This window comes from Cyanistes caeruleus, chromosome 1, assembly GCF_971803275.1.
Source record: "Cyanistes caeruleus chromosome 1, bCyaCae1.hap1.1, whole genome shotgun sequence".
Taxonomy (NCBI): domain Eukaryota; kingdom Metazoa; phylum Chordata; class Aves; order Passeriformes; family Paridae; genus Cyanistes; species Cyanistes caeruleus.
The window spans coordinates 103,418,874-103,876,962 of NC_141701.1; the positions used below are offsets into that span (position 1 = coordinate 103,418,874).

A 458,089-nucleotide genomic window follows, 5' to 3' on the forward strand; every position below is an offset into this window, starting at 1 on the left:
ACTGGTGATATTTTGTAAGACAGAAAACAGTAAGGGAAAAAACTACCTGTAAAATGAGATGTGAATCAAAACTGCCTCAGGGACACTCAAGTCCCACACACCACAGCATCACAGCTCTGAGAGAAGGCAGACAGTGCTTCTATAGCACCTAAGTCTGCAATCTCAACATGGCCCATAAATTTATGGACATATCTAAACTGGGCCATACAAGATAAAAACCTACTTTTAAATGCATATATTCCCAAGGGGAACGCAGAGAGGGTGTGATTATTCTTTGTGCCCGCAATACCTGCTAGAGGAATAAAGGCTATTAGAAGGTCTCAGTCTGCTTACCCAAAGAAGAATCACTATCAAACTTTCTTCTCTGCAAAAGGAAATGAGACAGTAACACACAGATCTGACACCAGAATCCCAGCATTACCACCCACTAGATGCTCTTTTTCTGCCATACTCCAGTTACTCCAAAACATATTTAGGAAGACTAAGATGTAAATGGGTCAGTAACGACTGGTAAAGAGAGGTACTTTAGAAAAACTTGCTATTTTAGTATCACCCCCTCTACAGAGAGGCACAAAGCTAAAACAGGTCTACAGCATATTTAGTTAGCAAGTCCCTGTGTCTTATCTCAGTAGGACCAAATAATTCATCCACACTTCAGAAAACCTCCATTCTTATCCTCAGCTATGAATACACTGATAGAATCACATGAATAGGTACACAGAAACATAACACAAAAGATTAGCTGAAAAGACTGCTCCCCCCAGTAACCATAACAACAAATAAGAGAAATCCATTTGTCTGAGGGATCTGCTTCTCTCTTTTTGGTAGTATCTTTTAACTTAAAAACAGCTGCATTGGAGTCAAAGAATAAAGCTCAAGATAGTCACAAAAAAATAAAGGATGTATTTTTCTCCAAAGATCAAAACTGTAACTAACATAAGACATTCATATTAGAGTATTAAGTTCAGTGTCCAGAAAAAAACTCATCTGCCATATAAAAAAAAAAAAAAAAAAAAAGATACTGCAATTGCTTTACTGCTCAAGAATCTCTGCTCAAAACTGCTTAATTCTTCTCTCACAAAGTTTTGTCAGTAACTTGATTTTAACTACATTGTACAAACAATTTTTGTTCTCCACCCTCATCTTATCTAAAGCTCTTCTTTTGTTCTGGAGAGTTTTGTTGCATGCTCCTCTATAAATTTGCTCAAATGCTCTAAATCTCTGTCCCCGCCTTCAAATTTAATCGGGTTGTTCTTCTTGTCCTTCGGAGCAAAGTAGATGGTGGGGAATCCCTCCACTTTGTAGTGGTCATTCGTCACGTCGTTGGCAGTAGCATCCATCTTGGCTATAATCAGATTTTTCTCATTCTTGTATTTTTTACCTAGCTCATTATACACTGGTTCTAGTTTCTTGCAGTGTCCACACCATGGGGCATAGAACTCTATAAGAACATCATTCTTTGGATCCATCACTATGGTATCAAAAGTTTTACCCACTACCACTTTCACAGGCCCTTTGTTATTTTTTGGCACTGGTTGGGACTTCACAATTGGCTTCAGTTTTCCTAGAAGGAAGCAAAACACACAACACTGTTAGAATGTGGTAAGAGCAGCATTTACAATCTCCCCTAAGAAAGGGCAGAAGTACATCCTCCTGCCAGGGAAGTATCACTGCACCAGTAAATGAACTTGCCTCAGCATGAAACACAGGCTAGTTAACTGGTGACCTTTTGGCCCAATAACCTCATAAAATATGGGCAACAGTTTGTTTTGCAATTCCCTAGAACCCTTCTTCTCCTTTTATGGCTGTCCATCCACAAAGTACTAAACCATGATTTAATATAGTAGTCCCCAAATATGAATGACCAGCTCACTCTTTAAAGCCACAGGAACATTTTAGGCTTGTAAAACAGACTCTGCCTACTGGAGCCATTGCCCCAAGAAAGAACTCTTGGAAGGGTAAACAATATGGCTTAGCAAACCCCTATTTTAGAAACTGTACCTTTTTTGAATGCCAGCACAAACTGTCTGAGTACATCAGAGTCAAACTCTTCTGGTTCCATGGCATATTTCTTGCCACCTTCATCCAGAATGGCAGCATTGACATCCTCTCCACTCTCAAGCAGGCCCAAGTCTTTTATTTCGGAAGAATAATCTTCCTCATCAGAAACAGCAAACACGTATTCAGGGAAGTCTTTAGCCACTTCCAGGACTTTGCTTCTCCAGTACTGGGTAGCTGAAAAACCAGAACAGGACAGAATTGGTAATTTCTAGTTATTTAGTGCCTGCTTCCTCTCAAAGTGGAGGAAGGGTAATTGTAGCAAACCTACCAACACGGTAGTCGAAACTGAAGTCCACAGAATAGTAGACAACCACTAGAGGACGCTTGGAGTATCTCTTGGCATCGTTAGAAGGCTTGCGATGACCAACTAGAGGCAAAGCATGTTTTAGCACGTGCTCTTTAATCTCAGATCCATCTGTAGAGTCCTGTAAAGAAATCATGAAAAAAATTCAAGAAAATGGATTTAAGAGGCATTTCTGCTACACACTACTAAAAAACCAATATTGGTACACACATGAATACAAAAGAGGGAAGGGCACATCATAAAAACAAGGCTGTCACCACATTCTTCCAGTTTTTGAGCACTGAATATTGTAATGAATATTGCAATGATTCAAATTATTATTTGAAAACATAACAACTGGTCTAATTTCATATTGTACAAAGCAATATAGTTTCAGAGGACAAACAGGTTGACTCAAATATTTAGTGGCAGTACTTCCAACAGGAAGATGCCATCTGATCATAATTAGAGAAACTTCAATCCCACACAGAAACCTTTTACCTCTGGACCATCTACTTACTTTAAGATTCAGAACATGCATCTTGGGCTCATGCTTTGACTGAAATTTTTCTGGCTGCATGACAACCAGTTTTCCTGGAGATGCTTTCAATAGTTTTGCAATCTCGTTGCTGAAGGTGTGATGGAATTTATAATCTTCTCTCAAACCATTAGCTGAAAAATTAAGGTATGGGCAAAGGAAAAGTCATTAGAAATGAATTGACAGCCTGTAACAGATCTTGATATTACAACTGCAAGGAAACTCTCTTCCTGTTCTCAAGGTGATGCAGAACAATCCAGTCTTAGACAACAGTTCCCATCCAGGGGTGAATAGCATGTGAATATACATACAATTCCAGTAGCACTGTTTAAATGCTGTTGAACAACCCATCCACTTGAAGAGTTGTTCCACACACTCAAACTCCCAAAACATATACAGCAAAACAGTTATTCTTTTATCAATCTCCTACCTCTTGGCTTCCCCCCAAACAAGGTCAGCTAGCCAAACTATTTGCTTTGGGGCAGCCTGAGAAACAGTTCTGTATCTTGCCATGCTGAGGCAAACAAATCACCTAATAATCCTAATCCAACTATGACAGCAGCCCCAGAATTAGACACAGACAGGTTGCCAGGAACAGTCTAACTAAACTGACACAGAAGTGAATGATGATTGTTTCTCTGGGCCTCTCATCCCAAATGAGTTTGGTGAAGACTGACTATGGACTGCCAGTTATGAAACTAGAGTAAGAGACAGCAAAAGTATCTAGACTTTAAGCCAAGAAATTGTGGTTTGTTCCTCAGGATGGAATTTTCCCTCCTCTCTAGTGCATGTGTTTTTAGGGACACAATTACCAAGCAGAGGTATATCGTGTGACTGGCTGACACTTTAGTTACAGCCTCAAAATCTGGTGTGAACTTATTTTTTGAGTACAAGATCACCCTTCCTCCTACTTCTTCTCTCCAAACTTCCCTACTCAACTAGGAAAAGAAATAAATGATCTCTCCATGCCCAAAGTCCCAGGCAGAATCCAAACAAAACATGTATTTCATTAATATTTGAAACCATTCTTTACCTGCTTCCTGATAGAGCTGATAGGCTTTGTCATTCTCTCCACTAAAAATACCAATGATGATGACATCATCCCCATCCCTCAGAAATTCTTGTACCTGCTTGGTAGCCTGAATCTGTTTGGATGGAGGACCAGCCTGTTCAATCATGTAGTCGACAATACCTGTGAGACAAACCCGCCCCCAAAAAGTTGCTTAGAACATTTATTAAACTGCAAGATTTGGGAATTCCATCTACAACATTGTATAATATCACATTTCCCATGGACACCTTTCCTCCTGTGCAGCCCTCCCACAACAACCTAAAGACCAAATCAGCAAGACCTCAGTCCAAGTTTTTAAAGCTGCAGTTCTGAACATTCCCTCTTAGGCTGGTTTCAGAAGAGGTGACCAAGCACACAATCCATAGATATCAGTTGATCTTGTGAGCAATGCTCCTTTCTGAATTTCCAGACCCTTCACTGTCTCCTGAACCTGTTGTGAGCCAAAGTGCTACCTGAATAGTCTTAAGTCCTCCCTCTTATTAAAACTTAATAGTGAGTATTTTGCCAGCCCTCAAGGTTGCATTCCAGTACAATTAAAAACTGCCCATTTACTCACACTGCCACATCTTCACCATGTGTATTTAACTTACTTGATATTGAAAGGAGCTGATGCTACCACCAAAAGATGCCCTCAGAAAACAAGAAAAAGCTTAAGTTGCAGTACCGTATTTTTCCCGTGGACCACTGTAGTCATAAGGCTTGCCCTTGCGGAAGATTTTGAGAGTTGGGTAGCCAGTAACATCAAACTTCTTGGCAAGCTCGGTTTCAGCCGTGGCATCGACTTTAGCCAGGGGAATGGGAGGCGTGCGCTTGCTGAGCTCCTTGGCAGCCTTCTCGTACTCTGGAGCAAGCCTCTTGCAGTGTCCACACCTAGGGAGGGAGAGCAGAGGGCACTTTTAACAAGCTATTAAGCCTGCCAGGTACCTTCTACCTCTGAAGTGGAAGAGTTAAGTCTTCCAGAATGCAGAAATGGGATCATTGAATCCACAGAGGACACTTCAGCCTAGGAAGACGTGTCTCTGCGACCTGAAGCTGGCCCCTGTGCCTGGCCTCACACTACTATAGGCAGGCTTCATTTTTAGAGGCCATTTTTAAACTAAGGACCAATTCTCTTTGGTTTTCAGTATCTCACTGTGTTCCCAAATTAGTAAATATTGTGAATCTCCAGTGAAGGTTTGGACACCACCCCTTGCTGAGACATAGATCCAGTCTAGTCTGCAAGTGATTTGCAGCATGTTCCTAGGTGCAGATTAGAACTGAGGTACACCACAGCTACACACACCTGCATGAGGTAAAGGTGTGTAAAGAGGCATAACAACACAGGTGACTGCCTTCTTGCTTACCATGGAGCATAGAACTCCACCAGGATTATGTCAGCATCATTCACAACTTCGTCAAAATTATCCTGGGTCAATACCAGAGTAGCTTCGGGTGGAGGGGTCCAGTTGGGGTCAGAAACCTCCTTGACTTTGGCCACAATAGCTGAAATACAGTTCAATAACCCAATTAGCAAGCATGCATTTCATCACACCAGTAGCATGTCAAATGCAAGAATTTGAAATCAGAGTGGCAAGCACAGTGTAGGACCAATGCTTACACATCAAGCTTACATGAGAACACTTTCTTAATCAAGCTTCTTTATGCCTTATTTCCTTGTTGGCATTGCCAAGAAGGTCTTCTCTTCACCCCATAGAGCAGGGCACAGATCCGTATTTTACAGCACTGAATTCCATCTCAAAACAGCCAGGAAAGGTAGTTTTTCCCCCCCTCTAGCTGGAGATGAGCATATTAATTAAGCAAAAGTGGGTTTCTACACAGTCAATATATAGATCAAATGTTTATTGTCTGATCCTTCAGAATTTTTGATCCTTTCAAAAATGAGACTGCCTCCTCTTCTAGACAAGTCATATTTCTAGAAGCCTTCTGTCAGTAACAGCACTACCCACTACCTGCAAAATTGTCCTCTAGCAAGCAGCCCGTTGAGAGAACAGGGGATATTTCAGCATTCATAATATATATTATATATTCATAATATTACTTGGCTTAATAATAAGTTGAGATCAGAGTCCTTCAAAACGGCCACAAATTAAGAAACAAGGCCATATGCTACTCTGCTTTCTTACAGAGAACTGCAAAGGACTGGTGCTTACCATCTTCCGTCCGAGACCCATCATAGTCAACAGCTTGGCCTTTTTTCAGGATTTTGATGGTTGGGTAGCCACTGACATCGAAACGACTTGACAGTGAAGTGGCTGCAGTAGCATCTATTTTGGCTACAGGAATAGGAGGGTCATTTTCCTTCAGAGTTTTGGCTATCTTTTCATATTCAGGAGCAAACTGCTTGCAGTGCCCACACCTGTCAGAGAAGACACAAGTAGGTACAGAGGTGCTCATGTTTGTCCTGCTACATGTTTGCCTCACAGAGAGGTAGAGAGCAACCGTAGCTAATGTACTCTTCATATCAAAAACATTTTTTTCCCTTAATTTTCATTCATTGTGGAATGTATTGCCATATAAAAGTACTGTAAAAAAAAATCAACAACTGCTTTTACAACAAAGTTGTAAACTTTGTATTACAAGGTTTATTGCTCCTTACTCCTACTTCCTTCCTTCCCCCACAAATACGGTCTCAATTCAACTTCAGCTTCTCCTTTAGGTTCATCTTCTTTCCCTAGCACCCTAAATAGAACTAAAGAGAAAATAAACCAGCAGTTAAGCTGGCCTAATGAAATCTCACACCCACCATGGTAACACAACATCTGCTCCCTCTATGGCCACACTAGAACTCTCCAGGAAGAACAGAGGCTCCTGATGCAAAAGCAGGCATGACAAAGGATACTAGCATAAGAAATGCTAAATATAGCCTGACAAACTAAAGATGAAACCAGGAAAATGTAGGAAAACAGAAAGAAGTGTGTGGCAGCCTGTGCTCCTCAGCCTCTCAGCTGGCAGGAGGGGGAGTAGAAAAACAGGAGAGGTGTTTAGTCTATGATGACACACATCCTTCTGCTTAGATAAATTAAACTTCATGTTTAGTTTCCATGTAGGCAAACTACAGCTGAAGAATTAGTACCTACAGCCAAGCAGAGATGGGATTCTCTGTGACAAGAATGGCACAAGTTAAAATCAACTCCACCTCAAGCAAGATCATATTCCCCGTCTATTCAAAGGCTGGAGAAGGACCAATGAGTAAGCCATTTTTGTATCACTGAACCACAAAGGAAAAGAGGTTCTGGCTGCAACACTAACTCAGCAACTCTACTGAAAATATCTTCTACTCTTGTTTTCCCCCACTACTACCCCTAATCTGGAAGAATCCAAGAGAAGACACATCCTGGCCTAAATCCTTTGTCTTGGTTATATGCAGGTAAGTCCATTGTAGCTCCCTGGAGAAGACCAGTGGTGCTGTATACCCTGGGATGCCAGCAGAACTGCCATCATTAGGTAGATGTATGAGGCACTGCTTAAATTGATAATACAAACAAGCTATGTCCCTAATCACACCAAACCCTTCTGGCAAGGACAGAAATGTGAATTTGGAAAGGAAAACCTTCTGGCAAATCCCCTGCTAGGGAAGCCTTCATTACTCCGTCTAGATGAGCAAGTACACACGTTCTCAGTGGTCCAGCACTGGCACAGGATGATAGCAGGCTGCAAGACCACACTGCATGACTTTCCTGGGCCTCACTGGGACCATTTGTGTTCCCTGACAGTCATAAAACAAGGATAGAATCAGGCTTGTGCTCCCCTAGGCACAGGATCCCTCAGTATGACCCATGTCTGGGTCATCATTGCATGGTACAAGGGAGGGAAAAAAGGTTCTTCACCACCACCAGAACCATCTTTTTCTGAACTACAGCAGAGTCTAGAGCATCTCCTGCAGGCAAGTTACTCCTTTGTCATCTTTAAGGTGGCAACCCAAGCTTTTTAGGAGCTTGTCCTGGCAGAGAAGCCCTCTGAGGCTGCACCCAAGGAGGTACTGCTGTGAACTCACCATGGTGCGTAGAACTCCAGCAGCACAGTGTCCTTGTCTGCAGTGAAGGTGTCAAAGTTTGCATCATTCAAGACTAATACACCATTTTCTTCTTTAACTACAGAATCGTCGTCATCTTCATCATCTTCTTCTTCATCGTCGTCATCATCACCATCATCATCAGCTTCTTTTATAACAGATTCTGGAAAGGTAAGAATATGACACAGATGAGATTGTGTCAAGTTTAACATTATATATTGGTTATATATATTTCAGTGTATATATATAAAATATATGAATGTATTATATATTATATATGAATATATATATATATTCAGTATATATATATATTTCAGTAAAGTATCAACAGATATTTCACATTTCAGGATGAACTAACAAAATGGACACAAGAAGAATTAAAGCACACAAACCTATGCAACAGTTGCCACCAAGGTTTGGTGGACATCTCCTTGAAATGTGGGCAGTGAGACAAGTTTTGCTGGGCAAGAAGGACACACAGATGATACCTGAACTTCAAACAGAACCCCTTCATCATGCAACAGAACAGCTGTCCTTTAAGTGTAGCCAATTTGAAGTTCGAAAAATTAGTCTTACACCAAAAAAGTAAGTGTTATCTGTCCCCAGTGCTTCCCTCATACCCCTACTCACAAGACCTGTAACACTACAATAGCTATGTGCTGCCTGTCTGAAGGTCTAATAAACAGACAACACTTGCTATAAACCCAAATGTTACAATTTCTCTACTGTCAAGGTGGTTTGGAGGCAGCACTTCAAGACTGTGCTTCTTTCCTGACTGCTCCATCCACCTCTGTCACTCTTGCTTTCAGTCACAGCAATGTTTCAGGTCTGGTATTCATTGAGGAGTCTCCACTCACAGGAGCATCTATCACTCTTCTCTGGCACCACACAGCATTGAGTGTAAAATCAAGTAAGTGATTGCAGGAGTCCCATGAAAACCCACACTTATGTACCTGACAAATGCCAGGTATCCTTCTAAAAATAAAATAAAATAAAAAAATTAATAATAATAATAAAAGATATAGCAGTGAAAGCGTCTTCTTTCAAAGAACTTTTAGGGAGGCCTTGGATTTAAGATAAATAACACTGGTCTAGAACAGGCCTTTAAAAGAGAAAGAAGATTTGTTAAATTACCAAGGCAAAATTAGCACGTGAAAGCTGAAGCTAGGACATTTCTACTGGTTCATTTGTTGTTAGCTTGGAATTTGAGATGTTTTTTTCAATATCTGACCTTTCATATGTTCCTTTAAACTTTTTTTTTTATATATAAAAAAAATATATTATCTTTCAAGGAAACCAGACCTTCCTGAAGGACTTTAAAAGAATTTCAGTTACAGAACAAGTAATGAAAATATCTCATCCCAAATTAAAACTGTAAAACAATGAAGCTTAAGTCACTTTCAACCAGTGGGAGTCCCAGGAGAAGGATGGGAAAAAAATTTAAAGAACAGAAAAAAGGATTAAGGTTTCTTGTTCAAAATTATTTTCTATTTAACTTTAACTGGCTTTTGACTAAGCTGAGAGGAGTTATTGCAGCAGTATTCTGAAAGTACTCCGATTTCATCAGGAACTTGAAAGCTAAAAATGATAAATATGTGCTGTCCAGGTATGAAAAAGCAAACAAAACAAAACCCACTTTTCTCAGACCAACAGCAGACAACAGGGACAACTTCACCATGGATAAAATTATGCCATTTAATTGCAATAGCTGTTTTTATTTTAATAGAAAGTATACAAAAACAAGCCTACATGCTCTCAGGAAACAGTATGGGGTCTTCATGTAGCACAAAAATACTAAAGCTTCTGATGAGGGGAGAGATCACAGGAGATCATTTATCACACAAGAGTAGTCAGCTGGATTAGGTTTCCTTAACAAGTACTAGTGTTTCACCTGATCTTTGAAGCAGCTAAAAGCACTATTTGCAAGCAGACAATGCCTCCTGTGTTGCAGCACTTGCTCACTCTTGAGTGAATCTAGCCGTAACATACCTGCAGGACCGCCCAGGTGAAGCGGCTGGATTTCAGGGGGCTTCAGCAGGCAAAACTTGTGCCTTACATGGGTACCCAGCAGCTCTGAGGGCTGTGTTTCACTGCAGGTTGCTCCTGGTTGGCCTGTGCCTGAATTCCTGGCTATTGCATTCTTGGCAAATTGCTTAAGATATGATTTTTCCTGACACAAAGAAATGCGAGCAAAATCAGCCAGCCGGTTCTGCTCCTGCACCTCAAATTATCCACCAGGTTGTGACCCTTGTTCCTGCTCACTACCCACACTCAAGAGAGACAAAGACCACAGCAGCTACAGTGGCACCCGCTTTTTAGACAACCAAGAACAAGAACTTGCAAAAGCATCCAGCACCAGTGGAAAATGTAACCATTAGATCCACCATCCCTAGCTGAAATAATTTTGTATCTTCCCCTGCAAGTGGCTGTACAGCCTTCGAAGGTAAAACTTCCCGGACAGTGACACATTGTCATGGGCATTACACACACCCACTTCTCCTCCCTGGAGAAAGAGGCAGGACAATAGCACTGGAACAGCAGAACTCCACCTTTTCCCTAGTGGCTTAAGGAGGGTGTGCATTAAAGAAAAAGTTAACCACACTTAGATATTGGTCCTTAAGAGTGCAGACTTACTTTCTGTAGCTTCCAGCTTCACCAACACCTAGGGCTATCATAGCTACTACCTCTACCATCCCTTTATTGTTGGGACTGAAAGACCTCATTCAGGGACCCAGCCATGGGAGAAGTAAGCAGGACTTTTTTTCCCCCATTAAAACCAATAAACTTTCCTCTGCATTGAAGATTTACAATTTAAAGAGAATTAGTGTAACTGTGACACATGAAGTGGCAGAAGTAGCTAATAAATACTTGCATAAATCAGCTCATGAAAATAAAACAGCTGCCCCCAAACTGAAGTGTCTTTATTTCTTAAAGAGACTTGCAAAGCCAGTGGACAAACCAACAGTTGTGACAGCTGTGGCTAAAATCTGCCATCTGGTAAAATAGGGAAAAAACCCTTTCACTCAGGGAAGAAAAAAAAAAAAAAAATCCAGAAATTTCAACACTTTACTACACAAGTCAAAAAATGTGATCAGGAAGGTACTTTTTTTAAGACTTGAAGTACATGACTCTGGCTGGCAAGCCTTCGTTAAGATGACAACTACCGTGAAATGAATTCTTACAGTAACTTCACTGAACACTCAGTGTTTATCAGAAATGTGGCCTAGTAATGTTTTCTTAAACAAAGCAGATCCTGGACAAAAAAAAAAACTGCATCCAGATACCAATGACTTTGGGATTCTGCCTGAAAGTTTCATTTAGAGGAGCACACTGTTCCCTAACTGGATGAGCTCAATTACCAGAAACCCAGAACTCAGGACTCATAATGTGTTGCTAGGGCATTCAAAAGATTTTCAATAATATCAGCCCCCCTCAATCTTTTCTGAGGTGGATCCTCTACAGGATCCCTCCTTTCCCATCATCAGGATACTAAGGGAGTAGTGGTCAGGATCCAGGCTAACCTCACTTCCAGCATATCTGCCTCCCTGCCCTGCTCAAACCTCACTTCCCAAATCATGCAGTGCAACAAGCTGGGTTTGCTCGGAACTTTTCATCTCCCCAACAATCAATGTGCATAAGATTACTTCCCTGTTGCAAAGTAAATTTATTCCACCTCATCCAAATCTGTATTCCAAGGGCAAAAATGGAAATCCCGAACTATGTGCACTTTTGAGGCAAAGGCTTTGTAAAGCCTAGTTTATGATCTATATACAAATTCAAGACACGCAATAGAACCTGGAAAACGATTCATGTTGGGGAGTGGATTAGTGTTCAGCTCCACAGAGCAGGAGATACTTCCATCAATGTGTACCTTTGATCCCGAGAACTCCTATAATGAGAAGTACAGCAAGCATGGGAAATACTGACGAGAGCCTGGCCCACAAGAAGCTGAGCCACTGCTGCCAGCCACAGGTAACACTGTAACATCACAGGTGTTACTTCACCCTTTGAAGGTGGCAGGGGACATCAGTACTAGGCTTTGTCACATGTTACAAAGAAACCATAACCATGCTCTAGCTAAAAGCCGAGAAAGAGACACAATAATTGTATTACAGTTTACAGCAGAAGAAAAGTGCTCCACAGGAAGATTCTGTATTTCCATCTCCTTATTGCAGCTGCTATATCATTAAGAACATATCTTCACCCTTATCTTACAGACTATACAGTTAGTCACACAAATAGGGTAAACGATTTAAATGTACTTCTGCAAGTTTTAGTGCCTGTTAGGCAAGCAAAAAGTTGCAGGACATGAGCTCCGAAGATCATCCATAATCCAGTCACTATAAAAGCCCTCTAACACTTAAAATACAGCAGCGTTCATGTAGGAAATATGAAAGATGCATAATTTACCAAAATCCACATGAAAGAAACTTAAAACCAAAAAAAGAAACACCTTCAAATGTCTGCCTCCTACATACAGGCACTATACTCAATAAGCCTGAGCAGCTTTGTTTCAGCTAATTTTGGAAAGGAGACACACGTCAGTAAAATTCAAAGGCAGTAGGAAGAAACACCAAGAAGACGGTAACAATAGGCCTTCCTTCTGTGCGGGGAAAAAAAAAATAAAAATCAGTTTGAAACACGAAGAACGCACAGGGTCCCTGAACAAAGGAGTAAGGAAAAGAGTGCTCAGTCACAGAATCATAGAATGCTAAGGGTTGGACAGGACTTTAAAGATTTCAGTCCCAAGTCCCCTAGTCCCCAGCCATGGGAAGGGACACCTCCCACTAGGCCACTCCTTGGTGGTCAAACCCTACCGGGACTGAGGTATCCACAACCTCTCCGGGCAACCTGTTCCAGTGTCTCACCACCCTCAGAGAAAGGCATTTCTCCCTCATATCGAACCTAAATTTCTCCTTTTTCAATCTGCACCCACTATACCTCATTTTATCACCACAGTTCCTGATGAAGAGTCCCTCTGCAGATAATGAAACCGCAATATCACCTGTTTTAGTCAGAATAAAGAAATCGCAAATTCCCTGGAGATTTAAAAGCCAGGGATTGCCAACACGGCCAATTGTTAGCGAGCTGTTAACTCCGTGCCTGGGAGAGGCGAGGCAGAGCCGCCCCACGGCGCAGGACAGACGAGCAGCGCCGGGACAAGCTGCTCGCACAGACCTCAGCGCCTTCACGGGGCGGGCTCAGCGCCCTGCACAGAGGCCTGCGAGGAGCACCCCAGCCCCAGCGGCGCCCCGCCAGCCCGGGCTCCTCGCAGCGCCCGGCGCCGGGGCCGCGCCGCCGCCTCCCGCGGCGGGACCCAGCATGCGCTACCGGCCCGGCCCCTGCCCACGCTCACCTCCGTCGCCATCCTCCTCCTGTGCCGCCGCGCCCCGCGCCAGGAGGGCGATCTGAGCCAGCCCCAGCAGCAGCACCAGCACCCACAGCCCGCGCATCCTCATGCCGCCGCCGCCGCTCCCGGCCTGGTCCGGCCCGTCCGCTCCCGACTCTGGGCTCCCGCCGCCCGCCCCGCCCCACAGGTCACGCCGCGCCCGCTGATTGGCTGCCGCCCCGACACGTGCTTGGCGCGGCCACCAATCGACAATCGTCACGAGGACCGCTGGCGCGGGGTGCTCGGGTTTCGAGGGACCCGCGGCGCCCCCGGGGACCCCCGGCGGCAGCGGCCGCGGTGCTGCAGCGAGACACGGGCGCCATCGGCCGGAGCGGCGGCTGAAAAGCGGCGGCGACACCGCGCGTAGAAGCGCCCGGCCGCTCTGAGGTGCCGCCCCGCCATTGGCCGCCGCAGAGCCGCCAACCGCGGGCCGCCACGCGTGAAGAGCGCGGCAGTTCCAGGGGCGGGAGGCGGGAAGGACGGGGCGGGCCCGCCCCGAGCGGGTGCAGCCACATCGCCCTTCGGGATTGGCGGGCTGGCGCTGGGGGGCGGGGCCAGCGGCTCGCGACAGCCTGTGAGGGCGCGCCGCGTGCGAGGGGCGGGGAGAGCTGAGGGCGGCCTGAGGGCGGCACTGGCGCTTTTTAAATTCTTGCACTGTGAGAGGGGGATTTGGGGAAATTGCTGAGGATGGGAAGGGTGGGATGGAGGCGTCGCCCCTGAGGGTTCCCACAGGGGCCAGGAAGGAGAGCCCACCGGTAGCGCCGTGATTGCACGGGATGGTGTCACGGCACAATTTCTGTCCGTGTTATCCCGATGCTTTATCCCGATGCTGGTGAACATCTAAGGTGCGAGAAGACGGCGCTAAAACCTGGGCTTTTGGCACTAGAATTGCCAGTCGGTTTCCATGCTTGGGCAAATTACAGCTGCTCATAGGCTCGCATAAAGAACCCTTATTTTAGTTTCTACAAAACTTCTGACTCTTGAACTGGTAGGTTGTAAGCATGAAGCACTGCTAAGTTCGGTGTGCAGTGGTTACACTGTAAAAGAGCAGCAGTAGCTGGTGATAAACAAATGCCTTCAAGGTTTTGAAGTGCAAGCTTAAAATATAAACTCCCCAATTTTAGAGGATTAAGACGTTGTGTTGCTCTGAAAGGCTGCTGTTGCATCAGTAGGCATTTCGCAATTGTAAGTGGTCTATAGGTTGAAAAAAAAAAAATCCACATTAAAAGGCTTGCTGTGTTCTACATTCTTAAAATTATAGTTTGGAAGTCAGTGCCTTTTCTCAACTCAGCTACCACACAAATTATCTTGAAGATACAGGGGCAGTTTATTTACTGACTTGGCATATCATTAGAATGGAGTGGAATCTGATCTGAACCAAGTTAAAGCTGTCTGGATCCTGTCAAGATTGTGATCCCGATCCTGCCTGGTTTTGGTATTGATATAAATGTTAGTTTGATTAACATTGATACTCAGTAATTTGATGATAGCACATGATCAAATTGGATGCTCCATGTTCTCAGTGGGAAAAATTAAGAGTATGGAAAGCTTTTATTTAAAGTCTTGTTCACTGTTTAGCACAACCCTTCATTTGGCTATAATCTTTGTGTGTGAAATATTTGCTGTCTTTGTCCTCTGAGTTTATAAAAGAAATAGTGGCTATTGTAATCCATTTTTTTTTTAAATTTATGTTGGAGATTTTCCGACTGACAGTGATCTGTCAAGGTAGAGGAATGCGCAGTACTAATGGGCACTGCAAAACTGGTTAAAGTAGCTTGCAGAAAAAGTGAGCATGTAAAATGGGGAAGTAGTGTCAGTATTGCTTTTGTCTGCTGGAGTGTGAAATACTGAATTAAATGTTTTTTCTTTCCTAATGAAACCCATAATGAGTTTTATGGTTGTTATGGTTTCTGTCTATCCAGGTTAACCAACTGAAAAAGGAGATCAATAAATTTGCTCAGCAGTCGAAGGTGCCGAGTACCAACATCCTGCCAGACAGTGAAAAGGAAGTGCTAACAGTATAAATATAGGGAAGGTGGGTTTGTTATTGCTTATTTGAGCTGCAGGAGGAAAGGCTGGAAGGCAGAACCCCTGTGATCCCTGGTCAGCCAAGGATGGCCTGACTGAGAAATTTGCTGAATTGTCAGTTCATTGTGTGGGTAGTTACAACACTGGTAGCCCGGATGGATCTTAGGCACGTCCCACTAGACAAACAGGGCCTTGGCAAAAGACCATAGTCTGATCTGTCTTCAAACCAGCAGGGCTGTGCCTGTCTCCCTAGATTAAGGTTGCACAGGATGGCTCAGCGAATATAGATCTGCAAATGGCACACCAAGCAAATGTGTGATTCATCACAGACCAGCTGGGGTGCCAGCTCTATACAATTGTGAAATATACGGGGCACTTGGAAGAGTGTGCCAGCTGTGTAGCTCTTCCAAAGAATTCCTTCCTGCTCTCTGAAGAGCTGGTTACCTGTAGGACTGACCATATGAAACTGAAAATCCTCTGGGCTAAGTACTGCTGGTAAGAGCACTACTGCCTTTTGCTGCGTGCTTTTTCTTTATGCAAGTTAATAACAGGAATACTCTCCCCTTTGCCAGGAGGGTCTCTAGGCAGAAGGCAGGTGGAACACACTAGTATAGGGTCATCTATGGGTTAGATGCATAGAAAAGTGAATGGCACAGGTCTCTTGCAGCTTGTCTGATTGTGAGAAATTTGCCATACAAAACCCTCATCCTGAGACACACTGGAGGGCTTGGAAAGCATGAGGCCTCACAGAGCATCTATGCTGTAGTTTCTGGGTAAAAGGCATTTCTACCTGATAACATGGGCTGTACTGCAGAAAAATGCAGGTATTAGTGCACTGGTTATTTGAAAGTGGCATTTTGTGCATACTGTGCTTTCATATACTGATAAGGTGTTAGCATCACTGTGGGCAGACTTGCATCCCCAGAAACAAGCAGATGATTGTGGTTCTTAAATATGCTTCTCCTCAGGAACATTCAATTAAGTGTCTTTCCTGTTTAAGTTGCCAGTGGCTACCTTAAAGTCTTCACAGGTTGTACCTATGTTCTCTAACATCATTAAGCGGTGGACCATAGAAATCTCTCCTTGCATCACACTGTGCTTTTCTCCTTCAGAAGGTAGCCTGGACATGAGTAATCCTGTACCTCATTCTGCACATTCTGTGGGGCACAGCTGCTGCTCTTAGAAGAGGCATATTCAGCAGCAAATATTGAAGAAAACAGTGTTCTTCCACAAAAATCATGAAAATGGTAAGGCATGTCAGACTAAGCTATATAGGTCTAACTTCTGCTATTAAAAAGTATTACAATCTCAAAAGTAAGTGTGGACCTACTTGGCGTTTCACAGGCTGTGAGTTGACACAGGCAGGCAGCTAGGACAACCACAAACTCACAGCAAGGACTCAAAGAGTAAATGTGAAGTAAAAATTTAAGACTTAAAATGGCACAGTATCACACAAGTGTTTTGAATGATTTTTCTGGTAGTTTTCTTGTCAACTTTGGTTATCTTGTTTGCATAATAGCTAAACTTTCACCTGATGCTGTGTTGCCTTGCACATAATCTTCATGTAAATCACTTCAGTAAACCTCAAAACAATGCTTAAAATATCCATCCCAATTTGCGTTTCAACTAAATCTAAAAACAATTTAGAGCAAGAGAGTCTTGTAGAACTCGTCATTTTTTGCTCAGTGGATGATTCATGTATTATGATGCTAATTTTAAAATACCTTTTAGTAATTTTCAGTCATCTTTGTAGAAGGATGATAGAAAGTTTTATGTGAAAATGTTCCGCTTCAATACTACAAAATTCTTGTAAGTTAATGAAATATTGTAAGTCACAGTAATATAAATACTATTGATTCCTGTATTGCTCTCTTGTTTTGCTGCAATGATTTTGAGTGTCTATCTGGATGACTTTTTTTTTTCCTTTTCTTTTGCTTTTTTGTTTTGTTTTGGTTTTTTTTGTTTCAGGGACCTGCTTCTTAGTTCTTGGTTCTCTGTTACACCTTGTTCTGTCACTACCAGCCTTGGTAAAAATTCTCTCTCCATCTTTCTTAAAACATGGAGACGTAAAATGGCTCTTAAAAGAGCCCTTCATGTGTTAAAAGGCTGCAATGAGTGACCCTGGAGACTTCTCCAGGCTGAGAAATTTCCACACTCTCAGCCTTTCTTCGAAGGAGAGATGTTTTAGTCCTGTCATCATTCCTGTTCCCCTCCTCTGGAGGTGCTGTGACAGGTACATGTCTTTCTTGTGCTCAGAGAAAGGAGGGGGATTCCAGAGCTGGACACAGTGTTTCAGGTGAAACCACCACAGCAAAGTAAGGGGATGCCTCTGGATAGCATCCCGTCCTTCTGGCATATGAAGTATATTTGGACACTCCCTGCTGGAAGGATTTGGGCAGCATTTGTGGTAGTTAGTTAACCAGGGCCTAGGCAGAGGAATGTGATTACTTTGTAAACTCAGATGCTGGCTGGCACAATGCCGGCCTGGGCCAAGCAGAGCATTTCCAAGGACTTCTGAACATTCTTCATGGAAGCTGTTTGTGTGCAGCCAGCCTGCTTGGAGAGAGAATTAATTAGTATAGGCACAAGTACCTCCACATTGGTTGGCCTCAGTGCCTAGGAATATCCCAGACATGCCTAATTTACTGGTAGAGGTGTGGCAGTTCAGTGATGTGTAAGTTGGTGCCAAGAATAGCAGAGAACATGTAGGAAAGTATGTACTCACTGAGGTAAGTAGTCTGAATGCTGACCCTTACTGTATTTTCCCTAAAGTTCTACATTGTAAGAACCAATAGATAATGAGATTACTTCAGATGTCTGTGAAGTTACATCCCAAATTTGGATGACCACTTATCCAATACAGCTCTGTAAGTGTAGTTCATATCTAAACCGTAGTTTATATCTATTTTTTTATTTTCTTCAGATTAAATATATACCTATAGAACACTTTCACGGAGTTTATTGGTAAATGAACGTGGAATAAGCTTCAGAACTTTCAGCAGTCACATTCTAGTGTTTTCTGTGGGCAAACCCAGTCTTACCAGTGTCAACCCTACAGGGTGGTGATAGCTTTCATGTAGCAGGGTGGATGTAACAGAACCTTGATAGTGACTGCTGGAGTACCTTACTTTTTCAAAAATAGTTTTTCACTTTTTGTAGAGGTGACAGAATGTCCTGCCTCCTGCAGAGGACAATTAAACATGGTGAAGTTAAGTGCATTGCTGGCTCTAGTTGCTGGCTCTGAGGGGCAAGTATTGAAGGATATATCTTAAGCAAGCATTAGAGAAGAAAAGGAACTGTGTTTTTCTCAGCAAAGGTGCTGGTGAGGGATGTGTAGAGGAGCACTTGTGCTAATGGTGCTGTGCACCAATCACTGGAAACACTGGTTTCATTCTGGGGTTGTTTTGGGGAGTTAGTGGAAACAGATGGAGATACAGATTTCCCAGCATTGTCTGTTTACACTTCAATGCCTCAGTGGATTTGTCTCTGGTCTTAATTTACCTTTATTCTGATCCTTTGGCCTGTGAAGAGACCCACTGATCCAACAGGAAAAAAGAAGGGGATATAACACGGAATGAGCTTCTCCTGGAAATGAGGGTCCCGTCTCCATCAGAGTAAGTGAGTTGTCATATGTACAGTTGGTCACAAGATGTCAGTGTCAAAGAGCAAGTTGGAGTGGAGGGCCTGGGAAATTGAGATTTCAATTGAGGTTCTGGGAATGCTGCAGGAAACATTTGCTGTGTTGGCCCCTGGCATTGGAAACTGTTGCAGTTCTTGGGGCTTGAGGCCATAGTGCAGGTCAGAAATCTTTACAGCTCTTTGCAGGGTGGTTTTGGTTTGGTTTGTGCATAAGACCCAGCAGATAGCTGAGAACTTTCTTGAGGCAAGGTGAGAGCAGGAAGCAGATAGGATTAGGAGCAGGAACAGATTCTGGCCAGAGCGGGAGACTGTTGCCCTTTGGACATCTATCCTGTATGTTACAGTACTCCACTAGACAAAGGTAGGTATCTTGCATACAGCTTTCAGCTGACATGTGAAAGCACAAGCATTCCAGATTTTCACCTGTAAAGAGCTAATTTTTTTTATCCAGGATCATGATACAAGGAGTTAAGACTGATCTGACATGCTATAGTCTGTTCCAGATAACATCAGTGGAAAAACTTCCTAACAAAAATGGCTGTGTGTAGCTGGCACAACATGGCACAGCTTTTCCATCTCACACTGCTGCATGGGAATCAAGGGCAATGGAGCTTGTGAGGCCATGGGAAGCCCATTCTTGTAATGCTTTCATTAAAATCATGATTTTGGCCCATCTTCCTTGGGATTTCCAGGAGTTTCAGGAAGCAGCTGTTTACCAGAAAGAAAAACATGTCAGGATAACTCATGATTTCTACTGAAATGTCATTTTCCAGAACTATAGTTAGGACATGGTCTCCTTGAGATTCGGTTAGATGCTCAGTACTTCCTTCACGAAAAACCTTTCAAAAGGGTTACAAAGGAAGAGTACAAGTCCTAATTCTCTCTCTTCCACCACTGACAAAAGTAACAAAACATGCACTACTATAGGTCAAAAATTCCTTCTATTTATATCATATCAGAATTAGGCTCCTTGAACTGTGAGATATATTTGTTTTCTAATCAGCATTACTTTTTTCCCAAGATGCCCTTGCTTTCTTATGCTCTAAAGGCTCACCTTAATGTATTTTTCTCCTGTTTCTGTTCCCAAGCACAGGCAGTTTGTTGTGCATTATATGTTTAAAAGCCATGTCATTCCTCTGTTGCTTCTAGCTTTTAGGAGTAAAAGGACCAAGGGATGCTACTTCTTGGTCTTCTGCTTTCAAACAAAATCAAGGCATAAGCTGAAATCCTGAAATCTTAAATTCTTAAATAATTACATTAGCTAGCTTACATCCATTTTCCTCATATACATACAGTTTGCCAAAGTAGGAATCACACATTATTGCCTTGAGAATTCCCTCCCTGCTATCCAGAGCTGCTGTCCCAGCCCATATGGGCATAACCAAGCTCATCACTTTGGGTACCACCATTGACAAAGCTGTTGAGAAACTGCAAGCATGAAAAGCCTTGGCAAGGCTTCTACAATTTGTCCTGATCCAGATTCAACACCATGCAGCATAAAGCTGCTGGAAGTACAAGCAAGTGAATTTTCCCCTGCAAGTCTGCAGGACTGTACACTACATTTATGTGACTGTTGTTCCAGTGATTTCCACTTCTCCCTTTTCAGAGCCTCTTACCAGAGTAGTACAGTAAGAGCAACCCTCTGTAATTCAACAGACTTCAGCCACACTTTGGCTGTATGTGAATACAGGTGGAAAAGCCATTTTTACACTCATTTCCATAAGTAGGCGTATTGCTCTCTCACCTTGTTCTGTGAGTGGCAGCTGCTACCAAATTGTGGTCAATATTCTCAGGTGGATTGTGGGTGAGCATATCTAAAATAAGTCACATGTAGGCTTGGAAGTGTTAGGAATTTACACTTTAAAATGAAAGTGTCCTGCAGTTCATCTCCTTTCTTTTGGTCTTCCAACTCTGACTGTTTATTGAAAATAGTTCTTTCTAGAAAATCCTGCCTGCCTCCTGTTAGGAAGTCCCAGCCTCACCTCACCTGGCATCTGTGGGAGGAGCCCCCTATTTTGGTGGATGAGCCAGGAATGGAGGCAGTCAAACATCTGTGATAGTATTGGCATTACATTACCTGCTGCTACATTGGCCTCATGATTGTAAGGCAGCTTTTAACTGGTGATTCATCAAAACTGAGTATTAGTCATGTGACTGCTTAAAGTCTGAGATGGTCCATCTTGGGAACAAGTTTTATGTTATTCTTTGGCTGTTTGAGCAGGGCCTGTGTAGGAAGGGTCTGTAGGTGCCTGAAGGGACTGTGTGGAAATCCCATATTTTGAGCCTGCTGGTGATACCATGAGGAAATGAAACCACACATAGGATCACAGAGATGAAGATGCAAATACAGTACCTGTGTCTAATTTGGCTTCATGTTGGGCCATCAAATTGCCTTGCATTTCTTAAAATTTTGTGCCTGTATTTCAGTCCTACAATGCTGTACATCACTAATACTTTTACTCCATTAATTTTAAGTATCCTCTTTTTGCAAATGAATATTTAAGTAGAACTTTCTACACATGGAAACTGATGAAAATGAGGAGACAAGATTGTTCTGTAAGAAAGGCTACTACTTTTTCTTTCCAGTCCCTTCTTCTCATGCTCATGGAAGGTCCTTCCTGATCAAGCAGCATCACTGCAGAATCTGGCATTTTTAACCCAACTCGCTACTTTGTGCTGAAACTAACTTCCCTGCACGAAAATCAAGAAGAAAAGTCAGGTCGAGACACGAAGACAACAATAAAAAATTGAACAATTACAGAGGTAAATTCCCGTTCACAGGTTTTTAAGTCAGCTTTGCAATACTTTTGGATCTCATTGTAAGGAACAGAACTGCTTGGGAAATGAGGGGATTCTTTCCAGACACAAAGGAGAAGTGGGATATCAGGCTGCAGTTTGCTAACCAGCTCTACCAGCTCGGTCCTGGGGCGGGCGGCACCAGTACCCGGCCGGGACCCCCGTGCCGGCCGCCGCTGTCCGCGGTCCTGAAGCCTCGAGGGGAGGAGGTGGACCGGGAGCATCCGGCAAACTGGGAGTTTTTAGTCATTTACAGGCGAATGATGAGGAATTCCGTACGCTGGCTTATGCTGAGGTGGTGAGGCTTTGGTAGTCCGACAGCCTCGTTTACAGGGCTTGTAGCTGGGATATCGCTTCAATGCAGAGAAGCCTGGACAAGGAACTAGGGCATAAATCCGGCTTTGACCATGTAAAGTGTTTGGACTGAAGTGTATCCAAGGCTGCAACCTGTCCTGGAAGCGAGTCCAAGTAATGGCACTGTTGGGGGTCTCACATATTTCAACTTTTCATTGCCTGCAGCAATGAAATGGTCACATTCCCTGCCCCCTCACACTCCCACACACACCCCCACCTACCCCCCTCGTTCCCCCCCCCCCAAAAAAAAAAAGAAAGAAAAAGAAGTATCGTTTTCTTGTTTGAGAACAGTGCTTTTTTGCAATAAAAGTCAAGCTATTTGTGCCCTGTTTCAAATCTGCTGAATGGTGCTAACTGGAGTCATTGCAGCAGAAACATTACTTGGAATCAGCAAGGAACTTAATGAGGCTGTTAGTTGGGTTTTGTAAGATAAACAGGAATGAGCTCTCTGTATGTTTTGCAAGATAGAAAAGGTGTGAAAGCAGAATGCTTTGTGTTTAAAAACCTCAGCTCTTCAGGCACTTTTAATGTGTATCCTTAACCACGTGTAGTCACTGGAAAGCAGGAGTGTACACAGTTTATGGCCGTGTTTAAGACAATGATCCTTCCTGTTGACTACGGCACAGAGTGGATGGCTGGGAGTAACTTGCTTCTGGGGCTGAGAATGTGCTCAGCAGCCCAGTGCAGGTATGAGTTACTGCCCACCATCTCTCTCTCTCAGAGTGGGTCAATCCTTGATCTTACCAGATGTCTGTCTTCTGACCCTCTGCATTTCTCTGAGGAATTTGGTTCTTTTTTGGTTGTCGTTACTCAGGAATATTACATGACTGTTTCTGACTCCACAGCTTCTTCCTTTGGGTCTTGTTGGGGCTTTCATTTGCTTATCTTGCTTGTTTTAGTTTGCTTCATTGGCAGGAAATTTTTCTGAGTAAACTTGACCCAAGGACCCAGCCAAGCCTCAGGTTACATTCAGCTAAACCTTAAAAGAAATGGCTATGAGCTCCAGTTCCACTCTATGAGGGTTTGATCTCTTTTGATCCTTGATGCCATTGCTTTGTTGATAATTAGGTCTAGCATCAAGCTGAGTCTCCACTTGCATCTCTGTTTAGTGGGCTGCAGCAGGGTTTGGAATCTTAATGGCAGCTCTCAAACCAAAATCTGCTATCACAGTGTAAACAAACACTAGCCTGTTTAATACCCTGACTAACCAGACCTCTAATATCACCATAGCCTACCTTCTCCTTGATCATTTTTAGCTTCTAGCATTTTATTAGCATCTGGTTTTGGGCAGTGATGGAGATATAATACAGAGCTTGATATAGAACACAGAGTTCAGTGAACCTTTGATCTGACACAGTAGGGCTGTATTTTTGTTTTTAATATTCCAAGTCAGTTTGTCAGCTGATTTAGAGCACCTGAGAGAGTTCTGAAAAGATAAGAATTCAAGATTCTAGTTTTGTTCATTGACAGGTTATACAAAAGCATACAGGTGCCTGAAGTCTAAATTCATTGCTGCTCCTGTAAAATTTAATTGTGTTAGGAACTGAAACAACAAGAGCACATCTGTTTCTTATAGGTGCTTTTTTTTTTTCACAACTTCCTATAACATCTATGTTGGAGATTGGCAGACTGGGTGGGTATTTGGTGTAATTTGATGCAGTCTTTGATAAAAACAGTCTTCCTGACAAAAAAGTAAAGGGACAATATTAAAATAACTGCTGCTCTAGGTGCTGACAGAGTGAATGTTATAATGAATATGTGTCCAGTCTGTTTAGAGCAATAATAATAAAAATAAATATTTTCAATTCACACCCTGCTTTTCAACTCAAAGGATCCCCAGGTGGTTTACAAATGGCATGCAGGGTTTGCTCTACGTGGCACTGAACTGCAGTCATGGGTACTGTCCAATAATCTGTATTGGTGCTGTCTGGCAGTCCTGAGTAAATCTGTAGGGATTGTTTGGGAAAGCAGAATGTAAACAACAGAACTGAAAGGTAGTCAAGACCCAAGTGTTGGAAATGTTGTAGTTAATAGTTGTTACTATTTCACATGACAGTCTTGAAAGGCTAAGCAACCTGGAAGACCCAGTCCTCCTTCCTGTGAAAAAACAAATGAAAAAGAGAACAAAACTCTCCCCTCACCAAAACAAAGCAAATCAAAACAAAACAATGAAGTTTAAAAAGAAAACATTTAAAGCCAAAATGTATGAAGTTTAACAAAGACAAGTTCTAGATTCTGCATCTGGTATGGGACGACCCTGGATATATGGACAAATCGGGAACGATAGGCTGGAGAGAAGCATTGTGGAAAGGGACCTGGCGGGTCCTGGTTGACGGCAATTTGAATGTGAGGGCACAGCATCACCAGTTGGGCAAGGGTGGGGATTGTCCCACTCTGCTATGCTCTGCACTGGGGCAGCCTCACCTGGAGTCCTGGGGGCAGTTTTGGGCACCACAATATTAAAAAGATATTAAGTGATTAGAGAGCATTTATCATTACATAAAATAAGGGATGAGAGATATCAGTAAGTTTAGGCTGTCTGAGGTCCTCAAACTCCTTTGCAAATGATTCTTAAAGCAGTTTGGAAGTGGTTCTTCACTATATAAGATAATGATTATAGTCAGAGCTACTATGATGACTTTCTTCGCACACAGTGAAATTCAGGGAGAGCCCAGAGCAGGAATCCTTAGTGCAGTAATTCCTGATCCTTATTTTTATAAAACTGAGCTCACTTTCTGTTCAACAGACATTTTCCATTCACATTTCACAGCTGCAGAGTAAGACACATGACTTGAAATCACAATCACCTTCAAAATAGTACAGTTATTCCAAAGAGCACAGTCATTCCAAAGAGAGAGCACAATGATTCACAATGGTACAATTAATCAAGAACATCCACTGGGAATATCCACTCAAAGGGCTTCAACAGCACTGGGATTCTGGACCCTGCTCTTTTACTGCACTGAATTTTCAGGATAAAGAACAAGTGATTCCACAGCTTTTATTTCTGTATACCATAGGCAGGTTTGAAAGAATCCTTATTCTTTGAGCTCCAATGCCCCTTAAGTAGGAATCACCAAAGGGAGGATTCCATTTCCCTTTACCTGCTGTTCCTGCTTCTTGCAGGGCCATTGCTTGCCATGGGAACACCCATGTCTCTCCAGCCAGTCTGGGCATGAAGCAGATGACTAAAATGTCTACAAGTCATCTTAGAAGGTAGCATGGGATCTTGGTAATGATCTGCAAGGCTGCAGCTTTTAACTATTCTAAACTTGCCTTCTATGGGCTTGACATTTGCAGGGTGTTCCAGGGGCAGTGGGCCTGACTGCTACAGAGCTCCAATAGAACAAAACTGGAGCAGAATCTGGCAGTTCTGGATGTTCTCAATTGTTAAGATTCCAAAGAAGGAGTTAGCAATCAGAAATTTGGGGGCTTTATGTCAGGGGGTACATCTTGCTGCAAAAAAGAGAGGCCTGGCTCCATAGTCAGTCAGAGCAAAGTTCAATGTCTAAGTGGACAAGAAGGAACCTGAAACTATTCCACCTTATGGAATACTCCTGAAATTAATTCTATTTCTCCTTCTGGCCCCTAAATGTCACTGAAATGGTGACTTTTCTTTGTGGCTTGTTTTCAGAACTAATGAAGATAAGAGAAGCATTCCTATTCTTAATTGGAAGGGTTAGTGACCTAATGTTATTTTTAGTTTGTTCCTTCATGTCCTTGTTTCTTCTCTGTTCAGATTGGAGTACAAGGCATACTTTGGTGTGCTGTACTCCTGGATCCTTTCAGAATATTTTTTTTTCATTACCTTTCCAGAAGATTCAGTTGCCATGCATAAATTTTCAAACCAATCAAGAACAGCTGCTGCTGTGATGTCAGCAGAAAGTTGCCATGCCATGCTGCTGCCAACAGAGTGTTGCTGTTGAATGTTGCAGGCATGGAAAGCCTGACTTTGCAGAGCACCTCTTTGAAATGCTCATTGCAAGAGGATTCTCCTGATCCAAGGGTTCTCAGCTGACAGCTTGCCCCTTGGAACTGCAGGTCCCATATTTTTCCTTTTCAGTGCACAGTCTGTGAAACTGCTGCTCAGCATCACTAAAATATTCAAGCAAATTTTTGCTGCAGTTCGTAATTTTTTTCCACTTGCCTATTCTTTCTATTCTTGCCCAGACAAAGTCTGGCTGATGATTCAGCTAGCAAGTAAGTAGAGGTTTTTTCCTAGGTGCATCTGATCTGGCTTTTGTATCAATGTGTTGTTCATGCTATCCCTTAGTAACTGAGTTGATTTTGAAGTGAAAATGCCATTGAAAAACTAGTACTTCAGTAAAGCTCATGTCAACAGCTTCAGCCAAAAAGGGGATGTCTGTAGCTCTCTCATGGGGTGTGGGCAGATTTTGTAATTGAACCTGCAGGTTCTTTTCCCTGCACAGGTTGGCCTGTGGTAGTGGGTCTGTAATTTCCTCAGCTGCTGGTTAAACAAAGACAAGTTCCAAAGTGCAGGCTGGCAGAGCTTCTGAGAAGTCTGTCTAAAGACTGCAGTTATCTTCAGAAATGAGGGAAAGCAACTTATTTTCTAAATTCTGTGATTAAAGGATTTAATGGTCTGACTTTACAATGGTTGGAGAAAAAGAATAGCCTAGTATATTGTGCTGTTTTCTTGCTTACTATGTAAAAGAATTGTTGCTTCTGGAGGGACATCCTGGAAGAAAAATGCTCTTTATTTGGGTTGACTTATTATGTGGGATTCCCCACAAGAGGCAGTTTTCTAACAACATCTGTTTTATTTTCCCTTGCCCGTTACAGGTGAAGTCACATGCAGATACAGAAAAGCCCATAAGTGAGAGGCACAGTAACCTCTGACATTTCAAGCATTTCACAATCATGGAGCAAGCCATGAACTTCGCTTGCTGCCATAGAAGCCAGCCTTGTAGCCTGAAAGAAAGTCCATTTCAGTGTCTTTGCATCAGCAAAAAATCCCTGGCTGTATTTTAATTTTCTCCTGAAGAGATTTTAAGTAGATGAAAGTCTGGTTTTGCAGACAGAAAGTTGATTGCTGTTTGTTTGTAGCTATGGTGGAATATATGGTTCACAACAACATGCAGTGCTGTCTAATTAGCCCACTCTAATTTAGTTTTAGCAACTCAGAATCCCATTTCTATTGAAGTTTATGATTTCTCCTTAGTATAGCTGGATAGATTGATGCATATTAATAAGATTGCAAATAATTTGTAATGCTGTCTGTCCACAGAGCACAACTCCAGAATCAGAAGCTGCTTAGGCTCCCTCTGTTTCTAAAGAAGATTATGAGGAGGAGGAAGACAACCAAGCTCCACCTGTTTTTGGACCAGAACCTGAGCATCCAGAATCAGTAAGGGCCAGCTTTGGTCAACATTGTGTTTGATGTAATTCAGAGCTGTCTGTTTCTGATCAGGCAGCACTGATCATTCATGGCTGAAAATTCGGAGGGCTGGAGTCCTACTGTGACAAAGTACTCCCCCCACTCTCAGCCACTGACACCTAGAAAATCAGCTCTGAACTTTCAAGTTTAGTCATAATTTTCCTGGCATTCTGATAGGGACCATGACTTTATCATAGCACTGGATAAGAGGTAGTGCTGTGTCTTTAAATGCTACTGGTGTAAAAATTAACTACTTTGTATCTGAGCAGGCTCCCTGTCATCAGCAGCGCCAGCAGTCCAAAGGCAGACAGCACAGAAACTGTCCTGTGGAGGTTCCTGCCCCTCTCCGTGGACTAAGTTGCTAAATTAATAGCTTAGACTGCACCTGTAACTTTTACATGACCAAAATTTGATGGGGAGAGTCCTGTGCAGTCCTGCCATGTCAAGAAAAGGTTGGCCTCTGAAGGGCTGGAACATGGTTCCTAATGGACACTTCTTAAAGCCTGAAATACTAACCAGAAGTATCTCTGCCAGCCACCTTTCTGACACAAACTGATTTCTTGTCACCCATCTATGCATCCTCTGGAATAGTAGCTGACACTTTACCAATGTCCTCTGAAACAGGCATTCCCACACCTGAGAACTCCAGCACCAACAGTATGTGTTGCAACACCTGCCAGCAGCACAACAGGATAGAGGAGGAGAGTCTAGGGAAACTAAGTAGGTCTTCTGCAGTTCTGGTCTGATAGAGCTGTGTTAATGTTCATAGACAATGAACAGTTGCCTTGGTACCTGTTCTTTCCCTCTGTCTCCTTTGGATGTTCCTTCCTTTTCCTGGTTTCCTGTCAAAGTAACTCTTCAAAGGACTGTGGAAAACCAACCATTGTTCAGGCCATCTCTGCTATGGAGTTACCTGTCTTCTTGTTGTTGCTGTTGTTGTTACCCAAATGACTACAGCTCACATCCCCAGAGAGTGAGGCTGCATTTCTGATCTGCTGGATGGTGGTATCTCCATTTTCGTGTGATATTTCATTTTGTCCCTTTCAGGAAGGATTGTGAGTGTGGGGGATCCTGTGACAAAATACATTGGACTGGAAAAAATTGCCAAAGGTTAAGTCCAACCACAGTTCCTTCTCCAGAACCACAGGCCAGGTATTTTGCTGGTGTAAGATCAAGTGTGAAGCAAGCTCCAAATGTGTCCAGATAGGACAGGGGTTTAGATCCTTCTGTCTCTGAGTACTGATCAGAATTTATAACAGTGATCAGAAAGTGTCATCTAAGAACTTCATACAGTAAGTGTTTTGCCTTGAGCAAGGAGCAAGACCTGGAAGATCTCCTGTCCCTCTAGTTCTTGGCACCTCTTTACTATTTTCTTATGAAAAATCTTTTTATTTTTTTTTTCTTTTTTTCCTTGAAATAATAGGGCCCTAGATAGATTCAAATAAGAGATCTGAGAACAGAGCAATAAGAGTTCTTGAGGACTCAGCAAGGCAACATGGAAAAAGAATGAAAGATACTACTTTCCAGATTTTGTAGACATGCTCTATGCCCCACCCCAGGCCCCTCATAGGTTTGGAACTAAAATAAATCCAGTGTGGGCATCTGAGATTTGTACTAGACCTTCATGTTGAACCGAAATATTCTTTTGGACACACAGCATGGCAGAGGGCTGGTGGGGTGCTCTTGGCTGAAGAGTAGGTGATGTCAGGTGTTTTTTAAACACTCCAGGCAGCAGAGACCTCCTGTCTGGGCTGGTATTCACTTGTAGGAACTCAATGGCTTCTCCTTTCTTTGCTGCTGTTTTGTTTCCAGGGGTTTCAGAATGGTCTATACAGCGACCAATACTGCCGGAGGAGTACTACAGGAGGAGAGGTAAGTGTTAATAATCCCAGATTTTACAGCTGTTGAGTGTCTTTCCCTCTGGTGTAAGCTGTGGCTGGAGCTTTGAGTTTCCAGGAGATCTTTCCTGTAAAGCCTGTTCCTACAAATCATAGGCTAGCATCACCCTGCTCAATCCATTTTGGACAGCTCTTTGGGGCTACAGCTTAAGATTTCTGAAAGCTCCTATCTCTCTGACAGCAAATACATCTGATTCTTCCTGGTAGCTTCCAATCCCCTTAGAGTACCATGCTTTGTAACTGTGATTAGATAGAAGTCTACCAGGGACTCAGGGCATATCCATAAAATGCCATGGAGTGGATTATTTCTTTTTAAAGCCAGGAAACAGCTGCAAATCTAAACTGTTCAAGACTGTTCTCTAGAGTTGCAAAATCAAAATTCAACAAGTTAGGAAGCGGTAGGATTCTGGTTTTTGACGGATAACCTTAATGATCCTTTTAAGATGGCATTTTATCCATTATGTCTGTCTCTATTTGCTTTGTTTTGCCATCAAGAAGAGCAACAGTTGCATTTGAAAAAATGATCAAACTCCATAGAATTCCTAAAGGATTCCCAGATATTTTGTGATATTTTCACAGGAACAGAACTACTTCGTGCTTGCAAACCATGTGTGAATGGTAATAGTAGTGATAAACTAAGGCCATTGGAAAAGAATTTAGGTGCAGGATGTTGTTAGAGCTCTAGGCTTGATAGCCTAAGAGACCAGTTTTACCAAGCTGACAAGGCAAAATGTGTCTTGGCCATGTGTCCTACCTAGCTAGCACCTGAGCTGACAGAGACATGGGCTGTAATGTCAGTGACTAAGTTCTGATGTGTAATCACAATGCAGTTTGGCATAGCTGGTGGGCTCTGTTACTCCAGAAGTGCTCACTCCATGTTCATTCTGATCTCATCTCAGAAACACTCACTCCATGCTCATTCTGATCTCATCTCAGAAACACTCACTCCATGCTCATTCTGATCTCATGCAGCAGACTTCTCAGGTTAATGGTCTTCAATGTCAGTTTAGGTGGCCGTAAAGCAAGTGAGTCTCCTCCAAAAGGAATTAATTGCCAATGAACTCCTAGTTGTAAGGTACAATAAGCACCCCAATATTGTTATCTATTTAGACAGGTAAGTAGTTCTGGTATTATTGAATGAATGTTCATTTATTTTTGCAAGACAAAGGTTAAAAATAACCTCTTCAGATACTGCTGAAGAACTGAGCTTTTTACTTTTATTTATCTATTTGTATACAATATATGGGAGGAGAATGAACTTTGTTTGCATTAATCTTTTCTGGCATGCATCATTGGATCAGCCCTATCTGACTAAAACAACAATCCCTAAGTTTGTGGTTTTGTTGGTTTGGGGTTTGTTCAGGTTTTTCTTCTTTTTAAGGTGAACATATTTTCAGTATTTTATGCTAAGTGCTGGTAACTCATCACAGAAATTATTTCCCTGTATTTTTCACTTTCTTGCCATCTAAATCATTTGTTTTCATGAATGGGCCTTTCCCATTAGACTGCACAAGTAGTGTGGAAATGGGAATAAACTGTAGTGGTTTTTTGTAAGGTAATTTAGTTATGCACATTCAACTCCATTGTTTCCTTCTTTCGGTTATGGAATACATGGATGGAGAACCTTTAAGCAGTGTCATTAAAGAAGTCCATATGGCTGAAGGAGAGATGGCAGCCATCTGTCAACAGGTAAGCAATGACACTGGTACTTCTGATTGTTAGGGCAGTTTGTCTAGACAGGTGGAAAGAACAGGAGTGATTTCATGTTCAGAGCTTTGTTTCTGTGTTGCTTTGACAATAAGGAGAAGTAAGAGTGTCTTGGGTGGAGGGCCCACCAGTACAACTGTTGTGGCACTCTCTTTTTAAAAAAAAATTATTTACTTTTCTGAGCACTGCCTCTTTGAACATTTGCCTGGAGCCTGTCTGTATTGTATTCTCTGCCTGTAAAAGCAAACACGCTGGTAGCAGAATTTCAAGCTAACAGCAAATGATTGTTTGTCACCTGGGTGGAGAGAGCCCATGCCCTGCAGCAGCAGTCATTCTGTCTGTGTTGGCAGGGGACAGTCTGTAATAAATATTGCCATTTCTCTTTCAAGAGGTAACAGGTCTTCACTTAGAAAGATACTGCTCTACTACTGATGAAACAGCAGACTCTTCCTCTTGACAACACCATGTTCTACCACTACTCATCTTTCAGCTAGAACTGAGGTCCTTTAGAGACATTTTCTTTCTTGCTGATGAAATCAGGTCATTAATTTTTACCCTCCTGTTTGTTTTTTATCTGTCAGTGCTGCAAGCACAAAATTCCCTTCACTTCAACCTCGTGATTCATAGAGATGTAAAAATGAATGCAATGAATGAAATGAAATTAAATGAATGCAATGCAATGAATGAATAAAAGCATTCTTCTTGGAATGGATGGATCTATCAAACTGAGTAGGTATTCTTGGTCAAGCACAGAATTCCTGGAATGTGGGGCTGCTTAAGACTGACCACCAGTTCCCCAAGAGCAGTGCCTGTGGGAGTGCACAGACCACTGCTGCAAGCTAAGAGTGCAGCTGCTGTCTGCAGAGAGGTCTTAAGAGAAATAAGGTGTTTAGAGTGGCTTTGGTTTATGTGTGACTCTTCCAGAGGGTGGGAGTTCCAGTCTTACACTTCAAGTGAATAAAAGCCACTGAGTGGAATGTGGAGGTTTCTGTAAGTGACCAATTCCAATTTTCCTCAGTTATGGCCCTGAGGAATCAGAGCAGGGCCGCTTTTTCAGATAGATTCAACACCACATTCTCAGACTCAGAGTGGGAAATTCTTTAACTTGGTTTCTTAATTCAAGCTGGCTTTAGCAACACTAAGGGTTTCCTCCTCAGCCAGTTTTGGCCTCTATGCTCAGATGACTTCTTAGCAAAGCAAGTGGAGTTCGATGGTTGGGACAACTCACTGGATGGCACCGGAATATGTGAATAAGGATGTGTATGGGACCAAAGTAGATATTTGGTCCCTTGGCATTATGGGTGTTAGAAATGCTGCAAGAAGAGCCACCTTACTCCAAGGAAATGCCTCTCAAGGTAAGGTTCAATACTAGCAGATGCCATGGTCACTCTAATCTGTCCCATGCTCTGTCTTCCAAGAGACAAGATCCCATTCACATCAGCTTGGACTTGTTCAACCAAGGCCCATCTACCAAAAGCTGTCCTTGGAGCATATCAGCATCTAGTGTAGATTTGGCTGCATCAATGGGAGAACCTCAGAAGAGGAGTGACATGTTCCAGTTAAAAAATGCTCCATTTTGGCCTTCAGTGATGCTTCAAATTTCTCATTCACTTTTTGAACTCTTTTTGAGCTGTGTTTCAGAATGAAAAGAAATGCTCAGCAGCAAATTTCTTGAACTGGGGAATTTTTATGAAAAACATTTCAACCTTGTCTTCAGGCTCTTTTCAGTCTTGCACCTCTGCCAGTTACTTACCTATCAGGAAGTGCCTCTGGTTCTAGGAATGCCTTAATTATTCATTACCAAATAATTTCCTAAAAGTATGTTTTAGCACAGGGCTTAGATTCATTAATGTATTCACTTGAGTATCAAAATTAGCAGAGTTACCACAGGGATATTACTTAGAGTTATGTAGTGGATTAGATTTGCTAATTTGAGTTTCCCGGCCAATGTACTAAACTAACATTTATTTTTCTGATTAGACCATTAAAAGTTTTTCTTTGACCATGGAAGTGAAGCTGATTGAGATTTTGGAGTCTAATTAAAGACAGAGTTGCAGGTGCATTTTCATCATAAAATATCTGTGGATGTAACTAAGTCTGTCTGTGTTGAATTGAGGTTCCGAAAGTTTCTGTTCCTTTAAGCAAGGAATAAATTGATGGATTTCCTTTTTGGCATCTAGGTAACATTTTTTTTATGGAAGCTGTGCTTTAGAGACTAGTGAGTACTGCAGAGATTAATTGTATGTAACAATGCTTGGAAATAATATGGTTAGACCAAATTCACTCTTTTAAAGAGTCTGCAAAGCCTGTAGAGTCAATCCTCAGAGCAGCCAAATGTGCTTTTGGCTGATGTAATTCCCACTAACTTGGTCCGCTCATGAAATCAGGTGTCAAGGCAAGATCATGTGCATGTTGGATTAGCTGTGGCAGCTATTTTGTGGGGTCTTTTTGTTGGTGCAGAAAGATCATGCAAGATTGCTGGGGAAGAAACTGGAGGCTGGAGATTTAAAAATGGGGTCTATGTGAGCAGTAAGGAATATGAAAGAAACAGGTAGAGTCTTGTGCTTCCTCTTTCTCTAGGTCCTGGATCTCATAGCTAAGAGGAATACCAAAGCTGGAGAATGCTGAGTAACTGCAGGACTTTCTGAACTGCTGCTTGCAGACAGATGAGGACACTCAATGGTCTGCTGAGCAACTTATGCAGGTACAATGTGAGGCAGCTGCAAGTGAAATAGCTGTCCAATGGATCAATTTTCTCATCAGCTAAACTTAAAGGCATCAGATGAACTTCCCCTCATATTAATGCCCAGTCTGGGTGGTTTTCAAGAGAAAACTGAGTAGAAGCATAGAATATTTTGGGTTGGAAGAGACCTTTAAAGGTCACATAGTCTAAATTCCCTACAATGAGCAGGGATATCTGGAACCTAGATTAGGTTGCTCAGAGCCCTGTCTGAACTGACCTTGAATGTTTTGACGGATGGGGCGCCTAGGACCTCTCTGGATAACCTGTTCCAGTGTTTCTCCACTCTTCTCATAAACAGTTTCTTCCTCAGACCTAATCTGAATGGACCCTGCTTTGATTTGAAAGCATTTCCCCTTTTTCATAGGTCCTGATAAAAAATGCATCCCCATCTTTCTTAGAACATCCCTGAAGCCAGTAAGGCCTCCCCAGGGCCTTCTCTAGGCTGTACAACCTCAAGTGTTTCAGCCTTTCCTCACAGGAGAAGGGTTGCATCCTTTGATCAGTTTTGTGGCCCTGTTCTGTGTTTTGGTTCAGATTTGGTGGCAAGAGCATGCAGGTATGGAGGCATGAAATAGTGCTGGTGGTGAAGAATCCCAATGAAGCCATCCCAGCCAAGCAGTCCAAGACTTGGCTGTGGGAAAGAAGGGATTGTTGGGGATCTCCCTTTGAGCATCGGGAGGGCCTCAGCTTGTCCCTCCTACCCCACTCAGACATTTCTGATACCAAAACAGGGACAGCTGAGCAGGACTTGTCACAGCCCTTTTTTGCTGCCTAGCACAGTTGAGTAGATGAGAACTGCTGCAGGATTGCTGCCAGGTTTTGTGACAGATTGGGAGCTGCAAAGTGTGTGCCACTTGGCTGTCTCTGCTGTGAAGGTGCCAGCCAGCACAGGAGGTGCAGGGGATCCAAAGGTAGACACTGCTCTCCCTGCAAGCCAGAGCTCAGTCCATCAGTGCTCCACCACTTGTCTTCCTGCTCTTGGTGCTGAAAACCTCAGTGGTCTTCAGATGAAAACATGGGCCCAGATCCTCCTGGGATAAACATTTCTTAGCTGTCTTCGAGTTTCTTGAAGAATAGCTTATGCTACTCATCTTTTTTGACAACTAATATAGCCCATGCCTACAAGAAAGAGAGCCCTAAGTCAATATTTTGTGTTTCCTGAAAGTGAAAATTCCTGGACTGCAAGCAGCATTCCCAGAGTCTTGGCAGGGCAAATATTGCATCAAGCTAGAGACACCTTGATAAATGGATTAATAGAATTATGAGCCAACTATTCCAGGTACTGGACGTGTGGTAGGGACGTACATGAAGACAGAAGTGCAGATAGTTCCTTCAGACCTATTTCTGCATCTTTGTGGTATCTCAAAGAATAGTTCTTGAGCCCATTAGAAAATGAGCTTGGAAAGTCATGGTTCATTTGTTTTCCTTTGGTCAGTATCCATTTTTACTCTCAGGCAAGCCTCTCTCCAGCCTCACCCCTCTGATCATTGCAGCAAGACAGGAGAGGGAGGGCAGGAGATGCGACAGTGACAGAACTGCTTTATCCAGGGTCAGTGATGGGTGGCCCTCAGAATAAAAATCAAACTAAACTCAATTCAGTTAGAAGATACCCTTCCTTCTCACCCTGTGAAAAAGCTGTACATTCCCTTTTCAATTGTGACTTGTTTCTTAAAGATGCAAAGCCCCATTTATGAAGGGGTTTTGGTATGGCTTGGGATTGGAGAATGGTCTCTTTCATTCCTAAACTCCAGACTGCACTGCTTTTGGTATACAGCCCACTGGATGGTTTTTGCCCAGTCATGGTACTCCTAGATGAGGAAGAAAGCACATTTGCATTTCCAACCAGACACAAATGTAGAGTGGGACAGACAAAATATCATGTGGAGATACAGCCTTTCAGCTGTAGCTCTGTAGAGTTTCAGCTATCAACCATTGCGTTTGTACAACTAATATAAATCTCTTTTTCTTTCTGTAAGATGAGAGTCTTAGTCAAATGAAAAAGCAGCAGGATCAGTCACTGCTCTCAGAAAGGGCCCATCTGATGCAAAGCTGTCAATAGAAACATGAGGTGAGAGTGGGCCCAGCTGTGGCCAGTGCTCAGCCCCAGCAAAACCCTGGCAGAGCACAGAGCAGCCTCAGCATTCGCAGCCTGGAAGAAGGAGTTCATAGCAGCAAGCAGCAGCAGACCAGCCCTGGATGCTTGCCTCTTCCTAGGACCAGACCATTCATCCATATCAGAGCCAAACTGGCAGTGGGCTGCTCCCAAGGGGAATCGTAGCCATGCCATGAACTGCACAGTCTGGTGGGTTTGGCCACCTGGAGTCTGTGCAGGCTTAGAGAAGCGCCAAAGAGAGGGGAGTGATGGTGTCACTGCTGAGAAGGTTGCTGTCCTTGGAGACTTGCAGCTAAAAATTAATTAACTGTCCTGGATTTCCTTGAAAGCACAACAGGCCTGATTTTTCAGATGGCTGCTGGAGTGAGCAGCTCTGGTTTCCTGAACAGGGGATCCCCAGGGGAAACAGAGCTGCCAGGAGCCTGCAGTTGGCACGACAGTGGCTGATGGGACTTGGGTGTTTCAGGAGCAATGATGGCAAAGTGCCCATCCCTGTGGCCTCAAAAGAAGTTCCTGGGGAGCACCAGCATCCAGGGCAGGAAAACAGTCTGTGGCACATCAGATCACACAGAAGTGCCTGCAGGAAGGGCACTGAAGGTCTGCCAGCTTGGCCAGGGAGCAGCAGTACCTGATGGGGAGAAAGCCACAGAAGCCACGGCCTCTCTAAGCTCTGCATCTCCCATCACAACTAACACAGTTGTCCAGAGCGAGCTCCAGTGGGATCCTGCTGCCACCCAGGTGTCAGCTGCAGGCTGTGCCTTGCTCTCAGGGCAGTCCCAGATAGAAGCAGTGAGCACAGCTGTGGGGGCTGAGCCCAGGAACTCAGTGCCAGAGCTGCAGGAGGTGAGTAGGTATACACTATATACAACTGTATATCTAGACATTTATCTATTTATCTGACCATTTAGTGCAGTATAAATTAGAGTGTTTTTCTTCCAAGCTCGGTGTTCACAGCCCATCCTTGTGACCAAATCCAAGTTCTTTCTCAACTGTTTGGAAAGCTGGCATGGGCTGATCCATGTTTGTGCTGGATGTTGTAATTGCCTGGGCTGTTGAGAGTTTTCAAGCTTATTTTCTTCTTTTAGTTCTCCCCCTTTCTGAACAGAAGGGAAAATAATTAAAGACTTTGATTTCCAGGTTGTGGTAGCCTAAAGAGGAGCTGTGATGCAGGAAGGAAAACAGAGAGGCAGAGAGGTCAAAAAATGCCCCTCATTTCGCTGCATGATGTTTGAGACATATGAAAGTTGTTGCTCTTTCTGCTAGAAACTTGCTGCTTTTGACTTGAAATAGAGTTAAACTTCCAAAGCCACCTCAGTGATGCTGAGGGCAGTTGGAGTATCACCTCTCACAGCCCCAAACATCTTACTGAAAACTTAACTTTCAGAAGAAAACCTTGGCAAACCCACAGCGGGCAACATTTCACATAGGTCAAAATAAGGCTTCTGGGTTTAACAGCATTTATGGCACTAAGGGAATTAAGAAGGAAGGTTTGTTTTTTCCAGCTTCCAGGGTGTTTGACACAACAAGAGGAAGGAACATATGCATGAGAAGCCATCACCTGTGGGAGGAGGAAGGGTCTCTTCCCAAGATTAAAGCTTAATTCTGGGGGTTTACTGGGGGTAGAAAGAGTTTGATAGGGAAACTCATGAGATTGCTTTTCTACTTAGTTTATTAGCAAGTAAGTGTAAGAGTTTAGTAAATGTAAGAGTTCAGGTGTTGCTATGTTAGGTCTTTTTGCCTTTATAAAATCATGAAATTTAAAAAGGTCACACCCAAACCAGATAGAAACTCAGAAAAGTAGAACTGACCAATTGAATTAGAAAAAAAAATAATTAAAATGCCTGGGTTGTTTCCTCACTTCCAGGATGACTGCCACAATGAGAGGAAGGAACATTTCTGTGAGAAGCCATCACCTGCAGGACAAGGAAGAGTCTTTTGCCAAGACATAAAGAAGAATTTTGGGGCTAATAGGACTTGAAGATGGAATAGGGAAATTAATGAGCTTTACTATCTGCTTTTCTCATAAACTTACAGTAATGTGCCACATTCCAGATGTCACCTGCCCTATTTTTTTAACATTTGTTTGGTTTTTTTTCTATTTAATTTATGTAATTGTGTTTTGAATAATGAATGTAAGAGGGTTTGTGTTGGTTATGTTTTTAGAATATGTTTTTATAATGTTTTATTATATGGTTTACTATGGTTTTAATTTGTTTTATTAAGTTACACAATGTGTTTTTTGTTGGTTAAACCCAAATTTGTTTGCTTCCTTCATTTTCCAAATGCAGCATTGATTTGGAAAAAATCCAGGCACTCATTTTCTTCCCTTTGGAAACAACACAGCCCCTGGATTAGTGGGTGGGGAGTGTGAAGGTTGATCCTTCTTCCTCCAGCCTGTGGGATTTTATAATTTATTCCTAAGAATTCCAAAACATAAGCTTGAAACTGCAAACACTTGGACCCTGGGGACTGATGCAGGTTTAACTTGCTGTTGCATGGAAGCTCCTTTGCTTTCCAGTTCAGATGTAAATACTTCCTTCATTTTGCTATTTCAAATCCTTTTGCATGGGGCCCCCTGGGGTTGGATGCCAGTATGTTGCCTAGTTTATTTTAACACCCTGCTCTGCTCCCTATTTTCCCTGTGATGCTGCTTCCGTGGCTCCCCTCACTCCTGGGAATCTGACTCGCACAGTCACATGGCACTCAGGTTTCAGCCCTCCAAAGAAAAGCAGCAGGTTCTAATCTAGCGAGACAGAATGAGTCAGCCCCAGATCCCACTGCACCATCCGTGGTCTCCTGCCTGTACTTGGAAATGAGATAACTTTGCTAATTAATGGTTTTAATAAACTTTTTGATTAATTTTTTTTAATAACCCTAAGTCGTGTATTAGTCTTTAGCGGTGTAATTTTCCATTATTTTAATTTGTAATTTTAACCAGCATGTAGCTAAGTTTTTTTACAGACTGTTATTGTTAGTGTGTGATTACTAGATCCCCAAAAACTTCAAGTTATGATGAACTAACGCTATTAAGCTTCAGTGAACAAAGCCCTGGGGAGTTAAAGGCTGGACACCTGGAATCCAGAATTTATAGGCCTCCAAGGACGTATTGAAGTAACCAGAAGATAAAGAAGAGACTAACAAAGATAATTCAATATGTTCTGGAGTCTTTTTGTCTGGGAAAAAGAAAATAAAAAACTTAAAATATGTGGACTAATTAACATGAGAAGTGAGAAATCAATAACCAATAGAAGATAGAATAGAAATTGATGCAAAAAGTTATGTAATTTAGAACCAATGAACATCAACTTCTTTGCTAAAAATGTATAAATAAGTGAAAAGTTTTGAAAGTCGTGTGCATTTAGGTGGAGCACCCTGGCCTGGAATAAACTAATGCCTGCTCCCTAATACTACAAGAACAGTGTTAGAGAGTTTCATTCATCCTGACATTTTTGGCAACATACTGGCAAGTCTCTGGGAATCAGCTGGCAGCAAAACTCCAGAAACTGTCAGTGAGTAAGAGCAGGAGTGACTGTGGGAATAGGGCAACAGGCATTCAGCAGGAACGATGGCAAAGTGAGCAACATCCCCATGTACACACAAACCAGACTGTCAGACTTCCTCCTCCTGGGGGTTCCTCCCATGGTGGGTAAGCTCCCAGCCACATCTTTTTAACCCAAGAAGGCTTAAAAATGGGATTCAGAGTGCTTACAGCTGTCTGCCAGGAAAGACAGTAATATCATCCCTATTCCACGCAAAGACAAAATGCAGGGTCCAGGCTGGCAGAGCTGACACAAAAGGCTGGCAACAAGCCAAGGTTCAAAGCCTGGCTGGGGACATGTTGGTGCTCAGCCCTAATGCCAGTGACCTTTGATGTTTCATTTTGGTTTGGTTTTGGCTTTTGGTGTCTATCTTCCCACAGGAAAGAGAATCTGGGGTTCCAGGTTTCTTGGCTGTTCAAGCCTGAAGTGTGAAATAGTAACAACCACTTAGATACAACATTTCCAACACTTGCACCTGCAGGTGATTCTGGGCTCAGAAGGGCAGGCTCAGCTCAGTGATTTATGAGAGCCCCTGCTATAAAGGCAGCCACTGCAATGAAGAATCCCTGAGTAGTTCACCAGCCTCCATCCTGTGTCTGCCTCTGCTGAGAAATGTAGACAAACTGTCCAAGTATTAAGTCTTTCTAAGGAATAATTTTCTTCATGATTGGTCATTTAGGTGACACACCTACATAAGCACTGCTACTCAGCCTAAGAAAGCAAAGGGATAGAGAACTACTCTTTCTAGATCCAGAAAGCACAGGATTAAATGTCATTTAAAGGAAAGGTAAATACTGGAACTGTCATGGACTTGGGGTTGGGGTTTTTTTATTCTTTTATGGGGTGTGTGTTTTTGTTTTGTTTTTAAATACCTGTGACTTCTCAGTGTAAAATTTAAAAGAACAGACAAAAATCTGGGCCTTCACTATTTGTCTAGTTTTGAAGCCATGCTATCATTTGTGAATGGCTCTACACAAGTTTTTTCCAAGCTGGAGTGTTCTTCAGCCCCAAGATCACCACTGATCAGCACATGAGTCCACCAAGAGCAGTGGAGAGAGAGCAGCTGGTCCAACTCTGTGAAATCTGAGAGGTTGCATATTGTTATATTGCAAATGATCTCTATGTGTCAGACTGAAAGAACAATTCTAACAAATGGCTTGATTAGATTAGGAACTTTCAGATTCTTTGGATCTGCAGCCACAGCTTTTCTCGCTTACTAATGATTACTAATTATCAATGTAGCTGGACATCAGCAAATGCCCCAAAGCACTGCACAGAACCAGTGGAGGACACACTTGGCATTCTATTGCTCTATAACTTGCATTTGAAGTATACTTATCTGGCAAGTATCCAAAAAAGTGCAGAACCACTTTCCTTATAGATCTTCCACGTTATTTTTCCTCAGGAAACCAAACATCAAACAGCAACAAGAGGCAGAAAGAGTACTTACAATTCTGCAACGCCTTCTAACATCCTATCTAAAACTCCAGTTTCAAGGGAAATAATGCCCAGAACTCTAGGAGTATTCCAACAATGCTCTTCATCACAACAGGAATGCGTGAACCCATGTCACAAGTTTTGTAGATAAACACACACCAAAAAAATTTGAAGGGTACAAGAAATTGCTTTAGAGCACTCATTTTCCTAACAAAACCTAGATTGTGGACGGCAGAAAAAGCAAAACACATTAATGAAGTTTCTTTGCGGAGGTGACTGCCTCTGGCAGCAGCTCCGGCTCCGGCCGGGCAGCAGCACCGAGGGCGGCCGGAGGAGCCGGCGCTCCGCCCCGCCGCGGCCGGGCTCCCTCCCCGGGGCCGCCTCTCCCTCCGCCCCGGTCCCGGGACCGCCTCTGCCCTGCCTTCTCCCCGGCCCACCCGCTTTTCCCTCCCCTCCTCCCGGCCCGGGGCCGCCTCTCCGGCCCTGCGCCCCGCCGGCGGCAGCGACGTGGTGCGGTGCTGTGCGGTGCTGTGCGGTGTGTGCGGTGCTGTGCGGTGCTGTGCGGTGCTGTGCGGTGCTGTGCGGTGCTGTGCGGTGTGCGCGGTGCCGGAGGCTCAGCCATGTGGGTGGCGGCGCTGCTGGCGCTGCTGGCGGCGGCGGGGGCGCAGTACGAGCGCTACAGCTTCCGCAGCTTCCCTCGGGACGAGCTGATGCCGCTGGAGTCGGCCTATCGCTACGGGCTGGACCAATACAGCACCGAGAACTGGCCCGAGAGCGTCAGCTACCTGGAGGTCAGCATGCGGCTGTACCGCCTGCTGCGGGACAGCGAGGCCTTCTGCCACCGCAACTGCAGCACGGCCGGGCAGCCGCCCCCCGCGGCCCGCGCTGCCCCCGGCGCGGCGCTGGAGGAGCTGCGCCTCCTGTCCGGGGTGCTGCGGCGGGCGCAGTGCCTGCGGCGCTGCAAGCAGGGGCTGCCCGCCTTCCGACAGGCGCAGCCCGGCCGCGACCTGCTCCAGGAGTTCCAGCGCCGCGAGCCCTACAAGTACTTGCAGTTCGCCTACTTCAAGGTGAGAGCCCCCCTCATCCCGCCCCGCTCCTTGATCCCTCCTCCTTTCTCCTCCCGCCTCTCTGCCCTGCCTCCGCTCCCCCCACCTCTGTCGCGGGCTCTCCTCTTCAAAGTCTCGCCTGGTGCGGTGGTGGAGGGGAACAGCATGGTGTGTCCCAGGACAGTCTGGACAGACCCCAAGTGCCTGGTGCACCCAGTGCTAGAAAAGCCTCCCGTCATGCCGACCCCTCGCCTGGCCCTTGGAGCAGGTTACTCTGGGCCACGACCTCATTCCTCATCACTTTCTCCACACCACTTGTCACCTGCCTCATCTCTATTTCTTCCCTGCCCCTGGTCAGTCCTTGTTCCCCTAGGCTGCCAACCCTATACTTTGTAATCCTCTCCTTGACAAGCTTTTCTGTTGTTTCATCCCACTCCTGTAACCCACAGTGGGATTAGTGTGTGCGTTGTCTTTCCCCTGCTTACCCACATACCATCCAGCTCGCTCTTCACCCGTTTTTTACAGCTCATCCAGCATGTCCCTGAGAATCAGCCCTTCCAGCTCTTCCTTGACATCCAGCCACCGGACACTGCCTTTGTGTTCGGTAGCTGTGTCATTCCTGCCCCTCTCATCTTTCCATCTGCCTTACTTGCTAACCTTCTCTGGAACCTTTTTCAGACTCTTCGTGTCACAGCTCTGCTATTGCAAACGATCTTCACTGCTTCTCCTTCAGCGTGTCCACCTTCTTCACTTGCTCGTTTCTGGTCCAGTTCTCTCAAGTGCAGCAGCCCCCAGCCTGTGACTTGCAGATAGCCTTGTGCCTGGAAAACTCCAGTTTCATTACAGCTGTGAAAAGGAATGAAGCAAAAATTGGCTGCTGAAGTGGGACACTATAATGCTAGCCCTGCAATGGTATTTACCTTTTGCTCTTTGGTCAGCCAAGACGGGGAACACTCTTAACAGGTTTCATCCTGTTTTTCTAGCTTCTTGTCATTCTTCTTTCCAGGATCTATTTGATTATTTTCTCCCTTCTCATGTTCACCTTCTGATCTCTATATCAAGGTCCGTCTCTCCTGCCATCCCCTCAGATACTGCAATTATTTGCATTTGAAGTAATCAGGGCCTCTCTGTGGGGAGGAAACAAGCTGAGCTCTTTCATTAGATTTTCTCTTTTAGGGATTCACTGCTAACCTACTCCCGTATTCATTACATAGGGTTGTATGCTTGTGCACTGTTTTGAGATTGCCTCTTGAAAGCACACGTCTTCTAAAACTGTTGCTGTGTCCTGTTTTCAGGAGTGCTGTTTTCTCAGCAGTTTTTCCAAACAGATGCAGGGAAGTGTGCTCTCATAAAACCAGAACAGTATCCACAAGCACAGTATCACATTGGCGTCCAATGCCTTCCCTGACACCATGCAAAAGAACTTGATACATTAAAGCCTCTGCCTTTTCTTTTCACTGAGAGGGCAGGAATTCCTTGAATTCTCAAAGCCATATATGGATACCAAAATGACATCACCACAAATGTTGCCTCTTCTTATCTTAACTATTAATTCCCCCCTTGTGGCACATACAAAGTTTGCAATGTATGGATAATACCAAGTATCTTTTCTTCTTACCATTTCAAATACAGTCAAGTAACTGCCAGGTAGGAGTGTGAGAGGGAAATTGGAGGAATCCCTCCCCCTCCCTTTAAACTCTTTTTTCAATCACATTTGCATTAAGTTTGAGCAGCCTAGTTTGGTGGGTTTGCCTTTAGTGTCTGTTGTTTATATTGTGTTTCATACTGGATTTGTAGCGCAGCTCCAAGCCCTTATCTCTCGGGGAGTTCTGAATGGGCCTTCTAGAGCTACAAACTGCTGCATCCGTAGGACTTTTTCCTGGCTGGGGTTTCTGCAGAAGGAAACTTCCCCCCTTCCCCCACCCCTCCACCCCCTCAATGGCATTTATAGTAGAGGAAGAAGTGGGAGGAAAATGCTTGATGTAATTTTTCGGAGTGACCGCATGTGTATTCAGGTGGGCTCCACAGAGAAATTTGCCACGTTGTAAGATTCTGGGAGTAGCTTTTCCTGCGCTGCTGCTTGCTCCTCTGGAGGGAGCTTTCTCCGAGCCACTGAGCTCACTTAGGAGTGTGTTTCTACAAAACCTTTCATTTTTTTCAAAGAGATGAAAATAGAAACCAAGGGTGAATCATGAGCCTAAGCAAAAATGAGACTTGTCAGCCTACCAAGGAAGCGGGGTTACAGCTACAGCACGAAAGAAACCAGGCATTTGACGAAAGTGCAGCTGAGATTTCCCTTTGCATTTAGCAGGGTCTAGGCTGAGTGGAAACACATAGTTTTGGGACAGCCAGGAAGGGCAGCTGGCAGAGTTCCAGTGCTGGGCCACTGCTAGCGGCGCAGCAGCAGTGCGTGGGTTGAAGTCTTGCTCGTGTGCAGCCGTCTCTCAGGTTCCTTTCTGAAATGAAAGGGCAGCTTCTGTGGATGCAAGCAGAAGGCTGTGTGTGCACATGGGCCTGGGATTCTTGCTTGTTTCCAGCATGTGCTGCCAGCAGCTATTTCACATGTGAGCTATTTCACTCTGTATCGCCTGTACATCAATACACTGAGTGGGCTGATGTGGATCTTGGCCTAGAAAAGAGATTTTAACATTTCACAAATACCCCAGACCTTTGCTTACTCTCTCACTCTCCTAAATATGTGCATATATACTATGTAAATTATGAAAATATGCATGTGTATATATAAAATTTAAAAAAACATAAGTGGCATGCACACAGAAGTGCATAGGTGTTTGGTACATGCAGTTGTAAATGAGAAATGAACACTTCACAAAGTATATCTAACAGGGATTAAAGTTTCTTGAAAAATGGGTGCAGAAAATTGCTTTAGGACACAATTTTTGACCAAGTCTCTGCAGTATGCTCTAACTTTGTAATGCCACCAGGAAAATATATTATAGTAATAATGTCCTCTGTGCCGCTAGGCAAAGAAGTGACATAAACACATACAAACAATGATGACTCCTGACCAGTATCCATAGGTTAGCATCTGTACTTGCTCTGAGCTTAATCCCTCCCAGGAGCCCTGATATAGACTTTTGCTTTGTCAGCTCTATGTACAGGGGAGGGCAAGGGGAAAAACCTAATATTTTTGATTTACAGCAGTCATCTATACTGTCTGCAAGAATATTAGACTTCTAAAGTTAAAAAAAAATTTGCTCATAGTGATGCAGCTGGGAGTAAAACTGGGAAGAATTACATCAGTTTTACTGTACCATTGTATCTGCTGAGACTGTGCTCTCAGTAGATTTGTGAATATAGAGAATGCAGGAAAATTCATTGACAAAACTAGGAACTTTTGAACTGTTTGGGTTTTCTTTTCTCCTGCTAATATTTTTTTAACATGTTCTTTTCCTTATCCCTGTTTAGGCTAATAATCTTCCAAAAGCTATTGCAGCAGCTCACACATTTCTTCTGAAGCATCCAGATGATGAAATGATGCAAAGAAATATGGCCTACTATAAGAGCATACCTGATGCTGAGGAGCATATTAAAGACTTGGAGACAAAGCCTTATGAGGTATGCTTTTTATTCAGGAGAGTTGGCTCTTTTGGTACTGTTCTATTACTCCTCATCTGGTGAGATGCAGGGATCTCATTTGCTTATGTGTTCTCAGTTCTTAATCTCCCTCTTTTTGTCATCTCAGTCATCTTTGTTCTGCCTTCTTGCTGTATTCAGTAATTCTCACCTCTCCTGCACTTCATTGTTCCACAAATGAGTCACAGCAAATCAGACAGATGTGTACCCGAAAGCTGCTACATGTAGATCACTGCTGGAGCTAAGCAGGTGCCTAGTTAGCCAAATTCATGAGTGCTGTAGTGGCACAGCTGAAAATAGCTCAGACATTTGACTTCAAGATTCCATTGAATATCTCTGTCACAGCCTGTGCTCTAGACTCACACCGTTACTTCTCTCCAGCAGGCTTTTCTTCTGATTGGAAATTGAATTACATACTCTACTCTATAGGAGATACCTGTTAAAATCCTTTAGTCTCCTGTATTTATATCCATCTGGAGAGCAGCTCATACAGTCATCCAGAAATGTGGAGACATCATTTACTGTATTTGAGTTTACACAACACTTCTCACAGCTACTGCTGATTCATTCCTGCCAATTTTTCAGAATCTCTTTGTCAGGGCTGTGAGAGCGTACAATGGCGACAATTGGCGGACATCCATCTCGGACATGGAACTGGCTCTTCCAGATTTCTTCAGAGCTTATGATGACTGCATAGCAGCCTGTGAAGGCTCCCGAGAGATCACAGATTTTAAAGACTTCTATCTTTCCATTGCAGGTGAGTGGTTAGGACACAGGAAGGAAAGATGTCTCCAAAGTGCATCACAGTTTTTTCATAGGATTGGTTACCCAAGTCCTGTTCCTCAGTTTAGGCCAGTAGGAGCTTATTAGATTCACTGAAAACTGCTTGAATTCTGGTTTACTTTTTTCCTCTCTTCAGTAACATAAATGAGATCTATCAGGAAGTCAGAGCAGAGATATTACATTAGCATGGAAGTTCTGTGTCAGAGCAACATAGATGTGTAAATAATAGCTGCTCCATGTGGGTAGCAGTGGTCATCCACCCAGGTCTCTTGATCATCATCTCAGTATCAGTTTGGCCACCTTTGGGGCTCAATGGTTAGCCTGCCTTTGGAATCAGCTTTGTGGTTTGTGTAGGTCTGGTGAGCTGTGTCTCCTTTCTCATAAGTATGGCAAAGTTCTGTTGGCTATTTTTAATCTTTCCTACATTAGAGTTTTACTAGTAGGTAACATATGTATTTTGTGTGTATAGCCAAAAAAGAAAAAAAAATCCATTGCTTTGCAAAGGAAAAGGGACATCAACTTTTTAAATTGTTGTCAAAATGTCACGTACACATTTCTTTCTCATGCTCTTTGGCAGTGAAAGGAACAAGTAATTTCTCTGTCAGTGCTCTGACAGCTCAGTGCTGTTGACAATATTTTTGTGGGGAACACCTGCATGTTCTCTCAATAAGCTTAGAAATTCTCTTCCATTTTTTATGTTTTATGTTGCCCTAAGGAAAAACATACTGACTTTTTGTCCTGAAGCCATAATATGTCTTGGTGAGGGGAAACTTTTGGGGAAGCATGTTTACACAAGAGCAGCTTCAGTTTCTCGTGCTCATGGTGTGCAGCTGGTATCCACCAGCACAGCTGACATGGAATAGCTATTGCAGGCTATTCCTCAAGCCTTGACTTGCTCTTGGGCAAAACAGGCAATTTGCTATCCTGTCTAGGATAGCAAATATGGAGTGGAGCACAAATCACAAGTGGTAAAACAAGGAACATAGACTTTCTTTTCCAGTGGGTCAGAGCTCTGACATCAGGACAATTCCCAAGGCACTGTAAGGAGTAGTTGTCTGTGCTCAGCTGTGATTGACACTTACTGTCACCCTTCCTCTTCCTCTTTGGAAGGAAAGGACAACTCCCAGCAGTAGTGATGGCAAGGAAAGGTAGGAATTACTTCATGATGTCACCATGGCCATGTTCATACATTTCAAGTATTTTGGTCTTGAGATAAGAATGTTCACATTTATTTGCACTGCCTGGGCTGAATCGTGCTTGTGTTCCAGGGAGAGATATTCTGCCTCCAAGGGTCTGCATGAAGCAGATGTAGCAGTAAGTGTTAACCAGAAGTATTTGGGTCTTGCACTAGGTATGTATTTATTCCTGAGCAGTGAGTTATGTTAGGAAGCCAGCTGTCCTCATTGTGTGGGATCATTTCACTGAGGGACTCCCATCTCTGGCTTTAACTGCTGGCTGGAATTGAACACCACTGTGTCTGGAAATTCCACTGCTCTTATAAAAGATGGGTCTGGTAATTTCATTAGGCCAGTTATTTTTAGTTAGTTTCAGCAGTTATTTTTAGTTAACCTTAGTGTTCTTCATGTTAGCAGTTTTCAGGGATGAAAAGTGTTCTTTTGTCTTGGTCAGAAATATGCTGCACAGGCTTAGCTAACTTGCTTTCACCTGCCAAATGTGGCTAACAGGGAAACTAAGACTTTAAAATATTTCTTTTCAGTGCTGTTGATGAATATGATATATCCAGAAAATGCTTGAAACTTTTTGCTGGAAGGTTTTCTTCTTTATTCTTTTATTCTTTATTCTTGAAGATAAAATCACTTACAGTCCTATATTGCATTATATATAGAAATTTTTAGACTGGGTAAGCTTGTGAACTTACCTGTTTCTGTCTGAAAGTTTTTCTGTGGTAAGCAGCATATTCTCCTCTTTCTTCTCTCTTGAAACATCCAAACTCTGGGCCCATAACACATCCATCTCTGGAGGTTTATTTTGCAATCACCTTCTGTGTCCGTTTGTGACACAGTTTTACTCAGCAGCATGGGGACCTTATTTGTGCAATAATGTAGTGAAATTACAGAGGCTTGCAAAATTTAGGAAAGGAAAGAAAGCACTGTTACGTTTACAGCTAGGAAATAATGCAGTACTGTGTAGTAGTCTGTAAAACCCACCACCACATGCTGCCTGCAGGTGTCAGTGAAACCTAAGTGCTCGGTTCTCTGGAATTCCAGCTTTGATGCCTTGAAAGTCAGCCGTACAGATTTTTACAGAAGGGCCTAGTACCAGCACTTGATTCATACTTCAGATGGAGTTGTAGATTCTCAGTACTTCCAAACAGCAGGATCCAGATGCACAGGACCCAGGAGAGCATTATAAGGCCGAAGTTTAGTGGGTGACTAATGGGAGAGATTATTACAATTCACTCTGTGCCATCCATATCCTCTGTTGCTGTTTTCTTCCTTCCAGATCATTATATTGAAGTCCTTGCATGCAAAGTGCAGTGTGAGAGCAATCTGACACCCATTATAGGAGGCTTTGTCGTTGAAAAATTTGTGGCCACCATGTACCATTACTTGCAGTTTGCATATTATAAATGTAAGTAGTGATTTATTTTGCTTAAATATTGCTCATGTTGGATGATGTGGGACAGATTCCATTCATCATCTTTTCCCTCTAATTTTATGCTTTAGAATGTAGGTAGTAGCCTCCATAATCTACATTTTAAACTGTTCTGGGACAGAAAATCTAAGTTTCCTGATGTCTTTTGCTCCCTGTTGTCACTGTAGTTAACATACATGGGACAGAATTTCTTCCACAGACAAACCTACGGAGTATTTAATAGTATTTGCTTTTTCCTTGTGGATTCTTATCATCCTCTTAGAATGGGGCTAAATGGGCTTTGAAGAAAGAGGGGACCACTTAACAGAAATTGTAGTGTTTGGTGCTCAGTGATGACATATTTGATACGTAAATTAACCAGTGAAAGTTGTGGTTTCTTGAGGAGCTGCTTGCACTGTAAAGAACACATTACAGCTGTAAAGAACCCTTACAGCTGTTCCTGCAGGCTCCAGTATCAAAGGGAAGACACATCAGCCACTAATAACTCTTTCTTGTGTTGTTTGACTACACACTTTACCTTGACCCTTCCCTCTTTATCAATCCTAATAGAGAAGTAAGGAGGGGTTTAATATATTTTTGTTTGTTTTTTAAATAAATATCCCAGTGTGTATCACCAAGCTGTGTGGTGATACTGGGATACCTGGGGGTAGCATTTGGTTAGGATTTTCATAGAAAACCATCAAAGGTTGATGATGAATTGATTTTTGAATCATGGCCGTATGTGTTTCAGAACACAAAAATAGCATATCATTTCTGGGGAGCAATTTTTTTTTCTCTATGCAGCTGATGAGGAGGTAGAGTATGGGCTGTGTTTGAGTTTTCCAGAGCTTATATAATAGTAGGAGTTTGTTCATTTACCTTACCTTGGTTTTTTTGGTGTGTGTTTATTAATTAGTGAATGACATGAAGAATGCAGCTTCTTGTGCTGCTAGCTACCTTCTGTTCGACGCAAAAGATGAAGTAATGAAACAGAACATGGTCTATTACCAGTACCACAAAGACAAATGGGGACTTAAAGAGGAGGATTTTCAGCCCAGATCGGTAGGTCAATTACCTAAAATGCCTTCTAGACAGGTTTCAAATATTTCTCTAATAATATAGTGGGAAAATGCGGGAGATCTGCTGATTCTGGAGTTCAACACATCCTGTTTTATTAAAATCATATAGAAAGTTGTACACAGAGGTGTAGTGTGTAATGTAAACAGTGAATGTCATTATAACTCTTCCCTTGCTGTTGAAATGTACTACAATAGCATATAAGATATGATGAGAAGTAAACTCCTGGTACCTCTCTGACACTTAGGCATATTTATATCTTTATGTACCTCTATAAATGAAGCAGCTGGCCCCTGAAATCTCTGGTGATGAAATCTCTGAGTGACATTCAGGCTTTTGTGAATCATTATTTGCCAACACATAGTTGCCCACTCGCTTGTTATTTTGGGTTCTGTGGGCATTGGAATGTGTCTGAAATTGGTAACTCCAGCTAAACTGGCTTTCCACTTACTCCATTTAGAATACAGTTGGGTGGATGAGGATGGAAGAAGGCTCAGGACTGTATTGCATCTAATTATCTAGATCAAAATGCTTGCTGCAAAGAAGACACCAGTCCATCCAGCAACAATTGTCATCTGGCTTTGGAAAACTATTTTAAAAATAGGTTTCCATCCTGTTCTTAAATTTTTATGTGCAAGGAAATTTTACAGCCTGGATTGTGGTATCAAATTGTATTTTCCAATGTTTCTTGTTACCAGGATTTAAGTCATGCAGCTAAATTGTGACACTCAGTGACTGCTTAGGCATCAGTCATATGGGCTGTACAACTAGTTAGTCATTAGCAGTATATGTCCCACAAATTAAATTTAGTGCCTTCTAGTCATGCCTCTTAGAGCACACATTTAATTGGCACAGTGGGAACCCAGGCCTGCCCTGGCTCTGCAGGGCCAACTGAGACAAAAAGCAGCAAAAATGCATTTGGTTCTTTTAGGCAGCAGCAGCAAGTCTGAGCTCACAGGGGAAGGGGACTGCTGCTTTGTCACTGCTTTTGGGAACAGAACAGTGCTTTATAACCATGTTGGAGACAATGTTTGGTGGTGGAGGGAGTGAGGGGTAGCAAGAGCATGAAACAGCAAACCGCAGACAAATTTGGCATACATGTGCAGAGAGTGCAGAACAAGGGCCCTACACATGCACTCTGAATGTTTCATTGATAACTCCTGGAGCTGGCCACTACAGATAATTTTGTTTTAAAACACAAAATATTAAATGCACACAGCTGTATTGTACTTTGATCTATGTAGCTATAAACAGAAGTTGCTTGCTGTCCTAATCACTTGCCTGGAAAACCATAATGCCTCTGGTCTATTTCCAAAAAGTGGTAATGGGGTGAGAGCAACATTTGGCTCTGGTACAAACCTTTAGATGTTCTTGTGAAGGAGGGAGTCTCCTGTTTTCTTCCCCAAAAGAAGTTAAAGGGAGTAATCAAAGTGGATGACAACTGGTGCTCACAAATATGAGAGTGTGTGAGTGAGCTACCCTGTGCTGTCCAGGCTGGGAAGTGAGGAGGGACAGGTGAGTGACCTGGCAGAGTTTCCCTAGCCCAGGCTCAGCCTGGGGTGGTGAGTCATTATCATGCAAATCGACTCAGGGTGTCTGTTTCCCAGAACTGCCTGCTGCCATAGGCCAGCACAGGGAGACAGAGGCTTTCTCCTGTCCAAAGCCCACTGGAATGCAGGCACAGGCTGCTGCTCAGCCCTGGCAGTCTCATTCCTTACTCTCAGACTCGCCAGTGCTTTGAAACATGAGAAAGAGGAGAGTGCTTTGTTGTTGCAGTGAGGGAGCCTGTGCTTGGGAAGATCCACAGGAGAGTTTGGAATATGCTGTTTGCTGTTTCGTTTCTCAAACACTGTGAACCCTGCCTGGGGTCTACCTTTACAAGGTCTGGGTCTGACTCCACTGGGATAGTTTCAGGACACATGTGATGACTCTCCCCTGTCTTGCTACCCTAAAATAACAGAAATTTGGGGTTTTTTTGCTAGGAGGCAGTTCGATACCACAACATTACCACACTCCAGCTGGAAATGTATGAATTTGCAAAGGAACATCTGATGGATGATGATGAGGTGAGTTGTCTAGAAATGAAACCATGGTCAAAAAAGCAGCAATCACATTTAAAGTGAAGATGATACATAGCTGTAATTCCAGGATTTCACTAATATGGAAAAATCTTCTTGTAGCCACGACCAATTTATAATAAATTTTTCTTTGGTAAGTGGACTAAAAGAACAAACCCAAAGAACATCATGTACCATTTAAAAGAAACATGACAGAATTACCACAGAGGTGAATATATAATGCACTGAGCCCACAGGAAAAAAAGGAAACCTAGTTTTTGAGTTGTAGCACCAGGGGGCAGAGAAATTGTGTATATATATTTAAACCAAATGTTTTTCTGGATTTGGTGTTTTGGGGGGGCTGGAGGGGGTGTAGATTTATTTTTTTTTTTCTGAAATGTTGTCTAAATTAGATTTAAAGGTCCTTATGATTTTGTCCAGAAGTAACCACCTAAATTGCAATTTTTGTCCAAAGGAAGTCTTGTTATCTGTTATTTTTTTTCTCCTCAGTGGCATTTTGGTCACCCAGTCATACTTTTTAAATGGTTGGAATTCATGGCCAAATAACATATAATGACTACTATTTACACTGGAAAATAAGTAAAAGGGATTTTTTTATTTTGGTGCAAGAAAAGTAGTTTAATTGCTGAAAGGGCATTTCCTTCCACAACTGAAATTAAAGTATAATTCATGGGAGGTTTTGGATTGCCTTTTGCTTTGTTTTTGGGTCCTTTCATTCAGAGGTTTAAAAAAAATTCTTCAGATGATGAAATGTTGCTGGCATTGACAAAGTAAGAGCTGTGCTTAGTTAAGACACGAGGCAAGGGTATCTGTAATGAGCACTGCCAAGGTCTTTTCTACTTAGAAAAGACAAAAATGGTTTATGTTAAAAAATGAAAACACCTTTGCAATTTTTATTATCCAGCACAACATAGGGAGAGAGAATATTTTACAGAGAAGTAATGTCTGTGCTGTCTTTGGTATTCTTGTGATCTGAACACAACTCTATGTAAAATTCCATTGCAATGTTACCAGAATTCAGGAAGACTTTCCTGCAGATTTTGGTAAAACCCCCTGAAAGACAGTTTAATAAGCTTGCTTTAAGGTTAAACTTAGATGAGGACTAGTCTGTATGTATTTTCATCAAGGTGTGAAACACATGAGCGCTTTTTATATTCCCATGTTGGTTTGTGCTTTGTTCATGATGTTTTCTTTTGTTAGGCATTGACTTCATTTGTACTTTTTTTCCTTCTTTTCTATCTGCTGCTTCAAAGCCCAGGGATAAGTAATTAAGGAGGGGGTGAAGAAGTCCATTTTGAGGGTTTTCCCCATATGTTGTTAGAAGAAGGGGCTCAAGAACAATCTTCAGCCTCCAGCAGCGTGTGTAGAACAAACAAGCATTTATTTCCTGGCATTCATTCCTGTAGCCCCTTTCACCAGGGCAATTACAAATGACCTAGCAATCTGCAGGAGGGTGGTGCAGTGCAAACCTCAGTTTGACTTTTGGGCTGACAAGGAAGTCACATTACACTGGATTATATGTTTGAATCAAACAACCAAAATTACTGGGCCTGCTTATGCCACAGATATCCCTACCTCCCATTCTCTTTGTATTAGGAAAGTTACCATTCTTCTTCTCAGGGGAAAAGCTGAAGGGCCTCTGTGCCCTCCCTTGCTAGGGCCCAAAAACCTGTGAGGGATGGAGGCTGTCCATGCCTCTGGCTTGGCTCTGGCTTTTGTAGTGAACTCATAAATCCCTGGCTACCAGGACTTGTCTTTGGCTGCAGGAGACTGCCAGGGAGTGCAGACAGAGCAGGAATAGCACAAAGGTAAAACCACTACCTTGCAGTTTCTGCTCTATGGGCAGGACCTGGTAGTATAAGTGGAATTTTTTATTTTGTTTAATATTTCTCCTGGCACAGATAGAAAAGTTTGTTCCATAGGAATGTTGAAAACTGATGAAAACCCCAGATAAGGCATTGCAGTAAAAACTTTATTAAAAATTGTTAAGGATGGAGGCAAGCTCTCTTCTAAGTGCATTCTGTTTATTTAAACCATGTGCTTGTTGGGCCTTAGGCCATACCTTCTGTGAGTTTCTGTGGTCCATATTTGCTGTTTGTGAAGTGGCCAGTAAGACAGCCCACAAGATAATCTGCAGAAACAAAATAATTCTTTTTCCCTTGACGGAAGCGAAAAGATTGATGTGGCAAGAGGATTCCTTCCTATGTGAGTGTCATTATTTTCATGTGGAGAATCTCATTTTATTCAGACATCTCAGCGCTCCTGTATCCCAGATCATCCATGTGTCTTTCTAAATCCCACTAGCAAAGTGAGTGAAAACATTTGGCTTCCTCAGGAATACATAGCAGTAATTGCAGAGGCTGGAACAGGCAGTAATGGTTTTTGCATATGTTACTACAAGAAATACTGTCCTGCTTGTGTTACTCTATTAATGTTTTTCCACAAGGAAATGAAAAACTCTTAATTCAAACATTTAACACAGTAGAGGTGACAGCATATTAGTGCCAGCTAATTTTAAGAAAAAGTAATTATTCTTAAATATCCTCGCAGTTTTCCACAGGGAAGTTAAAAGAACATTACAGTGTTGTCATCTTAGTTGGCCATGGATAGACAAGCTTCTTGATTTCTGTTCAGATGTGTAATGCATCAAGGCTATCATGGATACAGCTCCTGGTACTGCACAGATTTAAGTGGCACACTGAAATGCAGTTAAGAGCCAGACAGTTGGTGTAGATGTAACTCCAGCACCACACTGATTGTATGAGACGTGTTTTTGGCCCATAAAGTCAGCGTTCTTATGGAATTTTTTTTTTTGAGGGGGAGGATAGCTACTTAGCTGTTCTAAATTACATAAGAACCACAAGTATTTGGCAGGGATGAGCCTACAATGTGATTTTTCTTTCAGTACTTAATCAGTAGGTGAAAAGCTGTTGGCAGCTTTGACCCACTTTTTTTGACATCTTTCTTTTTATTTGTATATAGTGTGTGTCCCATTTGTGTAGTGGTTGAAATTAAGATGCTCTGTGTTTCATCACATCCATGTAACGCAAAGAGGAATAAGTACTGAACTAATGTGACTGGTGGAAAGAGGACATAAGGAATAGCATCAAAACACAAGGGCCCCAGTGGAGTGCTGATAGCAAATAGTAATCTGAATTCAGCCTATTTTTCTGTTTGGGAATGGCTAACAACATACTTTGAGCTTTATTAACTCCTTGCATGTGTTCAAATGATTTACACAAGTGTGCTTGTATCAGCAAGTTGTAAGTGCAGACCTGTAAACCCTGCCCTGCTTGTGACCTCAGACCAGCACAGCTCCAACAGCACTGCTGCCCTGAGAAGAGCTGGTGGCAGCTGCCTCAGAGAGATTTGCCAGCTAATGGGCAGTGTTATGGTCCCTGTTCAACATACACTTTTTTAAAGAAAAAGGAAGATGAGGTGATTTTGGTTGTTTTCCATCATCATTTTCTAGTGGAGATTTTTCCCATATGGCTGGGTCTTTCTGCTTTCTCCTCTTGTTTCTGCACCACTGGATATGTGTCTGGGTCTAAGGTGTTCCTGCTCCCATTTATGCTGCTTTGCATGGGAAACTGCCAGCATGGTTGGGCTTAAATGGCAGGATGGCCCCAAGCTGCAGGTAGTGGCATTAGGAGGAACTCCTACTGCCCAGATTCTCTTAGACTTCTGCATGCAGCAGAAAGCAGGCCAGAGAGCATAATTAGAGCTTGGAAACAAGGCCACTGGAAGTCTTCTGCTCTCTGTGCAATTGGTTCAATGCTGAAGTCCCTCTGCAATTGGGTTGACTCATGTTTTATAGGCATTATAAATATGTTAAGAGGAGAGCACATTTCTGTTTTACTGTAAAATACTACTGTAATAAGTGTAGTGTACTGTAATCTCCCATAATATACGGGAAAAGAACAGTTAAAGGTTCAGAATATATTATTAAAATGCAACGGGAAAATATTTGAGAAAGTAGTTAATGTTCATGTAAAAAAAACAACTAAGCTCTCTTAATACTGAAAAAAAAAAAAAGCCCTAAAAGTATGTGGCAGTTGGTCACACTGTGGACTATGTATCTGAAAAAGAAATAAGTTACAGGCCAAATAATTTTTCTGCACAAAGAATTGAGTGATTTTCTTATTTTTTCCCCAGCTAGAATGTGAGGAATGTCCAGCCTGGACTGTCCAGCTCATGGAAGTTCTGGCAGGGCTTTGAGGTGGTCACAGTGAACTCTCAGGTTTTAACTGAAGGTTAGATCAAAAAACTCTTGGTTTCTCTTGGTTGAAGGCTGAATAAACCTTTCAGGCTGAGCCACTCATTGACACTTGCCTTACTGTTACTCCGAAATAATGTTTTCCCCCTCCAAAACATTGCTGGCCAGTGGGCTGTGTGGTGTGTATGTGCAGGCTCTGCCAGGTCCATGAAGCAAATGTCCTCCACAGTCATCTGTATCAGGTATCTGTCTTCGCTCTTGCAAGGTGATTATTTGTTCTTGAACAAAATCTGCTGGTTTTCATAGCCTAACCCTTGTGATTACTCCCATTACTTACTAGGACAATAATTAATTATAAGGCAGCTAGCTCCTCACCTAGAGGCCACCCTTTTCACCACATCCTGGTCACCTACACTCAGTACATGCGGGAATCAAATCTGTTACTCTCACTGTTGAACATGTCTCCAAACATTGAGGTCTTTGAACTTCAGCAAAATTTGAATTTTTGCTCTGAAGGACAACTGGGGGACGTTTTGTGGGTTAAATAGTTTTCTTCTAGGTCACAGATTCTAAGGAAACAAAGATCCAGCCAATTCTTCATGCTCTGTGGGTTGTCTCTTAAGGCTGTTGGATGAATTAGAATACAAGCTGTTTCCTATCCATTCCCTGGTAATCATACATAAAAGCATGCTCATAATAATAATAATAATTTTCTGTGGATCTGAATTCATTCTAGACCACTATCTTTTATTATCTTCTCTGTTGCTGCCCTGAAGAATGGGATATCCCACTGCAGTACACACAGAATCCCTATAGGAGAGGCCATCAGCAGATCTGCATCGGAAAGTATGGGTTATTACAAGAAAGCTAATTGTTTCCCATAACTTTTACAGTCCATACTGAGAAAGGACAGAACAGATTACAGGTGGAAGCAAGGACCCATGAATGATTAATGCTTGCATTTGCAGAAGGCAATCATTGCAAGCCATGGCAAAGTGTCTGGGTCTGTCAGGGCAGTGCAACTGCTGCTTGCTACTGTTTTTAAATGATGCTGTTGAAAGAAAAGTTAGTGCTGGACCATCAGCCTCAAGTGTGCCGTAACTGAGCCAGGTGCTCATAGCTCTTCCTCTCTGTTGTTTTATTTTAATAGTTGGCCAGGAGTCTCCAAAGTACAAATGTTTCTCAAAAAAAGCTGTGTTTTATGACTGTGAATGTGACATTTAACTGTGCATGAGGAAGAGCCTGGCCCAATGTATATCATGGTCTTGGACACTCAGTACATTGAGCTACTAAGTGAGGAGTTTTACATTCTTCTCCTTTTTAGTTCTTTGTTTTGTTTTGTTTTGTTTTTTTGTTTGTTTTTTTTCCCCAGGCTCTAGCTTCTCTTATGATGGTGCCCCAATCTCACTAGCCTGGGTTACAATCTCACTAGCCTGGGTTAGCTTACTCAGAGTTGACCAAGAATTCTGTTTTAAAATTAAAATATAATAAATTTTTTATTATAATTCACCTACTCACATACTCTCTTAAAACCTTCTTGAATTAACTACTGTGGCACAAAACTTGTTCTGTCTGTACCTGTGTTCAGTTGTTAATCTACACCAAGAGCGCTCACTTCGCGTATCTAACGCGAATAATTAGATAATTAGAGGTTCCAGTTGGACAGATCAGCTTCTCTGATTCCTCCTACCACTCAGACCAGTCTGGGAACATTCCCCTTTTTCTGCTCAATGTCACACCTTGCAGGCTATACCTCTCCCATCTTTTCCCATACATCCTTGATCAGTCTGATTGTCCCTGTCCACAGATTGGGAGAGGGAAGTGGTTGGTAGCACAGGGAGGGAGGCTGTGGGTGCCACAGAGCTGCTCATCCTGTGCCTGGCAAGCCTGGAGGACACGACTGTGACCAGAGGAAATGCTTCCCTGCAGCTGACCAAGCAGCCCACGTGTGTATTTGCCACTTGTTGGCTGCCTAAGTATCACTCATGTGATAATATCACTGGTCTGGCAACAAACTCTTCTCTTCCTGAGCTCAGCCACACTTCACATCCTGATTTCCTACCTAGCAGCCAGGTATCTGCATCACCTTTTGGGCCATGGGTTGCTCACCGTGACTTACATCAGCACCGGTGTGTTTCTGGTACCTGCCTTGGAGCTGGTGGTCCTACTGCCCTCGAGTAGCTGGCAGCAGAAGGAATTATGGGTTTGCAGCCGACTTTGCATGGAAAATTGGATGTTCTTTCTGTAATAATAGGGAGGAGCCGAAGAGCACAGCAGGTGACAGGGGGGACTCTGTCTCACTGAGGGAGTAAATCGTATCAAAGACTCATTTCAGACTCCAGGTCTGCAGGCATAGATCAGCACCAAGTTCCTAGATAGGATTTTTCCCCTGGAATGAGCACCTGTGGAATGTGTACTGAGTTCAGCCACGCTGAATGTCTGGTGCAGTGTGAAGTGAGTGCTAATGGGACAAGGACAGTGATCACCCTGGTGACAGCTGCCAGTGTGACAATGTGATGGCCTCCTCTGAGGCAACGTTATCACCTTTTCATTGGGCTGCCAACCACTCTACTGACAACTTGGAAATATTTTAAGTTTTGATTGTGAAGGCTCAGGCAAAAATATATTAACTGGGGTTTTGTTTAATCTGGAGTTTTTTGCCTTTTCTAAAATAACCAACAGGCAATTATTCAGTTGTATTACAGAATATTTTTTATATATTGTTTCAGTAACTATTTTTATATTTTTGCCACATTTCAACCTCTCTTATTCCTCAGTACATCTAATTAGACCACAACAGCTTCTGCAATGCTTTCCATTAGAGCTCAGTTTCAGACACTAGATATTTCAGATTTCAGGTTTGTTTAGGGATTTTTTCCTAATATTGTTGCATTTAAATATCCTTTTTAATTTCTTACATGTTTCTGGATTTGAAAACATGCCAGAAATAAAATCTTGAATTTTATCTGTATGTTGTGTGTCTTCTGAAAAATTCTATCTTAGTGATGAGTCTGCCAGTAATATGAATTTGGTTACTTAAATCTTATGAACAAATTCAAGGCACAAAAAAATTGCCATCCTTCAGGACTTGCTAAAATCACGTAATAGCTGCAAAATCTCAGTGGTCTTTTGAGATGGAGCTGTGAAGCAGGGAGCAAGAACAGCAGTTATTTCAGCCAGCTTTCCTCCTGCTTTTATTTTTGTTTGCTCAGTTTCATTATTTTTCTCCCAGCTAGTCATGCCTCCTAAAAGTGCAATGTTGATACTTTTTAATCACAATATCCATAATACCATTATTGTATTAAAAATAGACAAAATTTCTCTGTTTCCTCTTACTGTTTTCATTGTCAGAGTTTTGATGCCCTTTTCTGACCAGACTAGAAAACAGTAAAATTTTGAGTCTCAGAATGTGTCTAGAAGATGCTGTCTTTCTAAGGAATGCCTATTTAGACAAAAATGTGCTAAAAATGTAATTGGGATTGTAAACATCAGTTGAAGAGACTCCGAAGCCTAACTCCTACAGTTCACAGAGACTTGGAATGGGTGGTGAAGGAAAGAGGGAAAATGAGCATCCAAACAAGGATGACTTGCTTTCAAGGAAACTGGTGTAAGTTCTCATTAATTTAAATATGAGAGTGAGTATGAGGTGATCAGGTTTTCCAACAGAAAATTACCATTTGTTCTGGAAAAAACCTAAACGACCTCTTAAGACCTTTTTAGACCACAGGTTTATGTCAATAAAGAAAGGACAGAAAGGTTTAAAGAAAACAGAGTTAAATTAGGAGTTTATCAGAGCATTGTAGTTACTAGAGTAAAAGGATGGAAATGTAGCATCTGAGTGTCTCTACTTTTAAGTTGTTTCAAAAAGTGAGGATAGGCACAGGTATTCCCACAGGGTCTCCCCTCGCAGGCAGTGTTTCTGAGCTGTGCATGGAAGGCAAACCAGAAAATGCTGGTGTTTCTGAGAATGTCAGCAGACAGGCTGCTGCAGTCAGTTTTGAGTGGTTTGAGATGCTGCTGCACATTTACTGCTTTTCACCACTGAAGGTGTTTCCTTGGCCTGATCACAGAAGGTTTTAGCTCAGTTACCATAGTTTAGTTGACAACACAGTAAGTTCCAGCAATGGCTGTATCATCCCAGAGCGCTCAGGCTTGACTGCAGGAAGACATTTTACTAAGCTATAATAGGACATAGAACTATCTTAGGAGTAGTTTAAATAAGGTTGGATTGTTAGATTGTGTTAGTGCCCTGTGTTAGCAGAGTGAAGCTTGTAAGTTTTCTGGTCTGAATCTAAATCCAGTATATTTGTTTCCAGTATGGAAAACATTCTGGTATCTCTGGTTCTTCACATTTTTGCTGCATTGAAGCATGGCTTTGTGAAGATCCGTGGTTGAAAATGGAGAAAGCGTGTGTTGAAGGGTGTGACAGGGCATGTAAACGGTTAGAGCAGACATACAAAGTTACCATTCTAGAAAATGCTTTGGCTTCAAATTTTGCAGCTTTCTAAAATTTTTTAATGTTTTATGGTATTCTAACAACTTCCTAATTTAACAGGTGCTTTAAACATTTATTCCTCTCTAAGTCTGAGGATTTCACTGTCTATTTAAGTACCTATAAAGGTACAAAAGGATGTACTGTGAAATATATAACATTTTCTCTTTTTAAAGTCTGTGTCACTGCAAGTCTTGTGCTACACCTGTATGGACCACTTACCTGCATTTTATAGGTTTGTTAGACTAGTGTCTGCATGGAGGGTGTTAAAAATATTCGGTCACCTATCATTGCAATTAATTTTTTATTAAAATAGCAGAAATTTCCCACCAATTTTGGGGGTTAATTTATTTCTGTTAAATTTAATCATTTCTAGGGTGAAGTTGTGGAATTCCTTGATGAGCTGTTAGAAGTGGAGGAAAAAAAGGAATCCTGATGCCACCACAAAGTATTTTACAGAAGTGAAGACTCACCATCACTCCTTACTATTGTTTTTGATCACCTGTAGTTCCAGTTAGATATACCTCAAAGGTGCTTCTTTAAGCTGCACTTTCTGTCCCAAGAAAATCCACTCCTGAAAGGTCACTTCCATGCTGCACTGACTCTTCTGTGAGCATGGCTTTTCACTGTGCAGAACTGGTGCACGTGAGTTTCCCCCTTGAGCTTTCTTTCCCTTACACAAACACAACAAAACAGACTGTTTCTGTTTTCTGTGATAACACTAAGGTTCCTCATTTTGGTGCTGTTCTACTAAGTTGTAGCAGTACAGCTAAATTCTCAAGAACTTTTGTCAGATTATGAACTATGGAAGACATAACAGTTCCTCTTTCTGAGCTATGAATTGTATTATTTATATATGTCTTTTTATATGATGTTGAATAAAGTGGTGATGAATCCCGGTGCACCTGAAAGATAGTAAGGTACATTGAAATAGCTGAAATAAGGTGATTAACAAAGCACAACTAATGATCTTGTAAACATTGCTTAAAGAATTCTGAAAGCAGTGTTGGTCTTTCTTGAAATCTAAATTAAATTCCACTATGTGAAACTGAGAATAAAAATAATTTTTGCTTCCTACTAGTTGTTACTCTTTCTGTTAAATAGCCTGTGGTCCCTTTTGAGGTGGGGCCAATCTTGTATTAAATACTGATAATTGATGTATTCTCCTCTGTAAAAAAATAGTTTGTGTGTTTTTTCCAGCCTGGTGGGACTATTGACATAGTTTTCATCCAAAGGTAAGTACTGGTGGAAACTGAGGTGACTTTCAGTGGAATAATGAAAAACATTTGCATGTGATTTTTTTTTTTTTTTTTTAAATTAACTGTACAGCAGTCCAATACAGAAGTATTGGTTCAGACCAAAAAAGGTATGATAGAGAAATGAATTAGTGCTTAAGTCTACTGAAGAGAAAAAATCCCCTTGAACTCAGAGAAGAATACAGGATGAAATCCTGTGCTTTCCTCTTTTGTTTTCAAGGATCAAGTCCTGCAAGTGGTTTCATCAAGGGGAGATGAGCATTCTGTGCATGTGAGCATCCACAAGAGCATTCACCTCCTATGATGGAATTGTAATTCTGCTGAGAGGAAGTGTACTACAAACCCTCTGCTTTGAGTTTTTAAAAAGGCAAAACACGGTCTACATCAGCTTGCCAAGTTGTTGCTGCTATAGTTTATATAAGCTGTAGTAGTCTACAGTATTGAGTGTCTATAGGGAATATGAAGAAGAATCCAAAGGATGAGGTTTCAGTGTCCTTCAGTATATGACAGCAATGAAGCATTTGAATTTGAGTGTAAATGATGTTTGGAAGATCAGATTGGCTTTTTTAACTGCTTTAATATTAATCACAACTCATGCACTGGAGTTGATGGGCCGACTGTTTTAATCTCAAAATGAAAATCTATCAAGAGCCTTTTAACTTTAGCAGATTTGCCCAACTCAGCTTGTGGTAAGGAGACCAGAATCTGGCTTGATGTGTGCCTTGAACTGACATAGGGTTGTACATATCACATTTCCTCGTGGTTTTGTTCTACACAATATTAGCACTCTGCTCATTGTAATTTTATGTAAGAATTGAAATTTGCTTTTTGTAACTTTTTAAAGTTGTTTACAAGCAGTTAGTTTTTTGTAAACCATCACTTCACCCCATGAAATACACTAATATTCTACTGGTGTAGCTTCTCCAATTTATCCTTAGTTTTCTCTTGTTGGAGGTATGTGTATGCTCAAAGGAGAAGTTACTGCTCTGGAGTCCCCTTTTGACCTTCTGCCTTCCAGCTTGCATAGACAGCTCCAGATTTTGTCCTCAGGAGCTCAACCAGTGATGGGGGAGTCTTCACTGCAGTTACAACTTCCTTGTGAAGGGGAAGAGAAGAGGCAGGCACTGATCTCTGCTCTGTGGTGAACAGCTACAGGAGCTGAGGGAATGGCCTGAAGCTGTGTCAGGGAAGATTTAGGTTAGATATTAAAAAAAGATTCTTCACCCAGAGGGTGGTTGGGCACTGGAACAGGCTCCCCAGGGAAGTGGTCACAGCACCAGCCTGACAGAGCTCAAGAAGTGTTTGGACAATGCTCTCAGGCATATGGTGTGATTCTTGGGGTGTCCTGTGCAGGGCCAGGAGCTGGACTCCATGATCCTTGTTGGGTCCCTTTCAGCTCATAATATTGTGTGGTTCTGTGATAGCCAGTAGCTTCAGCTTTGATACTCTTAGCATTCAAACCCAGGGATCCCACCATTAGAGTGTTGGAGATGGATGTATCCATCTACATTGTCTTTGCTTTACAGCATTTTTAGTTCACTTTTTTCTATCACCATTTACCAAACTGACTTCAGAGCTCTGCCAAGCTGTGGCTGTTCCCTTGGCTGTTTGTTTCTGTGGTGCCCTGTGGTGCTCTGGCTCCTGTGTGCTGTCTGTAGGTACTGCAGTGCAAAGCCTCAAAGGCTCCAGGAGTGATGGTTGTAATTCAGGTTCCTGAGCCCAAGGTGTTCCATGACTGTACATCCCATGTGGAAATAGCACGTGCATAAAGCTCCTAATCAGGTGTTGCCTGTTGGTGGAGCAAGTAGCATAGACTGCATGAGAGAAAGGAAGTTCCAGGACCTCTTTGTTTTGCACCCAGAATTATTTCTGTCCAGTTAAAGAACTCCATTCCCCTTTCCAGCATTGTCTGAGAGTCCTATTATGTTTTTTAAAGAGCAAAGGACATGGTAAAATACTGCCATATTTTCAGTCCACTAGTAAAAACTAAGCACGAGAGTTACCTGTTTTGTGATTCATTTGACTTCAACAGATTACAGTGGGAATACGTTTGGTGCCTCTGAACTCTGATTTTTCCTCTTCATTGAACAGTTTTTCAGTGGTTATTGCAAGTCTCTCGGGTATTATCAATTTTCTGGCAAGCTTGTGATTTGGTCTTCAAGGCTTCCTTATCTAATCCCTTCTCATGTTCACTGATTTCCTCTTGATCTTGCAGCTAAACTCCCCTCCCATTGTGCCTTTTCAGGTGGGGATTTCATGGTTTACTAAGATGTCCATCAGCCAGTGATCCATTTTTCTTAAGTCTACTTAAAGTAAGTCTGATGTCCTCTACCATTTGATTTAATTTGAGGAGGAAACTGATACTCTTGCAGCCTCGTGAGATGGCACCGTGATCCCTTTTTCATTTTGTTCAAGTGTCTGTGGATTTTCTTTCTGGCTTTCTTCATTTCCACAACGTACAGTCCCAAGCCACTTCCATCTTAATAAGTACAAGCAGTTCTCAAACCCTTGTTCTTTTCTAATGAGAAATAGCTCCTCTTCCAGTTCTTCAGTATTTATTGTGGCTTTTTTCAGCATTCTCAGGTTCTTTCAAGTGATTTTTCTTTTCCTGCTGCTATTGTTAAATGCCAACATTTACATGTGACTGTAATAACTTAGTGTCTCTTCTTCCGATCCTGCCAACTCCTCTTGGGAGGCAGTGGGAATATTCCTGCCTCCCTTCTGCCACCCCAAATTCCTGCAGTTGTGAGTTGTCAGCAGCTTCTGCCTAGCATGATGGGATATTTAGATTTGTCTCCACTTTTGGCAAGGTTTACAGTATGATGCTGATGCTCATGGAAACATCATCGTGTTGAACACACCGTGTTCACATGACAGGTTTGAGTGCAGCATTGGTACTGTATCTCTGTCCACTTTGGCGGTAGTATTGCCTGTTGTAGAGCTGTACAGCTACACTTTTTAATTACTCACATTTCTAATGACAAAGCTGGCTATTCTGGTAGCTGCTGTTGGTCTCTGATGCTCTGTCAGTACTTGCAAGCAAGTCTGCAATAATTCCCTCTGCGTGTCGTTCTGTCACCACTTGGAGGAGGATGGAGGGTGAAGTCCGTCTTTTGCAGATTTGTAGCACAGGGGGCTGCATGCATGTGAGTCCTGAGCTTGTTTTCTTGTTGAATGGGGTCCTGCATGATGGGGAGCTGCTTGGAAGCTGAAGATTAAACTGAGTCAGAACCTGTCACACTGAGGTGCATATTTGTTTAGGTGAAAAACACAACCGCTGGCTGTCAGGACAGTCTTTGTTATGCAAGAACTAAAGCTTGGGTAAAGGAGGAACATGCACAGGTTGAAAATCAGTGCATTTCACAGAATCTGCTAAGACTATAGTCCCTTTCAAATTAATGCCTACACTTACCAACAGCAATTCTTTCTAGTATTGGCTCCTTGCGAATTCATCCTCACAAATGGCAACATTTATTAAAAAAAGGAAGAAGGATGGTAGTGATTTTTCTCCTCAAAGCTTAATTTTGCTCCCATAAAAGAGCATTTCAGGCTCCATACCTCTGTGCCTCGGCAATTCCTATTGCCAGTAAAATCAACAAATACTTCGAGAATGATCAGTTCTGGCAAATTCAATGGGGATACAAATGTCCTGCTGGGCCCTTTCATTTGGCATTGCAATCCTGCAAGCAGACCTTCATTACTTCTGTTGACAAGGCATGAGCCAAAAGCAAATTCAAATTGCTCCATTTTCCAGAGCTTTACTGCTTTGGAATGCTAGAATATAAACCCAAAAGTTAGTCAGTTGCTGTTCTTAATTCACCCAAAGAGCCCATCCAATCAATGAGGTGTCATTTCTCCATACTTTCCAGAAAACCTACCCCCCCTGAAAATCTGATAGCATGTCCTGCTTTACAGAGTTCTTTCTCAGTAGACTGTTGCCATCAATACCCTCCATTTATCTTCACATCCTTTACAGCGAATTATTGGTCTGTATTGATAATGGAGGCACGCTTAGAAAATGTTTCCATTTCAAGAGAGTCTTCGTGAAAAATGGTTAAAATAGCATGCAAATTTTACAGCTCTGAAAACGGAGTTGTGATTAGACAAAGATTTGTTGGATTATAAAAGTACAAGTGTTTATTATGGCTGGTACTGAGAATAAACAGTTGCCTGCATATGCCAGCTACTATGGAAATATGTTTTTAAGTTCTAATGTGAGCTGTAAACCAAAGCTACTTCAGTTAAAAAAATTCAATACTTAAACTGTGGGGAGGAGTAGTCTGCGCCAGAGAAAACATTCTCATTTAATAATGTTTGAACATAGAGCTGTGATGCAGTTTGTAGCAAGGCAGTGAGAAAAACCCACAACTAATCCTTCATTGCAGCTGTCTGAACTTTTGGTCGCCTGCCATGCTTTAAACAGCGACTTCTTTTTCCTGGTGACTCAAGACCTGAATGACCTAGTGTGGAGAGTTTAAGCTCTATACAAAAAAGGAGTTAAGTTAGAAATGGCCAAAGTAAGTTGGGTTGCACACCCCAGCAAATCAGGGGTTTGTATCTTAAGTCCTCTTCAGTACCTAGGAGAAAATACTAAAAAAAACAGATACATTTTTATTTATTTATTTTTGGCAAGGAAATATTCAGTGGTTTAGGCATCCATCTCTCCTCCTTCCCCTCCTCTCTCTCCTTAAAGTACTGATGTTATATGGAAATGAAATTCTGTAGAGAGTTCGAATTTTGAAGTTTATAAATGCTAACCTTTCCTGTAGAAAAACTTTCTAAGTTTTCTTTGATTATTTTTAACTTTTTCTTCCCATTGATGTATCTCATGGGTCAGTCTTTTCACCATCATGAAGTAACAAATGTGCTTTTTCTTCCTGATAAATTCTTTTGCAAAGTAATGGAACTTGCTTTCTTTCAAATGGGAATATGGGAGTCAGAGAAGTAATTTTATAGGTCCATTAACTTAAAAGAAAATAAAAAAGGGGATTTCTGCCTTTGTCCCGTTCTCACTATCACTTATCTGAAAAAGGATTATACACTGAAGTATTATCCTGAGCTGGTAGAAACCCTGTAGTTTGACAAGCCTTATGATGGTATAAAAATTTCTTATTAAGGGTAATTTTTAAGTGGTCATTCATAGCTACCTATTCTGATCTTTCACAGATATGTATTATGTTTTATCATTGCATTGCAAATTATTTGGCATAAAAAAAAAAAGTTAAATCATTGAAGAAAAAAGTCAATCTATGCTGGGTCCAATGCCCATAGCAACAAATCTCCAGCATAATAGATTTTGAGGTACAGTAAGCAATAAGGCAGTACAGTACAATAAGTATATATTGTTAGGACAAGCACAGAAATTGAGGGGATTTCAGCCTGAGAACTTAGCAAACACCTAAAATGCATGAACCCAGTGTTTCTGTACAAGGGGGAGCAACCTCCTTTTGGTTGCATGGGTTTGAACCCCCAAACACTGCCAGCAGCTGTGATGTTACACCCTACAGTGTCACTTTTCAGCCTGCTGAAGTCAATTTGTAGTCTCTGTCCAGACACAGCAGCACAAGGTCTGTATGAGATGGGGGCCAAGTTAATAGGTTAACAAAGGAAAGGAGAGGGAAGGGAGATCATATCTCAGTCTTGACTCCAGTGGGCAAATTCTGACCAGCCTGTTGTAATATGTGATTTCCCTAGAACAGAATGGTACATGACTTTTATCACAGATCAATGGCTGGATGTCACCACCACAAAAGCACTTCTGATACTCCCCCCTTTTTTTTCCTCTCCTAATTTCAACATGCAGCTGGCAGTTTCAGCTTTGATTCCTAGTTAATTTATCTCCTACCCTATTTTGACTTTATCATGTTAAGATTTTGTATTTTTTGTATAATATATATATATATATATTGTTTGCCACTCCCATTATCTGTGATTAGCCAAGTTTCCCACACAGAAGGAAGTCTAAGTCAAATGTGTCATTGAAGAGCTGTTTATCTCCATCTGTTTATTAGTTTTCCAAACTCCCTGAATCATTCTGGTAAAGTGGATACTGTGAAAACAAACAAATGATGCTGCAAAGGAGGGTAGGTGTTCTAAAGCAGAACTGGGCTGGCAGTCTAAGCTAAACATGTTTTAGCTAATATTCTTAATATCAAAGTGCCTTCCACAAGAATTATGAAAGTAACAGGCCTATCTTTTCTCCATAAACTTGTGGGTAAACTGGATGATTTGCACAAGAACACAAGCACACACTTCCTTTCCTGGTGTTTTTGTAACTTGAGTTTTATTTAAATACCTCCAAAGTATTATGTTAATGTACACTTTCTTCTGGTTCATGAATAACAAGTGTCTCTAGGTCTCAGATAAGATCCTTGTACAATTTGTGTTTGTATTTTGAGTCTCATTTTTACACATTCTGTTCCTAGGACAAATAGAATTGACTTTTCATTTTGAATGATGCTACACAGAGCTGCAACACCTACTTGTACCTTTCAGTTAAACAATATTTTTAATGGACATTCCTGTGTTTATTTTTCAGCATATTTCCATGGGATCACAGATGATATGTTTTAGTTCAGTTAACAGTCTCCATAAAGCTGCTTGGTGTGAAATCCATTGTTGGGGTTTCTTTTTTAACTGCTTCAAAAAAAAATAGTTTACAACAGAAATTCTAAGTTATTTCATAGTGTAGAATGCATTAAAAGCATAAAGTCATGCATATGTCAGAGACATATTTACAAATCTGTACAGTTACTACAGCTCTTGCCAGGCAACAAGATTCATCTCTTACCCCTCTGAGGTCAGACTCTCCAAGATAACCATAGCCATTGTCTAAAAATGCTTTTTTTGCTTACCAGCCCTGAGATTGATGGCTGTATGTATGATGGGCCCAGTTCTGCACTCCATTTCATAAAGCCTACCTTCCATGGAGTTAGAGGTGATTACCACTGCGACTCAAGCCAGAATATGGAATTAATTCCACCTAGGCACCTTTTCTTACTCTTTGACTAAGGCTGAATGGCAGATGAATTTATTTCTGACCGGCAGATTATTCACAGTTGCCAGACTTCCTCTTGTTCATTCAGAAATGTAAGTAAGAAAGACCTCATACTAAACTCACACGAACTATGCTAAGGGATTCTAGAAAACATATTCCCCTTTCTTCATTTCCAGAGCTGTTGGAGATGGAACGTGCTGTTGGAAAAGCATCCGTGCTTTTACACCAACAGCCAGTCTAGAAACTGAGTGCATTTTATCAACTAGGTGCAATTTATTTCCTTCCCAGATCTGCTTTATCTTTAAAACCACAATAAGCAGCATGCAAAGGGGCTGCCCATCTCCCAGAGCCAATGTCCACCCCTCCAGCCTATGCAGGAGCAGAATGGTGAAAAATCAGTCCTTCCACAGAGTTCACATGGCAGAAGTATTACACATGGCAAAGTATTACACATGGCTTCAGTTGCCAGAGGTACTGCTGGCTGTGAATATAAGTTCAGTATCTTGGTCAGTCAACATTGTGTTCAGAAAGCAGCCAACTTTATACAGGGTTCCCCTGGAAAGTGCTTTACCAGCGTTTGGCTCTGTAATGAGAGGCTATTCATCATAACACCTGGATCCAAAGGTGCTCTGACTCCTCTCCTGCTCCTACTCAAGGAAGAATGGCACTTACCATATTCTCTGAATTCTGGGGAAACATCATCATTTCTACAGGAAGATTAGTTATAAGAATGGCATTTCTTCACTAAGGCTAAAAGAACACCTTCCAGAACAGTAGCATAATGATCCAACATTTGTGGCTTGTTAAATTCACAACATTGAAGAAAATTACCTTAGTAATCATTGCGATACTATCCATTAAAGTGTGGTAGCAAATAGTTTTTCTTTTTGAGACACATCAGGTAACAACTTGTTATGGTGGTTTATTCTGACCAGCTTGGGCAGGTGCTAAAAAAGGAGCAAACACCAAGCGTGTGGTTGCTCCAAAATCATCTTTCTTCCATTCTTCCCTCTTTCTTTTCCTCTTTTACTGAGAACAGACCAAAGAGGCCTGACCAGCCCTACCATTACATTATAAGCAGGTAACACAGAAATTAATCAATTAATTTATTATTAATAGGAGCAGAATGTAAAAGCGGAACAAATTGAAGATGTACTACTGAGCACACTGTGTCCTGCTGATGTCTCTGAAAGACCCTTGTGATAAAAATGTACAGATTCTTTAGCTCTGAAAAGTCGAATATGCTAGACTGCAATTTCAAAAGGATGAAATCTCTTCTGTCTTCTATGTTCTTCTAGCATTCTTTTTTTCTTCTGCTTTCTGCACTGCTGGATTTTAGCATCCATGAGTCATGTGTCTTCTAGCATCAATGTTTTGTCTTCCGATCTCTGCCAAAAGGCCCCTGGTTAGACTTTCTGCATTTCAATGTGCTGGTGGTGGTAGTGGTGGTAACAGTGATGTCTGGGCTGACACCTTCCATTTAGTTTATAGACAGAATTTTTCTGCTGCCGTTTTTTGAAAAACCACACTGCCAGAACAGCTGCAACCAGTAACAAGCAGAGAAGAATCACTATTATTGCTATGATAGCACCTTTACTGGACTTGGGACAATCCTCTCCTTCACATGGCTCAGAAGTGGGGATGGGCTTTTCTCCAAGGCCCTGAGTGAGACTTTCTTGCTCTGCTAAATCCTGGGACACTGTGTCAGTAATGATGTCTGGTGCAGTGGTTGCTACTTGTTCTGTGTAGGTGGTTGTGTCTCTTGGTTCTATGTATGGAGTGTAGGGGCTGACGGTCACAGAGGTTTCTGACATGGATGTTTTTGAGCTGGTTATGTCAAACAGCATCGTTGTAGTGGGCTCCTGAGTCACAGTTTCCAGAGATGTAGCTGGATGTTCCCACACGGCATCATCATAACCCCTGCTCACACTAAAGTTCTCCAGACCACTCACTGATGTAAGTGGTGCTGGTGTCTCTTTAGCCCCTTCATCGTCCACCCCTGTTGTTGCTGCCACAATCTGTGTTAGGCTCTCTTCCAGAGCTGGGCTGCCATTTCCTGATTTTCTTACTTCCACGTGATTTGGTTGATCAGTTGTGAGGATGATGTCATCTTCTGTTCCCATTGAACCATCAACTTTATCACCCTCTTCATCATCCTCTACCACTTCTTGTGTTACTGGATATCCGTCTAACCACGACTCGTCAGTGATGGCAACTGCATCCATCGCCGTCTTTGTATCATTAGTTGTGAGAATGGGTCCAATGGGGAAATCCTCACTGTCATAAAATATTTTGGCACCAGGTACACCATAGGCTGTCTTCCCTCCAATGTGGTTATCACCTTCAGAAAACTGTGCTTTAGTGGAATCATCTGTCTCTTTCTCTGATTCAGGCTCACTGAAACTTTCTGATGGAAACCAAAACAAGTTTTTTTGGCTTAGGAGTGACACAGGGGATTCAGTTGGTGCCCTGCTTCCTTTTTCAGAAATGTCTGTGTGCTGAGTAACCCCTTTGGTACTTACAGTTCTTCCTTCCTCTGAACTTTTACTGAAGGAAAGCTGTATTTGCTCCTGCTCAATTTCCTCTTTGCCATTGCCATGGTCATTCTCAGCAATAGGTATTGATCTGTCATCGGGAAAGTTATCTTCATAGTCAATGTGTGCCTCAGTTTCATCTAGAAGCATTAAAAAAGACAAAAACTCATAAGCCAACATTTAATTCTCTGGAAAAGCACTGAGCTTGTTTATTACAAAAAGCCAAGAAAAAAGATGCAATGAGAAGTGACTTCTAGGCAGTATTTTTCATTCTGTGTAATTGTTTATTTGAGAAGTGCATGGTCCTTGGGCTGATATTCAATTTCAAGGGTTTTTTTTTTAAAGAATCACAGTAGGTGTCAATGCCAGCAGCTAATATCTTATCTTTCCAGATTTAAAAATGCATATAAATAACTCACTGTCTACAGTTAGAGGACTTCCTTTGCTTATTGTTTTCTCAAACCTTTTCTCCCTTAGTAGGACTCTTTGCCAGATTTGAGGAAAAACTTCCATCTTATTCAAGCAAGAAATGTGTGTGGAGAGAACGATATAACAAAAACTAATCAATTACTAATTGGTAATAAAAAAAAAACAAAACAGAACAGACAAAACTAAAAGTTTTACAGCAATTTCATCCCATTTCAGATAGATGATTTAAAAAAAAAATTGTTCAGTACTTTATGCTTGCAAGATATCAAGGCATGTTTTTATCAGTATACTGCTTTTTTCAATCACCTTGGTGTTAGAATGATACAACACCTGGGGCCAGAACAGTATTTCTTATTCCATAAGAGCTCTTCAAAGCTGACAGGCAGACTCCACCACCAAGGCTGACACTGAGTTCTGCTGGTTTTCATCTGAAAAAAGCAAGATGCCCCCTGCAAGGCTGGAAAACCCTGTTTCAAACACTTAAAGCCACACACCTAGTTACCATGATAATTGTAATCAACTCTCAGGCTTTCAATTTTAAGGAATTAAATGTTGCCACGGGGAGAAGAGAAAAAAAAGTGACACAAAACACAGTTGGTAAAAAGACTGAGTGTAACAGAGGGGCTGATTCATTGCAAAGCTTGAGTTTGATTTAGAAATACTCAACAGACCTAGCACTCACAGAAAAATAGACTTGACTCAAAGCACAAAGCTAAATGTTTGAATTTGAATGGAATAATACATTGTAATTTATATTTCTCCAAATATTCTAAAGCCTTAGCTCAATGACAAATTTTCCAAACTGGACAGGGTGGTTGATTTTCAGTTCATGAAAGTGTTACTCCATAGAAAGTTGATGTAATTTCTGAGATTTATGCTGGCATTAAAAGTCATAAAAAATAGTGCCTTGGGATATGGAAAATAAACTGAATCATGGTGAGAATTTTTCTTTTTAAGAGGGCATTTAGTCTTTTATGAAGACAGTGAAGCAATAGACCTGGCATGACATAGGAAACAAGAAATTAACAGGAGAACCTGTATTACAGTTCACTGCATTTGTAAAGCCTTATCTTTTTTTGCCTTTTTACAGTCAGACAATTTTGAATTACATTTTCATCTGGGGCCCACCTCAATTTCCGCCTGAGTCACTTTCTCCTTGGAGACTGCTTCCCAGACTTCTGGCAGAGCCATATTTGGTCTACTCTTAAGAAAGATTAGAAATATTGTCAAACCAGCCTGACCAAAACCACTTAGCAGTGATACAGCTCACACCACCTCACTTTTTGCCAGAGCAGCTAAAGCCAGGTGCCAAAACAGAATGAGCATTTGCAAAAGGTATTTATCTTGGAATAGCATCTGGGTCTACCAGAAACCAAAGCAGTTATGCTAAGGAAGCTCAGATGTGTGACCCAAATAGCCTGCAGAGAGTTAATACCTCTGTGAAAGCTATCATGCCGGAGAGCTGGATGTTCTTAGCAGGTCCTCTCATCCCACAGGAAGTGCCAACAACAGACCTCTCTCCCTGCTGGTCCCAGTGTCCTCATCTGCTTGAGTAATCCTCTAGATCCTCCCCATCTTCTCCAAAGCAGGAAAAACTTCTGTCCCATTCAAGGATGTTTTAACAGTCAGGGGAATACAACTCTTAGAGTGGAAAGTGGCCTGGTAGGACTCTCACTTCTCTAATTAATCCTAAAATCTTTTCCAATAGTATTTCAGACTTTCACAAATGAATGGAGGATAAGTCTTAATACCAAGGCACTTTAGCAACTTATTCATGAATCTCTGCATGGCACTATCCATCACAATTCAGCACTTCTACTAACTGTCAAACTTTAGTCTCACTTTGTCCCTTCGTTTGCTTCCACTTTAGAATTTTTCTAGCTGGCTGGCACTCTCTTTGCACAGAAATGGTGCCTCAAACTATTTTATCCCCTAATCATCCAGGCTCCTGCTAGAAGTTGATATCTGGCAAGCCTGTTTCACTAAAGTTCAGTGTGTCAGAGCCTATAAGTGTCTGTGGCATGTATATGAACTGGAACATCATAATGTGAGAAGCCACCGTTTGCTAACTGTTATGGTCATTGTTTTCTTTTTTTAATTGAGTCATCACAATGGCCTCTCTTCACCTCTATGTCTCTTGTAACCTCTGTTTTTGCCACTCCTTTGCTTTCTACACTATGGTAATCCAGCTGAGGCTCAAACAGTAAACAAAAATTACATCCACGTGCTTGTGTTGTTTTCTCCAGAGCTATTTTTTACTTAGCAGTATGAATGGGCAGCTATCACTCATCACATTGACCAGTACCTTAAGTGTGAGTAGATCATTGGTGAATGCTTAGCTTTTTAGAGATTTTGAAGCTCTTTTCCTTCAGTGTTTCTCCTGCCATGTAGTTTCAGCCCTCTAGGAGAAGATCCTATGGAGGCACATCAGGAAAAACCATGTGCTTCTAAGAAAGTGCAAGTCCCCGTTCTATCAGAACATATTAAAGGTTTGTTGAACCATCAGTCGGGTCTCCATCAAACATGCTGCCTTTGGGCATGATCCTGCCTGTAGAGAAGTGAGTTGGTGTTTTCTTAATGCAGAGCTGGGGGAAGAAAAAGCCCATTGTAGTCTAAAGAGATCCTGAGATTGGAGCTCATTATGCACTGCTTGTCACCACATAAGGGAGTCTTGTTCCCTCTCACAATCAGATTGTGGCCCAAGTTGTAAAGCTGCTCTAACATATTTTCATATTCAATCTCCCGTATTTGTAGAGTTTATAGCAAAGACTATCAACATAACTAATGTTAGCTTATGGGATGCCAGAGTGAAAGCAACTATTGAGCTCTCTAACCATCAAAGGAAATACAGACCCCCTTACTCTGGAGCTTTGATTTATATGATCCTGGATTGACTTACACAGTAATAATACTCTGTTCTTTCTTCTGGGCCTCAGACCTTCAAATGGGACTTGGACTCAGTATTTAGTGGCTCTGTGTTACCATGACAATCTTCTAAGTCCACCATGAGCTTGATTTTCCAGGAATAGGCACAACTTCTGCACTTCTTTTTGCTTGCCTCCTCAGCACTTTCCAGTTCCCTGAATTTTAGTGTTGGTACTGAAGAGCAATGATCAAACTAGATTCAGCTCCACCTCTTATCCTAAAAGTTGTAGCCATTATTTTTACACATTTTTAAAACTGCTAGCAATTGGTTTAAAAGTGATTACGTCTTTCTAACTAGGCAGGTCTGGTTTTAAGAAGAGCCAGCCCTGAAATTAATCTATCCAAGATCAAAATCTTTCTATTTTTGGTCATTGTTACATCTTGACCATACCCTCTTCTGGCAGACTCAAGGATCAGTGAGTTTTTATTCACTGTCTGAGGGATTACTGAGTCTGAAATGAACACTTTACAACAAGAGGTGCTGAAATGACATACTACCAAAGATGTGAAGCTCAGTTAAAAGGTAAAATCCTTTTAATTCTTAATTAATCCTTTTTGGGAAACATCCAGTCCTCTAGAGCTTTCATCTCCTTCAGTTTTTGATCTTAGTGTGAAAACAGTGACCAAACATAGAGACAGGCAAAAACAAAGAGCCTGTGCTTCCACACTCTAGGATCAGTTTAATTTCTCTTCTTGATAGCATATTGGCATCCAAGCTCTATTTTGAGTGTTGCTATTTTGGACAACCATAAAGTGCAGAGCATATTTTATGGGTGTATTTTTGGAGTACAGGAAATTGAAACCTGATTCTATATAGACCATCATTATAAATATTTATACTGTATAAAAAGATCTTTAGTCTAAGAATCTCAAAGTAGCTACAGCAAACATTAACAAGACAGAATCTGTCTTTTAGGATGGGGAGGAAAAGAGCATGTAGACTGATTTGCCTAAGATAAGTCACATTTGTGAGCTACAATATCTCAAAGAATTATCCATGTAGTTTGGATCAGGCACACAAACCTCTTTCTAGTCAGCCAGAGTATATTAGACAGAAATTGTGCCTTTTATCTTTTGCAATAGCTACAAGAAAGAGGATAATTTTTATTCCAGCAGAAAGCCTGCTAATATAAATAAATAACCCATCAACATTTTTTTAACTTATTCCATTTGGCAGAATCCATCCATGCCAGATCAATACTTTACATTAATCTAATACAACCCCTCAGTGACAGGTCTGAAAATGGAACCAAAGATTGTCATAACAATTGTTTTGACAGGCCACGGACATATTTGTTGCTGATTATATTTGTCTGTCACAAATCTTCCTTTGCACTCACAGAATGAACAAAAAGAGAGCATTTTCCAATAAGATCAAAAGCCAGAGATATTTTGTTTGATTCCCCACATTAAAAACAAGAAACCAAAAAGAAATGGTGCTAGCTCGTCACGCTTACAAGACCACACAAATGTGAACCAATATGATTCTTGGAAACTCAGAAGGCTATGTTTGAAGTAATGAGATTTGTTGAGGCAGGCAAAAGGACTGGTAGCTGCAGATTAAGTGATCAAAGTCAGCCAAGTCCTCCTTACACTGGCGTCAGAAGGATGGTCCTCAGCATGGAAAAGCTGGAGTACCTCGGAGCACACTAGCTGTGTGTCCAAGTGTTGTCTTTGGAGAGATTCCTTAGATGTGTAGAAGGTATGGACTCTCCTGCCACAAGCATATAGCTGGAAAAACCCAAAACAACCCAGGGAAAGGATAGATATATGACATTCCTCTGAGCCAGTTTTAGGGCAGAGATGGAACATGATTTCCCATCTCATCTGCCCTCTCTTTGAGGATGTAAACCCTAGAGAATGCAGCCTAATGCAGTCCAGCCCTGACCTCCACCACTGAAGTGTTGGTATTAATGCTTCTGATATTGAACTCATGGTTTATTTTGGGAAAAAAACAAATGTCATTTAGCAATTGTCAGTTTAATCTCTGTGCTTGCAGGACAGTCCCAGCATGGCACATATTCATCGCTTTCAGACCTTACTACAGTGTTCTTCAGGATATATTTTGTGAAACAAATGCATTCTACAGAAATAAAATAATAATAATAAATGGCAAAATCCATGTATTTCCCTGTTCTCTCCTTAAGGTTACTTTGTTGGACTAAATATCCCTGTGTTTTCAGCTAGAACACAGTGGCTTTTCATGACAAGGAATTACAGGAAACAGAGTCACTGTTTTTCTTAAAAAGCATCTTAACTAAAAATTACTGTCTATTACCTGGTGTGCACAATGTACATTACAGCCATTTGTAATGTACTGCTTTCCTAATTTCCATCATACTTTACTGATCCTGAATCCACTTAAATTTCCATCATACTTTACTGTATCTGAAATCCACTTAATAGAAGTCCAAGATTACTTTTTTTCAGTTATGCCCATAGCCAGGTTTTGCCATGTATTTTGCATTATGTGTCTATTTGATTATATACATGTATTTTTTAAATTTTAATTTGCAAATCTGCTGACTGTATGGCCGTACACTTATAGGCCAGGTGCCAGAATGGACTGTATCTCTTCTTTCTGGATCAAAACAGAGAGGAAAGATGATCACAAAGAGACTTCAAAGAACACTTAACTGCTATATTTAGACACTGCAATGATGATAGTTCTGTGACTCGGTATTTGCTCTGTGTGAGCAACTGGGAATGTAAAGCCAGTCTGATGCTTTTCCACAATCAAGAAAAGCATGCAGTTGCTGCTGTTTAGTCTGCCTGGACAGCTGGGTATTATAATGGGGCAGTTACCAAGTAGAACAATGCTACTCGAGGTGTAACATCCACAAATCCCAGCAAGCTTTATGAGATTGGACAAATGTCACCACTTTTCCACAGATGAGGTGGAGTAAGCAGCAGAGAGCAGTACAGTGACTTGTCCCTAGTCTCAGAGATCCTGCAGGATATAGGAACAGGCCTTATAACTCTTGATGCTCTGGCCAGGGTTTTGTCCATGTGGTCCCTTTTTGTTGGAGTAAGGGCATTGGGACTACTTTACATTTCTCAATTGCTCACCCAGCACAGATTCAGAGCAAGGGCACTGTATCATCTTACCAGGCTCTAAACATAGCACTTAAATGTTCACTGCAGTGGCTTCACGAACATCTTTCCACTGATGTCAGCCTGTTAGGACAGAAGTGGTCCAGTCTGCCAACAGGAATTTAAATTCTCCATTAAGTCCCATCATTAACCTTCATGATAGGGAAGGTGCTCTCTTGCCTCAGAGCACTTAAAAATCAGTCTGTGTGCTGACTTCTGGAGTACTTAATAATTGTTCTTCCTCCTCTCTCCAATGACCCCAAAATATCAGTCAACTCTAAATCAAATTCCTTTTAATTAAATTCCCTTTTTTTTGTTGCCCTTTTTCACTGGGCTCTCACTTTTTTGAAAATAATGAAACCTAGTATCACACATTTTAATCATCTTGTAAAGTCTTCTTTCTTAAACAATTATGATCAAAAGGATTAAATACATAATTATTACTAGAACAATTATTGTATTTTCTGTCCCATGTCCTTAAAGCATTTGAAAAACATTAATCAGAGGAAGCCCCCCAGCATGAAATCTACATCTAAATAATTTTAAAAATCATAATCCACCATATCATATCTGCTCCCAAGTTTCAGTGTTGATGTTTGTGATTTTACAGCCACACATTCCTATTTTTTTTTTTTTATATTTTTCTCTCCCCTACGGCTGTGTGAAAGGCTCAGGCAAAACAGGGGAAAGAGACTATTTATCCAAAGAAAACAGTGAAACACACACAGCTGACATAGTCTGATTCTTTCCCTTCCTTACTTTGGTGTAATACAGCTTTATGTCTATGTGTGATGAAGATAGCATTTCCACAAACCTCAGGAAAAAAAAAAAAAAAAGGAAAAAAAAGGAGAATCAATTTGGTGCAGACTATAGGACATTTGGACCCACTGGGTTAGTTGAAGATGTCCCTGCTTATTGTAGGGAGGTTGGACTAGATGACCTTAAAGGTTCTTTCCAACCCAAACTGTTCTGTGATTCTTTATTCTATGATCAGATGCATATACTTGGTTTTTTTCCTCTTCCCTTCACATTCTTCCTTCATGCCCTGCATTGTTTTGCATAATCATCTGAACTGCTCTTTGTAAAAACAGTTTTAGAAGCTGAAACAGTTCAGAAAAATGCTGATGCTTTCATTGAGGCTTTTTGTGTATTTATACCAGTTGGATGGGTTTGAGAATCTGGTTCCCTGGTGCACAGGCATGACCTACTTCTACTAAGAACAAATTTGACCTTTTCTCATGATTATCCACTGCCTGATGGTATATTCATGAGTAAAAATAACTCCTTGCAAGCCTCCAGACATTAAGGAATATATAGGTTCTGAAATGGATATACTAACTCCAGCCCATATAGATAGCTCAGCTACTCAACAGCTGCCCACTCCTTTGCTTAAAAATTATCTGTTTTGCCAGAAACATTACTTTAAAGGTGTGATGGCCTTCTCAAAAAAATACAAAAATTTTCTGATGACCATCCTTAAATACCGGAAAAAATGGTGGGTTTATGCATTGAGCAAGGTAACACGAGAAAGCAGAATTCAGATTATATCCACACCTGAACTCATGGTACTGTTTAGCCTATGTTTAAAAAAGGGGAAAGTTAAAAGACTGCTGTAGAATTTAACTAACACATAAAGGTGAATTTTATTGAGGGTTTAAATTTAGGAAATGCCATTTTACAATTTGCTTGAGGGTTTTGTGGTTTGGGGATTTATTTTTTTTGAAAAATCTTTTCTTGAGTCCAGTCACTTGGTAAGAAAATCTACTTTCAGTCTTTTTAATGGAGTAAATATCTGGGCAACTACTCTTGTGTTTGCAGACAAAAGTCCTGGAGGCATGGTACAGGATAAAAACTGCTTGCCTTTTTATTGGGGCAAATTAAAAAAAATCATTAACATTTTTGGTCACAGTTTATTTGTGTGGCACAGGCATCTCTCTTAGCTTACTTGGGTCTCTAATGTTCCCAACCTAACCAAAGGAAGCAGCCTTTATTATCTGTGTAAGGGCAGAAGTTCAAGGGTGTTAAAGCTAAAGGAAAGGCCTAGCAAAAACTCTGATCAGCCAAACTGGCTTCTTACGAAAAGCTGGGGGACAAAGTGAAGAGCTTAAAAGATTTTTTTTTATACTGGATGGATCCTTCTACCCAGAGAGAAACTTTATGTTCATATAAGTATGAGAAAGCTATCTTTTCCTGTGGTTTCTTGGAGCCATCTACCAATGGGATTGTAAAAGTCCTGTTGGGCCAGCTGAGACATTGACTGAGACCTTCACTGGGACTGCAGGTGCCCAGGGCACAGGGTCCAACGCTGGATCCAGGCTGCTGGGAGGTTGTTGGCTGAGCTCACCTTTGACACAGGCCTGGACGTGCCCGTACCACTCGCCGCAGCTGTCGCAGAGCAGCGTGAACGCCGTCTCCTTGTTGCCCATGACGTACCCCTGGGCACAGACGTACAGCAGCTCGTCCCCCATCTCAAAGCCAGTGTGGCCGTGCAGGATGGTGTGGGGGAAGGATGGCGGGTCCCCACAGGGCTTGTCTGAAAGGAAAACAGAGATGGCATTGTGAAGAATTCACAGTAGTCTTTTAACGCAGTGCTAACAGCACTGCTAAGAGTTTTGCTGAGGATAAACTTTTACACACCTACAGGAATTTGATCTCATCTGTTTCATGCCCTTATGTCCCTTCACAAATATTTCCAGCTGTGATTGGGAAGGTATATATTGGGCTAAAACTGTCGTGTGATTACCATAATGTTACTGATGTCTGACAGCCATGCATCTCTATGGCTTTTTTCAAACAAGTCGGGATGCCAAGTCACAGCCATCTTCCCTGCCCGATTCTACAAAATCTAACAAAGGCTTGGGCAGGTTGGGACTGGAAAGCAACAGCTTGGACACAGTCATTTTTCTTAACCACGGAAATTCTTGTGGAATTGTTTAATACCGGCACTTTGATCTCTTCTACACTGTAGGAAGCCAGCAGAGGCTGAGCAATGGCCCAGTCCACACTCACAGAAAGAAAAGGTACAGGTGAACAACAGTCAGTTTTCAGACTACCTCTAATCTCCTAGTCTTTCTCAAATCATGTGTCTTCCCTGTTATTCAAATCTCCCTTTTTAGGCAGGAGACACCCAAAAATAAATAGTGACTTGGGCTCATCAGCTTAAGAATACCCAGGGGTAACATAGCTTTGCTGTCTGTGAGAATCTGAAGAGCTAAATTTACCAGGGTATAAAACTCAACAAGATGTTTGGTAGTATTTTTGCTGAAAGCATTAGAAGCCAGGAAGAAAAATTGTTATGAATGAGATCAAAACTGGTTTTTGTTGCATTAAAGAAGTGTGGAAGGGAGGCAGGTTTGCAGCTGCCACCACCAGTATAAACTAAATTTTAAGTCTCTTTTTCTGGTTTGAATGATCTTGGCCGTTGTTAACAAGGTAGATCAAGAATTTCTAGAGAACTTCTGAGCATTGTGGATTCTCTTTCCTCAAAGGCCTTCCTCTCTGAAAAGAGCTCTTCACACAGGTTTGCTATGCCCCCTTTTCCTCCATGTTTTTTACAGTCCTTTTTGGAATAGGTACCTCTTAGTTACAGAAAAACAAAACAAACAAAAAAGTACAATGGAAGAACTTGGATTTTACCAAGAAACCCAATGGGCAAAGACTGCAGTGTTGGTACAAATTATCACTTCTATAGTCTTTCTCAAATATGGGAATTTTTCCCCCATGGTTCTAGAACCCTTATTGACTGTGTTAGAATAAAAACAACTGTTCCTCTTGCCAAAGTAACTGAAAATCCAAAACCTGCTTTTGTCCAGATACAGAACAACCAAAATTAAAAGACTCATGAGTTCTGGTAATTATATTGGATAGGGAAACATGGGACTTGGTCTATGTTCTAGTATTGATCTTTCCTGTTGAAATAGCTTGCTTTGGTACAAAAACCTGACTGCTTAGCTGATAAAGATGATGTTCCTCGAAAAGACTTTTGTTTGGAAGCTGAAAAGACTCCAAGAATATGCTCCTGGACATGCAGAAGGAGAAACATCTACAAAGAGCACCCTTGCTGTTTTGCTGCAGTCTACTTTTAGGGCATCATCACCACAAGATCTTGCAAGCCACAGTTCCATTGACACCAGTTTGTGTCCAGGGTTTTCAATGGGAAACAGGCTTGACAGAAAAGATTTCTCAGTCTCCCCTCTGCAAAAAACTCCAGCTTTCCTGCTTTTGCCCAGGGACATTCTGTAAAACACTTCTGAGTCTCAGGCTGCAGCTCTTCCCATCATCTACCCACTTCTGACCCAGGCATAGGTAAATGCATGCTTATTTAGAAATATGATTTATTTATTTTTCCAGTAGTTTACCTTGTAGTGAAATGAAAATCCTATGATAAACATCCACAATCTGTGAAAGTTCCTTTGGATCAGGCTTTTGAAAATTGTCTGATAGACCTGACTAACCAATTCTTAATTGGGTATGCTGAAAAATATCTGCCACTAATATAAGGGACATGGTACTGAAGTCAAACTTTGAAGCCTGTTCTCTGTACTGTACACACACACACACACACACACATATATATATATCTACTGTCTAACACCTTCAGAAGTTAGTGGGAGTTATGCACACACACACACTGACAGAAAAAACAAGCTTTTGAGGCTACACAAAGCTCAGTTTATATAGAATCTTATGGAGGTTTGACATCCGAGGAAGTGAGGAGCAGTTAGCAGCTAATGCCTTTCCTGTGAACTGGTCAGATGAGTAGAGATTGATGTGGATGAAAGGTATAAAAAATATTTTATTGCCTCATAGGAAGGCTACAGAGCCTTGCATTTCATGTACTTTATGTAGCTACTTCCATGCATACAAATGGGAGCTGTGTATCTGTTCTGAGGGAAGTATTGATCCCAAGGCTGTATGGGACAATTATACATCAGAGAGTATTCTTATCTACAAAGTCTTGCTTCTTAATCCTGTTGCCAGAGGAAGCAGAGAAGCCACACATAAGTTAACTACGGCAAACACATCCAAAAAGCACATTATAACCTCCCAGGAAGGAAGAAAGCTAAAGGGATCTTTACAGTAAAATTTTACAACAGACATGGTAACAGAATTATGAGAGCCTGAAAGAGATCTGGCTGATGCATGAATAGAAAGAAAAGCAGTGATTTTAAAGATGTTCATGGACTGACACTGTGTGGGGAACTTTTGACTCTCTAACATGAGACTTTGTAAGGTCACATCTTTGCTGCAGAGCATACTGACTGACAGCATGGGCAAGCACAAGTGAAAGCTGCAAAGACAAACTCAAGCTCCTACATCCATTTTGTTGCTGTCCCCTTGTGCATAAAAGGTACAGGAATTTTCCAGGTTTCAGCATCTTATGTCTCCTCATCCTGCTGCAGTCTCAGTTGCTATGACAATTCCTGCTCAGCCTTTTGCCAAACCTGTTCCTTCTGGCACACGTACAGAAGTGACACTGGCACAGCAACTCATCAAACTGAGACACTTCTGGGGACAGGCTTCGTGCTTTTGTCTGCAGCCTTCGTACCAGGAGCTGGAAGAGCATGGGCTTATTTGGAACAACAGTCTGTGCTCAGTGCTGGCATTCAGGCCATTTTCTTGCTGGAAGAGAGGAGGCAGATCTGGGCCACCGAAGCGTGACAGAGGGTGTGTTGGCAGCAGCTTGTCATGTAGAGGAACAGTAGTGCTCTTTGTTAAGGTGACCACAGGGGTGCTGTTGGGTAGATGAGGGCTGGGCTCCTCCATCCATCTGGAGCACTAATTTTTTCCTCATCTATCCTCCCATAAACCAGCATATTTTCTTGCTACTGGCTAAAAAATTCACCCAATTCATGCTTCCCAGTAAAAAAAGCTGGATCTTCTTGATACTCGAGGGCCATCCAGCAGAACATCAAGCAAGTCCCATGCTCTGCCTGCTTATGTCCAAGATCTTATTTTAAGCCTGAACACTTGGAATTAGTTTCTGGGCATCATGACCCTTCCAGAATTTTCTATGTGTTGACACTGAGGTCAAACACGTAGCAGGCCTCCATATGTTGGTAACTGACCTCCAGTAAGAGAGGGTAGATTTGGCTTCAGAGCAAGACAGCACAGCACAGATATAAGGAAATTAATTAAAGTTCACAGGAAATCCTCATGTCAGCAGTAATTTGGCACAGACTGTGTCCTGGAGTGAAAGTCACCACTGCAGACAAGAAAGACCTCAATATACACGTGCAGAAGTCAGAATAGAGTCAACATCTGGTAAATTAATGGGAATAAGTGGCACAGCAAAGATATGGGTGTTGAGCACAGATAAGTTAGGGCTAGTGACAGCTCTGGTTACAGACCTCTTGGAGACTCAGTAACTATTTTTTACATGGGACTAAAGAGATCTCCTCTTGAGTTAGCACATTCAGTCATGATTGGCTTTTAGGAAAAATATCTCCTCAGAATAGTAACTTTAACCCCAGAACACACGTGGAAAGAAGTTTGTGACAGGTGATTTCTGGCAAATAGTTGGCACAAGTTGTTTTAAGAACACAGCAATTCTTCTCCCCAGTCCAGATTGCACCAGAAGCATCTTCTTTATTTGAACTATGAGTATCCCATTAGTCTGTAAAGACTTTTTTTTGAGATGTCTTGATAAAATACTGTCTACAGAAAGGACAGCCTAAGATCAATGCCAAAAAAATCAACATGAAGAAGATGCAGACTTCAGCTTCCACATCACCTGGCAGAACCAGGAATTTACTGAAATCTGATTATCTACAATTGCTGCTTTAATCTGAAAGCTGACATGAGACATCCACTTTGACATAAAACTTCTCCTCTTACAACCATCCAATTCAGTGGAGTTTTTCCAGAGGTCGCTGGAATTTTTAGGATGTCATTAAGAAATTTGAAAATGCTAGGAATGACTCTTAACAGTCAGATCTGTGAATGAGATGAGTGAGGATGTTTATTTTTCTTCTTGATTGCAGAGACCCTAAAGTATATGGAATTTTTCTGTTTGGATAAAAGTACTGAGTATGAAGAATCAAAACTCAATTATAGCCAATGCAAGTGTTGCTTGTAAGCTACCAGTGCTAGGATGCCAACACCTCTTACATCAGGCAGGGCATGTAGGACTTTATTGGTTCAAGTGACATCACCAGAGAAGTGGGAATTAACTGTCAGCTATATGCAAAGCCATGAAAAATAAAGCTGTAGCACTAAAACTATAACAAAAAAATATAAATAGTTCAAATATTACACAAAGCAAACAGCAATTTGATTGTTCTTGTAAAGTAAACTTAATATATTTGCTGTAAAGCATACACTAATTTCTTTTTTTCTTACTGCTGAAAAAGGCTGACTGAAATATGTACATAAGCCATCATGCTTTGATGGATATCTGGAGCCAGCAGTCATGTTTAAAAAGTTTGATTTGCATTTATGCTGTACTCTACTACAAGTTGCTGCCTGTTTACTTTTCCTGTGGTGGCAGCAAATCAAAGCCTTATGGAACAGATCTTATTTGTTGCCTGTAAATATCAGTGGGTCACTGAAAGAAAGAACCAGTAAAACTTGAGGGTTATTAACAAAGAGATCTTTCCTTGCTGCAATAAAAAAAAAAAACAAAAATGAAAGAAAACCAAGAGGATTTTATATATATATATATATATATACACACACATATATATATGAAATTGAATGGTATGTGTTATTACAAAAAAAAAAAGGCAGAAAAAATTCCAGCTTTCTGTTTTTCTTGCTTTACCTACTTCATACTTTGAGGTATTTTCTGATGAACTCTATCAGAGATATGCACTCTGTGTGCCAGATCTAACTTTTGTGTGATACTGCATTTTCAGAATTGGCAGAATCTAATATATTTTTAGATATTTTTTGGCACTCAGGGCCTACAAGGGAAACTTTCTGATCTCAGCAGATCTTGAGCTGGTACAGAGTTGTCTTGCTGTCTCTAATGGCTGCATAAAACATGTGTTTATGAGAAGCTGAGAAGACACATTTCTCTGTACTGTGAAAACTGCAGCTATACTCAGAGCATTCATAATACATTACAGCTACATCTTTCCTTGTCAAACAAAACCCTTAGAATGAATTCCCTGTAAAAGATAACTCTTAGTCTCAACAATCTCTGTGATTCTTCTGTGTGGACCAAAATCCATTTCAGAAACAAAACAAAAAACTGTCTCTTTCTTCAGGACTTGTATTTGTAAAAGCCTGATGCCATAAGCACACCCAGAGCTCTTGCTAGCACCTGACCTACTGCCCTGGTGTAGGGGCATGCTGAGATGTGTGCTTAAGGAATCTGACTCCACTCATTTGCATGGTAAATGTTAATTGAGTAAAGATTAGTTATAAATCAAGGGATAAGAAGTGAATTTGTCATGGTTTTCACTAGAACTTTCATGGTGTTTCGAGATGCATTCTTCACAGGCCTAAGAACTGAAGGTAGAGTTGCAAGGAGTTATTAACATCAGCTTAGTTTCTGAAGTAGAAGTTCATGTGGCTGTTCCCTCTGTCTGTTTTCAACCTACCAGTCTGTCTGAGCCTTTGGCTCTTCTCAGGCAATTCTGACAAAGAAGGAAAGCTGCTATCTGCTCTTTATTAGCTGGATGGATATAAAAGAAATGAAAGGGCTTGAAGAAATTAATATAGGTCTCAGTGTAAGAAACCTGGGATTTATCACTTTCAGCAGAGCAAAGCAACTTGCCTTTTGTACTTGACTCTAATGTATATTATAATTGCACTCTATTATAATTGCAAATGTTTAGATTAAAAGTGATGTCTACTTTTCTAAGATTAAAAAAAATATTCATGAGGTTTCAAGTAAGAAGCAACTCATTAATCCAAACTTATATGTGTAGTTATTAGCCACATGTACATAAGATCAGAACATATATGCTGTGTGTGAGGTTGTGGTGCAGGGTTTACTCTTGCTGCTTCTTACTGGATATTTGCTAAAACTGGAAGTGGCATCCCTGAGGATGTTTTTTCATCAGTCAGCAGCTCTGTGTTGGCTTGCATGTTACTGTTGTAATGTTAAGGCTGTTTCCTTTCTGGACTTAGCTCTTTTCATACCAGCTACAAACCAGGTTCTGCCACACAAATTCACTTAAGTCTTTCTGTTCAAACATCAGCTCTGCATCCCAAGTTTTCAGTATATTTAGAGAAGAGGGAACCTTAGAATCCTCCAGAAATGTTTCTGTGTGTTAGGACTACTTGATGAGTGCGTTGGGATGATCATCCCATTCCGTCATCAGAAAATTCCCTGCCTTCTACAAAACAAATTCTTCATAACTTGTACATTCTTTGCAAGCTATCTGAATTTGCCCAGAGTTTAAAGTATGCAGTTTCTGAGTCCCTCATTGCCAGCATAGCCTTGTGTGGTTACATTCTTGTCTGCCCCTTTACCATGAGCAGTAACCAAACACAAAAAGTAAACACAGCTCCTTTTCCAAGATCCAGCATCCACGCGTAAGCTCGGATGGAGCAGGTGGGGACAGACAGGGGAGCACAAGGGCACAATGGAACAATAGTGGCCAGAGCAATGATTTCAGCATCTCACAGCTGTCCCAACCCACTCCAAGGTTTTTCTCGGGGTGGGGGGGGATGATGACAAAAGAGGTTTGAAGGAAGACAATGAGAGAGTTTTGTAGATGTTTACAGGGAGCTGGTCCTATGTGTGAGGAGAAGCATGGAGAAAGCACAAAGGTGCTTGTGTGACCACATTAGCAGTTGGGTGACAGGGCTGGCATTGCTCACAGCAGCACGGAGCCTGGAGTTGATATCACAAGGGTTACTTGAGAGGATGGTCAAACTCTGCTAAAATCATTCTTTCTAAAAAGAATGATTTGGTATAGATCAAATACACATCATCTCTGCCATGTTTTGCTTCAGCCATATTTTCATCCACACTCCTGCCACTGACAGTTCATCAGAATGCCCCCCATGTGCTGTGAACCTACTGTTTCCCAGTGAATACCATCAGCTTACCCTTGCTTTTCTTGGAAATCAGATGCAAAAACTCACTGCAGACACCAACAATCTGTTTCAGGGGTTCCCAAGTTTCTTTACATAATCCTGCCTATCAGTAACAATTTACTTTTTGTCTTCAGAATTCATCTTTGTTTGTGGGTTCTGAAACTTAAATATTGAAAAATTAAAGCATGAACTTACATTGGAAATAATTTGGTTTTCAGAATCATCTGGGCTATATCAGCATCTCTAGCAGCCTGGTCTACACTTTAGAAAAAAACACTCAAACTAAAGCAAAATTAAACTAAAATTTGCATACAAATGTTGTATACTGATAGATATACAACAGGATGGTGTGTTACAGCTGGAAACCAGCTTACTGAGTTATTCAGCTACAGTGCTGAGTAAGGGACACGCTTCAGCCATCTCCATCAGATTGGTGCCATACATATTCCTTTCCATAAAATACATCCTGTGAGCACCAAAATTGATTCTGCCAGATCGTTGGTGCTGTTTGAACTCACTAAACTGCAGCAAAGACAAAAAATAATACAATTTATTTGCTGCAACCAGTGTCTTTGCAGCAATTGGCTCTTGTAGTGGGCAATTACTACAAAGATTTATCCCTTAACCTTCCCTCTTTCTCTCTCAGCAGTAGAAAAATTGAAGGCAAAACTTTTAATGTTGCAAGACAGCGACAACTCTGCATTATTTCAAAAGTATATCAGTGCTGACCTTCATCCTTTACACAAAAAGCATCATATTGGTCATTCACAAAGGGATCGGTTTCAATTTTAACATCAATGGCTTTCACGCTCTGCTGTTTGCTGCCCGTCTTTCTGCATATAATTGTCCTAAAATAAAGAAGAAGAAGAAAAAAAATAATCAGAAATCTTCTGGAGTTGTGCATGCAGGTGAAATTTGGAGACTTTTTATCAGAGTAGTCAGGCTTTAGTCTCAACAGTTTCAGCATTGGCTCATAAAGTAGTAGTGTGGGAAGATCTATGAAAAAAAGCCAAGGGAGAAACAGAAGTAATTAGAAAAATGTTTGCTGTAGATCAGTTCAAGGCATAGGGAGCAATAAAGGATGTTTATCTTATTATATTCTGTAATACTTCTAAATATCAAACCTATACCCAGAGTATTTAAGGCTATATTTTGTTCTCACATACATATTCCCACCAATGGTACCTGGATAGAAATTAATAGGAAACTCAATATTTGATCTGAAATTTTATAAATCATTAGCATTTACATTAAAGAACCATTAAGGCTGCATATTTAACTGCTCTCAAGCTAACACAGGCAAACTCAGAAAATTCAGCTTGGGTTCTTGGAAGAAAACAGCCTTTTTGGTTTTTTTTAAATAGCAATTTCACACTTTGGAGTAAACTCCATTTCTTCTGTTTTGGTACTCAGCAGTACCTAATCCATCCTGTTGCCCCTGATAGGCTTGAAGAAAGGTATTAATTAGATCTGTATTGGGTTTTACAACCCTGTAGATGCTGATGATGAAGTAAGAGTTTGCTAATTATCTTTCCTCTCAGCTGTACTGGCTGCTTAAAACTAGTAAATGGAAGAGAGTTTGTTGTAGAAAACACTGGTTTTACTGTTACATTGAAGGTTACAAAGGCTGGGAAAGTCATTTCAGCCCAAATTTCTGCAGCTGGATATTAATGGTGTGGGTTTATATTTCTGTGGACAGCAAGCTTGTAGAAGTGTTGCACAGTCAGCTATTCTAGTGAAAGTAAGATAAAAATGCTTTCCACAGAACTAATCCTTCCAGTGGAGGAAATTTATCATTTTGTATTGTGCAATGGTTGAACTAATGTGCCACCAGTCCTCCACTAAATTTGAGGAACAAAAGAAGATAAAATAAAATACAATAATATAAAAAATAAAGTAAATAAAATTCCCATTCGTTGATGGTGGAAAAGATCCAGTGTAAACCCAGTATTTGATCATGCACTTAAATACTATATAAGTATTGATTTATAGAAATGGACTGAATTATGGTTGTACAGACTATTTTCATTCAGGCATGTGCTAGCTTTGGAGTAGTTAAATATGCAACTTTAATGTTCTTTTAATAGAAACAAACAAAAGCAACATGAAATGAGCTGTATGGTGGTGGTCACACACATGCACCAGAATGGTTCCTGCCACACTTCTACTCTGGAAAACAACATGACAATGTCATTCCCTGCTGAAAGCCCCTTTACAATTTCAAACCAAATATGTTTCCTTTGTAAAGAAAGCTCCACTTGAGTTTTTGAGGGGAAAAAAAAAATCCCTTCCAAAAAGTCCCTTTTTAAGGACAATATGGTCCCCACAAGTATTAAATCCTGTTCTCTGAGAATTAAATGGATTTAAAATCCGAGACCTCTAAGTTAGTAATTAAGCACTTAGACTGCCAAAATGAGTTCAGATGACTGGGAGGATCAGGACATCGGTTAGAAATTTTCTGTATGTATATAATATTCACATATTGTTATGCTGGGTCTTGCTGGGTCTTACAGGATCTAAGAGAATGAAGCACCTATGTCTCCCTTCAAAAATTAACTCATCAACCTTAATCTTTCCAATAATTATTGAGTTGCTTAGATATCTGGATCAGTTGTGTCCTGCAACATTGAGTAGAAAGATAATGATATGACTGCAAAAAAATGTGCTTTTTGTCTGTAATTTTGTACTTTAGGCTTCAGGCTCTCCCTTCAAAAAAAAAACCAAAAAAGGAAAAAAAGAAAAGAAACCAGCAAAATAAAACAAATTAAACAAATTGTTTTGAAGACTGTTACCATCATAAAATTGTGGTCTCTGAAAATCAGGTAACATTCACTTCTATGTTCTATCAAAGACTAAAATTCCTGAGACTTGGAAGCCACTTTTGACATTCTTATCTTGAATTTTCTGATTTCTAATTCCAATTTCTGTATTTATATATTTTGCTTCTGCCCAAAACAGTGCAATTTCTTTATCAGTTTTTCATCAGGCTACAAGGTTATCTGTGGATGACACATCCTTGGTACAATGAGGTCATCGCCAAAACAAGATATCTGGCTCATGAGTAATATCATGTATTTAAAGTGCTAGTTTTTCTCACTTTTTTCCCTAAATATTGTACAATAAATTACAAGTTTGTGGTTGATAGATTTTATCAATTAGCTAATGCATTTTAAGAACCTTTCTCAGCTGCTATTCAGTGTGACCAAACTTACAAAGGTGTACCTTACATATAGTTTCAACATAATATGTAAAGAAAATCTTTAAATTAAAATCTTTTAAGTGTATCTACATGCATCTGCTACTTAGGACTTTAATTTAGAATTTTGTTGTATTAAAATTTATCCAATTAAAACTGCAAGCATCCTAATGCAATCCTTCTGAAATGAAAGAAGTCTTGTCTTGCACACAGAGCACAGTACTGGGTCTTGATTATCTCAGATGTCTTTTCATACCTTGATGATTCTATGATTCTAAAAACTGAAAGAAAAAAAAATCTATTTAATCTTTTTCATTCCTTCTTCTCTGAGAGTGGTTTCCCACCTCCAGCTCAGTCCTGCAAGCTTTAAGCACCTTCAGTAAGCTGTTATTGCTGCTGATGACTGAGCTTCAAGAGTGCTCAGCATTTCTCAGTAGCGGGTCAATCAGACAACAGCATAGAAATAGTCTCTTTGCAATCAGTAGGAATTCAGGTATGACTAAAAATACACATTAACAGTCTGTTTTCTGAGTTCTTGAGGGTTTCCCTAAATCCTAAAATGCTAGCTGTTAATCTGCAGTTAGAACTGAAATACACAGGTATACTTTTGTCACAGTTTTGAAAGTTAGAGTGTGATGCTTTAAAATTTGTTACAATTTTCATGACTGAAAAATGGCTACCAATTCAGAATTCATCATATCTTGAAATTCCTTCAACAGCAGCACAGCCATGCTGAAATTAGAGACAAAAATTGTACAGTTGTCCTACTCTTTCCAGCACCCTGCTGAGAGGTGTTGCTGCCTGGTTTGTTTCTCAACTGTTTTAAATTATTGCCCTAGGGCATGCATCATGGCTGAGAGAATGTCACAAACTTTGTACTTTTTAGGGATACATCCACCTACACAGCCATTCAGCAGAATGCAATCATGTACATTTAATCCTATTTATGGATACTTCCATACATTAATTGAATTTAAGCTCATTACTCAGCATACAATGTCATCTGATGCTCAGAGCAGTGTAGTGCTTGATTTTCTGCCTTTTAGTTAAGAAACAGATTTGATTTCATTTTTTCCTTCTGTGGGAATTTCTGATGAAGGCAGATGTTCTCAGAAGAAACATACTGAATTCAGACAGCATATCACCCATAACAATGGAATATGATCCACATCTGCCTGAAACATCCATGCATCCCTGAAAATTACTCTTACATGGCCATGAACTCACAACCTCAGCATAAAAATCAATCAGAAACACTATCACCATAGACTATGAATGTACTGCCTATTATCCAGTAAGATCAAAATGTGATTGGTGGTGTTGACAACAGCCCTTGATCTCTGATGAAAAATTGGAAGGTGCCTAAAGGTGTCTCCTTTGTTTCCTTGACAAACTACTGAGAATTTTCCCAGTCTACTCCTACCCAGCTTGCAAGGAAAAACTTCTTCATGATGCCTCTTCTCCTCCCAAGAGAGAAAACAGGAGACCAGGAATTCTGCACTGTGTTGAACCTCAGCTTAACTCCTGCTGTACAATACAATTCAGCCAACTAAGAGCAATTAAAAGTCCTTCTTCTGTACCCACCTTGGAAAAAAGATCAGAGCTTGGCTAACCTGATCACTGTTTTCCTGTGCCATGACTCAGATATTGCAGATATCATGTGCACACACAAAGAGAAAGTCTAATATGTAGTGTAATAAGGTATGAACCAGACTTCCCAGGAGCCTTCAGCTTGCTCTTGTGCTGCTTAAATTTTTCTCTAATGTATTATGTAACGAATGAGTAATTGGTTTATTTTGCTCTTCTTTTAATTCCTCTGTTTAAAGATGGAAATAGCAGAAAAGCTGGCATGATTAGTATTCATTTTACAGTATGCCATAATATGCCATAATATAATATGTATTAATAAATAAATTATAATTATAGGCTTGAACTGTTGTGGTTATAGTTAATGTCATAAATTGTATGTATGTATATATAATAAAGGTATATATACCAATAAAGACTTTGTGTTTTTATATAAATTATAACTTTTGTTTCTAGTAGTATCCACTGACAATTTTGCTTTCTAAGAAAATTACAAGGAAATTTAGTAATACTTGCAAATTTTTCAGTAAGCCCAAGTTAAAGCATATGGATTTGACAGCTGAGTTTATATGAGAAAGCGTGATCCATCAGCTCAGAAAACAGTAGGTGGGACATTTTTTGTAGTTGCTGCTTTATCTGCCAGTTGATTTTAGCTTTCGTAGTCTTAGTCAATAAATTCACTGAACTGAGTCAGAATGGTCTTATGACATTGATTCATAGTAGTATGAGCTTGCAATATATTCAGCTCAGAAGAACATCAGGAACAATGTGTTTGTTGAGGCACTGTGAAAGTCTGGTTCATAACATACAATAAGAAACCCTCCCCTAATTAGAAAGTTAAAAACTTCATCGCTTTTCTTAGTCAAGATAAATCTTTAATATGTTGTGCTAATTCTTTTTCATGGGTCAGCTTTTCTCTTTGTGTTTCAGTAACTAGGTAAGAGAAAAAAAACAAACAACAGTAGTCTGGGAGTCAGACTAGAGGATTTTTATTCTTAGCCTTTCCCCTCTGTATTTTGGGAAACTGCAAATTACAAAGCTGGCTCTGATGAGGAATAAACTATAAATGACATGTTCATGATTACCAAAGGGAAGAAAATTTCCCTGAAAAGTCATGAAGGAGAACACAGGTGGGCTTTGGAAAGTCCATTGACTGGGAACTATAGAGGCAAATTTTGGCTGGATGTGGCCCAAAGAAAGCAGCTGCTAAGTGTGACATGAAGACATTCCAACAGCAATACTGCCACTGGAAATGTCAAAAGGAGGTCTTACCAAGGCAGAACCAATATCCTTTAGATTCTTAAAAATATACACCAAAATGCAGCCTTTTGTGCTTAAAATTGTGCATAAGACTACTGAAATAGTAAGGCCTCTGTTCATTAAATAAATATGGCCCATTCATGCAGGCTTTTATACTGTAGCCTAGTATGAAAGATTTTATATAGCCATTTTACTCTAATATCACTAGGTACATATAATTTGAGCATTTTTAGTGCATGCAAAGGAGAGTCGTGTTGCTTTCTGGCCTGGACTAGTTGGATGCTCAATGACATGTCAAGCATCACTAGGAAGGTGGTTTTACCCAATTTCACTTTATTTACTTACATGGGTTAAACTCCAGTTTAACCCATGACTTTCGCAGCAGAAGTTACTGATTTGTTGCTAAAGGGTTTAAGAAACTACAATAATATTTCCTGAATGCTATTATTTTACAAAGCAGCTGCATTCTCAGAGGAAAGGCTTTCAGATACAACAAAGCATTACAGTGATTCTAAAAGAAAAAAGGCAAAATATGTGAACTTCTTTTGAAAAGCAGAAAATCAGCCTCATTAGAACTATCTGGCAAATTAAAATCCTGGTATTAGCCCCTCTTGTGCATTTGAAAGAGTAAGTTTGACACATTTCTGTCTTCATTTGTTCAGATAAACAATGATCACCATTAATTGCCTATTGAAAAGAAAGGTGCTTTTTTGGACTACTCCTAGTCTGAGCCCAGACCTTCTGAGCTTGGATGTGAAGAATTACATTACACTGTTGCAGGTGGTGTCTCACTGTTGCCTCACTCAAGCCCTTCAGCACTGCCCTCTCTCCTCTGGAATTGCTGCTGGATGTCTTTTAGGATGGTTGCATTTATTTTTTCTCAGAAATTTTACACGAGTTATTTCACTTTACAACAGGCCCACTGCCATCCTGTGTTCTGTGACTACACCCAGCTCTTTCTCCTGCTCTGCCTTTCTAGCTGGTTTAAGGCAGAAATTCCCATTAGACTTCGTAAAATACTGTTGCATTGCACCCCATTCCTGTTACTCCATCTCTGAAGTCAGGCTTACCTTCCTGTTCAATATTGTGGTTTTCCTTGGTCTTAGGAACGATTTCTAACCTTCTGGCATTAATTAATTTCACTAGCAAACCCATGTCTTTTGTGCCAAAGCTTGCTAAAGTTTAGCTAAATCCCTCAGAGTTCGTTAAAAAAAAAACTTCCAGTAAAAATACAATTTAAAAGTGGTAGTCATGTCTCACTTAGTAAATTGCAACTCTGAGGACTGTGATGCTACAGTTCAGCAGATGGTGGTTTGGGTGCTTGTACTAGGAAATACATGAAAAATATGTACTTTCTTTTGTGCTGTGTTTTTCCTCAATGAGGAAAAAGTACATTTTCTAAAATGTTATATTCAATTATTAGGCTGTCTCTTTTACAAGAAACATAGCTGTCATACTTTGTCCATGTTGTTGCCCAAGTTTTGCTAAGAAAATACTTGCTTCTCTCCTCCCAAAGCTGATGGAAAGCGGCTCCTGTCTACATTGCTCAGTGATACCATCCCTTGGAGTAAACTGGCCATGCCCATTTCCTAAATTCAAGTTTCTTGACTGAGCTTTATCCTTATTCCTGAAACACAATTACTTTGTTTTTACTTTGCAGGAGACTTTCTGAGATGATTGACAAGAAGCCTCAAGAAGACAAAGCCATCTTCTAGGAGAGCATGACACGAGCTGTGAGCTGTGGGACTAGAGTTTGTGACACGAAGGCATTTTGTAATCCAAGACCTCCTCAGACAATTTCATAAGCAACTTTAGCATTTTGAATTGAACCATGTCCTGTCAGTTATGTCTAGATTTTTCTTTTTAAGGGAATTATTTGACCTGCCTCAAATACATGTCTGGGAGCAAATTCATATGCATTATTATCAGTCAGCAGAGCACAGCCTTGAAATAAAACCAAGGGCTTGCCAAAGTGATGTATAACCAGAACTGCTTCTCTGTAAAGACCAAGGGGGACTATTTAAGCATGCACACCTGGATGAATTTCAATGAACCCACAAGCCCAAAGCTTTACAAATACAGATGAGAGGACTTGCAAGGGTTAGCAACTGACCCTTTATATCATTCCTTGGATATTGCTTTTCTCTTTCCCAGGAAATGTGATTTTAGTACCATACTGTCAGGTGCTGGGCAACTCCCAGGCAGAAAAAGAAGTAGGTAGTCTTGTGAAATGCCATATTTGAGTCTTATTATTACATTTCCCACTGGTGTCATCTGCAGTGAGGGCCCTGTTGTGTTTGACACTGTAGAAGCATTCAAAAGCAGCCAGTGCAAAACCCAAAGAGCTAACAAAGGAAAAATAGACACAGAGTAATTTTCCTAGCAGCAAACATCTGGTCTGTGGTGAGCTGAGAAAAGAGCTCCTGTCTTCTGACTCTCACTGCAGAGCTTATTCTAGCTGACTCTGCTTGCTCACTCCAGACTTATTCCCTCTGGGATAAATCCTCCAGGGACTGGGTAGGAGCCAGCCCAGGGCAATTTCACTCAAAGGAGCAGGTTGACAGCCCTGCAGGAGGTCTGTCATTGAAGAAAAATTCTATGCAGCACTTCAAAGCTGTTATAGAAAAGATACACAGCTCCATTCCTTTGTAGAGAAATAAGGAACAGGATAGGGAATAGAACAGCTTCAGCTTTTTCATCTTACAAAAGTACTGGAAATTAGTAAATTTGCTAAGGGGATATTAATACAAGGTGTTGAGGATGTTTAACAATTTCTAAAATAAACAGCTGTTTTCTAATGTGCTGTGCACAAGGTTGATACTAAGACCAATTGTGTCATGTTTACTTCCCAAATTTCAAATACCCCAGTAAAGAAGGCAAGACCCTACATGATGTGCTGCCCAGTGCTGGAAGACTCGACACAAAGTTTTCCAGCATGACATCTGAATTCAAAAGATAGCAGTGAGAGCTTTTCAGAGAACTCTGCCACCTTTTTTTCATTTACATTCTGGCAGATCACTTGATGGTTTTACTGACTCACTTGTCTGACATGCAAGTAAGTCATAAGAGTGTCATTTTTAGTATAAATAGCTATTAGGGCTCATCTGACAAATGAGACTTGCCTAACGACATTTCATTTCCTGAAATGCAACAATGTGTAATGCTTTATAAGTTACACATGTCAGGACTGACTTGTAAATGGCTTACTTCTGGCTTGCTGGGAGAAGTTATCCCTACCTACTTGTCAGTGGCTCCTCTCAAAAAGTTCCCAAGCCCCTGGACTGCCAGGGACTTGTCTGTGTGAGGAGCCTTGAACCCTGAATTGGGTTGGACTGAACAACTGCAAAGGCAAGACAAGAACATCCCCTTATTCCTGTGAAAGAAGTTCTGTCTCAGGCTGCTCAAACCACAAAACCACCCAGTTTATTGTGTCTTTGGATTTGCTGGCAGGGATCTATTTGTTTAAGCAATTTCCATTCTGCATCAGTTGAAATGAATCATATTTGTCAAGACCTGCTGCTTGGGCTAGCCCAGTTTTCAAGGACTGAAGTAGATATATTTAAATATGGGTGATCTGCATTTACATGAGAGTCATCAGAAATTTGACAGTCACTCAGACCGGGCTGGCTCTTTAGTCCAAATGCTCCTCTTTGCCCAAAGAAGAGGTATAGCCCAGAGAGCAGGCAGTACAAACATGCTCGCACTGACTCAGTGATGTGCCTCTGCCATAACAGGAGAAACTCCCACAGGTTTCCAGGCTATGATTTGGCTGTAAAAATAATAATAAAGACAAAATAATTAACAGTGATGGATATATTTACCAGGAATGGGATTGTAATTACTCACTAAAACCATAAATAGGTATCAGAAGTGAACAAATAACAGATTTGTGCAAAACCTGGAGAATGAAGTTAGCAGTGAAAAACTCCTTACATGTCTGCTATAGCTCCTGTTCAGTTTTAAGTCTAAGCGATGAAAGGAGAGCTGAAACATGTCAGAAAATCTGCAACACTGTAAAGACTTCAATCACATCATTTGTTTGTGTTTACTTCTACTGCCAATGTCTAATCCATTTTTCCTCAGGGGAAAGATTGGGATACCTTCCAGGCACCGAATAAATAAACCAAACTTCATTCTTCCTGAAATGAGGAACTTCTTTTATCATGCTCTCTTCTATTCATCTCCTTTCTGATGCACACAGTCCAAGAGGATATGGGAGAGTATTCGACTAAAGCTCTGTGATCCGCATTGGACGCCAGTCAGCTGCTGGGAGGATTTCAAGGTTTTAGATCCAACTTATAAAGGCCTGAATAATTTTGGACCAGGCAGCTGTGGGGACGTCATTCAAAGATGTGGAAGTTCATCAAGATAAATACACAAGGTGTGCCCAGCAAAGAGTACTTTATTTTGGAAATAATTTTCCATACTTCTCTAACTTGTGGGCATGCTGTGAAGCCTGCTTTCCCTTCTCTGGGTTATATCAGCTGATGTGGAGATTTCTGTGTGTGGATTTTTTTGTATATCAGCTGTCCTTTACCCCTCCTTTCATGTTTCCAGTTATCAAGTAAATGCCCAAAGTATTGAATTGGCAATTTTTAAAATAAAGTTTTATTTTAAAATTTATTTATTTAAATTTATTTATTTAAATTTATTTTTTAAATTTATTATGTAAAATTTTAAAAATAAAAAAATAATTTAGTAAAATAATTGGAGTCCCTTGTTAATAGATTTTCCACTACTTTAATAATTTCTGAGCCCTTTTTTGAGACACTTTTAGTACCTTTCCCAAGATCCAGTAACAGTACATATAATGTTCCAAAGGAGCCTATTACACTGACCTACGTGTATATATTTTTTTTCATATTCTTCATCCCATTCCATAAACACTTTAGCAACTTCTTTGTTTGCTTGAATGTTTGTTTGTTTGTCTGTTTTTACTACAGCTGCAGTCTGACAGAGGTTTTCTTTGTGCTGTCCACAGCCATGTCTTCATATCTTTCCTGGCCTGACAGAGGTAAACCAGAACTCTGTAAAGATATTTTCAAGCAGATTGCATGTTCCTCCTGCATGAATTATCATTGAACTCCTTTTGGCATCATTTTACCCTTTCCTCTAAATTTCTCTGCAAATTTCTATATTGAAGCTGAACTTATTCAACTTAAACAACTTTGTCCCATTTGCACACTTTGCACTTGACTGCTCAGTTCTTTCTCCAGAGGTGCATTAACTTACAGTTAAAACAGATTAGCCTTTTTAGGCAGTACACAATCCCTATTTTTCCCCAGAGCCAAAAATATCCAGTTCAACGAACCAAGTAACATACTTTCTGGTGCTTGCCCAGCCATGGGTAAAATAGCCCCAGAGTATAAAATTCCAGCTCTGAAGAACTTTTCTCTCTGGTGAAGCTTTCCAGTGAAGGTCAGATCTGGTGACTACACAGCAATGGTGTGCTGATGTGCCCCCCACAATGTTATTTCTGATAAATAGTTCAGAGACTTCCATACTAAGGACAGGTTTACTGGAGGAATGGAGTACAGCAAGTTGGAAGGGCTGAAAAGTCTACATTTCCCTCCCATTCTTACGATGTGTTTTTATCACCATACACAATTTGATATTGAAGATATTCAGTCCACAGCTGATCTATTAATAGTCAAGATCCAGTGCCCGCAGCAATTAATTGAGGATCTCAACTAGTGGTACTCCTTAGATAAAAAAAGCAATGATTTCTTTTCCTACACATCATCATTCCTTACTTCCAGAATACTGAGGTTGTATAAAAGAACTTGTACAACAACTTTGCCATGGACTTCCTACAGATACATAGTTTTCCTGGTTTGTCAGCCTACAAGACATCTCAGAAATTGTCTTGGGGGAAAGATTTTTAGGGTTTAGGTCACTGTCTTTTATCCTGAGACTTTTCTGGATTTTTTTAGATTTTTTTTTTTAATGACCAAAAGTAAATACAAAAAATTTTGAAACATTTTTTTTTTACCTGGGAAGAAATATAATCAGAGAAAATGGTTGCTTTTCCTTGAAATTTCTTTGAAATATGAAATTTCATTAAGAGCAGTAATTTTCTGTCCTTTGGAAATTTTATTACTAAAAATACAGAAACACCAATGCTTACTTAAAAAACTGGTAGCTGTCACAAAATCTAATAATATGCTGAAGTTTGGAAACATTTTTTTCATAAAACAAAACTTTATCACTGTTGAACATTGGAAATAGTTTTGATACACTTCTTCTGGGCAATTTATGTATGGTCCCAGCTTCAGTGATATCAGACATTCTCTCAATGCCTCCATTTACATTCCTGATTTAAATGAGTCTCTACAGAGGCAACAATGTTTCACACAAGGAAAAACAGCCTAGTGCTAAATCTGAGCACCTCAAATGTATTGAAGGACAATATCAGTTCCCTGGTGAGCTTTCTCAACAAACTCTCTACCAGATGTGGGTTATCATATCTAAGTGCATCTGTGCCCTTTTGAACATGCCTATCATCTGTTCAGCCATGCATGGATACCTTAGACAGACATGTGGTTCCCATGAGAAGTTTAGTTTGCTGAGCTTCTGAAAGAATAACAGAGAAAAACAGAGTCAGTGGGAGCACTGACACCAACTCCAGCACCGTATCCTCAGCCTGTGGGGCTCTTTAGGGCTCAGCACCCCACGAGAGGCCAGGGGAACAGGAGCCACAATGATGTAATTCAGCAGGAAAGGAGAGGAAATTGTGTCAAATCTGTGAAATTGAAATGTGAGACTGATGAATAATTGTATATCTGCAATATTAGCTGTAATAAACTAATTCTTGGGGGAAAGTGGCAAATTTAGCTTTATGTCATGGTGCTTGAATTGTGTTTTTCAGCAAATCTTAGTCAAGGTGGAAAACTTTCTTGACAACCATCACTCATACTTCCCAGAAAGTGTTATGCTGTTGTCCTTACCCAGCAGAGCCGCTGGCGAGCCATCCTGTGGTGCAGCCAACAAAAGAACAGTCCAGAACAGCCCTTTTCAGTTCTTCTGCAGTTGCTAAGCGAGCACTCAGGTCAACACAAGCTTTCTCAGCTTCGGCTAAATCCAGACCCTGAGAGTTGTTCTTGGACTCAAGTGCAAACACTTTCCCTGCAACACCAAGAAAGGACATTCATCCATCATGGAATTGTGCTCAACACATATTCAACAGAAATATTGCAAATTATCACCAAATAAAGCCTTCATGCTTTTACTAAGTTTATTTTAATGGCCCACCTTTTTTTTTTTTGAAAGCCTAATTTAATCAAGACTGTAAATATCCTTGTGTTAGCTTTCTTTTAGTTTTAATCTTTTAATTTAGTTTTGTCCACTACCAGAAAAACAAGAATGGCTAAGCCATTAGTCATTCCTAACTTAGAAGAGAAGCTTTGTCTTGCCTCTGTAGGTCTGTGCTTGAGATCTGAGGAGAGAAAGTGTGATACTCTCTCATGTGCACATATAAAGTCAAAGTCACAAATAACACCTCCTGTAGGCTAATAACACCAGAAAAATCCACTGCTAAACATTTTACAGTTACTCTATAACAACTACATCTATAAAGTAAGCACATGCCTTAAAAGCCAGTATTGCAGCCCTGTATTCCATGTCAGAAATAGATTAATACTTATTCCCTAAAATCAAAATTATGTCATTCTATGACAGCTTGTGTCTAAATATAGACTGCTTCATTATCATGTCTTTTTGGAAAGACAGACAGATTTTTTTATTAATGGAAGGCTTTTTATTTTTTTTTTTTTTTTTGAATGAGCATGAGAACATATTTAGCATAACATTTTGTTGTGATATTTTTATTTTCAGTTCAGTTTATTTTGCTTTAATTTATCTAATACTGGGAAAGCTGAAAGGGTGAAAGTTAGAGGTTTTGGCAACTGGGAACAGGTCAATTAGGGTTTTGGCAATGAAGCTTGAGAAGTTACTGGGTTGTGGAATAAACATATTAGCTGGGTGCTCCAGAAAAATAAATAAACAATGAGACAGTTTGCAGCTGACATTAAAGTTACCATAACTATCTTTTTTTCTGATGATCACATTCCTCAGAATACATTCTAGCTTACAAAGGTACAGTCTGAGATTGCTTGTAGTTGCAGGAAGAAAATTTTTAAGCACTTCTCGTTCAGTAAATGCCTGGAAACACTTATTTATGTCTTATTTCCGGAGTAGATTAGTGATAATGGTTGTATGAATGCATGACTTCCATCTTATAGCAGGTGTTCACCACGTAGCCAGCTTCACACTCATAGGACATGTTGAGCAGCATTGGGAATCTTTCAGATTGATTCAGCCTGGTTCTGTACCAAGTGCCACTCTCACCACATACTGTTTCAACAATTTGGTAAATCTGATTCTAATCCTAAAAAAACAGGGAATTTATACAGGGTAGGTCTGCCCCCGACACCTTTCTGTTCTCACCTGTGCACAACTAAACTCACTGGATGAATCACAGTTCTTGCGTCAAAAAATGTGAAGTTCTCTCAAGTTAACATGTCACTTGTGTTTACATTGGCTAGAAAGGACAGATTAATCCCAATAAAGACTCCTACTTTGCTGGGAATTCTACATGTGCACAGCAAGAAGTCATCCTGACTTGGGAAAATGGCAATTTAAATAATCAGGACAAGCAGCTAAGAGAAGGAACAGAAATTCAGAGTATCCAGAGTGATTTTCCTAAGGCATTTAACAGTAGCTGACCAAGGGATACAACCAGAAACACTGGTCAGTGTGATAGCCATTAGATTGCATCATTTTTGGATTTTCCACTGTAATCAATACCATTAACTGTAATTAGAACTGGAGGCTCTACACAAAGTAGTGAAAGCAGCAAGCCTCTACATCCCTGAGTACACAAACATCAGGATTCTTTACAACATGTCTCAAATAAGGCACATGGCACTAATGTAGCTCCTGTATCCAAAGCCTCGACAGACAATGAAGCGTGTGTGGCCTAGGGAGAGAGACAGTGTAAACAGAGAGATGATGGTTTTGAACAACCCTTCTTAAGCTGCAAAACAACTTTAGCTCCTAAAGGAAAACAGATTAATTGTAATACTTTAAAAGGCTTTGTCCCAACTGAAGTCTTGTCCACATTCTATATTTCACCATTTGACTGTCGGGATTGAGGTGCATCATCAAAGATTTATAGGGTAAATTTGCATAACATCTAACTTAAATCGTGAATGTTATTCTGACATGGCATAACCCTCATCTTCTGGTTATTAGTATTTCAGTTAGAAGCCTTAAAGAAAGGAAAATCATCAAGCTTTGAGTTCCATCTAGGTGTAATTAGTTAATGATTTAGTTGTTCTACCAGTAAGCAAGAGTTACATTTTTAAAGGAATTTAGCCTATCCAAGACAGAGGCTGAGACTGCTTCCCTTGACTACTGTTATGTTGTGTGCTAGTACTTAAGATACACCAATTTTTTACTAGGACCTATGAAGATGCTGTCAAAACAGAGTCCTGTCCTTTGAAAAGGTATCTGGGATGATCAAATTATATAAACAAGTGAATTATAAGGTGAGCTAGGAAAGACTTACTGATTGGGAAGTTACAGCGAACTGCTTTATAGGAAATTCTGGTTAGCCAGAATTTGGTTAGAAGTGGGTAATGAAGGCCAACCTGTGTACCAGACCAAACTATGGACTTTCTTCGAAGTTTTAGAAGCTCTTTGGATATCTGCCCAGTTTTCAAAATGTGCCCTCTGGTTTTGTCAAATTTTTACTTAGAAAATATAATTGCAAGAAAAGTTCACTTATCAGATGCAATGGAATAGCTAGATCCTCAGTATCCTGAGATGTGTCACATTACTGAGAGGCATTGACAGGAAAAAAATGCAGGAGACATGCTAGCATGGTAACAGGAACAAAACAAAAGCATGTGAAAACAGAAAATCCCCTTAAACAAAGAAGACTGCAACACTGAATTCTGCATCTTACAGCATCATGGCTATCATACGCAAGATATTGATGTATTGAATTTTTATCGCTTTTAATCTCAAAAGTGGTATCATTTTCAGTCTAAGGGAATCCAAGGGTCCTGGGTAATTATTTGTAATATTTTTATCAGTCCTACTTGTAATGAAATGTTTCTTAAAAATGGATTGTCTTGCATACTTGATGACATAGTAGTCATTTTTTTGTACTGGGGTGGTTGAAGTCAGCCTAATCTCTGAGACAGTATCAAGAGATGTGTTGTCATTGTGTTTTAAATACGAGACTCTTCTGTATTTCCATAAGACATAGGATGAAGGATGATGTCTCCATGAGGGACGTAGTATGCCTTTGGTTGTGGTACCTTTGAGCAGCCGTGGTGCCTCCGTCTCAACTCAACTCTGTCACTTCATTTCTGCCCTGTAACATTTGTTTCCCATAACTCTTCCACCTCCACAGGAGGGGCAGAAATTTGTTACCAAAACTCCAGACACTTTTCTGAAGCTTCTCTAAGCAAAGCAAGTCCCTTTTATTTCAAGATCAAACTAAAAATCCACGCAAAGTAGTGTTTCTCAGGATGTTTACTGAACACGTTGAGTCTAGCAGGTTCAGAATGAAAAAGATCCTTGTCACAGTAAGGTTCTTTTAGATTCCCATTTGAAACAAGTGGTGCAGCTTTTAACTTCAATGATGAGGCATAAATAATAAGACATCATTCTTCCAACCGCTACTTGTCAGCGAGATTCAGAGTTCACATGAAAAATTCATGCTTGAAAAAAAAAGATTCCCTATAAAATAACTAACCTCTATTAGATTGCTAGCTTCTGCCATTATCTGTTCACTATTATTGCAGAACATTGATTATATTTTGATATATTGATAATGTTTTAGTTATTTTTTGCAATAGATTAATATAGATTTTACTTAAGAGTACCCCACTGTATTCTGATTGAAAACACACCCACAGACACATAGATCTCAGGGCTTCTAGGAATCATTATTAACACCTTGTTCAATTCCTGCCTAACTAGACTGTAGATTTCCCCTTGTAATCCCACCATCAAGTCCAAAAATTCATGGTTGAACTAGAGCATGTCTTTTCAACATGCATTCAATGCCTCCAAGTAATGGAGAATTTACAGCACACTTCAGAGTAAACTGTTCCAATGGTTCATTACTCTTACTCCACCTTATTTCAAACTCCAAATTTTGCTAAACTCAGCTTCTAACAACTGATCCTCATAAAGCTTTAAAGACTTAACAGACATCTACAACCAGATATATGGAAGTGCATAAAAGGAGTTCTTCAAAAATAAAACCAGTCCAAAAGCTGTTTCTTCCTATTTTAAGGAAGATCGGTGGGTTTAACAGAATTCTATTGGTTATCAAGAAAAGAGTTTGGCTGATTTATTCTTTTGCAGTAACAGATACAATGAGAAGTTCTTCTGAGGTGCATAGCTCAAAGCCCACTGAAATGAGTTCAAATTTCTCCATGTCTTCATCAGGATTTGCATTATGCTTGAAGAAGGAACAAAAAATTGCATAGTCAAATATGCTTTAAAGCAAGAACGTGCCTTAAAAAAATATATAATGAAAGCACTTTAAAAGGCATACCCAGTGTGCTGATCTCATGACATCACACTTCCTATTTCAAATAATAAAAATAAATCAGTTTCAACAAAACAAGTTTGGTGAAAGATGTGTAATTGTGGAGTCAAATACATTTTTACTTGAATGTTAATAATTTCAAATTGAGGTAAAAGAGAGCAGAGGAAAAGAAGGAAATTTCAAGAGAAATTTAATTTTCATTTCTATGGATGTGTGTAACAATGTAACTTGATTGTAAGTGTAAAGGTAGAAGATCCACTAACTCTACAGAGATTTGGCTAATTACCAGTTATACCTAGTGTTCACAAATGTGGAGTTTATTTCTGTGAGAAACAACACTGAATGATGTTTATTCAATTCAAAAAATATTACATCATCAGAAAAATAGCAAAATCGAGGTGTCACCTTTGGGTTCCCCATCAGCTAAACCCAGCTTGAGCCTAAATTTTGATTTTACTGGACACTTTAGGATCAAATAGCTGGAATTGTTTACGCAAGAATGTGTGTTCCTTTGCGAGCAGGAGAATGAAATGTGTAGACATCTGCTACTGAAATGTGAGAGTCTAGAGAGAGAAGAGAAAAAAACATACATTTTTTTTCCTTTACTTAAAAAAAGGATGCAAAACAAGCCAAATTTAATACTCTAGTAGGGGGGGTTTTCCTACTTTGGATGCCATCGGTTTCTAGTTAGAGACACGTGTCTCAGATCCTCACCTATTTGTGCCCAGCTTCCTGGACTCTGGATCCTTTCACTTGCAACCTGTGCAGTCACTGTACATGGTCATTGCTGATGACTGGCTTGACCAATAGGGTCTAATGTAATCCAAATTTAGCCAACAGGCCAGCTCCAGTTTGGCACAATTAGTAAAGCTTTGAAATTAGCACATTTTTAATTTCAGGAGCATCTCAATAAATGAATCGCCATCACCCTCTCCTGACATGCTCTGTCTCAGAGCAAGTACTCTGCAGCAAACTATGGTTTACCTGTGGATATTTTAGGAGCCTTGAAAAGGCAAAAGAGGGAGGCAAAAAAAGTGGAGGCAACTCCTGTGGAGGATTCAGGAAGTCGCATCCTTGTTCTCCAATTCCAGTGCAAATGGAAAACAATTTAAACCCCCTGAATTTGCACTGATACAATAGAGAACTGCCACAATAACACATATTATTCCCCAGTAACTGCACTGGCAGTGGACACTGTGGTACCTCAGAGCATGAACAAGCCCTTGGGGAGCCTTCTGTCCTTCTGACCTGGACCTGAACAGCTTTGAGCAAGCACATTTCAGTTGGGAAAAAAGGCTGCAAAGCAAAACAAAGCTATATTTTATTTCTGCATTTGCCTGGTTATTTCTGCAGACTACTTGTGCTACAGTAATGTGCCATGGTAAATAATGGTCAAAAGAGATCAATTAAGCTCTGAAGCTTTACACCTTCACCAGACCTCGACAGCCATTAGTTTTATTGCCTACTCTCTATCATTATTTTTGTGTGAGATAATAAAGTGAAAGTCTTCCTTAGGGAAATATATTGCAACCAGTTTCAGAGGTTTGACTGCAACAGGGGCCAGTCTGAATTTCACAGGTTTTTTACAAGACATATTCAAAATCCCTTTAGCAGTTTGCAGAACAGTCAGATACCTTCAGTTAAAAATAACAAATACACAAACACGTATGTGTCATTCAGAATGGTCCATTGACACTTAAGTGACATTTACATGTATTAGAGACTAGCGCAATTTTTTTTCACACACACCTTAAAAAAATGAAAAGGTGTTTTCTGACTGGACCAGGCCAGAATCTGATATAAAAGAAAGTATTAATCCTGTTTTATACTCTCAGATATCCTTAAATCCATAGCGGTAAATTTTAAAGCTGACATACTGTGTTTTCTTCTGCTTTAACCTAGATGGCTTCTAGGGCAGTGTTATAGTAGTTTCCTTGAATATTAATATTAGGAGAACTCACTGAAGATCAAGTAAGTAACAGACATACATCTTTCACAATGTTACTTAGAATTTAAATAAAACTGTAAACCACAGTATTATAATAATGCTTGACAACTGTAAAGTACTTCAGATATTCTGCCCTTTCATTCTATAAATATTTTACCTCATGTGAAGTAAATTTGACAAACTGTTGAATGACAAAGTCTTTCATGACCTCTGCTTTAAAATGATCTCCAACATTTTTTTTTCCTTTCTCTTAGAAGATGCCTGTTTAGGAATCAAGAATTTAGTATAGTTAATTTCATGGTAATAATAAAAATTGGAATGCGCTCCTGAAAAACCAAGGGGATCTTCAGGTGAAGAATTCTCAGCAAGGGAAATTATTATTCCTGCACTGCGTCCTTAGGTTCTGTGAAGAAACCTTTTTCATGGATATGCTTTTCCCACCACTTTTCATTTCAAAGGCATTTTGCTAGGGAAGGAGTACATCCTAAAAACAGAGCCACAGTTTTGCCTACTGCAACATAATGCAGTTTTCAGACGCATTTCTTTTTCTTTATGCTTAATGAAATGTAACTCTCTTAAACTTTACATGACAGGGTTCTGTTGTATAAATGGTATATATTTATGCATTCTATTTGGAGCAGAAGAGACATACAGGCAAGATTAATTTTCTCCCATTTCTTTGCCATTCTTTGTCATCAACTGAAACAAAATTTAAGTTAAACAAGAAAAATACTCAGAACAAACAAGAAGAGATTTTTATTGCCCTATAATATTAAAGGTCTATTCTCTGAAATAATGCAGCAAACATCAATGGTAAAGGATTAGGATATTGAAATAAAAAAGTCCTGAGATTGAGCATAAATCTTTCGCAGCTGTGAAAGTGGAAAAATGTGACCATTCAGCATTGCTGTCCCAGGAAAAGACACAGTTGTTTCAAAAGTCAGTTGTGTTTGGGTTTAGACAAATTGGTCATCATTATCACAAGCTGAATCATTAAAAGGGCATCAGGCTAATGGAAACTTTCAAGGGATGCAGCTATTCAGGATCACCATCAGAGAGTAAAAAGTCCCATTTCAGAGTAACTGGTAGCTGGTGCTTCAGCCAAATCCGTGTCCTGATCGCATCCCTCAGCAGTGAAGCGCAGACGAAGCTCATGTGCAGAAAGGTGAGCAGTCATTTTCAGTGTGTGTGGCACTGAACAGAAGAGGTTATCAAAGTTCTTCACTTCTTGGATTCCCTTCCTCAAGTACTTGCCTGTGTAAAGTGACACATCTGAAGTGGGGAGATGGGAAAGTTCTTTGGAGAAAAGGTACTTTGAATTATAGGAGGTCTCCTAAAATATAGCTGAGTCTTCTTAGTTGTGTTCTGGCTTTGTTTCATTTTTCTTATTTCCTCTGGAAAAGTTCACTATCCTGTCATTTTGTTGTAATAAAATAATCTTAGCCTTCTGGGATCTTACTTCCTTTCTCTGCTTAACCCCAGGATATTTGCAAAGTCTCAAAAAGCTCTGAATCAGAAGTTTCCTAATGCAAACTGGGGCGTGTATTTAAGCTTCTTATTAAAAAAAAAAAAAAAAAAAAAAAAGAAAAAGAGGAAAAAAAGTTTGGGATTTTTCTTTTCTATTTTTTTTTGGTTTTTTGCAGTAACATATTTCAACATACAGCTCTCACTCCAGCCATAGTAACCCAGCCCAAACTGAATGGGAGACTCACCATCAGCCTTAACAGAGATGATCTGAAGTATGAAGAAGACAGATCCCACGCCCTGGAGAAAGGTGAGAGAGAATCTCTGAGAGCCTGGAGCCATTGCCCTGCTTGCACAGCCCTCAGCTGCAGGATGTTGGCTGCCGAGGCTTTTTCTCTCTCCTCCTCTGCACTTTCGCAGCGGGGTCTGCGGTGATGATTTCAAGGAGCGCTTTCCTTCGGCAGGATCCTGCGTCTTGGGTTTGCACTGAAGGCGGGAGGGGTGGAAAAAGAAGGAGGGAGGGAGAGAGGAATCCTTGGCTTGGCTAGTGTGAAGGGGAGGGGAAGGTGGGGGGAGATGTCCAGCCAGCTGGGGCTGGGGAGAGGCTTTATCCAGCCCGGTCTGCAGGGCAGAGCACACAGAGAACCGGTGTGAAAAGTCACATTATCCTGCCGGTAAATACCTAATGGATCACGGTGGAAGAAATGCAAAAGCCAGGAGGGAGAGAGAAGGGGGGAAAGGATAAGCGACGAGCAGCAGTAATCCCTGTGTGAGAGGAGAAGGGCAGCTACATAGCTGGTGCTGGTACACGGTGAGTTTGTGGGCTCAGCTGTGCATCTCCAGAGGGATGTGGGTGCAGGCGTGAGGAGCGTTTTCCTCTCCACAGCACAGAATCAGGCAGCCGTGCCTTCTGAGGTCAGTGGCTGCCGCAGCAAGAGTGATGGTGCTCAGGTGAGGGCTGAGAAGCGCCAAAAAGGCACGGGACCCCGGCGACCAAGCCTTCCCGAAGAGCAGCACTGGGATGGATTAATCCTGCTGTTTCAGATTCCAGCTTCAGCATGGGCATGAGGAACTGAAGGCTGAAGTGGGGATCCATCAGCGGGTCTCTGTCAGCACTCCTGGTCCAGATGAATGGTCTTGGTCAGGTTAAACACTGAAAGCAGCTGATGAAGGGAGTTTCCAGTTCCCACTAGCACTTACAGAACTGACATCTGTCCCTCATTCTCATTTGTCTTATATTTGTCCCAACACGAGTCAAAAGAAACCCCCACAATGAAAGGAAACGTACTAATGGTGATGCCAGGATTTATTTAGCTAAATATATAAACGGAATAGTTTTGTGTTGCTGTTGGAACTCTGCAGGGCTCAGAAATGTTGTTTTCATATTCCCATCCTATTTTGCTTTTATTTCAGCTTCTTAAAATTTTTTCCCTTAGAAATTTGAAGCTGGGCTGAAATGTTCAGTCTGGCAAGAAACTATGATCCAGGAGCAGGAAGAAGGAGATGACCCTTCTCTCTGCCAGAAGCCCTGGTGTCCTACAAGACAATGTGCTGGTAGGCAGCTACAGGCATGGTCTGAATGACAAACTGAGAATGACAGACTTGTGCAGTGTTGGTTTCAGTCTCACAAAAATCTCACAAGCTCAGGAACCCCTGCATAAGAAATTCAAGGAAGCAAGCAACACCACAGCAGTAGAAGTTTTTAAAATACCTACATTTGGGAAGATGATGCTCCCATCCTGCTGACTTTAAAAGAATTGTTGCCTTCTTCCTCTTCTGTATAGCCATAGCAGGCATATGAATGCACATGCTGAAAACTTGCCAATAGCTTTTAGGTAGCTTCGAATTTTCTGTTTATTCGGAGAATGGGAAGGGCAGCAGGTTTGGTTTTTTTTTTTTTGTATTGTCTTGCCAGCCTTACTCGTAAGGATTGCCTCCAAAATTAGTAGGATGTGAAGTTTCTTTCTCACTTCATCCTCAACATAGGATAGTTGGCATAACAAAACTACAAAAGTGCATTTAATTTCAACAGAAACTCCATGCTCTGTATAACAGGAATGAACATACAAAAATGACAGAAAGGGAAACAGAAAATTGTAATATGCCTTGAGTTTATGTTTCTTTTACTAGCAATGTAGCTAATTAGCAATTAGCTAATGGCATAAACGCAGTTTTAATCCTCTGATACACCAATAGTTCTACCCCTATTTTAAAAAGCGGTGGACACTTCTAGTGAGACAGCAAAGAGATTCCATGAAACTGAGTAAGTAATTACAGCAAGACTGACAGACTTTAACAGGGACCTAACATGACCACAGCAATTGCTCCAGGTTTCCCTGACACTTGTCATAGGGATGATGACTTTATTGGCCATCATATCATGCTGTCCTCATGAGTTTGGTCAAAGCAGGAGGAGGAAAGGGCAGTATCTTCCGGATTTCCATCTAAAATTCCGAAGGTCTGTTGGGTTAGTTTTGCTATAATTGGCTCATTTCCTTGTGTTGATATATGTAAAGGCGTGTTGCCACTCTGGCTCCTGTCTTGGAAAATCTCAGCTTGTATTCTTGAGTAGAACATCTTACTGATTTTAAAGAATTACCACAAGACCACAAGATCCATTCCTTTTTGAAGGCATGAGCAGTTCATAGAATGACCTGGCTTCTTCCTGCCATCCAATCTCAACTGTAAAGTAAGTCTGTAAAGTGTGGAAAGGTAAGGATATTTACCAGTTATTAATTCCTGGAAGGTAAGTATTTCACTGCCAAACATTTGTCCTTCCAGTCTTATATTTCTATCAGCAAAAAATTCCTGGTCTTAGTGTATTTTGGAAGATTTTTATAAAGCTCAGCAGAGTAGGTTTTATACTTAAAAGATATGCACAGTTTTGCATTGAAATCAACAATAATCAAAAAAAAATCCTGCTTTTAGAATCAAATCCTTCTTGGAACCAAAGTCTCAAAATGAGATCTGGAAGTTAAGATACTTAGAAACAGATATAATATTTTGCTCAGAACCTCTGGCATTCATGGCATTAAAGTAACGCATCAGTCAGACTATTCAGTGTATAAAATACAATGTATTATGACAGATTACAAAAGATTAATTGTGCCTGCAGCTTTACACCACTGATAGATCGTGCCTGCCTTGGGAGCAGTGAAGGTGCCAATGGGGATATTTTTTAAAACAGTGCTTCATTGTGTGAAAACTTTTATGCAGTGAGTAAGACACAGGAAGGCACTGGGTTATATAGCATGTACATACACATATGAATGCACACACACAAGACACTTGTGTGAGGTGAAGCACACAACAAAGATTTGAACACCTACAACTTGAGTAGGATCTGTGCACATTTATGTCTGGAATATGTCATTCAAGTTGGAGTGGATTTTTAAGATTAAATAAAATACCTAAAAGAAATAAAAGTGACACATTTGCAAACAGCAACATATGTATTTACATATTAGATATTATTGCATTTGGTCTCTTCATATCTACTACTAGGAATATTTACTTTCTGCCACAGAAAATTTACATTGCTCCAGTTCTGCAAATTCTAACACATGATCTTGAGCCTTTGCAAAATAAAGATTAGGGTCCTGAGGTCTCGAGCAAGTAGACACTCCGAAACATTTGCTGTTTCAAGACAAGCTGAGCAGATGTTGGGAGATTTGTTAAAGTTCTCTAGCTGGCTAAGAAACTGGTCTTTGAAGAATGCTGGAAAGTCATAAGAATGGTCACTTTTCATATCAGAATAAAGCACAATAGAAATAAAGTTTCTGTTCAGAAAAAGGTACCTCTTCCTTCACTAAAGCATGAGCTTCTGTTAAACCTGATTGTCTGCATAAGGCAATAGCTTCAGATGCTGGCAGTCAGCATAATTTAACTTGAAGAACTGAATTTAAATGGGATATAGGCTTTAGCTTTACTTATCATCCTAAATTTTCACTACTTTATTTTTAAGAAAACATTGCAGATTAATATATGAGCAAGGTGGTGACTAAAGTGCTCTAACCAGCATGATTATTAGAATTTATAATACAGTTTGGAAGTTCTGAAGTCGTGTCTTGAGCTGAAATAGAAAGGACCTAAATGCAGGAAAAACTGAGGCATACAGCTTGCTCAGTGACCTAGACTGGGCTGCAGCATCTACACAGAATTACAGCACTAGAGGAAAACAGTAACTATTCGCGGTGATCCATGCCCAGGTATGAGTTACCATTTCCAAACTCTCAGATACCAGTTGATCTATATATAAATGCAACCAAATAACTGGTTTCCTATGAGCCAGACATGTTGACAATGTCTCTCTGTAGATACTGGGGGACTGTGGAAACCAAGAGGATTTGGGTTCTGTAGCTTAGAAGCACATCAACTTGTAAGCTTGCACAGCCTCTCCAGACTCTCCCACTTCACATCAAAACAGAGATAACCAACATTACACACCATTCTGATATGCTCTTAATAAATCAACATAAGTTCTCTATAGATATTTTCATAGTATCATATCATTATAATGGGGAAAGTCTATGCCTTGTGCCCCTGCTAGAAAAAGGACATAAAGAATTATGGCTTGACTTCCCAAGGACCATGTAAAAGGACCTGAAGTACCTAATTTACATATAAGCACATCAATGACATCTCCTAAAGGATATGGAGTCTGTGTGACTGAGAGGCAGGCAGGGAACCTTGGTAGTACTGTACACCTATTGTTTGTCATGGATAGTACACCTACTGTATACTGGGATCCAAACTTATTCTGCAGCTGTATCCAAGCTTCTAACCCCTAAAAGCTAACTGGAAACGTGAGAGAAAAAAGCAGGAGAGAAAGATTTCTTTGTTTATAAAATGTGAATTATTAGGCAATGGCAACACAGACAAACATTTTTCAGTGTCTGGCAGTCTGCAACAGTCTACTAGCTGCAGGGAACTTTTTATTTTATTTATACAGAGTGTTTGCACCTAATTAAATGAAAAAGTAGAAATGTGCAGAACTACCTGAAAGTAATTCAGGGAGCTGGCAAAAAAAAAGAAAAATTTTAAAAAAGAAAAACAACATATTTCCCCCACTTTGTGGGTGGTGGGTTGAACACAGGGGTCTGTGTCATGGAGCTGCTGACCCTAAGAAAGAGTGTGATTCTTACACTCATATCATGCTATGTGGGGTCAGGCGTTGTCATGTGACAGGCCATGACCCTCATGTGAATTATTGCCATGTAAACTGTAAAAATCACACTTCATCTCTTGGAGACTGAGCAGTCTCAAGAAAAGAACGAAGATACCTGGTCATAAATCACCAGCTGTAATATTAGTGAGATACAAAATTACTTCAATTTTTTTTTTTTTCTGACAAACAGAGGTAAACCAAATTTTGGCTGCTTTTCGTTGGTGTTATTTGGCTGGGGGAGTGTAGTAACTTCTACTTTCTTCTTTTTTTAAAGCCTTGCAGCATTTTAATGGGTGAAAGTTATGTAGCAGTGTAGAAAATGATGCAATTTTACTCAGATGGTTTATCTTTGTTCTCTGTGGGCATCTGTAGAACTCTAGGTGGGTAAGAATCTTGCCTAGAATTCTGTGTTGAGCCTGCAGAGAAAACACTCTCGTTTCACTATTTCATCCAGTTTCTCACACTCTCCAACCTTCACCAGCCATGATCTGCAGTTAGATGAGAGAGAGCAATTAAATTCGAGGCTGCCTGCATCTACCCAGTCTATAGGTGCTGAATGCCTCACACTGTGGGTATGTGGCATGGCATGAGCAAGTATGGAATGTGGCTCATCTCACAGTCCCAGGCCAACAACCAGATAAAAGACAGAAAGACAGGTGTCACTGATGCTTCCTGAGGTCTCACTGATGCTGTGAGTCTCCTCCAAAGCAGGCTACCAACAGCTGTACCTGCACACACAGGGCTAACAGGGACCACCACACAAGAGCTGACCTTCAGTATTTCTCATAGAACCTCATGCTGTCTCCATCCACCCCCACTTCAAGTGCCTCCAACCACCTGTGAGCCACACTGCACAGAGATCCAGGAATACTACAGGGCCAGTGGCAGGAGGACTTTGGCCCAGAAAAGTTGCCCCCTCCCTGGCACACACGCACATAGCACGGAGTTTCTTTCCCCTTGTAGAATTGTGCTCCAGCATCTCTGCTTTGGTTTTCAAAGGGACATGTCCAGTCCTTCCATTGGCAAACAGATCCTTGCAAAGAAGGAGGAGTCCTTCAGAGCTGCAAATGCTCCCAAACAGCTGTGGGGAATATATAAACCCATGGTTGTAGTGTTTGTCATGCTTCCAGCATAGCAATTAATTTGTCATTTATTTTACCAGTCACCTAATATTTGACTTTTGTGTCTCAGCTTCCTTCTCCAGCTATTTCCTAGGAGTTAATTTGACTGCACTCTAAGGTATGTTCCCTAGACCTTAAGGCACCCTAATTTCTCCTCAGGTGTTAGTTCTGCCCTCTAGTGCTGTGTATGACACAGGGTGTTGTGTCAGAGCCATGGCTGGTGTTCAAAATTTGACTGGTCAAACGCTAAACTGCCAAAAACTTACAAGTTGACTAAACTGACTTGACATTTTTTATGCCTCCTGGGAGTGGGTCACCAGTCTATTTCTAATAATTTAAACAGCAAACCTTTTAAACACAGCCTGCCTAAAACCCAGCATTTTATAGCACCAACCGGTTCAACTAAAATCTATTTATTGCACATTTAAGTGGCTCAACCTGTGGCTCTGATCCACCCCACAGGTTCTGGCTGCTGGGGGTGTGACCAAGGGCTGTGTTGAGAAAAGGCAGCTGAGAAAGTTCTTCACCTCAGTGCTTGCAATTAAAGGCCCCTGTGAAAGGAGCAGCTGAGCCAAAGGGAGTACAGGGCTCTGCTGAAGCAGAAGGTTTTTATGGCAGACTGTCACAGTAACCAGCCATGGTGTAGTCATGAAATGTAAGTGAGTTTTGGTCTGGACACTTTGCAAACCTTGTGCAAGAACTTGTGATAATGCTTTGCGCTACGCCAGTAGTATTAAAAGTATCTACTTTTTAAGTAGAGTTTTATGCAGATTCTAAAGTGCTGTGTTTTCCTAATTCCACTTGGGGAAAATGACATTGCTGAAACATGCTGTAGCAGTTAGGATAAAGACATCATGTTTACTAACTCAGCAGAACTGAGTACAGAGAACTGAAAGCAAGGCTTTTGATATCAAAATATGAAATGCCTTTCCTCCTTGCACAAGCCAAGCATGCCATTACTAAGGTCACAACAATTTTTGATTTGATTTTGATTCAAAAAAGAATAGGAAAATGAGAAATGCTGAAGAGGCTTTGAGTGTTTCTTGTCATAGCTGCTCATTTGTACTTGGGAAGAAAATAACTTTCCACAGTCCCCATCTTCCCTTTTTCCACACAGCATGCTTTCAGGTCAGACCTCTTTCACACCTCTCCATGATCTTTGCAATATATACAGGAATATATATGCTTGAGAAGCATGGAACTGAGCACTTGGGAGTATAAGGCTTCTGAGTAATATGTAAAGATCATTGGAAGAATTAGTATAACAGAAAGTAGATTAGAAAAGCTCATGCAGATGTAGATGTTGTCAATCTACTGTGGGAGTCTGGAGAATTGAAGCATAGAGAAGAGGATAGGAGGAAAATCATCAAGCTTTTTTGCTCTTAGGCTATGGAAGTCCAGTTTCTGTTTTCTCAATTCCCCCACCTCCATATTTTCAAAAAATATGTGTATCAAGTTTCTCTCAATCTCTTCTCCTGCCTCTTTTTTCGTCTTTCCTCCAACATTTCAGCTTTTGAGTCTCATGGTGACACTCAGCTCTTCTGATGGAATGCGTAGGTGTGGGAGTGTGTGTCAAACACCCGAGCAACTTGTATCAGCAGACCTACCTGCCATCAGTTTTACAGTAGTTAGGGCTCACTTTGGGAGCATCACCTTTCATCTTCTCCCTTTCAAAGCACCCTTCAGTTTGTGTAAGGAAAATGGATGCACAGCATTCAAACCACATTCACACTACCTGCCAAATACCATCCAAAACACCTAAGGTTCACTACACTTCCATCCTTGCAGTAAGTCCAGTCATCAGGAGCTGACTAACAATTGAACGACTGTTAAGGCAAACCCCACAACCCCCTAATGGTGATGGGGGCTGGGCAGTAACATGGTTTGTGTACCAAAATATGGTCTTAAGAATGTATGAGTTATAGTCAGCCCCTTGAGCTGGTCAGTTCTTGCAAATGGGTTTGAGTTTAATAATGTAAGAAACTGTAATAGGTGTGCCCACAAATGACAGGCTAATAATATTGCAGCCATTGATTTTTATTACCCACTACAAAAATAGTAGTGGATTATTATTAGCTAAAAAAACCCTGAAAATATAAATATGTTGTTACATTACATTTAAATGGACACCAAAACATGCTCTTTAACAGTGGAAGTAGCCAGGATATTTTTGATTAAAAAAAATATTTATTTAGAAAAAGAAAAGGATGTATTATCCCTCATTTAGTTTAAAAAAAAAAAAAAAGAAGAAAAATCAACACTGTGTGTCTTCAAAGAATTGATAATTTTAATTCCATAAGTAGAAGGAAATTTGTAATAACTCTATATTCCTAGGCCAGTTCAAGGGTTGAATATCCCTATTGAGAAGATGAGTAATTTTTTTTAACATATTAATCATATATTTCATTTGCAAACAAAACTGAACCCTGCCCTGAAGTTTGGAACATCTGCAATTTGTAATTGTCCAAAGAAGCTGGGAGAAGGGAGTTGAAACAGAAGCTTTTTGTGTGTACGTGCATGCATGCACGCACACCCACAAGTCTGGGTGGGTGCGTTCGTGTGGGTGTAGGAGAAGGAGGGAGGGAGGGAGAGAAAAAAGGAGGAATATTTTCCTTGGTTCTTTATTGTTGCAGCTTAGGACCTCACAATAGGTGACATCCAGGCATGGATCTGATGTTGCAGACTTCATCATATGCTGATACCACCAAAATTACATATGTGACTAAGGCTTGGAGAACTTTTGTATTTTTTCTGTGTGCCTCATGAGCATGTGATATGTTTCATTAAATGTATGAAAATGATGCTCTAAAAAATCAAATTAAGTTAAAGTTCAAAATTCGCAAAAAAAAAAACCCAGTCTATGGGATAGGAAGGTTAAATAACAAGCTATTTAATAAATAAATAAATTGAATATTTTGATAAATAAACCAGTATTTAATAAATATATAATAAATATTTATATTTAATAAATATAATAAATATTAACTACTTTCTGTAACTGAAGTATTGCTGACCAAGTTACTTTACTTACAGTCAGTTTTAAATCAGCAACAAATTCTTGACCAACACACAATGCCTGAAATAAGTCCTGTCTCAATCATGTTTTGTCTTTAGTCACAGCATATTTATCAATCCACCTTTTCTTTTTATATGCCTGATCTTTTTCTGTCTCTTTCAGTCTATTTGTTGTCTTTGCAGAGCACAACCAGTACTTACTACTAAGCCAAGCAGACTTAAGGGAGGAGAGATGAGAGAGAGCTTTCCATGTGAGTGCCAAGTACAAATATTCTGTGCCTTCGTGTAATAGATCTCTCTTTGTGTAATACTTCTCTCTTTGTAATAGAGAGAAGTTAATGACAATTCAAGTTTTTTCTGTTTCAGCCTTTTACTGGTTGAAGTTGTATCACAGTATCCATCTTAGCTTCTCATCTAAGTCACAGAGTCAATGTTTCTCTGGTTATATATTGATCATTCAGTGAGAACACTTCCTTCCAGGTAGATTGTATACAAGGAGCCTTATTCTAATTTTGGCTTTGCATTTGAAATCTGGGGAGGGGAAAAAATTCTGACATTTACCAAGATTAAATTTGTCTCACCAACTTCAACAAAGCTAAATCCAACCTCCCTAACTAGATAACACGTTAATTACTCTTCAGTCTGTAGGGACATAGGATATGTGGAGTGGCTAAGCAGGTACTAAACGTGACACATCTATTTCACAAGTTGTAAGAGTAGATGGTTGCAAAGAGAATATGTTATGGCTCATTTTACAGAAATCTTGCAAACTCACTGACGTATTTAAAAGAAGATGGGAGGCAGTTCAATGTATATTAAGTAGGACGTCTCTGATTTTTGGGGCAGAGAGATAAACATAAAAGAGTTAGAGCAATGGAAAGACAATTCAACATCACATGAAAGGGATAAGAATGCTACAGGAGACACAATAGCAAAGATATTCAGAGGAGTAAAAGAAGAAATTCGAAAATAGAGAAGAAATACTTTGAAGAAATAGGCAGACTTCTGTGTTTTGCTGAATTGTTCCTTCAAATTATTTGCAAGACATGTATCACGTATACTGAGGCTATCAAAAATCAGACTGTGATAGCCCTCACCAGAGTTACATACCTGCTAACAAAACCAAATTTTGCAGATTTAATTTCAGACCTAAGAATTTTAAGAGTGTCCCTCCAACCCAACTCTCTAATGATCTCTGAATTTCAGATTAATTTGGCCCTGTGGAAGACATATAAATACAGAACTACATGAGTGTGCAGCATTTAGAAGTTTGAAAATAACTGGTCTCCGAAGGTTCATCTGCTGCTGCCCATTTGCTTTGGCAGAGCTAATTCTTGGTTAAATATTGGCACAACTTCAAATAATTAGTTACAGACACATAGCTATTTATAGCCCTGATAGATTCCAGAGCTCCAAAGCCGCTGACATACTAAAGGACAGGTATAGGCAGAATTATCTTTGCTCTTTGTTAGCTTTTCTTTCTCCTTCTAAATCTTTCCCATGGCGAATATTTCCATCCTCCCGCTTCATCATGGTTTCCACCCTTGCCCTCCTCTCTCTTTTATGTTTCCTTAAGCGGCTGCCTCTCCTTCCCTAACTCTCTGTTCTCATGTTTTTATTCAGACTAATTGTCTATTTTTTTTCCTTCTGTTCTACGCAAGACTACAGCAAACAAAACAAAACATGAGGTGAACAAGATGAATGATTTCACCTGAAGTAAGCTTATTGCACATCTTATGTTATTTGGTACATGAAACTTTAGCATAGGGCTAGGCTGGACTTGAGAAATGAAAAAAAGAAAGCAGCTTTCTAGCACACATGGTTTCTGAGAAAACATTATCTGAGCTTACCCTGAAGGCTAAGAAACCAAAGGCAAATAAAAGGAACCTCAAATTGATTATTTTTAAGCCAGAAGGCAAATAAAAAGGAACTCCAAATTGATTATTTTTAAGCCACCCTCATCACGTATGATTTTGGAACACTTAGAGCTGGCAACAGTGCAGCACAGATCAAGCAGAGGATTTGCCAAAAATCAGTCGCAGCTTTCCCCATATATTTGCTTCCTCTTCTATTCTTACCTTAAATCTAAGTGCAGGACTTCAAAACAGCAGTGTACCCTGAAAATCAGTGAAAAGAAGAAGTGGTGATTGAAATAAGGAATAGAGGAATTTTGTGACTAATGTGCTTCCTCCTTTCTCAATTCCCAAGTGTGGATGGGCTCTGAAAACAATGTACTCCTCTGCCTCATTTCTGTGGCTGGTTCCCCAGGCCACCTGTTCTCTTGTGATCACAAAGACCAAATAATGGTGAAAAAAAGTGGCAACATGACAACACTGGCAGGTGGTCAGCATTATTTGCACGCAGGTTCCCAGGAACAATAAAGGGAACATGCTAAGCCACAGCGTCATCTATCTTCTCCTTGGGTGTGAGGGGTGTTGCTCACTTTGCTTTTAACAGCCTCAGTGATGTCTCAGTAATGTAAGTTTAGTCTCAGTTTATGTAAGCTTAGCTTATGTAAAAAACTTCTCCAAACATGACCATATCAGACCAGTGATAGGTGTTTAACTCTCATGAACCTTTGTATTTTCTGTTTTGTTTTGTTATGTGAGGGAGCAGAAAAATTACAAACCTGTGGTGAAGTTCCCAGTTCTCAGTTGTTTCCTTCTGTTTGTGTAGAAAAGAGTCTGGCACCCTGGTCATACTGGAAATACCCCACGACATGTGTCTCCCTGTGCAGCTGCTATCTTATTTTTCAATCACTTCCAGGCATGAATTTACCTCTTCCACTCTGAGTTGATCTAAAGCTCAGAAATCAGAAATTGTGGAATCCATAAGGGAAATAGCATGCAAAGAAGAAAAACAGCTATTTACAATTATAGCGACTGGGGTTTTTCCAAGAAATTCTTATTTTGTGTATCCCTCTGCCCACGGTGTTTCAGTTTCTGTGGTGGATTGTTTGATGGATCTGAATTGGAATGACGTGCGACACCGTCAGGGCAGAAACAAATGCAGAAACCTTGGCAGCTCTGCTGCTGGCTGCCTGCTGGGGTTGAGCATATGGAGGCTAATCGGCGGTGTAGCTCAGGACACGGCGAGCTGGGGCTCGATTGCTGACAGCGAGCCATGGAAGGAGATCAGCAATTCCTGTCCAAGCAGAACCGAGCACGAGGCTTTTACGGGTGCACTGCAGAGGTGTGTGCCTGCCCTGACTGCATGCATGGCATGAGGAAGGCAAATGCCTCTAAAGCCTCAGCAGTGCTAGGAGACCACAGATTCAGGTTCACCTTTCTAGAAGTGCACCAGGCTCTTCATGCATGTTAATGCTACCTTGCTCCTTCTCTATGTGCAGGCACACCTGTCTCCTTCCTGAAGCTTTTCTAAGTTTTCATGTTACTGAGTAAATGGGAATAAAGCAGGCTCTAAACTTACCCTACTTCTTTCCTGAGCTGCACAGGAAGATAAGGTGCTTAAAATCTGCAGTAATATCCAAGGCTGAATGGTGCATTTAAAAGCTGGCAGAAAGTGGCCTTTGAAGCAGCACCTTTTTGAGAGTCAAAGGGTCTCTCAGAGATAGAGCCAAGCTATTAGAAAAATTCCTGACTGAAACGCTCATTTGTCCAGTTCATAAATCTGCCTCCCTATTCTTCAAAGTGCCAAAAGTTATCTAGCCAGACATCCAGTTTTTATAAGACAGTCTAACAGGCTGTCTGGCTCAATTAGTTGAACTCTGATGGTTCTCCAGATTTTCAGTCAGCAGACCACTTTGTTAGGAAAATATCTACTTGCAGACCCAGTTCCCTCACAGTGCTGGTAGCTTAACCTACAATGTTACAGTTCTTCAATGTTTTTTTTCAATGAACCACAAAGAGAAAAGCTCGGCAGTCCATCCACACACCACAGTTTCAGCTCCACAATTTCTCAGCCCCTTTTGTTTTTGGCCTTCTTCACTGTAAATGGTAGAAGCAATATTTTCTATGGTATGATTGTGCAGAACACATTGTGAATAAAAAAAAAGCTACATGCTGGGTTATGACTGAGAAAATCTGAGTACAAAAGTACTATTTGGGGTTTCTTCAGCCTGAGCTCACTCTGTTCTTGGATAATCCTGTAGCAGACTGTTACATATGACTGTGGATGTAAATGCCCCACAGAAGCTGGACTGTATTACCAGGTTAGGGTGCATAGCCAAGTTATATCTAATTTCTGCTTCCACTGTAACTGCTAGTACACAGCTGATATGGCTCAGTTAAACAGAAGCAGTCCTTATAAAATCACAGTTAGGACTTTTGATCAATAAAAAGTAAAATAACTACTAGAATTACAGACTTGACGTGATACCACTTTCTAAAAAATTACACACTTAAGAAAGTAACTTTTTTACTAGCTCCCAATTAACCTAATCTTTCAAGTTTTACCTTTGTCAGTCAGCATACATACTGAGAGACTGACTTTCTCTCCAAGCAGACAAGGGATAGAGATGTTTTCACCACCCTGTGTTTCTACTGTTCACCGCTGGTGACTTCAGAAACTTCCCACCAGCGGTCCCAAGAACCCATTTGCTCTGGTGATCCCCCACTAGTGATGTAGACATAAGTAAGGCAACAACAGAGGCAAAACTCTGGGGTACAAAATCTAACCAGAAACCTGAAAAGCTGGAGTTTCATAATGAATTGTTCTCAATGATGTCATGCACGATTTCCTTTTTTTTTTTTTTTTTAAATGTAGGCCATGCAAAGCTTATTCAAATATGTTCTATCCTCTGACTGAAAGCTGACAGTGATAAAATTCTCAGTCATGCAAAACACAAAGAAAAAAGGTAAATACACACTAGGAATGCAGTGTTATCAGAGTACTTATGTGTTCAATATTTACTAGATTTTAGCAAGCAAATTCAGCAAAACCAACTAGATTAATTTTTTTGTCTGTGTTTAGTTTTTGGATTTTGAACAACCTTTAGCAATACAAAATTAATCCAAATAAGATGCTACTTCTGTATAGTATGTCGTTAACTTAATTCTGTACAAATTTTTCAAATAAAGGTTTAAAACATAGGACAAAAACTTACATTCTGTATGAAGAAAATATCAGAGAAGAAAAGCTGTTTTAAAACTAGTTGCATTGACTTCAACACATTATCGAGCAGACCTTATTTTCATAAAGTTCACAAGTTAATATGCAATTTATATGAGAGATAATCAGCAGGATTATGCAGAAAGATGTTGGCACTGTAACACACATACTAAAACTATTCTCAAAATACTAGTCGTTATTTTCAATTGTGTTTTCAATTTGATTGTTAGAAGCCAATCTTGTTGATCCAGCAATATACACTTGGCTTTGCAGCCACTGCTGCTGCTTAGTAATGTCTTGGGAAATCCTATGCCTTTGAAACTCCATGCAAATTATCTGAAAGGAGCCAACATTAACACTCAAGCTGAATTAGAAAATAGAAAAATACACGAAGAAAGTTGTTTAAGGACAAAGTTGTCTCCAGCTAAAATTAAGCACTGATTCACAGTGACATTATGAAAACACTGAACTGTACATTAAAATTCCTAAACATCGCTGCTATTCACAACAGGCCAATGCAAACATTTGTTACTTCTCTGTCTGAGAGGGAATTTATAAGTTAGGAAAATGATGTCAGTACAAAAGAATTCAAAACTAATTTTATCTGATTGGCAAGTGAGTTAAAGTACTGAGATACTAAATAAATATTTGACAGCACCAGTCCATAGTATAATTTATTTCACATATGTACTAAATTAAAAGGAAAGCTTTTTTAAACTGCAAGCAATTTCCAGGCAAACCACTAAGCAGGATGATGGTGATTGCTGCCATTGTATCATGGCACAGCACCTTCTTAACCTTGCAAAAGGCACCAGAGTTTTGAGCAAATAATCAAAACCACAAGGCAGAGAATGGTACAGTAGGTTCAGTTTTGTCACACTTGTGACAGGGAATTTAATTTTATACCACTAAGCATTTCTGCTTAAGAGGATGAGGAGACAATGGTGAACCCTGGCCTTGTATTTTTGTCAATATCTCTATTGATAAGGAGTTCAGAGTTTTGCCTAGCAATGGGCATTGCTGGGAAAATTCATTCCAACATGATAGGGCTGTTCTTAAGATCCTGTTTTAAATTTTTGATGTGTCTCACTAAGAGAGCATGTGGAAAAGTGTTATTCATGCACTCATGGGCACACAATGGTATGGGGGAGACACAAGAGGGGTGCAAGAACTATTAGATGGAATGTAAAAACAGCCCCAGAAATCAGAAATACTTTCAGGGAGTATATCAAGATACAGTGTGTGCCATTTCTTGTTGTGTGGTGAAATAGAAGTTGCAGAGGTGCTACACGTTTAGGCCCCCCAGTTTTGGCAAGGTAGGTCTGTTCAGTGGTTCCTTTCAATTTTCTATGAAAAGTTTGGTGATCTGAGATACAAGCAAAGAAGAAAGAGTCTCACATCATTACAAGGGTATAGAGCTGCACTGGTAATGCTGCAATTATGGAGAAAGGTATTCAGCCTGGTTGAGACGTTGCTGGAATGCTAGGGTCAAAGGTAAAACTGAAATTCCCTGAATTTGAACTGAATTTGAACTGAAATTGAGTGGCTTTTACACAGGATTTTTATTAAACTCCCTGTAGAGACAACAAATAGCTGAAAAGTTCAGCTGGTTCATGTGCCAGAGGACTCATCAAGGGCAAGGTTTATAACTAATTATGGGAAAATATAGGTAACACTTGAAAAATGCAAGCCTTAGCTATATGTAGTATCATATGTTTTGTAGCATCATATGCTTTTAAAATTCTTGTACACTTTACAACGTTTTGGATACTAAAAGCAAAACAAATATTCAGTACTGATTTCACTTATAAAACAATCATTGATAAACCAGTGCTTTCTTGCCCTTTACAGGAAAAGGAGAGTGTGGATATCTATTGTCAAAAAACCAAAAGATGTGAAATGTAAATGAGAACTCGATTTATATGGTGAGATTAAATTCAGAATGACAATTGTTTCTTTTTTTTTTTTTTTTTTAATAGTACATTGTATGGTTTTAACTTCATGTTCTCCCTTAACTTACAGAAGCCAGGAATATCTACTGATTATCCTACGAATCATGAAACATTAACTAACATGCCTTTAACATGCTTGAACTATTAAAAGGAAAGTGAATGCAGACAGCTTTGGAGGTTGTACATTAATCTTTACTCTTGATTTAACAATTTATATCATGTGTGAATATACATGCTGTCCTCTTCTTGATATACTTTCTGTCATGTACACAAGATCTTTTTTCTAGAAAGTGCTAATACAGAAACATGTATTTGTTGTGAAGCTTCCCTAATACAATCCCGGGTCTGTATGGCACTTTGACATTGTTCTGGGTGAAAAGCATTACATGCATGAAAGCTGTGTCATTTAAAAAAACAATTTGGGAGATTAGAAAGCGTGAAAGCGAGAAAGAAATTTGTGGCTCTGAGAGAAAAGAGTGGTGCTAGGAAGTCAATATTTTATCTTCCTAGGCTTGCAATGCAACATAATCACCAGTCTGAAGCAGCTGTTCACTTTGTTTATTCAGTTTAATAAACTCTCTTTGTGTGCATGTAAGTTCTGTTGCACTTTGGAACTGAGTACAAATCATGTCTATGGAAACACCAGCAACAAGCCATTTTCAAACAATAAGCAGGAGGAGTCAGAAGGTTGACTCATAAGTCAGCACTTACTCAGTTACCTACTACCAGACTGATTTCCAAACTTCAGAGGTCTCAGTGTCTTCCTTTGTAATTTTTCCTGTTTTAAAACTTTCAGCCTATATGTCCATGCACAGCTGTTGTACATGCAATCTTATGGGCAAGTACACCTGCTCCCAAGCTGGACGCAGACTGGATACAACTGTTTGGTTTGTATAAGCTGAAAGAGTTATTAGAATGACAAGTTTAGGTAATTCGATGTATAATTTGTAGCAGATGTTTGAACTGACTGTATTACTACAGGGAAAAAAACCAACTGTTGAATTTAATAGCATCTCTGAGAATATGCATGCATGGTATAAAGTTGTGCCATACTGAATGACAGTTGTTTTAGCAAAATTTTAATTAAACAGCTACTGTGAATGCCAAGTCATGTGTGCCTAAATTGGTGAAATTCAATGAAAATATATTACAGCTACATCTACCTGTGACCACACCTGGTGTGAACTGGAGTATAATATATTCTGGTATCTGACTAGGCTAAGTGCTACACAAGAGCTGACTTATTCTTTGGTTACTATGAAATTTTCAGAAAACACCTTGGTTTTGACAGGAAATAACTTTAATAAAGGATATTGTCACCACAATACCTTATTGTTTTCAATGTAATATTACTGAGAAGTACATTTTTGGTAGGTGAAAAATTTTGCCATGGGATCTAGAGGCAATTGTACTGCTCTTCTTTTTCTGATCTTTAAGCACATTGACTTCCAGCTTTTCCTTCATTACTCCTGCCATGACCCCAGTCAGTGCTGGGTAGTCCATCAAACTGTACTAGTTTCTCTTCTGTCCTTTTTCTGAGCACAGGCTTTACTTCCCACTGATCTACATGGTGCCAGGAGAGTTGGTTTGTTTTGAAATGAGGTTGGTTTACCATCCTGTGTTGTAACTGGTGCTCTAAACAGCGCAAACACATATGTTGTTTTGGCTTACCCCTGTTGTTCAAATCCTCCATGTTATGCTCCAGTAAATTTTACCACAGAACCTTTGCAATAGGCACATTCCATCCACCCAAAGCCTGATTCTCTACAAATATGCTCACGCAAATGCCTTGTTTCTCAGTATCATTTCCTAATTCATTTCTGTTGCTTGGCCATTCTTGCAGCCAAGAGTCTTTTTCATCTGGAAAGGGTAAAAAGACAAGCGAAGAAAAACAAATATGTCTACAAAATTAAAAAATTGGTAAGGTAACTGGAACTGGTATTTGCTTGTTAGTGATCTCAGATTTGCAACAAGGATAAAAACAATTTGCAGCAAGGTATAAAATTAAGATTCTCATATTTTTGATCAGCTGAGGAAAATCAAATGGTGGGAGCAAAGGGGTTGCTAAGAAAAATTTAGACAGTCAGTGCTTCACTCCTGCCTCACTGAACAAGGAATCTGTCTCCATTCATTACAAAGGGAACACAGATACCACATTTGTAGAACCAGTACATGCAACACTTCTATGGCATCCACTACACAAAGGCTGCAGCTCATCTAGCAATATCTGCAGTTGCAGCCCTAGACTATCCTTGCTTTTTCTGAGAAAAAACACCTTTTGCTGCATCCATCTGCAGGACAGCTGGAACCTTCAGGCTCCAGGACCATGCCAACAAAAGAGGTAGGTGGAAGAGGTAAAGACAGAACAAAGTAGCATCCCCTCATATGGGTCACAGCTCTCTTGTCCTGGGGGTCAGCAAGGCAAAGAACCAGCCAGGAGCAAAGAAGGCCAACTGCATCATGGGCTATATTAACAGGAACACATCCAGTAATTTCAGAGAAGTTATTGTCTGACTCTGCTCAGCACTTTTTACACCAGATCTGGAGTACTGCATAAAGTTTTTGATCCCCTGTACAAGATAAATTGGAGTAAGCTCAGCGGAAAGCCACTGAAATGGTTAGAGAGAGTTGGAGTGCTTGTCCTGTGGGAAAAGGCTGAGGGACCACAGGTGGTTTAGCCTGGAGGAGAGAAGAATTTGGACCTAATAGAAGACTGCCAATACCTGTTAAGAGACTGTTGAGAAGATAGAAACAGGCTCTTCACACTGTGGTGTAGGATAGAAGTTAAAAACAGTTAAAAGATAAAAAGCAGGCTTTTACAAGATGTAAGAAAACCCTTTCCCTCTACTAGGATAATCAGGGAGTGAAACATGTTACCTAGGAAGACTGTCATCTCTGTCATTGGAGGTTTTAAAGACCAAACTGGCTAAAGTCCCAAGCCACCTGCTCTCTTCTTAGAGCCAATCCTACTCTAAGCATCAAGTCAGACAGGATAACTGCCCGAGGTCCCCTCCAAGCTGAATTACTCTGTGATTCTGTAACACTAAACCATTATGTGTGCTGTTCAGAAAAAAACAGCTGCTGGAAAAGACAACTTCAGTTACCTCCAATGTGTTGATTTTACCCTGTCTGACATTCTGCACTCAGAAGAATGCTGGGTTGCACTCTGAAAAATTTTAAGACTAGTCCAAAACCATGCCTTTCTTCCCAATTAATAACCTTTATAGAGCTGACTCTTGGGAAATGTAGAGACTTCAGGTGTTTCCATTAGATTTTTTTTTCTTCCAGCACCCTATCTCTCAAATCCACACCTCAACCCTGTTCTGCTGCTGTAGTCTATAAATGCCAAGAATACAGCAGAAGGATGACCATGGATAATTCCAGTGCAACCACATAAAATCAGACAGAAAACATCAGGAAGAAATAATAATGATGCAGAACGTTATAAAACAAGTTTTTTCAAGCCAAGTAATTTAATTTGTATGTAAAAAGCTTTTTTCCTACCTTCCTTGCATAAGATGACATTGTTTGCAGCCACTTTAGGATTGATACTTTTTCTCAGAACAGAAGATTGCACTATACAAATTCACACTATACATTATCGGTATTAATAGCTTAGCATCAAACTCACACTTTTAACAATGATAACTCTTTCTGCCTGAAATCTGCTATTGCTTCACCCTGTTGACACCACTCCTCTGTAAAACATCTGTTTTTCATCCATACTCACTCTCCTCCAAATTCTGACTCTTCTCCCCACAGTTTCAGAGATCTCAAGCCTGCTCATTTTCTGGCTGCTTCCTGCCTTCCTTGTTAGCCAGACTGTGACTGGCAGGAAGTGAAAGCATGTAAGGTCAATCAAGCTGCTGTAGAAAATACACACAACAGATGCAACAAATGCACAAGCTTTGTAATAATCCTATAGACGAACAACACAGGAGATAACACACGCTCCAGCAAGTGACCTTAAATAACACATTAATTGGCATAAGAAAGGAGACATTGCAGTTCCTTGTGAGACCACAGCACACAACATCTGTGCTGTCCATAGATGTCACTTATATTTTCCCTAGAGGCAGGTGATGTTCAGGCTCTACAAGGAACAACTTGGGGAGCATGTGTTTGCCTCCTCCCAGCCATGGGACATCACACCTAGGTCAGATGGGACCAACAGCAATTATTCAAGGGATCAGAGCCACTCCACACACAAGGGAAATGTTTTTCTACCACTTAGCACCGGATGTAAAATGTTTGTGGACTTCCAAGGAAATCCTAAACCATGCCAAACCTTGACCCACTAACGTCATTATCATTTTTTCAATGGATTTATTGAAATTGGGACCTTTCCACTACAACAATTCATTATTCCATTCTGTATCTTTGAAATGCTTTCTCTATATGAGGTACACTGTGGGTGTTATTTGACGTAATTCTGGAAAATCTCTTTTCCTGCAAAGTGCTCATCCTCCAGAAAACTTAAACAGCATCATACCTTTCTTTTATTTTCCACATAAAGTAAAATCAAAAGGAAAAAAAAAAAAAGCGAATTGCAGGGTATGAATTCCTGAAGTAGTTTCATGAATGCCAATAGAATTAGAATGAAGGTTAATTTAATTCTGTGGCTGTTGAGGAAAGAAACTGACAAATTTTGTATTTTTTTGGTGTGCCTTTATTTTTCTGGTAATGAAGGGACACAGAAATATATTCTGTATGGAACCCTATATTGTCTAAATAACATATTCAGTATGAAGAAAGTGTGATTCACCCTTCAGAATTTATTATTCTCTTCATGAATGTGCCTATTACAACAGATAGCTGCAGCATTGCTCTTAGGATTTTGTCACCATTTCATGCAAACCAAACTGAAAGCTATTTTTATCTCTTATGTATCCAATATTTAAGAGATATTTCCTACATAAAAATGTAGAAATTATGGAAATTCCTTAGAAATATGGTCTTGGCCTTGATTTTGCATGTTCTTCTACATAATTGCACACTTTTTTGGATATGTTACAAAATTTTCAATCAACTGTTAGTAATTGGTTTAGCAGTTTTTTCAACCTCCCTCAAAATCCTTGTTCTCATTTTTATTCCACAGAGGGCAATTTATGAATCCATCTGCAAACACTGCTATCCAAAGCAGTGCTCACTACCATTGATAGCCCTTGTGAAATCAGTGCCACAAGTACTTTACCTAGTAATGGGAGTCTGGAGGACTGGAGATGATGTTACAAATGTTCATTTAATTTTGGTAGGACCTTCAGGCAGGCCATGTTTTGCTCTAGAAGTGTACATACCATGTTCAGTAATGCCTTCCTTCTAGTTCTAGCACTGTCTCTGCACAGCTGTACGACATACATACTGGGGTCATACTGGGCTGTGCTTCAGTTTATCTTGATTTAGAATAGCAACAAAAACTGTTCCTGGGCATTTGGGAACAAAATGCTCCATCAGATAATTTGAGAACTAACAGTGCCAATGACAGAAGTACACTGAAGTTTTCAGTGGAAATGTATCCTTCTGAAAATCCATGAAAAGAAAAAAAATCAAAAAAATCTTACCCTATCCATCATTTCTATATGGACTTCTAAATGGCCATCCCATTTGTGACTCCCGCTGTTTCTGTATACAGTGGTCCTACCGAGGGGTCGATTACATTTAACACTAAATATCCTGACAGCTAAATAAATTATCATAAATAAATTTATGATAAATTAATATTTATGCCTCATTTTATACATATAATTATGTTTGCATCTTGAGGCATCTAATTCCAGGCTCCTACAGGGAGCACATGGATTCTTTACTTTTCACAGGTCATTATAAAGACAATATAAGTTCTTCTAGCCTAAGCAGATAATTTAGATGCTTAAAACTCAGCTGTGTCCAAAACTGCATTGAAGCAACTGAATGCCAACAAAAGAAAATCCTCTGGCATGAAGTTCCAAGTGGTAATTTGGGAATGCATCATTACCAAAAGGAGCAATGACTATACAAACTAGGTATCTTTGCTGCCTCTTCATCTGTGCTCTTTACTGTGCTCCAGCCTTTTGTTGGTGAGCCAGATGAAAAGGATATCTTGTGTTTATGTCTAATCCAATGAGTCCAGGGTTTCACAATGTTTGCTTTTTCAAAAAACCAAGTACATTCTTCAAATTTAAGAAATCACAAATAAGAAATATATGATAATGGAAATAGCAGAGGCATTAAATATCTCTTCTGTTAAAGTAACAGAATGTTTTCAAAGTTTAGAGAAAATAGACATCTTGCCTAGGCATTTGACCACAATAATTTTCATTCCTGATTTAAAATTCTAGTATTTTTCTTCTTCTTTGTTATGCAATAAAACTCAATTCAGGTTTCTACCTCCTGAGACAAAACAGATGCAAGGATTTTTAGTTTAGGTGACCAACAACTAAGTACATTAAAAGGCTTTTATTTCACAGTTGCAAACTAGCTTTATTGGAAAATTCCAACATACAATTTACAGCATAGTATGGGTTTATCAAATATAATTTTCAAACAGAATTTGTTGGAAACTATAACACACATAACCTAAATTCAAATGCTAGGTCTGCTAAATGTTATGAAGAATTTGAGTATAACAAACTGAGATTTTTTTTTCTGGTACTTTTATGCAAATAAATATACATGCCTTCCCCCAAAATATAAAGCTCAAGAAAGAAAGCTTTTGCAAAGCATCTTTAAGAGTTCATGTTTGTATCCTTTAGTGAGTGGTTTATAAATGTCTTTAAATTAAAAAGAAAAAAATCCAAAAAGCACTGCAGCACAGTGTATAAACAAAAGGTTTTATTGTACTTTGCAGAGGGCATCCTATTCCATCACTACTTCAGCCGCCCTAATAAATGCATATTCACATGACTGCAACAAATGGGAACTAATTCAAAGGAGTATTAAACAGTAAATTTTATTAGCATTTATTATGACACAGACAGAACATTAGGACATGCAATAAAATACCACTCTGCTTGTGAACCTAAGTTTTATTTTTATTTGCAACCACACAAATCTTACTACAGTGACTTTTTATACCTCTAATTTTGCTTCATTTTCTTTAACTTAGCTCCGAGCCAACTATGCTAGGCTACTGGGGAAACCATACATGGTCAAACTGCTACCAAACGTCTGTACCCTGTGTACTGTTGATAGACATATGCAACAGCAGCTAAACATATGTACTATGTCCTTCTCTGGAATCCAAGTGAACTTTCCAAACTTTTATCAAACTAGCTCTCTGAAACAAACATTTCTAAGGGCAAGTGTGATAGAAATTTCAACACCTCTAACTTAAACTGGAAATTAAATTAAAAACACCTGAGCAGAGATCCTTCTGCATGGCAAATGAAAGTGTGCTCTGAAATACAATTTAAAATACACCATGTTAGAATAAGTACATAGTGACAAAATTCTGGATAGAAATTTCTGCCTCTACAGCAGCCCTCTGGTTTTGTGCTACCAAACTACATCAGTAGGTGAGGGTAATGCATTACACAGACACTTACAGGACTGATGCCATGGCTTATCAAAGTCTCTCACACAGATAATAATTGTCAAACTTTGCCAGCTCTTTATTATTATTATTATTATTTGAGTGACTGTGATAAAGTTCAAAGACTTTGGTTGAATCTTTGTTCTTTTTTTGCATAAAGTAGTTTTCTGCTGCAAAGATTCACTACCATGAAACCGAGTCTAACACCCACTTTGAATTTTCGTAGAATAATGAGAACACAAAGGAAGGACCAACCTTGGCCTATCAAATCTAGGAAAAATGGGTGCTATGGGAATGTCTTAAACACAAAGCTGTCACACATCATCTACCTGTGCCTGAAAATACTGTCTAGTTGACATTCAGAAGACTTCCTGTAAGTCCTGTAAGTAAGTGCAGGTTACTCCTGACCTTGTCCAGCCATGTGATGAAGATCTCCAATACCAGAGACACTACTGTCTCTCTGATCCCTCTTCTAGTGTACAGCCACTCTAAATGCTGCAAACTTTCTTACATCCAGTTGGAATTTCCCTTTTTGCAGCTTGCAACTGTTATCTCTTAGTCTTTCACAAGACATCTTCATGAAGAGTCTAGCCTCATCTTCTCTACAGCCCCCATTTTAGGTAGTAGAAGCTTGCAATTAGATCTCACCTGGTCTTGTCTAGGTTAAATAAACACCTGACCTCCCCTTGCTCAGCACAGTCTGCAGTCTTCAAATGCTATAGTGCTTTTACACTGGATTCTCTCTGTTTTTTCAACACCTCTCTGATGATGAGGACCCAGACCTGCTCACAGCACTTCAGATGCAGTCTCATGGGTGTTGAACAGATGGATATAATCACTTCTCTCAGCCTCCAAGCTACTCCCTTGCTAATGCAATTTTTTTATTTCTGCTGGAGCTCACTTCTGAGCAGCTCATTGTCCACCAGGACCCTCAGGTCTTATCCTAAAGAGATGCCCCAGCCTGTGTTCTTGCAGGGGGATACCTCATCATAGATGCAGGACTTGTTATTTGCCTTTCCTGAGTGTCTTGAGATTCCCATCAGCCCATTTTTGCAGCTTGCAAAGGTCCCTCTGAATGGCTGCCCTGCCTGCCAGTGAGTTACACACTTCTCACAATCTATGAGAGGGGTGGTTGAGGATGCACTGTGCCACTTTGACAGTGTTGGGAGGAATGGCTTAATGCAGAAAACTGGCAAGGAGGACTCTAAATTGCTAAATTGACGTTGCAGCTGGGAATAACACTTGATGAGCCTGAGTGAACAGCAACCCAGTGATTCCCTAGCATCGATCAAGTTTTACAGTGTCTATGTCTCTGCTTGGGTACCTCTGCCCAGGTGTCCCATTGGGGAACCCCTAATTAGTGAGCTAATGGAAATAAATTTACTCCTAAACTGAAACTCTTAAATAAATTACTTTCTAGCTGTGAGATTGTGGTTGTCCCAGCTGCTGAACTGTTTCAGCTCATAGGTGTTTTTTGATTAAAATTTTCTTGAATTTTCAGGTGATACCACAATATAGACAAAAAGGAGCCTAAAAAGTCAATAATGTAGTTAACACCACAAGTTGGTCCAGTTGCACCCAAAAGCTTGGATTTCTGTCTCTCACATCCTAAATAAATACATAGATGGCAAATGTATGGCTGTCTTTTCCTTCTTGTGGGATGAAACAAGGAACTTTTTTTCATGTAGCCTTTTTATACATAAAATATTGATTCAAACCTATTTTGCAGCAATTCACTCCTTCTGGCAGTTTTCAATCAAAGAAGAACTGATATTAGGCAATGGAGAGTCTACTCACACATTTGTCTCCTGTCTTGCATCTCTTGCAAAAACATATCCAAATTTAGCTAATTATCCTGAATTCCTCACCATCGAAGATGGTTGATGTTTTTCAATACTCCTTCTTTTTGCAAAATAAGATTTTTTTTTTTCTTTGGGTTGTTGCAACTTAAACTGATTCTAATTCCTTAGATTTCTTTCCTTTTACTGTAGTGATAGGGAAATTTGTCACTATCCTTATAATACAGCCCAGGGATTTGCCATGTGAAACAAAAAAAATATATAAATGTATCATGGGATAGTAATCTTGTTTGTTTTTTTGAAGTGAACCAATAGAATTTAGAAACTGCCAGTCTGGGCCTTCTGCAATTCAGCTGAACATGTCTAAATTGTTTATACATATTTAACATTTCTGAGGCTTTCTTCCCTTCTACACAAACCAGATCAACTGCATCAACCAGGTCATTCTCCAAAATCTGGAGAGTAGAAGACAGCAGATTCAGAGATGTGCCAACAAATGGTATGTGCATGTACCAACTATTTCCGTGCGGGTTCTGAGAAAGGACACTTTCGTAAGAAACTATTTTTTGCTGTTAATCAAACCAGAATGTTTCATTCCTTAAAGGAATGAACATCCGTTCCAAATAGCAAACTCCTGTTACTCTGCAACAGACACTTATGATTCTTAGAAACCTGAAGGACTGAATCAACAGAAAACAATACCTGCTGGGGCAATTTTTTTTCCTCACAATTTTTCCCATCTCCTCGTTTTTTGCGTGGGGTATTGTGACTGCTGAGCAGATGTGACCCGTGAGTGCGCTACTAACAATGTTGTATTTGGCTCTGACAGTGGTTATATGCAGAGAGTGTTTGCAGAAGCAAGCCGTGCTCTTACTGACAGCACGCATTGCCTGAAAACTCTTGGCTGGCTGACAGACCGGCTTTTGTGGATTTTTCCGTAGCGATTTAGGATGCTATCGTCCCCCGGTAATCTAGAGTCGCAAGTTGCAGCCTCCGCGGTGGCCAAGGCGGCATCTCCGGCTGAACTTGTCATCGCTCCCCACAACTCCCTGAGGAGCGGCTGTACCCAGGTGGGAGCTGGCCTCTTCCACCTCCTTGCAGTGAGACGACCAGATGTCATGGCCTGAAGCTGAGACCAGGCAGATTTAGATTAGATATCAGAAAATTAAAAAAATTCACTGTTAGGGTGGTTAGGCATTGCAATAGGCTGCCCAGGGAGGTGGAGGAGTCCCCGCCCCTGGAGGTGTCTGTGTCTGGATCTGGTGCTGGGTGATGTAGTTTAGTGGTTCAGGGGTTCCACTGTCAGTGCTAGGCTAATGCTTGGCTCTGATGATCTCTAAGATCCCTTCCAGCCTTGACGACTCCACGATTCTGTCTCACGGAGGTCATTGTGCCCGATACAAATCCCACGCCAGGCTGCAGACGGGAGGCGCAGGCTGCAGCCACACCTGGGCTGGCAGAGCCCCGCAGAGCCCCGTGAGGGCAGCCAGCCGCCCGGCCCGTGTCCCGCCCGCAGGGCCGCTCCCGCCGGACGCCGGCGCCTTCCCCCGGGAGGCGGCGCGGGGCGGGCCGGTCCCACGGCGCAGGGGCGGTGCCGGTCACGCGGGCGCGCGGCGGCCCCGCCCCGGCTCCGGCGGCAGCGGCGGCGGCGGGGGCGCGCGGGCGGGTGCACCTGGCGCCCTCCTCGGGGCTCCTCGTCGCCGGGACAACCGGGATCGCCGCCGCCGCGCCTCTGCCATGGTGAGGAGCCCGCGGCACGGCCCCGCCGCCCGGCCGCAGCGGGCTGGCCCGGCCGCCCGGGGCGGGGAGCGAGTGCCGGCTGGGCCGTGCGGAGCGGCCCCGGGGCCGGGCGGCTCAGTCCGAGGCGAGGGTGACGGGCGGGCGAGAGGGCGAGCGCGGGGCGCGGGCAGTGCGGATGCGGGGCTGGGAGTGCGGCCCGGCGCGGGGCTGCGCCCACCCACGCTGGAGACGAAGGGAAAAGAGAGTGTCTGTCTGTCCCTCTGTCTGTCTGCCCCTCTGTCTGTCTGCGTGCCTGCCCAGAGCAGGTGGGGCCGCGCTGTCCCTCGCTGTAGCACATGCCTGCGTGTCTGTGGCGAGGTGTGACGGGCGCCTTGCCTCCTCCCGTGTAGCGCCGGAGCAGCCATGGCAGGGCTCTGCCTGGCGTGTGACGCGGGTCAGGTGTGTTGTCCGCCCGGATAACACAGCAGGGATGGTGTGTTTATATGGGTGTGTAAAGCGGCTGGGGAACGATGGAGGTGTGTCGTCCCCCTTATAAAGTCGAGAGGAAAAGCCAGGCTATGTATCGGTGCACAGGGCAGGGATGGGGTGTCACCGTGTGGATGCACGGGATGCTGTGTTTGGGCGCTGTGCTGTATCCTTATGCATGTGCCGTGAGGCAGGGTGTGGCCTGGGATGTGTGTAGATAGCAGATATACAGTAGGACATGAGCGTAATGCTATGTCTCTGTGTGTGTATCTGCTGTGATCTGGGCTTCGGGTATGATGTGTTGTAGCAGAGATGTGACATTGTGTGCAGGGCCGTGACATGGCATCGTCTGTATCTAGTTGTGTCTGCCTGCTGTTGTTTGGTATGGGCTTGTGCCTGTGTGTATATATAGTGAATATTGGGTGTGGCATAATCTGTGGATATTTTTAAAGGCACGTATGCTATGGGTGTGGCAAGGATTATCTGTAGTCCTATATGTACATAGCAGATACAGGCTATGGTATTTTGTGTGTATAGTGCAGCAGTGGCTTGTGTGTGTGTGAGCCTGCATCGCTGTGATGTGTGTGCACGGGTGCATTTATATAAGATTTGTGGGGTGACTGTGGTGGGTACAAGGTTTATTCCACCTGTGTGTGGGGATGCCAGGACATGGAGCACATGTGTGTGGAGGCTTGCAGCGGAGGAGGAAGAGCGGCTGTGGTTTGCCCTGTGGGGAGAGCATGTGGGGATGTGACACAGTACGTGTATGCTACGAGTGGCAGGGCAGAGATGCATCAGATGTTTGTGAAAGGAAGATGACAAGGCATGTAAGGGGGAGTGTGTAGGGCACAGCATGTTTGGAAAGATGATTGGTTTGAGCCCTGTTTTCAATGACTTAATTTTCTGATGTCTTACTGCTTCACAGTGATAGTTACAGTAATAGGTTCAGCAAGAAGGCACAGTTGCTGGCCTTTCTCACATGGGGAAGTACAGACTGTTTTAAGGCAGACAATCACTTTATGTGTATATTTACGTGTGTGTAATGATAGTAGGTTTTCTCTATCAGATTATGGGGAGGTGGAGGGAGTGCTCAGGCTCACAAAGGGAAGATATTTCTCTGGTGTTGCAACTTTTCCTCCTTTGCATAAAGCCTTGTTCATACGCTCTCTCTTTCTTCCCCTTCACATTGCCTTCTGTTCCTTCCCAATTCTAGCCTGCTTGTTCTGAACCCAAACAAAGCAAACTTGAAAACTAAAATGTGAGGTGGAATAAAAATACGGACAGACTGTGCATGATTGCAGTATGCTTCTGTGTAGAATCAGTTTGGATTTGCTTTGCAAAGGTTTTAGGATGTCTCTGTTGCTACAAGAAGGAGTAAACCTCAGTGAATAAGACAATGGATGGTGTAGCATTGGTGGAGTGATTGTGTCTTAATGACACGTTCTGCTTTACATTAATATTCCATCAGAGAAGATGCAATATCTTAAGTCAGTTGAATAAAATGGATTTATCTCATGCTCTAAATATAAGATAGATTACAGACCAAAAAACTACTAACCAAATGTTTATAAACTGCACCAGGGGAGGTTTGGGTTGGACATCAGGTAAAATTTCTTCACTGAAAGGATTGCTAAGCATTGGAATGGGCTTCCAGGGAGATGGTAGAGTCACCATTCCTGGTGGTGATCAGGAAACTACTGGATGTGGCACTTAGAGCTGTGGTTTAATTGACTATATGATGGTGTTTGGACAGAGGCTGGACTCAGTCTTGGGGATGTTTTTCATTCTTAATGATTCTATTATTCTATATTTTCCATTTACTGAACTCCAGGCATAGTGGTTTTCTTTGTGGTCCATTCTGACCACATTATCTCTGTATCTCTCATTCCCAATGAGATACCTTTAGCAGTTTGAACTCAGCAGACCTAGAATCTGCAAAGCAGCATTGGTGCTGTAATTGCACAGGGGAAATCTCAGAAATTACACCATCTGCTGTGCAGATTCTTATACTGGGCAGCTTCTTAGTTGCACTTGTCAGCTGTTAAGTTGTTACCACCATTTTTGTTATTATTTTAACATTTTTCAAGTATTTTATTCAAAGCATGCTTATACTCGAATTGCTCTGTCTTATAGGATTAGTCCTATTCAAGTTGTTATTTCCTTCTTAATTCTTTACAGCTTCATAGAATTAATTTTGAGCAATTAACACCAGACCTTTTAGTACAAGGAATATCAATGTTCCTAAAAATCAGAACAACTATTAGCTTACTGCTTGCTTATTTTGACAGCAGACTGGAATATTTAGTTATCCTAGTTAAAATGAGGGATAACATGGGGCTAGCAGATGTGGAAAGTTGAAAATAAAAGTCAGGTTTTCAGTGAAGCATGGCAACTATTTTTAGGTAGGTGTAGAAAAATAGTACTAGTCTTGGCACTGTGACAATATTGATCTGAATCTCAGCAGAAGGCTACACATTGACAGTACTTCAGCTGTTTTGTCATTTGGAAGTCAGAATAACTATTAATTTCATGTGAATTGTTATCAGCTGGTAATTCTGGTAGTCTTTCTACTGAATTAGAAATGCGCATAAGTGGGATATGCTAAGTTGGACAAAACCAGATGAAATTGTGACCAGATGAAACCAGATGACAGTTGTGAATTGGGAGAACACCAAGGAGTTCTTCCTCAAGCTAGTTTAGACAGTAGCCACAACATTCACTTGCATTATTTCTAATAATCTTTTCAGGAAGGCGATCCATATTCTCCATAGATTTCTGCTTTTCCTTTTTCTTTTTTTTTTTGTTTGTTTGTTTGTTTTGTGTTTTGTTTGTTGTTGTTGTTGTTTTAACCCCTCCATGTGTTTTAGGACAATGCAAGAACTGTTAAAATTTCCCATCATACTTGACCTGTGTATTTTGGGTGACTTGATATGAATGTGATAGGGCTTAAATCCAGCTGTTCCCCTGAGCTTTTACAAAACAACTTTCCCACTTGAACTTTTATGGCAGAGTGGGACTTTCTTATTCTTTGTAAAGCTTCTGAGAAGGAAGATTGTAAAAACAGTAACTTCTATATGGTGAAAATCAGATTTGCATTCTTAAAAATGCAGAAAAACATATACATGAGGCATTAAAAGTGTGTAATGGTGAACTTATAATTCACTACATACTGGTATCTCTTCTGTCAATTCAATTTTTTTCAGGATCAAATTATTTGCATGCCTCTCAAAGCTTAGACTAATTGTTCTTGAGACTGAAGAACAAATGGTTTGTAAAGATCAAACATTTTTCTCAGCCTAATTTTTCAAAAAATATACTGTACTATGAATGTCTGAAAATCTGTGTATATAATGCAAGTCTACAAGACTGTGTGAAACCAAATGTATTATTTTTGTGGCAAAATTAATTATAATGCGACTGCAGTCCCTGTGAATCATTTAGTGGTGGAAGCTGCCTTAGGTTATATTTCACTATGTCCCCATAGAGTCTCAAAGTTACGTGAGTGGTCAAAGGAAAGTATTTCTCAGGTGTTTTGGACTTAGACTTTTGCAACTTACATTTGAGTGTTTGATACTTAAGGAAGGATTTGTTATTTGTCAAGGAAAAGTAACCACAGGATCTATAAATGCTTAATTTTTGCTGTCTCAAATGACCCCCTTCTTATGCATCCACCCCCCGCCCCCTGAATCAAAACAGAACAAAACCATCCAAACAAAACTACAGCATGAATTTTAATGTTTAGATGGATTAAAATAATTTCTGTTTGGTACTGGAAAGCAAGGAAAATGCAGCAATAGTTGATACAAGGGCACCTCAGCTGACAAAATCAACTACAGCAAATTTCTTGAGGGGTTCTCCCTGGGTTTTTATCTTTGTTTTGGAGGAACCACTACTAGAGGAGGACTGGAAATTTGCCCTTTTCTGGACTTGTACATTTATGACTGTTTGGAACTATGAACTCCTGCTGTATAGCCCACAAGAAAGTACTCAATATTTGGTACCAAGCTTCAGCTCAAAATATTTGTCTTAATTCTTGTTATACTCTTCTTTTTCTATTCCATTGTTTTCCTGTGTTCTCCTTGGTAGGCAGGAGAAAACAGTAAATTTGGTTTTCATTGGATTTGATTGCTGTTCAGCTGGTTACCCAGTATGTTCTGTAAATTTAAATCAGGGAGACAAAGACATTATCAAATCTGCATAAATGTGAAACTCTACCAGTATGTCAAGTTTGTCTTCAGAGGTTGAAATCGAGGTCAGAGCTTCACAGAGAAAAGACATTTCCATAACATTGCTTGGTGTTACGTAGTAGTTATATAAATATTAAGGGGCAAAATGTCTAAGTGTGCTTGTAGATTAAAGAACTATTTTCAGAACTACTGGAAAAAAAGTATCAAGATAATTTTATTTCTGAAGAAATTCAAGAAACATTCAAGTAAATTTTGGCAAATACTGAATGTTCTGTTTCTCTTCTAAATCTCAACCTATTACCTTTCTTGAAACAGTTTGAAAAAGAGGTTTTGGAAATGCTACTGTGATGCTATTTTCTTTGAAGTCAAGTGTAATTACTGCTTGCAACCATGAAGAGGTACCTAATTTTGTCTCTTATAACTGAAAGTTTTTATTAATAATGCATTACATGTATGGCAGCTTTTATTAATTATGCACTACATATATGGCATATGTAGCCATAAAGCAGATTTTTTTTCTTGTTTTTTTCTTGCTTATTTTCTAGGGAGGTTTGCTTTGAAGAGAAGATTTGCCCTTCATAGTAAAGATTTCATACTCAGTACTGGAAAAACCTCAGTTCTGGCACAATGTTTATGAGGCAGATCAAGTACTGCTTTAAAATGGCTTTGTAGAAACTATAGAGCCATTCCTGTAATAAGCCATACCTTTTATGTCTCAAATGTGTTTTTGAAGAGCAGTTACGGTGGGGGGAGGATTAGTACTCAAAATTTCTGTTTCACAGGTGCTTAGAACAAGGGTTCTGACTGCTTCAACCATGCAGACAGTACGTGAGCTGTGATTTCATTTACAGTTTGAGCTAAGTGCAATAAGAAGAATTGCCTTTCTGGATATGGGATTGCGTGACTGGAGGGAGGACTCTGTCAGTTCAGATTAGAACGGTGCAAACTCCTGGGAAAATGGACTTGCAGAAGACTCTTCGTGTGAACACTCCAGGAGGATTTCAGGTCTCTGTTGTCGTGCCATCAGCCTGTTGGTTTGTGTGCTGATATTGAAGACTGGGAATAAAACTTAGCTGTATGTATGTCAGTAAAAACAGCTATATGCAGAAGTGGGGATTCAGAGGAGTTTTGATAGGTGTTCTCCTAAGGGCTTTGAATCTGTGATGTGGATTAAATTTGGATGGCTGAAACTACATGGCTGTCCCTGAGCAAATATTGCTACATTGAAATGGACACTAACTTGGACTGATTTTGTTCAGAAGCATATCATGTTCTGAATGCCTTTGAGAACGTGTATTTATAGAATAATTCTACAAAATTGCGTGACACCAGCTGGATTATTTTTGTGATTACACAATTTGTAATTTGAGCACACAGTCCTTGTGGATGTTGTGATGGAAATTACCTTAGAATCTTCTCCAGTATTTCTGCTTAGAGTCTCAAAGTTGCTTGAGTTGTCAGAGAGAAGAGCCTTTCTCAGGTGTTTTAAACTTCGGCTTTTGCAAATTCTGTTTGAGACTCTGCTTGATGCTTAAGGAGGGATTTGTCATTTACCTGGTCAGGAAATACAGACTACAGTATAATGTATTATCAAGGTTGTGAGGGGCTACTTTGTACCCTTGTGATGGGTTACAGTCAACAACTGCTTCATCCATCTGATTTTAATTTTCTGCCATTTTCCCATTAATTAATGGGTCTGTTGCTTTCTGAGCTACAAAGATGATGATATGGGTTTCCCCATATTCCACTTCCAAGTACTTTATAGATTGGACTGCTAATTAAATACTTTATTTTAATTTAGTTTTCTTAGCGATGATGTCTAAATGCATCATCATGTACTGTTTGGAAGGGTATAATCTTAAAAGACAAGTAATGGATAATTATCTGAAAAAGGAAATGTTCAGTCATTATTTTTTTTAAGAGAAAGCAAATTGAAGAAAAGATTTGCCAATCAGTATATGACTAACACATGATGAGGATAAAACTTTGTCAAACCTGTTTTTTCAGCTGTCTCTCTGTGTATGTTTGAATAATATATGGGGATACAATTAACAGCATTTTCCAAATTTCTCAGTGTTTATGCGGTAGTTGTTGGATTTTTATTTTATTTCCTTTTCTTTCCTGGTCTGAACTAGTCTTTAGTCATGGAAGATTAGGTAAGGAATAGTTTATTTTTCTGTGTGGTTTGGATTAATTCTGCCATCCCTGGTAGTGATTAGAACATGATGCCTTGAAAGGCAAGTGTGAGCTGGGTTAGTCTATCTCAGAGTAGCGTAGGGAAAGTAGAGCTTGCAAAGCTTTTTGCCAGTAATAGTGTAATGCCTCTTTCTTTTAGTGAGATAGTATTTTCTGCCATGCTGACTACCAAACATCAGTTACATAATAGCAAGTATTGATAAAATGTTATCTTTCAACTGAATTTTAGGCCTGCAAGTAATGAGGTCAATCACTAATTCTGCAAACCATTGGATTTCCCTTTTTTAACAAGCAAAAATAGGAACTACCACACTGGAGTCAGAGCATTGCTGTCTCTGGTGACTTAGTAGGAGACAAGACTAGGGTATGGGCATCTTAGCTAACAGGTCAGGTTAACCTGTTAACCTTAATACCCTGGCTGCTTGCAGGAATGTACTCTTTAAAAGGTTTGAGTGGCGATTTCCAAATATGTTGTTGGCAATAGCTGACCGCCCTTTAGAAAAACACACAGAAAAGGGTGATGAGAGCTGTCTGAGCAACTGAAGATGGGCTGGTGTGCTCAGGACGGCAGGAAAGGCAACCTCCAAGCACCTCCTGCTCTGCACAGGGAGGCAGTTGAGTTGGAGTAGCCAGAGGCCTCAAGGTAGAGTTGTGCAGCTGTGCACATCAGTTTGGAAGAGCACAAATGACCTTGTTCTGTCACCCAGTAAGACCAAGGCCTTGCAGAGCCAGGCTGATGCCCTCCAGTAAAATGTGAATGATGCGGCATGAATACCAGTGCTGGCAAAACAAGAATGATGGCTCTTCTGGAAAAGAATCAAGCAGCAAAGTGGGCAGTGTGGCCAGCTGCTTCTGCCTGGAAGATTTTATTATGTTAAACAGCACTTTGGAGAAATTTTAAAAGCATTATGGCCCTTATAAACAGCCTTAGGTCATTGGAAGGCATTAAGGAAAAGCAGAGAGATATACTCAGGTGCATTTGATATTCTCTGAAGGTGAGCCTTAACTCTTTAAGATGACCAGCACAGTAAGAACAGAAGTGTTTGATATGAGGTGTTGCTTTTGTTCAGTCAACTTGTCATCACAGTGTTAGAAAATACCCCAAGGAAAGACCTGTGCAAAAGATCCAAGGGGTGTCTGGCAGCAAGGAGGAAGCTGTAAGGCTACTGAAGACCATGCCCTGGGCTCTAGTAGCTTTTTCTTCCAAAGGGAAGAAAATGTTAGCAACCACAGCAGGCCAGGAAGGCTGAATTTTAAAATGCACAAAGGCAAAGCCTGAGCCAGGGCAGGGTGAACAGCTAGAGCATCAGAACAAGAGAAGGGCAAACAGTGTCTGTGTGTTGAAATAAAAGGTTTTGCTGGTCTGTCTGTGGTGTAGACAAGCTTGGTTCAAGATGGGATTGCATTTCAAGGTTCACTTTGGTGTGTTACAATTTGTATTGATTATACAGAAAGCTTTACCCTGGATTCTAGTTTAACAGGAGTCCTGTGTCATCAGCTGTTGTGTCTTTGATATCACTTATTTCAGTTCTGTTGGCAATGTATATTCTGTCTAACGCTCCTTTTGTTGCCTGGATACAGCTACGTTTTGCCACTTGCCTGGTGTTAAATGATTCTGCCTGTCTGATGCACTGATTGTAGATTGCTGGAGGAAACCCTACTTAGTAGCAATTCCCTGACCATTAGAGGATTTTATACAGCTATACCAGAGTGTAACATGGGATAATCTGAAATTTAATGTTAAAGGAAGTTTAGGAATTTTAAATTTAAATGTTAAAGGAAGGTTGTTTTGCCTCTTCTTCCTCCTCCATTTCTGTGGTGTATTTAAATAGAGAGCTTTTTAGGATGCCATTCATTAGTTTGCTTGTGAGCTGCTGTGGGTAGCAAAGCCAATTTCGTGGATTTCCTACCACTGTAGCACCAGGTGCTTTCACAATACCATGGTAAAAGGAAAATTGCACAGGCAACAATTAGATGTCTCATCTGAGGAGGAAAGATAGGCAGCAAGCTGCTGGGTTTTGTGTTTGGCAACAAAAATCTGCACATTAAGGTACTGAATAAAACTTTAATTTTATTTTCTCAGGATTTTCCTTTAAAATTTGGTTTTGCTATGTCTATTAATGCATGAATAAAAATTTCATAAAAATTGTTCTTGCCAGTGAAAACCTGAAAGACTTGATGCTTTATACTTAGGGCTGTATTTACAGTTTAAGTAGGATGTGTGTTCTGTCAACCATAGAAGGGAAGGAAATATATGGATTTCATTCCAGCCTACTGTCTCCTTTGGTGAAAATGACCCAATGTTTTTTTTTTTCCTGAATTGATAAATACTTCAGCCTTGTTTTCAGTATATATATTTTTTTGCTGATGCTCTTTCACACTTCATCTTCCCCAAACCTACTTTTGCCCATAATTCCTTTAGCATGCTACTAAGCAAGGCTATTTCTGAGAGTCTGGGTTTTTAATAACTTTTGATTTGAGAAACTGACAGGTTGAAAGTCCTTATCTACTCTGATTTCAGTGGAAATTAGATACATAAATATCTCAGTGGAACTGAGCAGTAATGGATGAGCTGCTACCAAAACTGTTTCATCTGTTGAGAAAATAGTCCTCTTCAATAGAGGATTGAATGACAACTGAAATTGCATGCTTAAAAAAAAAAGACTATTGCCAAAATTAATAGTATAACCTTATTTTGATCTTGAAATAACTCTATCAGAAAAGATTTCTTCATCTCATTAATTCTGGGGAAAACAGGAGACCTTTATCACTAGCTGTTAGACCAGAAGAGATTAATGTGCTGCTTTCAATGGTGGCAAGCTAAGTGTGGTGTACCAAGAAGTTATTTTCTAGGACTAGTGGCAATTAGTATGTTTAATAATATGGAAAACGGGGAGAGTATCCTTTTTGGGTTTCACAGATTTACACAAAGGATGCTTTGTTTATATAATAAAGAGATTTTTTAAAATGTAGTTGCTAAAGAAATTTAATGTAAGAAAGAATCAGGTAATTTTAAAAGATAATACTCTGGTTTTAGCTCATAACCAATCTTCCAAAAGTACAGAGAAGATACTACCAAGAGACGTAAATTAAGGAATGCTTGAGATTAAAGTAAGGAATTACAGTTTTCTCTTGTAGATTTTGTTTTGTGTTATTAGTTCTTGCAATTCTTTTAAGAATGTAGAGATCTTCCATATCTCTTGTTGTGTTTACAGGAAATTTAAAACTTGTTTTAGAGTAACACTTATTAACTATATTCAATGGCATAATTTTTCCTCATGCACAGATTTGTCAATTGTATTTGGGGATTTTATATAGTTAAAACCATACTTTTGTAAAGTTTGAGATAGCCTATAATTAACACAGTCAAACTTGCAACCAAATATAAAAAAAAAGAGAGGAGAAATAATCATTCTAGATTCAGGATATTCTTAGTTGTTGGATTACTGTGTACAGGTATTCTGAGGGCATGTCACTGCAGCACAACTTGTATGTAAAGAAAAAAAATCAAACTTGACAAGAACAGTATTTTTTGCAGTGATCAGAAACTTCCTTGACTGAATGTTTTTGGTGTTTTTTTTTTATATAAATAGAAACAGAAAACTAGAGGTTATGTAATAAAAATGAAGTAAAAAATAAAAAGAACAATACAAGAATGAATGTACTAGGGTTCTTGCTTCATTAATGGAAGTTTTAAATTATCAAAAACTATTCAGACAATGAATATATTGTCCTGTTTGTACCTTCTGTCATCTTTCTTTGCTTGCATGCATTTGAAATCATGTTGCAAATGTTTATCTAGAAAATGATAACTCCAGTTGTCCTATATCTGTTCTCTGTTAGGGGGAAGACCTGTTGAGGAGTCTTCAAAGCAGCCCCTCTCTTCTTCTGAGATACAAATGCAATATGGCTTTAGAAGCTAGTAACTTCCACAGTTTAAAAGAGTACTGTGAAGAGACACTTTCATTTTTCTAGATGTGCTTACTCCATAATAATAATATGTTATTATTTGGGAACTGCTGCTAATGCATACAAGAACACAAAAGTTACTGTTTGAGGGAAAGCAGCTCTGAATGTGTTTGTGGCCTCATCTGTGACTGGGGTATCAGGTGTGGTACTTTGTGTGGCTGGGCAGGTAATACACTTCTCATAGTATGTAGAAACAGCTGCGTTTTTTCCAGTTTTAACTGGGATTCCTTAATTAACCATAGTGGTCAGATAAGCTGTCATGTATTCAAAACAATGTCCATTTAGCTTTAACTTTAGAATTATCTTCCATAAACATGAAGATTATAAGCCTTTTTCCCAAGAGTTGGTGGTTTAGTTGGTAGGTTTAGCTTTTCAGCTTGGCCTCAATAGGAGAATACTTATTACTGTCCTATGATTTGTAGTGAGTTCACTTTCATTGCTGAGCAGTTGGAAATACTATTTAACACAGAGTTATAAGGCATGCTCAAGTCTTTAGAGTAAATTGCCTCATACCTTACTAACTCAAATCCTGTGGTATCCTCACACAATGAGCATATATTTATCTATTTGTATCTCTATGTATATGTTTGTATTACTTGAGAATCTGGTGTAAAAAACAAAAGGATAATGCGATTTTTTTTATATAGGCAAAGTGATGGCACACATGTAAACTAGCAGTCTGCAAAGTAGCATTATTTAAAAATATATGCTTAAGCATATATGTGTCTGCTATGATGATGTAACTTTTGAGACATTATCTGCAGCTACAGAATAGTGTAAGTTGAAAGAGGATTTTTAAGTCTGTGATACTGAATGCTCAGACTCTCAATCAGAATTAATGAGATCTAAGTTAACTTGTCTGTTTTACCACTGTTTTTGCGTGCTTTCATGGAGGTGACATCCTTTTTTGTGATTTATGTTCCTAACCTGCAATGCACAAGAATATTTCCTTACTTGACTCTTTAGTGAACCTAACTTCTAGGAGGATGTCATTTATGCCCCTTTTTCTGAATGAGTTCTGCTGTAAACACAATTAGGCATACAGACTGTTCTTTAAAAAAAAAAACAAATCCCAATATATGCTATTGTTTTCAGGCCACAAGATGCAGACTTTGAGTGGCATATAATATGAAAATGGCACACATGTGCATAATTCATAAACCTATGAGTTGTCAAAGTCAGAAGCAGTCAACCAGTTCTAAAAATGTCGTTGATGTACATAGTGTATTTCAGCCTAAAGGCTGAAAATACCAGCAGCAATGAGTATTGGATATAAAACAACCAGAGCAAAGCTGAGCGTATGGTCAGCCATGTGGAACTGCTTGAAGCCAACATCTCTTCTGAAGGAGCTAGAATTGTCCTATTGAAATATATATTCATGGTTCTTTTATGCTTTGAATATCTGTAGTCCTCAGTCTGTGAATAAATGTGCTGCTCCAGTTGCTGGAAAAGGAAGCTTGATTAAAGCTGTCAGTCCTGTTGAAAGTTGACAGCTTTATTGTCTTTAGATGTGTGGATAGCTGTGCACAGAGGTAGTGGGTGAAAAAAATCTGTGTCAGAATTGAAGCAGTAGTATGCAGTTAAACTTGAAATTAGTCTAGGATGTACTGGGAGAGAAAAAGTGTTCTTGGCAGCAGCCAGAAGGAGGTTCAAGTTTTGAAATCTTACAATATTTTTTAGGGAGATATTTTCAAAATTCCCAGACGTGTAATTTTTGCTGTCTCCCTTCCTTTATGAAGATGGAGCCAAGCCTATATTCAATGTGTTTTTTTCTTCCTTTGCTTTTATAGATATTTTTTTATTTTTTTTTTTTAAAAAAAAAAAAGTAAAGCAAATACTTTCTAAGTATTCATTGTGTGTGGATAGTAGGATGAACTACTAATGCTGCTAACAACAGCATATGCTTAATAAAGGGAGAAGATTTCTTCCAGTTTTAATGTTTTGTGTGGTTTTCATATTTACCTTTTAGCATTCAGAAAACTCATCTGTTTTGGATTCTTCTTTCTAGTTTTTGTTTCTGATATTATGGACAGCAAATGAACTAAAGCTCTTCTCTTTACACGGGAAATGATTGCTTGTGACTTTGACATCTTCCAGTATTTGCCACGGTTCCTTAAATTCAATTTCACCTTCTGTTTTGTTTATTGCTGTGCTCCTCTGGTAAAATTTCTCAAACCTAAATATTTAGACTAAGTTGGAAATCTGGTCAACATCTTTGTTTTAGTCTTTCTATTTAGCTGTTGACTGTATAACCTTAGTATTGGATGCTTTTTTCCTTGGGTGTTTTCTTTTAGTCGTTCTTATATTCTTCCCCCTTCCCCCCCCACCCCCCCCCCGCCTTAGGATATGTACTAAAAATATGAAATTTGGGTGAGAGGTATTTTCAGGTTTTCTTGTAGTGTTTCTTGATGTGCTTATTTTGCTTATATAGCAGTTGCTGCCCTATCTGTGGCACTATATTGTTGAAACATGTAGATAGTTATATTTTATCCATATTCACGTATCTGGGCCAAAGAATTTGCACTGTAGACAGTGAAAGGAGGCACCTGAATAACTGAAAAGTGTCTGGTTTGTTTTTTGTAATGGGACAGTTTTAGGACTGTGCAGCCAGTGTGTGTTTGTACATGTCTTGTTTCACTGAATTGATTGAAGTTTCACTACTGCTTAAAACATTTTGTGCGGTGTAAGTATGCTTGTTTCATGATTAAGTTGCTCCACAATTTTTGTGTGGTTAAATCTCAGCACTAGGGAAGAACAGGTGTATGTGGGGGTGTGGCTTTGTTTTGTACATTAAAATAATTTTGTAGTATTGACAACTAACATGTTAAAAACTTGATATTAACAGTAATTTAAGAGAATTAAGCATCTAATTAGAAGGTGAATAGCCTCTTTAAAATATGTTTTTCTTGTTGGTTTTTAAAATAGTGTTTTTTCTTTCTGTTTGTAGGTTTTCTCAAATAATGATGAAGCCCTTATTAACAAAAAACTGCCCAAAGAACTTCTGTTAAGGTAATTCTACATAACATTTTAAGAAGACAGATGATTATATGTTGCTTATGTGTCTTACAGGCTATCAAGTGTCCTTGATATCCTTTTATATATCCTCTTAAAGTAAATAATGCCACACCTGATTTAGTTCTTGGAATTCTTGAGCTTGTTGCCTTGATTTGTTTAATGTGTTCAAGTTATACCATACCATGGAAGATTAGTTGTGATTTTTGACTTGCATATCAGAAAAGAAAGTGAAATAAAATGTCAAAAAAACTTTGGTGTATCAAGTAGTCAGCTCTTCCACACTCTCAATGTTTTATATCTGTCTGAAGAGCCTTATTCTCTAATGTAGTTCACACTCTTTGTGCCATGAACTTTATTAGAACAAAATAAAAATTCAGTGTCAGAGCTTCCAAAAAAGTCACTGCAGTGAAAAGCTCTATCTATTACCATTACTGCCAGTCTGTGTTGTATAAAGGTAGAACCAACAGAGGTATCTTTCTTATTATAGTCATTGGGTAACTCATACATTTTATCAGCTTGCTGGTTTGTGAGTAGATCATCGTTGCAAAAGTTACCAGAACACCAAGATCAGTAAGTTCAGCCCATGACTGGTGGATGTCTTCATTTTGCATCTTGTGCCTGAAGACAATACTGCTAAAAACATTGTGACTATCAGACTCCTCTCTGAATGATAGTAAAAAAGCAGACTGTTGTTAAAGGAATAGAATTGTAAAATTTTTGTTGAGATGCATTCCATATGGTGGCAGACTGTAATTAGACTCTTAAAACTGTTAGAAAATGTGATTAAAAGAGACAGTCACCAAATGATTCCCTGAACAGGAATTCTCATACCTTTTGCTTTGTTGAACTCAATGCTACACATGAACCACAAGATAAAAGTCAATGTAGGATGCTGCCTCCTTAGCTAAAAATCATTATCTGCAAACACTTCTTTTCAAGCATTAAGACTCCCCAGTATTTGTGGAAATGATGGTCCTTTTCACTGTTATGGATGCTAAGCATCTCATTTATGTAATTGAATAGAATTTGTTTATATGGTTTAGGTAGTGAAAGGTGTCATGCACTGACATAGTAAGGATGTCTTTTGGAGCATCTTTTCTAAGAGAGGGGCTGGGGGAGTTGGGCCTGTTCAGCATCAAGAAGAGAGGACTGAGAGGAGCCCTCAACAATGTTTATCTGCACCTGAAAGGAGGATGCCAAGAGGATAGAGCCAAGTCCTTCTCAGTGGTGCCCAGCAATAGGACAAGAGGCAACAGGCATAAACTGGAACACGGGAATTTCCACTTGAATATGAGGAGGAACTTCTTTACTATGTGGGTGGCCAAGCACTGGAACAGACTACCCAGGGAGGTGGTGGAGTCTCCCTCACTGGAGATATTCAAGAGCCATCTGGATGCAATCCTGTGCCATGTGCTCCAGGATGATTGGATGCTGCTGCTTGATTAGGGAGGTTGGACCACATGACCCTCAGTGTTCCCTTTCAACCTGACCCATTCTGTGATTCTCCGATTTTAAAGCATTCAGCAGGAAGAAAACCCAAACAAAGAAGTCCAAGTATTTAGACTCTACCAGTGTCTTAGCTTTTTGTTCTTGAATATTCAAGATAGCTTCTTACAAAGCAACTTGAAGGTCATGCAGGCTTATCTTGGCTTTGACCAACTAAGGAAGTGGTGCAGCTAATCCCTGCTACTGCACTGTTACGGCAGTGTCTAAAGAAGCCTTTTGCATGGTTGAAAGGCTTCGTGTGGCTGGAACAACAACATAAAATATCCCAGGCCAAGCATGCACGGAACTGATTCAGCCAACCATACGTCTATTTTTTGTGCACGGATGTCCTTTTTGCAGTTGCACAGTGATTTGCCAAAGTAGTGTTGCAGATGTAGCTAGAAGAGTTGATGATCTGAGAAACTGAACTGGGACTGTCAGCTTTCTCCATAAAGAACATGATGATCTCATGCTGTATGCTGGGACTGGGTCTACTCTGCCAGAGAGAAATAAAGTGCATATTTCATTATACCCACAAGACTGTGCTGATCACCAGGGTTTTGAAATGGAGTGGAAGGTGGGTGGAAGAGATGCTCTGTAAATCTCCTTTTGAAATTGTACTACTGCAGGGACAAACTCACAAGGCCAATGGCAGAGCATGTTAGAGAGGACATGCATCTGGGTTCTCATCACTGCAGAGTGTAGATATCTGAGGAATAGATATCTAAGGAAGTCTCAGGGCACAGACCTGCCTGTCTAAGGTTTATCAGTGGGGAATTTGTTGAGCCTGCATGCAAAGGCATTTTTAAGACTGAGTCTGAATACCATTCAACTCATGAAACAGTATCTGCTCATGCTGCAACATGTTTTAAAATTGTCTTGCCCTGTGGTTATGACAGGAGAGTTTAAATATTGCTGCACTGGGTGTAATTAATATTCTAATTATTTTTCCTTTATTAGCCATGCAGTCTACCTTTTAATTAAAATGAGAGTAAACCAGTTGCAGTGGAAACATTTTGCTCAGAGCTGGAGCTGAATAGTAAATACCACTGAAAGTGTCATCAAATGCACTTAGTTTTCTGCTCGCTTGTATCAGATATGTATGAAAACTGATAGCACTGCAGCCCTCTTTTAAAAAAACCCTATTGGACTTGTGGAAAAAAAGTGATTAATAGCTTGTTTCAAATATCTGGAAATTAAATGTAAACACAGTTTCTTCTATTGCCAGAATTGGTCTTGTTCTCATTTGCATGAAGTATTTAAATTTATGTAATCTTGCTATAACAAGCAGTCAGTCCAATTTTTTCCTCTAAAATTGAAAAACTTTTTCTTGATGGTAGACTTATGAAATAAAACCACTTTTAAATTTATTCATAGAATAGTGTTGCTATACTTGCATACTCTAAAGTTGAACAAAGTAATCCCTTGGTTTTCTACTGCAGTTCATCATCATTATTAATATTATTATTGCAATTATTACTATTACTAATATAACAACCAGAATTATATTGGAAGGTTTTCAAGCCAGTGTCATGTCTGCTGCACATTTTCTGTGTAGTATCTACTATGCTTGTAAGAAAATGGTTGAGACCCCCAACTTTTCAGGCACAAAACTCATTTTAAAGTATAAGAAAAAAGAGATTGTTCTTTCTCAAGTAGACTCAGATAACTGGGCAGAAGAGGAAGAGGATATCTGATTAATACGGACAGTGATACTTTTGAAGAAGACCCTTGTTTGGAGGGGCCAGATATACTTTGAGGTTAGTAGTATAGCTTGAGTGTAGAGAGAGAAGTATTTAATCTGTAACCTTTTCTAGTTTATAGACATTCATTTTTATTGGTAGTATTGGAATATATTTTTACCTGTGAAAGAAACAGTCTATTTCTAAAAATTATTTTTTTAGTATTCAGGCTAAAGGAAAAATTATCACCCCTCTTAGCTGTTGAAATGCTACTAGTTTGCCAGTTGGCAAGGAATGCTCTTTCCCCTCTACTATTCCATATTTCAAGAAGTAAAAGGTTGAATAAATGCTCAATTGTATGATGTTTAAGTAAGAATTGTGTGGTGGTATTATAAATCGTGCCATTTAAACAGTTTTTGGATGACTGTAGTTTTATTTTTTTTCTTAGCCTATCTGTTTATGAGAAAGCATCAATTGAATATACAGGACATTCACTGTAGAATTGAATTGGTGTCTGAAATTCATAAACCCATATCTATCATCAGAAGAATAAGAAATCAAGTCAGGCTAATACAATTTTAATGGTAACTTTTCTAGTAAGTGTCACTGCCTTAAAGTGGCTCTTTTTTTTTTTTTTTCTTTAATTACTGGGGGAAAACCCTAAAACAATGGATTATTACAGTGTGAACTTGAAAATAAATTGAAACCCAAAAAATGTAGTGTATGTAATTAATGTTAGAATGTTCTGATATTTCCACAGATTTTTTTTTTTTTTTGGCTTGATAAAAAGTAATAATGCATTTTAAAAAGGGAGATACAGCCAGTACTTTTGGCATGTAGAAAGATGGGTAATATTTGTTCATTTGTATTTTAACTGCTAATGTTCTGCACAGTGAAAACTGTAAATTTTTTCACAAAAATGGTAAGGTGAAAGAACAGAGATGTTTGTCCCTTTCAGCCACTTAAACCAATTTCAGTTCCTTTCTGCCTACAAAGTGCCAACTTCATAAATTGTACCACAAATACAGAAACTACTATGGGTTCTGTTTAAAAAGCTTACTTTTTGAATGCATATACTTAAGAGTAGATCTTAGCTATTAGTCTCAAAATTTGAGTGGTCAATCAGATTTAGAAGAGGGTAAGTAAAGTTTTGGGACTGAAATTAGAAGAGGAACCCAGGAGTGTTGTTCCAGCAGCAGTTCTTCTTCTGGGCAAGAATATGCTGCTTGAGAGTTGAAAAATGAAGTTTTTGTGCTTCTATTCTGTTTTTATTACTGCATGCTGTTTTTTGCTGGGCTTTTAGTGTGTGTTCATTGTTGTAGAGAAAAAGTTACCATAAGCTTAAAACTGGTGAAGTCAAACATAGTATTTGATATATTTGAAGTGGTACTTTTCCATCTTATCTGTGTGCTTAACTGTGGGGAAAATAGAGAGGAGATACAGAAAAGGCTCTGTAATAAGCAATTGCCATAATGCCATTGGTATTTCTTAGCTAGGTTCTGGAGATACCTGGACGGCCCACAACTGCTGTAAAATTTGGCTGCTGTATCTTAACATACAGAGTACTGACTAGTGAGTCAAAGAACTGAAAAATATAAAACTTTTGTCTGGAGCAGTTCTTGATTGGTAATAATTTTGTAAGCAGAAAAACAATATATGTGTTTTGAAGGGGAAAGGAAAAAACAATCTGTCATCTCAGTACAGGATTCATTTTCCCCACTAAAAGGATCTGTATAATTAAATAGGAAAATATTTCACCCTGAATAGCTGAGGCTGCTATTCAGTGTTTGACAGTCTCAGGGAAACATTCCAGTTTTATAAGGCACATGCAATCTTTTATTTTGATTTTAGAGTCTTTTGCAAGTCTTCAAAATCCTTTATAGTAGTCTGCCAAACAATTACAGTTTAGCTGTTTAGAATTAGAAGGAGCCAAATTGATACAAGTATATAAACTATTCATACAGATTATGAATTGAAGTGATTATATTTCTCATGAAAGTAAGACTTCTTTTCTGTATATTTTTTGCAAATCTATGGTTTTTGTAAAGCAAATTCTAATATTGCCTCATACAAGTAATTTTCATTAAGTCTTTTAATTTAACATGGCTGAAATATATCTGTCCAAAGAGTTAGTGCCAAGCAGATGTAATTGACACTATTCAGTACGGTGTGAGTATCCTTTAAATGTTTGGTAACTAGAAAAGACTAATACTGATAACAAGCAAGCAGAAACAATGCAACTGATGACAGCAAAATAGCAAATCCTGACTCACTTCTCTGGAGTCATATATTCATTTCCAGTGGTCCTTACCTCCCAAAAAGTGATCAGAAATCAAACTGAGTAAGTGATCCGAATGAGCCACAGGCACAGGTCGTGGACAAGATAAAGCCTTTGGGAATTAGTTAGATATTTTGATCTTTAGCTAGAAAAACAACAGATTTATTATAATTTTAGGACTGTATAAGATATACAGTGTTCTTTCAGAATCCTTACATGATTTGGGAGCAATTAAAAAAATAATATCACATTATCCATGCTATTTTTGTTATAACATGACTTCTGTAATGTTACAATGTATAGTTGTTTAGTTTCTCTGTATCTTCAGACTTCAAATATACACAGACAATGCAGTAAGCTGCAATTTTCTCATTGATCAGCTTTTTAAAGAAAAATTTCCTTTTATGCTGAAGAGGGATAAGGTTTTAAAACTTACCAGTGACTTATATTCAGGACAGAACTTGGGCTCTGTCTAAAGGAAACTAAAGGCTGAATCAATGCTTGGTGGTCAGTATACCCCGTTCAGAATGTGGAGAAGGTCTCATGTTGACCTTTTTATACACTGCTACATGCATTGTTTGTCTGCTTGTGAAATGCTTACCAAGATCAGTTCCAGATGCAAGTTTATGTTTTTCACTTCTTATCCTCACCAGTCAGCACTTGGTACGTGTTTTCTGCCGGTCTTTGTATGAGATGCTAAACATTTGCAAGTGATTATATGAACAATTCAGTTTGGCCTTTTGAAATTGGAGTAGGTAGCTGCCATCCTCTATTTAGTATGTTTAAATGATTTGGTTTTGTTCTCAAACAAGTGCCAGTGTAAGCTCAAAACAGAATGTTTTGGGCTGAGATATTTCAGATGGAATTCCTTTAAAAATGTGAGTGAGAAACTTGATGAACAGATGCAGAAAATTGCACTCTAGTGTTCTTGTATACTGTGTTAATGAGGAAGAGAAGATATGGACATGGAAGTGGGGTTTTATTGTGTCAAAGTGCTAAGTAAAATTTGTCAGTTTTGAAAAGTAATTATTTTATTTAGTGTTTTTGCTTGGGGCTTCCTTATAAATGGAATGCTTTAGCTTTACTTGGTTCAAGTTACAGGTATTATCTCTCAGTAAGAACATGCTTGTGACAAAGGATTAGTCACACTGGAACAAACAAAACTAAGTAAGCATTTGAAGCAGGAGTAACAGCTAAAATGATTATAGCAATGACTTAACCCTTGGAATTGTACTTTACCATTTTGTTTTTCTTTTATTTGCTACTAAACCTCTCTTTGAAATCTCATATTGAATGAAGACTTAATCAGATTTGGGCTTTATTTACCTTGAAACTGGAGTTTATTTAAACTCAATCTATTAATTCGTTCATTATCAGAACTAAATGCTCAGAAGTATTAGTGATATAATGTAGTCTAGTTTTTATATGAAGCTATGGGAGGCAGAAGGGGAAATGTTCTTCCTCATTTCCATGTGAAAAATGCCATCAAAGAACAAAAAGGCAGTCAAAAGGAAAAAAAATATTTCTTAAATATTGGTGCTAGACAGTTTAAATAGAAAACCATACATCAAAAGACTTTTTTGGTCTGTAATTCATGAAGTATTTGCAGGAGAGGTAAACATTGTTATCTGTGTGTTCATAATGCAAACACAGATATCAGGAAGAGAAATCTTTTGTTCGAGATCATCCTCCAGGCCAGTAGCCAGTAGAGCTACAGGTTGGATCAAGTCTACTGAATCGTACTCCAGCACCTAACCAAGGCACATAACATCTATGGCGGTAATGATCGTGGTTTATGGAGCATCCTTAGGCTGCATGGTACCAGTGCATCATGTTATTTGTCCACATCTCTACCTAGCCACTAATATGCAGGGTGGCTCTAGTGGATTTTTGGCTGTTCCGGGAATTATAATCCCTTCACTCATGGGGAAAAAATAGACTGTAGGATAGTTGGAATGGCCAGCAGGTTGGATTAGGACTGTGAGTGCAAGTTAAACCACTGTGAACTAATCATTAGGCTAACTGCTTTTATTTAATAAGATGTCTTATAGTTGCCAAAGTTGTACTTCATAAAATCACTTCATAAAAATAAAATCTGTATTAAAAAGTTATAGACCAGCTAAGGCTGGAAAATGAAACAGAACTGGCCCCTTTTGAATTTATCATTGGGCATTTTGTTTCAGATACTGAGAGTCTCTTAAAAGGTTGCTGATGTGTTGTTATACATGGTCATACTTCACAAATAAATAAAACTTATTTTCAAAGAATGAGTAATAGGATCCACTTGTCTTGCAAGTAACATATAGACATAAAAGGTAAGATGCTGTCCTCTCTAAAATGAATCCATCTAAGCTGATTTTCTGTTTCAATGGAAAATAGATGTCAGACATCCTGTAGTCAGCCTAGCATTTTGCAATTGCCAATACTTTCGCCAATGTTCTGTAGTAATAAAGTACCTTGGTGAAAGAAAAGGAGGTTTGGCTTCTAAAGAAGTGTTTTTTGGTGCTGTATTTGTTACTGAAAGACTTTCTATGGCGATCAGCTGGGAAAGACCTGAGTTGCTTACAAGTGGAAACTGCAGGGTTAGATTACTGGAAAGTTTTGGGGTATGTCAAAAAGTTTCTAGTTTAAGTGCTTTACTTTACAAAATAGCTCATCTGCAGTGAAAAGGGGTTTGTTTTAATAATTGATCTGGAAGATCAAGTATTGGACAAGTCAATGGATGTGTGCTTTGTGTAGCAATTGGCATTCCTCAGCCTTTTGCTACTGAAACAGGTTTGACAGAAAAGATACTTGTTTTTTTGATAGAAAATAGTCAAATTCCTTAAGATTTAAATATGCCCCACTATTTATCTTTCCACGACAAGTGTTATTTTGTGGTTTTATTGAATAAGATATTACAAAATTTGGCTGCAAAATTGGTGAAGTTCAGAAATACACCAGCATTAACATTGTTAATTTAATCATATAGATACAAATTTATTTATTGAATTTAATATTCATTAAAGATTCTGCTTTTCTAGATTATGGCTGTGAGTTATTTATCTTACCTGTATGTTTCCTAGCCTGCATATTTTTATTCTAGTGTTTGTATGCACTGCTGGACTACACTTAACCATAAGATTCCTCATACCTAAGTAGGGTGTTTATTAAAACAGAGGACAAAGGGTGAAGAGAAACCTTCCATGTATGAAGAATTGTAAATATGATATATATTTAATGAGTATGACATTTTAGGAGAAATACAAGGCAGCTTCTATGGTGGCTATCAGAATTTGCCACTGTGCATGTTCACAAGTAGTGAACTGAGAGTGTCTGATGCCCATTTCCACTGTTGCTTGGGCATATGTGGAGAAAATTCTGAGAAAAAATTACTAAAAAATGAAAATTAAAGCTGTGGAAGCTGTACTTTGTCTCTCTGATACTTTTACATGCATGTAGGCATTACTCTTCCATATTGCATGTGGTGGACTTTAATGTGAACAGATTTGCTATGCAAAATTAATTGTAAAATTGTAAATTTTAAATTTGTAAATCAATTGTAAATTGTACAAAGAATTGTACAAATCAGTAAGAAATCCATAGTCTTAAATGGGGAAGACATAACAGATTTGTTGTGTGCATATTTTATAACAACTGGACAGTGTGGTAGTTGAAAGGATCTTCTAAGCAGGTTATCTAGCTGGTGTGCTGTCTTCAGTGAGGCATTTCTCATCCTTGTTACTTTGGTTTTCATTTTGGTAAAGTTTGTTATCAGCCTTGCGTGCAAAGTTACTATAAATTTAAACAGCATGAAAAACAAAAGTTCTGATGTGGAATTGCATTCACAAGTCAGTTATAAACAAACCCATATCTTAGGCTTTTGGTGAAGCTTTTTAGAAATTACCAGGTGTTGTTTCTGTCATACCAAATTCTGGGGCTAGGGCCAGAATTTCTAGGAAGTAAAGTGTCTGTGTGTGGTACTCACTGCATCTTGTTATCCACTTTTTATCAATCTTTATAGCATTGTATCAAAATACCTATAATAAGTAATTGCCAGCTATTACTTCAAAGACTTATTCTTCATGTGATCAAATGTGGAAGGGCTTTACAAAAGCAAGAGAGAAGCAGTTTGACTCTTGTACTCTTTGATTTCTGTCTCGGTAGGAAGTACACTGTGCAGTGTTGGGGTTTTGAGAAATAGCTCTTTATTTCTGTGGCTCCTTAGGGAAGGAAACAATGTTAAGAATCAGCTGTCTCTGTGTTTAGAAAGAAATTGCACAGTCTATTTATAGCACAAGGGAATAATGAAGCACATGTGGAAATATATGGGAAGATGATGGAGACGGTAGATAAACACTTCTTTTTGGCAGAACCATATAAATTGCAGTGAAAGTGTCTCAAAAAGGTGACCTAGGTCTGTGGCACTCTTATGCTGAGTTTTGGTGAGTCTTGGATATCAAGCAAATTCCAGGCTAAAAGAATATGAATCCTAATCTACAGCACTTTTAAGCAGGCAAGAGAGAGGTGGGCAGAAATCTCAGCCTCCTTTTCAGTATGCAGTGGAAAAATTCACCATAGATTTGTTTGATTGAAAATTGAGAGAGGAATATGACAATTTTGGTTTTCTGGAAAACAAGCCATTGGACAATATCATTCTTTGAAATTGAATTTTTTTTTGGCTTTGCCATCCAAAATTACATGTTTCTACTTACGCATTTGACTTCTAGTATTTGGTGTTTTAATTGTAAAAGTGAACAATATGTGTGCAGTTTATCAGTGGATGTTAAGGGGATTAAGTTATAGATGACACAAAACAACGGTTAATTAATTAATTAATGGTTAAGCCTTAGCATCACATGGCACTCCTAAGGAATTTCATTAATAACATGATAAATCCTGTATGTTCAAACAAGATTAATTTTGCAGGTTAATTTTGCATGGATGGATATGCAGGGGTAAGAAAGAGCTGTGGCTTGGGCTGTGTACTCCCAGAGCAGGGTGTGATAGTGAAATGGGTGAGATACTGTAAAATTCTTATCTGATGCTGTGTCAAAAAGGCTGTTACAATGGCCTGAAATGGTTTTGAAAAATGAGGGTAGTGAAATCATATTTCATGTCTGTGTACAGCTTTGTTGATACTAATAAATTTTTTAATGCTGCACATGCTTCTAATGTCTATGTTTGAAGAAACATGCTGAAAAAATAATGGGCAGAGAAAAAGAGATTTAAAGAACTGAAGTAAAACAACTGTTAAAATAAGAATTAAAGTTGACATGATAAGTGGCTTTAAAACTCAATGAAGAGAAAGTATGAACTGCTAAAGCACTCTTTAATTTGGTGAAGAAAAGTAGAAAATAGCATAGAGCTGGAAGTCAGACGTTCACCTTGGAAATAAGGGAAACATCTTGACAGAGTGATTAACCAGTGGAACAAACTACCAGAGAAGGTGATGATTTTCCATGTCTTGAAGGCTTTCAAATGAAGAATAGATCCTTTTCTGTAAGTTAGGCTTTAGCCAAGTGCTAGTTTGCCATGAGGGAGTTGAGGAACTCTAAGGTTGTACAACTCTTTGTGCCTTTGGCATGAAGCTCATATGTGGTGTAGGGACTGTTAACATTGAAAGGTCTCCAAGGCCAAACTCATGAGGCATATGTCCAGAGTGGTGTGTGCCTAGGGATGAAAAGGCTTGAAGGGCTCCAAGTGTTGGTAAGTGTATTTCCCTTTTGAGCTCAATACAGGCTAACTGTGGAGAATTGAATAACCTGGGACACTAGAACTCAGACTAGATGATCCTAAACGTTACTGTGAATTTATTAATTTCCATTTCCTTGTGTTACTACATGCCAAAGACTGAAGTGGAAATGATTGCTGCTGCTGGCTGCTTCCATTTACGTAGCTGCGGTCATAGAGGACAGAAGTGCTATACAACCAGCAGCTGCCCTGCTTGGTAGTTTTTTCCACTTTTTAAAATTGCAAGTGCCTGCTGATGGTCCTTCACCCAAATGCCAGATAATGTCACTGTCTGACACTGACAGATTACTGACAGTATCAGTGTTTCCATCTCATTCTGTTGGTTGCATTTAAAGTCTTTAAAGACTCTGAAGTCTTTTAAAGACTTGAAATTACTTTAAACCTCAGAGTCTTGTGCCCTGTTGACTAGTTTTCCTGACTGGTAAGGATTTGCTAGTAATTCTGTGGGACTGCCAAGGAGACAATCAAGTATGTATTAATGGTACAAGTGAAAGACTGTATTATAGAGGGCAAATAAATAGGAAAGCATGGAAAAAAGGGTTTTCAGGCATGTGTGCAAGATGCCTCTTTGGAATTATAAAAGTATTTACTGGAATCTCTTACCCATTACGCTGTTTAAGCGAAGGGTAATTGTGCTTTTGATTGCTGATAATATGTCTTAATATTGTTACCTGTGTTGGTGGGGACAGCTTGGGCTGCCTTGCAGGAAAATTTCTACCCTAGAACACAAAAAAAAACTCAACAAAACCCCTAAAAGCATCACAAATGTTTACACTTGCTAGAATATTTCTTCTCTTAATATAGAATAACCACTTTCAGTTTTTAACTTTTTGAAAAGTCACTTCATACAGAATGAAGCAAAAATAAATACATCTGTTCTCCATTTGGTTTTAGTTTAACTTTTATTTTGTAGCAGAAATCCTTCATCAGCGTTAATCTCTTAACAGCAATAAACAATGAAACATGAAGACAGACTGCCAGACAACTCAAGAGTGGTGGGGGTGTATAAAATACCCTTTCCTCAACATCTTACAGTTTCTTCTGTTGTTTCTTACTTCAGTAGAACTGGATACCTCACTTCTAAAACATGTCATGTTCTTATTTAGAACAGCAAGGCTGTTGTGTTATAAGTTCTTTCTTTGTTACAAATAACATGGAAATCTGTCTTTTGTGCTTCTGTAAATCTGAAATAACCCTCAGGTTCCACTCTCACAGTGGTTCTGAGGAAGCTTCTGCAAACCAAGAAGCTTTTGCATCTCTCTCATGTAATCTCCACACACCCTCATCTGCTGACATTTCCCTCATGGTGGGGAGAAAGGTGATTGCAGAAGAGGGTTACTGGTGAGTCGCTGATATTTATGATGCTCTTAAGAGACAGAACACTTTTCAGTGTTTATCTGAACAGTCCAGCGATTTTCTAAGCACACTGTGTACTTTGTGCATTAAATGCCACTAAGCTTCCTAAAGAGAACAGGCCTCAGAGAGGATGTTCAAATGTCAAAATAGATGGTATCAAAATAAATGTTATTGACAGGATTTGATAAACTGTTTCATAGCTTCTGAAAACATCTGTCTTTCTGTTTGCTTGGCTATTATTTTTTTGAGAAAGAGTATTACTCTATGGTAAAAAAGAGCAAAAATAATTCCAGATGTCAAATGAAATATTGGAAGATTATTATCTGAAGTGATCATAATGAATGCCCAGAAGATTGTTATGTTTAAGAAGTACTTTGATTACAATTTTAGCCCTTACCACAGCTAAAATAGTGCTTAAGATGTAGGTATCCATTTTGAGCTCTGCCTTCAGATTTTCATTTGAAAAGCAGTAACTATAATGTTATATGATTAAATTCAACTAGTTGTTGATTAAATTACTAGTTGTTTGCTCCTCAATGTTAGCATCTAACTATAACATGAAATTGTTCTTATTATGGTTCATGTATTTGAGGACTGAAAAATTCCTTGGGAAGCAGATAGCAGTTTATCAGTGAATTATAGGAACATCTTTCATGTATTTCATAGCTTTCATTCTCATCTAATACAAAATTATTTTTTAATAGGATCTATATTTTATGCTCAAGTTAATGATTTCTTCTTCACCGAGAACATTCTCTGAACCAATTTTGTTGGTGTTTGGAAATGGTATTTAGCAAAATTCATTTTGACTGTGAAAAATTTCTTTCTGTAGACTATTAAAAGTTGACAACCCTGAGAAATGGTTCCATGATCAGAATAGTAAATCTGAATTTTTAGCTGTAGTTGTTTCTTGTAATGTTTTAAAAAAGATACTGTGTTAGGCTTGGTAGTCACTGTGAAATCCTTTCAGAAATCTGGTTCATTGTTCCTTGTATTAAATCTTAGATTTTTGAACTTATATTTATCTATGTGTTACCTATTTCTTACTCTTCACCAGCCTCTGAAATCTTCATCTGTATTCATAAAGTTACTTTAATTGTAGCACAACTAAAGGAATATAAGCTAGTTTCTATGCATTAAGAAGAAAAGACTATTTTTTATAGTAGGGAGAGGGACTAGAAAATAGATTTTCAGAAGCAGCACCTGCTGGGTTTTCATACATTCTCATATGTTGGTGTTGACTGTCTTTAGATGATAGCTATGATACTATTCTGTAAGTCTCAATAGCCAAAAATAATTTGGTAAAACACTCATATAGCATTTAGTCTGCTGCTTGTGTCTTTCCACAGAACTGCAGAACCGTGAATTCATACAATAGTCCAGCTTTATAACTAAACATTTTAATTGTAGTTGTTTTCCTTTCTTTCTAGAATATTTTCTTTCTTGGACATAGTTACTTTGTGTCGCTGTGCACAAGTTTCCAAGGTATGTATTTCTTTTGGGGTTTTTTGGTTGTTGCTTATGTTATTCTCTTAATTACATGCAAATAATAGAATTCATTGCAATTTGCTTACTGTTTACAAAAAAATTAATTCTCAGTCTCTTAGTTTATTAAAGCAAATGAAAAATTTTCAGCAAAAGGTCCCAGTTTTGCATGTAGATGTGGACTTAGTTGCTGTGTACAGGAGTTCTGTCTAAAGGCTGTAGAAAAGATACCCAGTCGTGTATGCTCTGTATCTGGAGAAGGGATTATGCCCAGTCTGGCATGATGCCATTTGCTTTTTATAAAGCATGTGGCTGTATAACACTATTTTTCAATTGTAATTGCTGCTTAAAATTCCATGTAGTTTGGTTAATGTGCGCCATGTGTCTAAGAAGTACATCCATCATTTTCTTGCCAAGTACAAAAGGTGTTAAGTAGATGAGCTACTAGTGGAGGAAAAAGGCACACACAAGGTATTAGTGAAGGCATGCTAAGTAAGTTTTTATGTTTAACTTGTCTTCATTTTTTTTCTTGAAATAAAATGAGTAATACTCCATTTCTACATCAACTGTGTACAATGAACTATATTATTATATAACATGGATGAACTTTATTTCATATTTTTCTTCTTTCTCTTACAGTTGGGCTTGGTTTGGAGTTTAACTGGTTGTTTGTTTTAATGTATAATTGTGTAATTATTTCATTCTTTACCCATTTCACCCTGTCCTGCAACTTCAGTAAGCCTTGTGAGTCAAGTAACATCAGGTTTCATCTGAAACCTACAAAACTGCATAAGAAAACGAAAATAAATTGTATCTTTCTCTGAAAACTTCCTATCAGTTGGATGCAGTATTCTCTTTTTTTCTCATTTTCTGCATATATCTATGTTTCTCTGGCTTTTTAATTTTGCTTTACTTTGATCAACTATTGCTTCGACAGTGAAGAACAAGCTCTCAAACATGTACATGTAACTTAGCACGTGTAAAGGAAAGGCCTGGTCCTAATAGTGGAAAGTCAGCAGTTTTCTGAAAGGTTTCTGTTTTCTCAGAATAGTAACTAGTGAGGTTGAGGAACTGTGGTTTTATTGAAAGGAATCTCATCTGCAGCTACTTTTTTTCCATTTAGATCTAGCAGAAGTAACTCATTAGAAAACTTTACAAAAGCTTTTAAGAATGGAGGGTTAATTCTTTCCATGTACGTGCTTCACATTTAATATCTTGCTTTCCTGTATGTTTTGTAGCCACAAGTTAACATTTGAAGTGTAATCCGTTTAGGAGATTTGAGATTAATTTCTGTAAATTCTATGTTTTTAGCTACTTTGTACTGTATGAGTACTAATATCTACAATTTTTTTTATTTTAAATGCTGCCTGAAATTGTCAAGTTTGTAATATTTGCGTTACTGAGAGGAAAATGAAGGGAGCGGGTGGTGGAGGTAATAAATAAACTATTTATGTATTTCTTTTCTGTAGGCATGGAATGTTTTAGCTCTGGATGGAAGCAATTGGCAAAGAATAGACCTCTTTAACTTCCAAACGGATATAGAGGTTAGTGTCTTTTTCATTTTTAGGGTATTTTTCATTCCTATTGAGATGTTTAAGAGCATAGCCCATTTTTAGTGCCCCACATACTGTCCTTGGTTTCACATCTTTTAAAGACGAAGTTCAAGATAATAGTACTGTGAAGGAGCAAATGAAAAAGAACTCTGTTTGCCTTTTTTTTTTTTTTTTTTTTTTTTTTTTTTTTTTTTTCTGTTTGCATGTTTCAGTTTTGGTTGCCAGCTGTGTATCAGATGATTCTCATATATCGTACACATATTGGGCTCTAGGAATCCAAGCCTGCTCATTTCCAGAAAGGAAAGGTGTAAATGGTGCCTCTGGATGGAGTGAGATTCTTGGAATCACTTTTATGATCTAGAGGATAGTTTTGCTGTTCCCAAATCCCTCTATGAGGGGGCCACCTAGTGCTGGAAGCTCACTGAACACCTGGCTATAGGAATTGGAGATTGAAGCACTAAAATGCTAGACAACTTTTCTTACTGCAGACTTCCCTAGATTTGATTTGGCATTGATACATTGGTGTACTCAATTACCATTCTATGACCATTTGTTTTATAAGGTTTCAACCTTGTGTGAAATGCAGATACATGTGAAGTAAAGTTGTTTCCAGTGTATAATGAAAGGTTTTAGGGCAGACTTCTGTAAGAAAGACATGTCTGCATTAATGCTGTCATAGTTATGCATAACAAAATAAAAGATAACATCTGAAAATGAAGAAAAAAAATAGTGGGTAAAAAAAATTCCTTGATTCAGTCTGAACTGGTTTATTATTTCTTGTTAGATACAAATTAAATATAGACAACAATAATAGATTTGCTTCTGTGTTTTATGTTTTAGCTTCTTAGCTGCATAAATAAAATCCAGATGTGTTTCATTTGCTATATTTTTCTAACCATGGTACAAACTGTTCCTAAAGCTTTACAGTAACATAGAGGGTAAATTTTTTCACCGCTCTTTTAGAACATTATTGCAAACTCTAGTGCTCTACTCATCTTAAACAAGAGGATCTTGCAGAGATAGGAGAAAGATTTTTGGCATCTGCCTCGATCTAAATGTGTCAAAGAAGACTTGGAGCTTTGAAGTCAGGTTTTCTTTCAGTTGCCTTTAAAAATCTTGTGTTCCTCATTTGTCAAGAGATAAAGTAAAACACAACAGGTCTGTAGTTCTTCCTGTTGATAGGCCTTTTCTGTGCTTGCAATCATTTTGGTATTTAGAAACACAGTATTGTATCTTCAAGTTTTCAATATTTTTGTCATTTTACCTAACAGTGTTGCCCTCTGAGATGCTGAGATATCTGTGGCATGGGATTCAGGAGGAGTGAAACGAAGTTATGATCTTCTTTTTCTAGAAAAAGCTATTGTGGTTTGGAGCAATTCAGTTAGCTCAGTATATTATCTTTAAGTACATTTGTAGTATATACCCTTTAAATTTACTCCTAAAAGTGTGTTCGGCAAGAAGTTATTACACTAATCAGTTCTTCAACAAAATAATTTCACATTAGGTGTCTAAGAACTCTGTTTAGCTTCTTAGTAATGTATTTTTTTGTCTGTGAATTTAATATAGGTAAAAACTCCCAACTGTATTTGACAACTTTGTGCTCAGTTGGACGAGCTGTTTCATGATTTTTCAGTTAGTACTTGACCTGAGAATATCAAATTAAGAAAAATTAGTTTTTGGGAAATTTTCTGTATTTAAGACTTCACATGGTAGAGAATCAAGTGTGTGTGGGGGAATCCTATAAAAAGTGCTTCTTTTATATCAAAAAGGTGTGATCTTGAATTTAAATTTAACTTCGGATTTCTTGGTATGTGGAACCAATTGTGAGCTGGGGTAGGTTGAAAAACTAGTTTTTTTGAGTGACAAATTATTCAAACGGCTAAATGCATTTGAATGCACTAAAGTTGTCTTCTTTAGTATGCTGGTGTTTGGAAGGTTTTAAGTGATTAAAGAAATAAATGGGTTGGGGAAAATTTACCTCATTGTTTGTTTGTATTTTCTTTGAATAATTTTTTAGGATTTGGCTTTTTTCTGCAATGTAAATTGAACTTGTGTTATATGTTATTCATTCAAGAATTTATCCTTACAGTAAAGGTATTTGGCATTTGCTGAGAAATAATATTAATTAATTGAAAATATTTTTAAAATATATGATTTTCAGTTTTTTTTGTTTCAGTGTAAATTCTTTGTAGTAAAAGACAAGCAATGTTACTTAGAGACCAAGAAACAAGCACTGATAAGAAAATATTTTCCCATAGTGAAGGCCAGAATGTTAATATTAGAGAAGGACAATAAAATATAACAACATAACAACAAAAAAATCCCCTAACCTGTAATTCTATACATATTTCTTCTTTCAAAAAATAAAGGGGGAGGAAAAAAAATGCATAGTGCTGTTAGGTATTAGTCCTATTGTTGGCTGCTCCCATCAAGGTGCTTGGCACCTTTCAATTGCAAGTGTCCCTGTGTCAGGAGCTGTAAAACAAGGACTTACTGAAGGCTGTCATGATGTACTGGCCTAAGCAGGTCTCTGTGGGCAATTTCAACTTAAGTGCTGTAGGAGTGACTGAGAATAAAGAATAAAGAGGCCAAGCCTTCCATTCCACCTCTGGGCAGTTCCTGGCACATCTTAGAAAACTTGAAGCTCATTTTAGCAGTCTTAGTGGGTAAAGTCTTCTGTGACAAAAAGTTGAGCTGTGTGTGATTGAAGGAAGAAGAGAGAATTAAAGATTGAATTGAATAGCACCTGAGTGTGAGTGGAGATTCTCAACAGGTAACTGTTCTTTCTTAAAGCAGCAAAAGAAATTCAAAGAGTTGTAGTTCCAGTGGCGTATAGCTGAGGCTAGTCTTAACTCCTGGGATTTTTAATTTGGTTAGGATATTATGTCAGAATAAAACTCAGCTAAATCTTCCTTTTATTTGGTTTAAGGGTCGTGTTGTGGAAAATATATCAAAAAGGTGTGGTGGGTTCCTGAGACAGCTTAGTCTGAGAGGATGTCTTGGTGTTGGAGACTCCTCTTTAAAGTAAGTAAAATTCTCTGTTAAGACATCACTTGTTTCCTAATGTGCCTAAATGAAATTAGATTACTGTTATGTCTGTTTGTATTTCTGAGTCCTGACTGATGACCAAAATGGGATAGGATACTTAGATAAGTACTAAATGCCTTAATGTTGATTAAATGAGTGATCAATTTGAGATCAAAATATAGCTTCTGTTATTTTCCAGAAATTAACTAAGAAATTAAAGCTGTGCTTTTCTGAAACATCTTTTTCTTCCATTGATTGATATTTTCAAGTGGTTAAAATGTTTTCAGACAATACTCTGTCATCCTACAACAGTCAGATTATCAAGATTAGTGGTCATTTTATTGTTTATCATCTAGTCTGGACAAGAGATGACCCTAGCAATTGGAGAAAGGATAAAGACTAATAGAACTAAGTGCCTACAAAATCAGAAAACATCTGGGATTCTCTTCCTGGTCTAAATAAGAACAGGCAGGCAACAAGACACATCTTGGGAGGCTCTAGAGAGGACAGTGACCCTTCTTTCATGCAGTGCATGAGCTGAACCGTGCAGTTTGTTCTCAGAAGAATGTTTGAATCCATAGAAGCTTTTTCCAATGCAAATTGTTTAGCCAGGTTCCTCTGGATATTTCTGTGAGTATTTAAATCCAGAGATCCTACCTCCAGCTGATGGTCCCTAAACCACAAGTGCTTTAGGGCTCAAAGAACATTTGGAGGAAGGCTTTGGGGTCTGGCCTTTTGCACTTACAGTTTCCTCCTCTCTCCCTGGAGTCTGGGCTGGATGGTGTTCAGTCTGATGTAGTGTGACCATTCTTAAGTGGAAAATATAAGCACAATGATTTTGTTAAGCAGAGGACATTAAACTAGTGTCCTCTGACCTTTAGCTATTTCTAAAATTTACAAGTAAGTCAATTCATTGACTTTTGTCTCTAGAGTAAATTCTAGAGTAAATGCAGCATTAATTTTCAGGTACTTGTTCTGAAAGTGATTTTTGCTCTAAGGCTATTTGTGTTTAGTTGTTTCCAGATAGACTAGTTTTGTGGGTGATACTAATTTTTCTATTTATCCTTCTTCTACATCAACTTTTGAGTAAAATAACCAATTACTGATGTAGGTGTTGGTCGTGTAAGCACTGAGTGCTTGTGGCAGGTCTGTCAGGACATGCCCCATGCTTGAATCTCAGAGGCAGTTTGCTGTTCCTCCAAAGTGTAACATCTTTCCAAGTGATTTGGAGGGTGTCTTGACTGTAAATCTTCCTCCAGTATATGAATTTTGGAATAGCTGTTTTGAGAATTCAAGTGGAAACTCTCACCAGTATAACTGCTTGCTGGGATTTTTTTCCATTGTTTTCAATTCACACTGGAGAGCCAGAAGTTGTTACCAGCTGAACATGTAGTCGGATCTGTTAACCAGGGCAAGACTCCAGACTAATTGTTTTTGTGTGTTTCCTTCCCTGCTGCCAATAAAGTCCATTTGAAGGAAACATGGGTATAAAAACAGTGTTCTGAAATGCAGTGCAGCTGTAAATATTACTTTGCACAGATGAAAAGAAAGTTTATGTATTTCTTCAGGGTAATTAGTACAATGATACATACAGGCTCTCAGCAGTATAGGAGCTCCAATCTTCCTTAAAGTTCATACCCAGTAGAGCACACTGATACTTTTTAATTTTTAAAATAAGGAAGAAGCAATTTGCAGTCTACAGAGCTATTCCACTGATGGTTCAGTAGGCTTAGGTTACACTTTGGTATTGCACCAGGTGTGTCCCTTTCCATTTGCTGTGGGAACAAGCGCCTTATTAAGGCTTGCAAAGGCTTCAGTAATGAGATGTGAAAAAACTCTCCCCAGAAGCCTAATGTTTAACTGATGTAACACCTGAAGCTTTCTGTTTATGCCCTTTGAGTTTTTTGTTACAGTATTTGAAGCAAGATATATGCTTATATATGACAGAAATAACCACCTTGCCCAAGTGGTGTTTGAGAGAGAAAGAACACTTTCCTAAGATCAGAAACTGGTCTTAGCTAGGAAAAGGAAGAAGCAACCACTGAGACAGATGTATTTGAGCCATACTTTGCAGTTGCTCTGGGGCTTGAAAATCAGGCTTTTTGACCAAGGTGGGAGGAGGTACGGGACAGAGCGCTCTCTAGTGACTGCATTGCACTAGGACATTATATTAATTCAGCTTTTTGTTGCTGTTTTAGGACCTTTGCACAGAACTGCAGAAACATCGAACACTTAAATCTGAATGGGTGCACAAAAATCACTGACAGGTAAGTCAAAGAGGTTTTTTGATTGATGGGAAAATTTGGAAAAAGAAGTAGCTGAAGGTATTTTTAGTGTGTCTGCTGTTTTGCAGCACGTGTTACAGTCTTAGCAGATTCTGTTCCAAGCTGAAACATCTGGATCTGACATCCTGCGTAGCCATTACAAACAGTTCTTTAAAAGGCTTAAGGTAAGAATATTCAGTGTTCTGTGTTGAAGAAAAGTGTTTAAAGAGCTGCTCAGCATTTAATAAAGTTAAAAAATTGGTGCTGAACCTTTATACTGTGAATCAGCACTGGCTGTATTCTATATCTAGGACTTCTGGGGTGTAGACTGTGGTGCTTGTGTGTGGTCTTTTCTCATGACTTTTCTGTGGAGGCCTGGCACAGTCCACTGGCTATCATTAATTTCTAACAGTGTGTTTAATTTGGGTTTCCCACTGTTATGACTATTTGAAGGCTGGATTTAACTTTATGTATTTTTTTAATTCTCCCAGTGAGGGTTGCAGAAATCTGGAACATTTGAATCTTTCCTGGTGTGATCAGATTACGAAGGATGGTATTGAAGCACTGGTGAAAGGGTGTAGTGGACTAAAAGCTCTATTTCTTAGAGGTTGCACACAGGTACATAATTGCTTGGGCGATCCTTTAGGAATAAAATTTTATTTTGGGTTTTTGAAATCTCCATGAATTAAAAAATGTCATTTTTGTTATAGTATTTTGTTCCATATTGCAAGATGTGTACATTTTTTGGGCTGCTTTGCTGTGCTTTTAATTTCTTGTTTCTTTTCCTATGTTCAATTTAATTACTAAATCCAGTTAGAAGATGAAGCGTTGAAACACATTCAAAATCACTGTCATGAGCTTGTAATCCTGAATTTGCAATCGTGTACAGTAAGTATTTGAAACTTCCAAAGGTACATTCTTTAAAAATTAGAAATAATTTTTGAATGCTAATGAATTGATCTGCTTTACACTTCAGTAAGATGGTACATTTCTGCAGTTTACAGGATTTTGTGTGGAATAGTAGCTTTAAATGAGCTGGTTGTTTCTACAGCTGAGTTTTGACATGAAGTGTTGGGTTTTTTTCCCCCTCATTACATCTTCTAACTGTGGTAAGCTCCAGAGTAAGAATTAACTGCATTCATTCAAATTTCATTAACTGTATAGCATTTTGGTCTATTCATAATTCTTAGGTTTCTAATTGAGCAGAAGTCATGTTCTGGGCTCCAAAATAGAGAGTAAAATGTAATGGCATCATAGCTGAAGATGATTCAGAGCTGTCTTAAGTGGCAGAAGGGCATGTCTTTTCAATATTAATGGAGAACACATTCATTAGTAATGAAATGCCTGGGAATCATTCATGAACTTTTAATTCTACATAGAGAACACAAATTTTCCTTGCTCTGGTTCTTTTTCATTGTTACTGATGTGACTTTTCAGGAATGGGAAAGGCCTTCTTTTAGATTTTAAATATATCTAAGTTGTTATTCTTTCCCTGCAATTAGGCATTAAAAGATATTGAAATAAATTAGAATTTCATTGTTTCAGGCATGCAGAGTTGAATAATGAAATTATATTTTTGTTTGCTTGTTTTTGAAAAGTTTTCTAGTTTTGTTGCTAAAAGGTATCATAAAAACCTGCAAAACTTTCAAATCTGTTTTACAGATTATTCCAGAATGAATGTGGCATGGGAACATTTTTTCTTAAGTTCAAACCTAATAGATTTCTTTAAAGTGTTGAATATTTTTGAGTGTTAGGTATTATTAAAAGTTACATTAAAATTGCAGAAAATAAGAACTATACAAATACAAAGCTTGAGGTTCCATGAGCTAGGTGTTTAGTGAAAGAGAATTTTTCAGTCTGAATGTAGGTGCCCACTGAAGCTGGGCACTTAAAGATAAGAGCAGTGAAGGCAAGTTCCTTCTTTTTGTCAGAACCACACTTAAATAAGGTCTGTATGCAATTTCTTCCCCTCTTACTCTTCCTTTTGCTGTCCTTCTCACATGTTCTTTTTCTGTTGTGTTTTTCCTGGGACTAATGAGATAGATCAAGGCTAGCCTTTTCTGACTGCTTTTGTGGAAGGATCTCAAGATGTCTGATAATAATTAGTTCTTATCTCCCCCACTTAACAGTGGCACTGGCACAGAAGTGCACCAGAACTTTCCCTTGGTCAGGATGTTTGTTGTTATGTAGTGCAAACAAAAAAACCTCCCAAGGGAAAGTATTTTTTCCTTTGAGTTTTTTGAGTTGCCAGTCTGTGTGTCCTACCTAATATTGTGCTCTAAAGCTGTATTTCACTGGAGGTGTGTCCTGCTTACTATGGCTTGGAAGCACACTTCCAGAGGCATCCAGGCTCCATATGATCAAAGGGATTTTTACACAGCAGGTCTCCTTTTGCTTTATATGACCCCCCACTGTAATTCTAGTGACTCTGTTTTGTGGGCCCTGTAAAAATGCCAGGCCAGCTCCAGCAGCTATGGAATGAAGTATTAGATTTGGAAACTGCACATCTGAAAGGTTCCATCTTAAGAGAAAGATTTTTAGAAACTTGCTGGCATTTTTCAAACACTTTTCTTTCTTGACAATGATATGGGCATTTAAATTACAAGCAATTTCAGACTGGAAAATTTTTAATATATGACTTGAGGGCTTTTTATAGCAGCATAAAATTTAAATAGCCCTTGCCTTCAAAGCAGTCCCTTTTCCCAGTAACAGTGTCATGAGTATTTCTCAAAGGAAACAGAACAGTTCCAGAAAATAACATGATTTTGGAAAGTTAAATCTAGAAGTACCTGTCTGATTTGGACAGAACTCCAAAACTTATCTTCTGCCTGTAGATTATACAAATCCTTCTGTATCCCTGAAAAAAAAAACAAGACTTCTGTTTTCTGATGAAAGTAATTTGACTGATCTAGTTGCAGATCTAAACTTCTGATTAAACTTCTAAAAGTGCTGGGCTGGGGAGGGGGGTCATAAGGCAATCTGCCTTTGTGCTGAGCTACTGCTATTTCTCACCCTGTTTTCATCTTGGAAAGGATATTTTTGTGATAATGGTATTTGCTACAGTTGTATGAGCTTACTCAAATGAGGGGCTCATACAAGGCTTGTGTATTTTCTATTAAAAATACAGTGGGGGTCTTTGCTACTATTGCAAGAGTATTATTAAGCCAGGAAATAAAACAACTGGTTCCCCACAGCAGAAAAATTAATTTCATAATGTTAGGAGGAGGAGGAGAGAGTTTTTTCCAGAACAGGAGACTTGTAAACAAAATCGTTTTTGCACACACACAGTAATCCAGTTCCTGTTGCTATTTTGTGTGCAGTGGGGATATTTCTTACAGTTCCTGTTTTAGAGAGAAAACTTACTCATTCATATTCTAAATTTGGAGTTACTCCTTACAGAATATCTACTACAAAATGTTTTTGAGAAATGAGAAGTCCTCTTTTGAGTTAAGTCTTTCATCTAAAGGCAGCTGTATAGGGTAGGGCAAATCTGGCTTTTACCCTTACCTTCCATAAAGAATCGATTATATGTAGTTGTTTCCCTGTAACTATTGCTTCAAAAATTATCAGTAGGTGAAGGATTTTGCATTTGGGTCCTACTGCTCCAGTGCAAATTAGGTACTCTTTTTTTTGTCTCCTGCTATGATGCTTTAAGATCTCTTTTGCACTGTTCCCAAATTTACACAGTCACTTAACAAAAGACATGGACCCCAGCAATATATAAGAAGTGAGCACAATTTAAAAAAAAAAAAAAAAAAAAAAAAAAAAAAGTAAAAAATTATAAAACAAAAGCAAAGTGAAAGAGGAAGACAACAACAAACAACTCTCACTTTGAGCTTCAGAATGCCTTAGAGTAGGACTTATGGTCTATGGAAAAATACATAATTAAGTAGGAATTGTAAATGTTGATTTATCTTCAGTGTTACCATTTTATGTGGTTTCACAACTGTATTTTTTGGTTGAAAATCCAGGTTGCCTTGGTTATATGGTGTGATAGTAGCAGTTCAGTAGCAGTGTCTTGAGTTTTTTTCTTGGCTGATTGCTTGATAAAGAAGTAACTTCAGTCTTCTTCTGTGTTGCAGCAAATTTCAGATGAAGGCATTGTGAAAATCTGTAGAGGATGCCATAGACTGCAGTCACTCTGTGTTTCAGGCTGTAGCAACCTGACAGATGCTTCTCTTACAGCACTTGGTCTGAACTGTCCAAGGCTGAAGTAAGTATGTCATGAGTGTGTTGTATGTCATGTTCTCACTTGCCTGATCTAAGAAATTCACTTCGGAAGATGAGCTGCATTTGCAACCAAAACATTAAATTACGAGTACATGAACTTGAGGGCTGGTCCTCTGTAGCTTCATATGAATGTAGTTCACTGTATATCAGAAAAACAAGAGTTAACATATAATAAATAAGATGTGCTGAACCCAGCAGTTCAATTCTGTGCTTCTAGCTAAATATTTTAAGTACTAATTACAAGTGAGAAAAAAAAAAGATAAAAAGCCCATTAATTTTTTAAAAGCTAAAAATACCTGTGGTTGTGTTGTGTCTTGTGGTGTTTGTACTCTGATGTGGTTTTATTTTTATTACAAAAAATAGCTAAATTATATCTGATTATTATATTTAAAGTTTTTATTATAAAAGTGCTTTTAATATGCTCTGCAGTACAGCCTGGTGTTCTAAAACTCTGAAATAAAGTGTGCTCACATTTTTGCAAGCATTGAGGACTGATATTTATGAGAGATATTTGAACAATAGGGGCTTATCAGTTAAAGATAATATAAACTTCCACACTGTGTGCAAACATATGTGTTATGGTGGGCTTTAAAACCAAAAAACCATCAGCAGCTCCCTGATTATGCAGATATATTGTAGAGACAGATAATACTTCTAATTTTAATGTAAATTAAATAAAAAAGACAAGATTTTTGGATGACGAATTGCCATTTATGACAGCAACATGCAGGAGTCAGAACTTGTTATCCTTAAGTCACAGATAGTGGAGGAATGAGTAGTTTGTAAAATTTAGGGGATGCTGCATTCAAATGCCAGTGTACCATATATTGACACACAGTGTTCCTTTAGCTGAATGGGTGAAAAAGAGCTTTTGTTAGTGTAGAAGACCTGTCCTTAAGACAATTCCAGGCTGGCAGTCCCCTTTGTCTTTGAACAGGGACCTGTTCATATTTATTAGGGGCTTAGGAGTCTTTTGGCACCGCTTACTGGCATTCCCTAGAAAGCTGTGCTGTTATTGCTGGTCTTTTTCCAGCATTTCTCTCATTTTCTCTATTAGCATCTCAGATGGGAAATAAAAGGAGGTCTGAACTGCTGTTAGTTGTGCAATTCTTTCCAAGGGCACCAGGAATTGTTTCGACTTGGGTAGGAAAACTGTCAGCCACAAGGGGGAAGGCGTCCGCTGCTCTCCTCCTATAATGAGGAACAGCACAGAGAAAGAAAACAACGCTTTGCAGTGATTACCGCTGAGGATTACTGCACGTTGGAAGAACAAAGGATACAGCTGGTTACAGCTAGACTTTGGGGATCATGGATGGAAAGTAGTTGATAAAAATTATGTTGGAAATCAAAGGGAAATGTAATTCCACACTTGTTCTGTACCTTATGAATATTTCAGTGTTGAGTGTGAAAGAAAACTCTGCTGCCTCTGTTGGACTTGCTGGCCCTGTTAGGAAATTTTTGAGTATTTTCTGTGCTGTGTTACTCTCATTTCACTTCAGGATCTTGAATGTTCTATATGTATCTATGCTGCTTTCCATAATACTGCTGCATTTCCCTGATTCAGTTGTTACCAGTCACAAATATCTCCTTGGACAAAAATTTAGGCCAAGCTTTCAGCAGACTCTTCAGCTATATTTCTTATCTCACATCAACATACAGGTGTCATGTCATCCCTCTTTACATTTGCTCTTTCAGGTGCTTGGTACCTTCTCTCTTTTTCTCCTTTATTAGCACTTTTTAATGCTAAACTACTTGTAGGTATTTTGGTAAGGCTTGTCAAGAAAAGCACCTGTGAACCATGAATATCTTTGGGTGGGGCTGTGAAAGTCAGGATCATATTCCTTTTAGCCCCACCAGCTGCTATTCCACAGGAGGAGGGAGGTGCTGAGTGCAGAGGCATTCCAGGTGTGCCCAAAAAGCAGCTGTAGGCAATGAATGCAACTCTGTCTTGGAGAACATTTCTTCATAAGAGTGGAGAATCTGCTTTGAATATCATTTTGCCTCATCAGCTCCTATGTTAGCTACTTTTTCACAAATCACTGGGTGGGAAATTCATGTCAGCTGTTACAGGAAAAAAGAGCTCTCTGTATTTAAGCACAATCACTAAAACAAAAGCAAAAATTAGAACTTTGCTCATTATTTCCATGCTGCCCAGTGCCTTCCCACCTGTTTTTTCATTCTGGGCCTGATTGATGCAGCATGTGTGTATACAGCTCACTCCCATTCTCCTGCCCTGGCTGTCTGCACACCCAATTTCAGGAATGCTAGAGCTGCTTATCTTCTGGTTTCTTATTCCTCTGTTTCTATAGTTGTCTTTTCAACTGGGTGTGCAGGAAGTAGCATCCTCACTATTTTGGATATCATTGCAGATGTCATTCCCTCTCCAGCCCCTCTTTAAAGTCAACTATGTAATGAGATGGGGTTTGTAGAAGGTAAGAGATGAAAGGAGTTAGAAGGGTGACAAATGTGACCTGAATCATGAGGGTTTTTTTGTGGTGGTGGTGTTTCTCCCCTTCCTATTTGGTATTATAGTCAATTTTTAGAGTAGCTGAGAGTATTTTATGATAGGCTGCTAACTGCCCTTGATGGAAGGGCACAGAATTCCTGAATGTGAGTCTGTAAAGTAAGTCCCAGAGGTATTAAAACCATCTATTTGGGAAGAGGTGCCTGTCTTGTACTTGGCTTGAGTTTCCCTCATATTTGTGAACCTTGTTGAAGACTGTAACTCTTAAAGTGGCTTTTCAAGCCTGTGGGGCTGCTCAGCTCTAAATTGGCTGTCCTTTTGATTTTGGCTTGAAAGAGGCTGATCCAGCAAAGTTGTAGTCAGAGCCCCACATCCTGTACTTCAGTGGGGTTGCAATTAGTTCATGCACCCAGTGTGGCTTTTCCCTTTGCACTTTCTCTCAAGAGAGAGAGTGTTCTAATGACCTCCTAAGCCAGTGGAAGGATCTGGAGGTCTCTCAGTAGTGCCACAAAAAATTCTTTTGTCCCTCTTTCCCTGCCTTCTCTCCACCAGCTCTGGTATAGCAGCTGTGGTTGCACTTAGTTTGTGCTGCTCATCCCACGGCACTGTGGTTTCCCTTTATTCATCTTGTCATCTTGATACTCACTCCACCTGCAAAGGAAAGTGTTCATTAAAAAAGGGCAAAGAAAACAACAACAAATCATTAGTGGGATGGAGTCCTGGTGTGCATACTAGTGGTGTTGTTTGGGGCAGTTGACCTTTTTGGGTTTTTTGTCAGTACTGCTTCCCAGTGCCTCTTGGAAGAATGTTAGGATTATCTTTCCAAAACACTGTCATTTTCTTTAAAGTTCTGTTGATATAGTTTGTTGTTCTTACTGTGGGCTTGGAGATTTTTAGCTCCTTGCCTTCTGGTAACTTGCTTCACTGCACTTCATGCAGAGGCTCTGAAGGGATTTCAAGTAAGCACTTTCTCAGTTTTGTGCTTCCCAGCAGCCTGTGTTTAGATAACAGGTTTTAGATGCAACTTTCTTTAACTCAGGATTTATTTTCCCATATCTTTCCTTAGATAACACATGAGAAAACTTGGTCACTATGCTTTTAGTGAAACAAGAGTTTAAAATTGCTCTAATTGTGAATAATTTTTTTCCACTGAATATTCTGTGACTGTCAGAATCTTCTGATAAACTGGATTAAAAGTCTGTTGTTTTAATTTCAAATCACAGTGAAAAATGTCAGGGAGGGTGTATATGTGTATATGTACACATACTTTAGCTATTGAGAACTTCAAAGTTGCAGAAGACAGATTTGTATCTCAAATGCTTTTGCTTTTCTCTATGTTAATGTTTTCTTTAACATTTAAAACTTTTCCAGGATTTTAGAAGCTGCAAGATGTTCACATCTCACAGATGCTGGGTTTACCCTTCTCGCACGGGTAAGGGTCATTTCAGAAGGTTACAGCTTGCCCTGTTTCATTGCTGCTGAGCAGCTGTGAATTGATGTAGTCCTGCTGGGAAGCAATTTGAGAAGAGGAAAATTAAAGTAGAAATAAGCCAGTGGAGGAGGGGACTAAAAAGCTATTTTATTTATGGATTATACTTAGATCTGCAACTTGATCTGATTTACTGTCTATCACTGCATTTTTCACTTTTTTCCCTCTCTTTTTCCATTTGTTTCAGCTGTATTTATTACACTTAACACAAGTCTAAACTCATGTCATGTATTCTAGCCAAATTTCCCTTATATTGATGGCCCTTGTGATAGCTACATAAAAAAAATCAGTGTATAATAGATTGTTCTGAAGATAACTTTAAATTAAAGAACACTTACATTATACATTATAAACTAAAAGCACTTGTGCCCTGATTCATGCTGTAAATATGTACAGTAAGCATATTGGTGGTATCAAATGCTTCATATTAGACTTGTGTGCTTGCTGGTTAGGAAATCTGAATGCAAAAGTTATACTCTGTAAATGGGATTTATGCTGCTGATACTTAATCTCAATGAAAATGGTTCTTTTTGGTAGACAGAGTGGTTAAAGTGGTTTTCTGATTGTCCAGCACTACATCCTCAGGCTCTTGGTAGTCACCTCAAGCCTGCTCTTAAACCCTTTTTTTTTTTCTGTTCCTGGAAAAAACAGATTGGGAATTGAGCCGAGGTTTGGCACTGTGTGGTCTGCTGCAAGGTCACAAGGTTACATCCTTTTCTTGAAAATAGTGATGATCATATATTGAAAACATTTCTGAAAGCTTGCTGGGGGTCTCTCAGAAAGTTGCTGAGAAAATTGCTTGTGTAGGTGTGACATGCAGCTTCCCTCCACCATTAAAGTAGACCCTATTTTAATATTTTCACCATTCATTGGCATAGCAATTTGGTTTTAAGGCTTCTTGCTAGTGTATGACAACGAAGAGAAATGTGCCATGGGCTTAAGGGTATTCCAGATGAGTTAGGTGCAGCTGATAAAGGCAGAAGTTGGATTCATGTGTGTGCTTTAGTGCATGGGCTGTAAATACCATGGGTTTGGAGTGAGGGGGGCAGGGAAGCAGGGCTGCTGAGCACTGGTATATCCTGTTCAAACCTTACAGGACAAGGAGGAGACATTCCACTTCATAGGAGAAAGGCTGAAATTTAGACATTTCAGAGGGAGGTGGGGTATTGCTTATTAATTTATCTGTTTATTTAACAGGTTTTTTTTGTCTTTTGCTGGTGATCAAATATTTGAAGGGATTTAGATCACAATTTCCTCTTGCAAGCTGTGCTGTCCCATATTATAAGTCCTGTGCATGATTTTATGTCTATATGTTGTTTTATTTGATTTCTTGTTTATCTGTTCATTTTTTGTTTATTGTAGAATTGCCATGAGCTGGAGAAGATGGACTTGGAAGAGTGTGTTTTGGTGAGATTTAATATGAAAAGGAATATTGAATGTCCAGTGTAATGCAGTACATTAACACCTTCATCTAGATCTTCTTTGGTTTTTATAAATAGTGTTGTGTTTATGGTAAGAAATAAAAATAATTATTGGGAAACTCTATACAGGGAAATACTTGGAGGGTAACAGGTGATGGGTTGTTTCCAGAAATAACAGAACCCTCATCTGGTAGAGGAGGAGATACCTTATTTGAGGGTTGCCCCTTCTGCAGTCTGTTGCTTATGGCTGACGTTTGGTTTCTTTTATTCCCAGATAACTGACAGCACATTGATACAACTTTCCATACACTGTCCTAAGCTGCAAGCATTGGTAAGTGTAACTCCTGGTCTGTGGCCTCTGATGCTCTCCCCAAATGGCACACACAGACAGCTCCTGCAGTACAGACACAGGCTGTTCACTATTATATATAGAAAATAATATTATATATAGAAATAATTCCTGATGTACAGTGACACTGTGCAAAATATGTGCAAGCTTCATAAGTATTCTAAAAGCAGCACATTACTTCTAAAATATTTACATGCATTGTGTGATGAAAAAATGTTACCAAATCTGTGAGTAAAAACCAGAAAGCTTTTATTTTACAATTAACATCCTTCATATTTGATTCCTTACATATTTGATTTAATTTAAAGCACTTAGATCCTTTATGGATATTGTCATGTGTTCAGTAATGGTTTTCTTTGGGAGTATGACACTTCACATCAAATACTGAATAAACAAAAGCACCCAGAGATGACAAATGCAATCACTGTAAGCAGTTTTGCATGCAAGCACTTTTTGGCAGGGACTACATTTACATAATAAATTATGGAATGTTTCCTTGGACTTGACTTTTGAACATAATTGGAGAGGATTGAGAGTGGGGTACCCTGCTTGCTGGATTTCAAAGCACTGTTTTCTAGGGAGTGGTGGCTTAGATCTTTCAGATCATCAAAACCAATTTGAGGTAACATAAATTTGTCTGTTCTTCAATCAAGATATTTTAAAATTGCCAGATTGTTCTTACAGTAGGAGCTCCTGTACTTTAGGCCAGTTGTCCTTTAGTGTAGATTTGTTATAACTACTTAGAGCTACATGAGAGAACAAGTATCTTTATAATCTGTTCTTAGATGGGATTAAAGGAAGGTGTTCTTCTTCCTTAATTAAATTGTGTTATGATTAGTGTTACTAAGGGAGCAACATGAAGAAAGATGGCTTTTAAAATGAGCTTGTTCACTATTTTATATTGGTTTTTTTTTTATTTTTCCTTATCAACTGGCCAGCTTCATTTCTGAACCATTATTCTTGATGTTAAACCAAATGAGTTGTCAGGAGATGTGGAGCCATTTACATGAGACACGTCTTTGTATTGTAATCTCAGTTGCAGCCAGTTCTTGCAAGAGATCTTTTGTATCAGTGCTGTCAGTGCTTTGACAGAGATACCATAAAACCTCATAAATCTGAAGCACTTTTTTCTGAGCCTGCTTCTCTCTGCTGGCCTTTGTGTGTTTGCCCATGGACAGGGAAGTGTGGCATTGGTAAAACATCGTAGCTTTTCCAAGGGAACTGGATAACTTGATTTCTTTGGTGTGTGTGTATGTGTGTGTGTGTGTGTATATATATATATATATATATATATATATAACCTGTGGGTAGGAAGGATGCATACTTAGAGATTGTGTGTGAACAGCAGTGGCTGAGAATTACAGGAAAAGACAAGACAGGCAGGTGCCAAATACAGTGCATGAATTAATCTTGGTGCTTCCAATTTTGCTTCCAATCCAAGTTTGCTTCCTGCAAACTTCTTTGAAGATGTGCTTTAGTTTGTTTGCACTTGGAACAAACATTTTGGAGTTGCAGAGATGAACTTTGGTTTTGCTTTTGTCATGTTGGGAGACTCAGTAGATGGTGGAAATAGGCAAATCTTCAGTATCAGAGGGCTTTATTGCTTAATGTACTTAAGAAGTAGTTTCTGGTTAAAATATTTAATAGTATATTTAAATTAGTAGAGAAACTGTCAAGTACTCATAATAGTTCTGAAGATGAGAAGACAATTGAATTCTTCAGAGTGTGTGAAGTTCTCATAGTATGTCATAAAATATTGATTTATGCACAGCATTTAGTATGTATTAACAAAACAAAAAAATAATTTGACCATATGTCTTTGTTCTTACAATTTCAAGCAATTCCCTTTGTAAAATTCCACATTATAAATGCTTTTTAGCTGGCTTAGGAAGTCACAAAAATCCTGTGGTTTAATATGGAGTGTGTATAATTTGGCATATTTGTTCTACAAAGTTCTGCTAACTCAGCTGTACATCCTGTATTGTCCTCACAGTACCAAATACCACGTCCCAGGAAAGCTGATTTTATAAGCTGCTTACTTTCTGGGATGGAATACTCCTAATTAGCCAACAGCTTCACAGAACCTCGTGTCCTTCCTTGGAAGAGCAGGTGTGTTATGAATGTTGGTTAACCCTGCAGCTGCTGATTGTTCCCAGGCTCTGAGCCAAACCAAGTGTTCAGAGCACGTACACAGAGAAAGGATCTACAGGAGAGAGCTGATGTGTTTGAAGACTTGAGAGACTGCCTGAATGGGTGTCAGGAGTTAAAACATTGTTGATAGGAGTAAGCACTTCATTTCTGCTGTCTTTTGGAGACAGTTTGTCCTGTTGGTGTTGCTTGGAGTCCCTGCTGGCTGCTCACACTTGGTGTGTAAAATTGGACCAGCTGGAGCTGAAGGGAAGCTGCCGAGGCGGCTCCCATCAGACTCCAGGGGAGATGCAGACCTGTCTCCCAGCCTTTCTTGGGTTCCCTGCTCATTCCATAGAGCAAAGGCGAAAAAAGGTGAGGGCAAATTGTTTCAAAGAGCAGGACAGACCCTACGTGTCAGGTAACAGGAAGGAAATGCTCATGACTGTAGCTGAGGTGAAGTAAGGCTGAAAGTCCCCAGGTGGAATGAAAAGATGTGTTGCACCCAGAGAGAGGAAAGGTTACATGTTAGCATTGGGGGATTGACAGGAGGTCCTTTGGAGCACTGCTATTTCCTGGCTCTGAGTTATTAAGTGCTTTTGGACTGCTACAAGTGTTTCTTCATCAGCTGCTGTCTGAAAAAGACAGCTTGGGGGAAATCCTACTTCAGGCACTGTTAGACTTAGGTACAAGTACAGGCAAAACACAGGGCTGAGCATAAAGCGAGGTGCTAGCTCGGAGCCCAGGGCAAGAGGAGTAGAGTTCACAGATCCTGCACATTTCACTGGGGAAGACTTGAGAGCATTCATTTCAGTGGTGACAAAGAGTGGTTTTTTAAGCTGCCTCTGAGGAATGTCCGTTTCCTGTTGTTGTCATCATCCGTGCTTCTCCAAAAGTCATGAATTCCCTAAAGAAATGAGGAGAGTGCTTTATGTGGTGCCACTGCCTAAGATGCAACATCATTTTCCATGTTCTTGAAATTCAAGGGAGTGAAAAAAATGTGCTGAAGAGGAGCAGATTTTTTTGGTTTATTATGCTGACTGTTGCAGAAAAGACTGCTCCTGCAGCTGTACAAGATGTTTATTGCTCTTTGTCTGTACAGCCTGAGGTGCCAAATGTTCATGGCTTGGGTTTTTTTTAAATCATTATTTGGCAAATCAGTCCATTCTCTATCTATGTGGACTTGCACAGGCTTGGTCCCGGTGTATGCATGAGAACATGGCAGCTGTGAAACAGTAACCCCTGAGCACACTCATCTATTCCCGTATGTTCTCCATCATCCTTTAAAGTTGTTTCTGGCACAATGCTGTTTGCACTGTGTGGGACAATTGGAAAAGAATTCCCACATTCATAGAGAGCAAAGGGGCCCAAGGAGTTTTGCCAGTGATGTGTTTTGGGACTCAGCTTGTTTTGAAGCAAAGTTAAAATCAAGTACAGCCGTTTTATTAAGTAAAGCAGTTTCTTTTTTTACTCTTCTGGATTTCAGCCATGTATTATTTGTAGCTATTTAACCACTGGAGTGAAGGAGGTTGAAGAGGACTTCTGATGTCCAGAGGCTCGAGCAGCTTAGGACTGCAGGATGTTGTTAATTGTTTGCCTCTCTGTTTTAGAGCTTATCTCACTGTGAACTGATCACTGATGATGGGATTCTTCACCTGAGCAACAGCACGTGTGGGCACGAGAGGCTGCAGGTGCTGGAGCTCGATAACTGTCTCCTCATCACGGATGTGACTCTGGAACACCTGGAGAACTGCCACAACCTGGAGAGAATTGAGCTGTACGACTGTCAGCAAGTCACACGAGCTGGAATCAAACGGATCAGAGTATGTGTTTCCTGGCTTGTTCCATGGAAAAAGCCTGAGCTGTTGGTATTGCTTGAGATTGTAGGAGTCCTACAGGTGTCCCAGGCAAGGAAGGCTGGATCAAGAGTCTGACTGTCCTTCTGTTAGGTCCCCATGGTGTAACATCCCTGGATGAACAACAATAATTGTCAGTTCTGATTTGTGGCATTTTGCTCTTGGAATGATGAGCTCTTATCTTCTTCTTTCTGTATTTTTTCAAATACAGGCCTCCATTTTTAGGATGGTGTAGTGGCATGCTTAACCCTAAAAATATGTTATATACATATATATATATCCTAAAGTATATGTTAATACACATTGCCAATAGTAAAACAGCCGCATGGACATTTCAGTTGGTGGGCTGTAGGACCCTTAGGCCTGGGAATCCAGCCCCAAACCTTTTCCATGTGTATCTCACCCGTTAGGTCAGGGACCACCTGCCTTGTGGGGACAGTGTTTTAACCTTGCAGTTAAACCTGCCTGCAGCTTCGTATCCAAAATTGTGTCCAAACACTTTTGCAACTGGAAAGCTCATGCCTGATAGTGACTCAAATTGAGGGCAGAAGCAGAGTTATATTTCATGCTGCTTTGCAGGATGAGAACAGCAGTGTTTGGGAGACAAGGTTCAGACAAGTTGTCCCTCTCACCCTGCAGCAGAACATGTGCCTCTCCTGATGCAGAGCTTTATTGGGGAACCAGGGGGAGCCCTGTGCAAGCTGAGTGCCCAGATGCTGGTGTGCCTTAGCTGGATAGGGCAAGAAGAATTACATGGAAGGAGACAGCTTGGCAGGCATCCACTGTGGAGATGCTTTATTGCTAACTAACCTTAATGAGATACTATTTGCTGGCACAACAGTTGAGGTATGCTGCTTCTCTTTTCAATTCTGTTCTTTCTCTCCCATTATAATGCAGCCTTTTCACCCACAGGCTCATCTACCTCACGTGAAAGTTCATGCTTACTTTGCTCCAGTAACACCCCCTCCATCGGTCGGAGGGAGCGGACAGCGCCTCTGCAGATGCTGTATTATCCTCTGACAGTGAGTGCAGCCACACAGAAAACGTGGTTGAAGAATGGGACAGCAAGTCAGCGGAAGGAGTCGGTTTCCTGACAAGTCCTAATGGTGGTGTTTGGTCATCCAGTTTTGTGACAAGAAAAGCGTTTTTTTTCCCCAGGTAAAAATCTTAACGTAATGTGCAGCTGTGGATTAAGTTGGTGATGCTTTGGTTTGTATTAGTAACTCCTTCCTTCTGTTGGCATGAGAACTGCGGTACCGTGTCAAACGTGGGCATTGCAGCGTAGCAGCTGCGCAGTGGAAGTTCACGAAACTTGGAAGTTAATTTGCATTTGTCAGCACTACTCGGTGTGAAGTTCTGCTGTAACATGGGCCATGCCAAGGAACTGAGCCTGCTGTTCTGTAATATACACCACAGATCACGTATCAGGTTTAAGGACAAATCAGCTTTAGCAGATGTTGACCAAAAAATGCAAAGTAATCATAAGCTCTTACAGTGAAACAGCAGCTTGTTCTTTTTCATGATTCAGCTTCATATTTAATTATGTAACAGGAGCTAATAGGTAATGTCAAAAGGTAAGATAGTACCTCAAGATACCCATAGAACTAGAAATACTTCCCAAGTTTTGGACTTGGTTCAGTTGAACTCTGCTCTTACAAAGCTTGCCCGTCGCCGACGCACGTTCTGCCCGATGCCATCGGCCTTGAACGGGGTTAAGAAATCCACTGTGGTAGAGCCCGTGCACTCTACTGTACCTGCTGCCACAGCCATCCATGGTGCTTTCGCCAACGCCATCCCCGCGTCCTCCGGGACCGCCGTGGAGTGCAAGGAAAGGATGCTTCCAGGAGGAGGGGTGTAGCACACATGCTTTTCTACAGATGAATGGAAAACAGGATGGAGCAAGGAATTCAGTTTGGCCCACCCATTTGAGGGAAAAGCATCTGGGCTCATCAGTCTGTAGGCAGGAGTTGAACCACACCAGACCTGTGGTTTTCAAATGTAGAAAGCCAAACTCTTCACATTTGGTTAAGAAGCTGTCAACGTCTGAATGATAATAATGATGATAAAAATCTACGTATTAACTCTTAAGGCCATGCTTTCATCTTTAGTTTTTCAGTGCTAGACGATTAGATAAACTTTTTTTATATTAAGCAATTTAATTATCTGAGAGAAACTACTTGACAGTTCAGAAAGCTTTTCTTGTGTAAGTTTGACTTTCTGTGTGTGTGTGTGTGTTTTAAGAGTTCAGGGCCTGTGTTTACTGAAAACGAAAAAGCAGTTGGAAAAGCTACTACTGGACAGAACTGCCATTTCCCCCCTGCAAATTTTAAACCACTTCTAAAAAGGATTAAGTGTGAACATGAACTTCTGTGGCCAGCAATGACTGGGTTGTGTTCATGACTCACAGAGAATGGGGACAGTGAATTAAGACCTGAGCTTTGGGATTAAATTACACTTTAGACTACAGTACATGGATTTCTTTATTACTACAAAATAAGCCAATCTGGGCTTCTTTTGCACAGTAGTGGAGTGCTGTTACAATCATACTTCAGAGTTCCATTAAGACACTGCTGGTCTAATGAGAGTTTGAACCAGATTTTATTCTCAACTGTACCAGGGCAGTCATTGGTACCAATATGTCAAGATGTGTTGCCTTTTGTTGGCTCGTTTTTTTTTTTCTAAGACCATAATGAACCTTGTAAGTCTATTGCATTGAAGATGTACAAAAACAAATGGAACCTACTCTGATATAGGACACTTAAATAAACAATCAGCTGATGTCAAACTTGAATTTGTTGGAATTATTTCAAATCTAAGCAAGATTTCTGCTAGAAGATCCATGTGAATGCACTGTGTGCAGGATATTCTGCAGAGCTGGTTTACTTCCCTTCCTAACCTTGACCTACGATTTGTGTTAGGGCAGGTCTTGCAATTAACCTGAACCTTAACAATGGACTGTCTCTAATGGGGGCGTTGGAAAAAAAGTAAACAAAAAGAAAAGCACATTTACAAAATTATTGAAAAACATTTATTATACTTAAATTGAAATGTGTACATCTTATTAAAAAACAAAAGCCATTTGCTGGTGCCATAATTTAATTCCAATTTCAAGTGAGCGCTGGACAAACTACTGTACAACTTTCAATATTCTTTAAAATTAGATATTTGGATACTTTCCAATCAAGGATTTTTCCACTTTTATAAAACATTTGGATTTGAATATGGTGTGAGCTAAAAAGACACAAGTGTCAGTTCAGGAAAATACTAGGACCAAACAATACCCAAAGATGAACAACTTATAGGTAGAAATGTTTAAGAACATAAAATTTTACTTTCAGTGCAGAAAAAAAAAACCAAACCAAAAAACCAAAAATAGGAAAAAACCCTCTAGGTTTGATGAATTTAAATTTTCAAAATGCTACAGCTTTCAGAAGCTTTTCTGCTAAGCATTTGAGCCACTTATGAAAGGGGAAATGAAAAAGTCAAAAGTTGCTTTTCTACATGCTGTAGTATTGGTTTACACGGAACACCGCAGCATAAAAAGCAAACTATTCCCAAGCTTTTAAGCCAGAGATCAAGTTGGAACTTTCCAAAGGCACAGAATAACAGCTCTGAAACTGTCACCTACCTCTGTGTACCTCTGGAAATACTCCCCTTTAAGTACCTAACAACCAATTGCCACTTAATGTTAGCCTAGGAAATGCTGTGCCATGACTTTACAAGACATATCCAAAATACCAAGAAAGCACATTGCCTGTTTCAGAGAAAAGTGAATATTTGGTCATATGGAAGAGGCACTGTAACAGGTGTACAGTATGGATGGATGGAGGGTGCAGGAAGGACAACTAAAAAGGTAAGAAGAGATTTGTCCAGAATAGGAGCGCCAGCAGGGCGTTCACCTGCTGAGAAGGAGACTTACAGGGTGTGTATTTAGTGTTTCTCAAGCAATTTATTCGATGCTGCTGAAAGCTATGACAGCCCTGTGGTGCCAGTGGGTCATCTTCCCTCATCAGCATAATTCCACTGAAAACCCCACTTCTCACTGCCATTATTTTTAAACCCACAATTTTACAAGCAAAGAGTTAAACTGCAGCAGTGCTCCGCAGAGAACCTAGGAAACTAAACATAAAGGATGCATAGGCAATTCTTTTCCATTAAATTCATTAAAGCAAAACACAATTACTTGGTACCCCATAGGATTTATATTAATCCCTCCAATAAGGTACTATTGATAATGCAGTTTGCTGCATGCATATATTGCATCTGTCTAGGGCTTCTTAAAAGCCCTGTTCTGGCATTTACACTTCTTACATACACTCTTATACACAATTTACACGGGAAGCTGTTTTGACAGCTTTACTCTCAAAGACCTGACAACCTGATCACTATCACCTTAACTACTCATCTTCACACAGATTAGCATGTGCTCTGCTAACATCAAAAAATAAAATCAGCGTAAGGTACAAGCACGTAATAGACAAACTGGCACAGAAAGGTAAATGCCCCAAAATAAGTCTACATTCATCTCCAACTGGATACAGATAATAGAAAAGCAGCACTGCTTCACTTCTATAAACTGTATCTACTGGCCATAGTTTGCCTTATTTCAGTGAAGGGCAAGCACCTTTGCTTACATTGTCTTCCATGCCTGTACAGAAGCTGTCATGGCATTATACCTCTCATGAGGACACTTAGCTATGGCAGTGATAAGAAAGTTCACCTATCAAACAGCTCATTAGAAAGGTCATTTTGTGTTTTCAATATGAAACATCTTATACAGTGAAGTTAGATCCTAAGGTTTTGGATGATCTTCATAATCTTTAGGCAGGACTTCATTCTGTGTTGGAGTATCAGTCTAGCAAGTATGTGATGTCACTTCAAAATTATATGGAAGCCTTCTCCATTTTCAGCTGAAAAAAACAAAGGAAATGTCAGTCTTTCTTGAACAGAATCACAGAACTACAAGCCACTTCACCAAAACACCCAAGTATGGACTTTGAAAATAAACTCATCTACAACAAAAACTTTAAAAAGGTTATGATTAATGATTTATAACTGGATCTTCAAAGAGGAACAGTTTCTGTAGGTAAAGTTTGCACAGAGTCAAACTTGTCCTTAGATTTGTCCAACTTGATTAGTGCCATTTGCTGACACTTTGTATCAGAAATAAATTGGAGTTGTAAGAAAGAGTGGGATTCAACAACAGCCTATTGAAGATGACTACTGACTAGCAGAGAAAGAACAAAATGTTATGCTCAGTTGTGCTGACTCTCAGGACTCAGTTAAGATTAAATTTCTGAACTTCAGAGTAACTACTGCCAGGATTTTTAACATTTTTTTTTTTTAGCCTATTTTGAAACTTCACCATTCTCAACAATTATTAGCAGCATCACTGTCCAGTGATGTCTGACTAAATTTTACATAAGGTTTGTTACTGAATCCTGCACTGGTTGTGAACTGAAAGCTTGAAGAAGAGCCTGAGATGCTACACAGAGATTAGCTAGGAGAGGAAGAACTCTGAGTATCTTCTGCCACTGTGTATGCAAAACTTCTATAATTTTAAAGAAGGCTTGTTGCTGGAATAAACAAGTTTTAGACTGTCAAAAGCGACAACATACCTTTTATTGTGGTGAATAAGAAACAACTCTCATCTTGAAAGTTTTGAACCATCTACAAAAAAAAAAAGTTTCAAAACCTTCTGAGTGTGACCAATGCAAAACACAAAACAAAAACACCCCTCAACAACCCTGATATTAAACACAGCCTTTTGTACGCAATTGTGTATTTCTGGTTGTGTTCAGCAAGTGACAGGCATATACCAAATTAAAATCCATTACTAGTAAAATACTACTTTTTTACTCTAGTGACAACCAGCTGGGAGCCTATTACTGCTGGCTGTGTTTTTGGCACTCTGTGGAGGAGACACTTGAACAAGCAGAGTTCAACAGTGTTTAAATGCTCCCTGCCTTTGGGCGTGCTCAAAATAAATATGTACTAAATAATTGCTGCAGCTTCTCAGAACTATATAAACCAGCTGCCTCTGTCTTCTCAGTTCAGTCAGGCAGAGTCACATTTAAGGAATCCTTCTGTTCATTTTATTGTTAAGGAAAAAATAGTCTAAATGTCAGAAAATACTAGGGTTCCATTATCAAACAGAAAAAACAGTAATAAATAAGCAAGCATAAGAAAACCCTCCACTTCCAGTCATAAATAAAATGCCAAGAAAATAGAATTTCAATTACCTGATCACTAACAAGAATGTGGATGCCTGTTGGACCCTGTCTGTAAACTTGGTTGATCTGATGCAAAGGAATATTAAATGCCAAAGCAAGCTTGCGTGTGACTTCTGAGGCTGCCATCTCCTCTAAGTAGATTGCATGATAAACTACAAGAAAAGAAATTATTTACATAAGCATGGTACTAATCAGTAACTCTAACTATATTAAAAATATCTGAATCTGTTGATATTCAAGGCTTTCAAAAATTTTAAAACCGAAAACTTTTAGTTTACTCTCTCCCTGCTCTCACTAAAAGCATGAACTGCCCTAACTTTTCTTTCAGGGAAAAGTCATAAACACAACTCTGATGAGGGGAGGCTTCTATTTGCTCTGAGACTAAAGGCAACTTCCACATTTTTTCCTGTATCCTGCACAAAAAGGCACAGTCATGTCAAACAGACTTAAAAGTGGATCTTTAGAGAGTCACCTAAAGATGGTTTTGAAAGCAATTTTGGTCAGTCTCAAAAGAATCAGGTAATACTTACATCCCACTTATGTGCCTATGCTATTGCTTTAAATACAGAAGTAGATTTTGGGGTTTTGGTAAATAAAGCCTTCTACAACTGAATAAACTTTCTACAGAGCATCTCAGAGCTGAATGCAGCACAGCAAACAGAACAGTAAGACAAAGCAGCTGTTCAGTTTGAAGCTGTATTTACAGTTCTGTATCTTTATTTAACAGTGCAGGAAACTCTTGGCAGCTCCAAGGTTGCACGTTCTTCTGGCTGAAGATATCCTGAGTGGAAACATGTATTTGACAGCAGCCGTATTTTATTTACAGATCCTCCTCCACCTCAATTCTTGCATGGAAAACCCACAAGTGCTATTGAAGTAGCCTGTGCAGATTTCAGCTGGGGAGAGAGGTCTCTCAAAGCCAAGAGCAAGAGAAGAATCATTTCAAATAGTTCCATTCTCTTAATTGTAAGAGTGACATGAATTTACGAATAAACAGTTACGTTTCCATCTGTGTTGAATCAACAGCTGTCAGGGAAATAATACGAAAATCAAGAGCCCATTCACTACTTGGTTGTTCTTCCTTGTCCAGGCTCTACAGTTTCAGATCAGTTGCACAGAAAATGACAGCAGAATCTAACAGAAAATGGGAAAGAACTGTTTTATTTGCATGTGGCTTTTACATGCACCTACATTTATTTATATGGTTGATATCTTGTCTGTAACAACATGCACAGCTGATTCCAGAGCTCCTTCATTCATGACCCTGTAATTACAGTTAGTTTTGTCAACAGACTGAAAATGCTCAATGGTTTACCCTTGAGAGGTTTCAGGTTCTGTTTGCTCTGTGCTGTTAAAGCAGCAATACTGTTGGGATATAACTTGCCAGGGTTGCTTTGTACAGCAGGATCAGCAATTCAGCCTCTTCACTGCTGTTTTCCCTTTCCCACCTATCCTGTTTTACTGCTAAGGCCCAGCCGTGTCCTGCCGCGTGCCGTACCGTATATTGCACCGTTGCTGTCTCCGCTGCCCGCGTCCTGGCATTCCAGTTGTATGTTCCGTAAGGGCTCCTGGCACACATAGATTGTTAAGCGGGGCCTCACGGACCTGCAAGCCAAGGAAATCACACGTCACACAAAAGGCTACGTGCCCTGCAAATACAGAGGCTGATATGCCACAACTGGAGGTTTGTTATCAGTGCACTTGATATGTTTTTTATCGCTGAGCCCAAAAAATTACATTAATCGCTAAATAAGTGGTCTCTCACATGCAGCTGAATTTAAGTTATATTTCAATCCATTCAGAGCTCCTACAGACACCACTTGTTGGACTCCTGTAACAAGACTACTGAATAACAACAGCAATTCCTCCAGGAGGGCCAACGGTACCAAACACACATTTCAGAGAGAATCAGACATCCCCTGGGATGCTCCCTGTGTTAGCAGACAATACCTGTAACCTCCAAAGGCCTCAATTTGTTCTTAGCTCCCCAAATGACCAGTTTTGTGTCTTGCCAATAAATCCATCCATATCCAAGAAGCTGGCAGGGCCCAACTGCATTGGTGCAGCCTTACAGCCCAGCTGCACCTCACCTGGGCCTGCCCTGGAGATGTGCAAAGGAGGAGAGTTTTAAACATACTGCTGCCAAGTCCTGAGGCAGATGACACAGGCACCAAGGCCCATCCTGACACTAACTGCCCAAATGTCCCAGTTCTAGAATCCCCCACCTAAACCCACTCGGCCTCACAGTCAGCACATCACCTGGATTTCAGTGCATTATACAGCCGAATTCCATCGGCTGGACCACAGATTTGTACCAGATCTTCTCTTGTCAGCTTTAATAAATCAGCACCTGGACAAACACATCAGGATTTAATGAAGATTACTGTAGCACATCAGTTTTTTCTAAAATAAATTGTAGGTTCCTTTAAACTAAGAGTAACAAACTTCACCATGTCCAAAATGGAATTTTACAGGAATAAGTAAAATTCAGACCAGGCTCTAGTGAGTGCTATATAAATCAACCTGTTTTCCAAAAGTGGTGAGTTACAGTTTATGGGGTTTACATCTTTGAAACAGTACGAGTCTGCAAGGCACACAACTTCTGTGGAGAGAGATGACTGTTCTAGAGACAAACACTGATTTTTGCTGGCACCCATGATAGTGTATTCTGAACACATGCAAAATACAGAGCAAAAATATTCCACGGTTTGTCACACAGTGAATTACCCCAGACATTCAACTACCCATCCATCTCTTCCTCTGTGCACTTAAGTTGTAACAATGCACTTGTGTATAGAAGGTGCTGCTGAAGCAAAAAATGGGAAGATAGATTCTTCTGAGAAGCAGCATGAGTGTAAGCAAAGAAAACAACACTCCAAAATATCAGTCACTGTAACAGATGAGTGGGAAAACAGGAAAAAAAAATAGTCTTTATGCATGAAAATACCCCACAGACTATTCAGGAATGCACAAATAAAAGCCAGCAAAGATTGATCATAGCCCTTAAATACTATAGCAAAAAAAAAAAAACCCAGACCTGAGATAGTATAATAGAAGTCACATATACCACACCTCTTGCTTCAAAAAAAATGCCAGCCAGCTAGTACTTGACTTTTATAAAGATAATAATGAAAAAGAAAAAGTTTTCCAAGAGTCTTTGTCAGAAATTTGGCACTAAAGTTTATTGAGAAAGCTCAGCAACCCTCATACAAGAAGCACAGGTCAAAAACTAACCAGCAGCAGAAGAATAACCTTCCCAGAAAAAAAGCCTGGTACAAAGGGAATCCTGACAAAAGCATGAGCTAAGCCGAGAGGCAGAGAGCTGGCATCATTCACAACACTGTCCCCAGCAAGTCTCACCAAAGAAAAAGGAATTTACTTTTGGTGAATACTGTGTCATGCCACCCTTTGCACAATTCTATGGAAGACTGAAGAAGTAAACAGCAAAACAGCCCCACACAGTCCATCTATTGCCATGTCTTGTGACCATATAGTGGGAACTGCACGGCTCTTTAACCAGCAAATTAGTAAATAAATATGCATAAATATGTATACTATAATGCTCTTAGAGAACTCTTTTCCCACACAGAACCTGTTCAGTAACACAAAGAAAGAAAAAAGTAAACTATAGATACCTGAGAAATTTGAAAAAAGCCTTGTATAGGCAGAGAACCTATTCTTGAGCAACCATTGCTGAGTTTCCTGGATTGTGGCTGAAGGATGAAGCTGCTGTAAGAAATGAGATTGGATATGGTAATTTGGACACTAAAAAACCCAAACAAAACCCAAGCAATTAAAAAAAATCTCCCTCAGTTCAATAATTTCTTAGGACCTATTAGCATCAAGTGTAAATCAAATATTCTGACACAGCTATACAAATACACTTATGATCAATACCAGAAAGCAAATACTCACATCTCCTGATCCTTGAGAGGTTCCATCTCCTTGATGATTTGGGGAGGAAGAATTGCTACAGGTTAAAAAACAAACCCAAGTATTACTAGAATTCTATAAACCAACATATTTAAGCATTGTTGAAAATTAACTTGAAATTTTCAAAACAATAGGTACTGCAGTTGAAGCAATTAGAAGATTGCAACTTGTTAAACTTAAGGGAAAGAGCATTCCACAGTCTATGGATCAGACCACACCACTGTCAATTATTTTTGGATGAAGTGCAGGTTTGGTTACAGTAGATTAATTAACACCTCAATACAAAATGTTTTCACCAATGCAATTTCTGTTTAAAGCTTTTGAAAATATTTGTTGGGGCTTTTTCTTGCAAATTATACTAACTGTGTATGATGGAAATGAAGACTGTTGTTACTGAAAAAAAGCTAAAAATAATTTCCATAGTCAAGGACAAAATCACAAGAGTGAAAAGGTAAAGAATTTGCTATATGACAAAGGACAAGAAGTTGTTTTAAAGAATGCATAGTAAGAAAGAAAGGTGGTGAGGCAGAAGTAATTACATTATAACTGAACCATGTGATACAAATGCCATACTCTAGAATGGATATATAGGTCAAAACAATCTCCCAGTTCCCCCGTAGAAACAGAACACAGTTGAATTTACTCAGAAAACATTTTGAATAAACCTGATTAAAAATGTTGCCTTCAATGGGGATACAGAATAGAAACCTACCTGTCTGGGACACTGTAGGTGTTATGCTGAGCAGAAGTGAAAGCTGGAGCAGGAGTAGGACTGTTGTTTACAAATGTTGTAGGAGTATCAGGCCATGGTGAGCACTGAGGATAAAGAATTAAAACTTAAGTTTCTCTTGATAATATCTTCTTTTCTCTGATGCACACTTCTGTCATTTAAAGCCAGGGGTTTATCCACAGAGTATTCTGATTTGCACTCCCAAATGAAGACTCCCTCTTATCCCACATATTACATGCAGATATTCCAGGTAAAAATCAGTTCTGTTTTATCTTGCTCTTTTATGAAGCCTTCTATTTATACTATCTTCTCTTTTAAAAAATGAAGGTATTATTGGTGAAAGTGACAAAAGACCTGTACAGATTATTCAGTTTAAATGAAAAACGACCAACCCCCAGCCACCTGCTGGGAAAAGTCTTTTATCCTGCAAGGGATGAAAGGGCTGTTTAAACTGCAGGGATAATGACACGACAAAAAGTGTTCTGTAATAGTAAGTAAAGCTGTGAAGCTAGATTGCACCTTATGGATAAATTTTATGTCTCTGCCCTGAGAGCAATCAAATACAAACAGAATTTTCAGAGGAAATTTTGTGAATTCAGACTTTTTAATAACTTACTGCAGGACTAAAATTATGCTTACTTACATGAACTGATTTTTCTGAACTGCTTGGCAAACTGGAATTTTTTAAACAAGCTTAAGTCATCACAAATATATGATAAGCCAGCTGTCCAATACTGTCAGTCTTTTTTTGGGTATTATTAAAAATTGTCGTGATAAAGCTTTTAGAAACAAGGCTACCTTTTAGTGCTTCCAACAGCTAAACTAAAAACCCAGTATTTTAAAGAAAAACAAAAGCCAAACAAGTTTTGATATGTTTAAAGACATAATTTAAACAAGCAAGCAGCTCAAGATCAGGTAAGCTAACACCATGCCTGTTAAGACAACAAAGATTTTTGATATACTTATCACGTACCAGCTAAATACCTTGTAAAAAATTTCCAGATTTATATCACAGCCTTGTAGAACAGGCTGGGGGGCAACAACTATGACTTAATACCACTGGAAACTTGTTTCAACAATTTTGTGTTGAATAATCCTTCCTCTTTCTGAGGGAAAGAGTAAATAAGGGAAGCCGCCACCTTCTGTAAGAAAGTTAGCAACATTTCTGTGCTGGATCCCAGTCCTCACTTGTCAGCAGAAGATGGCAAGTTCCTCAGCATGGCACATAGAATTAAAATTCATTTATCTTGCATGCAAATAGCTTAAAAATGAGGAACTTTCTTTATCTCTCTGAGATTTGACTCAAACCAGCATTTTTGTTAGCCACAGCATGCACAGTCTTTGATTACATAATCAAAGCCATCCTTTTGGGCTACAGTGTCCCCACACATTCCTCCTCCAAATCTATATATTCCCACCTGTTGTCTCTCTTCTCAAACTCATTTAATGTTAACCTCGAAGACATTACATCAGTTACAACTAGCCTTCATTCCCTAAATATGTGATCCAAATCTTTCATTTTAGAAGGAAAGCTCGACATAGAAACATTAACTTGGTTCTTCTGAAATACTTGAAAGTGCACATAAAACTCTTTAATTTTGTGACATTCTCTTCCTAAATTTTAATGCAAGATGTTTATGTGGACACACAGATGCAAGTTTCACATCCTTGGCTATCATTCCCATACAAGATTCTAGCCACCATATATTTAAATTTGGGGGCAGAGAAGAATGCACTGGTGCCAGAGAACACCTTTTGAACCATTCCCATCCCAAGGTAGGTACTGCAGTTGGTGTTTCTGTCCTTCAAACCCAGCTGAAGTTCCTCACAACGAAGCTCTGGGTTCCAGGAAGAAGCACATTTGAAGTATTCAGAAAAATAAAATCTCAACCCAAAGCAAGTAGCCTTTCTTCTACCATAAACATGTTTTCCTGCCTTATCTCCTATTCCAGCTAGAACACCACTAACTATCCAGTGAGACTCAATAGTCTGGTTAAAAAGAAAAAAATAAATAGGAAGTGTACCACTGCAACACATCTATTATCTGTTTTCCTTGTTTCTGCCTTACAGGTTGGGGAGGGAAAAATGGGTATTTGAGCACGGAGGTACTTAATTCTGAAAGGTTCAAGGAACAAAAAAGTCTTCCAGCAATTAACCCAAGCTGATTATGCTTTTGGAATCACTCTCATGCACAAATGTCCTGCACTTCACAAACTGCATCAAGCAAATGCCTGGCCACCAAATCCATTAACACTACAAAGACTAAACAAGGATGTGTTTTCTAACATCCTGCATGATGATTCTGGGTTGAGGGGGGTGAGGGGTACAAGGGGAAAGGATCAAAGAAAGTGGCACTGTTGCCCTGAAAACACACCTGCCATTATCATTTGCAGGGACAGAACACTGGACTTCATCCTTGTGGACTGATCAATCAGGATATTTCATACATTCCTAAGCCAAAACTGAGGACAAACCAAAGAACATTCAGGAAGCTAATTATACTAATACGTAAGTCCCTGACCAGTAGACACAAACCTAGGAGAAAATGTCACTCTGTCACAAGGAAGCATTCAATTCTGTAAAAAGCCATCACAGAACAGAAAGAAGATTGGCATGATATCTTTACTGGTAATAAATAATTAATATATGCTGATGCATTTACCAAGATCCTGTTTTTGAGACGTCAAGATTAAATGTCCTCTATTACTAGCACACTGATACAATGCTACTGATACTACTATACTCCAGAAACTATGTCTTATTTCCAAATGTGGATTAATTCAGAAGGAGAAAACTGTTTTGGTTTCAGATGTTTACCAGCCTTCTGTAAAAGGCCTTGAATTAAGTTTTACTGAGTTAAAAAGAAATGTAAAAGATCTAAGTATGATTTATCAGATTTAGGATATATAGCATTTAAACTCAAAACATTCCTAACTGCAGAGGAATTGCAAAATCTCAAGTAATTCTAAGTCATGGTTTAATGTAATGTCCCTTTCTACCTCAAATATACTGGAATCTGCCCAAATTCATGCCTTAAGAGAATAAAGCTGAACCTTGGCAAAGAACTCCATACCATATTCAAAGACCAAATAAACATGAAAGCAAAATACAAAACCAAATTACAGTAAGTCTAATTTGTTCTCCAATTTAGACTTGATATATCCTTGGGCACACAGCACCTTCTTAGAGGATAAACTATCAATGGTATGATAGTTCTTATGGTATGGAGCTTTTTCCATCTTTCATGTCTACAACTTACTGTTCCAATTTATTTTAAGGTCTATACCTGCAAATCTTTTAACTTGCATGTGCTCTATAATCAGCTCTATCTGCAAAAAATGACCATTTGACCAACTTTAATCTGTTTGTAGTTTATATATTCTAGCTTGTGACACATGAAACACACTACTATAAAAATCAACCAAAATACCGCAGACAGAAAAAAGTGCAAAGGCCCAACTACTACAGCCCAAATTTTCCTGCTTTTACAAATTCAAAGCGAGGGAAAGAAACTGGTGGTGTTTTTTTCTCTTTTCCATTAGATAAGAATTAACCTTTATATACAAAGAGAGAGAGAAAAACAAAATTCCTCCTTCATAAAGTGCCCCCTGATTGAAGGTCACATGTATGTAAACATCCACTCTGAGGTCCAGAAGGCAAGGTTAAATTTGCAGCCTTTTATATCTACAGAAGAAGTTGATGCTTCACAGCATGAAGAGCCTAACAAACTGCTTAACTGTGTCCTGTCAGTTTGGACAATACTGAGATAAACACTGCAGAAACTACAGTGAATGCACTGAATTTTGATACATCAGGTGAATTCAGAGAAGTAATGGAAAAGCTTATCTAGATGGCATTCTTATGAAAATAAGTGATATGGGAAAGATGGGTGATGGCAGGAAAAGAAAAACCCCTGGTTCTTTGAAAGGACAGAAGAGCGGAGCAGAGCTATTCAGAAAAGAAGCTTCGCCAAATTCCTTATATTACGTTAGAAAGACATTATGAATTAAATTGGAAAGAAAACATACTAGATTCAATGTTTTCTGAAGAAAGCATAGTAAAAAAACATTCTGTCCAAATCCAATTGTGACTGAGCTGAAAATAATCACATAGGAGAAAAAAAAATAAAATAATAATATCTAACAAACTGAACAGCAGAATCTTGGAGGGGTAAAATAAAAAAACCCAACATACAAAATGAGATCCAAGAAGCAAGTAATGAAAGGTTAGGTTAGGTGTAGCAGGAAGATAAGAATTCACAGCTTTAAAAACAAAGAATTATAGATTGGATCAACATTAATTTCTGGAATTCAAGAAAAGGTAACAGACTATTATTTCTGGGCAACTAGTAAGTGGCACTGACTAAGGAACAGTCAGCAGTCTTGACTGCATCTAGTGAAAATACATTCCAAACAATTCTGGTTTGGATTTTTTAAAAGAGCTACAGTTCCTCTGAACATGTGAAGTAAAAAGATCCATCCTATAGAAACACATAACATGTGAAAGACTGTCCATCTCAAATGTAGGGTAACAGGTCTTCACTTTTTGTGTCTTAGCACCTTTGTGAAAACAGTACCACACATATAGAACACTTGATCTGCATGTCTGAGGGAAGTCTGGAAACAGCCAAAGCTTCTGATGGCCACGTTTGGGAAAACAGATTTGCAAGGACAGAATTGCTTTAAGTAGAAATATTTATCATCCCTGTCTATATTTACAGGGCCAACAAAAATAACCCTGTCTGGTGACAAGTGAAAGAGGTCCATGAATTTGCCTTCAAAATGTTTATCACTGTTTTTCTGCATCAAGCAAACAAGTTTTACATTCAACTTCTATAGCTAAAAATGATACTGAGTGCACATCTACAACCAAGGCTTTACTATGAATACAGAAAAAAATAGTGTTTCTTGGTATTTTTATGGGCTTTGTGATTTCTAATTATTTTGCTAGTGATGAAAATCACTGTAATGATGGAAATACCATATGCTGAAATCTGCAAACAATACCAAGTTAGCAAGGCTGAAAAGATTTTATCTGGTGTGGATAAAATTCAAAATGGCCTCAACGAACGATTTTGAACAGTGAAACTATCTCAAGACAGCATTGTATTAGAGGCAAATGAGAAACAGGAATAGTGAGCTGCACGATAAAGAGAACTGGAAAGCTGTACATAGCTGCTATTCAAAATAGGCTGTGGGTCGTTATCCTTTGTGTGCTTTGGGAAAGACATCAGAAGTCCAGAACTGTCCTATCTAAGGTCTTCTTCACTACAATTAAGGTAATTCATAGAAGCTTACTATTCCAAGGGATTGTTAAGGAAAGGTTATATAACTTCAACGTATGGTTTAGTTACAGTTCATCTTACTGTGGACAATGGATTTGTCTTGTCTGCTTAAAAATACCTTTCTCTATTATTCCTATAAGCAACAATCATTCAATGAGATACTTCTAACAGCAGGAGAAGAGAAAAACACAGAAATCCCTCCAAGGACAAGCTTCAAAAGATGCTTTATAAGCAAAAGTGATAGTCTGTTTTCTCCTGCCTCTCCCCCAGGGCCAGCTGGAACAACTAAAATAATGCACTGCCAAAGAATCATAAAGGTGCACCTTAAAAGAAAGAACAAAAACCAAAAAACCAACAGCCAAAACCAGAAGATTAATTCAGACAGCTCAGTGCATACAGTAGTTTTAAGTGCACAAAACAAAACATCCAAACATCCTCCAAAGAACCCATCTGACTAATACTGCTTGTTCCTTCCCACCATGGGTTATAAACAACAAGAGGTATACACTGAAGTATTTTATAACCTAAATATAAAACCTTATACATCACTTTCACAGATCATAAATACAAACCAAATTATGCTTGAGGGACAGGAGTCAGACAGTCATTGCTTAAGCACTGCTAGGAAAGCACTTCAGCACAGTATGCCTGTTCAAAGAAGAGTCAAATAATGGCCTTCCACAGTCACATTATTAACTGACATTTAAACTTGCCAAATAAAAGTTGTGGAATTGTTTCTCTTTAAGGAACAGCATTTAAGAAATCCAAAATGCGAACCCTTGGCAAGATGACTGCACAGGACATATGTCAGGGAGGGCACAGGATATATGTCAGGTTCCCTCTGAGGTGCACAGATAGGGTTAACATAATACAGATCATGAAGATGAGCTGACTTCTGAACTGCATTAAACCTGCTTGGAGCACAATAGGTAGATGGCTAAAGGAAAAATCACTAACAACCACCTGCAACATGACATAGCTTTGAAAAAATACTGATGTACATGAAAACTTCTACTGAATATAAGTACAAATAGGAACAAACCACTAAATTTCACTATTCTTACTTCCACTGATGACACATGTATAGCAAAGCAAAATGCTACTTCATTTAAAGTCATATAAACTGAAAGTTCTTGACTCAAGTTACACAGTCCCTCTGCAACAGTTTAAGTGTTAGATTTAGGAAGGATTCCTTTGCTGAAAACAAACATGGAGCAATTGGGATACGTGGAAGTGAATAAAATTAAGACACAGCAATAAAAGTATTTTTACTTTATATAGTGGAAGTTTCTCCTATATCTAACACTGCACAAGGTATCTTGCATAATCAAAAGGTAAGCAGAAGTCCCTTACACTGCCTCGCTTTGCCAGAGAATCACCGTAGTCTGCTGGCAAAGTCCGCTTGCTGGACTTTTTCTGCTCATGTTCAACTGCATCTTCAATTATAGGCTCAAGCCTCATCTGGACAAACACCAAAGATGTGGATCAATTTCTTTTCATTAAACAGTGAGGAAAGATCTAAAAGCCTTTTAAAAACTTCTGAAATATTTAGAAAACTGCACAGAACTCACTGATGTTTAAATAAAAAACCTAATGAGGCTCTGGCCTTAAATTCAGTAATATCTGATAGACCTTGAAGCTCAAATTTGGTAAAATACACTTTAGGAGTACCCCCCTCATTTTTTCACTTTTTTTTTTTTGCTTTTCAGATGTAAGATTTTTAAATCTTTATTTAAAGTCTTGCTAAAGGGTTCACTACAGTCAGTCAAACAGTGTTCAATCTAAAGTGTGTTTTAATACAGCATCTACTGAATATCTAAATCCAAGTTTACTGAACAAAATCTTAAAACTGAATGTTGCTGCTTGCTGGACAAGTTTTTCAAATAAATAGTTTATCTCTATGCAGAACTAATTCTTCTCCAACCCTTCCAGGATTGCAGCTAAGTAATGTGCTGTATCTATGTATATTCTCCTCAGTCAGCAGATGCAATTTTATTTTGTTACCTCTGTAAGAACTGTGGTGTCATATGAAGGCTGATACTTCTCTTTTTCATGTGCAGTTCGCTTTTCCATCTTTTCTCTGTCTGTTTTCTGTTTTCTGTCTGCTCCTTTGGGCTAAAAATGAACAGTTATGTGAACATGAACACAAGTGGAAAATGGTTCTATAACTGAAATCTGATCTCAGACATGAACCGTTACAAGCAGCAATATAACGATTTCCCATATCTTTATAAAAACTTAGAGACTGCAGTAACTGTTTTCTAATGTTACCTTAAAAACTTTGATTTGACAACTGGCTGAATGCAGATGATCTGTATATTCTCCATTTTCAGTCTGTTTAAAGGTGTCAACCTGAATCCTAAAAGGAACTCCTTTTTCTCCTCCATGTTTACGAGGGGTAAATTCAGTGCTGATACAATGTACCTGAAAATAAACAATGACTAAACAAAAAGGACCCTCAGAAGCATTTCAGGCTTGAACTTAATTATGTTACCTACATACATCACATGAACAGTTTACTGTAAAAAAATATAGCAAAGCTATAAAAGATCACTGACTGGAAGAGTTTTCATCTCATGCACCCACATTTCAGAGTATTTTCAAATATGCTCAACTCCTTTAAAAATCCATAGATCTTTTAAATCAGTGTGAAATCACTTCAGCTGCTACATCAGAATTAACATTGTGTTTATAAGCTATAAAGACCCCTTAAGGGTATCTAAGAAGAAAATCAGTGCAATAGGAGAAATTATGAACAATCTCACTGGACAGTGTTCCCAGTTTTCTTTTGCTTCCGTATGGAATTTTAAGCAAGCCTTTAGAACAACTGAACTGTACTGGCATAATATCAGTTCCATTTTCAGTCTGTTATCATTTCTTCTAAGGAAATGCATAAACAAAACTGTTCCATAATTTATCTCACAGTTCTTCTAGAAGACTACATTTTAGCAATTATGTAACTCTTACTAAAAAAAAGTATCTTTTACTGTACTAGATCGAAGTTAATTTACTGATAATACAGAATTTAACCTATTTTGACAGCCAGAGTAAGAAACATTGCAACCTGAAACTTTACAGCTATACTTGTTTATAACGAAATCAGATCTGAGACAAAAGTAAGCAATGTGAATATGAACATTCCATCTAAATAATTTCCAAAGAAGGCATGCTGAGTTGCCCTGAATATCAAATACACAAATAATAGAATTCCTACAAGAAAACCTACTGGCATTGTAAGAAACAACTTTTGAGTGTCTGATTTAAAACCCTTTTCTTGTAGGAAAATACTTTTAATTTTGAATCCTTAAGCCAAGCTTCTGCTGAAAGCAGTAGTAAGAGCTATTGAGAGGAATGTAATTTAATTCTTAAATTTCATACAACTAAATATTTTAACCCTGACAGTTTTCTTCAAAGAGCTTTTTGAAAAATTTTATTTAAATTTTTCTATAAACCCAAATTAAATAGAAAAACCTTACGAGGAGCTCTATTAGACCTATGAACTGGTGTTTTTTCATCAAGATGGTATTTAATGGCCATCCCACAAATAATAAACCAAGAAGCTTTGTAGTTCAAGTATACTGCTGTTTGTGACCTGAAAGGCACCAAACACAGACATCCAGTCAAATAAAGTTTCAAACCTGAATAAAAGCAGATGTACATTTTGTTGGATCCCATAAAAATTCAACTGCGTTGAGCTGGCTTGGATTTGTCTTGATATCAATGACTCCAACAGACATTGGAATATCTATTGAAATAAGTAGCATATATTTCAGAACAATCATACAGCAAGTAAACACTATAAATAAATTGGAATATAAGGTTACCATCAGCATACACAAGGTGAGGTGGAAAATGCTGGCTTTGGCGACTTGACCAGCTTCTTAGGACTGATACAAAGAATCTTAGTAGATTCAACATACAAAGTGCTCAAGGTTTTGGGTGTTGTTTTCATCCTCCTTCCCTGCTGCCACCCCTGAGGTCATGCACCAAAAATGACCAAGTTATGCAAAGTACAGAAACCATGTTGGCAGCATTTTCACAATCTAATAGAGAAAGTTACTTCTGTCTGTGTTCTCCTAATCACTGCAACACTTCACAATCAAAATTAGAAAGACTATTAAGTTAAATGCAGAGTTGCTACTTTACTTTTATAGCACTTAAAAGTTTGCAAAGAATGTGGAAGTGATAAGAACATTTATATTCAAAACACAGAGCAAGACAAAGCAGCATCCAGAAATCTGGTCTGTCCTTTTTCATGAACCTCAACCTAAGTGTGAACATGATCAATTTAAATTTGGCAACTGAATTCCATACAGTGGCAACAACCAGAAACAACTATACCTAAGTCGAGCAGTCTGTCCCCAGGGCGGTTCCACTTCCAGCCCTCTAGCTGCTGGTGCTCTGTGTACTGCAACCTTCTGTCATGGAACACAACTCTTATAATGCTCTAACAAAGAAGAAAACAAGCCTGTGATGAGCCACAGATTCACTACACATTTAGAAACAGCCTAAAGATAAAGTAATAAAACACCCCAAAATAGTCACAGTGCTAATAAATACATATTTACAGCAAAAATTTGGCAAGCATCAGTATCCCAAAATATTCCAGAACACAGAAATAGAACTGAGCAGCAGGAGATATCTGAAAATGTGGTAAAAATACAAAGGAGAGTTACATCTGATTGGATACTCTAAAGGTCACTGTCAATTACATAGAGTGAACTGAGCAACAGTGGCAGCACAGTATCAACACTATGCAGGCAACACCAAATTATTTTAGAAAGCAAACGCCAAAGATTTCATTTCTTATGAAAAGTGGTGACTTTGAATGGTCAAGTGGTTACTTGACCATTCCTCCACTGGGAATTCTGTGAACTTTTGTAGGACATTTTAAGAAATAAAATAGGAAATTCCTTTCCTAGTTCTTATAAGATATTTACAAAAAAATCTATGATTTTACTTAACAGAATTAAAAAGTTCCAAACTTTCTCAACCACATGAAATATTCATCCAGAATAATTATAACATGATTAACTTTATTCAGCTAGAAGCCATTATCTAACAACACTTATTTTTGTGGGCAGTTTTGGCACTACTAAATGAATGCATATAAAAAGCAATTTGTTACAACAAAAACACTTTGTTTTCCAGAGACTGGAAAAAAAACTGTACACATTGATTGTTACCCAACAAATACAATGTAGACAGATTTGCATACTTTTTTTTACCTTATTCTACAGTCCTCCTTGAATTAACAACAACTAAAAGTGTCCACAAAATCCAAGAACTTTTAAATGGAGTGCCTCTTCAAGATGGATTTCACTTCCTTGGGTTTATTTCAAAGGTAATAGAAAGCAAATGTGTGTGCATGAGTGCATGTACATGAACAAACACAAACACACAAATGCACCATTCCTTCTGCACTGTAAAATGGCATGTTTGGGACTTGGCAATATCTGCAGCCACCTTCACCTCCATTAAATGGTTTCTTTGGTAAAATACTGGGATTCCAATATTTAATTGTCCCAAATGGAAAATTCATTGATGCAGCATTACATGGTAATTCCTTGCTATGGTAAAATTGACTTTTTCAAACTTTTACCCTGCTTTTCCGTGTTGTAACTTCCAAATGACTCATCACCCACATACAAACCTAGAAAATTATGGAAGAGAGACACCTCAAGCCTACAAGAAAATAGCACCTAAGGGGGCAAAAAGTCCACATGCTTATTACAGCAGATCACCATGCCAGATTGTAAAAAGTTTAATTACAGAACTCTCAAATCCCACTTTTATGCTCGTGCTTAACTCCTCCTGAAATGATCTCTGAACAAGCATTCCACAGACAAATAAGAACAAAGCCTAGGACTATACAAGCAAGCCAAAGTTCATGAATTACACACCCCAAAGCTGGCAGGTAAAGATTCAGCCTCCCACAGGCACACTGCTCTGGTGCATTTATCAGCACCACTTTCAAAGTGACTTTAATTGACATTTTTCCCTTCTTTCCTAATACCTGAATAAGATTTTTTTTGAGAATTCAATAGAATCAATAATCATCAAGTGCTTAGAAGAAAGATCCAAACCCCTCCATCAGTTCTTCTAATCATCTGTACTCCAAATTGGGTAATTTTTCAGTTTGCCTCATTTTCATGCTTCATATAATACCTCAGATCAACAATACTTTGTACTAACATTGAAGTACAATAAACTTCTCAACAAGCAACAAATTAGAGATCCATTTTCCTATGGATGTATCTCTAATATCCCACTGCTGCAAAACCCACAGGCTGGCTTCATGTGTTTTCTATAACACTTGAGAAACACGCTTGCAATACCTCCACTTCTATCTAAATGATCCTCTACCTTCCTCTCACCTCTCCTAATCACTTGAAATGGGCAGTGTGCTGGATCAGAAGATACTGGATACAAAATCTACAGACATTGGATACAAATATCTACAGACACTGGATACAAAATCTACAGACAACTATCTTAAGCTTTGCATAAATACTTAGGTCTTCAGTGCACACAAATGTGTATTGGGTACTTATATCCATACACTTTTATTTGTAAACCATCACTGGTCTACATATTCTGACCAATACCTAGTGACAGCAGAAGGAAAAAAAAAAATCAATAAAATATACAGTTTCTGGCTCATTAGTAACACTATCTAGTGAACTTAAATTCACCTTCACCAGTTTTCCATTGATCTCTGGTATGTCTCCAGCTTTCCGATTATCTAGCATCCGGATCTCATAGGACTGACCTTTAAAGAGAAAAAAACCGCATGGGTAAAAGAGTAAGAGCACAAGGCTATTTTGTGTTTAATGCATTTAGATTAGCTTTTGGTTCACAGTACACTAGAATACCAGTACCTGAAACCTGAGTTTGAGAGATCCAGATAGCAACGTGCACTTCACAGCATGCAAATTAACAAAACAAAGTGACACTTTTTGGTCCCCTTCAAACTAGAGATATTTTCAAAGTTTAATTATTTCATTCTGTGCCAAGTGTAAGCACTTGCCTATTTTTTTTGCTAAAAAAAAAAAAAAAAAAAATTTCAAGGCCGAATTCCTTTCTTTTTTTAAAACTGCTGAATGGCAACATACTAAGAACCACTGTCTTCCCAAACAAACTCTTGCAGAGTTTTCATACTTTTTTCAAAACATAAATACTGTTCTCCCATATTTAATTTTGCCCTTATACCTGCTGCCTTTGTATGATTTTTATGCTTTCTATGATTTCAGAAATAGACCTTTAAAAGAGACAGTTACTGCTTACATTAACAGTATGAGAAAACCTCTTTTCCAGTGAATATAAGCTTTTGTGCTGCAAAAAGCAAAGCTTACAGCAATTTATTTAATTAGAAGGATTTTCTTTCCTTCCAGAGTGAGCAGCACATATTCCTTTGCAAAATCGCATTTCCCTAGCTAAAACATAGGACAAAATAAATTTCAACATCTTCACTAAGATGAAATGCAGTAAAATCATCACCTACAATGCCCTTCAGGCTACCTTTATGGTGCAGTGTATAACACATTTAAGACATTCTGACTTGCCCTACAAGGCAGTAACCCTGTGGATGAGCAAATGATTTCTTCATCTCATTTCACTTTTCAGACTGATGTTACTTCCAACTATGGGCTGTTTCAGGGGGGGTTTTGCCTCAAACACAATGAGCATATTTATGTACATACTCTACACATGTAAAGGCTTTCTTTACCCAAGCAACACGTGAACATTGATACACTCATTGATGACACAAATCCATATGAAATAAACGTTCACTTAGTGCAGCTGAGTAAACAATATATAATTTTTCTTCCTATATTTAACAGGAGGAAACTTTTCCTGTTAGTGTGATTCATTCAATTACCAGTTATTCTATTCATATAGATATACTGTGTAAGTTCAACTATATTTAAAGTCTGCATTTTTTAGCTCTAGTAATATTAATACACTTTCTCAAGTATTTCTCTGTTCTCTTGAAACATTCTTTTTGAGGGTAACGAGGTGAGTAAAGAAAAAATTCTGATTGTTCCTTCAAGAAGTGTGGCTAACCTTTCATAGGTACAAAATAGTATTAAGACAAAAGATTTGATAAAGGTAAAAATGAAAGAATACGAGACTTGAAAACGTAAAATCATCTCCTGAAATTTTCAAGACAGAGGTACAGATAAATTCAATTTTGGAGTTTTGGACATTAGCTGCTCTGAAAGTGTGAAAAGCACCACAGTGCTGTTTTTTGTCATCTCTACATGAGAACTATATACACTATATACACTACTTTCTCTATTCTTTCCAGGAGAACAGCCAGAGGAGCAAGGTGACACAGGCTATGGACAGTAACTGCCCCCTGCTTCGCAATGAATCTATGGTAGCTTCGTTCACAAAAATCCCAGAATATTCAGGTTTAGAAGGGACTTTTGGAGGTCATCCTGGACAATTCCCTTGCTCAAGGCAAGGGCACCTACAGCCCATTGCCCAGCACTAAGCCTGGCTGGTTCTGAGTATCTCAAAGGATGCTCATCCAGACCATACTTCATAAGCTTCTCTGTAAAGACCTCACAGGAGAAACCAGCAAAAGCCTTACTGAAGGAAATAACTTGTAAACAATATCTACTACCCTCTCCTTGTCTACCAAGCCATGCAGTTCAGCATAGACATTTATCAAGCTGGTCAAGCATGATACCCCTTTGGGAAATCTGTGCTGACCATTCCTGATGACGATCTTGTCGTTTATGTACCAATGTACGTAATGGTTACCAGGACACACTGCTCCATCAGGAAGCCTGTGGTTCCCTGGGTCTTCCTTTTTGAAGATCAGAGCAACATTGGCTTGCATGTAGTCTCTAGCACCTCTCCTAGTCACCAAGATCATTCAAAGACTATCAAGGCGGCCTCTCACAGTGACACAGGCCACTGTCCTCAGCACTTGTGGGTGCATCCCATTAGGACCCATTGATTTATGCCTGTTCAGTTTGCTTAAGTATTCCCTGACCTGTTCTTCTTCCACCAAAGGTAGATATTCCTTGCTTCAGACCTTCCCCTCATCTCTAAGGCCTGGGATTCCTAAAGACCAGTGATACCAGAAAAGAGTGAGCCCAAGAAAGCATTCAATACTCCAGCCTTTTCTGTGTCCCGTGTCAGCACGGTCAATGTCCTGTTCAGCAGGGGGCCCACTTTCAACTGTCTTCCTCTAGCCATTTATGTACTTACACAAGACAATTTTGCTTTTGACATTCCTCACCAGATTCAGTTCCAGCTGGACTTTGGCTTTTCTGATTGCATCCCTGCAAGCTTGGACAGTATCTCTGTACTCCTCTCAGGCTACCTATCTCATCTTCCACATTCTGTATGCCTATCTTTTGTATTTGAGTTCCCTTGCTTACCCATGCAAGCCTCCTGACATTTTCGCCTGACTTCCTGTTCATTGGGATTCACTGCACTTATGTCTGGAGGAGCTGATCCTTGAATGTTCACCAGCTATCTTGGGCCCCTCTTCCTTCCAGAGCTTTATCCCATGGGACCTACTCTACTGAAGTTCAAAGATGCGATCTTGGTCTTCTGCCTTGCACCTTCCTCTCAGGATCATGAAAGCTCACCATCTTGAAAACAAACAAGCCTGGCAGACTTGCTACCCCAATGAGCCCTTCCCTGTTTAGTGAAGTACAGAAGAGCTATCCTCTAGATCACTTGCGTTAGGAAGTCGGCAACCAGCACAACCGGTAACTTCCTGTGTTGCTCATGCCCTGCTGCGCTGTCCTTGCAGGAGACATCAGGGTGCCTGAGGTCCTCCTACAAGGATCACAGCCTGTGAATGTGAGGCTACTTCCAGCTCTTCAAAAAAACATCTCATCTACTTGTTCTTTCTGGTCAGGTGGCCTACAGCAGACACCCACCAAAATGTCATCTATATAACATAATCCATTCATAATCCTTACCCATAAGTTCTCAATTGGAACATCACCCATCCCCAGGCAGAGCCCCAGACATTCCAGCTGTTTTCTCACATTATGCTTAACCTCCCCTTCCTTATCCTCTTGTTCTGCCTTTCCTTAAGAGCCAATATCCCCACTGTAACAAGCCATCCCACTTTGCAAGCCATCCCATCGTGTCTCCCTGATCCCAAGATCTGAACTTCCAGAATCAGCTTCAGCTGAACATCTAATCATACAATATCTCAAGCTGGAAGGAAAACACAGGAATTTAGTACAACACCCTGCTCCTTACAGGGCTACCAAAATCTCAATCACATGACTAAGAACATCAGCCAGATGCTCCCTGAAGTTTGAGTGATACTCTTAACTATACTAATTAAAATACTTACTGACAGAGGGCAAAGCCAGGTCTTGTGTAAGTATTGCCTTAGGGAATGTCACCACAACATAACAAACAGGGCAAATGTTCCCACTGCTTCTGATATTCCCAAACCAGGAAACTAGAACAACTGCTGACAAAATTCAAGAGGGTACTTCCTCTTTAAAATTATTTAAGGCAAGACACTGCCTGAAAATGGGGCCAAACCTGAAACCAGATATCTGAATAGCCAGGATGCAAATTACTCTTTTGCTAGAGGACTCAATCTAAATCATTACACAAATGTACCTATCAGCACAACTCAGTGTTGCAGACTGATCTAATTTTAAGCTGCCTTCAGTATGAAAGAAATAATGTCTCACAATGTTTGGTTTTTTTTATGTATCACAGAATCTTCTGAGTTGGAAGGGACTCAAAAGGATTATAAAGTCCAACTCCAGGCCCTGCAGACAACACCCCAAGAGTCACACCATGTGCCTGAGACCCTTGTCGAAATGCTTTTTGAACTCTGTCAGGCTGGTGCTATGACCACTTCCCTGGGGAGCCTGTTCCAGTGCCCAACCACCACCCTCTGGGTATACACATATGCACACACTAAGAGCTAGTAGAGGAATTTTAATGAAAAAGCCTTGACCTAGGCAGTAAGTGCGCTGTCTTTATGTCTGAAGAACTAGCACAGAAAGGAGACAGACAAACCTTTTCCTTCCCATATTTATTTAAGGAAAGGGTGTACCAATGTCCTCATTCTTCAACATTAGGAAAACTTACCTAGGACACTGAGAATCATCATAACTTCTTTGCCAATTAAATTTTTATATTAAAATTATTATAATAATTATTTATATATCTTAAAATTATTAAGATATTTTCAAGGTCAGATGAAACATTTACAGTCATTTTAGACAGTGTCACTTTAAATCGTAAGTTCTTCTCAGAAGCAAGACTGCAAGCACTTTCTTCCTTCAGCCTGCTGCCTTGTGCTGTCTTCAAATTACAGCACAGTCTATTGAGATTTCAAGTCAAAATCCACAAGGAAAAGAAAGATGAACTAGATACAGGATTGGAGATCCTAGGGCATTAGAGCCAGAGGAGGGGGATGAAATTGTGGGGGGGTATGAAGCCATTTATATGGTCCAAAACAAATGATAAATGAGTTTGAGTTCAGAATATTAGCTGACTGAACTTAGGACACCAATGTAATTCTCAGAGGTGAGGAAAGTTTTATCACACGGCAATGACTACATTCAAATTATTTTAATCCAGCAGTCAGTGCTCTCTCTAAAAAAAAAATAAAAATCAATTTTCATGCAAATTAAAACCCAAGAAAAAGGAAAAAAAACCCCAGCCTAATTCACATGAAGTAATTATCTAGGTAATTTCTGATCAATGTATACAAACGCCAAAGGTAACTGCACTTGTGATCATGTTCAAACATAATACAGTTCTGGACAGACACGTCTGGTTAATTTGAGAGCAAGTACAGTGGTCTCTCTTGTGCAACACCTCAGGGACTGACATTTTAACATTTATTATGACTTCTGAGGGCTGTTTGTGTATACCTCATACATATATCCAATCAACTTGCTCTCCTCAATCAAATTTAAACAGAAATGCCAAATAAGTCCCAAATTTTCCACTATTACTAACTGAGAAGGGCCAAACACAACAGGAAAAAAAATAAACCAAAACCAAACCAACAAAGGAAGAGACTCCAACCCCACCAGAATCCAAAGAGAAAAGTAACACCATACTACAGCTGTGAGCCTACAAGCTGGACAAAAAAAAGACTACTATTAATGCATCCTTCCAACCTCAAAGTAAACAACCTCATTTCTGACATGCATTTATTTTGTATATACACACATGTATCAAAATCTGAAACACCATTCCAGTTTCAGACTTGCACAAGCTGCATTCACATATGTATACCAACCTTGATTCAAGTATGTGAGAGTTTCATCATATAATTTTACTGCTGGAGATGTTGCAGCACACATAACATACTGGAAAGGTGGATGTTTGGTCTCATTTTCTTGTGGAAGGCTGGAATCTTCCTGTTTGAAAATAGGCAGTGCCAAAACATCACTGAAAAGAAAAAAATAGGTAACTTTGAGACTGTTGGCCCTGTTTTGATTGATGCTATAGAAAAAGTTATTTATGACTTAAAAACAACCCACAGTGAAATACACAGAGAATTTCATTACTTGTTTTATTAGTAAAATCTGTATGAGCAGTATTCAAAATATTTTCCACCAGAACTTTAGGCCAGGATACATGAACAACACCATGGGACTTAAGCAGACAAACAGTTGCACTGATCCTCTAAAAATTTAATCTTTGTTTCCTGTCTTCACTTAAAAATTCAGTTCGCTCTTAACTTTTCACCTGTCAACACAGCCAAACTTGCCTAATAAACATGCAAATGAAAGCCTTCATTTTCTTCTTTGAAATAATGTATTTTCCAAAGTAAATTACCTACACTGTGAAAGTATCTCTCTCCTCATTTAGTCGCATTATACCTGACCTATTAATTCTGTTGACATTGTCAACCTCTTCTTAGGCTTTAGCACAATGATTAGCTCAAAAATGATTAAGCAGCAGATTCACAAAACAAGCTATAAAAAGTTTATGCCAAAATTCACTTCACTTATCTAAGATTCACAATCAACAGAAAAACCCTAGAAATGCCACATTTCTAGAGAAAAAAGAGTAATCCATGTTGTCCACAAGCTGCAGTAAGAAAGACAACTTCACCACAACCAGCAAACACATCTGCTTTCTACAGAAATTAGTAACCTGTATTAGTAATAGATTAATCTTCCTTGTATACAGAAATCCTTCATAAAGTAAACTTCTGAGAGTTTTTCTTGCACTGAATTTTTGTTCATGATGAAATCATCTGCATATACATGCAACTTTCTTTAAAAATGTTTCTAAAGTGAATTAAGATCTCACATCACCTCACATGTTTTGGTTTTTATACAACATGCATCTTGTTTGTATCTCTTGCACTTATCACAAACATACATTTAATATATTTTGTAAAAAAAATATAAATGCCTGTATTGCACTACTATTTGTACACGGTATCCTAGAATTTTTGAAGTAAAATGGTTTTATTTACTGTTCCTTATTTCTGCAAGTCTGCTTTATCTAAAGAGAACTCTATTAATTCCTCTTGAATTCCAGCTTATATCTGAAGAATCAAAAAAGTATCATAAATTCAAAAAATGAGATGATAGCCAGTATTTTTGTGTCACATAGGTTAGAAAATCTGGTCTACTTAAGTCTTAGATGTGCAGGTGGGGAACCTCAACTTTTTTTCAGAGCAAGTGCCACGTTCTGTTAGGGATGTCACTCCCTGGGATACCTGCAAGACTTTATACTGAACAAGAAAGTATTTATGATGGGTGAGAAAGTCTAAGAAATTTGTCTAGATGTTTTAGAACCTGTACAATGTCTCCCCCAAGAAAACAGCTAGAATTAAAAAAAAAAAAAGACCAAAAAAGACACCCATACAGGCTCCCTTTCACTAGGAAAAAAACCACTGGAGATGCTACAAAGACTGATGTAAGCAGGACAAGGCAGTACACTGTCAAAAAAAGCATTACAAGCCTACTGAACCATGTCCTAACTACTTCTGATGCCAGCTCCCCAAACTGGAGCCCAGAGAGGACTTAAGTTACAAAGGAAGATGTGAAATAACCATTTAGGAGAAGCGTACATCCTTGAAAGAGTTTATACAGAGACAAGGATCTGTGAGTAGGACAGCAAAATCCATAGATGGGTGAGTGCTCCTTGAGGATGGCTCAGAAGAAGCAAGGAGTGCTTCAAGCCCTCAAGTTATTTTGAGCAGCCCAACACAAGAGGGAGCGCCATGACAAGCAGAGGGAAGCGTGGTCCCAAGACAGGACTGCCACATCAGGAATCCATGCTCACCACACACTTCAGCACTCAAAACACAAATGCTTTTATGAGGAGGAACTTTTAAATGGCTATAACATGGAAGCAATGGCAATGTTTAAAAATACACACATTGAGTCAAAGGGCAACAACCAAGGCATGAAAAGTATCTCACCAAATAAATTGCCTGTAATTCTCGAGTAAGTTCGACAGTACTTTCCTTCACATAACACGCAAGACTAAAGAGAAATCTTTTCTGTATTCATGAAAAATAAGCCTTCATTTTCTAATCACAATTTGAAATTAAAAATGTAGCTGGTCTGGTTTAGGAAAGCGTGATGTGGTTAATGAATTAGTTAAGAGATGTGGCATTGGAAGCCTACAAATACACCAATTTAGGCAGCTTTAAACCAGTTTTTGCTAATACTTACAAAGCATAATGACTAACTGCCACTGCAGAAGAAGGAAAAATAAAGACATCCAACTCTACAAACCTACAATTTAGCTGTAAAGAGAGCATAATGTTCATGCTTATATGCTACCATTCCAAAAAATATTCCAGAAGACAGCACAAGGCAAATTTTTCTTATAAAACTCTTCTGAGTACTAATACATTCCAAAGGAAAAGACAAGACAATGTAATGTAAACTCCTTCCTAGAGTATCTTTAAATAAATACCATTTAAGTGACATTTTGATTCATTCACTTGCAAAGAATGATGTTTTTTGCATTTCAACATACACTCTTTCCCCATCTAAAAACAGATTAAAGCTGCAATTAAAACAGTCAATAAGGTATGAGTAAAATATTTTGAATGAAGACCCGAAGTATTAGTTTAAATAGGGACTAGCTAAATTTCACAGCAACAAGCATGTCCTACAAAATGAAATTCACTGCAGCACAGCTGAAAAGATGCAAAGACTGTTCACAGTGGGAAACAGAAACTTAATATTTTTAATAGTGCTCTTTACTTAAGCTAATGATAAACTGCTTATATGCTGTTGCATCAATCACATTCCCAGAAACTATGGAGATGCTAAATCAGTCTTTTTACCACCTGTAATCTTATACTGAATCTATTTTAACACCCAACAAAACAAACAACAAAAAAACCCCAAATAAATCCCAGAAACAAACAAACACAATACAAAGAACAGATCAGCCTTGTCAGTTCCATCCTTTTCCCCCCCCCAGACCCCTGTTACAATTTCTACATTTATAATGAACCAGTGTCCCAGCAAGACAAATCATCTGCCCACAGTCAATCCCTGACAGAATCTATGCTTATGTACATTTATGAAAGCATCCTTTAGTCGTTTTCCTACTCACCTGGTGAAATTTTATTTTTGCTAGGCCAGAACAGATTACAGACAGGGACTTGTAGTGCCAGCTTTGCTGAAGTTACTTCACACAGTGAAGAACCTTTTACCTAAACTGGAGTGCCCAATGGCAGAGCAGCCCAGATGGAGGAAAAGCAAAGTGTTCCAAAATAGCTACTGTTGAAATTATTTCAGACTACAGGAGAGCAGAGAGCCTGAAAAGACTGATTCTGATGCTTTTTTGCCGTTGTTTTGATCTTGTGAAGTAAAGACTCGCTTACTTCACTTGTCTCATTTAAGTGAACTTTAGAACTACAAGCAAGCTGATGTATGGGCAAATAGTAACATTTGGAAGCACAAGTAGAATCTTCTGTTATATTTTTTTTATATCATTTGAGAAAGTCCATCTACCAGGATTTACTCTCCCAATGGAAAGAACTCTGAGACCAAGATTTTTAAACTATTAGCTCCAGTAAAAAAAGTTTTATCTCAGTTCCTCAGCATGTGTTATCTAAGCATTCAAACGAAAGGCATTCTTCACTTCCTACAGGGAGGGAATAAAATTTACCCAGAAAAAAACCCAACAGAAACAGTCTTCATTATACTCCAAATGCAGGCAGCAATTCTATCCTCCAACACAAGTCTTAGATAGTAGTGCTACAGATGTGCATACAAGAAACATCACCATACAACAGCAAGAAGCAGGAAGAGGAAGCAAGGTGAATGTTACCACTTAACTAAAGCATCCAGTGGGATGCATCACATGTGAGAAGGGTCATGTCATGTAGCCTACATGAGCACAGTACAGAAAGACCAAGACAATTGTAATTTATTCCCCCATGCTTGTGAAATGTGTTTGCAAGCCTTCAAAATCACCTTCCTTAAAAATTTAAAATCTTTCCACGCTTTGTCCAAAGCATTTTTTTTTTAAAAAAAAACCTCACACATACACAAAACCCCTCCCTAAAAATAAAAATAGAGTGAAAAAATAAATTAAGAACTTCCTGTCCTTACAAGAAAAGGAACTACTATATTAACAAAACTCAAACTGATGTTCCATCAATCATCTGCCTTATCTGTCTTCTGGATTGTATACTTTTGGGTGTGAGTACTAAAGCATCCCAAGAACACACTTTTGAAAAGTTTGAAACTTTACAGCATGGTTTTTACAAGGACAAATACCTTTAAGAAAAATTCTTCTCAAGCAATATTTGAATTAAGAGTTAGGATCTCAAGGCCAAGCTCTGAACTCTTCAGAGGTGTAAGCAAGCCATATGAAAATGTAAGGAAATGGGAGACCTGGTACTTCCTAACACTTTCCCTATGTCCACAAAAGCAAATTTGATGGGGGGGGCAAGACCCCTGGAATTAATTTTTGGGAAACAACCTTCTCTGCAGCAGCTGTCCAAGAAGTCCAACACAAATGAGAAACAATGCAAATGCACTGAAATATTGCAAATGAGAAACAGTGCAAATGTAATGCTGTTCCTGGGAATCCCATAGACCATCACACAGAAACTTGGATAGAGAAAGGCTTCAGTTTAAGGGGAGTCTGGCACAAAGTACAAGAAACTACCAATCAAAGAAAGAAGAAAATGCCAACACCAAAACCTGTGTTCTTCCTACCAAGGAAAAGGAGTAAGAATGCTCACCATGGCAAATCCACAGTTCCACATCCACTCCTCCAACACAGCTGCTTTAACTTGCAGCAGCTCCAGTACAGATGGCTCCAACACAGGAGAATGCCTGAAGAGCAAATGAAGGCAGACCTGCTGCCCTGCTCTCAATCTGATATGTCCATCCAACATGAGAGGTGTCAGAGGAACAGAGAAGAAGACAGTTCTGAACTTCAAAGTCTTTTCCCTAAAAATTAAACTGGCCCCTGACTTTTTGTAATGTATTCACACACTCAGCTTGGAAGAAAACAACAAAAAACCCAAGCCAATGTCAACAATCTAGAACATGAAGTTTATCTTTCAACATGTTTTATCTGTGGTAACAAAGCAAGAAGGTTTAAGTTTATGGATTCACTTTTTCCTCAAATGCCTATTTCCTGACAGGTATTTACATATTTGTGTGCTTGCACAAAGAATCAAGCTCCAATTCTAATCAGTACCTGACCTTTTATTTTAGAGTCCATATGTGAGTGAAAATTATTTTTTCTACAGTGCAATGCACAAAAAAATAGAACAGACCACTACAATAGAAGCTTTATAATGAATTCGACAGAAAACACTTCATACATCTAAAAAAGAAGAAAATAAAAATCAGGATACCATCAGTAACCATTCCTCTTTAAAAAATCATATCTAATCAGCAGCAGAGTCTCAAAAGAGTGGGAGACATTAGGGGAAGCATAAACAGCAATTTTGTCTGTCATAATATAACAACAGCCAAAACCAGGGCCTGAACGATATAACTCCTTCCTGCTTTAGCAAAGTAAGAATGAAGTTAAGGCAGTAACTGTCACGACCCAATCATGTTTATAAAATGTCAAAAAAGGCTCTTGGGGGACCCAAAAATTGATAGAAAGGAACACTCTCCCTCCCTCTTGAGGGCTCTTAAGTTCTAAGATCAGGTTCCCCCAACTCCTGACTTACCATCTCAGGGTTACCTCAGCCTGAACTGTGCTTGAGAGGTGTTACACAAAGTCCCCTCACCAGCCAAGGCTCTCCACAGCACAGAAAGGAAACAAGACTGAAGACTGCATTAGACTTTCCTTCTTTTCAACCAAGGCAGCAGACAGCTGCATTCTCCAAAAACATTTAAGTGTTTGGGAGATGCAGCAGAGTCAAACTGACTCAATTCTCCAAAAATGGAGGATTGTCTGGATGTCTTTTCATACAGTCTTTATAAAAGACTTTTCCATTTCAGAACCAAAGGTCTTTTTTTTATCTAGTTTGATGAACTTCAGGGTTTAACCTACAAATTTATATCAAAACAGCTACTTCTGAAATAATTATCAAGTTTCCCATAACAGGCTTGAATTTTAGCACTACAAACACCATTGGAACTGCAAGCATTTGAATAAATCCATATACTAAGCTTTCAAATTACACATAAAAATTCAGTTATTAAGGTCCTTGTCTGTCTATTAATGCTCAATTAACACATTTTATATTGACTCATTAATCAAATAATTCATTGATTAAAAATGGAATTCTGCTAGAGAGATGGCAGACAGTTCTTTGAAATTTGTGTTTTCAATTCAATAGCCTCCATTTTTTTGAGTTCATAGCAAGCATCAGTGGTCCTCAAAAGTACACAACTACTGTTATGTTACAACCAATATTATGAGGGATTCATAAGAAAACATGATGGGTGCCATTATCAACTGAAATTAACATTAACTCCCTTAACTCAAAATTCACTATTACTGAAGGGCACAAGGTTTTCACATGGGTTTTAGTGCAGGTGTTATTTGACACATCTGACAACTGTTATTATCAACTGAATTTAATTTTGTGATTATAAGCAGTTTCTTAATGCATAAGGTTCTAGAACAGCAGCTGGAAAAAAACGGGTTTCAAGACTTTATAAGGAAATTTTGAAAGTTATTTAAAACCATGAATCTGCAGGGAATTTTAGGAGGCACTCAGCTGCCCTCTAAAAAAATTCCTACTATGGATTGATGATCAATGAATATGTGCAGCTTTCTCCGGAAGAATAAACACAAAAGTAATGCCATGCATTCTACCTAAGGGCACTGACTTACCATCAAGTCCAGGAAGGATCAACTCCTTTATACAGAACCCCAACAGTTAAAAGATCTACATGCAGATATTCCTAACAAAACCAAGCTGGCATATACCTTGAGGAGCTCCCCCAGCATTCTCATCTAGGCAATATTTAATTTTCTTCCTTTTTTGTAAGAAAGTGACAAGTAATTAACTTCTGCTGGCACACTGAACAGTGACAGTGCAGTATCTCTCCTGTTCATACTTTGCCACTTCTCTTGGCTTCCCCCCTCACATCACATCTCTAAAGTAGAAATCTAACCAATATGCAGAATAATTTACGTGCTGAGAATCACTCTGAGTCCAGCGAACACTAATGGCAATTAGGTGATCCCTTTAACTATGGGGTCCATGATTAAAGTTACAAATACTACTACTACTGTGTATGTTTTCCAAAAATACTCTGCAGACCAAGTGTGTAACAAGATTCAAGACTACTATATAGCTTAGCTTATACAATATTACTTTTTAAAGGGCTGTTTTTAATGGCTACAACTCTTTCAGTGGTAATTCAAAATGTCCTAATAGGCAGGTATATGTAACAAAAAGCCACTTAGGATTCCTGCCCACCATAACAGAATGATATGACCAGAAAAAACAATCTATCCAACAACAGTAAGGATGATAATTCTTACAGTTCTTAGAAACTGAAGCATGTACATTACTGGGATGAGAAATAAAGTTATGAAAACACAGGAAAACATAGAAAAACCTAAATGTCGAAATGCAGAATTTTTAATCATAAGAGATCCTAGAAAGAACTGAATCAAGATGGAGAAGTTCCTGAACATAAGTGCATGCATTTTCCATTGGTATCTGCACTTAGAACCCATCCAGGCAACAACCACATAGCTGCCCACAAAAACTGGCACACCATTTCATGGGATGAATGTCAGAAGGTTTGCTAAGACAGAAACAGGACAGAAGTGGGATAAAATCCAGACAAGCTGAATATAATATCAGGAGTATTCCCATCAAGAGAAATGAATCACCTTGTTCTCTGAACTGGCAAGTTCTCAACGTTATTTTTAATTAAAACCAAAACCCAACCAACCAAAACACAAACCCAAACCCCACAAAGAACAAAGCCCCCATCAAATACATGGCATAAACCCACTGAACTCAAAGTAATAAATACTATCAGAACAGTCCTCTTTATTATCCAGCAGAAGCCCTTTTTTGTAACTTCCAACAAAGATACTGCACTTCCAAACATCCTACCTGGGAAGTACTGCCTTGAAGTATACATAATAGATGAAGCTTGTAGTCACCTGCAAGTTTCAGTTTCCCCTGAGAGAGAATGTACCTTTAATAAAGGTTAGGCCATCAAAACTATCAAACGCAACTGTTTTACTTCTCCAGACTCAAAACACTGACAAACCCCGTCGAAAACCTTGGACTTAAAATGTCTGTCGTCTCCAAAACAGTTTCTCTTTTTCACACTAAGTCGTCACTCAGGAATCCACACATTCTGCCCATGAGCGAACTAAAATTTACTCAAACAAGTACAATTTTAACTTAGCTTCGAAAAGGCACATCCAAACGCTATTCAAACGCTAACTTTGTAAAACCTGGTAAACAATCAAAAGGTAAGGAAACCGCCAAGCTGACTACGGACAGAGAGCTACACGGCAAGAAAACCCTCATCACTAAACATATACCACATAGAAAACACCATCACTATGCAGAAATACAGAATAAACAGACTGAATGAGGTACAACCATACTACCACCCTACTAACTACAACGTTTACCTGGTCGAGAAAGAACATTTTTAAACCTGGCAGGAAACACCTATTGTTTACCACGAACAAGAATTACATTTGTTGAGTGTAAGATGACCATAATTTGGAACGCAAGGTCCGGCTACACCCCGGAGGGACAGCGAAATGTCAGTTTTAGGGCAGGGTTTTCGCATATAAAGGGAAGAACACTCCAGCGCAGGGAGCTGCCCGCCCTTCCCGAGCGGCCACCTGCCAGCAGCACGGGAAGGCAGGGCGGGAGCCGCTCCAGCACGTGCCCATTCCTCGGGAAAAGCTCTCGGAATAAAATAAAAAAAATAAAAAAAAAAAAAAGAAAAGAAAAAAAAAAGGGGGGGGGGGGGAAGGAGAAACCCCGGCTCCTTCCCGCGCAGCCTCAGCCTGCCCAGCGGCACGGGCAGGGCTGCGCGGCCCGAGGAGGCCGGCGCGGACGCGGCGCCCAGCGCCGGGGATGAGCTGCGGGGCGAGTTACCTCATGCTGTAGGCACCGGCTCCCAGCTCCTGCCCGATGCCCGAGAGGCTGGCGTCGAAGTCGTGCACCAGCCCGGACTCGATCACTTCATCCATCTTCAGCACCCACGCCATGTTCCGCCGGCTCCGCCGCGCTCCCGCCGCGGGAGGAGCCGGACGGGGCGGAGCCGCTCGGCACCGGCGCCGCCGGGGAGGCGGTGCCGGGGCAGGCGAGGGGGCTGGAGGAGACGAGGGGAGAGGGGGGAAAATGCACGTGCGGGGCGGGGGACGGGGGCGACTCCGCGCTCAGCCCCGGGGGGGGCCTTTCCTCGCGGCGCGACCGGGGCGCGGGGTCGCTCTCAGCATCCTGCGCCCGCCCGGCCGCCGCGGGGCGCTGGGGACCGGGCGGCCGCCGCCGCCTCCTCCTCCTCCGCCGTCGCCGCCGCCGCCCGAGCTCCGACCCAGCCCAGCGGCGCCTCCCGCCGCATCATTCGCAGGGGGGAGGCTGCGGCGGCAGCAGCAGCAGCAGCACCGCGGGCGCCCGCCGGGGAGGAGCCGCCGCCGCCGCCGGAGGTCACGGCCGCCCCGGGGGCTCGCGCCCGCCGCTCCGGCGCGTCCCGCAGCGCCGCCGCCGCCACCGCTCACGACAACATGGCGGCGGCTTCCACCCCCGAGCGCTGCCGGGGCGGTGCCTGCCCGCGCTCGGCGCAGCCGATTGGCTGGGCCCCGCCGGGAGGGCCAATCAGGGGCCGGCGCGGAGGGGTGAGGGGGAAGCCCCGCCAATGAGGGGGCACTTCCTCACGCCAGCTGACGTCAGCGTGACGGGTGCGGGCGATCCCGCCCCTCCTCCCGCGGCATGGCGGGAGCGCGCCCCGGAAGCGGCGGCGGCGGCCGGAGGCGGAGGGGCGGGAGCGGGAAGTGGCGGCGGGGCCCGCAGCCCGCCGGGAATGGCCGCCGCCTCAGCCCCGCAGGGCCGGGCCCCGTTCGCTCCCAATGACTTAGAGGGCGGTGACTGCCCTGAACAGCCGGGTTCGGTGGAAAGTGTTCCTGCCCATTGCTGGGGGCCCTGGAACGAGATCAGCTTTTAAGGTCCCGTCCCAACCCAAACCGTTGCACGGTTACTTTTTCCAGAGAACATCTAGGAGCCTTCCCGGAAAAACACCCAAACCCCATAGATTGACTGAACATTCTGAGTTGGAAGGGATCCTCAAGGAACACAAGGGTCAGGTTGGAAGAGACCACACTGGGTCACATCTGATCCAACCTCCCTGCTCAGGCACAGCCACCCTGGAGCACATGGCACAGGACTGCATCCAGAGGGTGCTTGAATATCTCCAGTGAGGGAGACTCCACAAACTCTTCAGGAAATCTGTTCTGGTGCTCAGTCACCACACACACAGTAAAGAAGCTTTTCCTCATATTCGGGTGGAATTTCCTGAGCATCAGTTTTGCCATTCTCATCCTATTGCTTGGCCCCACTAAGAAGAACCTGGCTCTGTCCTCTTGACACCTGCCCTTCAGATAGTGATGGATACTGATGAGGGCCCCTTCCTATTCTCAAAAAAATCCCCCTCACATTTAAGAATTCAGAGAATACTTATAAAATTTTTTGAGACACTTCATTAAAATGTTATGTCCAGAGAACAAACTACAGAACAGGACTAAGACTGTAAAATGTATTTTGATTCCATAGTAACATGCATTGAGTACAATTGCACCAGTTTTACAAAAGATAAAGGCAGGAAGGCCCTAAGTTCATTAATGGTTAACAAAATACTAGCTGTTGTTCTAAATGTGCATATGGCAACCTCAAATATAAAGAGGTACACAGACTGTGATTTATAATCTTTAAAGTCAGTTTGTAAGTTAAAACATGACTGTCATCTTCTCACAAAAAAAAAAAAAAAAAAAGGTTACTGGTGTTTTTCCTGCTCTAATTTCTGTAAGAGTTCTCTGCTCTGGCTGTCTGGGTACAGATGAAGAGTTCACCTGCATATAAGGGAAAGGCTAGGAAAAGTGAAATTTATGAAGAAGACTCATGGACAGGCCACTGACATACGCACTAGCTAGCATGTTACAGCTTTTAGTGAGAAGAACTGAAATTAACACAGGCAAAATTCATCTTTTAAGCCTCACAAGATGACAACAATACCCAGGCAGCAGAAATAACGCAAAACCCCCCTTTTTTAAGTTTTACAAAAGAAGGTTTGTGGGGAAACTGCAAGTAGTGCACATTCTACTTCTGGCAGGTAAGACAGGTCTAAGAGCAGAGAAGCCACATACAGTTTGATTTATGCATAGCAGAACTGGTTTCTCTGCTTACTAGACCTATGCTAACATAGCTGCCATAGCAGTTACAAGATCGTAAATTGGTGATTTTTATACTGGGAATTGTTTTCTCGTGACATAAATTCCAACCATTCCTGAGAGTATCCTGAGTGGATACAGTGAAACCCATCCTCTTGCATTTCAGTCATTTAAAAGTTGGGTGTAGCTTGTCTGTAATGAATTAAATGACTACTAGTATTTCTGAAGATACTTTCTTTAGCTATTTTAGGACATAAAATGCCCTTTTTCTGTTAAAGCATGAATATTAAAGGGAAGGTATTTTTTTTTTTAGCATTATATGTATCCCTGGCTCATTCAAACAAGTTTTCTGTAGAGGTGTGTGTTGTTTGGTTTTTGCTGTTTTTAAAGTACAAGCCTGTGATGTGTTTCTTTGGGGCAGGTTCCTTGATCAGTCCCAGTCTCAGATCCTCAGCTGAGTATCAGCAATGCACACAAATTGCTTCTGAGCAGGCCAGATCCACATGTCTAACCTGTCACAGACAACACTGCCTGTGGCCCTGCCATTCCACTTCTGCAGACCCAGCAACTGGAACTGGAGACATGATATGATGGAGAGAAAGTGCAAACAGTGGGAGTCTGATTTTGCCAATAGATCTGCAAAAAAATGCATTCTCAGTACAGTTCTGCTGGGATGTGGGGATCCTGTGACATTTCTTTCTCCATCTGCTTATCACTAATGCTGGCTGGCATCCTCCCCTGAGGCTGATTGCTCCTCTATGAGCCTTACTGATGTCCTGAGGTGTGGTGTTTCACTAAAGGTGGACAGAGCCAAGCAACTCAGTGGTTAAGGCCAGACTGAAGCCTCGTGCCTGAACTGGTTTGTGTTCTTTCTTCTCAAGGTAGTTGGCCTCGAGGGGCAATTTCATTAGAGATCAGCTCCATGTACATGGCCCAAAATTGATGGAAGGGTCCCCTCTATGCTGTATTTCAATACCAAAACACAGATGCAGGCTGCCATCCAAACCTAAAGGCTGCTCAAAAGTGTGTGGGAAGAGCAACTTCAGAGTGACTCAAATGGCAGATTTTTAGATAAGGGTGGGAAAGCAAAAGGAAATACAGGGTGTCAAGGACAGAGTGAAAACAGGCCCTGAAAAAAGCTGTGAGGGGACCAACCTCCTCGTGACTGAACAGAGGCTGAAGAAGGGAAGACTGGAGGAGTGTGTGGACACCCTCACTTTCCCTTGTGGTTTGGTTCCTTTTGTGCTGGAGCGGAGCGTGTCGCTTGTAAACAAGATTGCGTCAGGGAACTCGATCACCTGTCCTTCATTTCTGCTTTATTGCTTGAGTCAATAGAAACAGTGGTGTGTTTGCTATCTATTTGTGCTAGCCAATCTAAATTTCAAATCACTCTCACCTTTGTCCTGAGAATGATTGATTTAATAAAACTCCACTGCAGTTTCATTTGTTTTGTACTTTGGAACCCAAGTATAGCCTCAATTCCTTTGGGTTTCTTTTTGGTTGGTTTGTTTGTTTTACAATCTAAAACTTAACACATTTCTAATAACAACATGCTACTCAACAATTCTGCAGGAGAACTAGTAATGCTGTGATGCAGCAATACTTGTAAGTATTTCTACCAATACAGAAAGAGCCACGTCAAGATAGATGATTAAACACTGTCATGTTTATATACATTGTATTTAGCCAAAAAGTAATAAGCTTAACACAAAGAGTGACATTATAAATTGAAACTTAATTAACATCAAGATTATCTGGAATCTATAAGCCTAGCTCTTGTCAAAGCACAATCATTTTTAATTATAAGAAAATATGAATACTGTACACAAATAATATTTCAATCATGCAGAGGTTAAGTAGGTTCATAGCTTACAGGAATATGCTGATGCAATAAGTTGTATATTGCATCAGAATTTCAATGCAAAGCATTTAGCCTGGACTGATATGACAAACAGCACAAAATCATGGTTTTGCAGATCAACTGAGCTCCAGCAAATAATCAAAGTAGGTATGAGACATCCAGGTATTTCTAAGTCTGTATTATTTCATATAAATGGAGTTTTATCGACAGACTGCAAATGTAATTTTTTAAAAAAAATTCAACCAAACAAAATATATCTGTGAATATCATATTAAGCAGTAAAACATTCCTAACACTATTAGCAGCATGCACATATAATGACATGGCTTGTGAAAATTGTAGGGCTATAGCAAAGTAAACCTCCACCATGTTGACTCTACTGCTCCAATCATTTTCCAATCACTCGCTCTGTTTGAAGGCTTCAACTTGTATATTAGCAGAGATTGCATATACAGTCTTCATTTTTGTGTATTATAGCATTATTATTATTATTATTATTATTATAGCATTATTATTATTATTGTTATTAACAGTCATCCCCATTCTTCACTTACCGCAGGTAGCTGTTGTTGCTGGTGGGATACTGCTGGTGGTGATAATGTTCAGGCTGGCTGTGCCAAAAAAGCATTTTGGGATGAGGTGAAGCATTGTGCTCAGCTACGAGATGGTCACTGCAGCGATGGGAGATAGGAAAGAGAAAACAAATACGCAAATTCAGATTACAGTTGGGCTGCTCTCGGGCCTTTATATTCAGCTACTGTCAGCATGTCTCTCTCTCTCCAGAAGAGGCAGGTAGCCAATGTCTTTGGCTGTTCCCCACATGCTCTCCTGCTCCCCAGACTCGCTGTGCTGCTGCTGCTGCCCAGCTGCAGGTTTTTTTTACTACCACTATGACATAAGTACAAGCTCAGACCTCACCAGCATCCCTGTTTTTCTCCTCCTCTCCCCCCACACTGTCCTGGAGTGTCACTGAGCACACACTGTGTTATGGAGCCAGAGAAAGGGCTGTTTCACTGCCTTAGAGAGGCATCTAGCTCCCTCTTCACACACTCCCGAGACCTTGAACACTGTAACCTGCAGAGGCACGACTGCAGGGAAAAAAGAGGAAGGTGGAATTCACAAAGAAAGACCTCTTTAAGGGAGCAAGATGCCTTCTCAGCAGTGCTTAGACTGCATCCTTTTTGCCTGTTCCCTTCATTCTGGTGGTAGACAGCCTTATAGTTACTTTCTTGCCATGAACCAAGATTAAAACAAACCCAACCCAACAATGAAAACACTGTCGAATTGCAGGAAAAATATTTACTCCAGCACCAACCCAACACCACTCCTCACACCCACACCTTAGGGAAAAATCATATTCAGATGCAAACCGGCTGCTTGGTACACTCAGTGCCATTTGTTTGCTGGAATTTGCAGACAGGATTGCAGTATCAATTTTAAAACACACAAAATAGTACAGATTGATCCTGCAAAGACCTTGACACAGAAATAATAGGGGGCACGCATCCAAAATCCTCATCTGAAAATAGTAACCTGCAGAGGGCACCCATTCTGCTTGAAATGGGAAAGACTACTGACAAATAGTAGTAGTTCATTGGTGGCTTTGTTATTTTTGTTTTTTAAATACTAGCTCATTCTATAAAAAGATACTTTTAAAAGGTATTACAATATTGTGGCAACCACAAGCTATTAAAACCGGAACATCAGAGAGCAAGATTCTGGGAAACAAAAAATAATTATTTCATATTAGTATTCATAATAATATGTAGCAGCCCAAAAGGCTTCAAAGAAACATAATTGGTTGGGAATTTTTTATTAGCATTTCAGACAATTCTCCCTTAATTTACTCTATTTACTTAACATCAAACAACGTAAACAAAAAGCAAAGACCAGAATCATAGAATGCCTTGGATTAGAAGGGACCTCAGAGATCATGTAGTTCCAAGCCCCCTGCCATGGGCAAGGACCCCTTTCACTAGAATAGGTTGTTCAAAGTCCAGTACAACCTCATCTTGAACACCTCCAGGAATGGGGCAGCCACAATTTCTCTGAGCAGCCTGTTCCAGCATCTCACTACTGTCACAGCAAAGATTTTCTTTCTAATATCTAAACTAAACTTACTCTCAGTTTGAATCCATTCCCCCTTGTCCAGTCACTACATAATCAAATGTCTCTCTCTTTCTTGTGGGCTCCCTTCAGGTACTGGAAGGATGTAATAAGGTAATCCTTAATCTCTTGTCCAAACTGAACAAACCCAATTCTCTCAGCCTTTCCTCACTGGAGAGGTGCTGCATCCCTCTAATCATCTTGGTGGCCTCCTCTGGACTCAGTCTACCAAGGCCCATGTCCTTCCTGTGCTGGGGACCCCAGAGCTGGATGAAGCTCTCCAGGTGGGGTCTCACCAGAGTGGAGTAAAGAGGCAGAATCATCTCCCCAACATATAATAATACAGAATAATAGTAGAGGAACTGTAAATATGGGATGAGAAAAAAACACCCACAGGTAACGCTGCCCAGGAAAGCAGACAAGAATTGGGACTGCTGCCTTAGTGATTCTGAGAGATTATTCTCCTCCAAGAGGCACATAAGCACCTTGAGAGGGGTTGTTATGACACAGATCTTGTGTCACAAGCTTGTGTACACAAATTGATCTTTGGTTCAGCAAGGATGAGAGCTGGATGAGTCTTTTCAAGGTTAGTTGTTCCTCTTATGTGTCTCTGTAACCACAGACTTGTAACAAGCATCCTCAGAGATGTAAAGGGTCCCAGTGATTGCTGTTGTATTTTTTTTAATAGTCATTTTCATTTCAGTGACTGTAGGAAAAGAATATATATCCTGGTAGCCAGTTTGCTCCATATATTGGTAAATTGTAAAATAAAACTACTCTGTCTTTAGTCCTAGATTTTGGCAAAGGAATTAAATGCATACAGTGCATTTATTTGGAAGCTCCAGTCCATTTGCACTGATTATTCTCAAGAAGAGAACTACACATCCCACAAAACTACACATCCCAAAAAACACAACTTTCACAACCTTCCCTTGGTGTTTACAAGAGCTTCCCATATGAAGGGCAGGCATGCTTTGTTCTGTGACTTGTATTTCTGTCAAATGGAAAGGGTAATACCACGGATTCCCTTCCACTCGAAGAGCTCTACCCACAGAATGGCTCCCACCTCTCTATTCATATCCCACAGAGCACACGTGGCTTTAAATTGTCCAACACTTATTTCCCCTCCCCAAACCAGCCCGTTGCTTTTGACAGATGCTCATTTGTAAGAATGCAAATGAGAAGGAGCACTGCAGTTTTGATCTTTTTTTTGTGAAGAGAGAGAATTCTCTCCAAGAGAGAACTTGGGAGCAAAAGCATTTGGGACACCTGGTTATCTTTAGCATAGACTTGATTCCCAGTTATTAATTATTTTAGAATTAATTTTGATATTTTAAAATAACACAAATAACATATATCGGGGTTGCAGATTTGTTCTTAATATCAAGAGAGATAATTTGCTGTCACTGAAAATAACCACCCCAGGGGGGAGCCCAGGCAAGCAGTTGCAGATTCAGCTACTGGTCTGGGTTCAGCCCACGTGTTCTGAATGCAGATAGTGAGCAAGAGCTTTAGTTCTCTGATTTCAGTTCTCTGTCATTAACTTGCCCAGCTATTACCAGAGCTTTGATTCTCCTGACCACAATAGTAAGGCTGTAATAAAACACAGGAGCATCACAGCAGGTGTGCCCATTCAGTTCCTTACCTTCATTTGATCCTTCAAATACTACCCTTATGCAGGCAAGTGAGTCATTGATAATATCCAAAAAACTACTGCCTGGCGGAGATGGGGTGTTGGTAGGGAGGGTGAAATAATGGCAGCTTTTCTGATCTAAGAACCTGCTCCTTACAAAAGCTAGAAGTCCCAAGGCTGGTGTCCCTCATGGTATGCAAACTACTTCATACTTGAGAGTGTGACCACAGAAGCTGCTGCTACAAACCATCCTCCTATCCCACTGTGACCATTGTCCCTGATGGCATAACAGAAGCAAAGCACAGCCAGGTCTTGTGGACTTCTATGCACAAGCACTGTGAAAGAGGAACTTTTACCTTTTTTTTTTCCCTCCAAGGGTTGACTATATGGAATATAGTAGACAGAACACATGGAGAAGAAGTTAATATTCAAACTAATTTGGTGTTTCTTCTCTTTGTCCTATTCAGAGTCTTGTGTTTTGACTGATCTCTGTTGTGAACAGAGGGTACACATTCAAGTACACTGTACCTCCGTTTTTTAGATCTGGCTAAACTTCCCAAGTTACGTCTAAATCTGGTATTTTGCATTGTGAAACCACTGTATATTCCCCACACACACACCTGCTGCCCTTGACTAACCTCTAGACATAAAGGTATGTGGTTATACAGTCCTTCAAGTTTGGGGACAAATAAGGTGAGTTTTTTTACCTTGTACTGTTTATTGTTAAGGGGCTATTTTATTTTTTTTTTTTTCTTGTTTTATGATCTGCCCAGTAAGTACACAGAACTCAGCACAGGAGCATTGTATACACAAACAACAAGAGATTATTTATTTAAAACATCTCTTGCTCTAAGGCTTGTGTATGGCATGCAAAGTCCAACCTGAAATTTAAGGTGGGGAGGCTCATGTTTTGCTAATGGGTGGATATGCACTGAAGTTAAGTACTTTAGCATACGGTACTTGATAACTTTATGGGATTTTTTTTCCCCATGAGCTGCAATCAAAATGAGGAAGTCTCCTAAGGCATCACTCAACTTGCTAATCTTTTTTATAGTGATCAGACTCCTCATATAATTTTTCTGATTGCTCTTCTGAGAACTAAAACAAATGACCTTAAATACTGGCATTATAACTGGTTATATATGACCAAATTTCATCTTTGCTCTTTGCTTTCAACAAGTAAAAATTGTTCTACAGACAACACATGAAAAACTTAATCAGGTACAATATAAGACACTGTGAATTTAGTATCTATTCTGAAAATTTTGTTTAATGGAAGTTTTTGCTGTCCAGTGATGATTTTTGTTGTACTTAAAAGTATTGTTACTTTGTAGCATCCGATTTGGTCTTTGGACTCTTGGTGGTACAGCAGTTGCTGCCTAATGCAGGGTGACTTTGGATAACAGTGAATTAGTTATCCATGTCCAGATGATACTACTCCTGGCTTGGATGGGCTATTAATCCACCATTCATCTCTATGGCAGGTGCTGACACACATTTCTAGCCCCTCTAATTTTGCGTACACAACCTCACTCCTAAACACCTTGTTAGTGGGACTGTATTCAATCCTACCGCGGTGAACTTATTAATTCCAAGTAACAGCCATGAGGAGGAATAACTTCTGCATGTGATCCTTTGCTGCAGTGACCTGCAGTTCTCCACACACCTCCTGACGCATTAAGGGCTGACCCAGCCCAGTTCTTTTGCTGTGTCTGGTCATCTGAAGGTGGCAGATGTACAGGGTCACTGCTGACACCCCAAGGACAGCAATGCACTGTCTGTGGAGTGCAGCAGAGCATGAGCAGCAATGCCCCCACATGTTCTCCATGTCCACCTGCCACCTTTAATCTGGATTCTTGGATGATTTTAGGTGTCATTTGGGCCTGTTGAATGCTGAAGCACTGTAAGGACTGCTGCATTTATCAGCCCTTCTTCTGTGATACAGAACTCTTGAGAAGCAGGCCTGCCAACAAAAATAAAGGGGAAATTGGAAAACCCACAACGAACATTTCTAGTAGACCTCCCAAATTCCAGTAGAAGTCTTAGGACACTGCCAGCATAGAGACAAGGCAACACATCCCAGGGTATCTGACCAGAACTCTGCTTGATGCATAACACTGCTGAGCATGCAAAATGCTTCAACATTTAATGCATTCAACATCAGAATGCCTTCTGATCATTTTGATCAAACACATCAGATATGCAGTAGACCCTGTGCTTGGACTTGCTTCAAGTGTCTCCTTGATATGAGTGAGGCACCCAGAGAAGTAACTTCACATGTGAAGGGGAAATACGGATTGCTTCCAATGTTCAAGTGTCAGGGTACAAAAAACATACATTTGGCTGCTTCTGAAGAATGCAGCAGGATATACTCCTTTCCTCATAGGGTCTTGTCCCCTTTTAATAAAGTCTCCATTGCAAGGTATTCCTGGTCTTTAGTTTATTCCTCCATAGTCATCTTCCTCACACTACCCACTTCTCAATCAGTAAGGTGACGAGATATGAACTAAGGAATAGAAGTCTTACTGACTTCACATCTTACAAGATGGAGCATGGCAAGTATTACCTTTGCTTTCTTCTGTTTCATCTGCTGCCTTTTAGGAAAACCATGGCCTACAAAGAAACCTATGAGATGATTTGTAGGCACTGAGATCTAGACAGCATCACTGACCAGAGAGTATTTTGATTTAACCCATTACATCATACCTGAATCTAAATTTAGCAAGTTTTCATGATGGTGGCAAAGGGTGGGGTCCATCTCATTTTGAGATGACTCCGAAGTCTGTAAAGGTGGACAAGTTCAAGTAGTTGTTATTCTGCTATTCTGTGCTTGGTAGCCTAAAAATCAGTATTTGGACTCCCAGACTCCTGAGGCAATGCAGGCTGCCTGACTCAGAAAAGAGAGCTTGGTTTTTTCTCAGTCCTAATGGACTGACTCCCTTCTACCTGAGGCTCTGAGGCAGCTTTGGTACTCACTCTGCCATATCTAACATTGTCTAGCATTGGGCTGGCTTGGCTTTGTAAATAAAGTCCTCCAACATCAGTATTTTCCTCTCAATTCCCAAAGCAGAAAGACATCGTGTATTCCAAGAAAGTTCCCTTCCTAAAAACACAGGGGCTTTAAGGTTTTTAAGAACATTACCTGCAACATACATATTATGTAACATAACATAACATACATACATAACATACAATTAAGTACATACACCTTATCTTTCTCCTCTTATTTTCTAGCAATATGCATTTTCCACCTCCTAACAGCGCAAAAATCTTACATGGCTCAAGCAGTGGCTAATTAACAGAATTCTGAGAAAAGGCAGCCTCTGACAGTACCAGCTCTCCAAGTAAGGTTTTAAGAAGTATAAGCTGGCACTTTCTGAACAATCATATAATACCCAATTTAGATTTCTTCTCTAGGTGAGGTACAGGCTATATAAATGGTGATGCATGAAAATTCCTTAGGCAAAGCAGGTAATTTTGTCTTGGAAAAGAATTTCAATTGATTAGTTGGCCAGCATGGCCATAGCTGTCATCTCAAAGATCAAAAATCACATCAAACAGCTCAGAAATTCTTTAGGTAAAACACAACCATCTGTTAACATATTCACTATAGTTTAAAAATGTTTTATCTGTATCAGTTTAAGTTGTACTGAAAGGACACAAAGTAACAGGCCCGAAATAACTATTTTTCCAGATTAGAGGCTTTTTGTAGTTGTACACCGTTAGTTACATTTCACATGTATTATTTCAACTAGCATATAAATTAATTAAGCATTTTAAAACACGCTGATCTGCAATTTTAAATGGAACACACATCCATTCACCTACAGGCTTGCACTTGAGCTGTTTATCCAAGCTGAAATCAACGGTTTCCTCATCTTCCCTGGTATTTTGACATGAGCTATACCTGCTCAGGCTAAACACACTGTGCTAAGAAACAGGTGGGTTTTCTTGTATTTCCTCCCCCACCAATGCCCCCCATACAGGTAGACCCTCTCAGCCCAGGACAGTCATTTGTTCATTCTCTGGCACAGGTTTGTGAGCCCCTGATGTTGCTGGAGGACCAGACTGAGATTATTCCAGAAAAATCATAGAGAAGCTCCCACAAAGGTACTCTCTTGGCTCTGCCACAGGCAGATATGAATAGTTGGTGAGAGAACACCTAAACCAGTCCAGCTGTCTTTTGAGACTATCTGTCTACTGCATAACTTAAATCTACATATTTGTTTTTACCTGCTACAGGTATTCCTTAGACAGACATATTTTCCTTGTTTCACTACCCATAATTTTTTCCAATCTTACTCCCTCAAATTATTTCCACTAGAATCACTTGTATCTATCTAAAATACATCAAAAGTTACAGAATTTTATATTCAACAGAAATCATACAGTATTCAAAACTGCTTGCAAAGTTCTTAGTAAAGACACTTATTATTCTAAAATCCCATCAGCAAATGAAGAAACTTCTTTAACTGGGATAATCCAAGCTGCACAGCTTGGAAACTCTGAGTTCTTAAAGTACACTAAAACATAGAAACATCAACAAGATATAGAAGAAGAGTAAGTAAGAATCCAAGTTGCAAAAGTTTGATTTTTTTGCCAGTACAGCACAATTAGTTCTTCAAACTTTCCATATTTCTGAAAACCTTCTGTGTTTTAACAAAAAAGAAAAAAACAAATATGAATTATGAAGCAAAGCTTTAAAGTACGTACTTTTAATGAGTTGGAAAACTCACGTGGGGGAGAATTTGATGACATTTTCTTAAGTTAGCTCAATATGAATATTGATGTTCATCTTACCTGGAAGCAGACTGCAGTTGCAAAACTCATCAGTTTACTATTTTAATTGGGAGAAAACAACACTTTGTTCTCCAGGTAATCCTCCAGTTCCGAACTGTTTATGCATCCCCATTGTATTTGTGTTTATTGTGTTCTCTGTTTGTGAAGTCCCAACCCAACACAGTGCAAGTTACCACAGCCAGTGGAACCATTCTCACTTGCCTCCCACAGGGAGTAACTGTACCGTAATACAACAGATTTCTCAATTTTTTTTTTTCTTTTTCAGTTGTTTTCAAAGGGACAATGTCACATTCAGCATTTGAATTCCTTTGCTGAAAATTCAAACTGTGAGCAGTTTAGGCCTGCATTCTCAGTAGACTTTTTTATGGCTATGTTTGTGACTTAAATGTTTAAACACGCATAGAAACCATTAAGAATATGTAAATGTTTCAGGATCCAGATGTTTGTTCTTTTTGCTCTGTGACTCAGACCGCAAATAATAAACACAACTCAATCTGTTCCAACCTTTATCTTCAAAAACAAACAAGCAAGCCAACTCAGGAAAATTTACATGATCAGCTCTCCTTTCAATTTACATTTATTATCCCAACTTCCTTGCTAAGACTTCATCTGAACATAATGTGTTACTCAAAATTATTTAAAGCAAATGACATCCAAGTCTGAGACATCCACGATACCCATTTCCCATCCTGATTCTGCATGTAGCTTTACTTCTCCTTCCTCTTTTTTAGAGCCCAAACCTTTAAGAATTACATTTCAGTATTCCAATGACTGCAATGACCTATCTTCACAGGATATTAGAAGGAACATGTAGAAACCCTGTCTGAAAGAACAGCAACTTATAACTGTCCTATGTTTTCCCAGATCTTTATGGTAATCCATTAGAGAAACCACCTCCAGCAGGAACATAAGGCATGACTAATCACTGCTTGAATTTAACTGAGCTAATATCTACTTGTAATATAGGAAATGAAGGCAAAAAGCAATGCAATGAATCTGATAAACTGGCTGCTGTGGAAATAATTTTCTTCCCAAATTCTTACATTCTGATGGCTTCATGTAATATAAATAAATTCTATCCGTTTACAAAGATAGCAACCCCATCTCTGCTGGAAACAGAACTAGTCATATCATAAGTAAAATATTCATTTAAATACATTGCACTGAGATTCTTAATACATGGGATATCTTCGCTTAAAACATTTAAAGATGGCTTAGAAGCAAAACTGATGAACAAACTTGGGGTAAATATTTTCCTCCCCCCTACCTGGAGCAAAATTTTTCAGTCCTATCGGGGATAAAAAACATATCTTCTGTTTACATGTAAAAAAACTAGGTTTCATCCATAATATATACTGTATGTTTCAATAACTTATATTTTCAGTATGAAATAGCATCTTCAAAAAGATGACAAGTAACAGTCACCTTGCAATGATTCTCTGAAAATAAATATTACCTATACAAAATGCAGGAATAACATACAGGTCTATTAAGCTTATAATTTGTGCAATTTTTTTTAAGTGACCATCTGTATAATTAAAATGTAAAAACTACAAGACTGTAGACTGAAAAATATTTTTATATATTAAAAAAGTAAAATGTAAATGAGGTGTAATGTACAAATAAAAGAAATAATAAACAAAAAATCTGTCTAGATGAAGGAAACCATGTTCATAAGATTCTATGCAATTTTTTAAAAATTTGTCTAATATACCTATATTCAAAGCATGTTCTCAAATGCCAAGTCAGATTTAGTAACAAGACTATATAAAGAAACATCATTTGGACACAAAAAACATGAATATTAAGATAATTTTTTTTAAATCAATGCTGTATGAATCACATTTATAATTTTTCTTATAGCATGTGATCAAATAAAACAGAAAAACCAGAATGTATACATTGCTAATCTTTTAAGTAATGTTATGTACATTTTATTGCCAGTATATGCACAATGGTAAGCATAGAACTATAAATACACAATGTAATTAAACAGTAGAAAACAACAAGGATGTTACACGTAACAAAGAAAAGAAGGTTGAGATACTATTTTCTTGATGTAGCTGCTAAAAAGGGCTAGCGACGAGTTATGACAGTCTTGGGTTTAAGTCTTTACATAAATTTCTACAACTTTTCCTCCAAATGAATCTCTGCAATGGCATTGCTTCTTTAATAACCACATCTTAGCTCTTTCTATCGCATTCACTTCAAACTAAAGTAAAAACAACCTTTCATGTTAACTACAAGCATCTGACTTAATTTTTTATTCAGTTTTGTTTTTCAAGGTTCCTAGCAGGTAAAGTGTGTCAATAGTTTCTTATGATATTTGGCTGCAATGTTGAAGAATAGAGTTTTGAATACACATTAAGTGATAATTTGGAAAAAAAAAATAAAGATTTTCTGTAGATAGTTCTTCTACTGGGTGCTATATGCAGCAGCTCAGTCAAAAATTAGTCACCCTGAAGAGGTAGAGAGAATTTTAGCCTAGCATAGATCATCATCCTTGGCACCACTATTTTCTCTCTTATCAGGATACACTTCCTACAACTAGACAACATCACAGTCAAAGAGAAAAAAAAAGTAAAAAATAAGTTCCACTCTTCCTGGGAAGGGTACTGTTTCGTCCCATTTCTCACTTAATTAGCTTGCTGCTTATATTAAAAAAAAAAAAAAAAAAAAAGGAAAAAAAAAAAGGAAAAAAAGTAAAAGACAACATTTAGGGACACATTTACTTATCTTTGTTCTCTTTCCATTATCAACTTCATAAATACAAAGAACCATTATTCACAATATACTAACTCTTTTTCAAAAATGGAAAAACAAACCCTTGAAACATTTCCACACCTTAATCCAGATGGGTCTTGAGGATGCTATTCAAGAAAACCATGCAAATAATTTGGTGCAGCTTTTCCTACTCATCCAAAATATATATTTTTCTTTAAATTAAAAGGTGGCGAGATCCATAGCATTTGTGACTATTCCCCCCTCCCCCCATTTAAATTCAGTGCAGAAAATCTTGGTGCTTTTAGGAAGGTAAGGGATAAATAGTTTTCTGCACTGTTGTCGTAAGATCCCATGTGAGTTACAATACAAGACTACTTGTTCCAGCAATTAGGTTGAGAGGAAACATTCTAGTGATAAAGATAAATACATACTGAGCATGCTTGGGCAGAGCACTCCATTCTGAAGCATCCTGCTTGAAGAACGAAAGGTGACAAGGATGGTTCACGTCCATCAAGTGACCATGAACTCTGCTGCTCACCAGCAGGCTGCCACACTATCACCAGGTCGGCAGTGCTGCCCTGGCAGGGCTGTCTCCCACATTAAGAGGTACTGGTTGTACCAGTCCTCTGCTGCGCACACTAAATTCTTATTTATGCAACAAACATACAACCAATGAACAATATCACTGTGACAGAGCTGGATCAATCCAGCTTTCTTTTTATAGGCATATTTCTCAATCTCCAGAATATCCCAAACAAGCTGTAAATAAGATGATGAACCACCAACACAGTGAACGAGTCTCACTGCAGTTCAGACTAGTTCAGCCTTGTTTCACATCACTTCTTGTTTCTAGCGAAGGACATGATACTCAAACTAAACAGCAATAAAAAAGTAATGTTATCTGCAGCTGAAGAAAAGCAACAGAATTTATATTTTAACTTCTGAAGCTTAAAGCATACCTTTTTAATTAGCGTTAAAAAAATCTTTTTTTAATACAGTAACACTGGCAGAAGTTAATGGGAAGACACAGAGGATTATGAACGGGGTAACTGATGGGTAAGATTATTTTGAAATTTTATTCTGCTTTGATCAACTGATGTTAATACTGCTTTTCCTTAGATTTGGAATAATTCTATTGCATCAGTCTCATGCAGGCTGAGGACAGCCATTGGTTAAAGAAAAAAAAAACCAACAAAACCCCAAACAATAAAAACAAAACAAAAGAAAGGGGAAAAAAAAAACCCAAAACAAGAATAAAGTTCCAGAAGTTGCATGTAAGGATTTTCCTTTCACTGAAGAGGGCCTTGCCCTTGCTTTAGGAGACCTGGTTAACTCTTGTCAGCTTCATTAGCTTTGTCCAGACATATCTGCTGCTGTATCCCCTGCTCCAGAGCCTGTTTGTGCACGTTTGATGTAAAGGTTCAATAATTTCATCTGCAAATTTAAGGCAGAAAGTAACTCTGTTTAGTATTTGCAAACAGTACAGACTGACTACAGGAATGGTACAAGAAAACAGACATTAATCCCTTTTCCCTAAAAACAAAATTTTACTTTACACAGTTATTCAAAAGGAACATACATGCCAATGTAAACATCAAACACAAGTAGAATTTGTCACTAGGAAACTGCTCAAGCTTCTTTAGGGATGTGAAGAAGAAAATGATGTAAACTAGGTAGATTAAGAAAGATGGAATATTTTCCTCCAGTTAAAATGTGTTTCTAAATATCATAGTGGTTTGGGTTTCTTTTTCTTCTAAGTTAATCTGAGGTTCAAGCTTCTAGTCAGAGTTGCTGATGCTGGTATTTACTAAAGCTTCCAATATTGTCTGGAGTCATTTTAAATACGATCACAGAGACCGTCTGAAAGATAGAACTGTCTTATTCACAGACACACAAAATTATTTGTCCTACTTGACTGCCAAGGACAAAGAGATTCATAATTAACGTATAGCTGTTCATACTAAAAAACTGCATGAAAAAGAGGCCAATAAAATCATAAATATCTTGAGACAAAAGGGACCACAGACTAGTTCTTATTATTTCAAATTAGAGGTACTGAAAAGACCTGTGAAAGCAAAGTAACAAGGAGGAAGAATAAATGAAACTGCTGTATGTAACATGGACCTACTATGTTCCTTGTTTTTCAGTCAGAACTTGCATGAAAACAAAGACAAGAAACACTGATAGGAAAAGCCTGCTGAATACAGCCATTATCACTACAACCAGCATACAAAGAACTGAATGCATTAAAAAGCAGTAAGAAACACAGTTTAGTAATTATCTTAATGCTGAAGTTTGTACACTTGCATAAAAATCTGTGGAATTTCAGTTTTGAGTATTTTACAGTGAAGTCGTATTAATACAACTGATTCAAGTATATACTTCATTGAAACTTTCTGGCAGAGGCAAACCAAAATGCAAATGCATAGATGCAATTATGAGCCAAGATTTGTTTAAGTGGTATCTTGTACTTACTTTACTGCCAGTGAGTTGACTGAGATGTGGTTTTAGTTCATCACCAATTACTGCATGAATGGCTACAAGGCAGAAAACACATGCCTTACGAACGCTGCTCTCTGAATTATCATAACCCTAGAAAGCAATAAAATTAACATTAATACCTTATCAGTTAATGATTAAAAGACCCAGAAAACTATTTATTTATTTACTGTAATAAATACATATGGTAAATTAATGCCAATGCAGCCCAATGAAGCATTCCAACAAAAAAAAAAAGCCACACAAATACAGAACATGCAGTTAAAAAGCAGGCTGCATATTAATCACCATTTTTCAGGCTGAATTTAAAAGCCACACAGTCCTGTTCATAAGCTACACTGAAAACAGAGCTGCTGCCATGCAATAGGTGAGCACGTAAGAGAACTTTTCTAGGTTATACAGGTATTTACTTAAAGCAAAAGACCGCTCACAACTTAGAGCTTCCTGACTGTGAATAAAAGAATCCTCTCAACAGCTAAAGACTCTTTTGTTAACCCCCAAATCATTTTTCAATGATTTTTCTTCTACCATTTTTTTATCACCCCATGTCTGGCTGTCTCACTCATACCCTCCTCAGAGGGCCCTTCTCTGCCTCTGTTTTTCTGCAGATGTATGACTGAATCACACCCAATAAAGACAGAAATCTGCAGAATGCAGCTGCCAACTCCAAGGAGTCATGATCCATGAAGGAAATTAATGTATTTTGGCTCTTGGTATGTATGATAAGGTGGTAAAAAAAAATCAGTTTTAAAGACAAAGGAAGAGAAAACTTGGATATCCTGATATCCTTCTAATTTTACTGAACTTTATAAAACTGCTTCTTTCCTCTTGCCTCCCAAAAGCCCCAGCTGACAAAGCTCTACAATTATATGCAAATAAAATATGGACTGCTTCACACCCAATTATGTAACTTGGAAAAAGTACAAACAACAAAGAAATTACCTTAGAACTAAAAGTTACTGCCAATCCTACCCATAACCTGGACTTTATATTCTAGTGAGATTTCCTGAGTTACAATTTAGCTCCCTGCTAATCAAAGAGATTGTTCCCACTATCCAAGGTATTTTGGGTCAAGGCAGCCACCAACTATCAGACAAGTGAAATACTTCATGAGAACAAAGTGGTACTATTTTTAAAAAGTCTTTGCAATTTGTATGTATAGTTTCTTTTTGTTAGTCTGTTTGGTCTTCCCCCCCCCCCCCCCCCCCAGTCTTCTTCTCTCTTCTCTCCTTACCTGTATTAGACCTGGCACAATCTCTGGTAAAAGCTGAGTAAGGGTTTCTTTAGATACTCTTTCTATAACTTTTGTCTGCATTTTGATTGCAGCCAGATTAATGGGGTAATCTGCAGTTTGGATAATTGGACAGAGAACTTTGATGCACTGATCTGGGCTGATGGAAGTGGCCAGCATGGAAGCAGCTTCTTCAGCAGATCTCACCACCTATTGAAAGAAAAAGACACAGAAAAGTGATTTATATGAGACTCTTACTGTGTGGTCCATTTTCTGGTAGTAATGGTCTTGAGCATGCAAGTTTCCTATCAAGATCTCTACAATATTATAGAAATATGTAAAGAGTCCAGCTGTTGGACAATATTTCCTAAAATCGAAATTCTTCCCAATATTCTGTGACTACAATGCCCTTGGCAATACACATATCAAATATGCTTGTTTAATATGATCTGAAATTTCTGTATTCTGCATACCCTCCATCTACATATTGAAATATCACCACCTCTGTAAACCTGTAATTTCTTGTGCTGTCATTATTATTGCTTGTTAGGTCAGTGTTCACTGACAAAAAATATTTTCACATTCATTTTAAAAGCGTGTTTAATAGCATGCCTAGATTGCTAACTGTAGCCAATCTAGCTGTTTTTCTTCCCCTGTAATTATGAAAGAAGCTATGAGAAAAGAGTACTTTAAGCCTGAAGAATATGCAGAATGTAGAGAACAAGAGTAATTAGGTAGGACATCAATGGGTAGAGAAGCTCAAAACACAACAAGGGCATTACAGAGAAAATCAACATCTAATCTTCACATTAGTGCTGTGGTGGCATCTGACATCTAAAAAGAGAAATCACTTTACAGAATGAGTGGCTGTACACTAGTGATGTACAAAATCCTCCAGAACTTTCTCTCCATCCTTGTCTCCTTTACTCTCTCATTCCTAACACACAAAACCATAAGAAAGAAAAAACCAGAGGAACAGAGAAGGGACGATGGGGAAATGACACTGCAATTGACACAGTGTATGAAACAACTCCAGAGAGCACAGGGGAAAAGAGAAACAAGCACCAAATGAGTGATAAAGTCACATGATAGGAGGAATCAAAGTCAACTTAAAAACCTGAAACTCCACAGTAAATTCCACAAAGTGCCCTTGCATGGGGAAGATGCACTCATTTAGAAATAAACATGGATTCTTTCCACAGAATCAGTGACACTGATGTCAGAAGTTGAATAATGGGTTTGTTGCTGCATCTGTTTCCTATATTTACATGCATTGTCCTTTATTGTGCATGCAGGCATCACAAATAACTCTGAGCAAGCTTACATTTACATACCTTCTCCTGAATCCCCTCACTATTCCTGGCACAAGCACCGCCCCACTGACATATTCCCATGCATTTTCCCTTAACACGGTTCAAAGCCATGCCCTCAAAATGGAGCATAATGGAAAGGGCTGACAATTCCTGGTCTTGTTTAGTCCCATCTCTCAAACATAAAACTCAGTGAAACCCCAAACTTGTTTTAGATCTCTAGGACACTTCTATTTGGCTTAAGATGTCAAACAAGGGAAAAGCACCTTTCAGTTATTCCTTGAAGAGCCATGGTGACACACTGCTAGTTACACACTGTCCTGTGGGATGGTACCCAAGGCAATTGTTATTAGGGATGATATTACTCATTCCAGAACTTTTAGAACTGCAGAGGTTTTTTTTCTTGCATATGCATGTTAACTAATAACATCATTGTTATTTAACATGTGCTTATTAAAAAAATTACTTCCTCAGTAAGAACTGGTTATTTCACATTTTCTGGACATCTCTTTCATTTTGTAATAATTTGTCATAACCTTAAACAAATAAAATAACTGATTACTGACCTCCTTATGAGGATCTTTATGCGCTTCTAATGTCTTCATGATTGTGAGCTCTGCATAATTCTTAAACCTTGCTGGCTGGTTTCTTAGAATTTCTCTCAGAACTTTCAGTGCCAAAGCTCTAATTGCATGCTAAAGATTCAATATTAAAATAAATGAGTTATGCATCTTTAAACAGACATATGCTTTTAACATTTGTTCAGCTGACAGAAAATTTTTTAATAATGGAAAAATATCAGATTATGCTTTGCACACATACACAGTCTGAATTTAGTGTTAACAAATAAAAGTAGGGAAAAAAAAATCTCTTCAATCACTCTTTTTGCAGAAAATGCAGGTGACATATCATAAACACACTGCTTATACAGTTATGTGTATACATAATTTGACTTATCTATGTTATCCAGAAGTTAAGTTGCAAACACAAGGACTGATAAAACCATTATGCAAATACATTATTTTACTACTTCTTTTTAAAATTATTTTAAAAATCTAATGCAAGTTTGATTTTTGATCCTCAGTAACTTCAGAAACATGGCCTTTCAAAGAACTATTACATAGAACTCAGTTTCTCCACAATGATTAATTACTGTATTTTAGAAATAAATTTTTAAATGCTTTGTCACACATGATGTATTGATATTCTAGATTCATTTAGGGCCTAGAAACAGATAAACTTTGAATCTCAGTGCAAAAATGTTTCATTCAATCTGTTGTGTCAGAATCCACAAACAGGAAGCCTGGAGAAGCTAAGTATCACTGATGCCCTTTTCACTATCACAGCAAATGGACTTCATGGCATTTTATTTCCTTCTTTTTTTTTTGTTTTTCCATCAGTAACTGGAATTTGTGCTCTTTCTACAACTTGTACAAATGTCAAAGGTACTAAAAGTAAGCCATGTACTTTGTCAGCATTCTTAACTGTATGTTTCTGAATTTACCTCTTTATCTCCAAGTGTTTCAAGCAGCAGAAGTAGTATTGTTTTGAAGTGCTCATCCCAAACACCAAAAGACTCTTCCTGAGTTAACTTCATGAGCTCATACAGGGCAGCCTTTCTTTCTTCAACTCTTTCATTATGGTTTGATAACTCTTTTAGTAGCTCTGCAACCAGATCAGAATGGTCCATGGGGGGCTCTGTCAAAAATGGAACGCACAAACACAATTACTGCAAATAAATACTAGTGCCTGTTGTACAAGTAAAGAATATTTTCTACTATGACTTGCTTGCCTTTGAGCATGATTTTGTTTTCTTCACCACATTTGCCTGCAAGAATTGCAGTTTGGCTATTACATTTTCAGTGCAGCCAACACTGCTGAACAAGCTTACAATCTCCCCCAAACCGCTACAATGATACAGCAAAAACCCCCTTGCAGGCTTGTTTACTGCAGGAGTTTTTAGGCTTGCAGTACCCATAAGTTTTCTACATCCTTTTAAATCTGATCTGTACATGAAGGGCCTTCTTTCCCATATGACCCTTCCATTCAAGATGAAAAATTTTCTTTTCTGTTAGTATTACATAATTGTTTAGATTTTTGTAAGCCATGATTCCACAACAATAGCTAGGTTGCTAAAACAAGCAGAGAAAAAAAAAATGTAACTGGTTCTTGGTACAAAAGAGATGAACTAAAGGCAAACCAGGGCTATTAGTCCCACAGATCCTGAAAACAATTCATTAAAAGATGGCACTTGACTTTAGTTTTGATTAGAAAGGATTCCATGGTAATGGAAAAACATGTTAGCAACACAACCTATATTTGTAAATAGGACTTCAAACAGAGTGATCTGAAAACAGTCAAGGAACTTAAAAATGGTCTTAATGAAAACTTGAGTATCAACTTAGTACCTTTATTCCATCATCAAGACCCATTTAGCCTTTAAGAAAGGAAAGCATATAGCTTCCATCTTTGCACTGAAACTTTTGGATAAATTAACAGAAACATGCCTTTTCCTAAGGCAAAAAATTGGAAGTTCTGTCATACAATGCAGATGCATTGCAGCTTTCCTGAAATGGCTGCATGTATTAACTAAAACATAAAATATAGCTTCCATGACAAATTAATTGTATCTTACACTGAGAAACCACAGCCCTGAACATTTTGTATTACTACATTCAGTACTATAACTTAAAAATGCTGTACAAAACACTTGTACAAAGAAAACAGTAAAAGCTGAATACCACAGAAATAAATATCTTAGCATCACTCATCAGCTACTGTAAAAATCATTCTGGTTTTGAAGCCCACATTCCTATTTGCATTCTGTTTTGCATGAATAAACAGGAGCATCAGCACCTGAAAGCAAACTAAACACTTCTGCTGCCTCTGTATTAATGAATGATTAAGATTTGACTAAAGGTCAGACTGAAATTGCATTAGGTGAGTTATTATTTAAAGCAGATGAGCAGAATGGACAATCATTTTTATGGAAGCAAGATCATTACTTTTATTGGCAGCACTATTACACTTTTCTACCAAACTGTAAGGATTATAGCTATAACAAATCCTATTTCAGGGAATACACATTGACACTTCATTAGGAAAGCTACTCATATCTGCTTAAATAAAGTATTTTCATTGTGGTGTCTTAAATGTATGGATGGAAGGGTTAAAGAGAGGGGAAGGTAATAGCCATGCCCATGCAGAAAAAAGGGGGAGAAAAAAGCTCCAGTAGTGGACTACATAACTGAAAAACTTGAAGATAACCAAGAGGGATGTGCCTTTTCAATTTGTCTTTTCCATTCCTTTCTAAGAATTAGCACCCAGTGTTTCATTTCCAAACATTCTCCAGATAAGAATGAAGAAGCATAAAAGAAGTCATGTTCAAAGAGTACTCCAAAATTTCTTTTTCAGAAAGGAAGCAAAACACAAATGAAGAGGAGCAGATGCAACGCCTTCATTTGAATGGATTAAAATATGCATTAGAGAGATAAATAATTGATGAAGAACAGGTCTTCTCAAACCACAGGATAAACAGTGTAGGGGTTAAAAGGGAACATGTAGGTATGTCCTGAATTTAGGAAAGCATTTCCTACTTTCACTCACTGCATCCTAATATAAAAGTTATGGAAACATGATAGCCAAAAAAGCAAACAAAGCAAGTGTAAAACTTGATGAATCACTTGCAGGATGACTGGATTATAACTGGCTTTCTATTAATCCAGGAGGATATGAGTAGTGTCCTTGCTTGGATGTGTGCAGAGCCTAGCTCTGTTGGATGCATTTATTAGTGCTATCTAAGGAATGTGGAGTGAACTCAGAAAATCTGTAAATGACATCACTTTGCGAGCAATCACAAACATTCTGGAGAACAGAGTAAGAACTAGAAATTATCATGTCAAATCAAAGGAATGACCTGAAAGAAAAAAGATGCCAAGTGTAAGGCAAGACCCAGAAGCAGAAATCTTAAGCCCATATACAAAGTGGCAGGCAAAAAGGAAGATGTTTGGAAAGTGCAATCCACAGAAATAAGATGAAATAAATAAGCTTCTTTGTAGAACACTGTTTTTGAAACAGAAACTGAACTGCTTTTAAGGAGTCTTGAAGTGACTTAAAGAGCCAGGTTTCCCTATGCTTCAGATAAAGGGCATTTCCCTTGGGGAAAAAACTGAAGTGCAAATGGTTGGAAGATTTAGGCTGTTACTCTGAAAACCTTTTTAGTGGAAGAGGCAAAACACTCAAAAGTGAGTCATGTGAGACACACTGTGGCATCTCCAGAACTGCCAGACAAACCATCTGTAGAATACATGTTCCTGCCCCAGTGCTGTTGACAGGATGGCATGAGCAGTGAAGGTTTTCCCATCTAGCCTTGTATTTCCACATCTTTCTGTCAGTAATGTCAGGACAGCTGGGAATCCAGTACTAACAGAATTTTGTGTCAGGAACAAGCAGCAATTCTCTGGAGTTTCCAAAAACTGTTATCTAATGTCAAATGAGCCCTTCAGATTTATGGGGAAGGTGTGTAACTCGCAACAGAGGAGTTGGAGACACAAGGTGTTTTGCCAAGTGTACCTTTTCTCTTGCACTTTTTGTAAATAATCCCAGATGAAATTCTAAAAATAACAGAACATACATGATATAACTAAATACTAAGTGTGAACAACACAGGAATGAAAGCAAGTACTTCATCAAGATGCATTAAAGAGCAGACCTAAATAATGCATTGCACTACTCTTCCAACCAGGACAAACTAATACAAGATAGGGATGCTTCACTCCAGCCAGTCGTGAGTTGTTACAAAACTGGATCATGCTGGCACAGCACATACTGCATCTCATTTAATGAAATACCCAAAAATAAGTTGTCAGAAGGTAGAAGGAGGCTTCTCCCATGTAAAACAAGATCCCTTAATACGGAATCTTGAACATAACCTCTGTATGTAGATGGAAAAGCTATTTAATTATGTACATGACATGATTTGTAAAACTGTGCTTTTTTCTCCATCTATTTCAGAAGAAAACATTTGGGTACACTATATGCTTCTTCATAGATAGGTAAGAAAAATGCATCATACTTGGATTTAGTTTTGATTTAATGCAAACTTAAAGCAAACTTACTGAAAAGGTGAATAAAACACCATGTCAAAAAAACCCTGTTTTTCAACAGTTTCTGTAACACATCTTTTGCAGAATGACAAAAACAAAACAGGTAGAAGGGAAATAATTAGTTTGTCCCTTGCTATTAAGAAAGCGTTTACTTAAAAACTTAATCTACAGCTGAACAACAGGAATACTAGATTATAAAAACCACTAACTATTAAAATAATGATAGTAGTGATACTTAGGAACCTTCTTAACATATATAATTTGTTAATATATAGAAAATTACCCAAAGATATATAGAGAAATATCATGAAGAAGCTCTGGAAGCCTACAAGACATCAACACATGTTCCTAGATTTACATGGGCTAGATGAACCACCTTCCCAGTAAAAAGCTGGTTTGTTTTGTTTCATTTAAGAAGAATGTTTAGTCAACAGAAAATGCCAATGTCATGTTTCAAATACAAATATATTACTAACAAAATACTTAATCTTTCACCTAATTCCCAAACTGGTTTGATCCAGTTTTACTTCCTTGTTGTAAATCTTCTCTCCACCCTCCCGCTTTAAACTGCAATCATAAAACAATCTGATAAGTAAATTTATATTATACAATACAAATATAGGATGTGCTACCAGAAGTATACAACACAGCATTTCCTTCATTTTTACCCTTATTATTATTACCCTTATTTACCCTTATTATTATTATTTCATTTCTACCCTTAGTCTCTACAAATTACAAATCTCTACAAATTACCAGGTAATTACCAGGTAATCCAACTCAAAGAGATGACTTAACAAATAAACTAATTCAAAATATAGCATTTGCAAAAACTTCTCAAAGAAGTGATACATATATTCCCAGTAATAACTTCAGAAATTAAACTCCAAGATAGAAAATCTCATAATTTGTTTTCTAGCACAGAATGTAAACTGAATCTCACCATCAGGAAACTGCTCTGCATCATCATCAAACATGGCTTCTTTCAAAGCAGATTTATTAAATGGACTAATACCATCAGAATAATTGTATGGGTTGTAATCTCGTGCACGTGGTGAGGAGTGGGGAGGCATTGTGTTGAGTAATGATGTTTTGTTATCCAGAGCTGTCCGACCTGTATCGCTCACGCCACTTCCTGCTCGCATGTCCACTATTCCAGAAGCACTGCAAATCTGCAGGAGGAAGAATTACATGAGCATGTGAAATACACTCTTACACCTTTCCATTAACTAATTCATCACTAACAACATCACTAATTCATTTATGTAGTAAAAATGTACAAATTTCAAAAGGCTTAGAATTTTCAAACCAGCCCTCAAATAAGAAGTCTTAGTTCCCTAAATTTTGCTTTCCTTAAAAAAAAACCAAAATAAAAACAAAAAAGGGGAAAATATACATTGTCCCCAAAAAAATCATAAACCAGAAACAGTTGTATTTTATTTTACAAGTCCAATGCAAAATAATTAAAACCATGTTTAAACATATTCATATGTGGCAAGTTCAACAAAGCTTAAACCCCAAGTTCCATGGAAACAGAATTCTTAAATACTGTATGTAGCACTTAACAGCCCACAGGTTTTGTACACAATAAAATAAAACATGCAGAAAACCATATACTAGGGTGCAAACTTTTCAAAAGCTTAACTCCAGCTGTTCTGCAAGATCACTGGTTTTTAAACTGCTAACATGTTAAACAGACTGTGCTACTTAAAATCAGCATTTACGTTTTCAAAATGTGGTACAAGACTAGGAACATGTTTTTCTAAAGCTCTTAAGTAATTCAGGAGAAATGTCCAATTTAAGAATATAAACCTCCTGAACAGCTTTCCCATCTGTAATCAGACACTGGCTTAGTTTGCTGAAACCAACATGAACTGAGTTTAAATACTCACCGAGTCGCCATCATCTTTTTTAGCATCTCGTTTTACGGGCTCATTCATATCTTCCTGACTACGAAAACTAAAATTCTGAATGGCTTCAGTGACTCCACGAAGAGAGCTGTAAATGTCTTCAGAATTCATGTTTTCAGTGTCATAGTCAAATGCACTGTGGGCCACAGAGAAGGACAGGAATTAACATGGATTTATTTAATGATTTTTTATTTTTAAATGATTTTGTATTTTTAAATCACATTACCAGGCAAGTACAGGGACTGAGGAAATATTACTAAAATTATTACTCTTCTTGAAATACATTAAGAAAGTTGTCTCTTCACAATACAAAACTGTATTATGGTATGCCTTAGCAAGTGCACTACTGCTGACACAGAAAACACCGGAAGTAGCTAAGGGAAAAGCTACATTAGGTAACAGCATCTGCCTGAAGAAACAAACTTCTTTTGCTCTGTTTTATTCTGCTGAATGTGAAACAACCAGAATTTTTACACCATCCCCACACTCTGAAGGAAGTCTTAAAGGAGTGCTGATAAAACTCAACAGCAAGGAAACTGGTAAAAGCTAAAATACAAAGTCTACTTTGTTGACAACATCATTACTATAAAAAACATTTCTAAACTATTACTTCTTCAGTCTCTCCAATATTAAATTTGGTTTCATGACCGAGTGTGCTTGTTTTGGTTGGAATAGACTCAGCTTTACTCATAGTCACTGGCAGGGGGCTATGCATTGGATTTGTGCTGTAAGCAGGGTTGTTAACATAGGAGTGACCCCCCACTGGAAGCAGTGAATTCCTTGTCTGTCTGTTGCTTGCACATGCAGCTTTTGCTTTACCTAATTGTCTTTATCTCAGTTTTCTCTCTTCTGTATTTTGATTGTCCCCCATCTCTGACCACAGGGATATTGAGGAGCTGTGTGATGCTTAGTTGTCAGCTGGAGTTAAACCACAACATTACATGACACAGTCTAACACTTGTTAGAGAAGCACACTTTGGTTCATTCTCTTGCTAATCCACTTGCATTCTAAGATGTACAGCCCTTTCCCAAATCAGGCCAGCATGTCAGACCCTTCAGGGAGGCTGAGCAGTACACTGTCATTCTATGGAAGAAGGGAGATTATTTCTAAGCATCTGTCATGTAGTGCAAGATTTTGCCCATGCTTTCACTGTAGGGGTTACATCTTTGGACAATGTGTTATAAGCCTTAGATGTGGAATTGTAACACCACCAGCCTACATTACCTTGGTGACAAAGTGTTCTGTGATGTATTGGTTGGGGAAGTGAGAGGACTTGACCAGCTTGCTGGGGAGCGTGGAGTAGGTCTTGTTAAAGGACTTCCCATTGATCCCTGGAGGAGGAGAGATGAGAACAGATACTCTAGTATGACTAAATGATTCCCTTTTCACTTATTATATTAATTATTATATTTATTTTCTCAGAAAATAATGTTTCTCAGAAACATTTAAAGAGCTTCAAGTAAAGTCATGGATTGTCTAACCCCTTTCTAGTAACTTCAATCCCGTGTAACTTTGAAATTAGAAAGTACAAAATAAACTACATTTAGGAAGCACATTCAAACTTCTCAAGTCACTTGGAAGCAACACAGACTTAGAAACTAACTCTACAGGAAAAAGGCATCCCACAAAATGCTACTAAGATAGGCTTCTACATAGTCATTTCAGAAAGCATAGTAGCAGAAGCGTGGATACCTGACCACTGTTGCCTGTATTCCGGAGATGATTATGGAGAAGCTTTGTGGCTCCATCCTGAAATGTTTTTGGTAAAGCACCCAATAGCATTGTAAACTCTGGAGTGTTGAGTTCAAAAAGGGAAATCAGCACTGACTGTGCAGCCTAAAAAAAGAAAACACAAACTGAAGACATTAATTAGAGTTTCAAAGGAATTTTATCAGCAGAAGATACTACAATGAGTGGTAATCACAAAATGTGACTTAAGTCTTGATCAAACCTGAATAAAGATGTCAACAGATGTGAACAAAAGCAATTCATATTTACTGGTAAGCTGGAAGTTCTGATTTTGATAAATTCAGGCACACAATTATCATTGTAACATGCAGTCTTTCAAAAATGTGCTTTTCAACCCCCCTAGCCTCATGTCCTTACTCAGGAAAAAAAAAAAAAAAAAAAAAAGAAAGAAGGAATTTGCAAAATGGCTTTAAGCATTTGGGAAGTTGAAAAAATTTAGAGAGAGAAACTAAACACACCAGGGCAGGAGCAAGCATGTGATCCTTTCTACTGAGTTCTGTATGTGGTAATTAGTTCGCAACACACTTGTAAAGGAACAGTTAGCACTGTAGAAATTAAAACAAACCAAACCAAACAAGATACCCTAATCTGGAATGAGACAATTGTGATCACAGCACTTGATACTCCTTACAATTTACCCTACAGCCAAGCTAGTTAGTTAACCTTGCCTCTGCTTCCCTTAACCTTTCTAAAAGGTAGGCAAACATAATGGGCAATGAAATTGAGCTGACTACATATTCTGAGGATGAAAACTGTGGAGTAGTTTCTACTGGACGTCACCTCCCGTACTCTCAATTTAATCAATTCATCTTTACCATCACCTTCATCCTACAGCATGTTTCACTTATGTTGGGATCCTTTTCACCTCAATAAAAAATTACACTCTACTGACAAAGCAACACTGTGAATTACACAATAGTCAGATTCCCTCTAATATAGAAATTGTTGATTGAATGACTTAAGCCATTTTTGTACAGCTTGCCAAAGATTCACCAGATAGTGTAACAGACCTGACAACATAGTAACTAAACTAACAAGTGCAAAGAGGAGCTGGAGGAAGTTCTCCAAAATTACCTCTTTGTAGCAAAGGACTGTGGTTGTAAGATTAACCAACTATGTGTAGTTTATACAGCTCACCATCAAGGTCTGCCATGCACTGGAGAAAACCAGTGCCTTGTGCTAGAACAGAATCATAAGCAGCTTGCTTAACCACCAATAAACTCCAAGCAAGTAGTTTAGAAAATTCTTTCAGACATTTATTTCCCTCCTTTTGCTTCCAGAGCAATGAACTGTAGCATTTTTTAATTAGAAGTGGAAAGCCAAGGTATGAGCACACATACCTGCACACATCTTAGTATGAAGTTTAATGGCAAAAATCCTAGCACGTCAGATTGCCACAAATTATCTTTGCATACTCGTGACTGGTTGTTTTCTTTAACTTTTATTTCCTTCTCCCCTTGATAACCTTCCCTTCAAGTCATCACCCTGAACGTCCTCTGTAATCTGTGTTTCTCCTGTCCTTGTCATTTTTAATGGTCAGTCCTTTAATCAAAATTGACACAAAGCAAAACCAAGACAAATCAAGCAGCTGAGCAGAGATTTGGGAATCACCGCTTTCATTTTACTGTCTGGTTATCCAGTCTCCACTCCTTAACACTGTGTCTATTTAAGCTGCTTTTGAGAGAACACAATAGGCAGTCCAGAATTGTATCAGGATACAAAACATCAAGTCTGCCCAAAATGAAGCTCCGCTTAAAGTACCAAAATTGATACTCACTTGCAGAAGGTTTTCAATGCAACTAGCTATTTTCTCTCTTTCTTCCTTGCCAAAGAAACCCTGCATTTTAGAATATTTGGAGGTTTTTATTCTCTCCAGCATAAGGTCTCTCCTGAGATTTAAATTCACTCACATAGAGATCATCTTTAAAAGAGTGAAACAAGGATAAGAAGTATTTTTTTTTTGTATTGCTCTCTTCTTAAAGATTTCTAAGAATAGATTCAAACTCTTCCCAGAAGAATTTTAATCTTAGAAGAAATCAAAGTTCTGAAACAGAATTTTACCTTCTAGAAAGAAGATAAGTCCCATGTCACTGAACTACACTAAGAGTGCCCAATTTCAGACTAATAAACTATGATTTTTCCTAATACTTAGCACTGGAACTGCTTTTGCTAAGGACAAAACCAAACCCATGATTTACACAGAAATTACTTAGAAAAAGCTTTTAATTTAAAGAAAAGTGCTAAGTGCTATAAAGCTTATTAAACGAAATAAAAAGTCTGTGATACCAGGTTGAGAAGACTGTTAAGAAAATTAAGCATTTTATACTATCAGAATAACTCTTTTGACTTCTTATTGGCAAAATTTTATTCTCAAGAGTTAAAGGATTTTGCAGTTAATTGCCTCAAAGAGCTATGTTATGGAAAGAAAAAATAAAATCTGAAAACTTACATAATTAAAGTGTTCCAGATGATTAAACTCACTAGTAATTCTTTCCATGATTCAGTTACTTACTGACATAAAAATGCTTATTAGAGTTATGAACCATCAGATAAGACAGCTTGCCACGTGTCTTAGTAGTAAAACTTCACTGATTTAGAAGATAGTGATGCTTCAATTCTCCTCCTGTTTTATGGTCTTTTATATGTTACTAGAACATAACACCCAGGCAAGAAAAGTCCACTGGGTGCAATCTATTACTGTTTTCTCCAACTCATGAAGTTAGACAAGAAGTGAATGACTAAAACATTACTCCCAATATAAAAACTCTCTGATGGTTTTTATTATGTATTACAAGCATTCTAGATACCAAGGAGTCTAGTAAGTTTTTATTTTTGTTTTCTTCACATTGCAATTTGTAACATAGCTCCTACTGTTCACTCCTACATCCCTCCTAAACAAAGGAAGTTGCTCTTTCCAGAAAAGACAAAGCTGCCAAGATTCAAACTTAAATGAAAGTAGCAAAACAAACCTCAACAAATGAATTGTTGCAGCTTTTCAAACTGCAGAAATAGACAGAAAAAGAGAGAGAAGAGTTAGCTCTCTGTGTCATAGACACTTGCATTGAGGAACCATAAAAGGTATGACATTTTTGTAGTGTTAGCATGCTGGAAATAGTGTTAGGTTACAGCATGACCTGTAACCAAAACAATCAAAACAACAAAACTATTCCATGAAACTGCAAATAAAATTTAAAAAAAATTTCTGCCTTCTACAAATTGAAATCCTTTCCAAAGACTGCACCAGTATAGTCTTACGGTTATTTAGTACCCCTGCTGTACCTAGGCAGCTCACAAATGTTAATTTTCACATCATTATGTGGAAAAGGGAGATTTGCACTGAAGTGCAGCATTACAGGAATAAGCCCATGATACTACCTTATCAATGCATTAACTTCCTTTGTCCATGGTTCTATCAAGGTAGCTATCTACCTACCTGTTGTTAAAAATAAAGGACTCTAGAGAATCCAGCAGAGATTAGACTGAGTTTGCTATCAAATTTACCACTCACTCCTTTTACAAATGTGCTATTTAGTATCACAGGGGGTAGTCTCTGAAATAATATTAAAACTGTACAGAAAATGGCCACTAAAGAGATTATGGTACTAGATACTACTTGTAATGAAGCATGATAAATTATGGAACAGAATCCCAACATACTAACATATATAAAAACACAACCGTAATGGAGAATTCCAAGATGTTAATTTAATTTTTTTACTTAAATATTCTTAATTACCTGGAATGCTTTGCAATTCTAAGGACACATTAACAAACATACCTTCCTAACATCTGAGCTTTTAGGTTCTGTGGTCCAGGTGATGATTCGAGACACTGCTAACCTAGTTTCACTTGAATTTACAAAGTCTCCTGGATCCATCTGCTGCGCAAGAGTTTCTATATATTTTAGGATTGCAACTTTGACCTGCAAAGAGAAACAGAGTCAGGTGGGCAATAAAAATGGTGTGCTGCAAGAAGTGAGCTCACAGAGTAGAATGTTCATTCCCTAAAATAAAGATCTTTTTTTCCAATTAAACTATACATATTTTGAGCATTAATATATTTTTTTTTGCAATAAAACAATTTACAAATGGATTTAACATTTGAAGAAGGTTATTCCACAGAAATTCAAATACTCATACATAGATTACATTTCACTGCTAGCAAATAAAAGACATAAATCATTCCATATGCAGAAGCTTATATTTAAAAAAAAAGAAATTAAGAAAAGATTAATTCAGAATTATTAAGAAAGTCTTTCAAGTACTAAAACGGAAAATGAACATCATCTGATGAACCAATGATCACGTCTTACTAGCTCCTACCAGATAGTTAACACTCAGTGTTTTTTCATAAAACATCAGGTTGAGCAGTCACAGTCTCTGGAAATGAGCCACAGGAATCTTTCCATTAAATACTAGAAATGTATGGAATGGTATTTCTAGGAAATACTTAAGATGGGTCACAGATGCACACTTTGTTTGAATATATTTAGATGACAGGGACATGGATTTACCAAGAGGACAGAAAACCTCCTGTACTCCCTTCATTTATCTGATCATTTTCTTCCTCCACAAACTTGTTTTAGTCCTTATGCAGAATCCCTTTTACAGAATGTTTTGTACATCCCAGACTGCAGCCTCCCACTAGTTTCTCCAATACTGCACCACTGCAGTTTTGGGCAAAGGGCTATTATGCCTGTATATGTCTAAAATATTTACTTCCTCAGCTCATTTACTGCCTCAGAAATTTGTCAGCAAATCTGTCAATGGAAGTTGTGGACATTTATTTAGAACATCTATCAGATTTTTCAGCTTTTATTTCCACTAGTAATTACAGCGAATCAAAAATACCTACCAGGAGAGAGAGACCTACGTCCATCATAACCAGAGAGAAAAAGAGTTCTGAGTGTGTTTCTGGTTGTTCACAGCTTGTAGTACAACAGTTCTGAGCAAAGCTATTTAGAAATTTCTCTTGGTCATGAAACTTGCAAGCTATTAAAAACTCAAGATACAGTGGCACACAAATGAGGATTAATAATGAATACTTGATTTTCAAAGCAGCTGCTAAAGCTCAACTTCTCTGAAGTTATACCAAGCAGCAGCTGAAGGCTTTCATCTTATGCAGATCAATATCCACAAATGCATACTATTTGCTAGCTATTTTCCTAGGAAAAAAAACAAACCTTGAACATCTCTGCAGCAAAAAACCTTAGGCCACATGGCTCTCCCAATTCAAAGCAATAGCTGAAACTTCTAGATTACGTAGGGAAACCATTGTGACACCACTACATTTGACTGTTGAGGATTTAAATAAATCTAATGTAAGACTTGAAAAGGTTGCTGTTAAGGACTGTAACACCTAGAACACCCAGAGGCATTTCTTCCAGCGAAGAGACTCTGAAGTACTGTATCTAAGAGAGCATGATTATTTAGTGTTTGAATTGCTTCCTGAGGGACTTGCACAGACATCTGCAAAGACAGAGGCTCTCAGACAGAACAGCACTGAACAGAAGGAGTTCTTACTAATAGAGCTTTTCACAGTGGGACAGATTCCCAAAGTTAAACTTTACAGCTATTTGAAAAAAACCCATTTTTTACTAATTGCTTTTGAAATAAGAAATTCTGGAAGGGCTACACCTTTCTGTGGTCAGATACCATGAGCCGGAATTATTACAGATTAAAAACCCCATGCTGAAATAAAACTCTGTAAGAGCAGCAAATCTACTTCAGAAGTATCTTTGCCAATATTTCCCCCAGCTAGGTACAGAGATGAAATTTAGAAATAGAAAGGCTTCAACAATCTATTTCAGTCTTCGACAATCCCTTTAATCTCTCAGAGAGAAAAATTTTTGGACTGCAATGAAAGTACCTCCAGAATTCTTACAATTAGTATTTGCTGTTAAGTTGAAACCACTCTCTGTGAAGTTGTTCAATACTGTCACTTTCAGATTGTCACATCCCAGGCATCAGTCTCTAAGTTACTAAATACTTAGAAGTGAGTGCCTGTGCCATTATATAACCAGATGACTAAAATATACACAAAAGGTAAATTTTGGAGGGCTCTCTCATAGTTGTGAATTTGTGCTACTCAGGGATTTTTTAATCCAGAAACTTCAATACTGACTTTGGTTAAAAAAAAAATAAATCTTCTGGTCAACTGTGGCAAAAACCTTTGTCAACAAATTAGCATTTTCAAAGTAAAGAAGGATTCAGAAACTTGAACTTTGGTCACAATACTTAAATCAACTCCTCACTGAGACTGACTTGATATGAGACCAGGAAAAATGAAGGGATGATTGGTAGTGTATTTCAGGAAAATATCCATCCTTTGGAAACTGCCATGTTTTGCACCTGCAAAAATAAGCTAAATAGATTATATCCCACCTAGAACATTTGACTCCTATGCCCATCCAAATATTTGACCAAAACAGACACATACATCTGGCACCTCTAAACTGTGTCTTAGCAATTCACCACACCTAAGTGTAAATTCACTGCAGAAATATGACAGATAGAGCACAGTACACGGAGCTGCATCCTCCATGGGTTAGGTCAATAGAATTCCAGTAGAATGGTTGGTTTTCTTACTGCCCAGCTATCCAAATCCACCCCCATGGCCACTCTAAAAGCTCAAGTTTTATTGTCTGAGACTTAGCTGTCTTTCTATGTGTAAGAATGATAATGACTGTTCACCCCAAAGGATCATGATTATTTATGACTATCATGTGAAAACCAGAGAACAAAAGAAGTAATTTGTAGAAGAGAATCATTATGTGGCTCAAATTTCTCATCTACCATCTCTCCTCCTATCTGACTTTCTTTAGGGATGCTGAAAATCCTTTCTCTGACTTCTTCCTGTCACAGCGAATGCTGTTTCTCAGTATTCCTAGAACCAGATAATAATATATCAAAGAACAAAAGCTCAAGACTTTAAGAACTGGAGTAGTCCTCTAGGATTATCTATTATTCTGTGGGTTTTGATCACACCAATTATTCAATTGATTGTATCAATTATTCTATCTGGGACCACTGAAGATGGGAATTAGGCAAAATACTCAATAACGTGGATATTAAATAGATACTCCTGATCTGTGGGCAATAACTTTACTGGTCTGAGTTCTGAATTTGTAGTTACCACATAAAAAGGAAGTAGGGGGCAGATTCCACTTTCTTCTTGGAAAAAACTTATTTTCTTTTAAATGGTTACATAATTTACTGTCCCAAAAATTCATTCAAAATACTCTTGATTTTGCTTCAAACTAACAGGTGTTCTTCTATGGAGGTAACTTTTACCAGCATCTTGATTTCAAAATTGTCACTCAAAATTATTTTCAGAATGTCTTCCCATCATGCGCTTCATATTTCTGAATTCCTTCTAGGCCATTTAGAGAAGAATTTTGAACTTAGTCCCAAACTCAGCCTAGTAGGAGTCCATGTCTCACTCCAAATCTACATTCTCAGCTTTGAAATGTGCTAGATACACCTTTAACAGCTACACTCCACCTTTTGGAAAATGGAACATCTCAACCATCAAATTCACCTTCCTGGGGAGGAAAACCAAGTAAAACAAAACCAATCTCAATTTGTTCCAAGGATTCATTTAAACAACAAACTGATTTTTACTACCTCATTTGCTGTCTTCAATAAATGACAGCAGTCCCTTTTTAACACAGCTCTACGAAGCAACAGTGGTCAACGTATCAACTGTCCTCAAAAGCTTAAAAATATAAGTTTTACTGTATTGTAGACAAAAAAGGCATATTCATGTGACTTTAGGTTCAACATTACTCCAGAAAGGTCATATTCTTGTGCAGTATCAAACTGAGTAAAAATATTTCGTGCAGGATAGAGCAGAAAATGCCAGTTATCATATGCTTGTTATTTCCCCATTATCATCACTTATAAATCATAGGATTTGATGCATTTGTTTCTAAAATCAACACTCTTTGGAACTGCAAATGAACTACAGAATACATTTTTACTTTTCAGATGTTCTGGTAGGTCTATCAACTACAGATTCTTAGGTAAAAATGTGTGTAATTATAAAGCTACACACCGCTTTCAGAGAAGTAGAGTGTATCACATAAGGAACTATTTTTTAATATAGTAACTCAAGTTCACATTAATATTAGAATAATTTAAATAACTCAAAGCCTGTTAGGCTGAACATAGGAAAAAATATATATATCTGAACTAGGGAAAAAAGTATGGGAAATCACAAACATAAAATTAGAAAAGACTTGACAGAGTGAGTTTGCATAACCAGCTTGATGTTAGGCAGCCATATTTTTTGTTGCTCATTTTTATTGTACTGTGTTTTTATTAGAACTCTCTTGCAGCAAACATTTTCACACTAGTGTCGTGTTTAAAACTGAGCATCTGCATGCTTAAAGTTTCCCGCAAAGGTTAGTAGCAGCATACAATGCATTCAAATAAAAATTACTGGTAACGCTGTAAGAGTTTCACATAGGGTTAAGAATAAAGACAGTAATTCAGACAAAAACCTTTGAGCTCCAAAAAGAGCGAAGTTGGTCCTGCAGTGCTGGCTTGACTGTCTGAAAGTTTATAAAAACAAAATCCACTAATTGAAAACCTTTTTTATTTTCTTTATTTTTACACAGAACAAAAATAACAATCCAAATTCAAAATTAAGACAACCAAATTTCCATTAATGATGATTTCTGCTTGCAAAGCAAGCCTAGAAAGTCTTACCTTCAGACTAGGTGTTTGGGTCTGGTCAACAGTAAATCTCATTAAAATACTGAACTGGAGGTCATTTGGAAAAGATTCCCTGTAAACAAACAAAATAATGTTATGTTACGTTAAATTTTCTGTTAAGAACTGTTGAGAGGCAGCAAATAAGCCTTCACCCTTCTCAGTAAAGCTCAAATTGCTACCAGTTGCCACTGTATCTGACCTTTCAGAAACATTTACCTAGTTAAGGTAATGTTAAAGACAAGATTTAAGAAATTCTTACTATGAAGCAATTGTAACTAGACTAGATAATGCAAGCAATGCAGAATTATATAATAATGATATGCTAGAATTCTGATTGTAAATCAGGCTATTAGTGAAGTCTGGGGAGAAGGAAGACAGAAAGCAGATACATTATTATCATAACTCCTTGAAAGTTAATGCTGATGCAGAGATGAATATTCCAGTGAAACTTATTACTGCAAAATAAAGAAGTTCAAATGCAATTTCTACATCACTGTACACAAGGCGAGACATCATACATGGCTCAGGTGCATATTCTGGAATCGGGTAAGTAGTATCATATTAAATTTTCAGCACTGAGGACTCAAACCCTTTCAATTAAGAGTCATTTTATGAAACCAAAATGGTGAAGCAACAAGGTTTAGTAAAGTTTCAAGGTCTGCCATGAGCTATGCATTTTTACAGAAATCAAACAGCACACCAAAAAAAATAAAAGCAGCAAAAACCTTGAAAATAGCTAAGAACTACGATGTTACTTTTTTAAGAGCTCATTACCTTGTGACATCAAGTGCCTTCTGAACTTTTGCTTGTACCGACCCAAGCAAATCAGCACCCATTTTTTTCAACAGCTGTGTCAGCAGTACAAACAGCCAGTCCTGCAGATCTTCTTTATGGACCTGGATGAAGTCGACCAGTGTCTCCAAAAACATACTGAACACCTAAAAAGCAGAAGAAGATGGAAAGAGGGTAGGATGGGGCAAAAGAGGAAACGACACTGACGTATGCCGAACTTACAAACGAAGAAAGCAGTAAGGGAATCAGAGGCAGAGAAAGGCAGTGTTTTGCAGCCAAGCGGGAAAAAAAAGAAAAAAAAGAAAGGAAAAGAAAGAAATCTGCCCTGCTTGTTCACTGGATTTTGATATAAGAGTACATTGGAAATGTTAGCCGACTTCTGTAGAAGTTTGACAATTAGATATTCCATGCAGTTTCGTCAAGAAAAGGAATGCTTACTGTGATGGCTGGCGCAACCTCAATTTTTCCAGTAAAACTTAATTTTTTACCCTTTCAAGCTCTTATCATTAAGTTGATTTGTCATATTCCTCAAAGACTACAAAAACACTTTCTCTTTAGAACAAAAAAAAGCTACTACAATTCTTTAGCAAAATTGTAGTTAATTGTAAATATCTGCATTACTAAATACTGCAAAATCATGACAGTTGGCCAATTCCTAAAATACTCATGGAACAGAACAAGCTTCTTCTATCGCAGGTATCCCAACACGAAACTATTCACCACAGCAGGGAAAAAAGCCACAATAGATTCCAGATTGGCAGGTGTTTAAAACACAGAAGTACTTGCGGTTTTTTGAAAACACAATATCCATTGTCTTCTTTTCAACAAATGTTGAAAAGACTGCATTAGGGAAAAATAAAAAAAAAAGAACCCAAAACAAAACCAAAAGAACCAAAACCATGTATTTTTTTTATCAGACTCACGCCAGGAAGAAGGGCTTTTTGGAGGGAAGGGGTCAAGGAGGGTGTGAAAAATAAGTAACTTTGGTTAAAGAGCTTTTTTAATATATCTCACTCATTTTAAGTTTTTTCCATACCTAAGACTGAAATCAGGATGTATACACTCTATACTTGTGTGGCCCATGGGCTTCCTGTTTCTCTGACAAGAAAAATGTGTGTTTGGTTTGAAAAAGGGTCCTTCACAACACACGGTCCAGCACAGAGCTGGGTACAGAAGTAGTGCTGTGGTGCAAGGAGGGTTGGGCAGATATTGCCTCCTGACTCTTTATGAGATGGGTGCAAGGCTAGAAGTGGCTGGTGCAGAGCAAGGGCTGGAACCTCACATCCTCCTGCAGCTGACCTGACTTGTCATTAGCCCAAATTCTGCTGCTTCTGTGAGAGTGGAAAACCCCAAAAATGCGATCACACCTCACACAGCTGGACAGACTAGGCCATGGAAGCAGACTTGCTTCCACAGCGCTGATTCAAGGGAGGAGGACGGAGCTGGCGTATGCTGCTGCACGCCCCTCTTCGCTGAGGAAATTCAATCACTTTGCACGTTTATCATCAAGTCAGGGAAAGCAAATTCACACCATAAAGCAGACAAAATCCAAACAAGCATCTCTTAAAGAAGTGCCTCCAAATTTACACTAGAAATAAAAAACAAATTCAGATTAATTTGATCAAGAAAGGTTGGACCAGATCATCCTTGAGGTTCCCTTTTAACCAGGTATTTTATGATTCTTTCAGGATCTACAGGAGATGTGGGAAAATTTTTTAATAGATATCTTAAATACTGAAAATCTCTGTTAGAAACGAAACAATAGAAACCCCTACTCAATATAAAGTCCATCAGGAATAGTTACTTTAATTAACTTCCCTTTTGGGATAAATTACATTAAAAATTGGGGAAAAAAAATTGTCAACTTCTGTGCTGTCTATGTAGATCTATATTCAAGTCTGAGGTTTCAAAATTACCCTGCCAGTAGTGGGACAAGACTTTTATGTACAGGACTGGAAACATTTTCTGTCTCAGGCTAAACTGAAACAATACATAATTTTGTGGATTCACAAGCAGTAGCCACAGTTATAAGACAGAGGCAAAACCAAACCAATATGTATTTTCTGTATTGTAATATGAAGCCTTTGGCTTTCACAGCCCTGAAGTAAGAGGAAAATATACTTAGGCAAACAAACAAACAAATTCTGATGCTATAAAAGATTATATTGTGTGTGGGGGTGTGTCTCAAAATCCTTCAAACTGAACTACACAGCTCAGCAGAATTTAAACCTGCACCTGGCTTGAGTTTGCAGACACTGACACACATGGCTTTTCCATTTAAACACGGTAGGCCGAACAAACTGGCTACAAGCTCTGACTTGATGGAGTAATGTGGACTTAGTACGAGTCTTCAAACATGAAGTGGCTTAAGCTGAAATCATTATAAAGTGAATTATGATTCACTACGGCAAAAGTACTCTGAAGATCCTGTGCTGATGTTTTAGCTGTTAAAAATACACATAACTGAGGACTCAGCTTTGTTTTCAAGCTTTGTTTTGTTTTAGATTTACCACAGAGAATGTCTAGAGAAAAATAAGTAGAGAAATTCTGTTGCATTTAACAAAAATACTAAACATATCATTTTGTCTCAGCATTAAGAATTTAAGGCTGAAAGAGCATTTAAGGTAAAGGATGAATTTGGAATGAAAATGGAACTCAACCACCTATATGCTGAAGAATGTGTGTGGATACTGCAAAAATTGCAGTTTCCATTTTTATGACGCAAACTAAAATTCTGAAATCAACTACCTGAGGTTGAAGTTCATAATAATTTGACAGTGGAAAAAAAATAAACAGATATGGAAATAATTATAAGTGATCTCTCTCTAAAGTGAATTATTTCAGATGTGCCAACCACCACAATATAAAGCAGGAATGCATAACCAAACAATGTCAGTTAATTAGTAGATAAAGCACATCTCGAAACTTTACCACACATTTTACTAATTGTTTATAGCATTTTATGATTGCAAAAGGCTTGACACTGCATGAACTCTTTGGGGAAGAAAAATAGAGAAAAGGGATTAATTGCACATTCATGCAAGTAAGGTTAGGCTTCCAACAAATATTGAACCAACTTACTCTCTAAAGAGAGTTCCAACACAGGGGACAGCATGCAAAACGAAACAAAAACAGAACAAAACAAAACAAAACAACAAAAAAGGGAAAAAGATAAAAACACACAAATTAGTGGCCATCAATACAAAGTTCCTGTATGGAATATAAACCAAAATAAAACAAAAAAGGTACTTCAAAACTTTTATGACAAATTTAAGTAATTTTATTGGGATACCAAATGTATTTTTAAAATAAGCACTTGGCATGTCCATTCTCCCATTTTCTCCTTCAAATATTATTACTCTCTTATTCAAAGTAACTCCCTCCATCCAGATATCATGTTAAAGTATACCTTATAAAACCCCACAAAAGTGATGACAGTAATTCCTACAGACACTTGACTAGAGTCTAAGATGAGATTTATGTAGACGTATGTGTGTGATAAAAAAAAAAAAATAAATCACAGCTCATGAACTCATAATACTTAAAGGGTTCTCCTAATAACATACTGAAAACTACTAATAGTTTTACAACACCAAAAAGCAGGCAAGGTTTCAGTGACTGGAACAGATGTACCACAGCTTACAACACAGGCCAAATTTTCAAACTTGAAGCTAAATTATTTCGTATCAGAGTGGCCAGTAAACAGAACAATCAACAAGAAGAAGTCAATGTAGGATTTTTAAAGGCAAACGTATTTAAAAGGTAAAATGCTCTTCTGACATATAAAACTAAAGTTTGGAACATTTTCATTATCCTTCCCTGGCTCCCATGCTACACAAAAATCTCCACAGCAGCTCTGACATATGCATTTCTGCAATATTAATTACCACAGAACAAGCACAATTAAACCAAGCTGCTATTAACAATTTGGTCATTATTTCATTTAAAAAGCAAATATTCCAGCAATATTTACATATTTAGCATTCTTTCCTATGCTTTGACTTTTCTTTTTATGTAATGTTTTCTTCTTTTTAGCTACTTGGTTTAGTCTTTTCTTCTGGATTTCTGCAGTATGTGATCAACTTTAACACCACGTTGCTGTCTGCAATGCAAGTTATTCCAAAACACATGGTGTCAGAGATGGCAGCTAAGTCATTTCTTTCAACAGGAAGAAGACACTAAGTTAACCTTTCAAGACATCTCATCACTCTGAATTTAATTTTCCATTGCTGCAATAAGGAAGATTTAAAAATACGTAAAATGTATTGCATAATGAAAGTAGTTTTTCAGGATTCTTCTGGGAAAAATCAATACTTCTGAAATAATACCCTGTTATGAATTTATCATTTTATCAATTCCGAAGTACAGACACAAAGTGGGACATGTTATACTCAACATAAAAGATACCAAACAAGCCTATAATTAAAATATAATGTATTTTTTTTACAATATTGTATTTATTAGGCTCCTTACTTACCTGCATTCCTTCTGCTGAGAACTTGTGACATTTAATCAAGCTGTACTAGTAACCCACCTCCCACAAAAACTGTAAAAATACTATCATGCAAAGCAACTCACTTAAAAAATTTTTAATGGTCTTACAGAAGCATTATTTTCCTTGTCATATCATCCATACGGAGTCTTTACCTAAGTAAAACTGAATAAAACATCACATTTTCTTTTATACTAAAGTATAGTCTCCTTATGGAATATTAAAAAATTGATGTAAAAATTATTCACCAGTCTGAACTTCCAGCCCTGTCTACGGAAGTCATGGAAGGTATCGTAAGCTATGATAATACAAAATGTCCTGGAAAATAAATAAATGCACATTTGGCACAGTTTATCTGATTTTGTATGATTTAGTCAGATAACTTTATTTGTAACTTAAATTACTGCAGAGCCTTTTGTTCCAACAGGGAAAATCTGTGCTTGTGTTGAAGTGGCCTCTGTAAACAACAACTTCTTAAAAACACAGATTTTGAGCTCAAACTGCTTAACTACTTCAATGCACTTTATATGACATTAATCTTCATTTTATTTCCATGATCCTGCAGAAAAAGGGGGCAAATTATCTTGTTCAAAACTCCAAATTAAATTAATTGAAATCTGATACCATTAACTACTTTTGCTTGTGAAATTTTACATATGCAAATATCACTGATGTAATTTATCATAACTGCCTTTCTTTTAATTTATGTTTTCAGACATTTCCTGAAATTAAGAAAAACTTACACTTACCTTACTGTGAGGATCAGCAAACATTCTTGTGAAGATCTCACACAATCTTTTCAACTCAACACGACTGCCAAAAAGACAACAATACATTAGTCAACTCCCCTGCTAGTTCTGCTAGAACACTGATGCATAGCAATCAGTGAAATGAAGAGTAAATACTGAATCAAATAATCTAGTAAATTAAGTAAAGGAAACCATTTTGTTCAAGACACAAATGTAATGTAAAAATGGGTAAAAATGTAATGACTTTCATCTAAAATGAGACTTTAAACTTAAAAATGTCTCTTTATATAAATATACAATAGTAGCCAGAAGTGAGAACAGCTTCCTTGTCCCTTCCCTCATCTTGCTCTCAAAGCCACACCCTTCCTTCCCGCTCCCCCTGCCTCCCAACAACATGAAACAAGACGTTTCTCCTATTAGTATGCCACCTTACCTTAGAGTTCTCTGGTTCTTTAGTAAGTTCTGCAGGCCTAGAAGGCCTTCTTTCCTCTCTGACCAGTTGGTGCTGGCACAGCGGTTCAGGACTTCAGCCACGTCCTCTGTCTGCCTCATGTACGTCGGTATGCTCCCGTTCCTGGAGCTATAGGACCTTTCTGAACAGGCACTTGACGCATCGCTGTTGGCATCATCGTCTGAGTACATCCCATAGGATTCGTATCTCCTCCGCACGGGCTTCTTCTGTTGTACAGAGACGGCCCAGATCAGCACTGGTTCTCAAAGAGGTGACACAATATACCCACAATGGGTCGAAAGACCAACAGTTTAAGTAACTGGTGTGACCCCTACTCCCCGTAGTGACAAATGGCTCCGACCACACAGCAGGTCCAACCAAGCTAATGAAAATATTTTGAAGTATGGCTTACATAGTATTCCAAATATAAACCCAAAGCAAACGCAGAGAAGACATATATTTGATGAAACATTTAACTTCAGGTCTTCTTTCAAGAACCCATAAAATTGCATAATAGGGTGCCAAAAGACTGTTGCAAGTTAGTTATTTCACTTCATAGCTTTATATATGTTACAGAATTTAAGAATCAGAGGTCTGATTCAAAATTGTATTTTGACATTTTAACTCACTTTGCATCAATCATGTTAATAGCAAAATATTAAACTATTGAAGAAGAAAAAGTTTCTATACCTTAGTCCGTATGTCTCCTAAGAGCTGTTAGCAGTAAATTATTGAAAAGAAACAGAAATTGAGAACAGGAAGGTAAGGCATAGCAGCACTGTGATTAATAAACTCTCTGCCACTGGACAACATATAGTCTTACTGTAAATTTTGTTCTTAGCTCTCTGTGTCTGAATAGCATATCACACATTGTCAAGAAGTAGTTTGCTGAGCTTCCATTTCCAGGAAAGTATTACATATCATGTGTGGGTTGCTCACAAAGACTTCTCTGTCAAAATCTTTGTGTCTTATGCAGCGACACTTGAGCATGAACACATTAGCTTAACACATGCAGTCAATTGTTACTTCAGTACAAAACCTTGATTTGGACTATTTGTTTAATACCTAAATTTTGTCATTCCAAAAATTACAGACAATGTTCTACAAAAAAAACTGATTATGTAACGCAAAATCCCAAATCCCTTAAAACAAAAAGAAGCCAACAAAACAAAACACAACATAACAGAGGTCAGAGGGGGGAAAAAGTTATTTATCCTAAAATGAAAAAAAACACATACCTCTGCAAAACAGCTCTTGCCATTCAAACTTTGGAACTGAAGTTAGCATTTAAAAACTCAGTTTCATTAAATACTTAAAGAATCAGTAGTATAAGTGATCGTTTCCCCCTTAATTACCACTGCTATTTGCACAGGCTTTTCATTTTTAACCATGAATAATTCAAAGGATATCACAATACTAATCACAAACTAATCAATACAAGAGGTAACAAGCAAGGCTTATTGTCAACAGAACGAGCATACATATATGTGTAAGAGAATAACTGAAGGGAAAAATCAGAGATATTAAGTGTTTTGGAAAAGAAACACCATAAGGAAAAAAATAAAAGATTTCTCAATAAGTGAATCTGAAATGCCAAGGATGGTAGTAAAGTAAAAGACATAAAAATATGTAAAGATTTCCATTATTGCTGAGTTTTATACAGCAATATTCAAAACAGATCTTTGGCTTCACTAAATCATCACCACTAAAACTGGTCAAGTATTTTTCATCAAATAAAAAGGAGTAGCACAATCTGGAATATTTTTATTTTTATATTTATATCACATATGTCAGGACTCTACATTCTACCTTTTAAAAATACCATTATGAGTGAATCTTCATTCTGTGATAAAACAATAAGAGTGTTTATTACCAGATTTCCATCTACATGAAGCCATTTGTATAGGACAATGTGTACCATTTAGAACGTGGCAAGGAACCAAGCATGCAAGTACTACAAAAATAAAATGCTGCAGCTCTTGAACCTCCTTTGTAATGTCAGATTCTAGTTAAAATATACAGACTGATTTTCCTCTAAAATTTCTAGCAGCAGCATGATATTTTGGATCCAGGTAATGCAAAAACCAGTTTCACTGAAGAAGCTTTATTGCTTCAACAATGCAGGATACATTCAAGCCTCAAGAGCAGTCATTAGAAACATGACTTTCTCCTCAACTTCTATTCTTACTACGTAATTTGCACAGCAAATTTGAAAACCAGGAGGTTGCTAAAAGTACTGAAGTACTGAAGAGGTGCTTTGTGAAGCACCTCTGTGGAGAGGACTATAGCACAGGCTTTCCAGTTACAACCAGAAAATTTCCATGTTCCATGGACTGTTGTTCTACCTATTCCAAAATCCAGACTGACTTCCAGTTTAAAAACCAGCATTCACCACTATGCTGAAAACTCTTTGCAAGTTTGTAATAACAGAAAGAGGAAAATGCACTTGACTTCACCATGACATCTTAGACAAGATATCATAGATATTCTGATCTCTATGCCAGTGAAGGCACACAAATTTTAAACTAATGTCAAGAAAAAAGAATTAACCAAGAAATCAGCAGTCATACTAAGAACATGACAGAGTTCTTCATATTTGGAAATTTTGTTTCTCTCTATTAAGTTATATCTGACTGTAATTTAGAGTCTAATTTGTAGTTTTTTACTAACTTTCAAAATAACAGTTTTTCTTAAACCAGAGAAACAACCATTTCTTTAAAGCATTCAGGTAACTAGAAAACAGGTACTTACAAATATTTAATGACATGCAAATAGTCTCCAACAATTGATAAAAATGTATCTGATTCACAGCATCAGTATTTCAAATTAACTGAGGATTTCAGCTTGCTCATGTAAATGCCAGAATAGCAAAATACATAATGTATTCAGTTTGGCTTACAGGGGGCAGGAAGGCAGAGGAGTCAAACACACCCTTTTAAAAAACAGTGTAGCTTAAAGAAAATGTCATAACTAGTTGTAACTTAGTGTAACATTTTGAAAACAAAGGAAGACAAAAACTACATTTATGAGATACTACTTGCTGTGCTGGTTTGGGCTGGGCTATACTTAATTTTCTTCACAGTGGCTGGTGTGGGGGCTGTGCTTTGGATTTGTGCTGAACACATGGTTGATAATATAGAGAGATTTTGTTATTGCTGAGCAGCACTCACACTGAGACCTTTTCTGCTTTCCTACTGCAGTACTGATGAGGAAGCTGGGGGTGCCTGGGAGGAGACACAGCCAGGACAGGTGACCCAAACTGACCAGAGGGACATTCCAGACCATCTGACATCATGCTCAGTGTATAAAGTGGGGGGAAGAAGGAGGAAGAGGGGGATGTTTCAGGTGATGGTGCTTGTCTTCCCAAGCCACTGCTGTGTGTGATGGGGCCCTGCTCTGCTGGGGATGGCTGAACACCTGCCTGCCCATGGGAAGCACTGAATCAATTCCTTGTTTGGCTCTGCCTGGGTGCATGGGTTTTGCTTTCCATATTAAACTGTCTTCTCTCAACCCACGAGTTTTCTGGCTTTTACTCTCCTGATTCTCTCTCTGACACCAGTGGTGGGGGAGAGAGAGAGTGGCTGTGTGGGGCTTGGCTGCTCAGCCATCATTTTCACTCTTCAGCATCAATCTCACCTGCTGTCAGACAGAAAACCCAGGCTTGTAAGCAGCAGCTTTAGCTGTCATCCTTCCCAGCTCTAACAAGCCTTCAACCTATAAGTTTTTCTGGGTTTTGTGAGAAACTGCTTTCTAGTACTACCTGCTCAAGTGGCTCCTTGGGCCACTCCAACACAACAGTTTAAGACTGTTTCCTGTCAACCATGAAAAAACCCTCGCTTCTCAGAAGTTAAAACTTCTGTAAGGAATGAAAATTCCGATGCTTAGAGCTTCAGCAATAGTTCCTTTTTTTTTTCTTTCCCGTAGAAGCCAGTAAAACAATAAATGACAAGTTCTTCTACATGCTTAATGTACAGGAAACTAAAACTTAAGGAGCCTGTAACCTACACAAGGTAAGCGTGAGATTCTTACCAAAGCATCTGCTACTGCCTCTTCCACGTCAGAACCTGTATTCAGAACTCGCATAGCGCTGACTGATGACGACAATCTACTCGACTGACTAATTCCAAAGCCAGTACCTGTTACAACAACAAAAATAAATACAAACAATTCAATCAGAATAGAAAGCTGGGATGTAAATATTACACTCACTTTTAAAAACCCAAGCAGAAGAGAAGCATTTGCTTAACGTTTTTAATAAATTGTGTAGTGGATAAAATAACCATTTTCATTCTGAAGTCTTTAGTGGCACAGACAAAAGTAAAAATTCAAGTAAAAAGCCAGTCACCTACAAACATTCTGTCCCAACATCACATGTAAAAACTCCTACAAAACAATGGTTTTATTTGAAAGAAGTTTTGCTTTTTTTAAAAATTAGTGTCTTCTTCATTTTGGGTTTTTGTTTTCATTTAGAAAGAAAGCAAATACAATAGTAAGGCTATTGAGACTGTTGATTAGAAAGCTACATGCATAAAGAATGCTCTACAAATACTAAAAAAATGGAAAACTAAAAAAGTTCTTCTGCAAATAAAAAAATGTTAAGGAAAAAAGGATTAACATTGGAGTATGAGGGTGGAGACAAAATCTAGCAACATAAACACATCTATCTGGATTATTAAAACCACAAAACTCAAATTAATATAAATAATACTTTCTAAAACTGAACTATGAGAATAACCAAGTGGGTGGGGAAAAAAAAAAACCCAGGATGACTGCACAGATGACAGCAAAGGGTACTCATCCTTCACCTGTGGCCCCATAAGTATCAGGAGCGTAGAGGGCACCGGTGGATCTGGAGTGATGTCTGGAAGCTGCAATAACAGGATTAAATAAACCCTATCTATGACCATGGAATCAAAGTGCTGCAATAGCTGCTCAGCCGAACAAGAGAATATTTAAGCACAAGAAACTGAGTAGAAAACAGAAGCAAAAATCTTCAGAGAAGTTCTTTGATTATACCAAATATGATTATACAGGTTTATGTACACTGGACATTTCATGCATAATTTTTTTTTTTAATTTACAAGATTAAGAGCAGGGTAAAAGCAAGTACGTTTAAGTTCAAAGAAGAAAAGGTGCACATACAGATATCCACACACTCACACACAAACAGAATCATCAGAAATACCTAAAGAGTTATCAGTGCACTGACACTGGTCTTGCACTGTGGACTTAACTAAATTCTGTATGCTCAAGTCAGAGCCAGAGCTCACATATCAAACATTATCTGCAAAATGTGCCTCCTGCACTAACCTGCTGTGTTGGCAGCTGACAATTTGTACACACTTGAATTCCTGCCTACGTTGCAGACAACTCAGTCTCAGTGAAAACTCACCACTATGTAAATAAAAGTTAAAATCATCCAGTTATAATTAAAAGCTTAACATAATCCAGCCAATGCAATTAATAATTCTCATACCTACTATTCTATTTAAATAAATAAAATGTGAAATTGAAACATGTTAGTTACTGCAGCTCATTAAGATTCTAGAAAGTTATGGAAACTGGAAACTGAAGATTCTTAAGGATTTCTGAATAAAACTGAGTACCCACTCCTTATGACACTGTTTTTTTAGTGATTCTGAAAAAATTGACTCACAGTTGCTAGTATTTTCTTTCTTAAAAACAATTTTTAAATTAAATATGTTTTTAAACAATTCAACTTTTTTCTTCAGTTCGTTTAAGTTAGAATTTTATTGCCACATAAATAACAATTTTAACTTGAACCCAAACATCCAACCACAGTGGCAAAACCCTTAAAATTAAATAAATAAATAAATAACTGTAAATGCAAATATTTTACTCTTTCTAGATATATAAAATAGCATAAACAGAAACCAAATCAAATTAATTATCCTTTTCTCTGATTAACAAAGACCATTCAAGAATCTGATTTGAATCATGTAGTGGTGACTTGGACCAAACGACATTTTGGGAAGGATCTTTTAACCTGAGTGCACTTCCACAATGAGCCTAAGTCCTGTAAAGATCCCAAAAACAACACTATGTCTTTCCACATTAAGTTCTCTACTCCTTACATAAAGTACAGTGATGTACTTAATTTCTCACTAATCCTACATGAAGATGTTTGGCAAGGGCATTTTAGCTTGGAATGAATGCTTCATGGAATACTTGGTTCTTTAGAAAGGGTGTCTCAGCACGGAAAAGCAGAGAGGACTGATAATGTCACAACACAGACATCACAGCTGACAGCTCTATTAAATACAAGCATTAATGGGATAAATAAATGCTTGTATTTAAATAAATACTTGTGTTTAACCATCCCCTTAATTTACATCAATAAGCCCCAAAAATTAAAGGTTCAACTGGAAACTAAAAATTCAAACTATAAGCAGGAAACTTGAAATGACTCTTGCCCCTACATACATTTGAAATATGCTGGACAAGTTTTTAAGACTATATATGGTGTGAAACATACCTCGTTCCAAAACATATTTTCAAGAACATTCTTTCTACCGCTCAAATTGCAGAAATTGTCAAGTAATTGGCTTTCGCTGTTGCATTTTTTTAAAGGATGAATCAAAATAAGACTTTAAATGCATCGCCCTGAAAATTAAGCCCTCTGATAATGTTTTCACAGTTTTAGTTACTTTCCCATGTAAACGTAAGTTGTTTATCATGTTCATTCTAAGAAACATCTTTTGATGGATGTTTCGCATGACCATTGTGCTTGGAAAGGCGTTAACTTAATCATCCAATCTCTGGTCATTGTTGAGAATCTATAAATATTGGAGTCAGAGAATAAAGGGACAGGTTTTGTTCTGACACTGAGAGTGGTTGTGTGAATCATTTCATGTCCTTTAGCGACATAAATGGACTCACAATAAGATTATTTCTTAGCTAAAATATGGACATTATACTAGCCTGCTATCTACTATTGACTATATTTAACCAAAGTAGACACTTCTATATAAATTATAACTCACTTGCTTCTTAATGGCTATTATCTCTGAGTTTTTAACGTGATACTGAGATGAAAGATTACATAAACAATTCATACCAACGTATAGAGTAAAGCAATTATGTATCATTTAGGTCATTTTATACCCTAAAGGTGGATAAAAACAATTTAATTTTATTTGTGTTCGTAAGTAAAAATTTCTGCGCTGACAGAAATGAGAGGAAATACAAGTTACATTCCCCTCTTCATCCCCATGTGAGACTGCCTCTAGCTAAACAAAGCTGAATTTACCTTATTTAATCTTTCACTTGTACCAACACAACACTGAATGACATTTTATATCATTCAAATAAATTGTCATACCAAAAGGAATCTTTATTTATTCCCAGTATAATTTCCCATTTTGTTTTTTTTTTAAAACCAATGCTGGATTCCTATACATGTTTGTACATACAGCATTCTCTGTGCTATCAGATAATTCCACCTATTTCACTAGTACAGGGGTACTTGTTTTGATATCTGAATTGTAAAATGGAACTACAGAAATAAGAACAAAGCCTCCAGTGGCATCTATCCCAGCAACACATCTCATGCTATTGCCTAATACAGACTTAAAGCAGCAAGCACTTGACTAATTACAAAATGTAAATCTGATCTTGCATGCAATACAATTCAAACCAAGCTGTAAGGCAGAAGAAGAAGCACAAAGAGTTCTGAAAAACACCCTTGTTTTTAAAAGAACAGAAAGTACATGTGTGCTTCAACACAATCTTCCAGCTGTGTTTTAGAAAAAAAGATACAGGTTTCCTAATGGATCCTGCGTAACATCTACTTTTAGTATAATTTCCCAATTAAACAACATCTGGGCAAACTAGCGCTAGTTACTGAAACAGCTTTCATTCAATTAATCTGTACTCTCCCAATGAAACCATGGCTGGCAGGAAGCCCTAACATATGTCCAGTGCTAATTAGGAATACAGTTGGGTGCCTCAATTTGAGATAGAAAACAGAGATTTACTATTTTCAGACTATGTTTAGCAGATAGTATTATAAAGTCCTTAACTGTAAGCTACACTGAACAAACCAAATAAGAAGGATACATACTGAAGACTATTTCAGACAAAGGTAACATCAAAAAGAGATCTGTTTCAGATTCAGTTGTACAGACAAAGTTTGCTATTACCAAACAAGCAAAAATAAAATCCCAGTCCACAAACCCAATATGTAAAAGCAATTTAAGCAAAATTTACTATTAACTTTGTAGTAACCTTGACAAGGATACATAGAGCCGAAAACCTTCCCTAATCTTTAACCAACATGTTAAGGTAATTATAAACTAATATTCTTATGCCTCACTGGTATCTCAGAAACAGATGGGTAATCTTGCAAAACCTTGCAATTTGTGTCATACCAATAAGCTGCTGACCATATAACTAAGGGAACATAACTAAGTGCATTTTCTCCTTATACACTAAAATAATTCATTGACTAGGTAGAGAATTTTGAGCAACAGCTGACTCTGTAGTCAAGTACCCAAGCGATGAGTGCTGCAGTGGTAAGAGAAACACGTAATTTCAAAAAACTGTCCAAAACCAGAAGAGGAGTGCCTTTTCAAAATGGCATCTAAATGCTGTGTATCACACACCTTTCTAGACTTGGTACTTCCCTAGCAAAGCCTGTATTTTTCCTGTGTGCAGCCCATTCACACATTGGTCAATTCTCCATCGGGGTAAGTGCGGGGAGAGCCAGAGGAAGGGAGCACACGGTGGCCAGCTACAAGCTAAATGAAGGAGGCACGGGTTCGTTAGGCGCACATAACGAAGGGCAGGGACAGCCATGCATGACAAGGGCTCCGAGTACTTACCGAGGGGTGGGAAAGAGCGGACAGGGCTCGTGTCCCTGCTACTTTCACGGCTGGCCTCCCTGCTGCAGCCCTGACTCACACTAGGCCGAGGAATGCGGCTGCCTCGCGCTAGTATGATTCAGGGAGCAGACAAACAGCGGCACAGAAGGGAGAAGACATAAGAAAAGTTGCAGTTTTAATGCAATTCTGTTTTGCAGTAAGATCAAAGACGCATTTCTAAGAAAAGACATTGATGATTATGTCGCATTTTAAGTCATAACCTTTTTTACAGACTGTTTATGTTGGATTAGTCTATGTGCAGTTCAATTAAATTATTTCTTTGCACAGCTTAAAGTGGAAATTTACTAACTCTTTACAGAATGGTTGGAAGACCCTATGGAAAGGATGGAGAAAAAAAACAAGCAACATTGAGCAATGACTCAGAATTTGTGCTCAAGATCAAGTTAATCAACAGTAGCACCAATGGAAAACCCCACAGCTTTCTAAAGAAGGAAAATAAAAATATTATGCAGCTAAGATAAAAATCAAAAATACAAAGGAATAACAGCATCAGTACCATTAAAAACAGCAGACGTTTTTCAATAACATTTTTGTTTGCAATAAGGTATAATCTAATTATACGGTGAGGCTGAAGACACATAACTTTCATTTTAGCATCACAGCACTTACACATGTACGCACACATACACGGAAGACATGAAGTAATGAAGAACGTATTTTCAAAACAGTATCACACTTTCATTCAAAGGATGTGGGTATTTTGGGCGAGAAGTGAAAAAAGAGAGGGAAGAAAGGGAGGTGAGGAAAAGAACAACTACAACATTCTGTAAAGAAAAACCTCAAATTTCAGCTTCAGGTTAAAACTGTCTTGCACATCAAAAACTCAGTCTCAGAAAACAGCCACATTCTAGGATGCATTCTATTTTTTTCATCCACCTATAACTAAATATCAGCTGTAGATATCCAGAACTTAGAATTAGAAGGGCTATAAAGAAACCAAGAGTTATTTGGTGATTCTTACCTACTGACAACCTAGAAGGACTAGCTTCTCTACTACATCCCTGACTTCGCGGGATTTTGCTCCGTTTTTGTGCAGCTGCAGGATTCACCAACACTCTCTGAACTCCTGTGCTCATAGTGGAAAGTGTGGTTGTTGTCAGAACTCTTCCGGGGGACCCAGATCTACTGCCAGCTGAAGGTAGAATAAAAAAATATTAACAACAGCACAGTTGACAAACAAACACGGTTAAAAAGAAAATAATACCTGAAGTTAGTAGGAAAGTGGTGATAGATTGAAATGATCAGGAAAAACTTAGAAGGTAAAAACATGAAATAGAATGCCTTGGTCCCAGTTCTTACAGTACTGCATACAAGGTAGTTAAAATTATCAATGCAAGGAAGCACTTGACATGGTATTCAGTACTACATAAGCTCAAGAAACCACAACTATGATTTCTGGACTTTTTGTCAAGAGTTCCACAGTCCCTAAACTGAATGCTGCTGTGTTAATTTTTTTTAAGCTATGTGGTCTCACTAATCACATTGTCTATTAATAAAGAAAAACAAACAAACAAACCTGTTATAAACTAAAGGGAGCAATTTTAGACTAGGACTTCAAAATTACCCCAGCTCATCCAATGCAACCAATGTCATAATTAAATAATGTGATTTTCCTAACATGTAAACTCTTCTCCTTTGCTTTTAAAAGCAAGGGGTCTTCAAGCACCATTCTGACATTAAATAAAATGTGACTGAGGACAACTAAAGTACTCATGTACGTTTCTGTGGAGGTTACCCCACAAATTAGAGAAAATCTTCAGTAAATTTTAAACAAGCTAAAAAATTGGTTAAGACATATTTAAGCGTCTTAAATATCTGTCAGTTAAAACTGTATATTACAATGTACTACAGATGTTCAAGGTACTGTATTACTATCAGAAACTCTGGTCACTTAATCTTTAATTCTGGTATTTTATTTACAGAACATTTAAGTTCTTAACAAAGAATTCATTCTTCCCTAGTTGTAATTGATTTATATCACCAGCTGACATTAATCTATTGTTTCCAGCTGTAGAATTCAAGAAATATGACCAAATAAAAAGCAAAACAGTATTTCAACCAAAGACTAATTATTACTACTCAAAATTCATATGGATTTGAACCCCTTATTAACCGTTAAAATACAATCAGGTAACTGTATGACCACAGTGATGCTATCAGATTTACAGACAACATGCAACTTTTCAAGTGAATTTCATGGGTTACTTCTTATGAAGCACACTGGAAAAAAGATACAAGCTGACTAAAGCTTGACTATATGAGAAAAGAAACAAAATCTCAAACAAAATATGCTGGGTGGAAGAGAGAAACCTAAAAAAATGTACCATGCATATACTTTCAGATTCATTGTTTGAATTCAAACTTGGAATGATTATTTAGCAAAATCCTTTTTCAAACTATGGACCTATTCAGCAGAAATGATAAATAAAGTATTATACAGCCTGAAAGAAAACAAGCAGAACTTCTATAGCAAAAGAAGAATAAGCAAACCTATAAAAGTACTGTGATGTGCAAAAATTAAGGGTTTGACAGTCTCTTCATATCAGGGGATTTCAACTTAGATTACTTCAATAATATAATAATGTATAATAATATTTCAACTGATATTACTATGCCTTCTTCCTGTTTTGTATCGCTTTAAAAATAAAAGTACTGTATAAAGTTTTGCTGTGCTGCAGACTTGTACATTTTCTTCAACAGGCCAGAAATCTGAAAAAACTTACTCTTTTTACAATATTCAGAAGAAATGCAATCTCTTGAGCTAATGCTTTATTCAATCTTTCTATAGTCTGACCTGCAAAGCATACCACTGCAGCATAAATTAACTGAATGCAGCTAAATAGCCTGAAAACATTATGCTAGTAAGAGCATTGGCATACTCTTGTCAATATTAACACTACCAGCAGATCTAAATGAGCTGAATGATGCAAGATTACTAAAGCACTATTCCAAAACAACAAACCCTTCCCATCTCTCCTGCTTTCTACATAAGGATTACACCGAATTAAGTTATACGCAGCATATGGGAAAAAGCCAGCCAGAATTTCTGCTGAATAGGGTCCTTAAATGAGGTATGTCAAACAGGTGATCAAACAATGATGTGTACACGAATTCTGTAGACTCTTACCACCAATGGGGTTAGCAGACTGTGATCCTGAACAAGTGTAAAGGCAGGATTAGGGTAGGGATTTATAATCCATGAAGAGGGAGGGAGCAGAGCAGATTAAAAAATGAATGGTAAATGGAAATAAGAAAGCTTTAGTCATTTCACACAGGAAAAAAAAGCCACAAGGGGGTTATGCTAAAGCAGTGCTATTAAGTAGCTTCCACAATTGAAGAATTAAATTCAGATGCTATGTATAAAGCAGATGAAGCAAAGCTGCACAAGCAAATTACAATTCTTCAGCTTTCTAATCAACAACTCAACACTGAAGAATTAAATTTCAATTAAGCATGAAACTGTAGCCTGCATATTACTTCAAAAGAATATTACATTGCCAAAAAGGCTCAAGAAATTTGACAGCTGAACAAAAATTACACACAAGATCAAAACTTTGTTTTTGAGACACAACAGTAAAAGGAACTGAGCTGCAGGTGCGGTGGATGACCAAAACAAAAAAATCAAATTCACAATGGCACAACTGAAAAGACTTGCACAGAATTTTCCATTTTTCTCTTTAAAAGTAATCTTGAGTATAAAAGGACAAATTTACTTCCATTCAGAAATTCTCTGAATGTCGATTTTAATGCAATTTTAGCAGACCCTGTTGAATTATGTAACAATCAAACCAGAAAGAAGAGGAAAAAAATGTAACCATTTTTTCCCATAGGTAAGAATAAAATAACAAGGCATTTACTTTATGCTCACTTAAAAATAGAAGAGTAAAGGGCTTTTAAAACCCTAAAAAAATAATTTTTGTAAAATCATTCAAATTTGCAAGTCTTTCAATAAAATGATTTTTGAACAAAAGATAGCTGTAACCCAAAAATTAACAAAAGCGTCTGTGCTACAGTGGTTTTTTAAAAAATAATAGCTGAAATCTAATATGAAGCTATTCTCTGATTATATAGGCTGGGGAACTAAAACAATCCCCCTGTATGGAAACATTAAGCATCACGCTTCACACAATGCTGTGAAAATTTTCAGTCACATAAAGAAGCATCACCCAAACAGCTGGCATACAGTGCCTGAGAATTCTCCTTCGCCTGTCCATTTGTATTTTCCCTGTTTATCTTCCTTAAAACATCTCAGAATTCTTGTTCTCCCCCACTGACAGGTTTTAATGAGCTACTTGAAGCAATCGGTTCTGAACAGAAGTAGTAATAAAAGGCTGTAAAGATGCATTCATGCATTTAATTTTCACACATCATCACATGTAGTCAGATCTAGTTATCTCAATATCAATTTATGTCTTTAGACATTAACACTGTGTAAAAATGAAAAAAAAAAAAGCCTGTCATTTTTAGTGAAAAAACTGGAAAGGCTTAAGTTTGCTTCTCTGAATATACAGTTATTTAATGTTATATGACAGTGATAATCATTAAAGTATTATATTGATCCCTAAATTTACCCCCTCCCCCAGACATTTACCAAACATCTTTACTTTTTAAGAATTTACTAAATCTATTCAAAGTACAAATGTATTTTCAAAAAGCTTAATTCCAAACTTTCCTAATACTAATGAAAAAACTGTTTCAGACACTGCTTATAGCTTTTCACAGAGGGGAAAAAGGGATTACAAGGAATTTTACCTTTCCTCCCTCTTAAACTATTCACATATTCTTTGCTTATGGTAAAGTGTAGCCATCTTTAAAGTAAGTTTTGTGGAACTTTTGTCCCAGCCAATAACAACTCATTTTCAGGTTCTCATTTCACAAATTCTTCTGGGATTAGAGAACTGTCAAAGCTCTTAAGGGAACTTCTACTGAATTTTAGTATGCTACCTTTCTCTGTTCATTGTTTGAAAGCTTTATTTCAGAGAACCTGCAAACACTGGATCAGGTTTGATCCAAATGTACTTGTGAAATTATATATATATATATATATATAATTATAAAGCTGTACTTGCGAATAATGAAATTATGGAAAACTGAATGGCAAGTACTCTAAAAGGAAAAAAACTACCTGCTTTTTAAATTTCTAAAATCCATCTGTTTACAACAGATGCAGTCATCGCTATAAAGACAATGTTTCTGCCATTAAATGCACTATTAAAGGGTTGTATTAAAAAAAGTAGATATGGTTAGTGATAGCACAATAACTATTGAAAATTTTAAACCTGGTAAAATTTACTGGTTTAGAACATTAGATCTGACAATTTATATAAGTGAGAATTTAATTTTAATTTTATCATGTATTTGTCTTCCTTTCATTAATTTAGTTGCATTTCACTTAATTAGAAAAATATAAGAATCTGAAAATGCTACAGAGCTTACTCAGAAAATGTCTGTTGGAGACATCAGATGTGTGGATGAATTGCTGTAGGTCAGCCATTGCCAAGGAGTGTGAGGTAATGAGGTCTTTTTAATTAATGACCAAATGCTTGGCTTGCTTAGATCAAAAATGTCGCATCTGCTTTGGTTACTAAACACACACAGAAAATTACTGTGGATTAGCTGACACACATTAAATTGCTTGTTTTAACCCTCTGACTCAACACAAGCTAAGTATCTGATTGTAAAGTGAGGGGTTAGTATTTTTCCTTCAAAGAAGAGTTAAGTAGAGGCAAGAGCTGTAACACAAAAAAAAGGAGTTTATATCCAGGAGCTACAGCAGTGCCTAGCTTAAAGTGAAAATGGGTATTTCTGACTAAAATAAGACTTGTTTAAAAATTAAAAATTAGGTCTCGCAGGTAACAATGAGGACACCATTCAGCCTACCCACTCCTCTCTATTACTAGTCCACGTTTACTGGCCTTTCATGTTGGGTAAGTCAGAAAAGGGGGGAAAAGAATGTTGAGAAGTTATAATTGAAGACAGAATTTAAGGATAGATTTCACTCCCTGCTACATTATCTAATTTAACTGGCAAACTATGACCTAACCTAGTATTTGGTCCAGAGAAAAACAACATGAATCAGAAAAGCATGCAAATACCACTGACCCAAAACACTGAAAAAAAATACCTTCATTTTGGTCTGGCGATGATGAACCTAAGGCACAGAACAACAACTCAGTATGTAGCTTTATTTTTAAAATTAACTTTGACTGTAGCCATTGGTCAATGAATATATGCTTAAACATTTGGCCTCTTTATCAGGTATAACTGATAAACAGAAAATACATACGCTGAGATTGTGACACCACTTTGGTTCTACTCCGTCCTCTGGAATCTGTTTTAGAATTTCCAATACCAACAGAAGGGGTCGACAGCTTTGATCGTATACGACCTGGAAAAGAAAAATGGCATTAAATCAGTTTTTCACAGTCAGGTAGGAAGCAGAGCATAAGTAGAATTTATTTTTATTAATTTATTAAGAATTAATATTTTCTTAAGTTTCTGCGTATAAAAGAAGCGCAACGTAACTCAATTGGTGACAATTCGCTTGGGATAATTAGTAGAAATTTGAACACCTTGAGGAATTTAATAGCTGAGGAAGCAGAATACTTCTCTGATGCTACATGTTTCAGCAAACAATTTGCACATTACACCTTCAACACCCTGAACTGGCTAGCTAGTTCTGCTTTCCAACATATGTATGTTGATTACATTAAAAAAAGGGGAAGTTTACTCAATACAATGCAATGCAAACACTAATGTTGCTGTATCAGGTAAAGTCTTCTCACCATTACTTGAGCTTGTAATTCTACTCTGGCTGTCATAAAACTACAAAATTGGATTCTGAGCTTTCTTCCTAACTTCACTCCTCTTTTTAGAAATCTAAATACTAGCTTTTTTATTACTGAAGATTCTACTGTTGTCCTGGCCCTGGTCATACAGACTTCTGCAGGATTTCCCAAACCTTCTAGAGCATTTTGCAAACCCTAAATACATTTATGTACTTCTCATGAAAACATGATATAAAGAAACACTACTCTCCCCAACAGACAGAAAAGCCGAGAAAGAGACAAATTAATCTAAGTATCTACAAGTTAAACAAGAGATTCACTTTTCTCTAGAATGCCAAATAACAAATTCTCTTGGGTTTGGTGAAACCTTTCTGTGTTGCTAGCCATGTTCTTCTAACATCCAGCATATACAAATTACAAAAAGAAAGGAACCCCCCAGTTGTATGAATTATAGCTAACTGAAAGATGATTCATAAAATAAAATAGTGGTGTTGTATACTACATTTCCTAAGCCAACCTCTCAAACAACAGAAAAATGAAATGAAAACCAAACTCATGCTAACCGTAATTCTTCTAAGTTGCAAGAACTAACCCCAAAAAGTCTGTACAGGCTTGATCTAGCTGAACAAGCTCAACACTTTCAAACACAGCATAATTAAAATATTTTCTAGACATGCTGAGTCAATATTTGACCTAAAATAATTAGGTACACAGACTATTATTTGGTTCTAGCCTCTTTAGGCTTTCCACAGCAGAATTTGGAGAGCAACCAAGTTAGTATTATTCATCCAAGTAGAGGGAATAGCCACAGATGAGTGTCTATAAGAAGAGAATCAGAATAAAGGAGGTTATTCACTAAACTATTAGAAAACAATAGGCTTAGCAAGAGTGGTTAGATTAACCAGTCCAAACTCTACTAGTTATCCCTGTGCAATGGCAATGTTTTCCCACTGAGTGCTGTGAGACTGCAAGGCATGTAACTGCATTCAGAATTTGGCCCAAAACCTAGGAATACAGAGTGCCACTATTGCAATACTACATTAAAACACCACCTGGAATCTGTTTCAGTTTTATCAATGTAAAATAAACCACTTTGTGTCTGTGAGTTAAATTAACTGTTAACTCATTTGGAGTCTCTACATCCATTCACTAATAGCAGGTTTAAATGCTAATAATAGATTGAAAATTAGCTTCCAAGTCTCACAGAGATGAGTAATAGTAGCACCTGCTTCCCAGAGCATGAACACATTTGATGAAATATTCTGTGACAAGATTTGCTTTAAAAAACAAATGCAAAATTATAAAGCCCCTGTATTTTCACAGTAGAAATGTTAAGCAATGGTACTTAAGACTGCAGATGAGTAACTGAGAATAAAAATAAAAGCAAAAGAATTTCAAAAATAGTACATGACAACCAAGTATTAGATGCATAAGCTGTTAGCCCATAAGCCCACATCTGTTATGAACTTCCACAAAGCCCGAGAAACACCAAGTTCTACTTTTAAAGCTTCATTTGTATCAATGAAAATATGAAGCTGAAAATATTAGCTAGTCTAACAAAGTAGTTTCTTACCATCTTCAGAAGCTGTTCCTAAACAGAAAAAATAATAAAATACATGATATTCCAAACAATACTATGCTTTGTATATTTCTTTTTGAGATTAATCTTGGGAATCTTGACAAATTTTATCAAGCCAAATCAAGCTTTTGTGTTGCAACTCCATAACTGAATCCATACTACAGATAGTAATTTACAAAAACACAATGCACATCACTGCCTTCCAAACCACAAAAAGTTCAATAGAAAAAAATTACATCTGTGAGATCAGTCAACAAAATTACATATACAACAAAATTACAGATCAAAACAGACATTAAAAATACTGTAATGCAAGCTCTTCTGAAAACATGAAACACACTATTATACGTAACCTCAGAGTAAAGCACGGAGACAGTGTTTCCCACACTGGACAGTGATAATTCAATAGGAACTGCCAGCAAGAAGGATTTCTCTGAATTAAGCCTGTGATTACTCTGGTAATACACATGCACAAGATCAAGTCTTGCTGAGAGACTGGAAGGAATATGAGCTTGCTGAAATCAGATCACACGTGGGTAAGTATGCTGAGCTTAACCAGGCTTGATTTTTGCCAAGGTGAGAGTCAGACAAGCCTTTCTCCCATCAGTACCTAGGAACTGATGAGATGCTGGATCATTGGCACTCCTTCCTCTAAGTTCCTTTGAAACAGATCTTACTATGGAATAAAATATATACTAGTAAAGACAAAAATGTTAAATGCCCCTAAAAAAAAATCGAAGGGTACTCCCTTTTTTATTTTCACTCTCTACTACTTCAGCTCTGCAAGAGAACTACAATGATGAAAACATTCGTCAATGTCTTTGGCTACCCTGAAATTAGTCAGATTTGATGGGAAAGTTTTCTCATATTACAGTATCTCCATGGAACTGTTTTTAAAAACTCCCTCTAAAACAATAGTGTAAAAGTTCAGTGTATATTTCAGTGCTTCTTCACAAAACTCAGTTACAGTAACACACACATAGGAGTGTCTCAAAGTTTTCCAGACCAAATTTGCCAGTCTGCAAAAACTCAAAACCAAACAAAAACCAAACCCCCAAAACTCTGAGCTACCCCTCCAATAGTCTTGCAGAGCTGGATCTCGGAAGGCAGATTCTATGCAACACCTAAGACTGGCTAACAGACAGCTGCTCTTAAAAGAGGTGGTTCTACTTCTCTTTCCTCTCAGCCTTGTGCTACCATCTGGTTAGGATCACTAAAGGCTCACTGACAGCTCCAAAAGCTAAGTAACAGAATATTAGTCACTTTTACGGAGTTTGTTCACCTACAGTAATCAATAATGGAATATCACAAGGTGCTAACAGAAGAAGAGATAAAAAAAATGTGTGGACAAGGTTAGTGGGAAAAAGAAAAATGATTAGTTCCTCCTGGTGGTGATTAGATCAGAACAGCTGTATCATACCACTACAGCCGGACAGTTAAGCTGTTTTCATTCCATCTTGCAAGATCATATCTAGAGATAGCCTCTAGAATAAAACCCCACCCCGTTACTCTGATAATTGTATAGCACTTCCCTAACTGGTTTTAAAGAGAGATGTGCAACATATCATTAGTTGTGACTTCTGAACAAACAAAAAAGCCTACATGGTCCTAAGAACCTTTATTTCTGGTGACAATGTCCAAAGCTCAAGATTTACTATAAATAAAAGCCATAAACAAACAGCTATAAATAAAGCCTACTATACATAGCCTAAGGAAATGTACTATGAAAATAAGCAATGCAGACGCTACTATCCTGTACAAATGTTACTCATTTTATCAAACTAGTCTTGACACCTTCAGTGCTCAAAACCAGCTCCAATTCTTTCAAGAAGCATCTGTGTTTGGAAATTATTCAGGATTCTGGGTTAGAGATTACCTTCTTACTCTTTTCATTTTCATGAGATACATTTGCTTCCAATAAACTACTTGTTGTTCCAAACATGCACAGTTAATAAATACGTGACACAAAATATTAGGTAAGCAGCAAACTTGTTAAGTGCTTTTAAAGTGCTCCCAAGCAATAAATTAGAACTACAAGCACCAACGAGCAGCAGGTTGGGACTGTCACTTTATTATATGTGAAGCATTATTTGCACACACCTGAAGCAGACAAATCCTATGAGAAGCTTGATGCTCAACTGCTTTGCAGTCCCTCCATATGTTTGTAACAGAGTGAATTAAGAAAAATCAAGTGCTAAAACTTAGGTGGAATATTTGGTAAGCTATTTTAACAGGTAGGTCTTCTTCACAAATGATTCCTCAATAGAATTACTTTGTACTACAGAATTTAAAGGCACTTAAAATTATGTAGCAAAGCTAGATCATTTTGATGGAGGAGATTTTTTTTTTAGTTTCTGCTTTTTTTATACTTATATGGTCAAGCATCTTCTGCTCTCCCACTGCTTTTCTGCTAAGTGAAAAAAATTGACTTCACATGTAAAACTATGGAATAAACTGCAACTAGATTAATTTTAAAAGCACGTATTTAGCTAGTTTAAATCAGCATGTAAAGATTACAAAACTGCTCTGTAATTAACAGAGCTTCTTTTAAAGAAAGAGGAGTAATGTCACATTTCTGATAATGTTTCTGTTGCTGATACAGACTAAACATTCACAAAATTGACAAATACAGCAATAACACATATAATAATACATCAAGATTACACAGGAATTAGTGGACACAGCATAGTAATTTGTTAATAAACAGAAATATATTAAACATATTACTTTTACATAAAAGACACTTTATTAGATATTTAACAGAATTAGAGGACAGACTAAATAATTTCTTACCATCCATCTTGTCAGAAGTATCCTCTTTGTTGAAAAAGCAGGCAAAGAAACATGGAAAACTTAGTGTGTTAGAATAAAGGTGTTCACAGCAAAGTCATAAAACATTAATTGAGGAAAATACATTAATATTAAATACAGCAGACATGTTTATCTAATTAATGCATGTACAGCTACCTTAAGCAAAGTTGGTTTTGCTCAGTGCAAGGTACAAAATTACAAAACAGGATACAAGTACCCTGCACAAGGAAATTGATTCTGTATATTCCAAATCTGAGAAAACCCTTACAAGTAAAACATTCATAAATGGTTTCACTGTAGGTGTAAACAGTTACTGAAGCATCAGTACATATTTATATCATAACTGAACCACATATTTATACTTCTTATGAAATTTGTTTCTGAGCATGAAGCCCCACCTGGGGTAAGGGACAGAAGGGAAAAAAAATAGCACAATTAAGACAGAAGACAAATGAGAGAAAGTTTCATTCTGGTTTAAAAGCATTAAATATTTACCAGTTCAGCTGGAAGGTAGTGCATAAATATTCTGACAGTAACCATCAAAATTAAAATATTTAGCACGAGACATATATAATTACAGCTCAAGCCTCCTCAACAAGGACATTAATACTCAAGGATGTCAAAGACAGTCAATATTTAAAATAACTGGAGAGTACCCTCCTGCTTCTAGAATAGTCTTTTAATAGATCATAAATAAGCAAGAGTTCTTCTATTAATAATGAAAAGGGAAGAGATGGGTGAACACAATTATGGATTACTATGCTTATAAGCTTCTGGCATTCTGAGCTTTAAATTTTGGTGGAAGCAAAAGGTGGATGTTTCTCTGCAAGCCAGGCTGAAAATAAATTCAAGCTCTAGGAGACAATGTCATTTATTTTGGTACTGACTGCAACACCTAAAGGAAGTGGAAAGCGTTATGGAAATAAAATAACATTGCGTAGGCCTTTTCAGACCATGGTCAGCATTAGCTTGATAGTTCTGTCATTTAACTTTCCATATTTGGGCTACTATAAATAAATCCCTTAAAATAAATAGAGGAAAGAACTTGACAAATTAGCCCATTTTCTGAAACACGGCACATGCTTGAATTTGCATTCCATTCATTTTATGGATGCCTTTTGAAAACTAAAAGTAAACAATATTTTAAAGCTAATCCACAATAAGCAACAGTCACACTGTCTACATCGTCTGTATCATTCAAATTACCTTACCACAGTCAAAAAACTGTTGGGAAATTGAGCCAAGATCAGTCAAGCAGTACTGCTTTTATGTGACTGCAAACAAACCTTGGTCTCCTTGACTACCACTGCCCTTTCACTGTCTGCACTAGGATTTGGCTTTTACTGTACTTTGCCAGCATTATGTTATTTTGCCATTTCAAATGACCATCACACTGCTCTCCACACATGACTGCATCTTCTAGCAAGGTAAAGCTTTCCAGCAACTCCAATCCTTCAAATGAACAGGACCTAGACTTATTGCTTAATATATCTTTCCCCCATCCTCAATCACTTCATCAATAAATTACAAAGTGAATAAGCTATTTCTGTTATTTTCCTGTATAAATTCACTACTGTTTACTTCACTAGAAACCTCTGTGCTCTTCTCAACCCTCGCTTACAAAATTCTTCGCATGAATCAGATATTGCTTAAAATGTTCTAAAAGCAAACCAATACTCCAATCAAGAGCTAATTTTCTGTGGAAGTCTGAAGACAATATAGTCCTGTCATTTGAGCAGCAAAAAGATGACATTAACAGTGAAGGATCTCTCTCTTTGTTTTCCATTTGACTTTTCCCTTTGTCACCATGCTCTGCACCAGTTTTACTTCTCTGAATGCTAGCTTTGCCTGAGGTTCAAAATATGTTTTGTTGCACATGAAAACACACCAGGTAATACTCTGATCTTGGACAATAACCATCCCATGTATTTCAGGCTTTTAGGCATTAAGTTCCAGAATTACAGAATGGTTTGAGCTGGAAGGGACCTAAGAGACCACCAAGTTCTAACCTCCTTACTGTGGGCAGGAACACCTTTTACTGGAATGGTTTGCTCCAAGCCTGATCCAGCCTAGTGTTGAGCACTGTCAAGGATGGGGCATCCACAGTTTCCCTAGGGAACCAGCAGTGTATCCCCTCTGCCAAGCAGCTTCATATCGGTGTCCACCTGCGACCCAGCAGGTTCTGCTGCCCCCTCTGTGGGCACCAGAGGGAGCCCACATCCGAAACTGCTATTCGAGTACCAAGTACTCCTTTTAAGTCGGGATTGCTCGCTCTTTAACACTAAAATCAGTGCCATTCACAGCGTTCCAAGCAGGCCCTGATGAGAAAAGAATCAACTAATTTCAGATAGCTTTTAACTTAAGTTTTGATTTTAAAAAGCACAACCAAAATCTTTGCAAACCACAGCCTACACGTATGCTAACATCTACCTAAACACAATGCAAATCAGAAGAACTATATAGTTTCTATGTCTCTTCTGATCACCTATGGCCATAATAACATTAGAACAAGTCTCTCCTTGATGATCTAACTGGCACAGAAGCTGGGAAGAAAACACCAGTTCTGTGAACACTGAACCTCCTTTCCCCCACTATTATGCCTACAGCATGGAGAAGATAAAAAATTAGAACAAAAACATGTTCATTATCTTTTAATATGGCCATTTAGTGGATGTTCTAGCACTTACTCTACCACCACTATCAAATACTTTCCTGCGCTCTTACCACTTGTAGCACTTCCTGTGTCTAACAGCAAGTATCAATGGAGGCTGTCAGCTAGGTAAAGCATACACATAGTTCCATTGATGCCTTTAGGAAGAAATTATGAACTCAATGTAGTAAGTTATTGTGTAAAACACTTCACTATTTCATGAAGAAGCCACCTCTTACTCCCAGGGTATCTGTTTAGCACTCTTGTAAAATACCTGAAAAGCTGAGAAAAATGGAAAATCAAGAGCTCTCATACTCATTTCCCTGTTACTTTTACAAACAAAAAGAGGCATGTTCACCACTTGCTGTTTAGTAAAGGTAACACTCCTTCCAACACTTAATAGTAATTCTAGTTTAAGACATTCAAATAGCATAGTATGGACACACTCTTTGCACTGGCATTCTTCCAGCACAAGAAAAACAAAGCAAAACAAACCTAGGCAAGTTTGCGACATACTTCAGAACACCTGCTCTTTTTGGCACACCCCAGTGCTACTAACGACGATGACTGCTTTTCAAATCCAGGAGTATTGCACTGTAACTTTTTGACCAAGAAAATCACAGAAACCTCTGAGAGCAGTGCAGAGGTGCTTCCCTTACCTAGGGAGGCGTAGGACCCCGGGGGGAGCCCGGCTGCTGAGAGGCGCCCGGCTCCAGCTGTCTGCCCAGCAGCGTGGCGGGCCTTTGCACCTGCGGCAGCATTCACGTCAATGTCACTGCGAGACCTCTGCAGCGTGCCCGGGCTTGGGACGCCCTTGCTGCTGCCTGAAACTACCAGAAAAGAGAAAAAAACAACAAGAAAGGAGTTGGTATTGAATAAAACAAATGATATTTAAAAGGTTAACATCATCTACTACGACAGCTGCTTGCAAGAAAGCACGTAGCACTGTAAAAAGCTTAAATTAGTATTAAACCAAGAATTACTGAGATTAAAAAGCAAACTAGACCTGGTCTTGCTATGACTGCTTATAAAGGACAGTTAGTTTTACAGTAGTATTTATTCAGCATGAAATTTTAGCATTTTTTAATGCAAACTGTCTGTTCCCACCCTAGCACAAATATAATTCTGAACCTTTGTGTGATTTATTACATTATCAAATGATTCACAAATGTAAGAAAATTCACATCCTTCCTTGAGATATTGAAGGCAGAAAATATTCCCAAACTTCAGCTAAGGTAAAGCCACAAACAGGTGACCTGAATGTATACTCTGAAATGCTTTAGGATCTAATCTTTAGTATTTTCACATTCCCTTCCTATTGTTTACCGGATTTTAACTATTTGCTTAATTTTAACCATTGTCTTAGATCTTCTAAACTTGACTCATCTTATCAGTTTCAGTATCCACTCTTAATTACAGTCCATTTGTAAAAAGCAGCTCAATGATTTACTTCAGAGAGTTACTAAGACATTATGGGAAAAGACATTGAAGTTACTCAATTCTGAGAACTAAACACATAATTAAACTCTTTGAATTACAGATACGTCATTTGGCTGTTGTTCTTTATTTATTTATTAAGAGCAATAGCTCACGGGAAGAGATGAAAGAGACAGTGAGTCTTTAATTTCCTGATCATGAACAGACAAAAGAATAATGCTTTGTTTCTTTGAGAGTGACTGTTCCATGACAAAACTCCAGGACAGATGATCAATACTGAATTATGTGTTATACCTGAAACAACTCAAACAACATAAAATGTGAAGTGAGTGTGAGGTAATCGTAGCTCCAGGTACAGTCTGTAGTAACATACACCATTATTTATCTTGGAAACAGGGTAAATGCTGATCCAGTCAAATTTTATGCTGCATTCAGAACTTTTAATTTGAAGAACATGAAGAACAGTAACTATGCACTGCACTACATTACTACCACCTTACCTCTGCCTGCAAGACTTGCTGGGCTGGCTGCAGACCATTTAGATGATAGAGGCCGACTGAAAAGAGTCAATAAATCCAGTAAGTCTCATGTATCAGATGCAAAAGTCAAAAATAAAACCGAGGGGAAAAAAGTCTCTTTTTTTTTCTCCCCTTCAACTTTCTCTGCAGATTTCATAGATAAATACTTTAAATATAGAATGATAAGAAAAACAGTATTATCTTATCCTGTATATTTTATAAAATTACATTTTTATCACAAAGCACTAATCCTTCAGCTGCCGACAGGCACACTTTGCTAACAAAGTTCAGGCATTCCAGACTTGGTTGCAGAAACATTTAAGGTGGTCAGTACAAGGTTTTAACCACAGGGCTGATCTTATAAATCAGCCATCAAACAGGAACACTGGGAGCTACCCAAAAAGCTTTAATTGTGAAAGACATTATGTGAAGTGGTGTCTGCAGTAACAAGAAAAACAGGTGTCCAACTCATAAGCCTCCTCCAGTCCCAGATGTCTCAAGAAATAAGTTATAAATTAAAAAAGGAAATGTTGATGCTTCCATCCAGCAGCTGGATTCCATTTCCCTTGCTGGAATGTAGAGGTTACTGCAACTTAAAAAAGGAGAAAAATTGCATGTCTTTTCCTCTACATTTTGTCTTAATTTCCTTTTCACTGCAAAAAAGAGTAGTTACTGAAGCACAATAATTCAGTCTAGCCAAGTTTAATTGTGAGCCCATCCTTTGGCCTGCTTTGGAATGGTAAAATGCAGCCAGAGAGACCAGGGGGAAAAAAATACTGTTAGAAGAGAAGATAATAGCATATATCAGACAGGGAAAGTTTGTATTTGATGAAATACTTGAGTATTTCATCAGCAGTCAAATTACAAGCTGAATTAGTGTCTCAGCTTTAGTAAAAATAATTCTTCTGATTTTAAACGTAAAAGCAAAGAGAAAAGAGATACTTCATACTGTATTTGCCTCAGTTATTAGCTCAGGTGCTCTGCAGTAATTACATCCTCAGTCACCATCATTACCTACATCCTCACAGAAGAACATGTGTTTGCAGCTTATTCTGAGCAAAACTCGCTTTTCTGACATGACTAGCTAGTGTTTTGAAGGGACCTTGCCTCAAGTAAGGCAAGGAAGCTGAGGTAGAGCTCCTGGGTGCATCCTGACCTTACAACTTGCTCCAAACGGAAGTCCCAGACAACTGCCACAATCTATTTCAATTGACATTTTACGTAAGCAGTTTCATAGAGGCAGGCAGAAGTCACCACATTTCTCTCTCATTCCTCCATCTTCTCTAAAACAATTCTGGATTAATGACCTGTATGAGATGTAAGTTCAGAAGGTCAAAAATCACAGAGGATCAGACTTCTAGGAAAATTATATCCATATTCCCTAATTTGGCCTATACAGGAAGAATTCAGCATCTATACTAAAAGCCAGAAATAAAATTTTGGATAACAGACTAAAAACATGCATCTGAATGCAAAGGTAGTAATAAAGCAATTAAAATTTAATTAATTTCCAATATCATCACCTCTTCTTTTCATTTCTTATTTTACCCCTCATTTTCTGTACTGTAGCACTTACACAACTTGCAATATGGGAAGCAACATTTGAAGACTTAGGAGTATTTTAAGATTCTAATTTCCCTGTAATTTAGTTTTTAGCGGTATATTACCAGTAACTCATTAACAGCGCTTTTCTTTTCAGACGGGGAACACGGATTCATCTAAACAAGAATATTTAATCTCTGAATAAATATTTGTGGAAAATGAAGTGCTGGCAATTGCTTGCATCATAGGCAATTATTTTTTAAACAATTTTTTATAATTACAAGTATCATAGGAAATATAAGGTAAACCTCTGGTATTTAAGACATTAGTAAAAAAAAAAAAAAAAAGAAAAAAAAAAGCAACTTCCAATATGCAAGAAGCAGTCTTTGCTTTCAAGTCAAAAGTGAGCAGACAGGCTCTCTGGTTTTGGTAATTAAGATCTGAAATATTGAAAGACTGAAATACTTTGAGGAAACTTTCTAGCATTTAAAGGCAAAAATTACCACATACTATTACTACTTCACGTTTCTGCTAAAAAGCCAGTAGATTTTCTTTGCTCATGGTAGCTAAGAAAACTTTAATTTATTCAGCTCAAGACTGTCTACGCATTTTAATACATCACTGACTGCAGCACAGACCCACCCTGTAGTAACTGGCAGAGCTGCAAAATACTGCTGATACATATTCAATACTGTGAAGACAGGGGAAAAAAAAAACCAAACCAATCTCCAACCTGAATAAATCTCATTGTTGATAGTCCCCTTTCATGCTTGCCAGTGAAAAGAGATGAAAAAGCTGTAACACCAGCTTTTCTTGACCTAATCAGCGCATCAGAATGCTGGACATCAATATGAACCCTGAAGATATTTTGGTGTTTAAAGCAGCTGTTAAGGAATGAGTGTATGAATACAGCATGCTAAAGTCCAGTTAAAGACTGCCTGTACTTTTCACCTCGCTGGGGTAACACTGTCATATAGCAAAACACCACAGAAGAATTTTTTATTTAAAAAATTTGAAGTCACAAAATAAAACTGCAGCTTTTCTGTATTTAACAGGAACCTGGATAAGTTGCTTTTGAGAAAATGCATTTGTTTCTTGGCTCAGAAACAGTGAAGTGACCCTTACTTGAGGCTCTCCTGTGAGCTAGAAGATGACCTGTCTGACTGAGGGAGAGATGCTATACTGCCAGAATTCTTCAAGTAGGTCTGAAGGCTTCTTTGATAGGGGGGCTCCAGAGAATTGTAGAGAGTCTCAGCTTCACTAGGAAAGTGATTTCTAAGACCCAGATAAGCCCTGCAAAAAAGAATAACCACATGTAAATGCTCCGTGTTTTCTTTAAAGGGTGGAGTCAGGAAGTAAAGATTACAGAATGAACCATGGATGGGAGTGAAAGGAACTGAAGAGTATGTAAAGCACACAACAATGCTCATCAAGTCATAAAAGAAACCAGCTACACTGACTGAATTAATCTCTTCGAAATAACTTACATCTATCCTCTGAATGTCTCACATTCACTTACCAGTTGTGTGGAGAAGCAAAAGGAATTATTTAATGGCCTTCTCACTAGTTAAAATGCTGCAGTTGTTTAAAACCTTAATTAATGGGAGGAGAATGATTATGCAGCAATATCAACCTTTCTAACTCTTCTTTCAGTGGAATCATTAAATGCTGCACAACTGTATTGACTGACTCAACTTTGAGAACGTCTTTTGCAAAAGAAACTAGGTAGTAATTCAGGACAGAAATGTCAGTTTTAAAACAAACTTGCGTCCTCCTCTTCAGCCATGAATAGCAGCTCACCTTAGATTAGCTCCTTCTCTCACTCACTTAGCACATACAATTTTTCAGAGCAAAATAAATCAAAACTCACTTTCTTGCCTCCACTCTTGCCTCTGCATCAGCATCATGAATGCCCTTCTTGATTGTTTCAACCAAGACAGCTGCATGCCTAGAAGAAAGACATTCTTCATGCTATTTTGCTACTCCAAATTCTAAGCAGTAGCTTTACACCATAATTAACATTTCACCAAGTGAAAAACAGCTGCAATGCTAGTTCTTTACAAAATATACAGTAAACAAACACTTAAGTACACCGATGACATAACTGTCCCTTCTGTAAAGGTTTAGGTCAGCTTATTCCCTCAATCTAAAAGGATTTTAATCTACTTTTCTGACATACGTCCACCTATCACACTTAAAAAGTTGTTTAAAAATACCTTGTTTAAGACACCTTCCTTCCTGAAATGAAAAAGCTATTTTCACTGTTACATTAATACTAAGAAAAGGGGAAAAATTAAGACTGTAAGTTTTCTTTCAGCTCTGAAAGCTTTTGGCATACAAGTTCTAAACCTGAATACAAGTTCAGCAAACAGCACAGTATCCATCAGAACACAAACTTGTGAAGATAAACAAGTTTTAATTCAAGGTAAGCTTTGGGTGGGAGGTTTGCTCTTTAGGGGGTGGGGGAGAGGTGGTGGCTTTTGTGGGTTAAGACACTTTGGCATAAATGATTTCCCCATTACCCCCTTTCTCAGGAGCACCCTGAGGGACAGAAATGTGGAGCTGGATAAATTCTTCAGAGCCTTTTCTGGATGCCCTTTAGTTTCTTTGTTCTTACCCTGTGTTTACAATGACCATCCTACAGAACTGATGCATGTACTATTTTCCCATCTATCTGGAGAAGTCACTGTATGCCTGTACTCATTACCACAAAAAGTCCTCCAGCCTAAGCCCACTTGCCCTCTTCCATAGCAAACACACAAATTTCCTCCTTCCAGGAGAAAAGACAGATGCTTACCTGTGTATGCATTGCTCACACGCAGGATAGGAGAGGCAAAGGGTAAGGAGAGGAGGCCACAGGAAGCCAAGGCTGGAACATACAGCTCTCCTTCCCCCTGGCACCTGAATGAGCCGCATGACCTGCTGTGCTAGAAAGGCTGTCTATGCCAGAAAGGCCGGCCAACACTGAACAACATAATCCAATTAAAGGATTCAACGACAATATTTCTGTCTTAAATTACATTAGCAGTTTATTTTAGGGGAAAAAAGTATAGCCCATACCTTTCCAGTGAATGCGTTTGCCACTCTTGTAATAACAGGTCTAAAAATTCAAAGGAGCGCCTAAAAACACAGAACACAAGTTATAATTACTTATTTCTCTAATGTGCTTGTGGAATAAACACTAACTTTACTCTTTCCCCTGAGGGAAATAAATGAAATAAAAGTACATTTATCTGTCAAACAAGGGCATTGGTCATCTTACTGGAAAGTTAAAATATTTTGCATATTAAGCAAACACACAGGCTAACTAATCTCCAACTTCAAAATAATAGATGTGGTTCAATTAATGATGTGCTGTTCAAGTCATGTTATTACACATACCCTGTGTTAACTGTATTAGTCTCAAAATAACAGACATAAATTAATGATGTTGAAAATATTGTACAGAGTATAAGATCCTAATATAAAAAAAAATATTAAAGACAAAATATGGTATTTCTGTGGCAGTATACTTCTGTCCAAAACCCTATTTTCATCCTTCCATCTGTCATTACTGAGTATGTAGCATAAAGGAAAACACAAGACCATTAGCAGAGAGCTCTGCATGTAGAAAGCACTGCAAAAGATTTTCTGGCATTGTATTAATGAAGTTATGTAACTGCATTCATTATTAATTTGGGAATCTTGACAATTTAGCAAACCACCATTAGCAAAAGGCATACTTTTAAACTATGTCTGAAGCTACATCTTCAAGAAAAATCAAACTGACACAGATTAGGGAGGTGCAGATAATTTTCAAACATGTAGTGAACTTAACAGCCTGAAACTATCACTTTTTCTGGTTATTCAGCATTTTTGACCTGTTCTGGAGGGACAAATTTGGGTTTTTTTTCTGTCCAAATCCTTTGGACACCAGCAGGGCATGGCAAGAAACCCTGAAATGCTTTTCACTGTGCTATCACTATTACAACCAATCTAGTGTTTTGCTGTCTTTCCAAAAGAATGAAAGCAGTATGGAGACAATGCCTTCACTGATACTGAACTGTGAACTGCAGTACCAAAGCCACCTACAGTCTAATGATCCTCAGTAAAGCCACAAGCACATGGAGGCAACTGAAGCCCTGCAAATTGTTTTGCAGTCCAACCCAAAGTTGTGTCAGGTCAGTACAGTATGGTACAGTACAGTACTGAGGTAATGCTTGCTTTGGATGCAAAAGCAGCTTAGACTCAAAGAAAGTAATTCAGATGTTTCCTGTGTACACACAGTGACATCACCTTCAGGACTAGTGTCGGTCCAGAAACAGCATTAACTGCTTTTGTGTGATTTGGTGCAGAAAATGACACCACCAAAAAACAATTCATTTTCTCAAGAGCCAACCTAAGTGTTCGAGCATCACATTCTTGGAGAAAGCAACATGCTGGAGATGTAGCCGAGTTGTTGAACACAACAACACATGGATGCTCCATGTCCTAAGGTAGCTGCCACTGTCTCAAGGCTGAAATTAATTTTTCTAGTTTGCAGTTTACTAGGTAACAGGTTTGTGTGTTTACCCTTTATGGCCATGAATATTCTAATTAGTTAATTTTCAGCATATGATAATCATATTTTAAAAAGCAACAGCTTCAATAATTTTCATTTATGATGTACTCACCTTCTAACTGCAACTGATTTTGAGGTACAGTTGCTTGTTATTAAAGGTATAAGTCGTGGCACATGAGTATGCTGACAAAAAAAGGACAACGCGGTTAATGAGAAAAACATTCCTGAAATCTGAGTTTGTACTGTATTAATTCAAACAGAATTGACAACATAATAAAAACTGCAATAATTTAAAATGCTTACTAAAACTAAATTATAGAATACTATTAAATGAAAGACTGCTGTTAGAATGGCAATTGATTAAAGCTATTTTATACCAAAAGGTCAAGCAAAAACCACTTTCAGTGCCATCCAAAATCACATCATGATATGCAATACTTTGCTGTCAAAAGTAATAGAAGCAGCTCAAATGTAGCCATCGCCTCAAAGGAGCTGAAAGCTGATGCTATTTTAGTTTTGCCATAGGAAAAAAAAGTAGTAGACATAGCCATCTTAAAAGTCAGGGTTATAGTGCAAAAAGTGAATCAATAAATACGAAAATATGGGTATTCTTACAAGGATCAGTATGATTAGTGCCACAAGGACCAAATTTCCTTTAATGAGAAATATGTCAATAAAGTAATAAAAGCACTGACATATAAACAAGCTTATATACATAATCTATATGGAAACACCTGATGGGAGAAGAAAGCTTAAGCTATGCATAAGATAAAACTACATTAATTCAGAATTAAAGCTGCCTTACTTCAGCTTTTCTTAACTAATTGTGGACACAAAGCATTACCATTTTAATTCCAAGTAAGAATAATGTGGTTCAACAAATCTATTTTCAGTTAATTTCTTTAGCCTTTTCTTGATTAAATACCTACAGTAAACAGTCCCCAATGCAGTGTCAAACAGTAGGCAAATTTAAAAAAAATCCAAGATCTTAAGAAGCACAGTACTGAAGAGTTCTTACTCTCTCATGTATCACAGCTGCAGGATATAAACACACAAATCACAAAAAAAAGCAGAGATAATCATCAGCTCACGGAGTACTGCCAATTTTAGAATTAGGAAGGAATTAATCAAAAACTCTGGAAGAGCCTAACAGTTACAGTTGTTTGTCCTGATATACTCTTAAACACAGTTTTAGGGGGTTTGTTTGTGTTTTGTATAAACTTGCAAATTGAAAAGAAGCATATGACTTCCAGAAATAGGCAAATCAAGGTTAAAAATAAAGTTTTTTACAGGTGGAGAAACCTGTACATTCAAAGTCTTTGAAACTATTGATGTTGTAATTTCTAGAAAGTATTTTGCCAAGGAATCAAAACCTCAGACTTATTTCATTCAGTTTTTAAGACGTCACATTTCATCTGCTACTCCTTTAAGGATGTACTGATATGTGCTTCCCCGCAAAACCACTTCAAAAATCAGCTAACAAACCTGAATCCCATCACCTTCTGAAGAAGATTTCTGCCACCATACCATCTCTCCATGACTCCCTCCCTGCCCCCCCACCTTTTTTTTTTTAAACTGGCTTCCTGATGTACTAAGAGTGAAGAAAGAGAAATCAGACTGCAGAGTAAGAACTTTCTGGAGAAGAAAAACAAAATCCAATGAAGGCACAAAGATGAGATGAAAGTCTTCAGGATCACTGGTATAATACAGCCTCCCTGCTTTTATGCAGACTCACTCTACAGCAATTACACTGTAAAGCATCAGGAACTGAACTGGCTGTCACTGGATGCTGGTGGGAATTTTTGAGTAAAACACTGACTCCAAAAACTGCAGCAGCTTGGGTTCTAAATATTCAATTGATCAAAGATCCCTGATCAATTCTCATTTAGCCCAAAGGACAGAAGTCCAAAGAGAGATGGGACTGCACTTCTCTTTGATATTTAATTCTGAAACCCAAATTTTCTCCCGTAACACCTCACATATACCATTTATTGGTTGGGTGTTTGAACACTGTGGACAGGATTTTCTTGTTTTTATGCTTCAGATACAATATGTTAAGTCACAGCTAAGAAAAATAGAAATTTAAACAAAATCAGGCCAACTATAGCTGATGTGTAAGCTTGTCTTCAAATGAACTGAACCAATAAAGCAAATTTAATGTAATTGGTGAATGCTTACAATTTCTTACATGCCTGAGCTTGTCTTATACGACTGCAAATGGTATTGTTCTCTTACAGCTTTTATTATCCTGTGTAAGGTGTATTCCTTCCCTCACTCTCAAGTCTGTGCCATCTCAGAGTGCAGTGTGAGAGTATGGGGAAAAAATGCCAAGGGATTTTGTCTTAGCCCAAGTGCTGATGCAAAGCTCATGAATGCAGAGGTCTCGGAGCACATTCTCAGAGGCACAGACAGAGCAAGTACACATTCCAAACCATACCGAAGATGGCAATGAAAGGTCTAAGTGATGAAGCCTCTTAGGTTTTCCAACAACTTACAAAATTAAAACCACAGATGAGATCACACAAAATTGCAGTAAGTGCCTGGCATTAAGAACACCACAACTTCTAATGGAGAAACTACAGGCAATCTCCCACCTTCTGTGAAACACCCAAGTATAAGTACAAGTCCCAAAACTCTAAATATCTTGCCTGAGAACCAGTTAGTACAAGATGCTCAAAGAACATTCACTGTTCCCTGCACTCCTCTGTTCCGTATGCTATAACTTTAAGGATTTAGTTTAGAAAGTTCTTGAAGTAAAAAATTCCACTCTCTATTGGATTTTTTGTTCATGAACTTGTGCTTTCTGAACTGATCCAGGTATGTGTAGCCTCTTCAACATTTTACCATGAACTCTATGGTTACAAAGTTTTTCAGGGGGGGAAAGTGTATATGTAGAAATAAATACCTTTGTTTTGTTGTTTGCATTATTCAAATTCTCATTAGTTTTTTAGCTACTAACTTAACTTCGTCTTTTCCAAGAAGGCAGTTAAAAGCAGTAACCCTCTGAAACACACTTGGTATTTGTTTCAATTAACATGTCACAAAAAAAACCCAAAAATATGAAAACAGACTTCTTTTTCATACCTATTCTTCCATCCTTACTATGGCAATGCTGTCAACTGGTTTGCAATGGTACATAGTATTTGTCCACCCGTGAGAAACATTACTCCTCCATTAAAGAATGATTTAAAAACCTGTGTTTCAGTATCGTTGTTATCTCTGCCAAGGGCCACTACCTGGAAATTCCTAGCAGGCAAAGCGAGAGAGGAACACCTACCCGAATAATGAACCTGATGGCTGCGCACCCAGACGTTGCCATCACTTTGGCGCTGTTGGGAACCAGGTTAAAAAGAGTAGGCACAATTGCTTCAGCGCCATGGTCAAACTTGTTTCCCAGAACAGTTGAAAGGTGGCTGTTTAGGGAAAACACAAATTAATTTCTTAGTCTTAAAATAACAAAGTTCATTGTGGATTTTAAGGATTCATCTTTCCAAACAACAGAATTTCTCAATTTCACAATTTCCAGACACAAGAAGAAGCCAAACATGAATAATTTAATTTCATAATGAAAAACAAAAGCCTAAATTTTCATGTGCACAGAAAGTATCATTGTATTTCTGCTTTTTAACACATGTTGAGATGTATAAATCTAAAACTGTAAATAAGTTATCGAGGCTTTTTTTTTACTTTTGAATGCAAGCAAAACTACTAAACTCACCAAAATCATAAGATTTGACTCACCATAAGATTTGACTCCCTTGTCTGTTCACGGTTACGTTTGCAGTTTTAACAAATATAAAAACACACACCACACACAGTAATTTAACTGTTGGTGACAACAAATGCTTCCCTTGTGCAGAAAGACTATATAAAAAGAATTTGTAGCCAGCAGAAAATGACACATCAAATATATCAAAGTTTTAGGGATCAAGGAAAATTCCAGGTTGTTAGGCCTGGATGAAAACATTTATAGAGTACTTTTACACTGCTCCTGACTTCATATTAGGAAAGGTTACTATCATTTTCTCAAAGTCTTGATTTCCTTGGAAAGGGCAGTTGTATGCTTCAAGATTTCCCCTTGGTCTGTTCAAACAGGAGACCAGAACAGCAAGAGTGAACTCTGTGCTGTTCCTGTTTCAGATGGCTACTGAAAATCAGTGGTTACACTAATGTCTTTCCTGAGGATAAAAAAAGTCATGGAAAACATGGAATTGGGAAAGACTACTCTGGTTTTCCCCTCTGCCCTTGAATTTAAAGGAGTCAACAAGATGCTAACAGTGAAGATTTCATTTCAGTTTAGCCACCATGGCTTCTAAAACTATCACGGTCATCTGTCTCTTGTCCAGAGAGACAACCCGGGAAGTGTTCAAGGCTAGCTGGATGGGGCTTTGAGCAACCTGGTCCTATGCAAGGTGTCCCTGCACTGCCAAGGGGGTTGGAACTAGATAATTTTTAAGGAATTTTATTCCCTTCCAACCCAAACCCATTCTATGATTCTATGAGAGGTATTACCTCACCAAAATGCTCTATGTTCAAACCACATTAACCTGCACTAATGATGACTCTGCAATGATGGTAACTGGGTATCCCCATACAGTCTGTTACAGGATCATCAACTATGTGCATCCCCTAAGAGAAAAAACTCCTTTAAGCATTTCTCTTCCTCTGTGGCTTCTGATCCTGACTTGACTCTTTATTGGTCAGAGTGTATGGCAGTCCAACAAGACAATCTCTCCTGGACACGGGAAAAGCACCCCTAAGCCATCCCCACACCAACATCTAGCAAGGTACACAAAGGCACACGAACTGTACTTACGCTACAGTAATGCAGGCTTCTCTAACCACCTGGGATCTGAGGTCCTTGGCTGACAGCTTGAAAGCACCATCCAACAGCCGTAAATGCTGGAAAAACCCATCGTACTGCGCAGCTCCAGCAACAAGCAAGGACCGAACCTTCTTCAGCTAAAAAAATTAATGTGTTTCGGTTAGGACACTGCCAATACGCATTTCAAAATAAGAAAAATAAAGGAACAGCTTCACTATGTAAAAATACATGTAGGCATGCCTTTAAAGCAAAATTTTCAAAATACATGGCTGTAATTTAATAAATCTGATTAAAAAAATATAAATGATACATCACTCAAACATTCTAACCCTGTAAGTGGAAATTTTCATAGCTTCACACAAAGGTACTAAAGCAAGTAGTTAACCTGTAGAATATGTAATTTTGCATAAATGCCAAACTTAAACATGTAAGATGGCTTTTAGAAAAGCTTCCATGTAAATGTCAGCAAAAATGCATTTTAGACTTATTTGATATGCAGAAATTCAAGGTGTAAAAATTAAAATGGAAATTTCTTTCATTACCTGGAGTGTAATTACTTTAGGAAAAAAACATTTTAAAATATCAGTCTGTGCTTTATGATAAGAAGTTTACCGCATTAGTTCGCTGATCCCAATCATGTTTGTCATCTGAGAGAATTTCCCTGATTTTGTTCAACGTTTCTTCAAGTTCTCGACTAGAATAGATCTGAAATATTAAAAATAAAAAAAATAAAAAAAAAAAATCAGCAAGTTTATATTGTTAATATCCCAGGTATTGTGATGAAGAAAAATAGCTTGAGAGAGTGAAAATAAAATTCCAATCCCACAAATCTTAACCCCAGAGTTTCAGAGATCTGTGCAAGGGTCATAAATAAGCACTTTAAAACCAGTCTGTAAGGACATCACTGAGTAATGAATGTTCATGAAAAAAAAAAAAAAAGGCTGAAGAAGCAACATTTTCCTTTCAACTCATCACAAAGATTTTACCTTTCACCTTTGTGATGAGTTATTAATATCCACAATTTCATTAACTCCACTTAAAAAAAAATAAATCTTTCAATAGAAGCAGAGGTTTTAGGTAATCTGCTGCAATAATACAGAAACTCAGTTTCATTTTCATACTCACTCTTATAATGAAACTCAAAATATAAACCCACATTTTAACTCATTGCAACTCTTTTGGAGCTGGGACTCTCTGAGGAACTAATTGGGTTGTGAGAACACCAGAATTAAAATTTGTCTGAAAAATTAAATGAAAAGCCCTCCATAGCTTCTCTATGTATTGCTACTTTAAGACTATAGTTCATTAACTTATACAGTAAGTAAATATAAGGAGCCACCTCTACTCAGAATTCTCACTATACAGTAAGACCGCCATTATTGAAGCCTGAACAATCTGATCACGCAACAATCACTATTTGGTTGTAAATGAACTTATGTCTTTACTGAACTGTACATGTATAAGAATGTATTTTTAAAGAAGAAAGGAATAAAAAACCTACTCCTGAAAAAATATTACTGTCAAATTAAGTGATCTCCCTTCTATTTTCCTGGACATAAGTCAAAGGACGCTTTTTTCTGCTTCCACTGCATATGCAAAATTTAAAGTTTTTTTTCCCTCCAGACTGTGAACAAGTCTAAGAGAATATGAAGCAAATTACTAAGGAGAAACTTAATCTGGCCAGAGTTGTGTTTCTTTAAAAAAAAGTATTTTCAGCTAAACATTTCCAGTTTTTTGGATCAGAAGTTTTTTAACATAATCAGATTGGGCAAAACTCACTGGCTCATCCACTAGCACCTGGTGCCACCTTAGACACCTTCAAGACACAGGGCTGGCAGATGTGGGTCAGGACATCAAGGAAACTCACAGCTTTCTATAGGGAAACCTGGACATCAGCATGATAACTTATGTAGCACCTAAATAGCAGGGCCTGACACTCCCTCAGTAGTTAAGTACAAGACATAATTTTTACATGTGCAAGAGCACACAGAGGAAACAAAGGCCAGCAGTTAGGACACCTTGCTTTGCATGAATTGCTTAGGAACTCTGTCTCTTGAACACACTGTTCTAGCACGTACTTATGCATCTTTGATCTTACTGTTAAAATGATGCAATGACTTTCTTCTGCAGTTAAGCTGAATAATTATTTTCTTGAAAATATCTTAAATTCCCAGGCATCTTAAAATGTTAGGGTTATTTCAAATACAGTCTAGCTTTGCAGTTTCCTGAGTGTATCAAATTAATTTAACTTACAGAAGATATGGAACCTTAACTCTATTGACATCTACTCTTTTTCCAACACTTCAACAGAACATGGTTATGGAGGTGTGCATATTTCATGCTGGAATATGGAGGAGGTGAAAGACATTAGAGCTCTAAAACACCTTCATGCTGCATTTCCAGAATAAACAGGGTAGGAACCTTTTCAGAAACAGATGACTTAGTACACCCAGGCCAGCTTCACTAAAAAGTGAAAAACTATTTCTGAATATACTTTACCAACAAAACTGAGATTTTTATTACCATGCAGCTCTGTGAGCTCTTCCAGGATACACTGTAGAAGCAGCTTTCAAGTTCTATACAGGAGACATGACTGCATCCATAAAAACCAGAAAGCTATTCCTCATGATTACTTTTCCTTTACTGGAAGTCACTAAACATCTGATGTACAACTAACTTAAAATGAACAAATGACTTAATGAAAAAAATTGGGTGAGTGTAACAGACTTACTACTCCACTGCCCACAAAATCAAACACAAGTTTTGTATCACCATTTAATATATTTGTGTATACTAGTAGCCTATTAATAGTTGTTACACAACCCTAGTTTATTCTAACACTAATTCTTGTAAGTACCATACTCTTAAAAAAAGTATTACGTGTGTCTCAGTAAGCTTTTTTATCAAAATTAATTTCCATTAAGAAAGAAAATTTTTATTTTTCTTTGAAAGCGTGAGGGACTAGTCATTGATTAACTCAAGATGCAGCTTCACATTACAGTGACACTTCATGTATCAGAATTCATGACATTACTCAACTTCTTCAGGATCTCCCTTTATCATAAACTACCTTGACCTGTCTCCTGCTCAGTTCAGAGCTTTAATATACCAAAAGCTCATCCTAACAAGAGGAGAGGCAAAAATTTCTCAGGAAACTCAGCATTTCTCTGTGAACTTATCATAAAGAAGTGAAATGCAAAAAGAAGGGAACAGGATAATGCCTTTTGGTGCCATCTAACTGAGGACCATTCAAGGTACATTCAAATCTCAGTCTGAAGTCCTGGTAAAGGTACAAAAACCTTTTGCAAGCTGTTTCATTAAGCAAATCCTGAAAATAGGACTTTTTTGTTGTCAGCCTCTGTGTAATGGGAGAGACCATGTTGTATAGTATAGTACAGGATGAAAACATGCTGGGCACCAGACAAAGAAAGAAACAACCTCCTTCAATGGGTTCATGTCCACGCTACTGGCATTTCTAGGCAGAGAATTAATTTTTTTCTTTAACTGCCAGGCACAAATAGAACTGGCCTAAAGAATATTCAAATTAGCATTGCTATGTAGAATTTAATAAGCGGTATAATTTTATTTTGTCATGAAATGAAAGTCATAATTCCACTGAAAAATCCTGTATTTTCAAGGTTGTACATACCTACTTTAAGTTCACAGGAATAAAACACAATATTTTAATAATTTCTTTTCTCCCTGCCCTCAATTAATTATACTTTTAGGAGGCCAAGATGAAATTATGTGTTCAGCCAGTGACATAATGCATTTTCTGCTCACAAGTTCCCACATCAGACTTTATAAAAAGAACTGAACTTGTTTTCAAACAGATTTTAGTTATTAATGGGAGTTACACTTAATAACCCAAACACAGAATTTTCTTCTGTTTCAGCCAAGGCTTAAGTTGAAAAAACAGTAAGGTTGTAATCTTGAATATGAAGGCACAATCCTGTCAACTACAATACTTTCTGGCACACAGATCCATCAGACTACATCTAGAAATCACCCACCTATCTTCATAAACAGCTTCTATCCATTAGAGGGCAACATACACTTCATTAAAGGCAACTATAACATCAAAGACAGAAAAATTAAAACCTCAAACACAAGTAAGAATGACTATACATATGGAAAGTATTTTCAATATGGGGATTGAAAACCGGGTACATGTAAACAATATGGCATTCCTAAAAAAAGATGAGCTGTCATATGAACAGCTTACTGGAAAGTCAGATCTACCACTGGAGACTTTTAAGGGTGACTTAAAACATATCCACACTGTAAGTAACCTCAATTTATTTGATTAATTCAGATGCACTTAATCTTGATCCAGAATTGAATCCGGTTTTCCATACAGTTTCCTTTCTTACTTTCATTGAAGCCACTACTCAAACCCATAAATGTAATGAAAACAGAAGAAACACAGGAATGGGCCCGGTAACATCCAAACAGCTCTCTCTCCTCATGCTGTCCTTTACTTTTAGGATAATTTGGTAAACTACAGGTCATAAACATTCTTTCTTCACAAGTCTAAGAGAAAAATTTCCCACTTCCTTAGTATTTAATATGGTCACAGAACATAAAATCTGCTTTGGTGTTTTTTCTGAAATACCAGAGATTGTCCACAACCAGAAGCGCGAAGATGGACAGGAAGCCATTATTCCTAAGGACACTAAAACCAAAAAAATCCTGCTTTTTTTCTTGCATGCTCATCCATGAAACAAATAGGTAATTTTGGAATAAGTTATATACCATTTCTCTCCTATGTCCTCACTGCAATTTGAGGGAGACGAGTAAAGACAAATTACTTTCTCCTCTATCTCTTGACCTACCTTCCTAGGCCATTCAGAAGACAGAAAATAACATGTTGGTCCACATCAGGTGGTCACCCCATTTTTGTTCTTGCAGTTACCAACCACGCTGAACAATTAGAGAACTCTGCTTGGGACTGCAAACACTAAGGCACTGAACTACAAGCATCACATTCTCTGTTCTGTGGAATATGGCTCTAACGTAATAGGGATAAACAATATTAAGAGCTGCATGTTTTCATCCTCCAAAGAATTCTTAAAACAGTCTGCAGAGACAAAGATACATAAAGCTCTTCCAGTGTTAGACAAAGATTTCCTTGATGTGACAGGGATCATGGAGATTGAGCATTCCCTCATGAAAGCAGACAGTACTGCTGCCTGCAGAAGCAGATCTAACAAATAACTATGCTAGGGAAATAAAAATAGAACAGAAGTACATATCAAGAAAAGGGAGTCTTACAAAATCCTGTCATTTGGGAACTATGGTTTACTGTGTTTTTGGTTGTGTTCCACACCTCAGCTGCTTAAGGAAAACTTATTCAAAGTAGCTTATTCATAAGCAACACACATATTAAATGACTCAACTATGTGAAAGTATCAAATACATGCAATTCCCACACTAAAAGACTAGAAATTAAAATCTGATCTTTTAATTAAGAACCCAGAATCCAGCAAGTTCATTAGGATGAAAATAAGGCACTAGATTTAATTCTTTTAAGTACTGCTAGAGTAAGGACACATATAGCAGACACAGATTATTACAATTCAGGCAAATTTGAAAATACAATTCTTGTTTTTTAAATTATTTGCCTGTATTATTATTACTTGATTATGCCTTGAAATTGCAGCCCCAAATTTTCCAAATGCTACGTTAATCTTTTTCTTATTAAAACATCCAATTATTTTCACTAGTTTCCTGAAAAAGTTTGAGAAAGGCAATATGGAATTTTAGCCAAAACACAATGTGGTAATAATTAGTAGGACACTAAAGAAAAGGTGGCACATTTTTTTTTGATAACTACTGGAAAAATATAAAGAGCTTTCCATGGAGACTCTAAGGTCGGAGAGAGGGAAAAGTAATGATGCTTGCTTAGAACACTGTAAAATTATGTAAATTTTAAAAGCAGGTTAAAACATTATTACAAATAACATTTCTGAAGACAAACACAAATATACACAGCATCTTACCTGTACAGTAGGAACATCTGTAAATGCCTTAATAAAATCATCTTCATCCACAGCTCCAGCTCCTCCTTCTTTAGAGGAACCTAAATAAACATTAAATACTGTTAAAAAGGATGTAACATACATCAAGGTTTTAAATCTCTTACAACCATCTTTCACCATACCTACTCTCAAACATTTAATATACAATAGTAAATACAAAAATGTTGCACTTTTGTGTGGAATTGTACATCATGTGTATAATCACAAAACCTTGAACACTGACTTTATCATAAGAAAAATAAAAATTACCTTTTTAACCCAAAATTAACAGTTCCAAGTAATTTACAATTTAACAAATTTAATGGTGTCATAATTTTTATTTTTGTGTTTAAATGGAAACATGTTTCATGTAACAATCCTCTAGCAGCTGTCTGCATTCAATTCTGAGACCTGCACCCTGACAATAAAAATGTTCTAAAATAAAGCTCCAAATTTCAAATTATTTACCAGAACAAGAGCTATTCATCACTAAATGGAATTCCTCAAGATGAATTTTCATCTTAACATGCGTGCCTTAAGTAATCAGCCCTGAAAGTCTGGGGGTTGATTTTGGTCTTTTCCAGTATTCCCACATGGAGCTAAGAAGTATGAATTACATTTCTTAGTCTTAAGGTTACAAGAACTCAAACAACAAAAGAAAAGACAGTGAGAAGAATTTGTACTGGAGAAAAATCCGAACTTCAGTGACTTTGTTTTCAGACCACTCACAATGGAACTATTTTCACATGGCAGCCAAAGATGCCCAGCAGAAGGACCAGGAAAGAATACTGACAGGTAACCACCTGCTGGTTTCACACAGGTACATGTTGCAAATTTCATCAAAATCTTGGGCAGAAGCTAAGACAACTCTAAGAAAGAAAACTATTTGAAAACAATGTCTCGATTTTGCCCTCCTGAAAAAACTCAGGTTATGAAGAAAGCCCTCTTTTTAAAAGAAACGAGCTCCAGTTTTCTATCAAATTGAAGAACAAGATCATCAAGTCCAGGCTATGCTACAAGTCTAGAACTCCAATCACAAGGTGAAGTTTGGCAGAACCCTTAAGTATCTCCAATAAGTGCATCAGGAAGGTAATATGACTAAAACATTAACCACATGGAGAGAATCAGTCCAGCTGAACATTTCCTTATTGAAAGGAAAAACATTATCTGTCATAGTAAATGAGTACTCGGGAACAAGTACCTCAGAGCGAGGCCAACAGGATATGTGGCAGAATGTCCTCCCTGACAGAACGTAACTGAAATGGAGGCATCACACAGATAAGATACCTATTTTACTAACTACAGAAAAAATAAAAGCCATAAAGAAAAAGCATTTAAGAGGCTGAGTGGTCAACCAGAACAAAAAGCTAGGAATTCTTGATGAATCAAATTTTTGATTGTGCACTCTAAGAACCATGGTTTACAGTCCCTGATCTCTTAATTATGGTGAAGGAAAATATGTCTGCTACGATTGTATACATGAGTAGTTTGGAAGCATGAGGGTGCAGTATTTTCTACCACAAATTTGGTGGCAAACTTCCTAGATCTCAACACTGCTATGCAGAACAAGATCTCTCACATACCTTTCTCACTAGTTTAAGACCACAGAATCTGAACACAGTACCTGCAGTATGATACAGGAACATGCAATAGATTTTGAGTGCCTTAGCTCCAGGGTGCTGTAAAGAGATGCTGTACACAACACAACACATGTATCTCCAACACCAACTGTCACAATTGCCAGTGGCAGCCGGAAGAGAAAGAAGAAATTATAACCACCTATTTCTTCTCCTTTCAGAGAGTAGAGGGAACAAACCCTTCCATAAAGTTCATGAGTGTTTGACCAGCTAAAAAACACAGAGTGAAAGATCCATTTACACTCAGAACACGCCCCTCTGCCACACAAACTTCTACAGCTCTTCAAAGGGAGAACTCCCTCAACAGAGAAGAATTTTGTGGAGAGAAACCTTGAAAGAAATAATTTAGCCCAGCAGCACCATGTTAAAGTAGGTGGTACAAACAGCTACTTAGATGCTCAGATCATAAGCTCATTTGTTTGTCCACAAATACTCCGACATTTAAGGAAGTCTTAAAGAAACAAAACAATCAGAGTCAACATACAATACCTACTCTGGAAAAGTAAATAGAAAAGTATCGTTATAAAAGTTCTGTGTTATTATTCAGTTACATAAATACACAAACACCTATGTTAACACAGGGAAAAAGCTATTTTGCATTCCCCTTCTCTATTTACTGATGTTTTTTCCTAAGGAATAAACTACAGAAACATTACAAATTGACACATATAGGCCATGAACACAAAAATACAGAAAAATGTTTGGATTTCAAGTATTTCTAGTTCACTGCTGTACACCAAAAAGGAAAAGATTAAAAGGAGATGAAGTTGCCTTTGCTAAGTAAGTAGATGCTGTCACCTTCAGTCTGCCTGAAAGTATCTCTTTTAAAATTATGAAACAGCATGCGTTACATGACAGATACTTCTAGCACCTAAACATCATCCAGTAATGCATCCTGAGCAGTAAGGGAAAATCCTTTATCCAAGGAATAACAATTTTTTACTTCAAAAAGAGAAAGAGGAGAGATAGACTACTATTTAAAATCCATTTGACACAGTCCAGACACAGAGAACTTTCTGTCTTCCTGAGTTTCAACAGCTAGCTCACATTTACAAACCAATTTTCTTTAAAATTAATACTTCCTAAAAGTTGTTTTATTACCTTGTAGACTGGTAAAAAAATATTATGTGACTCAAAGTTATCTGTAAATCACACTTCACTTCTATTTCACTCATCTTTCTCCTCAACTGCATGATCACATATGCATACCAGAATAAAGTATGAAGTAACTTCTCTTCATACTGTATAGAAGTCGTAAGTCCACAATGCCAGAGAAGGAAAAATACTGTTCAATTTTTTCCTTCCCATACCAATCTCTTCGTATTTTTACCAATTCTGTTTACCAAGTCACTGTTTCTGTAGAGACAATCAAAAAATGAGAGAACTCCACCTGCTGTTTCCCAATTCAGGAGAAAGTATTTTACTGTGCTAACAAGATACATAGCAGTCATACACATGCAGATGCCTTCAAAAGATCTCACATGCTTTCGTAAGGCTTGACTCTCCTCTACAAAAGCAGCACCAGTTCAGACAGTTCTGCCACCAGACCCCAAAGTGATATATCTGACAGAGCACACATATAAGCTGTTTTGTTGCCATTGTTGCTTACCTTCTCAGACCAAGCTTGTGATTACAAATTTCTTGTATCTCTCTCTAGTATCAATTCCTTTGACTGAAAAGTGCATGTTCAAGGCTCCCCACGGAACACACAGTCCTCTGACCAAATACGGACAAGTTCAGCTACTGCATTCCTAAAGGCAAGAACACTATAAACAATTCTAGGGGGCTTTAACCCCACTGCATTTTTAACATCTTCAAGTGCTCAACACACAGCTAAAATCCAGAGCCTCATCAACTGGGTAATTACATTACCCTGTCTTTGGACTTGAATCCAGCTGAGCTTTTTTCAGCTGAGACTCAGAAGAAAAAAATTCTTTCATGGAGAGGAAGAAAAATACACACAAGACATTCATCTACATTGTTTGTTAGTTTTCATTCATAACCTTTATTTATTCTTATTCTTCAAGCCTTCCAGTTAGACTCACAGAGGATCCTGGAAGTCTCAGTTCCACTTCAGGAAGCTGGTGAGACTATACCAAACGTAACAGAGATGCTTCCATATCAAGTCTGTCACAGCAGCTGAAGCCCCTCTCAGTTTTACAGTGAAGTTGTGGGGGTTTTGATAGGTTTCTCTTTTTTGTGTGTGTGTCTTCAGGTTTGTTTTGTTTGTTTAAACTGAAGTTCAGTGAGTGTGGAAATGGAAGCAAAAAAACCAAACAACAAACACCTCACTTCCTGCAGACTGCTAACAGAGATGACAATTTCATGAGTTCAGTTTAAGGGTTTCTAACATTTTGCAAGATCCTAGGAGTCTTTTTTTGGAAGAAGGTTTATTCCAGTCACAAGGCTGAGATCAGCACTGAGAATAACTAAACACCAGAAAGGGTACTGTATGCAAGCAAGAAAATTACCCAGCCTTCTGTGAAATCAATTTTTTCACCCAGGAGTTATGTCCTGTGGTTGAGTTCTTCCCCTCTTCAGCCCTTATGCTCTCCCCAGCATTATCTACAAATCTGTACATCATGGGATGACAAAACAACATGGGACAACACTATATGGGGAAAAAAAAGATGCTGAATGTGATTTTGGACTTGTATTTCTGTTTTGAAACAGAGAAATAGAGAACTGCTTATTCAAAGCATGCCTAACTGTTAAATAAAGTACACAAGTGCTGGCCTAAAAGTACCAAAAATTTTTCTCAATCTGTATTTGGTAGCAGGCCTGTCAAATTCATTTTTTTTCTACTTTTGTAAGTCTATTAACAAAAAATTTCACAACAAAAAATTTCCCTGTGAAAAAAAGGGAACTTCAAAGCTGATATAGAAACTTAGGAGTAAAAAGTACTCTAAAACTTTGTTTTGCTCTTTGTTCCTAAAATCTTTTTCTCAAAATGTTTCCCAAAAATAAATTTAACTATTTTCTGATACAACATGCATCACAATTTAACACTGGGATTTAACTGAAAGGGATACTGTTTCTCAGATGTCTTTTATCCCTCAGAAATCTCCAACTGCAGGCAATATCCTACATAAACACGTATCTAGAGTAAAATGATGGGGACTACAATTTTTTTTTCCCCTGAAAGACAACAAAATGTTATGCCTTCGTCTCAGATAATTCAAAAGCTTTATTTCTTATCTATCAGCGACTGAAGCAAAAGATGCAGATCATTCTGGACTGAGAGAAAAAAAGCTACTGTTACCCTTTTGGCTTTGTAGGTTAATAAACAACCAGCTGGAAATTAGGAACAGCCAGCAGCTTCAGCTCTGCGTGGGATAAATGGCCAGAATAAGCTCAAGTACTTACTCAGCTTTTCATATAATAGGTTAACTGGGAACTCCCACTCACTCCTACTGACCTCTCTCATTCCAGCACTGGTACTGCTGAGCACTAAGTCACAAAAGGGAGTGGCTAAACCGAGAATAAAATAAACTGGCCACGAAGAATAGTTCCACTGAGCAACTCCCCTAGTCTGCCTCACTGTGGGGCCATACAAACACCAAGGCAGCACAATCCAGTGGCTGGCTCAGGATACAAATGAGTTAGAGAAGACAGGAAGGAAATTAGCCCAGGCAGCTTAAAAAGTACAGCTGCTGAAAGTCTAAGTATAGGCTGAGGGGAATAGAGGAATACTTAAACAAAATGAACTCAAGGAAGGACAACTGCATAAGCTACATAGTGAAACGGACAGCTTCTCTCACAAGACACTGAGTGGAGTGGATCTAAGCAGAGTGATGATACCAAACAAAAATAAACAAACAAACGAGGCAATGCACACACACAAGCTATAAATAATAGATCACAACAACCCTACCAGTGATGAAGACACAAAACCTAATTGTTCCTTCAGCATGGTACTTGCAATAATAACCACATTCTGCTCTCAGCCACAGTGGGCAGATGTCGTAAAGGTCATATTTCTTTGAATATACATTCTGCTGTTACTCTCTCTAACTGGGATTTTTCCTTCATCTTCTGTAGCTCTCGGTCTTTGCAAAATCTACTTGTTTATCCTTGGGTCAGGCCTTATTATTTACTTTTAAAGTGGCATCTGTTGGAGGCCAGGGAAGGAAATTTCCAGTGCTTCATGATTTGAATAACAACCTCTGAGACAGCAAGGGTGACTTTTAAGACAATGACTCTGATAATGCCCTACTGTACAGACTGATTTCAATCTCAGGAGCTCAGTAAGGAGTCTCCTTATCTCTCCAGGTATCATAACATAACTAAAATAATCTAGAACAGTATCTTTTCATATGCACTTTTCATAAGTCTGCTTCTGTAAAACAGGAACCAAATGTTCAGAAAAATGACTAGAGATTGAGAAGTTTTAAAAATACCCTTCAGGTTTTAAACTACTGAGTTATTTGATACACTGCATAGAGACCTTGATGTATTAACAGATTCTAACATTCTAAATGTTATTATTTCCAGGTTTTGAAAACCAATCTGTGAACTTCAACTGACAAACTTAAATAAAAACCTCTCATAAAACAAGCAAATAAGCATTCTTCAGTCTCAAGTATCCATATGAAGCACAAAGGTGTTCTTTCATCATTGGGTGATTGAGAGTCACTTAGATGCATTCAGCTTGCCTGCTTAAGGTAGGAAAATATTTGAGAGCAACAAAGAAGTAGCAGTTGCTCGAGTAAAAAACACTTTGATCAACGTTAGACAAGATTTTTTTTTTTTAAACAACCAGAGTTTCAGATAGCTACACTGGTATATCCTACAGGATGGATATAATTAGACCAACTTAGATAAAATTACGTTAGTTTAAGTAACTTTTACTGTTAGCATCACTTACTGGCCTTCCTATACAAGTTAAGAAAGAGATAATGCTGCTAATTGCCACAAATCTGCTGGTAAAACTTTTGGGAAGAGCTGCAGAGGTCCTAGCTTAGATAAAAGTTTTCATCAGCTGAATTTCACCTGCCTTGTGTCCATCTCCTGAAGAAACAGCAACTGCATCTGCAAACAAGTAACTCCCCATTCTCCAAAACCTCTCTGTTATTATAAACTTTTGCAAGCACACACCGTGTCTTCCAGGGAAGCCTTACAAATAGAAGTTTATTGGGAGACTGCCTTATTGGGTTGCTCAACACATTTGTCTTACGGTAGTTATTACCTGCATATAGGGAAACAGGAGAGTGAGAGAACAGCAAAAGGAACCTGTACCAGTCTCATGGGCCACTGCAGCTCATGATTCAGTAACTTAGCCTAAAATGCCTCTGACTGAAGCTGAACTGCCTTTGACAAAGACACCCAGGCAGACAACTAGTATCAGCAAACCTGTCCAGCTGTTCCAACACAAGCCACCAGAGTTTTTTTAATTAATTTCAAAAATGTGTTTTTAAATCACCAAATACAATACTAAACTCAAATGAACCTTTCCCCCCCCCACCAGCATCTGGACTGGCAAAGCCTTCATGTTGTTTTAAGCCAGCTTAGAAAACAATTCAAGTGACTAAGCAGAGCAGAAAAGCATTCACTAGAAAGTCCACTTTAAGGAAAGTGACAGATTAATTCTGTCATGTTCAGCTCCAGTGACTGACACTCACTATGAACTGACCTGTCCACACCACTTCTTCCAATGCCAAAACTCATCGTCCCTGAGGCACCCAGAAAGTCATTCAAACTGGAACAGCAGCATAAACTGAAAAAAACAGCCCAGTATCTTAAAATACCTTTACAATATCTTGCATTCCTTACTTTATCTGCCTGTGTTAGAAATCTGGCAGACACAGAGAACTTCCCAAGAGAGCCCACCTGTACCTCGCCTGTTCCATTAAAACATTCCTCCTACATGCCAGAGACATTGCTCATGAACAGAAGTTTCCACCCAGCAAGTGAGTGTGCTGTCTCCAAGGGCTGAGATGCTAAGCAGACCTCTCTATACAATTATACACCCCACCAGAGAACAGGAGCATGTGCCTCTGAGGACAGACAAGTGCCTCTGAGGACAAGCAGGAGTGAACTGCACTTAAAGAAGAAAAGTGGTACCAGGTTTCCAGCTATTAGGATAGCACATCTCAAGCCTTGAGGTGTGATGTTAATCAGGTACAAATACAGGACTCCTGTACTAAGAGGAAGCACAAAATAATTCTTAGGTGGACTGAAGATGACAGCACCAGCATGCACACTGTAAATTTTGAAGCTGCTTTTGAGCACGCAAATTCCTTTGGAATTATGTATTGGATATTACATGCTCCAAGAAACTTAGTAATGTCTGAAGCTGATTCTTAACAGTGAATGCATAGCTGCAACAAGTTTAGCCTCAATTCCTTTATACACAGTTTCACAGGTACAAAAGATTAATAAAACTAGATCTTCACAGACATGTTGTAGAGATCAATTCAATTAATAAACATTTACCAAGCACACAGTAAATAAGGAAATTACAAAATAATAAAATGAAAGTGTTATACTTAGTACAAAGTTTGGACAGCATACATTAGGTAAGACCAAAGCCTGGATGTGGAGGAAGACAAGCAGTTGCACAAGCAGCAAGAACACAAATGCCTACTTTTAGGCTTATCTAAAATTGATTAATGTTGGTTTCTACTCAACTGTAAGCTCATGCAGTCATCTTTCAACTCATGCACAATGTTCATGCTCCCATGGTAATCTGTCAAAGCACTCATGTATTTCTTTTCTCTCTTGGCACTCAATTTTCATAAATAATTAAAAGGACATACATTTGTGATCCTGGCTCATTTGTTCAGTTTCAACAGGTGAGTTTTGAAGTTATACTAATATTATGAACATGATAGTATTACTCTTATTTTTAGTTTTTAATGTAACTCCATAATAACCTATTTACACTTTAATTTGATCCAGTTTTACATTTGAATGGGGAAAATTGCACTAATTATTTTACCTTACAGAAATTACTGAGAAAAAGCAGGAACACAGACAGTTGATTTGTATCATCTGTAACTGATGCCAAAACAGAATGATTTGAGATACTGCGATGTAACTGTTTCAGTAATATAGAATTTTCATTACTGTTGTCAGAGCCCATTTCTGTATTCCATTCTGGAACAATTTAAACAGACACTTTATTAACAACGATTCACACCACCTGTCACCACAAACTATACAATTACCATTTTTACATGTTCTAGATAATACATTTTTATCTTTTACTTCTGAAAGTTCACTAAGGCAAGACAGAAGGTCCAAGTAACTTGACTATAATGAATTGTTTTTCTCTTATATTTTAAAAAATGTACATGTTCGAAAAAACCATTTCCAACACAAGTGCAAATACTTATATTATAAAAATAATTTCCATTCCCTGCTTCTCTGCTTGAAAGCATATACCATTGTCAAAAGAAATGAAACAAGTTTCTTAAGACTCTTCACCCACACACCACCCTACAAAGAGGAATGACACCTGCTACTTCACAAAGCAGCAATGCAGGAACGTGTTGGAATGGTTGTCTTTGCTTACTCTGCAACACAGTCACAGTCCATAAGGACTCCAAGTGGCAGGGTCAGCTGACTTTAGTCCATCTTCCTCTTCCCTCCTTCCTCTTTTTCCTCCTAGATTAACCACCATGAAAATATAAACAAATTGCTTCCCCTTCCTATTGCTTGAAATAATCAGTGCTCAGTGTTAGCAGCTAAACAAGGGCTGGGTTGTCTTCCTTATTCTCGTCACTGTCTGGTACAACCGTAATTGCCAGTAAGGTGTCTGGGACCAGAACCTCAGGCAGAGACGTCACAAGCAGGCTGGGCTACATCTTTGGTGAGCTTTTCTCTCCAGACCTCTTCATTCATGCTCTGCTGGTACTCTCTCCCTATTTTATCCATTTGTACGCTGACTTCCAGACTGTGAGCCTTTTGAGAAAAGACTGCCTGATATAATATCATGCTTATGCTAACATAATCAGTCCTACAATCTAACTGAAACTTCTAGAAATTAAGTGAAAAACAGGGTAGCACAAACAATCAACTGGGTGACACAGAAAACAGAGAGACTAATGAAGTGTTATAGACACATACACATATTTTCTGAAGGTATGTGTATAGGTGTATAGGCATTACATATATATATTCATAATTTATCATGTTTGTTTGATTTCATTCAGATTCCTTATTAAGGTGGATTTTTCAATCCCCCTGATGAATAGAGCTGGATACAGGAATGAAAACCCCAGTAATTGCACAACCATTTATAATGGTCCAAGGAGAACAGAGCACTGATCATATGAAAGGGAACCCTAAACTCAAGTGCCATACAGGGAAATAAACAATAACAAAATCCAATAACTCTCAGAGGACACAGAAAGTTTAAATTCCTCCTACTTCCCTGAATACTGGATTAGGTAAAAATAGCTGCAGTTCATGACCACAAGATTGCAACCCAGAAATTCCATGGGCAAGGATCTCTTGGGATGGAAGTTAATTGACATTAACTGTGGGGAAAAAGAAGCAAATAGGCATTCTGTAGCAAATTCTCTGATTCAGACTGATACCCAAGGCTAATCTCTAGGGCTGCTCAGAATGACAAAAAGACTTACTAGCTGGGATGTTGAAGAAAAACCCTGGAATTTCACACCACCATCTGGAAATCAAAAAGGAAACAAAGTGCCACAGAATGTCAGGGGTGCTTTGCTGACTAACATGACTTCAGAGCAGCTTTATGTCATACAAAGGGTGAGGGTAGAACAATGAAAACAAAAAATTCCTAGTTTATTTTACACAACAAATACAGCACTTTGGAAATCAAGTAATGAGGGCTAACAAGAATAGTAGAGGACACATTCACAAACTTATTTTCTGCAGAATTCAAAATTTAAAAATAAAACACCCTTATGGGTATAGATTATGAATTCTGTTTTGTTTTTTGTACAAGTGAACATAGAACTTTCTTGAGTCTGGAGACAATTGATACAGTGAACATGAGTCTATCTTGTTTCAAGCCTATTCACTAACAATGTGTATTTACAGTTCCACAATTACTGAAGTCCTTTTAACACAGATGTTTCTTAACTACAACATGTAGTTTTAATGAGGTTAACTTCAACTGGCTGAGATTTCACCTGTCAGCCTCATATTTGTTTTATGCAGAGCCTTTTCATTTAATTTTTTTTTATACTAAAGCCTCCAAAGGGTCAAAAATGTCTTCTGCTAGGAAACTGAGCCAAAAAAAGCAAATAAACACCATTTAATACTTTTCAACAAAGAGATGTATGTCTGTTATTGAGAAGGGGGAAAAAAGCATAATGACAGATAGAAAAACCTAACTTAAAATTTCCTAAAGCTGGGAACAGCTTCCTACAGTTCCTTTATGTATGGTGTTAGTATAGTTCTTACAGCCTTCTTCTGCCAAACTATTCACCTGGTTCAACCAGGTTTTCCAGTTACTTGATTTCTACAGATATGTTGTTTCACAAAATGTAACAATGTTGTCAGTATGAAACAATAACCAATACATAACTTTGCCAGCCCATCAGTGTACTAAAGATTTTAAAAAAAACCAATGAACTAAAGATTAAAATGCATCATGCAGTATCTTCCTGCTGAAAATGCTGCAAAAAGTATGAAGCTCACCATGTTTCAAATTACAAGAATAATAATCCCATCCCACAGAGGTTTTTATGAGAAGATACAGAAGAAAGTTAACACAAACTTCTGTCATGATTATATTTCATCAGCAAGCACTTCTTCCAAAGGCCACATGGCTCTTCTGAAGAATCACCACTTCTACATTTAACCCATTTTAAAGACTACTGGCCTAAACTGACATTTTGGTAAAAGAGAGGATGACAGACTTCTTGTTGAGGCAGCCTGAGGTTTCCTACTAATACTTAGATTACATAAAGCTTCCAAATGGTATACAAACAGGCAATTCCCTAGAAGACTTGGAACAGAGATTTCACATTTGCAAGAGAACTTGCCAAAGACAAGGTAAGAGGTCTCTCATAAGAGATCTTCAACAGCATAGGGACAGGAATATAGCTCATTTGGCTGACATACTCAAGTCCTTTTCTACTGTAAATTATGGTGTCACTTACGATTTAAAAGCTACTTGTGCCATACTGCCAAGAAAAAGCCCCTGAGTATCCATTTCTGCAAGGCCAGAACACAGAGTGCATATCCTCAGTAAGAAGGCTTTAGAGCAAAGAGGTATTTCCAGAGGCTCTACCACCTCAATGAATAGCTGAGAGCAAGTGTATCAGAAGGAAGTAGATCAGCTGTGTGCTTGCTGGCAAAGGTCTAACTGGGGAAACGAATTGACCAGAGTAAGAAATATGCCAAATAAAGCACTGTCCCATTAAGTGGAAGACCTATCACTTCTCATTCATCACTAACAAGAAGCTCAGTGTCTGAACATCTCCAAACAGAAAAGAGGAGAAACAGCCTGCTGGATTCTTTACTCCCAGGGCAGTAAACCACTGTGGCTGCCTGAGTACACCTCTCAGCAAATCCACAAGCTCTACAAGTCTTCCCATCCCAACTGCTAATAGGAAAATGTCTGGCACAGTCTTTCCCAGCACAAGGAGAGAGAATTCCAGGCTGAGTAGGACGCTGTTATTGCTCATATAAATACCTGTTTCACCTGCCTTCCTGGACAATGATGTTGGACTTCAGTGCCACCAAAGTACATTTCCTACATTAAATGGAAAATGCCCAAAACAGTAAGAAATTATTTTTCTGTATATCAGATGGGTCCTTTCACTTGAACAACATATCTGGGCAATGGTGGAATTACCCATTTCTTCATTAAGAACCATCTCCATGATGTATCTAAATGAAAAGCCAAGCACACAGGCATCTGAGGTATAATTCAGCACATGTCAGCAGATAAGAAAGCTGGCAGCATGGCTAAGGAATTCCATTTTCTAAGTCTCATGACAAGGTAGCCTCAAATCCTTTCTGGACCCAGGAAAAAAATCTGTAGTTTGTTGTCTACAGCTCTTAGGAAAATAAATCTTTGTCAAATAACATCCTATGAAAAGGATCTCTGGGATCCTTTAAAATATAAAAGGCAGTTAAAATGAATGGAACTTGCAGTAATCTCAGCCTTTGTTCAACACAATTTCTATCTGCACTAAATTCTGCCTGGTCACAGAAGTCCGAAGAGGACAAACTGCAGTAAAAGACCTGCTTCAACTGCAGGTCGCTTACATGACTTCGAAGATTTTTGAGGAAGGGAAATAAAAAGCAACACTGTTAAAGGAGCTGCTGCTAGTTCTTCCTCCAAGGCTGAACTGCATGGATTTATGGAGAGATGGAAAAAAGGGACAGGCAGGAACAACAGGTGGCAGAAGCACGAGGTGAACAGTGAAAGCCTGAAATACCCATCCAGTGCTGATGAGGAAAAGGCGAGAAATGGCACGCCCACTGACTACTGGCTTGGAATGCAGTGGTGAGCACAAGGACTTGGGACTGTAGGATACAGCAGAGCCTTACTACATCAGCAAGAGCAAACAACTTCCAAAACTATAATTTTACTCTACAGAGATGGCAATTTCAAGGCTGGATGAAAATCTCAGGTGTCCTTTAGGCACCTGCAAAGCAGATCCTACAGAAATTGGATGTGAAAGAGCATCAAGGTTTTGATGTATTCATAAAGATCCAGGAAGTCTTTCGATAAGCAGAACAAGATGCCCTGACTGGACTCTCCAAAGACGATAGTTCTCTGTGGAATAAAGCTTCCCAAACCCAGCATTTTGTCCCATAATGACAGTGTGTCTCTAGACACTTCTGTTCCTGTACATGTCTCAGTAGCTGTTTCTGACCACTGTCAGATGGGACACTGGACTGCCCAGACCTCTTGTCTGACCTAGTGTCATTGTTCATATGAAGATTACCACAGGAAGCGCCTCACTTCTGGAAGAGACTATGACCTTATTGTTTTAGAAATACATTTGGCATCTATACTAATGTTCTTGATTAGGCTAGAAGATGCAGGATTTGTAAATACTCTATTAAAATTCTGACTACAGATACAGTACAGAATAAAAAAAGAAGGGAAATAGATGGGTATATAAACACACCCCAATATTTTCCACAGTTGAAAGAAGATGATATAAAGCAAGGAATGACCATAGTGCTCTGGTTTTGGCATGTTTAATTTAATTTTTTTTAAGTTTGGCAATATAGAAAAAGGAGAAAAAATAATGTAATAATTTTTGGAGTTTTAATCTGTTTGACCACTGTATTTTTAGATTAACTGAAAAAATCAGTAAGTGGTTATTCTGTTTTTATCTCCCTTCACCTTGCATCTCCATGTTTTTACTGCAGAGTATGTAAAGTGAAAAGCCTACATGTAAAAAAACAATTACATTAAAAACCATCTATATTTAATAAAATATTATTAAAAGTCCATATTGAAATAAACAGGTATTGTAAGCATTCAGTTCTGGTATTATGTATATTAGTCTTGTCTGCAAAAAACAGCATGCTTCAGGTTAAAGGAGATGACATTGTAATTAGTTATTTATATTTACTTATTTATAATACTTACTTATGTGCAATAATAACAACAATAATAAATATCAATGAGATAATTTCCATTATGGAATCTTTTAAGTGGTATTTTCTTATACTATTCTGATATATATTACTATCAATCCTCAGTTACACTATGACAGTGTTAATCCAGCCCTATGGAAATCTTCATTTTATTAGCAATTCTTAAGATCACCACTGAAAAACAATACATTTTCAAAACATTAGCTTTATCTCAGTAATGTGAAAATACTTAAGGTAGCTTGTCTGCCCTGTATATCATCTTCCAAATTTTATATTTGTTTTGCAGATTACATACAGGTTTACATGAACAGGAAGATAGAATAATTACTCTTACAAAAACCCCTTACTAAAAGAACCACTTATTCATAAAAACCCTGTACCTGAAGTATGGTGTATTTCCACAGAATTATTTATTTTGTCTGAATGTGTACATGAACCATCAAAAAAGCATCCACTTCTTTAGCAGTAAACAGTTGCTTTTGTTAGACTACCCCCGCCCTAAAAAAATGCGGATTTCCCTGTTCTAAGATCATAATTACTAAGCATTCCTCATTACACTGCTTTGAAGCCATACCATGCAAAAAAATCCTGCCAGGGGTTTTGGCCCTCATTTTTTATTTTTCACAACCAATTTCACAATGCTGACAGTTAAAAGAATAATAATAATAATAATAAGTCATCCAGATGTAATGTACACCTCTGATGAGAGCTCTGGGTGATGGCTAATTCTCTCTAGCCACGTGAAACAGTACAGACCTACAGTAAAAATTTCATCTACACAGACTTTCTCCAGAATTTCACAGGATATTTATATATACAGAAAGTACAGTGTGGATTCCGGCAAAGACACCCCATATGTATATGTGTACATATATATATATATATATATATATATATATATATATATATATTAATTTCACCAACATAAATGCTATCTCCAGACATTAATTTTATTTATAATATCAGAGACCTTAGTAAACTCAGTGTACACTCAAAAAAACAGACAGACATGCACACACCTTTACAGATGAATAATTACATAAAACAGGGTCCCTTACTGTTCTCAGCTCTGCAAAAATACTGCAGTCATGAATTAAACATCACCTTACAAAGTTCTCTGTTTTGTGCCTACTCTGGCAAGGTTTCTGGGAACACTGATTAAAATGTGAATAGCTTTACATTACCTCCAACCTTAGGCCCACCAGCTGATCCTGGCTTTCTTGCACTGTTTGAAGGATTTCCTGGCTTTTTAGGTGCCGGAACCTTGAAGGCTGAAGCAGCTGATGATGGCCTATTTCCATCCACTGACTCTTCATCATCAAAGCTTTTGTCTAGAAAAAGATATGTTAAATAAAAATAAGCTATTAGAATGGGGTGTGTTATTTCCTAACCAACTATTTTCCTTCACGTTTCATGCAAATTCACAAAATGCATAAATAAATACAAATATTTATCAGTTTGTCCAGAATCCAACCTAGGAATAAAATGACAATGGGAGATAAACAGCATTTTCCACAGCTCAAGTTCTTATAAGATATTATTTTACCTTCATAATTAACCACAGTAGGAGTGAGCACAAAAAATGAATCCTACACATCCACTCCCACAAAGGGAAAATACCTTTGCACAGACTGAATTTTTTTAACCATTTCTTAATATTTTTCCAAAAGGAAAGCCCTTAATACAATTTTTATCATTCTAGTCTACCAAAGAAAAATGCTTCTCCTTTTCCTTCTTTCACTCATGCATGCATTTTCTGCTACACATCCTCCCACAATGTGTCTAACTAGCACTCCCTGTCTCCTTCCTTCCACCCAGATTTTTCAACTTACAATCACAGATCCTCTTGCAGATCAGTCGCCTCATTCCTCTGATAGCTCTTCAATCCCCTCACCTTAGGACGGACCAGCACCTCACATGGCCACATGCAGTAAATTCTTAATACTAATCAAAGATTTTATCAAAATCTGCTCGCAAACACCCTAGATCCACCACTGAGATTTGTGCCGGCATCTTTCTCTCCCTTCCCTGCACTAGGTGCTGCACAACCAATGAGCTGCAAGGTGACATCATCTTCTGGGAGCCAACGCCAGAGGAAAAGGTGAAAATTCTCCATGCAAATAAATTCATTCCCACACACAGTATTTGCCACTATTCCAATCCTTCGTTAAAAAAATTAGACAGGCAGACAATATTCTGGGGCTTGCACTCCTCTTTCCTATAATTTCAGGTTTGTGTATTTTTAATCATGAAAGAAATTCATCTCTAGTGACTAAACAGTCTCCATTCTAAACTCAAAGTATTGTGCCTTAAAAGAACCCCAACATATTCCAACAGTAGAACATCATGTTTTCCCCACCCAGTTAGGGAAGAAGGATTTATCTATACGCTTGAGCACAGAACACACACCCTGTGGTTCCTACAATAAATAAAATGGGCGAGGCTGAGACACAGCTGCACTACAGTAATGAAAGACCAATTTAGCATATTACCTGCTCTAAAACCTGCCATCTGTAAAAAAAATAATAAATTAATTGCAAAGCTTCATCATCTGTGGAATGGTTAACTGTTTACCCTTTGCTTATTCAGAACTTGCTCCCAGGGAAATGTCAACTATATTTAACAATGTAAGCCTCCCAGAGGAAGGCAGCTTGCACTAAAGGGTAGAGCAAGGTTTTGTCCAGCAGCATTTGCAGCACCATCGAATGTCAGAACACCCTACATTTAATGTGTCCAAGATCACTGCTGCTATAGTTAGTACATTTTTCTAGCATTTGCCAAAAGCTGTTTTGCACTAATGAATCTCCACGATCAAAGAAACAAACCATCACAAGAAAAATACTGATGCATATTAACCATTTTCATTAACATTATTTCCTCCTCTCCTATAAAAACTGATTTTTAAGTGAATCTTGCTAAGAGTGATTGTTTGGATCTGTAAACTCTCCGAATCAGAGGAAAAGGCATCAGCCTTCCCCCTCACTGTCCTGTGTGTTGCCATGGAAACAGCACTCCCGCTCAGCATACGGGCTGAGCCAGAATACATTTTGATTCCTGATGCTTTTACTCTCACTATCTTAAATAGAACCAGACATCAAGATTTTGAGCAAGGAAAACCACTAACACAAAGGCCAAATTAAGTGAAATGGCTTTAACACTGTCATAGAAGGGTAAGTGGCAAGGGTTACTATCAAGGATACCTGCAACATTACAGGTAATTTTTGAAATAATAACGATATTAAAAATACCTTACAGATTTCTTAACAGCATGAACAGATCAACACCAGCACGTGAGTATGGAATCATGAAAACAGACTAAAAGTGAAAACACACTTTGCAAATAAAAATGGTTCTGTTGCTGCACTTTCAAATCTGATGAAGAAACAGGCAAGACTTTCATGCTACTACCCAACAGCTCTACAATGCAGCACTGATATGCAAATAGTCCACAAGCATTTCAAACAATAAAGTTATTTGCAATACAATTTTAAAAATGGAAAGCGAGCGTTTGCTCATTTATGCAAAATCTCCTAATCAAGAAAAATCTAGACAACCCCAAACAACCATGTACTTTGGGAACCAGTGACTCAGATAAATTAATTTTATTTTTACCAAACAATTCATTATGTAGGAGTGCCAAAGATGGGTAATTGTAGAAGTTACTGCTCAACCCCAAAATGTGCAAACAGAATTTCAGAAAAAAATGCAAAGGCAAATGTTTCAACCTTCTGATGTGTAGTATATATTAGAAAATACATTAAATAATGTTCTTAGTAATACTGTCAAATTACTTTGCCTAGTTAAAGGCATACATTTAAAAGACTTAAGACTGGATTAAAAATATACACCATAAAATAGTTTTATACAGTTTTCAGTCCACATGATGGATGAAACTCATCTTTTTAAAATAAATGCCTTTTAAGTTACACAGAACTGATTTCAACCACCAAAATATGCAAGTTCTTAACCAGACTTTTCATAGCTTATGTTAAAATAAATTAAAAATTGCTGTACAGTTACCTGAAGTTTCCCAAAATGACCGCACAGTACCATAAGCATGTAAAATTAATGGCTCAAAATGATCTGTTTGAACTCTATTAGGGCTAAAGTGATTATGCAGCTGGATTTGCGCTGGATTTGCTTGTTTTTTAAATAAACATAAGCAGGAAAATTTCATGTTGTCTTTTAAAGAAACCAGAGGTTTCTCCCACCCTTTTAGGCCTTTACACTTTCATTTCCCTAGGATTTACCATCAAAATCCCAAGTGATCTTTAGGGACATTCCATTTTCACAAATATGCCTTACACTGAAGATCCAAAACATGAAGTCTGTATTTATAGCACTTCATTAAAACAGAGCATTATATTTGCTTCCCCTACAATGCACCTTCCATGTGCTCTCACTCAGCTGCAATGATCCACTTGCTGGTAGCTCCTGTAAAAGCATTTCCATGTACTTCAGCATGGAGCAGCCCAGCTCCAGTTGTAACTGTTGCTCCCCAGGGCATAATCAAGGAGCAGTTCCGCTCAATCTGGCTTTTTACTACGTGCCTCTGGCTGGCCAAAGGACCAGGGATGGAGCTCCTGACAGCCAACACACGGAGCATGGGGATGGCTCTATCTCAGTATCAAACTGGGCCTCTAATGTTATTTTTATGCAGACTACAAACAAAATATATTCCTATAACAGAAGTCATAAAAGCCTAAATGTAACTGGTATTTCAAACAAAGCCATCTGATGAATGCAAACTTTTTTCATTCTAAAATGACTGGATAATTTTCATTCTAGGTAATTTTAACACTTTCAGAGTATCAAATTTTGCATATGCAAATACACCTGACAGCTGAGAAAGCATTATCCCAACCACATTTTCAAACAAAGCTCCAAGGTACTAAAAATAAAAAAGTTGTACAAATTGCTAGCAACACACAGAACATCTTAAAGGAAAAACACAGTAAATTAAAGACACCTGAGCCACAGTTAAATCTCACTACAGTGTTATTGTACTTGATATCTACTATTTTAAACCACATTGGATAAGGAGTTTTGGAAGAACCGTACAGAGAAGAGCCTGGAATCTAGTACTGCCAAAAGCTCCTGAAGAAACCTGAGGAGCAACAAATGCTCTCACTCTGATACAAGCTCTCTTCCAGATGAACTCAACTTCAAAGCAGGGGAAGAAAAAATTCAAGAATAGCTTTTTATCTTCAGAAAGCTAGGAACTCAAGATTCAAAAACTGAGCATTAGACGTTTTCTAATGAAGGGCAGAGATCTGCACCAGAGGATGTTCTGCAGGTACAGCACACCAAGTGAACTGCTACCGATGAACTGCTGTGCCTTTCTATAAAACCTCTCAAGAGCTGTGTAAGAAATCCTTCCAGTAAAAGACCTTCCAAACCAACCTGCAGGACACATCAGAACCCAACATCTACCACACTTTCTGAACTTACGATTTACCAAAGTTACTTGAAGATTAAATCCAGGTGGACTTGAACTATCACAGAGCATTAAATACTAAAATTCTTAAGAAAAAAACTATGCCATTTGAACTAAAAATAAACAAAATATATGTGCTCTCTTCCTGCCCTGCAGCATTACTCTTGGGGGCCAGATCACAAATATGTAGTGTACGTTTTCTGAAGTATTCAGAGAGATCAAAGCATAAATATTTATAATGAAATTTGATATTCAAAGAACATTCTAGTACCCCAAATATTTTAAACTTCAAAACAATCTATTTACTGTGATTTGCTTACAGCAGTAAAAGTAATTATGTATCCAGTAAACATAAAGATGTATCCAGTGACAAGGAGAACCTAGAGAGAAATCTAAAGTTTTTCCTATCCAGAGAGAAAAAACACTTTCTTTTCAAAGAAGATTAAATTAGGATACATTTATTGTCACTGCAACTCAAGCCTTGACCTTAACTAGTTTGAAAAGTCATAAAACTATGTGGCATCCTGGTATCTAACACCTTCTAAGTCATGGTCGATAACAGAAAAATGAAATCAGTATCACCTACACAGCAGTACCAATACAGGATCTATATTCTACTTGTGCTATTCAGCAGCAGGAAATCAGAAGTTAACAGACTTTAAGCAGATCCTCAAGTGACATTATAAGGGTGAAAAAACTGGATCTCTGCAGTAATACTTAACTAAAGCTGGCAATAAAGGTAAATCTGGATACTGGTTTCAGTAGCAACATCTTACACATCTAACACAAATAGGGTTGTAAATACCAACTTGCAGTATTTTACTATAGACTGACAATAGTCAAACCAGAGAATACAGTATATTTAATATTTAAATATTTAATAAAAAGGCTTTTAAAATTACTTCTGCTCAAGACATTTGTATCAATTTTGCTTCAATAACTGGTAATTATAGGCTTTGCTAGCAAATAGTAAGTGCATTCTATCTTCTGTTAACACTTCTTCTTTCACACCACAAAATATTTGAGGACAACTGCAAAATCCTGCCTAAGCAAAAAAAAAACAAAAACAAGTAGATGAACTCTTTACATTTTCCAAGTCACTTCCACATTCTGTGCCTACCAAGACACCCACTGCCAGTCTCCCTTCAGTGACTTACAAACATAGACTGCATCAGTTACTTGGAACATCTGGGAGTGGATCATTAGCTCAACTCCAGATGAACTGGTGCAGCCTACAACAACTTCTGTCAAGCATGAAAATGAAGCCGCAAGCACTACACATGCATCAAGTTAGTTGATCCCTCTAATCCATACTTCAAGCCAATGCCCAACATCACTTAGTGAGAACTTGATCTCTTACACATCAGGCATTCCATGTAGTCCAAATCTGTTTGTCCTGATACAAAGGACAGGGTTCATTTGCCTAAGCACAGTCATCTAAAACAAGTTTAGACAGTCCTGGGCATCCTGTCTGGTGGCCAGCTGACATTCCAGAAGGCCACAGATCTCTTGCAAGTCTCGTGTCACACTTGCTTGCTCTGCGTGGCTACCATGGATACTGCAAGGCACCTTGAGTGGCACGAGACGCCTATGGCTGGACAGATGAATCGCACCTAAGGAGCTTCAGATTTACCATAAAGGCATCACTCCTCAGTATTCTCCCTGTGCCACAGCAGGTCTTGGGATCCTAAACAATTAGGAAACAAATTCTCATGCCTAAACAAATGATGGAGCACATGCTTCCCACAATGATGGAGCATGGCTCTTCCAGAGACAATAGCGGAGGCACAGAAGTAACGTGAGACCACTTGTCGGTGGATTTAACTTTACTTCATGTCACCTCATTTATTTGTCTTTGCCTTCCTGAAGAAAGCAACTGTACATCAATGACTCAGTGCTGGCAAATAATTTTCTTCTGTGCAATATACGCTGATGCTCATCAGTAAAATCTCAAATCCCTTTTCTGCAGTAACCTCATAGGGAATGGACGAGAAAAAATACCCATGAGAACAGTGTCTAAAGAGCAACAAAACTTGGTTCAAAAATCCCTCAAATTTCTTAAACCAAACATATTCCTTCACAGGCTGTTTTTTCAAGCAGCTCTGTGAACTAGTCTTAAAAAAAACAAAAACAAAAAGGCAGCAAACAAGGAGAACAAGAGTCAGTAACAGAAATAAGGCAAATACTTATCAGTTAAATTTGCTGTTGATCCGATCTCAAATTTTAGTAAAATTCCCCTAACTTAACAAGCAAAGCAATATACAGCTCTCCCATATTCCATGGATCAGTTACAGCACTGAAAGAGGCTCACACCTGCTTTTGGGGTTGGTTTTTTTTTTTGTTCTGGTGTACGCATTTGGCTCTTTTAAAAACAAGACCCTCAATAAATAGGACAAAAAAAAAGAAGGAAAATGAGGAAGAAGATACTAGACCTTAGAGTCTTTTAAAAAAGAAATATTTAGGAGTGGCAAATGGCACATGCCACAATAATTATCTAAATTTAGTACAGGCCTATTCTAATGACATTAGTAGTTTATCCATTCTGCTCCACCGTTTCACGAATGACTGGTCAAAAAAGATTAATTCAGAAAAAAATTAACATATCCCCAGTATTACTTTTCTAACTGCAAAGATAAGTTAGTCTTACAGTTTATCTTACTACTGTCTGGCTGAAAAACACGATTTAACTACAGGTTTCAAATAAAGCTGCAATAAACTCAAATAAGCAACTGAGCTAATTTTGCTCCAAAGCAAAGTTTCATTACCATTTTTAATTCTAGAGTATCTCTTGTAAAACCCAAGTACTTTTTTAATTTTTACCTATTAAAGCTTAAGAGTTACTGCAAATCTTGCCATATTTTATATTTTTACAGCATCTGTAAAATTATCATAGTCCACGTGTTTAATTTTATTAATAAATTATTTAGTCCTTTCTAAATTCTTGCAATTGAACTTTCCTTTGTTATACACGTGTAACATTTCCTAAATGTTACTCCCAGCAAACTTACCAAAACTGAATATGTAGTCAATGTCACTATACTCTAAAATCATCAAGTTTCACTCTATTTACATCTTTCCTGAGGCACATCCAATAGCATTCTGAATCAACATCTAATAGTCTACAACCTGTTAGTAAACAAAGCATCATTTTCAGTACAAGGGGAAGAGAAAGATAATGAGGTTCTCCAAAATTCATGACAAGGCAACACCTAAAACAGGATTAAACACTAAGGAGCAAGACTTAAAATAAAACTATGTAAAGTCATTGCTCTTCAACATCTGTACTATGTTATTGCTCTAGGCCATGCTAGTTGGAAAACACTGCACTATGTCCAGCACTGAAATGTTAACAAGTCAGGTGCCTTTTAGGCAGGGGGGAGGCAAAAAGGTGTAGAAAGGACACAGACCTGCCTTGCATATGAAATCAAAGCCTGAAAGTATTTGACATTTTAAACACACAGGATGAGTCACTAGCTGTAATACAGAAACTGATGGGATACGCCTCTATTTTAGCACAAAGTAAAACATGCCTACCATAGCACAAATGTTTTGCTCTCTCTATGAAATATCAAAATTAAAGCTGAGAAAGACAGTAACTTCTGAAGCACTCAAGAGTTCTGCTAAATGACTGAGTACTCCCTCAGAGAGTTTCCCCATCCAGACACTGATTAAAACAAAACCAGGTAATTCACTTAAAACTGTGATAAAAAAAGAAAGAGAAAGAAAAAGCTGTAACAGAATTTTTACTTGGTGCCTGGTTAATTTTTGTGAGCCACTTTACACATAAAAGACTCATAACTTTTATCAAAAGTGATGGTTTACTTAACTGTTGTAGCCTGTCTGAATTCAGACCTCACCTGTGGCCAAACCATTAACTGTGTTGCTTAAGCTGCCTTCTAAAAAAGCTGTCACTTCAAGTATCTTCTTGAAGTATTAAATTCTACTATTTGCATTTAAAACATTCTGTAAGCCAACAGCCAGTCGTTGCTCAGTAAGCCTGGTTTAACTACTGTCTTTATTATTTCAGCTCCAGAAGTATTTTTATCTCTTTTTTCACTAATTCCTTTTGCCTGTACCTCAAGTATCCAACTTTCAATAGCACCAGCATTTTCTTCAGTGAATCTGATGACCTATTTTAAAACCAATATATTTATCACAAAAATACATTTTATCTAGAAACCACTATCCATAAACTATCATTGATGTATTTTAAGTTCAGAAAAGTAGAGAAAAAGGACCATCATATTTACCTATCTGCACTAAGTCAATCAAACAACTGATATCCATTGAGGAATGATTCAATTCAGGACTTTTCCAGTACTTAATTCAGTCACACAGAAGTACCTGGGCTTAATGACTTGAATCTTCAAACTATCAATTACATCACAGCAAGGGTAGGAGAGGCACTTATAAGTATCATGTTCACTGATCTTTAACATATATCACAAGTATATGTGACAGGGAAGGAGCAACAGATATATATGATATCAATGAGGAAGTTTACAAACAGGGAGCTTAAACTGATTTACTATTAGAGTGTGACAATGACAAATGTAACTCTACCATCAGAGAGATCATGATAGCAGCTAACACTTGCATTAGATTGTAGTGTGGCCAATTTCTGCAGGTACAACTCAATTTGCATGGCAAAAATCTAAGACAGCAAGGCAGAATGATAAATAAAACACAGCAGATAAAATGTTGAGATTTATTTTTCTGAATTTTAGATCCATGTAATTTAGGAATTAAAAGTTAATACCTGCACATGAAAACATGGACACCACAGCACAGAATGAAAGGGGTTGTTAATGGCCTTTCAGTTCACTGATCCACCTGATTTCTGCCTCACATAGCCAGAAGTGGAGATTAAGAATATATGGCAAATTATTTTGCCCTCAATGCTACCATTTTACTTGTGGGTAATAAAACTGGTGGTTTTAAGAGGCTCAGCTCTCCTCAAACCGAACTTCTTAACACAGAATCATAGAATGGTTTGGGTTTTAAGGGACCTTAAAGATTGTCTAGTTCCAACCCTCCTGCCATGGGCAGGGACACCTTTCACCAGACCAGGTTGATCAGAGCTCCATCCAACCTGGCAGTGAACTCCTCCAAGGAAGGGGCATTCACAGCTTCTCTGAGCAGCCTGCTCCAGTGCCTCACCACCTAAAGTGAGGAATTTCCAGTCTAAATTACCACTTTCAGCTTAAAGCTGTTCTGCTGTGCTCTTGCAAAACGTCCCTCACCAGCTTTCCTGTAGGCTCCCTTTAGGTACAGGAAGGTGCTGTAAGGTCTCCCTGGAGCCTCCTCTGCTCAGGGCTGAACAATTCCAGTTCTCTCAGCCTGTCTTCACAGAAGGAGTGCCCCAGCCCTCTGAGCATCTTTGTGGCCTCCTGTGAACTGACTCAACAGATCACCTCCCTTGCCCAGCTAACCACACTGCTTTTGATGCAGCCCAGGACAGAATTGGGTTTTTGGGCTGCATGCCCACATTGCCAACTCATGTCCAGTCTCTCATCCACCAGCACCCCAGAAGCTGAAAAAAACACACCAGATCTGGTAAACCTGAAGTGCTTGGTATATGGCTAGGCAGCTTTAGTAGCTGCCATTTCTCTAATTTTGTGGGAACATGATCCAACTCCTAACTAATATACAGAGACTGTTTCCTGCAGTGTTTCTAATAAGTTTGTAAAAATCAACTTGACAATGCAAAGAAATTGAAAACAAAAATAACCTACACAGAAATGTAGAAAGTCTGACCTTTAAGTTCAATAGTAAACCTCACTGTGTAAGCTGATTGACTAAAGGACTTTTATCAGGTCAACAAACAAAACAATCCATAATGATAAAAGGATTTTTTTGTCAAATAGAAATCTACTCGGGCTCATTGCTTAGGCAATAATGGAACAGCATGGAGCTCTTGACATCTGATGAAAGCAAAAATAGCTAATTTAAAGAAAGTACGGTTTTTCTGCAGGCTGTTAAGAGTTTTGTTCTACGACTTCAGCCCTTCTCACCTTTCCTCAAGATACAACTGTCCGTAACTTTGAGGGCTTTTAAGTGCTTCTCAGTTGAATAGAAGAATTTTCACATCAATTAAACATACATGAAAAGGTACCAGAGAAATTCTGGTACCATGAAAACCCTGCTGTCTACACTCCATATATCTGGGAAACTCCTGTGAGTTTTAAATTGTAGCTACTTCATATAAGAGAGAGCTGGTATTCAAAAGGCACTTTCAAGTTATCAACTGCTCTTTCCAGCTGCTGCTATGAATACGTATTTTGATGAACGTGCTGGGCAAAGAAAGCAGACACGAAATCCGAAACACAAGTCTTTAAAACTAAGATGCTTTTATAAATACAATATACAGAATGGAATTTCTGATTCAGGTCAATATTACAGGAGACCCTCCACCTCTGAAGGCATTTCAGACACTGAAATAATCCAAATGTAGCTTTCTTGCTTGCCAGTATTTACTACAGGAAGACTTTATTAAGAGTAACATGTAACAGTAAGAAAATGCGCCTTATATTTCATAGATAACAAAGATGAAAATAAACCCTGCGAGGCAAATATCCAATCAGTCAAGTGGAAGATTCTTGCAACATCTATCAAAGCAAACCCTTAGTAGGCCTTAAACTTCTCCTGTGGCGGTTCACAATTCTAACATTTTTTGGTTGTTTTTTCTTTTATTTTTATTTTTCAAAATGTACCTTCAAAAATAATAAATAAAATAAAACAAATAAAAATAAAAAATAAAAAATAATTAAAAATATAAATAATAATAATAGCCTCCCACCAAACAACCAAAAAACATGTAATATTAATGGAATAATCAAAAACATGCAGATAGAACAGAAAACACCAAAAGGAATTTGTTTTTATTATGTAACTTGTTCTTAAAAACTAATAAAAACTGACTCCAGTACTCCAACCAACAGTTTTGAATTATAGATTTAGCATATCTGGAAATCTTTTTAGCGAACTCACATTTCATGTTTAATGAAAACAACAACCACCACCACCTACACAATTCCTTGACATTTTGAAAATGTCATTTAGAAACAGAAAGACAAAAATAGTAATTACCCCTGAATATATAAAAAAAATCAGGTGCACTTATCATTCTAGAAGCTATCCTGCTTTTGAGAAAACAACAGTGTCTGTCATATGTTTCCAGCTTTAAGTAAAAAATACTCTGAGTTGCACCTTGAATTCTTCCTTGAATTATTTTTTCTATTCACATCAGTCTTGAACCTTGCTGTACTCATCCATTCTCTGTGTCTTTTCATATATCCCTTGGCTTGTTTACACATCCTCTCCCACTCAGCTGCTTCACTTTCCTACTGTTCTTTTACTGCTATTAGCAACAGTACTTGCACTTTATAGACAAAACACAACTCAGAATCTGTGTTAATCACTAGGAGTAGCATATGACCTTACTGTGAAAAGAAGCTTTGCACTGGTTTGGTTCAGAACAGGAATGACATTCCAGCTCAGGGTACCTGTCCTTTCTCTCTCAGGCACAGTGAGTAAAGCCCTTTCCCAAACCAATGTGCCTACTGACTGCTAGTAACCCAACAGGAGTGGTGGGGAGCAATTACAGGAAAAGGAGCCAGTGCAGGTGCAGTCAGCCTGTTAAAGAAATCACAGGCCCAAACAAGAACTGAAAAAGGAAGAAGTGATACGTTCCTATCCCACACAAAATCTCCTGCTATTTATATTCCCACACCCAGGAGACAGCTCTGAATAGTACAAAGCACCACAGTTATAGCCTGACCAATTTCTAGGCCAATGTAGCAATTGGTTTATTATCATCATTCAAAGGACTCTGTTGGTTTAAAAAGTCTCCAAACAGAGAATAAGAAAAATCAGAAATATACCTCAGAAATCCACATGCACTAAAATAACATAATATACTTTAAATCAAGCTAATGTCTCAAGCATCACTATAGCTTCTGTACCTTTAATATGTCCAATCCCTTTTTCAGTCAAAAGTAAAATATTAAAGCTGTAGAGCACCCACACTTCACAGAAACTAGCTAATCAGATTAAAGACTTAGGAAGACAGCCTTCCCTCAGAAGAACATCAGGGAATGGAAGATAATTGTTCTCATGCTTTAGGACCATGCATACATTAATCAAGTATTTTGAAAGAAGACAAAACACAAAATCTGATATGCATATGCAGTAAGATAGAAGGCTAATTCCTATTCATAAACTAGGCACATATGTTTTATCATCTAAAATCTGACAAGTGCTTAAAGTCATGAAAATCACTGCATTGTATGCCATTTACATGAAAATACACTACAAAATAAAGAAGTGCTTATTCATTATATGATACAAAACAGTATACTTAGTATACACTAGTGCAATAAATGTGTGTACCAAATATGTCCTCTTACAAAGCTGATTATATGCTTTTAGATAGCCCTCAAATACCTTATGTCTGGTACTGCAATATGTTTAGTACATCTTAAGAAAACCTATGTCTAATCTTCCCTTTAAGGCCATTTGTAGTTTTAGGCAGATAATTTTGTCCTTATCCTAATTACCTTGTTCAACTGGGATGAAGGCAGTCCCTTACCTACAAAATAACAGGGTAACATAGCACAGACTGCCAACAAGGTGAGGAAACACCAGAGGAAGCTGCTGAATTACAAACCCTGGAGAGAACACGCAACGCGATGTGCGCACTGTGATTCTGTTCGCCACCTCCTCAGCAGCCTAATCTGGTTACCAACGGATAATGGCAGAAATGCATTATCCTCTCCAAGGAACAAGGAAACCAGAGCGAGGAACCTGGCTGGTTTTCCTCAGCAGCCTCCACAACTTGCAGAACAAGCACAGACCTCCACTCACAAGTGTGTGACGTGCCTTTAAGATTGAGGCAGCGCATGCTTTCCCACTGGCATGCATTCAGTACAGTAGAAGTTACGGTCCATTTGCTTGCTGGGCCACAAGCACAGGATTATTTTTTTTCCCCCCCTCTACCTTCTTCCAACAATAGCTTGGAAAGCTTGAGACAGTTAACATGGGGGCAAACAGAAAATCTGGTTCTTCCCTTTAATCTTCACTTGAGAAATCAGATTAAGATTCAACTGCTAAGCATCACATTTTATTTACATTTCTTCTTAAGAAAACTGGGGGGAAAAAATCCAAAAGGTTTCAATAAGCCAACGCCTTGTATTCAAGATAAAATTGATATTACTACTTCTAAATAGCATTTCCAAGCATACTCTGCAATTGTGTAACACATCTAGGCTGATTAAGTGAGCAAACCAAGTAAGACGAGTAAAGGTATCTGGTCTCTGGAGTATCTGCACAATGCCTTCAGCCTTGTCTCACAAATATTAAGTTAAATATACATACTGGCCACAACAAAGTGACATTTTGCCAAGAAAAGACATTTCTCAAAGGCTGCAAAATCACTAACCTTAAAACATTTTCTTCTATATCAAACTTATTAGGATATACAGAATATTTACAAAACAAAAGACTGCAGCCAAACCATCATTAAATTTAGGAATAAAGATGATGAAGTTTTCTTAATAGTAACTAAGGTTTTGTTTTCCCTTGCAGTTTCATAACACAACATCAGAAGACTGAAATCCTTGTAAATGTGGTAAGCAGTAGTTTTAAGAGAGACCAACAGCTACATAATCATCCTACACACTGTTAATTGTATCTGGCATTATTGCTCAAAGCTCCTACACAGAATGTCAGCTGACTGCCTGAACAGTACTTTGTTCTTAGTGCCTTTGTTAATGACGAATTAAATTATACAGAAGAGAGCTCTGCAACCACCCTCACTTTATAAACCTCGACCATTACAGAACGACAAAAATCCTACAGCTTTGGCTAGAGAATGCAGCTATTTCTTAACATGCTACAACTTGTATTCGTAATCTGCAAGTTACCACAATTCATGCCGTGAAAAGCTATGTTGCTTCACAGGAAGGAAACAAAGATGAAGAAAAACATTTCCCCCCCAAAAAAATCTCAGCAGGAGTGAGCTTGGCACCTTATTCAGTTCTACAAAGACCATGACTTCCCTTGCACGTTGCAAATGACAAAAATACAAACATTAGAAAACTGCCCAAATCGTTTTTTTTAAGACTGTACAGTCCAAACATAATTTCACTGCTCTGGACACACTCATTATCTCTTTCAGTCTCTAACATATGAAAGAACTAAGTGAAAAACACACATTTCAGGTCGCCTCAGTAAAAGGTCTCCCTGAGGACTCTTACAACTACTGTTTCAGCAAATTCAGATAAAATATTTCATCTTCATCTGTTACCTTTATAAACCATCTTCTTTATGTAAATCTGTATATACAGTCACTTGCAAAAGCACAGCTATCCCACCTCATCCCTAAACTTGCTGCAAGTCCAATGAATACATCTCAAGTCTCTCTAAAAATAATAATACGTATACAGAAAGTCATCAAGGTATTAAGCTCAGAGAACCTGGCTGACACGCAAACCCAAGAGGTGTCATAAAGATAAAACATATGTCTAGGTTTTAACGAAAACACAACCAGATAGTCTGTATTGCTTTACTGACCTACTTTCCACTGGTTTGTGTAACAATACACTGTGCAGTGAAGGAAACGTAGTAACATCCCATGTCTTTATTAAATATACATCCCCAGCTCTAACAGCAAGGCTCTTCTTTTATGGCTATACTGAGTAAGTACGAATTTCTTCACATAACAGGGCAGCTTAACATGGGTTTGTTTACAAAGCAGTATAGTAAATTCTGCCTTATCTTGCAGAGGTGGCCAACACAAGTAACACCGAGGCGAGAGGGGTAAACACAACGCCAACATAAAAATGCACAGCGGATTCTGCCAGAGTAAGTAGTAAATAACTGAGATCACGGTGCATCCCCGAAACGCAGGCACGGTTAAAATTCCAAGAAGGGCCGGAGGTGCCACGCTCGGTGCCCCGGCCCCCTCCGGCTGCAGCACGCAGCGGCATCCAGCGCCCAGCGCCCGGCTCGGGCGGAAGCCAAGCCCGTCAGCCCAAGATGCCAACCCGCCATACCAAGCTCCTCGCCCCTCCCGGGCCGCCGAGAGCCCCCCGCAGCCCTGCGCCGGCCCCCACGGGCACGGCGCTCCCACTCACCGTCCCCCACAGCCATCATGCCCGGCGCTGCGGCGGGAGGGCGGGCGCGGCGGGTCCCGGCCGGATCCCCGCCGGATTCCTGCCGGCTCCCTGCCGCTACAGCCGCCGCTTCGCTTCAAAATAGCAGTCCCGCCTTGCGAGGGAGCTCCGCGCCGGCCCGGCCCGGCCCCCCGGGCGCTCCGCCCCCGCCGCCATGGGCCCGCCGGGGCCCGCCGGGTCCCCCCGCCGCCCGGCACTTCCCACAGCCCGGGGCAAGCTGGGCCCCCACCTCCGGCACGGAAAAGGCAGCGAGAGGGGTAGCGGCCGCCTCGGTGAAGGACGAGCACGCCACAGCACAGAGATGGACCAAAACGTAACATAACACGAAATAAACCGAAACAATAAAGCCACAGGAAGTAGGCAAGGGCTCCGCTGAAGAAAGCTGCTGCCTGTAGCGTTTTGGGAAGGCTTCTTCGGAACCCCCTCCGCAACTTTAAAAGAGTAATGCTTCCAAAGCATGCGTGCAGTACATGCTGGGGAGCATCACTGACAGCCTGCCCAGGGCCCGAGACCCTGATCAGAGTTTGTACCCCAGTCTACGTGTTAGGTGACATGCTGAGGGTAGAGACTGCAATCCAACAGTGATAAAAAGAGTAGCATGTAAGTAGTACCAATTTACTTAGTCTTGCTAATAGAAAAATTCAAAACTCAGGCAGACTGTAGCATATGCTGTTGCACAGAAGATGAGAACCACGCACTTGAAAGGAGCGGGACACAGTCCCCTGTAATAATAATCCAAGAACGCAGTCAAATCCCTTAAAACCGGTGGAAGCATCAGCCTGATGAGGCCCTTTTCTTCCAAATGGGCTTAAACTGATCAGTACACTTAATTTCCTGTTTTTCCTAAATAAAATAGTAAATTTTCCTATTTAAAATGATGAGCCATCGGGAAGAGCAGCCGAAATTGAAAATGATGTGGCTACGTTTTGACCACTTGCACTAAGCAAGCCAAAGGAATACGTGCAGCTCAAAACCTCTATAAAATAATCATGGCAGCTATCACCAGTATTCCCAAATGATATATATTCATGTTGTGCCGCACTGGTGAGCTCTATTAAGAGTATGTCGTCACTGTCTCCATAGTAACTATATTTCCAAATAGAAAACAGCAAAGGGAAATAAAAAACAATAGTGTAATGTGGAAAAACAGATACACACTAGTGCTTATGGATTTTTATTTGCCCACTTTTTTTCCCAGGAGAATGTGTATTTCAGCTGCATCTTTATCACCCATAACACAGCTGTCTTACACCATGATACTAACATCACACATATCCTACCTGTCAAATTCTGTGTTTGTGAGGCCAGTCCTTTGAGCCATTAAACATTAAAATGGAAAAAGTGCATGGGTTAAATAGAGATATACGATTTATCTTCAGCTCAATCATTCTGCTGAGTGCAGCAGGGAGCTCAGTATTAATAGTTTCCCTACTTTTATTCTAATTCCCTGTCTCAATAATGACACTACTATTCGATACAGGAGTCTGCTTGAATTCTCTTAGAGAAAACAGTATTTACAAATCTCAGGCAGCAGAAACAAGTGCTTTTGTAGTGCTGAGATTGGCTGCCAGTTCTGTTTCCATAGAAATGAACATTCACTTGCTGAAAAATGGGGGGGGGGTGTGCTTTAAAGAATCTCCTCCAGTTTGGAAGGCTACATACAGTTCTGGTGGAGTGAAAGGGTGAAACTAGCAGCACGCATAAGATATTGCTTAACAGGCAAACATCCTGATATGATTCTTTTAATATGCATCACTATGAATGTAAACAAATCCCAAGGTTTTCACAGCAGCTCAGTCATTCACGTAATTCACATTAAAAAAATGATCTCTGACTTTACTATACATGTCTGAGAGTAAAAAATAAAAAAAATCAAATGTCAGCTGGAGAGGCAAGCTAGCAGTGGGATATTATTTAAGGCTATAAGCCCCTCTCATCAAGCAAAAGCACTAAGATTCCTGCCCAGTTCCCTTGTAGGACATGGGGTCTCCTCATATGTTGGCTTTTGATACTCCTCATTACATCCTACCCCAATCATTCCACCCATAAGTGTTTGAATGTGCTTTCCATCTCATCTACCCTCCAAGAGGATCTGTCAGTCCCTAATGGTAACTTGTTCTCCTCCTCCTCCTGTATCATTCCATCGCAGATCAGATTCAATAAAAAGGTAACACAAAAAAAAAGGGACTGTTCTCACTAGATCCCCTCTAGCACACTCAGAAGTGTAAAATATTAAATCTACCAGGTCTGCTAAGGTGGCAGGAAGGACAAATCTTCCTGTCCTACCTGTATTTCTCCCTCACACCTAAGCATATGAACACAATGTCTTTTAAAACTCTCAGGTGTTAAATCATGTCAGTACCAACATATTTTTTTTAAAATATGTATTCATTTTGACTATCAATATAGTATGGAAAACATTTTTGTACTCAGGTTGTTTAAAGCTGCAAGCTTTGACTCTTTATTCCTTTTTTTCTTCCTAAGTACATGCTGGATAAAAAGGCTGAACAACTGACGTTAGTATTGTTTGATGAGAGAATCCTAAGTCACATCTCTGGATTCTCAGAAACTAGGTCAACACACCAAATATTCACTACCACAGCAGTGTCACTCGGGACTATGAAGAAGATGACATCTTCCAAGGTTGTATTAACAAGTTCCTCCCTATCCATCACACACCAAACAGGACCCCCCCACCAGTAGAGTCACCCTACTTCAGACAGTAACTCACAGGGCCAAAAGCCATTCCTTTTGTTGTTAAGAAAACTATGGATTTTGAAAACTCCACTACAGAGTTTAATTATATTAAAACCAGTTGAAGTGTTTTTGTGCTTTCCACCCTGCCTCTGCCTCCCCCCTACTTTGCAAATACAACCCTATTTCCCCCCCACCATCCCAAACCCTACTACAAAATATCCAAAGCACACAAAAAAAAAAGATCCTCAGCACTGTAGCAGATGTATTTAGCCACTAAAATTTGGCTTTTATCCAGAGATGTTTGATAAAGCTCCTGAAAGAAAAGTTGGAACCAAGGCTATAGGAATTCAACAGTAACTTTAAATCTACACCTGCAAGCAGTAAATACAAATTGTCCTTCAGAGAATAATGAAGCACAAAGCCAAGATAAAACACTAACAATGGAATAACATTGAAAAACTGCCTAGATGGAAGCAACAGATGAACTAGGTTTAGGCAAAAATGCTGAAACCAACGTATTAAGAGGGATTCTGTCATTCATGGTACCAAAACAGAACTACAGTATCTTTTGCACAGAAATTGCCAACTACAAGACAAAATACATAGTTTATACTGTCATAGATCAGCATTAATATTTGTGTTTCGCACATGACATACAAATCACTTCAAAATAAGCTTTGCTAACTCTCTTAAATGGAGACAAAAAGGACCAAAGTGCTATGTTAACTAGTGGTATATATATGTTAACTAGTGGGGTGTGTATATATATATATATTTTCATATATTTAAGTTATTTCCATGCCTATTTTCCCTGGTGTGACTTTCTCCACTCTCCTGAGAACTACCAACAGAAAAAATACACATATAAAATGCATCTCTGAATCTCTCAAACCTATGAAACCTATGCAGCTGTATTAATGTTAAATGCAAAAGTTAATGGTTTACCCTTTCATAATGAGCAAATTTACAATCTAACAGAACATAAACATTTACATTTTTATGTAGAGCATTTTTCCCCAGATTAGAATGCTTTGGTTTTTTTTAAAAAACACAAATTTTTACAAATCAATTTTTAAGTGTTCAAGAATAGCAATGTTTTATTTCAAAGCAAAATGCAGCACAGAAACTCATACGTCAAAGAAAAGGTTACAAAAACACTTTCCTTTGAACCTGCAGTCACTTCTGTTTTCACACAAGAAGTGTGACAAATATGTAAAACAAAAAAGGTATATTTGAATATATTAAGGAATTATATACATTCATCAGGTATTTCTACTCTTGAACAGTTACACTTTTTAGATGTAGCAGACCATAATTAACATAGTTACTTTGAAAGACAAATTAGCATGAGAAAACTCTTCCCAATAAACAAGATCTATTGATTCCTTGCAGAAGACAATGAGGCTTCCAAAACTGACTATGCTAAAGCCACTGCCACAGCACCTCCTTTGTTTTGCTGTTATGTAACATTTTTTTTTTCATAATTTACAGTTTTAAATTAAATTTTCATAGTAAAAATACTGTAGCAAAAAAGCAGCAGGAAGCAATAAGGACTATGTGTAACAGGTTATCTTTTCTTCAAATACACTAAAATAAGGAGCTCAAGCTCAATGAAGTCTTAACTTCAACAATTAAACTGTCTTTGAATGCTGCAGTCTCCCAGTTCTATAATTTAAAGCTCCATGTATTACAATCATGATGCATCATTTTAACAGATATCCAACACACCCATCACTGAAGTACATTTTTCTCTTAGAAACATACTAAGGATAAAGGTTCATCTGATCTTTTTTTCCCATACATGAACACTTTTTAGCATTCTTCTATCCTCTTCTGAGCACATCTGTAACTCATTAAATATTCACAGCTTGTTTCTGTGCAGTTTCAACACCTTTTCCAATTGTATTCTGACCACAATCCAGAAAATACTTCCAGTAAAGTGTACAAGCTTGTTTCACCAAGTGTCTCATTTTCTTAGATTTACATGTTTCCACACATCCATCTCACATTGATAACGCTAGCATTTAAATATTTATCTTGCATTAATCTAAAGCTGATTAGAAATATATGATCTTTCATACTTACCACTGACGTTACTTAAAATCATATTGTCAGAGTTTCTTATTTCATCAAATTTTGCAAAGATTGTTTGCAACCTATAAAGAACAAAAACAACAAAGGATTTTATGTCTCTGAAATCCCACTAGCTACTGGTAAAAACAGAAATCACTTTATTAGCATATATAAAGCAGCAATGCAGAATAGACAAGGGATAAAGTGTATGAAGAAACAATTCCTAAAGGATTCCTCTTTAGCTGAGCATCTTCACAGAAATGCATAGAAAACCAAGTAAACTTAGCAAAGAACAAAAATTGAGTACTGTTATTAGCATGATTAAAAATAACCTTCTAAAGTTCAGGTTCAGTAATAGCACATATTGGTTATATATAGTATATACATGTATTTATTCACACTGAACAACAGGTTACAATTTAAACTATGAACTATTCACTCAGAAGAAAAAAAAAAAAATTGCTATTTAATTTGTTCTAAGACTATTACTCATTTTCTTAAGGGTTTTTGTTCCACAAAATTTCCTCAGTTTGGTTATGAAACGACATCTGTGGCAGTTAGCACTTCACAGCAAAAAATAATCCCCAAACAACAAAACTTTCTCCTAAACTTAAGATACACTAAACACTTAAATGTGTCCAACCCGCACACCACTGATTTCAACTGTCACAATAGAGAATAAGCTGCAAAAGCTTTGCTACATGTAAACAGCAAACAGACAAACAAAACTCCAAATAAACCAAACAACTCCACAATCCTAGATTTGCAACCTAGTCTCAAGGCAAAAAATGGTGTTCAGTCAAGAAAGTTGGCAAAACACTTCAACAGCCCTTTCTCATCACTTCTGCTGAAAACCCAATAAAAGCAGTGCAAGTATCTCCCAGAGAAATGTGACCCAATCCATTGCATTAGCAATAAAAAATAGATTTGTACTGACATAATACACTGTTCAGCTGCAAACAATTGAGAACAATTTATTGTATTTCTCCAAAGACTTTGCATTTAGACTACTTGGAATATGGTAATATTTAACATGCACATGGGATTTTTAGCTCCAGTTCTATCAGGACTGAATCCTGATTTTAAATGAACCAAGTTATGAACTACAGATGACCAAAACTGTACCTGTCTCTGAACAGGTACAGTTCAGCTACATCAGAAGAACTAGAGACTATACCATCCAACTCAGAATTTCATAAAAATTTGCACTGAAAGGCTGTTTTTGCAAGTTACAATCCAAACTATTCTGTGACGAACTCAGAAAAATGGGTAAGAATTACAGCCAGGTATGAAAAGTCTCACAAGGAGAAAAGTCAAGGATGCACAAAGATTTCACTTTAACATTTCATTATGCACACACCACTTTTATGCAATGATCCATGTAGAGAGGCAGTGCACTTTCATTGCATAGTCTGTGTTCCCTGAGACTTGCATATCCCTTTCACTTGCTGGGACCTCATTTATCGAATAATGAAGAATGTGATAAAATAATGAAATGCAGACAGACAACAGTATAGAAAATTTGAGCCTTCCCCCCCACCTCTGCAACAATTTAGGACTCCCATGATGCATTATTTTTACTTTCCAAATACTTCAAAGCAATCTGTTACAGAGCAAATTTGTCCCAGACTTAGTAGGCCCACAACAAGTACAGATCTCCACAAAAAGGCCTAACCTACTGCAAGCATCTAAAACAGCACAACCAAAAATCTCCTTAATAATTTAATAATAATTAAATTATTGACTTAATAATTTAAGTCAATAACCCCTAACACAAACCAGCAGTTACTCTACCATCTCAACTTATCTCAAAACTACATGTAGCTCAGTAGTAGTTTGGCTAATCTCTCCCTAGCATACTTGCCAGCTTGTCTCTGGAACCTATTATCCTTTCTCTCTTTCGCACTACCATTGCATTTCCAACCACTGCTGCCACAACAAAATGTCTGAAATGGCAGCAATTGACAAATGTCACTGTTTTATTATTAAACCTCAAGTCTTTTAATGAAAAGATCAATTTTGCAAACCAAAGGCGAATATATAGCGAAATGGGGTTTTCTGCACTTCAACTTGAAAAAGTAAAACTTCTGAAATTAAATGCTATTTGAGTACAAGAATTTACTAATGACACATGAAATCCCATTAACATGCTATGTGCTTTCAACCGTACGAAGTGAGAAGTTCACATGAGAATCAATATGTATAATAATGCATTAGGCCATCTTGCTTTCATAACAAGAAGTTAATGCGTTTGTGTTTATCATGGATTGTGAGTTCCCCTCAACAGTGCTGGATTCCATAGCAAACACTGCATTAACAGCTCACCTAGTTAATGAGGAAGACTTAACACTACATCTGAAAGACTAAAACTGTCCTCCCAAGAGAAACTGAACACAATTAGAGAGATTAACAGATTTGCCTTAAAATGTCACTTTAATTTTTATATCCTGTAAAGCTGATGTTATCCATCTGGCACAAATATTTTAGATAAGATTTTTTTTTAGATAAGATTTTTTTCAAAAGACAAAAAAATATTTCCTGCTCTTTTGAACTTTGTTTTCAAAAATGCTTCCCTGAGTGTTTTAAACAGAAGCTAGAAGCAAAATGCTTCCTTATAAATATGTTATAGTAATATACATGTTGCCTCTCACTCTGGACAAAACATTTGATAAAGTATTAACTATAAACAATAAGAAAAATGTGCTTGTCAGCACAGGATGCTATGTTGTCAGTGGTGCAGGCTGGAGAACAACACACAGTACTGCCACTCCTTCAACTTTCAAAGCATGTCTTTACGACCAGAGTGTTTGTCATAACTGCAACAACAACAGAAGAGTCCATTATAACACAGCTGTCAACATGGTAAAGCACTACTGTAGAACCAACCCTCTCTTTAGAAGAGCTTACAGGATCTGTAACTACTACTTTGCAAAGTCTCTCACAACAAGTTTCTCCCTCCCTCTCCTCCCACCCTGCTCTTCTTACTACATTCTTCTCTTCTCATAATTCTTCACACGGTCACAGGCAGCAAGGCAGTATGGGCTAGAGTCTCTAAAATTATTGCAACCACAGTCAATTTAAGAATGTTTACAGGAGGTTCAGCTCCTGGCAAAAGAGAGCCTGCCAAGAAGAATCCAAGAAATTCTACAGGGCTGGATGAAGACCAGTTTTACAGGAAATAAAGAATGTTCTTTGAGAAGAGATGCATTATTACTCCTCCATCTCATATCTGCAAGCCCAACTCTGGATGTGGCAATCATAACCAATCACTGAAGTCACCACATGACGCTGGTAGACAGAAATACTATCTTCTTTTCCCAAAAAGGCATGTACAGGTCTTCCACAATTTCTCGTATAGACAGGAAAATCCCCATTGACAAAAACCACATTTGAGACAGCAGGTACTTCTGGATGGCCTGTCAGTGAGTGAATGAATGCATGAAGTTATAGCACTTTAAAGGGGGCTCCTGGCAATATGCCAAACCCTCTCATCCAGCAGGTGACAGGTCTCTATCAAAATATTACCATACTGTGGTGAGGATGGGCAGTGAGGGGAATATATACATACCTTGCTAGGACACAGCATGAGCTGACATGCACACACACGGAAACATGGATGCTCCCATAGAATGTGCACACCACCTCACACTGAAAAGCTGTTATTCATTACCATGCTTGATGAACTTCAACTGTTCATATGACAGGCAGAGGGGTATACCTAAAAGTGTGGACCTTGTGGTGAAGAGGCAAAAAAGCTCCACTCCCCTATCAACAGGAGAAGGATAAAGAAGAAGAATGGGTAGTAACTAGTCTGATTTTATGTCCAAACTGAGTCTAAAGCAGGAAATAGCCCATATGAAACTTTGCAGTTGTTTCTCCGTATTTTTCCCTTCCAAGAAAAAAAACCAACAAAACAAATCTTGAAGACATGTGTCCACATCTGGACACACAGATGGACCTCATCTTCCACTTGAACTAGACAGATAAGAAGAATGTGCATACCACATAGAATGTGGTATTCAGAAATGCATACTTCAATATGCTTCAACATTTTAGGAAATGAAGTTGTGGCCCTAGACATAAGAACTAAACAAATGACTGTTTTTTTACATTTCTGTTTCTCAAGCAACAGTGGGGAAATTTGTCAGATGAATTCCTCAAAGACAAAAGCTTTTAACACTCAGACTAAATAACTGCTATCCAGAGCCACATATACTATTTCCATTCAGGGAAGATCAGCCACACAGATTCCATACCGAAAAACATTCGGTTTGGCCCATAGAGAACAAAACCTCTTCAGTATTTTTGGCTCACTGAACAATAAATGTAACATCCACTTTCAGTATTCACAAATACATTAACACTACTACTTTCAGGCCTGACACCAAAAACTGTCAAACTCTCTGGCAGCAATTATAACAAAAGGGAAAACATCCAAATTTCCAAACACTGACTTCATGATTCTGATTGTTCTGGAAAAGGAACGTGCTTCAAGCAAAAAGCCTAATAATATTCTGAGATTTCTAAGTTAAAAAATAACAAATAGAGGAACTCACTAATTTTATTTATAAACAAACTCACCAACTAATCTCAGTAAAGAAGAGAAATACACTGAAGAAAAATAAATAGCAAATAAGTAGACTTGAACTACTTAAGTAAGATCCCATATTTTATTCATTACTTAGATTCTGACAGGTCCAGTAAAGCCCTGTAGAAAATCCACTATTTTCCACAAAGGCAAACCCTACCAGGTTCATATTACAAAACCTTTTAAGCCTACTATTATTAAACTACTGACTGTATTTGGCTTTACACAGACACAACATGTATATACCATTTGCATATTTAAGGAAGTTGAACAATTTCTCAAAACAATGCTTGATTAACTTTCCTGCCTTCCCTTCAGCAGACAGGAGCTCTTATTTTTAGTGCTCTAGGATGGAGTGCATTCAAGCAGCAACACACAGCTCTGTAATGTGTAATTTGCTTTGCAAACTAAACAAGCCTACATTCTATTGATTCATGTGTACACCAAACACTAAAGTAATAGATTTTTCTGCTAATAATTATGTTTACATGTAATTTTTAACGCATTGACTTACAGTAAAGGAGCTGCAATGCAGTTCTTTAAGGCTGAACTCAACAACTGAAAGCAGTCGTGTCTGAACTACAGATTATCTGTAATACTTAAAACCCTTAAAACCTACCCAGACACACACACACAAACACAGATTCCTCTCAAAATAATGATGATACTCTACATCAAAGGTTTTTTCCCACATATCACAGCTCCTGCATAACTAACCTGAAAATTTTACTGCATATAAGCAAAGGGAAAACCTCTGACAAGCATGGGGGAAGAAATGCCTTAAATTAGGTCTGCCTCTGAATGAACAACAGTCTGAGCTACCACAAAGCTGATCTGTCTTTCCTGAGCTTTGTCAAACACCTTCTTAGTTGTGTGAAGGAATAAGAAGGGACTACAGGAACTCTGCTTTCTGTCAGAGATGGATGGGACAGAGAGTCTCATGGCCACCTCAAACAAATCATAACTCCCCCCTTTATCCCAACCTGAAACCTACTGCAGAAGACGCAGCACTGACACTCGGCTCATGTACCATTCAACACTAGTCCTGACTGTCAGGTGCAAAGCTGTTTGAGATTTAGTGGCAACAACCCATTTAACATGCACCAAGTAGAGTCCTTCTTCTTTATGTAAATGCAAATTATACAACTATGCTTGCTTTCAGATCCGGGGGAATTTTGTATTCAGCTGATTCAGACAGTAGAAACAACAACTTGGCACCTACTGCAACTAAATTAGAAGCTGTTGATTGTCCTGAGGATACAAAGTACCTATGGTGTTTAATCCTACTTGGATCCCAAGATGTACTCAGCTTGTATCACATGGAATTGTAAATGGTGAGTACTGAACTTAAAACTTACAGTCAGACACAACATTCATTGCAAAAAAGCTGTGTTATTGCACTCTTTTATCCTCTGTTCCAAAAGATGTCCAAGGCTCTATCTTAATGCAAGGAAGATCTTAGAAATGTTCCATTTACTTGCTAGGAAACTTAATTTTTTGAATTGTAGTAATAATATGGCCCAAGCTTCTGTGGTAACCATATAATCCATTACTTGTCTAAAAACAAGACTATCATCAAGAGAATGTGTACAACTTGTCATTCTCATAGGCAGGGTAAACTTGTGTCTCAACAGGCTGAGCTTTACCTGGAACGTGAAACAATAAATTTAACACCCTTCTCCCATGGTGCTTTGACAGAACTGTAGAATGGTTTTGGATCATCTAGTTCCAACCCCTCTGTTATGGGCTGGGACACCTTTCAGTAGACCAGGTTACTCAAAGCCCCATCCAACCTCACCTGGATCACTGCCAGGGACAGGGTATTCACAGCTTCTCCGGGCAACCAGCTCCAGTATCTTACCACCCCCTCACAGTAATAGGAAGAATTGCTTCCTAATATTGAACCTAAACCTAACTTCTTGCATTTTCAAGCCCTTGCTGCTGGTCATATCACATCCTTGTATGAAGTCCCTCTCCTGCTCTCCTGAATGCCTTCTTTAGGTATTGGAAGGTGCTCCTAAAGCCTTCTCTTCTCCAGGCTGAACCATCAGCCTGTTGTCAAAGCAGAGGTGCTCCAGCACCCCCTCAACTAACAGGTCAATGTCCTCCTCATGTTGGTGTCCCCAGAGCTGAATACATATTTTGATATATTATCAAGGTGTATTTTGCTATCCTAAAAATGACCATTAAAAACTAGGGCTCCTGGATTTAATGAGGCACTCATCTGATAATCTCTCTGACACCAAGCAGAAGACATATTCAGCTTTATCAAAATCATGAAGTGAGATGAAGGTGATGATAAAGTGGTATATTAATATATAAGGGGTTCAAGTTCTGTCTAGCTTTCCTAATTAGTCAAAAGTAGAAACAAAACAATGGCTGATTTTCTTTCAGATAAACTCATCAACAAACAACACAGTCAGGAACTCTAGTAACATCATACTGAATGGCAAAGCTAACTTGCATATAAAATAAAAATTACAGTAATTTTAAAACAGCTTCTAGTGAGTTTAAAATTAAGATAACGAACAGTAGAACATCAATGGCTCAGAATTACAAAACCAGAACAGCTAGCTCACCTTCCAGGAGGAATTCCTCTTTTTGTAAGATCTATTCGTACTTTCTCTCCCACATGTCTGTAAACCTCTACAATGGCTAGTATGGCAGCATCTCTCACCTGTGAAGACAGTTTAAATTGTTAATTTCAGGGTTACAGAAACCAAAACAACATTTGCTGACAGGCCACTAATCTTAGAGTCTCTATGGCCCTGTATGCCAATTCAGTTGAAACACCGAGGATGAAAAGGAAATGAAATACAACTGTTACATCAAGATGGCATTTGTTCCAAATTAGAGCATCCCCAGATGGTAAAAAATCCTAGAAGTAACAGCTTTAGAGGGAATTTCTGGGTCTGACATAAGAATAGCATTTGTGGAAAAAACATGCTTTATCTAGGACTTGCTCACAGCAGGCAATACTTTCAAAAGTTAGCTTCTGCACTCAGTCTTGACATTTCATCTTGCTTTCATCTGTTTCTACACACAGCAAGGTCCTTTGGAAGACTAGGACTGCCCACAAGAGTGGACCAAAGCGATCAGTATTTTCTTTACTTATTTCAACTGGAATCAGGTGGCATGACATCAGCACAAGAAAGGGAACAGGGCAGGACAGTGGAAGGGGAAAGAACAGTTAAAGAAAGGAGACAGAGTGCCTCTTCAAAAATTTTAAACCATGGTCAATCACAATAAAAACTGCTAAAAATGCATCTTAGTAAATACCATTACTCTCTATAAATAATGTCTGGAATGACTTTAGTATTGTTCTTTGCAGCAGTTCAAACTAAACACACAATTGCTCTAGCAAGATTAGTGAACAGTCTTTACTAATGATTAGTGAACAACGTCTTTACTAATGATCAGCAAAACAGGACAAATTCTCAACAGAATTTCTGTAGAACAGAGCAGTGCTATGCAGCACAGAGGAGACAAGAACTTTAATGCATTCAGAAATTAAGCATAAAGACCAATACTGTTTATAAGCCCATCTCCTACCAATGTTATCTTCTCCCTCACTGTATTCAAAGTACCCTCAAACACAACTTCAAATAAATCAAGATAGTTTAACCATTTCCACTGGAAGATTTTCTGAAGTTCACATGTCACCATTATGAACTACTTCCCAATTTTCACTGCAGATGTTCTTGCTTACTTTAATGATTTTAATGACAATCCTTGCATGTTCTCAAATGCCATTTGGGTTCCAATTGGAAAATAATTACACATAATATTATTATCTTCAGCAAATTTGGCAAGCTATCGCAGGTTTCATGTAAGGGCTGCTTCTGAAGGTGATTTTTTGTGTCAAAACCTTTTTTTATTTATTTCCTTTCAACCTGCTCTGTAAAAAACAACTACTTTCAGTAATTACTAGTTTCAGCTTCTGAAGACAAAGCTAAAGGGACCAGTATATCACGATACTGCTGCCTTTGCAACTCTACTTTCATCTTCCAGTGGATGGACTGATTAAGAAGAAGTTTGGTTTACTTTTTCTCATGGTAGAAAATAATGATCTGCTGTACACAAGCACTCTTATCAACTTTTCTTTAAATGATTATATTTATTTTGCTTTCACAGCTCTGTCAAAGTATAGCTGTTCAAGGGCCAGTAAGTAAGGTGAAATCCTTACCTGACTGTTGGAGTCACCAAATGCTATACACAGATGTGGTACCAACTTGCTGAGGATTAATGGGTGTGCACCATAACTAGAAAAAAACAAGAAGTGTATTTTTTTAAGAAAAAGACAGAAAATATTTTTTGCAAAAGTGAACTTTTGGCTTAGATTTTATAGAATACAAAGTGACATCAATCAAGCTCTGACTCTCTCTTATTAGTCCTTTATCTACTTTTAAATAAGATAAAAAATCTGTAACTTTAGTCTTTCTTTCAGAAAGCCCACTACTTAAGTTGTTTGGTTTTTCCCATGTATTAATTTAGTTGAACCAGACTCCCTAAAGAATTACTTTCAGAGAAAAATGACATTCAGAAGGATAGAACCATTACATCGCCATAGAAACAAAAAGCTTACATGTTTAAGGTAGCAACAAGACACAAACACACTCCTTCTCGGGATCGGTAATTCTTGTGTTTAAAACCAACAGCAAGGCGTTCCCAAATGTACTATAAAAGCAGAAATAATGGTCTTTAATTACCAGGAGCACTATACAATGTAATTCTATTCCATATAATTACATTCATAATAGTTGCAAAAAAATAAAAGACGACAGGTCCACTGGAAAAGTAATAAAATTAACTTATGAAATGCACAATATGGAACACAACACAGATCAATTCTACGCCAAAACAAATTCCTTAAAAACGTCCTTCGGCAATCTAGTTGAGTACTTTCCAAATTTGAGAAACAGCTTTTAAAACGTACAGAATTGTTACAGTTAATGCACACAAAACAAACATTAACATTACAAACTACTGACTCAAGCAGAAGTTACTATATTCTTTTTGCTTCATATTCTGTTTCCCTGCCAAAATTTCCTCACATCCATTTTAGCTTGTCCTTATCCATACTCCTTGCTGCCCCACTTCTCCCTTACTTTTGCTTTAGATCTGTTTCTTCATTTTTTGATTATTTCTTCTCCCCTTGGTCTAATTCCTGTGCTTCCATTTTTGCTCCGCTTTCGGTTCTCCTCTCGGTGCTGGTGCCGCTTCCTGTGGTGCGATCCCCTGGCTCGCTAAACCCTCGTTCACCTCCTTGCGTACTCGTTTTTCTCTGCCTGCCCCGGCTCCCTGCCTCCCGGCTTTATCCCGTTACCTTTCCATCTCCTTGCCGCGCTCTAGCTGTGTATCAGGGCGTTGGAAGCGCAAACGTGGAGCTGGGGAGCTCGGGGGCTCTCCGTGGGAGCAGATGCAGGGGCTCAGCCTGCAGCTCACCCCAGCTGCAGCGCTGCCATTGCAGCCCGGCCAGCATCCGGGCAGCGTTGCCTAGCAATGGACGGCTGCACACTGCCAGGAGCTGCACACTTCGCAGCCCAGGCACCTCCCTCCTGCCAACTGCACCCCGGAGTGCTGCAACTGCAACCTATAATGACGCCACACAAAGCTGCTAAAATGTATTACATACTAATTATTGCAATCGGCTTTCTGGAAAAAAAAATAAAAAATAAAGCCCTCAAAAACAGCTGTTGATCGACAAAAACAGAGAGCATAAGAGCAGGGAATATGCATCCTCATTATTAATGAGGTAGCACGCTTCAGAGAAGACATAAAATTTTCCAATTAGAGCCCTGCTTGATAATTTTGTCCCATCTGTGTTTTTTTGTTTGTTTGTTTTATACTTCATTGCATTTAGAGAAAACAAACCTTAGACGAGCAGGATATGGTTTGCCAAAACTGCATAGCTTAACAACAAAGAACAGGATTTTACAGAAGAAAACATTCTTCCAATTAACCCACTGTCACAGACAAACATGGGAAAAAGGAAATCTCCTTGCTAGATGTATAAAAATACAGGTAGAAAGGGAACTGTAGACTACTGAAGCAAACAAAGCAGACCAAAGAGAAATTTAGTCTTTCACTGAATTATCCCTTAAGAACTGAATTTTTTTAAGCAGAGAAATTCAAACGGCTGGTTAGAAATTTTAACACTCAGAAGTTCCTAGCAAGAGTTGATGTCAAGCTCTATTTCTCCCTTTCCTGCACACTTATACCACTTATATTTTTTTTCCTTCCTGCCCATAAACAGTTACATCTAGATCCTGCACATAAAAGAAACAAAAAACTCCAAAATATCTAAAACAAGTAAAGGATTTAACGACAGGACAAATTAAATATTATTCAACAACATGTTAGAAGAGGCAAGATGAGTTGACTAGAAAGAAATTTACAGGACTTATCCTCAAAAAATTATTCCATTCAGCTCTTCTAAAGGGATGCTTCTCTGCAGCAGGGACCTCTGTATTTCAGTGTTGGAGGCACAGGGAAGGCTTCTCTGTTTTGGTCCCTGCTGTGAAGATCATTGATGCTTTTCATCCAAAGTTGTAATGACCCATAAGCTCTCCTGAGAGCAGACAACCAAAGCCAGGCTTCTCCCACCCTGGGGAAATTACCAGGAGAGCCGTACCTTGTCTTACACACACATGCTCTTCCTTCCACAAACCTCGTATGCCTTCTGACACAGAGTTATCTTCACAGGGGATGGAAACTTCCTTCCATCACCTCTGTGTACAGCCTAACAACTCTGCATAAACAAAGATGGACCAACAATGTACAGCTTTTCTGACAAGGGCTTAGCACAAAGCAACCACCAACAATTTCTTTATCAGCAACTGTCCAAATGAAGGTATCTCCAAGGTGCTCTGCTCTGCACTTGTCCAAATGCTGTTGCTATAGAGGTTCTGGTCTGTATGCCAGGTACTTGGAAGCATCTTGGGGACAGTAACATGTAATTTATGAACTACTGGCACTTTGACACAAAAAAATACTGCCATGTCTCTTGGTCAATGAATATGACTGACTCTGCAGCTTGTGAATGGATAAAGGCACATCTTTGTGGATGGTATTACTAAATCCTGATGCCTAAATCCCAATCAGACCTGTAGCCAAAGAGAGATAAACACCTTCTATAATAGCCTAGCATGCTACATGTTTTACCGGGTAAACAAAGCAACTGACAATAATTTTCTCATTCCAGATCAAGTCCACAACGTCTTATTCACTGCACACAAACATTCAAACTTGTATCTATGAATGAACAAAGCCAGGAATTAGCACATACAAAACCCCATCTTTTTCCCTATTAACCTCTAGAATTAGAACTCAGAAACAGATTTTCCACAGGAGCTAAAAACTCAAACATCAAGTTCCTACTCACATCCAGGCTCTTCCAAATAACATCACTATTCAAGAATATAATCTTGTTAAACAGTCCTCCATTTTTTAGACTTGGAGTTGAGATATAAGATTAAGCACTCAGAAGTCACATAATGCTTAGAACTGAAGGTTGAGTTAAGCAAGCCTCCTTACAACCAAAAATGACAAGCCAGAGGGCATTTTATCCTCAAATGAGTTTGTCCACGGTTCACAGAGTATCGCTGTCATACAGCTAGAAAGCCAGATTCTCCTAAGTTAGAAAATGTGCACCTTAACTGAAGGACTAGTCCTACATGTTCAAGTACAAATCTAATTTTAAATAAATTTGGAGCTAATTAAACTCATTTATTCCCATTGTCCAAACCAAGAAGATGCTTCAAACATGCTATAATTAATAAAGCCCTGTCACATGGCATAAAAACATCTACTCAGATTTTAGCTGTGATATGCAAGATATGCCCAATCACACTGTGCCAAGATTTTTATGTTCAGCTGAATAATACATCACTGTCAATCCATTAAGAGTATCTTTAACATTTACACCATTAACAGTCACCATAATATTGTGATGTGTTCAAAGTTCATACAAAAGTCATAAGCTCACTGGAGGCCTCCATCTGAATCTGCATTAAGCAATCATACCATGGGTGGTGCTGCTTCACACATCAATTTCAATATAAGATTCTGTGCTTGCTCTCGCACTTGGTCTTTGGCATCTCCCATACGATCTATCAAAGGCAGGAGAACTACAGGAGAGGGGGAAAAAAAGAGAAAGTAAAAAAGATTAAGCACTCAATGGAGATTTTCTAATGCTTAAAGCTATTTTCTGAAACAGATATAATATACATGTCATTCAAAAATAAAAGCTGAATTTAAGTAGGCCACAATATTTTGAAGTCTCAAGTGCATGTCTGAGATTTTATAAGACTAACAACAAATGCATAAGGCTGAAATGGAAGAAAACGGTAACTTTCAACAGGTTAAAAAGAAAGCAAGCTTCCCATCTTCAAAACTGTGTGAATGACTTTGATTTCATCTTCAAAAAGTCTTCCAGTTAGCTTCAGAATGTCTGGCTTTTCTAAAAAATAATGCTAGGCGTGATGAGTGGCAAATAATTGGAATAGAAATATACGGTTACCTTAAAATCAGCGAGACTTTGCTGTTTATTGTAAGGAAATAGAAAGTTTTAAATCCCTTTATTCACACATTGAATCTTCTGGAAACCCAGCCTTACTTCAGTAAAAGCATTGTTAAAAATTACTACGTTAAAACAAGCATCCTCAAATAATATTTAAGTAAAATTGAATGACAGCTGATGATTTTCCCACCCTAAAAATAAGTAAAAATCAAAATCAAAGGACTTGCCAATTATTTTTGCTTGCATTTCCAGACAGAAGTTTATAATTATATCAGATAAATGAATGCTATGACATTAGGAAAGACATCCCAATGAACACGTCACCAGCTCCATGTTGTGCAAGACACACTGCCGTACTGGTTCCTAGTCCTCCATCTGGGCCCCACTCTTGGTGAGATTCTTCCCCCAAGTGCTTTCAGTACCACTTCTCCCAAATGAGGGGTGATGACACAGAGTGTGCTGCCTTCCTTCAAGGAAGCACAACTCATGGAGTTGGTGGAATTGGTGGAGATGTCATCCCTCATGGGATGGTGATTTAAGATATTCCAAGTAAAAAATTTATCTTTACAGCTAAAATAACTTTTTGTTACATTTGGTACTACACCATTGAACACCTGACAGTATTTTACAGTTGCTGCCTTACCTCAGACTGCTAAAGAATTTCTACTCACAAAAGAAGTAACTGCATTTGGGTATTGTTTGAAAGGCAGATCTGAGGTAATTTTATCAGTAGTTAATGATTTTGTAGTAATAACCGAACAACAAATCTGCTAGCAAAATAAAGGGAACAGATCATACATTCTGAGGAGGCTTCCTGAATCTCCTGTTCCTACATTAAAAACAGCAACCCTTTCTGTACCATAATTGTTACTGACTGCTCAACTTGGAATTGAATACACTGCTCAAGTTTGAATTTCCCTTCCTGCAATATCTGAAGGCTTTCTTAGTGTCCTAATGTGAGTATTTAATTCTACTGATTCTGAACAGTCCACTAACATCTTCAGTCACCATTATCAAAGTTTTGTGTTTTACAGCTATCATCTCTACCCTTTCTCCCCTGAAGAAATTAGTACAGCTACTTTCATTTTACCGTTTGAAGAGTCTGGGGGGCTTTTTGTTTGGGTTGGATTGCTGTTGTTTTGATAGTGTGGGACTTTGTCTTTATGGTTTGGGTTTTTAAGGGGTCTTACGGTTTTGTTTGGTGGTTGGGTTTGGTTTTGGGTTTTTTTTCCACTTTGTGAACAGAGAAAAAAAAATCCAGAACTTAAGAAGTTATTTTTGGGAGTACACAGTTGACCACTCCCATGAACTTCCAACCACTCATACACCTACTCATTACATTTTTCTTGCCAACAGTAGCTTTCATGTCCATTTTCAGCACTTCTGAACTGACCTTGTCCCCATGCCTTACACTATTAGTGATGTCTCTACACTGACCTGACTGCTGGGCAGCTGAAGGCAATTCTAGCTTTACAGAGAAGGAAACAAACACAGCCAGTGCCAGTCCTGCAGGAACACAGCTCCTTTGTGACTAATTAGCACTCTGAGTCATTTGACGGAGCTGGAGATACCAGGGCTCTGCCCAAATCACCAAGGCAAGCACAGAGAGCAGCTACTAAAGCTGCTGACCAGAGATGAGGTCACCGAGTTAAACTAAGCTATGACACAGCCTGCAGATTTTGGTGTGTGAAGCTACTGAACACACCAGCTTTTGTCACTCCTGGAGCTCTGACAGAGGGACAACACACTGTGGGAGCTGTTAAAGGGCCCAAATGGCTGCAGGCTTGGCTTTTTCCCCTTAAAATTCAAGCTTCTGTAAGACCCCATATAAGGCATGATACATTCTGTTTGCACAAGACAAATTAAATTAGGCTGTCGAATGCTGGCAACCACCAGCTGGTTTTCAGTGTGGCTGTTCATCTTTTCTGTCAGATAAACTCCAACAGGAAAGCATTGGAAGTTGGGTTTCCTATTGATCAAGTTTCAAAACTGAACATCACTTTGGCTGCTACTTTTCCTTTAAGATGCACAAGCTTTCTTGCCAGAATTATCGAATTAGTGTCCCTCTTTATACTGCAATGCAAATACATGCATTTGGTTGTATCTGGCATCAGCTTGCAAACTCAGTCTCAAAGAGATGTCAGAATTAAAAGAAGGGTGACAAAGGAGAAGTAGGACCATACATGAAGGCTGTATTCAATGTGGCAGCCTCCTAACAAGCCTGGACTCACATATTCCTACTGTTTTATATTAGCCTTACCAATCTTCTGTTTCCTAGATTCTTCAATTATTTCAAATGCATTTTGGAAAACCTAATAACAAATGACATCTTTCTGTTATTTATTCCTGCTGATATGCTGAGAAAAACTACACTAAATTTAGGAGAGTGATTCCTTTTGCAGCTGTTGTTTATTTTTTGTGAAGCAATGTATTCCATTTAACTTGCCTTTTTGCCATATTTTAGCATGCTGTCAAAGCTTCTTACCACTTCCAGCCACTCCTGAGGTTTTCCTGTTAAGACTTCCACATTGTTATACCACAATTTTACAGGTTTTGATTACTGAAGAAAACCTAAAAGTGTAAGCAAAAATGTTCCACAGCAGACATTAATTCTAGCAGCTCTATGTCAATCGGATTTGTTATTTTAGAGAATCATAGAATATTCCGAGTTGGAAGGGATCCATGAGGATCATTAAGTCTGACTCCTGGCCCTGCACAGGACACCCCAAGAATCACACCATGTTCCTGAGAGCATTGTCCAAACACTTCCTGGACTCTGTCAGGCTGGTGCTGTGACCACTTCCCTGGGGAGCCTGTTCCAGTGCCCAACCACCCTTTGGGGAAGAACCTTTTCATGATACCCAACCTAAACTGCTCCTAGCCCAACTTCAGGCCATTCCCTCAGGTCCTGTAGCTGTTCACCACAGAGCAGAGATCAGTGCCTGCCCCTCCTCTTTCCTCACAAGGAAGTTGTAACTGCAGTGAGGTCTCCCCTCAGTCTCCGCCAGGCTGAACAGACCAAGTGACCTCAGTCACTCCCCACACAGCTTCCTCTCCAGACCCTTCACCATCCTTGTTGGCCTCCTTTGGACACTCTCTAATGCCTTAATGTCTTTTTTATGTTCTGGTGCCACAAACTGCACTCAGTACTTAAGGTGAGGCCACCCCAGTGCAGAGCAGAGTGGGACAATCACCCCCTTTGACTGGCTGATGATGCTGTGCATTTACATCTGAGCTGCTATTTATGCCTTTTTCCTTTCTGCTATATCCACAACAGAGGTTATTATCCCATCAGTTTCTTATTCCATTGCCTACCTTCTCTTATCTCATTAAATCTGAATAAATTTTCATTTCTCCATATTCACTGAATAATTTTATCACCACCATTTGAGACAGTAGATGCATCAGACAGCAGTGAGTTAAGGCCAAAACCAGCCTTCAGAGTCAAAGCACAGCCTCAGAGATGAAATATTTATTGCTTCTACCAGGACTGAAGATGACAAAACAAGTAAAAAACAGAAATTGCCTAGAATGGCACACAACGCACTTTTAAAAACTTGAACAGTTTAACAATATGACCCCTGCAGCAAAGAAAGCTATATGTAGCACAAACAATTTCCTTCTCTTACAATTTAACAAAAGTTCCTTCTGGAGCTTTTCAGTTCATATTGTTGTTTTTTCTTCTCTTCTGACCACTTACACCTGCTGCTCTTTGTTTACCTGTAGTCATTTTAAGTCTCAGGTCTACCTAATTCTATGAACCAACTATAGATGTTCCACTACTGCAGACTGAAAAAAAAGCATTAAGCAAAAAAGAATCTTTACTGAGGAAACATTATAATCAGTGTTGGCAAAAATTCTGTTACTGAAGTCTTTGAGGACAGAAAGGGATTAAACCTAGGCAGCAATATCTTCATTCCTCAGAAACCTTGCCAGCTCAGGCAGCAGCATTGAACAGCTGTCAATAGAAAGGAGGGAGGGAAAGAGCTGCCTCTGCAATTAGGGCAGTTTCTGTTCTGTGCAGAATGCACAGGAGAGAAAGGCGTCCCACAGGGGCTCCTACAGGGCCAGTCTGACAGATCCATGTGGTCAAGGGGCTACTTCTAAGCAAAGAATCATAAGCAGGCTCTCAGAGAGGGCCTCAGTGCTCCCCTCCTCAACTTAAAGTCCAGGCCAGTTTAATCAAAAGCAATTTCAGACATTAATGTGCTTCTTGGGGTCTCTCCAGAAGCTAATTAAGAAGAGCATTAGTGGGCATAATGACACATAGAGTTCATCAGCGATAGCAGAGATGAAAAAATAAATGCTTTTTTGTTTACATGATCTATCCATGAGCCTATCAAGGCGTCAGTCTCAGGAACATGAGAACAGTTTTAAAGGCCAAAGAATTTCAAGAAATATATTAAACCTGAAAGAAAACTAGAAGACTGTGAACAAATGTTCATGTCACCTTCTGAAATTTTTTAAGCTCTAGGACAGGTTTTTTACAGAACCAGAATAATTAGAATCAAGCAGAAAGCAAAGCAGGCTAGGTTTTCCCTACTCTGAGTTAAAAGCACTGTATTTCTAGGTGTCACTGAAGTGCCCACGGACAGCAAGCAGATGGTATTCTAAATCACAGCCTATCACTCAAGCATGGATCACTTCAGGTAAAATGAATTCCCACTGCTAATAAACTCTAGCACTAGCTAGCCAGGACAAAAAACACCACCAAACCAAAAAAAACTAAAAGCCTGCATAGATTTTTATTTTTTTTTTTTTTTTTAACTGAAACTTCAGAGACTCTAATCACACAAAGATGAAAGAAGTTGCAGCTTTAATCAGTTATGACCTTTAGTTGTGACCATTAACTATAGAGGAAACCAAAGAAAATCTAAGCATTTTCTGAGGTGTTGCAGGAAGTTAGTATTATTGTCACATTTGAAAAGACAAAAGCATCTATTATGAAAAAAAAAAAACCAACAAAAAATGGACTGTCCTCTAAAGGCCTTTTCAAAAAAGGAAAAAAAATACGAAACAACATTTTATTGTTTAAGAAAATCCTACAACAATCCAACACAGCTTTTCCTGAGGTCAGTAAGCTATAAAATGAAAAGGCAGTATCAGACAAAACACCTGACTTGCATTTAGATGCAACAAGACATCTTTCACATAAATAGAAAAGCCTGCTTTACTTTATCTGAGCAACTCAGTTTCTTGAGTTAATTTCCAAGTTTTCTCTAACACCATAGCTTGGCCATTTTTTTAAGACAAGACATAGAACAGATAATTTTGAAGGTCTCTTCCAACCTAATTATTCCAAGTTTTATGTTTAGTTGTTCTGCAAGCATTTTTAATCTTAAATCCTCAGCAGAAGGTACCATTAGTCTCAACATTTCAATTAAATTAACAGAAATGAAAAATGAGAATAAAATTCACTCAAGCCTTAACACCTAAAGATCCAACATTTTTCTACATGCAACATACCCATGGTAGTTCACGCTAATAAAGTTCTTGGTTTTCACGGATTTCATAGATTTTCAAAGCATTTCTCCATACCACATTAAAACCACTTATTAAAGAGTCACAGCTTGAATAAGCTACACATTTGAGTCTTTTCCATCCGAAAGATTCAATCATTAAGAGAAAAAGCAAAAACTTACAACATAGATGTCACTTACTAAATGCTGACTTCCTCAAACAAGTATTTCCAAATTCTTGGACCAACTGTTTTTTAACCCAGACTCACTCAAAAAGTTAATGTATGTTACAAATCCTTACAACTGCTTTAAAACACATCAGGTAGCAGAACCATTTTGGTCAGAACCCCTTTAAGATCATCAAGACCAACCACTAACCCAGCACTACTAAACCACGTCCCTCAGTGTCACATGTCACAACTTTCTAATACTTCCAGGGATGGGGACTCACCCTCTTCCCTGGGCAGTTACAATTGACAGTGCTTGACAATTTTCAATGAAAACATTTTTCTTAATATCCTATCTAAATCTCCCCTGGCACAGCTCGAGGCCATTTCTTCTTCTCCTATCCTTTACTCCTTGGGAGAAGGGACTGACTTCCACCTTGCTACAGCCTCCTTTCATGGAGTTGTAGAGAGCAGTAAGGTCACGCTGAGCCTCCTTTTCTTCAGGCTACATAATCCACAGCTGCTCCTCATCAGACTTGTGCTCCAGATCCTTTCCCAGCTCCACTGCCCTTCTCTGGACACACTCCAGCACCTCAAGGTCCTTCTAGCAGTGAAGGGTCCAAAACTGAGCACAAGATTTGAGGTGCAGCTTCACCAGTGCTGGGTACAGGGGGTCGATCACTGCCCTGCTCCTGCTGGTCACAATATTGCTGATCCAGGACAGGATGTTATTTGCCTTTGTGGCCAGCTGGGCACAGCTGGCTCATGTGCAGCCTCACGGCACACAGCACACCCAGGTGCTTTTCCTGTAGCGCTGCCTGGGGTTGTTGGGACTCAAGTGCAGGACCCAGCTTCTGGCTTTGTTGACCCCCATACATTTGGCATCAACCCATGGCTCCAGCCAGTACTGATCCCTCCACAGAGCCCTCCCACCCTCCAGCAGATCAACACACCTGCCCAGCTTGGTCTGATCTTCAAACTGTCTGAGCGTGCCTTCCATTCCCTTGCCCAAATAATGGGTAAAAACAATAAAGAGAACCAGCCCCCAGTGCTGAGTCCTGGGGAATACAACTTGCCACCAGTCACCAATTAGATTTAACTCCAGTGACCATCCACAACCTCTGGGCTCAGCCATCCAGCCAGCTTTGAAGCCAGTGAAGAGTGCACCCATCCAGGACACGAGCAGCCACACTTGCATTACAACAATTACTTCATTACAACAATAAATTTGATAGAACATTTAAATTAGTCTGAGGACATTAATTTAAATGCTCTTTCAATACTTCTTGAAGCTACCTGCTGAAAAATTTACACTTCAAATTTGTTTCACATGTTAGCATGTGGCGCTACAACCATCTTCCAAAACTATTTTTGCCCAGTGGTCTCTCTTTCACAGTAAGATGAACTTAAAACTGCTATTAAACAGATAAACACATTTATATATGGAGTTTTTGTGTGTAAAATGCGTATCCCTGTTGAGATTTATACATATATGTACATATGAAAATATAACCTATCTGTGTTTGGTCATTTTAACTGTCAACTACATTTCCTTTAATTTTCAGGGAAGTAAAATATTTTGCAACACCTTGTAGGGTTGTATGTAAAAGCTCATATCAATATAGTTATATAACAGACTAATGGAAAGTTCAATATCTGCAGAAAAATATGTCATGGTATAATACAACACAGTAAAACTGAAAAAGGTTCTGTATACCACTACTGAATCCTTTCTTTTCCTTTTGACATTAACAAGTGGGCCAAGTTATATTTACTTGTTTTAGAAAAGTATGAGTAGACACTTTTCCCAGAAATCCTATCATCCAGACACATATGCCCATAATTCTAATAGTCTCTTTTATTTTGGATATATACTATCATTTTAATAATTAATGTGATCACCTGGGAAAGAGACTGTGATACAGTAATTATGTACTTTTATGTAACATCTCTCTTAATCACAGAACAAGCAGCCGTTTTAAATACCAAACGACCTAACACTCAAACACTGCTTTATTTTTCCCAGAATAGAGACATGTAGTCTTATGAAAGAACACATACCCTGGTATTTACTGCTTCCAAAGTATTTTTCAAGGATCTTAAGTGGAAGTACTAAAAGAAAGATTCCAAATTTGTGTGTCTAGACTCCCAAAACGCTGATGCCAGTTGCAGAGCACGCTCAGTGTGGTTAATCATAAAATGGTAACACCTTAGAAGAAATCTAGTGCAGCATTAGATGGTTGCCTAGGAAACTGAATTAAGTCTCTTATCAGGCATTATACTTCAATACAAAGATCACTAACATGCTTTTTGAAATAGTGAAAAATATATGCCCTACAACTGCTGTACTGATTTTGCCCAAATGTAATTTACAGCATATATGTAGGTTGCAAAGACTGAAGTAAATTTACTGAATAGTAAAGCATTCATGTTTTTCACTTCATAGCAGAAGGCTCTAATGCTTAAGGGGGTGAATATTCAATGACATTAGCTGTTCCCTGCATTTAAGGAAATCTATCCACATCAAAACAGAACAGGAAATTAAATGGGGATGGGGTGTGAAAGGCGGAATATGTTTTCCCATGTTGCTGTTGGATAATATATTATTATACTTCCATCATTTACTGAGATCTGAATCACAAATACAAATATCTCAGGGTCACCAAAATGTAACACTCTATTAGAAGAAAAATGCATTTAAGGTTGCAGGTGTGTTATGAGCAGAAACAGTTATAAAATTGAAACTTCACCTAGAAAAGAGGATTTATTGTATTTGAAAAAAGGCAGAGAACAAAGCAGGCAGGTATTTTACATCCATCTTCCTTCGCTATAGTCATGGTGGAATCCTTGGTTTCTTTTGAAAATGGAAGTAGTTAAAATAGATTAGTGCAATAAATGAGAAGTTAACTATAGTTTGAGTATTTCAAAGTAATAATTGAACTGCCTTGAAAAATTCTGTTTGCCTTCAAAAATCAATATACTCATGTTTATTTAACCAAAATAGAGAAATTAGAAAATAAAAATAAATTTCATTTATAAACAAAATTTATAAAAGAAATAAAAAATCAAATAAATTTTGTATAGTTTAATTTATAATATAAAATACTACTAAGAGGGCTTGTGGGGCTCTAAGAACTTGTTACTTAGCTGAACTACTCTGCTTACAAATTTCCCAACATTTTCAAGCTTGATTACAGGTTTTTTGTTTTCTCCTCATATCATCTGAACACACTGAGCATCTGCAATACACGGTTGTATTAACAATACAACTTCATTAACAATACTCAGATCAAAGAATCACTTAACCGGACATAACCAAGCTACAAAAAAAACCAAACCAACTAAAATGGCAGTTTGCATAGAATACTTGATTATTGTCAAATGTATAACTATGGATACGGGTTGTACGGGTTGTATGAAGTTCAACAAGGCCAACTACTGGGTGCTGCATTTCTGTCACAACCACCCCACGTAGCGCTATGGGTTGTGGAAATGCCTGGGAAGTCACATAAAAAAAGGAAGTGATATCTCACAAGCCTGCTCACAAGAGCTCTGTGCAAGCAGCTGTACAGAAGGTAATTCTGCTAACAGAGTGCATTTGGACTTGCACACAGTTCTCAAGAAGGGGTCTTGCCCTAATCATAAAGACATGGAGTAAAGACACTGGCCTTGAGAGTGAGCCCCAAATCCACCATCACTGCACAGGAAACAGGTTATTGCAGTAGACACTCTCATGCATGCATTAGGTCAATTTTCAGGAAGCAGCTATGCAATGAAGAAATCTATTATCAATAATTACAAAAGTAACAGATGACATAAATACAATTATGCCGCTATGAACATATGCTGCCTCTCTGGTATGGTATGACAGATATGGCTTGCTCAACTCAAAATGCACCACAAGAGAAAGGCACTGAAAGGGGAACCAGTCATACACAAGCTCCATTGTGTCTCTGAGCTGGGCCAGGGGGAGAGATAGCAGAGGACAGGCATGGCAGAGATCCGGAAATAGAAACTGGCAGTCAGGAAGGTAAGAAATGTTGGCTCACCTCTCTAACACAAGATGTAGCAAGCACCGAGTTTTTCAGGCAACCAGTGCAAAGGAGTTGTGTATACTAAAGTACTTGTACAGAACACTGCAAAAGCCAAAGATCTATGTGGGTCAGAAACTGAACAGATGAAGCTGTAGGAAAACCAAGTAACAGGGCAGACTTGGAAGATGCCATGTGCCTCAGCTGGCCCTAACCTGCAAGACTGCTGACAACTCCAACTGATGAAGGGGTTATCACTGCCTGTTTCTCCTGTCCTTACTTTCTTCTCAGGCATCTGCAAACAAATCACTGTCAAATACAAGTCTTTGGTCTGACTTACTGGAGTCAGATTACACTAGGAGACAAATCTGCAGTGTCAACAGAACATGATTTAGGAAACTCCTGGTTCTTTAAGTTTTCTTGACGGAAGCAGTTTTCTGGTTCACCAATGTGCTTTTAATTACTCTCTTAAGCCCTGGACTATAGAAACTACAGGCACTTACAATAAAGTTTTTATATTTTTCCTTCGCTGACAAAGCCCGAAAATTACTCTGATCTTGTTATGAAACTTGGAGAGGGAGTTACCAGCTGAGAATTCATATCACTCCTTTTAAAAGTGACCTAAAATACTGTTTTCTGCCTTTACTGAAACTAAGACTTCAGCAACTGTTAGGTTTGTTTATACACAAGTTGATCACGAGTAACAGCAACTTGCATTTTCTAGATGTCTTGGCTCTGGAGATGCTCTGAGTACCAATTTCAGTTGAAGGCACTACTACTTAGCTTAACTATAAAATACTTTCAGAATATATAGCTTCAGGTGTCATGTGTGTCCAACAGTCACCCAGTGCCAGTACTCTCTTCTGCTCTTTAATATAAACACTACTGAAATTTAAATCTTCAATTTCCTCAAACTACTCAACTACTGTGACAAGAAAAGCCCAAACCAAAAACAGGATTTTCAAAGTATTCTCAAATAGTTCCTACTTAGAAAAATTGAATAAGCTTCCCAACCATCCTTTACAAACATTACTGCAATTTTTGGGTTTTACAGTCTTAAAATAAAAGTCAGAACTTAGCCAAACTCTGGAGCAAAACAGTGTTTGTAACTACAGAGACTATTCAGAAATCAATAATGTGCATAGAACAATATACCCCCAAATCCCTTACACTGCTCCAATACAAAATTAACCAGCCAAAGAAAAACTCTCTGCAACAGAATAGATTTAAATTCTGTAGCGCTCTACTGCAGTAGTTCCACAGAATACTGAAATATGCTTTCAATTAATTTAATTAGCAGCTTGTCATAAATTATACTTTGTATTCCTGAGCTTTGAAATTTTATTTCAAAGTTCTTAAATACAAAACTAGACATGTAAAGAAGAGAAAGCTTAAAATTTTGACAGACAATTTGAGATAGCTAGGGATCAGGGAACGCAATGTAACTTATCCCATGCAAATTTTGAAAAAGGACTTTATCTACAAACTTCTGCTAAAAACAACCAGTGTAATGACACCAATGTTAATATCCTAATATCACTATCTCCTTTCAAAGTCAGCATCAGAATGAGTTGATTAGTGTAGTTTGCTTGTACCTCCCAGAAAAATGGTTTCATACTCCAGCACATGTAGATCTGTTAATCTGAAATTCATTTGAGTAAACATTTCACACAGGAATAACAGTCAGTACTCTTTCAACCCATAAAAACTTTAGACTACTAAAAGCTAGAGTGGAGTTATCTAACAGGAGGTGGACCACATAATCCTCTGAGACTACAGGCTTCAGCAGACATAAAGCTCTGATTAAAGTGATCTGCAAATAAAACCTTCCACCTTTAACATAAGTTAAAGATAATACTTGTGTTTCAATGTAAATTTAGATGACTGTCTCAAGGAGTGGTAAGCAGCCATACAGCATGGAACTAATTACTGGAAAGGCACTCCTGGAACCTTTAAAAAATATCCCAACCACCACCAAAGAAATCAGTGACAAATGAATACTGACATGCTACTATACAATTATTTCAATTCCAACACCAGAAAAATGCCAGCCAGTACATTACAATTAGCTCAAGAATTTTTCAACATGTTCCACTTCAGCTGCTAAGATGTGGGGGGAAGTGTATTTTACTGCTTGGTCTTAAGAAAAGAAGTTGTATTTCACTTACCAGTTCCTATATAGGGTTTAAAGCGTCCTGATAGTCTGTCAACAAAGGCACCTAAAACATCTAATCCCAGTAGTGCTACCTGTTGAAACAAAAGCATTAGATATTATAAACCAGATCAATGAGGAATTTTCTAGAATATATTGCAAATAACTTAGACAAGTATGCTGAAAAACTACATTAAAGATAAATTAAAGTTTCAGTTGAAGAGCTAATAATTCCCTCAAAGTTCCTATCTAGACAAAGTTATCAGAATACGTTTGGAATGGATCAAATTTATTTTATATATATACTGGGACAATTTTTCAATTCTTGTCTTAAAACAGAAGAAAATGAATCCAATGCTTTAATATCTTCAACTACAAAACCCAAACAAAGACATGGTTTAAAGGTTTCCCAGATGCTAAGAGCTTACTCCAAGAGCTTAGTTCTGGCCACTCTGCTCATCCACTAAGGTCATTACATCATTTTCCGACCTCCCAAAAGAAAATAACTGAGAAGCTAATTCTGCTTTCCCTAGTGGCCCAGACTAGACCATTTATCCACCTGCTTGTTAAGCTAGGGAAGCTTAATTTTTCATTTTGTCACTAGAAAAAATAATAAAGAACCTGCTCAAACCAAACAAAAACAACAAGAAAAACTAAACCAAAACAAAAATCAACTAAACTCAGAACAACAAAAAAAACCCCCACAAATAAAAACTAAACAAAAACAGAAAAAAAAAAAAAAGAAAATAAAAGCAATTTGAGGAATCCATGAACAGAAGCTAGATGAGACAACAATATCCACTAATATAGAAACAAAAATGCAAATAGAAATTATCAGTTAGACTAAATTATTTTAGGAAGTTAGGACACTTCTTTTGCTGTTTACTATCCTGCATACTGCTCCAAGACTTCGTTCTGTATTACCTACAATAGCTCATAAGGAACACCAGAACCTGCATTTTCACAACTTGTAGTTACCTCAATTTGCTGCTGCCCATGAAGGTGCAAATGGAACAACCATTTGTCAGAGGAACAACCTCCTCAAGCTTGGGTGTTCCTTACAGCTTTTGCTCCACTTAATTTCCTAGTAAGACATGCACTGCACATTTTTCCCCATGAACTCCTGACTAGAAATCCTCTCCTTGATTAGCTGTTTATTTTCATAAAATTTGGATCTGTATTTTTTTGGACCCCTTTGGTTCCTCAATATCCCTATCTGTCACAGTTGGGCAGCAGTCCAGAAAAAAATTTGACTGGATACGCATGTGATACACATGGCCCACGCACACAACATCATATGAGCCTTGTTTCCATAGGAAACCAGACAAATAAGGTTCCCATAAAACCTAGGATGAGAAGCAACTGCACAGTGAAGCTGGTTTTAATAAATTCAGTATTAGTACAACAGATCTTCTTTTTTAAAGGAGATACAAAACTTAGTTTGCAGTTAGTACAACTTACCTGGACACAATTTTATTACATACTGAAACAAAGGATAGCACATATAAGTAGACAGCACCACCAGTTTAAATTACTATATTGCTAACAAGTAACTCTATCCTCAGATGAGGAAAACAGAATACTATAACTAGTAACTTACTTAGACAAAAAATATATATACAAATTAGCCTTCATGGTAATGTCAAGGCCTTTCGCGGGATTTTTCCTTCAATGTTATTTTCCAGATTATCAAGCAATATGAAACCATAGTCAAAAATTCCATCTAAAAACCAGTGTCTGAAATAAAGAAATTCCTTCTGGATACATTGTTTTCCAATGCTTCTGTTTCCTGACTACAAATCTGAGACTTGCACTGACAATTTTAAGGTACCTTTCCATGCAAGTGTTTTGCATAAACAGGAGCCTTTCCTTCTGTAAAGATACTTTGTAAAAATTCTCTCTCCTCTCTGCGCATTTGATTATCTTTGCAAAATCTGTCTTGAAGACTTCTACCCTCGTGAAGAACAGCAACTCAGAAACTTAAAGCAAACATGCATGAGCTTTACAAAGTCCTCTGTGGTCTGCAACTTTGAAAATGTAACAGGTATGAATAGTCAGGATAACTGGAGAGTTAGAATCTGTGGCCACAAGTTGAAGTAATGGCAAACTGCTCTAGCTACAAAATTTGCTTTCATTCCACATTACAAAACAAGTCACTTGAACCACACAGCTACAGAGGACAGCAAATGAACTATTACCCATTGGTTTTCTCAATCAGTTTTAATATTTCTCTGTTCTGATACACAATGTTCTAAGCTTCAGCATCTCCTGGTAGGTATCATCTGTGCAGTATTCAAGTAGACCTTTGAAAAGAGTCCTCAATTTATATGGGGTCACATGAAAAAAAAAAAAAAACAACACAAGAAACTGTAAGTTGAGGCAGAACTTAGAGGTTCTGCAGAAGACCTGCAACAAAAAGGTTCCAAGTACTGAGACACTGTGTGAGACCATTTGCCAACACAGGCCCTTCACTATCAATAGGAAAAACCTTTCACCAGCATCACCGCTCTTTCCCCAACAGCTCCAATGAAGGATGAATGCCTTCTGGGATTAAAATCAATGGATTTGTTTCTTACTCTGCATTCATTAAGCCTTTTGCATGCTGTCTAGAAAGAGCCTTTGTATGTTGAGACTGATTCATCAGATCACCATTGTTTGAAGCATTTAAAGTGCTTTTAAAGTTCATAGGGGAAAAGAAATTATGTTCATTTGAACTGGAGTTGGTTAATTGCTATTCTTGAACAAGCCAATATTAAGCCCATCCTTGACTTCTCAGATCACAACAAAGTTGCCAAACCAACTGAGAAATATTTTATCTGTTCTGGATAAAAAAAGACCAGACTCTTCAGTGAAATCAAGATGTTCCAACCAGAAAACTAAATAGATTATAAATAGAACCAGTGATTAGTAATTGAGCCTATTCTTGCTCTGCAGCTTCTTCCTTTTCCAGCTCTCCTTCTGCACTCACTTTCCTGCACTGCCCCTGCACTTCTGTGGACAACTTCCAGGCACCTAAGTGTTTTGATAGAAAAAGAAATACTGTTCTTCAAACCATACCTGGATAACCATGCATGCTTACCATTAATTTTCATGGTTAATTTACAGAAATTCATTCTGTAACTTCCCAATCCTGTGGTGGACAGCTAGGAGCAGGACACTACCAGAAAAACATCTCTACTTGCATAAGTTGCCAAATGACCTTAATACAAATGTCCTTGGATTTGGTAGTAGGATCTCTGAACTGTACATGGAAATACGGATTCTGTAGATCGGGATCTGTAAACTAGCCATGAGAATCTAATGGGGGAATTATGGAGGTCACTGTCTGAAACTGCAAAGAATGAAGTTAAGGCATTTGACTTCCTGTCACCATGGGGACAGCTGTGGTATCACTAACAATTACTGACAAACAGGATACAGCATGCCAAGCAACTACGCCCTGCAAGAGCAAGCATTGTTCCAGCACTGCAGTGCTGGAACAAGACAGATGCAAAAACTTCATGGGATGTTTTTTTTAAAGTTTTGTCAGCCAAGACCCAAGGTACACTTTCTAAATTGTCATAATCTCTAGAACCCTGCAAGCAGCTCTAAGTGAAACAAAAATATTTATGTTCATGCAGTATTTTATGCTTCACTTCTTCAAGTTTCATATTCTTAGTTCTCTCTACTCATCTTTCAGGATATACTTCTGCTCCCCTACTCCATACGTCTTGCTCCATTTACTGTTTCCCACCCCAATTCTATCCACTTCCCTCATTCTGCCAGGATCTACCCATATTCCATTCCCTCCTTTAACTCAAAAGCTTGCAGGGATACTTAAGCGTGCCCGTGGCCCCATTGGCAGAAGGACACTTCCATTTTCCTCGGTCATTTCTTCAACCCATGTGGTTCTTCAGTCCCAGCTATGTCATCTTCATACTCCATTCTCCCTGCCACTCAGCAACAGCTGGACAGCTGCCTCTGCTGACAGAAGCCAAAACTGCAGCCCCAGCTGCAGTTTGTTACCACACACATCATCTATACTTCAGATATTTTAGCTGACAATAAAGCCTTATTTCCATTCTCTTGCTTGTTTCACCTTCAAGGGCACTAATGACACACTTCCAATTTCAACAATATGATTTCTTTTTAATGTATATCACATCACATTGCAAGGAGAGGGCAGAGTTGCTGGTATCTAAGCCTTCAAGCTGAACAACTGGAATCCAAGCTCATTAGCAAATACAGAGCCCCCTCTACCTAAAAAAATAAGGCTAGTGCCTTCAAAATGATGTTTTACAACCATAAGATTCTCCTAAGTATCCAATCTTTGCTACTGTTAAAACTACTTATGAGCTACCACCTCATTGTCTCAAAAGGGGTATAGACTATCAAACTTCTGATAACCTCCCGCACAATTCCCCTGTGATGACCAATCACAACACGTTTCAGCACTGCAGTGCAAGAAACTATGCTACCAGAGGACTGCTGAATCAATCACCAGTATTTATCTAGAGAGTGACAAGTGTATTTCTGCACTGAAAAGACTTGGTTTCTTCAGGTCCTCCCAAGAGGCACAACTCTTGGATGTCCCTGTTATGTTGACCTCTCCTGTACTGCAGCCAGAATAAGCAAGTGTAGTGCTCTCACAAAAATTTTAGCGGTTATTAAAAAAAAAAAAAAAGCAAAAAAAGTTTTAATGCCCTTTCCCCAGGTTGGGAACTTTAGCTTCCTATCATGTCTGCCTGCATTAATTAAGAAACATTGAGCCAATTCTAAAGAACAGATTGATGTAACACTCAAAATGATCACTGGGAAAAAGATTCGTTTACAACCTTCTGTTATTTCAAAATCTCTCATGATCTCCAAACTGTTTTGTATTATGTGGGTAACAGTATTCTTAAATTTTTGTACTGCCTGCAGCTTGATCCATTACAGGAGCATCTCCAGCTTGCCTCACATGTCCATTAAACATTCTTCCCTTATCTATTGTAATACATTTTTCATAAATACTGTTCGAAGGACTGTGAGCAAAACCCAGAAGTATATGATGCAGCACACTTGACACTGTAAGCTATTTTTTTTTTTTTTTTTGAGATTGTCTGGCTAAAACTTTATGTGCTGCATTGGAAAAAGTTGCAAAACAGAGCCTCTTCAAAAGCAGGGTTCAGTGGGAAGACAATGAAATGTATGGCATTTCTCTTTCAAATAAATAATTAGAAATCAACTTTTTTTCCCCCAAAGAAAATTGACACTGAAAGCCTTTCTAAGCACATTGATGGTGCAAAACAAAGAAACACTTTATTTTAGGACTCAGTTCTTTCAAAAGAATTTAATTATTTTTGTGCCCAAGGTCTCTTATTTCCTTTCCCATTTCCTCTTATTTAAATTGTATCAAGCATACAGTGACCCCCATTCTCTGCTACTCACTCCCACCTCTGCACCAGCTCCTCTGCTGTGGGAAGAGAAGCATTCCTGCAGCTGAACAGCAGCCCACTTGAGGAAAGCAGCCCAAGAGATGAACAAGAGAAGGCATCATCTTCTCAGCCGTATCTCCCCCCTGAGCCTGTTAGCTGTGCAGCCCCACAGGCATTCCCATCAGAGCAATGCAGGCATGACGCACCAGCACCACTCCTCAGCCAGGGACACAAACTGCTTGAATCAGCAGCGCTGCTAAAATCGCTCGGCTCACCCGCCCTGACTGCTGCCAGCTCTGCTCTGAAGGATGCACCTCTCCTCTTACACACTGCATAATGCTTGGAAAGGTTCTCTACCCACACCCAAGTCAATCAAACTGCAGGCTAAAAGTGGCGGTCCTGTTATCCATCTCAACCTCCAGACATATTTGATGTGGTGGACTTAAATCTCCTGTAACAGGAATCAAATCAGCTTGCTGAAACACTGGAAGATGAATTCAACATTAACAAAAAGTTAATTGCCTCATGAAGGACAGTGAGAATAGAACACCTGGTCACATGAGCAGCAGAGCTGCTGTTTCAAGTGAGTACAGTTAGGTGGAATAACACACATTGAAGCTGCAAAACAACAGAGAACTGTCCATTCCACCTCTGGAGGAGATGCCTGAGACTCTGAGACTACGTATTCCCCATTCCCAATTAAAGAACAGACAAAATTAGTTTTAATTAAAATAATAAAAACTTTTTGTAAGTGTCCCTTGTCTTCAGGAGACCTGCTTGACTATTTGGCTAATATTCAATTGTTGACTTAATGTAACATGAGCAGAACATAAATAATACATGAAAAAATAGTGATTATTACTCAAGAAGGAATCAAATAATTGAGTTGGAAAACTGAAACTGGCTTCATAAATGGACAGGTGAAACCACATTTTCATTACATAGAAAAAAGAAAGTAGTTCCCACACAGCCAAGATCAAACAAAACTTGAAGAAAGAAAGCAAGAATGAAATGCAGCAAAGAACTCATTTCTTCTTCAACAAAGACATTTAAATTACCACTGTTTGCTAACAAAGACTAAGGAAATACCGAGATCTACATAGTAACTGAAAAATAAAGGTTTAGCTGGGTCCTCTTTTATTCCTGTTCTCAGTCCTGCATTGTTAGTCCTACAACTCACTATGGCATTTGCCTTTTGTGTAGCATATGTTGGCTTGTGTTCAACTTCAGATCCAAAACAACCCACACATTTTCTTCCTAAGGTCTGCTACTCAATCACACTCCCCACATCCCGCATTTGTGCATTCAATTATTTGCAATCAAATGTGTGACCTCACATTTTTGGTCTATGAACTCTCTTTTTTCAGATCTCAGTATCTTCATTTTCAGATAATTTTAAAATGTAGCTTCCACTCACACACATACATGCAGTCAGCCAAGTTTCAACAGCTGTCATCTCTTTGGAAATACTTCAGACAAGCATGCCAACCACTTGTCTTTACCTATTTGCAAAATTACAGTTCCGATCTTCCCTTCCCTTCTAGAAACTGAAAGCTCCTCCTGCTGGCCTCTTGTCGAACTAAAGACAAACCAAAATAAATACTTGCCAAACCAAGGAAATACAAGAATGCAACATCAACATTACTGGTATTTTAGTATATTTTGGTATTTGGTATTAAGACAAACCTCAGAAAAATCTCATTCTTCAAGATGCTCTATGCATCTAATAAGACTTAATTTCAAGGATTTGCCTAAAAGAAAGTTTATCCACACTATAAGAAAGAGATAGAGTGAAATCAGATTTTCTCTTTCCCATGGCAAACAATCTGCTGCTCTGGCATAAAACTAGTGATTATTAATTACTTTTCTACTGCAGCTGAGGAATAAAACAAGCTAAGATATTAACCACAAAGATAAGAAATCCAGAGGTGACTTGTACTCATAAACATTCCTGATGATTCTTCTCATACAAAATTACCTTCAGAAACTACCATCATTTTAGTCATAGGTTTTTGTTAGTTCTGATCAGGTGTGATTTGTTTAAAGAACCAAAAAGTGTCTTTATTGCTCAAAAAATAGATTTAATGAGGGTAATTGTTCAATTTTAATGTTCTTAAAAGACTCCACAACATGCTAACAGTCAAGAGTACATTTGCAAAGCTTTACATTTTACAGTATTTCCCCATCCCACATCTCTTCAGCAGAAATTCAAAGCAGATTTCCAGATTACTTGATCAGACGTAGAACAGTTTGAGTCACCAGACTGCAGTTAGATAATCTTGTAATTATTTCAAGTGACTACTGAGTATGAGAGCCAACAGGTGTGTTAAACAGAACTCATGTATACACAGATGAAGATTCAGGCTAACCCAGTAACACCAGCAAATATCTATCAGTAGTACCACCCTCAGAATGGGTAACTAATTTACTGTTTGAAGTTCACCTGAGAGTGCCAGCACAAACAACGGCACTGTTCCCATTTCCTGAGATTGCTAGATATTTCAGTTTGAGACCAAATACCAGCAAAATAATTCTATCACTTAACTCTTAATACTTTGCATTCAACATACCTACTCCTATTCCTCACAACCTTGGGAAAACAGTTGAGGGAGAGAGGACAGGCATTGACATACACCCAAAAAGCCAAATCTCTGCACTGTAGAAGGAGAGACATTAGATGCAACCAATACAAAATAAACCAGATCACCAAGCAAACAATTTTCAGTTCAGCGAAGAATTCTTTCATTCTAGTGAGATACAAAGTAAAAGTTTAAATTATGCACATCTTCTGGGTACTCCTCGATGTTGCAAAGCTTTCAAGAGTCTTTGTAAGTCAATTTATCACTGCATAGACATCAAAACTGAAGTCCTCATAATTCAACATTGACTCATCTCTCTCTAGGTCATCCCCTATGTTCTGCAACCACTACAACTCTGAACCACCTGCCAATGAGTCAACACATTCTTAATCCCACCTTTTTGTTTTACCAGTAACTCAAGCTAGTAATTGTGTTTTCCACTTCAATGAGTTAGATGAACTCAGAAATTTTCCTATCTGCTCTCTCAGTTTGGAATTGTCAGGTTGTTTATTAAATAACTAGAAAGAGTTGCAAACTTCAGAACAGCAAAAGCGCTGTCTGTTTTATGTGGCCAAAATCTTTTGGAGATGAGTTAATTCAACCTTGCTGATAACTAGCCACCATTTAGTATTATAGAATTGTTTAGGAAAAGGTCTTTAAGATCACTGAGTCCAGCTTGTTTACTGAACGCTTATTCTCTTTTCCCCCACTCATCATCAAGCCTGCTAAGCTAACTCTCCAGGGACTTTCTCTTCGGGTTACACGAGCCAAAAACTTTCTATAGTGGCATAATATAAAAAGTTTTCTCTTCACGGGCACAGCTTAAGAGTTTAGACCAGAGCTCCCAGATCATGCATCTCCTCTTTCAGAATGGTGACCAGAGTGCGCTGCATACAAGAACAGAGCTTTCAGTGGGAATAAAAAATATCGCACATTCAGGGCAAGTCACATTAGTTATCCCCTTACTATCCACAGCCATCACCAAGAGCAGAAATAATGCTACCCCCACAAAACATCCTCCAGCATTCCCCACTTGCATCTCCAATTCATCTAGCTCAGCAGTTCTGAGTCTCCAGCCATTATCAGTGCTTGTGATATCACCAGTCATGTCAACTGCGAGAGAATCCGGAGACCTGCAAGTCCTTTAGCAAGATACAGAAGAAGGACGATAAGCAAAATTTTTTAAGTGGTCTATGTATCCATTTCTCAGTAAAGGGTGACCAACAATATGTTAAATAATACAGCAACCAAGAATCACTAGGGTTTTTTTTGAGAAGACACCTAAGTCTATTCACTACTTTCTATTGTTCAGGGCCTGAATGTAATAACAAAATAGGATGCAAAATTTAAATGTGTAATGTCTATGCTTGCATGAGACAAAATACGTAAGTAAAACACAATGTAATTTTTCAAGCCTATTAATCTTCATTTTGAGGCAGCACATGCTGGCAGTAACTACCACAGCCAGGAACACTGGAACTAATAATGAGCAAAACACCCGAGATCTTGTGCTGTTGCCATTAATATAATCATATAATCACAGAATCTTCAGAACTAGAAGGGACCCACAAGAATCATCAAGCTCAGCTCTTAAGTAATGTTCCCTACAGGGATCAGACCCATGACTAACACCATGCTCTAACATATGTGCTCTGAAACACAATAAAAAGTCACCAGTAAGTGGACATAAAAAAGATGTAAACAAAAATACTTTAATGATTTTGCAAGCTATCTTTAAAATTCTTAGAATTTGTAATACTCTCATTCTGCATGACTCTTTCCCAGAGGTACCAAACCATTAAGTAAGGGCAACAGGCTCAAACTGAAACACACAAGTCTCATCTGAATACAAGGGGAAAATTTCCTTTACTTTGAGGGTGCCAGAGGACTTTACAAGCTGCCCAGAGGCTGTGGAGGCTCCTCTGGAGATACTCAAAATCCACCTGGGATTCCATGCGACCTGCTTGTTGTAGGTGAACCTGCTTTAGCAGGGAGGTTGGACTAGGGAAATCTTCCTTCTGTGACAGGGGCTTGCAGAGCACTGCACAGTTCTCATTTATCCTACAGTCCAAACAGCTAAGGAGTTCTGTCACTTTGCATCAACAGAAAGCAAAATGTCTTGCACTGTGGAAAAAATACATCCTGAAAACTGAACTTACAATTTTAATGCCTAATTATGTTAATTTACAAGTGCAGGAAGAAACTTTTACATTACCCTGTTAAGTAAGTAGCTAGCCCTCTTCACAAAAAAGAGTATTTTTAAAGACCTGTCTAGGTTTCGCAGAAACCAATTTTATCACCAACAACTGCCCTCAGATGATGAATTTAAAGGCAAATAAATTATATTTGTCCAGCACACACTACTTTCTCAAGCTAACCCGACTTTTATTGACAAACATGCTTCCAAAATAAATAAACCATGTGCGCAAATGGAGTTAAGCCTTTATTATTTTCAGACCTCAAACTCTGAAGTTGCTACGTGCAAACGCCGGCGGATTAATGTCAACTGAGGGGGGAAAAAAAAAATACATATCCATTTCAGGAACATACTGCCCCTCGAGGTTACTCTGCCCCCTCTCCCGTGTCTCAGAAAACAGGAATAAAAAAGCGAGAACAACTCACAACCGCAGTGAGTTTAAAGGTCCGAAGAGCGAGTCGATCACGCCAGGAGGGCAGGGCGGAGCTGGCCGGGCCGGCAGCGCCCCCCGGCGGCGGCAGCGCGCACCTGCCCCGGCCGCGCCGCGCACACGCACGGCGGGGAGGAGAAAATCCAAAACAAATAAATTAAAGGAAAAAAAAAAAAATTAAAAATAAAATAAAAAGTCGCCAGCGCGAACACGATTGTCCTCGGCACTAAAACTGCGCTGTCAATCGCCTTACCGGCTGACCGACGTTAGAACAACTCGCAAGTGTTAACAGCGAGCGAGGGAGTGACCGCGCTTTTCCCGTGGCTACGTCTAAAAGACACACACACACAGGAAAAAGCGAAACGTGAGTCATCATCGGGCCGCTGTGAGGATACTGCAGAACTGCCCAGGTACGGGAAAGTCACCTAAAGACGATATAAACATCTTCAAACTTACAGTGGAACCCCCAAGAAGCCAATTATTCCTTAAATCGCCTAAAATACACAGAGCGTGATACAAATCCGGCGGAGCAGCACTCTTTACGGCCTGCAGAAAACGATGGCAATCCCACGTAACATTACACCCAAGTACAGAGACCACGGAATGGAAGTGGGAGCGAAAAAAGTAAGAAAAATAATCATCGCCTATCTCGTTTCTAAGTAAAAAACACAACCCGAGTGTGTACTATAGTTGCAGGGCCAGGGAGGGTGGGGTGGGTTTAACATTATGCCGTAAAAAAAAAACCCTCTCAAACGCAAACCAAAACCAAACCAAAACACCAGCTAGGCGATGATAAAAGCAAAACCAAAACTCCTATTATTGCTTCTTTCAGGACTGACGGATAGAAACAATAAAACATTAACCACCCTTCCAAAATTTCGGAATTCCCCTTTGCGCGGGGAGGGATAAAACTGGCACAAATATAGTTTTACTTCTGCTCTTACCTGATTAAAAAGTAACCCGAGGCTCTGTACCTCCCTACCATGATGAATCATGGTCTTCCCGTACCGAGCCTCGCCGAGCAGCCTTACCTTAAAATTACTGGAGTTGACCCAGGCTGTTAATTCGTCGATCACTTTGTCAAGGCGCTGCTGGTCCTGCTCCAGATCGGGAGACCTCGCCGGGTCGCCCAGGTACTCCAGCAGCTCCTGGCCGACCTGCATCCTGCGGCCCACGTCCTTCTGCTGTACCTGCTCGCAGAAATAATCCATGCCGGCAGGCTCCATCTTCGGACGCTGCGGAAAAGTTTCTTCGTAGGCGAGCCGAGGGCCTCAGGGTCGGAAGCGCGGGCAGGGCAGGGCGGGCGGCGGGGGCGCGGACAGGCCTGCCGCCCTCATGGAGCCGCTCCCGGCGCTCCCCGCCCCGGCTCCGCGCCCGCCGCCCCCATGCGCACTCGCAGCCCCGCGGGGGGAAGCCCCCGGCGGGAAGGGAACGCGGCGCTGCGCAGGGCTCGGTGGGAGCCTCTTACTCCTGGCTCAGGGCTTTCCAGCCGCCTCCGCGCCGTCCCGAGGGATCCCGACAGGGCTCCCCGCCGCCGCCCCTCCTCTTCCCCCCGCCGGGGAACGGGAAATAGAGTTCGCTGCGGCTGGAGGGGCTGGCAGGAACCCCGGCTGCGGGCTCGGGGGGTCCCCGCGGGAGGAGCTGCCGCCCCCGCTCGCTCTGCCTCCTCTCCTCGGGCCCGAGGAGAAGATCTGCGGGCCGCCTCTCACGAGCACCGGCGAGGCCGGGGCGAACCACTCATGTTCCTGACGCCGCGGCCTCCGGCTCCTCCTGCCCGCCCTGCGGGGCGGTTCCCAAACTTTCGTCCCGGCGGGTCTGAGCGCCGCCCGCTCCCCTCCACGGCGAGCCGGACCGGACCGGGAGAGTCCCCCAGAGAGCCGCTCACGCTTCGCTTTCCCCCGCCGGGCACTGCGGCGGCAGCGCCGCCTCCGTCCCGTGGAAGTTGCGCCTCCCGCCGCCGCTGCCGCCCCGGCCGGCGCCAGGCGGACACACCGGGCGTGGCCCGCGCCGCCCCGCCTCCCGCCGCGGCTCCCGCTTCCCCGGGGAGAGCCCGCTCCCGCCCCGCGCTGCGGCGGGATGGACGGAGGGACGGACGGAGGGACGGGCGGAGGGATGGACGGAGGGATGGACGGAGGGATGGACGGAGGGATGGACGGAGGGATGGACGGAGGGATGGGCGGGCGGAAGACGAGCAGTGCGCGCTCCCCCGGGACCCCTGCGGGTCGTGTCCGGCGGCAGTGGGAAGCGCATGCGCCCTCTGCCCCGCTGATCGCCGCGGTGCCGGTCCGGCGCCCTTGGGGAAAAAGGGGAAGTGTTGGAAGAACAGGGGAAGAGGTGTGAAAGGCGCTGGGATGCTTGGGTGCTCTCCTCCTTTCCTCTCTCCCCGTTCCGAGCGCCGTCCCGGCTTTGCCCAGCGAGGCCCTGCAACCTTGCTCAGTACCGGGTGTAAGGGGGCGGGATCCCCTGGAGCCATCCCGGTACTCCCGGAGTGCTTGGCTCTGCAGCGTTGCTGTCCGCAAAATCGGGTTCCTTATCCGGAACGCCACAACGCTGCAGAGAGACACTAAATTCAGAGCTGCACAAGCCTGGGTGCTCAGTGATATTCCATAAATCCAGCACAGCCCACCGGACCTTCTACGCCGCTATTTACACAGAATCACCGAATCGCTCTTGGAGTTGAATGCGACCCCTGGAGGTCATCTAGTCCAACCCCATGCCAGGGCAGGATCACCTAGAGCAGACACGCGTCCAGACTGGTTTTGAATGTTCCCAGAGAGACTCCATGAACTCCCTGGGCAGCCTGATGCAGGGCTCCACCACCTTCAACATAAACAAGGTCTTCCTCGTGCTGAGGTGAAACTTCTTGTGTTTATTTTATGGCCATTGTTTTTATTTATGGCCCTTGCTCCTCCTTCTGTCGCTGGGCACCACCAAAAATGAGTCTGGCACCATTCTCTTGGCACCTGCCTTAGAGATATTTATGTGCATTAATGAGATCCTCGTTCAGTCTTCTCTAGACTAAACAGGTCCAACACCTGCAGTCACTCCTCATAAGAAAGATCCATCAGACCCCTAATCATCTTTGTGGCCCTCTGCTGGACTATCTCCAGTAGCTCCTTGTCTTTCTCGTACTCAGAAGCCCAGAACACACAGAAGTTCATAGATGGCAATTTCCCAAGTAAAGCCCCAGCATGGCTGACCCACGCACAGATTGCCAGGATGGAACGGATTCAAGTGGATACTTGAATTAAAACAGAGACCCTTAAGTGAGGGGCTGTGACTTTAGGTGTTGTTTCAGAGCTAGTTGAAACTGGTCCAAGTCCCCTTGATGGCGGGAAAAGCAGCCCTGTCCTCTCAGTCCCTCTGCATTGGGTTCTGAGGCCTCCAAAGGTACAATTATGGCTTTTACATGCAGGGAAAGAAAAGCAGAGGAGGTCACTCTTCCCCTTTTCCCCCCCAAGCTGCTCCACTTGGCCCCCATCTTGTCCCCTGTGCCAGACCCTGCACACACTGACCACTTGGGTTGATTTCATGGGCTAAATGACAGAGCTGGTGTCAGTGAGCTGAGCTGGCTGACGAGTCCTACGGGCTTCTGCATGGATCTCAGAAGGTGGGAAGCATAGCCTCCATCAGTGGCATGGGACAGTGGCGTTAGCTTCCTGCCCCTCTGATATTGGGAAGGTTCACCTTATGCTAAACTGGAGGCCCCTGCTGATGCAGGCAGTCCTTTTCTTCCCTGCTGTCGTGTATACAATTCTTCCCTTCCTTGTACCAGAGCTGTTTTTTATTTATCTTCACTTAAACAGTTCAGAAAGATAATATTTTCTCCACACCCCCCCCCTTTTTTTTTTTTCACATAACTAGCTTTTTGCTGATTCAGATTCCTAAATTTTCTTACTCTGGGGTTAAGCAAGTACCAGAGTTGGAGCAGGTAGAAACAGACAGCTGGAAGATAGATGGGGAAGATGAGGGCTGTCATTCAACGACAGCCTTTGTGTTATGAAAGCTCAACTTAGTTTCAAGACAGCAGTCTGGCTGTCTCCCTTGCCTTGTTAGTCCTTACACTGGGGAAGTGTGAGCAGGAAAGCAAGGTACTCCCTTCATCTGGCTGCTGGATTTAGAGGAACCACACTTGTGAATTGCTGCTTCACAGCAGTCTAAACCAAACTAAATTGGTGCTACAATGTTCCTACTTGTCAGCTTCTCACAAATCCCTTCTCAGAAATTCTCCACTTTCCTTCTGTCCCATTGATCTGGGGAAAAAGAACTCTCCATCCACAGGTGTGGCAAGAGGCAAGACAAGAAGCAGCCTTTTGTTGATTTTGTTGAGATGCAGCAAACTGAGGATCCCATGCTTCATCAATCCCTAGCTATAACAATAATGAAGATGATTAAAAAGATTAAAGATACCTTTAAAACAGAAATGTGTGTATTTACTTTGAGCTTACTATAATTTACAAGAATGGTTATGAACTGCTCATTGTGTTTTCACAATAGATTTCCCTGTGCACTTATAAAAAAAAGGAAGTTTGGATGGAACTGAATAGTTCATGTCACGTGTGTGCACTGCCACTTATGAAGATAGGGAATTACAGGTTGCTTTTCTAGGAAAATGGTACCCAAGAGACTTCTGGAAGTGAAAAAAAAATTTCAGAAAAATAAAAGTGGATTGCTGTATTTTTTTCAGTGCGCTAGAATCTGATTCACTGGTGTTGTATGTTTAAAAAGCAAATATCTTGCTATGAAAGTTTTAAAAGTAATTGTTGACCTAATAATAGTGGCTAAAAAGAAAACAACTGAGTAGATTATACTGGACTCCTGGAGTATTAACAACTGTAAACAATTTATATCTTTGTCCAAACTATCAGGAAAAAAGCCCCAAGTGATATAAAACTTACTTTTCATTACAGTCCACATTAAGGTCAGTCTCTCAAGAAAGAAAATCCTAAGCAAAAAGAGAAAAGAGGGGGCAAAGCTCTTGGCACTACTTTTTTGAATTTCTCTCAATTCAAAGCAAATACACTGATTAGGCAATCCAATTTCTGTGACTAGCATTGAAACTGAGGGGAAGGGTAAAGTATAATAAGACACGCACTTGAAATATCAAAACTATTTTGTCAACTCAAAGACGGCATTGCAAAGCTATGCTAAGGGCAAAAGGTCATGCTGAGCTATGTGGCCTTTCTCTTTTTTTTCCATTTCACGTAATAAGTGCTTTCTTAAAAACCACATTAGGAAATCATTTCCTTGCTGTAAAATCAGAGGATTAGACCACTGTATTTCATCCTGTGATCCTGTGACTACCTGCCATGACTAGTGCCTTTATACAGTATTGATTATGAATACACTTTTTTGATGTACTGTTATTGATATAACAGCAGAAAATGGGTAGCCTTTTTATTCCTGATGTATTTTGCTTATATTAAGGCAATTTCACTTAAAACCTAGCACTGACAAGATTTTTTTTTTTTTTTGTGGGATCAATAAATGTTGGTTCACTTTTTTCCTCTGCAAACAAATAGCATTTGGATTTGGCAAATGGAGCTTCTGGATGCTCATTTCCTTTTTTAGCAAGGTAGGCGTAGCACTCCAACACTGAATCTAGAGCAGTCCCTCAGCTTGGACAAAGGACATGGTTTCGTTGTAGATGTTCTCACAGAGTCCTAGTGGACTTTATACCTGGGGTTGTGGGCCAGGCTCCAAAAAGAAGGCATTTTCATTCAGGCCAAAGATCTTTTAAAGCTTCTTATTCTCAGTTAAGGAGATTGCTTCCTTTGGAATGCAATCTTCTTTTTGATATGCAAGCATGTGAGCATAAATCCACTACTCTTGTGTATTTGTACAATGCATAATATTTGGTAGAGCAATTAAGCCCCATAATTGAATGCAGAATCAAAATTTCATTCAGTCTTTTCAGTGTGACTTGCTAGCAACCAGAGCAATTACAGCAGGAGCTGAGGTAAATGACACTAATCCAGTGTGGTGCATTTCCAACCTGAATTGCATACCAAACCTGTTTCTACGCCCCCATCCTATCCAAGTGTGCTTAATTCTGTCTTGTTTTGAAAAGACAGGTGTCTGCTAAGGAAGGCAGGAGCTTCCCTTGAAAAGGAAAAAATATAACACACCCCCCCCCCCCCCCCCGCTTCTCCCCACCCTGAATTATAATTTTGAAATCAAGGGGCTCTCAGGCAAAGACATGGGAATAAGAATAATAGTTCTTTATGCATTAGTACAAAAGATCCCATTGACAGAGTCAGAATACAACCTGACACCCTGGTCAGGGTGTTGGTAGCAGTCCCATTAAATGGTGGCTGCAGTCCTCCTGCTGTGTGGAATGTGGTTCTGTGGAAGCAATGATCCTGTAGAATCATTGTAGAATCGTGTAGTTTTCCTCTGAAGATCCACTGGTGCTGTAGATGGGTCCAGTCTTCCTCTGGGAATCCAGTGGAGAAAGGCTGCCTGTGGTGTTCCAAGTCTCAGATAATATCCAGGTAGGAATGCTTGGCTCCTCCCTCGGGTGGATCATCTCACAATGGGATGATGTAATTTTATCAGTCATGCAGTGAGATTCAATGGCCCATTAACAGAAGACATCCCCCTGGAGGGAGGATGGGCTGTGGAAGAGATAAGAACTGCCCCACCTGCTTTTAACAGCTGGTAATAGAATACATACTTTTGGTTACATCTTGCATTGCAACCTAAGACAAATTCTTGCACGTATTATCCTGTTCTGAAAAAGGCAAGAATTGTACCAGCGGGCTGGGGAGGAAGGGTGCCGTGCTCTTTGTTACTTTTGGCTGATAAGAAAGCAGGTAGCATGCTTTAGGCTCTGTTCTATCCTCCTTCCTTTGCTAGCAGGAAGCCTTAACAGGTTCAGAGCTCATGCAACCTGGTTATCGATCTTCTGTAGCAGGCCTGTCAGTCACTGCAGCAGAAAAGCTACTTCCACAGACTGACTTCCCCTTCTCAGAAGCCCTTCCCACACAGAGGATATGATCCCATCTCTGAAAGAACCATAAAAATCCCCTAAAAAGCCTCTGATAAAAAGTTCTCTTCATCACAAATAGCAAACACAGGCCATAACAATAAAAATAAAGTGGATTTAAATATGAGTCATTCAGAAAGTTTCCATAAATTACACTTGATGTAGCCTAGGTTGACACAGAAGAAGTCTGTAAGAAAGTTGTTGTTCCTGTTGGATTCCCCTGGAGCTGGATCAGCACTTTTACAACATGTTCCACCATGGGTGACTTGAATCAAATGTTTAGATTGTGTCTTGGATGTAGTGTCCTTCAGTCATGTACCAACTTTTAATGTCTTCTGGAAGAACTATAGGCTTTAATTTTTTTATAAATTGGAGATCAGTACACTGATGGTTTCCTTAGTACTGTCAAGAGGTAAAATACTGTGCTATTTTAAGCAGAAATGTGGCAGACTTTGTTATCCATGTTGTATAGGTATTTTGCATCTTTCCTGTCGTTCATTGCAAAAGGATGATGTGTATCCTTTCAAGCTGAATTTATCACTGTCGATAACTTTAAATTATCATTTGAATTCCTCCCTCTGAGATTAACAATATCAGAATAATGAAGTAATAAATATCTTTTGAATATAAATAAATAGTTCATGAAGGAATGTTCTGATGATGATATTGCAGTATATGTACCAAGCTAGTTGAAGACTTGCCCATTTTCCTCACAAGGTCTTAAAGATGAAATCAGATATAACTGTATTAAAAATGTACTTGGTGAACTTAGCTACATTTAAGCTTGTGCCATGAATGTTCTTGAAATTACATATTTAATAGAGATTGCTTGCATATGCTTATTTATAAAACAGTCAGGAGATGAAACAAGTAGTCTGGTATTTTTCCTGTACATATGAAACTTTGTAATTTGATCACAGAAATCGGGTATAAGGGGTGATCAGTCTGATGCCTGATTACTGGATTACTCCAAGGCATTAATTTGTTCCTTGTTGTCAAATTTGTTTTAACATGTAGATGCTGCAATTAAATAATTCACCCTGATAAATCTTTTATGAGCAATTTTTTAATTTTCTTGGCTCACGTGATATAGAGAAGGAAGAACAAATTAAAAACTGCAGGTGATAAAAAATAGTGTCAGAATTGACATGTAAGTGACAACTTCTCTTTCATCATGTTAGTCTACCATGCCTTATATAATTACTCAAAGCACTGGTGCATAACTTAGCATCCTTTATGCCCGTTTTGCACAGTGACAGGGCTATTTGTCTCTAGTAATAGAAGTATTTGTGGCTTGTCAAGAAAAGGTTTCTGTCTATTTTGTGCAGCAGGTTATTTGCTAGACTTTTATCAATTATGATTTTCTGTCTTTAAGTTTCTATGGTGGAATATAGTATGCCAGTGTTCTGTGTAAAACCTTAATTCCTGAATAATGATTTCATGTCATATTGGAAAGAATCTGGGATGCAGTAGGTCAACATAATATAGTCCATTGATATAAAATTTGCTGAATTTTTAAACTTAGTAAATTAAACTTTTAGTTAAAATACCTGTGAGAACTAGTTCAATATAGATGCAATTACCTTTGTATTGTAATGCTACTCTTTGTAACAGCAGCATGAAAGAACCAGAAAAGGATCCCAAATACTTGTGTCATCTGACCTGAAAAGTAAAAGCTGGTGAGCACACTGTGTGCTGCAGAGCAGGATCAAGGGATGTATAGCTGGGTGCATTTTGGCCTTGGAATTGCGAAATCTCTGCTCTTGCAAAACAAATCATGGCATTTTCTTTATCTACAGGAAGATTGCAAGACAGTGGATGCAATGAAGAATATGAAAAAAAACGTGCAGAATGGAATCTTTCTCATTACATAGATACAGCTTTTCAAGGCAGAGCAGTGATACTCATCCTAGTAACACTAGTGCAGTGCCAGACTCTGCCCCCATTTACACAAAGCAACCCACTTCTCACTGCATGGGAATGAGAGGGGGAAGAGAAAAACACATATTATCTAATTTGTTTGCCTCTGGTTGGGCCTGCTTTTGTTTCTGTAATGCAAGTCCTTCTATAAATAGGACAGACTCAGCAGTCATTTACTACTCATGGAACTCCTGCATCAGCAGTATTGATCAGAGGAAGGTTTTCTCAGGTAAGAAGTTGCAGGGTTCTTCCTCCAAAGGGGAGAAAATTTTCTAAACATGCATGTGGTTTAAAGCATACAGGCGCGTTTGCATACATATAGTTTTAAATGACTTTTTTTTCCCCCTAAAGAATTGTAAGCATTTACATGTTGGGATTAGGCTGTCTGAATTTTTTTGGCTGCTGCCCGATTCTGAGGCGTTTCTCCGCTGTAGTTTGCTTGAGCGCTCCCTCTCGTGGTGAGCTCTCCTCTAAGGAGATTCCCGACCGAGCATTCCCGACCAAAAGGGATGAGGCTGGAACTTTACCGACCGCATTATTACTGAAAACGCTTTGCAGCAATAGAAAGAAGCCAAGCTTGCAGTTGTTTCAGATAATTTTTTTTTTTTTTTATTTTTTTTTTTTCTGTCTGGCCTTCTCACAGAGAAACCTACTGGTTTGTATGGATGCAAATATTAGTTGGGGAGGAATTTCTGGAAACAAGTATACATATGAAAGAAATGTAAGTATTCATCTGTGTTCTTGGGGGAAAAAAAATGTTATGAATGACTTGAACTTTTTTGCCCTGAAAAGGGAAAATTACTGTCCTTCTCTAGAATAGTTCAGGGTCTCTTTTATCTGGTGCTAATGAACCTGCTGTTTAAAGCAGACTGTGCTTACTTCGGCCGTCAGAAGTTTTGACCAAATACCCACTATCGTGGGTTTGTGCTGTACAAGGGCGTGTTTTCATTAAACTGACTTGCAGTTCAGAACTGTCACCCATTCTGTGCAGGAGAAACACTAAGAGCTTCAGAAAGAAAGGGTCAGGCATTCTCCTCTCTCCTCCCCTCCTTCTCCCAGCCAGGGAAAAGTTGTCCATCTGCAGCATGACGGGCTGGAGCAGCAGTCACAAACCCTGCAAAGCTCTCGCACGCCGAGGTGGGGCCATGGCAGCCGGCTCTTTGTGTCCCCTGGCAGAGATGCTGAGTCACGGCTTTTTGGTACCTGCCCGGCAGCGAGCGCTGCTTCCAAGAGCGCACCCATTATCCCTGTTTTCCTATGGCTAAAGTGATAGCCCGCACGAATCTCCCAAGACACGTGGGATTATACATTTTAGAAGGAATATTTAAATGAGATAAATAACTATAAATACGGGTCTGAAAATAACAGCGCTGTAAATGGAGTAGAATAGTGGGAAAACTAAGGTGGATTAAGAGGGAAGACAAGAAGATTGCTTTCGTGTATGTGGGTTCTGAATTAGACTGTTTAAATTACAACTATTTGAATTCATGGTATTTTAATGATGAATAAATAGAATGCCCTGTCAAGAAAATACAGATTTTAGTCACATCTAAAGGTTATCTAACTGGAAAACAAGTAATAAAACCACATGAATCCAATCAGCTCAAAAATCACGCAATTTTTGAAAACTAAGACTGGATTCAGATCCTATGACTCTGACCAGTATCCAGAATTGGGCTTGTTATTTTGGATTTGTTTGTTTTTTTGTTTATTTGCAGGAAGAGGATGAGGCACTGATGTGATATGAATGGATGGGATATCTTAAAGAATGCATGTGAAAATAAATCCTAATTACTTATTACTTAAATAAATAGAAAATTTTCTTAACATTAAAATGTAGTGTAATTGTTAAAATGCAATATATTTGTTAGAACTTATAAGAGAAATTGTTATAAAAACATATACACAAATTTAATTAAAAACCCACCGTGTTTCAAATAATTATTCAGAACAACCTCCAACTTTTCTCTGGCATTTATTGAACCTATATAGATTTTCAGTTTGCTTCCAAATAAATCCTACAACCACTAATTTTAGTAGTGAACATGATAGGGCTGGGTTAATGGTTAGACTTAATGACCTTAAAATTCTTTTCCATCCTAAATGATGCTATGATTTTAAATTACTTGCTGTTAGCAGATACCTTTCTACACACCCATAGAAGGAATTTGATATTCATTTGCCCCAATCCATAAAGTTGCAGTTAGAACTTCCATAAGCAAATGCTTAGATGCCAATTTATTGATATTTTATTTAAAAAGTAGATACTTTACCATTTCTACATTCTAGAAGGGAAATGGTTAGAGAAATGAATGTACAGATTGGAAACACAGGCACTTTGAAGAGACAAAATTTCTTAGAGTCAGATTATGAATAGGGGCTCTGTTCCCCTTTTAGAGGCTCTATTTTTCCACTGAGAGAACTCTGTTATCCACACTGCAGGTCTGGGGAGTATTTCACTAAAGATGAATCAAGAAAAATCTGTCATAATATAGGAAACACTATAACTTTTTAAAAATATAAAATCCTAATAATACCATGCAAATTTGTGGCAGCAACAGCATACCCTTTTTAATCTGCTTTTGACTGAGTAATGATGATGTCTGTGATGTCTCAATTATGAATCCCTTTTTTTTTTTTTTTTCAGTATTGCATGAGTCACAGCAGAGACATTATTGTGTTCATTGCCAGCATTTAAAGACAATAACCAGCCTATTTAGAAGTAAATTCCTATTGATATCAAAATTTCAGCCTGCAAGTGTTTCTGCACACAAACATACCCTGTGCTATGGATTTTCCAGAACATACACCCTGTGCATAAGTGGGCAAGCATGTCAGTGCCCCAAGTGAGAGCAGAGAAAAGCCCTACCACCCCAGCATGGGACACACCTATCGTTGTAGTGGATGTCTGAACCATCCCCTGTGTTGACTCTAATTTTTGTCATGTCAGATTTGCTCATAGCAAGTCAAGAATGTATAGAAGTGAGGGTGACTAGCTAAAAAAGTAACCTGTAAACAGATTTTTCATTTGTTCAGTTTTCATACCTGCTTACATTAAACATTTTGGCTCATTTTAAACTAGTTTAAATGCCAATCTACAGACTGATCCTTTTGGAAGGAAAAGACTGTGCAACCTCTGCTAAATAATATCAATTTAGTGACCAATTTAGTAGCTTGTGGGTTTTTTTTTTTAATAAAACAGTGTTCTTTCTTCTTAGGTCTTGACAATGTAACTTTTATTCAAGGACTTTGGTATCAGGAGGCTGTTGTAGGTTCATGTCGAACCCTGTGAATGGCACAGGGATCACTGCAGCAAGGACTGCAGCTGGAGCAGGCTGCTTTGTAAGGGGAGGAAAGGCACCAGCTGGGAAGCTGGAGTAGGGGTCCCACTGAGCCCTGTGCTGGAGCAAGGTGAGCAGAGCTGTCCCCTGGCAGTGCCAGGGTCAGCCAGCAGCTGGGAGGCTGCCACATTGGTCACAAGGCAGGTTCCAGGTCAGGACAGGTGTCTGACTTGGGCACACCTCTGCTGGGGGCAACAGATAGAGCTTGAGCACTGCTCCCAAGTGAAGCAAGGAGGCCTCCAAAGGGGCTTCCCACAGCTCTTTCTCACCCACCAGCTTTTCACAGCCATGTGATCCAAGCTTGTACAGCTATACCACATCAGTGCTGGCTTCCAGCACAGGCAGTGCTGGGGGAATGCACTCAAGGATCTTTGTACTGTGGATTTAATGGTCTTTTTGTGGTCTCTGACTTCTTGCTTGCAATTAAAATAAACTAGTTTCTTACTTACTAGTTTATTTTTAAGTGTAAAAATACATGTTTATGTGTATGAAAACGAGAGTATTCTTTTGTCTTAAATGCTTTAAACATTTGAATGTTGAACTTCTATCCCATTTCTGTCACAAAGCTACATGGCAAAGGAGGAGTAAGAGCAGTAGAACCAGTCCATCCAAACTACGGATTTGAGATGGACCTGAATGACAACATCTAAAATTTCAGCATAGAATCTGATTTTCCACCCACTCTTCACTTTTATTCTCTGTGGCTTTGCTATAGAACCATTTGAAGTCTAAGGACTTGCATTGAGATTCAGAAATCCAGAAAATCCTGTTATGATGAGGCTTAGTGTTAGTTCTTACCTAAGCACAATTTCCCTTGAGTGCAGTGAGCTGCTCAAGTATGAACTTCTGAAGTATGCTCAAAAATAGGAATGAAGCACATCTTAGCAATGGCTTAAATTCCTCATATTTATGAAAGCAATCCTGGGGAATGTTGACATTTTCAAAACTAGCATCCAGTTATATGTATATTTGGGGGAAAAAATGACACATACTTCAACAGAAAATGTTTTACTCTCCCAACCTTATTTTTCTGAAGCACGTATGGTGAAAGTGCTTTCCAATAATCCACTTTACTTCTTCAAGCAAACACTTTAATCAATCAGATTTTGCTAACTGAAAAGACTTTTAGAAAACTTGTGACATTTCTTACATTTTGTAGCACTACTTTCTTTCCTTGGGATCCTGGAAGTTCCACAATGACTGTGCTCTCCGGGTTTCACAGGGACAGCTTAGACCAGCAACATTCTCCTTCTTTGATGCAATGTAATCGATATCTTGATGCTGCTTCAAGAAGCGCTAACTTGAGCCTAGAGAATGAAGCAGATACTCTGGCTATGTCTATACTCCATTTGAGGTTACTCTATCCATGTTCACACTGCTGACTGCAGCATGCTTCCAGGGATGTCCGTACATAGGGATATGTTATAGTTATATCAGAAAGAGAAATCAGACCTTTTGGCTTTAAAAGCATTTTTGAGTGCATATTTGTGCAACCTGATGTGTTTCAAGATGCATGTTTATGCAGACCAAAAGCTGTTCTCGAGGCAGTGTTGCAGGAAGAACTGTATTTGTGTGGTTATGTGACCATATTCCTGGCCAGGAGCTTTATTCAAGGAGTGTTATTCAATAAAAAATACTTTTCCTGTTCTCATTAGCATAAGTTGTAGCCAGAGCCTGTCACAGTCAGCTCCAGAGAGTCTTGCTAGGCAATGCTTGGCGTCCCAGGGTCTGGTGTTCAGCTGGCATTGCTGGAGGAAGTTCTGCAGCTGCAGGTGAAAGCCAAAGTGAAAACAGGTATAGCTGCTGTGGCTGTCTACTACCGACACTGCTTTGTGATTGTCACTGTAGGTGCATGGCAGACTCTTGGGTCCAGGAGACACCAAGCATTTGGCCCTTCTGGAGCTGGAGTGTGACCTCCTCTCCTGTGCTTTCTGGCTGTGTAGCCAGCCTAGCAAACAGGACAGCTGAACAGCCCACCTGTGCTGCAAGGACACCTGAAGAAGCACATGGCAGGTGAAGGTGGGCACTGGTGGAGCAGGCTGTGGTGTGGCACTGCCGCTGTCCTTGCTGCAGGGCCCAGACCTCCCCCTTGCACGCACTGCTGGACACGTGAGGAGCATCCTCCGCTGCCTTACTGAGGTTGCCCTCTCTGCCTCAGGGCATGCATAAATAATTGATGGTGTACAGTCAGGGGTTCTGGCCTCAGGCAGTGTACAGTCTAGTATGGAAATACAGCTGAGATAGCAAAATCTCTATCAGAAACCTTGGTTTTATATATACTCTTTAAATATACCATGCCGAGACATGGCTATTACATGAAAAGCCAAGAACACAATTACCACAAAAAGTTTTCCTGAACCATAACTGTGTCCAGTATTCCATATGAATGACTAATCCAAACAATATTTTTCTGCAAAGAGGAAAGATAATGCACATTATATTTCACAGAACTGGGCAATAGCTATGTAATTGTTGCTTGAATCCAATCTTTATCAGCTTAAAATGTGTCTGTAATTTCTCCTTACAAGCACATAGATCTCAGCAGGTGTTTTGCCTGAAGGGTTGTACCGCAGCGGGCCTTCTGAGAGCAATCAAGCCAAAACACATCATATGGTTTCAGTATAAAACTGTTTTAGCTATTTTAAATATTTCCAGCTGTAATTAACTAAGCTCAGCCACCATTACTCACTCCTGCTCAATGTACCACCACTAGAGTTTAATTGTGTATTTACTTTCTTTCCATAACCACTAACTAGCTGTTGGTTTGAGAAACCCTGTTTTTCTCCCACTCTGATAAACATCCATTATATGATAAAACCTTATTTTTAAAATTTAACTTAAGACTTAATTTTAAAAGTGTTCTGGTCACTGTTCTTTATTTCATGTGTCAGTAATTATAAAAAGAGAGCTAATCCTGCATCAAGGAGAAAATCCAATAATAAATAACAGTAGCTTTGTACAGTGTAATCTTCTCACCCTGAGAGATTAATTTTATCAGCATGGCATTTGCAGCTAGTAGTAGATTCAAGAGATACACTGCTCCTCTTGGGAAATTAAGTCAAAACCATGGCATGAATATTATTACTTTTAGCTTTATCTTGTGGCTAGGAAAAAATGAGTTCCTTATCATTTCTATCGGTATCCCCTATTTATTTAGACAAAGCTGAGGGTAATAGTGGAAACGTGATTCACATGGTAATAGTTTTTAAAACTTTTTTCATTCCTTTCTAAAAGTGAGTTTTTAAGTTAGAAGGAGAAAAGTGCATTTTTCCTCTCAATGGCAACAATGTTTTTGTCTTGTACAGTGACAGTGCTGTGACAGGTGCCTCTGTGCTGTAATGCAGAGCTAACTGGCATGCAGCAATGCTTCTAGGGGCTTTTTCTCTTGGAAGTATTGCTGCTGGGGCTACCTCAGGAACCCCTGCACTGCACATTAAATAAGTGACCTTGTACATTTCCACCTATTTTTACCTCTTAGCACTTCACAGTTATATGGTGCTTCAGACAGAACTTCTTTTTATGCATGTGTGCACTGTTTCATGCAGTTGTGTTCTTTTTCTGCAGCATACTAATATTGAGAACACTACAAAACTGAGGCAGTGTCAGACAGCTCAGTTCCCTTCAGGTGCAGTACAGAGCAGAGCAGAAAGCAAATGGAATGAACAGGTATTTATCTCCATTCCAAGGTTGCCATAGGCCAGTTTGGTTCCTGGAAAAATTCCAGCTACCTCAAGAGTTGCCCTAACTTGTACCGTAATTGCTGTGTTTCCCATAGGACTTTTCAGCTCTCTGCATGACAGGTACTGAAGAACATCCTGGCCACACCTCAGACTGCTCTCAAGCTGGCCCACACACCTAAAGATCTTTAGTAAATATTACCAGTCTAGCAATTTCTTCTTTTTTTGGAGGGAAGACTTCTTCTGGTGCAGGAAGAATGTGAAGAAAAGTAGAAGAGGGAAGTCAGGGACAGCTAATGTCCACAATATGTAAATTAATTCTCCTGCAACAGAAATCCCTTGTTCTCTTGCTGGGCCTAGCATGAGAGTTCATCTAGCAAATAACTTCTCTGGTATGTTTATGACAGGTCTATTAATATATAATTGCTTCAATTATTATCTAACTTAACAAAGTGTTCTTAAATTTTGCAAAGACCCTTGCATGCATCTATGGTTATTTCTTAGGTATTACTGCAAGTAAAACTATGCTCCTTATGTTCCTCATTGAACATGCAAAAGCCCTAAAAATTTTATACTCACCTTAATCAGGACACTCTAAACTTGCTGCTTTTTCACAAGTATTGTGTCATCACCTCAGCTTCCAATAATTGCCTACAGTCCTCCATTCTTTACGGTATTCCCTTTTCCATTTCCTATAGAGTCACCATTCTGAATTCCTCCATTTCCCTGAATATAATCTGGTTAATATGCCATTCTCAAATATGGTTTATTATTCCATGTGAGCAAGGGAGAACACGGGAGAGGAAGTGAGCTGAAGCAACCTTTTTGTTTGTGAACGATGAGATGCAGTGTCAGCAAACTGTCACAGCCCAAGACTGGAGATGACTGGTACAACTATAGCACTCCTTAAAAAAAATTCTGGTGAGCCTTAAGTTTTCATCTTTAATTTTTACCTTTGCTCTTAACAAATAATACATCTCAAGTAAAATTTCTCATCTCTTACTGAGCTGTTTTTTTTGGCATTTACTTTGTTGTGCATGTATTCAGGCCTTATATATGCGTTTTATACAGAAGGGAAGAGTTACCATTGAATCACTGCATACATTTCTGGACAATAAAACATAACATTTAAAGAATTAGCATATAAACACTAGGTACATTGAATGAAAAGTCATATTGAGTCATCTGCATAGTAGAGAAAAATTCTTTAGCTGCCTCATCCCTGCAAACAGGCACTGATAAAGTATTACCATGACAAGCAGGTAATACTGGTAAAATCAAAATGGAAAAAGTGACATGCATGAGGTGGAACAAAACACACCATGGGAAAATGAATTGACCTGCTATGATGACTCACATCCAGCTAACCAATCCAAAGTACATTCTTTGAAGCCTGTGAAAAGTGGAGGAAGCAGATGCTGTAAGCACATGTAGACATAGGGTTACAGAAAGGATACACACGATCAGGAGCCTGAAAGTAGATAGATACATGCACATCCAGTGTTATCAGAGTTACAGAAGCATGAACTATTGTATCAGCAGAGAAATGGTTAGCCTTTGATTTTAACTTTGTGAAATTCACTTGCTATCCCAGAGTGATTCCAAGGGCAATTTAATGTCACTTCTGCCTAGTCATAGACAAATTTCTAGCTAAGTAGATGGGAGGTAATGCCAACTGATTATGAAAGTGACTGCTGATAAGCCTGTCGATGCTTGCTAGAGAGTGGATAGTAATTAAGCATTCATTTAAACATAATATTGGAAGTAGGAATAATCTATCTCGTATTCCTTGAATTATCTTATTTGTGTATATGTATACAACCTCTGTATCTGGAAGAAGAAACAGTGTTAGGTGCCCAAGCCTACCAACATACTAGTTTGAAAGGAATGTAACACTGTAGTTTATACATCAGCCTGAATGGAAATTGCATGTACAAATAATCTGAATGTTGGATTCTACAAAAGGAAGTACCACTTAAGGGACTCATTACAAAAATTTCAGTCTGTGTATATGACACCAAGAACTTTCTGGACCTGCGGAGGGAATCCATGGAGTAAGTATTAGGGATAAACTCATGAGCTCCTAAAATATAATTTACATGATAAATTTCTTACTGTAAGGTTTAGATACTAGCATTAACCAAGCCCTGTCCAGCTACTTTATGCCAGGATGAATCATATGTGACAAATGGAGCACTGAAATCTGCCCTAATGTATGTAACTTTTGCAAAGGTGTTGACTGAAGTTCGGTGTCATACCACGAACTGGCTCATCCAGTGTCTCTCAAACTCTCCTCTTTAATGTCTGAGTCAGACAATGGGAGGTCCTGTGGATGTCCTACAACAATGAGAAACAATGTGAGCCACAGTTATCTCCACTGATGGAAAAAAAAACTTAGAAAAAGTCATGTATTGTAAAAATGCCCTTCAGCAACCCATTCTTTCCTTCCATTTTTTGTTCAAAAGCACACTATTAATGCTGCATTTTGTTGCCTGCTTGCACCTCATACATTTTTATACAGACAGAAAAATGATGAAATAGAAGACTAAACAACATTTTTTGCATCTTATTTTTTTGCAGATTGCACTAGCGCAAGTTTGTCTATAATTTCTCCTTTGAACATTACCAAGCAAGCATTTTTAGGAGGAATCCTCTGGCAGTGTGGTCAGCAAATCCTGTTGCCATTTCTTTATCCCCAGATTTTTGTGGTCAAACCAAACTTTTCAAAAGTGGCTGGCTGTACTGGCATTTGTTACATTATTTAACAGAATAACTTTGTTCCTATTCATTATATTTGGAATGTGTAAGATAAAAACCTCATATTATGGACAGGTTTAACAACAGGACATGAGGATCTTCACAGCTTTCAGAAGTTATTAGAGGTGGCTCTTTGTAAACCCATCGGTATGTGTGTTAAGGTGGTGTTTTAAAATGGGAGAAGTCATAAATTCCTCCCTGTATGGACCATGGGACAGCCTTGAGCTCAGGGTCCTCCATCTTTTGTTTGATATTCCCATTTTTTGTAAGGTCTCAGAGTATTCTGCACGGGAGTGTGTTGTTACCAGAGAATAAGGACCTGCTCCTGGGAATGATTCATTCCATTCTCACATTAGAAGGAGGAACTTTGAATTGACAGCTTTTAAATCATGTCCTTGCTTTCCTCCTTACATGCTCATCATCCCCCTTGAAGCTAAAATTAGGCCTTGGCCCCTGTTGTCATCCCCTAGTACTTTCCAGCAGAGTGATTCTGCTCTGTCTGGAGAGGCAAATTCCTTCTCCTGACTGCAAGGTGCTTTCACAGAACAGATTTCATGTGTGCAGTGACAGCGGCAATATGCACAGGTGAAGGTATACAGAAGATAAGCTCACATGCTCAAAAGTATGTCTGCCTTTCCATTCAAACCCATTCAAAACCCCTCACACCCTTTACTGAGTGGGAAGAGCATATTCCCAGAGAGTATCTGGATTAGTGAGTAGGTGGCAAATAACCCGGCAGTGAGTGAAGAGCTGAGCTGCCTCTTTGGGCAGCCACTGCTACAGGCACAGAAGGAGAGGCACACGTCTCCAGCCAAAGGACAGATATTTCCCACCCCACACACAAGCAACATGCTTGTCTCTGTTGGGGCACAAGCACACAGCCCATAAGAGTGACAGAGTTTATTTTACTGTCTTTTCAAAATACGTTGTTTTGTGCAGTAAAGGAGTTCTAGATAATTGAAGAGAAACTTACAGGCACTTTCCCCATTACACTTACTTTCCCCATCAGAAATGCCGAGAAGAAAAACTTCACTGCCAATAGAGAGGATTACTTAATGGTGTGAACCTCTCACTTGCTATATAAAGCATCAGTTAAATGACAGAACTGAATTCCAGCAGGTTTTTTTAGGGAAATTTACCAAGTAGAGGTACTTCTGTTGGGATCTTTTTTATTGTCCTGCTTGTTCCATGCAGCAAGAAGCAATGTCTCTTTAGCAGCAAGCCTTATTCTGCATGACTGACTATCTAATTCCCCACCTCCATCCAGACATATTGCAAACTATGTAAAATTGTTTCTATTTTAATATTTTATAAGTGATTTCAGAATAGAAAATACTGTTGAAGTACCTGCTACATCAATGAAGACTTAGAAAGGATCTTCCAAAATTAAACCAAATTTAATTTCTTCCATATCTGCAATGTAATATACCTAGTAGTCTTCAAATTATACAAGCAGTTTTTAAGCCAAGCCTTGTAATTGTACTGTAATAAACAGGAGAAGGTATTTTTCTTGCATTGAATATACAGATAAAACTAATAAAAAATTTAATTACATAGTGCAAAATACCAACAAAGGGCAAATATTCATTTCTGCCTCTTTGAAGGCTGCTCTGTCCTTTGCTTCAAAAAGTATTTGGACTGAATTGATGACATAGTTGAACAAAATTATTTATAAAATTTGAAATACAATGCTTTAAATAAAGCAAGCAATGTTTTAACGTGAATAAACTGAAGCTGTTGCTTTAGGTATATGCTAATATGCAATAATTAAGAGATTCAAAGTTACCCAAGTATCTTTCATCTATTTTGTTATTTTCCACTATTGATGTTTGTATTACTTACTAATACAGAATTTAAGTGAAAACTTTGTGACTTTCAGATCTAAAGCTTGTAAGAGCAATTTGTAAAATAAAAACATTAGGAGAAATAAAACACAGCATAGTTAGGGGACGGCTATATTGCAAAACTCTTCTGTTTCAAGATCATTAGAACTTTCTTCAAACATTTAATTAAAGATGTGATAACATTAGAACACTACCCATCTCCTGTTGGGGTTTTTGAAATCCTATGACACTTCAAGAAAGTGTTCATAGCAAGAATAAGTGCAGAGTAAGGTAAAATTTAGTCCATTATCACAAAAAGCAGATGCTTGATTTTTCATCTACTTTTAATGCAATATGGCAGGTTCTTTGTTTTCCATTCCTAAGGGCAAAAATTGTTTAGAACTCCATAATTTATATATGTAAAGTAGAATGAATGATTTAGTAAGTAATATCAGTGGTTCAACACTGAACAAAAGTAAAGCAAACCTTTTCTTCATTTCAACAAATTTAGAATTATAGAATCCTAGAATGGTTTGGGTTGGAAGGGACTTAAAGACTATCTGGTTCCAATGCCCATGCCATGGGCAAGGATACCTTCCACTAGAACCAGTTGCTCAAAGCCCCATCCAACCCAGAAGGCTCTGAACTTTCTTCTAACAGCTCACCATAAAATTTGCAATTAAATCTGTTGATTACAGACTTTTCATGCCAAAATCAAAGTAAAACACTCATGCATGACTTTGGATTTTTCAGAAACTTGCATGCAATGTCAGGTTCAGCAAATAGCTGAAATCAGTATAATCTGCCCAGAATTAAATTACAATGATATTCTGTATTACATCCACTTCTTCTTATGCATAGTTTCCCCATTACCAATAGATGGGAAACAGGGTATTAACTTATATCCTCATAAATGTTCTGATTCGGAGTAGAAGTTCCTCAAAGCCATTTTGGGGCCTTCTACTCACTGGACAGTAAATCTATAGCACTTCACATTTATGGCTTGCTTTCTTTCAGGACAATTACCTCTGTAATCATTGTCTCTTCTGGAGGTAGAGCATGACTGCATCCTAACATACAGTACTATGGTAATATAGCTAATTAAAAGCAGTTTTATGCAATACATTCTGAAAAAACATTTCATATTTGTATGTTGTGGCTGGGTCTGGGGGTCTGTCTGACCCCCAGCTCTGCCACCAACAATCCTGGATAGACATCCAGAGAAGAAGCAGCCATCTGGGGAGTTTCAGGCAGTTTCCAGCCAGGGGTAATACTTAGGAGCGTGGCCAGAGGATTCAAGTGATCAGCTGTTTTAGAAGTGATTTCTGCTCTTGTGATCAGCTCTGATCAGCCCAGCCAGCTCTGATCAGCCCAGCCAGCTCCATTCATGGGTTACCCCAGATGACGAGTAGATGAGAGACGGGATACCGTGTGGAGTTCTGCAGAATCCTTTACTGGGAGGCTTCAGTGAAGGGGGCCAGCGACAGTCTACCCCTGAACTGAGCAGAAGATGGGGTTTTTAGGGGGAAAGGGAGAACTGGGAAAAGGGCCAATGGTCTGAGACTCGGATAAGATGACCAATAGTTAACAGGGAGATTATATGGGGTCCCGAAGCAGGAAGGGGTCCACACCTTAGTCACCATGACTGATTAGTTTTGTCTTATCTTAGGGGACTGATCTCCAGAGAGGAGGCTTGTCAGAGATCTGGGCTTCTTCCATGACTGTATTCACAGATCTTGAACTAATTCTGATCTTCAGCTTTTGGGAAACATGTTTTAATAGCATCTCAGCTATTTCCTACTGAACTAGAAGCTGCTGCTGTCTTCCACAAGCTCTTCTGCCTCATAAGTCTTCTAGAACTACAGTGATATAAATAGTCTAAGCAGTAAAAATAATAACATTTTTCATAGGATATATGAAAACACTCTCAATGCCATGGTGATTAATATGAAGACCTATTACTACAAACCATGATGTGAGACAGTGAAGAGCTGTTTGTTCATATTTTTGTGGTATATGATTAACAAGGACAGGCTCCATCACTGTGTGATCAGTAATTTGGCATATTTCTGAAGCCTGCTGGGACCTGAGGAAAATTCTAGGCTGTGCTGTAATTGACCTAATAGCTAATATTCTTGTAAGCATTTATGGAAAATATTGCACTAATGGTGGTTGGATTTCCTGTTTGCTTGGCTCTAGCTGATCTACAATCATCACGGAATCATAGAACAGTTTGGGATGGAAGGGACCTTAAAACTGATCTAGTTCTAGCCCCCCTGTCATGGGCTGGGACACGTTCCACAAGACCAGGCTGCTCAAAGCCCTGTTCAACCTGACCTTGAATGCTGCTAGGGATGGGGCATCCACAGCTTCTCTGGGGAACCTGTTCTATTGTCTCACCACTCATAGAGAATTTTTTCCTAATATTTAATCTACCCCCTTGTACTGTCACTGTATGCCCTTGTTGAATGTCCTTCTCCATCTCTCTTGTAGCCCCTTTTAGGTACTGAAAGTACTCTAAGGTCTCTGTGAAGCCTCTTCTTCTCCAGGATGAATGAACCAGTTCTCTCAGCCTGTCTTCATAGGAGAGGTGCTCCATCCCTCTCATCATTGTGGCCTCCTCTGGACTTGCTCCAACAGGTCCATGACTTTCTTCTTTTGGGAACCTGGATGTAGCACTCCAGGTAGGGTCTCACCAGAGAAGAGTAGAGGGGCAGAATCCCCTTTCTCATCCTTCTGGCCTTAAGGTTTTGATGCAGCCCAAGATAAATTTGGCTTGCAATGAAGATGTGCTGCAAGTGCACATCACCAGCCCATGCTGAGCAATGCAGCAGGTAAAATTATTTAGCTAGGTCAACAGTTTCCAGGTCTGGCATAATATCTTCCTACAAACATCTGCAATGTTCTTTTCTGAGGCAGTAAGCATGTGATGGTCTTCTCACTCTACACCATTCTGCCAGCACCCTCCCCCCAGGCAAAAATCAAGACATAGTCACTATCTTTAGCTTGTGGCTGAAAGGCAGCTTGGCTGTAATTGCCACTATACTCTAAGTGTACCAAAAGTATTGATTTAGACATGTTTTCCCAGTTCTCCAGCCTCTCATTTCTTCATCCTGACCTGTATCACATCTGTAATATAGACTGAAGATGTGTTTTTTCTTATTTAGAATTGGAACAGGGTTAGGATGACATACTGAGCATTCTTGTGATTGCAGCTCTACAAGCACAAAGATAAGCATGGCCTCTGACTGGCTGAGCTCACTATCAATGTGTCTCCTGGTGCAGGTTCCTCCTAAAATATGAGAAATATAAAACTTTCATAAGTACAAATTAAAATTGAGGATATTAGGATTATTAATGCCTCTAAATTTGGAAACAGAAAGGAGCGTCGAATTTGAAGGAAATTGCAAGAATTTTTCCTCATGCTTTTGATCATGGGATGCTAAGGAGAAAATTAATTAATAGGTCATAAGAATTTTACAATTTCTTCTAAATTGATAGTATAACTATATGGGTTATTCAGATCAAATCATCAGATACCTTTTTTTCTCCATTCCCTCATTTTGGTAAATGATAATAACCACTCCTGAAACTCATGGTCAAAAGATAATGGGGATAAAATACTTAGTAAAAACATCAAAAAATGATGTTAGGAGTATGAAAATGGGATTGGATCTGAGTGATAAAATAAAACTTTAGACAAGAGAACCATCAGATTTAATGAAATTAACAACTAGCTGCCTTATCACTTCCTTTTCTGATTTTTGATTTGTTTGCTATAGCATCTCTTTGCCAACTAGTGTGATTGCTACAGGGCAATTCTTATGCTATGAATAAAGCAGCATGATCAAAATTGTACAGAATAAAAATAATTATTTAGGAAAAAGAGGAAAGCTGGGCATATCTAATGTCCACACTAAAATGAAATGCATCAGTGACCATGGTAAGCCTTATATGTGGCTATAATGTGTTTATGTTGCATGACTTCAAACATTTTAGGGGAACTTGTCTTAAAGTGGTTCCCTTAGATACTATCATAAATCTGTTGAAGAAGGAAGTATGGTCTGTTTTTTAAGGCATAGGACTCTGAGTCAGAGGATGTAGATTATGGCCCCTGTACTGATAACTACTGACTGTGGCTTCCTCATCTTTAAATTGGGAAATAGTACTTAACTAGACATAGGTAACAAGGAGACAGGTCATTACTACTTATAACATTGTAATTGTAATAATCAGAACAAAGCCTTCAGGAGTATTGATTTAGTAAGAGATCTGTGGGAAAGAAGCAAATCACTTGTTTGAAGTTCTGGAAACTTGCTCTAAGACAAAGTGAAAATTTTCTTTGCTGTGTTGATGGACATTCAGGAATGTAAAATACCAGTATTGCCTTCATTAAGCAACAGCCATCTAAAGGTCACTGGGGCTCTAAAGTAGAACTATGATCTCATAGCTGCAGTTTTTGCCCTTCCCTGTTCACGCCCTTTCTGTGTTTATGAGTGTTATGCTGGAAGGTATTGATGGCTTCCATCTTCCATATATAGAGAGCCACGTATCTTGTAATGATGTGTAGGCTAACTATACTCCAGAAGGTCTTGATATTGGAAACTGCCCAGACTTAAGGGTATATCTTAAGATTGATCAGAATGTGAGCTTACGAGGGAGGAGGTTTTCCCTGAACAGGGAAGTGTGCCCAGTGCAAGGCTAACTCAAGCTAAGAGACCAAATGCTTGCAAGCTGGAACACTACACAAAGATCCTTCCTGCTCTTTCCCTGACAGCCTCCATATATTATTCCTATATGGAGTGCATGTGAGTGCCCACCTGCTGTCTGCATGTTTGCCTGAATCCTTGGAAGTCAGAGATGGTTTTCAAGGCAGCGATGGCTGCGGTTTGCCTGGGCCTGCACCGCTGTGTATGTGGACAATAAAGCCTTGGGGGAAAACAAGTCCTGAGGAACTCATGCACCCAGATACGAGTATGGCACAACTGCCTACTTTTTGTATTCATTGTAGGACAAACATACCTTTTCTTAATGTAAAATTAACTACAACTTGGTTTTGATTAAGCTGGGGGTTTACTTGGTGCAGGGGAGCAGGAGTGCACCCAGGAACTGTTAATATATAGCTGTATAACTATAGACTATATAACAAAAAGTCACATTTTGTGCTTACAGCAAAGGTTTGTAACAGAAGCAATCTGGCAGAGCTCCAAAGGGTACCCACTCGGGCCCCACTGAAGGTGACTGGACACAACAGAATGAGAACAACTCCATCGCCCCCGTGCTTGTGCCTGGGAAGGCCTGCCTGCTGTTGCCACAGCGTCTTTGGATTGCATACAGGAACATTTAATACTGGACAAGCTGCCCCTCCCAGTGGTGACAGGAGTGGTTAAGACTGATTTCCCAGGCTCTACCCTTTCCCTCTTATGCTACACCACTTTAGACATTCATGAAATGATAAAGACAGCTCAACTTAGTACAGAACACTTTCAGTGTGGAATGATCACCTGCTTTACAGCAAAACTCGTGGTCTGCTACAACATGAGACCAAATATGTAATTTTAAAAGCACTTTTACCATTCCTTTTATGGTGTCATCACCTGGTGAAATGAAAATAATGGAGCCTTAGCTGTCTGGAAGAAGGGTCAGAAGAAAGGGGGAGATGAGCCCAAGGGCTGAATATTCCCTTTTGGTCCCCAGACGAGCGAGCCTGGCAGGCTGAGGGCTTGTTTCACTTGTCTGAGCCATGCTGGGCTGAGTCAGCAGAAAGCAGGCGTGATGTGAACAGCTGATCCATGATTACACAACACGAGAATCTGTTCCTTTTGCTGCCAATAGTGACATTTCAACTTTTGCTACAGAGATGCCACATTTCACTTTATTTAAAGCAGTAACCCTTTGGGTGGGGTAGAACAGGACCCTGTAAGGTATTACATGCCTGACTGCTGCACCACCTTTCTCAAGGCCACCGCTTTCACTGCCATGTCACAGCTTGTGTTCCCATTTAGTGGGGTTTTCCCTTGCCACAGCCAAGCTCCACAGTCATATCTTGAGTGCTTGAGGTCACTGCCTTCCTGGGGTCCCACTGGATGGGCTGACCTTCTGGAACCCACAGGTTTATCCTGGAGCAGTGTGTCCTTCGTCCCTGAGGCAGCTGTCCTGGGGATACTGAACTCTGCATCTCATAGTCTTAGAGGGGGAATGATACTGAGCCCTTCAAGATTTAAGTCCCTCAAGGTCTGAATTGAGGATTGAATTCATTTTTTTTTCCTTTTTTGGTTGTTAATCAGTAGCTGTAGCTGGACAGGTATGATTAAGTAATTGCACTCTGAGCATCACATGGTGCCAAACTTTTTGGTGGTGCCCAGTAACAGGGTGAGGAGCAATTGCCATAAACTAAAAAATAAGAAGTTTCATATCAGCAGGAGGAAGAACTTCATATTGAAGGTGGCAGAGCACTGGATCAGGCTGCCCAGGGAGGTCATGGAGCCTCCCTCTCTGGAGACATTCCAAACCCACCTGGACACGTTTCTGTGTCACCTGTTCTAGGTGACCCTGCCTCGGCAGGAGGATTGAACTAGATGATCTCTCTAAGGACCATCTTAGATGATCATCTGAGGATGCTCTCATTCTGTCCGTTTGCACATTTGGATAATCTTTCGTTTTGAGAATAAGAGAAGATAATCCCAAGTGGGTCTGTCTGGACAAGAACCACCACGACTGAAGCCGGCAAAACTCAGCAGACCCCCAGACTCAAACGGAGGGAAGAACTGCTCCTGCGGATTAATTAGCACCACAAGAGACACATATAACAAGCAAATAGGAACTTGAGTACTAATTAATAAGAAAGTTACTTAATTTAGAACTAGTAAACGCTGATGCCTTCGTTTGTTAATATGTGTAAACAGCCTAAAGTTGTAAGCCCGCCTTTCGAAGGTCACCGGCCCATCGGTTCACGCCGATCACGGCTGGGCGCTCCCCTCAGGAGCCTCTCCCCTCAGGAGCCTCCCCCCCTTCAGGCACCTCCCCCGCCCAGCGCCGCTCCCGGGGGCGGTGCCGGGAGAGCGGCGCGTCAGGCGGGACAGGGCGCGCGCGTGCGCGGCGCTCCCGGAAGCGCGGCGGCGGCGGCGGCGGACCGGGAAGGGGAGCCCGAGGCTGCGGCGAGTGAGCGGTGGCGGCGGCTCTGCCCGCCCGGCGGCGGCCATGACGAACTTCATCTCGGTGCAGCTGAAGAAGGCCTCGGAGGTGGACTTGGCCAAGCCGCTGTGCAAGTTCATTCAGCAGAGCTACCCGGGCGCCGAGGCGCAGGCCGAGCATTGCCGCGCCGCCGAGGAGCTCAGCAGGCTCCGCAAGAGCGCGCTGGGCCGCCCGCTCGACAAGCATGAGAGCGCGTTGGAGACCCTCCTCAGGTAGAGGTCCCCCACCCCCTCCATTCTCCTCTGTCTCCCACAGCCCTGATGCCCCGCGGGGCCCCGGCGGCAGCTCCGGGCCCTGGGTGTGGCGGAGCCGGAGCCAGGTGCGGGCGGGCCCAGGTGTGGGCGGCCTCTCCTGCCGAGGCTGCCGGGCCGGCTCCGGCGGCCTGTGGGATGCAGGCGCCCCGGCTCTCGGGTGTCCTGCAGCGTCCCGGGGTCCCCGGCCGTCGCCGCGCCGCTCGGGTGTCGTGGGGCGTCACATGATGGCAGCGCAGGGAGGGGGAGGCCTTGTCCCCATCAACATCCCCTTTCCAGTGTTTGTGTCATGCCAGTAGCTCTCCGATGTAGGTGGAAGTTATAAAGTCACAGAGCGTTGAGGGTTTGGAAGAAAGCTTAAAGAGCTAGTCCCAACATTAACACCCCCCCCGCCCCCGGCATAGGCAGGGACACCTCCCCCTAGACCAGGTTGCTCAAGACCTTATCCAGCTTGGCCTTGAACACTGTCAGGTTTGGGGCATCCACAACCTCCCTGGGCAAGTCCCTTTGCCAGTGCCTCACCTCCCTCATAGTAAGAAGTTTTTCCGAATGTAAATTTCCTCTCTTCCAATTTGTACCCATGACAGATGGTTTTGTATTCCATAGAGGGTTGCTGTTTCTTTGTTTTCAGTGTTACCTTTTGCTATTAAAGCTTTTTTCCACTTCCTTTTCAGCTCTGTGTATGGATTTGTTTTTGTATTTTGTTACTGGCATGATTTCCTTTTGTTTTCTATATTTAGCATCTTTTTAATGTATTTGCAAAGTCACATCCTTTCTTTTTTTTTCTGCTTAACACAGTTAGTTTGCTATCAGAAATTTTAATGGGGTCTCTGTGGTGCTGGAGTTACCATAGGTTAGATGAACTGAAGGTCCATCTGTGTCTTCTATCTGGTGATGTGCATAAAGCCTGCATTAGGACTTACAGCTCCATTGTCCTATCTCTCTAAAACACTGAGGGACTGCAGTATTGAGAAGAAAGAGAAGGAGCTACTGGATAGGGTCCAGAAGATGGCCACAAAGATGATTACAGGTGTGGAGTATCTCTCTTACGATGAGCTGTGCCTGTTTAATCTGGAGGAGACTAGAAAGGATTGTATTAGTGCCAATAAATACCTCAAAGGCAAGTTTAAAGAGGGTGGTGCTGATCCCTTCTTAGTGGTGTCCAGAGACAGGATGAGGAGCAATGGCCATAAGTTAAAACACAAGAAGTTATACCTCAACAAGAGGAAGAAATTGTTTATGTTGAAGGTGACAGAGCACGGGAACAGGCTGTCCAGGGAGGACATGGAGTCTCCATCTCTGGAAACGTTCAAAACGTGCCTAACAAGTGCCTTGTTAAAAAGAAGGCAAGTCTTGTGAAATAAGTTACTGATGATTTTTGACCTTATCAACCCTTCACTGAGTATTTGGGTTGTAAAAGCTCTGATTCTACTGATTGTGTTTTGCAGTAGTTTTGTAGTTCCCTGTTCTATTTCTGTCTACTGCTGTGTATGCTTTGGAAGGTACTTGTGTTTATGCCTTTGAAGGTCAGGGAAATTGTGAGCATCTGTGAACTGAAAGAGGAACTTTGCTAGCCAAATTGAAAAGCATACTATTATGTTCCCTTGCATGCTGGAATTGAGCTTCCTTTTCTGAAGGTGCCAGTCAGGTTTGTTGTTAGTATCTGTCTGAAATCTGTGTGGCCCAGCCACATTGTGCGATTTCTCCCTAACAGTTGTTCTGCAGCTCTAAAAGAAGGCAGCCCACTTTTCAGATCTGATCCTTACACCTTTTCTGGAAGGCACAATGTATGCATGGCATCCTGAGCAACTTGAATGAGTTCAGTGGAGGGTCAGATGAACATCAGAGCTGGTGCAAAATAAATAAAAGTAGTGTTGCAGAAAGCCAAGAGGCTGAGCAGGACCTCCCTCTTTTAGAGCCAGCAGATTAGTAAATGAATTTATCCATAGTATGCAACCTTACCTCAGGTTTTCCCTCTGAGTAATCAAGGGAAACCACTTGCAATTGCCTCATTACCAGCTTTGAGTCAATTCCATGTGCAGTGATCTGTTCTCTCTGCTGGTGGTCAGTGATCAGCAGATGAATTTAGCTGGCCCAGATGCTAGCCCAGTAGACTGGAGCTGTTGAATGTGGCTCTGAACTGATGTAAATATGAAGTGCTATCCCTCACATGCAGAAGTTACTCTCTTAAAACATCTGCATTTTTAATTGTATTGTTTGAGAATATTTGCTCCTTATATAGTAGAAGTGAAATAAAATGAAGGTCTGAATTAAGTTAGAGAAGATAAAGTAATGAGATGTATGTTTTCCCTTATTTCTAACAAGTTATGAATGTTTGGTTCATGTCTGACCATTTATAGTTGTTACAGTTGCTAGAAAATAAGTTTGCTCTTACTCTGTAAGACTATCCTGACATATATTCTCTTAATTTTTCTCTAAGGCGCAGTTATTTTTACCTGTCTGCACAGAAGTTCGAAGTATCCAGCTGAGATACACAAGTGCCTTGCATTTGCCTTGTGTTTCCTTTGAAAACCTCCTTGCCTCTCCAACTTCCAGTGTTTTCCTGTTGGTATTTAAGAACAATACTCAGTCTTAATGTTTAATTTCATGGAAGCTGGAGTTTAAAACTCTGTGGGTGAAGTAAGGTTAGAAGAACTAATTAGAACATGGCTACCTTTTGCATAGTTTTACTTCCTTGTGGCTTTTTATAGACCGTAATACCTAGTAGAGCATTGTAGACCATTTAACTGTTAAGAAACGAGGGCTTAGTCTTCTGCTAACTAATCTAGGATTTGCCCATGGTTTTGTAATTTCTAGAAGCCTTGTTTTGCTGAGTAGTCACTACAGACTTTTTTTTTTTTCTTTTATGGAAGAAATTAACTTGGTTGCAGCCACATTTCCCTAGACAAGCATTGACCAGTAAAGCTTGAAAGTGTGTGGTGTGCTGTTGTTCAACTGCTGAATGCAAATTATTCTCTTGGAGAAGCCTTTGAGATAGACCATACCCCTTTTCACTGGCTGACTGGGAAAGACCTCAGCCTGCTTCCAAGCTTTCTTTGTTTTGTGAGAAACAGAGTGCTCTGAAGGTGATGTAGGTGAGCTTGGTACAGATGTTTCCCCTTAAATTCTGTCATAGCAGATTTGATTTAGTAGTGTTTTTCTTTTTTGTAGTTCTGAGTATAATTACAGCTTCAAGGGATTCCTTGCTTCCTCCAGTATTAAAGATAGCCTGGACTTAATTTCCTTTTTCTGGAGACATGGAATATTGGTGCAAGTTTAATTTTTTAATTCTGCTAACAACTCCTGCAGTTGTTTTTAAAAAAGAAAATCAGAAAAAAAAAGTGTGGTGGGTGGTGTGCATGGTTTTATTTTGAATGCTCAAATTCTCTTAGGGCTGGAGGTTGCAGTTGTAGTTTCCAGCTGTGAGTTCAGGACTCTGGTTCTTATCTTGAAGAGCAAAGACAGATCTTTGGTATTTTTGATTTTCTTTTGAAGGAGATATTTCTTTATGATTCTTGGGAGGAGGCACAGTATTCGAGTTTAATGCAATACATATATTTTAGTTAATTTCTAATTTAAACCTTGACTTCCTACTCATTTGTTGGCTGTTTTTTACTAGCATTTAGGAGTGTCTAATGCCAGTTTTGATGAGAGAGTGCTGTATTTTGAGCACTAGAGCTGTGTTGCTGACATGTGCCCCCACTTAGACTGCTGCAGTTGTAGTTCCTCACTGGTACAGCCAAACAGAACACTCGTCTGTGTTGTGCCCTGTTTTCTCTGTATCTTGATAGTTCAAATTACTGTAAATTGGATTTTAAATTACAAATTTGTATATACTGTCATCTTTTGTGTGTAACTGACTTGTGCATCCACTGTAGCTTTTCCTTCTGTAGTTACTTTTTGGTTTTATAGTGATAGTTTTGTGCTGTTCTGTGGTAACATCTTCATTTACCATTTTTATATGTTTAGTTTTATGCATACTTTTATATTTATACCACTTATATTTATAAAACTGAAAAACTTTACATGGTTATGTTCTGGGATTTTTTTTTGTCTGCAGAGTTTTAAAGAACTCTTAAATCTTGAGTAGAATTTCAAGCTCTCTAATAAGAAAAAATGACATCACATGCTTAAAATAGTAAAGAAATCAGCAACTTAAATTCTGAACTTGTTTAAAACCAACCAAACAAAAAGCCCTGTTTAGGAGGAGTATACACCTCTCTGGCTTATTTTGTCTGTGGTTATGTTGACACAAAGAATAGTCTGTCTGTAGGGAGCCAAGGCTTGGGAACACCCAGCTTCACAAGGACATTTGACAAGCTTTGCTCCTTTACTTCATCCACATGGCAGATGAGGACAGTGTAATCGTGGAATGTGGGAAGACAGCTTGGCTTTAGTGGCGGCTTTTGGTTAACAAATTAAATTGAGTCAAGAGGAGAGAGCATGCAAAGTCTCCCTTTCTTTGTGATACAATGTGAAAGCAAGTGTGTTGAGACCAGACAAAGGCAATGGAGGAAGTTTATTTAAATATATAGGTTGCAGTGATCTTCAGGGCTAGTTATTATTTTTAACTGTACCTTTCACAAAGTTGGTAAGTTGTTTAATCTTGATTAATTTGCCATCACAGTAGAGATTTGCAGACTTTTTTTTTTAACCTTACAAGAAATTTCTTTCAATTCAGTTATTGGTGGAAGACCTGTTGCTGTTGCAGGTTGTGGTAGTTTTTTATATGGCTTGCTATATTGTATCTTAAATTGCTGTGGCTCAATTGAAGTCAGAAACCTGTAGTCTGATATGCATTGGCAGATACAGTTAACTGAAGAATACACTAATACTGTTTTTATTGTCTGTGATTTTGAAAATTCTTCCTGGTATTTTTAACGAAACATTTATTGTCTGTACAACACAGGTGTTGTATGTACATATTCTGCCTGTATATGTTGTGATCAGTATTTAGTAGTGCAAGGAATGGGGAACAATGTTAGTCCTGTTTCACAGACTGTGAAAGCCATTACTGCAATGTGTTTTATATATTGGGACTAGAAATTCTATATTAAATAATTGGACCAATATACTGTTGAGCATATACCTGTGTGGCCAGTGCTACAGGAAGAATATAGGGAACAGGCTTCACGTGTTACATGTTCCTAGCAATTTAAAGTTTTCATGTTCTGCATCCAGCCTGTCATGTTTAACAAATGGTGCCTGGATAGATTGTGTGATAGACTATACTGTACTCAGTATATTATCTTTCTGGCATCCTTTCCTAAATATCTTCCACTGTGACTAGACAAAATATTGGCACAGAGAAATTGTGGGTTTCGTTCACTGTGACTACTAAAATATAATCCAATGAAAACTGAGTTTACAAGTAAAGAATTTTATCAATGATTAGTCTCTACAATTGGTACTGTGCAAGGCAAATGGTATCTACTTCAAAGACAGAGAAATTGGGTTATAATGTTCTGATCAGGAGAGTACAGTGTGGGATGTTAATATTATGTCATGTGGAAAACAGAGTTCACTTTTTAGAATTTTTAAATGTTTAATAGGATAAAAAGGGACAAATATCCAGTGCTGGGGTGTTTTTTGCAATAGGTGAAAAAACACACCTTAGCTTAAGACAATGTTCTCTCTATGTACTTTTACATTTCAGGGGGTACATATGTATTCATATGTTTCATACATTATTCAAACATTACTGTGAGCTTTTTGATGTTCCAGGAACTCTCTTGTTTGATTTTACACTCCAACTTACCTGTATGACATCCTGTGGGTTAAGTCTATATATTTTATTTCTTCTTGTGTTTCCATCCTGTTGTTTTACTCCCTGATAAGGAGTTGTTCTGTAATTCTTCTCTGGTGCTCTGGTCTGTGTCACTGTTATCTTATCACTTAGGTTGGTCAGCTGATATGGGAGAAACAAGTGTAATTGCCTTACACCATTCTCTTAGTTACATAGGAGCAATTTAACATTTCATGTTTTGCTAAAGCCTGCGATATAATACATTCATCACACCACTATTTAATACATTCATCACACCACTATTTCTACAGCCTGTATGGTGCAAAACTAATAGATTGTGCTACACTAATAAGCAGCCAAAAGGAGTTAAAAATTGTACAATATCTAAACACTAATGATCAATAACAACATGTAAAAGCTAATATATAAATACCATTATTATATGGCCATTTTTAACATGTCAAATGCTGCACTTAATTTACTTTCGGGGCATGACTCAGTGTACTCTTTGTCTGCCTGTATGTATACAGAGACTCCTTTGCATGGTACTCTTTTCTAATCCACCATCCATCAGGTAGTGATATCTGGATCAGCTTTGTCTGTGATACTTTTTTACTTCTGATTGAGACAGGGTTCCCATGTTATGTGAAAAACTACCTCCTGCTGAACTTGTTCCTCTACTGTAAAAATCCCTTTAGACAGAAGTTGTCCATCCTACAAATCCTCCATTGCTACAAATGAGCTTCATAACATACTTGTGTGTAGGAATTTTGTGTCTTCTCCCTACTTTATATGCCAGTTTAATAAACCAAAAGTATTGATTTAATTTATCTAATGGCTGTGTGTTCCTTTTCTTTTCTTTTTTTTTTTGTAGATACTATGATCAGCTGTGTTCAATTGAACCAAAGTTTCCATTCTCTGAAAATCAGGTAAGAAGACTACCAAATCAGTTACTGAATCATGGCACTTGTGATGTGTGACTTCCAAGCCTGTACCTAATCCTCTAAGGAGTACTTTTATTGAACATGACATCTAATCTCTCTGAGGCTTATTTTCCTAATCTCTGTTTATTTTCTAGTCAGTGATCACATACAGTCTATGCTGAAGTGTCACCTCTAGTGGCCGTAGTTGCCTTTGTTTTACATATTGAGAAACATTTTGGCTTTGGCTAGTGATCACTGTGGTCTAGGACAGAAAGAGTTGGGCTGTGTTGATTCCTCTTCAAGTCTCTGCTTTCCAGGAAATCTGTTTCCTACTGGGTTCTAAAGGATTTTAAATTTCCCATTTCTATGGGAAAACCTATAGAAATGGATGGAATATGATCTTCGTTTTTTGAAGCAGGACTGATGTTTCCTTCACAGCAGTTACAGAATAATCCATTAAAAAGCTTATCACTTTATTCCTGCCTCTGCATGACATAGTTTTTATATAGGTACAGTGTTGATTAGAGTTTGGGGTTTTTTGTTTTTTGGGTTTTTTTTTCTTTCAAATCATGTCTCTAGAGAGAAATTCAGTTTAACTTCTCCCTATTGAAGGCTTCTTCAGGTGGAGACTGGAACATATCTGTAGGCTCCTGTATATTGTTGGAAAAAGGTGTGGGTTTTCTTTCAATGTGTTTACAAATTTGACAGTATTTATATTTTTTATCAAATCAACAAATCATACTTAGAGGGGTAGTATTATGATTAAATGGAAAAATTTCTTTCAGTCTTACAGGTTACAAGTAATTTTAATATGCTTCTAACTTTCACATGAGTTTTGCATGTAGCTGCATTTGCTTGCAGCCAAGAACTGCACATTGGTTTTCAGTGAGCAAATCCTTAGCTATGGTAATGTACAAACTCTGAGACAAGGAAAACTGGAAGTCTTAGGAAGATCTGCATGTCTGTAAACTGTTCCACCTAAGGGCAGAAGTAGTCAGTGGAAACAGCAATGCAGCTGGGGACCAGAACATCCTGTACTAGCACTGCTGCTAGAGGAAAATACACCATCAAGCACTACTGTTGCTCTTTCTGAAGTAATTCTCCCCCGGCGCTTTAAACTGAGGAAGTTTACCGTCTTTTCTGATTTGATACAAGTTACTACAATACTTGATCCAGTGAATAAGGAATCACATTGTGGAACTTGAAAGCAGATTCTATGAAGTATTTGCATTACCTCTGAAGTATATGCTGGAAGAATGAATAAAAAAATGCACTGTTTCTACCTTTATTCACTTTCCTGAGGGTATTTCCTGATAATGCTGCTATTGAATTTACTCATAATAATGAGTGGATTTTGGTATTGCACAACAGATCCAAATACACGGGTAATTAGGCTCACTGGAAGCTGCCTGGTTGAGTGGTTTTCTTAAACTGTGATTGTACCAACCCATCAGACTTTCTGGGAAAGGAGTATCTTGTTGCTCAGAATATGAACAGAGCTGAAAAGTAATTCTGAGAATTTCTACCTTGTCTACTTGAAATGTTTTGAGCAAACTAACAGGGTGGAAAAAATGTAGCATAATTTTGTTTTGAATACTTCTTGATGATTTCTTGAAACTTCCAGAATGTTTGTAATGTTCCAAGAAGTGAATGAAAGGTTTTATGCAGTTAGAATATAAGGGCTCAATAAATAAATTTGGGGTATTTTATGATTATATTTGATTATAGAGGTAACAATCTTTCTTTTTCACAACTTCCAGGTCTGTGTAACATTTACATGGAAAGATGCTTTTGATAAAGGATCACTTTTTGGAGGATCTGCCAAATTGGGTATGTGAATGTACCAAAAAATCAAATGTCAATGATACTAAACTTTGAGAACATTTTTATGTAGTAGAATTAATAGTCTTTCTAGCATTCTCAACATAGCTTTCAAATTAATTCAGTTATATTGATAACAAATTAATCACTTCAACAATGACAATGAACAAATAAGCACCATGCTAAGAAGTTTTATAAAATTGAGATTTTTTAAATTAGATATCTAGAGGGACAAGTAGATGTGCAGTCTGATAGTTGTATCTGCCTGCTTCTCAGATGTTTTCTGGCAACAGCTCCAGCTGATACTAATGATTTCACTAATGTGAAATAGTTCACATTAACATGAAGATTTGGTAGATTTTGTAAATACAGCTCTTCCTGTTGTGAATGAGTAAGATTATTATGAAGTGTGCTTATAAGTGAGTGAGTCTGCTCCAGAAGAGGAATGACGGTAGCTTTCTTCAGTGACCTAGTCTTGATACCACAGTTCATTCAAGAGCATAGAATTATTTGCCTGTGCTCCAAAATTACTCTTCTATCAGTTCTTCTTGAAATATTCTCATACAGATTTGAACACTTGGAAAGAAAAAAAATGGTATTTTTTTCCCCTAAACATAACAAGTTTGAGTCTTATTTGTTTTAATCATAGAGGGACAATTCTGCACTACAAATTCAGGGTCATGAAATGGATTTGGGACACTTGCCAATACAGAAGTAATACTAAATCCTTTTGAGTAAGTGAGGAGCGGTTCAGTTGTGTGTCATCATTCTTCAGTATTTCTATTTATACCTAAGTGTTCATCATGGTCAGCATTACGAGACAACCATTGCAATTTTAAAGTTCCAAACCCTGAAAAAAAAGTTTGAACTTTACTCTGGTTTTTTATTAAAGTTTTTGCCTACTTTATATACCTCTCCACTAGCAACTACTGAAAGTGTTGGCAGTTTTCTGTGTTCTGAATACACATGTGAACAGTTGTGCTTGTGTGAACTATATCTGTAACAGTACACCACGTACTTACGAGTACTCAGGTGATCCTTGCTTTCTGTTCCAACTGTTCTAAGAAGTCCTGGATAGTTGGAAATCTTTCTGAAGATGCTTTGTTTTTTGTTTTGTTTTGTTTTGTTTTTTCCCCTCAGGATTTGGTTTGTTCTTTCTGCTTTGGGCCTAACATTTAATAAGGATTGAATCTGTTTCATTGTAAAGTTCAGAATATTTCGTTATGATGTAAACATAATCTGTGAATCACCAGAGATATGTAATAATTGTAAAAAGAAATTAAGTAGCATAAGATTATCATAAGAATTTGAATAAATTTGATGTTACTGCAGCTTGATGAAGCTTGCTTGTCTGCAGGTTAATATATATACTAGTCTAAATAATCTGTGAGGTAGATGGCCAGAGATTTATGCAGCACTCTATGTCAAATATCAAAGAAGTTTTTAATTAAGATGTGAGTAATGCTCAGTTAACAAGCAATGGGGTAATTTTGAAATTCTGAAGCAGATCTTGGTGGAAAGAAATTAACAGGAGATCAGAATTGGTGGTGAGGTTTCTCAGTGCAAAGCAAAGCAATCAGTAATCAAGGAAGCAAAATTTCTCTTGACTTATAAGAAGAGCTTCCAGATAGAAATTCAGTGTAAAACTCCGACGACTTCCATCGCAGGGATCCGACTTCAGAGGTCTGGCTATTGGTGTGGTGCAGTTTGCTTCCCACCTTCCTCTGGGTCCCAAGTCTGTATCACAGTGGTGGCTGATAGATGCTGTGACTGCTTGAAAAGTGACCGAGTTCACAGCATGGCATGTAATCTGAAATATATTGACTAAGTTAATAGGTAGTGCCATAAGCATATGAGTCTGTGGAAAATCTGTATTGCTATAGTAAATCACACTTGAGATGCAGTTTAAAGTAGTTCTGCACTTCAGAAACTTCCAAGACGTATTTTTTTCCCTGTCTTGTGTTTTAGTCTTTTCATAATCTAAACAACTTTTGTCTGAGTTCAAGATCTTATTCTTAGAAAAATTCTGGAAAATAAACTTACTGAAGGGAAATTATCTAGGTAAAATAGTGACTGTGACAGTGTAACTCATTTGGAAACAAATGGGAAAAAGTGCATGTCAGATTTAGGCTTGCTTGCTGAAAACTTAATGCAGGTTAGTGAGCACTAACATGGAAGTTTCAGAAAGGTGTTAGATAAATATGTAGCTGTTTAAGGAGGCTGGATGTCAGTGAAATAAAACACGTGTACATCTTTAGTACCTTCATGTTTTAAGGATAACTGTACCTGGATTTGTGAAATTGAAAATTCGCTAGTTGTCACTTCTGTATTCTCCAAGAGGACTCTAGACACTTTTTGACACTGGTAGGAGACTATTATCTAAAGTATTTGTTTTTTTCGAGCACTTGCATAGGGCAACAATTGCTTTTGAAAGCAATTAATATTCAAAATGGCTCCTGTTCAGGTATTTCTAGTTCCAGAAGTGTGGGCTCCATCCTCTGGGTTTATGAAGTACTGCAGGAGTTGCTTCTGGGCAGTCTGCACTGCTCTCTAGTGAGATCAAGTTTTAATTAAGTAAATCATTAACTGTTTCAGTACATGTATAAAGAAGATACTTGTCAGCATTTTCAGCCTGAAGCAATAGCTTTAAAAGTACAAATTCCTTGCATTTCAATAGATAGAAAACAGAACATGTAAAAGTCTTTGTAATTGGTCAGTTATTGTAAAGTGATTAATGTGTGCATTATTCATGATTAATGTGTGTTCATATTTCAGATGATGACTTGGTAATGCTTCAAGAGCCAAAAAGCTGCACTCTAGTTAGAAAGACTTTGAAATTATTTGATATACCTTTTCATACTACTGCTTTTTATGCTTTTATCACTTTCTGTAGTTGCTCACTTGGAAACATTTCAAGGTAGTACTAACTTAGGTTTTGTAAAGGCTTCAGAATGAAGATGACTTCAACTTGGAAAGTTAAATAAGATTGGGGTTTTGTTTGTTTTCACTTGAAGCTGTTGATACATTTACTGATAATAGTAGTGTTGGCCTCATCTGAAGGATGCTAGAGAGCTGAAGGTTATTTTCTTAACAGTCTGGCTAACTGTCTGTCTTGCTTGCAGCTCTGGCAAGTTTGGGATATGAGAAGACCTGTGTTTTGTTCAACTGTGGAGCACTGGCAAGCCAGATTGCAGCAGAACAGAATCTGGAGAACGATGAAGGACTAAAAGCTGCAGCTAAGCACTATCAGGTACAGGAGCTCCCTGCTTCTGCTTATGAATTCAGAATTTGCATTCTTAAAACATCAAACAAGTATCTCTCAATTTTAAGACTACATACACATATATAAAAATATATATGTATATATTTTCCTGCTCTTAATTGCAAAGATGGATTGGCTGTGTATCTGGTCATGTCTCATATTCATTTATCAGATTTGGAGGATATAAATCTATAGAGTTCCCCATACTCCTTCCCTCAAGTGAGTTGGTAACTAAACCTTCAGCTTAAGATTTCATAATTTTAGCTAGTATAAATTTTAGTTTCCACAAGTGTTAAAGTAATAATCTCTTACTTCTTTCTGGAATGCATTAAAATCTTAGGCTGTTAGTTGTAACCAATATACCATTATTTATAGTCTGTCATGATAAATGTCTCATTGTAAGTGACTACAAGAACAAAAGGTCACAAGGAGTAGTTTTTAGCAGCTAAACAGTAAATGGGAGACCATACACCAAATAAACTTTTTTTTTGTGTTTTTATATGTATTATATTTGTTAGTGAGAAAATGTATATGAAAAGAATGTACAATAATATATTATTTTGTTTCAGTTTGCTAGTGGTGCTTTTCAACACATTAAAGACACAGTTTTGTCAGCCTTGAATCGAGAACCTACAGTGGACATCTCTCCAGACACAGTTGGGACTCTCAGTCTTATTATGCTGGCTCAAGCACAAGAAGTCTTTTTTTTAAAAGCGACAAGAGGTATATTTTAGTTTTTAGCTTGTATATTTAAGTTCATCTAGAACTATCAACATATATAATGTTCATCTAGAAGTTAGAGATACTCAAAAGTAAAGCTAAGGACCTGGAGGCCAAATGTGATAGCCCACAAATGGTTCTCTCCTAACATAATTTGGAATACCTTAGAGGAAGATGTGGGTTGTCTTAACTGCAGTGTTTCTTGTCTTCACAGGGAAGACCCCTGAAAATTCTTGTAGCCTTTCTGCCTTTAGGAGAATCTCAACAAGAAACTGTCATCCTTCAGCCAGTTGATAAATTATATTTGTTCTTTATCAACAGTCTCTGGCTGTTTGGACATTGCTTTGAAATAAGTTTGTACAACAAATGCCTGAAATGCTTCCTTCAGGAATGGAGCAAGTGCTTCCCTCATTTTGCACGACAAGTAGATTATCACTGTCTTGATTTCTTCTTTTCCAAAACACAAAAAAGACAAAACAAGGGTAATCCAAACCCCAGATGTGCCCAGTGAAGATTTTTGTGATTACTCCTAAGACCACAAGTCTGACAGTATTTAAAGGATAGTAAGGTTAATAATCATCTGATTATGAAGGCTGTAGATTTTGCTGGTTTTATGTTCTTTTCCTCTGGGGGGGTGGGGAAGATATTTTGTGAAAAATCATGTTTGACAACATGATTAACTTCAAAAACCTATTTTTCAAGCACAAATCCTTCAGAGTTAGATCTCAGAACAGAAATCAAGCTTCTTGCTGCATTGACTATTTACCTTACTTGGAATTTTTTGGGTTGTCTCTCATGTGAGATAGTCCATTTATCAGCTTATCAGTTACAATGGTATTTCTGATACAACTAAGTTTATTTAGAAGTTGAAAGAAAGCAGAAGTGTTTGGTAAAAGCCAAGTTGTTCAGTCATATCTAACTTCATTACATAACTACAAGCCAGTTAATTTTTGAGCCTTTCCTAATGTTTTAAGTGTCTTTAAGTCTGAACATGTTTGCTGTCCTGAATCAAGGCTTACATTGTAGCTGCAATATTTTAAAGATACCTGAGCAAAAACTAAAGCTTTTGATGGTGAAATATATATTCTGAGTTGTCTGCATGGACAAATGAGTCTCCTCTAACATTTTCTTTGCTAATGGAAATGTAATTAATATGCCAATATTTTTTCCTTTCTTATTGGTCCAGCGATAGGAAGGAAGACTGCACACTTGGTGGGGCTAGAAAGAAAAGTTATTTAGGTTTTTTGTGTGGTTTGGTTTTATTAAATATGTACTGCACCAGAAAGGAACATTCTAGCAAAGAAGAAAGGTGATATATCTCATAAGCTGCTTTCTCCCAGTTTATCATCTGAATCCTGTTCCACATGGAAAAGATCTTTCTGGAATACCTTAAATGTGTTTACCTCATAGAAGCTAAATACATTATATCACAGCTCATGTCTGAAATGTTGTAGATAGATGTGTGAATATACTGGTATGAGCAGACCACTTGGGAATTCTGTTGGTTGAATTTTGGTACATAAGCATACTCTGCAGAATTCCTGATCTCCCTGTAGTCCACAGTCATGCTTATCAGTATATCAGTACCTGAGGGTCGCCAGAGTCTGGGAGTACTTGTTTCTAAGGGCAGCTCTTTAGAGTGGACAGCCAGTGTTTGCATTGATTGCCTGCCTTCCTTGGAAGGCTGCATTGCTAGTGCAGGCCGGAGGTTATCTCTATCTCCTTTATAAAAGGAGATAACTTCCAGCCTGCACTACTTCCTTCCAGTAGTGCACATCTCCTTTATAAAAGGAAATAGAGAATTGCAGAATGTTCCTCTTCTAGGGGTTTTGGCTTCAGGAACAGGATGAGGATGTGAGGCAGGGGTACCACTGCAGATAGACACATGCACTGGTATGAAGTAGTGGATATGACTTTGAGGAGCTGTGGTTATTTATGTCTTGGAACGGTGTTTCTATATTTGGTGTAAACTAACAGTGATGCAATGGAAGGGACCAGTCCCTTGTCTATTGCAGTTTTTCAGAGTCCTGACATAGAACTGGGTTAGGAAGAGATCCTGCTGAAGATAGAACCTATTTTGCTAACTAGAGTTCAGCTAAATTCTTCAACTATGGCTGCACAAGTGCTTGTGCTGACACAAGGAAGGGCTGGGAGCAAGCTGCTAGAGTTATGAGCAGGATTGTTGTGGCTTTTATTGGCAGCTTGCCATTGGTTTGAGGTAAAGCATCACTCTTAATCCTGCATAAATGCTTGCAGCTGCCAATGGATTTCTTGTACAATGGACTGAGCCTTTAGTGTCATGACTGAAGTAGAAATTCTGGATACTGCTGCTCTATGTCAAGAGAAGAATGGGATCCCACCTTTGAGCTATAATGTAAAGCTGTACACTTAAAATGCAGTTATTGCTGTTTAAAGATTATTTAATCACCTGTTCAGTTGTAGAAACTGATGATGATCTCAGTTGTTCTTTGTTTTTTCTCCTCCCACAGATAAAATGAAGGATGGTATCATAGCTAAATTAGCAAATCAAGCTGCAGATTACTATGGTGATGCTTACAAACAGTGTCAATATAAAGATACTTTGCCCAAGGTAAGTAACTCATGGAAATAATATAGGATATGTTGTTATTGTGAATTACTGTTATTGTTTACAACACACTAAATGAAAGACTTAAAATATATTTTCTCAAGCTGACATATTGGTGCTTTTAAGGGAAATGAACCTGTAATTTGAAAAACAGTGAAGAACTGAGGGGGCAAAAGTGTGTGGGATCTTTTTAATAAGTAAGATCTTATTACATGAAGTGCATGTATTTGTAATGCATTTCATTAAAATGAATCTTGAATGGTTATGGTGTTATTTAGGGATGCATTCTTAGAACTTAATGCCTTACTAAATTTGTTTTCAAACTAACACTTTCTATTTGGGCTTCATTGCTTCTTAGTCTCAGTGTTTCCATGTGAAATTTGCTGTCATGCTGAGTACAGCATGAATACAGAGATACTGTTCACATACCTGCTAGCAAAACACATGATTAGAAAGGCAGTGTGTGTCTTCTGTCCTTCTGCCTGCCTTTTCTTGCACTACCTCAAAACAATCTTGATACTTGTAAAATATCCCAATTTAATCTTGACTGTGTATTTGAATGGTGTTGGTTTTGGAAGAGGTAGAAAGATCTTTCTCGTGGTTCTTGAATGTTTCTTGCGTAGGTGATATGTTGTTCATGATTTTTGGCAGGCAGTGAGATCTAATAAAGCCATTGCTTTATCTTTTGTTGTTGTGTACCTTTCTAAGGTGTAGATGTGCTCCTCATTCCAGTTGCAAAGTAATCTGTCAAGTGATTATTTGAAAGAACGTGAGGTTTGGTGGTTAACACCAGCTCTGAGAACAGTTACATGTTTAGGAGTGTGACATCAAGGTTGATTGGAAGCGTCAAACTCCAGTTGCAAGGTCTTCCAGACAGCTTTGTCTCCCAAATTTACCCTTTTAAAAAGTTTTATTTTTTCATCTCTGGGGGAGCAGCAAGCTTGCACAAATGTGAAGAAGCAGGTCTTTGTATACTGAGGTCTTTAAAACATCACTCTGGTTTTCCAGTGCTCCTTGATTTAAGAAATAAAACAGTAAGGCCAAATCCTTGATCTAACACCATGTCTGTACTGTGCGCTGCAGCGTAATGTTTTCTTCATGTCTTGGTTGGTACTCCTGCAAAGATAAGTGCATTTATGTAAAGTCTAAAAATGACTTTTAAGTTGCTTTCCATGTCAATAGTTACTGGTTTTCCTTATTTCTTCTTTCCTTTCATAATTGTAGTTGCTTTCTTGATAGGCTTGCTGCTGTTTTAAGTGTAATTACTTTGTTTAATTAAAAAAACTATCAAACGAAAAAACCCCTAGAAGACCTATCTTTCCACCCACCTCCATTTCTTAAGAACACTGTCTTGGCTTTGTCTGGGGGTATTCGGGTGTGTTCTTGCAACATTCCTTTCTACTACATGCATGCATTTCTTATCTTTGAAGTAAATGTTGTGACTTCATGGCTTGAATTTAAATCATAGCTCATCTAAAATAATGGACACCAAGAGTTTTGCAACAGCAGATTAAAAAAAAATATTCAATCCATGCAAAGCCACAATCTCTGACATTTACCTCTAATGTTTTAACCTATCTAAACCATTAATTGGGTGATTCTAATTTCCTTTTCTTCTTCCTTTTTCTTCCTGCATCCCATGTTGAATGTGGTGGTTAATGTGGTTGGACTTTCCCCTGGTCAGTATTTTTATTTCCAGGAGGTGTTTCCAGTTCTGGCTGCAAAGCACTGCATTATGCAGGCCAATGCAGAATATCATCAATCTATCCTGGCAAAACAACAGAAGAAATTTGGTGAAGAAATTGGGAGGTTACAGGTGAGTAGCTGTCTTCTCTGAAAAATATGGAAAAGCTTTTAGTCCTGAAAAGCTGGGTTGGAGTTCTGAAAACCCAAATAACTAGGAATGGAGTATATTCAGAAATTGTTGTGCATGTTTATCACATGAATTGAATTACTATCAGCTGCAAAGATGAAAGGCACCTCTCTAACTTTTGTGAAGACATGTTTTAGTGATTTTTGGGCAATTTGATACTGCTTGACTTGTTAAATCTCTATCTTTACCTTTTCATAGGCTTCATATCTCAGTACAGCTATTATGACAGATTTGTTGATAAATTTTCCTACATAATTTTCCTTTCCTACATTAAAAATCCCCCAACAGTTAAAATTCTACCTGATGTGTACCTGGTTCTTTTGTTGATATCCTGCTTTAAATCTGAGTAATTTCTGAAAATTGTGCAAAGAGTTCTCTTTTTAGTCTTTATAGTCCCACCCCCCCCATATCTATATCTGGTTTCTAGAGGTTTTCAGCTGGAGATGTTGTAATGAATAAGGTCATCTCATATTTTAATTACAGTAGAGAAAAAAAATGGCTAAAATGAACTACTTCCTTCAAGTCCCTGGATCTTTTGGAAAATAAATATTTGAAATGGTGCTTCAACTGATTGTGAAGATCTATGTTTACTGTGTATCTACTGATATCCAGGAAATTAGACTGACTTATGTAAGACAACTGTGTTGGCATCTTGAAAGTTATCATTATGCATTTATCAACTTTGTACAGGATGGAACTTGAAACTTCTTTTTGTATGCTCATCTGCTTTCTTAAGAATATATCAAAGGGAGAAAGAATTTATTATTTTAACTGTATTTTAATTTTTTTTTTAGCATGCAGCAGATTTGGTGAAAACGGTGGCATCTCGCTATGATGAATATATAAATGTTAAAGATCTGGTTGACAAAATCAACCGTGCACTTGCGGCTGCCAAAAAAGACAATGACTTCATTTACCATGACCGGGTTCCTGACCTGAAAGATTTGGAGTCCATTGGAAAAGCCAGTCTTGTGAAGTCTACTCCAGTTGTTGTTCCACTCAGTCAGAAATTCACTGGTAAGCAAAGCTTGTGGAGTGTGCAGGGTAATTGTTACCTTGTGAAACACATGGTCAACAAAGTTCATTTGTACCATGAAAAAATAAACATTTGCTTTCTGCATTCCATTAAGGGTACAGCTGTGTTTTTGAAACCGCTGTTTTTCTCCTCCAGTTTGTTGTTGTTCTTGATAAGTGTAATAAAGCACAGGTTGAAAATTCTTACCTGAAGTGTACAATTCTCGTACAGATCTTCCTAAGATTTTCTTAGGAATTGTATTTTCTATATTAAACCCATGTTTTTAATTTCAGAAGGAAAAGTTCTATTGGGGACAGTACTAAGTAATACAATATTAGCTAACCTTGTTGCTGGTCTCTCATAAAGTTGAAAAATTTCAGTTTGTTGGCTCTACAGATGAGTTGTGAAAAAATTCTCTCTTAGCTTTCTCATATTTTTCTTTTAATGAAACAAAATTAGAAATGAAGCCTTAAGACAAATCTGATTTGTAACCCTACAATTGGTGTAAATATATTGTCTTCAAATTATTTCAAACTCAATTCAGCCTTAAAAACTGAAATCTAAAGGCCTTTAAAAATAGATTTTTTGTTTTTTAAGACATCCTGGGGGAGTAGGAGGAGAGTATCTTAAACTGTTTAGGTCAGTCTCTGTAGTACAACCTGTAAAAAAAAAGCTGTGAAGATGTTTGTGCTTTTACTTTCATAATACAGCTTGTGATTTATACTACTTTAATTGCAGACCTGTTTGAGAAGATGGTTCCATTGCAAGTGCAGCAGTCTGTGAGTGTTTATAACCAGAGGAAGGCAGATCTGGTAAACAGGTCAATAGCCCAGATGAGAGAAGCCACAAATCTGGCAAATGGGTAAATATGGCTTCTTGTGAAGTTTCTCAAGAGGGGTTGTGCATGGCCTTACAGCCTGCAGATAGCCACATTATAGCAGTATTTTTTCATTATTGTATGGTAGGCTGGCAAACTTAAACCACAGCAGGGGGATTTAGAACTACTTTTCTGTAGGTGTTAAATCAAAAGGTTATTAGAAAGAAGTAACATTTATTTTTCTTCTATTTTTCCTCATTTTTTTAGGAGTCCAACACTTGCTCAGAAAAAGTTCAGTACCATTAATCCAGTAGGATTTTCATATTCCAATGGTCATTAAAAAAAAATTCTTTAAAATAAATAGTTATTAAAAAATGGTACCAAGCTGAGAGATAGCAATGTAATTAAGGCAGTTGTTTCTTTTGTTTACAAGTCACTACCTAAAATGCTTACTATGTTTTGTAAGTGCTAAAAGACTAGCATTTCTTTAGCTTTCTAAGAGCTTTGAAATGTATTTTTAGCGAGGTATATGTTTGAAATTGCAGCCTAGGTATACATTACGCTTCACTTCCATTATAATTGACCGTGTGATTCTTTGTTTAGATAGCACTCTTATTTTCAGGATAAAAATTGTTTATTTAACATGTTGACTATTTCAGTGTGTTGGCTTCCCTCAATCTTCCTGCTGCTATTGAAGACGTGTCTGGTGACACTGTTCCTCAGTCCATTTTGAACAAGTCCAAGTCTGTGATTGAGCAGGGGGGAATTCAAACTGTTGATCAGCTGATCAAAGATCTTCCTGAACTGCTGCAAAGAAATAAAGAAATTCTAGATGAAGTAAGCCCAAAACCCACTACACTAAATCATTCTTAAAATACATCTGCACTGAACGCTTCACTTTAAATGACAATAGAAAAAGTGCACAATTATTCAAATGCTTATAACCTTAAAAGCACTTTCAAAATATGCTGTTTGAGTGTTCAGCCCATACAAAAAATGTGCTGTCACATGTGGATGTTTCCTTACAAATATTTTCTTTTTAAAATGGTTGGTGGAGAGGGGGAAGTATTGGAAAAACATTCTAAAGAATCTTGAGTTATTTGTCCCTTTTATGCCTGCCTTTTATTTGTCAAATTATATTTTAAAAGAATGTAGAGGCAGTTTTTGTTTTCTGCACTAGCTGCATATTTTGAAGCTATTTTGTGTTTAAAACAGGTCATAATGCATGTAACATTTAACTCTTGCAGTCTCTGAGATTATTAGATGAAGAAGAAGCTACAGACAATGACCTGCGAACAAAATTCAAAGAACGTTGGCAGAGAACACCATCCAATGAACTCTACAAGCCTCTGAGGGCAGGTAAAGTCCATGTTCCATGCTTTGCATTCTAAAGATGCCCATAGTGTAAATTAAAGTAGTTTTCAGTGCTATGATATTACCTATAAATACACAAATTTCAGTTTGAGGCAGGTTATGCCAGAATATCCTGACTGCTGTCTGCACTGTTATTTGGAGCTGAAATAGGATGTGACAGCAGGGAATTTGCTGCTCCTTTTGCACCTTTGGTGTGTATGTGCATGTTGCATATAGGTAAAGCCTTGTAAAATCAGGGCCGTGTTACCTTTGTAAAATCATGGCTCAGGCCTGTTACTTAGGCTGAGTAGAGGGGAACTGTGGGAGAGTGACTCAGCTGGAATAGGGGTAGAGAGACGTGAGAGACATGAGAGACGTGCTGCGTGACTGCCACATGTCCACATTGTGGTGTGTGGTGGTTGGTTGACTTGGGCTTGTTGTGCCGTAAAACTAGGTGAACTGATAATGGCTTAAAAAAGCTGGGTTTTTGGCAATAAAGAGCACTCCTTTGCACCTGCCTGGGGACTCTTGAGTCACTTTGCTTCATACACATGCATGCTAAAGATTCAGAAAGCAAATGAAATGAAAAGTGCCTGCCCTCCTAAGGATCTGGTTTCAACTGCCTTTTAAATACTCCAGTGTATTTTTCGTTGTTAACATTTATTTTTCCATCAGTGTGTTGTCTCTTTAATTCGATGTTATGTTGGGTTTTTACCAGCAGTTAGGTCAAACTACTTAGAACCATCACTAAAGCATGTTTTCTGTGTGCCTAATATGTGGTGGTTTTTGAAGCTAACAAGGGACTGATACCACTGACTTGGTCTTGCAGAGTTAGAGATCTGAATCTGCAGGGTTCATTCAAACCAGGGTTCATTCATATACCTTTGTATACTTCACTGAAGAATTAATATAGGTGCCTAGTTTATGCAGTTTTTAAAACATATTCAGAAGCTTAAGTTTTATATAAAAGTCTTACACATTAAGCAGGCTTATAAAAAGGTATAATGACTTGCTGAAAAGCACAAGAACAGCTCAGGTGCAAGATTGGATGAAACAAGTTTTGAAATGATATAAACTCTCTTTTTATCCTCCTGCCCCCAGAGGGAGCCAATTACCATAATATTTTGAATAAAGCTATGCAAGCAGATGGGCAGGTGAAGGAGCGCTATCAGACTCACCGGGATACGATTGCACTTCTGTGTAAGCCAGAGGCAGAACTCAATGCAGCCATTCCTTCTGCCAACCCAGCAAAAACACTACAGGGAAATGAGGTAAAGCAGTGAAATCTGTTTCTATTTTCAATAGAAGTGCTGTTTGTCTAACAAAGTAAACTTGCATGAGCTGGTAAAAAAAGCTGATTCTTAGCTGCTCTTGTTTCTGTCTCGGTTGATACATGAGGTAACTAAAGGAGGAAAAGAAGTTGTCTTCATGTTTAAAATCTTCTTGAGCATAGTTTGTTACATTTAATGTGAACAAAGTCACTTACCATGGACAGCAATATGGGTTGACTATTATAAAAGGAGCAGTGAATATTTTTTTTATGTAGGGAAGTGGGATGTAGCGCTCAGTTTCTTGGGACAACGTAAGACATGGCTCAGTATTTTAAAGGATTAGGCAGTTACACCAATTTGCTTTCCAATAAGTTAATGGCTCATCTACAGCAATATTATTATTTTTCTCAGCAATGATTTGAAGTCGGTGTTTTTTGCTGCTGTCTTAGAATATCCTATTGGAAGGTATCTGATCAGCTTAAAAAACACGCAAACATTTTACACTAATTCTGTCTTATTAGCAAAAGGAAATCTGTAGAAGGGAATATAGATTGAGAAATGCTAGAAGATCTTTTTTTGGTCACATTTTGTCCTAGTTTCTCACCTTTAACACATTCATAAGCAAATACTCATGCAGAAATACTGCCAGCATCAGTGAGGAGTGTAAGATGGAAACAAGTTATTAATAGGTTATACTTCTCCATTAGTTTCTCTAAACCTGTTAACTTAGGACATTTATATTGCCTAGGTTGTTAATGTCTTAAGAACTTTGCTGACCAGTCTGGATGAAGTTAAGAAGGAGAGAGAACAACTGGAAAACGACCTGAAATCTGTTAATTTTGACATGACAAGCAAATTCCTGACTGCACTTGCGCAGGATGGTGCTATAAATGAAGAGGCTATTTCTGTGACCGAATTGGACAGAATTTATGGAAGTTACACACAGAAAGTGCAGGAGTCCCTAAAAAAGCAGGAAGAACTTCTCAAAAACATTCAGGTACAACACTTGGCATGTTTTCGTTTCCCCTAAACTAGGAGTGATGATACTTCTACCTAGTACTTTAGTACTTTAGAGGTCTCACTTCACTTTCTAGTCTGTCTTGCTTTTCATTCTGTCATATGTTAGTTGATACTTTTTTATGCCTTGATCACTGAAAATACAGGGATGTCTTTGTGTTCGCTAGAAAGAAATGGAAATGTTTAGCAGGCTCTCCCTACAGCTCCAGTGTAAATTCTCTTGGACGCTGTCTTGGCACAATTCTGCAGATGGTTTTGTCCTTGAAAGAAATTTAAGTGGTGTGTTAAAAAGTTTTTGGGTTTGTTTCATTTTTTTCCCCTCACTCCATTTAATTCTTTCTGGGATAACAGGAGACTGTCTTTACTCTCTATTAGAAGACATTTTGGGTCTCTGGAGTACAGCTTGGTTTATGCATAATTGCTCTTGAGGATTTATGGTTGACTTCCAGTATGTGCAGAGCTCATTGAAGTAAAACTTAATAGCATTTCCCAAAGTTTATTTATAAATTCAGTCTTAATTTGTCAGAGACAGTTACCTGAACCATCTGGCAAAAGAGGAAGTCTTAGTGCTCGAAGAAAGGACAATGGCAGCTTGAGTAATGATGAAGAGATTTTTTCCAGTAGGAAAAAAAAATTGTTAAATGACCAAATACACCATGTTTAGCAAGGATTTAATATTTGGATATTTTTAGCACAATATATTTAAAGAATCTTGATGGGTATTACTTTAATGTTTCAATGTCCTGGAGTTCAAGTTTGTTTGCTTCTGACAGTTTAAGCAGTCTTTTTAAGTTTGCTTGTTTATTTTCCTGAAAGAAATGAGATGTAAATAGGTGATCCTTCTGTAAGTTTTCCTCTTCCCTGTCCTTTTAATAGCTTGCCAATGTCAACCAAATTTGAAGTAATGCTTCTTAAAAATACTGACTTTCAGTATGATTGTATGAATATCAATGGAAGTTAGTACAGGAGACAGCCTAATTAGTGTAGCCTTGAAAGACAGTCTGCAGGATGAGCTTGAGAATTATTAGAGGCAGCCCACAACAGAAAAGGTAATTATCTGGTGATAGCTACTGCCAGTGAGTTAACATATGTATTGTTCTGAAATATACATTATAATAGTCACTTGTGCTTGGCAGGTAGCAAGGATGGAAGTCCAGTGTGGATGGGAGATGAGGAAAAGCAGGTATTGGGGATAACAGAAGCAATGAGCAAGAGGAAAAAGAAAACATTCAGAATCTTGCATGGAACTAGCTTATATTATTTACACTGTTTATTTGTTCTCTTCTTTGAAGAATGCGTATCAGGATTTTTCGAAGATGAAACAATCAAACAACGAATCTAATTTAAGAGAAGAAGTCTTGAAGAACTTAGCTGTAGCAAATGACAACTTTGTGGAACTTGTAGCCAATTTAAAAGAAGGCACAAAGGTATGGTAATGCTTAAGGGATTGAAAGGACTTTTTTTATGTATACAATGAGATGTGAATCAAAAATCACAATAAACTTTGACATATATATAGGCTATAAGACATGATAGCTGACAGGTGCATTTTTGAGGATTTTACTGCTGAAGTGAGGACAGTGAGTCGCTTGAATTTTGATTGTTTCAAGAGTTGTGAAATACTTTGTTCTTATCGGAAAAGTAAGCTTTTCTGAACAATAGGATAAGCTATTAATTACAGCTGAATAAATGAAGCTGAAGCACCCAGATGAGCCATTTTATCGGAGAAATTCTTTCATCTGTTGTCCCATAGTATTTAATCACCTTATAAAATTGGTGTTTTAAATGTTGTTACTGCAAACATGAGAAATAATGAAAGCTCTATTTAGTTTGCTTTTTTTCATCTAGACTTCTGAAAGGTGTCTTACGGCTTCTGCGCTAAGTACTTCTGCTGGTTTATTGATAGCTCATTAGACAGAGAAAACGCAGCTTCTGAGATAGCTGTTCAAATGAAATGCATGGTACTGAGAGCAATAAAATTAAAAATAAACAATTATCCTTTACAGAAATAAATAGTTCATCACCAGAAGTGATATAATTTTGCTCTGGTTTTAATACATTTTTTTAGTTATCCTAAACTATTTTTATATCCTACACCCAAACATCCACAGTCACACACACACCCACACCCATAAAATTCGATGATATTACAAGGATGGGCAACAACAGCTGACTAATTTTGGTTTTGAAAAGCATAATAGAATGTACTAGCAAACTTTATTGGAATGGCAGGTTCTGGGCTCTGTAATAGTACAACACTTATAACTGGATCAATATGTAGAAGTATGCCAGCCTGGAGTCTGAATGTATTGATTGAGCATATTGTGTTTTTATTTTTCTTTACTAGTTTTACAATGAGCTGACAGAAATCCTGCTGAAATTCCAGAACAAATGCAGTGACATTATCTTTGCTCGCAAGACTGAAAGAGATGAGCTGCTCAAGTAAGATTTCAATGTTTTGTTTAAGCATTGCAGAAACATTAAAGTATTTATCAGAAATTTATTGTTGGGGACATGTTTATTATGGTACTTGTTGAAATGAGAAAGGAAGAATAGGTGTGCTAAGCCCATAATTTACTTTCTTTAATCCTAGTCCTGCTCTCCTCTCTCCTAGGAGAGTGATTAGAGAAATAAATGGGAAAATCTACTTTGAAGTCTGCTCTACTGTTCTTTTGTGCAGTTCAGCAAAAATCTGTTTAGTGTTATGATTTTACTCTCTAGTCTTTTGGCATGGATTTGTTAGTAATTTTATTTTATTTTGTTCTTTCCTTTGAGGAACTTCTGATTTCTGCACCCTGGTCCTGCTGTCAGTTTAGTTTGAGAAATCAGATGCTTCATCATATGATTTCCTTATGTGTTCAGTGTGATGGGGGGAAAAGCATCAGTATTCTACTTCTGCCCTGTAGTCTGCTCTAGTCTCATAATTCATCACTGCTTAGATATATGGATTGCTTTCAATGCTGGGGAGAGAAGAAGCTTTTGTCTTTCATGTGAGGAGGAGTGTTTGATGTTGTCATTGTCCCCTGTGTGAGATCAGACCTACTATAGTATGTTTCAGGTGCGATTTTTAGGCTCTTCCCTTTAAGAGGAAAGCATGATTGAAATTTGCCATTTAATCAGTGTTCTTTTGCAAAGCACATAGCCTTTATAAGAAAGGACTTGTTGGTACTAAAATTTTGGTTGGTGAAACTGCAACTCTTCTGTGTACTTGTCATCTTAGAAATGTCTTGCTCAACCCTCAATTTTTACCTTTTCTAACTTGATCCTTTGTAGAATTGTTCTTTTCCATTTGGGCTCTGTGCTTGTAAGCAAAGTCTGAGTAACAGCCCCTTCTGCCTTTTATTTGGCTTCCTACATGCATGTAGTTTGGAAGCTGTTAGGCTGCCTAACCAAGGCAGAGGTCTGATTATCATACATCTCTGTGTTTACATTCAGTATTAAGGCTGTAGAGTTAGTGTTGATAGAACATTCTACTGAGTCTTGCTGTGCTCTTTTACTGTTTTGGCTAATGTTGTGATCTATACCCAGTACTGAGTTAGAACATAAAGACATTATTAGAAAATAAATGTAACAGTTATTCAGAGAGTTGGCTAGAGAATGGTTTCTGTGGAAGTGATTTAGACTCCAAATTTAGTTTGAGCTAGCTCAGTGATCATGCTTTAAATATTACTCTACTGCATCTTTTCATGTTAACTTGCTGCTGTGTATAACAAGCAATTCTTAAACTAAGCTGCATGTATGTTCTTTTGTTTTTACTAGAGATTTGCAGCAAAGTATTGCTAGGGAGCCCAGCGCTCCCTCCATTCCTCTGCCTACGTATCAGACCACGCCAGCAGCAGGAAATAAGCCAGCTGCATCGCCCACTCCCACTCCAGCCCCAAGAACCATGGTGGTAAGTACATGCTACAGAATTAGTGGATTGAAAATACTGGGTCTGTACTTGAGAACTCTAAACTGATCTGTAATTTGTGTGTATCACTCCTTAATATACTGGTGTAGTTGGAAATGTGTTGAAGTGAAATAGAAGGCAGAATATATTAAAAGCTTTGTGCCTTTTAGATGCTTTGCATTATCTGTATAGACAAAATATAGAATGTCTGTTTAAAATGAAAATAAAAGTCAGTTCATCATATAACCACAGCTTTTGATTCCAAGACTTCGATAAAGAACTTCCTGCTTAATTCACTTTCTCTTATTAGGGGACTAAACCGCAGCCACCGGCACGGCCACCACCACCAGTGATTTCTGCAGCAAGTAGTTCCTCTTCTGCATTAGCACCCTCTGGATCTGCTGCAGCTCCTGCTGCTGCTCCAGCTCCTACTCCAGGAGCCAGTGCACCTGCAGCAAGCACTGCACCTTCACAGGCACAGGGACCACCTTACCCAACTTATCCCGGTTACCCAGGGTAAGTTAGGGGGGAATTTACACAGCTTTTTGTTATCCTGTTACTTAGAAGCACTTTTTCTTGTGTGTGACATTTTAACATTAGTTACTATTCAAGTTGAAGATGTGTTTGCTGTTTGAGGCAAGGAGGTTTTTTGTTTGTTAGTTTGTGGATTGGTTGCTTGGGGCTTTTTGTTTGTTTGGGTTGAGTGGTTTTTTAGGTTTTTTGTTAGTTTTAATCGTGTAACTCTTGTAGGAATCATTTTCTTGTACCTTTTGTGGGCAGGTTCATTTTAAGTGTTTACAGTTGATCTTCTTTAAAGGAGAAGGAAAATAGGATTGCATTTCCTTAACTGTGGTTTGTTGATTATTGCCAACACTTGCATAATCATTTGGTGATGTTTATCTCAAAACTGCTGGCATATCTCATTTTTCAAGTCTTTAGTATGATACTAAGATAATGAGAAATACAGAGAAAATTCCAGTTGAGTAGTGTATTTTCTTCTGATACTTTTTTTCATTGTCTGGTGTCATCACAAGGAATCGAAGGCAGCTGGCTCTCCTATGGTAGCAGTAAATGTTGAAATATGCACAATGTTATTAAACATTTGAGAATCAATTGAGATCAGTTCTAGTTCCAGCAAGTTGCCTTTACTCCACCTTCTGTCTGCATTTCTGTTCTACTCACTGTAATAGTTTTCATGTTTGCTTCTTGAAAGTTACCACATTTCCTGCTGCACTTGATGCAAAATAAAAGGAAAGCGTTTGTGGAGATTGCATGTTTGTTTGTATCTATTAATGAGTTGTTTTTGCAAATTACCATCATTGATGTTTTTCAACTCAGCTTTTTTCTTCCCCCCCACACAGGTATTGCCAGATGCCAATGCCAATGGGCTATAATCCATACATGTATGGTCAGTATAATCTGCCATATGCACCCTCACCTGTGTATCAAACTCCTGGACAACCACCATATCCGCCACCTCAACAACCTGGATACCCTTTTCCTCAACAGCCTTATTACCATCAGCAATAATGTCTCTGCAAAGAAGCTCTGCTTATTAAAATTTGGGAGAAATTGGCAATAAGTGTACTAAAACTTCTAGCTTCCGTTAGTGTACCATACTGAACTGTATGCAGCTATAACTCCTGTCTCTTGTTAACTGCTCCAAAATGTCTAGATCAGTTTTTATGACACTAAGCTCTTTGAAAGATCTACAGCAGTGGTTTAGACCATAGACTAATGCCAGAATTCGAGCCTAATTCAGCAGTCTGAAGCGGTACACTACATTCTTGTTAGACCAAAAGATTTGTTTGCAAAAATCTTGTAAGTAACAAATAGGTTCAGATGAGAAAAACAAAGCAGTGTGTGCACTGGGTGTGATATATTCTACAGAACCATATAGCATTCCCTTCTATTCTCTATTAGTTTGTATTTTTTTTAGTTTAGTTAAAATATGCTATTTTGTCTAATAATCAAGGCCTTGTAAATCATCAGTAAAAAGAAATAAATTACTTAAGATGGTTTAAGCACTTGGCATTCTCATTACCATAAAAATGTGTTTTGTGTGTTTGTAGATTGTTTCATTTGTCCCTTGACTTTCATAACATAAAGAAGTTTTCAAGTGTTTAGCCTTACAAGTGAATTTCCACCCCTTTTCCTTGAGTCTGTATTTTTGTGACAGAATCCATAATTAACCCTGTAAGTGTTGGTAGATGAAGTCTTACAGGTAGAGTTTTCCTGTAACTTTGAGATGTACTGGACTGAAATACATGTATTACCATTTTAAAAGAATGGTTACTGTCATCTGTAGGATACTATGTAAAAGAAGGGAGGTAAAGGTCCTCTTACAGGACCAGTGAGTAGTTGTTCTAACTTGTGTTTTCCAAAGAAATGGTGATGGGAAATGTGTTATGGCTCAAAATAGGGCAACTATTGATTGCTGGAGCTTTGCAGTTTGTTTTTTAAATGATTGCTTTTTTTTCCCTTGAAAACATAACATTGATGTATTCCCTCAGGGAGCTTGTTATCAAAGTGGAAAAACTTTTTTTTGGGGGTGGGGAAAAAAACCTTGTAAATTAAAGCACATTGAATGTTTACTTTTGGATCCATCATCTCAAGGGATAAATAACCTTGCACTGCATTTTACATAAGATAGTGAAGAATCGAAGTTTGGGGTTAATGGCTTCTACCAAATATTTGATAACCGTTTTTCAGCCTTTTCTTTTTCCAACAGGCTTGTCTAATGAGGGACTCTGCTTTCATTTAGCCCTTGATGAGAGTTGGTTCTGTGGGACGGTTAATTTTCTGAATGCTTCATACAAAATGTTCTGGCCTTACAGAATAACTATCACAGTACCTGTGTTACTAAAAGTTACTCCTTTGTTTTTCTATTAAAGTGCCTGATTAAGATATCGAGGTATATTTTAGTGTAGGTGTTTAGAGGTGCCAGTTATTGTAGCATCTGGGTGGAAACCTCACTGGATCATGAATATTCTTCCTTGTAAAGAAAGCAGCATTTGTATTCATAGGAGCTCCTTTCTGTCTCAAGTTCCTCTTGCTGTGTGATCATCTTGATTACTCTGTCAAGACTCCTTGTCTTTAATACTTGCTAACCCCCGTTGAAAATGCGGATCAAAAGGTAGAAATAAGCACCCCGTATAGAACTTATTGAGAACCTAATTCTAAACAAATTTATTAATCTGTAGAAGCTCAGTGATGTGGGGAACATGATGGAGTAAGGGAATACAGCACTGTATATGAAACCGCTGCACAAAGACTGGTGCTTTGCATTTCTTTATAAACATTGCTGAATGGGGTAGCACAGAAACCTCTTCATATTTTTTTCCCTGATGAGAAGACATGAGGCAAGCGAGGACAATGAGAAAAAGCTAGGAAGATAACTGTTTGGAAACAGCAATCAGAACCTGATTTTATTCTAACTGAAAAAAACCCAGTAGTTTTCCACTAATTTCACTGTGTCAATGTGAGCAAGTGCAAGTCTAATGCAACTTCTTAAATTCTAAATTTTTAGTATGCCATGGCTGTAGGTTTTCAGTTCACACATTAGATGCATTTGAGCTGTTGTGTAAGTTTGTTTCTAGTGCCTCAATTGATAAAACTTATTTTCATGCTGTATAAAAAAAAAGTCATTTTTTCCAGCATAAGGATTCTTAGAACTGAAATTTCCTCTTTAAAATTTCATAGATCTGGAATTACTGTCAAAACATTTTTTCCAGTTTTGTTTCTGCTTGCTTTAGTCTATTATTTGAATATGTGTAGAAATCTATGCATTATGTTCAATTTTTTTCTTTTATTTTTTCCTAAAGAGAACAGAAAAATCCAGAGACATGTTATGTATCGGCTTTTAAAGCATGCAGTTGTCATGACTTCGGTTGAAATGTTACCTTGTTCTTCTATAGTTTATTAAAAAAAAACAGTTAGAAAACCTGATTTCATGGTGTTTCTCTTGAGTCCTTTGGGTTCAGACAAGTGTTCTTTTGGAAAGGATGGGAACAAGTAATGGGCTCCCAAGAATGTTTGTGCTGTGGTGAAGGTGTATCAGCTACAGCTGCTCTGTAATAACAGCCACGTTCAGATCCTGGTAGTTGTGTTTATTTCCAAAGCTGATGCAGTGTATTTCCCTCTGTTTATATGAGGAGGAAATGATTAAGGTTGATTTATTGGTTCTGTGCCTTCAAAACTTGTATTCCAAATTTGTTTTTGTGAACTCGTGTTCCGGCTGGCTTACATGAGACTCCCAGCATCATGGGTATTAAAGCATGGATTGCAAGAAAAGGGGTTGTAAGGGCAGCTAATAACAGCAGATAAACAGTCCCCTTGGGCACTCCAAGAAGTCAATTTCTTTTTAATTTTTTTTTTTTTAAGGCTTAATAATGCCATGCTTGTTTCAATTGCTGTGTGGAGGGAAAAGTTTACAACCATGTCCTTTCGGAGACTTTGAAGTCAAGCATTTATTTCATCTTGCATAAAAGCTTTCAATGCAGTTAGTGAGAAAAGCAAGTTTTAGGAAGCAAGGTAATAGCAGATTATCAGTGAAATATCAAACTTGCAGGACTAGCAGGTCTTTGCTCAATTTTTTTTTCTTTATTAACATGGTTTCAGCCCTTACAGAAAAAGGGTCTTCTCTCCTGACCACTAATGTGACACTGATAGCTAATGGTGATTCTTTCACCATCATCCCATTGTTTTGACTGCTTTTTAGAGCTGATTTGTGAGATTTAGTTTGAATTAGACTGAATGGAGTCCTTTGCTATTTCAAAGTACCTTGAGGCAATATTTGAACCTTGACATACTCTTAACAACCTCACCTATTGTCAGGTAGTTGAAAATCACAAGGAAATCCTTTGGAAAACATTTTTTTTTCTCTGCATTACCTGAGAGATGTGCTTGCTTGTTACTAAAATGTGTTCAGTTCTGAAATTACTTGCATCTCAGAAGCTGTTTTTTGGCATGTATTTATCCTGGTAGAACATTAAAATAGACTAAGCTGAGCAATTGTGGGTTTGAGTTTTGGTTGTATACTACTGAGTGAAACTGCCTGAATTTTCAAGAGTTCACTATGTACAGTTTAAAATAAATTATTTGGAAAGTTTCAGTGCCTGAAAAGATGAGCTATTACAGCACAGCAATACTCAAAATTGCTTTTTTGTATTGTTTATGGGGGAAGGATTTGGGGTTCTTGCTATTTTGACTAACATTACTCAATGTGCTAACTTTTTAGGTTTGCAATGACTTTTGAAAGGTATATTGGAAATGGTCAGTGTTACTTTTTAATTTTTTTTTTTCTGATTTTGACTCAAATTTGGAACTCTAGTAACTTCATGGCAAGGATGGAGTTACTGCAAATCTCAAGTTATGACTTTACCCTTGCATCTAATTCCCCTAATTGAGTATAATAGTCCCTGATGCCAGCAACTGTATCTCAGTTGTTATATTGTGCTTTTTTTTTTCTTCTCCTGGAGTTTTTTTTTTAATGCTTCTAAATCTTTGTGGGAGTCTGGCCACCAATTTTATTAACCAGGCTGTGAAGAAAAACTGTTCGCTATCAAGCATGAAAAGGAAGAGGCAACTGCTGTTGCAAAATCAGCACCAAGGCTTTGCCACAAATTGCTGCTTTTGGTCCCTTCAGTCCTTTCACCTTTAATCCATTCAGCAGTTCTTCATGGCACCACCTGTCTGCATTTGCACTTCCCACTTAAAGCTCTCCTGGGTGCTGGAGTGCTGTTCTCAGTGCTGGTAAGCTGCTGGAGTGTTTGCTGGTGTGAAGGTAGCACGTTTTCCAGCCAAGTGCGGTGTGTTGTTGGGAAGGCAGAGCAGTGGAAGGGCCATTCCCAGTGGGCAGCTTGCCTGCAGTCCCTTTCTGTGCAGGCTGAGGTGGTGAGTGAGCACATGGGTATGGGCCTGGCAACCCAGCTGGTCTCAGACTGTGCTCCTGGGACATATGCACACATCAGCTGACAGCATCCAGGTGACAAAAGTGTGCTGAGACTTGGTTATGGCATCATTGTGAGCACTGGTGAGATTTATACCAAAACCAGATTTGGCCTCAAGTGACCTTTCACTTGGAGTAACCTGTCTTGTGACCTGAAGTAACCTGTATCCTAGAGTAACTTTTGTTGTGTGACCGTGAGAACCTTTGCCATTGAGGAACATCTGTCCTTGGACCTCAAGTAACCTTTGATCTTGAGGACCCTCTATCTTGTGTCCTCAATTAACACTTGATCTTGAGGAACCCGTCACCTCAATTAACCTTTGCCTTGAAGTAAACTTTGACCTCATGTAACCTCTATCTACTGGCCTTGAGTAACACTTGAAATAAATTAACCTTGGCCCTATGACCTTGCAAAACCTTGTACTTTGAGAAATCTTTGTCCTGAAAGGACTTTTGACCTAGCATAACCTCTGTATTCTGGCCTCATACAACCTATGAACTCCAGTAACCTTTCTCCTTGAGAACCCCTATCCTGTGATCTCAACTGCTGTCCTGTGACAGAGGCTGTCATAGCCTCATTCTGGAAATCTGCCTTAGAAAGTAACATTTGACATCAAGTAGTTTCTGTCCTCTGACCTGAAGTAATCTTTGATCTCAAGTAATCTTTGTCCCATGACACAGCCTGGCCCAGGCTAACTCTGGAAGGATGCCTTTGAAATTGTTGAGGACAAGCAGCATTGTGTGATCTGGGCAGAAAGCACTGGGCTGTTATACAAGCAATATGAGGGCAAATGGCTTCCTCTGCCATGGCTGAGCTCCAGCTTCTCCTGCCCCACCTCAGGCATGCTGCTAGCAATGGGAGACCCTTCTGGCTTCTATGTCAGCAGTGGGATCCTCTGTGGACCTACAACCCTGGTGCCAAAGCAGAAGACAGGAGGACTTGCTCGTGGTGTGTGAGTTGGAGTGCCCAGGGTTTGTTAATGATGGCTTCCAGTGGAACAGAGAGGCTGCCTGAGGTAGATAACTGCCCTGTGTTTTGGCTGGTATGACATTTACAGGTTATTTCATCTAACTGAGATTTGCCATTGGTCTTCCTTTTTTTCAGTGTGTGACAGCAAGTGTGTATGTGGTGTGTGAGGTGGGAGGTGTAAATACCAGCTACCTGACACCTGGGGAGTTCACTGCAGCGCTGCCTACTTGAGGGTGGGCCTACCCAGCTCTTGTTTCTCTGCTGTTTCCTACTAAAGGTTTTTAAATCTCCCCAAAGCCACACCTGGTGGCACCTCTTACTTTTTGCTTAAACTTTTCAGAGTTGAATATACATTTGGACACACACAGACAATATCTGAGTTGTAAGACAGAGTCAGCCTGTGCTGTTTATGTTCTCAGATGAGCAACATTACAGAGCTGCCTGCTGAGCCTGCAGCAGAGGGCAGACTGAAACCGTGTAACCAACAGATCTTTTTGGTGTGAATATATGCAAAAAGAGATTTGAAGTTTATGTTGGTGGAAGGACAAGCAAATCGTTTTTAATTAAGCATCATCAAATTTAACTATGTGTAGGTACCATGAGTGCTCCTTCATTGATGACCTGGAGCCTGAATATAAAACCAGCCAAATGCAGGGACAATTATGTCAACTGCCTGCATCCAGCTTCCTGGCCAGCTGCACACTGAGCTCGGAGCACTGTGCTGCCAAGGTGAAGGGATAGGTAAGATTTCAGGTCATCCTAAACTGCTTTGTTGGCCTTCTGGACTCTACGTAGCTTTTGGGAATTTTCTACTTTTAGTTTGTGTACTTGGACAGTGTATTTCTTTATATACCCAGTGTGATTTTATCATCTGGCATGATAAGATGTCTGCTTACCTGCAAAATTAACTGGTTAGGTTTAAACAGCTGCAGCAATGAGGTGACAGTGGAACATAGTAGAGGGCGGGTGTCATGACCTGTTCTAAGAAGAGGAGTAGAAAAAAAAGTCCTGTGCTGCTGACAGGAGAAAAGTGTGTTGGCAGTAACATGTCTGTCACCATGGGGGCAGCTACAATACTAACAGCCGATATTGCACCAAGGGGATGAAAAACACTTGAAAAGGAAGATGTAAAAGTGGTCAGAGAGGGGCCAGGAGAAAATGGAAGGAAAGCTGAGGGAGGGCTGGTTAAGGAAACAGGGGGTAAATGAAATGGATTTAGGAAGAGGAGGAAGCATGGAAGTAAAGCCCCAAGACTTTGACAGCATGAATCATAAAACTTTAGGTGGTGCAAGGAAAGCAGAATTCAAGCAGAAAGGACTGAAGTATTAACTGAAACAAAAAGAAACTCAGTGGTGGTAAAGGGAGGGAAAAAAGGAGCTTTAGCTATACAGAGAGAGAGAATTCAGAAAACAAATTTAAAGGTAAGGAAACCAGTTTTTTTTTCCAGTGAGTCTGAAGAGCTGGAGAGCTGGATGAAAGCTGGGGGTTGATGATGGATAGAAAAAGTTTTTAGAAAGGAATACAGAAGATGCATCAGATCATGTGCATTTGCCAGTGTTGGTCCAGGCTGGCTGTAATGAGGATTTATGTCTCAGAAATAAGAAGGGTAATCCATGGAGTGACCTATCTGAGTAGAGGAATCAAGGTAGGTGCTTATGTGCCACTGGAGTCAAAAAGGGATGATGTGAACCTGCAGCCTGTAAAGCAGAGGAGAGGCAGCAGGTCAAGGTGCAAGAGCCTAAGACCTGGTGGTAGACAGGACTATCTCAAAGCAAATGGAGATTGTTATTTAAAAAGCTGAATTTCTTCTCTAATCAGCCTCTTGCAGTCACTAGTTACATTTGATTAGTGGAGGAGCATTTCATATTCTATTAGTAAATTTTTCATTAGCCAGTGGCTTCCAGCAAGTATTAATTTTCATAACCAGGAAAGGAGTACGTGATCTATCACAGAAGAAGATGTAGATCCAGATTAAAAAACTTCCCTGATGCCTTGCTGTTTTCCAGTGCTGTAATATGGCCACATTGAAACACTTTTTCATTTTGCTTTGAAGTAAACAAAACTTAGCAGGGCACTTCCAATCCCCAAATGTAGAAGGAACACCTAACCAAGTGTGCATGACAGTTCCTCAGCTCTAGATGGCATTATATGGAAAGGCATAACACAAACCCCGAGCCTCCACCGTGCACTGCACTGCTGTTAAATCTCCGCATATCACCAGCATCACCGGCTTTGTGTGGAAAATTTTGAGCTGCATCGTTAAGAGTCAAGACAAAATTGATGCAAGCTGATGGGAGAGAAAGTTTTGCTCTGCTACAGAAAGAGGTTGTTCTGAAAATATTAGAGAATTCGGAATGCTACCTGTAAGTCTCTAGAAGAATGTTTTCTGGATTTTGATATTCCCCACATAGACACACTTTGGCTGTGTTAAGCATTTCACCACAGGGTTATCAGTGGGGCTTAACGATGGAGCCCCTCCACCCCACCCTAATTTTCTGTAAAATAACACTCTGTGCCTTTTATTTTTAATTAAGGGACAGAAGGGCAATTGGTTGTGTGAAATACTGATAGCAATGACCAACACTACCATTTAATAACCTTGCTCGTATAAAACGCTTTTCCTAATCTCTGAAGAGGAGGTAATAGCGCAGATGGAGTCTTCCTTGCCCTTTCTGAATGAGGGCCACAATTTTGGATAGCTGTTTATGCTGTTGGGTAAGGAAAAGTGTCTTAAAGGTGATTATTGAAATTCTACTGGTTTCTGTCATGATGTAGAGCTGACAGCAGGGCCTTGAATATGGTACACACACTATAGGAGGCTGTTTGTGGTAGAGTTTATGCCCAGGGAGAATTTACCTGGAGTAACAATTTGCCTCCTGTGGTTCCATGGTGGCTGTGTTTTGTGTAGCCTCTCATCCACTGCAGAGAGGAGAGGGAAGGGGTGGGCTGGAAACTTGGGGTAATACAAGTAGAAACTTCTTGTGCCTTGGTGTACTTCCCTTGAGCTGTGCTTGCTGTCTTTTGGGGTAGTCTGGGGAGATCTGCTCCCTGCACAGCTGCAATAATATTCATATCACATGGCACAGAAAATGAGCAGGCATTTGGACCACACTCAGTTGATTTTTCCCTGTTACTGAGTGTTACCTGAACACAGGCTACTGAAACTGTCTGTGTATAGCAGAAGTTACAAAGCCTCTGCTGTGAAGAGGATAATCCTCAAATACTGCTCAACAGTCATACAGGTCACTTTGAAAATGACTATAGGTGTAAATAGTTTTCATCTCCTAGAATGCTGATTAATACAGGTCACAGTGATTTTTTACAGCTAGTCTTAAGCATAGATGATTTCTTAAAGCCCGTTCAAGATGAGGCTGATGAAGCTTTGTCACAAACGACTTACATGGTAATCTAGTCCCTAAAGCTTTAGAATAAATGCAAATGCTCCAGTTTGCAGGTGTCTCCTTCAAGCAGATCCTTCTGCCTCCATATGTGCTCTGAGCGATACCTGTTGTGGCAGCTTTGCTTTGCATACTGTGAGCTAACACTGTGCGCGGGGAAGACCAAATACAAACAGAAATTTGCAATTGGAATGACCTTGACTTCTGGTTGAGAGCCGCAGAGTAAGGGCAAGAGCAAAATTGGGCTCTGTGGGAAAGCATCTGGTGTGTGTCTCTGCTGACAGCATCTACCACAGCGAGCAGAGAAATGGCTGGCAGTGCTCCTGGAGAGCGGATTAGAGATTGGGAAGTGTAGGAAAAGAAGACAAAGGTACGGGTTATACGCTTGCATGCTCTTGCAGCCTACTAGGGTGCAGTCTTGTGTAACTTAGTTCTTGTAATTGGATTACCAACTGTGACAGGGGAGCATAAAAACTATGAATATAAAGCTATGTTAAAGGATTTCATATCTTCCTGAAATGATGAATGTACTGATGGATGCTCAGCTTTTCCCCTGAATTTGCCTTGATGATCTGACCTGTCCTTTTTCTTGTGTACATGGCTGTGAGAGGCAGCATGGTAGTTCTTTTTGGAGGAAAGGGGAGATGGGCCGAACTTAGTCGCTTTCTTCATTTCCTTTGGGTGCGGGTGACAGGGCAAGGCACCACAAGGGATGGACAAACAAAGATGTTATTCTGTGGGCCTCCTAAACCTTCATGCAGGTTGTTTTGCATTTTGACAGTTTCTAAGCAGGAGCCCTGAGTTCCAAACCCTAGAACAGATTTCCCATGGATCTGTGCCTTGTGGCAGGCAGTGTGAGATGGTGTTGAATGTCCAAGAAAGTATGGGCTTTCCTACTGACACACCTTCTGGAGATGTAGCAGTTACAGGGATGGCCTTGTTCTCCTCCTGTGCAAATTTTCTATTATCTAGTTGGATTTCTTTGGCTGGAAAACTTAAAAGATCACTTTTCCCTTACCTGAATGCTTTCACAAAACTCCTTCCATCCCCAGTTTTACTGGCAGGTTTGTTTAAGGTTGCTGGAGGCCAGGAGAAGAATTCACGGAGGTACAGAAGTATGTGCTCATCCACTCACTCCCTTGCAGGACAGCATCATTGCACAAGTGCTGTTTCCATGGAAACAAGGATAAAAATACTGAATAATGGAAATTAGAGACTCGTCTAACAAGTATTTTCTTTTCTGGACAAGGTTATTCTCATCTATATTTTCTTTTTGCATATGTTTTTGGGATTATTATTTTTTTTGTTTTGTTGGTGCTCTTCTCACATGCAAAGAAGGATCCTCAGCAATAGCCCCTGCTGTTATTCCTTCTGAAGAAAAATGCTGCATTGCATCACTGCGTGCTGCTGAAGCACCTCAATGAGATCAGAAATTCATGTTAGAGATTTTTCCCTGTGTTGGTTGCTCTGTGACCAGATCCTGCAGAAAGCAGCCTCTGGGGCACTGCAGTAGGTAGCCCAAAGCACGCTGTGCATTCTTGGTCTTTGAATCAGGGACAAGAACTTCCTTCATGCCAGCACTGGGAGTGTCAAAAAGGCACATTAGACACTGATTTATCCTTGCCCTGCAGCTCTCCCAAACGGGTGTTTGGGACAGCTGGGCTCTGAGCCAGTGGTCTAATGCACACAGCAACTGGCCGTGCGTGCCCCGTGCCCTGCCCCGAGCAAGCTGACACAGCCAAACAAAGCCTGCAGAAGCTGCAAAAGTGCTCTTGCAACTTGCACATAAGCAAGGCTCTGCACTTTAGAAAAATCTTACATTTTATTTCATAAACATAGGCATCTGCTGCTAATTAAAGTAGCAGCAGATAATTATACCCTTTCTTATTAGTAGAGATAGAGTCTGACAGTTGCTTAGATACAAAATAAGCAACTACAGATTGTCTTCTGCACTTTAACAAGCACAGCGAGCTGGAACAATAGAATCGTAAACTTATTCTGTATTCTTTGGTAAATGTGTCTGGCAAAAATATGTTTAATCTCACTAGTAGCTCGTAATGTCAGCTATAAAGTCCTTTAGCGACCTCTCTGCTTTCCTCCACAAAGTACCAACCAAACACTTAATGTGGAAAGGGCAGGATACCTCCTTGGGAGAAGCATTAGACAGAAGGAGCAACAGTGCAGTTAACAGCCATTTTGTTGAGACCACCTTTTCTAGCTTTGCATGGCCAATGAAAGTTTGTTTCTTCTTAATGATTAAAAAATCTAGGTGCTACTGCAATTACACTGTGGTTTAACCTTAGCTGACAGCTAGCCAGCACACAGCCCCACCTTGGTGGATCCGGAGCAAAAACCTGAATGGCAAAACTGGTAAAATTTGTGGGTTGATATAAATGGGTAAAGTAAAAGATTCATGCACAAGCAAAGCAAGGAACCCATTTCCCATGGGGGTGCAGGTCTTCAGCCATCCCTAGGAGAGCATCTTAAGTAGCAGTGACTTAGGAAGATAAATGCCATTGCTCTGAATGTCCCCACTTCCTCCCCCAGATTTATATACTGGAATGCTGCCATACGTTATGGGTCCCTTTGGTCAGCTGGGGTTCCTTTCCAGCTACCTGAGCAGCCCTGGCCAGCCTCAATGTCAGGGCAATATGAGATGTAGAAAGAGACTTGACCCCTCTGTAAGCCTTGCTAAGAAGTTACTAAAACATTGCTGAACTATCAATGCTGTTTTTGAAAGCACAAATCCAAAACTTAACCCCAGGGGAGCTATTGTGAAAAAAACCAATTCTGCCCCAGCCCAAACCAGCAGATAAAAAAGAACATGAAGAGTTCACATACTGTAGGTACTATCTTTAAAATGCAGGTGCTACAAAATGTGGTTTACTTCTTTTTTATGGGTTAAGCTCACAGCCAAAGCCCTCTGGATGTGACAAGATGGATCTACAGCTTTGCTAACAAAGTCCCTGATGCTTCTTATCAGAAAACTCATGATGCTATATTGAGACATCACTTCTCTTGCCCCACAGATTGTCAGCTGTATCCTCAGAGGCATATTTGAGTGTGTGACCTTTTCTTTTCTCACATTCTGCTAATAACCTCAACTTTCTTTGCTCACAAATCCAAAACTCTGTTGATACACCTATAGTCTCACTGCTCCTGTTATTAAACTGTAGGGAATGTAATCAGAGCAGCTAATGCCACAATAATCCTCCTGATCCATGCGGTTATCTCTGAAGATATCAGAAATGATGCTGTCTGCAAGAGAGATGATGTATTTTGGTTAATTCTGCACCTGCAAACCTTTGGAGGAATACACTGAGCTTCCAGATGCTAAAACACTTGAAGCTGCACTGAGATTTCAAATGCCTTTGTTATTGACTATCAAAACTGTTCAACATTTCTCGATGGACGAAGCTAGCTCATTCCTGAAGAAAAAAAAACAAAAAAAAAAGTTAATTGTTGACAAGTTCTTTCATCCCTCTGCAGCACTGTTGTAAGACACCTAACAAACAGATTGTAGGGCTCACAGGGATGCTGTAGGGCATGGGCTGCAGGGGGTGCTTGGTAAATGTCACAGCCTGCTTACTCCCTGAAGAGCCAAACTGCAGTGTTCTTTCTGGTGTCCTGTTTGAGGCATTAGGGATTAGACAAAAATCTTAAGCTTTTCCTTCACTTAGATATAGCAGCTTTGCCAGAATTTAGGGCACCATTTTGTGGCAACCTGCAGAGAGAGGTAATATGCAGAGAAGCAGCTGAGGCTTGCTGCTCAGCAGAGCAGGTTCAGGCAGCGTTCTATTTTGCTCCTGAATTACCTCTTGGATCACCGATACATCAGCCTGCTTGCACAAAGAGATGATGGGATTTTTCCAGCCACCTGCATAATTTCTAAGATCTGTAAATTCTGCTAATTGTGACTCTTTGTCACCCTGTGTCAGATGTGAAATGACCCACCCACATAAGAACCTTAATTTTAGATTTTCTTCCTCCTTCTCAAATGCATGATAAGAGCTGCCATCTGTGCTAACAAGTACTAAATATTTAGGCCAGAAGTGTGTCAGGCAGGAGTTTGGGTTCAATATGAAGGAGATGGTGTGGTTTGTTGGTTATAGCTCACAGGTAACATCTCCCAGCAGACCCTCCTGGTGCACACAAGTCTGGGAAACAGGCTACTGGTGGAGAGAGAAGGATGGTTTGCTTATCATTGCCTGTGCAGCCTGCTGGGAGTGATAGGATGGCAAAGGTTAGGCAGGTCTAGAGAGGCTGTGCAGCTGGAATTGCTTTTGTATGTGTGTTACTGTTCCAGATTTTAAAAAAAAAAAAAAAGAAGGAAGAAAAGGAAAAAAAGTGAGGGGAAAAAAGAGAAAAAAAAATAGAAAGAAAAAAAAAGAAAAAACACATAAAGAAGAAGAAAAGTAGATCTCTGAGCCTGATGCAGTCATTGGATGCAAAATATGATCTAAGTACCCTGTGATGGCTAAGTGTTGGTGGGTTTGGAGCACTGCTGTCTCGCTCCAGATTGCCTTTTAGTGTTGGTGGGTTGTTGCTGTTGCTTTCTCCTCTGAAACATGACCAGTTTTAGATTCTGCCTTACTGTTTTGGCAAACGTGCCTTTCAGTAGCTGGCATGAATAGCTAAGCAGTCTAGTTGGTGCTTTCAAGTTGGGCAGATCAATAGCACAGGCATTCCTGAAATGCAGATGAAAATGCTTTTAGGTTCAAAGTTTTTGAGCTACAAACAGCCTCAGGGTGCCAGTGGGTAAAAGCCAAGGCACCTTTTACACTTGCTGTGTCAGCCCCTGGAGCCTGAATCCTCGTCTTCTTCCAGTCTGTATGTGAGCTGGATGGTTTGCTCTGCTCTGCAGGCCGCCTTACAGCCCACTGCGAACTGACACAGAGAGGACACAGATCAAAAGACACCAGAACGCAGAGATGTGGGCAAAACATTACAAGAAGGTAAAGTGCTGCAGTGAAGAACTCTTAACATCTTTTTCTATTCCCAGGTTTTGCTACTGGGTTATTTCCCTTTCCTTCCCAGTGTGATATGAATTTTATCATCCCAGTAACATTAATTTGCCAGATCTTTTTCTGAAAGTCTCCTGACAAGAAAGCTGCACTGAGAGTTCTTGTGCTCTTTCCCTCCCCATCAGATTTTTCAAATATTTTGATGTGGGTTCAGAAGCTTCTTTCTTCTGCTGTTTTTCTTTTCTCAGCACGAACTTCATGGTCCCAAGGGGTATATTCAGAGTACAAATGTAAGCAAAATGCAGTGTCATTGAATATGCTTCAGGCTCTTCTACATGAAACAAAGAAACATAACAATCTCTTCACCTTTTCCAAACATAAGGATCGTCCTACTTCCTGTCAGACAAAGTCATGCAAAAGTCAGTAAAATCCTCAGCCAGCTGAGTTGACTGCTCATCCTTTTGATCTGTGGGCAATTGACAGTTGTGTGAGATGGTTTTTAGCAACTTTCCAGAGAAGTTGCTTGTAAATTCTGCCCCCTTCAGAGCACCACAGACTCTTTTCAGGAAACCAAATTTCAAAACAAGGTAATTTTAAGAGGTAGGTTACCTACTGTAGTCTTGCTTGACATTTTGGCTTCAGGCAAGATGTCTAAGTGCATTGGTGTGCTGTGCCAAAAAAAGGTATTTCTCTTTTATTTTCTGATACAAAACATCTTCTAAGCTAAGCTCAATTTACCTGGTGGATCTGCAGATGAGTTGTGGCAGTTTGCTTTGTGGTTGGATGATGGTACAGGTTCTACTGAGAAAACATGCATGAAGGACTCATGTATGAACAGAAAACCAACATACAGTGAGATGTCACACACCTCTAATTATACCTCCTTTTCTGTAATTCTGTACGCTACAGTTCCTTCATCTCTTCCTTTTTTTTTCTTTTCTTTTTTTCTTTTTTTTTAATAAGAGATCCTCCTCAGCTGATGTGCCTCTTTCCAGACAGCATCTCAGGAATCTGGCATAACATACCTCTGAGAGGCTGTGGATATCTTCTTCAGCAGTTCAGTGTCTGTTTGCCCATCTCCCTACTGGGGTTTTACTACCTCAGAATCATAGCAATAATTAGACCTCATTTTTCTTAGAAAGGGCTCCACAACACAAGAGGAGGCCGTTCCCAACCATCTGTAGCTGCCAGGCTGTAGGAGAAGGCTCTTCACATGAGCACATGCTTCCCATGGACAAGTTGGTGTGGAAATGTTTCTCCCAAGGCTCAGGCCTGTGTGCCTTTGGTGCAGGAAGGTGTCTGAGCATGGACAAGGAGGTAGGGGCTGGATGGGTGAGGCTGTAGTGGGGAAGGGTATGGGGATATGGAAGCAGAATAGGATGAGAGGGCAAGAAGTATCCTTTTTGTTTCACCAAAGGGACACACATGGGCTGGTGTAGGACTGGTGCCACTTTGTCCCATGATGACTGCAGGGAGTACTGCAGGGAGGCCTAAGCAGGTTTCATCTGAGAGAGCTCCCAGAGCAGGTATCTCTTATTAGGCACAAGTTACAAACTGTTACAGATCCAGGAGTGAGTTCCTAATGCAATGCATGTGATCTAGGAAAGATGATATCTGAGAGGTGGAGAGGTGGTCCTCCAGTTGGGGGTAAAACACTAAAATGCCAAAATTCCTTCTTTTATCCCCTCATGGGCTGAAGTGTTATTTAATTTGAGCCCTCACAAATGCACAGACACCCTCAGAGCTGTAAATGTAGCAAAAAAGGAGGAAAACTGGGGACCCAGGAACTTCTTTGAAGCTTCAACAGGTCACATTGATAAACTGAAGGTATCGCAGTTTGAGGGAGAGCTAAATGAGGGTCCCCTTTGGCAGACTGCTCTCTTCAGGCTGTCCAGTCCTTATTCCTTGCAGTTAAAGGATGTCTGAAAGATACAGCTAATTGGAATAACTTCCTCTACCTTTATGCATCTTCTACCTCTAGCATGTGAAGTACCTTTGCTAGAAGGTGTTTTTGAGAAACTTTAAATAATTCCTTGGCAGCAAATTAGACTCTAAGCACAGCTCTCAAGTCTGTCTTTACTCATGCCATGCTTTTCTTTTGTGACTTCCAAGATGTTGCTTGCCTCATTGCCAGGGAGAAAAAAAAAAAAAAAGAAGAAAAAAAGAAAGAAATAAAAAACAAAGTTTTGCTTTTTTCCAGGGTTTATTGGCTATTCAGCATGAACTTCAGTGAATCTGACAAATCTGGGGTGCTTTTGCATCACTGGACTATAAGATACCCAAATAAATGCTGAGAACTGTCTGGTGCCTGCAGTCCAGGCAAAATGAGGGAACATCCATATTTGTCACAATGGGGTCATATTGTTCCCTCTATTAAAAAAAAAAAGGTTTTTTTCCAGAGTATAAGTTTCAACAATTTGTTAGTCATTGTGTTTTTGAAAAAGAACTTCCAATTTTCTTGTTTGTGTTCTTCCTGTGCTGTAAGCAGTGATGCTCGATCAAATACCCTGACACCTTTATAATGAGCTGTACCTAATACCTTAATGAAAACATCTGTGTGTAGGCTCCAGGGGTGGTGAGAAGCACAGAGACTGTTTTTCTGACTGTATCAGCATATTTACAACTCTGTAGTTTGTATGGTCCAGCTGCATTCCCTCTTCTTATACCCACTGGCTTTCTTCCTTTTCTGAATCGGCTCAGGGTATCCAGCATTGAGTACCCAGTCCCAGTCCCAACTTAGGTGGCAGTTCTGATGCTTGGGCTATACTGGTGATTCTGGGGAAATCCAGCAACCAGGAAAGACTGTGGTGACACTCTGTGGTTTCTCTGCAAGGACATCCCATGTGCCATGTTGCTCTGTTCTCTAATCCCCTTGAGCAAACATTTTGACTCCCACTCCATACACATTTGACTTAGACCACATTTATGACCTTTCAACTTCATCTCCAACAGTTAGAATATTCTTCTCACGTTGTCTATGCATCCCTCAAAGTCACTACAGTGCACGAGGGCATTGTTCTGCACACAGTACCTCATTCATAAATTTTCACAGGCATTCTTCTAGACCCAGCCAACAAGGGCATTTGTTAACTGAAAAGCGATTTCAACCTGTGTGATACAGTAACTGTGGGGTTGACTGAACCTGCAGAAAGCTGACAAGAGATGATTTCTTACAACTGTGAAGCCTTGAAGCGTGAAGTTGGCAGCATTTCTCATCCTTTCAGAACGCTGTCATAATTTGATGGATTAATCAGGGTTACTTAGCAGGGATGCTTACCTGGCAAGACAACTTTTGTTCCTCTCCTGTACAAAGCTCAAGGCCAGTGAGCAGCTGCATCTGGCTCAAACAGTACTGTTAAACTTCACTACCAAGTCCTGTGTGAGTTTTATTTTTCCAATGTGAGTTTTTCCACTTTTGAAGATACTGCTGTGCTTTGTCTTAGCTGACGTGCAGATATTTTTGTAACCTGCATCGTTTCATCTGATGCATGGAGCGTTTTTCCCCAGCAGTGTTGAGGAGGCATGTATTTTCTCTCTCTGATATATATTTGTTACTAGCAGTCCAGAGTAAGTCACCTTGATTGTGTAAAGGATAATGTGCTTCAAACCCTCTGGTACAAGTTCTGTTGTTAGCTTTTAAATCAAACTTTCTGCCTTTCACCAGTCAGTCTTCAAGTTTCCTAAAGCCTGCCCTGGGAGATGATCAGTTCTCTGACACAAGATCATGCAAAATTGGGTGTGCCAGTGCCCTTTGGCTCAAATGTTCTTTTCCCTGAGGAAAGGTTGGGAAATGCCTCGAGCTAGTCAAGCTGGGGCCTCATTTGGCTTGGCTGTGAGATGCCAAAGACAGGACCCATGGTCCTACCTGTGTGCAACCTTTTCAGGTTGGGCTTTGTGGCTTGTGATTCCTCCTGCGCCCCTTTGTGCTGCAGCCTGACCTTCAGGTTTCCTTCTTCTCTGACCTGATGGAGGTCAAAGCAAGCCAGCTTACTGCTTTCCCTCCTGCCTGAGCTGGTCTGTGTACCATGCTATGTGCTCGTGGCACCTGCCTGGGTGGCTAGTATTGGTATTTTGGTTTTAGTTGTCAGCCTTTGATCTGGTCTCCTTGAGCTATTAGTCGTCTTGTCTCATTCATCAGTGAGACTGCTTTTCCCCTGAGAGGAGATGCTCTCTTTCTCTTCCATGTTTCCCCTCCTATTAGATCATGATCACTAAGCTGAACTTAACTATGCCACGTGTTTTTCTCTAATGCACTTTATACAGCAGAATGCAGCCTCTCAAATGACCTCTCATCTGCAAACATACCTTCTTTCAAAAAGTTTCAAAAAGACTATTTAAAGTGTTTTTCTAAGATTTTCCTTACTACCATGCCAAACTTGTGCCAGGACCAACAGGAGGAGTATGTTTTGCCGAATGGGAGGGCTGTATTTCAGACTGGAAAGCAAACGTGAAACAAATGACACTACTGCCTCGGATCAAATGCTCAGACTAGAAAATACTGATCTCTCTTTTCTGTGACTCACCCGGGGCTGCAAGTTCAGCTTAACAGGGTCTTATTCTTGGTAACAAAAATCTTCAGAAGCTCTGCAGTATTGAAAGGCTTGGCTCACCTTTTTTCCCCAAAGAACTCCAGCAGATCAGCAGTGAGCAATAAGGTTTCATTAGGGCTTCCAGACCTCGTGACTGTTTTGTTAAACCCAAAAGCAGAAGCTTAATCTTTTTCCTAGGCATCTCCCTACAAATTGCATTCTGTTAATTGAAAGCCCTTTTAATTAACATTTTCAGAGCACCCTTCTTGAATAGCCACTAATTAATGTTGGCTCTATTTTGGCATAGAACCCAGGATGAAAGCTCTTTTTAAGTGAGGTTTTTTTTTTTTTTTTTTTTTTAAACCATTTCATTGTGAAGAGCTTTACACCTTCTGAGTGGTTTTGTTTTTCACTGTTAAGGTAGCTTAACTATATATATATTTTTAATGCTTTTTTCCTGTTTCTTTCTTTCTGCAGTTCTGCTGCAGTCTGTCCTAGAAATATCCTGGACCGTGCAGTCCTCCTCCTTGCTAATTCTCTAAATGCCACAAAGTCTTCCTGCATCTACATGAAGACTTTTCTAACCTTTTCTTACCTAGAAAACAATGTCTGTCTGCTGGAGAGAGGTTCAGCCTGCTCTTGGCCATGCTCTTTCAATACAGCCAGAGTCTTATGTCACTAAATATTCTGCTTCTAAATGAGAAGTAGTTTTTAAAGTAAAATTTTAGCAAATTGAGCATTTCCTCCCTTTCCCACAGCAAAATAAAACCCCTTTCAGACACGCACAGCTTGTTGCAGCCTCACCACTGCTGAGCCTCAGCAGTGTGGTGCAGCAGAGCTTTGTTTTTCCGAGTTACAGAAGGTCTCCCTGGCTCGCACCCTGCGGGATGTCTGCCTGCCCTCCCTCTGTGCCTGGCTGTGCCGCTGCATGTGGGAAGCCCCCACCTTCCAGCAGCTGACCCTGCTCCAAAGCTGAAGGCAGCTTCTGAGCTGCAAGAAGTAGGCTCTGATAGCATGATGCCCAGGCTGAGTGGCTGCAGGGCTTGTGATGTGATCTGCCAGCTTCTGGAGGGTGCCAGCCTGCCACCTACCCCTGGCAGAGAGCACCTGGAGTCAGAGCCAATTTGGAAGCAAGGGTAGGCAAATATTGAGTACTCCCAGATGACCCCAGACATGGTGCTTTTCCTAGCTAACTTTTTTCTCATGCAGACACCCATTTTTCAAGCCTGTCTGATGTAGCTTGCTCTGAATAAAGGTGGGTCTGGCTGCTCCTAAGTGGATGGATTGCACTGTTCTGAACTCTGACTTAGGGTTGGTCCTCCCTGAACCTTGCTAGATCCTCACTTGCTCCAAGACCTTCAGGTAAGAATAGACACCAGGATGTTCTTTCATTCCTAGTTGTCAAAAATCTTGCAAGAACATTTTTTCTACAGATAGATGTGAACTTGCCCTAACCATTCAAGCCTTTTTCATCTTCATATTAAATTACTTCAGCATATTTCTACACAGGGCTATGCCAAGTGCAGCATACAGGAAAGTTAATAATGGAAGAGCACAGAAGTTAAAAGTAAATCTGGTGTTTTAAAATTCATTCATGTTAATAATGCAAACTTCTACTTTTTAACATTCCTGACTATGTTTTTCCAGTGCTACTTCAAAAATCTCTCCATAAAGAAGGCTAAAAATCAAATACAACTCATGATTTTTTAATTCACTTATGATTTTAACAGAGAAGCTGCTGGTGTCCTTTCCTTCAATGATTCTCCCAAAGACCTTAGAAGTGTGGGATGAAATCGAGGAAAGTTCATGTTTTTGCTTTTGTCTTTCTGTTGCTTGTGCCAGCTCTGCAACGCATTGCTACCCTTGCTGAGGGTTTTCTGCTGATGGCTTGTGAGTGGGCTGGCAGTTCCAAATGATGCCCTGGCATGAGGTTTGAAAGAGAATAACCAAATTGGGCCTTTTAACCTTTGCTCTGAGTTTTGTGGTCTATGTGGGAACATTTTATAAGGCCTGAAAAACTGGACGTTTTCTCTCTTTCTTTCTAAAAGGTGTTTCAATTTCCCATGGGATGAACTGGTGTAAAAGGCCTGAAGAGACAGAAGTCTTTGACTATTTGGGAACAGTAAGCCCTGGCACAGTGTTGGGTGCTCATATGGGTGGGTACTACTGCAGTCACATGTAGGTTTTTCTTCAGGTGTTTTTCATACTGCTAGCAGTGCTCTAAAGCTGTTCTTTATTTCATGGTACTTAATGGACTCATAGAATCTTTGCTATGGGACATTTTTGCAGATTAACTTAGAGCAGTGTAACTGTTCTTAGGTGCAGTATGTTCAGTGAGCTGGAAATACTTTGCTGGAAAAGCGTGTATGGAAGAAAGGAAAGCATTCTTCACATCTTTAAATGACATGTGATTAAAAAGAGGTTGAAAAGGCTTGGCAAACAGAATTTGCACCTTCTGAACACCAGAATGGGTTGAAGTACCAGGTCAGTTCGATGAACTTGAATTTTAATTTCCAAAGAATGCAGATTGGAGAGATGCAGCTGCAAACAACCCAACCTGATGGCTCCCAGACAGTGCCTACAGCAAATACAGGAGTTGCTGGGGCCACTCTGCAATGTAAAGCCCATGGACAGATCAGGAAGGTGGCTTTTTTCCTCATGTCCAGCTCTAAGAAAGATTGAGCCTCAGTTTGTTTAAGATCCTTTTTATTGGAGACCACCAGCAGGAAACAAGCAGGAGCACCAGGTGGAGGCAATACCCCCACCAGGACCACACCTGCCCCTCAGCACCTGCCTCACCTGGGGTCCCCCACCCCTGACCATGCCTGTGTGTTGAGGCAGGTACATGAAAATTTCAGTCTTGCTGGGGTTTGCACAGCTCTGGCTCCAGGGCTGGCACTAGCCTGCTTGCCCTGTCAGAGCCAGCCTGGGTGTGCAGAGTGACACTCAGGAGCTGCTGTTCCCTCTGAAAGCCATCTACTGCCCACTTGCTGAAATACAAAGTGTTGCAGTCCCAGCTAGTGGAGTTGACAAACTCTCCCAAGGAATTCTTTGTGGATGAGATCTAACAGGGTAAATGAAACCCTCCTCTGAGAAGGGATCCCTGAAAGGGACATGGGAATAAGTGCTGCCTTTCTCCTACCTACAGAATGTCAGTGCCTCTAACTCTGGCTGCTTGTAAAGGGTCTGTAAGCCACCAGTCTCCTTTGCATTTGCTTTGCAATTCAAAGAATCCTTATCTTGATGCCTTACTTTTCCCTAGTGACCAAATTGTTTTGGCCCTGGAGCTGAGTGCTCTCAGGCAGTACATGTCCTGGCCGTGGAAGCAGTGAGGGATTTGTCCCCAGCTCAGTGTCTGTTTTTCACGATGTTAACTGTGTGAACTGAAGAATTGAAAAGAAAAAGGGCTAGTTCCTTCATTTATGGCCACTGATGACTGTGGGAGCCCTTTCCAGGCTTGTATTTGCTATCCACTTCCCCAGTGGGAAGCCAGAAGGAGCAAGAGGAATCTATTTCCGACTGTTTAGCTGTATTTATTTTCCACTGTCTGCCTCTCTGCCTGCAGTACTGCTAATGTTCCCAAAGCACCTGAAGTCATTTATTTTCTACCTCTGCCTGTGGCAGTGGTATTGCACCCTAGAAGGTTTTGCTTGAGGCCTTCTGGGCTTGCTCTAGGCATGTGAGAAAATAAATAGACTTAGGAACAGCATGTGTTAAATCCATGGTGGGTGTCTAGGCTGCCAAGGTTTGTATACGTTTTCACTTTTAATAAGTGTACATAGATATATTGCCAAATATCTTGTAGACAAACATACTCTAGATGCTGCAAACTTGCTGTTGGTATGGTCCTCTCAGGAGCCATTTGAACAGCATCAGCTTCCCTTTATAAACACTATCATTTCTTTAAAAACTTAAAGGACTTTTGATGGTCTCCATTTAATTAGGAAAATCTTTGCTATGTTTGTCTTGTTTTATGAGCTTTCCTGAGTCATCCAGAGTCCTCTGTGAATTAGGAGGATGCTCTGTCATTTCCAGGGCTGGTCAGGTCTTGCTGCTTGAACCAAGCTGTGCATG

General features: G+C 39.0%; 8 protein-coding genes and 4 long non-coding RNA genes across 73 annotated transcripts; 8 read left to right on the plus strand and 4 right to left on the minus strand.

Moving 5' to 3' along the window:
- Nucleotides 1-880: 880 nt before the first annotated feature.
- On the minus strand, nt 881-13,500 carry PDIA4 (protein disulfide isomerase family A member 4). The gene is made up of 10 exons (XM_086845916.1): nt 13,323-13,500; nt 7,949-8,129; nt 6,105-6,310; nt 5,298-5,436; nt 4,619-4,824; nt 3,916-4,074; nt 2,865-3,016; nt 2,330-2,486; nt 2,002-2,235; nt 881-1,564 (listed from the first exon to the last, which is right to left on the minus strand). Exons 1-10 carry the CDS (start codon nt 13,423-13,425, stop codon nt 1,149-1,151), a joined length of 1,953 nt encoding a protein of 650 aa, XP_086702042.1. The 5' UTR covers nt 13,426-13,500; the 3' UTR covers nt 881-1,148.
- Nucleotides 13,501-13,590: 90 nt separating this feature from the next.
- On the plus strand, nt 13,591-39,444 carry LOC111923639 (uncharacterized). 5 transcript variants are annotated; one of them, XM_086845962.1, is made up of 13 exons: nt 13,591-13,742; nt 15,278-15,390; nt 16,496-16,630; nt 17,352-17,616; nt 18,156-18,250; nt 18,913-18,997; nt 27,421-27,540; nt 28,618-28,722; nt 29,383-31,157; nt 33,756-33,879; nt 35,895-36,394; nt 36,783-36,874; nt 37,896-39,249. In XM_086845962.1, the coding sequence occupies exons 6-9, from the start codon at nt 18,975-18,977 to the stop codon at nt 29,444-29,446; spliced, it is 312 nt and encodes a 103-aa protein (XP_086702088.1). In that variant the 5' UTR covers nt 13,591-13,742; nt 15,278-15,390; nt 16,496-16,630; nt 17,352-17,616; nt 18,156-18,250; nt 18,913-18,974; the 3' UTR covers nt 29,447-31,157; nt 33,756-33,879; nt 35,895-36,394; nt 36,783-36,874; nt 37,896-39,249. The 5 variants fall into 5 exon arrangements, with proteins under 5 accessions (XP_086702088.1, XP_086702051.1, XP_086702078.1 ...); XM_086845934.1 differs by lacking the exon at nt 13,591-13,742 and adding an exon at nt 13,934-14,200 and having other exon boundaries at nt 29,383-29,442; nt 31,090-31,157; nt 35,895-36,874; nt 37,896-39,444; XM_086845925.1 differs by lacking the exons at nt 13,591-13,742; nt 18,156-18,250 and adding an exon at nt 13,922-14,343 and having other exon boundaries at nt 29,383-29,442; nt 31,090-31,157; nt 35,895-36,874; nt 37,896-39,444.
- A 1,960-nt stretch (nt 39,445-41,404) lies between these two features.
- On the plus strand, nt 41,405-61,968 carry CRTAP (cartilage associated protein). Its single transcript, XM_023919481.2, has 7 exons — nt 41,405-42,074; nt 45,483-45,632; nt 46,236-46,407; nt 48,897-49,025; nt 49,945-50,090; nt 52,088-52,171; nt 61,268-61,968. Exons 1-7 carry the CDS (start codon nt 41,628-41,630, stop codon nt 61,325-61,327), a joined length of 1,188 nt encoding a protein of 395 aa, XP_023775249.2. The 5' UTR covers nt 41,405-41,627; the 3' UTR covers nt 61,328-61,968.
- A 6,443-nt stretch (nt 61,969-68,411) lies between these two features.
- Nucleotides 68,412-109,624, minus strand: SUSD5 (sushi domain containing 5). The gene is made up of 5 exons (XM_023919480.2): nt 109,391-109,624; nt 101,109-101,286; nt 88,848-88,966; nt 80,470-80,658; nt 68,412-71,818 (listed from the first exon to the last, which is right to left on the minus strand). The coding sequence occupies exons 1-5, from the start codon at nt 109,482-109,484 to the stop codon at nt 70,551-70,553; spliced, it is 1,848 nt and encodes a 615-aa protein (XP_023775248.2). The 5' UTR covers nt 109,485-109,624; the 3' UTR covers nt 68,412-70,550.
- Nucleotides 109,625-125,364: 15,740 nt separating this feature from the next.
- On the plus strand, nt 125,365-125,633 carry LOC111923960 (uncharacterized). The gene is made up of 2 exons (XR_002861368.1): nt 125,365-125,440; nt 125,538-125,633. It is a non-coding gene; the product is annotated as an uncharacterized LOC111923960 (long non-coding RNA).
- Nucleotides 125,634-136,381: 10,748 nt separating this feature from the next.
- On the plus strand, nt 136,382-187,932 carry FBXL2 (F-box and leucine rich repeat protein 2). Of its 2 annotated transcripts, XM_086846493.1 has the most exons (16): nt 136,392-136,516; nt 150,281-150,342; nt 153,493-153,593; nt 164,313-164,367; nt 165,837-165,911; nt 168,850-168,944; nt 171,146-171,214; nt 171,282-171,396; nt 171,703-171,829; nt 172,025-172,099; nt 175,294-175,424; nt 179,277-179,337; nt 180,757-180,801; nt 181,090-181,146; nt 184,902-185,114; nt 186,060-187,932. In XM_086846493.1, exons 7-16 carry the CDS (start codon nt 171,190-171,192, stop codon nt 186,165-186,167), a joined length of 957 nt encoding a protein of 318 aa, XP_086702619.1. In that variant the 5' UTR covers nt 136,392-136,516; nt 150,281-150,342; nt 153,493-153,593; nt 164,313-164,367; nt 165,837-165,911; nt 168,850-168,944; nt 171,146-171,189; the 3' UTR covers nt 186,168-187,932. The 2 variants fall into 2 exon arrangements, with proteins under 2 accessions (XP_086702608.1, XP_086702619.1); XM_086846482.1 differs by lacking the exon at nt 153,493-153,593 and having other exon boundaries at nt 136,382-136,516.
- A 220-nt stretch (nt 187,933-188,152) lies between these two features.
- Nucleotides 188,153-238,764, minus strand: UBP1 (upstream binding protein 1). Of its 6 annotated transcripts, XM_086846466.1 has the most exons (17): nt 238,685-238,764; nt 227,545-227,661; nt 213,587-213,738; nt 208,023-208,099; nt 205,669-205,774; nt 204,966-205,072; nt 203,599-203,751; nt 203,332-203,442; nt 202,681-202,788; nt 196,026-196,129; nt 195,296-195,350; nt 195,016-195,109; nt 193,640-193,730; nt 192,879-192,985; nt 191,390-191,532; nt 190,766-190,817; nt 188,162-190,057 (listed from the first exon to the last, which is right to left on the minus strand). In XM_086846466.1, exons 1-17 carry the CDS (start codon nt 238,762-238,764, stop codon nt 190,020-190,022), a joined length of 1,695 nt encoding a protein of 564 aa, XP_086702592.1. In that variant the 3' UTR covers nt 188,162-190,019. The 6 variants fall into 6 exon arrangements, with proteins under 6 accessions (XP_086702582.1, XP_086702539.1, XP_086702549.1 ...); XM_086846456.1 differs by lacking the exons at nt 202,681-202,788; nt 238,685-238,764 and adding an exon at nt 229,491-229,552 and having other exon boundaries at nt 188,153-190,057; XM_086846413.1 differs by lacking the exons at nt 227,545-227,661; nt 238,685-238,764 and adding an exon at nt 222,845-223,125 and having other exon boundaries at nt 188,153-190,057.
- LOC147655795 (uncharacterized) lies at nt 230,596-234,839 on the plus strand. The gene is made up of 3 exons (XR_015275075.1): nt 230,596-234,073; nt 234,560-234,670; nt 234,764-234,839. It is a non-coding gene; the product is annotated as an uncharacterized LOC147655795 (long non-coding RNA).
- Nucleotides 237,441-381,342, minus strand: CLASP2 (cytoplasmic linker associated protein 2). Of its 50 annotated transcripts, XM_086845997.1 has the most exons (43): nt 380,991-381,329; nt 369,374-369,452; nt 357,053-357,156; nt 353,613-353,704; nt 353,214-353,289; nt 351,607-351,704; nt 344,452-344,522; nt 324,243-324,389; nt 308,855-308,934; nt 303,465-303,557; nt 302,844-302,989; nt 301,305-301,440; nt 298,140-298,210; nt 296,548-296,607; nt 295,358-295,435; nt 294,613-294,780; nt 291,928-291,983; nt 290,650-290,820; nt 287,323-287,346; nt 284,524-284,541; nt 282,449-282,550; nt 282,287-282,313; nt 279,290-279,316; nt 277,124-277,294; nt 276,103-276,210; nt 272,065-272,127; nt 271,289-271,395; nt 267,950-267,973; nt 267,242-267,486; nt 266,809-266,872; nt 261,550-261,713; nt 260,770-260,848; nt 260,562-260,612; nt 255,837-255,980; nt 252,002-252,145; nt 251,534-251,640; nt 250,291-250,444; nt 249,342-249,570; nt 244,798-244,991; nt 243,860-243,988; nt 241,987-242,193; nt 240,729-240,845; nt 237,441-239,687 (listed from the first exon to the last, which is right to left on the minus strand). In XM_086845997.1, the coding sequence occupies exons 1-43, from the start codon at nt 381,183-381,185 to the stop codon at nt 239,601-239,603; spliced, it is 4,707 nt and encodes a 1,568-aa protein (XP_086702123.1). In that variant the 5' UTR covers nt 381,186-381,329; the 3' UTR covers nt 237,441-239,600. The 50 variants fall into 50 exon arrangements, with proteins under 50 accessions (XP_086702123.1, XP_086702132.1, XP_086702149.1 ...); XM_086846006.1 differs by lacking the exon at nt 284,524-284,541; XM_086846023.1 differs by lacking the exon at nt 279,290-279,316.
- LOC147655796 (uncharacterized) lies at nt 339,818-353,803 on the plus strand. The gene is made up of 2 exons (XR_015275076.1): nt 339,818-340,269; nt 350,190-353,803. It is a non-coding gene; the product is annotated as an uncharacterized LOC147655796 (long non-coding RNA).
- A 7,700-nt stretch (nt 381,343-389,042) lies between the features above and the next one.
- On the plus strand, nt 389,043-407,357 carry LOC147655797 (uncharacterized). 2 transcript variants are annotated; one of them, XR_015275081.1, is made up of 8 exons: nt 389,043-389,096; nt 389,511-389,588; nt 394,057-394,227; nt 395,773-395,874; nt 395,984-396,277; nt 396,673-396,806; nt 405,243-405,439; nt 405,638-407,357. It is a non-coding gene; the product is annotated as an uncharacterized LOC147655797 (long non-coding RNA). The 2 variants fall into 2 exon arrangements; XR_015275080.1 differs by lacking the exon at nt 389,043-389,096 and having other exon boundaries at nt 389,342-389,588.
- Nucleotides 407,358-407,514: 157 nt separating this feature from the next.
- On the plus strand, nt 407,515-438,152 carry PDCD6IP (programmed cell death 6 interacting protein). Of its 2 annotated transcripts, none has more exons than XM_086846533.1 (18): nt 407,515-407,871; nt 414,531-414,585; nt 416,340-416,409; nt 419,523-419,650; nt 420,232-420,385; nt 422,872-422,972; nt 424,669-424,785; nt 425,637-425,859; nt 426,596-426,719; nt 427,334-427,511; nt 427,922-428,033; nt 429,129-429,298; nt 430,047-430,295; nt 431,608-431,742; nt 432,663-432,757; nt 434,075-434,207; nt 434,515-434,720; nt 435,566-438,152. In XM_086846533.1, exons 1-18 carry the CDS (start codon nt 407,666-407,668, stop codon nt 435,732-435,734), a joined length of 2,625 nt encoding a protein of 874 aa, XP_086702659.1. In that variant the 5' UTR covers nt 407,515-407,665; the 3' UTR covers nt 435,735-438,152. The 2 variants fall into 2 exon arrangements, with proteins under 2 accessions (XP_086702659.1, XP_086702667.1); XM_086846541.1 differs by having other exon boundaries at nt 407,516-407,871; nt 424,654-424,785.
- The last annotated feature ends 19,937 nt before the right edge of the window (nt 438,153-458,089 follow it).

Bases quoted from the DNA above. Each gene is read 5' to 3' on its own strand.
- FBXL2 (XM_086846482.1), top strand. From the start codon at position 171,190: ATGGGTGCACAAAAATCACTGACAG. The intron at 171,830-172,024 runs GTACATAATTGC...TACTAAATCCAG, and splicing joins TTCTTAGAGGTTGCACACAG to TTAGAAGATGAAGCGTTGAA. The intron at 180,802-181,089 runs GTGAGATTTAAT...TTTTATTCCCAG, and splicing joins ACTTGGAAGAGTGTGTTTTG to ATAACTGACAGCACATTGAT.
- CLASP2 (XM_086845997.1), bottom strand. From the start codon at position 381,185: ATGGAGCCTGCCGGCATGGATTATTTCTGCGAGCAGGTACAGCAGAAG. The intron at 344,523-351,606 runs GTGAGCTAGCTG...TGTTCTTTATAG, and splicing joins AGAGGAATTCCTCCTGGAAG to GTTGCAAACAATCTTTGCAA. The intron at 287,347-290,649 runs GTAAGGGAAGCA...TTTTCAACAAAG, and splicing joins GGGGTCCTACGCCTCCCTAG to AGGATACTTCTGACAAGATG.
- SUSD5 (XM_023919480.2), bottom strand. From the start codon at position 109,484: ATGGCTCCAGGCTCTCAGAGATTCTCTCTCACCTTTCTCCAGGGCGTG. The intron at 101,287-109,390 runs GTGAGTCTCCCA...TTGGTGTTGCAG, and splicing joins CATCTCTGTTAAGGCTGATG to GGAAAGTGTTTGCACTTGAG. The intron at 88,967-101,108 runs GTAAGGACAACA...TCTTTATTTTAG, and splicing joins CTCGCCAGCGGCTCTGCTGG to GACAATTATATGCAGAAAGA.
- PDCD6IP (XM_086846541.1), top strand. From the start codon at position 407,666: ATGACGAACTTCATCTCGGTGCAGCTGAAGAAGGCCTCGGAGGTGGAC. The intron at 419,651-420,231 runs GTACAGGAGCTC...ATTTTGTTTCAG, and splicing joins CTGCAGCTAAGCACTATCAG to TTTGCTAGTGGTGCTTTTCA. The intron at 431,743-432,662 runs GTATGGTAATGC...TTTCTTTACTAG, and splicing joins ATTTAAAAGAAGGCACAAAG to TTTTACAATGAGCTGACAGA.
- LOC111923639 (XM_086845925.1), top strand. From the start codon at position 18,975: ATGAGGGTCCCGTCTCCATCAGA. The intron at 27,541-28,617 runs GTAAGGGCCAGC...TGTCCCTTTCAG, and splicing joins AACCTGAGCATCCAGAATCA to GAAGGATTGTGAGTGTGGGG. The intron at 29,443-31,089 runs GTAAGTGTTAAT...ACATGGATGGAG, and splicing joins GGAGTACTACAGGAGGAGAG to AACCTTTAAGCAGTGTCATT.
- UBP1 (XM_086846466.1), bottom strand. From the start codon at position 238,764: ATGGACGTGAACCATCCTTGTCACCTTTCGTTCTTCAAGCAGGATGCT. The intron at 205,775-208,022 runs GTGAATTTAAGT...CTTCTTTGTTAG, and splicing joins TCAATGGAAAACTGGTGAAG to AGCATTATAAGAGTTGTGTT. The intron at 190,818-191,389 runs GTAATTGAAATT...TTTTTTTTGTAG, and splicing joins ACATTCTTGTTAGTGATCAG to ATGGTTCAAAACTTTCAAGA.
- CRTAP (XM_023919481.2), top strand. From the start codon at position 41,628: ATGTGGGTGGCGGCGCTGCTGGCGCTGCTGGCGGCGGCGGGGGCGCAG. The intron at 45,633-46,235 runs GTATGCTTTTTA...CCAATTTTTCAG, and splicing joins TGGAGACAAAGCCTTATGAG to AATCTCTTTGTCAGGGCTGT. The intron at 52,172-61,267 runs GTGAGTTGTCTA...AATCATTTCTAG, and splicing joins ATCTGATGGATGATGATGAG to GGTGAAGTTGTGGAATTCCT.
- PDIA4 (XM_086845916.1), bottom strand. From the start codon at position 13,425: ATGAGGATGCGCGGGCTGTGGGTGCTGGTGCTGCTGCTGGGGCTGGCT. The intron at 6,311-7,948 runs GTGAGTTCACAG...CTTCTCTGACAG, and splicing joins CTGGAGTTCTACGCACCATG to GTGTGGGCACTGCAAGCAGT. The intron at 1,565-2,001 runs GTACAGTTTCTA...GCTTCCTTCTAG, and splicing joins TGTGCTGGCATTCAAAAAAG to GAAAACTGAAGCCAATTGTG.